This window comes from Bubalus bubalis, chromosome 2 (genome assembly GCF_019923935.1).
Source record: "Bubalus bubalis isolate 160015118507 breed Murrah chromosome 2, NDDB_SH_1, whole genome shotgun sequence".
NCBI classification, from domain to species: domain Eukaryota; kingdom Metazoa; phylum Chordata; class Mammalia; order Artiodactyla; family Bovidae; genus Bubalus; species Bubalus bubalis.
In genome coordinates this window covers 2756408-3198997 of record NC_059158.1, presented here as the reverse complement: position 1 = coordinate 3198997, position 442590 = coordinate 2756408, and the positions used below count along the sequence as shown (strand labels likewise).

Here is a 442590-nt window from a genome sequence, read left to right as displayed (position 1 = left end):
GCCCAGCTGGGCTCAGGGAGGTTCTGCGTGGGACAGCTTCAGCACAGCAGGCTCAGAACCCTACGAAGCTGCGGCCCCAGATGGCAGCCAGGGGCAGCCACAGGGAGGGAAAATCCTACCAAAAAGCACAGCTCCCGGGGGGCAAGCACCTGGTATCTCCTGGGGAAACCCAACCACAGGGAGCTCGGAACCAGGACTTGACACCAAGCCTCCGTATCCTTCCCGCGGTTGGGCCTCCCCTCGGTCCAGGCCGTGCTTTCCGACTGCAGCCACCTCTCTGCCAGCTGCGGCTGCCCATGGCGCACGCTGTTTTTCCTGTCACTTTACTGCAGGCATAGAATCATGTGAGCACAGTCTCAGCTTTGCCAACAGCAAAAAATCATTTTGAAGAAGGCATCCTTTCTAGATGAGCAAAATTATTCTTCCCTCCCCGGCATGAATAAACAGTCATTGCAGCTTTAGCAAACCTTGCCTCAAAAATAGGCATGGAAGAAAAAAAAAAGCAAGCAAACAATCCAATAAAGCTGTCGTGCTCTAAAATCCACATTCCCCTCCAAACGCCACGGTGTGAAAGCGCCGGGTCCCTTTAAGCACATCAGCAGGCGATACTAGGACATCTCTGCCTCTGAGACATTGAAACAAACCCGGATTCCTGGGCGGAACTGCAGGCCAGGCATGATTCCTCTATTGAGTTCCTCATGAAGCCTCCCCTGTGGCTGGCAACCTCCTACCGCTCAGGAGGCAGGCGCTGCTGATGAAACTTCAATGACCAGCGTGCGAACGTCCGAGGGCCCCATCAGCTCATCACGGCCCATGAGCCCACCGCTCACCCACCTCCCACTTCCAGTTACTCAGCATCCGTTAAGCGCCCAGGGTGAGCTAAGCTCTGAGCGGGATTTGGCCCGCCATGGGGCCCCTTGGGCACTCCACCCACCTGATGCCTTTCTCTCTGCTTGGGCAGACAGACCGGCAAAGCTCACTGAGAATCACCCTCTCTGGGCGCCCCCCTGTACAACACGTCCCAGTGCTGAGGACGCAGGGCCTCGAGCATCACACACAAGCAGGGACGAAGCGGGCGGCTGAGCGCTTCAGCCTGTTCAGAGCCATGTTCTGATCACACGGACAACTGGTTCGCCTTCACCCACGTGGAGCCGGGGACCACAGAGGAAGGATGAGGTGAGAGACACGGGGAGGCCCCCCTCTTTCCAGATGACGCCCTGCACTGCCTGCTCCAGACTTGGCTGCAGCCCACGCCACAGAGCCTGACTCCAGAAGGTCCCTGAGTGCACTTTCTTCGCCACCCGAAACCCCCAGGGTAGCATCTCCGGCCTTTAGACAGACAGTCCCTGACCTGGTCTTTATTTCATTCTGGCCGCTCAGTACTGCGCCATTACCTCTGCAAAGGGATAATGAATACAAATGACACCACGACCGCGGTGAAACAGGTACAAATAAAACATTCTAGGGACCGGGGGGAGAGAGAGCCCCTGGCAGAGGAACGAGTCTAAGCCCTGGGGGTGGCGGCCGGGGAGCTGACCCCGGGATGCTGGCTCTGTCCAGAGAAACCCACGATGGAGAACACAGCCCCACCGCCCGCCGCCGCAGAGGCAGCAGCCCCTGCGTTTACGAGCAACTTCCTGGGTGCCGAGCGCCGGACTCGTGCTTTTCCTTCTACAACAGTCCGCCAACCAAGGTAATAGTAATCCCGTTTTCCAGATGGTAAAAGTGAGGCTCAAGAAGGCTGAGAGTCTTGCCCCAGGCCACGCCATCCGCACGTGACAGTGGGAGACAGAGCTGGAACGGGCATCATGTTTGTTTAACTGAGCCCATCACTGAGACAGTCTGAGGATGCGGCATGTTCATCCCGTGTCCAGTGACCCCGGAAGCCCACTCTGCCAGGGCCGGAGTCCCCGGGGAGTGCTGTCTGCTGCTGAGTGCCGGCGCGGGAAGTGCCAAGAGTAGAGCAGGCGCTGTGTTCGGCTGAAGAGAGGGCAGTGGGGACCCAGACTTTCTTTTGACTGTCGAGGTCCCCACCCCACCCTGTCTGTGGCCTCTCATCTCTCCGGAAACAACAGCTCCCTCATTCTGTTTTAAAACTTTTTAAACATTATTTTAAAACCGCAGAAACATTCAGGAAAACAGTGGGCTCAGACTCTCCATCTTAATCCGCATGCAGCCCTGCGTCTGCCCCTCTCTGCCGCCCTTGCTCATTTGCGCCTACAGTCTTACGGGAATGACGGTTCGGCGTGTGCAACCTCAGCTTTCATTTAACATGACTGTCTGAATATCCTCCGTTTTGCTGCCGTCTTCACAGTGATCATCTAAGTGGTGGGCTCCACCCCTCAACGAGGCATCCCCAGCACGGGGCCTGCTGGCTTGGGTGGGGACGCCTGAAACTCCTTCCCCAAGTCCACGCGCACATACCCATTCTACACTTTGACTAAGGGGTTCCAGGGTGATTAACCCAAGTGGGGATTAAGAAAGATTTTAAAAAGAAACAAAAGCCGAGTTTCTATTTGTGTTTCAACTGCAGGGGAGGAGGAGGAGGAGGAGGAGGTGAGAACCTGGAACAGCAGCCACAGGGGGCGGAGGGGGTGGGGGCATGGGGGGGCAGACCCAGCCCTTGAGAGGCTGGGGGGCCTACCGCCCTGCTATGACAGTCACCTCACAGCTCAAACTCACCCCCCTTCCTTCTGATCAGTGTTCCTAAAATAATGACCACGACCGCGATGAACACAGGAGAACACGATTACGGTGCTTTTTCACATGCCAGGTACTGTTCCAAGAGCTTCACCCCCTCAACTCATCCCATCTTCACAAGTTGGTAGTAGTATTGTTCCTGTTTGACACATGCCGAATCTGAGGCCTGGAGACAGCCAGGATTGAACCCGGGCAGCAGGAGGAGAGACCCTGCCTGGAGCCAATAAGTGCTTCAAAACTCAGAACTTATTTTCTTCCCCAATCTCTTTTCTCATCTCTTGTCGATCATCAGGTTCAGTTCTGATCGTCAGCCTGGCACGTGCGGCCCCACACAGCCTCCTGCCAAGCTCTGTTCTCCCCATGCGTCCCCTTCAACCTGCCTGACTCCGGGTGTAGGGCCCCAGGGTCACTGTTCCCAGCCTCTGTCCCCCGGGTGCCGGCCTGGGATGCCCCCGCCCCTAGCTCCGGCTTTCACCTGCTTTTCTGTTCCAGGAGCTTCCTTCCCAGACACTCAGCTCCCCCAACCCCGGACTCTGAACATTTCAAGTCCATTGGAAACTTGTAAGACAAACAGAAAACCTCCCTGCCTTGGCCGTGGCCCACCCAGTAAGACAGGCCTCCCTTTAGTCACCTAGGCCCCACCTTGGCAGCGTCATGGAAACCACCCACAGAAGTCCCCTGGCATTCCTCCGTCTCATCCATTCCATACACAGCCCATCTCCCCGCCTGCCTCTTGCTCTCAAATCACCTCCACTCAGCGCCTGCTAAACTCCACCCTCTTGCCCTTCTACCAATGCTGCTGCAGGGGGAGCCTCCCGATGGGGCAAGGTGATGGTTACCCCATGAACTGCCATGCTGGGAGGTGGCTCCAGGGTGCTCCGGGTTGGAGGTGCTGGGGCCACCCTGGTCTCCGGTGGCTCTCAGCCCTGCACCAACCCCTTCCTTACAGGAGGGTCTTAGTTCTGCAAGCCGCCTGGTTGGGCAGATTCAAAGCTCCTATGGAAGAACTGAGGTCGTGCAGTAGCAGAAGACCCATGAAATTCAACAGGGCAGCCTGGCACGGTCTCCCGGGCCTCCCACCCCGCCCGCCTCTGCCGGCTCCCAGCTGCGCCGGGGCCTGGGCCCCTCACCACTGAGACCGCCTGCTGCTGCGGCTGCTGCTAAAATTTGTTTCAAGCCACATCTTGGCCCAAAGCCCGAAGCCTCTTTTCAGGAAGAAAGCACGCAGCTTCCCAATTTCATATATATGTGTGTGTGTATATATATATATATATATATATATATATATATATATATATATTTTTTTTTTTACTGCTTGTTCAAAGAACAATAAGATAAAAATATCACCTCAGGCAAAGAGAATTTAATTCAAACATTCTTAAGAATAGATTCAACAACCTTTTCCTCAAAAAACAAAACAAAAAAACAAACCTGCTTCATTCTTGGTTTCCCCCAGCTACATAAAGAACAAAAGGAAAGGAACGGGGAGAATTTACAGGAAAGAGAATTTTCGTGCGCCCTTTGCAGATGACCAGGAGCCTGGGAACCAGCACTTCCGCCGTTGTTCTATCCCACCTCCATAGCGAGTCTAAGAGAGGGATTCTGCCCTCGGCCCGTGTTGTGGATGAAGACCCCAACGAGGTCTGGAGGGTTGGCGGTGTGTGCCTGGCTGGCACAAAGCAAGGGGTGGAATCCAGGTGGCCTCAGCCCAGAACTCGCGCTCTTAGCCAGATGCTGTGTTCATTTCTGCACATCTGTCGTCAGAGCTCAAAGCGCTGTCTTTTGTTTGTTAAGAAAGGAAAGAGGTGTCCGACGTGTTTCTTCTCCACATTCATCTTTCTTTTATGTCAAACCCCGGGTGTACACACCCAGGTCAGCCGTGATCCATGGCTCCACGGATCCATGACACACTCTTATGAAGGGTCCACCCATGGCTGCCTGCTTTCTCTTACTTATCTGCCCTTAACCTGGGAAGATTAAGATACTTAATTAAGACCAAGATACCAATCCTTTGACCATCTGCTGTGAAGACCTGACTCATTGGAAAAGACACTGATGTTGGGAAAGATTGAAGGCAGGAGGAGAAGGGGATGACAGAGGATGAGATGGTTAGATGGCATCACCGATACGATGGACATGAGCTTGCGCAAGTTCTGGGAGTTGGTGATGAACAGGGAAGCCTGGCATGCTGCAGTCCATGGGGTCACAAAGAGTCGGATATGACTGAGCAAATGAACTTAACTGAACCGAACCTGGGAAATCCCATAGACAGAGGAGCCTGGCAGGTTACAGTCCATGGGGTGGCAAAGAGTCGGACGTGAGTGAGTGACTGAACCGCCACCATCACCAATGAGATAAGATCGTAAACACCCAGGACCCCACCACTCAAGGTCAGAGCCGGGACCCTGACGAGCACCCACGTCTCCAGGTGGACCCCCCCAAGCGGCCCTCCTGACCCCGTGCTGAGGTCTCTTGTCCCGCAGCTTCCTTTTCAGGCAGCCTTATCACAAACTGTAATACTGTTAGAAGCGATTTTTCCCTTTACAAATAGGATCACACTATGTGTAATCTGTGGGACTTTTTCCACTCACGTTCAGAGTTTTACAGCTAGGCTTAGCGTTAGGACTTCAAATCCAGCTGTACTCACCCATGGGTGAAGACCCAACCTCCTGGGGGCGGTAGGGGGCCATCACCTTGCCCGTGGGCTCCGAGTCCTCACTGACCCAAGGAGACAGTCCTACTCCTCACCTTGGTTTCTAAGCCCCAATCCGATGGGACACCTTGACTGTCTTCCTAACCACCCCCTCCCCAGATGAACTCCTATGCTCAGCACCTGGGTCCTCTGCCTCTTGAACATTCTGGCCTTGGAGGCTGAGCGGCCTGTCCCACTCTGCCTGCTGGAAGTTTCAGCCAAAAGTTACCTTCTCTGAGAAGCCTCTTGTAACCATCCGACCTAAACTAGCCCCTCTGTCACACGGCCCTGCTTTTTGCTGGTGACAGCGTGACCTGCATTTGGGGTTTATTATCTGTCTTCCTCCTCCACGAAAAAAAGGCCTTGCAGAGGTTGGCTGTGTATCTGGTGCAGACTCTGGGGGTCCCTGAGACTCTTTCAGGAGTTCATAAGGACAAAAATAAAAGCACTTTCACTATATAAGACTTTCCGTGTGCTTTATACCGTGTTGACATTTATTATTTATTTATTTTTGGCTGTGCTGGGTCTTCGTTGCTGTTCGGGCTACTCTCTAGTTCGGTGTACGAGGTTCTCAATTCGGGGGCTTCTCTTGTTGTGAAGCATGGGTCTATAGGGCACATGATAATCACGATGGTATGATCACTCACCTAGAGCCAGACATCCTGCAATGTGAAGTCAAGTGGGCCTTAGGAAGCATCACCATGAACAAAGCTAGTGGAGTTGATGGAATTCCAGTTGAGCTATTTCAAATCCTGAAAGATGATGCTGTGAAAGTGCTGCACTCAATATGCCAGCAAATCTGGAAAACTCAGCAGTGGCCACAGGACTGGAAAAGATCAGTTTTCATGCCAATCCCAAAGAAAGGCAATGCCAAAAAATGCTCAAACTACCACACGATTGCACTCATCTCACACACTAGTAAAGTAATGCTCAAAATTCTCCAAGCCAGGCTTCAGCAGTATGTGAACCGTGAACTTCCAGATGTTCAAGCTGGTTTTAGAAAAGGCAGAGGAACCAGACATCAAATCGCCAACATCCGCTGGATCATCAAAAAGCAAGAGTTTCAAAAAAAAAACATCTACTTCTGCTTTATTGACTATGCCAGAGCCTTTGACTGTGTGGATCACAATAAACTGTGGAAAATTCTGAAAGAGATGGGAATACCAGACCACCTGACCTGCCTCTTAAGAAACCTGTATGCAGGTCAGGAAGCAACGGTTAGAACTGGACATGGAACAACAGACCAGTTCCAAATAGGGAAAGGAGTACGTCAAGGCTGTATATTGCCACCCTGCTTATTTAACTTCTATGCAGAGTACATCATGAGAAACGCTGGGCTGGATGAAGCACAAACTGGAATCAAGGTTGCTGGGAGAAATATCAATAACCTCAGATATGCAGATGATACCACCCTTATTGCAGACAGCGAAGAACTAAAGAGCCTTTTGATGAAAGTGAAAGAGGAAAGTGAAAAAGTTGGCTTAAAGCTCAACATCCAGAAAACTAAGATCATGGCATCTGGTCCCATCACTTTATGGCAAATAAATAGGGAAACAGTGGGAATGGTGACAGACTTTATTTTTTTGGGCTCCAAAATCACTGCAGATGGTGATTGCAGCCATGAAATTAAAAGACACTTACTCCTTGGAAGAAAAACTAAGACCAACCTAGACAGCATATTAAAAAGCAGAGACATGACTTTGCTAACAAAGGTCCGTCTAATCAAGGCTATGGTTTTTTTTTCCAGTAGTCATGTATGGATGTGAGAGTTGGACTATAAAGAAAGCTGAGCACCAAAGAATTGATGCTTTTGAACTGTGGTGTTGGAGAAGACTCTTGAGAGTCCCTTGGACTGCAAGGAGATCCAACCAGTCCATTTTAAAGGAAATCAGTCCTGAATATTCACTGGGAGGACTGATGCTAAAGCTGAAACTACAATACTCTGGCCACCTGATGCGAAGAGCTGACTCATTTGAAAAGACCCTGATGCTGATAAAGATTGAGGGGAGGAAGAGAAGGGGACGACAGAGGATGAGATGGTTGGATGGCATCACCGACTCAATGGACGTGAGTTTGAGTAAACTCCGGGAGTTGGTGATGGACAGGGAGGCCTGGTGTGCTGCAGGCCATGGGGTCGCAGAGTCGGACACGACTGAGCGACGGAACTGAACTGAAATGAACTGATAGGGTACGTGAGCTCAGTAGTTGCGGCTCCTGGGCTCTAGAGCAAAGGTCAACTGCTGTGGTGCAAGGTCTTAATTGTGGCGTGGGGGATCCTCCCAGATCAGGGATCGAACCTGTGTCTCTTGCATCGGCAGATGGATTCTTTAGCTCTGGGCTACCAGGGAAGCCCGTGTACAGACATTTAAAACATCGGTGCAAAGGCACACGAGGAGAAGACTCCTTGTGCCTTAGCACAGATCCCAGGAGCGGCATCAACTATGCTGGTGTTCATGGAAGGTTTCACCATCTCACACTTGCAGGAAAAACCTCAATCTGGTTCCACTGAAGCTTCACCTTTACTGACTTTTTCCCCCCAGGGCACACCAGGCTTGTGTACTCTGTGCAACTGTTCAGGGACACGGAGCATTCCTGCTACATGCTGATGCACAAGGGTCGTCTCAAGGAAAAGCAGTTCTGTGACTGAGCTGCAGGCACTTTTCTTCCTGGAAAAGCAATTTCAGGTGAGAGAACTGCAGACAGATGATGGTGGGATTTTCTCAGAAAATGAACACAGCGAGCCTGCTGCTTCAAGAACTGACAGTGGTTTTGTTTTTTTTTTTTTTTTTTTTTTTTGCCAAAGATAAACTGCAAGCTTTCAACTGAAAATCTGAATTTTGGATAACTTATTTCTGCCAATGCCTCCCAACACTTAAGATGTTTCTGACGAGATTTGTGGTGATATTAGTGAATGTGATGTTTTTTGATCTTGGATAATGAAAGGTGTCAACTTGGAAGCAGCTGCATAACTCAGTGAACTGATATTTTCCAAGTGCCTCTCATAAGTGTCAAAAAAGCATGTGTGTGTGAAAGATCCATTAGACTGTGAGATGGACTGACGGGTTTTAACGTAACTAACAAAGAAGTTCATTGACAGGGTTTCAGATCCCTCCGTGCAGCTCACTTTTAAGGAACTACCATTGTTGACTTTTGGCATAATATCAAAGAAGACAATCCAAAGGAGATTAAAACACATCTCTCTTTTTCAATAGCGTATCTGTGGCAAAGTCGAATCCTCCATATACTTCAGCCAAAACAAGTGAGAGCACCAGACTGAACACAGAAGCTGATACAAGAAGCCAGCTCTCTCTACTAAGGCAGGGACACGAAAGAGATTTGAAAAAAGTGTAAACCGGGAACTCCCTGGAGGCCCAGTGATTAGGAATCGGAGCTCTCACTGCCGTGGGCCGAGGTTTGATCCCTGGTCAGGGAACTAAGATCCCGTAAGCCCCGTGGCTCAGCCAAAAAAACAAAAAAAGAAAATATGTAAACCACTGAGATTCCTTTCATTAAAATTTTCAGTTATTTTTCATACACATGTGTGATTTTTGTGAACATGTAATGGTTTCATGATTATGTCTAAATGAATTAAGACATAAATTTAAGCATGTCTTAATTACTTAAAATATAACATTTAAAATTTTAACCTGCATGTGTGCATGTACAACCTTGGCAAGACATTTAACTTCTTTGAACTTCAGTTTCCTTAAGTGTAAAATGGGGGCACTACAGGTTTATATGGATGACATGAGGGCCATGCATGTACAGCCCATGGTGCAGCGCAGGGACATATAAAACGCTCAAGAAACAGCGGACTTCCATTATTCTAAACTGCTGTTTGTTTTCCCTTCATATCAGCCCTTTCAGGAGCATCTATCTCTTCAGCATCTCCCTCAAAAACCACAGGGATAATGGACACTGAGTAGATGCTCCCAGAACCTTCCTGACTTTTCCAGATGCTTCCTCAGCTTTGTCCTTCTTACTCTGTCTGAGTATAGAAGAAGAGTGGAGAAGAGACTTGTATGATACTGTATGGTATCTCTTCTACTCCTCCTGCTAAGTCGCTTCAGTTGTGTCCGACTCTGTGCAACCCCATAGATGGCACTCCCCCGTCCCTGGGATTCTCCAGGCAAGAACACTGGAGTGTGTTGCCATTTCCTTCTCCAATGAGTGAAAGTGGAAAGTGAGAGTGAAGTCGCTCAGTTGTGTCCGACCCTTAGCGACCCCATGGACTGCAGCCTTCCAGGCTCCTCCGTCCATGGGATTTCCAGGCAAGAGTGCTGGAGCGGGGTGCTGTTGCCTTCTCCGATGGTATCTCTTACGTGCGATTTAAAAACAATACAAACGAATACACATGCAACACGTAACCAAACTCAGGTTCAGGGCCTCACTCGTGGCTTACTGATGAAGAACCTGCTGCCAAGGCAGGAGACGTGGGCTCGATCCTGGGTCAGGATGATCCCCTGGCGGAGGAAGTGGCAGCCCACTCCAGTATTCTTGCCTGGAGAATCCCATGGACAGAGGAGCCTGGCGGGCTACAGTCCATGGGGGTCGCAAAGAGTCGGACATGACTTAGCAACTGCACAGATATTGTCTGATTCTCCTGAATGAGCTTGTTGTTCCAAGGGTTCCATTCTCGGTGAGTGAAGGAGTCAGTTTTCTACTTGGCTTCAAGTTACAGATGAGGATTTAGGAAGAGCAGCTAGAGATGTAAGGAAACCAATTTTAGCTACATCAGTCAACTCCATGCTGGAAGGCCGACCCCCCACCCGATGGCCACAGACATGGGGACAGCAAAGGAGAGAGGCCCCCAGGTGAGCCTCCGACCCCTTTCTTGGGAGACACCTCTGGTGTTCAGCTGTGCCCAGCCCAGAGGCGGCTGCGTCCCTCTGCTCCTGTTAACTCTGGACTCTTCGCCAGCACGGCGTCTGCCCTGGATCCTGCTCCTACGGCCCCGCAAACCACCTCCTAAATCAGCAAAGGGCTCTGGCTCCTTTTCAGTCACAAAGAGCTCTGCATGAACTGAAATCAGTAAAGCTGCTATAAATATTTTATAAATGGCACTTTGGAAGCGCCGTTCAGACACACAAGCACACAATGGGATTTATACGCTCACATGTGCTCTCGGCACAGAACAGCAGCATTTTCTCCCATTGGATTTTGCTCCAAAACAGATTTAAAATTTTTGTTTGGTTGTACTGCTATGTATCAACTGCATGAGGCGATCAGCCAAGGAGAGACTGAAACATATGGACTCAACGGCAGGGCTTTGAAAGACACGGTAGAACAAGACAGAGGTGAGCTCTTACGCTCTCTTCTCTGGGGCTGCCACTCGGCTGGGCAGGAGCCGTGCCCAAACTCTGCACCCTGGGGGCACAGGGCCAAAGGGCTGCCCCGTCTCTGCAGTGCTGACACACTTTTAAACTCTGATCACCCCATCCACTGCAGGAAGGAGGACCTGGCATTGTGTTTCTCTATGTGTATATATATAATTTTATTTACTTATTTGATTTTTGGCTGTGCTGAGTTTTCGTTGCTGTGAGAACTTGTTTCTAGTAGCAGAGAGCGGGGACTACTCTCTAGCTGTGGGGCTCCTTTCTCATTGTGGTGTCTTCTCTTTCTGACCATTATGAGTTCTAGGCATGCGGGCTTCAGTAGTCGTGGCCCGTGGGCTCAGTACTTGCGGGTCCCTGGCTCTGGAGCACAGGCTCAGGAGTTGTTGTGTACAGGTTTAGTTGTTTTGAGGCATGTGGGATCTTCCTGGAGCAGGGATGGAACCCATGTCTCCTGTACTGGCAGGCGGACTCTTTACTACTGAGCCACCAAGGACGTCCCCTGGCATTGTGTTTTTAAAGCTCCACCAGGAGAGGTGACACAGACCTTCCCAGAGAGGCAGTGAGTGGAGGGCGAGAGGGCACCGGATTAGAGGAACAGGGTCCACATGAGGAAGGACCAAGGGTCCGGGGGACCCTGGAAGCAGCAGAGACCAGAAGCAGTGGAGGCCAGAAGCCTGTGCCTATGTAGCATCTTTTGGTGTAGAGGGAGCTCAGGGATGCAGGGTGGAATGAACATCCAAAGCGGAAACTTCTAGATCCCTGATGAAAGAGTATCATGCCCAGCTTTGCACAGTAGACAGCACTCAACACACACCATGGGTATCCCATTAAAGCACAAAACTCCTACTAATAAAAATCTCTTGCTGGAACACACCGAGCATTGCAATCAGCCTTGTATTCACTCCTGTTATCTTCAAGTTGACATCAAGTTAACTGCTCTCTGCTTTTCATTTATCTCACTTAATGACATTTCTGCCTCATTTCTACTGCTCTTTTAGGGACGGTGCCAGAGGAAAAGAGACACCAAAGTCCTGCCAGGACCAGACGTGTCGGGTCTTGATGTCAGTGCTTAAATAACTGTCTGTACAGGAAGAAGAGAGTTGTCGCCAAGGGGGAGGGGGTTGGGAAGGGAAGGATTGGGAGTTTGGGATGAGCAGATGCAAATTATTATATATATCCTGGATAAACAACAAGGCCCTACTGTAAAGCACAGGGAACTATAGTCAGTATCCTGGAATAAACTGTAGTGGAAAACAATATGAAAAGCAATGTATACATCTGTATAAAAGAATCACTATGCCGTACAGCAGAAATAAACACAACATTGTACATCAACCACACATCAATAAAATAATGTTTTTAAAAAATGCTGCAAATAACCCATCATTCTGGTTCCAAAAGTCTCGTGAGACGCCTCCGCTCTGCATCCCCCAGCAGACGCTGCTGTGTGTGCACGCAGTGTCTGGTTCCCGGAGCCCAGCTAGAGGTGCATGCAGCTCCAGGTCTACAGTCATGCTCCGTATTCACAGGAGGAGGTGACTGACACTAACCCTGGCTTCCCAGGTGGCGCTGGTGGTAAAGAATCTGCCTGCAGTGCAGGAGTCATGGGAGATATGGGTTCAGTCCCTGGGTCGGGAAGATCCCCTGGGAACCCCCTGTAGTATTCTTGCCTGGAGAATGCCAGGAACAGAGGAGCCTGGAGGGCTGCAGCCCATGGGGTCGCAGAGTCAGACACGACTGAGCACACAGCACACAGACTAACCCCGGGCCTTCCCAGAGCTGGGAATAGGCAGGCCTGAGCAGGTCACCCTGATGGACGAGAGGACCCCAGGCTCTGGTGACAGGTCCATCCCCCACGACACCCCTGAAGATGGCCACAGGCTGGCGGCCCACCTGTCTGCCTCAGCCACCAAGTCCCAGGGAGCCTCCTGGCTTTCGCTGCAGGCTTCACTGCAGGTTTCTCAGGCCCTGGATCTCATTTAATGTTCATGGAAAAAGAGCAATTGCCGCTTGCTGGGCCCATATACGTCCTGTTGAAAATGCACACCTTGCTCAAGCAGAAGCAGGAAGTAGTGTGTTCATCCTCTTCGGAAGCCATTTGAGAAGGAAAACACTCCACCCACAGGAGTGGGGACACCACCTATGGGAGTGAGGACTCCTCCCACGGGAGCAGGGATTCCGCCCACGGGAGCAGAGACCCCGCCCACAGGAAGAGTCTCCGCCCACAGAAGCAGAGTCTCCGCCCACAGTAATAGAGTCTCTGCTCACAGGAGCAAGTCCCCACCGGAGCGGGGACTTCACTCACAGGAGCAAGGTCTCTGCCCGGCCCCTGACAGAAGCGGGCGTCAGTGGACCCTGCAGGCGCCTGTGTCTCTGACATCTCACTCCTATGGGAAAGTTATCAGAGACGGGGAGGGTCTTTATTTGATAATACGTGTCCCCCACCGCAAGGGCAGTGAGCAGTGGGAATCTCGACAGCAGATTACCATGGCTACTGCAGCAAAAATTTTAAAAAGATCCCTCCCATTTAGTTAACTTTTGTAACTCCAAAAGTTAACTAAAAGAAATCAAGCACATTCTTTTCGTTATCTACTCTAGATCTGACATTCAGTAAAAAATAGAACAAAGAAGGAACCAGGGTAAAACAACCTTCTGTCTGGGGACATCAAGTTTGAAATTCCATTAGTCTGGGAAATACTGTATATGTACAGTTTAGTAAATGGGCGGATTTGTATCCCTGTGACTTGCAGTCATGGCATCTTCAAAAGAGAAATTCAGGCGTGGTGCCCTGCGCCCTCTCCAGTTGTCTACAGAGTCCTGGGGACTGCTGGGAATGGGTGAAACCTGCACTTTCTCAAAAGCACAGGGTGCATTGGCGCGTCAGAGTTCAGTCTGGCACAGTTGAGTAGAAACAGCCCTGGGAAGGTTTGGGGAGGCCCCAAAGGTGGCCGTGAAGGTTACCTGGGTTCCCGCACAGGTGCGGTTCTCAGATTCTGCCGCACGGCATGGATACTTGGGAGCTCTAAGAGTGTTGGTGCGAGACCTGCCTCCGCACCTGGAAACCTAGCAATTCTTTCAATCTCTCTGGGTAATTCAAATGTGCTACCGAGTGTGAGAAGCAGGGCCACAGTTAAGAGCTTTTCAAACTTCAACGTGCACACAAAGTTCCTAGGATTGTGTGAAGATGCAGATTCTGATTCAGTTGGTCTGGGGTCGGGCCTCAGAGCTGCATTTTAACAAGACCCAGGGATGCTGCCCCGGCTGGAGGACCGGTTTACATGGTGGAACAAGATCAGATCAGATCAGATCAGATCAGTCACTTAGTTGTGTCCAACTCTTTGCGACCCCATGAATCGCAGCACGCCAGGCTTCCCTGTCCATCACCAACTCCCGGAGTTCACTGAGATTCATGTCCATCGAGTCAGTGATGCCATCCAGCCATGTCATCCTCTGTCATCCCCTTCTCTTCCTCCCCAAATCCCTCCCAGCATCAGAGTCTTTTCCAATGAGTCAACTCTTCGCATGAAGTGGCCAAAGTACTGGAGGTTCAGCTTTAGCATCATTCCTTCCAAAGTAATCTCAGGGCTGATCTCCATCAGAATGAACTGGATCTCCTTGCAGTCCAAGGGACTCGCAAGAGTCTTCTCCAACACCACAGTTCAAAAGCATCAATTCTTTGGCGCTCAGCCTTCTTCACAGTCCAACTCTCACATCCATACATGACCACAGGAAAAACCACAGCCTTGACTAGCCGGACCTTTGTTGGCAAAGTAATGTCTCTGCTTTTGAATATGCTATCTAGATTGGTCATAACTTTCCTTCCAAGAAGTAAGCGTCTTTTAATTTCATAGCTGCAGTTACCATCTGTAGTGATTTTGGAGCCCAGAAAAATGAAGTCTGACACTGTTTCCACTGTTTCCCCATCTATTTCCCATGAAGTGGTGGGACCGGATGCCATGATCTTAGTTTTCTGAATGTTGAGCTTTAAGCCAACTTTTTCACTCTCCACTTTCACTTTCATCAAGAGGCTTTTGAGTTCCTCTTCACTTTCTGCCATAAGGGTGGTGTCATCTGCATATCTGAGGTTATTGATATTTCTCCCGGCAATCTTGATTCCAGCTTGTGTTTCTTCCAGTCCAGCGTTTCTCATGATGTACTCTGCATATAAGTTAAATAAACAGGGTGACAATATACAGCCTTGATGAACTCCTTTTCCTATTTGGAACCAGTCTGTTGTTCCATGTCCAGTTCTAACTGTTGCTTCCTGACCTGCATACAGATTTCTCAAGAGGCAGGTCAGGTGGTCTGGTATTCCCATCTCTTTCAGAATTTTCCATAGTTTATTGTGATCCACACAGTCAAAGGCTTTGGCATAGTCAGTAAAGCAGAAATAGATGTTTTTCTGGAACTCTCTTGCTTTTTCCATGATCCAGCAGATGTTGGCAATTTGATCTCTGGTTCCTCTGCCTTTCTAAAACCAGCTTGAACATCTGGAAGTTCACGGTTCACATACTGCTGAAGCCTGGCTAGGAGAATTTTGAGCATTACTTTACTAGCATGTGAGATGAGTGCAATTGTGCGGTAGTTTGAGCATTCTTTGGGATTGGCATGAAAACTGACCTTTTCCAGTCCTGTGGCCACTGCTGAATTTTCCAGATTTGCTGGCATATTGAGTGCAGCACTTTCACAGCATCATCTTCAGGATTTGAAACAGCTCAACTGGAATTCCATCACCTCCACTAGCTTTGTTTGTAGTGATGCTTTCTAAGGCCCACTTGACTTCCCATTCCAGGATGTCTGGCTCTAGGTCAGTGATCACACCATTGTGATTATCTGGGTCGTGAAGATCTTTTTTGTACACTTCTTCTGTGTATTCTTGCCATCTCTTCTTAATATCTTCTGCTTCTGTTAGGTCCCTACCATTTCTGTCCTTTATCGAGCTCATCTTTCCATGAAATGTTCCTTTAGTATCTCTGATTTTCTTGAAGAGATCCCTAGTCTTTCCCATTCTGTTGTTTTCCTCTATTCTTTGCATTGATCGCTGAAGAAGGCTTTCTTATCTCTTCTTGCTATTCTTTGGTACTCTGCATTCAGATGCTTATATCTTTCCTTTTCTCCTTTGCTTTTCGCTTCTCTTCTTTTCACAGCTATTTGTAAGGCCTCCCCAGACAGCCATTTTGCTTTTTTGCATTTCTTTTCTATAGGAATGGTCTTGATCCCTGTTTCCTGTACAATGTCATGAACCTCATACCATAGTTCATCAGGGACTCTATCTATCAGATCTAGGCCCTTAAATCTATTTCTCACTTCCACTGTATAATAATAAGGGATTTGATTTAGATCATACCTGAATGGCCTCGTGGTTTTCCCTACTTTCTTCAATTTCAGTCTGAATTTGGCAATAAGGAGTTCACGGTCTGAGCCACAGTCAGCTCCCAGTCTTGTTTTTGCTGACTGTATAGAGCTTCTCCATCTTTGGCTGCAAAAAATATAATCAATCTGATTTCAGTGTTGACCATCTGGTGATGTCCATGTGTAGAATCTTCTCTTGTGTTGTTGGAAGAGGGTGTTTGTTATGACCAGTGCATTTTCTTGGCAAAACTCTATTAGTCTTTGCCCTGCTTCATTCCGTATTCCAAGGCCAAATTTGCCTGTTACTCCAGGTGTTTCTTGACTTCCTACTTTTGCATTCCAGTCCCCTATAATGACAAGGACATCTTTTTTGGGTGTTAGTTCTAAAAGGTCTTGTAGGTCTTCATAGAACCGTTCAACTTCAGCTTCTTCAGCGTTACTGGTCGGGGCATAGACTTGGATTACTGTGATATTGAATGGTTTGCCTTGGAAACGAACAGAGATCATTCTGTCGTTTTTGAGATTGCATCCAAGTACTGCATTTCGGACTCTTTTGTTGACCATGATGGCCACTCCATTTCTTCTGAGGGATTCCTGCCCGCAGTAGTAGATATAATGGTCATCTGAGTTAAATTCACCCATTCCAGTCCATTTCAGTTCGATGATTCCTAGAATGTCGACATTCACTCTTGCCATCTCTTGTTTGACCACTTCCAATTTGCCTTGATTCATGGACCTGACATTCCAGGTTCCTATGCAATATTGCTCTTTACAGCATCGGACCTTGCTTCTGTCACCAGTCACATCCACAGCTGGGTGTTGTTTTTGCTTTGGCTCCATCCCTTCATTCTTTCTGGAGTTATTTCTCCACTCATCTCCAGTAGCATATTGGGCACCTACTGACCTGGGGAGTTTCTCTCTCAGTATCCTATCATTTTGCCTTTTCATACTGTTCCTGGGGTTCTCAAGGCAAGAATACTGAAGTGGTTTGCCATTCCCTTCTCCAGTGGACCACATTCTGTCAGATCTCTCCACCATGACCCGCCAGTCTTGGGTTGCCCCACAGGCATGGCTTAGTTTCATTGAGTTAGACAAGGCTGTGGTCCTAGTGTGATTAGACTGACTAGTTTTCTGTGAGTATGGTTTCAGTGTGTTTGCCCTCTGATGCCCTCTTGCAACACCTACCATCTTACTTGGGTTTCTCTTACCTTGGGCGTGGGGTATCTCTTCACGGCTGCTCCAGTAAAGCACAGCCATTGTTCCTTGCCTTGGACGAGGGGTATCTCCTCACCACCGCCCTTCCTGACCTTCAACGTGGGATAGCTCCTCTAGGCCCTCCTGCGCCCATGCAGCCACAGCTCCTTGGATGTGGGGTTGGTCCTCCCAAACAACGACTGTCTCTTGTTCTCTTGGCAGAACAAGAGACAGTCGGGAACCAGCACAAATTTCTGTGTGCGGGGGTGACATCATCAAAGCTGAGCTTTGTAAAGATGAACCAAACAGCCCTGGGCATAAGCAGACTGAAAGTGGCGGCAAGGAGTAGGGGATCAGTAAGGAAGCGGCTGAGAGGGGGTCAGACAAGTCAGAATGGATCCTCCAGACAAGTCACCCCCTGTCTTATTCATTACCGCCCCGCAGGGGCTGCTGTTCCAGGGTGCACTTGTAAAAAGCTCTACTAGGCACTCAAAGACCACGAAAATCGAGTCTACTTTACTATATTTAAAACAGATGGCCAACAAGGACCTACCGTATAGCACAGGGAACGCGGCTCAATAATCTATAATAACCTAAAGGGGAAAAGAATTTGAAAAAAGAATAGATGCTTGTACAGGTACTGAATTATCACTTTGCCGTACACCTGGAACTAACACAACATTGTAAACCTAACTATACACCAATATAAAATTAAAATTAAAAAAATCAATTGAATGCTATTAGTAATATCTCATACCTAGGAAAAAAAAAAAGCGTCTACTAAAGTGCGTGGTCCTTCCCCGAGGTCTGAGGAACTGAGACACAGCGTGGGGAGGAGTGCCAGAGTTCTGTAAGCAGACTGTGCTGTCCCGCGCCCACCCCTTCCCCACGCCCACCCCTTCCCCTCTCCTTCCAGGCACGTGGGGGCACTGCTGTGCCTCCCTCTTGCAGTGACCATGTGTCTGCAATGTGGACAGGCAGACAGGCAGATGGAGTGAGAAATGCACTCCTGGTAACTGGTGTTTTTCGCATTATCTGCCAGTGCAGACTTGACCTGGCTAATCTTGACTGATGAGGGGCTTCACAGGTGCTCAGTGGTAAAGAAGCCATCTGCCAGTGCAGGAGATGTACGAGGCTTGGGTTCAATCCTTGGGTTGGGAAGATTTCCTCCTGCCTGAGAAATCCCATGGACAGAGGAGCCTGGCAGGCTACAGTCCATAGGGCCGCAAAGAACATGACTGAGTGACTTAGCACACACGCAGTCTCGACTGATACACCGATCAATGGCCATCCTCCCCAGAGACCAGTCCCAGGAGGCTGGTAGAGGTGATTGGAGGCTCCCAGTGGCTGGTGAGCCCGCTGATGAGCTGCCCGAGTTCCAGTGAGGCTGGGAGTGTGGTCCTGGTGTGTTGCGTGACCCACAGGGCTTCGGAGGACGCTTCACAAGGCCCACGTCTCAGAAGGGGCTCCTCAGCCCTGCATGGTGGCGGGGCAGGCCCAGACACTGTTACTTGGTTTCCACCTCTGCTCTCTACTCCACCCAGACTCCTTCCAAGCCTCTTTACCACACCCAGAGTTTTAACTAAAGAGGGTGACACAAATCTATTGTTAAGAAGATTCAAATGATATCAGATGATTTTTTAATTAAAAAAATAAGTGTTGCTTTTAAGCTGAGACGTAGTTTGAGATTCTTCCCCGACCTCTCACTTCACACCCAGCCAAACAGAGTTCAGAGGCCGCCTATGTCACTCGGCCAAGCTTTGCCTGAAATTAGGTATTTGAAGGCTGCAAATGAACGTAAATCAGGTCCCGTGTGAACACAGTATGAAAATAATGGCCTGAAAGCACTTCAAAGGCCAATCATCAGCTTCCCGCATATCATGGTTTCAAAGGCCAATCATCAGCTTCCCGTGTATCTCATGGTTTCAAAGGCCAATCATCAACTTCCATGTATCTCATGGTTTCAAAGGCCAATCATCAACTTCTGTGTATCTCATGGTTTCAAAGGCCAATCATCAACTTCCATGTATCTCATGGTTTCAAAGGCCAATCATCAACTTCCGTGTATCTCATGGTTTCAAAGGCCAATCATCAGCTTCCCGTGTATCTCATGGTTTGTCTTTGTTTATTGAAAGTCAGACCGGCTTCTCAAGTGAATAATAAGCAGTGTCCTAGGAAAATACTCAGGAAGTAGAAAGAGTACCACATGGTACTCGATAAATATTTTTAAATTCAATTAATGAATAAACAAACCCAGACTTCTCATTTGCAGGACGGACTTCGATGTCTTTTCATCTCTACAGTTTTTGCAACGTTGCTTCAAGACTCCCTCTCGTGGGAAATGTGAACCTATCTTGGCTGGAAATTGGAATACTTTTCAAAGAACGCTTTTAGTTCTTCTCTCAGACAGACACGTTTTAACTTTCCACCCATCAGTCAGCTTCCTTCACCTCTCATGAAAGTTTCAAAAAAAAAAATCTCAAAATTCATTCTAATCAGTCCTCAGTCCAGCTTTTTGTTTAGATGTAATCTTGGAATTGTTCTCTGGGTCTAAGTGTATAGCCCAAGGGTTTCCTGATGGCTCAGCAGGTAAAGAATCTGTCTGCAATGCAGGACACACAGGCTCCATCCCTGAGCTGGGAAGAGCCCCTGAAGGAGGAAATGGCAACCCACCCTGGTGTTCTTGCCTGGAGAATCTCATGGACAGAGGAGCCTGGCAGGCTACAGTCCATGGGGTCAAAAAGAGTCAGACACGACTGAGCACTGCATGGTAACAGTAAAAAAGCCTGTGTGTGTGCATGCTAAGTCACTTTACTACTACTACTAAGTCATTTCAGTCGTGTCCGACTCTGTGCGACCCCAGAGACGGCAGCCCACCAGGCTCCCCTATCCCTGGGATTCTCCAGGCAAGAATACTGGAGTGGGTTGCCATTTCCTTCTCCAATGCATGAAAGTGAAAAGTGAAAGGAAGTCGCTCACTCGTGTCCAACTCTTAGCGACCCCATGGACTGCGGCCCACCAAGCTCCTGCGTCCATGGGATTTTCCAGGCAAGAGTGCTGGAGTGGGGTGCCAAAGTCACTTTAGTCATGTCCAACTCTTTGCAACCCCATGGACTGTGGCTCACCAGGCTCCTCTGTCCTTGGGATTCCCCAGGCAAGAATACTGGAGTCGGTTGCCATGCCCTCCTCCGGGAGATTCTTCCCTACCCAGGGATCGAACTCATGTCTCTTATTTCTCCTGCATGGCAGGCAGACTCTGTACAGCTGAGCCACCTGGGAAGCCCCAAAATAAAGCTAATGTGAGATTACATTTTTTTCTTTGAGCTAATTGGTATTTTCCAAATTTTGACAATAAATATGCCACTTTGGCTGACAGGAAAACATGGCATTGATGTACACAGAAGGCAGAGTCCCTTCCCTGTTCACCAGAAACTATCATCACATTGTTAATTGGCTATACAAAATAAAAAGTTCAAAAGAAAAAAATAAAAATAAATGCATGGCATTAGATGACAACTCAGAAAGTGTCTTTCCTCCCCAAATATTTTTTCCTATTTCTACTGGGCTGAAAAACTCATCTAGGCAGAGACTTATCCCCCAAGAGATTCTAGTCGGTTTTCCTAAAATTTTTATTACCTTCACTGTTTGTTAAGTCGTTGATACCTGTTCTCGATGGTGGGGTAAGTTCTGTCAACAGGGGCTGATCCATTTATATAGGCTGTTTCTGGCAAAGGGAGCCCTAATAAATGAATGTCTTCCACCCTGGGTTTTAAAATTACTGTTTTATTATAAAAATAATATACGCTCATAGTAAAAAAATTAAATTATACAGAAGGGGGTTATGAACTGAAGAACAGAAGATATCCCCAATTCCAGTGCCCTGCTGCAGAGATAACACTGGGTTGCAATTACCTTTGTATCTTTTTAGATGTTTTCTAGGCATAGAGAAGTCAATGAAAGTGAAAGTGTGAAAATGTTAGATGTTCAGTCATGTTCAACTCCTTGTGACCCCATGGACTGTAGCCCGCCAGGCTCCTCTGTCCATGGATTTCCCAGGCAAGGATACTGGAGCGGGTTGCCATTTCCCTCTCCAAGAGAAGTATATATGTCTATTAAAACAGAAAATGGGATAATCATCTACAGAATTATGCAAGACTTGGTTCTTTCAATATATCCTGGTCATCTTTTCTTATTGGTGGATGAAATGATGACTAGTTTCCTGTATAACTCATCAGTCGTCCATGGAAGAACAGTTTTTGAGGTTACATGAAACGGCAATAAACACACAGGCACACATCTTTGAATACCTATATTAAGATATTTATGGGACAGATAAAATCTGGATCAAAGGGAGTGTGTATTTTAAATTTTGATAGATATTGTGAAACTGCCTTCCAGAAGAACTGTACCGATTTGCATTTCCACAAATAACACAGATGAAAGTGCCTATCACCCCCTATACATTTGACAGCATCGACTATTATAAACTTTAAAATAATCTTTGCCAATTCAACAGATGACAAAGTGTAACTTGCAGATATTAATTTGTACCTCTCTAACCATGAGCGAGGCTGGAACGCTCGCCCTTGGAGCCATCAGCCGCCTTATAAAGACTTTGCAGAGCTGAGGCCACTGGCGAGGACTCTTTGGCCACACGGAGGGGATGTGTTCTCCTGCCCAAACCCCAGAGGTCCTGCTGGAGCCTCTGTCAGACCCCAGAGGTAAGATGCCTCACTCCACCCTCGGTGCCTTCTCCCCGGCTGTGCCCCGACGCTGCGGAACAGGAACATGGATGCGCAAACAAGGATGACACGGTCAGCAGAGAGGGGCAGGCCACTTTGTACACGGCTGTAGATAGCTAGACTAGCCGGAGATGCCCAGATGCTGATTCTAGGTTCACTGAAAAACGGGCTTTCTTGCAACGTGCTCAGGATAAACAACTCCCCAGAGCGCTACCGCCTGTCTGCAGGACCGATGCAAACAGACAAGCCACGTTGCGCAGGAATGTCCTGCTAACAGCCTCACCTCGCCCCGGAAGCAGCGGTTTCCCTTTCCTCCCAGCCTAAAAGCTGAACGACAGGGCCTTGTAAATCATCGGGCTGCTCAGAGATTAGTGGTGAAGGGGCAGACCTGGCAAGGGCTTTCCAAAAGGAAAATAAAATATTTACATCATCTCGCCAGTCACTCTTCAAATGCTGCATTTTTCTCTTTCATTGGTTTTTACCTGACAGCACTTGACCGTTGTCTCTGTGGCTGTGAAAACTTCAACCCATTTATCCTGAGAACACTGAAGATGAATGCAGACTGGACTGCTGTGTGGAAGACTAACAGGCTGTGTGTGAGTGTGTCCAAAGAGTGCAATAGTGACTGACCATTATCGTTACAATTTATTTTGCAAAACAGATGAAATACTAATTCTCTGATAGAGGGTTCAACATGGGGATGGGGCTCAGGAGACATAGTATTGATTAACCTGAGTTTATAAGGATCCTCCTTTCTGGTGGCAAAAGAGCGGGGACCATAGGATAAGGCATTGGAATGACCCGACACCTGGGATGGTCAGCAACTAGCTGAGGGGTCTGAGGACAGTATCATCAGCATGGTTTTGGAACAGCACGTTCTGAACACCTGGACCAGAACGCAAGGTAGGGATGCACAAAAGCCACGCACACACCTCACCCCACAGGTTCACCTGGCACAGATTCAGTATATTGGTACACACACATTTTCACGTCGGCATCTATTACAGTAAACTTGGGAGGAGGTATATTATAAACACAAGTTAGCATTCCTCTCCTAAGGTTGGTTAGCAGTAAATAGAGTCAACTTTCCAACTTTCAAGCATGACATTTTTGAAGCCTGTTAACTTCTGCAGGTAGGTTTTACCTCCCTCCCAGGTTTTCAAAAAACTTGCTTTCAAAGTGAATTCTGAACATGACTGCACGACGCCCAGCTCAGGGTGTGGTGGCAAGTGAGAACTTAGCTTCCATTTTTGATGGCTAGAAAAGGAAAGTGGCTAGTTGCTATTTTAAAAGCTGGAGTTGAGATCAGTTTTAAGTGGGATAAAAGGTTCATGGAAGCCAAGACAGTTCTCACTAGCAAGAGCGAACCTATCAGGCTTGTGCAGACGCGTCCTGAGGGTCCACTGTGGTCCAGGCACCTCCTTCGGCTGCCCCGGGCCCTCTCAAGTCTTCCCTGGCATCATTTCACCATTTTACATGTGAGGGAGCAGAAAGTGGCCTGACCATCTGCTGAGTGACACGGTGGAGGCTGGATTCTAAGGGTCTTCGATCTAACTGACATCCTTTCTGAATTACAGTCTCCATTCTTCTGGCTCTGTTCTGAAAGTTTTCTCACCTAAAACCCAGGAAAATACTGCCAAGGTAACTAGACTTGAATAGTAAGAGACCCGATGCAACACGAGCCTTTTCCGGGCAGCCTTTGGACGTGGCCTCACTCTGGTGCCGGGGCCCGCATCGAGGCCGGTCTGGGAGAGGATGCGGCCTCCTGCCAACAGTACAGCCCTGCAACCGGAGCCTCAGACACTCTCACATCAGTCCAAATTTAGAAGGAGCTCCCTGGTCCGGAGAGTCTAAACCTGGTCCTCAAACTTTGTTGATGTCGGTCAATTGCTAGGCTGAGTCTGACTCTTTGTGACCCCATGTCCTCAAACTAAGTTCTTCCTTTTCTCTGTGGGGCAGAGTCCACCGAGCTTCTGGAAATGTCTTTCCTTCCATGGTGCTCACAGATCAAGGTCAGCCACCCTGGGAGGAGAGCCTCCCCATCGCAACAGCGACTTGCAAGATGTGACCGTGAGGCCCGCAGACCCGCAGGGTTAAAGTCTGGTTGGCTGGTGGGGGGGTGGTCAGACAGGGTCCGATAGGACAGTGTGAAGCTGGCCACTGGCTCTGCAGCCCAGATGGGACCAGGGACGGAGGAGAGGGCAGGAAGCCAAGGTGGGGGCTGTCTCAGACCCCTCACCTGACTCCCAAGTAATGAATCTCTTATGCAAAAGCAATTATATCCAGGAGGAAACACATTCTCTCTCTGAACTGGCAGAAATGAAGCAACTATCGATTGGCTTTGTTCCTAAACGACAGGACCACATCTCCTGCGCCCTCAGCCTCCTTTGGGGGGTGGGTTCTGCCTCACTCCGCTGTGGCCCTGCCTCCACGTGGCTGGCTGCGGGCACACGCACGTCTTCTCAGGTCACAGACCTCCCTGAATCCCCCGGGTTCTGGGTGATGCATTCTGAGTTTCTCTACTTCGGGAAAAAAAATTATAAAAGGAGATTGATCTCCGGCTGCACTTAATCTTTTTCTAATTGCTGCAGGAAAGCACACACGAGTCCCCTCGCTGTCTGGAGGCCTGGTAGTCTGAAGGACTGGAAGCTGAATCGAGGACCAGGTGTCAAAGGAACCCTCTTCATAGAGTCTTTCCGCCAACCTAACAGACTCTCGCTGGTGAGATGGTATAGATTAGCACCCCCAATGTCCTTTCAAATCCATTCTACCTCTCCATTCCGTGTGTGTCTCCTTAGGTGATGAGTCCTGGGCCTGTTTAATATGGCCTTTGAGAGGGAGAAGGGACTTCCCTCATGGCTCAAATGGTAAAGAATCCACCTGCAATGCTGGAGTCCTGGGTTTGACCCCCTGGAGAAGGAAATGGCAACCCACTCCAGTATTCTTGCCTGGAGAATCCCATGGACGGAGGAGCCTGGTGGGCTACAGTCCATGGGGTCGCAAAGAGTCAGACGTCATTGTGTGACTGACACTTTCGCTTTTTGAGAGGAAGCGAGGACAGAAGCCTGCCGACCTGCAGAGGCCGGGAGGGGAGAGGCTGGTGTCCTGTGTTGGCGTCTCGTGTCCCTCAGTCCAGCTGAGTCTGGTGGAAGCGTCTCTGGAAACAAGGCTGGCATCGCTGCCGCTGGAGGGCGGTGGTGATGAAGACAAACCAGCCCCTGAGCTGGCAGGGATCCTTAGAGAACAAAATGCAAGCCTAACTTTCGGATCCTCAGGGGCTCAGGAGATCCACCTTGCTTTGCTCTCCGAGGGGACCCTGCACTGGTTCTGAGTGGCAGTGCCCAGCGAGGCTCCTGATGGGAGGACGGCAGGGTGGGCACGGGCCCAGAGGGCTATGGGCTGTGCGGGCTCCGCAGCAGAGCTGGCATCGGGGTGACTCTCTGACGTGTTCCCACACACGCTCGGGGCCACGACTCCAGATGGGAGAGCTGCCTACACGGGACGGCGGGTGGAGGGTGGCACCATTGCCTGTCTGCACTGAGCGGGAGCGGCTCACCACGCTCTAAAAGGCGGGCGGGGCAGAGCACAGGAGTCGGCCATCAGGGAGACGAAGCGTGTGCCCCGGATGGAACTGCTGCCTCTGAGCACCCGTGGGCTAGGCTCGGTTCTCCAGCTGCAGAGCAAGGCCTTAGCTGCCCCGAGGCATGCGGGATCTTCCTCTACCAGGGGCTGAACCCACACCACCTGCATTGGAAGGCGGATTCTGAAAGTTCCCTGGACGACCAGGGGAGTCCCCCTGGTGACAGATCTGAGGATGAATTCCACCACCCCTACCTTATATTTCTTTAGGAGTTCACATATTATATAACCACATTTAAAAGTGAATACATGGGCCCAGCCCAGCGTCTGGCATACAGTGAGAGCTCAGTAAACATTCACTGCAGAATTAAAGGACTTCCCAGGTGGCGCTGGTGGTAAAGAACCCAGCCTGCCAATGCAGGAGACATAAACAACTTGGGTTCGATCCCTGGGTCAGGAAGATCCCCTGGAGAAGGGCATGGCAACCCACTCCAGTACTCTTGCCTGGAGAATCCCATGGCTGGAGGAGCCTGGCGGGCCACAGTCCACAGAGTTGCAAAGAGCTGGACGCGGCTGAAGCAACTTAGCATGCACACACAGAGAATTAGGGGGGGAAAAAACCTATCATCTGCCACCAAATTAATCATTTTCACTTCTCCACGCTCCCTCTGTTCCCTTTCAATATGAGTAATATGTTTCTAACACTTGTAACCATAAATAGGCATTAATTTGGTTTATGCCTTTCGTAGCATGTTTTGATGTTGCAACCTAGTCTGTGGTGCCTAGTGACTGTGTAATATTCCATCAAGGTGTCTAGTCTTCTCTAAATCAAGGTAGGATTGGGCCTGTTCTTTGAGCAGAATCCAAACCTCGCCAAACACGGTGGTCTGTCAGCAAGCAGCCCGAGCTCTGACGATCATCTGGGTTGACTACAGCACCCTGTACTGTCCTTGGAAAACTCCAAATCATTTCACAAATTGTTTAGGAAAGGATGACTTCAACCACTGACCAGATGCAAGCAGCCTCAGGAAAAAACCACCAACGGAGGGGAGAGGTGGGGGAATCAGAGGAGGGGGCAAAGGGCAGCTGGCATCCACCCGGAAAGACGTTAATAAAGGCACCAGCCAGGGCCAGGGCCTGCTTTCTTTCTCTGATCTCTCGAGAAAACAGTCAGCAGTTCTTAGCAGACGGATGAGGCAGAGTCAGGGGCTAGGCACGCGCCGTGTGTCCTGGGATTTTCCCATCTCGCATTGGTTAAAATGCTTATCAGATGCCGCAACCAGAGTGCGGTTTTCTTCTTTTTCCTCTTTAGATAACTTTTCCTCCCCTGTATGCAAGGGAAACACCCACTCACTGAAAATAATCTGGGAAATGGGGGGAGATGTAGAGAAGAAAGTGAAAACCGCCTGCAGTCCTGAGAGCCCAGACGACACAGCCGCAGTGTTTCACCAACCGCTTCCATCCACACGACACTTAGATCACACCCCGCCACCCTCTACACCTACAGTTAGACAGTGAACCTCTGCATCCGTGTCGGTAACGATTCTTTAAGATGTTCTAAATATGTGCAGAATAGTTCATTGTTGGGATTAGAGACGCATGACTGGTTTGTCCCCTCGTGGGTAACAAGATGCTACCTCATTCAGGGTGCTCCTCAATTCTCTTAGAAGCGACAGTGCCCATGCCTTTGAGTGTTTCTCAGCTATATCCACCAGCACAGACCTGAAACCGCAGAACCACTGGGTCAGGGTGCGGACGCCTAAAGACTGAGCCACAAGGCAGAATGCACTCACTCCTGGAGCTCTACACATGCGCCCAGCCCTGCACCAGCCTCTTTACATCATTATTGTTTTCATTTATTTTAACTGTGGATGAAAAATGAAATCATTATTTTAAATTGCATTTCGTTGATTGCTGGAGAGGCTGAACTTTTAAATTTTGTTTTCGGGCTATAAGTTTAGATAAACTGCTTAGTGAACTGTTTTCTATTGAACTGTCCATTTTTCTATTGAAGCTAGAGATTTTTTTCACTGATTGCGCCACTATAATCTTACTTTGTGAAAGCTAAAAAACATTTACATACATTTAAAATGCAACTCTGCAAAAGAAAAAAAAAAAAGCTTGGAAACAAGATTAGACGGGAACGCAATAAAACACTCATCGTGTTAGGCATTAGGTGGAAGGAGCACTGGCTGAATTCTCTCAGCACCATGAAAAGAGGACAATAAGCCATGCTCCGGGGCGCTGTCTGCGGTGACGAAGGCGGTGGACAGGACAAGCGTGCGGGGACCGGAGCCCAGGTGTGGGGCAGCACAGGGCAGGGGGTCTCTTTATTCTGATTCACCACGATCCCCACTTCACACTCCCTGGTCCACCCCATCCCTGATACAGACACCCATGAGGCATCCTCCTCTATTTGACCTCGGGGAAAAAGAACACGGGCTGGGTGACTGCATGACTCCGGGTCACTGTTTTATTTATTTCATTGAATAAAATACAACATTGTGTTAATTTCTTCTGTACAGCAAAGCGATTCAGTTTACACACATACATATCCCTTTCCATCTGCTTCTCCTCTCCAGTTCATCACAGGACAGTGAACGTAGCTCCCTGTGCTGCACAGGAGGGCCTTGTTTATCCACCCCACGTGTAACAGTCTGCATCTGCTCAGCCTCAACCCCCACACAACCCTGCCTTTGGTAACCAGAAGTCTGTTCTCTCTCTGTGACCCTGTTTCTGTTCTGTAGATAAATTCATCTCTGTCTTATGTTAGATTCCACACATAAATGATCTCATGTTGTACTTGTCTTCCTCCATCTCACTTCCTTCGCTTGGTATGATCATCTCTAGGTCCAGCTGTATTGCTGCAAACAGTATTATCTCATTCTTTTTACGACTAATAGTCCATGTCTGTTTGTGCCGAATCCTCTTCATCCATTCATCTGCTGATGGACACTTACCTTGTTTCCATGTCTTGGTTGTTGTGGAGAGTGTTGTGGAGAGTGGTTGGAGTACACGTATGTTTTTGAATTACAGCAGTTTTGCCCGCATATACACACCCAGGAGTGGGACTGCTGGGATCATGTGGCAATTCTGTATTCCATTTTCTGGTAGTGGTTTAGTCGCTAAGTCCTGTCTGACTCTTTGCGAGCCCATGGACTGTATGTAGACCACCAGATTTTGCTATCCACGGGATTCTCCAGCCAAGAATACTGGAGTGGGTTGCCATTTCCTTCTCCAGGGGCTTTTCCTGACCCAGGGATCAAATGCGGGTCTCCTGCACTGCGGGTGGATTCTTTACCAGCTGAGCCATGAGTGAAGCCTCCATATCGCTCTTCGCAGTGGTCTGGACCTCTCTTGCCGTCAGGGCTGCAGTCCTGTTTTCCTGGTGAAGCGTCTCCTTGCCGGAAGGGCAGGGGGCTGCATCCAACTTTGCTATATCGACGCAACACCCAAGGATAGCCTGGGGCTCTGGCCACACGGCGGGTTTGCAGGCATCCCCGGGCCTCAGCAGCGAGCTGTGCTGTAACATGGCCACAGAGCGGAGCTTGCCAAAATCAGATTTCACTGTAGAGCAGAAAGAAACACGGGCTATCAACCTATACCTGGATCCAGCTGTTTCCACACTGGGTCAGCGGATTTAGCTTTATTTAGCTTTAGAGGCAGAACAACTCTTTATTCTGCAAAAACAGGTGGATGAATCCTTTACGATGAACAGTGAGGCCCTGAGGACAGGGATGCTGAAGAAGAGAAAGGGAGGCCAGCCACAAGGTGAAGTAAAGGATCCCCCAGGGCTCGGGCGAAGGAAGTGACTCGTGGGGGCTTCCTGGGGTGAGGCCCGAGAGGTGGGTGTTTGGGGAAGAGAGGCCCTGAGGGGGAGCCAGGACACGAGGCCAGGTTTACTCCAAGGAGACCGGAGCTTCCTAGCGTCACCCAGGAGACAAGACGGGGGCAGCCAGGGACTGACTCTGATGGGCACTCGCCCTGATAACCCGCCACGACCTCGGGGCCCAGGCTCAGCATTAGTCTCCTTTCCATTATATCCTTTCCATTACGTCCGACCTTTTGCACACGTGTTCACGCCATTGAGGGCGTCCTGGGGAACAGACAGGCACCAACACGGGGAAGTGACGGCCTGCAGCGTGGCGGGACGAGGAGCAGGGGTGACGGAGGGGGCCCAGGAACAACTGTTTGGGGCTGGAGGAGACGGCAGTAAGTCACGGCTCTGCCAACCCTGCATAGACCCTCAACGGGGAGGCCAGGAAAGCAGGGCTTACACTGTGCTTGGATATTTTTAAAAAAGGGGACAGAAGTCTCCTGACCCGAGGGCACATTTAGTTCCAATGACCTTTCTGAGGCCCAGGATCACTCATTTCGAGGTCCTAGGTTTAACATCTTGCAGGCACGGTCTCTCTAGATCAAGGGTGTCGTCCCTTGAAAAGTGCAGCCTGAAGGAGGGAGCAGGAGGTACAAGGCCCGCCGGTCACCTGTTTTCTGGCTTCAGTGGAAGGTCAGCGGCTGCTAGGCATCTCTTCACCAGCAGACGACCCCACGAGACGGTTTCCTGAGGACAGGCCTCTGGCAGGATGGCCTGGCGCCCAGTTCTCTCTTCCACCCCCAGAGCCGTGGGTGTTAGACGCTCCTCCAATCAGAAGGGCGCACTTCTGGGTTAAGGCGAGACTGCAGCCCAAGTCGCTGGGAGCAGACGCAGTGGACGAACGCTCGGGAGCACCCGGCATCATGCCGTCTGGCAGTTTTGGAGATGCCCTTGGGAGCTCCGTGCAAGGCGTGCAAGAGCAGGGCACTGGGACTGAAGATGGACCTTTCTCGACACCCGCTGTGTGGCTCCTGGACCCCAGCAAGCACACGCACCCCTGGCCCCCCACACCCCTGCTCATATCTTCTGTGTTTCTCAGGGATGTGGGGACAGACGTGGCTGAGGCTCCAGGGGCCCGAGATGGTGCAGATGGTGTCCAGGCGGTGCTTGGGTCACAAAGGGTGGCTGGGGCGACGTGACCCAGAGGACACCCACGTGGGGCTCAGGGTGCCGATTTCACCCTAAGCAAGGGTGCACGGCAGCTGCAACGGCGCACGAGCGCAACCGAGAGGAGCTACCCTGCGCCTGAGGTCAGGGGCGGCGCCGAGAGGAGCTACCCCGCATCAGAGGTAAGAAGCAGTGGCTGCGCTTTGCTGGAGCAGCCGTGAAGAGAGACCCCACGTCCAAGGTAAGTGAAACTCAAGTAAGCCGGTAGGCACTGAGAGACAGGATCAGAGGGCAGACAGACTGAAACGACAATCACAGACAACTAGCCAATCTGATCACATGGACCACAGCCTTGCCTAACTCAATGAAATTAAGCCATGCCGTATGGGGCCACCCAAGACAGATGGGTCATGGCGGAGAGGTCTGACAGAATGTAGCCCACTGGAGAAGGGAATGGCAAACCCCTTCAGTATGCTTGCCTTGAGAACCCCATGAACAGTATGAAAAGGCAAAAAGATAGGAAACTGAAAGATGAACTCCCCAGGTCGGTAGGTGCCCAATATCCTACTGGAGATCAGTGGAGAAATAACTCCAGAAAGAATGAAGGGATGGAGCCAAAGCAAAAACAACACCCAGCTGTGGATGTGACTAGTGACAGAAGCAAGGTCTGATGCTGTAAAGAGCCATATTGCATAGGAACCTGGAATGTCAGGTCCATGAATCAAGGCAAATTGGAAGTGGTCAAACAGGCGATGACAAGAGTGAACGTTGACATTCTAGGAATCAGCGAACCAAAATGGACTGGAATGGGTGAATTTAACTCAGATGACCATTATATCTACTACTGTGGGCAGGAATCCCTTAGAAGAAATGGAGTAGCCAACACAGTTAACAAAAGAGTCCGAAATGCAGTACTTGGATGCAATCTCAAAAATGACAGAATGATCTCTGTTCGTTTCCAAAGGAAACCATTCAATATCACAGTAATCCAAGTCTATTATGCCCCGACCAGTAACACTGAAGAAGCTGAACAGTTCTATGAAGACCTACAAGACCTTCTAGAACTAAGACCCAAAAAAGATGTCCTTTTCATTATAGGGGACTGGAATGCAAAAGTAGGAAGTCAAGAAACACCTGTAGTAACAGACAAATTTGGCCTTGGGGTACGGAATGAAGCAGGGCAAAGGCTAATAGAGTTTTGCCAAGAGAATGCACTGGTGATAGTAAACACCCTCTTCCAACAACACAAGAGAAGACTCTACACATGGACATCACCAGATGGTCAACACCGAAATCAGATTGATTATATTCTTTGCAGCCAAAGATGGAGAAGGTCTATACAGTCAGCAAAAACAAGACCAGGAGCTGACTGTGGCTCGGACCATGAACTCCTTATTGCCAAATTCAGACTGAAATTGAAGAAAGTAGAGAAAACCACCAGGCCATTTAGCTAAGTCACTTCAGTCGTGTCCGACTCTGCAACCCCGTAGACAGCAGCTCACCAGGCTCCCCCATCCCTGGGATTCTCCAGGCAAGAATACTGAAGTGGGTTGCCATTTCCTTCTCCAATGCATGAAAGTGAAAAGGGAAAGTGAAGTCGCTCGGTCATGTCCGACTCTTAGCGATCCCATGGACTGCAGCCTACCAGGCTCCTCTGTCCGTGGGATTTTCCAGGCAAGAGTACTGGAGTGGGGTGCCATCACCTTCTCCGAGGCCATTTAGGTATGACCTAAATCAAATCCCTTATGATTATACAGTGGAAGTGAGAAATAGATTTAAGGGACTAGATCTGATAGACAGAGTGCCTGATGAACTATGGATGGAGGTCTGTGATATTGTATAGGAGACAGGAATCAAGACCATCCCCAAGAAAAAGAAATGCAAAAAAGCAAAATGGCTGTCTGAGGAGGCTTTACAAATAGCTGTGAAAAGAAGAGAAGTGAAAAGCAAGGGAGAAAAGGAAAGATACACCCATTTAAATGAAGAGTTCCAAAGAATAGCAAGGAGAGATAAGAAAGCCTTCCTCAGCGATCAATGCAAAGAAATAGAGGAAAACAACAGAATGGGAAAGACTAGAGATCTCTTCAAGAATATTAGAGATACCAAGGGAACATTTCATGCAAAAATGGGCTCAATAAAGGACAGAAATGGTAGGGACCTAACAGAAGCAGAAGATATTAAGAAGAGATGGCAAGAATACACAGAAGAACTGTACAAAAAAGAGCTTCACAACCAAGATAATCACAATGGTGTGATCACTCACCTAGATAGAGCCAGACATCCTGGAATGGGAAGTCAAGTGGGCCTTAGAAAGCATCACTACAAACAAAGCTAGTGGAGGTGATGGAATTCCAGTTGAGCTATTCCAAATCCTGAAAGATGATGCTGTGAAAGTGCTGTACTCAATATGCCAGCAAATCTGGAAAACTCAGCAGTGGCCACAGGACTGGAAAAGGTCAGTTTTCATGCCAATCCCAAAGAATGCTCAAACTACCGCACAATTGCACTCATCTCACACGCTAGTAAAGTAATGCTCAAAATTCTCCTAGCCAGGCTTCAGCAATATGTGAACCGTGAACTTCCAGATGTTCAAGCTGGTTTTAGAAAAGGCAGAGGAACCAGAGCTCAAATTGCCAATATCTGCCAGATCATCGAAAAAGCAAAAGAGTTCCAGAAAAACATCTATTTCTGCTTTCTTGACTATGCCGAAGTCTTTGACTGTGTGGATCACCACAAACTGTGGAAAATTCTGAAAGAGATGGGAATACCAGATCACCTGACCTGCCTCTTGAGAAACCTGTATACAGGTCAGGAAGCAACAGTTAGAACTGGACATGGAACAACAGACTGGTTCCAAATAGGAAAAGGAGTACATCAAGGCTGTATATTGTCACCCTGCTTATTTAACTTATATGCAGAGTACATCATGAGAAACACTGGGCTGGAGGAAGCACAAGCTGGAATTCAGATTGCCAGGAGAAATATCAATAACCTCAGATATGCAGATGACACCACCCTTATGGCAGAAAGTGAAGAAGAACTAAAGAGCCTCTTGATGAAAGTGAAAGTGGAGAGTGAAAAAGTTGGCTTAAAGCTCAACATTCAGAAAACGAAGATCATGGCAGTCAGTGCCATCAATTCATGGCAAACAGATGGGGAAACAGTGGAAACAGTGTCAGACTTTATTTTGGGGGGCTCCAAAATCACTGCAGATGGTGACTGCAGCCATGAAATTAAAAGACGCTTACTCCTTGGAAGGAAAGTTATGACCAACTGAGACAGCATATTGAAAAGCAGAGACATTACTTTGCCAACAAAGGTCCGTCTAGTCAAGGCTGTGGTTTTTCCTGTGGTCATGTATGGATGTGAGAGTTGGACTGTGAAGAAGGCTGAGTACCAAAGAATTGATGCTTTTGAACTGTGGTGTTGGAGAAGACTCTTGAGAGTCCCTTGGACTGCAAGGAGATCCAACCAGTCCATCCTAAAGGAGATCAGTCCTGGGTGTTCATTGGAAGGACTGATGTTGAAGCTGAAACTCCAATACTTTGGCCACCTGATGCGAAGAGCTGATTCATTTGAAAAGACCCTGATGTTGGGAAAGATTGAGTGTAGGAGGAGAAGGGGACGACAGAGGATGAGATGGTTGGATGGCATCACTGACTCAGTGGACATGGGTTTGGGTGAACTCTGGGAGTTGGTGATGGACAGGGAGGCCTGGCATGCTGTGGTTCATGGGGTCGCAAAAGTCGGACATGACTGAGCGACCTGAACTGAACTGAACTGAAGGGAGTGCCGCTGAGGCTGAGGGCTGACCCTCAACGCCCTCTTACCAGCCTCCAGGTTCCCCATCCCTCCCCCTTCTCCTGAGTCTACAGAGGACCGTGACCTTCAGGAACAGAGGGAGACGCTCTTTAAAACAAGTGCCTCCACTGGTTCTATCAAAGAGGGTTTTTCTGCTCGAAAGTCATTTATCTGAAGAGTGATCTTGGGAAACTGGGTGGGGCTCGGTGAGGGGAGGGGATGTCGCAGGCTGGGAGGGACGCACGTCTAGAGAAGGTTTCTTTGAGAACAAGATTTTTGACACGGTATCTCCACGTTCATTCACCTCATCACCCCTCACGACCCTGCTCTGGTGGAGTCCCCATCTCCAGCTCTGCCCACGAGCTCGCCCTCTGCTGAGGCACGGCCCGACTCCCAGAACCTCGCTCACCTGCCTCTCAGTTGCCTCCCTGCACATCGCATCCACCTGCTTCTGCCATCTTCACCATTGTCATCTGAACCCAGACTCACGCGGCTGCCAGGCTTAGCTGCCTGTCTGACAGGTTCCTTCGCTCAGTCACTCCACACACATTTCCTGCACGCCTGCTCTGTGCCCGGAGTGACAAACAACCCTGCCCCCTGGGAACTGCACAATCAAGTGGGTAAAATAAGATGTGAAAACAACCATTTCAAACACGTGCAAGGCAAAACGAGAAACGCACACACACACTCTGTTACATGAGCACTTGGGTGAAGGGAAAAAGACTTGGCTTTGGCAAGAGTCCCCGGCGGGTCTCTGTCTGGGGTGGGCACCCACTCCCCACTGTCCTCCTCACTGAAGCCAGGTGCGTGTCCCAAAGAAGTGGGGCAAGGCCACTGCCAGCAGCAGAGACGCACCGGCACCTGTAGGACCTCCCCCGCCACGGGTGGGAGGAATTGGAGGCGGCTCCTGTGTCTTTGTGCAGCAGCTCTAGTGATGAGAAAGTGTTTGCAACAGAGCATCCTGATGGCCCCGCTGTCAGAGAAGCCTGGCCAACGGAATTTTACTACGACGATTCATCACCAAATTCTGAACAGACATTAAGGCGCACAGGGGCAATGTAGAGCAGGGCGGGGAGAAAGCTTGTTGAAAGGAGCTGGGAGGACAGGATGCAGGAAAGCTGAATACAGAGGTTGCTTTTTGATTCTCTTATGGACTAGTCCTTTCTAATGATGTTTGTTTGATTCTCAGCACTTATACCAAATCTGTATTTAAAAAAGAAAAGAAAAGCAGGACGTGTTGCTTGATAAAGGATTTGCTTTGACTCACTACATTGTGTCAAAGTTTTACTAAGATACTACATTTCTAATATTTTTAATTGAAAGAAAAGCAGTTTATGAAACCATGAACAATCTTAGATATGTGGCTACTCTAAATATACAAAACGCCTCTGAATTTGAGCTGGATTTTTAAAACACTCGTTTGGTCACTTTTACAGAAAAGCGGGGCAAAACAAACAGGTCTTTCTGACAGTGATAACCATCTCCCGGCTGTTCCAGGAAGGGCCATGCTCTGCGGTTTTCTCAAATGGAATTTTCTCTGTAGGTAAATATTGAGACAACATTTACGTTGGCTCAGATCTGTCTATATTGACTTCAGGAAGCAGCAAATATCACGGGACAACACAAGAGTGAGGGAGGGAACCCTGGAGTCGTGATCCCCAAGGCAAAAGGGGGCACACCAACACTTAAGATTGACTGTCAAGCCTTTCCCTTCCTAATATACAATACAAACACAGAAGCTTCCGGTTATTAAGTCTGGGAGCATTTACTACACGAGTAAACAGAATGAGACTTTCACAATCAAAAAATGGCTCCATACAAAAATTTTCAAACCACTTTGAACCTTTTCTATATAAAACACTATTTGCAATCATTTACTGTATGATTCGGAGAAGGCGATGGCACCCCACTCCAGTACTCTTGCCTGGAAAATCCCGTGGATGGAGGAGCCCAGTAGGCTGCAGTCCATGGGGTTGCTCAGAGTCGGACAGGACTGAGCTACTTCACTTCCACTTTTCACCTTCATGCATTGGAGAAGGAAATGGCAACCCACTCCAGTGTTCTTGCCTGGAGAATCCCAGGGACGGGGGAGCCTGGTGGGCTGCCGTCTATGGGGTCCCACAGAGTTGGTCACGACTGAAGCGACTTAGCAGCAGCAGCAGCAGCACTGTATGATTACAAAGCACGCAACTTACACTCTGACTCAGTGTGACATTATAAATGTCTTTGTGGCTACATGTTGCTCTCTGTGATACTTTTCTTAGGATGCTATTGAGAATTTAAGCAGGTCCCAAACTAGGGCACCAGAGGCATGTACAGTAAAACATGCTGTTAGCCTCATGATTTAAAAATGGAAGATTATATAAATGCATGCTTCAGAATAAGTTTCCAGTCTGATATGTATGCTGTTGTTTATATCTAACAAATGCAAAATCCAACTGAATGCCTAAAAGGGCCCAATATGAGAATGGAGGAGAGAAAAAGGAGTAAATAAAATAAATCATCAATAATAGAAATGACAGAGAGCCCCTGTTCATCTAATCCTCTGTTCAAGTGAGTAGCCTTGATAACCAAAGCTGACAGACATCTTTAAATATCATTACAGGAACTTCCCTGGTTGTCCAGTGGTTAAGAATCAGCTTTCCAATGCAGGGGATGTGGGTTTGATCCCTGGTTGGAAAACTAAGATCCCACCTGCCACCAGGCAGCAAAGCCTACAGGCCCACAGCAAAGAGCCAGAGAGGCCAAAATAAGGAAAGAATCTCCACCAGGAACTTTTTCTTGTATACCTAGAGGCAGTGGATTAAACGTTTTTTTGTAGCAAACTTGAGTCAGGCTGTTTTGACTGTTATTATTTGTCTATATGAGCCTAACCAAACTTATTAATAGTAGTTATCTTTAATTTGTACTTTAAATGCCTCCTTCATTCAATAAAGCAGTGAAATTTCCCTAAGGAGGAAGAAAAAGAATGATTTCACCATAGTTTCAATGTAGCATGTGCCACAGTTATGACCAAGATGTGGTTCAATATGGGCAAAAGGTGATTAAGAAGACATATTCTGTGACAGCGTAAAGGAAGTGAGAAATTTGCCTTTCTGCTTGGTATGTGAAACCAACAGAAGACACCACGAAAACAAGGTCCCTTCTGAGGGTGTTCATGAACTAGTCCATGTTACTTTATTTACCTGCACCTCTTCACTCTAATTTGTCGAAGGTGAGCTCTTCTTTCAAGGTTTTCTACGTTACTATTTCAAAATACAATAGGAGCAACTTGAAAACACAAATCCAAAACAAAGACGCATGGTATAATCACTGGGTAACGTTCCTCCTACACACGCTCTATGATGTATCCTCATTTAACATGTCTCTTTGGCACCATTTGGTGCCTGCGGAGTGTCAGCTGACATATTTTCTGACTAAACGGGTACTGAAGACAATACTACGCTGATACCAAAATACCTGCGTGCAACTGTGTATGGCTTTCCACCTAGCACGTTTGCAGTGAAAAGGAGTATACTTTCTCTGTCTCCTAAATTCTCTGTCACTCCTCCCCAGAGCCTCTTCCTTTTTTAAAAAATTTTATTTTAGGTGGCGCTGGGTCTTTGTCGCGGCAGAGCCTCTTCCTTTGAAGAGAGCGGGTGGATCGAGGACACGCAATAACTAAATCCTTGTGCAGACAGAGAGCAGGCACGCTGGTGCTACCTGCTACCTAGTACCCGTCATCCATTTGTCCATCCATCCATCCGTCCATCCCCTACCTACCTACCTATGTGTGTATATCCAGATGTGCTACACTTTTTATCGACTCAATGGGTCAATAAATATGCAAGTTTATTAAACAATGTCTTCATCAAATATTGATTGACCACCTACATTGTTAGAAAACACTGCTGTAGTTCCTCATAATAGCTGGAAATCTTAGGTAATAAGTACCACATATTAAAAGGAGTAAAAAGAGAGCGGGGCTTTGGCCCCAGCCCTGCCACCAGCTTCTTCTGGGGACTCTGGGCATTTCCCTTTGATGGCGTTGAGCTCAGCTTTTTCTTTTGAATAATGAAGAAACTGAAGCACATGCTCTCTTTTGAAGAATTCCTCGGAGTACAAAACGCCACAAATATGGAAGTATTTTATAATGTTGGAAACGGGAAACGTAACACTTCTCCCAGAAGAACTTAGGGATACTGATCTCATTTAAGTTAAAATCATTCCAATTTGAGAAAAACGTATGGATCGTGCCTTCTAACTCCCAGTCAGAATCTGAGCCTAGGTAGAGAGAAGTCAGGCATTCCCAGCGCTCCTGTGAAGAACACACGCTTGGGCGGCCCACACGCTCCCTAAGTGCTGCAGGCCACAAAGCGCACCTGTGAGGCCACTACTGCCCGCCTGCTCTGGCGCGGTGCCTGCAGGGGGAGCAGCGCCTCCCGGTGGCCAGTCCGCTGTCTCAGTGCGTTTCCATGCCCCCCAAGGGTCAACCATCAGCATCCTCCCAGGGCTCTGGAGGACAATGAGAACTAACATTTGGACAACGGTTGTTGTTGATCAGTCACTAAGTCGTGTCCGACTCTTTGTGATGGACTGCAGCACACCAGGCCTCCCTGTCCACCACAGCTCCCAGAGCTTGCTCAAACTCATGCCCATCGAGTCGGTGATGCCATCCAACCATCTCATCCTCTATCACCCCCTTCTTCTCCTGCCCTCAGTCTTTCCCACCATCAGTCTTCTATCAAGGGAACATTTCTGACCAGTAAGCTTTCCTCTTAATATTTCTATCAAACACAACCTTAATAGGAGGCTAACTTTATGAGAATACCCACAAATGGAGAAAATTTGGGCTGTTACCAGTATTAGGTTTAGATACAAAGAAAATACAATTATCAACACGGAACACTTTCTCTGTTTTGTGAATTTATGACATCTACTTTCCTATTTTTTTCTTTTCTTCTTTTTTTGGAAAAGGATGCACTGCCTGAAAATAGTTATCTTTAAACTGACCCAAAAAAGGACACATCTTCAGGATAAATGGCTTCTAATTCAGTGCTGGAATATAACACACAATAGGTCTTTGGCTGGACCACCCACTCTTGGAAAGTCTAACTTCAACATTTTGCTTAGTATTTGGTTGACTTAAAAAAAAAAAAAATCACAAGATTGATTCATATAAACGATTTTAAATGAAAATAAATACATAAGGGAAAAACAACGTTAAAGGCTACCACAATCCTATGATCCAGAGACAAGTAGAGTTAACATCTTGCAGTATATCCTTCTACTCTTCTGGAAGGTAGGTGTACATTATATATACGTATCTCCATCTATGCTCATAGACAAAATCCATCCCATGCTCCCACATATCCAGGTGTCCAAAGACCTCACGTTGGCACCCCTGCCTCTCTGCACACATCTGTCTACAAGGCACCCTCTTCTGGAAATCTCATCTCCCATAAATCTGAGTTTATTGGCAATAGGCATCGTCGGCGCTGGGGTGAAGCCCTTCTGCTTCCTGGAAAGCGCCCGAGCTCCTGATCTCTGCCCTCACTTCCCAAGAGCTGGCGCAGGTCCGGCTGACGGCAGTGCAGCTGGATTCTGCACGCATGCAGGAGTACAGGGTTCCTTCCTGCCCAAGCCCCACTTTGAGAATAAACCACAGCAACTGCACTCGGCTTCCCCAGACCCTCGCACCTTTCAGTGGTCTGGCCCACACCCATGCCCCCGGCAAGGCAGGAGGGATCCGTGTGGGGACCCACTCCTGATGGCAGAAGGGGGCAGGCGGGGGCTGCAGGCAGCACAAGCTCTCCTCAACAAACTCGCTGACCCCTCAGACACCTGCCCGCTGAGCACAGGGCATGGCTCTTGCTTCAAGGAAGCTGGCTGGGAACAGACACACATGGTTAGAACCCACGTGGGACGTGCAGGCTGCTGCCTTCATTGGCTCTGTCTCCCCAGGTTCCTCCAGGGAGTGGTGTGTGGGCTAGGTCGCTCAGTCGTGTCCAGCTCTTTGAGACCCTATGGACTGTAGCCCACCAGGCTCCTCTGTCCAGGTGATTCTCCAGGCAAGAATACTGAAGCGGGTTGCCATGCCCTTCTCCAGGGGATCTTCCCAGTCCAAGAATCGAACCTGCATCTTTTATGTCTCCTGCATTGGCAGGCGGATTCTTTACCACAAGTGCCACCTGGGAAGCTCTCTCTATGGTAGGGACCACATCTAGTCCATCTTTTGTCTCTCCTCAGTGGGACACTCGGTTTGGGGCTCATGAAAGGTGCTCATGGAACTCCAATACTTTGACCACCTGATGTGAAGAATGGACTCATTTGAAAAGACCCTGATGCTGGGAAACAGTGGAAACAGTGTCAGACTTTATTTTTTTGGGCTCCAAAATCACTGCAGATGGTGACTGCAGCCATGAAATTAAAAGACGCTTACTCCTTGGAAGAAACCTTATGACCAACCTAGATAGCATATTCAAAAGCAGAGACATGACTTTGCCAACAAACGTCCGGCTAGTCAAGGCTATGGTTTCTCCAGTGGTCAGGTATGGATGTGAGAGTTGGACTGTGAAGAAAGCTGAGCGCCGAAGAATTGATGCTTTTGAACTGTGGTGTTGGAGAAGACTCTTGAGAGTCCCTTGGACTGCAAGGAGATCCAACCAGTCCATTCTGAAGGAGATCACCCCTGGGATTTCTTTGGAAGGACTGATGCTAAAGCTGAAACTCCAGTACTTTGGCCACCTCATGCAAAGAGTTGACTCATTGGAAAAGACTGTGATGCTGGGAAGGATTGGGGGCAGGAGGAGAAGGGGAGGACAGAGGATGAGATGGCTGGATGGCATCACTGACTCGATGGATGTGAGTCTGAGTGAACTCTGGGAGTTGGTGATGGCAGGGAGGCCTGGCGTGCTGCAGTCCACGGGGTCGCAGAGTCGGACACGACTGAGCGAGTGAAGTGAACTGAAAGGTGCTGGGCGCTTGGCTGGTGGCCTGGCTTGATATCAGACTGCAGTGGTGGATGAAATACAAGTCCCGTACAGCTGTGTTCTCCACAGGTCTTCAGTTATGCTAATTACACACTTTTTCCTAACAAATAGTGAGGAATCCTGTGGGTGGGGCTTTTCAGGTGGCCTGGTGGTAAAGAATCCACCTTTCAATGCAGGAGACCTGGGTGTGATCCGTGGAGCGAGAAGATCCCCTGGAGAAGGAGATGGCAACCCACTCCAGTACTCTTGCCTGGGAAATCCCATGGGTAGAGAAGCCTGGTGGGCTGCAGTCCATGGGGTCGCAAAGAGTTGGACATGACTGAGAGACTTCACTTTCACTTTTCACTTTCATGCATTGGAGAAGGAAATGGCAACACACTCCAGTACTCTTGCCTGTAGAGAAGCCTGGTGGGCTACAGTCCATGGGGTCACAAAACAGACACAACTGGGCGACCAAAGAACAATTCTGTGGGTGACGGGAAGGTCCATCTCATCCCATTACTGTCACTATGCAAAAGGGTTTCTACTCCAAAGGCAAAATATGGCGTCGCCAAACTCCAGGGAAGAACAGAGAGGAACATGTTGTCCGTGGCAACCAGGCTTAGCCTCCATCATGAATCATTGTGGCCTCATTCTGACAGGTCCGGTTACAGCCTAGCCCCGATCACACCAAGCAGTGACTCAGCTACGAGGAGACTTCAGATGCTATTTTTAAGGGGGAGGGGGAGGCAGGAGACACAGAAAGGCTTCATGATGCCTTCCTGAATTTTAACAGCCTAAACTAAATCTCCACTTTGACACTTGGAATCATTAACCTGCCCCTGAAGTTATGTAACCTCTACAGTTTACTTTTATATCGCAGCTTGCTCATTCAATCCATAAATGACTGCCATGGTGAAAATCTGGTTGAAACGGAAAAAGGGAGTTTTCCGAAGAGTCGGGGCCTAAGGGAAGCAACTTGTGGTGCAGAGGATGGAGCGCTAGTTGGACAGTCAGACGCTTGGCCTCTGGAAGCTGAGTCCGGGGGTCTGAAGGGCTGTGCCCAGGGTGGGTGGTGGGGCAGCTGTGCCGGGGGTGGGGGGGTGGTGGTCCCAGGGTGAGCATCGGGGCATGGTGGGCATGTGTGCCCTGCTGACGTGCACCTGGATTTGGTAAAGAAAGCTGGCCCGACTTTGGGGATCCTGTGTCCAACCCCACGGACCTCAGTGCTGTGTGCTCACTCCCTCTCCAGGCCCCGCTCCCCATGTTGGCTTTGCTGCTCCGCAACCACCTTGTAGCCACCAGGACCCCTGCTATCAGCTGCTGTCAGCTCACCAACGCCTCCCTGACTTCTTCCAGCTGCGCCCGCCCCTTGAGCTGTTAGAATAGCGCACGTGTGTCCAGAGGAGACGCATGACATTTCTGTGAAAACGCAAGATGGTGCTCTCCTCATGGTCAGAATTTTGTCCCCTCGCCTGCCGGAGTCCCTGGTCACCTACAGCAGTTCTTAACTTTTGTTCTGGACACAGTTCGATGGTCCCCGAGGCCCCCGGCTGACCCTGGAGCAGTTTCTGCCGAGAGGATCCCTCGCTGTCTCTGGGGAGGAGCCGGCGGGCAGCGGGGGGACCTCTCCCGAGGTCAACTCCGCTCCAGACAGCGTTCACCCGGGGACCGTCCCGCAGTGGCCAAACGGACCTCTGAAGACCCATGTGCGGCTCTTTAAAGAACGCTCGTTTCCAGAGCAAACCCTCTCCCGGGCTGCGAGGCCGGAGAAGACACCACTCGGGGTGTGGAGAGGAAAGGACACGTGCAAGGAGGGCTAACCCCACTACCGGGACCGTCCGACGGCGACCCTGGAAGTGGCTTCTTCCTGCAGCTGCGGGGTTCTGGACCCAAACCAGCACAGAGGGCACCCGCGGCCGAGCGGACGTCCCCCTCTGGCCCCTGGCGAGCCCACTCTGGACCGTTCGCCCGCCCAGCGCCTGTGGCTCCGGGGCGGGCAGGGCGGGACTGTGCGGGCGGTGCTCCACCGGTCCCGGAAGCGCCTTCCCGGAAGCGCCTTCCCGGAAGCGCCTTCCCGGAAGCGCCTTCCCGGAAGCGCCTTCCCGGAAGCGCCTTCCCGGAAGCGCCTTCCCGGAAGCGCCTTCCCGGAAGCGCCTTCCCGGAGCCTCGACTGCCTTTCCGAGGAGCTCGTGGACGCGGACACTTCCTCCTCCTCCTCCTCCTCAGCTGCTGGCCGGCAGCGGGCCCCAAGCTAGTTAAAAGTAACCGTAATAGACATGAGGCAAACGAATTATATTTAACTCTCACCGCCACCTCAGGGATTGTCTCGAGACGGGAATAATTTTGGCTTCTGCTCCATAAGTCCCCAGCTGAGGCAGAAAGTAATTACCTCAGGATTCACCATGAGGCACTCACTGACATGAGGTATGTATTCCAGTGGGTGAACGTTCAGATTTCTTACACAGTCAGGCACGGAGAATACGGTCCTGGGTGGGCACAACAAGGCCAGGAAAAATAAAGATGTTCCAGGAACATACGAATCCAGTGACGTCACCTGACTTTGGGGCTTCGTGAAGAACTAGTAACAGTCATGGAGGGTCCTGGTGGAACTTCGCACTGTCAGGACAGGGCCTGCTGTGCAACGTAAATCCTGAACATCATATATCAGACAGTCGGCTTTCCCAGAGAAGAAGCTGCATGGCAACACTTGAAAAGTGTGCCTTAAAAAAATGTAATTGGGCTTTATTAAAAAGCAGAGACATCACTTTGTTGACAAAGGTCCGTATAATCAAAGTTATGGCTTTTCCAGTAGTCATGTTTGGATATGAGAGTTGTACCATAGGCTGAGCACTGAAGAATTGATGCTTTCTAACTGCGGTGCTGGAGAAGACTCTTGAGAGTCCCTTGGACTGCAAGGCGATCAAATCAGTCAATTCTAAAGGAAATTAACCCTGAATATTCATTGGAAGGGCTGATGCTGAAGCTCCAATATTTCTGCCACCTTATGTGAAGCGCTGACTCATTGGAAAAGACCCTGATGCTGAGAAAGATTGAAGGCAAGAGGAGAGGGGGTGGCAGAGGATGAGATGGTTAGATAGCATCACCAACTCAATGAACTTGAATTTAAGCAAACTCCACAAGAGCGTGAAGGACGGGGAAGCTGGGAGTGCTGTAGTCCATGGGGTTGCCAAGAGTCAGACACGACTTAGCAACTAAACACTGACAACAAACTGGGCTTCAGTGCTGGGCATGCTGATCAGAAACCAAGCTTATCCATCTATTAAAGCAGGTGCTTACTCACTCAGCAGCATTTGTGAGCAGACAGTGTGTGTTTCTGGAAGTAGCTACGAGTAATAACAACTTGTCCAAAACGCCGTTCCTCACAGGCACTCTGAAATTCTGCACTTCATTTATTCTGAATACTCTCCCCATGTGCAACATGCTCATTTGGCCACTCGTGTCCCGTGTGCTTATGATGCGTCAGCTGAGGGTCCAGCATGGCAGGGATGAAGAACCTACGACAGGGCCTCTGCGCTCCGGAAGTGGGTGAGGAGACACAGCCCTGATGACTTCCTGCGTGTCGTCTCTGCCCTGAAGAGCAAGGGGTGACCTTCCAGCACAACGGCAGCTGTTGGCCCTGGTCTACGTCCTTCGAGGGGAGACGCCTGAATGGGACCTGACGGGTGACTGCACCACCCACCGCTGCCGAACCCCACAGGCCCTTGGCACACACGTGCTCAGGGCATCACGTCCCGCAGGTGGGGGCCCGCATCCTCTGCACGTCACAGTTAACCTGGACACAGATCTATGCTGCTTCATGGTTTTACATCTCGCCTAGCTCCCCGGAGGATTTAGAGAGGCTTACGAAAGAAACTATACCATAAAATAATGCTGGAATATGAATAAAAATAAAGAATCCACGTGGGGGGTGGGATGCGACCAACACGTTCCTCAAGCCAGACTCACTTCTGCCCACTCCTTCCCCGCCTCCTTCACAGGAAACTCGCAGGCAGACAGGAGGGCGTGGGCTTGGGGTTGCTGGGTGCTCTGCCCAGCTGGGTGCCACCCTGGCGGCCCATCCTTTCCTGTGTGGACCAGGAGCCATGACAAGCAGGAGTGACCCACAAGGCAGGATTCGAGTTGCAGTTGAAATACCATGAGAGCCAGAACAACACAATCTGCTAGGCGCTCTGAGCTGACTACCATCCATCCATCCATCCATCCATCCTTCCGTTTACCCATCCGTCCATCCATCCATCCAAGATCACTCTCTTAGGAGGAAGAGAATTAACATTTGTTTTTTTTTCAGTGACTGTACTACGTACCTTATATTTATTATTAAAACACAGTTCTCCTGAAAACACTATGCAGTAAGTATCACCATCCCCATTTTTACAAGTACAAACACTGAGGCTCAGAGAAGTTATTAACTTGCTCAAAGTATACAGCAACTGAGAGGTAAAGCTAGAATTCCAACTTGGATTTGTCTTCAAAGCTGTAGATTTTTGCTTCAGCTATTGCTACATTAAAAAAAAAAAAAACCAGATTAAACATTTTGCCTGAATCAAGCAGCAAAAACCAACTAAAAAAGTCAACCATTCATTTAAATAAGCTTTAGCGATTCTTTTCCCACTGGTTTCTTTGATCATCGGGCTGAAATGCCTGATTGACCAGCTATTGCAACGTCATGGAGAATCCTAACAGTGTGCCGGGCGTCTCCCTAGCTTTCTCAAAGGTAGACCCAAGCTTGAATCTGTACAATATTATGGATTTTAGCAGCCACTGTCCAACAGTACAAGAGTGAAAATAAATATTTGCCTATGTGGCTGCATATACAATGCATATAAAACAGAAAATTACATTCATATATAAGTCATCAGCATTCATAAGTAAAATTCAACATAAGTGAAGCTGCTAATAAACTCCACCTCATTCGCTAGGGTGGGGAGGAGGCCAAATTTAAAAACCTCTCATCTTTTCAGGCTTACTGCTTATTCTGAGTGTAGAGACTTCTGAAAGAGTGGAGCTGAGCAGGAAGAATGATGGGCATTAAAGGCATGTTGCCATGAATGGTTGGTAAAGCGAATGTTGAGGGGGCTGTGAGAAAGCTTAGCACCCCCAGAAGCTTGCACAGCGCCAGTGTAATCGCCCACTGAGGTCAGACGTGCTTCTCTGGCTCTAAGCGTCGGTCACCAGCAGCCGAAGTATTTGAAGATGAGAAAGCATGAGCCTCCACCGACCCAGTCAAGTCCGGTTGCGGCCAGAAAGAAAGGTAGACCAGAAGGCCAGCATCTCCCCCTCTGCTTCCCCTTGGAGAGAGACAGTTCTACAGGCTCATTTGGTGCCGAGATTTTCCATCGATCTATGGGTTCAGCTGCTGGCTCCACAGTTGGTATTTGTAGTCTCCTTTTAAGGGGCTCTCTGTAAGGTCGAATGATACCTCTTTTTCTCTCCCCTGAATTTGGTCTTGTTGGACATGATCCTAATCACTTCTTAATAATTTTCTTAATATTTCTGATTAATAATTTTCTTTCCTGGTCTATATTTGTATCTCTAGTATCTAGCATTGCATACACCTGGTACATGGCAAATCTGAACTGCACACTAAACACTGATTAAAATTTCCCCTCTCTCTTTAGCTGGCAAGGGTACTGCAGAGCCTGGTACCATACAGGATAGAACTCCACACTGTTCTTGGGGGGCAGCCTGGTTGCTCTCCTGTGATGAAGGGTCTCACAAAGCACATCCAGACGCCGCCTCTACTAACTCAACACACATCCCTGCAGTGGCCACGCCCAGCGAGCGCTAGCTGAGCACACTGACGTGCCTTGCTCTGTATGACAAGCACAGATATCTGCAAGCCGTGTATCTCTGATAACGGGTCAATATCCAAAAAATACGAAGAAGTCACGCAATTCAATACCAAAAAACCCAAACAACCCAATTGAAAAGTGGGCAAAGAATTGGAATAGATGTTTCTCTAAAGAAGACATATGAAAAGTCAAGAGGCACATGAAAGACGCTCAACATGACTGGCCATTAGGTAAATGCGGATTAACATCACCATGAACTGTCACCTGCCACCTGCGAGAATGGCCATCATCAGAAAGGTGATGGAGGACAAGTGCTGGCCTGCGTGTGGAGAACAGGGGCCCTCAGGCACTGCGGATGGGAATATAAATCGGTATGGCCACTGTGGAGAACAGTATGGAGGACCCTCAAAAAAATTAAAATTAGAACTACCATATGATCCAGCAATTCCATTTCTGGGAATATATCCAAAGGCAATGACAACACTAACTCAAAAAGATATCTGCACCCCATGGCCACTGAAGTGTTATTTACAACAGGCAAGACATGGGGACAACCTAGATGTCCAGGATGGATGAATGGGTAAACAGGTAGTTGTCATATGTGTGTGTGTGTGTGTGTGTGTGTATAATGATACACTATGCTCTGTCAGTCATGTCTGACTCTGCAACCTCAGGGACTGTAGCCCACTAGACTCCACCATCCATGGAATTTTCCAGGCAAGAATACTGGACTGGGTTGCCATTTCCTATTCCAGGCAATCCTCCTGACCCAGGATTGAACCCATGTCTCCTGCATGGTGGCCGGATTTTTTAATACTGACCTACCTGGGAAGCCCATAATGATACGTTATTCAGCCATAAAAAAATGAGAAAATCCCACCATTTGCAACAACATGGATGAACTTTGGAGGCATTACATTAAGTGAAGTAAGTGACACAGTGAAAGACAAATGCTCTATGATCTAATTCACATATGGAATTAAAAACAACTCCCCCCACCCCAAACAAACAAACTCATGGAAAAAGATCAGAATTGCGGTTATTACAGGTGAGGGATGCGGGAGAGGGCATTGGAGGAAGGTGGTCAAAAGGAACAAACTTCCAGTTACAGGATACATAAGTACCTGGGATGTAATGGATAACGTGACTATAGCTAAGGAAATGGCAGCCCACTCCAGTGTCTCGCCTGGAGAATCCCAGGGACAGGGGAGCCTGGTGGGCTGCCGTCTATGGGGTCGCACAGAGTCGGACATGACTGAAGCGACTTAGCAGCAGCAGCAGCAGCATAGCTAACACGGCTTTATGATATATAAGAAAGTCGTCAAGAGATTAGATCCCAGGAGTTCTCATCACAAAAAGAACAGTTTCCCCCGTTTCTCCTTTATTTTCTTTTTATTGAATCCATACGAAGAGATGGATGTTAACTGAACCTACTGGTCATCATTTCACAGTAAGTGTAAATCAAACCCCATGCTTGTACCTCTGAAACTTGGACAGCAATGGATGATAATTATTAAAAAAAAAAAAAAAAAAAACAACAAAGAGCCACCAGTTTTCCCCCCAGTTATGTTGCTTTTCAGTAAGAACCACACATTCCACGTCAGCCAGGGAACGGCTGGGTCGTTTGTGAGGCACACCGTTGCCGTCACGGCACCGCACCCTGTGCTCACAGCGTGATCTGGGTGTCACAGGAAGCACCCAGTACTGAGAGCTCAGTTCAGCTCAGGGAGTCAGTAAACTCCAGAGCCTTTTCCAGGACAGCTCCCCAGGCCTTCTGTGGCGACGAACGCCCCCTCCTCCCACGGGCGCAGACATGCCTCTCCACTCTGGGCCTCTTCAGCGCCAACGCTGCCCCAGCCCCAGCCATCTCCTCTCCCAGTCCCCCTGACTGCCGCATCACCAGCTCCCTCCGCTGAGAAGAGTGGAACGCCACGGAAAGAAGGCGGAGGCCAAGACGTCACCTAGCGGTGGGTCTGCAACGAGCCTGTCATTTACACATTTGAGTTCTGCCGGGGTCTGTTTCGTGAAAGCATTAGACAGCCATCCGAGACATGTAAACCTCAAAGGAGATTGTTAAAAGGAAGAGACACAGTCTCCACCAGCTTTCCAAATGGCGAAATGCATTTCAGCCCCTTATGCTCCAGAAAGTGTGTGGAATGTACTTCTCTCTCTCCCAGGTCACTGAGATGCCTGCCCTGCGCTGTTTCCGGCTCAGACACCCTAATGCAAGGGGAAAATGGATACAATGGAAACGGAACTTGCAGTCTTATCATTGAGTAGATAGAAGCCACCTCATACATACATGCCCACTCCCCTGTATCTCCTTGACTTCCCTATCTCACATCTCTCAGGAATGTATGAGGACTAAGTCTCCAGGAAATCCTTTCTGCTTTGAAGACAAGCTGTGTTATGTCCTGTCCACCAAGTCTGCCCAGTCAGCGCCCTCTGGGCCTTCTCCTCACTGGGTCCCGGGGGCCTCACGCATCGTGGGGTGCCGCCAGCCCCCATCCCACCCCTAGAGAGGACTGAAGGGAACACCGCCCCGTATTTACCCACTACATCTCTCCCATCACCCTGTGATGGTGTTCAAGACGGGCTGCCAGTCAGCATCGTGGCCAGCGGAGCCTTGGGCAAGCGTCCGCAGGGCCACGGTCTCTGACCACCCGGAGCCTGCTTGTTTCTAGTGGGAAAGGATGACAAGAAATCCCGTCTTAACCAACAGTCAAGATGTCTTTGAAATGACGTGAGGAAAGCTGGAGACCAACGTGGCGTGGCGTTGGACCAGGTCCTGCCCTGCAGCTCTCGAGGAAGGATGTGTCCAGCCCCGTGGTTCACCCTCAGGCCACTTGCTCCATCACAAACAGCCCCCATCTCTGGAGGCTCTCTGAATGCAGCTGAAATCAACCTTTTATAACTCTCGCAACAGCCTCAGTCCTGTTTGTGAACAGGCATACACCCTTTTCATCATGAACCGTCTCTTTAAAACAACATAAAGAAAGCTAAAAGCCAGCAGCGTCATGTGTGGAAGGACGCAGGAAGCTGCAGGGGCACAGGCACAATCAAGCCGATACAGCAGCACCTCTGCGAGACCAGCTAAAGTGCCATGAGGACGAGACCCTGCCAGCCTCTTCCCTGTCCACTTGCCCTTGAACTACCAGGGGACAGACCGATAGGAATCTCCAGATCAGTTATAAAATTCAAGCGTGTATGCAGTAAGTGGCTGCTCGGAGGAAGGTCCCACATTAGTGCTAACGGTACAGACTGAGGTTCCCACCCTCGGCATCTCATATTCCAGTGAGAGAAGCAGATGCGTCTAGAACGGAACATAACACAACATCCATTTCAAAGAGCTCTCTGCTTGGACTCGTGGGTTACTTTGTGCTTTAGTGGCGCTAGTTGTAAAGAACCTGCCTGCCAGTGCAGGAGACGTAAGAGACGTGGGTTCGATCTCTGGGTTGGGAAGATGCCCCTGGAGAAGGAAATGGCAACCCCGCTCCAGTTCTTGCCTGGAAAATCCCATGGACTGAGGAGCCTGGTGGGCTGCAGTCTGTGGGGTCTCAAAGAGTCAGACACGACTGAAGTGACTCGGCACTTGTGCTTTTGAGATGGTGCTTTTTATGTCTTAATTATTCATTGAAAACAGAAGTGGAGGAAATGCAGGGAAGTCAGCTTTGGGATGTGGACAAACCAGGCGAGTCACTGGAGCGAGAGCCTGGAGGAACGTGCAGACTGGTGAAGGCACGAGTCCATGCCCCAGGCCTGGGGGTCAGCTCCGGGTGGGAGAGGAAGCCCTTGGATCCCTCAGCACAAGGCTGGCGGGCTCGAGGGCCAGGCCAGCACAGAGGACACCTTCTCAGCGGCACTGAATTGACGGATTGGCGGGGATTGGTCTACTGGGCTCCCAGCCACTCAGAGAGTCTTTGATTTCCAGCCCTTTCTCTCCTCTTGCTAAGCAGGAGAGTTCCTATTTGCAGCATAAAATTAGCATAGAGATGAAATCGTTTCAGGGGACACAGACTGAACTGACACAGGAGACATTACATTTTTCATTTCTCAAATGAAAAAGTTTTCCTTTTTCTTTAAAGCCCAAGACTGCCGCTTAATTTGTGTTCAGACGATGCTTACACTGCTGAGCGAGGCTGAAGGAGGTGGAGGAAGCCGGCAGCAGGGGTCTGCCCTGGGCCCCACAAGGCCCCGTCCGGGCGGCGAGGACGGTCCATGCTCCGCGCCTCCAGCAGACACGCCGGTGGCCTGAGGGTGAACCGCAGTGCTGGACGCATCTTTCCTCGAGAGCTGCAGGGCAGGACCTGGTCCAACGCCACGCCACGTCGGTCTCCGGCTTCCCTCACATCATTTCAAAGGCATCTTCACTGTTGGTTAAGACAGGATTTCGTGTCATCCTTTCCCACTCGAAAAAAAGATTCTGAGTAGCTAGGCTGGGATGGAAGCCAGCCCCGCCCCTTCTTCCATACCAGCTCTGGTCTTTTTTTAGGATTTCTCACATCCCTCCTCTCTGCTCTCCTAAGTGCTCGCATTCTCTCCATTTTTTCTTTCGTGGATTGCTTCTGATCTCATCGGAAAACATTCTCTGAGTCATTAACAATACAAGACGGTAAAGAAGGCTGTCCGCCGGCGGCCCCAAGGGCGATCCCTCTTCAGTGTCGGTGTCAAGGCCCTTCAATTAAGAGAGCAGACGGCGGCCCGGAATAATACCAGGTCCTGCAGCCAACGAGTCCATCCAAACAGACTTGGGAGGAATGTTTTCTTAAAAGTTCAATCATCTGATTCCTCTGTTGAAAAGGGCTGAAAAAGAATGCTTTTATCTGTACCAAGCTTAAAGAAGACACGCCCTTGTATTCAAGAGTCCCACCCTCCAGGGGAGAGGGGGTTGTTTTTTATTTTTGAAGTGAACCATTTTTTTTAATTGAATTTATTACAATATCACTTCTGCTTTATGTTTTTGGGTTTTGGGCCATGAGGCATGTGGGATCTTATCTCCCTGACCAGGAATCGAACCTGAGCCCTCTACATTGTGGGGGGTGAAGTCTTAACCACTGGGCCACCAGGGAAGTCCAAAGGGGGTTGTTTTCAATGCAAAGGGAGCAAGTATTGCTTATTACTAATATGGGAGAAGAGAAATCAGCATTCATACCATATACAATCTGACTACTGTGGATTAATATGTAGACATTGTGAAAAACTCTACAATCGCCTACTTTGTGAGGAGCGTGTGATGAGCACCGTGTGTCTGCTGAACAAACTGACAGTGGAGGCAGCAGACGGTCCCGGCCTTCTGAGTGCCCAGTGCCGGAGGGCACACCATCTAATCGCAGGTAGACTCTGCTAAGTGCTGACCCTGGGCCAGGCATTGTTCTAAGAGCTCTGTGTGAATGAATTCTTTTAATCCTTACAATAATCACATAAGATGGGTAGGATTAGGTCTGTTTTATAGAGAAGTAAACTGGGGTGCAGGGAAGTTCTAATCTGCCCAAGGTCACACGTGGCAGCAAAGGGCAGGTCCTCCTCATTCCAAGCCGGGCGGCCTGACCCGAGAATCTCCCTCTTGACCACAACACATGCCAATTATATGTCACTAGCTTCTCACAGAAGGACCTGAAAAATGACTAGTTGGCATTGCTTACTCAGGCGATTATAATTTTGATTAATAACTTGAAGGAGAATTGCGTCTCAACCACTGGACCACCGGGGAAGTCCCTGTCTTTTACACACTTGAATTAATCCAGAGATACTTCTCCCAGAGTTAGTTCAAATGGTAAATGCCATAAACGGGTGGGCGGACGCCAGGTCCCTTTCTGCTCCATCCTGAGGGAGCCCGGGAGGCTCCTTCTAGACACGAGAGGCCACGTGCAGCTGCGGGAGCTGGCGGTCTGGGCAAGAACCCCGAAACTGCCATCAGGTGAGCTTAACACACAGCACAGAGGCGCTATGGGGATGATTGTCATCTTTCATAAATTACATTCTGCTGTTCACAGGGAAGGCCCTGCAAAACTCAAGTAATAATATGCATAGAGAACAGCGGTAATAATAGTGTAAGCAACGCATCGTAAGGACGAGGACAGCACAGCACATGAAAAATACAAGCGGTAATAAAAGAGCCGACAGAGAGAGAAGAAGATTGGAAAAAAAAAGTCATGAATTTAAAAACCTGTGGAGGCCCAGAGTAACGCATAAGAAGTCAACAAAAATTACAGTGGCCTGGATTCATGGCAGAGATAAACCCACACAGGAAAATAGGAGCAAAGCAAACAAAAAACCACTTCTCCTTTCCTTTTTCTTTCAACGTAAAATATCTTTTCATGCAGTTGAACATACTAACACCTCAAGGGCTTGGCAGCGGGTTTCCCAGGGAAGGAAGCAGGCTGGGACGTGCCAGCACCGGGATCCCATGAAGGACCTGTGCCCAAGCCCAGCTCCCAGGTGCCCCCCCTTGCAGGACCACCTGTGCAGCTGCCCACTCCCACCTCCACGGTTTCAGGGCTCCCCTGTGTCCTCAGCCCACCCTGACCCGACCTCCCCATCACTCATCTCGGGAGGGTCCTCCCACCGGCGTCACAGAGCAGCTGCTCACTCATGTATACACACACACGCATGCGCACATACACATGCACACAGGTATGCATGCACACACAACGCACATGCATGCATGTGCACACAATGCATGCGTGTGCCCACACATGCATGCACGCACACACACGCACATGCATGCACACACACATGCACGTGCACACACATGCATGCACGCACAATCACATGCATGCGTGTGCACACATGCACGCACGCGTGCACACATGCGCGCACACGCATGCGCATGCACACGCGTGCACACACATGCACACACACATGCACATGCATGTGCACGCAGACACACACACACAAGTTGACACTCCAGTCCCCACGTCTGCTGTGAGACTTAGCCTTTTCCAGCTCCCTCAAGCCTGTGCAGCACGCTGACCTCAGCATCGCAGGTGAATTTCAAGGTCAGTCCGCCCAAACCTCAGCTTTGGCCAGTCCTGTCCTTTCACCCACACCGGCCAGCCCTGCACATCGTGGTACACAGGGTACCATCCCCCATAACCTCAGACTCAATCAAGGGACAGGTTCTGGAGATTTTGGTTCCTATTAATCTTGGGATGTCCACGTCCCTCATTCCCTCGGCCACAAGCTTGGTTCCCAGCTACGCAGCCACCTCCTCCCGCCCCGGGGTGCCTCCTGCTCCTGGCCTTGGGTCCCTCCTCCTCCTCCTGGCCCTGGGTCCCTCCTCCTCCTGGCCCTGGGTCCCTCCTCCTCCCAGTCCTCCCTCTGCAGGGCAGCCTGGGTACCTCCTTCTGAACACCATAACCAGTCTCCTAGCAGGTTTTGCTTACTTAATATGCTTTGGGCTTTCTCGGATGTGGCGAGGCCTGGCGCAGTCTGGGCTCCCTACCTCCCCAGCCTCGTTGCCACGTCCCCTCCAGTCCAGCCACACGGGCTCCCCGGGACCCCCGTGTCCCTGCCAGAGCTTCGCTGGTGCTGCCTCGCTGGTGCTCTGCACGGCCTCCTCCTCCTCCCGCCCCTCGACTCCAGTGCTCAGCTGTGCTTCAAGCACCATGTTGTAACACTTCTCCCAGCTGTCATGTCACATTCATACATGTGATTATTTGATTAAAGTCAGCTTCTCCAGCTGGTCTAGACCATAAGCTCTTGGAGCACATCAGCCAGGTCTGTCTGCTTCCTACGGTCTCTACAGCATGTGCGCACAGTAGGCATTCAGCTGAACCAGCAAACAAATGAACTAGAGGTGCAGAGGGCGACCGACCGAGCACATCCAGGGCTGGGCTGGGGAGGGCACGCTCTCTCTAGACGGGTCCTCTCGGTTCTGAACACAGGGCAGGTCCACCAGCCGGCCCTCCTCCAGAACCATTCATTCCAGACATGCCTCAACCGAGGAGGAAGAAAGGGTAGGAGGAGGCAGTAAGTCCGACAGGATTTCTAGCCGAGTGTAAGGTGTAACTGCCCCCGAGAGGGAACATTTGGAAGTTCGTTCCGTGAACTAGTGCACAGGGTGCCTGTGAACACCTTGGGAGGATTCGGCAGGACTGAAGTGCTGTCTTCGATGCACTGTGTCATTCTTAGTCACATCACAGGTCCTTAGACACATCTCTGTTCTCGGTTCTTCACATGCCTGTCTCCTTCAACTAGACGATAAATCACTTGAAGGCAAGGACCTGATTCTCTCCCTCGGGCACGTGGCACTGAAGAAAGGTTGGTGCCCAGCACAGCTCAGGCACCGGGAGTGTTCTTTGACGAATGACTCACAGAAGAAGAAATGATTGGATAAACGGAAAGACAGGCGTCAAGAACAAAGATGCCTACTTGACAACTGCATCGAGGGACTGAAACAGCATCTACTGGATAACTGCACGGCCCCGACCCGGGACACGTTAGCGGAGAGGATGCGGACAGCTCAGTTCTGTGGTTACCTGTTTACCTGACCGTCACCTCTCTAAGCTGTGCACTCCCCGAGGATGGCAGGGCTTTTAGCCTTCGTGCTGAGTGGACATGATTTTATCTGTCTTTGTGCTGAGTGGCTGTGAGTGATCACAACCCCTTTAATTTAGTTACTAAATGAATCCAAGTCCAATCCCAGCTCTTGGACTAACTATCAGAGTTGGAACTGGCTGGAAAAGCCTTGTCTTTAGGGCTCTAAGGCCTCAGGGGTGAAATGCTACAATACGATGACATGATCGCTCTACCTTGAGCACCTAATGAACCTGTTATCAACTGTCCGAACAAGTGGAGAAGGGCTGGGGACAGCCTGGGCCTAAGCAAGTGTACTGATCACAGTGAATCACAAGCTACTTTAGCAATATTGCCCACTGCTAATCCTAGCAGGCACTGCTCCCAAGGATCAGGGTAAAGGTAAAAGAACTGTAGCTTAATACGGGCAATCTGCATGGAAGTCTCCCAATATATTGCAAACTATTATCAGGAACAATTACAAAACAGGGGTGAGCATCAGAGCCAACTAACTTGGCAGTTCAGGGGGCAGTAATTCAAATAAAAAATAACCCCGATCTGAAGCTGGATGTGAACATATATAAAATATTGATATAATCAGCATCTCTGAGAAGGAGGAGTAAGCAATGTGACATGAATTTAAAATTATCTAATAACCCGGTTTTATCTTAGGGGAGGAAATGTTTGATTTTTCCCGAAATGCATCTCTTGAAAATTTGTGGCAGAAATTCCAGTCATGTATTTGGCTAACAATGTATCTATCTCAATCTGGAAAAACTGAGCTCTTTAATGCAAAATTCTCGGCAACTTCCCTCCAGTTTATACCATGTAAATGCCACCTTGGCTCTGACAACAAAGCCCGTACTAAGCACTTGTCAAGGAAGCAAGCGTGCAGTAGAGAAGCACTGAAGTGAAACGCAGTTAAGTGTCTCACCCCCTTCATGTCTCCACCTTTTATGCTTTTTTGGTTTTTAATTACTGGGGACAAAAATCTTTCAAAAATGCATTAATGCTTCCAGTCCCTGCAGAGTAAGAACTTAGCAACAGTGATAATCACCCCTGTTTGGGTGCATGTAAGTCGCTTCAGTCATGCCTGACTCTTTGCCACCCCATGGACTGTAGCCCGCCAGGCTCCTCTGTCCGTGGGATTCTCCAGGCAAGGATACTGGAGCAGGTTGCCATTTCCTTCTCCAGGGGATCTTCCCAACCCAGGGATGGAATGCGCGTCTCTTATGTCTCCTGCATCGGCAGGCGGGTTCTTTTCCACTGGCACCACTGGGGAAGCCCAAGCACCCGTGCTGACCGAGTGCTTATTTTGTGCCAGGCACCCTCCTAAGTGCTTCCGTGTGCTAATCTACATGATCGTCACAACAGCGCTGAGGCAGGCACTGCTGACGTTCATTCCTCATCTCTCGGGTACAGACACTGAGAGATGGGCACCATGGCTCATAAGTGGTGACACGCAGATCTGAACTCAGGCAGCCCGCCTCCAAACCCACCCTCTTAACCACAACTTGACACTAAGCCTGTTAAGCTACTGATCATAATGTAAACTTTTACTAAAGACCGACAGCTATACACAATTGTGAACATCAAACTTCGAAAATGGCCACGCTCACTTTCAGTATTCTCTGGTTTTAAAAAAAGCTTAATGCGGTTCAGGCTTCATGCAGCTGAAAGCATGTGAATCCTGACAAGGCACAAATACACCCAAGCTCCTCTGTAGCCAGAACCTCATTTCCAGGGGCCAAGGACTCCCAAACAGCACAACTCCAGGGCCAGCTCTACAGAAGCCACTTATCCAATCCTCATGGTGAAAAGCTCCGGGCCCCAGGGAGCTTCTGTCAGGAGGGCGGATATTTAAGGATTCCCACATCCAGTCTCCCGTGCCATTGCCTCTTCTGAGCTTGACTGGGAGACCCCATCAGTGCAGCCAAGGGGAAACAGCCTTTCACAGCCCCAGGCGACCCTGCACTCATGTGCGGCCGGGGGACCTAAGCTCTGGGCCCTCCTTTGGACAAAGGCTCTCATCTCAGAAGATGCAGGCATCAGTTCTTCAACCGATTCATCAATATGTATGCTTTGACATTAGGTTTCCCTGGTGGCTCAGCTGATAAAGAATCCACCTGCAATTCAGAAGACTCGGGTTTGATCCCTGGGTTGGGATCCCTTGGAGAATGACATGGCAACCCACTCTAGTATTCTTGGAGAATCCCATGGACAGAGGAGCCTGGCAGACTACAGTTCATGGGGTCGCAAAGACTTGGACACAACTGAAGCAACTGAGATGTACGTGAATATACACAGATGCATGCCTAGACTGACTGATTAGCCGGCCTTCCCTATCTCTGAAGCAAGCAGAGACAAAAATACAAGGCGTGTTCAATAAGCAGCATATGGCCTGCTTTATAAATATACACGTTTGGTCTCTCTCCTGCACACACACACAAACCCAAACTCTACCTCTCAGGGTGGGCGCCTCTTGCCCCAGGTTGAGGGGCCCCAAAAGAACCTGTTAGGACCTCTGGGGCCACCATCTCCTTACAGATTGGGGGAAGCTGGTCTGTTCCCACCAATCAGGAAGCACCCTGGATGCTAGATCCTCACATGCAGCGAGGTGCTTTTAACGCCCTTCCCACCAAGGCCGGAGGTTCCTCTAACCGTGCCAGCTACACCCTGGGTCTGGCCACCACTGCCTCAGTCCAGGTGCCCCACGAGGCCCAAAGGCATCAACAAGCACAGATCAGAAGCCTCTGTCCACAGCGTCCCCCATTGTCCTCTTCTTTGCTGGACGTCAGTGACAGACAACAAAAGGGCCGATGGGTAGCTGGATGACGCTGAGGAAGGCAGGCAGTCACCATGGCCATGCGGTGACCTTTGCACATGAGGGGAGCCTTGAAGGAGAAAGGAAAACTAACACAGACAGCATATTCAAAAGCAGAGACGTTACTCTGCCAACAAAGGTCCGTCTAGTCAAAGCTATGGTTTTTCCTGTGGTCATGTATGGATGTGAGAGTTGGACTGTGAAGAAGGCTGAGCGCCAAAGAATTGATGCTTTTGAACTGTGGTGTTAGAGAAGACTCTTGAGAGTCCCTTGGACTGCAAGGAGATCCAACCAGTCCATTCTGAAGGAGATCAGTCCTGGGTGTTCATTGGAAGGACTGATGCTGAAGGTGAAACTCCAATACTTTGGCTACGTCATGCAAAGAGCTGACTCATTGGAAAAGATTCTGATGCTGGGAGGTATTGGGGGCAAGAGGACAAGGGGACGACAGAGGATGAGATGGCTGGATGGCATCACTGACTCGGTGGATGTGAGTTTGAGTGAACTCTGGGAGTTGGTGATGGACAGGGAGGCCTGGCGTGCTGCGATTCATGGGGTCGCAAAGAGTCGGACACGACTGAGCGACTAAACTGAACCGAACTGAACACTTACTGAATTCCTAGGAAGAGGGAACTATTTTATAACAGTCTTGCAGATCTTCCTTTCTGAAATTTGGTTGTTATTTTTATCTGCATATATTTGAAGAGTCAAATATTTCTGCAGGCTTGTTGTGAAAGGCATCGGCCTCCAGCGCAGTCCTCTGGTGGGCTCCTGGAGTCTCCAGCTTGCGTGCTTGATCAGCTCCCAAATTTACATTTGCTGATGTGTCCCCCACCCCCGCCCCATTCACCTGGTCCTTGATTAATTTATGCCTCAAAAAAAAAAAAAAAAAAAAACAAACCCAAACTCTTTACTGTTACTGTCAGAACATCCTGAGAGGTAACCGAGGCTAATGCTTGTGTTCAATCTGCCACCTTTAATCAAAAGTCTATTAACTTTATTTTTTATGAAAGGTGACGGTGCATCAGGAGAGGGTGAGTCATGGGTGGAAGGTCATGGACCCAGGAAGAAAAGGATGAGAACCCAACATCAGGTCTGCCTGACCCTGAGGCCCCGGCCTCTGCAGGAGAGCTTGCCACACCCCCGAGGGGCACGGGGCCCCTGTGCTGGACTACCGTCCCCTGAAATTGGCAGCAGCATGCAAACCACCAGCGCGGGGAGATCCAGGTGGCTCTCCGTGTCTCCTGTCACCACTTCCCATTCCACGCCTGGTCCTGAAAGCCCCTCACTGTCGCCCCTGAATCCCACCCACAGACCAGGCTCTGCCCTCTGCCCTCAGTTTGCAGGGGCTGCTAACAGGGAAGGGAATGGTTTCAATGGTGGGGGCCGGGGGACTTGCCTAATAGTAAGGATGCTGACTGTATCCTCTTCCAGCGATCAAGGCTTCTGGGAATTCAAAAAAACGCCTTCTTAGGAAATGTCTGAGAAGGCATTTTTATTTTATTTTTTAACCAAACCAGAACGGCAGGAGAGGGACACTTTCGGGTCTCATCACTGACGGTCATCACTGATGGACCCCAGATCCCGTGTGATGACCTTGTTCTGCAGGCCGCAAGCAGGTCAGGCCCTTCTCTACAGCGAGTGGCTCGAGCACAGGCTCTAGAGTCACACAGCCTGGTGTTGAGTCTCAGCTCTTCGTGTGGACTTTGGGCAAGTTATGAAAGCTCTCCAGCCTGGCTTTCTCATCTATAACATGGTATTAGTAATAGTCATGCACACGCTTTATGGAGATGCTGTTGGTTTAAATGAGATAGTGTATGTTACACCTTAATTATAATATGCATACATATGCACAGTGAATACACACTACCTCATTTTTCTTTTTCCTGCTATTACCACGTTCAAGAAAAGTTTATGCACAAGAGAAAAATGTAACTACATATGACAACGGATATGAACTGGTTTTACTACGGTGATCATTCTGCAATATACACCAACATGGAATCACTGTCGGGTTACACCTGAGACTAACATAATGTTGTATGTCAATTATACCTCAATTAGAAAAAACCTTTATGCCACAAATTTACTGACGACTTATCAAAGCATCCGGAGAAGGCAATGGCCTTCTCAAAGCATTATCAAAGCATCAACTAGCATCAACAACTATGGCCTTATCAAAGCATCAACTACGTTTAGAGAGTAGAGCTACACTTAAAAAAAAAGGTATCTGGCCGCACCGGGTCTCAGTTGCAGCCCTTGGGCTCTTTAGTTGCAGCATGTGAGACTGAACCCGGGCCCTCTGCATCGGGAACATGGGGTCTTAGCCACTGGACAGACACGGAAGTCCTGAGGGGTGTGTGTTAGACTTTGCGGAGGATCCAAGAATGAGCAAAACTCAGCTCTATCTTTAAATGGTCTGAGGCCAGGTGTCAGGTGGGGTGAACGGCACAGGTATCCCTTACAGTGTTATCAGGAAGGGAGCCGGGGAGTCGGCAGGCACAGCTCAGGCCCCGCAGGGAGCCTCAGGTCCCCGGAGGCTGGCCTTCGTGTTCCTAGGCCATTTCCAACCACTCAAATCTCCCAAATGATGTGTCCCAGGGACAGAAACTTCAGTTATGTAAGAGCATGAGCTGATGCAAGCCACTTGAAGGATACCGGAGATAAATGATCTATTTATATTTTTATGCTGAAGGCATAAATAGAAAAAAAAAAAAAAAAAAACACAGCACCCAAAGAAACATTCCTTAAAATAGATGGAGAGAATGGTTGAGAGATGAATGCACAGAACAAACAGATGCTAACCACATACCTTTCCACATCAGCCAGAACCCCGCAGGACTGGTTAATTCAAGGCGCTTGCCGAGCACCGCCGCAACGGCAACAACTGGCTCTCTGACAAACCGGGACACGGTGCGCTCTGGCGGTTTTGTAAGACATTTTGTAATAAGACTGTCGAAACGAAATAATGAGGTGCTCCGAAATCCCAGCCCTGACTACAAACCCACAGACATCATGAATCTATAGCACGGTGTTATTTTATGCAGCACATATCCCCTCAGCAGGGATGGGCTGGTACCCGCTGAGTGCCAGGGGCCGTGTGGGCCCAGGGATGGGGCAGGGAAGGACCAAGATCTTATCCCCAAAGTAATACCTCAGTGTTAGTTTGGACACTAAACATGCTCATGAAGACGATTTCCATATAACAACCAAAACAGTGCCATAAAGAAAATTATTAAATGGTAGTGGACCTGAATGATATACCTCAAGTAGAGTCGGGTAAAGAAAGCCCCCAAATCTAACCTAAAAGGATTTGAATTCTTTGAGGGGCCGAGAGACAGAAAAAAGACAGACGGGGGTGGGATGGGGGGGAAGTCAAAGATTAAGAAAGAAATTATCAGAAGTAGGTGAGGGAGGTCTGGCCCTCATGAAGCAGGGACCCCTGTTGGCAACCCCAACCCCTGCTCCCGCACTGCAGCCTGTGGACGACCCCCTGCCTGGGAGGGAAGGTGGGGCCCTGACTCAGGAACCCTGCACCACCCCCCCGCCCCTGCCCCACCAAGAGGAGCCTCCCCAGACAGCTGTGATCTGAACCCAGGCTGTCTGGCTCCCCATTTCAAGCTCTTAACCATCAGCTCACGAGCTAACTGCAGGAGTGGCCAAAAGGTGGGGGCAGGGGGACCCCGGCGGTCTGTTTGGGTCACACGTGATGCGCGGGCACCATCCCTGGTGGTTCCGTGGAAGCTGGAGCGCACGCTTCTGTTCTCCCCACCACCTCCCCACCCGCTCCTCCCACGGGGAAATGTCAGACTTCATCCTGAACCCACTGCTGTTCTGCTGGACTCACGTGTCCTGCCTCAGGCACAGGGACCAGCTTCCTAACGTTCTGAACGACGGAGGCGTGATCTGGGTGAGTGGGACAGAACGGGACACGCTTCCCACGGTGATGCAGAAATCAGAGGTGATCGATCAAGTGCTACAAGGTCTAACCCTAGTCAGCACGCGTGCAGGCCAGGCTGGCGAACGGACGCACGCTCTGTCTTTCCTACCTGTGACAATTCCATTTTATTTTGAGGACTGTGTTAAATTTCAAATATTCCTTCTCATCTTCTTGGCTTACTTTGAACCAAGGCAGTCAACCAATACACTCTGATGACATGCTGGGTGCTGAACACTCTGCTAAGGGTACAAAGATTAACACTGTTAGTCGCTCGGCTGTGTTCGACTCTTTACGACCCCGTGGACTGTACCCCGCCAGGCTCCTCTGTCCAGGGGATTCTCCAGGCAAGAATACTGCAGTGGGTTTCCATTCCCTTCTCTCCAGGGGATCTTCCCAACCCAACCCACGGATCACACCCAGGACTCCTGCATTGCAGGCAGATTCTTTACTGTCTGAGCCGCCATGGGTGAAGAAGCCCTTGGTCCCAACCAGCAAGGAGGAAAGAAGAGGTGGGACTAGAGTCCTGCTTGGAATGGGATGAGGGTGAAGACCCTCCTGGGTAAAAGAGTAGCTGCCTGTACCCTTCCTACTATGGGTGAGGAACACAGCAAACCAAACCAAAGTACATCGGGGTCTATATCTTCACTGCATGGTACCTACCTATCAAATTTGCCAGCGCTGACCACAAGCAGAGGACACATGGAGGCTCCATTGCCTCTCCAGAGGCATCTCTGCTGAATGTGTTTACAGGGGGCTAGGAACACTGTACCGAGTTTAGTAAACAGATTTATAATCCAACCCCTCCCAGGTAAAGACTTCCTCTTTCCTAGAGCAGAGGCACCCTGGAAAGGCTGGACTGGACAGGGAGACAGAAGACCCCACCTCCACCTCAGAGCCAGGAAGCGGGTTCTCAGGGTTCGGGGACGTGTCCAGGGCCACACGGCTGTGATGGCTGTGGCCCTGCAGCCAGACGTGTCCGCCCCTAGCCTAAGTCTCCTCGCGACGCTGTGCCCCATTCGTAGGGCAGCAGGGAACACGTTCGGAGAAGGCAATGGCACCCCACTCCAGTGCTCTTGCCTGGACAGTCCCATGGATGGAGGAGCCTGGTGGGCTGCAGTCCATGGGGTCGCTAGGAGTCGGACACGACTGAGCGACTTCACTTTTACTTTTCACTTTCATGCACTGGTGAAGGAAATGGCAACCCACTCGAGTGTTCTTGCCTGGAGAATCTCAGGGACGGGGGAGCCTGGTGGCTGCCGTCTATGGGGTCGCACAGAGTCGGACACGACTGAAGTGACTTAGCATAGCATAGCATAGGGAACACATTCCGAGGACAGCGAGAGGCCGTGGACGTAAGCGTGACATTAAACGTCAGAATTAAGGGCATCAAGCAACTCCGAGAAAACCTTCCTGCTCTTACCCGTGTCTCCCCGCTGCTACTCTGCACGAGAACTCCCCCTCATATCAATCCACCAAACCACGAGGTTTTGGAACAGGTGGACCTGAGAATAGGACAGCCTCCTTGCAGCGACCTATTCCCGACCCTCCTTCAGCTGGTGCGTAAAAAACATGCGAAGACGCCTCACGCTTTTAATGAAGTGTGAAAAGATCAAAGGCCACAGGGCGCTAAAAATGAGAGCCCAGAAAAGGCTCTTTGTGGCACTGCGTGATTTGTTAACCCACAGCCAATGGTAACGTGTGAGGCCAGGCAGTTAGTTCCAATACTTCACACGTGCTGATTTTTTAAAGCATCAGATCAATTCTATGCAGCCCACTGTGCCAGACGCACATGTGCCGAGACAAAGGGCCGATCTGACAGGACCAAATCCCCCGGGGTCTCAGGGCCCCTCCGACTTGAAAGCCTCCACAGCCGCCAGCTTCCTTTCTGCTGCAGGTTCACACCCGTGGGGAGACGTCAGAGGATGGTGAAGCAGGAAAATGACCCCTGGCCCTGAACAAAAGGCACGTCTGCCATCCGGCTGGGACCCTGGTCCCCCGGGGATGGACTGGCAAAGCAGGCCGGAGTATGGGGGCCGTGTGGGGACCCTGGAGGAGCCTGGTCCGCCCTCCTCCTCCCCTGGGGCTTCCTAATGGCTTTACACACTCCTCCTCTGAGGCATTATTCAAATCAACCCCACAACTCAGGTTCCTTTGCTTGTGGCTCTAATTGAATAAATCTAACATATCAACAGACGCACTGGCCCAGAGCCTTGGCCAGATTCCCCCTTGGATGTAACAGCCCATTCTGGCTGTTTCATCTGAGCCTGCGAGCAGGGAGGGGCACCCCAGGCAGCCCCCCATCTACATATGTACAGTATGTATATACATATGTGTATAGAGGGCAGCCCCCATCTACATATGCAAGGTATGTATATATATGTGTGTAGAGGGCAGTGGTCTCCCACACTGCGGTCAGATGCTTTACCATCTGAGCCACCAGGGAAGCCTCTACATATGCATAGTTTGTATATGTATGTGGTACAGACGGCAGCCCCCGTCTACATATGTATAGTATGTATATATATGTGGTATAGAGGGCAGCCCCCGTCTAAGAAATAGAGGTAAACAACAGAATGGGAAAGACTAGAGATCTCTTCAAGAAAATTAGAGATACCAAGGGAACATTTTATGCAAAGAAGGGCTCAATAAAGGACAGAAATGGTATGGACCTAACAGAAGCAGAAGATATTAAGAAGAGGTGGCAGGAATACACAGAACTGTACAAAAAATATCTTCACGACCCAGATAATCACGATGGTGTGATCACTGACCTAGAGCCAGACATCCTGGAATGTGAAGTCAAGTGGGCCTTAGGAAGCATCACTACGAACAAAGCTAGTGGAGGTGATGGAATTCCAGGTGAGCTATTCCAAATCCTGAAAGATGATGCTGTGAAAGTGCTGCACTCAATATGCCAGCAAATCTGGAAAATTCAGCAGTGGCCACAGGACTGGAAAAGGTCAGTTTTCATGCCAATCCCAAAGAAAGGCAATGCCAAAGAATGCTCAAACTACCGCACAATTGCACTCATCTCACATGCTACTAAAGTAATGCTCAAAATTCTCCAAGCCAGGCTTCAGCAATACATGAACTGTGAACTTCCTGATATTCAAGCTGGTTTTAGAAAAGGCAGAGGAACCAGAGATCAAATTGCCAACATGTGCTGGATCATCAAAAAAGCAAGAGAGTTCCAGAAAAACATCTATTTCTGCTTTATTGACTATGCCAAAGCCTTTGACTGTGTGGATCACAATAAACTGTGGAAAATTCTGAAAGAGATGGGAATACCAGACCACCTGATCTGCCTCTTGAGAAATTTGTATGCAGGTCAGGAGGCAACAGTTAGAACTGGACATGGAACAACAGACTGGTTCCAAATAGGAAAAGGAGTACGTCAAGGCTGTATATTGTCATCCTGTTTATTTAACTTATATACAGAGTACATCATGAGAAACACTGGACTGGAAGAAACACAAGCTGGAATCAAGATTGCCGGGAGAAATATCATTAACCTCAGATATGCAGATGACACCACCCTTATGGCAGAAAGTGAAGAGGAACTAAAAAGCCTCTTGATGAAGGTGAAAGTGGAGAGTGAAAAGTTGGCTTAAAGCTCAACATGCAGAAAACGAAGATCATGGCATCCGGTCCCACCACTTCATGGGAAATAGATGGGGAAACAGTGGAAACAGTGTCAGACTTTATTTTTCTGGGCTCCAAAATCACTGCAGATGGTGACTGCAGCCATGAAATTAAAAGACGCTTACTCCTTGGAAGGAGAGTTATGACCAACCTAGATAGCATATTCAAAAGCAGAGAAATTACTTTGCCAACAAAGGTCCAGCTAGTCAAGGCTATGGTTTTTCCTGTGGTCATGTATGGATGTGAGAGTTGGACTGTGAAGAAGGCTGAGCACCGAAGAATTGATGCTTTTGAACTGTGGTGTTGGAGAAGACTCTTGAGAGTCCCTTGGACTTCAAGGAGATCCAACCAGTCCATTCTGAAGGAGATCAGCCCTGGGTGTTCTTTGGAAGGAATGATGCTAAAGCTGAAACTCCAGTACTTTGGCCACCTGATGCGAAGAGTTGACTCATTGGAAAAGACTCTGATGCTGGGAGGGATTGGGGGCAAGAGGAGAAGGGGACGACAGAGGATGAGATGGCTGGATGGCATCACTGACTCAATGGACATGAGTTTGAGTGAACTCTGGGAGTTTGTGATGGACAGGGAGGCCTGGCGTGCTGCGATTCATGGGGTTGCAAAGAGTCAGACACGACTGAGCGACTGAACTGATCTGATAGAGGGCAGCCCCCGTCTACATATGTATGGTATATATATATATATATATGTGTGTGTGTATAGACTGTAGCCCCCCGTCTACATATGTACAGGATGTGTATATATATAGATATACACGTGTGTATAGAGGGCAGCCCCTGTCTACACGTGCATAGTATGTATATACATGTGTGTATAGAGGGCAGCCCCCTGTCCTACAGCAGAGGCAGGATGACTGCCCTCCACTCTCTCAGTTAATATTTACTCATGGTTGTTAATATTTACTCATGGGTGAAAGGTCTTCAGGAGAATCTGAGAACTGAAGCGTCTTTGAAGGTGGGGAGGGTACCTTAGCCAAGTCGGTTTTTAATGCAAAGATGTTCAGAAAGGGGCTGTTCTGTGCCTAACATGCACTGCTTCAGAGTCCTAAGAGCTGAGTCAGCGGAGAGTCTGTTGAGTCTGTTTTCATTAAGATGACCTGAGTTTGCAGCTATTCCCATTGGTAAACATATTCAGGGAACCAGTCACTAAAATAAACCTGCCATTCATTTGAGCTTCTTTCAGTCCTTTTGCAGAGGGTAAAAATTTTTTAAACTGTATCATTACCTACTGGGAGTGGGAATGCAGGTCATCACGTGAGCAAGCCACTGACACTGGGTTTAAAACTGGAAGATCAGACGCTGGCACCTCCAAGCTCCTCTCTGGGGAGGGTGCCGCCTGGAGAGGGTGCTTTCAAGGGAATCACGTGGCTGAACAGCCAAGCTCACAGAGGCCACCCTGCTGACATCCTGCCAGCCATCTGAGAGCAGGGCTAAAGCGCACAGCTGGCCCCTCTCAGGGGAGGGAAGGGGCAGCCATGGGGGGCTCTCCTGTGGCACAGGGCCGAGGGCTCCGGTCTCGTCAGCCAACGGGACAGCCTTCTCTTCCCGGGCACTGCCCCACGGTCCGACTCTCGCCATAAAGAAGGCGTCTGCTTTTCCCTGTGCGTGTGTTTTTATTATACTTTCCTCACATATTCTTTTTTAAATTATTTTTTTATTTGAACCATTTTTTTTAAGTCTTTTACTGAATTTGTTACAATATTGCTTCTGTTCTATGGTTTTTTTGTTTTTTGGCCATGAGGCATGTGGGATCTTAGCTTCCCAACCAGGGCTCAAAACTGCACCCCCTGCACTGGAAGGGTGAAGTCTTGAACATCGGACCCCAGGGAAGCCCCTCGTCACACATCCTCGAGAGTCTAGGAACTCGTTCCCATCCACCAAGTGCTGGGGGTCACAGACCTCTTCTTGCCTGCACAGACCCTACGTAGTCCTCGCCGCCCCAGTGACCCCGCCACCCGCTGGCCCTCGCCACCTCTTGCTGTGCCTTCCTTTCACAGGCAGAATCATTCCCAGTCTTTGACTTCCCTTCCCGGGCCCCTGGGTCCCTTCTTGGACTAACGAAGCCCAGGTTCAACTACCGTGTGGGCTAGAGAGTCTGTACCTAGCAGTCTGTGCTGAAAACTGAGCCCTGACCACCAGGACACAGGGTGAGAAGAGGGTTTAGCAGCCCACACGCCTGTGTGCTGCCAGAACAAACGCTTTCACTGGAGCCAGCCGGTCGCCCTGCCTCAGTGGCCATTGTTACATCGTCAACGCTGCCCCAAAGAGTGGGCATGTGTTCATCAGCAAGGGGACGAGGGTGAACGGAGGTTGACATCCCTATCCGGGGCACGAGCTTATGAAACAGCCCTCAACCTGGGCATTTCAGCGCCTGGGTGAGATTTTCCCTTCTTACCTTCCTCTTCTGCCCCTCTGATCTCACATCTTGCTTCTAATCAGAGCTCAGAGGAAACACATGTAAGGTAATTACTCCTGAGCATGCTGTGGAAGCGCTCACTGATTAGAAATCATTTTCAGAGGGAACGCTGTAACACAAGAGTTTTGATCAAAGCTGGATTATTACTTCAGTTCTTTTTCTCACCCACGGACACTTGCTCCCCACTCCTGGAAGAAAATGTGTGTGTGCATGAAGGTAGATCATAAGGGAGCTGAGAGTTCTTCTTAGAGTGGAGCTATTTGTTTCGTTCATTAGTCTAAAATATTTCTCTAAAAAGCCACTCATCAAGCCTTTTCCCCGGAAGCCTATGCTCTGAGCTCGTAACGGCGTTGCCTTTAGTACCATCTCCCTGGGAGGAAGTCAAGCTCAGGTTGAGATGCTCTGCAGGGTGAGACCCAAGCAAGGTCAGAGTGAACGCGCCTGTCCAGGCTGCTGAGAGCGACTGTCGCGAGGATGCAGAGAGCCCTCTGAAGACGTGACTGGGCCGCGGGGGCTCGGGGTACCCAATGCGTTTACCCGCGGGCCCATCTTCCTGTGCTGGCCTCTTCAATGACGAGCACCTGCATGGTCCAGTGCCTTCAGGAACTGGCTTCTTTTAAGTTGTTCACAACTGTGCAAATTTACTCTCTTATCTTGCCCTGGAGAGCAGGCATCCAAGGTCGGTGACAGAAGCTGGAGGAAGATGCAAAGGAGGAAGTTCTATTTTTTTTCTTTTTTTTTGACATTTAAAAAAATCTTCTTCCGTTCTTCCTGAGGTGCTAGGTTAGATTCTACACGCAGGGGCAAAGGCAGGATATATTATAAATCAACTCTCAGTGACTGCTTTAGATGGGGAAGGAATGACTTCAGATATTCCAAAAGGCTTTTAAAGTGAAAATACTTTGTTCAGAGTAAGAGTTCTATCTTGGAGTAAACCATCCTTAGCCCTTATTCCAATTAATCAGAAAGCTTAAACAACGGACAAGTGATTTTTAAAAAAGTCATATGAGGGATTCATGTGATTCAGAAGCATATTATACATGGATCATCCTGGATCAATTATAGCTCAAGCTTTAGCCTATACTGTTCTTCATTTACAGTTTCCTATACAGGTGTCTAAAGTATGTATTTTATATTTATGTGTGTTATAATCTGGGCTTCCCTGGTGGCTCAGACGGTAAAGAATCTGGCTGCAATGCAAGAGACCCGGGTTCAATCCCTAGGTCAGGAAGATCCCCTGGAGGAGGGCATGGCAACCCATTCCAGTATTCTTGCCTGGAGAATCCCATGGATAGAGCCTGGCGGGCTACAGCCATGGGGTCGCAAACAGTCGGACATGACTGAATTGACTTAGCATGCACGCTTCATGGTGGGGAGGAGGAGAGACAGCCAACACCCATATTTGATTTGGTTTTTCTGCAAGATATGAAGCAATGCAAAAGCTGCTGTGTTTCCTTTAAGTCCTGCCATGACCACCCAACAGCTGTGTGACCTCAGGCCAGTGACTTAAACTCTCCAAGCCTGAACCCTCCCCCGGTACCAGCATATAAAACGGTAGCTCACACAGAATAGGTACTCAATAGCCCGTGTCTGCATGCGCGTGCGTGCGCACCCACCCACCCACACACACATACACTTCATCCTAATTAAATTGCCCACGTAGGATTATAAGAACACACTTGAAAGACACAGTCATGAAAAAGCTCAACGTTATCTTGGGGATATAACCTTTAAAAACTCAGTCCAAGAGTGAAGTGGATAGCAGTAAAATAGAGAAGGACTTAAAAAAAAAAAAAAAAGGATTATTCAGAAACCCACCAGATGATTTGAGAGTTGATTAGAGACAAGTTATCTGAGGAAAGTACGCGACCCTTGGGCAGTCTGCTCGGAACAAGGGGAAGAAACCAAGTGAGGCTTCAGAGAGCCCTGTTGCAGCCCGACGCCCGGCCTGCAGCAGCAGACAGCGGTGCAGGAGCCACCCAGGCAGTCACGGTGAGGGACAGGCTGGTCCTCAGAGACCCTGCCTGACAGTCGGTGAAATCCACAAGTCCACACCTCCTCATGGCCCTACCCCTCACAGGCACCGCTCTCACTCACCCATCTGCAAATAAAGAACCAGACGTCCAGTAAAGAAGAGAGGGAAGGTAGGTCTGATACCCAATTTACAACATAACGTGGCCTGTCCCAGGCACCCCAGAGCTTCCTACAGGCATGTGTGCAAATGGCTGGATGAACTCTGAGCCAGTTCACTCTACCTAAGCAAGAAGAACCAACCTACTTTGCATTCCTGAAAATCCCCAAAGATACTCCAAATACACCTGACGGGATTCCCAGGTGAGAACAAACCTTCAAGAGTGCTCTAAATGCAGAGTACAAGCATTGTAATATTTCATATGCAAATTCCAGTAATGACTGAGAACAACACAAGCGTGCGTGCAATAGGGTAACATACCCACGGCAGGACAGGAGACACAGAGACGGAGCGCCGGCCCCTGGGAACACGCCCACAGCCGCACGAGGCTGGAGGACATGTGTTAGAATTAAAAACGCAACCATTCTGCTTTCGTAAAAAAGAGCTGGATGTGCTTCTATGAACCTCCTTTCAATTTTAGACTTTTATGTCGCTGCTTTCAAGGTAGATTTATGACACCAGGTTTTTAGATGACAACCAGTGGCTTGTCCAGATGAGAGAGAAGGCAGGCGAGGATGCAGGTGAGAACAATGGTGCGCGCTCCCTAGAGAGATGTCGTGAGGAAGCGGGGTTTCATCCCGAGGTGCATGGCTCCGCAGGCAGCCTCACCACTGCACGTGCTGCCCAGGGAGGCCCCAGCGTGCCCAGTGCCCTCTGGCCCCTGCATGAGTCGCCTGTTCACGCCACAGGGAATTTTATAAATTGGTGTAACAATAGACGTCTAAAATAGACATCTAATAGTTGATGTGCTCTGGAGACTACTTTATCATGAAATAGATTTTAAAACACCAATAGAGGATGGCAGAATTGTGCCACCTCCTGAAAATGACCAGTCTCCCTTGTTTCATGAACACTGACAGCAACGATCTTCCAGCCACTGACTTCACCAGATCGGCTGCGTGCTGAATTCCAAATCAGAAAACAAAGCGTTGGAATGAAGACTCTACAGGATCCACTTCTGGCCTGAATCTCACCTGAGGAACACAGACGCTGGGCCTGCCCCAGAATGGAAATCTCATCACATACTGCCTTACAAACAGATGTGCTGGCTGCAAGGTCCGGCATTCCTTCCCATTTTCTCTATCAATAACGTCACACAGCCTATATCCTAGACAATTTATTGTGCTCAGAAAAAAAAGTATACTGCAACTTCTTCTTGCGGTGTTAAAAAAATTCCTTCTCAGATCTCAAAGCCCATCACACATTTTTTTCTTTCATGATATCCTCAACTTTCTTTCCTGGTCTTCCAATCCAAAACAATTAGACCTTATGAAAGCAACTTTGTCATTCATTTTCATCAAGCAACTTAGGTGTCTCTTATGAGCATGCGCCTAACTACACACGTAACACAACACACAAACCTTCCAGCGGGAAGCTCTGCCGTTCTTGGCATGTAGTCAGTGCTTACTTCCAGCTACAATGCGCTTCTCCCAGAAGGAAAGCCAGCACTAGGATTCCGCCACCACCACCAGCAGCAGTGAAAACTACACACGTACATGCCAGCTCCTGCAAAGGAACTTGTAAGGTAGGTTCTGACGTTAATTCTGTTTTAAAGACAAACTCAGAGAGAGAGGGCAACTTAAAGTCCCACTGGTGACAAAGCCAAAACCTGAACTCGGGGCAGCCGTGAGGGCCCACGTGCTGCTCCGTGAGGCCTGCCGGCCCCTGTGACACACGGTCCTCTCCTCCTGGGACACGTCAAGAAATGAGGCGGAATACGACACAACCACATCACGCGTCCGCTGCAGGAAGACCGAGCTCCAGGGACCATGAGCGGTCTCAGGAGGGCGACGACACCCGAGAGGGCCCTCCGCTCACATCCAGCGGGGGCTGTTGAAACCTGCTTCTCCACCAAACACTCCCGTGTGATATTTAACAGAAACGGGTGCCTTCTCTTTACTGGGGGACGGGTGGAAAGGCTGATTTTAAAAACATAATGCCAAGGCCCAACTGATAAACAAATCTAAAACTTTAAAACTATTAATACCACTTCTTTCAAACGTGAGCGCTCAAGTTTACTGATGATAAAGAAGCGAAACCTCCTTCTAACCACAATTATTAGCCGCTCAAGGCAGCGTATCAACCGATCATAATAGCTGTTTTTCACAGTTGCTTATGAGAGTGTAAGCACGACTGAATGTAATTTTAATTAAACAAATCTGCCATTATGAGTACAATAACTGCCTTGCCATTTTTGCATTATGGCATGAGCTAAAAGAAAAAAAAATCCCCCTTGTATTGCAATAAGCAGAAAACCTATTTAGTAAGTAAAAGTATTGTTAAAAATAGTGTAACAGTATGATTACAATATATCAATGTGTAAAGTGGGTCCTACATTACAGAGTCGGACTTTACCCTGCACCTGGTCCAGCCACTGGGCAAGCAGAGCGGCCTGCAGGGGGATGTCCAGGCAGGAAGGGGGGCTCCATGCTAGGAGTAGGGCATGAAGGATGCATTACCACCACCCCTGGGGGAACCCCACTGAAACCTCTAAGACATGTCTGTTTCCTGAGGAACACTTGCTCTGCTTCGAAGGTTGGAGGGACCTTGAATTTTGGTTTCCTACTATTAGGATTTTTCCATCTTGCATATCTGTATTGATCTCCTTTACTTAAACAAGGCCAAGAATAGCTTCTGTTCAGACTAGGCTTCTCGAGGGCTTGGTCTGTTTAATACTGCCTGCTATATTCCTGCGGCAGACATGAGATGACATGATTTGGGATTCATATTTAAATAGGTTTTCTTGCCGGAGGAATCGTGAAAGGGAGAGGTTCAATATATAGGTATCCATTGATTGAATCTAGGTCAAAAACAATCACATCCTAAATATAACCGAGTCTTCCCCGCTTTTCCTGCCATATGTCCCTCCCACTTCTGTCCTCCTGTCCACTCACCGTGGGATGGCTGTTTCGGGTTTGGGAGGTGAGTGGAGGTGTGCGGTTGACTGCTAGAACCCTATCCCCCAGGTGGACCCGCGGCCATCCGGAGGAGGCCACCCCCACAGGGGGCACGCAGACCCTGCTGCACAGACACACCCGGAAGGACATGAGACCCAACCTTCCGGTGCCATTTCAAGAAATGTTGATCAAAGTATCATTTAAATTCTAAATCCTGCTCATATGCTTAGGTCCTAGTTTTCAGGCCATCCCCTTTCCTGAGCTGAGTACACTAACTGCACCCCTTTAAATGAATCTGAGGAGGCTTGTGTTCGGAGGACCCCCTCGCGCCGGGGGGCGGGTTGCTAACTACCGCAGGTCCTCCAGTGGCTTCACTGGATCCTTAAAGCGATCCAAGCAGGGAAGGAAGACAAACACGGGGTAACGGGAAAGGGGAACTTCCGGCAGCACGGCTTCAGAGGGAACGGCCAGACGGCGCTAGGAAGGGCGGGCCGGGGGCGGAGCACAGCCCCCGGTTCTCTCTGTGGTCCGTCCCCCTCAGCCCCTGGTTCTCTGTGTAGTGCGTCCACCCTCAAGTGTGTCCATGACATCACGCATCCTCTCATCACGAACGCTTGTGGAATAAATGTAAGTGAAAGCACGGGGATGAAACGTGAAGAAACCAGATGATCTGCAAGGTTTTCTGAACCGCAGCCCCTCGGGAGACCCTGGCGCCGCCTCCCGGACTCCATGGTGGCGCCTCGCGGCGGCTCCTCCTGTGGTTCCGCCACCACTGCGCCGTCCCTCCGAACCCCGCCCTCCCTCTCCCACCCCCGAGGTCTTCCCTGGGGCTCTCGCCTCCTCCCCCTCTCCTGTTCTAGAACTTACTGGGGTGCTAGTCCCGCCCGAGTGTAGATGCTAAACCTGGCCTCGCTCTCCGGTCAGCTGAGCTGTGTGTGCCCCCTCAGCCCAAGAGGTGCAAACTAATCAACTCACCTCCTCCAAAGGCCGCTGCCTCCTCCCCTCCCTCTGGCCTGGTCGGCTTCGGTCCTCCGGGTCCCACGTGCCCAGGGACTGTGCTTCCTCCCCCACCCCCCTGCTCTCTCCCTGGAACGGGCTCACCTTCCCCATAGATTTGGACCCTGAATATCTCCCCCACCAGCCAGCTTCTTCCCACGAGGCTCTCGCCCCGCCCAGCGTCTCAGCAAGGACTTACCTCCTCTCAAACGCTTCTACTGGGTTGGCCAAAAAGTTCATTTGATTTTTCCCACAAGATGGTACAGGAACGCCCAAACGAACTTTCTGGCCAACCCAATACATCTTTTTCCTATGACCAACCTCACCCCTGGCCAGCACGGTCGCCACAGGCAAGATGGAAAATCCTTCATAAACTGCAAACGGGTGAACCAGCTCAGTGACTCCCCACGTGCTCGATGAGAAAGTCCACAACTTTATAAGGGAGTTCAGGGTCTTTGTGATGGGGCCCACCTCCAGCAGTCCCTCCCCCAGCCCCGTGCACCCTGCATGCTGGTCAGTCTGGACTCCTCTCCCACCTCTGTCTTTCAGTCTTTGGGCAAGCCACCCACTCTGCCCTGGCCCCGTCCATGTCTAAGTCCTGTTTGCCTTCAAGACTCTACTGAACCACGATCTGCAAAGTTGCTTGAGCATTTAAGGCAAAGGGAGATGCAGCCCATCTTTGAAACCACGGTGGTGCACCGCTCATCCAAGACGCTTGATGGCACGTGGACTGCAAACATCATCTGAACAGACCTGCTATCAGACGGTGAGCTGCTTGAGGACAGGCGCTCGTTTCTAAAAATGGCTCTGATATTTCTGGACCAGGAGACTTGCACACAGCGAGGTGGCTCCCCTGCGCTAAGTGTTCAGTGCAGGTTCCCTGGAATGAATACCTTGCACCTAGACAGCGTTCATTTTTAGCCACTCCAGCTCAGAGGAGAAGAACCACTTCAAACTTGCACTGAACAGAAACACCAAGTGCCCAAGGCGGCCGCAGCTCCTCTCCATGCCCCTTCACGTCCTCTGACCAGGAGGCTGCTGGCTTCAGCCTGCTTCCTCTGCCTTCTTGCCTGCTTCCAGGGCCCAAAGCTTCTGGGACTCATCTGGTCTCCAGTAATGGAAACACACGTCCAAGGACCTTACATGCCGGGAGTTACACTGGCTTGTGGGGTCTGAGGAAGGACCGGGGAAAGGTCGGTGCAGCCGGGGCCCTGCACACGGTGGACCAGGACCCGCCCCAAAGGCATCCGCCTTCCACCTCCCTTCTCGGCCGCTTCCTCCGCTGGCTCTCTGCCCTCTCTGCCCTCTCCACTGCAGGAAACATGGCCAGCGACGGTTCCTGGCAAGACCACGCACAGCCCAAGCTCTCTCTAGTTTTCCACCCAAACCAGATGGAGAAGAGGCCCATCGGCCCAGCCTTGTGAAGTGCTCCTCTCTGGACCAGTCGGCCGGGTCCAAGGGCAGAGTCCCACTGGACCACTGCGGCAGCTGCCCTGTCGAGACAGTGTGCGGGGACGCAGGGGCTTCCGCGAAGGGGGACCGGGGCTTCCGGGAAGGGGGTCGGGGCTTCCGGGAAAGCGAGGCCGGGGCTTCCGGGAAAGCGAGGCCGGGCTTCCGGGAAAGCAAGGCCGGGGCTTCCGGGAAAGGGAGGCCGGGGCCCGCTTCAACTGTCACCCTGGGCAGGATGGTGCAGGGCATCATGGTTTGGGAGCTCCAGTCTCAAGAGATGGGAAGTTTCTCCACCTTCCCTGGGCAGAGAGCTTTTCTCTTCACCTCATCTTCCTTCATAGACGTTCCTCGTTCCTCGCATTAAGGCAAACAGACATACACATGAACCCGTCCTAATCTGACTCCTTGAATTTCTCTCCTGCCTTGTGATCGCTCCTCTTCCAATCAGAAGAGGGGTTTCCTAGGTAACCGTGGATAATCTGCATACTTCTAACCCCCCCTCCCCGCCCCCCCCATCAGCTTCCTGATCCTGGGAGCTCAGAGTTTCAAAATATATTTTATACAGGATATGACCAACCTTCTTCACAAAACTCCCCCCACCCTCTTTCTTTCCTTCCCTTTCTCTATCTGAACATTTGGTCCAAACCACACTATTTTTAAACCAGTGGTTTACTCACATCCCAACTTATTGCGACCTAATTCTTGTTTCTATATAGCAATCCGCACCACACTTTTCTCTCCTGTAAGAAAAGAAACCATTGTTAACTGAGAGGTAAACGTCTGGTCATTTAAGCAGAAAATGTTACCAACTGGGTGCGTTTTGGGTCTACATGGAAAGAGGTGTCAGTTATATCCTGAAAAAAAATATAACATAGAGATTTTTTTTTTCTTTATGGTGAATCAATTTCATCAAAATTTCTTAATTGAGTACTTTGTTCTAAAGGCCAAAGAGAGTGGAAAGTTCAAGGCCTACTGCTTGGCGCTGATTTACAGAGCATGGGTGGGAAAATGTATAAACATACGGCGACGGAGCAGTTGCTGAAACAGAAGAATGTGCTAGAAACGCTGCTTCTACTATAACCATAGACTTTCAAAACTTGCACACTGGCTGCATTACCAGACAGATGATCCAGGAGAAATCACCATATTTAATGAACACTAGGATAAGAGAAGGACTTCCCTGGTGGCTCGATGGTAGAGAATCCGCCTGCAATGTGGGAGACCTGGGCTCGATCCCTGGGTTGGGAAGATCCCTTGGAGGAGGGCCTAGCAACCTACTCCAGGATTCATGCCTGGAGAATCCCATGGACGGAGGAGCCTGGTACAGTTCACGGGGTCACAGAGAGTCAGACATGACAGTGAATACGCATAGCACAAGGTAAGAGATGATTCCGGTAAACCTCTGTGCACACCTAGACCACAACTGTCATGTCCGGTATAGATACTTCACCTGCCTAACTTCCAAGGTTAGGGTCCTTCCTCATCTTACTATTGCCACTTCCTTTCGGGAGCAGTGAGGGCTAAGAACAGTGGCCACATCTCTCAAACACAGACTCCAAGCACTTCTGTGAAGTGTTCTTTCTCCTCTGAGAAATATTACACATGAGACATCCTATAAAACAGTTCTGGAAGATGACTGGCATTCTGTGGATTTTGTCCTCATCCCTGAATTGTGCACGCATGGAAAAGACGTCTGTGTAAACGAAACTTAGGACCGACCCGGAATCCCCAGCCCTTGTTTGCTGTGTAACCGGCAGGGAAAAGACCAGGCAGGGCCTGGGCGAGGCTCTGCACGGCCGGTGGGGAGACTGGGCTCAGACAGAGGTGGCAGCATGGCGACGCCCATGGGGCGGGCCAGCTGTGCGCAGGCGGGACACGCAGGGCCCCACGGGCTCCACAGCCGACGGTGTGCTGGCCGTGGGGCGGGCCAGCTGTGCGCAGGCGGGACACGCAGGGCCCCACGGGGCTCCACAGCCGACGGTGTGCTGGCCGGCGCCGCGGGACGCGATGGCAGCCATGCCACATTCAGTGGAGTGTGCTGGTTTGCACAAGACACCCTCTGGGGCTTCCAGAACACCCCGAGGGGGCTCTGCTGGAGACAGACGTGTGTGAGCAGGAGGGTGGAGACCCTGGGGACGGTGGGACGGAAGCCCCTTCGCTTGCATCCCCAGCGTCTGAGTCACAAGAGGCTCTGTGATGGGGACCCCTCACCTGCACCGCACTGCCCTGGGGAGTCCTTGTCTCCTTCACGGGACTCTCAGGACATTCTACCTTGCTCTCTCCTCACTAGACCCTGATCAAATTCTTTCGATGATAACACCCTCTCAGACTCCAAACTACACCTGAACAAATGATCACAGCGACGCTATGGACTACTAAAATGAAGCGAAACAGAGACAGAAACTCCCACAAAGACCGGCTGTTTCCACTGGGTTTTCTAACTCCCCCATTCCCCGTGTCCCCCTACACCTCGCATCTCAGATTCTGCCCCGCTCTGGACTCAGAACCAGACTCCACTTCTGAGAGGCGGACCCGCAGAAGCCCTGGGCCAATAGTGCTCAGCAGAACACGCAGACTGTCCTGCAAGGATTCTGCCCCAACATCCGGGGCTCCCACCCCAGGAGCGGCCTCCGTGCTCCCTCAGGCCAGCCTGAGCTGGGCTCCCCTCCACACTTGCCTGGATGGCTGTCCCAAAGCCCAGATCCTCTGTGACCGCTGGTCTGCCCTGCTGCACGCCTCCACCTGCTCCTGACTGCCAGGCCCGCTATCAACACCCCAAAGGCAGATGCCCAAATGGCGGGACCACTGGGCCCACCTGTGCCCATCACCGGTCCTTCCCCATGGAGGGGCCCTTCCTCCCGGGGGTGGCTGCCCCCTGCCTTTTTTGGTGCATCCTCTTGACTGCTGCTGGAGCCTCAGATTGACCAAGTTAAGGAAAACAAGTCGCCAGGAGACACTGGAGTCAGCTGCCTGGAACCGCCCCAGCCGGCAGGTCTCGGCCCAGCCCAGGGTGACATTGGAGCCCAGAGGCGCTGGGGGCACAAGAGGCTTGATGGTTTTTCAGGAGGCCAGCCAGGTGAGGCCCAGGTCTGCAGGGCATCTCTGCTGCTCAGAAATCTGAAGTTGACTCAAAAAGGTCTCACCAGTGTATCGCGGAGACTTCCTTACAAATACAGACCCATTCTTAGAGACTCAGTTCCCAACTCTGTAGTGAGGGTAAGGGCGTGGTGATGCTCTGTACAATTCTGAGGCAGCATTTGGATTCATGCGCCTCGTGGTCACCAGGACAACATCACCAACTCTGAGGACCGTGGCACACAGGCCGAGTCTCCATGGGGTGTGGAAAGTGAGGTGACAGACAAGGGGACTGGCGGTGGGGGGCGGGGGAGGGCCGACTCCCACCGCGGGCCCTGGGCATTCATCTGGGTGGCAGCCAGTGGAAAGAAGTGACCTTGTGAACTGAGATAACAACTTTAAAGACCCAGCGATGGAAAGCCTTTCTCGTAACTGTCCCCCATGACAGGGGAGAGGGGAGTTCTGCTCCTCATTCCACCCCTGCGAGCAAGACAGAGACCTCCTGTCCCCACACACACTGCCTGGGGAGCATGTCTTAACTGGCGTCCCTCTGATCGCTACTGTGGGGGTGAGACAAGGCACCACAAAGGGGTGTGAGGCACCCTTTCCTGCATCTTGGAAAGAGGGCGCTCAGTCCCCACGCTTACAAAAAGGCGCACAAGGTGCCAAGCACAGACACTGCTGGAGAACTCCCTGAAAAGTGCCAACGGCAAGTTCCGAAGGAGAGAGGGGCTTCCTGGTTAGTTTCCACAAGGGCGTGGGGTGGTGTGGCAGGCGGCTGGGGATGGGACGCCGCTGGCCCCGCCTCCCCGGCGTCCAGGAGGCACTCGGGTCCCTCCCTGCTCTGTGCACGTCTGCTCCTCTGGGGTCAGGTCAGCCTGCAGGGGACCCCCAAGAATCCTTCTGCAAACGGCGAGGTCCTGGGGGGCGCGTCGGAAGAGGGGGGTTCGGGGACTGAACTAACTGTGTTCTATAGTGTCTCCCGCTGGGGGCCAACGAGGTGCTCTCTGATGGCGACAGAACACACCCCTCCCTGGCTGCTTTAAAAAGAAGGCTTGGGGACGGAGGGGAGAGAAGGGATCGGGGAAAAGAAATACCAGGCTAAAAATAATTTTCTTTGAACTGTGTTCCAGGCTGTCTGAACCACAACAATAGACGTTCTTATACTCATGCCACCAGGCTTGCGATAAAAACGAGGGAAGGGCAAGTAGCCAGCGGAGTTCCAAGGCCGTCTCCTTGGCACTGCGTGCTATTTCAAGGGGACGCGTCTTCTGATGCGCTCTCCAAGATTAGCTGGAGCGGGCTTCTCACTGCCGGCCCATCTTTAAGTTCCGGTAACTGCGCTTACTCGGCTCCGTCTCTAGAAAGATGACCAGAGAGGTCAGCCCCCCTGCTGGCACTGTGCGCAGCATCACCTTGGCATACAGCCCGGAGACCAGCCTGTGGACAACGGAGCCCGGCCTGCCAGCATCCATGCCGCTGGACGGAGTATTTGTGTGTTTTTTTTCTTTGTGATAGAAAATTTACTCCTCAAGTTGCTAGAGGACGAGGCTCCATTTCAGAGCGACATGCTGTGTGAACTCGCATTGTTTTCTCTCTAGAATCGGCTTCACCATCTGGACCGACCGCCAAACCCAAGCGGACTAGCTCTACTGAGGTTGTCCTCTGTCTTAGGAAACAAGATGGGTTGACTGTGGAAGTTACTGGTTGATACTCGACCACCTAGCAATTATTTTAGAACGCGGCGGTTTTCAAAGCATGTCACACAGACGGACTAATCTTGTGTTTGCGGCAACCGCTGTAAGACGGTATCCGAGCTCTCAAGTGGGCAGAGGAGGAGCCTGCGGCCTGGCGGCCCAGGACCAGGGATTAGGGCGCAGAGAGGCGGGAATCAGGGCGCCCGAGTCCCAGCTCTTTCCGCCAGACCACACGGCCTCGGCTTCCAACGTCATAAACCACCTCCGGTCATGGAGTAAAAGCCCCTCGAGGGAGGGAGGGAGGGTGGATAGGCACCCACCAGCCATGAGGCCGTGAGCCTCCTCCCACCCCTGAGAACACTGAGAGCAGGCGGAGGGAGGCATGGGGCCCTGGGCCCCGCGGAGCCTGCGTCAGGGGGCCGGCAGGTGAAGACTAGGACACGACTGAGCCAGCGGCCAGGGGCAAGCTGGGAGTCCCGCAGGTGGAGGACCGGGAGGAGGACGGCAGCGTCCCCGTGCAGGTTCCGAAACCGTGCAGTGAGCCCCTCTGCTGAGGATGCTCTTGCTTGGAAGGGGGGGCCGGTCGGTTTAGGGCGGCCCCCTAACTAAACCAATGATAGGTTCTTGAACCAGCAGCGGCTGGTCCACAGCCTGCTCAGACCCCAGGAAGTGGCCTGGCGCGCAGGGCTCCACCCGGCATGTGGGGTGACGGTTCACTCACTGAGCCTGCCTCCCCCCAGAACTGGTGCTGGTATCAGAGAGAGGACAGGCTGGAAGAGCCTTGGGCTGAGGCGGCGGGGCGGAGAGCGACTGTGTGTTTAACTGTGGGAGGCGCTGAGATGCCGAGGGTCTCCGGCCTCAGACCTGCGTTGGTCTGAGTAGCCTTCAGCCCTGACTCAGGCGCACCCTAAATAGATCCGTTTGTCCTGAAGAGTCACCATGAGGGACTACTGTGTCCTGACGACAAAGCAGCCTAACAACCCAGAGGTGTTTTTACAGAAGCTGAAGGTCTCCACCAAAGGGTGCTGACTTGCATTAATTGGGACTGGGGGGCGTGTCACTCACAAGATGTCAAAGGGAGCCCCCCCAGCTCAGCCCTCAACCTCGTGCAAAGAGCGGGTTCCAAAAATCCAACACATTCAAATATGAGGGACAAGAAGCAATCACATGCACACCACTGATGCACCAACTAAAATACAGGGAAGGAAGAAAAAGGGAAATGGCAGAAAAACTTACTGACGGGAAGTCAGAGAAAAATGCTGCCATTGGGTCACATGAAATTTCTGGCCAAGTATTTTGCAGTGAATTTTAAAAATCAAATGAAGCAATTTATTTAAGAAGGAAAAATCACAAAGCAGAAATGACTCCGGGAAGAGACAGGAAGAAAACAGGGAGAACTGAAATATGAGCTTGAAGAACTTAGAAAAGGTGGGTGTGGGACAGAATACCTGAATGTGGGCAAGAAGAGGCCACAGAAGACGGCGGTGGGGGAGGTAACAGTGGGGGGAGCACCCAAGACCAAGTGGAGAGAGAAGTTTTTCAAACATCAGAGGGAAAAATAGCAGCCCGAGGCGTCGGACAAACGAGGGCTGGAGGGCATGTGTGGATCCCCAAGGGCAGGATCAGGAGAGAGCCTTGTTGATACAATTCAAGAAAACTTTCCTGAGACCCAGGAGGCAGCAACCTTGATTAGAGAGAGACAAGGGTTCACACAGTAGCAAGAGCAGGTTACAACCGAGAGGGATCCTGACACAGTTATTAAACTTTGAAGACAAAGAATTCTTTAGGAAGAAAAGAAAAAAAGATCAAGCCTGGCCTCAAATTTCTTTATATCAACTTCAACTTGAGAAGACAACTGAGCAACATTTACGAGACCCTGCTCGCCCCAAAAACGGGCGAGCCGAGGACCTGACATCCACCCAAGCTGCCACGTGAGTACCGACATAGATGGAGACACGGTGCTGAGCGTGCAAGCGCTCAGGGAACACCGCCTCCCGCAGTCCTTGAGCACACTTCCAGACGCACACGGAACTCCTAGGGCGCAATACGGGTCTTGGCGTGTGGTATGTGCTTAATAAACGTTCACTGAGAGACCAACAAAACAGCTTTCCCGACAAACTGCTTTCTCGGCTCCATTTCCTCAGTACCCAGAATGTGAGAGGGTAAGAAATCACTTCCCAAAACAACACCGGAAAACTCCAAGATCTTTAAAATCTTCTGTTTCATATCCTTTGTTTACTAAGGCAGGAAAGATGAAAACCGCATCTTGAAAGACTTTCAAAAAGTACTGATATAAAAGAGTTTTCTGATATGCTTAAGGTTCGCTATAAATTTAGATCACATTTGTCTCTTACATACTATGTTGCAGCAAAACTCTATTACATACTTGCACATGCTATTTGTCACACAGAACAAAGGGTAAGCCAGAGAGCGTTTTTTTTTTTTACTTACTTTGGATGTTCAAACTTGTCTATAAGATCAACTTTTTCCACCAGGTCTCCTCCAATTGTTCGGACTAAGTCATAGAAATCGTTCTCCGTGTAATTCTCGCGAGGTAGCCAGAAGGAGATGTCGTTGATCACAGCAGGGTATTTGCTGAGAGGCTAACGAAATGAGAGAAGAAAAGACAGACTGATTTGTTGGCTGGATGTCAATGTTTGAGTGTTTTCAAGGCAAGTTTCACTTGCGCTAGTTAGAAAATGCCGGCAAGACATTGCTTCAGCTCTCGAATGTTCAGGAACAAAACGAACTTAAAAGGTGAGTCAGTATCCAAAATTACAAATGCGCCTGTGAATATCCTTATCACATTCATGTATAACGTTACCATATATTATACTTATATAGCCATTCATGTTCAATTTAGTATAAAGCAATCTGAATACGTCATACTTCATTTTTTTTTCCATTTGAAAACTAGAGGAGAAAAGTTCACATCTAATTAACAAGCAATTCATTAACTTCCTGTGATACTTTCAGGAAGCCATTTTAATAGAGAAATAAGTAAGGGCCTGTCAGAATTGATATTTCAATTAGTAATGTCATTATTTGTTAGTATTTCTAATTATTAAGGGAATACTTCTAATTGTTAATTATGTAGGGAGTTATTTTTCAAATTATGCTTCTAAGGATGTGATAGACACAAATGTAGCCATTCCTCCATTTTATCCCCCTCTCTTCCGAGTTTATTAGGGGTCACTAACTAGTTCATAATATTGGATACAAATTTAAAATTAGGTATTTTTAGAAGTTATCACATTTGTTTACACAGCTTAAATACATACATCACAAATACATATCTATATATTACTCATATATATACACACATACGCATAGATAGTCGTGATGGAAGTCTGTTAAGGTACTTCCACAATAAAAAATGTCTCCTTAAATGCTTCATTATATACCTATGAAATCTATACAACTAAGGAAATATCTACTAAAGCTATAAATTTGTTAGAAGAACAAGTTTATACATCGATTTACACCAAGCCTGATATCACTATAAACCCACTGATGAATCACTGATTTGAAAAAGTATACAACTTTTTAAACAGAAAAACCTCTGAAGAATGTCAGAGGTTTGAAGTACTCAAACATAAATGATCTCAACTTGCAATATCAACAAAGCTGTCAAACAAAAGCATTGGTTCGGAACACACATTTCAAACCAACATAATAAAACTACCATCCAGGTGCTCCTGACAAAGTACCACTGCTCCTGAAAAACATCCTGTTTTTTTCAGAGCTGAGATGCTGTGATAAACGATCTGCAGGTTAAGATAACAATGCGAGATGAAGGGAGGTGGCTGGTTACACAGTGCTTTTCCTTTGAATGGTACCCTTCTGCCACTTCTAAGGAACATGGGGATTTAGGGGAATTAGTTAAGAGGCAGAGGTTGTCAGGAATAAGTGTGAAATCTCTTCCACGACAGACATGGGAGGAGGCACTGGCTTCAGGAGTCCAAGAACAACAGTCAGCGTGACAACAGCCAGAATGTAAGACACTACAAAATATAGGGTTTATATTACCGTAAATACAGGTGTTAAACCATGGAGGAAAACCCAGACCCTTGTATTGCAAACATAGTTCAAGCTAACAAGAGGTAGCAAGTTTAAAGCAGCGACGGCAGGTGCCTTGCGAGCTTGGCAAGTGTGGAACCCGAGGCTTTCACAGCTCCTGACGGCTGACCCTCTCTCTCGCCTCTCTTCCTGCAGGTTAATGAACATCTTTTCTTTTCTCTCCAGTGGAAGCGTGTGGGAGGCAGACTTCAGAACTGACCTGGCTGAGACACGCCCACGCAGACCATCTGGTGAGGCTGAGACCGCAGCGTCACGGTGTCTCCGCCCAGCTGTGCCCTTTAGCAATGATAACATGTCTGCCGTCGGGCAGAGCTGCTTCTGCACAGGGAATCGGTCTCTTCTTCCTGGCTGCATGGAGGCTTTCTTCTTGAGCTTGGAGGTTCTAATGAGGCTGGGCCTGCACTCGTCTTGGTTTATTCTGCTCAGGACTCAGCGTGCGCCTTCACCCAGATGCTTCATGTCTTCATCCATGTCGGTAAGTTCCAGCCACGACTCCTGTTTTTCTCTTCCAGAACCCCAGTGCTCCGCGTTGCACGGCTTCTCAATCTACCTTCCGTTTCTCTTACCTGACTGATTGCAGGTTTTTAATCTTTAGGTATTTGTGCTCTGTGCTGGGTGTAATTCTTTAGTCACAGCCTCTGAGTTACTCATTCTCCTTTCAACTGACTTCTGGTCTCATCTGTTTCTCTCTCTCTTTTTTTTAATCTCTATTTCAGTTAATTTATTATTCATTTCTAATATTTCTAATTTCTTTTCCCCATATGTATTTACACTTCATTTTTTGCCCTTTATTCAGAATTTCCTCTTCTTCGTCATGGTCTTGAAGAACTAAAAAGCCTCTTGATGAAAGTGAAAGAAGAGAGTGAAAAAGTTGGCTTAAAGCTCAACATGCAGAAAACGAAGATCATGGCATCTGGTCCCATCACTTCATGGGAAATAGATGGGAAAAGAGTGGAAACAGTGGCTGACTTTATTTTGGGGGGCTCCAAAATCACTGCAGATGGTGATTGCAGCCATGAAATTAAAAGACGCTTGCTCCTTGGAAGGAAAGCTATGACCAACCTAGACAGCATATTCAAAAGCAGAGACATTACTTTGTCAACAAAGGTCCATCTAGTCAAAGCTACGGTTTTTCCAGTAGTCATGTATGGATGTGAGAGTTGGACTATAAAGAAAGCTGAGCACCAAAGAATTGATGCTTTTGAACTGTGGTGTTGGAGAAGACTCTTGAGAGTCCCTTGGACTGCAAGGAGATAAAAGCAGTCCATCCTAAAGGAGATCAGTCCTGAGTGTTCATTGGAAGGACTGATGCTAAAGCTGAAACTCCAATATTTTGGCCACCTGATGCGAAGAGCTGAGTCATTTGAAAAGACTCTGATGCTGGGAGGGATTGCGGGCAGGAGGAGAAGGGGACGACAGAGGATGAGATGGTTGGATGGCATCACCGACTCAATGGACATGCGTTTGGGTGGACTCCAGGAGTTGGTGATGGACAGGGAGGCCTGGCGTGCTGCAATTCATGGGGTCGCAGAGTCGTACACAACTGCATGACTGAACTGAACTGATCTCTTTGAGGACCCTGGGCGTGGGGGAGGGACCCCGGGGGGCTGGCGCCTCCACCGTCTCTGGAGGAACAGCTGTGGAACCTCGAGGCGGCTTTGCTGAGCCTTGCAGCCGAGCGTCAGGCCTCGGTCTTGGCCCTGCTGGGTGTGTTCACGCGTCTGAGGAGACTGACCGCACAGTTTCCTCATGTGTCAGACGGAGATGGTGCCTACGTGAGCAAACTGCGGTGAAGACACCAAGTAACACTCGCAGGCGCAGCCTTCTTCGCTTTTTTGCGCAGCTCAGCAGGCGCACACCTGTGACAGCCGTCCAAGACCCCGCTGCTAAAGGGACTGGGGTAGGGGAGGCGGTGGTGGTTTAGTCGCTCAGTCGTGTCTGACTCCTGCGATCCCGTGGACTGTAGCCCATCAGGCTCCTCTGTGCATGGGATTCTCCAGGCAAGGATGCTGGAGTGGGTTGCCAGTAGGGGAGGGGCTTGTCTAAAGAGGGAGATTTTGGTTTAACGGGGCTCCCCAGCCCTAGCTGGCCCCTTGCTCCAGGCTCACCCCTGCCCATATGCAGAATATAAACGTCTCCACGTACCTGCTAAGGTGAAAACCTCACAGGCGTCCTTCCCATTACCCACGATGAAGCTGTAACTGTTCAGGAATGCTGTCTATGAAGGCCACCTCACCCGTCCACGGTAATGCAGCCTGGTGCAGCGTGTTTTACTCTAGGGATTGGTTTCTGCACCAACACCTCCCTCTCGACTGGACCGCCCACCTGTCTCCTGGTGTTTCTCAAGGAGGGCACAGGTTACCTTCCCCACAGGGAAGGTCTTCTGCTTTAGTCAGCGATTATTCCCTCAACCTCTGGCTTCTTCCCTTTAGGCAAAGCTAGTGTGATGTTTTTTTCCATTTAAAGATTATTGTGACGGTCGTTCTAACAGGGACGGGCCCGCTTCCCCGTCGGCTTGCCACAGTTCTGGAATCGCCGCAGTGACGTCCGCTCAGCTTCTAGCCACGGCCACGTGCGGGCAAAGTTCACCCTGTGTGGTTCGCCCGGGCTCGGCCTGTCCTCCGAGAACACAGCCCTGGCCCTCGGTCTTGATGGTGATCACGCTACCGATGTGCCGCCCGTGGGTGCCGTGCGCCGGGGAGGGTGCTGGTGCTTTCCTTGCTGACGGACGGTGCGCTCCCGTGGCGCGGCCACCTTTCCTGTTCCCATGGCGTCCACGGGGACACTGTGGCTGACAGACGTTAGCTGCTGTGCTCCAGGTCGACGAGCCAGTGAGCAGCAGGGCCAAGGTCAAATGCAAGGCCAGGCTGTGCTCTTAACCCCCATGCTTTAAGGCCTCCATTTAAAACAAGGGTTTCACAGGAAGCAGCTCAGCTCCTTAGTACTGTTTCCAGAAGCAGTCTGTTCAGCCCAATTAATAACTGTGTAAATAAGACCAAAGCTAACATGTATCCCTATGGTGCCCTCCATGACATTTCCTTTTCAAATGACTCATTTAGCTTTTCGATTCATTATCTCGACTTACAAGCACTTCCAGTCTGTTTACTGTCTATGCGCTTGTGATCTTATCTAAATGAACTTAAAAACCGGTCTTTCCTATAAAACAGTGTGCATCACCAATGACTTTCCCGTACATGCAAGTGACAGCCCTGACTACAATTCCATCTACTCAATTTATAATAAAAAACGGCTTCTTGAATTTGGCTGCCAGGTGTGGTGCTTGACAAGTTCAGGTTGTTCTCACTCAAGGCTCCATGCTGCCTTGATGTTTACAGATTTCGTCGCTTTGCTCCAACAGTTTGTTTTTGATTCTGACTTAATTTTGCCGAGCGCCGGGAGTGCACTATGCTGATCGGAGGCAGGCCCGGCTCCCACTCGGGAACTTTTGTTCTGTGACTTCCCCAAGAAGCCACGTGAGATCCACCGAGTTCTAAGCATGCTTCCAACCTTTAAGGAAGCCTCACATGTTTGTTCTTATCTTTTGACAGAATTTCAGTTAGATACGAAAATTCGCAGGAAACAAAAAATTTCCACAAGGAAATCACACGGAACAATGCAGCCCTTCTGGCAAATGTGGAGTGGATTAATTGAGCATGTTTCTAAACCATGGCCCCCACCTATCCACTGACATCCTTAAGAGCAGAAACAGGATCTGAGGTCTTTTTGAATCCTCTCTGATCTACTTTCTACTTTCAAGCTTAAGAATTCTTTATTTGGAACTTCCCTGGTGGTCCAGTGGTAAAGAATCCACCTGCCAATGCAGGGGACATGGGTTTGATCCCTGATCTGGGAAGATCCCACATGCCGTGGAGAACTAAGCTCATGTGCCACAGCTATGAAGCCCTCAGGCTCAGAGAAGCCCCTGCAGTGAGAAGCAACCAGAGAGCAGTGTCCACTCGCCACAGCGAGAGAAAGCCCTCACGCAGCAGCAAGACCCAGTGCGGTCAAAAGAAACAAACATATAAAAATCTAAAAAATACATTTATTTAAAACAAATCAAATGCCGCCAAGCATTAGAAACCAAGGATGGCTTCCGCCACTGCGGGTAGGCAGGAGGGAGCACAGCACTGCACGCGGCCCGTGTTCTCTGTGGGACAGAGGGGACCCGGGGCGAGGTGTCAGGGCCCTGCCTGAACACGGTGGTTCTTAGCTTACGAAACAAGGGGGCAAAGGAAGCCCCAGAAATCTCTGTTCAAGTGCAGTTTCGTCTGTGCTTCTGGTTAAAGCACTGTAGGGGGAGGGGCCTGCAGCCCAGACCACTCCCTCTGAGCATCGGGGGAGTGCTGACAGAGAAGACAAGTGCTGAAAATAAAAGGGCATCTTTCAGGGGAGATGGAACATTTCTCAAACTGACTGTGCAGCTGGTCACACATCTCCATGAATGTGCTAAAGCCCACCGAACTGCACAGGTTTAATGAGGAAATTGTATAGGATGCAGATTACATCTCCATAAAATTGCTGTGAAGACAGTAAAAATCATTATGAAGACAATAAATTTATTGCTATGAATAAATAGATGCATCAAGGGAAGGGTCTCTAGAACGGAAAACTTCTATCTCCCACTCAGTCTCTTTATTTCATCTTCAGAACTTGTCAAAGACATCATTTCTTACGTTCACTTTTTTTCCCTCTGGTTTTGGGGAGCAGGGGCTGCTCTGTCGTGACGTGTGGACTTCTCATTGCCGGGGCTTCTCGTTTTGTGGAGCACGGGCTTCACTGCTCTGAGCCACGTGGGATCTCTCCGGATCAGGGATTGAACCTGCGTCTCCTGCACTGACAGGTGGATTCTTGACCCCTGAGCCACCAGGGAAGACCGTAAACTCACTATTTTCAGGTTAAAAGACCGAGCCTTCCCAACGCCAGCACTACTTCTGAATTCTAGCTGGCCCTCTCAGAGAAGGTTTGCACGGTCATTTAAATCTTCCGTTAAATTTCTTGGCTTATCTTCACAGTCTTACATCATCACTGTGTTTTAAGTGAGGTCACATACAGTTTAACGATGACGACTGTTTCCAGGTAACCATGTTCACTGGGGGATGGGTATTTCCCTTCCTTACACCTGAGGTGAGTGAGTGGGGGCTACAGATTAAAAAAAGAAAAAGACATAATGGGAAAATAGGTGTGTTAACCCTCGCCCCACACTTAACCTGGAAGCAGCGTGAGCTCTAAGCACAGCCCGGCTGGCCTGCTCCCAGCGCCGGCTGCATCTCCCATCACCGCCCGTCCTGCAGGTCCCCGTTCTTACAGGGCTGGATGTGGGAGGGCCGGGAGCTGGGACTTGACCTGGCTCATGCAGAGCTGGCCTTTAGGCTACTCTCCACTGTTCAGAGGATAGTGGGCAAAACGGACACCAACGTCCACCACTTGAGATGTCTGACTCCCAGCGGCTGCTGCTGCTGCATCGCTTCAGTCGTGCCCGACTCTGTGCGACCCCATAGACGGCAGCCCACCAGGCTCCCCCGTCCCTGGGATTCTCCAGGCAAGAACACTGGAGCGGGTCTGGCTCCCAGCGGCTGCTGCTGCTAAGTCGCTTCAGTCGTGTCCGACTCTGTGTGACCCCATAGACGGCAGCCCACCAGGCTCCCCCATTCCTGGGATTCTCCAGGCAAGAACACTGGAGTGGGTCTGACTCCCAGCGGCTGGTCCAAGCCTGGAGAGAAGATCACACTTCAGGCCTTTTGCAGGGCAGACTCCCTTAGACCGGACCTCCTTCCGCCCCTCCTCTCCTGTCCTCTCCCCACACACGCACGTGTTGGTATTTCTGCCCGATCCCGTAAAGCCAAAGAACCAGCCCGGGGCAGACCCCCACCCTGTGTCTGTGAAACTTTTTCTCCATCGTATTTGACCATAGAAACGTCCAAGGGAGGTGCATTTGGGCAAAACCTCTGAAAACATTTACGGATTTGGTTTTTCCAGAAAACAACCTAATATTAACTCTTGGCAGAAACAGATATGGAACAAAAAGCTAACTGTGAGGACCTAAATTTTTCAGAGAAAACCTGGCAGCTGCTCTGGGCCGGTGGGGGGTGGGGGTGGGCTGGGGGGCTGGGAGAAGGGGATGGGATCGGGTGGGAAGACCCCAAGATACAAAAAAACTTGGGGGCTTCCTGGGGATCTATGGTGTTCTTATTCTTCCTACACAAACATTACTTTCCAAATATTAGATACAAAGAAAATGAAGGAAAAAATGGTCTCTATTTTTAGTCATTTACCCAGAGAAATTATGCTAAGAGGAAAACAAGGGCCACAGTTTGTGTGTCCGCATTTTAAAAGGAAATGGTTTCTTCTGTATTTAAAATAAAATTCCACCTGTTAATATTAGATTCTATTTCAGTAACAGAAACAATGAGTTCAACTTCTCCACATTAGGGAGAAATGTGAAGCGTTATTTTCTTCCGCAACAAATCCATGCGAGTCGAACACTGTTTACAGAGCAGTGCCCAGGGCAGGTGTGACGGAGGCCTGAGTTCCGGGTACGTGGATGGGCTGAATGTGGTCCTGATGGAGGCGCCCCGTGCCCTGTTTATAGCGCAGTGCCCAGGGCAGGTGTGACGGATGCCTGAGTTCCGGGTATGTGGACAGTGAATGCGGGTCCTGATGGCGGCGCCCCGTGCCCGACTCAGGTGCAAGCTGGCAGAAGGTGCACTGGGCTGGTGCCAGGGGAGAAGATGGCCAGTGTTGAGCAGCTGCCCTCTCTGGCTACTTGGGCACAGAGAGGAAACATACCGAGCTCAGTTAACAACGAATTTCCCTCCCGAAAAGTGAACAGAATACTCCATACACTGGATCGCCATGAAGGCAACTTTCGGGATTTCTTCCCTTCTCCCCACACCATCCTGTGCTCGTCACCACACAGGACACGAGGTTTTCCAGGCTCGCGCGCCCGTCCTCACCGTGGGGCCGGTTGTGCGGTATGGCCCGGTCAGTGTGGATGGGGCGCAGGTAACATGCAGTGAGGGATGGCAGAGGTGGGTGTGGGCACGGTGCCCACGGCTCCCCAGCCTCTAACCCACCCAGCAAGTCACACCTCGCTATGCTGGGCCCCCGAGCTGCTCCAGGCAGCCCGACTCCCACGTGAGCTGGGGCACCACCCGCCTCAGCCTCTGCAGACGCTGCTGTCCGATAGCAGGCACAGTCTCACCCCATCGATTTATTATGAAGACCAAATGGGATAATATATATTAAAAGTCCTTATAAACAACAGAACACTATAGAATGTAACATATGAGTAATTATCCTTTTCTTTTTGTTCTGTAAGTTTTAACAAAATTCATCAGACGAACAACCTGATGATGGTTACCACTGAGCCGAGTCCACCGCGCGCCAGGCACGGTCACCTCCTGCATCTTCACTCGAAGCCTAGGGGCCATCGCTCTGCTGGGACAGCCTGGCTCTGTCCCCGACTAGTTTTGGTATCTTGGGAGGGGGTTCCTTTAACTCCTGGTCCCCCATTTTCAAAAGCGATTCTTCCACCGACTGAGATAAAGTCTAGAGGGACGGTTCCTGCCTGCTTAGTGCTGGGGGCGAAGGAGCAAGGTGACGGGGGTGTTCAGTCAGCAGGCGCCCTGGGCAGGCGTCTCAGAGGCGGGCACGGGGCTGACTGCACGCTGGCCGCCTGCGTGTCCTGCACAGCTCTGGCGGAGGACGGCCCGGGCCGTGACCCTGTACTGGCGGGGCGCGTGCTCTGGCTCGGGGGTTCTCACTACGGGTGTCTGGGACTGGAGCCCCTCACCGACGGAATCTATGCCCCTGGGGGCACCGCCTCGCAAGAGTCTCCTCTCAGAACTCGTGGGGGCTCCACAGAGCATCAGTGAACCACACTCTAGTCTCAAGCACAAGGAACACGGGTCACGCACGTGTCACTCCACTGTGGCTCCTGCGTAGCTCGGCCACCTTCAAACACAGGGTGCTTCCAGAGACGGCGGTCATCTTAGCCGGGGAATAAGAGGCCCGTCAGCCCTTTGCCCCCCACCCTCTGCCCCCACCTCCAGAGCCAGAGGTCCACATGTATGTCAATGTGTTGCCTCACAGTTCACTTACAATCATGCCTCATTTAACAGAACATGTTAAAAACATACATTATATGTCACTTAACAACCTGACTTCCCTGGTGGCTGAGAGGTTAAAGCGTCTGCCTGCAATGCGGGAGACCCGGGTTCGATCCCTGGGACAGGAAGATCCCTGGGAGACGGAAATGGCAACCCACTCCAGTATTCTTGCCTGGAAAATCCCATGAATGGAGGAGCCTGGTGGGCTACAGTCCATGGGGTCGCAGAGTCGGACACGACTGAGTGACTTCATTTTCACTTTCACCAACCTGATGGGATAAAGACTATTGTTCCCCTTTAGAAATGAAAATCCTGAGGCTCGGAGACGTAAGGGATGAGCTCAAGGTCACAATAACCAAGACCTGTGTGTGGGCAGCCCACTGCTTTCAGAGCTCGTGAACTTGTGGTGGCAGGGAGGCAGGACCTCGTGGACGATACAGATCTCTCTTAAGGTTTCATGGAAATGTTTGTGGGCAGTGGGGGCCTGAAGGGGTTCCTCAGAGCCCAAGTCCTTACCAGCTTCAGATTCTACTCACTGCTTCATGCCTATCAGAAATAATGCCAAATTAATGTGATAAGAAACCAAGTTAATTTACTAAGAGAGCAGATCCTGAAAGTATTCATCACGAAGAAAAATATTTTTCTTTTTCTTTTTTGTATCTGTATGATAGACATTAACTAAACTTACTGTGGCAACCAGTTCACTACATATACATATATAAACAAGTCAAAGCATTATGCTGAACATCTTAAACCTATATTGTCGATTACATCTCAGTGAAACTGAAAAACAGCTTTATTCATTCCTGTAGGAAAAATACTGTGATCATAGCCATCGTGACCTATACACACAATGAATGGATGCCTATAACTTTAAGTCTCAAACAAAAATAAATAAATGAAAATCAAAGGGTTCCATGGTCCAGTAAGCTGGGGACACGCTAGCTTCAGGTTTCTTATAGTAAGACATCGCAGAAGCTTTAAAACACTAACAGGCTTCGTGACTCTCCTAGTGACTGAAGCCACGTCCCCGAGTTTAATTATCAAATCTTTTGCCAGAAACACACCATGGGTCAAGGTGATGCAGGAAGGACAGGTTCTGGAGCCACAGGAATGGAAACTGAAAGTTAAGGGTTGAACAGATTTTGTAAACCAAATAATGTGTGCGAACCTATACTATGGGAAAATATTTCATTTACAGAAATCTGCCGGGCTTATGGTCTCACCTTTTCCTCACTCATCTGAAATCTGCTCAACGAAAATATATCCTGTTCTTCTGCCTCTATTTACCTGCAATGCTATCAACCTCCACTCACAGCAGGAAGACAACCGAAACACTCCTACATGCAGGGGTATTCTGACACTTCCTGTTCTACACACTCCTCACCTTGACCTTTAGAGACAGAAACCACTGCATCCCCATTTTACAGAGGAAGAAAATGAAGACCGAGGGTCAGACGCACTGACAGATGTCAAAGAGCTACTACGCAGGTGCCAGAACACGAAGCCCCTCTTTCCCAGAAACACATCAAGTGCTGCCTGATGCTAAGGTCCTGATTGGACCCTAAGCGTGCCTGGTACAGTTTTTAACTTGAGTTTTTATAGTTCTTTGAAATGCACCCTGCTTTCTTATTTATCAGTCATTTGAAGGTTCGTCTTCTCGCTACGTCATACGGCTCCATGAGCTATATGTTTTGATTAACCCCATTCCTCAACCACAGTGGCTACAGTGAGGCTGAGTTGTCTTATGATTAAAAGGGCTTTATGAAATCAAGGAGCCAATCCTCAAAGGACCAACAGCCTTTAAAAAAAATAATAATACAGGTGATTTTCATTTTTATTCTACAAAAGAAGTATTTTCCCCACAAAAGAAATATTTTCCCCACAAAACTCTGCTTTCTTTTTTATACCTAGTTATCATTAAAGATCCTGAGGTACCGTGATTTGGAAGGAGAAAGAATATTGGAAGAGGGCTATTACAATAATAAAAAATAATGCATTTTTCTTTCTGCAGCTGCCTCTTGTCATTTAGTTTGCAGGTAACCTAATTCTTATTCTGATCAGAGGAGGAACGGAAGCCAGGTTTTTATTAACACCATCGATATCTACCCACATGCAGGCACGCACACAGTCTTCTGCTTCTAATTATGCACTCTACACAGGAGCCTCTCTGGCTGATCGCCACACGGATGATGAATAAAGTAGCTTTTGTTTCCAAAGATTTATTTCAAACACCTCTTCATTAAATGCTATTTGGAGGCAGATGCATATTTGTGGAAGGTTAAAGAAAAAACATGCTGACAAAATAGTCATCCAGGAAATGTGCCAAGGCAGACCCTTAGACAGCCTTGTTCCACAGGACACACACACACACACATGCACACACACACACACACATGCACACACACACACACATGCACACACACACACACATGCACACACACCAGGGAGGAAGAAGAAATTACAAAAAGGCCTTGCATATCTCTCTTAAAATATATGACATTCCTATGCAGGGAGTAATAAGCACTTGAAGGTGCAGCTGGAAAATGAATGGTGGCTTGTTTGTTTTGATGGTGGTGATGGGGGCGGGGCGGTGCCAGCTCTGCCAGTCTGGTGAAGCTGCTGTTTGTGCCTTACGGCTTGGCTGACTGGGCTCGGGACAGCAAAAGGAAGGGCCGGAGGAGAATGCTGACGTGAGGGGAAGCGGAGCCCCGTCCCTCCCCTGCTCATTGGGACCCTCATCTGCACACTCCGGGCAGGGGTTGGGGTGCGGCAAAGGGGCAGGGCCAAACCGGAGCTGCTCCAAAGCAGAGAGAGCAATGTCTCCTGGGAAAAGCCGTCTTCCTGCTTTTGAACTCCATCACAAATTGGATGAAAAATGATTTAACTGAGGCAGAAGCATTAATTTCCTCAAAAGCCCTCACATTTAGGGACACAAAAGAGAACCCATCCAACAGAGGTGCCCCAGTGGAAACAGCCGCCTGCTGTGGCGAAGGCCAGGACGGACTGCGGGGTCAGCTTGCGCCCTCCCTGGCAGCAGGGACCAAGCTTGCTCAGCCCGGCTCCGGAGCCAGTGGCCTGGGCCAGTTACGTGTCCTTTCTGGGCCTTGGTTTCTTCATCTGTAAAATGGGGTTAATTAGTAGTATCTGTGGAAGAGGTTTTCTGTAAAGTACTTAACAGGGCCTGGAAGCATGACAGAAGGCTCTGTTAAACAAACAGTCTACTTGTAAACACAGGAGACAGGGAGCTGGATTTTGTTACTGAACAATCTGATTTATTAATAATTTAACATGGCTTCCACATTTCGGAGGGAGAGTGTAAAGTTGTCATGCACATGAAATCCTTTGGAAGCAGAGCTGACTTCATGTTGTAAGTGGGGAAACTGAGGCACCTGGAGCATGGAGGCTCCTTCTGCAAAGCCCACCTCATGCTTCCCCCGCAGCAGCACCCACCATGGGCACTGGATAAATATTGTGGCCCAAATGGACTCTTGCGAGATCCGAGACGTCCCTGGGAACACAACATTGCTTATTCTGATTCCATTCCTTTTACAGATTTTAATTACTGAGAAAGAACAGTAATACATTTGGGATGCGGAACCATTTCATTTTCACAATGGCTCTTTTTCAAGCCTGGGCTTCCCGGATGATATAGTGGTAAAGAATCTGTCTGCCAATGCAGGAGATGTGGGTTCCATCCCTGGGTCGGGAAGATTCCCTGGAGAAGAAAATGGAAAACCACTCCATATTGTTGCCTGGAAAACCTTATGGACAGAGAAGGCTGGCAGGCTACAGTCCAAGAAGTTGCCAAGAGTCAGTCACGACTGAGCACTCACATGCAAACACTCCTTCAAGCCTGGGGATTTGGTACTAGGCACAGGGAACACTCCTTCATGGATGAGATGCATGTTTAGAGCATCCAGTCATGAACCCAGGAGGGCTGGAAAACCCTTGACTCTGTGGCACATCTAAAGCCTGGGAAGCCTTGCTGAGCCCACCTGTCATACGCCTCTCACGTCTTCACTGGTTACCCTGCCTTGAAAAAAAGAGAGCCTTCAAAAATGAACTAGCATGTTACATCATGGAACCTGTAAGGCTGGGTGTCCTGTGTCAACAATGACTTCAGGAACTTTGCCATTTCATGCCTCGCATTTTAGCACAAAGGACCATCCTATTTTGGTAAAAGATTGTCCAAAGAAATTTTCTTTAACTTTGGTAAAGGTCATACTTTTTCATGGATGGAGCCTGGGTAAAAGCTCGCCTCGTTGTGGAGGGCTTTACATCAGCCACACACACGAGCCAGGGACCATCTCTAGCAACGCCCTGCCACAGGCGGTCAGACCGAACGCAGGGAATGGCTATCACTGCCTTTTCTAACCACCTTCCCCAGCCAAAGCCACTTCATAAGCTTCAACCTGAGCGCCGGATAGCTTAGGACAAATGCCTAAATTCTCCATCTATAAAATGGGGATATTCTCAGTACTTCCTTTATGATGTTATCATAAACATTATAGAACATTAATAAAAAGTATTATTAAAAAATATTAAAAAGCAGAGACATCACTTTGCCAACAAAGGTCCATCTAGTCAAAGCTATGGTTTTTCCTAGAGTCATGTATGGATGTGAGAGTTGGACCATAAAGAAGGCTTAGCACAGAACTGCAAGGGAATGCTTTTGAACTGTGGTGTTGGAGAAGACTCTTGAGAGTCCCTCAGACTGCAAGGAGATCAAAGAAGTCCATCCTAAAGAAAATCCACCCTGAATATTCATTGGAAGGACTGATGCTGAAGCTGAAGCTCCAATACTCTGGCTACCTGATGTGAAATAATGACTCATTGGAAAAGACCCTGGTGCTGGGAAAGATCGAAGACAGGAGGAGAAAGGGGCGCCAGAGGATGAGGTGCTTGGATGGCATCACTGACTCAATGGACATGAGCTTGAGCAGACTCCAAGAGATAGTGAAGGACAGGGCAGCAGGGTCGCAGTCGGACATCACATATGGACTTAACAACAAGAGAGCGTTTATGACAAGGACTTGGCGTTGGCACTGTGTGCACTGGTGCTTCGTAAAGGGGGCTCGGCGTGTGCAGTGATGATGCTCACATCTGGTCCTGATGCCGACTCACAGGAGCACATCTGGATGGGAGCATCTTCCTGTGGTCCTGGTAACAAGTCTTGGGAAACCGGAGCCCAGCCCACGTGCACAGCACCACACCTAAGCCCACCCCCTCCTTCTCTCCCCCTCCTCCCATCGACTGCTGTTAATGGAGCCGGAGTTTTCACAGGGCAGCTGTCAGCGGGAGGAGGGTCCAGAGTGCAGAGCAACCAGGCCCAGCACCTCGCACATGGAGCTGGGAGCTGGACCGCCTGCAGGACGCCTGCACGGCACCCTGGGGACGCAGATCAACCACAGGCTGGGTCCTACTCCAGCGGCAACGCCAGCAGGAGAGACACATGACTATGTTATTTTTTCTTTTCTTTTTTTTTAATAAAAAGCAAAATATAGCCCGTAGAAAGACTTTCCACATTTCTACTCACTATGGTCTCCCCTCCCTTCTCCATTTTTGTTTTGTTGCATTTCCTGATTTAACTTCTTCTGTGTTCCTAGTCAAGAGAGCACGTGCAAGTTCAGGAAGCGTTTCTGGCCCCACGATCCCGAGGCAGGAGCCACCCCCGTGCTGGCCACGAACCAGATGCTCAGTAAATGGACGGCGAATGTGAACACCGCAGGTCCAGTCAGGACGATGGCCCCTCTTCCCTGTCTTTCTGAATGGAGCAGCACGTGAAGGCTGCAAACGCCTGTCCTTGCCTGGGTCCCAGCCACTCTGCCAAGTGGCTGCGATTCCAAGTACCCGACAATTTTATGCCCACAGAGGGATAACTCCCTGGAACCCCTGAGAACAAAACTTCCCCGACGGTTCTGTGTGTCCTGCATACTAATCAAAAGTGGGTTTTGGCAAGCTGTTCTCTGCTGTTTGCACATCTTGACAGATACTCCATATACCTATGAATCTTAACAGAAAGACACCAGCCACCAGCCCTCCATTTGGAAGCGAGAGGGCTGCCTGGACCCAAAGGGTGAGGTCCCCTTCCCGAGGACGGCTTCCTGAACCATCGCAGCCTGACTGATGGGCTCTAGAAGCACAGAGTCAACTTATACCCCGAGAGCCTGTCCAGCACCAGCCCTGTGCACACAGGGACTTCTCAGGCAAGGTCTCAGTCACTCCTGTCATGCAAGCCAGAGGGATATCATGCCCATTTCACAGATGAGGAAACTGAGGTTTAGAAAGAATAAGTATCTGACTGTAGCGCCACCTGGCGGACAATGCTGCTGGCCGTTCAGGTATCTGGGCTTTAGGCGGGCCAAGGCGGCGGCACAGGGCTACCCGGTGTCTGGCGGTGGCCTTCCTGGGGACTGGGCCAGTGTGGTGCAAACACCTGGAAGCCTCAGTTTCTTCAAATTAACTCTACCCTTTTTCACCTGTGGGTATTAAGGTACAATAAAAAAAAAAAAAGGCAGATGAAATCAAGGGCAGGAAAAAAAAAAAAGAACGCAAAAGAAAGATAGGGAAGCTAGGGTGAGGACTGGATCCTCAATGGGAAGGCACTATTTTTTTAAATGCTATTTTATTTAATAGATGTGGAGGTGTATTTGTGTCATCTGTGAGTGATCGTGTTGCCATGGTGATTACTTACATGTTTCCAGAAAAGAAATAACCATGGAGAAATCGATACTGCCCCAACAAGACACACAGTGCTGTTCACAGACAATCAGATCCTCCACACAGGACGGAGAGGATGTTCGAATGGGTAAAAGAAAAAAACACTGGCTTGGGGGAAAAACAACAACTTCCTTCTGCCAAACCCAGAGAGATGTGGCATTAAATCTGCATTGTTTTTCCTTTTTGTGGGCAGAGTCATTGGGCTAAAATGTAAGAGTTATCCAAAAAAAATTTTGGTACATTTAACTTGAAGTAGATAGAGGCTAGAAACACAGGACAGAACAGGATAGAACAGAGGTTCTATCCCTGGGTCGGGAAGACCCCAGAGAAGAGGAAACAGCAACCCACTTCGGTACTCTTGCCTGGAGAACTCCACGGATAGAGGAGCCTGGTGGGCTACAGTCTATGAGGTCACAAAAGAGCTGGACACGACTTAGTGATTAAATAACAACAAGTGAGTGACATCACTCAGTCGTGTCCGACTCTGCGACCCCATGGACTGTATGTAGCCTACCACGCTCCTCCGTCCAGGGGATTTTCCAGGCAAGAGTACTGGAGTGGGTTGCCATTTCCTTCTCCAGAGGACCTTCCCGACCCAGGGATTGAACCCGGGTCTTCCGCATTATAAGCAGACGCTTTACTGTCTGAGCCACCAGGGAAGTCCATTAAACAACAAACATGGTAAGAAAAGAAGGGTTTATATACAGCACTTAACATGCTTATTTGCTATTTAATCCACTCACAGTTACTGATACAATAGCTGGGACCTGCTGAACAATAAGGTATGTTAGGCACTGTGCTAAGGCCATGACAGGTATTTAAACTGATCAATATTCACGACAACACGGTCCCCTAATGCTGAGAAGACTCAGAGGTGGCAATGAGGAGTGGGGGACTCATGCTAGACAGCCTCAGCCTTTTCCAGGGATAAAACGGAACTATTTGTCAAAGGAGTGGTGGGGGGAGGCTGTGGGACAACCCAGGATCCCGAAGAGAGCCCACACGAGTGAGGAGGGCCACCCAGGCCTGATACTTACAGGCACGCTCAACATGGAACCGTGTTCTGTCAGCAAAGAGGCGAGTCTGGGGTTCATGCCGGATCAGGCCTGGCCATGCAGGGTGCAGAAATGAGAGGGTCGGGAACGGGGGTGATGGTGAGAATACAGGGGCATGCTGCTCTTCCCGGAGCAAGAAGGACCGGTGTGGGCGGGGACAGCAGGCTAGACCCGAGACGGTGGGGAAGTGGGAGCCCCTGGCTTGGAGCCCCCCGAGCCGGAGCCACCAGCCAGCCTCCCCGGAGCTTCCCGGTCATCGTCTGTGCTGTGACGGGCCGTGGTTCTCCACGCGCCTCATGACCCCTCCTTCTCTACAGGATAGGGCAATCTTTTCCATTAAATTATCTATTATTATTTAATAGGTAGGTAAGCCTATAGATTGTGATTCCTAGGTGGCTCAGTGGTAAAGAGCCTGCCTGCCAATGCAGGAGACATGGGTTTGATCCCTGGGTGGGGAAGATCCCCGGGAGGAGGAAATGGCAACCCACTCCAGTATTCTTGCCTGGAGAATCCCATGGACAGAGGAGCCTGTGGGCCACAGTCCCTGTGGTCACAAAGAGTAAGATATGACTGAGTGACCGAGCACACACAAGCATGTAAGTCATTTCTGAAATGCAGGTATCATGCCCATATGTCACGATCAAGGCATGAATGAAGTCAGACCAATAGGAAAATGGCCTGAGTCTCGATGGCTGCAGGCCCACCACGCAGGGGTCCACCCGTTCCTACGGCCCCTCCTCTGATCACAATCAACTAATTAGTCAAGAAATCACGTTCGAGGCTCCACCTCATTAGCTGGGTGCCCGAGTTCAATTTACACACTAATGGGTGTGTATAGATGCAGTGCGTGCACTCTCTGGCGTGGAGCTGGGCATGCACAGTGGCAGGGCCGCTGCGGATGCCCGGCCTGGTGCCAGGAGCCTGTCGGTCACCTTTCTCGCTCCCGTTCTAGATTATTAAATACTCAGGTGCTCTCTTCTGCAGTCTCGGTGAAGCTCCACACCCAGAGACATGGCTTTTTTCGAGGCTGAACCAACCGAGTAATGAGGTGTGTTTTTCCATTCTCTTTTTCTTTCAAAAGGTTAAATGGCACAGTGCAATTTTCTGTGAAGCGGGTGTGCAGCTAACAAGGTGATAATTGGAAAACTGGGTGAAAAGGAAAAATTCTATAAAATTATAAACCTGCAGTATCTGGGAAAGAGGGTAACTGAATTACCTCTGGAAGATGAAGAAGCTATGGTAATACAATGCTAAAGATGCAAACTGAAGTCCACAGGAGTGAAAAATGGAGACGCAGGGTCTGTTAACGTTCCACTGGGAGGCAGGGGGCACATCATAACATTCAGGATTGCTGAAGATTTAAACAGATGGTGCAAGCCAACCTTCAGGATCACCTCTCTTCTCATGTCCTCACACTTTCAACAAGATAAACACTTTAGGAAGATCTTACAAATATTCAAATGTGGATAGCATTTACTACAATATTTGAGTTTAATTTTTTTTTTCTCCCATTTTTCAGTCTTGGTCAGGGAAAAAAACACATTTTTTTCTCCTTAGGATACAGAAATGTTCCAGAAGAGATCTCCAAAACCTTCCAACAACTGTGATTTCCTGCCCCTTCCCCATTTTTGTAATGATGTAACATTAGCTTTCGGTGATGACCCACGTTTATATGAAACTGTTCTCAGGCCAGGTCCAAGAGCCTGAAGCATCTTCAGAGTGACGTCAGCAGTGCCCCAGCTGAGCAGACACTGAAGGAGGACGGCTGTCTGGCCCTGTGGGCCCTCTTCATCCCGCCTCCTTGTTAGTGTGGTCCTCTGGTCAGGAGGAAGCTTCAGATCAGATCAGTTACTCAGTCGTGTCCGACTCTTTTCGACCCCATGAATCGCAGCACACCAGGCCTCCCTGTCCATCACCAACTCCGAGAGTTCACTGAGACTCACGTCCATTGAGTCACTGATGCCATCCAGCCATCTCATCCTCTGTTGTCCCCTTCTCCTCTTGCCCTCAATCCCTCCCAGCATCAGAGTCTTTTCCAATGAGTCAACTCTTTGCATGAGGTGGCCAAAGGACTGGAGTTTCAGCTTTAGCATCATTCCTTCCAAAGAAATCCCAGGGCTGATCTCCTTCAGAATGGACTGGTTGGATCTCCTTGAAGTCCAAGGGGCTCTCAAGAGTCTTCTCCAACACCACAGTTCAAAAGCATCAATTCTTTGGTGCTCAGCCTTCTTCACAGTCCAACTCTCACATCCATACATGACCACAGGAAAAATCATAGCCTTGACTAGACGAACCTTTGTTGGCAAAGTAATGTCTCTGCTTTTGAATATGCTATCTAGGTTGGTCATAACTTTCCTTCCAAGGAGTAAGCGTCTTTTAATTTCATGGCTGCAGTCACCATCTGCAGTGATTTTGGAGCCCAGAAAAATAAAGTCTGACACTGTTTCCACTGTTTCCCCATCTATTTCCCATGAAGTGATGGGACCGGATGCCATGATCTTTGTTTTCTGAATGTTGAGCTTTAAGCCAACTTTTTCACTCTCCACTTTCACTTTCATCAAGAGTCTTATTCCCCCGCACCAGCGCTGGACTCCCTCACCAGCCACATTTGCTGGTAACGACATGCCCACCCCACCTCACCCTGCCCTGGACCATCCACCCTCTGAGAACTCAGCCCCGATTCACCCTCCCAAATAAACACCCGGCTCCCAACTTCTCCTCCTTCCTGCCTCAGCCTGAGCGGTCACCTGGATACAGCCATACCTGCTACAATCCCCAAGGACCTGTCTGTGCCAATTAAACAAAACAATGGTAAAGACGCCAACAAAAAAACAGAGCTTGAAAGGGGACATCAGTGAATCCTGAGTTCAAATGTTTCCACTCAGGTAAATTCTCCAGGTCTGGTTTTTTTCTCCTGTGTTCCATCCACTGAGCTCTAAAGGCCAGACACCTGGGGATCACTCTCTTTCTCCTGTATCTTTACCTAAAGTGTGTGAACACCCTGTGTGCCCAGGTCAGCAGGAGTCTGCTTGTATAGCTGGAAGGACAGTGAACAGAACCCCTCAACTCTCAAGGGGCGTGAATCTCAATTCAGATGACAAACCACACAGGCACCCCATGTGGTCACCCCAAGGCCCTTTAGTTCTGTCTCCTAAAACTTGTCGAGCCCAAACCTGACCTTCTAGTCTCTCCACTGCTGCCCCCTCCCACTTCCCCCCATTTCTTCCCCAGCCTGAGCGAGGGCTGGAGTGGACCCCTGGCCTCCTGGCTCCCACCCCTCCTTCAAGCTTCAGAACGGCGATCATGTAAAGTGGAAATACGATGATGATGGTTTATATACTGTTAGCTGCCTTCCAGAGAAAACAGCCTGCCCTCGTCCACACGCCCCTCGATCTCAGAGCGCCCCACACACACCGGACACAGGGGGCAGAGCCGCAGACGACAGCGGGGTCGTGCCTCCTGACTCCCCCCTGGTCAGAGGCTGGGCCCACCTTCCTCGGAGCCCCTCACTGTTCACGTGCCCCCAGCGCCCGCGCTGCCCTAGGACGGGGCCGACGCTGCAGCCCCGGCGTCAGGCACAGTGCCCAGCGCGGAGGCGCAGGGGCCTCTCAACGCGGCGCTGACAACGTCCTGTGCTGGGGAAATCCTGCCGTTTCCCGCGCTCCATCCGCGGTCTCAGCCCGCAGCAGGGAGACGCCGCCCACTGTGGCCGCGGGCAGCCCGCGAGGCGCCGCTTCCGCCTCGCTTCGCGGACGACCTACCTCGGATGAGAACCGCGTGTGAAAAGAGGGACACGCGGAGAGAAAACGTCACAAAGGAAGAGACCGCAGAGAGGCGGGGACAGCGAGGCGGAGGGCTGCGGACAGAGCAGAGAGGCGGAGGGAAGGGCCGACGCCAGCACGGCCGCTCAGAAGCCACGCGAGGCTCCACCACGGCCCCGGCCATGACAGGGCCGCCGAGTGCCCGGGGGACGGAGCGGGGCGGGCGCGGGGGGCGAACCGCCGCCCTCACACCTGAGGCAGGGGCAGCCGTGCTGACGGAGCGGGGCGGGAGCGGGGGGCAAAGCGCCGCCCCTCACACCTGAGGCAGGGGCAGCCATGCTGACGGAGCGGGGCAGACGCCAGGGGGCGAACCGCCGCCCCTCACACCTGAGGCAGGGGCAGCCATGCTGACGGAGCGGGGCAGACGCCAGGGGGCGAACCGCCGCCCCTCACACCTGAGGCAGGGGCAGCCGTGCTGACGGAGCGGGGCGGGAGCGGGGGGCAAAGCGCCGCCCTCACACCTGAGGCAGGGGCAGCCGTGCTGACGGAGCGGGGCGGGCGCGGGGGGCGAACCGCCGCCCTCACACCTGAGGCAGGGGCAGCCGTGCTGACGGAGTGGGGCAGACGCCAGGGGGCAAAGCGCCGCCCTCACACCTGAGGCAGGGGCAGCCATGCTGACGGAGCGGGGCGGGCGCGGGGGGCGAACCGCCGCCCTCACACCTGAGGCAGGGGCAGCCGTGCTGACGGAGCGGGGCGGGCGCGGGGGGCGAACCGCCGCCCTCACACCTGAGGCAGGGGCAGCCATGCTGACGGAGCGGGGTAGACGCCAGGGGGCGAACCGCCGCCCTCACACCTGAGGCAGGGGCAGCCATGCTGACGGAGCGGGGCGGGCGCGGGGGGCGAACCGCCGCCCTCACACCTGAGGCAGGGGCAGCCGTGCTGACGGAGCGGGGCAGACGCCAGGGGGCAAAGCGCCGCCCCTCACACAGGAGGCAGGGGCGGCCACTCGGGACGGTGTGGGGGAACCTGCCCCAGAGGCTCCGCCACCAAGAAGTCATTTCAAGAGGAAAGGGTCTGCATAGACAGGGGCTGGGTCCCCTTCCGCAAAGCCGCGCTACCATCTTCTCCTGGCTCCTCTGGATCTCAGAATCCAGACTCGGTGTCAGGGGATTTCAACCACCTGGCGGGACTTCTCTGAGGGACAAGGGCCCAGGAGCCGTCATAATCTCTTCCACAACAGACACTCCCCCCACCCCCACCCCCCGGGGCAAAATTAAGTCCAAACAAAGGCCAGGAGGAGCAGTGCTGTCGGAGGTGGGCGGAGGAGATACAGAAATCTAACCATCACAGTGATCTCTTCAAGAAAATTAGAGATACCAAGGCAACATTTCAAAATGTTGGGCTCGATGGGCTCAACAAATGTTGGGCAAAGATGGGCTCGATAAAGGACAGAAATGGTATGGACTTAACAGAAACAGAAGATATTAAGAACAAATGGCAAGAATACACAGAAGGACTGTACAAAAAAGATCTTCACGACCAAGATAATCACGATGGTGTGATCACTCACCTAGAGCCAGACATCCTGGAATGGGAAGTCAAGTGGGCTTTAGAAAGTATCACTATGAATAAAAGCTAGTGGAGGTGATGGAATTCCAGTGGAGCTATTTCAAATCGTGAAAGATGATACTGTGAAAGTGCTATACTCAATATGCCACCAAATTTGGAAAACTCAGCAGTGGCCACAGGACTGGAAAAGGTCAGTTTTCATTCCAATCCCAAAGAAGGGCAATGCCCAAGAATGCTCAAACTACCGCACAATTGCACTCATCTCACATGCTACTAAAGTAATGCTCAAAATTCTCCAAGCCAGGCTTCAGCAATATGTGAACTGTGAACTTCCTGATATTCAAGCTGGTTTTAGAAAAGGCAGAGGAGCCAGAGATCAAATTGCCAACATCTGCTGGATCATCAAAAAAGCAAGAGAGTTCCAGAAAAACATCTATTTCTGCTTTATTGACTATGCCAAAGCCTTTGACTGTGTGGATCACAATAAACTGTGGAAAATTCTGAAACAGATGGGAATACCAGACCACCTGACCTGCCTCTTGAGAAACCTATATGCAGGCCAGGAAGCATCAGTTAGAACTGGACATGGAACAACAGACTGGTTCCAAATGGGAAAAGGACTATGTCAAGGCTGTATATTGTCACCCTGCTTATTTAACTTCTATGCAGAGTACATCATGAGAAACGCTGGGCTGGAAAGAAGCACAAGCTGGAATCAAGATTGCCGGGAGAAATATCAATAATCTCAGATATGCAGATGACACCACCCTTATGGCAGAAAATGAAGAGGAACTAAAAAGCCTCTTGATGAAAGTAAAAGAGGAGAGTGAAAACATTGGCTTAAAGCTCAACATTTAGAAAATGAAGATCATGGCATCTGGTCCCATCACTTCATTGGGAAATAGATGGGGAAACAGTGGAAACAGTGTCGGACTTTATTTTTTTGGGCTCCAAAATCACTGCAGATGGTGACTGCAGCCATGAAATTAAAAGATGCTTACTCCTTGGAAGGAAAGTTATGACCAACCTAGATAGCATATTCAAAAGCAGAGACATTACTTTGCCAACAAATGTCCGTCTAGTCAAGGCCATGGTTTTTCCAGTGATCATGTATAGATGTGAGAGTTGGACTGTGAAGAAAGCTGAGCACTGAAGAATTGATGCTTTTGAACTGTGGTGTTGGAGAAGACTCTTGAGAGTCCCTTGGACTACAAGGAGATCCAACCAGTCCATTCTAAAGGAGATCAGCCCTGGGATTTCTTTGGAAGGACTGATGCTAAAGCTGAAACTCCAATACTTTGGCCGCCTCATGCGAAGAGTTGATTCATTGGAAAAGACTCTGATGCTGGGAAGGATTAGGGGCAGGAGGAGAAGGGGACGACAGAGGATGAGATGGCTGGATGGCATCGCTGACTCGATGGACGTGAGTTTGAGTTAACTCTGGGAGATGGTGATGGACAGGGAGGCCTGAAAGTGAAGTCGCTCAGTCATGTCCGGCTCTTTGCAACCCCCTGGACTGTAGCCTACCAGGCTCCTCTGTCCATTGGATTCTCCAGGCAAGAATACTGGAGTGGGTTGCCATTTCCTTCTCCAGGGGATCTTCCTGACCCAGGGATTGAACCCAGGTGTCCCGCACTGAAGGCAAACGCTTTAACCTCTGAGCTACCAGGGAAGTCAAGGACAGGGAGGCCTGGAGTGCTGTGATTCATGGGGTCGCAAGGAGTCTGACACGACTGAGCGACTGAACTGAACTGAACCATCAGTCACCCATAGCAGACTGTGGCCAGACCTCGAGAATGGCCAGCAGCACTTCCGTCACCAAGGCCAGGACTGAGTGACCAGCACCCCTTGGGAGACTGGCCCAAGGCAAAAGAAATGGTCAACAGGTATGTGGAAAGATGGTGAACATCACAGATCATTAAGGAAACGCATCAAAACACAATGAGATACAACTTCACGCTTACTGGGATGGCTACCGTATTAAAAATGACAGAAGATAATAATGTTTGGCAAACGAGGGAAATTGGAACTGCGCTCTGTTGGTGGCGGTGTAGCATGGTGCAGCCGTGGCGGGAGCAGTGTGACGGCTCATCAAAGACCTAAAAAGAGGATTACTCTGTGATCCAGCAATCCCACGTCTGGGGAAGAGTTCCCAAGAGAATTGAAAGTGGGGTCTTGAAGAGCTAACTATATCCCTATGTTTATAGTGGGATTGTTTCACAACAGTCAAAGGGTAGGGGGCAACTCAAGTGTCCAACCACAGATGAAGGACTAAGCAAAACACGTCACAAAAAGATGCACACAGATGAACTCCCTACAGTGATCAATTCAAAGAGAAAGGAAATGAAGTGGGTTCCAAGGCCTGTGAGGTAGGGGGTTGTTGTTTATTCGCTCAGTCGTGTCTGACTCTTTTGCGATCCCCTGGACTGCAGCCGGCCAGGCTCCTCTGTCCATGGGATTTTCCAGGCAAGAATACTGGAGTGGGTTGCCATTCCCTTCTCCAGGGGATCTTCCCAACCATGGGATTGAACCATGGGATCTCCTGCATTGGCAGGCAGGTTCTTTACCATCTGAGTCCCCAGGGAAGCCCTCAAAATATACTAAAGCGTTTGTAAATTTTAAGTCATTTATCATAAAAACTCTTAGCAAACTAGAAATAGAAGGAAATATCCCTAATTTGATTAAAAAAAAAAAAAGGCTTTACAAAAAAACCTACAGCAATCACTTTAAATAAATACTTATTCACAAACTTTCAAGATCAGACATTTAATTAGGCTTTAATTTTACATCATCACAGTTCATTTGGTTCAATCTCCCCAATTCAATCTACTCCAGTAAGAATCAAAGGATCATTCACGGCAAAGTGACTTTTTCAAAGTCAGTAGCTGATAAATTGCCTTTTCCACTTAGATCTGCAAACCCCTGCAATTCGTTTTTGAATAATTAGGAGTCTGGGGTCGAGTTTCATTTTTTTTCCCATATGGATTCTCAATTAACCGTGCTTGGTTTGCACAGACGTCGCCTCCTCCTGCGGGTTCTATAGTGCAGGCCATGTCAGGAGGCCAGAAATAATACAAAGCTGTGTTTCTGGGCTCCCGACTGCCTTTCACAGGCCTCTGTGTCTGCCTTGGCTTAGGTCCACACTCTTACAATTACTGTAAAAAAAACTTGACATCAGAGAAGCAAGTCCTTCAGCTTAGTTATTTGGCTGTTTTGGATTCTCTGCATTGCAATACACATTGTAGAATATGCTCATCAAATTCCTCATTAAATCTCCCTGAATTTCTACTTCTTTATTTAAATTTTCATTTTTAAATTTTCTATAGAAGAATAGCTGATTTACAATGTTGCATTAGTTCCAGGTGAATTTCTATTTTTTAGCTACTGTGGCTGTCCAGTGTCATTTTGAAGCAATCCTACAAACTGTTTATATATATATATATATATACACATGCAAACTGCAGTGATAACCTGAGGATGGCAAACATCAAACCAAAGGCAGAGGTCACCTCTGGGCAAGAAAGCAGGAAGAGGGGTCCATCAGGGAGGCATGGGTGTGTCAAATACATTTCGAATGCTTTTCTTCTTTACAAGGATCTGTGGTAAATCCCAGCATATTTGCTGGGTGGAGGGTACACAGTTCTATGTTATTAAAAAGTCAAATCAGAAAAATAAATGTTTGTATGTTTACAAGATTTCATAATTTTAAAAATGAATACAGATAAATATACCATAGCTACTTGGTCTTCATCCACTGATTAAACAGGAGTTCACACTCTGCCGAACGGACTCTACAAGGGTTATCTATTTATAATCCACTATCCTTGGTCATGAATTACAGACTCTGATTGTAATTTATAAATCTCACAGGGAGGCCCTTGAGAAAATAAATTCTTCCCTCAAATGGAAAGAAAACATTTGATTCATTACTCAGCCAAGTGATGGAAGGAATAATTAAGCTATCCATGATATAAATGAATGCTTACATTAACCATTCTTCATTTTCAAGATCACAAGATTATACATACAAAACGCCAACCGAAGTGCACAGTTGAAAAAAAAAGCTGTGTGATAATGGAATCACAAAGTAATTCTCATTTCTCAGTCTAAATACAGGCTGACTTTAAGTTACAGATGAACCCAAATGCTTCCCTCATCCTCTGAATAACAGAGTTATTCAGTTACTCGGTTCAGCTCACCACTAACTGAAACTGTGAGGAGTTTTGTTTCTCCTTTCATTCAGGACGAGGCAAATTAGACATACACAACAATACACTTACCTTTCATGACTAATAACTTAGCAAGGTAAATTACTTCGGTTTTATTCGCTCCCCAGAACAATTACTTCGGTTTTATTCGCTCCCCAGAACATTAATAAAAACCTTGAAATTTCCACCTGAACTGGCTCTGGTATTCCAATGATTGCTCCGAGAGGCTCATCCCAGGCTGAGCCCCTTGAGGTCGGCAGTCCAGCCTTTTCCCTTTGGCCACTGTAAGTTAACTCAGGTGCATGTGCCCAGGCGACCCGGATTTCTACACTGCCCAGGCGACCCGGATTTCTACACTGTTTCAAACAGACAAAATCACATCCCATAGCCACATCCTGTCCACACCTACCATGCCACTGACATGGGAGACATGGAAAACAGGCACAGCCAGGTCCAGACAACGGGAGCGTTATGGCTTCCCAGGTGGCTCAGATGGTAGAGAGTCTGACTGTGGTGCAGGAAACCCAGGTTCGATCCCTGGGTCAGGAAGATGCCCCAGAGAAGCAAATGGCAACCGAATCCAGTATTCTTGCCCTGGTGGGCTACAATCCATGCTTACGGTAAGACTGCAGCTGATGCTGCTACTAAGTCACTTCAGTCGTGTCAGACACTGTGCGACCCCATAGACGGCAGCCCACTAGGCTCCTCTGTCCCTGGGATTCTCCAGGCAAGAATACTGGAGTGGGTTGCCATTTCCTTCTCCAATGCATGAAAAGTGAAAAGTGAATGTGAAGTCGATCAGTCCTGGTAGGACTGGGCCCTCCTTAATTTGGATTCCCCAGTGGTTCGAGTGGTAAAGAATCTGCCTGCAATGCAAGAGATTCAAAAGATGCAAGTTTGGTCCCTGGGTCGGGAAGACAGCCCCTGGAGGAGGAAATGACAGCCCACTCCGGTATTCTTTCCTGGAAAATCCCAAGGACAGAGGAGCCTGGCGGGCTGCAGTCCATGTGGTCACAACAGTCGGACACAACTGAGCATGCACGCACCCGGTGGTGTCGACAAACAGGAAGCTGTTGGACATCTTCATTGGGTTAACGGCCAGAAAGTTGTAACAAGGATGTTGAACATGTGTGCATGTAAAGGTCACACAACGTAACTGTCCAATCTTTACCAGAAGATCTGAGGACCTCCCTCTTACTGTTTTAAAAGTGCATTAAATAAAGAAGAAATGTGTGGTGGCTGCCCTTTATTTTGCTTTCACAAAGATAAAAAGCAGTCATAAATCCACAAGCCTCTGACGACAGAGGCCCCGGGACAGACACAGGGTCACAATCCAACGGGACTCAACAGACCGAGGGTCCGTGAAACATCCTCACATCGCAAGGCGGGCAAAGCAAGGTGGAGGTGGAAACCAGGCAGGAAGGGCCAGGAGTCACGAGGGGACCGTGGCTGCCTCGCCCAGTGTCTGTGGAGGTCGGGACAGCAGGAGCACCAGTTAGCATGGACGAGATGCTCACTGCGATGAAGGCTTTACATAAATGCACCAGGACGGCTCCCATGGCAAACGGGTCCATCCTGCTCGCTGCATCTCTCCACGTCCAACCGTCAACAGTGACTACAGGGCACAAACAAATGGTCCTGTAGCTGGTCATCTCCCCCAGCGCCTGTGATTTTCTATGACTTTCTTCTAGGATAAACATCCTCCTTCCTGCAGAAGAAAAATATTTATGTGCTTTTTTTGGGGAGGCAAGATGGAAAAAAATGCACAGGGAAACAGTGGGAAGAAAAATGAGATCCACTAATTTCACCGCAACACAATGAAGCTGATGGGATTCTCGCAGCTGGATTTATCTGGGAAGAGAATGAGGAAACACCGCATAATCCTGCACTGAGTCTCTACCAGACAACATTTATGGTAATGACAGAGAAACCGGATCTAGGAACTATTCCAAGTCCCGGAGATTAGCAAGTAATCACAGGCTCAAGTCCTGATACAATTCTGGAGAGACGTGGAAGGATTCTGAGAATTAACTAGCAAAATAGGATTAAAAAGAGATGAAAATTTTGATCCCTGCCTACACTGGTCAGTATTAGCAAAACTCTCCATTCACCTGTGTGCAGCCCTTCGCTGCACTTCATATTATAATTTTGTTGTTTAGTAGCTCAGTCGTGTCCGATTCTTTTGCGACCCCATTGGACTGTAGCCCGCCGGTCTCCTCTGTCCATGGCATTTCCCAGGCAAGAATACTGGAGTGGGTTGCCATTTCCTTCTCCAGGGGATCTCCCCAACCCAGGGGTGGAACCGTGTCTTCTGCACTGCAGGTGGATTCTTTATCACTGAGACATGGGGGAAGCCATCTCTTGATAAATCTGTCTCCTTCTCTAGATTGAAAACAGCTTGAAGTCAGAAACTGTCCATTTCATCTCACTGACTCCAGAGCAGTGCTTCGTCTAGGAAACAAGATTTTACCAGTTCAATACTAGGAGCTCCCTGGAGTCGGCTTTAGTGAAAATCCTAGGTCTGTGACGTGCTAGCAGAGTTCTTGGGGCTGAGTTCCTTGTTGGTTCCAAGGCTCAAGTTTCACTGTCTATACAATGGGTTGATAGACTTCACCCTCAGCAGATCGTAAAGAATGAGAGCTATGATACAGGCTAACTATCTGGTCCCATGACTTGTACCCAGCACTCAACAAACGACAAGTGTTATAAGACACTAAATAAATTAATGCACAGACTACGGGGCACTGAACCATGACCGTGGGAAGACACAAAATAAGGGGAAACGGCTAACCTTGGCCGGAAGAAACTCGCAGTCCTCCCACAGCAGTGCTCGCAGCTGATGCCTGGTACCCCAGGGAGACCACCGACTGACTGATGGCTTCCCAGGAGTCTAACTACGACCAACCTCAGAGACGATGGGCAACAGGAGACCCACCTCTCACCATCACTGAATGGCTGGCATTGGCCAACGCTTTGTGCCTTCAGGCTCAGCCTCACCATCGTTTATAATCATGTTACATGTTCTTCCTCAGACAGGCCAATGTCAGTAAGTGACAAAGGATTCCCTATTTCCTTCATGTATAGACCCATGACCACTCCACACAAATGGTCAGAAACTGCTCACACTTTCATATTATCTATCTTTCTTACACCTAACAACAAAATCTCCTCTATTCTATCTGAAGCAAGCAATTTGCCATGATGGAAATGGAACAGATAAAGGTATATGCAGAACTTCCCTTGTGGTCCAGTGGCTAAGACTCTGCGCTCCCAAGCAAGGGGGGCCTGGGTTCAATCCCTGGTCAGGGAACAAGAGTCCACACACCACAGCTGAAGACCCCACGTGCCACAGCTAAGGCCCAGTGCAGCTAAACGAACAAACAAACAATGCTTTGTTTAAAAAAGGAAAAGTGTATGTGATGGGCTGAATAACGACCCCCAAAGATGTCTACTTCCTCATCCGAGGAACCCGTGGATCTGTTACCTGACACTCCAAGACTACTTCACGGATGTGGTGAAGAAAACATCTTAGTGCATGGAGATAAGCTTGTCGCAAGGGCCCTTGTGAGATGAGACAAATGCGTGGAGGGAAGGCAGAGCGGCCACATAGGGAAGGAAAAGGAGGGACGCGGTGCGATGCAGTCCGGGGTCAAGGATTGCGGTCCGCCCGGAAGCTGACCCAGGCAGGAGGAGGGAAGGGTCTCCCCTGGAGCCTCTGGGGGCCCCGCCCCGATGCCCCTGAGCCTGAGCCTGGCAGACTGAATTCCTGACCTCCGGGGCTGTAAAATAAGAGAGATGTATGGGTTGAACCTGCTAGCTTTGTGGTAATTTGTAACGTTAGCCATGGGAAACTGACACTATAGTCAATAGATACTAATTATAAGGGAGTCATTAGGAAGTAGCTCTCTGTGATCTATAATTCACAAAGCATTTTACAGAGATCTACTGTCTCAGCTATCAAATCCTAACTGCCCCACCCTCCTCCGCCAGAAATTAAGTTTCTTACACAAACTTAAGGAGACGCAAAATCCAGTTTGACTCCTGGTTATGACAAAGGGATCTGGCTTCACTGCCTTCGCTGCCTGCCCGGGGAGAGGGTAAGGCTTCCTGAGGATCAGATCAGTCGCTCAGTCGTGTCCGACTCTTTGCAACCCCATGAATCACAGCACGCCAGGCCTCCCTGTCCATCACCAACTCCCAGAGTTCACTGAGACTCATGTCCATCGAGTCAGCGATGCCATCCAGCCATCTCATCCTCTGTTGTCCCCTTCTCCTCCTGACCCCCAATCCCTCCCAGCATCAGAGTCTTTTCCAATGAATCAACTCTTCACATCAGGTGGCCAAAGTACTGGAGTTTCAGCTTTAGCATCATTCCTTCCAAAGAAATCCCAGGGCTGATCTCCTTCAGAATGCACTGGTTGGATCTCCTTGCAGTCCAAGGGACTCGCAAGAGTCTTCTCCAACACCACAGTTCAAAAGCATCAATTCTTCAGCGCTCAGCCTTCTTCACAGTCCAACTCTCACATCCATACATGACCACAGGAAAAACCATAGCCTTGATACGTGTTGCCAACATTTAAAAACTAAGACGAGTAAAGAAGCAGCAAAATGTGACCCATAACTAAGAAGAAAAGAAGACTTTAGAACAACAGAGAACTGAAAGCTCAGAAATAACAGACCAAGACTTAAAAATCACCATCATGAACAGGCTGAAGAATTTAAGGAAAACTGTACAAAATGGATGAAAAGATGGAGCATTTCATCAGTCATAAGGATGCAAGTAGAAACTGGAGAAATGATGAGTACAAAGTTGCAATGAAAACTCGCTGGAGGGACTTAGTGGTTACGTGGACACAATAGAGAAGACGAGGAAACCCAAAGATAAGACGAGAAAAACTACCCACGATAAAACACACAGTGGGGAAAAAAAGTCAATAATAAAAAGCACACCCTGGGCATCAGAGTTCTGTGGCACAAACCCAATGTGCTGATACACACATAGTCACAGTCTGAAAAGCATAGAAAGAAAGAATTGTTGGAAGAGATGTGAGGCTTTTCAAAAAGGGTTGAAAAGCACTAATTCAACACACTGAAGCCCCAAGCAAGATAACAGACAGAAAGTCACACACAGGTCAACCTGCCAAAAACCAAAGTGAAAAGATAGAGGCAACAAAATGACACATTTTAAAGAACTAAGAGGAAAAAATAAAGCATGCACAAATATTGGCAACCTGGACACCTATATCCATGGAAAATATTACTAATATAAAATAAAGATGAAACAAAGGCATTGCCAAACAAAAGCCGGGAAAATTCACGCTGCACTACGAGAAACGGTAAAGCAAGTCTTTCAGACCTACAGAAAATGGTGACTGAAAAAAGTCAGGAAGGGCAGTGAGGAATGGGCAGATATCAAGAAAAATACAGTTTTAAATTTCTTTGAAGGACAATGGCTATTTGAAGCAAATATAGCAATGTATTGTGGGATTATAATATACAGAGAAATAAAATATAACAGTAATAATACAAGAAAAAGAGTAAACAGAATCACAGTATTGTAACATTAACTGTTTCATGGAGTTGTAGTACTCTTTGGTTACTCATGGTAAAGTGTGATGAGTTAATTATGCATACTGTAATCTAGAATAACCACTTAAAAATAATATAAAATTGAGAAACTAAACAGCAATAGAGTAATAAAATATAATACAAACAACCCCCCGCACAAAACCTCAATTTCCAAATAAAGAAAAAGAACAGAAAAGAAAAATGGATAAGAATTAAAGATATAATAAAAATTAACCCCAAGAATATCCCATGTAATATATTGAGTGTAACAGAGTCAACACCCCAATTAAATATGGGTTTACAAAAGACCCAGCTGTTTACAAGAGACATGCTTTTAATATAAACACAGAAACTGAAAATAAAATGAAAAAAATGCACATTTCAAACACTAATCATAAGAAAGTCAATGTGTCTAGATTAGCATAAAAAAAAAACCCAAAAAACTGAACTGTGAAAGTATCATCAGAGATAAAGATGGATATTTCATGAAAAACAGACATTAATGAACCCCAAAGTTGGTTCCCTGCTTAGAGTAACAGGCTTGATAAATCTCCTTTTATCAGTATATAATTTTAGAAGGTCCATGGATCTCGTGTGTTTATGAATCTCTATTGAAAACACTTTCCAAAGTCGCATTACCTTTAAACTCACTGATCCTCTTTACCGCGCGTGACCCGTCACTTGTGCTCCCGGGACTCCCGCCGCACTCACCTGGAACGCCACCTTCTGGTTGATGTCCTGCGTGACCAGTCACTTGTGCTCACGGGACTCCTGCCGGCACTCACCTGGAACATCACCTTCTGGTTGATGTCCTGCACGCGGAACTGCTTCAGGAAGCGCTCATCCTCACTCCAGAAGAGGCGGATGTCGGGGATGTCGTAGAGGATCATGGCCAGCCGCTCCAGCCCCAGCCCGAAGGCCCAGCCGATCCGGTCCTGAGCTCCGGCTGCAGTGGGGAGAGGAGACCAGAAAGAGGTTTAAAGGGTATGAGGGGCCGCAGGTCCATCCCACTCCTGACACCCAGACAGGACCTCAGTGGGTGCCGACCAGAGGCAAGGTGCGTTTACACAGTAAATGTTTATCACGAGCTTATAAAAAATGTCTATCTGAAAATGAGTATGTACTATGATACCACTCTTCAATATAGGGACAAATAAGGGTTGTAATGTAAAAAAATAATAATAATAATAAAGTGTGATGTTCAAAGATTATAAGGTTAATAGTTTTAAAATATGTTTAAAACATGTTTCTGAACTGTCTTTGCAAATAAAAAATAATAAAGATAGGTGGAATATTAATGTTGCTCTGTGAGTTAGACTTTTTCCTTAATTATTAAATCCTTTATATCTTATTATAAAATTTTTAGATAAAACCATCTGAGCCCAGCACCCACAGCTGAAAGAGCAGTAGGTTTAGTGTATTTGAATCTATTTAACATGCAGCAGTTTTTAGTTCTTAGCTTTGCTTCTTTCATTCATTACCCTCACCAGCTTCCTTACCACTGAAACTTTCCTAGAGCAAGATAAAAACGACACGAAGCCCCCAACGGTAGGTAAGAAAAAGAAAAACAATCTCATTATTCAGACAGGCAAAGAATATGAAGATGTGCACAAAAAGGGAGAAAAAAAATGATTCTTAAGCAAATGAAAAGTTTACTTAAGAAAGACAAAAGTGCACCAGATTACCATTTTTTACTTATTCGACTGGCAAAAATAAAAACATCTCATCGCATACTTGACACCAAAGCCGAGGGAAACCACGACCTTTCGTACGCTGAGAGCAGGTGCACGTGTGGGCTTTTCACCCCCAGACCTAAGGAGCATCACCCTGTTGCCGTCCTCAGAGTCACAGACACACCACTCTGCCGCTTTGACTACCAGGCTGTTTCCCACGTACAGGAAGTTACGAATGTATAAGGCTGTTTACAAGAGCATTGTTTATAACAAGACAATAAACAACCCAAGTGTCCATGAATAGGAAGCGGGTTGAATAAACCCCACTATATCCATACAGTGGAATATTATGGATAGAAAAAAAAAAAAAGCAGTAGCCGTCTGTCCTTTTAGGGGAAGTAACTGGGCGAATGGAGAACAGACTTTTATACACCTTTTATCTAACGCGTGAGAAGAAACATTTCAGATAAAAATTCTCACAGCTGAATGAAATAATTTCTGTCTATTCTGGCGAGGTTATAAGAACAAAGGGCCTCCCAGGTGGAGCTAGTGGTAAAGAACCCACCTGTTAATGCAGGAGACCTCAGAGAGGCAGGTTCAATCCCTGGGTCGGGAAGATGCCCTGGAGGAGGCCACCGTAACCCACCCCAGGATTCTTGCCTGGAGGATCCCGTGGACAGAGGAACCTGGCGGGCTACAGTCCATGGGGTCGCCAAGAGTCAGACACGACTGAAGCGACTGAGCAGGCCCACATCATATTTGAAAGGTAACCAAGAGATGCATTTAGGAAGATCACAATATACAAAAACTCAGGGTGGGTGTGACACGGGGGCCTCCTGGCTGCCAGCGAGGACAGGCCTGAGAGGACCCCGGACACAGAGCAGCGAGGGGCCATCCCATCGGCACCTAAGACCACAGGACCTCGTACGTGGACGCTCAAGGACGAGGCCCTCAGGAGGAGCAGCCTCCAGCTTCCTCCACTGCCCACCACCTCTGACTCTCTACTCATTCTTACTGCAAAGCCTGCTCCTGACGGCCAATCACCAGGAAGGGCTGCAAGGAAGGACATCTATGGGCTGAGCTGCATCAAATTCTATTTTTGAAACACTTTGCTTTGGTCCCATTGAGCTCTGCCTGTTCTGAATTGCACCCCTGCAAAATGGCAACCCACTCCAGGATTCTTGCCTGGAGAATCCCATGGACAGAGGAGCCTGGCGGGCTGCAGTCCGTAGGGTCGCAAGAGTTGGACACAACTGAGCAACTAAACCACCACCACTGAGCTGTCTGGCCCATCACATTCGGGAGGTGCCAGGAGCTCCCTGTCGAGAGTGCTGGTCACTAGGTCACTGAGTCGTCCCGACGAGTCTTCATGAAATACACTGATCTCAGGTCTGAGAAAATGCGAACAGGAAAAGCTTCTTTTCTTCTCCCGAACAACTGGATCGTTTTCAGTGTGAGGGTATCTCGACTTTACATAACTGATGCTCACTCCTCGCTCCGCCCCGTGGAATCGCACGGCCATCCTTACCAGTCACCTCTGAGAATGGTGACGCGGCCCCATGCGTCTCTCGCTCCAGTTCCATTTTCTTATCCTTACATCGTCTTCGTCCTGATTATCTGAACTACTTATTCTATCCTCCTGCACATACTTTTACACGGCACCTCAATTCTTTATGGAAGACAGAGAGCCGTAACTAACCAGACACTCGGAGGCACCGTCATCTGGGCAGGTCTAATTCTCAGGCCTTTGGCACTCCTCGGCGGTAATCTGTTGCCGGGTGCTCCTGGGCTGACAGGGTTTTAAGGCAGCATTTTTTTTCTCCTTTTTTCCTACATTCCAGAACTGGAAGTTTCCAGTAAACGAAAATCTCTGGAGCAGAAAACTGACTGGAAAGAAGCACCCTCAGTTACATAGAACGTTCCAGATGGGAGGCAGTTAGGTCTCCTCCTCCTCCTCTTCCTGCTTTTGAACTTCCCATCTCCGGACTCCTATCTCATATGATTTCAGTTTTATACAGAAGCTGACCTTCTTAGAAGGATTTTCAGCAACGAATCCCCTTACTCTGCTCTGTTTTCTTCAGAGAACACCACCTTCTAAGACTCCACAACTTTTCACGTTTGTCGCGTTTACTGTTTACTGTCGGATTCTGTGGGCAGCGTCTGATCCGAGGGCTGGGGATGGGGGCTGGCTTCCATCACTGACACTCCTGGGGGGCTGGACCAGCTTCCCGCGCGCATACAAGGCTCACACGGAGAGGAAGGGAGTGAGCAACAGGAAGCCGGGGCTCAGAGCCTTTCCACTTTTTAACTTATTGACTTCATTTAAATGGGTCATGTTAATGGAAGAATTTCATACTTAAAAATGAAGTTTTTGATACAGGCAGTGACTTTAAATCCGTGAGAGAGGTTATCTATCACAGTATGAGGCGATATGCAAGATGCTATTTCTGAAAAGACACCTCAGAAAGAAGCGACTGGGACTCAAAAGAAGGAATAACAGGAAAACGGAATGCCCTGTCCCCTCCCCTTGCCTTCTTCACCGTCACTGGCCTCGTCCAGACAGGCCAGCGGCAGGCCTGGGCCGTGGCTTAGGGGACCCAGCATCTGAGCTGTTTCTGCACCAACCCCTCCTCCTCCCATCTCACTTTCTTCCCCAGTGACTGAACCCTGCACCCCACGTTTCCTGTCACAGGCTGCTCTGCTGCGAACTGTGTTAGTCGCTCCATCATGTCTGACTCTTTGTGATCCCATGGACTGCAGCCCGCCAGGCTCCTCTGTCCATGGGATTCTCCAGGCAGGAACACTGCAGTGGGTTGCCATGTCCTCCTCCAGGGAATCTCAGGGATTGAACCCAGGTCTCCTGCATTGCAGGCAGATTCTTTATCGTCTGAGCCACCTGGCAAAGCCCAGGGTCAAATTAAAACTTTTAACCATTACATACTGGAAAAATATTTTTATTATATTAAGTATTTCCCTGTCAATAGTGGCTGATTTCTAGGAATTCTTTGGCTCAATGAACTGACACTTTCCCAAAATAACTGTGACAAGAAACGCTGAAACAACCTAGCAATTAGTATTCATATTTTATAGAACTTTACCAGTTACAAAGTACTTCACCTCAATTATCTTGACTCTGATCCTCACAATGACCCTATAGGGGATGTCAGACTGGTATTCTTAGCTATGTTTAAAAAATAAACACCACTTTAGCAAGATCACAGACACTGGGACTCAAATCTATCTTTTATTTATTTTTTTTTACTTCAAGTATATATCCAATGAAACATTAACTTCAAGAGGCTCTGTTCAAAGTATTTCAAAACATAAGAGACTTCCGTTCCACTTATGCTTATGTTTGTGTGCTTTTTGCTTTGTAACTGCTAGTTTCCTGATGGACTTAGTCATTATTCCATGAAAGCTACTAAAATGATTTGCATAAGTAGTTGCTTACATATATTAGCAGGCTTTTCTGAAGGCTTTTTGTCACTCTGAGCGTGCCTTTCACAGTGGTCCTGACCAGTACACATGGGGCCTGCAGCGTGAGCTGACGGGGCTCGTGTGGAGTAGCTGCTGGGGACAAAAGGCCTCCACTGCCGTTGACCATTAGCTGTGAAGACAGCCACGCAGGGACAGAAGCCCGCAGCATCCCAGTGTGACACACGCGTCCACAGGCAGGCCTGGGAAGGCCAGGGCAGCTACATAAATTCTGATTTCTTTCCTCCTGTCACGGACTGAGTCCTTGATCCCCCGCGTTCCTGCTACAGTTCTTGAGCCGCTTCCACAGAGGCTTGTCACCGGATGATTGACTTTTCGAGCTGAGCCCAGAGGCTGCTCTCCCGCCTGAGAACTTTCTCTAGGTGTATCCAGCCTCGGCTCCGTGCGCCTCGGTCGACAAGTCCTTCACACGGTCCAGAGGCAGCCCTCTTTGAAGAGAACTTTACCACGGGCGGGAACAGACTGGGACTAGCCTCTACAGGCCACGAAAACCGTGTTCTTCGTACGGTCTGAGCTGGGCTGGATTCTAATCAGCATTGTAACGGAAGCTTTTTTTCTTGTTGTCGTCCTTTTTTTTTTTTATGGGTCATTTTTTAAGGAAGTTTTACTGGACTGCAGCTGCTCTGCAGTGCTGAGTGGTTCCTGCTGTGCAGCAAAGGGGGTCGGCGCATGTGCACACCCCTCTTGCTTTTGGACTTCCTTCCCATTTCAGTCACCACAGAGCGTGGAGTCGCGGGCCCTGAGCTGTGTGTACAGAGGGGCCCATTAGTTCTCATGAGCGATTTTTGGCACAAATGCTGAGCAGCAGCGCCTGAACCAATGCCCCAGGGCAGGGTTGTGTCCAGCCAGAACACTCCTCATAACGTCTCCAGTTTCCTTCAGGGACCTATGTCCTAAAAATCCACATCCTCCCCACAAGGGGGAAACACACGGCAGAAGAGACGTGAAACGGAGTTGAGTTGGCCAAGCTGACGGCAGTACAGGGTGGTCCAGAGCCTTTTGAAAATATCAAGGGAACAGCCTTGCCTTGCTTAGCATCTACAAAGAGTTAAAAACTAAAGAACAGCTCTAATACTTTGGCTACCTGATGTGAAGAGCCGACTCATTGGAAAAGACCCTGATGCTGGGAAAGACTGAGGGAGGGCAGGAAGAGAAGAGGGTGACAGAGGATGAGATGGTTGGATGGCATCACCGACTCAGCTGACGGGAGTTTGAGCAAACTCTGAGAGATGTCAGAGGACAGAGGAACTTGGCCCGCTGCAGTCCATGGGGACACAAAGAGCTGGACTCAACTTAGGGACTAAACAATAACAACAAAAATCTAAATACATTGGCGTGTAATCAACCGAGGACTCACATCCTACCTCCTATACCTCCCTTTGACTGGCCACCAAACTATAGCAGGTTTATCCTTTAACCCTTTCCCTCCCATTTCAATCTAAGGCCCTAGAACTCAGGAGAATCAAGGACTACTGTGCAGCGGCCTGCCAGCACAGGTTTTCAGTGAGCAAAAACGGGCCCCCTTAACAGTTCACTGGCTTTGCTCATCTTCCATTGTTGAGGCAGAAGTTGCTTTTCTTTGAGTGCTGTTATTCTGTTTTGAATTGCCTGAATTACACACAGAACTTCAGGTAACAATATAATTCCAAAATCTGTATGGGAGACTTTTTAAAAACCGAATCACATTTTACATGCACTAAGATGATCATCAATTACAATCACTTTCAACTAAATGGGGATTCTTCATACACCAAGTTTCAGAATGTGATTGACCCACATCCGTAACAGGTACTCAAGGAAGCCTGTCAAACTCCATGCAGAACGGTCAGTGCTGGGATACGCTTCCACCTGCTTCACAGATATTGTTAAGGTGCCTTATTAACAAGAGCCATCAAAACTGGGCCACAGGCAACAAGTCGCCGAGAACTGAGATGTCTTTCAGGAAGGAAGGAGCAGAAATGGGGACTGTAACCCCGGAAGCCCAAATGACGGGAGGGAGGCGCCTTGGGGACAGGCCTTGGACGGCGGGCCAGCGCCGGCCTGCCCACAGATCCCACGGGCCTTGTGGCTCTGACTCCACTGACCACGAGTCAGATGCACAGGGCAGCTCCAAGTGGCGAGAGTAACCCAGCCCAGGCCCGGCTGCCAGGGGGAAGCCCCGTGGGAGAGTGTTCTCTTCCTTCTGAGCGCGGCATGCGTGCTAAGTCCCATCAGTCGTGTCCGACCTGTGACCCAAGGGGCTGTAGCCTCCCCCTCCAGGCTCCTCTGTCCATGGGATTCTCCAGGCGGTAATACTGGAGGGGATTGCCATGCCCTTCTCCAGAGGATCTTCCCGACTCAGGGATCGAACCCACATCTCCCGCACTGCAGGCGGGTTCTTTATCGCTGAGCCACCCAGGAAGACCTTTAAACGTTCCATCCCCTTATTGAAACTCGTGGAGAATTAACTTCGATGCACTTATCTATTCCCTTCTGTTACAAAGCCAAGGAATAACCCTTCCTGCCTTCTAGTCTGAAAAACTGTACCTTTACCTCTGTTAGAAAGATGGTGTTACAAAATAAAAGTTAATAGTACTCTATTTCTTATCACATTGTTATAATTTTTTAACCATGAAAGGAACTTAATTTAGAGTAAGTAATGCCACTGTCACTTAAATATACAAATGATAAAAGAAACGTCAGCAGCTCTAATTCCATAATTCCCGAGTAATGACAATTAATGGAACCCTCTTTCCTGGTGGGAGTTGTTTTCGGCAGTAGATTGAGCCTTTTAAGATTTACTCTAATAACCAAATTGCATCTCTCTTCATCATTATCTGAAACATAATTAAAAGATGACATATAAAACAAACTAAAAATCCAACAGGATTCCACCCCCGGAGGAAAAGCTGAGAAGCACCTCTTTGCCTCCACTGAGACTGGTTGGGAACTCGAGTCCTTGACGTCAGCTGTGTCCTGCACCTGTCCACCCGTAGCATCCACCTCCCCTGTCAACACACGAGAGCTGGATGAGCTCATCACTGGCTGTGACTGGGTAGATACTAATTGTGTCGGAGAAGGCAATGGCACCCCACTCCAGTACACTTGCCTGGAAAATCCCATGGGCGGAGGAGCCCGGTAGGTTGCAGTCCATGGGGTCTCGAAGAGTCGGACACGACTGAGCGACTTCACTTTCACTTTCATGCATTGGAAAAGGAAATGGCAACCCACTCCAGTGTTCTTGCCTGGAGAATCCCAAGGACGGCGGAGCCTGGTGGGCTGCCGTCTATGGGGTCGCACTGAGTTGGACACGACTGAAGCGACTTAGCAGCAGCAGCATTAATTGGGTCGTTTCAGTGCTATGGATGCATTCTCTGATCTTTCCAAAAAGAGAACGAATCAATAGGAGTATCTTAGAAATATGCTATTTCCTTCCTTGGCTTGCTCCCACAGTCTACAGTTTATAGAGTGGCATGCCTGTGGTCTCCACGGCAGGAGACCATCTCCTTAGTGACCACCTACACCCAGAGAAGAGTCAGCCTTTAAGGCAGGCCCGAACACACAGTTCAGTTCCCTTCAGGACTGCTAGGCTGACGCGAAGCTGTTTCTTTTTTCTTTTTGGCCATGTAGCTAGCGGGATCTTACTCCTCTGAGGAAAAAAAGTCAGCATTTGGACACTGGCCACTCCCAGAAGCCACCACCGCCGCGCTCCAGCTCTCCGGTGACAGAGGCCCTCTCCCGGCCTCGCCTCGCCTCGCTTCCCCCCTCCCCGCCCAGCGCTCCCCTCCGCTGCCCCCGCTCCCACCCCTGCACCCCGTTCTGAGCCCAGGGAGGGAAGCAGCGTTGAGCTGGACAGAAGACTAAGCTGGACAGAAGACGGAAGCTGTGCCATCGGACCGGACCGCCCTTGAAAATGACCAGGAAGGCTGAGATCTGCTTGAAACCTCACCCTGAATGAGGAGGAAGATTAGACAGAACCTGCTGAAGGCAGTGGTGTGAAAAACAAAACTGGTTTAGGGTTTATTACACCTACTGAGTCCGGCCCATTGACTGCCATGTTATAAGTGGTTTACTTGTCCTTCCATCTTCCTCCCCTCAGGAAAATGGCCTCCTGTGGTTCTCTGCCTCCCAACCCCCAGACTTGCTCTTGCCTTCCCTGCCTCTAGGTAATGCAGATAGTCGAAATATTCAGATAGTTTATTCTGGACCCCAAAGAGAGTGGCGTATAATATTAAACCGAAGGAAAGAGACAGGGAATAGAACAAGGAAATAGGAGCACGGGAATTAAATGTGCCCACTGTCTCCCTTCTTCTTCCCAAGGGATCCGAGGCATTTTTAGCCATTTGGATACAAAATCTGAGAGATAAAAGCAGATGGAGGGGGAACTTAAACGGACATGGGAACAGAGCTGGATAAAAATAAGCTATCGGTTGGCAAAGCTAAAAACACAGTCCCACGGGTGTAAGCACATGGAAGTTCTGTGACATAATGTGTGAATCAGACCAAATCGGTCGTTGGAACGATGACACAGACTGTCCCTTTCATCAACAAACCGGCCGGTCACATCCAGGCCGGTGGGAAGGGTGTCCATGGGGGAAACGCTCTGTGGAAATCAAGCCCTGTGCCACCCTCTGCACCCTGGGCAGAGCCTGGGGGCCATGCGACCAAGCTCCGGCCCCTGGAACCGAAGTGGGCGGAAGCGAGACCCCCCACTCCTTGGAGACCCTCCAGCTCCCTCCTCCCCTGCTGCAGGGGATCTGGGGGCCACACATTCCAAATGGCATTGCTGTGGACAGAGGACTCCATCAGTGGATTAAACCACTAAGATTTCAGGAGGGCCTCTGTTAGCTCAGCACAGCCCCAGTCTATCCTGACAATTAATCAGCCCTGACTTTCTGATGTGAGAGGAATCTGGACTCACTGCAGAGCAATATAACCTCTGAGTGGCACCAAACTCTGGGGATCGATGCCACTTTTCCTTGTCCTACAAAAATAATTTTGCTAGCTCAGTATAAACACTTCAAATAAACTCTGGAGGAGATTTATAGAGAGCCCACTACTTATAAACTGTTACTAAGAAAACGGTGTTCCTTCACCGCAAGGGCTTCCCGGTGGCTCACTGGTAAAGAACCCGCCTGCCAATGCAGGAGACACAAGAGACACAGGTTTGTTCCCTGGGTTGGGAAGATTCCCCTGGAGAAGGGAATGGCACCCCACTCCAATATTTTTGCTGCAGAATCCCATGGACAAAAGGAGCCTGGTGGGCTACAGTCCATGGGGCTGCAGAGTCAGACACAACTGAGCAACGGAGCAAACTGTGTAACTGTTCAGTAAACAAGAAACTGCCAAAATGTAAGAAAAAAACAAAAAAAAAACCTTGAAAGTCTAAGGAACTTAGCACTAAAACAGGTGACCCAGGGAGGATGGAGAACCAGAGACCCTGGTCAGAAAACTAAGATCCCACATGCCAAAAAAAAAAAAAAAATTACAAAGGGAAAGAAAGGATTTCTAAGAACTCCTAAGAATATGTTTGCTTTTGTTGTTTTTAAAGCAAAGCCTTTAAGAACCCGAGCTTGCATCGGATGTGATTCTATCAGGAGAGAAGCAGGCGCGTGGCCATCACTCTTGCTGGTTAACAGCATCTGTCAAACGTAAGCCCACCCTGCCTCCCTTGGGGGCAGCGGCCAAATCCATCCCTCAGTGACCAATCAAAATCCAACAGGACAATCAAAATATTCTGGGTCACTAACATATGTATCCGTCGATATTTTCTCATTTTCAGTTTTAATACATTTGTCATGAATTTTTAATCAATAATTTACTTCCTTGGGGAGCTCTATTTCTTTGCAAACATCCTCTTCATGTTGTCTTTTCCCAGGAACTCCAGAGATAATTCAAAAAAGCATGGCTTCACCATTTCTCACTCGTCCAACTGGCAGACGCTGCGGCCCGACAATCAGAGCCGCGGACAAGAAGGCAGGCAGGCACAGGGTCACCCCTGCCGCTGGGCCGCCGGGCCTCTCTCTCGTCATTTCATGAGCTGGTGTTGTGAACAGAGAACCTACTGTATTATTCTCTGGGCTCTGTAGAATGCTTGAAAGTTTTCTTAATAATAATTTTCAAAATGTGCCCTTCAAGGACAGGGGCAGAACTGGTCACATCTGTCACCTGCTGCCAAATACAGAGCAGGAACTGTGTGACTTGGTCTAAAGGCAAGAGGCATGAGTACTGCTGTAATGGGACAGCTTTGAGCTGACGTGGCTGCCGAGCCGAGGCAAGCGTGACTCTCTGGACATGACGTGGCTGTCCCCAACAGGAGCCCGGGCCGAGGCAAGCGTGACTCTCTGGACATGACGTGGCTGTCCCCAACAGGAGCCCGGGCCGAGGCAAGCGTGACTCTCTGGACATGACGTGGCTGTCCCCAACAGGAGCCCGGGCCGAGGCAAGCGTGACTCTCTGGACATGACGTGGCTGTCCCCAACAGGAGCCCGAGCCGAGGCAAGCGTGACTCTCTGGACATGACGTGGCTGTCCCCAACAGGAGCCCGAGCCGAGGCAAGCGTGACTCTCTGGACATGGAGGGGGGCCCGCCACGGCTTGCCTTCAATGCCTGCATTCAGGCCTTACAAACCCCACCCAAGACCTTCTTACGGAAACCACCACCAGCAGCAGCACCGCGGCAGGCAGCTTCCCCTCTGAACTGACTTGAGGATCCTCAGACTCCGCTCACCCTGGGGGCAGCAGGTCACTGAGCACATCTCTGTCTTTGGTCAAGAGGAACTGTTGCCACCTCCTCCCAAAACTGCTAACAGCCGGGCGTCGTGGGGAACCGGCCAGGACTCTTTGGCAGGAAGACCCCAACAGTGGTCGCTCCAACAGGAAGCAAAACTGAATTTTAAGAAAGTCACCTGGGTGACGGTTACAGCGTCTGAGCTTGAATTCACTCTTCTGATCTCACTGGCTTATTCGAAGCAACACAGGAAAACTATGAACAGACAAATCATCCACTTTCTCAAAGGAGCTCAGGGTGCAGACCACACCAGATCCATCCAGCGAGACGTAACGGAATAAACCCCACGGTGGGGTCAACTAAATCTGAGAACATAAGGCGACCCCTATTCTATTTCGTTGTTTTTTAAAATGACATAGGGGACCGGGCTCAGAGAGTCATGTGGTCTTTGAGAGTACAGCAGAGAAAAAGGGAAACTTGGAATACACAGCAGCTCCCTTACTATATACCTCCTTCCTGGGCCTTGGGCACAGGACTGACGGAGAAATTTCCACGTCCAAGCTTCACCCAGCAAACAGTGTCCAAAACCACCACCCCTCTTGCCAACCAATCTACGTGTTGAAAGCTCTCCCTTCAAACTCTCCGAAGCCTGCTTCTAGCATATGTTGCCCCTTCCCTCTGGACAAGCTTCTGGAAAGGGCAGTTGACGTGCACGGAGTCCAGTCTTCAGCCCCCGTCAGCACCTCGGTACAATCAAGCTGAATGGCACTGCGGCCTCTACACTCCGTTCTATCAGGACTCACCTTCGCAAAAACCAACACCGACAGGAACCCTACCTGCCAAAGTCAAAGCTCCCTCCTGGAACCTAGTTCAGGCTGCTATAACAAAGTACCAGAGACCGGTGGTTACGAGACATTAAAAACTCCCTTCTCACGGCTCTGGAGGTGGGGCCGCCCAGGGCAAGGTCCCTGCCTGTCCAGGGGTCCCACTCTGGGGCATCCTTCAGCGCTCCGGGGGCCACAACTGCCTCCCATCCTCCCCAACCCCCAGTCCTCTGGGTAACTACACAGAATCCCACTGTTTTCTTGCCACCTGGGCACCCCCAAGCCTCTCTCTCCAGCCCCGACCTCTTGTCGGAGCTTCAGCTCTATCAACTCAAGCACCTGCCGATGTACCACGGCCAATCATGTCAACCTACACGCACTGTCCCCCTCCCCAGTGCAGATCCTGCTTCTCCAAACCGGAAGGCCTCAGCCTGTGATACAACCGTTCCACCGGTCACCCAAGACAGAGACCCGGCAGTCCCGCTCCGACTCCTCGTTCCGAACTCCAACTGCTGACCTCCGTTGTTACTGCCACTGCCCGCACACAGCCCCCCTCTGGCCCTCTGGGTACGGCAGTCCCAGCCACCTGGCGAGTAACCCAGCCTCCAGCTGAGAGCCGGCACAGCACCATCCACTCGTTGCTGTCTAGTTGCTCAGTCGTGTCCGACTCTCTGCGACCCCGTGGACTGCAGCCCCCCAGGCTCCTCTGTCCGTGGGATTCTCCAGGCAAGAACACTGGAGGGGGTGCCGTGCCCTCCTCCAGGGCATCTTCCCCACCCAGGGACTGAAGCCACATCTCTTGCACTGGCAAGTGGACTCTCTACCGCTGAGCCACTGAGAGGCCCCATCAACCACAAAGCCTTGGGCTGACTAACATGCACACAGCGACCGTGACTCTGCCATGGAAAGCTCTCCAGCCTAAACAGATAAAGGCTGAGCTGACGAGGGAGCAGCACCCAAGCCACCCCGCAGCACATCCCCCCCAACCGCCTCTGCCCACCGTCCATCAGCAACTCCGGCCACACCCTCCTTCACAGGCTCTGCCCCAGAACAGCCTCATTCAATAGAAACAGACCGCAGGCCATGCAGGGAGGTCTAAACGTTCCAGTGCCACACGGAAGAAAGGGGGAAAATCACAGGTGACACTAACTATATTAATATACTTAACCTAATGTGTCTAAAATACTCATTTCATCATGTAACCAACACTTTTTAAGTTAGAAGTCTATTTATTCTAGGTATTTGATAAGAAGAATTTAAGAGACAACAGAGTGAAATCTTTTAGACTCAGTTTTCAATATTGGTAATCCACTTTCTTGTGTGATTTTTTTTTTGCATTATTAGACATTTGGTTTTCAACTTTTTATTTTGTATTGGAATCCCCACTCCAGTACTCTTGCCTGGAAAATTCCATGGACGGAGGAGCCTGGTAGGCTGCAGTCCGTGGGGTCGCTAAGAGTCGGACACGACTGAGCGACTTCACTTTCACTTTTCACTTTCATGCATTGGAGAAGGAAATGGCAACCCACCAGTGTCCTTGCCTGGAGAATCCCAGGGACGGGGGAGCCTGGTGGGCTGCCGTCTCTGGGGTCGCACAGAGTCGGACACGACTGAAGCGACTCAGCAGCAGCAGCAGCAGCTGATTAACAATGCTCTGATACTTTCAGGTAGACAGTGAAGGGACCCAGCAACTCCGGCCACGTCTTCCTTCACAAGCTGTGCCCCAGAGCAGCCTCATTCAACAGAAACAGAACACAGGCCATGCAGGCGGTTTAAATTTCCTAGTGGCCACATTGAACACGGCAGGGCCGGGGGAGGTGGAATTCATTAATATGCTTAACCTACTATATCTAAAATATTCATCGCACCATGTAATTGATAATTTTTAAAGTATTCATGAGATAGGTTACATTCATTTTTGAATTAAGTATTTGAAACCCTGGTATATATTTCACACTTACAGGACTCTCCGTTTGAACTGCATTCCACATGCATGACAGCTACGCATGGCCAGGGCTGCTGCGCTGGACAGGGCAGCCCCAGTGCCAACGAGCGCTTGACGCTTTTCCCCACGTGCCATGCTCTTCCAAACTTACTGTGTTAATTTCCTGGGAATCAGCTCAGATGCCCCTGCCTACCCCCCGAGCTATGCCAAGCACAGAGTCACACTCCATTAACTGTTGGGCCAGCCACGGCCCCCCTTCCCAGAGCACACTGCACTCATCTGTGCACTCCTGTCTCCAACGCTAGAGTACTTGTTACCCCAGAACCAAAGCCTGCCAGGTCTACTCGTCTTCATACGCCAAGCACCCGGCAAAACGCTTATGCATAGCAGCAGGCAATCAAACCTTTGCTGAATTAAACTGATTCAGAGTAGTACATGAACCAATGAAATCAGAGTTGAACGTTTAAATTCTGGGTTCCTGAGTGAACGTTTTATATCCTTGGTTAACAAAAAAGAATGCAAAGACAGACTGCAAACATACTCCATCTACTTCAGTGCAGAACCTGGTTGTGAAAACATTTACCTGTGGTAGACCGTGAGTAGAATACAGACATTCAAAAATTGAAGTTATAAGGGATCGTGGCACGAGCTAATTATTTCAGGTGTAAAGAGAAAAGAGGTGAAATAATTTAAATGGCAAATACAAATGTACACACTAACAAAGGCAGAACCAGCACCATAACCTGGGTCCCTGCAGTTTTCTATCACACAGCTTGGCTTGTGTGGCTGTGTCAACAAGTCACGTTAATCAAATAAAATTTGTCATTAAAATTCATTTAAAAGTCGAGAAAGCCTGTACGATTGAGAATCTAGCTGTTTGTTATTACTGCCGTCAACTCCTCTCCAGGCAGCACGGCAGAGAACAGACCGCTCAGCAAACACTGCCCCTGGGCTCCTCCTGGTCCCGACACCGTCCCTCGGGGCCGAGGATGGGTTCTCGTCCACAAAGTGTGGGGGGGTGCACGTAGCTCAGGGCTGCGGCATCTAGGAGGCGGGGCGCCACCTCCAGGCTCCTCTCCCCGACCCTGCAGCCAGATGATGCAGATGGGGATGCCAGGTGGGGATGGCCTGGCACAGGCTGGGAGGGTCTGTGACGCTGAGCTACCAAACAGAAGAGTCAGCCCCCACGAGGGCAAGACACGAACTCTGGTGGTGCTGAATTACCCAGATTCTGAGTGTGTTTCTCAGTGGCAGCAGCTCCTGCTTAATTACCCTGAACAATATCCAACAGAAAACTAAATTACAGATCTAAGAGCCTGTACCTTGAAATTGAGTGCTTCGGCAAATGTAATTAACATTATTCTAAAATTACTGAAAGGGCTTCCCAGGCGGCGCTAGTGGTAAAGAACCCACCTGCCAAGGCAGGTAGCCGTAACACTCAGCTTTGATCCCTGGGTTGGGAAGATCCCCTAGAAGAGGGCATGGCAACCTACTCCAGTCTTCTCGCCTGGAGAGTCCCATGGACGGAGGAATCTGGTGGGCTACAGTTCTAAGGTTGCAAAGAGTCAGACACGGCTGAAGCGACATGGCATTGAGCACTAAATTACTAAACGCGAATCCACTTTAAAATATTCTCCGCTACTATTTTTATTTTACGATGACACAATAAACCTACCTTAAATGAAGACGTATCAGGTGTAAGATATGGTTAGAGACACACAATTGTCAACGTGGAAAACACAAAAACCCACTGCTGGACCAGGGTCTTAGAACCAATTACTGTATCCAAAATGGGCCATAAACATTCTCATGAAGCGGCTACATCGGCCAAGGTCACTCTCTGGGGCTAGGACTGGGGTGTTCTTTCCATACGGGCTATCAGTCCACAAGGAATTCATATCGGCAAAAGTGTCATGGAATGTCAAGAGGGGCTTGGGGGCAGAATTAACGAAGTAGAGTTTGAATCTCCTAACTGTACATAAAAGGATGTCAGTGCAAGACTGTATCAAAACATTTGGAAAGAGTTGAGAGAGTTGGCACCAAATTTCAGGGAAAATACTCTTCGCCATGCAGAGCTGCTCACAGCAATATGCAGTCATTTTGCAAACCGAACGCATGATTACCTTGTGTTTCAGCCAGAAGAGCTTCAGCCAATTGTAGGGTGAATACTCTGAATGTCTGAATTTTTATTCACACTGAAAAACTTTTAGACACTTAAAACAGATTTTCAGAGATGTTTAGACTTTTAAATGCCACCAGCCCTTTCTAAACAATGGCCTGAGCTAGGTAATCCCCAAATACAATTACAGAATAGGGGCTTCCCAGGTAGGTCAGTGGCAAAGAATCCACCTGCAATGCAGGAGACACGAGTTCAAGCAGTGGGTAGGGAAGATTCCCTGGAGAAGGAAACAGCAACCCACTCCAGTGTTCCTGCCTGGGAAATCCCATGGACAGAGGAGTCTGGTGGGGGTCCATGGGGGTCAGAAAAGAGCTGGACATGACTTAGCAACTAACAACAACAAAACATTACAGAATAACTATGCAAGGAATGCCGCACATCTCCGAGATGACCCAGATTGGTGTCTTTTTAATGTTCCTCTGAAGTACATTTCCTCCCATTAAAAATGTGTATTTGGTTGGAAAGAATTTCATTATAATTCACACAATTTGTTTTAACTAGATGGTTGGCAGATTACTTGTGCTTCATTTAAGAGTTTGGCTGAGTATTTGTGAATCTGTAACACACAGAATTTTCTAAAAATCAAAACATATCTGGGGCTTTCCTAGATTCACTTTACTCTTAGATTTTCCCCATCCTTGATTTTCACTACCTTTTTAAATTTTTTTTCCTATTTTGCTTTCCTATAAGCATCTTCCCATCTGTAACGTGGGAGATCAGAGATGATCGAATGAAGACAGAGAATTTTTTTTATCACATCTGACATATTGGTAGATCTTTACAAATCTAAAATACACCTCGCAGAATCATCTCTTCTTGACTCTCAGCGTCTGTAATGGTTCAGAAAGCCTTCCCCATCCTGGGGATTTGGAGGGACCTGACTGGGGGCCAAGTGACGACTCAGACAGCAAAGAGCCCCAAGGACTCAGTGTTCATTCAGTCTGGCCAAGAGCTGCTGAAACGGAGCTTCAGCTGAACCGCTTCCTAAACGGGAGTTACCGTGAGGATCGCCATCGTTCTCTTCACCCTGGCCAACCCACTGCCTCCCTAGACAGACGGAAGAGGCTCTCAGAAGAAAAGCTGGAGGCGTGACTTTCATTCTTCCCAGGGCTTGCAGAGAACCCTGAACAACAGAGGGGCAGCTTCAGGGGCTTGTGGAATGAAGCAAGAGGCCTCTTTCCATGCGTGCATGTTCATTCATCAAGGCGTCTTGCAGATGTTCATTCAGCAATTTTCAGATATGTCTACATGAACGATCCAGCCCTAAACTTTTCATAAGGGTATCTTATGAGACTTTCCCAAGTGCTTTGCCAGAATCCAAATATGCTTTATCTACGGCCTTTTTCGGCTTACCCACACAGTCATGTGGGACTTCCCTGGTGGCTCAGAGGATAAAGAATATGCCTGCCAATGCCAGAGACTTAGGTGTGATCCCTGGGTCAAGGAAGAGCCCCTAGAGAAGGGCTTGTCAACTCACTCCAGTATTCTTGCCTGGAGATTTCCATGGACAGAAGATCCTGGCGGGCTACCGTCCACGGGGTGGCAAAGAGTTGGACACGACTTAGGGACTAAACACCACCACAGTCAAGCAACCACAACAGGCCATGAGAATAGGGGGGTTAGTGCTCTGACTTTCCAGACTCAGAAACCCACCAAGCAGGAAAAGGGATTTCAAGCTGCTTACATAACCAGGAGGTCCACGGGTGACCTGGCTTCTCATCCGGCTGGACACAGGTCACAGGACTAATTAGAGGCAGAGCCAGGGCTAGAATTTACTTCTGCTCCTCCGACTCCCAGGCAATTCCAATTTCATTATGTACTGCTACCTTCAGGCACCTCAATCAATATCAGCTGAATTAAAGCAAAATGAAACGAGGAGGGCCTGTCTCCTCCCTGGGGTCGCTAATAGGTTATTCTGACTCTACCTCTCAAGACCTACACAGCTCGGGATCCTGGAGGAAACTCGAAGGGGCCTGCGGCCTTCCCCGAGGACAGAGTCATTGCTGTGTGCTTGCTTCATTTCACTGTGTCCTCTGCCAAGGAAGGGATTTGTCCAGCGATCACGTGCCCCTCCACTTATGCTACAAACACGATCTGGCGTTTCCTGGGTTACAGATGCTGTGCTGGGTGCTTGGGATTCGAATGTGCTGAAGACATCGACAGGTGCGGATAAAGGACGGTTTAGGTAGGAGGCCCAGTAAGTGTGCACAACCTTCACGTGTTCAGTCTTTTAATGTCAAAGCTGGAAGCGATGAGAGACGTGAGTCAAGGTTCAACGGCCTAGAGCGGCTCCACAAGATAAAGAGAAAAGCCCACTTGGGGCCACCTTCAGCTTTTCCTCCAAACACATCCAGAGATGCTACCTGGCCTGGGAAACGAGTCTCCTCTCTGTTTTTCTTCTCAGTTTTCTATGATTTGTAATTAAGTTTCTTGTCAGTTTGTGTATTTTATTCTACTTTGTAGATAGGGCGTTATTTCTTAATTGGAACTGTTCTTAGAGTTAGTTGGGAAAGTTGCCCGTTTGTGATTAATTAGCTTTTCGATTATTTTGTGTTTAAGAGCCTGGAGGCCTTTAGGCATATGCACCTGAAAATTAAAATTTATTATTGTTAACATAATGAAATCAAAATGATTTTATGTAATTTCATGATTTATATTTTGGAGGAAAGTTATTTAAATGTAATTTATAGGCCTTTCCCCCCAGCATACCTGCTTTCGCCCTCCTCATTTTCCTTGGCAAGAAAAATCCCAAGATTTCTTAAGTCTCTTCTCATGTAAAACGACCTACACCTCGGCTTTCACCGTCCTTTCTCGTTACTGGCTCCATCGCTCTACTTCTCTGATTCGCCGCTTCTGACCAGCAAGTGCGGCCACGTGGGGGGCGGGCGTGGGCAGGTAGACACTCTCACCGCCGTGCCTCTGGCCCCCCTCTCGCCCCGTGTGTAAGTGCAGCCGCGTGGGGTGGGCACGTGGGCACTGTCACCGCCGTGCCTCTGGCCCCCCTCTCGCCCCGAGTCAGTAAGTGCAGCCACGTGGGGGGGGCACGTGGGCACTGTCACCGCCGTGCCTCTGGCCCCCCTCTCGCCCCGAGTCAGTAACTGCAGCCACGTGGGGGGGGCACATGGACACTCCCACCGCCGTACCTCTCGCCCTGTGTCTCAGTCCCTCGGAGCCCGGGAGGCTGGGGGGACAGCCGTGTACCAAGGGCTCCTGCCTTCAGAGCCCCAGGGAGGAGGACAGGAAGCAGGGGATTCACCTGGGAGGCTGGCCCCTAACACACCAGAAGGAAGCCCGCCCAGAGGGAGGGCTCCTGGGCGCTGGCCCACCGTGATGAGGCACAGGCGGCTGCCCCTCTTCACCAGGATGCCATTCCATGGGTTCAGCTGCCCAGTGGGGACCCTCCTAGCATGGCCTCAGGAGCAGGGCTGGGAGCCCGCTCCCCTGTGAGGTCAGGCTCTGCCCCCCCAATCCACACGCCCGTCCACCTTGGATGAGTGCCCAGGTGGCCTCCCTGGCATGGGGGTCACCGAGCTGAGACAGGCTCAGACCCTGCGGTCCGGTGGCTCTAGTTCCTCCATCCTTTCCATGGAGGATGAGGCTTCGTGCCCACTGCTCCGGGGGCCAAGGAGAACCTCACCACAAGGGGGATAGCAGGCTGCCCAAGGCACAGGCAGGGCACAGAGAGGCAGAGCCAGCGAACCCAAGGGGGACGGACAGCCCTGGCCCACGGCTGCAAGACACACACAGACGGGCAGGCCGGTGTCAGGCCGGGACGGGGCAGTGACCCGGGGGACCTCCTCCCAGTGCCCACCTCCCAGAGCCTCCATCCCTGAAAACAGAGCGGGAAACTTTCACCCTTGAGATAACCTCAGAATCACTAAATTTTTCTTTTTTTTTAAAGGATGAAATGAGGCAAAATCTTTGTTTAAAAAGAAAAGAGAGAAAAACCACCTACCCCGCTGATCCCTGCCTCCCTCTTCCACCCCTGTAGGACCCCTGGGGTCCTGCTCCTCCCTGCCATCTTCCTGGCGACAGTCTCCAGCATCCCCGGCCCGCAGGCCTCACGAGACATAAAGCTAACGGTACTGTCAGCACCACCCAGCGGAGCTCCACGGGGCATTAGAAAACAAGACAGGATGGCAGCCTGCATTTTAAGTAACAGAGAAACAAACCAGAAGCCGTGTGTATATGTAAACACACAGGGATACGCATACGCTGGGTGCGGGTTACATACAGATGCAGTGTTGTGGATGCTATTCTTCCCACTAACCCGTTTTCCAAACCACGGTGCGCCACGGTGGGTATCCACGTAAAGCAGCCGCCCGCTTTTGCGGGAGGGTGGCCCTGCTGCCCTGCCCACCGTCCGTCTGTACCCCTGCCTCCAGCCCCGGCGCTGAGCTCGACTCACTACTCTCCCGACACCCCTTCCGTGTTCTTCAGCTCCTCCCCGGAAAGTCAGTCACCTGGGAGTTCCAAGGGCCCCTCGCCTTAGCCTTGAGAATCCACGTCCCTCGCGCCCGCCCCGTCCAGCCCGTCACCCATGTTCTGAGCTGCTCTGCTCCTCTGCCGTCTCCTGGGTCTGCCCTCCATGTCCAGAGACAACCCTCAGCATCTGACCTGCCTCCCCAGAGATCACTGAGAGCTGAGTGGGGCCACTGGACAACGCCCTGATTCAGAGTCAGCTCTGATTACAGTTTTCACCTCCCTTTAAAGCTATTATGATTATCTCTGAAAACCAGAACCAGCTCCCAGCTTCTACCTCAGCCTGCCAATTACTCATTCTTGTCTGGGAACTTTCAACGTCTAACCGCTTTTTTAAACATAAATGAAAGTACTAAAAATTAATAGCTGGAAGAAGAGATGAAAAGGAACATGCTTCAAACTCATTTTTAGCCATTACAAGTTAGAGGCAGCCCAAACGTTAGTCTTTGGGGGGAAAAAAGAGAAGAGCTTCTGTTTTTATGAATTGGTACAAGACACACAATGAGATGACACGTCAAACCCTAGATGGGCCCTGGACACAAAATCTGAGTCACGTGTCCAGTCTGTGGGTCGACGTTAGCTGGCAGGACCGCACTCAACAAGGGGAGAGCTGGTCGGGCTCGGCACGGGGAAATAACCGCTAAAGTGTTGGACGCCATCCATTTTTTGCTGCCAAATTCTGCAACCTGTCTTTGAAAGGCTGTGAGCACTGCATGCACAGAGAAGGTAGGTGGCAGAGAAGGGCTGGACAGGTCAGGTGTCTGTGAGAACCAGTTTGCACAAAGATCTGAAACCCCAACCAGCAGTGTGCATGCACCCGAACGTGCAAACCCGGAGGATAGTGGTCCCGGGCCGAAAATCAAAGCCGCTGACCGCAGACACACACTCAGGAGGGGGGCAGGCTTAGCCTTTCAGCCTCTCCGTGGAGAACTCGGTGGCCCCAAGCCGCATGCAGGGTTTACTGTCACGGGCAGACCTCCCTGCTAGCTTCTCATGCGCCGCCTTTCAGAGGTTCTCCACCTAGCTGCTTTCACACCTGCCTAAGTGATCAACCCCGGCCGCAGATGGCTGTTCTCACTGTCGCCGCGTCTGGGAGCGACATCTGCTCTGTCCCCCAGAGCAGACCCTTCCCAGGCCCGAAGCATCAGGAGCAACGTGACCGTGACCGACAAGCACGAAGCATCCCACCTGCCGTCTGTGCGTGCTGGTCTCCGGCCGACGGCCAGGGAAGCTTCAGGCAGGGGTGGGGGTGCTAGAGACCAGCCGGGGAAGCCGCTCACGGAGCCCGACAAGCGCACGGGGTGGAGGCTCAGCGCTGCAGGCAGCACACGCACGGCTGTGCCGGAGGCTGGCAGCCGGCAGTCGGCCCGCGTCTACCCAGCCCTGCCCCAGGCTCTCGCCCTCCAGCGACCATCCGATAGCTGGCGTGCACCCATCTCGAGCTGAGGTTCAGGCTTTGGTTCAGGCTCATGGCGGTGGGGGTGGGGGGGCTGGGGGTGGCGGAGGGGCTCTCATTCCAGCGGGCCTGTGTTTCCACCTGCAGAGAAATTTCCAGGAGGGCAATTCTTCCAACCCCCTCACTCTGCCTGTCACTGAGACCGTGGGGAAGGAGTAAGTTTCCGATAGGTCCTTATTCCTGGAGGAGGCAGACCTCAAATGCTGGAAATCTCCTTTTTCCTGTGCTTCCACTTCAGCCAGAGGGGAGAGGACACCTGTCATGCCGACTCTGAGGTGCCCTTTAGGAGGGCTGAGCCTGGTGAGGAGGGCTGAGCCTGGTGAGGAGGGCGGAGCAAGCGGCGATGGGCCCCTGGACGGAGAGGCGGTCTGGGAGAAATCAAGGGAAAGTTCTGCTCCCTCCATCTGCTCCGGGGTCTTATTCTCAACTTGCTTTAAGCTCAGGAGGGTAAGATATGGCTCTTCCGGGTGCAACTGAGAGCAATTAAACTTGAATTTACAAAGTAAAGGGTTGATTTATAATGAAACTGTTCGGGGGACTGGTGGAACCTGAGGGCAGCCTCAGGGAAACATCCCCGCAAGAGGTTAAATATGACCCTGCCTCGCCTTCAGCATCTGCTTCCTTCTTCCCATCTCTTCTGCCTGCTGACTCTCTAGTCTGAAGTAGGAGGCTCAGCCGTCCTCAGCTCCGCAGGTCCTCAGCGCACAGCCTCAGGCGCTGAGCAGGGTCTGGACCACTTGTTGTCTGAGACAGAGTCCTGGGCACACATCTGCATGGCCCAGCATGGCCGGGGCCTGCTGACAGCTATCTGGGATGGAGGGGCGCTCGCGGGGGATGGAGGTGCGTGTCCTCGGTGAAGTGAAGCAGGTGGGGCAGGGCTGGGCTCTGGGGACCATGCTGGAGACCCCGAGAGCAGCCCCCTAAGTTGCTGAGTAGAGGCTGCAGTCACTGGATAAGTTGCAGGCAGATTCGGAGCCCCCTGGGCACCAGCACAGGCCCACCCATCCCACCCTGGCTTATTTTAATGCAGCCATTAATGGTGGTGCTTTACTCACTGAGTCGTGTCCGACTCTGTGTGACCCCATGGACTGCAGTCCACCAGGCTCCTCTGTCCATGGGATTCTCCAGACAAGGACACTGGAGTGGGTTGTCATTTCCTCCTCCGGGGGATCTTCCGAACCCAGAGATCAAATCTGCATCTCCTGCATTGCAGGTGGATTCTTTCTGACTGAGCCACCAGGAAAGCCCTTCGCAACCAGTAATAATGACACTTTACTTTAAAAATGAGCAGCTGGAGACAATGTGACTTTGGAAGGCGCAGAGGCTGAAACCGGGACTGTCGAGCAAATGGACGCATGCTTGGGTCACTCATCGTGAACGGCTCTGCTAATAAAATGGGATTAAACAGCTGAAAATCAGGCAGGACTTGCTAATTAATAGGGACTGTCCTTCAGGAGACTATCTCCTTCAGCTTTCTCAGTCTAGAGATGAGGGACCCCTCCCTGAGTCTCTGAGGCTTAACCCGAGATTCATGATGTTTGTATCACACCCACATGTCGGCTGAGTCCCCAACCACCCCACGCCCTTTCTTCCATGATGGGGCCCAGTTTCCCTGGGTGAACTAACCCTGCATATACTCATCACTGGGACCCCTTACCCACCCAGTTCCTAAGAAAGTGCAAGGCAAGACCTATCCTCCCCATCTCAGGGGTTTTGTTAAAACATCACAGGGACAGAAAATGCTCCAGTTCAGGTCATTCCAGGGGCACCACCACGGAGAGCCCAGAGCCACCCTGCCTTCTGCCCCTTTTGAGGGCTCACTGGTTCTGCGAACAACTCAGTGTCCTTGTAATGCTTTCTCACCTCACCCGCCTTCCTACAGTAAAACTTAGGACCGCCAGAGTCGGGTCCTCGGGCTTACAGCCTGAGCAGCCTGACTCCTCGGCGCTGAGCCCAAGCCTGACTGACCCCGGAGTCTGCGCCTCTGACCGCACGGGCGGGTGTCTTCCCCGTCACCCGGGTGCCAGCAGGCCTGCTCCGGCCCCCTCTCCGGGAAGCCATCGGGAGGCCCGGCCCACTCTCAGCGGCGTGGCCGGCCTTGACGTCCCCTGGCTGGCCCGGGAGACAGCTTTCAGGGAGCCGCCTTCCTCCTCAAACCGTGTGTAGCCCGCATCCTGCTTCAGCAAGACCACAGGCCTCAAAGAGCCTGGTCGGAGAGAAGCAGGCTCTCGGTGGAGACTCTGCGGCCTCCACATCGGCCTCTTCGTCAAGACATGGAGAAAGTGCAGCTGCGGGGCGGCCAGCGTTTCTCACCCCACCACACACACCCTCCCCGGCCGGAGAAAGGGAAGGCTCCCGGCCGAGCGGCGGGAGGCACAGCTGAGCGGGACAGGACTGGCTCATGTTCCTGTCTGGTTTGTTAAAACGCCGTCCAGGGCAGACGTGCTGACGCGAAGAATCGTGTAAAAATTGTATCTGCATAAAATGACGTGTTTGCAGAGGACGCTGGCCCTGGCAGTGCGGCCTCACTTGGCGTCTTCGATGTCTGCCTCCGCCAGAGTCCCAGGTGCCCCATCACCACCCCTGCAGCGGGAAGACGGCAGGGAGCCGTCCGCGGGGAGAGCTGGGGACCAAGGCCGACAAGCAGGAGGTCCAGCCAGGGCGGCACCCAACGTTTCAGGAGGGAGTGACAACCTTCTGAGCCAGGCTTGGTCTTTCAAAGAGCAACGAATGACCCCATGGAGGACACGCTGGCACCCGGAAGTGGTACACGGCTTTGCTCCAGGTTTCTATTTCTGCATGCAGTGACGTCACCACGCCAAGAGACCCGGACAGGGAGCAAGGATCCCGAAGCCGGAAGTGCAGCGGCCGCTGGGAACTCCACGGGGAACTCAGGGCCTGTGGATTTCCTTAACGCACTGAACTAAAGAGCAGCGATCATCACTACCGACCCACGGACCTCCCTCATCTAGGGGATGAACAGGTGGAGCCCAGAGAGAGGAAACGCCTGCTCCAAGGTCACACCCAGTCACTGGCAGATGGGAGATTAGAAATCAACCTTCTAGGGCCTCCTTGGGGGTCCAGAGGTAAAGAATCCGCCTGCCAATGCAGGGGACACAGGTTTGATCCCTGATCCGGGATGATCCCACAGGCCACGGGGCAGCTGAGTCCGTATGCCACACTACTGAGCTGTGCTTCCCAACAAGAGAAGCCACTCCAACGAGAAGCCCACACGCCGCAACTAGAGAGAAGCCCACGAAGCAATGAAGACTCAGCACAGCCAGAAATAAATACATGAGTAAAACTACATATTAAAAAAAATCAACATTCTCATTCCACTCTTCCCCAAAAATCAACCTTCTCGCTCCATTCTTATCCACTCCTTCCTTTTCACTCACTGCCCTAATTCACGGGAGATGGAGGTGAAGAATCCCAGGTGCAGACTGCATCCCGGGGAGTAAGGACACGGCTACAGAAGCGCACAGCCGGGCTTGCTTCACCTCTTTCTGCTCCCAAGATGTGTGACTCTGAAAAAAGGTGTTTGCTCCAGCCTTTCAGGTCTCGCTCTGGCGAGAACCAGGTGGGAAATGAGCCACTGACAGGCTGGGTCAGCCGAGATGTGATGACCACATCCAAAACTGCAGCCTCCGGGCTCGTTCGTGTTGCTGGTTCTCCTGAGTTCATGGAGAGCCCCTCTGCTCAGCCCAGCCATCGTACCCTTGTCTTCACGCTGCGGTCCTGCACGAGAAGACTGGGACTCAACGTGCAAAGGGGCTGCCTGCTGGCAGTGTCAGAGGGCGCCAGCTCCGAGCAGGACGGCAGGGTTAGCAGCAGGCGAGACAAAGCAACGGCATTCTCGGGAGGAACTGCACACAAAAGCAATGCGTGGATCCCAGTCCTCATTCAACAATCACTCAGACGCCGTGGACTGAGTGGCTGGTGTGGGCGGGTCCCTCTGCTGCTGAGGACACAGAGGTGAACACGGTCCCCCCTGGATCCGTCTGAAATCTGGAGAAGACATGAAAAGGGTGAAGGTCCTCAGCCTGATGAGAAGTAACACCAGCCCTGTCAGGCTTCTTGCTGTCAAGAATCTAACTTGGCTAATCCAATTTGACCTTGGCATTCCTGTTCCCCTGTGGGTGCTCTTGAGCCAGGACTAAGAAATGAAATAGCCAAAGGCCTGGCGATGGAGAAGAAGAGGAGACAAAGGAAGAGCCTGAAAAGTCTCCCAAATAAACGTATCTTCCCAGACAATCTAGAACGATTTTATTATCAGAGGAGATTGCATTTCCAGTAGAGAACTCTGAAATATGAAAGAAATTAAACTATTTCTTATCCTCTAAGATGTGTCCCAGATTCCGTTCAGTGAAACAGCAGGTAACTTCAAATTGCCTAAGTCAACAAATAAAATTTAAGTCCTAAACACCCCCAGAGAGACCCCCCTCACCCCTTGGAGTCCCTGACACAGGCAGTCAAGGAGATGTGTTTGGAGGATTTTTATCCCTCTCAAAACTGGCTCCAGGGCTGTATAATCAGCTATAAGATCCCTGCGTTATAGCATCTGGGGAAAGGGGACTCGAAGTGTTTATTCCCAATGGCTGTTTCGTTGCTCAGCTGTGTCCAACTCTGCAACCCCATGGACTGTAGCCCGCCAGGCTCCACTGTCCATGGGATTCTCCAGGCAAGAACACTGGAGTGCCATTTCCCAGCTGGATTCCCAACCCAATATTGGGTTGCCATTTCCTTTTCCAGGGGATCTTCCCAACCTAGGGGCTGAACCTGCATCTCTTGCATCTCGTACACTGGCAGGCAGATTCTTTACCACTGAGCCACCCAAGTGGCCTCGTTTATTCACAATATAAAACACTTAATTGGCTTCAGACGCTCCAGCTCCTGTTACAAAGATTAATGAATGACTTATTTGGGATGGAGGAGAATAAATTAAGGAATCACAATTTTAAAGCAGATATTTTCTAAAATTCTACCTAAAATGAAACTAAGGGTGATAAACCCCCCACATTTATACGTCTCGATCAGAATGACGTTGAGGAAGACATTTTAAATACATTTAGGAAATGAAGGGACTTCCCTGTAGCTCAAACGGTAAACAACCTGCCTGCAATGCAGGAGACCAGGGTTCGATCTCTGGGTCAGGAAGATCCTCTGGAGAAGGGAATGGCAATCCACTCCAGTGTTCTTGCCTGGAGAATCCCATGGACAGAGAAGCCTGGTGGTCTACAGTTCGTGGGGTCGCAAAGAGTCGGACATGACCGAGCAACTAACACACACACACACACACAGGAAACAAAGAAGCTCATTCATTTTTGGTGTTGATGTCTTACTGATCATGGTAATAGTTATAATGGGCTTAAAACTGAGGGAGAGGAATAGAGTTTGGTGAAACACGTCAGCTTCTACTATTAAGAAAAGAGCACAATGTTCCTCTCACTCCTTTTTCTGACATTTAATCCAAGACAGTCAGTGAGTCCACATGCTGTCTAGCTTGTCCTTTGTCTCACATTAAGAATTTCATCCTCAACAGGCCTGGAAAAAAGATCCACCCTTGAGAGATGCTCGGGACCCAGAGAGACGGGATGGGGCCCAGTGCCTGCTCCACGCAAGCATCCTGACAGCCTGTTTCCACTGAATTCTGATCACACGGGGTTGGGTCTTACTTATCCCCTGATGGATTGAATTGTGCCCTCCCTCCATTCATATGGTGAGGTCCTGGCCGCAGAACCTCAGAGCGTTTGGAGGTGAGGTCTTCACAGAGGTTACGAGGTGAAATGAGATCCCTGAGGTGGACTCTGAGTCCACTGGTGTCCTGGTGAGATTAGGACACAGACACACACAGAGAAGACCCTGGGAGGGTCACAGGGAGGAGGTGGCACCTGCCAGCCAAGGAGAGAGGCCTCAGGAGAAAGCAGCCCTGTGACACCCTGACCTTGGACATCCAGCCTTCAGACTGTGAGGGACGACATTCCTGTGACCCTGTCTAGTCTGTGGGGCTCCGTTAGGGCAGCCGGAGTGGACTGATACAGCCCCATCTCCTGTGTGCTGTGCACAGGTGTCCAGCTTTTAGGTAGAACAGATTCACCAGCTTCCCAAAACTCTTCCTTGCTTTGCTGACAAAATATCCTGGAAGCTGAACATCTCATAAGGTCTGACTTTTAATGATCTCGGACTGACTCCCAGAACACCAACAGAGAAGTAAGTCGTCATCTAAAACCATTCAGGAGACAGCGACCCAGCTGAGTGCCCCGGCTTGCCACAGATCGGCCAGGAAGGCAGGCAGCACGCCTCAACACCGAGGGTCAGAGAGAAGGGGACACCCGCTCCGAGGTGGAGAGAAGAGACAGTCTGAGGGGGTGCGGCGAAGTCACTGCAGAGAGTCAGGAAAGGAATCAACTGGCAGAGGGGGAATTCTAGTGGAAAAGCAGGTCACAGTAATTTGAGGGGGAGGGAGCGTCCACTGACGATTTTAACAAAATGAGTTTTCTCCAACATGGAGACAGGAGTGGAAGGAACTCAACATTAAGCCAAAAGAGGGTTTGCCGACATTTGAAGAGAAAAGAAAAAAAAAAACCAAAACAACCTTTAATTCTTGCAGGAAAGACACTTGAGAGGTCTTGAGAGAAACACAGAAGTCTTCAGGCTAAGTGCTGTTGAGTCACTGAGTCCTGCCCGGCTCTTTGCGGCCACAAGGACTGTGGCCTGCCGGGCTCCTCTGTCCGTGCGATTCCTGGTAAACGCTACGGTGCTAAAGAAACAAAGGGCGTGCTGTGTAGGGAAGAGTAAGGATTCTGGTTGCCTCCCAGTAAGTCACAGGAGCCCCAGGAATAAACTCCCTCTTCACGGGAATTTTCACACGATTCCAGTTGTTATCTCATTAAACTAAAAAAATATTTACTTTCTCCTTTTCAGAATGTTTGAGCCAAATTTACTGCTCTATATTATCTACTTAAAAGTTGACAGGTGATCAAAAGGTGAAATTATTGATAAAGCATGAAAGTTAGAGGTCATCTCTTCCAACTGTTTATCTGAAAACCGCCTGGCAATTATTGAGACTTAAAAAAAAGCTACTAGAGGGTGACCGGCCGTGAGGCCTTTGTTTCATTTCTTCTGGGCACCCTGGCCCCTTCCCCTGTAGGTCTGTGTCCTGGGCTTTCACTACTGAATCAATTCTATGTCCAGCCCACTGCAATACACAGGCAGACCAAGTCCCTGACTTTAGGCCTTGCTGGTTAAAGTCAAAAGAGAACAAAACTTGAATGTTTACGACAACCTCATTCCTTCCTTCATCCATTCACTGCCCATCTACTGGGTGTCAACAACGTGCCAGGGACAGGTCTAGACACTGACGCTACGATGGTGAAAAGAAAGACACGTTCCTGGTCACGGCAGAGCTTAGAGCCTGACTGGTGTGCTGCACAGCCGTGCGAGGGTGTAAGGGAAAGGGACACCAAACTGAAGGGGTGATTCGCTGCTTAGAGAGGACCTCACCAGCTGCAGGAGCTTAACAAGATCGCCAGCCTCGTCCTGGAGAGCCTTCCAGCCCTGAACTCTGGGCAGCCAGTCAATTAGGGCTGACACGTGGGTTGTAATCTATTTACTGTTCCTGCTTCGAGCATGAGAATTTAAACAGCAAGCTCTCGCAGGTTCCAAACAGTTCTGTGTGGGTTTCTGCTCTGGATCACTTCGCCTGAGAAGACATTTCGTGTGGATCAAGCCAATCTCGAGGACATGAACTGCCACTTCCCTATTAGGGGTTTAATTGTGGATAAAACTTAACAGATGGTCTTCTGACCCAAATAAAAGAGCAGAGTTGGAACAGATAACTCAGAGGCTTAAGGGTTTATGTTCCATAAGGAGCCTTTGGCCTGAAGAGCAGGCTTCCATTTCTCTTCCCACCTCCAGTTCTTTCTTTGCACCTTTCGCCTTTCTATTAGACTAGACCCAAGAAGCGTCAGCAGAACAGAGGCTGTGTTCGCATTTCCAATGCACTTTTAATTATAGGAAACAGTTGGCAAGATATCAAAACCCCATGTACAATTTCTTCTGGTTCCACTGGGAGCACAAAGGTTTGCCGAGAGAGGAAAAACAGAGAAAATATAATAAAGTTAGAGAGTTATGACAATGCAGAAAAGGAAAGAAAAGATGAAACATGGGCAGAAAAGAGTGACAAATTTACATCTTTCAGCAGCCACCCTACCTCGGGTCAAAAGCTAGAAATGTGCGTTCTAATATACGGTGGCTACAATTTTCTGTGGGCTTAACCTGCAATCACATTTCTGACCTCCACAGAGTGCACAGTTGGAAAAAGACTTTATTATTTGAGAGGAAGAAAACGAGGTGATGAGGGGGGAGGGAAAGTGACAAAGTCCCCCTCTCCTCCAACCTCTGGCGCCCAGATGCATCACCTCCCACAGCTGGTCATTTTTGAAGGTGTGATCCCAAGGGAAGAACAGTCATTCCTTAAACAGACCAACGGGTTCGTTGGGTTACAAGGGTCAAATAGAAGGAAAAGATGAATCTGAACTACGAGCAGGCATGTAACAGAGCTATTTTCCATTGCTTTTCCCTCTCCTCATTTTCTTTGGACAGAAGACCATCAGGACACCTTGAAGACTTGAGTTCTAGAGGGTGGGGGCGGGGGAGACAAAGGACACAGAGCCTCTCTGTGAGACTGTGCCTGAAACTCTCCTCATCAGTCACGTGACAGTGGGCAGGCAACATGGCAAAGGAGATGCTGGGGAAGGAGGCTGGAAGAAGGCTGGCATGCAAAAGGGACAAGAGTGGGGGTGCCCGGAGTCTGAGGCTGGGCAGCGGGCAGAGAGGAGGAAGAGCAGGCGTGAGCTCAACCCTGGTTTGCCCATCCACAGGGGACACCCTCTCCAACCGGGGAAATGCGTCTCCACTTTGCTCCCAGTGCTAATGGGAAGATCGGGGCTGAGGACACGGGGACACAGCAGGGCTGTCAAAGTGGGGCTCCCTGAGACTCGAAGGAGGAGGCTCTGTAGATGGCTGCGGACCCCTGAGATCCCACTGACGGGGGTCAGAGGCTGACAGTGGACTTATTCCACAAAGACACACAACATGATGACACCCTTAAAGGACAGGACAGGACAGAAGCCAGGTCTGCTGTGTCCAGCGCAGTGGTCACCCTGCTTGGCAGATCACATAAGCAGAGGCTGCAGGGAGAGACAGCAAATGGGTTTAGAAACACAGAATTTACCAAGTGAGAACAAATTATTTTTTTACACTACATTAATTGGGGCTCCAGTTACGTAACAAAGGCATTGAAATAATCAATGTATTTTCATAATAATCAATGTAACATTTCATAATCACCGAAAAAGAAGAGGCAGCAAACGCGCTCCTGAAGTGAACATAAGCAACGTGGATCGGCGCTGAGATGACAAGTAATAAGATGCAAGAACAAGACCGGACAGTGTCTGACGCAGACCCGTCCCTCTACACTCTCCGCTTTTGGAGGCTGGAGGCAAGATTGAATGGTGCAAGGACCCTGAGCGTACCTCCTCCCACAGGCACACCCGAGTCACAACTCACAGCTGGATTCCCATCGACCAAAAGACTGGAAACTACAGAAGAAGACATGCTTCAGCCAAAGACATGACATCTGTCCAGCTTTGATTCCAGCAGCCGCGCCTGCTGCAGCAAGGACGGACGCGGGCACGCGGGTGCAGTCCTTTAGTTCTCTGTGTGCCCCTGCGTCTCGCACGCTCTGGGATGCCACTGCCCTATCCTGGCCCCTGGGAGCTCCTGCTGGCCATTCAGACTTCAGTCCCAGTGTTACCCTTCGGGAAGCCTTCCCTGGCAGCCCCAGGCAGGACTTGGCGTGTGCTCCCAGAAGCTGCCTCCGTGCTTTGTGCGAGCCTTTCCTGCTGATTCAAAGTCACCAATGTGGGCACCACCCTCCACCACGTCTGCCTCTTACCTGGGAGCTCCTGGATGACACGGTTTCTGGACTATTCACTTTCATACATGAGCTGGGCCCAGAACACAGGCTTGATAAATACCAGATGAAGAGCAGACAAACTCAAGTTCACAGGAAACATGCCAAGCGTCATGTGGCACTCACAGACCTAGTGCAATGCTTAACGTATAGCAGATTCTCAGTAAACATTTTCTGGTATCAAAGGTCCATCTACTCAAGGCTACGGTTTTTCCAGTAGTCATGTATGGATGTGAGAGTTGGACCACAAAGAAGGCTGAGCACCAAAGAATTGATGCTTTTGAACTGTGGTGCTGGAAAAGACTCTTGAGAGTCCCTTGGACTGTAAGGAGATCAAACCAGTCAGTCCTAAAGGAAATCAATCCAGAATATTCATTGGAAGGACTGATGCTAAAGCAGAAGCACCAATACTTTGGCCACCTGATTTGAAGAGTTGACACTGGAAAAGACCCTGATGCTGGGAAAGATTGAGGGCAGGAGGAGAAGGGGGCAGCAAAGGATGAGATGGTTGGATGGTATCATCAACTCACTGGACACAAGCTTTGGCAAGCTCCAGGAGATAGCAAAGGACAGGGAACCCAGCGTGCTGCAGTCCATGGGGTTGCAGAGAGTTGGACATGACTGAGTGACTGAAAACCAACAATGATTCCACTGCTGGTAGAATTAAAAATTTGTGTTTAACATAAAGCTGTGAGATGTTCATTTAAACAAGACTAGCAGTAAATAGCAATTTTGTAATAATGTTTGCAGAATCGATTTTACTTTTTTGGAGTCTAACTTTTAGGTCATCTCTTAATATAGGAAAGTCAGGATATATGCTATCATCTTATTAAATCTTAACAACAATCTCATGAGGTAGATATTATGAAAATTCTGCTAACCTGAGAATCGCTCTACTAGAATCCCTTACTATTTTTAGCCTGATTTTGAAGGGTTAAGAAGAATAATATTCATCTCCTGACATCTAGAAAGCACAAAAGCAGTGAGTGTTAGAGGGACAAGTCAGAAAGAAGATAAGATTATGATGGAAACAAAAATTAGGGATGATTATAAAATATGAATACAAACTTCCCTGGTGGCTCAGACGGTAAAGCATCTGCCTACAATGCAGGAGACCCAGGTTCAATCCCTGGGTCGGGAAGATCCCCTGGAGAAGGAAATGGCAACCTACTCCAGTATTCTTGCCTGGAGAATCCCATGGATAGAGGAGCCTGGTGGGCTGCAGTTCATGGGGTTGCAAAGAGTTGGACACGACTGAGCGACTTCACTTCACTATAAAATATGAATCAGGTAATTAAAATGATGAACATTGCACGTGTGTAGAAATGAAGCAGATGCTGGGAGAAAAAATTCTAAGGACAGAGAAGCAATCCTGCAACACGGAAGAAGCACACCTCTCAGGAACTGGCAAGAGAAAAGGAGAGTGATTAATGACATGGAAGATATCTGAGTGGTGGCTAGAGAATTAGCTTCAGTGGTGCCTGATTAACTCAAGGTCACTTCAGAAATAAAGACAGGGAGATTGAGAATTTAAGGCTAAGCACAGTCAAATACTGTTAAAAAAAAAAATTACAGCAATTCTGCTCAGCAACAAGGGCACAGGCCACAACCGGGAAGGACCCTCAGCTGCTGTGGAGACAGTGCAACAGATCTGCAGGGCAGAATGTGACTTGCAAGGAGGCAGGAGACCCCTATATTTAAATGCGCAAAAGCAGGAAGAGACACGTCACAAATGGCAATATTTTAAAAAACATGAATAATTTGACCTTAAAAAAAAAAAGAATGATGCCCAATATGACTAGTTGTCAGAGATGCAAATTAAAATCACAACGAGGCACCACAAGACACCTGCAAGAATCCCTAGTTAAAAAGGCTGACAATACCCCCAAGCCACTCAGTAGCAGCAGTCCGGTCAGCCTCAGGTGACCTCGGGGTGGCAGGCCGCTGGCCTGATGTGGGGCAGAAGGACCGGGGGCCTTGCTCCGGGTGTCGGGCTTGTGGCCAACAGGGTTGCTCGGGAGAAGACTGCTCACCTGCACTGCTGCCCCGCTGGCAGGGAGCAGCCCCCACGATGTTGGAACTGCGGCAGCCGGGGGCCCATCGCGGGGGTACGGGCTCTTCTGCCCTCAGTGCCACGCGCGGCAGCCTCCTAACCTGACTCGAGACCACTTCGGCCTCATGGACTGAAGCGCTCCTCCAGAGTCGACGCTGGGAAGCTCCAACCAAGACAGCAGCAACCTCAGCGCCTTGTGCACCCAGGTTCCTCCAGCAGAGGCCTCAGCTAAACAGAGAGAGCTGCCGACGGCGTGAGCACAGCCTTTCAAAGACACGATTTTGAAAGGGCCAAGGAACTCTTAACAAAGATGAGATACTTTTCAAATGTTGAAGAAAAGATTACGTTAAAGAAGATTCCCCTCTAATGGTTGCTAATTTCAAAGTTTTAAAAATAAAGTTCTTATCTATTAAAAAAAAAAAAACACGCTGACGATGTCAAATGCTGCTCAGGAGGTGGAGGTACTAGAACTCTCATTGCTGTGTAACAAACAATCTCAAAGCCCAAGGGCTTGAAACAACAAACATTAATCCTCTCACAGCTTCTGATGGCTCGGAGTCTAACAGCAGTTTTAAGTGAGCAGTTCTGACTCTGGGTCTCCCATGATGTGGTAATCAAGGTGTCTCCAAGGCTGCAGTCATCTGGAGGTATCACTGGGCCAGAATATGTGCTTTCAAGCGAACTCACAGAGCTGTCAACAGGACCTATAAGTTTCTAATTGGGGGTTGGCCAGAGGCCTCAGCTCCTCATCTCATGGGTGTCTGCAGAGGCCTGCCTGTAACCCTGGCTTCCAACCAATCAAGAAGCAAGTGTACTTCATAACCTAAGCTCAGAAGTAAGGTCCCTCATTTCTGCTGTGTTCCACACTCAAACCAACCCTGACACAACACGGGAGAAGACCACACATGGGCATGAACCCCAGAAGGCAGGGATTTCTGGGGGGTCACTGTACAGGCCAGCTATCACAGTCAGACATCCTCAATGGGAACACACACAGTACAATCACTTTGGGAAATAACACAGCAGCCTCTTGTAAAGTGAAACGTAAGTTACCAAGTGACCCTCCTCTCACTTCCAGTCCTGTCTATTCAAGAGAACCGTACACACACATCCACGCAAAGCTGTGTGTGGGTGTTCACAGCAGCATCACACGTGACAGACCCACACCGGATGCAGTCCAGATGCTCACAAGTTGGTGAACAGATGGACAAGCTGATAAACCCACTCTAGGGAACACTACTTGGCAATTATAAAGGATAGAAGATACTGAACTAATAAATGTTCAACATGGATGAACCTCAAACACTAAATGAGGAAAAGCAGACAAACACAAAAGTCTATGCGCTGTGAGTCCACTGACATGACATGAAAGTTTCTGCACTACATGAGCTCACTGACGTGACACGCTTGAAAAGGCAAAGCCGTCACGACAGTGACCGCATAGTGAAGTGACTGCTCAAGGCTGGAATGGAGACAACTGCAAGGGGCATAAGGAAGTCTTTCAACGGGGGAAGCTTTCTATGTTTTGCCTACCAAGGTTACAGGACTATATATACTTTTCAAAACTCACCAAACTACACACTTGAAATGGATGTTTCATTTTATGTAAAATAACACCTTAATAAAAAGTATTATCATATGTGCATGACAATATTATATGCTTCTCAACTCCCAAGAAAACAGAAGTCTATGAAAAGTACAAAGTTTCATAATCTATTTTTTCAGTCATATGTTCACTATACATAAAATGCAAAAGCCAGCGATGACTAATGAGAAAATCAAATTGAAAAGGGACTGGTGCCTCGCAGGCCTCTCTGGGGACCAAGGCAACCGAACATTTTGAGAAAAGACGATGAAGGCTGGAACCAGAAGTAACGGCAGCGAGGGACTTCCCTGGTGGTCCAGTGGATAAGACTCCATGCTCCCAATGCAAGGAGCTTGGGTTCGATCCCTGCTCAGCAAACAAGGTCCCATATGCCACATGGCACTGCCAAAAAAAAAAAAAAAATAGAAGTAATAACTGCCAAAGAGAGAAGGAAACGGACCAAGCTGTGTCACCTGGGCTGAAACCACCGGACCTGTCAACTGACTGCAGGTGAAGGACAATCAAAGGAAAGCTTCACATCTGACGACTGGAGGTCACAACACTGTGAAAGTGTCAGATGTCACCTGCCCAGCAAGGCATCGGCAGATTCTCCTGTTTTAAATGGAAACACTCGCCCCTCTAAATCAGAGCTTCCCACCCTTCTCTGCTTTGTTTCCATGACATCGTTTATGATCCTGTGACACTAGGTAATGTAATGCACTCCTTCACCTTGTTGACTGTCTAGCCCTACTGGACTGTAAGCTCCAGAAAGTAGCGTTCTGTCCTGTATTACTGACTACTGTATACCCAGTGTCTAGAGAAGTTCCTGTCACGCAGTAGGAGCTCAATAAATACTTACTGGATGAAATGGATAAAAGTAGTAAAAGAAATAAAATCAGGAAGATAAGCGGGCGTGTGTGTTTGAGGAGAGCGAGAGGAATGACGGTCTGGGTTTAGACACGCCGAGTCTGAGCTATTTCACAGCTGCAGAAGCGCTGGAGGCCACGGGGGTGCCCGTGCCGTTGGTTTTCCCAAAGGTGAGGGCTGAAGCTCTGCAGATCCACGAGCTCCCTGAGAGGCACCGCAGCCCCAAGTCCACAAGCAGGCTCTCATGCCCCGTGACACCCGCTGTCTTTCCACAGGGACCTGGGAACAGACAGGCGCACGCCTAGAGCATCTCCTTCACCGCTGGATCCACTGTGCCGCTCCGGCCCTCATCTCCCTGAGTGTGGGGACAACACACCCTTTACGACATGTGCAGTGATGACTGTGTGTGGCCGTCAGATGGCATCACGGAGTAACTGCACCCGCGGAATCAGCTGTAGGCGCAGAGGTCAGCGGAAACACTTAGGAGGTGCAATCGTAGACTGCAGCCCTCCTGACTCTTTGAGCCCTGACAGATGGGCTGGAAGAAGCCTGGGCGCCTGATATACACGGAACTTGGTTCTTCACGAGGAACTGAGTCACAGCCTGGTGGCAGACAACCTTGTGATTACGGCCACAAACCACCGCTGGGCTTTACCCGCAAAGCCTGAGCACTTCAGCCGCTGTTGTTTGGGGGAAGATGGCGTGGAGATGTGGGCAGGGTTCAGAAGAACCATTAAAGCAAAGGTCAGAGTCTAATATACAAGCTGAAGTTTGACTCCAGAGCTCGGGAAAAAACTTTCATCCCAGGACACCGCTGACCCTATTTCCCAATGGAAGGTTTGAAGAAATTAGCCTCAGGAGTGACAGACGCTGCCTCAAGGTGAGAATATCCTGCAGAGTGGACACGGCCTGAGGCCACGGGGGAGCCGGGGCATCCTTCCCTCGGTCACTACCTCCTGAGCCCACCACGTGCCTGGCAGACAGCATGTGTGCCCGGCAGACAGCACACGTGGCCTCCCAGGGCTCAACCCACAGGACTAAGCATCCCTGTGATGCTGGGATCTAAAAACCTCTGCCTGGTAATGACCTACGGGCTGGAACAGTCAAGTCAAACCACTCAGTGTGCAGAGGAGAGCTGAGACCCAGAGAGGTGCGCCAGGCGTGGGCACAGTCGGTGAGGGGAGCAGAGCAGAGGAGCACGTGGAGGGCAGGGGGAGGGGGGGTGCTCGCTGCCGGACCGCCTGGGCTGAACCCAGCTCCACACCCCCATGGACATGTGCAACCTGGGGCTGTCACCTTCTCCAGGGCGCCCCTTTGTCCTCGGGGAGGTGGGAACGGCAGCAGGAGTGCCCGACGGGTCGCTGCAAACACTAAAGGTCTGTAAACACGGTAAACACTAAGGGGCGTTTCTGCCCCGTACCGGCCCAGGTGCCGCACGCTCGGAATCCGTCAGCGGCGCCGGCCCAGGGTGCCGCGCTCGGAATCCGCGGTGCCGGCCCAGGGTGCGCGTGTTCGGACTCCGTCGGTGGCGCCGGCCCAGGGTGCCGCACGCTCGGAATCCGTCAGCCCTTCTAGAGCTGGTTGGTGCCGCTACTGCCCTGATTCAGTTTTATCCACCAGGTGTTAGGGATTGATCCTGATAAAGTCCATTCCAGGATTGAGAGACACTGAATTACTGTGTCTAACCCACTTCCTGAGCCTGTCAGTCTAGATTCCTCAGTTCCTGAAATTTCAGCTCCCTGCCTAGAGGCCAGTCACTAACTGCTCCAGCCCCCTGCACTGAGGCCCCGCCTTCTGGATTCCACCCATCAGCCATCAGCACTTCCTCACCCCATGTGCCCGGGGCAGAGACGCCACCTCTGGCCCCTGAGGCCAGGAAGGTCCCAGCAGGGCCCCTCTTGGTCTGCCCAGACATCTGCTTCCCTCGCAAAGGAATCGCCCGTGCGGTGGCCCAGCGGCCCAGACCCACACACAGGGCTGCACGTCCCAGAGGGAAATGGGACACCTTGATGTGCAAACTGAAAAACAAAAGACCAGAACATCTCCTCTGTCTAAGCTCTGTTGCTTCAGCCAAGCCCTTCCAGGTATGCACCTCACAGTAACGTCTCTGAATAACCACCAGCATCCCTGGACGTGAACGACCAGGGTCCAGCCACTCATGTCTACTGGCATGGGGCCCTCCTAGGATGCTACCAGTATGATGCGCGCGCGCACACTCACACACACACACACACACACCCAACGTGATCACTGATCATCTGGGATTACTAACAGTACTACCATTATCAGCTGATATCAGCAGGTAATGACCATGACCTCTGATCGGTGGGGACAGAGGCAGATCACAGCAGGAAAGGACTGGCTCTCGGTGGCACGTTCACACCGTCACGTGATGGATACGGGCTGACAGGTGCCCACGGGGAGGGGCCTGAGAGGCCTGCGACCCCCAGGCTAGCCTCCTGCCGTCACGCTGGGCTTGGGGCTCTGGATGAGAGAAGACTCCAGCCCTGAAGGAGCGCCGATCAACACGGTGTTGCTGAACTCCATAAGCCAAAGTAGAACAACGGCTGACGACATTCTGACTGTGGGGCACTGGCCCCTGGGAGCTAACCTGTATCTCCACCCATGGCTAAGCTCAACAAGTATTTAGCGTGGACTTTTCACAGTTACTACAGGAGAAGCACCAAGGGGAACAGAAGGTTAAGCTGAAGCCAAGTCAGAGGAATGAGAGACAGGAAATTCAGGGCCCAGAGACCTTCCCCTGCATTGGGCAACTATTACCCAAATGTAGGATCACACTTCACGAATGTCCCGTAAAAAGAATGATGACCCTTCTTCTAAATAAAACTTTTGAAGTGAAGCTTTTCCAGAGTGAATAATAACGCACCGTAGCTGAACTGTAGCATTTGCAGTGAGCTCGAGTGTGGCCAGGCCTGCAGCAGGAGTTCAGATTCACTGACTCTTCACCGCATCCTCGGGTGAGGCGAGCTCTTCTTTTCCCCATTCTACGGATGCGTGAACAGACGCTCGGAAAGATTCGACAACTCGTCCCAGGCCATCAGGCTAGTTAGCGGCAAAGTTGGGGGCTGACCAAACTCTAGAAGAGGGCTGCGCCCGGAGCTCCCCGTGCTCTGGGGAGACTCTGCCCTCCTGCCCAGTCCCGCTGCCACCAGACCTGACAGGGTGGTGACGGGACACCTGGCACATGGCTGACATTAGCGGGAACTGAACTTCCATTTTCATTAAAGTGTCCATGGCCCCGGGCAGCGAGCAGCTACCACCCGGACTGGACCGAGCAGGTCAGGAGCCGGGGTCATGACATTTGGCTGGGGTCTGCTTCTGCATAATCAAGAACTAAGGATGAGCTTTGTATTTTTTAAGGTTTTTTAGAAAAGAAGCAGCAGCAACAGAGACAGCATCTAGTGCACAAAACCCACAGTGCTGACGCCCGGCGCTTTCCAGGACGAGTCAGTGGTCCCTAGCCCCGAGCTGCCCTCTCGACCACAGTCACTGCCCCAGGAAAAGAGACTGCAAACCCGCCTCCCAGTTTAAATCTTAACAGTGTGAGGACGACATTAAAAACCATATCACATGAGCACTTTCCTATTTCCATTCTGGTGTGTAAGCGATCCGAGCCCGAGCAAAGGCAAAGATGCTGACCAAGATCTGAGAGCCTGATTAATTTCTGCACAGTCAGCCACCAAAATAATTTACAGACGGCCTCTGAATTCGTTATCTCGTGTTTTACTGAAAACAGGCTGCAGAGCGAGGAAGCCCACTTCATAGAGGAGAACAGGAGACCCATAACGGGACCCAGTGCTGCCTGGAAGGCGCAGGAGTTCCGAGTCTATGAGCCAAGACGCCGGGAGAAGCTGCAGAAGATGCCTCGGGAAGCGCACCCCTTTGTGCTGGGCCCGCGGCCTGCCCCCCGGTTCTCCCGGGGGCTGTGTTCAAGCCTCTAGTGTTTTGTATCCTTTCCTCATGCCCTGCGTGGAGCCACCTGATAAGGCAGCTGACAGCTTCATGTGGCGCCTTCAGTCTGAGCCAATCAGAACCGAGTGGCACTAAACCTAGTTCCTCGTTACGCTCAGGTGCAGCCTCAGCTCAAGGCCACGTGTGGCCAGCGGCCGCCATACCTGACAGGACGGAGGACATCCCCATTGCTGCTCAAAGTTCTGGTCGACGGTGCTGAGGTCTGAACCCTGCATTCACACAGCCCTGGCCAAGCGGATATGAGATGGGGGGACCGGGCTTCCTGCGACTCCTGACGGCTCCCACGGCCCAGGGCCACCACCCCAGGGACCACCCCAGCGGCCTCCAGCATTGACTCCCCCTTCACGGCCCCACACGCTGAACTCCCGACTCCTGACGGCTCGCACGGCCCAGGGCCACCACCCCAGGGACCACCCCAGCGGCCTCCAGCATTGACTCCCCCTTCACGGCCCCACACGCTGAACTCCCGACTCCTGACGGCTCGCACGGCCCAGGGCCACCACCCCAGGGACCACCCCAGCGGCTTCCCGCACTGACTCCTCCCTCACGGCACTGCACGCTCAACTCCCCGGGATCATTTCCTGAATGCTTCCCTACTCGGGTCCCCTTCGCTCATCTCACAACTGAGTCACTTACTCACGTGCCGGGAAGTTTTAATCTGCAACATATACCTCCAAACTAGCAGGCCTCTGTGTAGCTTTGCGTTCCTCAAGTTACTTCCTTTATCGCACCAACAGCCCAGCTCGGTTAAACCGTACTTCATCAACCCCGAGCCACCACCGAATGTAAGATCCTGCTGCAGGCTTTACTTACCATTAGGAAATGCTGCCACAATACTCGAGAGATGATACCAGTTGTAAGACAAATACTGACTTCAGAAATACAAAAACGTGGAGGAAAAAACCTTCTAGAATTTATAAAAATGTGGTATTTATCTCCCATCTGATTCCAAAAAAGATTTACGTTAACAGGCCTTTGAGACAGATAGGATTATTCACATTTACCAATTAAAGAAATGGAGGTTATCAATACCATTCCCCTGGATTCCATATGTATATGTTAATATATAACTATTTGTCTTTCTCTTTCTGACTTACTTTACCCTGTATAACAGGCTCTAGGTTCATCCACCTCACTAGAATTTACTCAAATTCATTCTTTTTAAGGCTGAGTAATATTCTGTTGTGGGGCTTCCCCAGTGACTGAGGGGAAAAGAATCTGCCTGCAGTGCAGAAGATGATCGAGACACAGGTTCGATCCCTGGGTTGGGAAGATCCCCTGGAGGAGTGCATGGCAACCCACTCCAGTGTTCTAGCCTGGAGAATCCCATGGACAGAGGAGCCTGGCAGGCTACAGTCTGTAGGGTGGCACAGAGTTGGACACGACTGAGCGTCTGAGCACAGCACCCACGGCACAGCATTCCGTTGCATGTCGACCACGTGTTCTTTATCGAGGAACGGAGATGCGAATGTAGAGAACGGGCTTGTGGACCCAGTGCGGGAGGGAGAGGGTGGGATGAACGGAGAGAGCAGTATTCACAGATATGCACCAGCGTGTGTAAAATGGACAGCTGGTGAGAAGCTGCGTGTAACACAGGGAACCCAGTCTGGCCCTGTGATGACCTGGAGGGGCAAGACGGGGTGGGGGGAGGGCCGGGAGGCTCGCCAGGGTGGGGATACATGTGTAATTGTGGCTGGTTTGCATTGTATGGCAGAAACCAACACAACATTATAAAAGTTAAAAAACAAAAAATAGGTAAAATTCGATTGTGACTGCACAACCCTAGGCATATGCTTCAGAGCTGTACACGTTACATGGTGAATTGCATGGAATGTGAATTACATCTCATTTAAAAAGAAAGAGAAATGGAGGCTCCTAAGGAAGACAGCCTGGGCTCCCTTGGCCCCCTCCCTCTCCACGTCCTGAGGCGCCCTCCTCCCTCTCGAGGCAGGACCTCCAATCCAGAACGCAGTGTGACCTCGTTCACACTGGGAGGGAAGTTGCAAGGACAGTCTTTGGGGAGCAGCCGTGAATTCCTGCCCTTCTCACACTCGGACCAGACCAGACGAGCGGGAGCCGGCCCTGAGGGTGGTCTCCAGGTGGGAAAACGCAGGAAGGCAAGGGCGACCGGGGAGCGAGTCTGGAAGCAGGGAGTGTTTTCAGAGAGCCCGCGGCGCCATGATGTGTACCAACACACGCTCAAATTCCCAGTGGAAGATGACCACGCACGCTGAAGCATCCAGTGAGAAAGGTAAGAGGAGGTCCTGGACAAGCCGCGCCCCACTACACAGCGGCAAGACTGGGGTTCTGAGAGACGGTGGGACCGGTGCCTGGAGACTGCATCACGGTTTTCATGTGGAATCTTAATTCCCCAACCAGGGATTGAACCTGCACCCTCTGCACTGGAAGACAGGGTCTCAGCCACGGGCCACCAGGGAGTCCAGCTTAGCCTTCTTTTTACTCTGGCTACTGACGACCAACGGTCAGAGCCCCCTTCCCGTCCTGAAGCTGGACAGTAAAGAGCTCAGGGGACTCAAGCAAGAGCAAGAAGGGAAAGAAACCCAGGTCGTAATACAGCTGCACCCTGCTTGCAACTGACAGCTTGCGGTGCCCCAGGCCTTTTATTCCCCCTCAGACAGCAGGCAGCCTTAAGACAGCAGGCAGCCTTAACGAGCCAATATAATAAAGAGGGGTGGAGGCTGGGCGCTTTGGGAAGCTGGCACTTCCCTCCCCCGCGACTGCCCCCTCCCCCGGCTTATTAGCACGGAGGCCTGGCACGGCCACCACGTCACCAGGTGGCACCCGGGCAACGCACGCAGGGCTCCCCCGGGCTCTGGAAGCAGGTGGTACCCGACCCAAACAGAGATGACAGGAGCATGCTGGTGCCAGAACGTTTTTCTTCCCGGGGCCAAGAGACAGGACTGAAAGGGAGTGTGAGACGTGCAGGGGGCCCGGCTGCCTCCTCCTGCTGCCAGGAAATGCCATGCCGCAGGCTACCTGCAGAGGAGAAGTTTTTAAGGAGTGCTTTCATTTTTAATTTTGCAAAACGGATTCTACCAACAGACTAGTTCAGGCGCACACACAGTGCTGTTTTCCGCTTTTCAATCCTCTACAGAGGCTGCTGGAGAAGGAAATGGCACCCCACTACAGTACTCTTGCCTGGAAAATCCCATGGACAGAGGAGCGTAGTAGGCTACAGTCCATGGGGTCGCAAAGAGTCGGATACGACTGAGCAACTTCACTTCACTTCACTTCATAGAGGCTGCAGAAGTCTACAGAACCATTAAAAAAAAAAATTCAAATTCACCATATAGTTAAACACTGTTTAAAGAATAAAGATTTCAATCAGTAAGACGATATTGATTTGGGAGCTTTGTTTTAGGTACAAGTGGCAGCAGAGACTGTAATTTCAGGATGGGCTGGGGTGGCAGAGAGCCAGGAAGGGCAAACCAAGGGCGGGGCTTTTTCTAGATTGTTAACAATCTCCGAAGATCTCTTCTGAAGTAGTGTCATTTCTTTGCGTCAAAGAGTTTATCTCAAAGTTCTGTATCTCACCTTGCGATGAAATATTTTTATTTAACGCATTCAAACGGACACACCACTTGGTAATCTCTGAGTTCTGGGGTATCTCAGGCAAGGGAGAGGATTCACTGTAATGACCCACACGACCTCTCAGAGCTAAGGCTTTTCTGGAACCCCACACGATGCTTCCATCACATCATCGACATTTTTCAACAGCTTTATCATTGTGGTAGTTGCTCAGTCATGATCCCGTAGACTGTACTCCACCGGGCTCCTCTGTCCATGGGACTCTCCAAGCAAGAATACGGGAGTGGGTAGCCATTCCCTTCTGCAGGGGACTTTCCTGACCCAGGGATCAAACGTGGGTCTCCCACAATTGCAGGCAGATTCTTTCAACATCTGAGCCACCAGGAAAGCCTCTTGTCATAAGTGAACTCACACTGAATTTGTGACAAATTACGTCTTCCATGTCTCCTCATGTTGGAGCTGTACAATTCTTTTTTTTTTGTAACCTATTTTAAAGGCTTTCTACTTATCTTTTCTATTTCTCACCCTGTTATTTTGGGTACATCTTTTTAGGCTATCAAGATTTTCTTGACTCAAGATCAAGTCACTAATCATATCAGCTGTTGCTCCCAGCCTTGTGTCAACTGCTGACTTGATAAACACATCTTCATCAAAGCGTGAGCAAAACAAGTCTGAAGGCAGAGCTTGGCCTGGCTCCACCACAGATATTCCTGCAGGTCCACAGTAAGCCGATAGTCCACACCTAGAAAGATCTATCCACATAAATATAAATCTAGGCGAAGCCCAACCCACTGCTCTCCATGGCACTCACAAGGGCCGCTGGGGACACTTTACCACATGCCTGGGACATCCACATACATAGTGTCCTTCATGGTCTCTGCCTGCTGTTAGACGGCTGTAGGCACTAAGGTCAGCGGTAGAGGGCAGAGTTTCCAGCCAAGTCCAGCAGCACCATGGCCTGGACAACCTGGTCCCAGCCATCGAGACATTCCCAACCCAAACAACAGTTAATAACCATACCCTCCTTTTCACCCAGAACCTCACCTTCTCTACATCAGGGGATGATAATCTGATGGTTTATATACCCTATTTTTGCATATTGGTGGATTAAAAACCTGAGGTTAAGTCAGGAGAAATAAAATAAATGCAAAATCTGAACTCAACTTTAAAAAAAAAAAAAACATGCCTCAAACAGTGAAAGCCTAAAATGTGAGCCCTTGGCAACGGCCCCTTCACCGCCGGCTTGAACTGCTGTCCCGGGAAGGGGCCCTGAGCTGGGTCTCGCGGGCCCGTCCCCAGATCCACCAGGAGACGCTTTGAGCCTGGCCCTGTCGTCTGCCTTCCAGGCCTTCCCGTGAACCGGGGGCGTGGCCTGGAGCCCCCGCTGGAGGCGGGGCTTCCTGCCACACGAGCCGTTTCTTGGCCTTTAGTCGCCCAGTCCCTCTTTTAGGGGTGGGTGTGGGGGCCTAGGCTGCTACAGACAAGAAAACTCAATACCGGGTGTGTGTACCGTGCATATGTCTGTGTGTGCGTGCGTGTGCCTCTTGCGCGTGCTTGCTCACTACAGTGAGGAGGGAGATTGGAGAGAACAGACACGGGTCCCTGGTCCTCCCAGCCATCCTTCCTGGCCCTGCTCCTCAGCAGCGGAGGCTGCCCTGGGACGGGTGCATCACGATGGCGAGCTGATGCCCACCTGCAGTTACCAGACCCAGGTGCCGCTGTGTGGTGTCGGCCTAACTGTTGTAAAGCTGTTAACCTTTAAAATTAAGTTGTAAGATAGTCAACGCTATGAGCTCAAACCAGAATGATGTTTTCTTTACTCTTCTGGAATTTTATATAAAGGACACCATCTGAACCGGGTCACTGCACAGGGCTTTGGCAGTTGCTTGGGCTGAGACTTATTATGCAGACACTTGGGCTGTAACAGCATTTGCTACAAGAGGCGATGACTTTTCTAGAGAGAATTGCAAAAGCAGAATGGAGGGAAGCACCTTCTCCTGAGTTACCAAGGGTCAGCGTGCACAGTCAGGCGAGGGGACAAAAGCAGGGAGCCCTGGCTGGGGTCCACGGCAGTGAGCCACTTAGGGTCAGGGCAGAGGGAGGGCAACTGCAGGCTGGGAAATAGGTCAACAGGACAAGAACAGCAGCCCGAATGATGAGAAAGAGGTGGTCCTGCAAAGCCCAAGGGGAAGAGTGTTGGAGGCAAGGAGAGCAACGTCAGGCTCCCCTAAGTGCACAACAGCCAAGACAGCGAAACAACCTAAATGCCCAGCGACAGAGGAAAGGGCAAAGAAGAGGTGGCGCGTAATCAGATGGGGTGCTGCTCAGCTGCTCAGCCGCAACAAAGAAGGAAATGCTGCCACTTGCAGCCACGTGGATGGACCTACAGATTCTCATACGAAGCAAAGTACGTCAGAAAGGGAACGACAAGCACCACATGATATCACTTTTGTGTAGAATCTAAAATATGAAACAAAGGAACCTATCTATGAAGCTGAAATAGAACAAGAAACATAGAGACCAGATTAGTGGTTGCCAAGGAGGAAGGGCTTAGAGGGCGGGATGAAGAGGGAGCTTGAGGTTAGCAGATAAAAGCTTTTACATTCAGAATGGGCAAACAACAAGGGCCTGCGTAGAGCACAGGGAACTATATTCAGTATCCTGTGATAAGCCATCATGGGAAAGAAAAACTTACAACAATGTATGTAGGCATATCTGAACAGTCGCTACACAGCAGGAGTTAACACAACACTAAATCACTATACTTTGGTTTAAAAAAATACTGATATATAAATATATAAAAGACAAAGGCCACCTGCTCAGAAGCCAGAGACCACCGTAACCACCGTGCAGGGAGGGGAGGAGAGAGCGGCCGAGGGAGTCAGAGCTGCGGGCACGGGCCAGAAGGACAGGGTCCCGGAGGCCCTGGAGAGAAGCTGCTCCTCGCCTGCAGCGCCACGAGAAGCTTGCAGAGTGTGGTCAGGAGAGAGAGCTGGTCTGAACACACATGCTTCGTGAACCGCCCTCTCATTCTCTTGTTGTGACTCAATTCACGGGCTCGAAGGTGAAGCACAAACTGCTTGGCTGAGCATCTAAGGTCCTTCCCCACTCAGCTCCAACAGCTGTCTCCACATCACACACGCAGATTGGATTCTGTCCTCCCGTTCTGCCTGGGCAGGACTACAAACACGCGTGCATACACCTAGACTGCGGTTCTCTTCAGGCCCACATATCCAACCCAACACCAAGACAAATGCCATGAAACGGTCCAATAACCGGGGAAAAGTCATTTTTCCACCTGCTAAGGATCACATCACTTCGCCCAGTTTTCCTCTGGAGGCACTTGTCAGCCTCTACCTTGCATATGGCATCTTGGAATGAGATTACAGAAACGAGATGGCAGCTCGAGTTACTAGAGTAAGTGCCAAACGAGATGGCAGTCACTCTGGTTTGGTAACGATGAGGAGTATTTCACGAATGAAGTGTTCTTGTACTTTTATATTAATTCCTGGCAGAACTGAAGGGCTATTAGGAGGCTGACAGGGAAGGATCCTAAGGTTCCCAAATGGTCCACAGTGAGACTGGGTTTCTTGGTTGATGCTGTAAAAAGTGGTGATGCCAGCGATCAGGGAAGCTGGCTTCCAAGGGCATCTAACAGAACGGCAGCTGTGCTGTGCCACCCACACAGTAGGAACTTTGCCGATGACCTTCTTGTACACGGCTGCCCACGCCACACAAAGACCCTTCATCTTTACAGGCCTGGGTAGATCAGGCTAAAAAATACAAGTAACGAAGATAATGAAATTCTCCAGGCAAGAATACTGGAGACGGTAGCCATTGCCTTCTCCAGGGGATCTGGAGGGACCAACCCAGGATTCGAATCCAGATCTCCTGCATTGCAGGCAGGTTCTTTACCATCTGAGCCACAGGGGAAGCCCTAAAATCTACGTTAGCCTGGAAATTAAAACTGAGCTGTGGGCGCAGTGGTTAAGAATCTGCCTGGCAATGCAAGGGACATGGGTTCAATCCCTGGTGCAGGAAGATCCCACATGCCTCGGAGCAAGTAAGCCTGCGCGCTACAACTACTGAGCCCTTGTACCCTAGAGCCCATGGTCTGCAACAAGAGAAGCCGCTGCAATGAGAAGCCTATGCCCCGCAACAGAAGTCCCCACTCACCGCAACTAGAGAAAGCCTGGACACAGCAACAAAAACCCACCATAGTCAAAAAATTAAAAAAAAAATCTTAAAAAAAAAAAAAAAAAAAAAAAACACTCAGAGTCTTCTGCAAACTTCACTTTGAACAAACAATGGACTGGAGAAGCCAAAGGAAGACTGAAAGAAGAAACAGCGTGTCTGCACGTGTAATCCCTGACTTCTGGAGCCTTAGGTGCCCTGACATGAACGAGGAGTGGGATAGTCTTAACTTACATGTATGTGCAACGGGCATGAGTTACAAAGCACGAGGCTCTGCTCCTGTTGGTTTGTGTCACCAGCCCCTTGGCATTGCTTAAATGCAAAGATTGCACTGCTTAAATGCAGAAATATGAGTCCCACCAAAAGTAACATCTAAAACGAAATATAAGAATAGTACACATTAGTTAAAGATAATCCCACATGTGAACGTATCTATGGGCTACAAGAATTACCCTTTGATGCTATGCATATATGTTGGCAGTATATGCAAATATTAACATTATTTTTTCTTGTGTAAAAAAACTGTCAAATCTGTATTTGTATTGGACAAATTTATATGTGCGCCTCTCATTTAACAAAAATGTGCGCCCGTGTGTGTGTGCTCTTATTTCTTCCACCCAAATAAACAAACAGATTGACATCACAAGCCTCCTTTTTTGCTGAGGCAGACTATCGAGCAAACAAATATTTATTCTGGGTTACTCAGCTGTGATACATAAGGGGATTCATGACATGCTATGTCTGGTGCCTGCTTAGCTTTTACGAGATAATTGCATCTCCGATCACCTAGGACATCGCCTTAAATGCAGAGACCTGATTTTAAAATATAAAAAACATGGAATGGGCAGAATTTAATCAGTCATGCCTCCATAAAATCACGGGGAGATATAAATAAATGGGCAATAGAAAGGTGCAATAAAGCAGGATTAATCAAACTGTGATTAATTCGGGATCAGATGACCCCGGTGCCAGCTGCGCCGGGCCCCTGTGTGGCCATTATCCCCTCCTGCTCCTTCTCCCAGCCCTCCCTCCTCCTTCCCCTCTGCTCTCACCCCGAGGGCACCCTCCTCCTCGGTGGATAAACCTGCGGGAGAGTTAATTGTCACATACACGGGTTTAATCACACTGCCCATCACATCTGGGGGCCCTGCCGGTAGCGATCCGTGACTAATTGTTGTGGTAATTTTTCAATCATTAACAGCAGCACATATGCTGCAGACAAATCCCAAGGTGCCTGCTAAACTCTGGTGACAAGCGGCTCGCGGGCTCCAGGAGGGCGGACACAAGTCCGGCCCCGCCCCCCAAGCCCCATCAGTCACGCACCGTCATTGTGCGCGCGGAGCCCCAGGATGCGCCCGGCTGCCAGGAGGCCCCAGGGGCCTGAGCGTGCCCATCTATTCTTTGAAAGAGGAAGAGGAAGACGGGGGTCGGGGGGAAGGAAATTAAAACTCCACGTGGGACAAGTGGCCTAGGGCCTATTCTAAATTCCGTTGTTTCTCATTCATTTCGGGCAGGCTCCAGCGAGTGGTCTTTCTTGGAGTTTCGGCAGCAGGAGCGGTCTCCATGGCAACTACGGTCTCACTGAGACTCACAGGGCAGCTTCCCGGGGCTCGATTCTCTGGTGCACGGGTGTCGGGCGGGTCCCGGGCATACTGGTGGGACCACCCTGCCCTGGGGGACGCTCCTGCTGTGAGCCAACACGATCACGCCCGAGTCTGAGCTGCCCACGCGGGTTCCGCGAATGCTGTTTAGTTTCATTTCCCCCTTTTCTAAGGCTCTTTGTTGGCTAAGAGCAAAGGGGCACTGGCATAACTATCTTAGAGAAAAAAAGACTCAACTTAAAATAGGTGGCAGAACAGAGCATTCTACTCAGTATTCGGTAATAACCTATGTGGGGAAACAATCTGAAAAGAATGAAAGAAATGGAAATATCTGAAAAAGATATATATAGCTATATCTCCATTCTGTGGACAGGGAGGCCTGGTGTGCTGCAGTCCATGGGGCTGCAAAGAGTCGGACACGACTGATTCTTTTTCAGATTCAGTTATAAGTGAATCACTTTTCTGTACACTTGAAACTTAGACAACGTTGTAAATCAACTATCCTCCAATATAAAATACAATTTAAATTAAACTTTAAATTCTAGAAACAGGCAGTACAGATGATGTCGTGGGTATCGATCTGCTGGAGGCATCCATCTCATATATCTTGCATGAAAAGAATAGTCAGGAGGAAATTAAATCTCCTGAGTTTTCCCTCTGGCTCTTCCTTGACGCAGGAACATTTGGGATATTAGCCAGAGTAGGGAAAAGCCAGAGAAGGATTCTTGGGCTGTGACTGAAATTCTGACTCTTCCTATGGAGTCTCAGGAAATTCCCTCTGTACCTCGTTTCCCCAAGATTCAAATAAGACCTACTTATCTTAACCACTTAGCAGTGGATCACTGCGCAAGGTCTCGGCGAGGCTTCATTAGTCTGCGCCACTCGTTTTTAGCTCCTCAGATGAGAGCTGTTTGTGCGGCTCTGCTGCAGGAAACGAGAGGCCGGGCGCCCTCTGCTGCTGCTTCTGGGTCGGCCTCTGGGTGTCTGCAACCCGCCGCCCGCCGGGCGCACCCACTGTTCCCAGGCATCCTTACACTGGCGAGGAAGGCATTTACTGGTAGGAGCAGGAAGGAAGGTGCAAGGGAGGAGGAAGAGAAAGCAGAGAGCAGGCTGACGGCTACCAGTGGAGCATCTCTCCCCAAGGCGGCTGCTCAGAGCAGGGTGAGCAAGGCCTGCGAGGGTCCAGAGCGCCCAGCTCTGCGTCAGCCACGCACACCAAGGAGGGAAACGGACCGCACCAAGGAGGGAAGCAGAGCAGAGCAACGGGATCGCACTGACCCATCTGTTTTCTAGAAAAGTCAGGGGGTCAGAGAACCTCGTTTTTTTTAGATTTTATTAACATTCACATTAGCTCCTGACTTGTTTCTGGGTTTAGTTTGAACAGCTTCCCTGGTGGCTCAGAGGTCAAGAATCTGCCTGCTAATGCAGGAGATGTGGGTTCAGTTCCTGGTCTGAGAAGATCCCCTGGAGAAGGAAATGGCAACCCACTCCAGTCTTCTTGCCTGGAAAATCCCATGGACAGAGGAGCCTGGTGGGCTACAGGCCATGGGGTCACAAAGAGTCGGACACAACTTAGCAACTAAACAACAAAAACCATCAGGAAGCTTAGAGTCTAATTTATAGCCTAATTTGCACGAGCTATAGGTTAATGCTCTCCTCCATTTCTTCATTTAGTTTGAACAAAGCCAGAACCACATGTCATGACACTCCATGAACAAATCCATTTTTGAGCCTAGATGCTCTTATTAACTCTCACCATGAACAAAAAGTTATACAGATGAAAAAGAAAACCATTTGACATGATTATTTTTCCGCCATTCTGTAAATAATGACCCTTTTAATAACATTTGAACACCTGCAAATACAAATTCAGTGAGGAGCTGACGTTGGACAGCAACTTTCTTTTAATAAAGAAATTCTGCTTCTTTATTAGAAATTATTCTTGAAAGATGCTGGTAATGACAGTAGTAATAACAATACACTAAATAAAAATATATTCAAGCCTAAAATGCACCGAACTCTTGCTCTGTCAGAAACAGTTTTAAGTGGTCCACCTGCGATATTCTTTCATCTTTGTAACTCTTCAAGGTCAGGACCAATATTACTGCCACTTCGGAGTTAGGGGCACAAGGCACAGAGGGAACAGGCAGCCCGTCATCGACACTGCCAGACAACGGACAAGGGGCGAGGCCGGAACTCAGGCCCAGGCCCCTGGGATCCCAAACCCGCCAGGCTCACCGTAACCACGTTGAAGAACACAGCAGAATCCAATTCCCAAGCTGTTTGGCTTCAATAAAAGCTGGCAGTTATGAAAGCTCTGTTCAGCTTCTGTATTTCCTCCTCCAAACCAGACCTTGTCTTGTTAGAAGCCAAAACCACGCATTTCTCCATCGCCTTAATTTTGTCACAGGACGTCATCAGTTTACCCTTGAACTGAGTCAGTGTCCCTGACGGAAGCCCACCGCGAGGACACCAGGGCCGGCGTTCAGAACCCGGCGGATGTGAGCAGCTGCGTGGCCGTGGGCCGCCAGCACCCGTCCTGACCCGCCGTGTGCGCAGAAGGGCTTCTCTGGGCCCTGAGCAGTGTCTAGGGAGAAGGGCAGGGAGGTGTCCAGGGGCAGGATCAGCCTCTCATCGCCCCTGAGCCTGTCCAGCGGATGGGGGGAGCACAGAGCAGAGGAGGCTGGGAGATGGGGAGCAGGGCTGCAGCCGGGCCAGGGGGGTGAGGACGGGGGTGCCCAGGGGGTGAGGACAGGGGGGCCCAGGGGGGTGAGGATGGGGGGCCCATGGCAGGTGAGGACGGGGGGCCCAGGGGGGTGAGGATGGGGGGCCCAGGGCTGGGGAGGATGGGGCAGCCCAGGGTGGGGGAGGATGGGGGGCCCAGGGGGGTGAGGATGGGGGGCCCAGGGGGTGAGGACGGGGGGCCCAGGGGGTGAGGACGGGGGCCCTGACTGCAGGGCTGCCACCCGGCACCCCCAGGAGCGGTCAGACTGCAGGCGGCAATGGCGGAGGACAGGTTCCACTAAGACATTGCATCAAGGGCTTATGTCAGCCTCCGGCCCCTTTCAGGGACCCAAATCCTATCGGACTCAAAGTGGCTGTGCTGTGTTCAGTCGTGTCCGAGTCTTTTCAACCCCATGGACTGCAGCCTGTCAGGCTCCTCTGTCCATGGGATTCTCCAGGCAAGAATACTGGAGTGGGTTGCCATTTCCTCCTCCAGAGGAATCTTCTCGACCCAGGGATCTAACTTGCATCTCTTGCGTCTCATGCATTGGCAGGCGGGTTCTTTAGCACTGCACCACTTGAGGAGAAGCCTCAGAATGACTGTTGCTGCTGCTGCTGCTAAGTCACTTCAGTCGTGTCCGACTCTGTATGACCCCATAGACGGCAGCCCATCAGGCTCCCCCGTCCCTGGGATTCTCCAGGCAACACTGGAGTGGGTTGCCATTTCCTTCTCCAATGCATGAAAGTGAAAAGTGAAAGTGAAGTCGCTCAGTCGTGTCCGACTCTTAGCGAGCGACCCCACGGATGGCAGCCCACCAGGCTCCTCCATCCATGGGATTTTCCAGGCAAGAGTACTGGAGTGGGGTGCCATTACCTTCTCCATCAGAATGACTAGACTTCAGCAAACTGAGATGGTCAGGAAGACGTATTTTTCACATTTTCCCTGTTACACTGGCTGGAGAGGGGGTTATGAGATACCACGATGAACGCACACCTACATCTGTGTCCACAGACACAAATTCCAGAGACAGAATCCCTGAACACACCCCCTGAGAGAGCCACAGCCTGCACACAGGGCCCCTATCCCCAGCCCTCCCCCCCGGGGCCCTTCCCCTCTTTTCTCACTGCTCTTCCTCAGTCCATCTGTCCAAGGCCAGGAACCCCCTGCAGCATCCCAGGCAGTCCACTCACACAACAGTGTGAATAATTCGCTAACTGTGTGGAAATGAAATGGTTTACAGATCACACAGGGAATCCGCGATAGGAAAAAGCTGAAAGATCAAACTCTAGTATTTATGATCGCGTGATTATGTTTTATGAGTGAAGTGGCCCCCCTTTGAAACTGATTTAAAGATTCCTGGTCAAACTGTATTTTAGAAAATGAGGACCCTTTCTGTAATGTTATAGATTACCTTAAATAGTTCTCTCTTGAGCTACGAAATGTTTGAGGAGACTATGAAAGGGAATTCAGTTATCATAAGATACAACCTTACTTTACCATCACACAAATTATCCTTTCATTATATGGCTAATTTTTTTTCCTGTTACCAGCCAGGGGAAAAAAAGAGCTAATTGGCATGCTCTGAAATACTGAGTTAAACTCCGTATTACAGATGTGCAGTGTCTCACAGTTTAAGATTTCTATTTTGCAATGCACTGCAGGATGAGAAATACCACTTAGAAAAGCATCAGCTTTGATGCTGCTGACCCGAGGGTTTCCATGACACTACAGCTCTTGAAGGAGTTTACCCTGATGTGTTTGACATTGCCCAGAAATCCTGGGTTGAGAATACCCCTGCCTCTCTGCCAAGAATGGATAAGATGCCCCTTCTGGTCCCTTCCAGCTCTGACGCTGGGTGACTGTAGGTTTTTACTGCTGGCCTCGCTCTCTCCGGTGGCTCAGACAGTAAAGAGGCTGCCGGCAATGCAGGAGACCCAGGTTCGATTCCTGGGGAGGGAAGATCCCCTGGAGAAGGAAATGGCAACCCACTCCAGTATTCTTGCCTGGGAAATCACGTGGACAGAGGAGCCTGGTGGGCTACAGTCCTTGGGGTCACAAAGAGTCAGACACAACTTAGTGTCTAAAGTAAAAGAAAGTGCAGTCGCTCAGTCGTGTCTGACTCTTTGTGATCCCATGGACTGTAGTCTACCAGATTTCTCTGTCCATGAGATTTTCCAGGCAAGAGTACTGGAGTGGGTTGCCATTTCCTTCTCCAGGGGATCTGCCTGACCCAGGGATCGAACCCAGATCTCCTGCATTGCAGACAGACGCTTTAACCTCTGAGCCACCAAAAAATATAGAGAGAAATAAGCAAAGACAGCTGCATAAAAAGCTGTGTGGGATAGAGAAGAGAATCCTAGTTTGCTACTGCACCAGTGGATGGCATTTAGCTTGTCATGATCTCCCAGTGCAGAGTGCTGACCTATCCCTGGCCACACTCCAACTACGGGGACCTTTGGGAGACTGGAAGAGCACCTGTTCCGATCATTGAAAAGTGAAAGTGTTAGTCGCTCAGGCTCCTCTGTCCATGGGATTCTCCAGGCAAAAATACCCATGCTCTCCTCCAGGGGATGTTCCTGACCCAGGGATCGAACCTGGGTTGACTGCACGGCAGGATGATTCTTCACCTTCTGAGCCACCAGCAGGGTGGGGCAGAGATGGCTAAATCCTCTTATTTCATATCATACAGTTAAAGGAGAGACTAACGTGGAAAGAAACCAGGAAGTAGTGACGTGGGTGTGTTACTTGGAGATGGAGCAGATGTCAGGAACCTGGCTGCCTCCAAGGGAGGAGGCGGGGGCGCAGTGCGAGGGGCAGAGGGTGGAGACGCTGGGGGTTTGTCCTCATCCTGGCTCAGCTATCTGACCCCTAAACTACACAGTGAATAACCTTTAACAAAAAGAAAAATCTTCAAAAGGAAGAAAAAGAAGCGGTCTGGACTCTCCCACCACTCCACGGCTGAGGCCCAGCGGGTACAGATGTACGTGACTCGTGCCCTGGGCCCTGGGGACAGACAGCAGCTCCGGGCCCACCAGCACGGGCGGCACTCACTGGGCGCTTCCCCCTCACTCTCAGGCCCAGAGAGCCACCGGGGTCACCGCAAACCAAAAGCACAAAAGAAAGACAAGTTCAAATAAAACTGTAGTTACAGCGATAGGAAAAGATCAGATACAAAAGCGACATTTCAGAACACCGGGGGGTCAAATTAAAAATCATAGATCGGTTTTTAGAGAGAAAGAATCTGAAATAAGTTGGAGGCAACCACTAGCAACTGTCTCTATCTAAAAACAGCTGTGAAAAGACCAACGTTCTGAGCTAAAGGTTAATTAGCTTTCCTAAATTCAAATTTGTTTCTGAAGTATCCAAGAGCCACGGTTTCCAAAAATACAGAGAACTGATGTCTTCTTCTTGGCAGCAGAGCAGGTCTGAGGAACGGCTCGGACGACGGCCTGCAGGGGAGGCACGCGTCCCCGCAGGCTGCTCTCGCGCCCGTCTGCAGCGGGGCTGTGCGCCTCCGCGAGTGGCCCAGCCTGCAGCAGTTTCACAAAGCAGCACGTCCAGCTCAACCGTTCCATTCAGTCAAATTAATACATTTGATCCTTTAATTTTTAATCTAATGCAGCTGAGGGGACAAAAGAATAAAAGCCACAACCAGCGCCTCTGTTAAAATTTATCTTCGGGGTAGAACTGTGCCATGTATACAGGCGTGGTGCTTCTCCCCACAACAGATACATTTGCGCTTGCCTGAGCGAAATTTCATTCTTCCCGCAATCAAACTGCTACCAGCATGCTTGCGAACACTATAAATCTGCCTGTGTTGATTCTTAAAATGAAAAATACCAAGGGAAATAAATAATCCTTTACTCCCTGCCCTTCTCAGGAATAAGAAACCACAAACACCCTGACTAGGCAGAAGACACGGTGAAAACGTGCACTGGAGCGGCTTCAGTGGACCCGGTGGGTCGCAGAGCTGTCCCAGGCTGACGGGCGTGAGCCCCACGTGGGAAAGAAGATCCCCGGGGTATGCTGCTGGTAACTCACAACTATTAGCAGTTATTTGGGAGAGGGGAGAAATTCAGATCGCATCCAGCTCTCTGCATTTGTGAGTTTCTGTGCATTTCAGACTATGGAGGGTGGTGGTCCAGCCACAGTCAGAAAGTGCTCCCTGCCCAGAGGGTAGGGCACCAGGGCCCCGGGCAGGAAGGCTAGCCACAGTCAGAGAGACAGTGCTCCCCACCCAGAGAGCGGGGCTCCAGGACCCCGGGCATCAGAGAGAGAGTGCTCCCTGCCCAGAGGGTAGGGCTCCAGGGCCCCGGGCATCAGAGAGAGAGTACTCCCTGCCCAGAGGGTAGGGCTCCAGGGCCCCGGGCAGGAAGGCTAGCCACAGTCAGAGAGACAATGCTCCCTGCCCAGAAAGCAGGGCTCCAGGGCCCCGGGCATCAGAGAGAGAGCGCTCCCTGCCCAGAGGGTAGGGCTCCAGGGCCCCGGGCAGGAAGGCCAGCTTTGTCCGCCTGGGCTCCCTGCCTCCCTGCACAGCCGCAGGTGTTGTACACACAGCAGGGCAAAGCCCTCTCCAGCTTGGGCAACCCTCACTCGCCATGCTCAGGAAGGAGAACACCCAGACAGGCCCAAGGAGCGGGAGGCTGAGTCGAGCCGAACCAGGGCCAACGGAAGGGCCCCAGGGGCCCGGGGCGTGGGGGCAGATGCACGAGCCGTGCCTGGAACTGAGCGGCCCTCACCGACGGCCATGGGCAGAGGACCCATGACAGCCACGCAGAGGCCACGGCAGAGGACCCGAGTCTCTCTCCATCGTGACTCGGGCGCTTCGCTGGCACCAGAGCAAGCGCCATCAGCATCGGGGAGCTTTTCAGCAGGTCGAGCTCAGTCTGCAGAGCAGATAAGCGCAAGAGGCTGGAAATGCTTGTATGTGGAGGAACAGGCCTGGAAGCCCTGAAAACCACCATGTTCTTCCACCACTCTCGGCAACACACCCCAATGTCCGGTCTTCGCTGAGACATCCACGCATAAGTTTTTTAAATTTTTCTTTGACTCTTTTTCCTTTCTTCTTATAGGAAGGAAAACCATAGGCTTATTTCCACCTCTCAAATCCAACTCTCCAAGAATTCAATTCTATTTATTTCAAGTCATTAAATTTTCATCACGTCCAGGAACCGGGTGCTTCAAGGGATTAAAAAATAAATAAATAAAACACACACAGGCCCTGCTGTCAAGGAGCTCAGATCTAGAAGGTTAAACACAAAAATCCTCACACGATACCAGAAGGTAAGCTCCGGGAAATACAGAAGGAGAACCAGTCACAGCGCACTCTGCAACCAGTCCTGTGGGTCGGGGATGTTCAGGGAGTCCGGTAAGCCGCAGAGGAGCCGCACACGGGGGCCAGCCCTGCTCTGGACGGTGTGGACAGCGCAGGCGGACGGGGGTCGGGGCAGGAGGAGGCGGCTCCGGGGCCCAAGCGTCAGAGGAGCCGGCAAGCCGACTGATGGTGCAGCCACGTCTGACGGGGAGACACCGGCCGGCAGAGGGGGACCCAGAGCTGTGAGCGGCCAGGGCAAGGGGGTTCGCACCTGCCCCCATGACCAAGGGCAGGGAGGGAAGGGCGAGGACAGTGGCTCGAGGCCCGGCTGGCAAAGCAGGTGCTCGCGGTCAGTAGGGCAGCGGGTGGGGGATCCCAGAGCACTTTTGTGCCATGACTGGAGCTTAAACCAGTGGCAGGAAGACTCAGGCCACGGCGAGGGATCCACTCAGCCTCCCCTCATCTCCCGTGCTGTGAGTCAGAACGCTGGCCAGGACATGGAGATGGACGGGGCAGGGAGCAGGACCAGGGCCACCCAGTCCAAGGCGCTGGCCCTCACTTCCGGCCGTGAGAGGTGGCCCCTCGGCCCAGGGGTGGGATGTCCACTGGTCATCGCAGGACAGGCCAGCTCTCCAGCCCTGCTGCCCGGGGGGCCCTCCCGTCGCACAGAGGAGCTGGAGTTGACTCCACCTTCAAATGCCCGGAACACGGGCTGTGGCGGGGCGGAGGGCTGGCTGGGCTGTGCTCTGCGGGGCCCCGAGGGCCTGGGAGAGTGGCTGGCACACAGTAGGGGCACAATAGACATTCATTCAATGAACAAAGCTGAGACTGCGAACAATCCCAAATGTCCTCTCAGACTCTTCCTCTGACAGATGAGGACACGGAGGGGCCCCAGGACCCCCGGGGCCAGGCAGCCCCTCCGTCAGCACTGAGACCACAACCACGCCCGGTCTCTGGACGCTGAGGGTGAAGGTCTCGACACTGTCTCACGAGTCACCCCCGGTTTTCCACTTTTTCAAAGCCTTATAATTGAGAGCAACAAGATTAGAAAGCAGCAGTTTACAGACCGAACCTCCGTGACACAGAACATTAAGGTAATAAACACCAGCAGGGAGCTGGGTGGGGAGACATTCTGACTTCAGGCCAATGAAAGGAGAGCAGCGTTCTGTGCTTCCACGGCTCTGCCGCCTAGAATTTCTGCAACTGCCTCCATCACTCTGCTTTGAAACAGCTCTGCAAACCACATCAGACGTTCCTCGACTACCACCCTCACCGCTGGGCCCTGCCTGCTGGCTCCCTGGAGACCAGCACGTACCCAAGCTTCAAAAAGCTTCCCTTGGCACCCAATGTGTATATGTTTTGAAAGGCAACAAATAGAGACTTGTGTCACCTTTGGAGTGGCTTTTTGGAATCTTCTGCAGAGATTTAAAATCAAAAAGCTGCCTGGGAACCATCTGCAGAGTAAGAAACAAATAACGAATAAGCAATAACCAAGAGAGTCTTCAGTCAAGACCAGAGAAGGGAACCTCTCGATGACACCACCACTCTAAAGTATCTGTGATCTGGCTCCACACCAGGCACTGCGAGAGGCTGGGGATGCTGGGCCGTGTCCTCACGGTGCCTAGTCTTCAGGAAGAGATGAGTCAGGGACACAATCACCATCGGTCCATTGCCATGGTGACACGGATGCTCCTGAGGACCAGTAAGTACACAGGTGCTTCAGGTATGTCCCATGGGGTCCCCTGCTAGGCCAGGCTGGTCCCAGCAGAAGGGCGGGCACGTGGAAGAACTGAGAGGCCGGGGAGGCAGGAACGCCAGGGGCCACGGGGACAGGCTTGGTGGGGGCAGAGGGGCGGCCGGGACCAGAGCCCAGCAGGACTTCACCCTCCAAGCATCGAAAATCCAAAGATTACGAAGAGATTATAATGACGAAGACCTGACTGTTAAAAGATCATCTCTCAAAAAACAAGTGTTTGTGCTTGCAGAACAGTACCAACCGCTTGACATAAAAGGATGTAAACTAGGACATGGGGACGGTCTGTGCAGCATTTAGGAGAGATGGCACGAGGGTTTCCAGGCGCCGGGGGAACGGAGGGTGTCCTTGGTAACCCCAAATGGCACCGACTGAGCTAACAGGCACACTCCTATGCCAGAAACAAACTGGGGAACATGATGTTTCCAGAGACTGCACTGAAAATCAAAAAGTGTTTAAAGAGCCAACTAATGACTCAATTCCCAATTTAGTGCACAAACTAAATAATAAAAACATCGAGGCTATCACAAGCTAATCACTCCTTCTTCCCAGACTCCCCGTGGGGCCCCCAGCCCACACCAGCCTCTCCGTCAGCTGAACTGACAGACAGCGTTGAAGGTCTCAGCCTATGGCCTGGAACACACTTTCCACGTATGTACACCTAGGCTGCCCACTGGGACTGTGAGCTCCTCAGGGAATTCCCACACACGTGTACCCCCCCCGGGGTACTGGGTGACATGCCCTGCACAGCGGGGGCTTGCCAGTGTGGACTTGTCAAGTCGCCAACTGGTAAAAGACAGAAAAGGGGATTTGGAAGTAATCTGTGGATTTGGGTTAGAGAGATCTTTCACAATTAACTTCATTATATGTTAAGCAGAGCAAATCGTATCACACCAGTAGGAAAAAAGACCAAAGGATTAAAAAAAAAACAAAAACATGAAATTCAACTGTGTTAAAGGCGTCACGCCTCACAGGTGTGGGGGTATTTTCTCACAGCTCTCTGTGCCCAGAATATTGTGCTTTCCCTTAAAAAAAGGGGGGGTGGGCCAGCTTTTGTCTTGCAGATATTATCCTATAGACTGTGTTAACTAACTGTGTTTCCCCACTAGGTAGCGAGAGCCAGATTTATGTCTCCTTACAGCAATGGAGACAAGCGTGTGTTTCCCAGACCCAGCCCTAGCCCAGCGGCCTCATTTTCCTGTTCTTGTTTTCTTTTGCCCTTTTCTCCCTCAGATTTTTAACCAGCTGACTCTCTTTCTATAAAAGTCACTATTATCTCACAGCCTTTGTAGAATTGTTATGAATAAATCTAAATAATCAAATAATTAGGCACAGGCTGCTTCAGCATCCCCCTATTTACTCTGCTGTAGAACCTTTGGTCATGGTTTCTCAAACCAAGGCAGCGGACCCTTAGATAAGGTGATTTTCAACCGAACCTACACAGAAGGGCCTCCCCACCCCCCAGAAGAGCAGCCGGGGGTGGCGTGATGCGGGACACATCTGGCGCCGGCCCTCCTCTGCTGCTTCCCCTGGCGCCTCCACTCTGCGTGACGCTGTCTCCTTCGTGCGTCTCGGGGCCGTCAGCTCTCCTTCCTCCAGCCACCAGAATCCATTTCCTCCCTGGATTTTTGCTGCCTTGGATGTAACTCATACTCTCACATTTCTCTCCGAGGCAACTGGAAGACACTCCCAGCCAACTCACTGCCTCCCATCCCTGCTCCATCCAATCCATCTTTCAGTCCAGACGTGGGGAATCTGCACCAAAATGCGTTCCTCCATCCACGCGTTCGATATCTACTGAAGTGTGTCACTCAGTCATGTCCGACTCTTTGTGACCCCCCTGGACTGTAGCCCTGCAGGCTCCCCTGTCCGTGGGATTCTCCAGGCAAGAACACTGGAGTGCGTTGCCATTTCCTCCTCCAGGGGATCTTCCAGACCCAGGGATCGAACCCAGGTTTTCAGCATTGCAGGTGGATTCTCTATCATCTGAGCCTCCACGGGAGCCCAAACGTCTACTGAGCACCTACTGAGGTGAGGCGTGTGTGAAGCAGGGCGACTGAGAGGTAAAGAAACAACAGCTCAGGAAGAGTCTGGAGGCACAGCGGGACCCAACCTCCGCCAGAGGCCACGCGAGCGCCAGGAGCCCTGGACAGAGTGTGCATGGCACCTCTGGCTCCCTGCAGGGGCATCTGCAGGGGAGAGCAGGGCGAGTGGGGGCCGGAGGGGCAGCCAAGGCCGGTCAGGAAGGACCTGAGGGGCCACCAAGTTCTCTGCGTGACCTGTTTGGGAATCCCCAGCGTCCCTGTCCACCCCATGGCCCTGTCTGCCCTCCCGATCATTCCGTTTCCAATCCTGCACCACCCCCTGTGCCTGCGCCTCAGGGACGCCGAGCACCTGGGCCCTCAACCTGAGCTGAACCGTCCTGGTTCCATCACAGACACCTGCGCCCGCTGAAAACCTGCAGAGCATCTGCTCAGCACCTGTGACACTGCAGCCGCCGACCAGGACGAACTCACCATGGCTCCCACCCTCCAGGAGGCCAGGGTCCCAGGGAGAAACCGGCAAACTGAGTAACTAGCACGCGGACTCCGAACAGACCCCAGATGCGGTGGATCCCACTGCGTTAATCATGATAGATCCCAGATGCAGTGGACTCCACTGCACTCATCATGGGCTGCGTGAGCCTCCGAACAGACCCCAGATACGGTGGACTCCACTACATTAATCATGATAGATCCCAGATACAGTGGACCCCACTGCATTAATCGTGGGCTGCATGAGCCTTCACTTGGCTTCTCTCAGTTCTAAGATCCCAGATGCAGTGGATCCCACTGCGTTAATCATGATAGATCCCAGATGCAGTGGATTCCACTGCATTAGTCATGGACCGCGTGAGCCTCCGAACAGATCCCAGATATAGTGGATTCCACTGTGTTAGTCATGGACCGCGTGAGCCTCCAAACAGATCCCAGATACGGTGGATTCCACTGCATTAGTCATGGACCGCGTGAGCCTCCGAACAGATCCCAGATACAGTGGATCCCACTGCGTTAACCATGGACCACGTGAGCCTCCAAACAGATCCCAGATACAGTGGGTTCCACTGCGTTAATCATGGGCCACGTGAGCCTTCACTGGGCTTCTCTCAATTCTAAGAACAATCGAGCAGGAATGCTAAGCTCACAGGAGCCTGATACCCTGCAGACAGATGTGGTCCAAACACAGGGTCAGGGCTGCAGGGTGACGAGGGCCCACTGGGCATTTCTCCACGGAATAGAAAAGAAAACGGGGAGCTCGAGGGCCCCAGTTCTCATGACAGTTCAAGAATCATCACACTGACTTCCTTGAGAATTAAATACGAGGCAGAGCGTGTGTCTCGGAGACGGGAATAATTGAATTTTCATGAAACGCAATGTAATGTTTGTTCATTCTATGTAAACACATACAGATTGCGAGTAAGGCTAGATTAATTCCTTCAAAGCACACCGGATTTCCACAAACATAATGAAGCTGCCTCTGGTAATAAAGCCTTAGAAGTCAACATCTGAAGACGTTTTCATTTATTTCACTATACCTGAAGTGGCAGGATAAACACGAGATGAAAATATAGGACTTTTATATGTAAATTAATCCAAAAGTAACTTTTCTAGGAAATAGACAAGAAGCTCAGAATGAAAGTAAACTCTGAATGCAGATCTAAGAACGGCAGTGACCCAGAAAGTTCTGACGGCACCTCCAATCACATCGAAAATACAACGTGACCGTCAGGGAGCAAAACTCGTCCCAAGGCCTTCCTGAAGGGGAGCTGAGGCGGACAAAGTGAGGGCAGTGTCTCGACCACCTTCAAGGAAAATCCCTGGGAGCTTTTCAGAAAAGCACAGAAACAGTGGAAGAGGCAGCCCAAGAAGACCCGTGGAGTGACTGTTTGAACAAGTCCACGTCTGCCCTGGAAACCACTGGACCACCAGGGGAGCCCCAGGTCCGCTTCTAGAGACGAATCCCACAGAGACTGGCGCACAGATCGTGACACGTCCACAGCGATTCACTGAGACACCGCTGTGGACGACAAGCTCAGAAACCACACAGTGCCTGTCAGCTTAGCACCAGTTACATACAGAATGGCTCACACACGTGATGGAGGCAGACTCTCCAACATAGAGACCTCCAGAAGCTTACTGACGTGGGGAAAAAAACAGATGTAAAAAAATACAGTCTAGCACGCCACCTTTATATTAAGAAGGAAAGAAAATGAACATACGTTTGCCTCTGCATTAAACACTGGAAGGACCTGGGAATCCCCTGCTGGTCCAGTGTGGAGACTCGGTGCTTCCACTGCCCTGGGCCTGGGTTCAATTACCGGTCAGGGAACTAAGATCCCACAAGTCTCAAGGTGTGGCCAAAAAAAACCAAAAAGAAACTAGAAGGATCCAAATAGAAAAAGAAAAAAAAAAAAGTGAAGTCAGCAGAAGGGAGAATACATGCAGACACAGGCACACACAGCAAGGAAGCGACCTAGAAATAAACTCACATCACAGATGGACGGTCGTCTCCTACTCATCTTCCCCTCGGCCCCCAAGGACGTCCCCTGGCCGTAGTGACCCCGGCCTGAAGCCCACCCTCCCTAACCTGTAAGCTAAGGCTATTGCCCCCGGGCCCTCTGGACCCACCACCCACAACTCCCCCACAGTCACACCGCAGGGCTGTCCTCAGAGATATCCCCGTTCAGAAGCCCTGTGACCTGCTGCCCTCTGCGAGAAGACCTGACACGTCTCTGTCCTGGCAGAGTCCTGGGCAGCCTTCAACATCAAGGTCAGACAGCAGCTCTGCGGGGTACAGGACCCCCGACAGCCCTGGCTGCCAACCCCCGACCCCGCCCTGATGACCCACCTGGTTCGGGGTCTGCTTGGGACTGGACCCCTCATTTGCCCACTGGCTCTTCGAAGCCTGGGGTGCTGTCTCATCCATCTGCACTTGCCAAGCCTCTAGCCTCCCAACTGATGCTCCCTGTGCCCTTTACTCAAAAAACTAGGGACGAATGCTTTGCCCTCCTGGGGAACAAGCGCCTTCACCTAACAAATTTTGCTTGTCTGAATAAGGTCCTCAAGGCGACAGCATTATTAGTCATGAATGGGTCCGGGCCCTCACGCAGACTTGCGTCTGCTTCTCTACCGCACCCCCCTCAAACCGCCTCATCACACGAGCCTGAGCCCTCCTGTGCGAGGGCAGGGGACTGGATGACACGGGTGGTCCCTAACCTTTCCAAGTCACGGAGGCCTGGGAGCATCTCGTGTCTTCCTCTGCACCCACCCCAGAAAGAAACCGCCCTTACACAAGCAGCTGCAGACACGGACGGGCAACTTCAGGAGACGCATGGAGTGAATGACGCCTGGAATCGTTTCCAACCTAACTACTCTCCAAAAGACAGAAGGCGTAAGGTTAGAGGAGAAAGGATCCAACACTTTTTGATCATTTACTGAACACCAGACACGCGGCTGGGGCTTCCGAGGTGGCTCAGTGGGTAAAGAATCTGCCTGCCAGTGCAAGAGACACAGGAGACACGGGTTCAATCCCTGAGTCAGGAAGAGCCCTTGGAGGAGGGAATGACTACCTACTCCAGCATTCTTGCCTGGAGAATCCCATGGACAGAGGAGCCTGGGGGACTATAGTCCATGGGTCACAAAGAGTTGGATGTGACCGAGCGACTGAGCCCAAGACACGGGGCTGAGCACGTTACACCCATGGGCTCATCTGTTCCGTCCCAGGTCAGTGAGGTGCATGCTGTTATTCTCATCTTCTAAATCAGGCACTGGGATTCAGGGGCGGTAACAGATGAACGGATTTGTCAGTGAAAGTTCCTCTTTCTGGTCTGAAGCTCCCGGTATTTTCTGCAGGGATGTGTACACCCTCCCCGTAGTGGTTGAGGGAAGAGTAGGCCACAGCCAGGAAGCCAGAAGGAGGGAGTCTTTCTGCCCCTCCCCCCGGGTCCTCCCCATGCCACTCTTCCAGCTCCACCAAGACAGGACGCAGGAGGGGCGTGCAACCAACGAGATGCTCCCGCGCCCAGGCCCCTCCACGGCTGGCACGGAAATCACCAGCCACGGCCAAGGAGGATGGGCCCTGATGGCACGAACCAGCGACAGGGCCACAGGCCTGGAGAAAGGACGAGCCCAAGGACCCCTTTGGGTCTGGCCTTGGAGGCACAGGTCTCTGTATCCCAGGACCCCGCAGACCCCTTCCTGCATGCAGTCATGCCACTCCTTGTCGGGAAGCAGACAGGCCTGGGCGCAGGGAGGACCCGGGAGGCCTGCCAAGGGGAGCCTGAGCCACCGTCCGGAGCCCCCAGCATGTGCGTGTCCTCTCGGCGGGAACCCAGGTTCCGTAGGGCTGGCGGCCCACAGCATCCAGAAGAGCTCTCTCTAAAACAGGAGTAAAAGGTCAGCTCTTTAACCTCCGAGGAGATCTGCCTCCTCTTCAAACCTCCAAGATGAAGGAAGGAGCTATGCTGGTTACTAAGGTAACTGAAGGTACCAAAGCGGGGCAGGCGGGGGCCAGAGTGGGCACTGGAACCCCCTGCGGTCCTGTGGAGGGCGCACGCTGGTGAGCACACCCATGTTCTGCGTGTCGACGAAGCCTGGGAAAGCTGCATGCAGGACCCGCTGCCCCCCACAGGATGCCCTCTCCACCACACCGAGGTCAGGCCCTGGGCTCACGGACCCGGAGGGGACCCTGGGGCCCCTCCCTCCCCCATGGCGCCGCCACACTCCGTCTAGACCATGCGCCCGGTCTCCTGCTGTTGAAGCTGCATTTCTCGGACTCAATCTCAACAGTGCTTCAATCTCAACCGAGTGCTCCCACCAAGGTGAGATGGAAGGTCCTTGTCTTGCCTCCATGCCCTTCCAGGGCAGACCCGGCCTCAACGTGGTGCCCGGCCCGGGCTCTCCCAGCGCTCCGCGCTGATCTGTATCAGAACCTGCAGTGTGGCCGCCCCCCTGTGCGTCCAGCCCAGGCCCGGCTCTTTCCCCGGAAGGATCCCCTCCTCACTGCGCCATCACGGAGCCTGCTCCCCTTCACAGCTCAGGGCCAGCGTCATGGCCCTGGGAAAGCCTTGCCTGTCTCTCGAGGAGCCTCCCCCTCCTCCGACTGTCCCCACAGCCCCAGGGACACAGCTCACGACCAGCCGTCCCCGACACCGGACTGGGGGCGGAAACCCCTCTGTGTCCACGGCCCCTCGCGTGGCGCCTGCCAGGCCGATACTTCACAAACATGTATTAAAGGAGCAGACGGAGAAGGGACAGGCTGATCTAATACCTGGAAGCATCCAATAATGGGTTTGAGAGCTTTCCCCTCCTAATGCCTTCAAAACCCACAAACCCTCCATTTCTAGGACTCTGTAGACAAATAGCTTAAAATACCAGACGGATGTGCTCAATTATGAACGCTGATACTGGCTGCTTCCCTTCACACTGAAGGCAGTGCTCAAGCTGAAACTGAGAGGACTATCCGACCGTGCTTTGTCATCGCTGCCCCAAACCACACCGCTGCAGGCCTCCCAGGTCACGGGCAGGCAGCAGCCGATGGACAAGCGTCGCTCCAGGCGTCCTGGGGACGCAGCCTACACAAGGGACCTTCTCCCGGCAGGACTCTGAGTCCCATAGGCCTGGGCTCTGCCCACTCGCCCAGCTCAGAGACACTGTCCACTAGACAGACACACGGCTTTCCCAACTCACTCTGTCCCACACCTCGCTGAGTATCAAGTCTTCTTTTTCCTGTGTTTTGTTGTTCAGTCGCTCAGTCGTGTCCAACTGTTTGCAAATCCATGGACTGTAGCAGGCCAGGCTCCTCCGTCTATGGAATTTCCCAGGTTAGAGGACTGGAGTGGGTTGCCATGTCCTTTTCCTCCTTTTTCCTATGAAACCCCTAATAAATATGAGCATTCTAAGTCATATGGTCTGAGAGATGCTACACTTGGCCAACTCCTGAATTACGTCCATTAAAAACACAATTTGAGAATCTGGCCTAAATTTTTGCCTAACAATGTCACTTCCTTTTATCCATGGGCATGACAATATGGCTGCTGCACGAAGACACTGCTTCCAGCCTAAAATGCAGAAACGAAGCTTAAGAAAATAACTTAGCAGATTGTGTTTATCCCCACGGTGCCATAAATAATTCCTAAACTTCCAAACTGCCTCTTTGCAGGGGAGAAAATACAACTGCGCCGTCGAGCAGCAGCACATCATGCCTGCCTGCAAAGCTGCAGTGACTCTAGGCAGCACACGGCTCATAAATAGTTTAAATAAAATTCAATTAGATGAGCAACCTTTTAAAAATTTTTTTGACAGTCTTAGAGAGTTTCTTTAAAGGGTCTGGGGAAGAGACCTGATTAACCAACCAGAGATACCAAAAGCCAGAGCTATGCAACTTTCAATCGGTGGCGTTTAGTCGCTAAGTCCTGTCTGACTCTGCGATCCCACGGGCTACAGTGCAGCAGGCTCCCCTGTCCTCCACTCTCTCCCGGAGTTTGCGCAAACTCATGCTCATTGAGTGGGTGATGCCATCTAACCATCTCATCCTCTGTCACCTCCTTCTCCTTTTGCCTTCAATCTTTCCCAGCATCAGGGTCTTTTCCAATGAGTCGGCTCTTGGCATCAGCTAGCCAAAATATTGAAGCTTCAAGTTCAGCATCAGTCCTTCCAGTGAATATTCAGTGTTGATTTCCTTTCAATTGGCTGGTTTGATCTCCTTGCTGTCCAAGGGACTCTCAACAGTCTTCTCCAGCACCACAGTTTGAAAGCATCAGTCCTTCGGTGCAGTTTTCCACGTGGTGTTTTCTTTTTTTTTTTTTTTAATTTTATTTTATTTTTAAACTTTACAATATTGTATTGGTTCTGCCATATATCGAAATGAATCCACCACAGGCATACATGTGTTCCCCATCCTGAACCCTCCTCCCTCCTCCCTCCCCATACCATCCCTCTGGGTCGTTCCAGTGCACCAGCCCCAAGCATCCAGCATCGTGCATCGAATCTGGACTGGTGGCTCATTTCATATATGATATTATACATATTTCAATGCCATTCTCCCAAATCTTCCCACCCTCTCCCTCTCCCACAGAGTCCAAAAGACTGTTCTATACATCAGTGTCTCTTTTGCTGTCTTGTATACAGGGTTATTGTTACCATCTTTCTAAATTCCATATATATGCATTAGTATACTGTATTGATGTTTTTCTTTCTGGCTTACTTCACTCTGTATAACAGACTCCAGTTTCATCCACCTCATTAGAACTGATTCAAATGTATTCTTTTTAATGGCTGAGTAATACTCCATCCACGTGGTGTTTTAAAACAAAACACATTGCCCTGTGGGTTGTATTAATACTACACACTCTGGCTTGTTTCAAGTTCAAAGTTATTAGTTAGTTGCACAGTCGTGTCTGACTTTGCAATCCCATCGACTGTAGCCTGCCCGGCTCCTCTGTCCATGAGATTCTCCAGGCAAGAGTACTAGAGTGGGGATCCTCCCTTCTCCAGGGGATCTTCCCATCCCAGGGATCAAATCTGGGTCTCCTGCATTCCAGGCAGATTCTTTACCAACTGAGCCACTAGGGAAACCAACTGGTTTGTTTAGGAGACCAAATAATGGGATCCAAGAGCTAAAAGGAAATCTGGAGGTTATATCATCTAAGACCCTTATTTTACAGATGAAGAAACTGAGACCCTCAGGACTGGCCCAAGATTTCCAGCACAGCACATGGCAGGGCCTCAAAATGGTTGAAAATAGAAAATTAAGTCCGCATTGATGGAGGTAGGACAACTGCTTTATATCTGCTAAATATCCAAGATCTTAGATGACGAAAATAAGACACAGGGCAGAGTCTCTGCTTTCCAGAAGTCTCCTATGGGCAGAAATGATGCCACAGATGGTATGTAGCATACACTACAGCTGCAAAAACATCACAAACATATATACAAACTACAGCTTGAATCAAGTTACCAAAATATTTGCTTTTGTTACAATAGCAGAAATATTGCAAGGGATGGCATGGATTCTAAGCAGGATCAGGAAGAACTGCAAAATATACAAGGAAACAAATCAAATTCTGTGCAAATGATATAACTGGAGTGCTCAAGCAAGCTCCAAGCTGTGTCTCCCAGTCAAACAAGGGCGTCCCAGAATCTGCCTTCCAAACGCCAGAACGGTCACAGAGGGTGGGACCAAGCCTGACAACATTAGGAGAGAGAAGGAAGCCGCTTGGATGTCATTCAGTATTCAGAAGCCCCACATGAAAACTATGAGTGATACAGCAATAATGTCAGAGGCTTAAACCAGTAGCATCAAGCGGGACGAGCAGAAGGGTTATCTTTACAGAACTTGTCAACTTACACCCACTCACATTCCCCGACGAAGCGACTTTTTGGGAGAAAGACGTTATAGAAAGAAACCTAAAGCAACTCAAGTAAAAACTACAGATATTCCATTTCTGAAAGAGCAACTTAAAGAAAGAAAGAAAAGCCACAACCTAGAGAATATAATTGTAATGTATAAAAGTGACAAATAATTAGCTTTCAAAATAAATGAATTCCTACCAATCAATTAAAAACGATGAAAAAAATGAGCCCCACTCAAAATGAGCAAAAGAAAAACTATATGTGTCAAATAAATATATTAAAATGTGATCAACCTCAATGGCAGTTGCATGTAAACAAGACCACAGTGAGAGACTGTTCTGGACTCACCAGACTGGCCAAATAAACTGAACTAAGCCGCATGCTAGAGAGGGTGTGGAGCAACAGGAGCTCCTGTGGAAACCGGCCCGGCTCCTCAGGAAGCAGCCTGGTGATGCCAGCAAAGCTGAGATGCTGAGGGCCCCCTGGTGGCTCAGCGGGAAAGAGAGGGCCTGCGATGTCGGGGCTGCAGGGAGACGCAGGTTCAACTCCTGGGCCCGGAAGGTCCCCTGGAGAAGGACACAGCAACCCACTCCAGGATTATTGTCTGGAGAAGCCCATGGACAGAGGAGCCTGGCGGCCTCAGTCCAGGGGGCTGCAGGGAGCAGGGCCCTGCTGAAGTGACTTGGAGCGCACGTGAACTGTGCAGAAGTGCTGACTCAGCAATTCCACAGCTAAAGAAAACATAACTCTAAGAAACTCTTAGTCCTATACATGCAAGAAATACAAAAGTGTGCACAAGTGGCATTTGAAACAACAAAAAAATCGCAAACAGTCAAATGTCCATTAAAGAACGGATGATAAACTATGGCACGTTCAGCCACTAGAATCTGAGCCATGAAAAATGAATGAACTGAAACTCCACAGAGGACCGCAGAGCGGAGCCTCACAGCACCACGTGGAGAGCTACAGTCCCCGTGAAGAACCGCAGGGAAGGACGGGTAGCACGAGTCCACTCGTTAAAGCACAAAAGCCAGGGAAAGTTCACTTGTTTACAAAATGCAGAGAAAAATCAAGGTAACAACACAAAATTCAGAACAGTGAATGCTCACGGGGCGGGGGAAGTGCTAACAGGGAGGGGACACATGGGGGCTTCAACCTGTATGGTGTCCCAACTCTTCAGCTGAGTGATGGACCCTGGACTGGCTGATACAGTAAAGAACTAGAAGACAGAGAGACAGAGACAACAGAGGGGCAGACAAAGTATCTGAATGAAGTCTTTCAGTAAAGGGTAACTTTAAGGAAAATATTATTTTTAATTAGGGAGACTTGAGCACGTCATGGCTAAGAGTAAAGAACGAAGAGAGGAAGAACAGAGTCGGACTCACACGTCCTGATTTCAAAAGTTACTACAAAGCTAAAGGGATCAAAACAGTGTGGACCTCGGACTTCCCCGGTGGTCTAGTGGCTGAGAATCCACCTGCCGATGCAGGAGACACGGGTTTGATCCCTGGTCCAGGAAGATCCCACGTGCTGCAGGGCAACTAAGTCCGTGAGCGACTCCTGAGCACGTGCTCTGCAGCCTCTGCTCGGCAGCAAGAGAAGCCTGCACGCGGTACCTAGAGAGTAGCCCTGCTCTCCAGCTAGAGAAAGCCTGCCCACAACAACAAAGACCCAGTACAGGCAAAAATAAATAAACAATAACAGTAAGGACATGAGGATGGGAACACAGGCCAACGGAACAGAGCTGACAGTCCAGAGATACACGCAAACGTCTATGGTCAGCTGACTCTAGACAGCGGGGCGGAGACCCCTCAGTGAGCGGTGCTGTACGTTAGACCCCCACTGGCCTACCCGATGGACACAGCTCCCTCCTCACACACCCCAGCACCCCCATGAACGGCACGTGAGTTCATGCTCTGATGACACAGTCTCAGCTTCCCGACCTCAGGCTGAGTTTCACCGGGAGAGGTCACCTCTCACCATTTTCCATGTCTTCCTGCTTGTCTGTTGCAGAGCCTCACGCAGACAAGGTGTCAATTACAGGAGTGGCACGTCTGCTCACGTCTGACACAGGGGTGCGCGGTCTTGGTCTGTGCCACCTGGGAGCTCACCAACTTAGATCTGTAACACTGCGTGATACAACCGTGTGCGGAGCTTAGAGACTGTCTACCAGAGACAGGGACAGACTGAAAACAGGGTCACACTTAGACAGAGAGAGAAGCATCAGGCGTGTCAACTGCGCATCCAGGCAAAGATCAAGGACATGACCCCTTGCGAGCAGGAAGCTTACTTATGCTGGGATGCTCCTGTCACACTGCAGAGCAGCCCAAAGTGACCGGAGGTTACCTTCTACCCTGCGTGTAACCAGGACGAGGGCTTGGCACCACCTTCCCCAGCTCTGCCCACGGCACCTCTGTTACAAACACGCCACGTGGCACTCTGACCATTTATGTCTGTGTCTGGCTGGGCTGCACTGTTTTCAACGGCCAGGAGAATGCTTTTTTGCTCTTCTACAGCCGTAGAAGAAATTCAAGAAATACCTGACAAACAAATGGACAAAAGAATGACTTTAAAACTAGAAAACGTTTATGTGCATATTTATAAGGTATTTTTCCCCAAAAGTCAAGTTTTAAATTTTAATGAAGAGGTAAAGAAAGTGGTTCCGTTTTTTTAAAAAAGTTACTTCCTGGGACGGAGCCTCTTCTCCTCCCTGGCCTGTGTACGGTCTTCTCAATCTCTCAATAAACAGTGAATTCCTCCCAGGCACGATGACAGCCACAGTCACCCAGTGATGTTTTCGTGCTCCCGATCCCTGTAGTACCTGGAAAGACGGCGGCCTGAGTCAGCCCACAGGGAGGTACGTGTGCAGTATCTGGACGCATGACTCACTGCTGTCTTCAAAGCATCTCCTCAAGGGAAAAACAACGAAGTCATCAGGACAGCAGTCGCTGCCCACATCACAATTACCAGATCTCAGCGATCGGAAAGCAACAGTGAAGGCGCCGTAACTTAAGGGAGAAGAAATAAAATTCTCTCAGCTATCCGGAAGAGCCTAATCTTACTCTGTGCGCAAACACACACATACGCCACAGTCAACTTAAATGTGTCATGAAGTGTTTTCACTGCCTGTTCAAATTAGCAGTCTAATCTATGCATTTAATTAAATGCACTTGGTCACAGAGATAACCCGCACGGGCGCAGGGCCCCTCTGCAAGGGTAATAAATAACCAGAGGACAAACAGAGCTTTGTTTGCTGTTGCTCTGGTTGGTGCCAGCTCTTCATTCTATGTTCAGCAGAATCATTTATTTGAAAGGACTTCTAGCCACTTCAAAATCATGTCATTTACTACTCAGGCAGCAGATATAGTAACTGACTATTGTCAGCAAGATCTGGGCAAGGGGTGCTGCCAGCCATTCGATGCTGATCACCTTTCGGAGGCTCCAGAAGAGGGAGAGTGACAGCATCCACCCCGAGCTTTGCTGGCAGGGTCACACGGAAGCAAGCCTCCAGGGCATCTCGGGAGCTACTGGCACCTGCTGGTGTCACTGCCCCCTCAACCTCCTTGGTCACCACGTATTTCAGCATTCAGCAGCACCTCAAGGAAAGCTATGGCCAACCGAGACAGCATATTAAAAAGCAGGGGCATCACTTTGTCAACAAAGGTCCATCTAGTCAAGGCTATGGTTTTTCCAGTAGTCACGTATGGATGTAAGAGTTGGACTATAAAGAAAGCTGAGCACTGAAGAATTGATGCTTTTGAACTGTGGTGTTGGAGAAGACTCTTGAGAGTCCCTTGGACTGCAAGGAGATCCAACCAGTCCATTCTAAAGGAAATCAACCCTGAATATTCATTGGAAGGACTGATGCTGAAGCTGAAGCTTCAATACTTGGGCCACCTGATGCGAAGAGCTGACTCATTGGAAAAGACCCTGATGCTGGGAAAGATTGAAGGCGGGAGAAGAAGGGGACGACAGAGGATGAGATAGTTGGATGGCATCACCGACTCAATGGACATGAGTTTGAGCAAGCTCCGGGAGATAATGGACAGGGAAGCCTGGCGTGCTGCAGTCCATGGGGTTGCAAAGAGTCAGACAAGGTTTAGTGACTGAAGAACAACTGTAAGAACCGTAAAGATGGAGCCTATAACGACTGATTTTAGCACTGGTTGGAGCTTCTATTTTTAAAAGCTGGGGGGGCAGGGGTGGGGTGGGAAATGCCAGAGAAAAGACAGCAAGAATGGCCAAGTGAGCGGAGGCAGTGTGACCAGAGCCCGCCAGCCCCGGGCCGCGTCGGAAGACAAAGCTGGCGGTACCTGCACGCGCCATCCGTGGCTAGTGACCGCCTGGCGCACAGTGTGAGGATTGCGTCTACAGACGCCGTCCGTGGCTAGTGACCGCCTGGCGCACAGTGTGAGGATTGCGTCTACAGACGTCAAAACACAAGCCCGTCGGACAGCACGGAGCAGAACTGTCATAATAACTTCAAGTTCAAGCAGAAAAGCCCACACAGAATTTCTTTTATACAAGCATCTCTTCTTCCTTCTCTTTCGTCTCTCTCTCTCGCAAGGTATTTAAATTTTATGTGTACATTTCCCAACGACCGAAAGCACCCCCACCACCCTGTGACTCTATCAGACACATTTGCATCTCAGGTGTCTTCTTTTATTTTTCTACTTTGCCATTTCCTCCAAGAATTACCTGATAGGGTAGTTCTAATTGTAGAACAGCAGTGTCATTAATGTACAATAACGACTTGGAAACCTGTTTCAGAGACGATATTCAGCCAATGACTGTGTGAATAAGCCTCATAAAAACCTATCAAGGATACTGGCAATGCTCAAGGAAGTGACAACTGATTCAGGAAGTGACAACCGATCCGTAACTAACCCTCCCTGCTTTGTGTTCTGAATGCTGGCCCCTGACACCAGGTGCCCCTGGGAGGAAGCCTAGGATCCAGGAAATCTTTTGTCTAAAAAACAAAGCAAAACAGACAATGGCACCTTTTTTTTTTTGAAGTTAGCTCCGACTCAAGAAGAGATCACAGCTCACAGATTTGCTCCCAGTGTTTTGTGCTTTCTATTAAGATGCGTATCTTTCCTTCTCGTGTTTCTTACTACTTTCAATCTTCTTTCTCCCTCTAAAGTTATTCACTCCATCTAGTATCATGGATACGAAGATCACAGAGGAAATCTAGTTCTGCCTGACCAGAAACTGTCTCTATGACATGCTGGACAGCCTCTGTTTAAACATTTCTAACTAACGGGGCTCTCTGTTAATAAGTGGCTCTTACCATTTGGGGAAAAAAAAAAAAACACCTGTTTAATAATATCAGACATGCACTTCTACTGGCTACGTGCTAGAGCCTGTGCTCATCTCGCCTCCACAAACCGTCAGAAGGAAACTTAGGAGGGAGGCATCTCTGTGCTCATTTTAACTGTGAAAACCGGAGACTGGCGGGGTTAGACAACGCGCTGAGGAAGACACAGCCTTGGCGGACAGCACTCCTGCGCTTCAGACACTCGGCCCCGCCTCCCACGTTCACTCACAGGCCCTCCTCGGCCACCTCTCTGCTCCCTCGTCTCCAGGAAAGACCTTCAACGTTGGAGAACCATCCAAGAAGGGTGTGGCCCAGAGCTGGGCTCTCCCGTGAGCTTTGCCTGGCCGAGTGGAGAGGAACCCCGCAGCTGGCTGGGTCTGATCCCAGGGCGGGCCCCACAGCCCAGGCCAGGCAGCGCCGACTCCCCGTCTCCTGTCTCCCTCCAGCCTCATTCTCTCACCCCTGGACCTTAACACAGGGTCCATCCTCAGCTCTGAGTCCCCAAGAGGGCCCGCTCCCCTCCGGTCTGCTGTGGCAGGAAGCCGGTGACCAGCCTGAGCCCGAGCCGCCTCACTCCCTGGCCACAGAGGGCATGTCCTTCTACGTGGGGAGGGGGCTTGGGGGGCGGTGGAGGCTGTCAGCATCAGCCCCCTTCCTCCTCCTCCTGCCCATGCAGGGACCCTCCTACCCTGGTGCCCAATCCTAGCCAACTTCCCTTGGAGGATTCCCAATGTGATAAAACATTTTTAAACTTAAATTCTGACAGTGACTTAAAAAAAACAATTCACAGCTCTGAAATTAAGTTTAGAAATAATTTTTTTTTGGTGGGGGGTGGTGGGGGCGGGGGTTGGACCTTGTGGCTTTGTAGGATCCTAGTTCCCTGACCTGAGGCTCTTGGCAGTGAGAGCAAGTCCTAACCATGGACCCCTGGAGGATTCCTAGAAATAATCATTTTCATGAAACAATGGTCCTACAGAGAAGAGCTAAAGAGTCCAGGGAGAATTTCATCAGAGCCCCCATTTTCCACTCCCCCCACATTGGGTGGTCCAGCCAACAGTGAGGGTCGAGGACAAACCAGCAAACAATATGGGCCTACGTGTCTTACACTGTGCTCTCAGCGCTTACAAAACACCTGCTGGACCGGGGGCACAGTTCCAAACGCAGCGGGAACCAAAAAAGGGACGACAGGCTGGCGTTGTTCCTAAATAGTCTGGAAGACAGACAGCTCTCGTGGGACATGCCTCAAAGGCTTGTGGGCGATCCCGAAGCAGCCGATCAACAAACATGACATCGTAAGCGCAAACCCACACCCGGTGCTGACAAGGAAGAGCTCCCAGAGCAGGAAGCCCCCGCAAAACCAGGCGAGAGAGACGGTGCTCTCCCAGGGGCAGCGCAATAAAGTCCGGACGGCGATGCAAGCACGGAGGCCGGGCGGCAAGCCCTGCAGGAGGGTGTAGATATGGACGCAGGCAGCACGCACGTGGGGCTCCCTGGGAAGAGGGCGTCTCAGGAGAGCTGTGCCCACACGCAGGGTCCTCCCGTACCTGAGTTTACCAGCTGCTGCTCCATCACCCCGCAGCCCAGAACCTCCAGCCATTCCCCGTGGAAGTTGATCTCCATCTCGAAGGAGGGATGAGTGAAAGGGAAGTAGCAGTCCACCCATCTGACGTCCAGTCCTGCAAAGACACGGGAGAAAAACAGACACGGAGAGTTACAGGCAGTCTTGCCTTTGCCGTGATCAAATCTGCTAATGGCAGATTGGCTGATGACACCAAAAGACTATTTTCTCAGTAAAATAAATAGCAAATAAATAAATTTGCAACACTTTAGGGGGAGGCAATAAATCTTAAAACTTGTGGAAAACTGAGCACATCTTATCCAATATGAGAAACGCTTTGTGTAGTTCCAGGACCCTCTGAAACTCAATCAATCACCCGTCAACCCTGTGGCCACCTGGCAGAGGAGAGAATTTAAGTCAAGGAAAGGGGGCTTCCCAGGTGGGCTAGCAGTAAAGAACTCGCCTGCCAATGCAGGAGACACAAGGCATGCATGAGATGCAAGTTTGATCCCTGGGTTGGGAAGATCCCCTGGAGGAGGAAATGGCAACCCGCTCCGGTATTCTGCCTAGAGAGTCCCATGGACAGAGGAGCCTGGCGGCCTACAGACCACAGGGTCGCAAACAGTCGGACACGACTGAAGCAACTTACCACGCACACACGGGAAAGCAGGTCTTTCTGCTAGCTTCTATAAAAGCAAACGACATCTAAATCAGACCCACAGCCCTCTAAGCTGCATCTGTACCACGTGTGGACAGGCCTTTTTTCACATTTCTCAATATTGCTCTGCTCTAATAGCTTTCTTAAAAAAAATTTTTTGAGTAAGTAATATATTCACAGGGTTCAAAATTGAAACACTGAAAAAAGAATACATTTTCCTGTATAAACAGGCCATGAGTGAAAAACATTCTAAGTTTGCGAGGTGACTGGAGTTAAGTAAACTTACCGTGGCAATCCTTTTGAATATATACCTATATCCAGTCATTCCATCCTATACTAACACAATGTTCTGTGTCAGTTACATCAATCAAATGGAAATAAAAATAAGGCATTGTTTACAAGCTGCACCGGCATACCGGTTCCTGGCTCCTCCGCCCCTTGAATCCCACTGGGTAAACTTTCAGGGTTTCCTTTTTATTAACAGACATGAGCAAACACACGCGTGCACCTCTCATTCCCCTCCTCTACACAGAAACACCACGTCATCCCACACCACGCCGCTCTCATGCAGTGCCACGGAGGCCCACCCCCCACCCTCCGTGTCTGGCCCCAGAGATGTGGGTGGGTCCCCCGTGCGCAGAGAGAGCGACCACAGACGCGCGACCAAATCCAGCTCCACCACCTCAAGCCGAGGGGCCTCAGGCACGTTCCTTCAGTTCTCCCTGCCTCGGTCTTGGTCAAAATAAGAACAACATTCATCTCGCAGTGCTTTGGTGACAATTTATTAAAAGTGTGTAAAAACTTAAACACTCAATGGGTGATTTTCGACAGGCATGCATTGCAAATCAGACCACGATCTAAACTCTCTCTTGGGTTTTCATAAAAATATGAAGAAAAAGAAACATTCCTAAAGCGCACGCTAAGGTCACTGACGTCCATCGTTTGTTTACTACAGCGCTGCTACACGAGATGGTTCACGGGCCTCCTTCAATCCAGCCTTTACGCTGAGGACAGGCGGCCGTGAACACAGCACGATCATCACCCCTGCTCCCGTCTCACAGATGCAGGACCGTGCCGGCTTACACCTTTCCTCGACATTTACAGTTAAAAAAACACCGAGATGCGATCTGCACCAGACAGCGGGCGGCACGGCCCTCCGCTGCCCTCCCCTGGGCAGACCATGGAGACGGACCCCGCTCGGCTTCCAGGCCAAGCACCACCAGCCAAGAGCGCACCGTCAGCCTCCTGCTCCCCACGCACCACGACAGGCATGATAGAACAGAGAAAACCGCTCAGGCCAGGCTGTGATCAAAGACGAGAGAAATACTTCCTCCGGCCAGACACAGGCTGGAAAAGCAAAGGGGCAGAGAGGGCAAAGCTCCGCGTTGCTGGGCTTGGGGTCCACAATCGGGAGAACCGCCAGGAGCTCGCCACCTGCAGGAACACGCGCTGCTGGCTTGGGATACGAGCAAGGCCAGAGGCCTGCGGTCAGGTGGTCAGGTGCTGGGACAGCAGAGGCTCCCTGCTGGCGAGGGAGGGGGACGGAGGCCGCCACCAGCACGCCTGGGGCTGCGGCTCTGAGGAGCTATAGGCCTGGAGAGAGCCGAGCCCCGGGTGCGAGACCTGCCGCGTCCCCATCAGGGCTGTGTGAGTGCACCCGACAGGCCCCCAGACCTCTCCTGGACTGAAGGTCTGGAGAGCTTGGGGCCCTGGGGCCAGCGTGCAGCCCCTGAGAACTGGGGAGCAGGGCAGTGAGGCGGAAGGGGGCGCCAGGCTGGGGCCCAAAGGCTGGGCCTTCAGGTTCCGGCCACAGCTAGCCTTTGGGTGCGGACAGCGCTGGGAAGGGCATGCCCACGGCGGGGAGTCACTGCTGCGGCTGCTCTGAGACAGACACGGCTCGCCCACAGCTAGGTCCCGGGGCAGGCGGCGGGGAGCGCGCCTCACGGACAACGCCGAGCCTGCTCCACTCCGAAACAGAGACGTGACTCGCCCCCAGCAACGCATCTAGCCAGCAGCAGAGGATCACAGGGGATCATCTTCTTCAGATGCACTCGTCTAAACTGTGCTGGGAGGCCCGTGCTTCCTACAGGGAAATGTCAGCCTTCAGCAGGGAGACGGGCTGGAAGCCCGGAAGGACAGAACGTGAGACCACAATGTGAGGAGTCCTCCACCCGACCTGAGCTGCTCTTAAAGAAACCATCTGCTACAGACGGCACAAGATGGAGGGAAACAATTTAGCAAAGTTTAAAAAATGTCAGGAATTCCATGAGCATAAAAGCTGTCTGCAGGTTATTTTCTCTCTTTCCAACTCTAAACGGATAACCTCTCTTATAACAGCCTTAGGATGCTGGTGCAATCGAAATGTTAGCAGAAAATAATCAACTGCTTTGGCGAGTGCGGGAAAAAAAACAACCCTGAAACTAAAGCAGCTGTAATAACAACAAATTGCCACAAGGAAATAGTGTGTTGTAATTTTTAATTTTGCTTTTCAAGAACAAAGGAATACAACATAATAATTTAAAACAGTAAAAAACTTGGACCATAAAAACAAATGAAAAAAAGAGTTGCTGAATAATTCTGAGGCCTGCCCAGGCAGTTCCTGTTCATTAGCTGATTAAAGAAGGACTGAATTTGAAGTTTCTAAGTGATCTTTGGTACCTGAATATGCTGTCATGGGCAGGACTTTATCCAGAGCAGCTACAGGGGAGTCAGAGCTACAAAGTCATGGGCAACACCCAGGAGGAGGCCCCATTTTTTTTTTTTAACATCATGGCTTTTGGAAACATCAGTGTCAGAAATAATATTGAAATGACGTCTTTCTCTCCTTTCAAAAGAGCTAACATCTAACACAGGTTCAGAAGTCAAAATTAGGGGACTCAAGTGAAAGTGTCAATCACTCAGTCGTGTCCGACTCTTTGCAACCCCGTGGACTGTAGCCCACCAGGCTGCTCTGTCCATGGGATTTCCCAAGCAAGAATACTGGAGGGGGTAGCTACTCCCTTCTCCAGGGGATCCTCCCAACTTGGACCTCCTGCATTGCAAGCATATTCTTGACCATCTGAGAGGCTCAAACCAGGCCTCAGGTTACTCCTGAGCCGTGTGGTTACTTGGTACTCCGTTGCTCCGAGTCCAGGTTCCCAAACCTTAAAACCGTAGATTAGTCACACCTACGTCACAGATGCAGGTCAGAACAAAGAAAGTCCTTGTGAGAGCTTAATGCAGCATCTGACACTGTTAACTACTATCTCTTCCTGTAATCATCACTACTACGGCTGTACTCTATTACTCTAAACCAGGGGCCCAACCTCCAGGTGAGGATCGGTACCTCCCGTCAGATGAGTGGCGGCACCAGATTAGAAATAAAGAGCACAACAGATGTGATGCGCTTGAATCATCCCCAAACCACCCCCCGCCCCTGCCCAGTCCGTGGAAAAACTGTCTTCCACAAAACGCGTCCCCAGTACCAAAAAGGCTGGGGACTGCAGCTCTAAAAGACGTTCAGGCGGCTTGTACCCAGACGGTTTACTGAGACGTTTCTCAGCAACTAGCACCCCTACCCCAAATAAAACAACTAAATGACCCCCTGAAACGCGTGAAGTCAGAGCGTGGCATCCCTTCAGCCAGGTCCCAGGGAGCTGCGAACACTCACCCCCTGAGCGCCGTGAGGGCACACAGCCCGCCCCCTGTAACACAGCCCCTCACCCTTCAAGTTCACAGCGTGAGCCTGGCGGGGGCACCTCCCCTCCCCCGAGAAGCATCTCAGCGGATGATACAAACGCCCCAACACCCCTTCAGCGATACCCCGCAAAGGTGCACCAGGCTGGGTGAGGCTGGGCAGATGAGGCGTGCGGGAGGATTTTTGGGGTGTTCAGCAACTGTGTGAATGGGGTTAAGGATGATCGCATGGCTGGAAGGAAAGAAAAAATAAAAGGCTGCCAAGGAAAGAAAAAATAAAAGGCTTTTTCACAGACCAACTTCAGTGCCAGGGACAAGAAGTACTCTCTGAGCAGGTGGATACTTTACTTTATTGCCACTCTACTATTCTGCTGACTCTGGTCTCAAAACAAAAAAGTAAGTGTGGAGATTTATGAAATAGTAACTCCGATCTGTACTGAAATCTAAAACCTAAAAGTCTAAGCCGGTAGCATTTTAAAAATAAAGCAAATGCTTGCCTGAAATAGAGATGCCACAACTTCATTGCTGTTTCAAAACTTGAGATTCTTAATTCTTGGCCATGGGCATAAGAGGTGTATGAGAAAACTCAAACACCGCGGGAATGGTTTTCTATAAGGAAAACAGATACCTGGACACTTTCACCTCAATGCTCAGTTTTGAAAGCTATTCACATATAAATGTAAAGAATAATGAGACAAAGAAAAGTTCAAGACTACGTTCAGAGGCATGCATGTCCTCAGGGCCCCTGGGAACATCTTTACAACATATACAAGGTCGAGCGGCATGCATGCCTGTTTAATTGCCTGCTGGAGCCCAGAACGAGTTTGAGGGCACCATCAATGCCAGCCTGAACTGCTGTGCTGTCGCCTGGCACAAGTTTACACCTCATCTTACCAGGCAGAACAAAGACAGCCAACGAAACTACTGTTCTTTGATTGTATGGCCCCATTAATTGCCTTCATTTTCCTGCCCTTCCTTATTCCTTTTTTTCATATTTACACATGCATTTAATATCTTCTTAAAGGGCCCTGTTCACATATGTTATCTCACTTTATTCTCAAGGGAAACAGTACTATTTATTATCTTAGTATTTAAAAATACTAAGACCTAAAGCACTAAATGACCAGTTCAAGATTTCAGAGCAAGTGGAGGAAAGAGAACTTAAATGTAATATCTCTGGTTCTATGCGGCCATCTCCAAGTGGCCATATTTTCCTTCTTTTCAATCCTTCACATGGTCCAGCTCCATGCTCTCTCTCAGTGACTAAGGCAGCTCAGACGTCCCCCACCGGGAGCTCTCCTGGCCGGATCCCGGAGGAGGCGCCCTTCCTACGCGCTCCCTTGACACTCGGGCCTCCCCAGGAGAGGACTTCACTCTCAGCTGCTCAAAGACTGGGACTGTGTCTCATGTACCCAGTAGTGGGACGCCCGCAGCATGGTGAAAATCCAGCCAAGTGAAACCCACCGGAGGGAGTTCAGAGGAGCTCAGGAGAGGCGGCTCCCCAGAGTTCAGCACAGACTCCAGGACAGTTCCTGGCTGGAGGACACCGGAGGTGAAATCACAGGTAAGTGAGAATTACCCAGGTGGAGGGGCCAGGAGAGTAAGCAAGGGGAGGGGGGCAAAAGGAATGAAAAATAATAAAGAAATAGGAGAAACACGAATGCTAGCTGTGAGAGAAAGGAAGCTATCCGCCAGTTCAGAACCACTCGGTTATCCGTGTAACTGCAAGGCAGCTTCTAAACCGCACAAGGGGTTTCCTTGATGGCTCAGCGGTCAAGAATCCGAATTCACCTGCCAAGTACAGGAGACATGGGTCCAATCCCTGGGTTGGATTGAGAAGATCCCCTGGAGAAGGAAATGGCAACCCACTCCAGTATTCTTGCCTGGAGAATTGCATGGACAGAGGAGCCTGGTGGGGGCCCATGGGGTCAGAAAAGAGTTAGACACAACTTAGCAACTAACAACAACAACAAATCTCACAAATGGGGGATCATGTGATGATAGAAATGCGTAGCAAGACATAAATCAGGAGGGCTTAAAATCAATTTTCTTCATAGGTTGACAACAGAAAAATTGAGATGATCCTGAATTTTTTTGTAAAGCAATTTGAGACAGGCTACTATCTCCCTAAAATGTTAGAACTGTTGCTCTTCAGTCGCTCAGCTGTGTCTGACTCTTTGCGACCCCACGCACTGCATGCAGCACACCAGGCCTCTCTGTCCTTCACCATCTCCCGGAGCTTGCTCAAACTCATGTCCATCGAGTCAGTGATGCCATCCAACCATCTCATGCTCTGTCCTCCCCTTCTCCTCCTGCCTTCAATCTTTCCCAGAATCAGGGTCTTTTCCAGTGAGTCAGTTCTTCGCATCAGGTGGCCAGAGTATTGGAGCTTCAGCTTCACATCAGTCCTTGCAATTCAGGGCTGATTTCCCTTAGGATGGACTGGTTGTATCTCCTTGTATTCAAGGAGATGTTAGAATTCCTTTACCATTGCTTGCCTTGAAAATGCCCTGAATAGCACAATCCATCTCCCTATATTATTCCAGTGTTCACTGGATTACATTACTGCTAAAAATATCACAATTCCTATCTTTTATCACGAAAGTAAAGAGAAGCTGGCTATAAAAAGATTTCTGCATCAGCAATCTCTATCTGAAACCTGCCTCACAATTACATTATACCATTTTAACACGAAATATTCCAAACAAAGAGACAGAAGGAGAAAACAGCAAACATCTACACACTCGCTATTCAGTTTTATCAAATCATCACATTTTGTCATATGTAACTGCATTTCTGTTTTATTTTAGTAGAACCCTATGAACATACTTGAAAGCCCGGTTTGGACCTTCTCTGTAGTACCGCTCTCTGCTCCTAGAAAAAGACAGTAGCATGAAACTGATGTACTTTTTAAAAAAAAGTATGTATACACACAATATATGGGGTTCCTAGTGGTTTCTTAACTAGAATATGAACAGTCAAGATATCTGAAGAAACCTCGCTTAATAAATCATAATCAGACTCTTTTTAACAGCATATTTGAGCTCCCACGTAAGTAGGGAAATCTAGAGGTAGGGAAAGTGAGGGGCACAGGAGGAGCAAGAGAGTGGCCAAGCTCCCAGGGGGACAGTGCTGCAGATGCCTGATAAGGCCCAGGCTGCGTGCTGTAGACCATGTTTATATCTATGTCGATACTCACAGCTGCTGGGTTTTCAGCTTTCTCACACATGAAGAGCGACTAAGGGCGGCTCAGGTAGCTTTCATGTGCTTCTCCTGATTACTAATGAGAGTGAGCATCTCTTCACACATTCAAGAGTCATTCTACTAATAACCACGTCACCTGTTGCCTTCATGATCACCAGTTTCTCTCACAGGTTGATTTTTCCTTGTTCATTTGGAAGACTTACTTATGTAACCGAATGTTTATTTGACAAATCACTCCTGTCCTATCAGAATAGCTAAACTTTCAGCGCCTGGCCACCTCGGAGCACAAGCAGTTTCCATGTGCTACTGGACAGCTTAGTGGCTTCTTAGAAAGTGAAAATTCACCTCAAATGATCCAACCATGGTACTCCTGGGCACTTAACAAAAAGAAATGAACGCATTAGTCCAGACAAAGATGTGTAGGTGAATATGCACAGATTCACCTGTAACAGCAAAAGACTAGAGACAAGCCAAATGTCTCTCAGTGGATGGACAGGTAACGCCAGGAACACTGGATCAATCTGCAAATAATCGCGCTACGTGAAGTGTGCCGGCAGGAGGGGCGGGAGAACACGCAGCACAGGCCTCACCCGTGTAAACCTAGAAACAAACTAACCACAGTGGCAAAACGCAGGTCACCGGCTGCCCGGGGTGAGGAGACACAGGACACGCGAGAAGGCGCGTCTACGAGGCACCAGAGGAGGCCTGGGGGACGGACCCACTGATCAGCTTGATGCCACAGTGGTCTCACGGGTGTGCATAAATGTCGAGACTCATAAAACTGTGTAAATGTGTTGTTTGTTGCATATAAACTTAGCCGATTATACACTCTAGATATATATATAGTTCACTTTTTGTCAATCACACTTCGATAAAGATCCTGTTCTTTTAAAAAGCTCACAAGAGTACGAGAATAAAAGACGACCCTAACCACGCAAGCCTCCTGTTTTCTAAACATTTTAAATGCAGATCCCAGGGGTCTCCCCGGTGCTCAGTGGTGACGAGTCGCCGGCCTCTGTAGGACACATGGGTTCGAGCCCTGATCTGGAAAGATGCCACCTGCCACGGGAGCAACGGAGCCCGTGAGCCCCAACTACCGAGCCCACGGGCTGCAGCCAACTACTGAGCCCTGAGCCCGAGAGCCTGCGCTGCACAGCCGGAGGGGTCACGGTGGCGAGAAGCCAGCTGCTGAGCCCTGAGCCCGAGAGCCTGCGCGCCACAGCTGGAGAGGTCACAGCGGCGAGAAGCCAGCCTGCACTGGCAGCAGAGGGGCCGCCGCTCGCCGCAACTAGAGAAGGCCCGGCAGCAACAAAGACCCGGCAGAGCCGACAGCAAACTAACGAATGAACAAAATCCTTAAAAAAATTAGGCCGTAATTAAGGAACAATCTCCCCTTTTCTTTACGTCTTTATACAAACAGACAAAAATATTATCTCAAGTAAATCAGACAGAGTTGGAGGGGAAACGGAAACGTTACAATTTCTCAGAGAAAGAGTGAAAGGCAAGTGATTAAAGTGAGAATCCACATCTTAAACACACTGTTCTCCCTCCAAGCAACTGTGGGCATTTCGCTGCTGACAGTGATGATCAGTACGTCCGTGAAAACCTTCCGCTGCGCTCGCTCACACAGCTGAGAATCCTGCCCCATCGATCAAGGCTGACCAATGATAATACATTAATATTCCGACATTAATCAGCCTGTTCACTTCCTCTCCATTGATGAGACTGATCTCAATTCATTACCATTCTTATCAAAAGCTGTAATCATTTTTCTTTCTCCAGCTAATTCCATTTTCATATCCTCCTGCTCCTCACATGGAATGAACCAGGAAATCCATAAGCTCTATCTCACTAAGGACTGAAACCATTAACTACAACTTAGACCAAAAACTCTAGACACAAGTAGGCTTAATGATTTCAGGAAGATGATAACTGTTGAATATTTAAGCCCCCAAAGACAAAGGCATTTAGTACCTACCGTCTCCAAAGATATGTGTCATAAGCCGGGTAAGTGTTTGCTTAAGGTCAAACTCGACGAGCTTCGTGGCCTCCAGTGTATGTGTCTCTTGTTTATGGGCAGAGCGGGAACTCTGTTCAAAAAGCTGCAGGTTTTCTCCATCTTTTATGCCAGCAAATAACTGTAAACCAAGAGGAATAATGCAAATAAATTAAAACAGTGTCTTCACCAGTCTATATCAAAAACCACAATGTGGAAATGAAACTCAGTAAGTCTTATTATCTTTATTTTTTTTTTTTATTAAAATCAACTTTATTTTTTTGGGCTCCAATATCACTGCAGATGGTGACTGCAGCCATGAAATTAAAGACGCTTACTCCTTGGAAGAAAAGTTATGACCAACCTAGATAGCATATTCAAAAGCAGAGACATTACTTTGCCAACAAAGGTCCGTCTAGTCAAGGCCATGGTTTTTCCAGTGATCATGTATGGATGTGAGAGTTGGACTGTGAAGAAGGCTGAGCGCCGAAGAATTGATGCTTTTGAACTGTGGTGTTGGAGAAGACTCTTGAGAGTCCCTTGGCTTGCAAGGAGATCCAACCAGTCCATTCTGAAGGAGATCAGCCCTGGGATTTCTTTGAAAGGAATGATGCTAAAGCTGAAACTCCAGTACTTTGGCCACCTCATGCGAAGAGTTGACTCATTGGAAAAGACTCTGATGCTGGGAGGGATTGGGGGCAGGAGGAGAAGGGGACGACAGAGGATGAGATGGCTGGATGGCATCACTGCCTCGATGGACGTTGAGTCTGAGTGAACTCCAGGAGTTGGTGATGGACAGGGAGGCCTGGCGTGCTGTGATTCATGGGGTCTCGAAGAGCTGGACACGACTGAGCAACTGAACTGAACTGAACCGAAGTCTTCTCATCCGTGAACATACTGAAATTGACATTCATTTGGTATCAGCGTTGAACAAGGGCCTGTGCCACATGTAATGGACAGTCTTTAGGAAATTAAAGACACCATTCTGATCGTGCTGATCACCTCTTTTCCTTTTGCACCAACTTATTCACATGCCATTTCCTTACAAGACACAGGACCCTCCGTGCCACTGGAAATACCAGCAAACTGGGTTTTCACCGTCCTTACAACGTGACCTGAGACCAGGTGAGAAAGGACAGTCTAGGCATGAAGTCCTGTGGAGCCTCTGAGGCCGGATGTGCCCTGCACTTGTTGCCCTGTGACCCCAAAGGCCAGGACAAGGCTGGAAACGCGTTTCTGCCATTTACTGTCCAATAAGCTACAACAAATTCAGGTTTCCCTGGTAGCTCAGCTGGTAAAGAATCCGCCTGCAATGTGGGAGACCTGGGTTCAATCCCTGCGTTGGGAAGATCCCCTGGAGAAGGGAATGGCTACCCACTCCAGTATTGTGGCCTGGAGAATTCCATGGACATGTATAGTCCATGGGGTCGCAAAGAGTCAGGACACGACTGAGAGACTTTCACTTTCAAACTCCAAAAAGTGATACAGGAGCTAAGTTTCAGGGCGTGGCTCAGAAAGTGGGGATGAAAAGAGACTTTATGATAATTAAATAAAATAATGCAGAAGCACGGAACCCCTGGCACATTGCAGTGACTAAACACACTGTCTTCACGGTCACCAGTCACTAATCACGGCTGTCACCGGTCTGAAGCTGCTTAGCCACCGTATAAAATGCTCCCATCTTCAACAACAAAGCAGGTCTTCGCCCGGGAGGGAGACGGACTCAAGAGAGAGGTGACCGAGCACAAGCTGAGGAGGGGAGAGAAGACAGGGACTAGCGAGGGGCCAGGAGACCGAAAACCAGCGCCAGATGGAGCGAGTGTCCTAATCCTAAGAGTGTCCTGGTGGATCTGATCAGAGACCACGGAAAAGAGATTCAAATGTGTGCTCAATTTGAAACCACGGTTTTCGAAAGGCATGGTTACAATGGCAGAGAAAGGGGCAAAAGAAAGTAAAAGATATTTTTTTGGCCATTAGGTAAGGAGGCATAAAAGAAACAAAGAGAAAGTCTAGGGCTTCACAAAATAAAACAAACCTAAAAAATTAGAGGCTTTATAAAACCATTCCCCACCTCCCTCTAAAACAAAAAAATTCCACTAAAGATTCTGCACTTTGCTACACTAACAGAAGAGGGCACCAGAGAGCTGAAAAACCTTCTGTAAAACCAAAAATCCACAAAAAGGAACAGAAATAATTCTAGAGAACTATAGAAAATAACCAAAAAAAAAAAAAAAATTACCACAAAAGAATTTTAAAAATTTAAAAACCATTCAAAACAGCTCAACCGATGACCCTCTTCCCCAATAAAAGAAATCCAAGAAGCAGAAGAAAAGTGTAAGATGATACTTGAAAATGAAATTAGATGTGCTCAAACAAGCATTTTGGGATATAAATAATTGCTTGATGTTTAGAACAAACATGAACAAAAAACAGAGAACTGTGAACTCAAGAGAGAAACAGAAGGAAAAGAAAATCATCTCAGAATTGAACTCTAAATTACAAGATACACAAGGAATGATTCAATGAAGACTTAGAGAGAAGACCTGAAGAAAAACAAGGAAATAACCAAGATGACAAAGAGACAAAGAAGAATCCGAGAGAAGGTAGTGGAAATGGAAGACAGGCAAAGAAGAAACAGCATTTATATAACTGGAGTCGGCAAAAGAGCAAACACAAGACCGTGGAGCAGGATAAATGTGAACCAGATGATGGTCCCTGAAGGACCAAATAGAAGACGCGTCCCAGCAGAAGCATGAGACCTCAACGATGAAAGAATCCTCAAGGTCTCCAGGCAAAGAGATCAAACGTCTTGGAAAGGCAAAGCCACCTGCCTCGCATCAGACTTCCAAAACAGCATACAAACGAGGAACAGTGAAGCCACATATTCAAACAACTCAATTTAAAAAAAAAAATACGTGGACCAAGAATTTCATATTCAGCAACGCTGGGCTTTCAGTACCAAATCCATAGTAAAAGCTTTAAACATACGAGAGCATAGGGAATTTCTTATTAATGAATTCTTTTTTCTATGTCACGACAAAATAGAAACAGTGTATCCCAAAAGAGGAAGAAGAGAGAGTGGCAGTGGAATAAACTCATTGGTTTAATGGCCGAAAACTCCATAGAAAAATGGGAGAAATACATGAACAGATAATTCACCAAAAAAAGAAAACGACCCTTAAACCTGTGAAGAGGTATTAGGACAGAGAAGTGCAAAGTAAAACAGCAATGCCACGTTGTTTTTCAGCCAATGCGTTGGCAGAGATTAAAAAGCAAGACAACATTCTTTTGGTGAGGCTTGGGAAAAGATGAACTCTCACACACTGCCGATGGAAGTGAAAACTGGGGGGACCATTCTGGAGGTAAATTTGGCAATATCCAACAAAACTGCATTTGCATTCATCTCCTGACCTCGTTCTTCTACTTCTGGCTATTTGCCCTGAATACATCTCCAGAATTAATACATACATAACGAGGTTTTCACTGTAGCATTATCTAAAATTACAAAGTACTGAAAACCAAAGAAATGTCCACACACAAAAAGAGAGAGAAAGGTTAAATAAAGTCTGGCTATCCAGACAGTACTCCAGTACTTTGGCCACCTGATGTGAAGAACTGACTCACTGGAAAAAGACCCTGATGCTGGGAAAGATTGAGGGCCAGGAGGAGAAGGGGACGACAGAGGATAAGATGGTTGGGCAGCATCACCTACTCAATGGACATGAGTTTGAGCAAGCTCTGGGAGTTCATGATGGACAGGGGAGCCTGGCGTGCTGCAGTCCATGGGGTCGCAAAGAGTCGGACATGACCGAGCAACTGAACTGACTGATCCATACTGTGGAGTACTTAAAAGACATAATATTAATTAAAATATGAAGACAATCACTCTGAAATGATATGTCGTCTATCATCAAATTCCACCCCTACTAGAACTACCAAGACCCACTATGTGGAAAAAGCAATCTTACTATGGTACTTTTCATGCAAGAAAGAAGAGAAAATAATACAATATACATGAATCTGAGAATTCCCTGGCAGTCCAGTTAGGACTCTGCACTTTCACTGCTGAGGGTCCGGGTTTGATCCCTGATTGGGGAACTAAGATCCCACAAGCCACTTGGTGTGGCCAAAGTATATTTAAATAAATATATTCTATACAAGTGAATATATTTAATATCTATATAATGAACCTGTTCATTCGCATAAAACAAAAATAAACAAACATCATTGGAATGATGAAATAGAAATGAGACTGACTCCCTGCTAGAAGGGAGAAGGCAATGGCACCCCACTCCAGTACTGTTGCCCAGAAAATCCCATGGATGGAGGAGCCTGGTGGGCTGCAGTCCATGGGGTCGCACAGAAGCGACTTAGCAGCAGCAGCCTACTAGAAAGAGGAATGGAACAGACTGCAGAATAAAAGGAACTGGGAAACAAGGCAGAGTGAAGAGGAGGTGGTGGGGAGGGGGCGGAGACAGGAGGGACCCTTTTTTAAGTAAGATTGTTTATACAGTTCTGACTTTTGGAATCACATTAATATTTTACTACTTTTTAAAAACTAATATCTACAGTGTCTGCACAAAGAAAATACTCATAACATACAATAAAGACTAAAGTTTGGAAAATTCTGAAAGAAGGAAAAGCAATAATTCATGATACCATCAGCATAATACAGCACAGGAGAAAAAAACAACAACAACAAACATGTAAACAAGTCAGCACTTTTACTTCTAGAGGAAAAGTAAACTGGAGCTGGAAGGGACATGAGAGAGCAGCCGAGCCAACCTCCAGTAAGGGAACGGACTCGGGAGAGGTGCAGACCCAGGGAAGCTGAGACACTTAGCCAAGCGATCACCACGCAGGGATGAAACCACTCACCTCACCCTTGATTCCAGGCAGCTTGAAGTGGCTGCCTTTCACTTAGCTTTCTGTTTGAGAGACATCCACTGGCAATAAAACTAAATTAGATTTCCATTAACTGCACACAATAGACTGTGCCATTTGTTTTTCCACTAGGATTTCTTCTATTTCTCTGACATTTTCTTAAGTGTCCTTTCAGAAGCCTCAGTGACCCAGAATACAAATTCCACCCCTACTAGAACTGCTTGCAGAAGCCAGGGCAGGTAGTTCACAAATGAGAAAAGAATAGGTGCCAGAAATTAATTCTAATCAGGCTTCAGAATAAAAATGGATTGCAAAAGCCAATTAAACTTGAAATTTAGAAAGCCAAAGGATTTTTGCAAAACGGCCCAGATTTTAAACATACATTTAAAACACAAATAAAAAGGCAAATGGTCAGAAGAATAGCATACATCTATGCAAAATCCGATGGGCAGCCAAGGGTAGATGGGGCTTGAATGACAGCGAAAGTCCAGGCAGTTATTTAGGGCTGCTCTGTGGTTCCCAAGGCAGCCATTTTTCTATTCAACCTTTTAAAATTATGCATTGATCACTGGTTTAATCCATACAGTCCACGTTACATATTAATGCAAACATCCCTCCGCCCCCGCCTGCCTCTCTGAATTCCTGGGCAGACACGAGGACCCTATAACTGACTTTGCTGCTGCAGCGGCGTGGACTGCTCTTGGCTAACAGTTATTGCTCGTTTACTAATTTGCTACCTTACTGCGGGCTTACCTTATTACTTGAGGGGTTCATTTAATTCTCACAATCCTGTTCCTTCCCCCATTTCTCATATAAGAAACTTGAGACTTTGAGAAGTTAACCAGCCATTGGTACACAGCAAGTGATGAAGCGTGAACTGAAACCAAACTCTGGCCCCTGATCCCACCTTCTGGGCTCCACTCTTATTCCCCTGACAGCATACACATGATCGTCAACTTGGCTTAGTGGTCAGAGGGCCTATGGTCAGACGGATGGGATGAAGGAGTGGACAGAAGGCTTGAGCAGAGAGGAGCAGTGGTGCCTGACACGGTGATGCGGCGGTGGGCACCTTCCATGAAACAGTTGACAGTTTATCCCAACTAAATCATTATTGTTGCACAAGGGCCAATCGATCCTTCAAAGAATGAAAATTAAAAGTCTGCTTTTTGAGTATCTTCCAGTGAGCACATGCTTCAGGGTGCTGGGTTATTTGAGGAGGCCGGCTCTGGAACCACGCGTGAGCTACAGCGATGCTGCCCCAGTAACAGGGAGGTGCTGGGTGGTGGAGGCCACGTGGAGGTCGAGGGCACCACCAGGCACAGGGAGGCTGGTGACCCTGTGACTCCTATCACAACACCAGTGCTTGACACGGGGTATCTCAGCCTGCCCTCCTCATCCAAGGAAGGGAGAGGAAGCAAAGGAAAAAGGGGGAGAAACGAGAAAAAGAAATGCTTGGAGAGCTTAGGCAAAGCAATAATCCTCACGCAGGCGGGAAAGAGGAAGAGACACTGCTCAAACCCAGAGGCGGTCAGGAGAAACCCTCCAGGAGGAAGAGACATGGGTTAGTCATGTTGCTCATCGTACGAAACTCTGAAGGATGATGACAGAGCATAGAATAACCAAAATAACACCCATGTGGCCGGGGGCTCTGAACACGCAAGGGCCCTCAAGGAAACCCAAGGAGGATGTGCTAGGCACGTGGGATGCCCAAGAGCACACGCTCACTGCATCTCAGCTTGACCATGGTGCCGAGGAAACCACCCCACCTCTCCTGCTGCGGTGCCTGAGCCCAGGACACAGGCTGGGGGCTGGCCCCGTGCCACAGAGAAGAATCGGGATCTTCGGGCCCACCTTCAATTAAAAACCAAGGAAACGAGATGCACGCCCTCTCCTGATGGCGGCAGGTGTCACTAATGCCCTGAAGTGACACGGTCCTCACCGCTCTCACCTGGAAACCGCCCCCCACCACCACGTCCCCGGGACCTTTGACCTCTGCCTGGCTCTCTCTGCTCAGTAAGCATGGTCCATTCTCTTTACAGAACGGCCCACAAAACCAACAAGATGCCCTCCATCCCCTCTCCTGCTGCGATCACCCTTCTCTTCGCAGTTAGACTGGCCACGCTTCCATGGTTCTCTTCACGGCTTCTTCTCCTTCCTCCCGGTCGTTAAGTATTTCTACTCCGCAGCCCTCTTTTCCAGCTTGTACCTGTCTTGCTCTGCAGACTCTGCCTGAGATGGGCGCAGCCAAGCCACCACCCATGATGGAGCCCCCGCACACAGACGCGCCTGCCCGCTGGACACATGCACCGGCAGAACCTCCGCGCAAACATGTCCCAAGTCCACTAGCTCTCCTGACCCCACCCCAAACGCCTCTCCTTCTGTGACCCCTGACTCTGGGAATGGTCCCAAGGCAGCAGCCCAGGCTTCCTTTTCAGCTGTTTTTCCTTTTCCTTCACTTCCCCGCATGCAGCCACCAAATCCAGTAAATCCCACATTGCCCCTGGAGTCTCCCCTTTCCGATCTGCTGTCCCCTGTTTTGGGGACTTTGACCCACCTTGGTTCTTAGATAATTATAAATAATCTAGTCTCCTCAAAACCAGTCTTGCCCTACCCTGCTCCATTTCCACCAGCTATTTGGCAGATTTTTCTAAACCAATGACATCCTTTTTTTTTTTTTTTTTTTTTTTGCATTGGCTGCTTCTTTTTTTAATTTATTTTCAATTGGAGGATAATTGCTTTACAATAAGGTGTTGCTTTCTGCCATACATCAACATGAAGCAGCCATAGGTATGCATATATCTCCTCCCTCTTGAGCCTCCCTCACACCTCCCAGCCCATCCCACCCCTCTAGGTTGTCACGGAGCACAGGCTGAGCTCCCTGCATCACACAGCACAGGCTCTCCCTCTAACACGTGGTGTGTATGTTCCCATGCTGCTCTCTCAATTCGTCCCGGACTCTCCTTCTCCCAGCATCCACGGGTCTGTTCTGTGTCTGCAGATGCCATCCCTCTTATGCTTAAAAACTAAAACTAAAGACTCCTCACTCTTTTTAAACTAATGCTCCAAAAGGCTACATGGAAGGCCCTCCACCAACAGCTCACAGCTCTCTGTCAATCTCCCTTCCCCACTGCTCCTCTGGGCCCGGGCCGCTCCAGGACTCATCACAGCCCGGGTCCTCCCGCCTTCCTGTCTACTGCTGATGCTCCCTGGAGCACTATGCCTGCCCCTCCTGGAGAGCTCCAAGCTCCTCTCTAAGATGCTACGTAAGCCTTCTCTGACTACTCCAGGGATACAGGTTTCCTTCTGTGCCATGGCCATGTCTCTCTCCTGGTGCTGACCTGAAGGTGTGGACCATCCAATTTACCTGCCTCTCTCACTAAGCTGTCCACGAAGGCCAGGATCTTACAACAATCCTGTTTAGGAGGGGCTTCGCATGACACCACCCTTATGGCAGAAAGTGAAGAGGAACTCAAAAGCCTCTTGATGAAAGTGAAAGTGGAGAGTGAAAAAGTTGGCTTAAAGCTCAACATTCAGAAAACGAAGATCATGGCATCCGGTCCCATCACTTCATGGGAAATAGATGGGGAAACAGTGGAAACAGTCTCAGACTTTATTTTTCTGCGCTCCAAAATCACTGCAGATGGTGACTGCAGCCATGAAATTAAAAGACGCTTACTCCTTGGAAGGAAAGTTAATGACCAACCTAGATAGCATATTCAAAAGCAGAGACATTACTTTGCCAACAAAGGTTCAGTCTAGTCAAGGCTATGGTTTTTCCTGTGGTCATGTATGGATGTGAGAGTTGGACTGTGAAGAAGGCTGAGCACCGAAGAATTGATGCTTTTGAACTGTGGTGTTGGAGAAGACTCTTGAGAGTCCCTTGGACTGTGAGGAGATCCAACAAGTCCATTCTGAAGGAGATCAGCCCTGGGATTTCTTTGGAAGGAATGATGCTAAAGCTGAAACTCCAGTCCTTTGGCCACCTCATGCGAAGAGTTGACTCATTGGAAAAGACTCTGATGATGGGAGGGATTGGGGGCAGGAGGAGAAGGGGACGACAGAGGATGAGATAGCTGGATGGCATCTCCGACTCGATGGATGTGAGTCTGAGTGAACTCCGGGAGTTGGTGATGGACAGGGAGGCCTGGCGTGCTGCGATTCATGGGGTTCGCAAAGAGTCGGACAAGACTGAGTGACTGATCTGATCTGATCTGATTGCATGGCATCTGATCTATGCCCAGTTTGCTCAACCCAAACCCGTCACAGACCAGACCAGCTCTGGGCCCCAGGCACAGGCCATTCACCTGGAGAGGGACAGATAAAGCTGGGATTCTGATGAATACAGTCTCCTCTACCTGGCAGCCCCACTGCTTATTAATTCTTGGCTCAGGGACGGAGGAATATGTAAGAATCACTTCTAAAAATAAGCACATTCACATATCTTGCCATAGGGACTCCCAAGCTTCCCTGTCCTCTGAATGCAGCAGGAAAAATTCAATTACACTATTCAAATCCAACTTAAGCATCTCAGCAAATATTAAGTATTCAAATCACTGTGGAGGGAGGATTGGGATGTCTTAGTGAGATGAACAGACAGACGTATTAAAGGGATAGCAGGCTCATCCAAGTGGATTTCGGCTGCTAATTTCCACAGTTTTTAATTTCTTCAAACAACTGGGCCCTGAGCGAGACCTTCATTATTTGGGAAATTCGTGAGTGAAAGGGCCCTGCCAAGCACAGCTCCGTCCTGGGGTTTCTGTGGGAAGTCCGTTCCTGCTCTAGCTAATTGATATTGAATCGGGTTTGTCACTCCCCCGATTTCTGGAGACACAGCACATGCCGATTAATCAAGGTGCGGGGCTGAGTGCAGGGGAGGGGACGCGGCGAGGCTGAGCCCCGCGGAGGGCACGCGGCACCTTCCCTAGCTGCCTGGTGCCCTCTCCCGGCCGCCAGGCTGGTGCTAGGGCGGTAAAGAGAACAGACGCGGAACCAAAACGTCTGCGGCGAACGAGGCTACAAAAACACCTTGGAGGTGGAGAAGCTACTTCCGCCAGGCAGCGGGACCCAGCACTGGCTGCCGGGCACCACGAGGTAGAGAAGCTAAAGCTCCAGGTGGCTTCCGCCCAAGCTTTCTTGGGAGCCCCCACCCTAGACCTCCACGGCAAACTCAGACAGGTCCACACTGGACGATGCGGTCTTTCCGAACCTCCCCTCACTCCAGCCTCCATGAGCGACGATTCAGGCTGAACCTATCCGAGAGGTGGTTCGGTTCCTGACGGACGCGTGTTCCCAGACGCCAGCATCAGGAAGAGCCTGGGGACGGCGCGGCGGTCACCTCCCTGGAGGCATGCCCCTGGCACGTGGGAGGCTGGCTCCGCAGAACCGTGGCGAGCGCCATCAGCGAGCGGCCCCGCCTCCTGGGGCTTCATCATCAAAGGACGGTGGACTCGGACACGTCTCGAGGAGGGCATCTGTCGGCGCTTTTCTCTCTCGGGCTCTCCTAAGGGCTCCAGTGGGAAAAGCGTGTGTGCGTGCTTGGTCATGTCCGACTCCCGGCGACCCAGTGGACTGTAGCCCACCAGGCTCCTCTGTCCGTGGGATTCTCCAGGCAAGAACGCTGGAGTAGGGTACCATTTCCTTAGGAAGACTTATGTACATTAATATTCTCCAAGCTCTGGGCTATACAGAGAACACATCAGGGACTTCGAAATGTCAAAGCAGGCAAGTTACCTACAAACTAAATGAGAACTTAGATGTCTGGATGCGTTGAGGCTAAACACAATGGTAACAGCAACAAAAAAACACCCCAACCCGGCATGAACCGGTTCTCATGACAACCATCATGCAACAGAGGAGAAAATGTCACCCATTGTGGGGCCCACGAAAATCATACTTGTCATTGTCTTCCCCGGCCACAGTGACAGATAATGCAGGGAAGGAGACTGCATTTTCCTCTTCAGGCGGCTAGACAGCTCGTTGGTGATGTCAGCGGCGGGTGAAACGCAACAGGACCAAGCAAGGCTCCGTCTAAATTCTACTGCCTCCCCTCGAGGAAGGTGACATAAGACATGACTAATGAGTCCACAGAAAAGACAGCAGTGGCTTAAAAAAAGAAAGTACATCAGACCTAAAAAGTAGGTCCCACGAGATTGCTGATTCATGCTGATGATACACAGGTAGACGAACGCTTAACCAGCATCACTGTTTAAGACAAACATGGCGGGGGGGCAGATACCTGCTGAGCACAGCAGACTCGGGCACCAGCCAGGCTCTCCAGCCACATTCAGGAGTGGTCTTGTGTCCACAAAGGACAATGAAGAAAGCTGAGGCTCAGAGTGGCCCAAGAGCTCGTCTCAGGCCACAGACAGTGAGATGCAGGGTCAGGACTGGACTCCCCCACACTGGTGTCATTTTCGGGAGACAGGCACTGCTCCCAGAAGCATTTCCCATGCCTGATGCTAAGACCCATAGATGGGCTCCAAGAGACACGACCCAAAAGCTCAGGTCCTCAACTCATCCCTGAAGGGGAGAAGTGCGTGGTTGCACACTTCCAACACTCTCGTGTATAAGCACACTTTCAGTATTTTCTAGTAATTGACTAAGTGTATGAGGAGTTTCGGAAATGTGGCATCCATAGGATACAGGTGAGGAGTTACCAGAACCTCCTGGAGGCGCTTGGCGTCCACTACAGGGTCAGGCTGACCAGGAGCGCGACGGTTCATCCTGTGTCCACTTATCTGGGCCACAGGGTCACCAGGCATTTGGTTAGACATTATTTCTGGGTGTTTCCATGAGCCTGTCTCTAGACAAGATTAACATCTGAATCAGCTGACGGAACACAGCAGACGGCCCTCCCTGTGTGAGTGGGCTTCATTCCGTCTGCTGAAGACCTGAATAGAATAAAGGCTAAGAAAGAATTCTTTCCTTCTGCCTGCCTGTCTCTGAGCTGGGACACTGGTCTCCTCCTGCCTTCAGACTTGGATTCAGACTGAAGCTCTCCCGTCGGTTCTCCTTGGTCTGGACTTATCTGCCTCCAAGAGCAAGTGAGCCACTTCCTTATAGTTAATCTCTTTGTATAAATCATCTCTCATCATCTCCCTCTCTCTACATACACACACACCCACACACACCCTATTGGTTCTGCTCCTCTGCAAAATCGTGATTTATGCAAATGGACAACACCCAAAAGCCCTGGAACACGTTTGAAAAGCTGAAATCACTGCAAGAAGGAAACCACCCCTACATCCTCAGTGGTGTTGTGGTTGGTTGTGGATTCTGAGTGCTGGTGGAACCTTTCAACAAAAAATCATTATTGGTTGTATTGTTATTTTATGGATGAATTTATTGCCGGTTATTTAATAAAGACTATAGCCTATATTCAGAGAAGGCAATGGCACCCCACTCCAGTACTCCTGCCTGGAAAATCCCATGGACGGAGGAGCCTGGTAGGCTGTGGTCCATGGGGTCGCACAGAGTCGGACACAACTGAGCGACTTCACTTTCACTTTTCACTTTCACGCATTGGAGAAGGAAATGGCAACCCAGTCCAGTGTTCTTGCCTGGAGAATCCCAGGGACGGGGGAGCCTGGTGGGCTGCTGTCTATGGGGTCGCACAGAGTCCGACACGACTGAAGCGACTTAGCATAGCCTATATTCACACATAATGGAATCAACATTAACAACTAGATGTTAAAATTATATTTAAGACACTGTAGTTCAAATAAGAATAATTTACACCACTATTGCCAAAACTGATGGATACATATCCTACACGGACGCGATGCCAAACCTCCAAAGTGAGACGTGATCACTACCACAGAGTTCTCTGCACTGAAAAGGTGAAAGAGTTGGGCCAACTCGAACGAGGAGTCTTTCACCTCGTCTAATGTTGGGGGCCAGCATGAGGCACTCCACCCGTGGCAAAGGTCATGAGGAAGGAGGCTCGACATACGCAAAGGTGGGATTGAGCCTCAGGAGTCCCCCTGGAAATTCTCGAGCATCTACCCCATAACCAGAGCCTGCCTACTTTACTACTTTGTGCTCTCACCTACACCTCTGACTTTACGGGGGGCTGTGCCCCACCACCTCTTTCGGAGAAGGAGTTAACTTAGAGCTCCAGTTAATAATAATTCCTGGGCGTGATAGGAGTGTTTCAACCTACAAACTCCTCTGAAGGTTCTCTAGCCTGCCTGACAGGCTTGTCTGGCCACATGTGATTGCTCACAGCCTCCCAACCGTGAGAGGCACTGGATGCTTTAAACCTTCTAAAAACAGGTTCCTTAGAAAAGTTAGAAAACCATTAGTATAAGTATAGTGGGCTGATTAGAAACTGTATTGGTGAAGGGTTTTTCATTTGTTGAGCCAATGTTTGCTGCTAAGTCTCCACATCTCCTGCCCTTACACACATTCATGAATATATAGAAGAAATAAGTATTAACCTTTGATATTAATCACGTTAGACCTTAGGCTAAGTAAATTCTTTCCTTAACTAAAACCCACTACACCCTCATCCTATAGGAATGTAACTTTATTTGGGTGGCGTCTGTTTTAAGAATAATCACCCCTGGAAAAATAAGTGTCCTGGTTGACTGACCGCTGTCACAAGGAGAGGGTCATAAATTGTCAGCAGGCCCCCTGGCCAGAAGATGATGTAACACCCCTAAGACCTCTGTATACATTTGTATGAAGCACCTGACTTTGATAAAAGTCAGGACTGCTGACCCCACGTGACTTTTGCATAACATCTCAGTGTATAAAAGTAGACCATGGAAAATAAAGAATTGGGATCAGTTCCTCGAAATACTGGTCTCCCCATGTTGCTCTCTCTCTCAAACTCTGGCTGAGTCTCCACCTGGAGTGTGGAACCCACCATGCTTACTAATTATGCCTGGGCTTCTAAGATCCGACTGGGGAGGCCTCAGTGTCTCCTCTCCTTCGGGAGAACGGAAGGACACCTGCGGCCTACGTAAGTGGTGCAAACTTCTTGTCTTGAAGTTTTATTGGTCTCCTGCGTAAACCAAGCTACTCAGCCTCTTTTCTGCACTGAATTTTCCTGCTGAGCTATCCTCATTCTATTACTCTTTACATCTCTAATTAATATCTAATTGAAGCTATTGTATCCTTATCCTCGCCGACGCCGTCCCCGCTTCGAATACCCTGGATCAGCCGGGGCTGGACCTTGGCAGTCTAAGAGTCCACGTCCTAAAAATACTAAGATCACCCTGGAGGTGGAAACCCAAATTCCCTCTGAAAATCCATCTCTCACTCAAGATCCTTTCATGAGAGCTGTCTGTTCCATGTTCCATGTGTCTGGTGTAACCCTTCCCTGTCTTAAGCCTGGGTCGTGAACCTTAACACATACAGCAAATGACTGAACCCCAGCATGTAATAGGCCTCCAGGAGTCACCTTTCCTCGGATGAGTGGTAAGACCTGCTTCCTACAAGATCCATACTCTCAGCTCTGTACCTGAGTCCAATCACCAGGGCCTCACCAGCTTTCTAAACACAGAACTACTTCCATTTTTTGGATCTGCAATGTTCCCTGCCTCACAACAGAGGCTCTCAGATTTGCACAGAAATTGTCCCTTTGCATCCCCCAAATACACTCATCCCACCCTCCAGTCCTAGGTGGCCTCTGACCCTTAACTGACTTCAACTCGATCCTCAAATCAACCTGACGGCTAACATCTGGTCATTCCCAAGATAGGAGCATTCTCCGCCCTCCTACGGCTAAGTTAACTCTAACTAGTCTGTCCATGAAATCCACCACCAAACACAATCCCAGCCCAGCAACATGGTCCAAGAGAAATATTACAGAAACAGCAGAAGTGGGAAGAGAGAATTATTACGAGACTAGAAAACAGGTTTTTTCTAACTTGCTACAGACTTAGGCTGGAAATTAGCAACATGGAGACTGAAATGGCTCCTTGGACACTGACTTCTAATTTCACCATCCAATCCAGGGGCCTACAATAGCCCTTAGACTATATACAAAGTATGTGTGTATTTGTGGAGGTTGTCCAAATCTCTCATCACAGTCTCAAATGGTAAAAGAAGGAGGTCAGAAACCCCTGCTCTGATGAAATGCTCTCAGTCAGATACAACATTGTACAAAGTTTCAATAAAGCTGAAAACCCTGAATATTCATTGGAAGGACGGATGCTGAAGCCAAAGCTCCAATATCTGGGCCACCTAATGAGAAGAGGATGAGATGGTTAGATAGCATCACTAACTCAATGGACACAAGTTGGAGCAAACTCCAGGTTACCGTGGAGGACAGGGGAGCCTGGCATGCTGCAGTTCATGGGGTCACAAAGAGTTGGACAGAGCTTAGCATCTGAACAACAACATGCTGAAAAAAAAATCAGTGTTTGGATGACATATCTAGTTGAATAAAGTCTATTTTATCTTCCAAACCCATTCATATGGACAAGTTTATGACTTCACTGAGACCTACTCCAGGCTGAGTCAAGAGGATGACACTAGAAAACAGATTCCAGGGCAGAGCCTCAGAGAGAGGATATTTAAAGTACCAAGGAAGAGGCATGGTGCTGGCTAAACGGCAGGTGTCACCCTTCACCTTTCCAAGGGCAGACTCGGGTGTCTGGCTGTCTGACGGGACCCGAGTGCCAGGGGCTGCTGGCCCCTCGGAGACCGGCAAAGAACCCCCCTCCTGTCCCCACCCCACCTGCACCCACCAAGCTGAGGACGTGAAATTCCACCACCAGCCACACAATAGCTCTCAGGAATGTGCAGCAGGCCAAGAAATGTGGTTTCTAGCGAGGTGTGAAGTCTACTGTGAAACAGCATAATATCACTGTGGAAATATTTCTGCTGCTTCCGCACAACACTTGAGCTGGTACAAAAAATACTGTTACTGTAATTATGCAGATTCAGTAAAACCAAGTAAGGTCCCTGCTGGTCTCCAACAGCAAGTGGGGAACAGACATGGCAATGACTGTCCTGAGACCCTGGAGGAATGAGACAGAAGACCTCACCCGATTCTCTCTGGATGCTGTTGGCGCAGGTGCACGAGCTTTGACCCTTCAAACCACCCTCCGTCCTTCATACACTCCGTGCTCTGAGGACCAGGAACTGGAGGACTTCTCCACTACTGAAACTATACCCAGAAATCCTGAGCTAGCGTCAAGGACAAATTGTTTTGCCTCCTTAAATGTGACTTTACCCAGCCACTCCTGCATTGGGTGAATAACAGCCTGCCTCCCTGAAGCCTTCTAGACACTCAGGAGAGGGAGCAAGCTGACTCTGCCAGTTACCAATCCACTGCCTCTCGACAAGCCAGTCCTTCATTGACTGCTCTGCGAAAACCAAGTTGGGCTCTTGAAACATTTGTCCTTCGTCAGCTGGCGCGGTGTTAAGCTCAGTAGAGGTCGCTGAGATGCTGCGAGGGGCTTCGTGCCGAAACCTCGGGCCTCGCTTGCCCTGCCGTGCGAGCAGCCCCGCCCCGCTGCCCTGGCCCCGGACTGTCCCCCCAGCACCCATCTCAGGCAGTGCCACAGCACAGGGCTTCCTGTAAGACCCCTTCCCTGAAACAGCTTCCCTGACACCCCAGAAAGCAGATACCCAGTCACTTCCAGAGTGTAGACATCCAGCAACTCCATCAGCATGAGACCACTACACCATCCTGGAAGCCATAGCTGGGACCAGGGCTGGGTGGTGGTCGGGGGTGGGGGTCTCCTTTGGGGGCTCAGCCCCAGGCTGGGGGTGGCCGCTGCTCCCGGGTCCATTACTTCCATGCTCTCCAGGGTTCTCATCTTACTTGCCAGCCCCTCACCACCCAGTTCCCTGTGTTACACTTCATAATTCCGTATGTTAAGTTTTCCGTGATCGAGTCACAGTCAGCCTCTGCCTTGCAGTCCAGCCCTGCCCTCCTCAGGAAGCCTGGGGCAGGAGTAACTTCTCTGGGAGTGAAAAGTGGACGGTGACCCACCAGGTTCTTGACGCTGTGCGCGGCCATCCTTGACACGGTGGACGTCTGGAGAACAAGGGAGGCAACTGACTGCCTCGTCCACTGACTGCTTCTCGGTGCAGGACCCTGGGCTAGAGACAGGACCAGGCACAAGGAAGAAAGAGAGACCTTCAAGGCATTGACTGGCCAGCTGGGGAAACCAGACATGCACCAACCCTCAACTCCGGGCAGTAAGTGCTGAGAGCTCCCGGAGGTCAAGAGCAGTAAGCCAGGGGTCAGCACTGGGACCTCAGGCTATCAGACCGTAGTTCCTACCTTGTCATGCATGTGTGCTAAGTCACTCTAGTCATGTCCGACTCTTTGCGACCCCATGGACTGTAGCCCACCAGGATCCTCTGTCCATGGGATTCTCCAGGCAAGAACACTGGAGTGGGTTGCCATGCCCTCCTCCAAGGGTCTTCCCAACTCAGGGATTGAACCTGGATCTTTATGTCTCCTGCACTGGCAGGCGGGCTCTTTGCCACTAACGTCACCTGGGAAGCAAGAACTAATCCTCTGACGGGCTCAGTGCCACAGAAAACAGAGACTGGGCTCACTTTAAATGGGTCTCCAAGGCCCAGTCCGTCCCCCAGAAACCAACTGTTACCGAGTTCAATGTGTGGTGGGTCCTGGCTGTGACCAGCTGCCTTCTGCTTCACTGTCAAGAGATACACCTAAGTAAATATTTGGGTAGAAAAAAAGACTTTTTAAAAAAGAAAAGCCATTTCAGCTTAAGTGTCTCTGACAGGGGGAGTCCTTCCTCGAAAAGATTTTCAAGAAGAGATTAGGGAAACATGGTGACTATAATCTATCAAGGCCAAATGAAAACTCCTTCAATAAAGCCCCGCCGCATGAGGCTATTAAGGAAACCCAATAACCACATGGTGGAGGATAAAACCCGTCATTCACTGAAAGGCAGCACAGTGATTCGGGGGAGAGCGCAAGAATAAAGAGGCTACCCTTGGCTCGCGGTGCGAGTGACGGCGGGGGGCCCGGCAAAGCCGCCCAGGAACAGTAGGGTTCTAATGAACCATCTGCAAGGTGGGAGAGAGCATCAAAGCGAGGAAAATGGAATTTTCTGACGATGAATGAGAGCGGTTTTCTAACAAGGGTGGACCACGATGGAGGCTAAATGAAGGATGTCCACTCCACCAGAATCAAGTCATTGCAGACAAGTGCGTGGCTACGGAGGGGCCCCAATCTGGCCTCCTACAGGGGAAATGGGGAGTCACAGGGGTTACTTTAAAAAGGGAGGTGGGGTCTTCCCTGGTGATCCAGTGGTTAAGACTCCTTGCCTCCACTGCAGGGGGCACAGGTTCAATCCCTGGTCAGGGAACTAAGATCCCACATGCCGCACGGCATGGCAAAAAAAAAAAGCTAAAATAAAAAGGGGGCTGGGATGGAATCTGAGCTTGACACAGAGGTCATAATGAAGTAGTATATAGCAATAACGGTGGTCAAAATTATATCAAAAGCTTACTTCTCTGTATATCTTCATTCATGTCTTCTATGAAAATATGCCCCTTTGTTTCTATGTGAATATTCATCAACTACATAATTATAAAATACTTACAACTTCTCTAGAACAACACCTTCAGTTATTAAGACTTAAAGTTTTGTATTCCATAGACCAGCAAAAACTTCAAAAAAGTCAAGGCACTAAGAAAAGGTTGGCAACAATTTATTTTGCCAAAACAGGTAAAATTTTTGAATACTATGACCATCACTTCATAAGAGAAAGAACACGTTGACACTCAGGAAAGTACAAGGATTTCACCGTAGGAAGGGCGAGGCCTTTAAAGTGGACAAACATGCGTCTGCAAGACCTGCTGCTTTGCTCTTAAGTTTAAATGTGCCTGCAAGATCGACAAAACTTGGTCATGAACCAGGACTGTTAATACACCCAGGTTTGAGAACTACGAGCCAAGAAAGCAAAGGCAAGAAAAATATACACATTCTGAAAATGAAAAGAAAGTAAGAGGAAGGGAGGGAGGGAGGGAGGAAGGGAGATAGGGAGACGGAAAGTAGCATTTAGAATTTCTTTGATAAGAATGAAGACAGAACTGGGCAGGAAGGAAGGCTCACATGAGCCATCCATGGCTGTCAGGAGTGTATGTAACAGGAAGACCCTGGATAACACCGACCCAGGGAAGTCCTCAAAGCGGGGCAGAGACCCGGAGGAAACCAAGCCTCTGCAGCCAAGAGGGCAGGGTAAACCCTGGAGCGTCTGCCCCCCGCCGCCCCCCACCCCAAGCACTCGCCAGCCCCCCGCACAGGGCGCTGCCTGAGAGACAGCACGGGCATTTCCAGAGACCAGCGGAGAGTGGAGCTTCCTTGAGCGCTGGTCCAGGCACGTTCCTCTGAATTAGTATATTTAAATCAGATTACAGAGATGCAGGGATCATATGGGCTCCCTCTGGTGGGTCTGGCAACTGCAGGGAATCTGCTATTTTTTACAAAAGAGACGTCTCAATTAAAGTTTTTTAAAAATTTGGTTTTGAAGCTATAGAACAGTGGCTCTCAAACTTGTTGATCTCACAGACCCTTCTGTGCGCTCCAGAAATTCGTGACATCTCGATGCATTTGCAAACAATGACGGCACCTGCCACCACCACTCACTTTGTCTACACCTCACGGGAAATCACTGTCTTGATTTGGGTGCTTATTCTTCCCATGTACTTTTTTCACACCTACCTATATAGTTATGGAACCAAAAAAAACTGTGTGATTGAGGTGTGCGTGTGTGGAGAGAGAGAGAAAGAGCTGAGAAGCAAGTGAAACACACACAGACAGACAGACAGACAGCCTGGACTAAGCACACACTGAGAGCACCGCTGGGCGTTGCTGGGCGTATTTTGTAAGAGCTATTAAAAAGATGTCCTAGCTTAGTATCACTCATAATTTATTTGTTACTCTCAATATTTTACTAAAACTCATCTAAGCTGACATAGGTACATCTAGCTTATTTATGTTACTTGCTATAAAGTACTCAATGTACAATTATAGTCCATTGTCCCTTTTTTTTAACACTTAAAAGAAAAATGCCAGATCATAGAGAACACTGCTGCTGCTGCTGCTAAGTCACTTCAGTCATGTCCAACTCTGTGCGACCCCATAGACAGCAGCCCACCAGGCTCTCCCATCCCTGGAATTCTCTAGGCAAGAACACTGGAGTGGGCTGCCATTTCCTTCTCCAATGCATGAAAGTGAAAAGTGAAAGTGAAGTCGCTCAGTCGTGTCCGACTCTGTGGGACCCCATGGACTGCAGCCCACCAGGTTCCTCCATCCATGGGATTTTCCAGGCAAGAGTACTGGAGTGGGGTGCCATCACCTTCTCTGCATAGAGAACACAATGAAAAAGAAAAAAAGAAAAACTACCAAATAACTCTACAAAGTGGTGGCAACTATATGCACTCCACACAGCAGGGCGTAAGATTCATGGTTCCTCTGTGCTTTGTCGCTAAGTCATGTCCGAGCCTGCCAGGCTCCTCTGTCCATGAGATTCTCTAGGTAAGAATGCTGGAGTGGGTTGCCATGCCCTCCTCCAGGGGATCTCCCTGACCCAGGGATCGAACCAGCATCTCCTGCAACTCCTGCATTGCAGGCAGATTCTTAAACGCTGAGCCGCTGGGGAAGCCCATAAACTAATACAATTATGTAAAGTTTAAAATAAAATAAAATTTAAAAAAAATTAAAAAAAAAAAGCATATGTCATTCTAAATAATAATAAGAGCATATGCCCTGTGCTCACCACTGACACCCATTTTCAGAAGAGAGAACAGTATTATACCAAAAACTTTGCAGCCCCTTGCTGATTACAATCCCCTGCCACTCCTTGTGCAAGTAACGACAAACCTGATGTTTAAATTATTTCTTTGCTTTCCAGAACTTTTCCACATGTGCACAAACCTCTAAATAATATATCAGGTTAGTTCTGCCCATGACTTAAGTGTTACACAAATGCAATCAGAATATCTAAGCTTTGATAGCTCTCTTTGCCTAATGCTACTTTCTATGTTCATTCATCTTGATGTATTTGGTTGTGACTTACTCATTCTCACAGACATACGGATGCCATACCAGATCCATAGTGCTATGAACATTCTTAACTACCTGCTGATGTAACCACTCATGATGCGTCTAAACTATAGGCTTGGGAGCTGGACTCCAGGCGCGGGTTTCAAACGCCCGCAGAGCCTTCTCACTGCCTCACATGCCAGCCAACTCTCGGTATTTCAGATTTCCCCCTGCCAGATTGTGTCACCCTGAGGCCTTTACATCTGATCAACACAAATCCTCTGTTACTTACATGTGGAGCAGATTCCCCACCCAGCCCACTGCTTGTCTTTTAACTTCCTTTAATAACTCTTTTATTAGATATAAGTTTTACCTTCAGAGTCAACTTAAAACATTGTTTCCATTAAGGATTCCTCTCTTTTAGGAATTCTCAGTTCAAGAGGCTGTACCCTACCCCCAGAGTCATATCAGTAATGTCTTGCGTCTTCCTCTTAAGTCTGGAAGACTTTCTATTCGCAATGGATTGTGAAGCAATTTAGAGTTGAATTCTGTGTGTGCTGAGAGGTAGAGACTGGGCGTTTTTTTCCTCTATGGGCAACTAAGAGCGACTCCTGTGGAATCCACCAGCTCCCCACTTATTTAAAGTCGGTTCCATTCTATAGTGAAAACAAATTCCCAAAGAGGAGGAGAGGTCTTTGAGAGTTCTCTAATTTGACCACACTTGTGCCAACACAAAACCACCCCAATGACCAGAGCGTGGTGAGCCTGGGTGCTTGGCAAGGCACAGCCCCTTACACTGGCGTGCTTGCGTTTCTCCTGGCTATTGGTAAACTTGCTCTTCCTACAAATAGGAAAAATGGTTCTTCAGCTTCTCCAAAATACACTTTTATTAGATTCACGATGAATTTATAGATCAATTTTGGGAGAGCTATCATCTTCATGAATCTACGAACATGGTGTATTGGCCCTCCATCTCTTCCTTTATGTCTTTCCATCACATCTGATAATGTTATCTACAAGTACCTTGAACATCTTCTGCAACAATGATATCCAGATGCTTCAAAGTTGCAGGTGATGTTATGATTGAAGTCTTTATTTCATTATATTTGCTAACTGGTTATAACCTATAGATAAGAAACAGATTCTTGTATGTATTGTCTTTGTACCCACAGCTTTGCTGGATGGTCTAATTAGTGCTAATAATGGATCTGGACATTCTAGTCAACTTCCTGGGTAGCCCGTCATGCCATTTACAAATAAAGCAGCTTTAGCTCATGTTTCCCAAAGCTTAGACTTGCTTTTCTCTTTCTGGTTTCCCGCGTAAGCTAGGACCTCCCACACGATGATGAACAGAGATTGCAACAGTGCCTCCTACACACTGATGGCAAATAACCCTGAACTGTTGCTAATTTGATAGAAGTGTTTCTAATGATTCACCACTAATTACGATGTATGCTGTGAGTGCTTGACAAATACCATTTATCATGTTACGGAAGTTCCCTTCTGTTCCTAGCTTGCTAAAAGTTTTTATCATAAGATATTAATGCCGTCAAATGCTTTTTTAACGTCCTAAAACATTAAATGCCATCAACTTGTTTCCCTACATCTATTAAGGTGGTCACATGCTTTTCCTTAATAATTATACCACGTTAACTCACACCAGTCAGGATGGTGTAATGCAGTGCACACACAGGGATCACATGGAAGGGCACAACATGCCAGTGAACTAAAGCTGCAAACATTTCATTTAATAATTTTTACCTGTTCATCAAAAATGAGAATAAACTATGTTCATAAAGATGAAACCTCTGATATTGTCTTTTATACCTAATTTGTATTAACAAGTCTAATATGAAATGACCTTGATATGTTCATCTTTTTCTATTTTTTGAGAAAGACTACAAGACTTCCCAATTTCATAAAACCTTACAATAAGATCACCTCTACCAGCTCTGTTTATAGTAATGCTTCCTAAGACCCACTTGACTTCACACTCCAGGATTTCTGGCCCTAGGTGAGTGACCACACCACTGTGATTATCCAGGTTATTACGAAATTTTTTTGTATGGTTCTTCTGTGTATTCTTACCACCTCTTCTTAATCTCTTCTGCTTCTGTGAGGTCCTTACTGTTTCTGTCCTTTATCATGGCCCATCCTTGCATGAAATGTTCCCTTGATATCTCCAATTTGCTTGAAGAGATCTCCAGTCTTTCCCATTTATTGTTTTCCTCTATTTTCTTGCATTGTTCACTTAAAAAGACCTGCTTATCTCTCCTTGTTATTCTCTGGAACTCTGCATTCAGGTGTATTTTTCCCTTTCTCCCTTGCCTTTTGCTTCTCTTCTTTCCTCAGCTATTTGTAAGGCCTCCTCAGACAACCATTTTGCTTTCATGTATTTTGTTTTCTTGAGGATGGTTTTGGTCACTGCCTCCTGTACAATGTTACGAACCTCCCTCCATAGTTCTTCAGGCACTCTGTCTACCAGAGCCAATCCCTTAAATCTATTTGTCACCTCCACTATATAAATCATAAGGGATTTGATTTAGGTCATACCTGAATGGCCTAGTGGTTTTTCCCTACTTTCTTCAATTTAAGCCTGAATTTTACAATAAGGAGCTCATGATCTGAGCCACAGTCAGCTCCAGGTCTTGTTTTTGATACTGGAGGTGATGGAATTCCCACTGAGCTATTCAAAATCCTGAAAGATGATGCTGTCAAAGTGCTGCACTCATTATGTCAGCAAATTTGAGAAACTCAGCAGTAGCCACAAAACTGGAAAAGATCAGTTTTCATTCCAATCCCAAAAAAGGGCAAGGCCAAAGAATGTTCAAACTACTGGACAATTGCACTTATTTTACCTGCTAGCAAGGTTATACTCAAATTTCTTCAAGCTAGGCTTCAGCAGTACATAAATTGAGAACTTCCAGATATACAAGCTGAGTTTAGAAAAGGCAGAAGAACTAGAGATCAAATGGTCAACATTCATTGGATCATAGAGAAAGCAAGGGAATTCCAGAAAACATCTACTTTTGCTTCATTGACTATGCTAAAGCCTTTAACTGTGTGTATAACAACAAATTGTGGATAACTCTTCAAGAGATGGGAATACCAGATCACCTTACCTGCCTCCTGAGAAACCCATATGTAGGTCAAGAAGCAACAGTTAGAACCAGACATGAAACAATGGACTGGTTCTAAATTGGGAAAGAAGTACGTCAAGCCTGTATACTGTCATCCTGCTTATTTAACTTACATGCAGAGTATATCGTGCAAAATGCCAGACTGGATGAAGCACAAGCCGGAATCAAGATTGCCAAGAGAAATATCAATGACCTCAGATATGAAGAGGATATCACTCTAAGGACAGACAGTGAAGAACTAAAGAGGCTCTTCATGAGGGTGAAAGAGGAGAGTGAAAAAGATGACTTAAAACTCAACATTCAAAAAACGAAGATCATGGCATCTGGTCTCATCATCTCATAGCAAAGAGATGGGGAAACAGTGACTAATTTTCTTTTCTTGGGCTCCAAAATTACTGTGGACGGTGACTGCAGTCATGAAATTAAAAGATGATTGCTACTTGGAAGAAAAGCTATGGCAAACCTAGACAGAATATTTAACAGTAGAGACATTACTTTGCTGACAAAGCTCCATCTAGTCAAAGCTATGGTTTTTCCAGTAGTCACGTACGGGTGTGAGAGTTGGACCACAAAAAAGGCTGAGCACCAAAGAACTGATGCTTTTGAACTATGGTGTTGGAGAAGACTCTTGAGAGACCTTGGACTGCAAGGAGATCAAATCAGTCCATCCTAAAGGAAACTGACTCTGAATATGCATTGGAAGGACTGATGTGAAGATGAAGTTCCAATATTTTGGGCACCTGATGTGAAGAGCCGACTCACTGGAAAAGACCCTGATGCTGGGAAAGATTGAAAGCAAAAAGAGAAGGAGGTGGCAGAGGATGAGATGGCTGGATAGCATCACTGACTCAATGGACATGAATCGGAGCAAAGTCCAGAAGGACAGGGGAACCTGGCAGGCTGTGTCCACGGGGTCACAAAGAGTTGAACACAACTTAACGGCTGAAAAACAACAACACAGTAAGATCATCTGAGAATGATAGAAGCAAGGCTATTAATTCCAGCTTTAACCTACTTCAGTTTTCTACTGAATATAATCTATGCTCATGCCCCAGAGTGTGATATTTCTGGCCTCCTGCTACTTTTTAATCTAAATTTCTAACTTTCCCATGAAACCAGGAACCTTCTCATGACTGTCTGATACCGTTTCTCTCTCTCTGACACCTTCTCACAGCTTGGATCCCAGTTCATGTTCAGAAAAAAAAGTTTTTTTGATTGACAGACTGACTGATCCCTGACTGATCCCTGAAGTGTTTTCCTTCAGTCTTTTTCTTTAAACTTTTACTAGGAAAATTTCAAACATATGCAAAAATTGAGAGGATAATGATTCATCATGTATCCAACAGTCACTTCAGTGACTTCAGTTACTGACAATTCATGATCCACCTTCTTACATTCATCCCCAAATGCCTGTCCCCCATTATTTTAACGAAAATCCATCCTTTGGTTCACAGTATTTCAATATGTATCTCTGAGAGAGAATGACTATATAAAAATATAATATCACTGTCAGACTCAAAAACTAAAAATAAAGAACTCCTGAAACTCAAATGTTCAGTTAGTGTTCAAGTTTCCAACAGTCTCACATCTTTTTTCTCTTGAAAGATGCTTTCCCTTGATAGGATCTGCAAGTGGTGATTGATTGAGATCTGTTTGTTTTTTTTTAACCTATAGGCACCAGCTATTGTTTTTTCCTTGCTTTTATTTGAAGAAAGGGAATCATTTATCCTGAAGGGCAGTGCTTCTCAAACTGCCTGTGGCAAAGACAGTTTTAGGTTTCTAATCGGTCTGGAACTGATATACAGGTGCTGTGCAAAACCACCCCGCAGACTGAACGCACAGAGCTCACCAAGAGCATCGAGGAAGGCCTGGCAGACTGTGTGCAGACCCATAGACATCCTCGGAAAACAGCCTTGAATACAACCGCCTCATCATTTCTCATCGCTCACTTTGATTCTTGTACTTTCTTCATTAGGCAGATCTCACCTTGAGTAGCATCGCTAGAGAATTTCCCCAGGCTGGATTTTGTTCATTGCATCCAAGGATGCAGTTTAAGGTGCTTCTCTGTCCTCTGTGTTTCTATAAATGTGACTGTTAGATCCAGCAAGTTGAGCTTATATAGGTCCAGGTTTTTTTGACAGGACTTCTTACAGGTGGCCTTGCATTCTCTCGATAGGAGACACATGTGTCTGGCTGCTCCTCCTCCTGTGATGTTAGTGGTCACGGTGGCCAGGGCTACCACCAGAATCATAGGGTGACTATCTTTGCCACACCTGAGCAGTCTGAAGTCAGTGTTTTCATTGCTAGTTAGTGATAAGTAACTTTTGATAACTCTAATATTTCTCTTTAACCCGTGAATCTATAGCTGTGAATTTTTAGATAGCTAGTGACAGGGAAAGCTTTATTATTCTTTTCTTATTGCTTTCCACATCAACTACATTGCAGCCAGGCCCAGTTCTAATAATGTTATTGGGTCTCTGACATTTATTTACAACTTCAACTGTCAACTAGTACATGGACAACTTATTTAGGTTTTCCCACGTGACTGTACACGTCTAACACTCGGGTATAGAATTTACGTGGCTGTGAGTGTCTGTCTGTGCAAACAAAAACACACATACATAGTTACAGAATGTTAAAAATAATCAAATCAAGCATGCTAATCGTATTTTTCAGATTTGTTCTATCTTTACTCATTTGTCTGCTAATTCATCAATCTTTGACTGAAGTCATTTAAAATCTACTATCATAATGAACATTTCAAACTTGGATTTCTTCAGTTTTGGTGTCTATATTACGGCTATGACGTCAGGCACATTAAAATTCCTAAGTCATACAAGCATCTCGGTCCATGTATTACCCCTTTATTCATAATTACCATTTTTCCACATACTCTATCCAGTGTTAGTAGTTGCGTTACCAGCTTTGTTGTCAAGTGTTTGCTCCATGTGCCTTTTTCTTGCCCTTTACTTTCAACCTCTGGTGACTCCGGTTCAGGATTCTCTGATTGAAAACTGTCCAAGCTGATGATGGATGTCTTTAAATCGGTACATTTAACACATTTAAATTTGTGAATACTGATACCTTTTCTGGGACACAAAAGGGTTTTATTCACAACTAATAGTTAAATAACATATACCCATTTCTATGCTTATTCTTACTTCCTTTACCCCACATCTGATGACTCACCTCTCTTCTTCCTGAAATACACCACGCAGTGAATAAAATAATGATTACCAAGATTATGAAATAACAGGAAAGCTTTAAAGAATGACCATACAGTTTTTTAAATTACGTATGTAGCATGATTACAACAATTGGGATTTAAAAAAAAACAAATCCTATTCAGAGAGTAATAAAGTGAAAGAAGGAAAAAAACTCTTTTTGATTGTTAAGGTTAGATCAGACTTGGTACCAGCTGAGGCCAGGAATCCACAAAACACAGTCCTCTCTCCGTGACACTGTGCCTGGAACTGAAGCCCTGGCTGGGCCGTAAGCAACTCCTCCATGAAAAGCGACAGGGCAGAACGGGTAATGCTCAGGTGATGCCACCAGCTGGCAGGGTGACCCTGGGCATCACTAAACCTGCTGGGGCTTCAGACTGCCCGTGGCTGCAGTGGAAGTAACCCACCTCACAGGGTTTTAGGACAAGGAGCAAATGAAACAAGGTGTGTGGAACTACCTTACTGTATTGATACATACGTGTATGTGTGTGCATGCAGTCTTTCTGACTACAAGGCAGAACACACAGTCACATCATCCGAAGACCAGCCATGCCCGCCTCCCACTAACCTGGCCTGGACCCCGCAGAAGTGTGAAACAAGAAGAGGTTAATTCCTTCTCCGCCCGTTTCCCACCTTCTCAGGGACCCTGGGTTCTTCCTCCATTAAAACACCAGCGTGCGTCTCACAGCCTCCACTGCCATTCCCATGGCTCGCAGGCTCACCAACCAGTGGGCACTGTCCTTTCTCATATTTGTAACGTGATAAACTGGGCTGAGCGCCTGCCGCTGCCGTGACCTGGACACCTGCTCCCTGACGTCACCCCTCTGCTGGCTCAGTAACTGCGGGTGACATTCCACCACTTGGTCATATTCCCCGGACTTTGACCTGTTTCCTAACAAATCTGCATCCTTATAACAGTTAACGTAGAAAATAGTCAGCTTTCCCAAATAGAAAAGTGCTCATCTCAGCAGTTCTGGGATCAAGCATAGGGGGACTTTTGTGCAAAGCTAATACCTATTTCTGAATTTTCACAGATTCCCAGGAAGAGTTGAGCATCCTGAGGCAGTGGTCTCCTACAACGTGACTCATTTAACACAACAAGCGATGATTACTTATCAGCCTAAAGAGCCGACACCGTTCCTGCTCACTCCAACAACCCAAGGAGCCGACACCGTTCCTGCTCACTCCAACAACCCAAGGAGCTGACACTGTTCCTGCTCACTCCAACAACCCACTGACCTGATGCTTGCAGGAGGGAGTTTTGTTGATAATTATTCCTTCTGTTTCAGTGAACACGTTTGTAAGAAGCACTAAGGGAGTAACGCAAGATATTTCCTGCACCTCATTAATTCCATTTGTTTCTTACATAAAAACAGAGATGTTTAAAAATACGTTAATGAAAGACAAGTGACATTGCACTCTTTTAGGAAACAGACTCAAGCTTTCAGGAATGTTTGCAAATTGCCAAAAAAAAAAAAAAGATTCGCACATGTTAGGATGTCAGCTACCAGATGCGAGGAGGTGGGTGCTTTTGAGAATGACCAGAATATCAGATTTCCCGATTAAAAAAGCTCTCTGAACCCAAACACAAACCTTGGGTATAGAACAGCAAAGCCCTCTCACAGAGAAAAACACGCACAGCAGCCACAAGTGTGCAGCAGGCGACGCAGAGGAAAGAGTTTGGGGGCAAGAAGGCACCTTACAGTCTCAGCCAGAGAGTGCCAGTGCCCCTGGGCTACCTAAGAAATCCACTGGTGTCAAACACCATGTACAGGTAACCTCTGCTCACTGGGAACTGGAGCAACCCAGCCACAATTCTCAGCCCTGCATCTCCAGCCCTCTGCAATGGAGGGTAAGTGTGAGCCACCGACTGCTCACTCATCAGGAGAAACAGAGGCAGGCATGTGGGGACCGGAAGGCAAAAGTCAGACAAGAGGCAGTGAAGGCCTGCCAGTTCCTGCGTTACTAACACAGCACGCCGGCCAGGATGTCCGGAGCCCCGCCTGCACCAAGCACACTGCCGAAGACGGATGCCGCACGGACGCCGAGGAAGCCCAGGGCCCTGCGCGGCTCGCTGGGACCGACCGGGGAAGCCCCGCGCAGCGGGGGCCGGCTCACCTGGTGGCGGGAGAAGAGGCGCACGGCCTCCAGCTGGTGGAACACGGGGTAGTGCTGCGCGTCGATCTGGTCGCGCCGGTACACGTCGCCCACCACCAGGAAGGCGTCCAGCCCCGCGCGCAGCAGGTCCCACTGGTGCGCCGACGTGTGCGCGCGCAGCATGTGCGTGGCGTTCAGGTAGTAGTTGTCGCCCTTCTTCCGGCTGGGGTGGTCGGCCGGGATGAGCAGGCTGTCGAAGTTCTGCCAAGTGGTGACCACCGGGGAGAGGTCGTCATACACGGAGAAGAGCGGGGTCCCCGCGCGGCCCGGGTACTGCGCGTAGAAGTGCTGCTTCACGCGCTCCTTGAGCAGCCAGAGCGGGTGCTGCGGCTGGTTGTGCAGGTTCCGGCCCACCTTGGACAGGACCTTGCGGGTCAGGTTGCTGTAGTCGTCCTGGGGGTAGGACTTGCCCAGCAGCTCCACCACGCTGCCTGGGGCTCCCCGGGCAGAGGGCCTCTGGCCCAAAGGCTGATGCTCGTGGCCCCGGCAGACTCCGCTGGCCTTCCGGGCCAGGTGGGCACGCGCCAGACCAACTCTCCTGAGAGCCCAGCAGACCATGGCAGCAGCTTCCTTCACGGGTTCTGGAAAGAGGACATACACACAGTAGAGTCACCTTTCATCGGGGAGAGTTGGTCTCCCACCAGCACCCCCCCCCACACACATCAAGAGAATCATGAACATCATGCTTGAATCCCCAATCTCCAGTTGTCCTTCCCTGGACACGCAAGACAATGAAATTGAAGAAAATGTCCTTTATTCATGTCATGTCATGTCCTGGATCCCTCACATGGAACAAACCTATGGATGTGACGACCTCCTTTTATTCTGAGTCCATTCGGGGTATCATTCCTGAAGGAAGCCCATGACTGCATCCAACGGGCCCTGAAGGATGGAGGGATGTTTGAACTGCCATCCCCCCCACTCCATCCTCATAATCACCAAGTTCTGCTCACTTCTGCCAAAAGGTGACTTCCAGAATAGTTCACTATATTGTAAGATGACATGAACAACACTTTTTTTTTTTTTGGCTGTTTCAAATAAAATACACCAATTTAGGTAATGGTTATTTTTATGTAATTTTTTTTAAAAAAACAGAAGTGAAAAGCTTAAGGAAATATTACACAGAGTGATAGACCACACCAGTGGACAGCTGGAACTATTTTTATAGATGCAAATCTCTTCTATCCTCACATCTGGTCATGTCACTCCCACTTAATACCATTGCAGGATCCCATCAATGACACATCTGTTTGGTAAAAGAGCAGGTTTCCACTGCACACCCACAGGAAGCCAGGAGCAGGGCGTCCTCACCCGGGGACAGACACAGAGCAGTCGGGACACAGAGAGTGGCCTGATCTTTTTCCTAATGCCCAGGATTTGACAAGAGGACCAGACTTCACAGCTGAAGTCACATGGCAGTCACCTCGCACAGGCTGTGCGCATCAAAAGTGAGGTGACAAAGAGCCAGTGCAGGGGACCACACCCAAGGTGCTGGGAGCAGCAAGACAACACCGGAGGCTTCTGGATGCCCTCGCTGGCCCACGAGCAGCTTTAAACGGACTCGGGGATCTCGGGCATGACAAGCTTTAGATGTCAAATCCCTACGGTGGTAAAAAACAATTGCCGTGAGCTTAAATCAGGCAAATCCATCTTCTAAAACTTGGCAGTTACCACTGAGTTACTATCAAGCCCACAGGTAGGTGGGTTATTTGACTTCTAGGCTCTACATACTACCAAGAAGGCACTTAATTTCATGATAATAATGCATTAGACGGGAACAACATTGCTCCAAGTGACCATCATACTACCAAGAAAGCACTTAATTTCATGATAATAACGCATTAGACGGGAACAACATTGCTCCAAGTGACCATCCAGAGCACCCCAGGGGTGCACCCTGGCATCACAGCCCACCTGGATGACGGAGCTGAGAACACCCAGCTCCGAATTAAACGCCTGTGCACTTGTGAGGTGGCTTATTAGACGCCTGGGCGTAGACCTGGTGTGTGAGACGGCCGTCACGTAAGAAGTTTTCATGGAACCCAGAAACTCTCTGGATTTGTTCATTTATGGCACTGTTTTGTCAGAGTTGTGGTGGAAAGTGTTTTTGGTTGAGCTTCAGCGGAAATCTGTCTTCCCCTCCGCAGTGCTCGGGCTTGTCACCGCCGCGGATATAAATTTTAAATATGCCCGAGCCGCCTTATGCATCTCAGCACTCAGTCACGCTGGTGGGTTGTCAGCGACCCGGCTCAGCGCCCTTGGGAGACACAAGAGAGCCTCTTCCCTCCAAAGGCGTGTGCTGGCTGCATGCTCAGGAGCCTTCTGGGGAAGGTGCTATCACTGCACACAGCCTTTGACTGCTTTTGGCCCTCAGGCTTCTCATAGAAAACAGTACCTATCTCCTAGGAAAAGATCTTGTTCATAATGTACTTAATTCATTGCCAGTATAAGACACAATATAAGTTAAATTAAAGGTTAAAAATGGCCCATTAAAGGTTAAAAAAAGAACCCAGACTGTTAAAAAAACAGTCACCCACTGAGACAGAGAACACAGGATGAATTCTGGATTTTGCCCAGATGACTTCACGCGTGTGTCTGCAGCTGGAGCGACCTGGGCGGGCTGAAGTTAAGTACGGGTAACAGAGCCATGTCATCAAATCCCACATTTGATGTGGGACCCCCAGCTTATCGACTGCGCTGCTGGGTCCGCTTCTGGCGGAAAAAGAGCCATGTGGCATAACCTCTCCTTTAGTGACATGAAACCCTTCCGTGTCTTGTCTCCAGGTTCACGGTCAAACCTCACTGTGGTCCAGAGTCAGTGACGGGCATTGCATGGTGTTGATTTACCAGCCTCGGTTCCAGCATTAGCTGCTGCAGAAAGAGTGGTTTCAAGGCTGAGCTCTTTCGGGTTTCAGAAACGGGAAGAATCTGTTCATTCTACTGTGTAATCAGTTTCATTTACTCTGTAGTGACTTCACACTCATTCCTTGGGGGACATCAAACTCCATGGTCACCAGGCTCCTTGACAGATGTCACAATGTTGAGTAGGCAAATGTCCAAAATACTGCTTTTCACAAGAAGCTGAAAAGTAAGGCCGTGAGCAACTTTTGGCAGGAAAGAGCTCTGAAGAGGGGACCCTGTTTGTCTTGTCACTAACCTGAAACCAGACACCCTCCTGTTCTATTCATCTCCAGCCCGAGCACACCTTTCAGATCTCCGGACCACACAACGCCTTGCCTAACCTGCTGGCAAGGCATTGTGTGGTCCAGAGAAATCCACCCTGAATATTCACTGGAAGGACTGATGCTGAAGCTGAAGCTCCAATACTTTGGCCACCTGATGCGAAGAACCTTTTGGTTCTTTCCATAGATCAGAGGAATAGAAATGAAGCCTAAGTCATTAACAGGTGACCAGACTGCTTCCCTAGCACCCCCTTCAGTAATCTCTTGAACAAATTATGAGAACAAGCTAACATCTAAAGAAAAAAATCACAAGAAGTCCACTAGCTGGCACACCAGCCTAACTGCTCCCCCATCTCAGTGATTAGCTATTATTTCTTCAGTTTTTCCCTTTAAAAACTCTCATGGCTGAGCAGAAAATTCACATATGGCTTTGGAGGGACCCAGCTACCTTTCTAGCCTCCCCTTGCCTTCCTTCTCAGGACAAATAACATGTTTTACTTTTTCAGGCACCTGTGTGTTAGGGAATGACCTTTCAGTACTTCTAGAAATAGCATTTTCTTTAATTTTGATATATTAATCAGATCAGATCAGATCAGTCACTTAGTCATGTCCGACTCTTTGTGACCCCATGAATAGCAGCATGCCAGGCCTCCCTGTCCATCACCAACTCCCGGAGTTCACTCAGACTCACGTCCATCGAGTCAGTAATGCCATCCAGCCATCTCATCCTCTGTCGTCCCCTTCTCCTCCTGCCCCCAATCCCTCCTAGCATCAGAGTCTTTTCCAATGAGTCAACTCTTCGCATGAGGTGGCCAAAGTACTGGAGTTTCAGCTTGACATATTAACAGGCTTATTGGAATTTTAATTACATGGCAAAACAGTAAATGGGTTCAATTAAAGTGTTTTCACCTCTCTTATCTCATAGGTGATGTTACTCAGAAGGGAACTGTAATAAAATAGTGTAGAGAAATAAAACACATCATGTTATGTTAGTATAATTGATGCTTTTGAACTGTGGTGCTGGAGAAGACTCAAGAGTCCCTTGGACTACAAGGAGATCAAACCAGTCAATCCTAAAGGAAATCAACCCTGAATATTTGCTGGAAGGACTAATGCTAAAGCTGAAGCTCCAATACTTTGGCTACCTGATGCAAATAACCAACTCATTGGAAAAGACCCTGATGCTGGGAAAGATTGAAGGCAGGAAAAGAAGGGGGTGACAGAGGATGAGATGGTTGGATGGCATCACCGACTCAATGGACATGAGTTTGAGCAAACTCCAGAAGATAATGAAGGGCAGGGAAGCCTGGCGGGCTACAGTCCATGGGGCTACAAAGAGTCGGACACGAGTGAGCGGCTGAACAACAACTACTCCAGTGTTAGTAGAAGCTAGTTCTGAATTCAGGAAAATCTGTATCAAGACATTTATACATTTTAGAGAAACAAACAAGATTGGGTTACAGAATGTTCATATGACCCAAACTGAAGGAGTTAAAGAAGCCAAGAACACAGCTGAAACTTTTCAAATAAAGCAAAGATCTTACCAAAGGTCACCAGGACGCAGGCAGAGTTCCGTCCCTGGGAGAGGAAGACCAGAAGGGAAAGGCCACGAGCAAATGAAGTCTGTCCCTGGGGACAAGGCCGCACGTTATCAGGAGAGCTCCACCCTGGAGAATAACGGGGGGCTATTTGGGGAGGGTTTTTATGCAACACACGAAGAATAAAATCACAGGGAGTCCAGCCTAGATGTGCAGAAAGACGAGAAGATACTGTTTGCACAGATTCTGGAACTCACTGGGCAGCCTCCTGCTGGCTTGGTTGAAGCCAACAGAAACAGAAAGAGTCGCACTTTTCATGCCAAATGAACCCACTGGAGGTAACTATTTGTGGACATGGACATGTCTCCCTCCAGCAAATAACCAGTATAGGGTCAGGTGGACACTGCGTTTGGATGTCACTCACTTGCAGTAACACGGATTGCCCCGGAGAACGTCTGAACACACAGTGGCACCAGGAGCACCCGGACTGCTTCCTTGAGCTCTTCCCGTCTGGACACGACTATTTTCCCCACATCTGGTGTGCCCAATTCCTAGACGTGGCCGTGGGCACTGGCTCAACAACCTTGCTTGCTTTTCTACTTCAGGCCCTTTAACACCAGACAGCATGAAGCATACAAACTCTCTCCTCTGAAGATGCACCATCTAGATGTGTTTTTCCGATGGATTCTGGAGCATGTAAGTGGCACAAGGGAGCCCCCAAGGCAGAAAGAGAAGGCTCCGGCACACAGGAGCGTCTGCAGCTCAGAAACACCAGCCACCCTTTACCATTCACAAATGCTCTTACCTCGCCAGAACAAATGAATGCAATCCTTACCTCAAATAACTATCTATCCACCACTGGTTTCAGCAACATGTTTAAGGTATGGCTTAAAGCCACCAGCAAGAAAGTGGCACTGGACTCTGCCACCTGGGGTGCCTGGCTTCTGCGGGCTGGCAGAGGCCCAGCTGCTCCATGAAGGAGTGCACACTTGTCAAGACAATTACGCAAGAGCTTGGCAGCTCGCTCGGAGGGCAGGCCCGAGGAGAGGCGGCGCCCGGGCACGCAGATCAGAGCCCCCCACACCCCCGACAGCATGGCCTTCGTATGTGATCGGCGCCTTGTGTGTAGATAACGTCTTTTATTAAAATTAAGTCTAAGGGGGGAGAAAAAAAGGAGCAACGAAGGCAATTCTAAACACAATGGTTATCTGAATACACAAGGCCACGTTCCCATTCAGAAGAGATGTCTTTTCATCACTGTAATTCAGTGGAGAAATGACTAGCAATACCATTCTTTGCTCATAAATGCCGTGTTTTGAAGAATGAGAGATTGGAAAGTGTTCTGCCATGCTGGAAACTTCTTAATTATTCAAGAATAGAGGAGTCCTCAAGAGAAAAGTATTTTGTGATGGACACAGACAAATGGAAAAACACAACTTTTTAAAGGTTTTTTTAAAACACACACACACACACACACACACATCACTGGACTCAGTTCCAAGAGAAATCAGTTTTGCTGTCACAAGTCAAAAGGTGAAAATCTGTAATTAAACGAATACATGAGGGAATGACTGCAGACAAAGGACCCTGCAAAATTAAAGCCTGGTTAATAAGTATCTAAAGATGTCACCATGTTTGGAATGGCAGTTGAACTCCCAACCACTCTTTCACAAATTTTCACTTGAGAAAAATATCAGTTAAAATTAAGTTCATATTACTAGTCCCCATTAGTATGAATGCTTTCTTAAGTATGCCAGGGGAAAAAAATTCTTCTCAATGCATATAAAAAATATATATGTAAAACACCATAAAACAAATATACCACATTCATCCTTAATGCTCTTCACAGTCTCATCAAAGTCAAATGAAACATCAAAACTGCTAGTTAATCTCAACTTAGGTCAATCAACTAGTCGTCATTTACTTTTGTCTTTAACGAAAGCTATTTACACTAGTTCCACATGGCACACATTTGGAGACTGACAGCATAATTCATTATCCACTAAATTCAGTGCTCAAATAAAATGTAATAACCCCACATGTACAGAACAGTCTCAAAATAAAAAAAAAAATACTTAGCTAATGAAAAAGACCAACGTGCTCACCCAGAAATAATTAGCAAGCTGAATGGCTATGGCAAGTAAAATTAAAACTTGTTTTAAATCAACTCACTAAACTGCATATTAAAAACTATTTTAGGTAATTAGAAATAATACTGTTACACAGAAGACATGGCCTCCAGGTTAAAAATCCTTCTCTCCTAAATATTCTAAATAAACTGATTTCATCTAAGATCCTCCAAATAAAGTCGCTGCATACAAAATCCTGGAGTCTTGGCTAGAGTGGAGGAAAGAGTCTTTGCCAGTTTGTATCTCCATAATTACTTTTTTTTGTCTGCTTCTGTATTTTTTTAATTTTATTTTTAATTGGAGGATAATTATGTTACAATCTTGTGTTGGTTTCTGCCATACATCAACATGAACCAGCCATAGGCATACGTATGTCCCCTCCCTCCTGAACCTGCCTCCCACCTCCCTCCCCAGCCTACCCCTCTAGGTTGTCACAGAGCACCAACCTAGGGTTCCCTGTGTCACACAGCAAATTCCCACTGCTGTCTACTTTACACATGGTAACGGTTATGTTTCAATGCTGCTGCTCTCTCAAATCATCCCACCTTCTCTCTCCCCACGCTGTATCTCCTTTTTTATATTTTCCTGAAGTACAGTTGATAGCTCCGCAATCATCAGGCCGACACTAACAGCCTGAAACACTTCTCGACCTACAGGTGGTGGCTTGGTGCCGCCCTTCTCTGCAGCCTTTGCTTTCTTCCTCTTTCTTGGCTCCTCCTGGCCACGCTAGGACAGACAGACACCGCTGGGCTGGCCCGCACGAGCCTCCTGACCAAAAGGAGCACCAGGTCAGGGCAGGCTGGCCGGTCCTGGTCCCAGGCTGCCCCTGACGTTCCCACTGCTCGTCCTCTCCTGATAAATGCCAGCCAACCTCACTTTTGCAACAGACACAGTCCCGGTAACTTCCTTTTGAGTTTTCTTTTCAAACCGAAACACAGCTTCCTGTTGACACGGTCCGTAACCCCAGAGATGCTCCACCTCTGTGACACCAGGTCTTATCCTTCATACTCTGCCCACACAGAAAGGACCCATCCCTTCTTTCTTCCTGAGAAGCCCACGAAACCCTCACTGCGCCCACCCATCAGGACGCTGGCCCATCTCTTGGATTTTAAGCTCCTGGAAGAACAGGATGATGTTTCTGTCCTTTAAAAAGAACCTCTTCCCAGGTCAAAGGAGTAACCCCCACTAGGAATACCCATGTTAGGCATTTCCAAATTGCTGTTTCACTGAGAAGAGACACCATCCGTTAACTCACAGTGATACCGCAACTGCTCCGTCCTCTCCCTACAGCAGACCTAATGAAAATAACCAAAGCACAGCACTGAGGTTTCTCAGCAAGTCATTCACAAGGACGGAAATCAAGCAGCACTCCTTAATTCTTATTTCAGAGAAGGTAGCCACACACCTGCTAGATCATGCCTGAACACCGCATCGAGATGGAGAGTGAAACTGAGGTCCACATATCAAGCTTCCGTCAGCCCTGAGCAGCCCCAACCAGTCCTGATCATCCTGAGCTTTCTGCTAAACCCCCTGGAAACATAGTTCTGCATTTTTCTGTAAGTTTTGTAAGTTTTAAGGATTAGCTAGTACATGAAAGCATTTAATTCAAATTGCAAGATACCTGAATCATGAAAACAATGAAAATAATACACAGTTAATTCCTGTTAGTCACAGCAGTTCTGATCTAGAACATCTCTGAGTGCACGGAATCAGTGGATGCTGAACCACTGCTCCTCAGGAAAACACAGGGCCAGTTTGTGTCCCTGAGGCCAATTTTCAGGACTGTGGCAGCTTATGTCTTAGCCACAGGCTGGTCGTCATGTAGCTGACTTCTTCCACCTGGTGGGGGTTTCAGTATCCAGAGGACAGCTCCCAGGATGTGGCTCAGGATGTTCCCTGTAGCCCAGGAGGAGGAACTCAAGCTCCTTGACCCTGCTCAGTGACTGAGCTACTATTATTTGGTCTCCTTTGACTGTTATCCTTTGCTTCTGCATTGTCTCACGTCTCTTATGGAACTTATTCTTTGTCCAGAGACAAACAGCAGGCTGAGGACCTGGGGGAAAAGGACCATAGGGTCCTGCTCTGTTTCACAATGATGCAAACAAACACACACACCAACGGAGAGACACCGCTAGGGTGGGGATGAGTTTAACGACATGAGCGCTGTGAGCCTGAGTGAGGACCAAAGCACCACTACCTCTTGGGAACGGCTCGGAAAAACACGCAGAGTGGTGCCTCCTGTGTCCGCCCAGAGAAGTAAACACCCTGAAAGGACACTGAAGACCAGCCGGGTGCACGTGCTCCCTCCCTGGACGAGAGGCCTGGGTCCAGCGGGGAGAGGCTCCCAGGGCATCCCGGGCCAGCGGGGGCAGGCCCAGCCTCGGAGCCACGGCTCACTCTTCCACGTGGCCACGCCCCGCCACAGCCCCAGCACCCTGGGGACTCTTTAATGAGATTTCCTGGTTGTTTTGGTGACAAGGTATTTGAAAAATAAGGTCAGTGCTTCACAGGACAACACGCTTCAGGAACAGAAGCGCGTTTTCTTCCCTGGCTGCCTGTGAAGGGTAATAGGCCTGTTTTCTGATTTTGACATTTATTTGAAATTCAGATTCTATTGTATAACCTAATACGAGCTGTGAAGATAATTAATATAAATGTGAAAATCTCAGGGCGAAGCAGGAGAAGGAACATTCTTAAAGTTCAAGCCGCTTTCCTGTGCTGCTTTAGGCATTTAATTGTCTGCCCGTCTCAAACACAAAATTCAAGCACAAAGCTGAATTCCTCCCCTCTCCACTTCCTGATCACCTGTTCTGAACACAGAACACATGGGCTCGTCTGCGCCAGTGTGTCTGAGGCGCTGTGGGCATGCTGCAACTGAAAGGAACCCCATGCTGACCTTGCAGTGGAGAGGTCAAGGTGCCCCCTTACTTAACAAATTACATTTATTTAATTTACGCCGTCCTGATGAACATACTCATGTAAATTAGCAGTTTTGCAGCCTCGGCAGTCCTGGGTCTTTCTTTGCTATTGTTCAGGTGCTAAGTCATGTCCGACTCTTTGCGACCCCATGGACTGCAGCATGCCAGGCCTCCCTGTCCATCACCAACTCCCGGAGCGTACTCAAACTCATGTCCATCGAGTCAGTGATGTCATCTAGCCATCTCATCCTCTGTCGCCCCCTTCTCCTCTTGCCCTCCATCTTTCCCAGCATCAGGGTCTTTTCTAATGAGTCAGCTCTTCACATCAGGTGGCCAAAGTATTGGAGTTTCAGCTTTAGCATCAGTCCTTCCCATGAGTATTCAGAGTTGACCTCCTTTAGGGTTGATTGGTTTGATCTCCTTGCAGTCCAAGGAACTCTCAAGGGTCTTCTCCAGCACAATTCTAAAGTATCAGTTCTTCAGCACTCAGCCTTCTTTACAGTCCAACTCTCACATCCATACGTGACTACTGGAAAAACCACAGCTTTTCTGCTATCTTTAAAATATCAAAATAGCAATTTGCCTTACAGATTTTCGACCTTTACAACAGATCAAAGAGAAAAAGGTCTAAAAGTTGCTCATTGTTTTACCACCACCTCTTGCAAAAGGTCTGGGGGAAGAACAGATGAATAATAGAATAATCACGGCATTATTACGACTAGTATTTCTTGAGCCACTGAGCACTTCACAGATATCCCCTCATCTAGTCATCAGCACAATTCAAGATTGATACTTTGTAGAAAAGGAAAACGAGGCTGTACAAACACATGGAAAACAGGGGTCCTGGTGAGAGCCAGAGCCCAGGTCGAACCCAGAGTCCACTGTTGTTCACATCAGGCGGCCAAAGTATTGGAGCTTCAGTGTCAGTCCTTCCAGTGAATATTCAGGGTTGGTTTCCTTTAGGATTGACTGGTTTGATCTCCTTGCTGTCCAAGGGACTCTCAAGAGTCTTGTCCAGCGCCACCGTTCGAGAGCATCAGTTCCTCGGCACTCAGCTTTCTTTATGGTTCAACTCTCCAACTTTAAAAATGATCCCTAGGACTGCCCTGGTCCAGTGGTTGAGACTCCAACCTTCTAATTCAAGGGGTGCGGGTTTGATCCTTGGTTGGGTAACTAAGACCCCACATGCCACACAGCATGACCAAGAAAATATAAAAATAAAATAAAGTACATTAAAAAGTAAATAAAAATAATCCCCATGTTCATTTCAAAAATTAAACAAGTGATAGAAGCCAGGAATTTTTTGAAAAATTAATAGGAAAATAATAATAATAAAAACTGGTGCAAGAACTGAAAGAGCAAATACATGCAGAGATATCTAAAAACTTTATATTTTCATTAATCAAGATAGAAATGGCTCATATAAGAAAGTGTTAAGAAACTAAGTATTTGGTAGAAAAATGATCTGATCTTCACTTCATCTGACATGCCAAAACAAGACAAGAGAAAGTTCTGTAATGTTTTGAAAGTATTTTTTTTAAGCAAATGGAAGAAATATGAGTAATTCTTCAACTGATCTGGGGTTAGGAATGACTGTTTAACAAGGAAATAAAAGAAACAAATGATACATATATTTGACCCACGAAAATGTAAGACTGTGTGTGTGTTTATTCACCAGTGTCCAACTCTTTGTGACCCCAGGGACTGCAGCCCGCCAGGCTCCTCTGTCCGTGGGATTTTTCAGGCAGGAATACAGAGGGGGTTGCCAGGTTGCCAAGTTCTCCGGGGGAACTTCCTGATCCGGGAATCAAGCCTGAGTGTCCTGTCTCCTGCACTGTAGGTGGATTCTTTACCCACTGAGCCATCTTTGGATATTTACAAGTATCAAAAAATTTGCAAGGTTAAAAAACAGTTGGGAAAGATTTCTGCAGGGAGTGACAGAGTCAGCCACTGTTTACTTGAGAGCTTTGAAATGCTGGCGGTCTTTTCGAGTCTGACACCACATAAATAGCTCTGCGCATCATTTTAAATACAGATCTGGGAAACACAAGCGTATATTTTATTTCAAAAACAAATCTGGGCTTTTGAAAACAGTTTATTTGCCCACAGATTTATGAGTTGCCATACATGTGAAGAAATATCTTTGGTTTTAGAAACACTTTGAAGACTCCCAGCTTCCAGTTACACAGGAATGAAATAAAGTCTCTCTGACTTTTAAAAACCATCAACTGCCAGATCTTTGTTCTTTCAGAGAAAAAGCCCGTCTTGTTTTATAACTCTAGAATGATATATAATATTTAGAACTAAGATATGTTTCCCTCCACAATGAGCTTTCTTACTAAGAACTACCTTATCTTTTAGGTTGTTTTAATCTCAAAGGAAATAGATCTGATAAATAATGTCAATTGAAAAAAATGCACAACCTGGGAGTTATGAGTTTTTATCTGGAGCAAAATGAGCCCAGGAGACAGCCTCTCATGATAGATCTGAGAAACTGCTCCAAAGAGGTGGGGGGAGGGCAGCCAGCATATATGTAATTCTGGTAAAGGCGGTACATACAATGAAACACGTATTTTTGCAGAACATTACTGCTAGTCACGGGCTTCCAGGGTGGCGCTAGTGGTAAAGAACCTGCCTGCCAATGCAGATGTAAGAAATGAAGGTTCAATCCCTGGGTTGGAAGATCCCCTGAAGGGGGCGCATAGCAATCCACTCCAGTATTCTTGCCTGGGAAATTCTATGGGCAGAGGAGCCTGGTGGGCTGCAGTCCACTGGGTTGCAAAGAGTCGGACACGACTGACATGACTTAGCGTGCACGCACACACTGCTAGTCATGAGGAACAGGTGTCTGCAGTCATGATTTTAGTGCTTTTCTAGATACAGAGTTGCAAGAACTGGGCTCATACAATCTTCTCCTGAAAATGTCTGACTATCTGAAGGCCTGTTCTTCCAGTTTTTCCTGGAGCAGAGTGCCTGGCTCCTGATCAGCACCCTGCACTTCCTGCAGGGGCTGGTGAAGGTCAGCAGCTATCGAGGCCAGCGACTGCATTCTTACAGAACTGCATGGTTAAGTGACAATTTTTAGTCGGCAATGAAAATAAAATGATATAGAGGAAAAGGGTGAAAGTGAATGGTTCGATTCCATCTATGCCTCTGTAATTTTCCTATGAAGTCTCACAGGAGCTCTGTACCGAAGCGCTAGGCCCACTGCTTCCTGAAGTCTGTGCTAGAAAGACACTCGGCCAGTGGGGGCAGCAACGCGGAGTTCAGCACCTCCCGAAAAACCACCTCTCCTGCCTCTCTCTTCTCTGCAAAAGGCAAAACACTTGCCCCAAGTATGAAAAGAATGGAGTTAAAGGCACAGGCGCCCTCTGCCGACTGCACTCCTGTAGGTAAAATCGCTGCCGCTGACTACTTGACGACGGCACTAAGTAAGAGTCCATGTTTGTTTATACACACGGGCGCTCCGTAGCTCAGTCCAGTCACACTCTTTCGGACTGTAGCCCACCAGGCTCCCCTGACCATGGGATTCTCCAGGCAAGAATACTGGAGTGGGTTGCCTTTTCCTACTCCAGGGGATCTTCCCCACCCAGGGGTCGAACCCGCAGCTCTTACGTCTCTTGCACTGGCAGGCTGGTTCTTTACCGCTGAGCCATTTGGGAAGCCCCTCTGTTTATATACCAGATGTTAAGGTTTTTTTTTTTAACGTTTTACTTTGTTATATATGTTTTCTTTGATGACTGACCACACAATTTCTCCATAAACTTAAATCTCTGATGGGAATAGTGAAAAACTAATTCATGACATCTCTACACACTGAATCACCTAATGTAACTGTATGTCGCCCAACAGCACTGCTGAAATATTATAGAAAAATGATTTATTCCTAATTTCTAATTGATCAGAAACATGTTATTCTTTCAGCTAAGAATATCTGTTCAGAAGAAGAAAGGTTTGAAATCCTTTCTATCTGAACGACATCTGTGCATTTAATTAAATCACTTATGGATTTTTTTTCAGAGAAGGCAATGGCACCCCAACTCCAGTACTCTTGCCTGGAAAATCCCACGGATGGAGGAGCCTGGAAGGCTGCAGTCCATGGGGTCGCTGAGGGTCGGGCATGACTGAGGGACTTCACTTTCACTTTTCACTGTCATGCATTGGAGAAGGAAATGGCAACCCACTCCAGTGTTCTTGCCTGGAGAATCCCAGGGATGGCGGAACCTGGTGGGCTGCTGTCTATGGGGTCGCACAGAGTTGGACACAACCAAAGCGACTTAGCAGCATGGATTTTTTTTAATATTGGTAAAAACACAAAATAACATCATTACCTAACTGCAGGACACAAAGATTAAAAACACATCTATTAATGGTCTTCTGAGCACAGCCCACCAAACCAGAAACCCGTAACACTCAGAAGAAACGTGGACCGTGCACACCCGTGGTCGCCCGTGGGTCACCGGGGTCTCTTCTCCGTGTCATCCCCACCTCCCCTTGGCAGGGTTTCCAGGAGAATACCTGTCCCTCTCCGGCCTTGGTCGTCACAGAGGGTCGGGTGGAGCAAAACTGAAACGGACAAGGAAGCTGCAAGTGTGCGAGTCACTGACCATCACCCAAGGTGCAGACGCAGAACTGGACGCAGGAATTCCTGACAAGCACAGCTGGTGGCCACTTGCGCCAGGGACCGGGGCTCTCACAGGTCAGAGGCCCCAGCAGACGGTCACGTGTGAGAAGCCAGATCCCACCCCAGCAGCTTCACGGAAAGCGTGAACCCGCGATGGACATCCTCAGATGGCAGTATCAGATCCTAACCTTAGAGTCAGAGAGCCTGCTCCTCAAAACCAGGCTTAGACACACCAGGAGCTCGATAGTGATGGCCAAGGCTCCACACCACAAGAGAGCACAGCTTATCTGTCAAGGCTGCGAAGTTTGACTCAATACTTGCTTCTGCCCTGAGGAGACACATACAGCTTTTAATTTTTTTCTCTGACATTAAGTGATTCACGATCACTTTATGTTAAAAAAAAAAAAAAAAAAAAAACATGAAAATGCAGACAAGAACAAAGAAAAACATTACTTCTTAACTTTATCTTTTAAACCAACGCACCAGAACTATAAACTATTTCACACTTCCGACCATCTCTTTGTGAGGACCCAGATACCCAGGTGAGGCTGACCTGGGGGACGGGACATCTGTTGTTCTTCGCCCCCAGGACTTCCTGGTGTAAAGTCCTGGCGTCCTCACCCAGCTCCACCGTCTCTGCCACAGCCCCCACTCAGCTTCATTTACACGCTGTTAGATCTGGAACTATGTTAAGCTCTTTACACACATTATCTCACCTACTGTTGTTAAGTCAACAGACTTGGGAATAAGTCTGAACTGTCAGACTTCTGACTTTTAAAAAATTAATCTGATATTTTTCATAGAAAAAATTATAATAATAACATTGAAATGTTATGAAAAGGTAAGCAGTGAAGAGTAAATTCCACTGCCTCCTCGACCTCCCTACAAGCAAGTTTCCACGCCGTAGAGCTGTATGCACCCACACACACACACACGCCCCCCTGCAGACTTCGGTTCAGTTCAGTCGCTCAGTCCTGTCCAACTCTTTGCGACCCCATGAATTACAGCACACCAGGCCTCCCTATCCATCACCAACTCCCAGAGTTTACCCAAACTCATGTCCATTGAGACGGTGATGCCATCCAGCCATCTCATTCTCTGTCGTCCGCTTCTCCTCTTGCCCTCAATCTTTCCCAGCATCAGGGTCTTTTCAACTGAGTCAGACTTGCTGCTGCTGCTGCTGCTGCTGCTAAGTCGCTTCAGTCGTGTCCAACTCTGTGCGACCCCATAGATGGCAGCCCACCAGGCTCCCCCGTCCCCGGGATTCTCCAGGCAAGAACACTGGAGTGGGTTGCCATTTCCTGCTCCAATGCATGAAAGTGAAAAGTGAAAGTGAAGTCGCTCAGTCGTGTCCGACTTGTAGCAACCCCATGGACTGCAGCCCACCAGGTTCCTCTGTCCATGGGATTTTCCAGGCAAAGGTACTGGAGTGGGGTGCCACTGCCTTCTCCGGAGTCAGACTTAACTTTACACAAATGTTAGCGTCTGTTCTGCACCTTATTCTTGTCAGTGAAGAATTCACAGGGAAGGTGCGTGTGGATCTATTCCATTCTTTTGCCCGGGGCAGTCTTTCGTCATACGAGTGTCCCACAATGTATTCAGCCATTTCCCTACTGAACATTGAACTTTTTCCAATATTTTGCTAAAATGAATAAATCTATAAAGAATGCCCTTGTACACATATGGTTGCATATACATAACAGCATTTTTAGGACAAACTCCTACAAGCTGGACTGCAAGGCCAAACGGTTTACGCGTCTTGAACAGAGAGGGCCGATCGGATCTCCCAGCGGGAGTGCCCTGGTTGGCAGCCCCACAAATGATGTGCAAGTGCCAGGCCTCCTGTGCCCCTTGTGATACAGTCCCTGACCAAACCCTATGCTGCCAGTGAGTTTACTAAAATGAAGTCACACTGAAATCATTTGTAAAGGGGTTTTTAACTCCCACTTTGTGTAAAATACTGTTGTTCAAATAGTCATCCCCAACATCAAAGACCTTAAATATATAAAGCTGGAGCACCTCGGTACTGAGTTACACAGAGAAACACGCTGACAAGGGAGCGCCTCACTGACGAGAGGACGGCCAGAGTCCTGCAGAGGTGCAGGAGGAGGGGCCAACGCAGAGAACGAGGGGCGTGTGTCCACGGAAGAGGCGAGACCCCGAGGGGATGGTCAGTGGTGGACGCCTTAAGTCTGGAGAGCCAGTGAGGACCAGGGAAGGCACAGCAGAGGGCGCACAGGCGGATGAGCGCGGGCCGAGCTCAAAGTCACACCAGACGTGTAGGTGCTGTGCTGCTGGTCTGGCAGTTCGCTGGGCACGGCTCAAAATACTAAGTGGCCAAGTCGGACAAGTGACCCCATGGGCTGTAGCCCACCAGGCTCCTCTGTCCGTAGGATTCTCCAGGCAGGACACAAGTGGGTTGCCATTCCCTTCTCCAGGGGATCTTCCCCACCCAGGGATCAAACTCAGGTCTCCCACATTGCAGGAGCATTTTTTTTTTTTCCATCTGAGCTACCAGGAAAGCCCCCATGTGAAGAAAAACAGTAGCCAAATAGCACAGCTTCAGAAGTGACAGCTGCCAAAGAGAATTTCTAAAAATCAATTATAACCAGAGACCAGCAATTGAGAAAGGCACGCTCCTCTGCTCTAGAGGATGAGATCCTTGGAAAAACGCTCAACCCCTAGGGAGGCCCGACTCCCCTCACACATTCTCTAGACTCACCCTAGGACCCTCATGAAACACCTACTTAACAAGACCGTGCTGCTCAAAGCAACTAGATCGAAAGCAACGCTACAGCTTCACCATGTCATGTTCTGTAACCTTCTGATAACTGCAGTTTCGTCTTCGCAAGACAGATACCAACGAAAATAAGAGCTTTGAAAGAAAAAGTCCTGGGTTCAAATTCTAAACCCATGTTAAGTAGCAAGTCATTTGATCTCTTTAAACCACAGTTTTGTCATCTGCAAAATGGTTATAAATACTAGGCAGACAACGTGGTATAACAGTATACAGACATACAACACACATATATGTAAACACGTGGAATCTAGGAGGGTGCCGGCACACAGTGTGTGAGCTCCACACACAAAGTGCTTTCTTCTCCTTTCCCGCCTATTTAAGTAAAATCAAAGTATATGGCATTGGGACTTCCTGGTTTTCCCACTGGTTCAGATTCTGAATTTCCACTACAGAGGGTGTGAGTTTGATCCCTGGTCGAGGAACTAAGATCCCACGTGCAGTGTGGTATAGCCTAAAAGAAAAAAATAAACAGCATCACTTAAATATTGGTTCTTCATAGGCTTAGTTTCCTTTCATTTCACTGACAGAATTCCATCGAAACAGCACAAAAAAAGTACTTGATGGAAGAAAATGCCTAGACAATTAAAAAAGTAGAATGGTACATTTTAGAAGTTACTGATACAAAAAAAAAGTGTTTTGGATTACATTTTAAAAATTGTATCAAAAACTCAATGTTAGTACAGCATTCTTCATTTGGTCTATAATCGTGACAGCCGACTCAACTCAGAATTAGTCGCTTTGCTGAATGAAAGCGAGTCTAGATCTGCTGTCATTGCTGAACCACTGTGGTCTTACTCCCTTGTAACGACTGGGAGCACCTTTCCCTGGGGGCACTGACCCCACCCCTGCCATTCACGCTAGGGGCTCAGGCACAACCTCAGGGGCAGGACTCGGATAAACAGTGTTGAAGTCACGTAATAGTGCCTTGTTTTCTTCACTTCCTCTCTGACCCTAAATCATCTTACAGCCAGTGGAACACAGGTTCATGCTCTTCAGGTACAAGGAGAGGAGGGTAATCTGGGAGAGCACGCGTTTAAATGAAGCCGTTGGGCTCATCTGAGGAGCTCAGCTACTTTCAGTCCATCATCATTATCAAAACCAGCAGGAAGCTGCTAGGGGAGCATCTTCCAAACCTCACATACATAAATCTGCAGGTCTTCTAACATTCCACACGTCCCAATTAGCCTTTCATGCTCTGCTCATTTCTACTTTATAACCGTAAACTTCTTCCTATTGATTCTCAGCACTTCATATATTGGCAGGAAACCTCTGCCAACCTAATATAAAGTCATGCATTTATGCAGAGCTTTCAATTAAGTCCTTCTAGAACCTCCTCGGCATCCTGATGAGGAACAGGCAGCACCCTCCTCAGGAGGGTCGGGGGGTGCGGAGTTTTCTGTGCGTTCCTGGTCTCCGTCCAGGGCTCACCGCACTGTGAGTGCCCAAGGTCCCTCGGTAACCTGAGCAAAGCAGCCCTGGGCTTGATTTCCAGCTCCCGAACTTCCCAAACCTTACCTGGAGGCTGACAAGTCATGCTACCTCTCAGGACTGTAATTTCTTCTCTGAAAAATGGGGGTGAGGAATACCCATTTCACAGTTTCTGTGAAAACTAGAAATAACGTAAGGTCACTGCAGAAGAGCTGGCACATAAGGACTGATGAAACTGCACGTGATTTTCACTGAACCACCCAGACATCCTGACATGAGTTACACAGGAACAGTGGACAACGGGTTCAGAGCAACGTCCCCTTTAAGACCGGGACTACTGGCTGGCCCAAAAGTTCATCCCGCTTTTTCCTTAAGATGTGAAACCCACAACATCTTACAGAAAAACTTGAACAAACTTTTTGGCCAACACAATATATAGCGGGGTAGTACCAGGCCCTGAGAAGCAGCCAGTGTTCTCTGAAATTGGCCTGGACCCCTATGGTATATGGACTTTCCAGGTGGTGCTAGTGGTAAAGAATTCGCCTGCCAATGTGGGGAGATGCAAGAGACGCGGCTTTGATCCCTGGGCCGGGAAGATTCCCTGAAGGAGGAAATGGCAACCCACTGCAGTATTCTTGCCTGGGAAATCCCATGGACAGAGGATCCTGGTGGGCTACAGTCCATGGGGTCGCAAAGAGTCAGACATGACTGAGCGCCTAAAGCACTAAGCACCTGTGACTGGCAAATCCTAAGGGGCAGAGCAGGTGCATGGTGGGCTGGGCGTGGGGAAGGCGGAGACATTTAAATGCTCCCAGAAGACGGGGAACACGGCTCTGGCTAACCTCTCATTCTGAGTATCTATGTACAAAGCACTTTAAAATGACAACTCAGCAGTCCAAAAAACACACTTTAAAAAAGGAGACATTAAAATGCAGACTGCCATGATTAATGCAACCAAACAATACAAGAGAAAAAATTAAATCTTTTATCCAAAGGCGACCTGAAAACTTCAGAGTGCCTAATAAATGATGGACCCCAAAATATTTGGCAATCTTTAATAAGATGATCAACCAACAGTACTGACCTAGTAATACTCACATTTGTACAGTCTTTTAGAAGTTACAAAGTACATATGTTCACATGCTCACATGTTCTAACTACTCAAATCTAATGATCCCGTCGGAGTTAATGAATGAAGATATCTCTGGGGAAGCCTGGAGGCATAATCCAAAGAGGTCTGTTAATGAACATGAAATTTCTTTGATGCCACATGTTTCTGATTTTCTTCTAATCCACAATATCCTTGTACTTGTTGTAATCAGACCTACATATGATAAAACCTCCATAAAAATCCCTAAGCAATGGGGTTCGGAGAGTGTTCCGGTGGCAAGCACACCAAGGTGCTAGGAGGGTGGAGGGGCCCCGCGCTCCCACCTGGCCCCCAAACCACACATCCTCCTAGGTAGCTGTTCCTGAATTATATCTTTCACCATAAACCCGTAAACCCCCAAGTAAAGCACTGTCTGCATTCTGTGAGCCAATCTAGCACATTGTTGAACCTGAGGACGGCATTGTTAAAACCAAAAATTTCCACCTGGGTGGCGAGAGGTATAGATGGAGACCCGGATGGTGAGTGACTAGCATCTGAAGGAGGTGGGGGAGTCCGGTGGGACTTAGCCCTTTACCTACAGGGTTTAAGCTAATGCTGGGTAGTCAGTACAGAATTTAATTATAGGACACCCAGCTGGTGTCTGGAAAATTTGAAAGGAAAAAAAAAATGCATTTGGTATCAAAAATGTTATGACCAAAAACAGCTCACAAGCACATCAATGATGGCAGGACAGCTGCTGCTGCTGCTGCTGCTGAGTCACTTCAGTCGTGTCCGACTCTGTGCGAGCCCACAGATGGCAGCCCACCAGGCTCGCCCGTCCCTGGGATTCTCCAGGCAAGAACACTGGAGTGGGGTGCCATTGCCTTCTCCTGGGCAGGACAGCAATTGCAGCCAATTAAGAGACACGGGCGAGCTCTTCCAGGTGGTCACAATTTTGAAGCATCAACGGTGGGAAAAACTGAACGAGGTGGAGAACGTGACTGATTTCGGAAATCAGTATCCTACAGAAACTTGCTGGCCGACCTCAGATTATCAAAGTTAACTTCTACCAGCCTGTTTGTGAGTTGGCTGGCCAGGATGGCCCCATGCAGATGTTCATGACTTACAGAAGGAAAAGAAAAAGTGTTCCTTTTGACAACACGTCAAGACCTCTGCTCTAGAGCCTGTGTTCGTTCTATCCAGGATAAACATCCTTTCAGTCACCAGCGCAGCAACTTGGGCTTCCCCTGGGGTAAGTGCAAGCCCTCCGTGCGGTGAGTCACATCTCGGGGGCACCGAGCCTGCGAAGCGCCCCACTGATGGTCACAAGAAATAATGGAGCTGCACTGAGCAATCGTGGATGACGATCACTGTCACATCGAGAAAGCACGCACATCTCCTGAGTCGTCACAATACACTGGCAAGCGGCCGACACTCACCAGGTGTGCCCGAGAATCACGTTCCTCCCCACCCCCCCCCGACGCCGAGCGCTGTCGTCTTGCCCGAGAATCACGTTCCTCCCCCCCACCCGACGCCGAGCGCTGTCGTCTCGCCTCTGCCAATCTGATGCTTAGAAATGCACGCTTTTATATTCATTTCACTGATTACTAGTGATGTTTATAACGGCTTCACATTTTTTAATTAAACTTCGGACTTCTTCCCTTGAACTTGAAATTCTTGACATTTTACTACCACAGTGATGACCGTGTTAAAGGAATTCATCCAATATGTATACTGCATATAATAGAAATATCTGGTCATCTGCCTTTCATCTTTCTCATAGTGTTTAGTAAGAAAAATATTGTGGATTATTTGGAATATTTTATCAAAAAGCATAAGTTGTGACAGGCACCTTTGTAAATAACTGGACATTTGTTCTTTTTACTTCTAACCTGAAAATGTGTGCAAAATAGTTCTACCTGACACGGCTCTTTTAAAATCTGTTATCTGAGCCGTAGGAAGGTAATGTGTCCCACGACAGACCACCAGAGATGCTTGTGGCCCCCGATCTTCAGCAACGAAGCGATCCTCGTGTTTGCAGGGTGGACACTGCTCAACTTGGCCCCTGCCCAGGAGCAGAAGAGCAGCTGGGCTCACACCAGTCCCCGCGAGTCCCCGCCCACTGCCGGACGGCAGACCTGTCAGGTGTACTCAGCATCAGGAAGCAAAATCAACAACGCATCACGCCAGCAACCCCCCAGCTTTGGTATAAAAGGCGGAAATAGGTTTGTTTTAGGGGCTCTGGCCCACAGTATGTCAGCAATTCCTCTCCCCTGGGACAGAGTGGAAAATTTAAAACACCCCCAGAGCTCCCAGCTTTCGGGTGGATGAGAGGTCCCAAGGACTTGATATGTTACTAATCTATGAAGCAGCCAAGCCACACAGAAACATTCTTTATTAACAAAACTAAAAATGAGTATCATGAGAGGTGGAAGCCATTTCTGATAAATGCGCCAGTTTCTCAGCTCTGCGCCCGTGAGCTGCAGCGAAGACAAGGACTCAGGTGTTTGAAGCGCTGCTGACGCGCCTTCCTACAGCAGGACGGCTCGTCTCTCAACAGGGCCGTCTAAGGAGGCAGGGAAGGAACAAGGGGACTCCTGATGTGTTCCAGGTGGAGAGCCTATCGATGCTCCTTCCACTGAGCCCGTAGCCTCAGCACACATCTTCCCAGCACTCCGGGACCGCCAGCCAAGCCCGGAAAGGCAGGGGAAGGCTGCATTCCAGCCTTCGCTTCATCCAAGTGTTAGGGCCAACAGCCACGTTTTCTCCAAAACTCTCTGTACACAATCAATTAGGCACCTATGATCTGGCTCCCGGAACGTGTGCTCTTCATACATTGGCAAATGGAAATTCATTTCACCAAAATTATACAAATGGCCTTTCACTAACATGTTCAAAAAACAAGAAACAGAAGAAGAACTGAGAAAGGGAAGAAAAGGTGGTGGAGAGGTGGGTGGTCCACCTTTGCAGGTAATAGCAGAGTAAAACCGTGACACACATTTTGAAGGAAAGCCATAGTCTCTTCTTCCTTGCAATTATCCCTGAAAAGAGTGGTGACTGACAGGTAAGGGAAGAGAAGGGTGGAATGGATTATAAATTAATTGGTAGAGAGACTAAATCCGAGGTAAGCGGCCTATCAGTTTCAAGCAGGTAACGTGTACGTGCGTTATCCTCGCTCTTTTCTGAGCAGAGTCTCGGCCCTCAAGAGCAGAAGCTGCTGTCACTGCAGACCCGGGGGCAGGTGGGGAAAGGCCTCGCTGAGGCCAGCTTCCCGCCAGCTCCTCCCTAAGGCTCAGCAGTGATGAGCCCATCACCAAACTGGTCATTCCGTACTATCCTCCCAGGGAGCCAGCAGAAAATCCTGGAAGGAATCCAGAGGAGAGCAGCTTTCCACCCTAAATATTCAAAACAGAGACTCACAGTAAAAAGTATATGACTTGTACGTGTAACTTGCTATATATAATCTGGAGCATAAGGGAAGCAGGAGGAAGTCTTTTGAGCATCTCTGAAATCAAAATGGAAAAGCAGCCCCATCTTTGTATGGCTAAACCCTGGTATCCCTCGTGGGCAGAGCAGGGCAATTCCAAGATGGTATGAAGATAGGCTGAGTGCAACACTGTCCTGTCCACCAGAATTATATCAGCTCCAGGGACCCAGTGGGGCTTTAAAATAATAGAACTTAAAAGGGAAAACACACACACACACACACACACACACACACACAAAACTTTCTTCAGAGGGATAATATTACAGATTGGAGGAAAAAGCTCCAGAATTTTCACATCTTATGATGTGAATTTCCTCTACTCTTCTAGATTCTTCTGGCTGGTCTAGAAATTAAATTGACATGAAACAGATTAATAGGGGGAAAAACAAAGAGAATCAAAAGTTTGACAGCATGGAACACGTGAGAGACCCAGGAAAACTGAGTAACTGAACCAAATGGCCAAAGCCCGCCCCTGAAATGCCACTTTGAGCTAAAGACAAAGGAGGATGTTAGGGGCAGTGGTTTAGGATGTCAAAGGAGAGAAAGGCAATGGACATGGAGCTAGAAAAGCAAGCGTTTGGTGAATCAGCATTTGCTGGGCCAGGCACAGACCAAGGGACAGAGTGGATTCTAATCTCAGGCATTTTCTGCACCAGCTGGATCCTGGAACCTATCTATTAACATCCAAGCGCCTTTCTTGAGTCCTACAGAACATCTGGAAAGCAGGGAGTTGGTGCATCTGAAACCTTCCCAGCTCGAGTGTACCTTCTGGGAGGCCCAGGGAGGCAGGTGGAGTGAGCCATCGGCCTCCGCTGCCCTCGAGCTTCCCCCAGCCACTCTGCCCTTCTGGTGGACACAGGGCTGCTTCCACCATGCGCAGGGCTCCGGGCTCTGGGCTCCAAGCCCTCCCGCCGGGTACCCTCTGCTCCGTCAGGGCAGGGGGCGCCGAGGGTCTCTGCCCCTCCTTCCCTGCCTTCCCCTCCACCCCCTGGCCCACTCAGTCCTCATCCTTCTCCGCCCCCCAACCTCCCCCCTCCCCAGGCTGGGTTCAGGGCTCAGCCTCTATACCTGTCCGCACCATACACTGATTAACAATAAAGAGACGCTTCTTTATGACTTGCTGGGTTCTGGGCACATAATAAATACGTGTGAATAACTCTCCAATCAGATACTGCCCCTGAAGGACAAGGGGCATACTCTATTCACCTTTCCAGCTCTCGCATCATTCAAGCACACGGTAGCTGCCCCACAAATATGGTTGTTTAACAAACACTTCTTACCCATATTTACACACCCAGATCCTAACATTCCATCAGGAGTCAAAATATCAACTACTTGGATAAATGAACTTGCACATGAATAGAGGACTGGCCCGGGGGAGGGGCTGGTCCAGTTTAAGGTGGGTTTGCAGCAGACAGCAGGTGTTCAGCCCGAAGGCCTCGCTCCCCGTCTGCGCTCCAGTTCGTGAGGAGGGCAGAGGAGCCACGGCCCTCCTGTTGGGCCTGGATCAGGCTCCTCCTGAAGCTGGGGCTCTAGCCCTTGTGTGCTCCGGGCCTGTAGGGCACAGCCCCTCGGGCTGGACAGGGCTCCGTCCAGGCTCAGCGATTCCAGCACTCTGGACAGCTCCATTTTCCTCCAGGTGTCGGGGGTGGAGTTTGGGATCAGGACCCTGTCCCGCGTGAGCAGAGGACTCGGGGGCCTGCAAACAAGCTGACTCCCAGGAGCTCTGAAGAGTGCTGCCCGCCGTGGCTGCTGGTCTCATCTCTCCCACGGCTATCCTGTCGAGAGACACGGTCTCCAACCAGAGGCCACAACCTGAGCCTGGGAGGCTGCAGAGCAAGTTCACAGGCCGGGGAAGGATGCAGCCGTGGGTGGGTGGGCTGAGGGCGGGGGCTTCCTGTGGACGATGCAGCCCTCCAGCGGGGCTGTCCTGTGGCCCAGGAGCCTAGGTGGTCATCACTTGGTCAGGCTCAGGCCATCAGTGAGTCTTGGGCCGTTCCCACACGCAGCCCGTGCGCAGCACTGATCCAGTCTGCCGGCCTTGGGGCTGGGGGGGGAGGTGTCTCCTCTGGCTTTTGTTTGTCTGAGAAAGTGTATGTCCCTTCACTTTTGAGGGGTAATTTCACTGGATTCTAAGTTGAAGAGATCCCGTGCACAGCGCTGACCCAGTCTGCCGGCCCTGTGGTTGGGGAGGGAGGTGTCTCCACGTAAGGTTCCAGTCCCTCCTCGGGGTCCCTCATGATTTCCCCTAACAAGCCTCTCACCTGGATCCAGGGTCTGGAAGTGATCAGGCAGGTTTCCACTCTCTATGAACACAAAGGAAAAAAAGTCGGATATTCCGCTCAATATCTGCTCATGCAGCCCTCTGAAACCCAGTTCTCTGACCAACTAGCTGTGGCCTTGGGCAAGTAACATAACCTCTGTGAGTATGTAAACAAGGGGAATCGCTAAGATCCTTTCCCATAATGTAAGTCTTGGGTCTCTGATCCGATTGGGAAAACAGTCATTGTCATCAGCGATTAGAAATACTGTAAAATCAACAGAGCATCACGAGGAAAACGGACAACGCGGTTGTGTGTGGCAGAACAGAGAACACAGCTGGAAGGAAAGAGGAACGAAGGCGCCCGGCCGGCCGCTGAGGGAGAACGCTGCTGAGGCCACAGTCAGCCGGCGTCGCTGCGAGGCCACAGTCGGCCCGCGCCGCTGCCGAGGCCGATGTCCAAGAGCAGGAGGCCCGGCTCGGGGCCCGAGGACGCCACCCCCTGGTGGCCGCACACCAGGCCTGCCCGGCTGACACCACCTGGCGGGATCTGCCCGGGCCTCCTCCTCAGCGGCCGTGGTCCAGCGGCAGGGCGAGCATCACCCCACGACCAGGAGGAGTGGCTCCCGGGTGCCAGTCACGTCAAACAGCTTCAGGATACTGGGGTGATTCAAGGCCTCAGGCCCTGGAGGCTGGAGAAGCTCTGTGGACCGTTCATTTAAAAGGAAAAAAATGAAGAGAAAAATTTTTAAGAAGAATAAGAAAAAAAATAGTAGAGGAGGAGAAAAACAACAAAAGCGCCGACTGTCACCCTGGCAAGCTTGGTTTCTCACTGGGACGACAGGACTGCGGCCACCCGAGCTCTTCAGTGTCTCCCTGTCAGTCTTTTTGGTCTCTTACTGTGTTGTTTCGGTGGTTTTAAAGTCTTGCTTACAGCGTTCAAACCTTCAAGAATCTACGCTTGTTTCTGGCGTGTCGCTTATGACCTGTTATTTGAACGTACTATTTACTCACAGGAAAACCACTCTCAGCACAGACCCAGCTTCAGAGAAGCAGCTGATCCGTCGAGCCCCTCGCCCTCGATGAACCTGGGAGCAGCATGTCTGACCTCTGACAATCTCTCTGGCTGCTTCCATGAGTGATCTTTTCTCTACAAATAATGTCTAAGAGCAGGTGTCAGCCAACAGACACACGGCTCCGCCAGTCAGGCGGGGAGGCCAGTGGAGCTCTGGAGAGCCCCCGGCACCACTTCCTGTGGGGAGGCCTCGCAGGACGACCGGCTGAGCCTCAGCAGCACACAGTGCCTCCTGTCTCCCGCGACTCGCTGCTGGCGCCACGTTGAGGCGGCAGGAGGAAAACGACCTCCTGTAAATGAAGCAGGCTCCTGTCTGGCCGTTTTTCATGGTCACCCACCTCTGAACATACATACACAACCAGCCCATCACGACAGTGTTGGGGATTCTGCTGCCCGCTGTTTCCCGATTCTCTGAAAACCAGTCTCCTCCTCAGAAATCAGGCAAACAAATTCACTTCAAAATAACAGTTCCATTTCAAAATCCATACTATTATGTTAACACCAACATACCGTGGTGCTTTGGGAAATGTGTTTTCTTGCTGCTTATGTCATTCTTCCCTTGAAAGACGGGGGAGAGGCATTCCTTCACTGCAAATTCTTCATGTGCAGGTCTATTTTTCAGATGTGGGTTCTCCTTTCCAGACTGTATTATGACCATTTCTCTTTGTTCCTTTTTCTTACTCAAGTGCATTTACCACTTCCCTCTATAATTTTGGCTTCAGAATTCATTTATTTACCTAGGTAAATCTATAGTGAATTTCATTACAGATAATTTATGACTTTAGAACCGTATTTATGGCCCCAGACCAAGACGTCACACACAGGGTTAGACTTCACAGGCAGCTCTGCAGGCTCTGCGTGCAAGGAAAGACACAGGACAGCTTTACACAAAAGGTACAGCAAAGGGCAAAGGTCAGGCGGCACCTAAGTAAAGGTGACAGCATCCAGCGCTCCGTGGCAGGGAGGGCTCCTAACGCTTAATAACACCGGCCCGAGACCCTCAATATTAGTTGATTAAATAACATCCAGGTGGGCTATTCCTTATCCCAAAAGATTATTCTTGAAATCCGAGCCATGTCAACTAACTTTAACCACTCTACTGGTTAAAGTCCTTCAGTTCAGTTCAGTTCAGTCACTCAGTCCTGTCCGACTCTTTGCGATCTCATGGACTGCAGCACGCCAAGCCTCCCTGGCCATCACCGACTCCCAGAGTCTACTCAAACTCACGTCCATTGAGTTGGTGATGCCATCCAACAATCTCATCCTCTGTCGTCCCCTTCTCCTCCTGTCTTCAGTCTTTCCCAGCATCAGGGTCTTATCCAATGAGCCAGCTCTTTGCATTAGGTGGCCAAAGTATTGGAGTTTCAGGTTCAACATCAGTCCTTCCAATGAACATTCAGGACTGATCTCCTTTAGGATGGACTGGTTGGATCTCCTTGCAGTCCAAGGGACTCTCAAGAGTCTTCTCCAACACCACAGTTCAAAAGCATCAATTCCTCGGCGCTCGGCTTTCTGTATAGTCCAACTCTCACATCCATACGTGACTACTGGAAAAACCATAGCCTTGACAAGACGGACCTTTGCTGGTGAAGTAATGTCTCTGCTTTTTAATATGCTGTCTAGGTTGTCCTTCAGTGGCTCCTTAATACCAAAAACATTCTGTGGATAAAATCCATATGCACGTATCATTATAAGGCTTGGAGGTGCCCAAGTTTTGCTACACTGAGATCTGGGAAGCCTGACAACTCCCAACGCCCAGCATACCCACACCCATGGAGTCACAAGCCCGGCGGTGACAGTCACTCTGCAGGCACCACCACCCTCCCAACACACACGCACACTCACGCTCCCCACCCCAACCCCAGAACCCTCAGATCAGGTTAGAGGCCATGCTTTCGAGCTGTCTGGCAGCCTGCACCTCCCCCATTACAACACAGGAGCCCCGGTGCTGGGTCTGCTCTTGGGCTTCAGTTCCCCCACTAAGCCCAAGGCCACGGGAGCAGGGCCAACAGGGACAGACTTCACTGCCCAACACTGGCCCGTGGCACTCACAGCAGTCGCAACACACTGGGCACCCGATTTCTCATTCAGGTCCAGGCCTGCTGTTGCTCAGCTGCTAAGTCACGTCCGACGCTGTGACCCCATGGACCGCAGCGTGCCGTTTCTTTGTTCTTCACTATCTCCTGGAGTTTGTTCAAACTCAAGTCCATCGCATCGGTGATGCCCTCCAACCACCTCATCCTCTGTCGTCCCCTTCTGCTCCTGCCCTCAGTCTTCAGCAGCATCAAGGTCTTTTCCAGTGAGTCTCTTTGCATCAGGTGGCCAAAGTATTGGAGCTTCAGCATCAGTCCTTCTGATGAATATACAGGGTTGATTTCCTTTAGGATGGACTGGTTTGATCTCCTTGCTGCAGTCCAGGCTGGACCCCTTTAAAACTGATAAATCAACCATCAATCAAGGGCACTGTGCTCTTGAAAATCTTGAGTGACAGCTCTTTAGGAAGTAACAGCCGAGAACAGGGGACAGGAAGAAGGAGCCCCTCACTTCTGACCCCATCCAGGGAATAACCCAGTTTTTCAAAACCCTCCTCAGTGAGCACATCCCCAGCGGCTGCAGGCGTGGGCCCAGTCTTTAAGCCCCGATTTCCCTTGGCTCTCCCTGTGGGGTCACTCTAATATTCTGCACCACTGCTAACGTCTTTTCTAAGCTGGCAGCATTGTCCTCAGACGTCAAACAGTTAAGTCCTCAGGTGATAAAGACATCTCCCGTCTGCTGCTTCCCAGGGCTGCTACGAAGTGTGAGGGAGAAGGCACCTGAAACGCACACAAACACTCCACAGAGAAAAGCTACGAGACTCACTACAGAGTAACAGTAAGCAAAGCCCAGAAGACACGCTTCTTGGCATTGTAAACTTTAACTTCTGGGCAGATGGATACCACGAGTGAAACTGCTGTGCTTTAATTCAAAAGGCACCTCTGGAAGGACGGCAGCATCGCTCATGATCTGAACCACTTCCAGAGGGTGGTCCCGAGTTGTCTGCTTGTGTCTAATTACCCACAGGCTTTAGACGCTGCACACGTGTAAGCGTTCACTGGCAGTCAAAGAGCTTTACACGCCTAAACTTGGTTTGTGGGTGAATATGTATGTATAATGCATAAAACCCAAAAACATTCACTAGAGCCAATAATGCAAAGTTATTTCTACTAACTTGCACCCCCAAACAAATCCACAGTGGGTAAATCGCAGGAAGCCACACTGAAGAGATCAGATCAACACGGATTAAAAATGCATCGCACTGACGGGAGCACGCAGTCTGCGGAGGGTGCTGGCCTCCTGTTCCTGCCAGCGGGACCCAAGCCCCGTGTCCCCATCACCAACAGACTCTAGGTTCTCACTCACCCTCCGCACCCATACTGAGAAAGAGGCTCACGGTCTTCTTCTTAGCTGGCTAAGCCACCACGGTCAAAAGCTGACAAAGTCTCAATCTTAAAGAGTTTCCCAAATCTAAAAAGGATGGCATAGAAATTAGTGGCTCTGAGTTTAACACAACAACCTACAAATAAAGAAAACTCTGTATAAACTATTTTTTCCCTTGGTAATGTTTATCAGGGTTGCATACATGTGCACATGTTTTAATACACAGAAGTTAAAAAGGAAAGAAAGCACTCTAGTCTCAAATACAGAAAACCCTGCTGTGTTAAAAACAGTAACGCTTGGGGTCAGCCAGCGCTATCTCACTGGGGGAGAAGCGCGAGCCTCTCTCTAGTCCCCACGTTAATAGAACAAGCATACATCTCAGTCTGGGCCAATCAATGAAAGATTGAATTTCTGTAAAGGAAATTATACAGTAACAAGGAAAAACATATGTGATACATAAAAGAAAAAGGTAAAACTTTCATAAACAGTCTAAAAAGAGCCACATACAAATTACACAGCAGAAAAGAATGAAAGGAAACTTTTTAATATTATGAGTGGTTGGCATTCAGATGGAAGGAACTTTGAATAAGTTTTCTCTCCTTTCAGTTTCTCCTTATTGTGGAAGTTTCAAGTTTCTATCATAGAAACAACTAATCCTGTTCAGACAGAGTAAAGAGGTGCTGACCTCCGCACGTCACAGCGAAACGCCCTGGGCAGGTCAGCCCCTCTCTCCTTTCTGCTCTGAGCTGAGTACCCAGGTCAGCAGCTCCGGCATGGAAGGGTGGTGCTGGTCTCCAGGGCTGTGGACACAAACCGCCCTGAGCGCAGGGCTGCGGCGGGTCTGCCCAGAGGACCCCGTGCTCTCCCGGGGAGGAAGGGGTGGACACACTGAGCCAGCGCCGCAGAGCTCGGCAGTCACACCCAGGGCACCAAGGTTATAGGAACTGAGGAGAAGCTCTCCTGAAATGTAAACACCCACCAATCCCAAACCCAAGTCCCAGGAGCAGGACCACTCTGAGCTCGCCAGCTAAATGTCGCCCCTTTCAGGGGGCCTGGGGCCGCCGCGGCCGAGCCCCTCGGCACGCCGCTCGAGCCCCCGGGCGGCCCCCACGGGGCTCCTGAGGGAGCCTGCGGCTGACGGCGCTCCTGCATTGTGTCCTCGCGTCTCATCTGACACCTAGGGGGCTTCCTCCCAGTAAAGCCTGAGCCTCAGCATGTCAGTGATGGGGACTGGGGGCTGGAGGGGGAGCAGAGCACCCTCCACAGGGCTTCTGCTCTCAGGCTCCAGGGTCACTGCTCCCTGACGACCTTCATTCTCTGCTCGGCGCATGTGGACCGTGATGAGACTTTTGCAAGGATCGCAGCTGTGGCAAATGTACATTAAAATCATGTACCGCAACTAACACAGACCAGTCTTCCCTTACAAAAGAAAAAAGAGCTCATATTCAAACTCAGAGACACCATGAAGCTCTAATTTGGTCCCAAACTGAGTTTTGATCCCGCGCCCTCTCTTGGCTCTCAGGACAAATCTCTCGGCCTGTACCGCTCTGGAGCCCAGTCTGACTGCTGTGTCAAGGTCACAAGCCTCACACACATATCTGCACAGCCACAAGGGAGGGGAAATGTGGGTCCACAGCAAAGAGCACCCCAAATACACATCAGGTGAAGGCATGGTGGGGGTGGACGTGGCAAAACAAGCTCCCCAAGTTCCCTGAGACAGCACAGTGAAGGGCGCTGCACTGGGAGCCGGGAGGCAGCTCGGAGCGCCCGGCTGCCGTCCACCCGGGACGCCCCTGGGCAGGACACATGGCCTTCCCGGCTCGGCGTCCCCACCCGTCCAATGAGGAGGCCCTGTCAGGTGCCCTGGAAGCGTGCACACACGCCTCTACGGTCTTTTCCAGCATTGCCTCTCCTAAATTTCTCAGCTCAAAATCAAGTTCCCATACCCTGGAGAGCACTCACTGCAGGCTCTACACCCCAGACCCACAGCCTGCCTGCCGGGCTTCAGAACCTCTCCTGGAACCATGCAGATGGAGTACTAACGTCCCTCACTCATCCGTTCACTCATTCATTCACCATTCAATCAGAAGGCACAAAACCATCGCCTGCACGCATAATACACAACCCTTCAGGGAAGTGACAGAAAGGCAACTTCAAAAGGTCCAGCCTCTAGTTAAAGGCACTAAATGCTTACGATCCAATGGGAAATATAAAGAATTGAAGAAAATTGCAATGACATAGACCTAGAACAAACTGCTAATGAATCACAGTACCTTTCCCACAAAGCCTAGACGGAACCCCAGATCCTCAGTTCAGCCCTCTACTGAAGCACCCTAAGACTGTTCGGCAGTGAACTCTGCAGCCAGGTCAGCTTTGCTCCTGAGCTTGTGCTCGGGTACTGCCAGGGCTCTCCCCTCCTGCTTCCCAAAGCTCCTCAAAGTCCACCTTTACCCCCAAACCGTCAGGCATTCCTGAAAAGCAGGGGGCCAATCAGAACCTCATCACAATGGCTAAATGCGCTTGCCAATTCACCTTTGCCAACTTTTTTAAAATTTCAAATTCCAGGGAAATAGAAAATGTATATATACTTGCTTAACTCCATGTCTGTGTGTGCACATATGCTAAGTTGCTTCAGTCTTGTACAACTCTTTGCAACCCCATAGACTGTAGCCCACCAGGCTCCTCTGTCCAAGGGATCCTCCAGGCGAGAATACTGGAGTGAGTTGCTGTGCCCTCCTCCAGGGGATCTTTCTGACCCAGGGATTGAACCTGAGTCTCCTGCGAATCCTGCATTGCAGGCAGATTCTTTACCGCTGAGCCACCGGGAAAGTCTAACTCCATGTCTACCACACTGTGTATTAAACTCTGAACTACAAAACTTATATGGGAACTGGATACCGAGCCTATTCCTACTAAGAACAATGCATAACAGCACTGAGGCTTAAATCAGTGCACATACAAACCAGAAGGATTTACACACACACACACAGAGCACATGCACACACGTGCACAAATGCACACACACGCATACCCACACCCCTCCTCTCCGGCCGTGAGAGGCTGCACACCTAATCCTGGCTGGCCATCTGGGACACAAACGACTCTGTGATGGCACTGTAAATTGGTTCCACTCCTCTGGAAAGCAATCTGGCAGCATGTTTTAGAAGCCATAAAACTGTTCTATTCTCTGACCTAATAATACCACTAGGGACTCGATCATAAGAAACTAATTGAAAATATGGAAATAGCTACGTGCACAAAGATGTGCCTTGTGGTGTTATTAACAGCCACAAGGAGTTGGGAGCAAGGTACTTGTCAACTACAGAGTCGAGGACTCAGTGGCACGGAATCACAACAGGGAAGTATGCGACCACTAAAAGGTGACGGCGAAGCCTGCAGAGCAGGGGGAGGAAAGGCAGCTGCGAAACCACAGGCAGAGCCGAGTAAAATCACGGGAGCAAGACCGATACTACTGCTTTAGGACAGCAAAGGGGGGTTTTCTCCTATTTCTTGCCTTTCCGTGATCTATGTCTGATGCTTCCGTCCTTCAAAGATAATCTTTCTAATAATGAACACAGGCCTTGACTGTTAGGACAAGGGAACAAGCCCACATCAGCGATCCTGGCTGCCCCCTTCCGCAGGGGGAGGGGAGGGGCGGGGCGCTCGGCGTCCCGGGGGCGGGGGCAGCCCAGGAGAGCCCCCCGCAGCCATCACGCACCTGTCAGCAACGAGGGAAATACAATCGGCGCCCATCTGCTAAGCCCAGTCAATCCCCTGCATTACGAGCACCACGAGGCCGAGGACTCCCCAGGCACGCCATGTGCACTGCCAGCCTAGTTATCTGTTCACCGGATTTATAGGGGGTCACACTGGGCTCTTCGATCATTTATTGAAAGGAAGCAAGCTCCAATTTTCACGTCTGGAGCAAAGAGGAATGACTGCGCCCAGAAATGCATCATCCTAACAGTGGGAGCGGGAGAGACCACCTGTCACCTCTGCTGAGGCAGAGAACGGGCACTGCGGTGCGGCCACACGGGCGCCTACGAAGCCCACCAGAGCCTACACCTTGGGGGAGAAAGCACCTGTCACTCTGCTAAGGCAGAGAACAGGCACCGCGGTGCGGCCACACGGGTGCCTACAAAGCCCACCAGAGCCTTCAGCTCGGGGGCGAAACTGCCCTCGGATGCAGTGACCCGGAGCCGGCAGAGAAATCTGGGCCAGCACATCCCTGCCCTTCCCCTGCATTCCCGAACTCCAGACTCCGCAGAGGGAGCGAGACGAGCGCCTACGGCCACTGGCTCCAAGTCAGGAACAGAGAGACGGCTTCCGTGAGGAGTGAACACCACCTTCCAACACAGAAGAGAGTCCCGCGGGTGAGAGGGAGCCCTGCTAACAAGGACGCCGGAGAAGATAGTTCTGTAGCTTTTGAGATGAGAAAAATCTTAATTAGAGCCCAAAGAATGAGGTGCTCAAGAGAAATGATAGCAACACCTCCACACCTGGGCTGCACCATTGGGAACCACCTGCGACGCTCTTTAAAAGCCCCCATGACCAGCGCGCACGCCGGGCCAGCGACTGGAGGAGAACTGCGGTGCAGGCCACGGCTGGGAGCCACCGGATTCGGGACGATTCTGCAGACACCGTCCAGAGCACAGTCGGCTTGAGTGTGACTGTGGGCCACTTCCACCACCTACGATGATGGACCAGCCACTCACCCCCGGCCTGGGAGGGGCTCGTGGCCACGCACACACAGCTCCCCCCTACACATGCACCATTCAAACGCAGCACAGGAGAGGTTACCCACCCAGAGGGCCTGCCTGGAAGAGAGGGGTGCAAAATCCCTCGGTCGGCGTTTGCAAGGGGCACCTCCCCGGCAGCACTGTCGGGGGCTGTGAGCCCAGGCCGCGTCAGGAGCTGGCCCTTGGCCCCCGCTGAGCCAGCATCCCCCAGGGAACGAGCTTGTTTCAGGACGCCACCAGGCCCCGCATGACTTAGTTTGTGAGGGACGATGCAGATGTTCTTAGCAAATCACACACAAGGATCAAAGAAACGGATACATTTCCAAGCTGCTGCTCCTGTACTGATAAAGATGGAAAATTCACTTTATCTGAGTTTTTTTTTTAAAGTCCTCACTGTTTACCACTGATCTGTTCCAAGTCCCCCTCCCCCCATTTAAATTCAACTTAGATAGTTTTATTTAGTTTTATTGGAAAGCAAACTTCTGGCAGGGGTAGGCAGAGCAGAGATATATACAAAACTTCGGCAGGATCAATTTGCATTTATTCAAAGCATTTACAGGCAAAATTTGACCCAAGAATTTAAATAAAATCAAACATACTGCATACATCCTGAAAGATAGTTTAAATAAGAGAACATTTTACAGCATAAATTTAGAAAGGCAGGGGAAAAAACATACAGAGATATTAAGTCCAAGATGTTTAACAACATGAGCTTTGACAGCAGATGGCCTGGGTTTGAACCCATGCACAGTGCCCTGAACCGCGTCTCAGGGCCTCTGCACCTCGTCTTGTGTTTGCGTCAGAGGTTCTAGAGGCAGACCATCAGACCATCAGGCTCAGATTCGGGTCTGCATGTGAGCGGTGTGAGCACACGTAACCTCCCCGAGCCCGGTCCCCCACCCCCGTGACCTGGAACAAGAAATGGACCTACCTCCGATCTGGAGAAACCAGAACCCTCGCGCACAGCGGATGGGAATGGCCAGCGGTGCAGCTGCTGTGGCAAACAGTCTGGTGGTCCCTAAAAATATCAAACACAGAATTACCACAGGGTCCAGCAATGCCACAACTGGGACATGCCCCAAAGAGCTGTGAGCAGACAGAGGGACAGATATTTGGACACCCGTGATCACAGCAGTATGTTCACAACAGCCAAAATGGGGCCTCGGCCCAAGTGCCCGTCAACACAGCCATGGACAGAATGCGGTGCACACCCCCGGTGAAGTATTACTCACCCTTAAAAAGGAAGGGGACTCTGACACGCTCTGACGTGGATGAACCTTGAAGATAACCATGCCAAGTGAAATAAGCCAGTTATGAAAAGACAAAACACTGCTTGACTTCATGTATATGAGTACGCACAGAAACAGAGAGAATGGTGGTTGCTAGGGGCTGCAGAGGAGGGTTGGGGAATTAGGAGTTCAGTGAGGACGGAGGTAAGAACTACACGTAATATGCCAGCAAATCTGGAAAACTCAGCAGTGGCACAGGACTGGAAAAGGTCACTCTTCGTTCCAATCCCAAAGAAAGGCAATGCCAAACACTGTTCAAACTACTGCACAATTATACTAATCTCACATGCTGGCAAAGTAATGCTCAAAATTCTTCAAGCAAGGCTTCAACAGTACGTGAACTGAGGACACCGAGATGCTCAAGCTGGATTTAGAAAAGGCAGAGGAACCAGAGATCAAATCACCAACATCTGTTGAATCATAGAAAAAGCAAGAGAATTCCAGAAAAACATCTATTTCTGCTGCACTGACTACGCTAAAACCTTTGGCTGTGTGGATCACAACAAACTGGAAAATTCTTAAAGGGATGAGAATACCAGACCACCTTACCTGCCTCCTGAGCAATCTGTATGCAGGTCAAGAAGCAACAGTTAGAACCAGATATGGAACAACGAACTGGTTCCAAATTGGAAAAGGAGTATGTCAAGGCTGTATACTCTCACCATTATTTAACTTATATGCAGAGTACATCATGAGAAATGCAGGGCTGGATGAAGCACAAGCTAGAATCAAGATTGCCAGGAGAAATATCAATAACCTCAGATATGCAGATGATACCACCCTTATGGCAGAAAGCGAAGAGGAACTAAAAAGCCTCTTGATGAAAGTGAAAGAGGACAGGGAAAAAGCTGGCTTAAAACTCAACATTCAAAAAACTAAGATCATAGCATCTGGTCACAGCACTTCATGGCAAATAGATGGGGAAACAAAGGAAACAGTGACAGACTATTTTCTTGGGCTCCAAAATCACTGCAGATGGTGATGCAGCCATGAAATTAAAAGACGCTTGCTCCTTGGAAGAAAAGTTATGACCAACCTAGACAGCATATTAAAAAGCAGAGACATTACTTTGCCAGCAAAGGTCTGTCTAGTCAAGGCTATGGTTTTTCCAGTTGTCATGTATGGATGCGAGAGTTGGACTATAAAGAAAACTGAGCACCAGAGAATTGATGCTTTTGAACTGTGGTATTGGAGAAGACTCTTGAGAGTCCCTTGGACTGCAAGGAGATCCAACCAGTCAATCGTAAAGGAAATCAGTCCTGAATATTCATTGGAAGGACTGATGCTGAAGCTAAAACTCCAATACTTTGGCCATCAGATGCGAAGAACTGACTCAATGAAGACCCTGATGCTGGGAAAGATTGAGGGCAGAAGGGGGTGACAGAGGATGAGATGGTTGGATGGCATCACCAACTCGATGGACATGAGTTTGAGCAAGCTTCGGAATTGGCGATGGACAGGGAAGCCTGGCATTCTGCAGCCCATGGGGTCGCAAAGAGTCAGACGTGACTGAGCAACTGAGCTGAACTGAACTGAGATTCAGTTTGGGGAAATGAAAAAGTTCTGAGTTGGATGGTGGTGAAGGTTTACCCAAAATGTGACTATACTTACTTAGTGCCACTGAATTGCACGTTTAAAAATGTTTAAGATGGTGATTTTTGTCTTATAAATTTTATCATAATTTAAAAAAGAAAATGACCAAGATCGGCTAGCCGCTAACTGACAGATCTGCCGTGAGGACTGGCCATCCATGAAGCGTTTAGAGCGTCGGGCACAGGGTGGTCCTCCATGAATACGAGCTGCTGCTGAGTCACTTCAGTCATGTCCAACTCCACAGACGGCAGCCCACCAGGCTCCTGTGTCCCTGGGATTCTCCAGGCAAGAACACTGGAGTGGGCTGCCGTTTCCTCCTCCAAATACGAGCTTCTCTCTTCCTTTCCTGTCTCTGGAGCACCCCCTTCAGGCCCCACTTCAGGTTCTGCAGAAACAGATGCTCAGTGACTAGACTCTGACTCCCCACCCCCAGAGCTTGTACACCTCGTGCGGTGGGGCAGCTCCAGCCCTGGGCCGCCTTCCAGGGCAGATGCTCTGGTACTGGGACAAACCCACTGCCATCAGATGAAGATGAAGAAACCACCTAATTTCTGCAGTCTTCACACATAAGAGCTGAGAGACCACATTAAAAAAAAAAAAAAATGATTTTGTCTATTTCCTAAATTGTTTGTGAATAATTTTGCCTCAAAAATAGGTTCACAGGCTAACGCTATCACACAGGTCTGATAGTGAAGAAGAGAAAAAAAGTTGCCCTGATATTCATAAAAATTCTTTCTCCTTTAATCATAATCAAGACTATTTTACTTTGCTTCGTCATTTAAAAGTCACTTCATTATGAAAACTTTCAAGCATATACAAAGGTAGAGACCTAACTGCTGCTGCTGCTAAGTCACTTCAGTCGTGTCCGACTCTGTGCGACCCCACAGATGGCAGCCCACCAGGCTCCCCTGTCCCTGGGATTCTCCAGGCAAGAACACTGGAGTGGGTTGCCATTTCCTTCTCCAATGCATGAGAGTGAAAAGTGAAAGTGAAAGTGAAGTCGTGTCCGACTCTTAGTGACCCCATGGACTGCAGCCTACCAGGCTCCTCCACCATGGCGGAGGAGCCTGGTAGGCTGCAGTCCATGAGGTCGCGAAGAGTCCTAACTAGCCCCTGTGTATCCCACTTCATAGCCAACTTTAACCTCTCTGACTACCCAAGACTCAACATGCTCCCCCAAAAGGCTGGAATAAGAACACCAGGATGGTTACATTGAAGCAATGTTCATTTCTAACAATGCTTATTATCATCATTACTACTTTACTCTTAGTTCTTTTTTGGTATCTTCTCACCTGCTTTCCTTCTTTTTCTTTGAAACTACAAATAATTGCAATACTTACCAGGCCAGGGTTATTGTGAGGATATAACCAACATGAAAGTGCAGAGCTCGGTGTGTGACATGTGAGACACTCCTGAGAAATTTTACTTCACACACACACACACACACACACACACACCCTCCCTCCTCTGCTCTCCATCTTCTCCTCCTTCTGACACACCAGTCCTGCTCCTCCTGCCCCTCTGCTAAGCCAGGGATCCCAAACACAAATGGCTGACCACAAATCCACTCACCTAGAAGACCCCAAATATAAAGACAAATCCAGAAAGTGGATAAACTGAGCTGACAAATGCATTTAACATTTAGGGTTGGGGCTCAGCGACAGGAACCTCTTGAGGTTCATTAGTGCTCAGACTCTCGGTCGCGTCCGACTCTTTGCAATCCCATGGCCTGTAGCCCTCCAGGCTCCTCTGTCCATGGGATTCCCCAGGCAAGAATACTGGGGTGGGTAGCCATTTCCCCCTCCAGGGGATCTTCAGGCTCAGGGATTGAACCCACATCTCTACGCCTCCTGCATTGGCGGGTGGGTTCCTTACCACTGCACCACCTGGGAAGCAGCAACATTTAGTGTACTAGCCACTAACGTAAAAACTAAAAACATGCCCAGTCGAGTGACTGTATGTTGTTTAACAGAAAAAGCAGGCTAAACACGACACTGCAAAACAGCACAAACAAGGATTCCCATGCAGGTCGTGTGCTTGTGTGTGCTTATATTTTAAACCCTTTTTTGATGATCCAAGAAGTTTTATATGCTGATGAGATTCATTCCTTGCAGTACTTTTCGCCAGTGGCAAACCTGCCACCTCTAATTTGTTTTAAAAGGAATTCCAATCACCCGATCAATCATTCTCTTGACCTTCGGCCTTCCGGTCGCCCCGCTGTGGTCCAAGCCGGCTCTACAACTTCACCTTCCAACAGTGCTGTGTCTTCAAGCTCCAAATAGCCCGGAACAGGAATATCATTTGCCCCAACCCTCCGGCAGAGGCAAAAGCAGCACCTGAAGCTTCTAAGTCGTCTTCTACCGAGATTCTTTCAGTTAAGAGTGAATGTCTAAGATAGTATTAAGTAATATCTTTTCCTCCACTGGGGTTTAAAGACTTATAAGTCATCCGAGTCTTTACACAGTGAAATCCGGTCTCTTCATTACAAAATTCAACAGCTCATTTTTGCTTTTAAATAACTTTTCTTTCTGCAGAGACATAGTGACCGAGTAATAATCCTTCCAGACGCCCCCTCCCCTCCGTGCACACTCTGAGCTGCACGGGCAGCCACCGTCTGGCTGTGAAGAGGTGTCCGCGTCTGCCCCCTGCCCTTCTTGTCCCCACCCTCCCGCCAGGCCACCAGGCTCCCTGGGTGGCATGCGGCAGGGGCACACCCGTGACGCAGCCGGGACCACCAGGGAAACATGAGGGGTGACTGCAAACAGATGCGGGCACGTCGAGTGGAGAAGCAGGCTTGGGGTGGGGTGAAGAATGCGATCATTTTAGACCCACTATTGCAGGAGCTGGCGGGACAAGCAGATGGACACGTTCAGTGATGTTCACCTCGGTGACTAAGCCACAAGGCGAAGGAGCAGGTCAAGGGAGGTGGCCCGGGACGGGGTGGGGGGGTGCGTGGAGAGCCCACCCGTGGAGGGAGGAGAGCTCAGCTCTGAGCATCGAAGCTAAGACAGGGGGGCAGCACTTCAAGGAGGCAACTGCAAACTGGTCGCGTGTGAAACACCACAGCTAAACTGCAGGGGCTAAATGAGGGGTCAGGTAACTTAATCACGACAAAGTTCTCCATCTTCCAGAAGCTGTTTCAGTGATGAATAAGATGCACTTAAAACGATATGCAAATACTATCCCAAATGAAGGGCACACAAACAGAAAGTGCTGAGCGAACAGGATACCGAGGCCACAGGGGGGCGGCAAGGGCTGCCGAGCACAGAATCAGGCTGGGAGGCCCAGCCCACTCGCTGACCCCCCACTCAGTGGAGAAGAGCCAAATGACCGGCCCCCAGATGCTCTGAAGGCACCTGCAGAAACACGACACTCCCTCTTCATGAAGACAAGCTCTTAAAATAGGAACAGGTAACGACTGCGTTAATAAGATCCCAATATATCCACCCAAACTCTGGGATCGTGATGTGAGAAACTCTGAAAGAAGGCCAGAAAGTCCAACTTCCGAATAGAGAAATGGCAATCAGAGAGTGACACAAAGTGCCCCGAAAGGAATCAGAAATACCTCTGAAAGTTATAGAAAGATGTGCAAACTCAAAGAAATGCAAATTAAAACGACAATTAGATTTTTGAAAATCTACAGACTGGGGAAGAGTGTGTTGATACCATATTACAAGGGTCTAAGAAACGGGCATTAACGGTAAAACATCTATAAAGGAAAGTCTGACAACATATTGACATTTAAAAGGCACATATTTAATTCAACAATTCCACCTGCAGTAAATTAAAGATTCACTTCTTGCACAGGCACAACACGATGCATGAACAAGCATAGTCACTAAACGATCTTGAGGGCACACGATGTGGGTTACAACCTGGGGACCTGAGACCACTCCCGATCTTCCCCCGCCCCTTCAGTCCGTCAGCAGGGACTCGGAACTGTCTCTACAGGGTCGCCGCCATCCAGCCTGCCTGTCCACCCTCACAAGCGACACAACCCTCAGCATCCTCCCAGGGCAACTGAACAGGCTTTAGAGCCTTCCGCTCGGAACAGTCGCCTCCTCTCATGCACCGTATGCGCTGTGCCCAGCTCTGGGCATTCCAGGCGGTGCTGGTGCTAAAGAACCCGCCTGCCAATGCTGGAGATGTGAGAAGTGGGTTCAGTCCCCGGGTCAGGAGATCCCCTGGAGAAGGAAATGGCAACCCACTCCAGTATTCTCGCTGGAGAACCCCATGGACAGAGGAGCCTGGTAGGTTATGGTCTGTAGAGTCACAGAGTCAGACCAAGCAACTAAAAAGTATCTGGTGAGGGACACGCTTCCCTTCAAATCCCCCAGATTCCTGGTGCTCACGAGAGGACTAAACGCCATCCTGATCCCGTCAATTCAGATGTGTCCAGTGGTCACAGTGATGTTATACTAAGGTGCGTTAGTCACTCGGTCCTGTCCAACTCTCTGTGGATCCCATGGACACAAAGGCTTCTCTGTCCATGGGATTCTCCAGGCCAGAACACTGGAGTGGGTTGTCATTCCCTCCTCCAGGGGATCTTTCTGAGCCAGGGATCGAACCCAGGTCTCCTGCATTGCAGGTAAATTCTTACTTAGCATTATATACTAAGGTGGGAGGTATTAAAAATACTAAGTGACTGTTTTTGGTTCTTTTTGCCTTTCTCAGTGGAGACTGGTAAAAAGTCTGGAATCCCAAGTACATAAAAACATATTCAAGAAGTCCATCTTACCATCTGTCACTAAAGAGTCATTCTCTAGAGTTATTGTTTTCTCAAATGAGCGAGATGATCTTTCTCGAGGTGAGCATGTTAAGGTTAGTGATGGCTGGGGGCAGGGACTAAAGCAGATAATTTCGGGTCCTTAATGAGAAGTGTCTGCCATTTCCCAAGGTAAGGCAATTATGCATTAGGTAGGCCAAGGTCATCTTAAACGAGGTGATTCCTGGAGACACGTAGATATTAGTATTACATACTGGTTTGGACAATAAGTTATGGAAAAGAATTTTAAAACTCATCAAGTTCATAGAAATAAAAGTAAAACAGTTGTTCCCAGGGGCCAAGGGGAGAGGAGAGGGGGCAGTCAGGGTTCAACAGGGTCTGGGAAGATGAAAAGCCCAGCAACAGGCTGGCAGTGACGGTGAAGACACTCACTCCACTGCTGCACACAGTAAAATGGCTAAGATGCTGACCTTTATTACGTCAACATATAAACACAACTTTTTAAAATCCACCGTGAAACACGACTTTTAAATATTTTATTTTTAGTAAGTACAAGATGCAACTACTAGTTCTTTTTATTTCTCATATCAAGACCTAAGACAATATAGACAAAGCATCAATATAGACAATACAGACAAAAGTGTAATATAGACAAATAAATCAATATAGACAAAGTGTAAATCTTATGGCTCTAATGCAGTAATTATTAAAGTTTATCTTGATAATTCTTTTTCTAACCCTACAGTCACTTGGAAAGTACTAACATATAAAATTTTAATCTCCTAATTTTCCTTCTTCTTTTTAATCCCACTCCTCACTTAAAAAGCTTTCGGCCTTCAAGGTCAGGTGCATGCCATGTAGTCAGAAAGCAATTCTTACGTAAGTAGCAGCTGACGGTGGTTAGCCGCAGAAGGCTGGAATGCAGAGAACTCAGCCCTTGTGCCTGAAGGATCCTCCCACAAACTAAAGCCCGGAAGGGCTCCGGACTATGGATAAAATGCAATTAAAATATTAAAAATTAAAAAAAATAAAGAAGGGGCGGAAAGTGCAACGACAGTCCTAAATCATGGAAGGCCACCGAGGACACAGATCTTCTTCTGCTTCTCAAGCAGACCATAAAACACGCCTGTCGTGCGCTGTGAAACGAGCTGCACTCACACTGCCAGGAGCAGGCCTTCTCAAAGGCTGTGAGATTACCTGTGCTCAACGGGTCTGTAGTCAGTGGTAATGTTTTTCAAGGTTAGAAGCCAATAAAATCACATCCTCTAGACTGTGGTGTCCAATATAGTAGCAGCTAATTTATATACAGCTACGTAAACACCAGGGCTTCCCCGGTGGCTCAGACAGTAAAGAATCCCCCTGCAATGCAGGAGACCTGGGTTCAATCCCTGGGTCGGGAAGATCGCCTGGAGAAGGAAATGGCAACCCCCTCCAGTATTCTCACCTGGGAAATCCCACGGACAGAGGAGGCTGGCGGGCTACAGTCCATGGGGTCACAAAGAGTCCGACACAACTTCGACTAACTAACACTTCCATGTAAAACTAAAGTTAAAAATTCAGCTCCTTAGTTGCAAGAGTCACATTTCCAGTGCTCAAGAGCCACATGGGAGTGGCGGCTGCCACAGTGGACGAGGCAGACAGAAACACTTCCATCTTCGCTGAACGTCTCCTGGACAAGAGCTGCGCTGCCACTAAGGGCCGTTTCCTGAAGCACCCACAGCAGCTTCCGTCCGCTCACCTTACACACGTGTGCTCAACTCCACCTATGCGACAGGCCCGGCGCCAGCTGTCCAGCACGGCAGTGAGTAAAACTAACAATTTAAGTAGGAGATAAAGAGAAACCCCAAGATACAAATGGAGACACTATTTTTAGTTATAGGTAAGCAGGCGGGGAGGGCTGGCTGAAGAAGTCACCTTTAAGCCAAGATCCCATGGATGGAGGAGCCTGGTAGGCTGCAGTCCATGGGGTCGCTAACAGTTGGACACGACTGAGCGACTTCACTTTCACTTTTCGCTTTCACACATTGGAGAAGGAAATGGCAACCCACTCCAGTGTTCTTGCCTGGAGAATCCCAGGGACGGGGGAGCCTGGTGGGCTGCCGTCTATGGGGTCGCACAGAGTTGGACACGACTGACGCAACTTAGCAGCAGCAGCAGCAGAAAGATAAGACATTTAAGAAAACAGTTTCCAAACAGAGGGGCTGAAGAACCCATGTGCTCAGCTGGGAGGGGGTCTGCACATTCCAGCAACTGATTTTCGTGCTTCTGCACCTGTCTCATCAGACCTGAGACACCAAGCAAAACCGTGAACTGACACCCAAATCTATTCCGGGGGGGCGGGGGGGGGAGTTAGACAGCAGTCCATATAGAATCCTCAGCCGTTCCTCGTCCTCTAAATCACCTGCCTTTCCGCCATTTCATTTCCGGAAGGACAGACTTCTGAGTGGGCAGAAGCAATGGACTTTGTTACTTCTTAGCAGGGAAGGGGCTAAGTGAGGCTCCTGAGCGACCCTGCGCCGTAACGGGCTGTGTCCACATGGGCACTGCAGACACCTCCATCTCAGGCTGAGCAGCTTCCACAGGCTCCCGCTGGGGGCCGACCGCTCACCCTGACCTCAAGCTGCAAGACCCAGCTGCCAGGATGAGCCTCACTGGGTGGGTGAGGGGTGACCTTTCCCAGGCGGCGGGCACCTCCGCCGGGTCACTGCCCCGCAGACAGCACACTGCTGGGGGGCTGCACACACCCTCCAGGCCTTTGAACATCTCTGCCCACAACTCAGTGGCCCGATCACACACTGCGTCATTCTCCCGGCTTCGCTTCCTTCTCTTCCTTCACAACCAAGCGGCCGTGCCTCTCACGGTCCCGGCATCGTCACAGGGGCTCCCAGGGCCTGCAGGACGCTCGCCCGGGGCCTCTACACAGAGCCCTCTGGGGCGCCCGCGGCATCTGGAGAGCAGCATCTGGCCTCCCCTGGTCCAGCCAGAGCCACCCACCAGGAAGCCCCTTCCCACCCCAGTCACACTGGGGACAGAAGAACAGAACCTCCACTGCTGGGATGAGCTGCAAGGCTGAGACTGGGGGGAAGGCTGCCTTCTCACACCAAAGTAAGTCAAATGTGGACATTATGCTTATCACGTCAGGCTTTGATTTTTCTGTCTTAATGAAAAAAAGGCCAATAACAGAACTAAGTAAACAGAAAACCCCAGTGAGGTTGGACGGTTACGGAGATAGCATTAAGGAAGGCAGTCTGTCCACACAGGCCCTAACACCCACCGGAAGGGACATTTCTACCCAAACATATGTCAGTAGTTAAAATTAGGTTTCTTTCAAAGTATGCCATTAACATTTTGGATAAAGCTTGGTAAAAAAAAAAAAAAAAACTTCATTTTCCTTTATTTTGCAGAAAGCATAAGCTTCTGGTGTTAGAATATTATGTGAATGCAACACAAAAAACGAAACAAACAAAAAACCTATGTGCCCGTCAGACCTGGTTCACTCTCAGCGACCACAACCCCTGCACACCGTTTCTCCAGAAAACCAGAACAGAGCGTCTCAGCTCAGACACCGCGGATCCAAGGGTTGATAAGCTACAAACAGTCACTGATTAGTTCTGGAGGCTGGAAGCCCAAGACCCGGGCTGCCCGCAGATTTGGAGCCAGGTAAGAGCACACTTCGGAGAAGGCAATGGCAAGCCACTCCAGTACTCTTGCCTAGAAAATCCCATGGACGGAGGAGCCTGGTGGGCTGCAGTCCATGGGGTTGCTACAAGTCGGACACGACTGAGCGACTTCACTTTCACTTTTCACTTTCATGCATTGGAGAAGGAAATGGCAACCCACTCCAGTGTTCTTGCCTGGAGAATCCCAGGGACGGGGGAGCCTGGTGGGCTGCCGTCTATGGGGTCGAACAGAGTCGGACACGACTGAAGCGACTTAGCAGCAGCAGCCAAGAGCACACTTCCTGGATCACAGACTGTGTCCTCACACAGCAGGCGGGGCCAGGGGGCTCCCTGTGGTCCCTATTATAAGGACACGCATCTCATCCTGGGGCTCTGCTCCCATGACCTAATCACCTCCCCAAGGCCCACCTCCTAACACAGCACATGGGGGTGAGGATCTCAACATATTATTGGAGCTGCAGGGCGATGGGGAATGGGTGGGGGACTACCGATGACAGGGATGGAACCGGATCGTTATACAGGGAGCTGCAGAAGTCCCAGTAGGGGATTATAGAGAGGGAAGCCAGGGGAACTTTGGGAGACCACTGTAAGCTAATGATAGGGCAAGAAAGCCTATCGTAACATCAAGAACAAAGCAGGCCTGCTTAACTAGAGCGTGACCTATGCCCCAGGTCATTAAGTGAAAGGAAAAATGTTACCACCCTTCTGCTGATTTGAATAAGTGCTATGACCTTCCTAGTATGACCTCATAGTCAGAGACGCTCCAGCCCTACGTGAAGGAGGAACTCAACACGTGGTCTTCCCTCCCCAACTGTCCTTGGATTATAAAAATGCAGCCCCCTCGCCCGGCCATTGCATCTCTCACGAGAAGCCTGTATTAATAAATCTACTGCTTGCCTGTCACTTCCCCCTCCCTGAATTCCTTTTGCGCTGAGACACAAAGAACCTGGGCGTCAGTAAGTCCAGACACCAGGTGAGTGATTACAATTAAAAGGCCGTGGGTTAGAGTCCCAGCGTGAGCTGCAGAGTTTCACAACCGTTCAGCTTATGGCACAAACTCAAGAGAAGACGTTCCTGGTCTTGGCACAGTCCCTAGAGGTAGGGAGGGTACAGCTCATCTCCCTTCTGCTTTGGACTGAAGAGAAGAGGTAAGCAGGGAAAGGTGATCAGGTCACAGATCACACACCCGGGTCAGAGTCTGGCTAACCTTTGACATTCCAGAGTTATGGTCATTACTGCACCCATTTAGGGATCTACTATCACAGTTGAAAATGGGTCAAAATTCAATGGCTGCTTACTTGAAGTTAACTACACATAAAGTCTAACTTTAGACAAAGTCTTCTTAAAGAGTTAGGCTTCTCGCACAAACAGAGCAAGATGTAACGTACCACACAAGTTACCTACTCTGCTCGGCTTCCTTATTCTGTGGGGCAATCCACAGTGGGCTGGGCACAAGGACAAGCCGTAAAGTGAGGGTGAAAGCTGATGATGTGATACTGGGATTTTATTGAAAAAAATTTAAATAATGCTACGCACGGGGAAAACACCAGTGCTCTTCCAAGTTATGAATAAATTACAAAATATAAAGATGTAATTTTTAAAAGTCCAAAAACATCGCTCAAATCTTAAACACATTCACTTCTAAACATGGGATTTCTGATAATCTGCCAGTACAAAAAAAAACAAATTTTAGCTTCGGTACTGCCAGCACCCTTTACATCCTGGACAAGTTATTTGGGAAATCATCTGACTTTAAGAACAAATGTTTAAAGTTGGTGGTCCTTAACTTCAGCAAGTTTCACTGCACCTTTCTTGCTTCTGATCCAATACCTTTCTGGCAAATTAAAAAAAAAAAAAGTATCGAAAAAGTACCTACAGCCACTCTCTTGGATTTTATTAGTCTTTTAAAGCAATGATAGTCAACATAATGGCAAATTATTTAAAATAAAATTATAAAAAAACTATTTTTTGTGAAACTGGTAAGTTCTCACTTCCCTCAGTTAACTCCTTGTACTAATAGGCAACTAGACTACCCAAACTAAACTTTATATATTTATTTGGAAAGTTTTCTTTGACTTTCCAAATATTTGGAAAGTTTTCTTTAACAACAGTTAAAGTCAGTCAGACATGTTAATTGTATATGGTAATGATTATGAGACAAATAACTGCATATTGTAATTATTCCAACTTCATTTTCTACATGAAAGCAAAATACATTAAGATAATGCAATCCGCACTATTTTTAAACAAGCCCAAATAACCTTCATGTTTTTTCTTCTAACTTTGATAGCTTTCTCTATCTGTACCTTGCACGAACATGTGGTTTTCCCAAGTGCCACGTTCCTAATTTATATCATCAGCACTCAACTGTGTTATCACAGTAAGGAAAAACAGCTGTGGATCTTCTACAATAATGTACGAGTCCCTAGCTCTGGATCTTCTTCTATAATAATGTACGAGTCCCTTGGTCTTGAATCATTTGAGTAATGCCAAAGTAGTTTGAGCAGGCTCTGGGAGTTGGTGATGAACAGGGAAGCTGGTGCGCTGCAGTCCACGGGGTCGCAAAGAGTCGGACACGACTCAGCAACTGAACCGAAAGGATACACTCAAAATATCAGAACTGCTTTCAATTAACCCAAAGCGAAGCATGCCCAATGACTGATCACCCTGCAGGAGTAACAGGAGTTTGGCTACTCTGTAAAAAGCTTTATTTTGAGACTCAGAGACTTATGAAGCGTAACAAAAATCAAATGGGAAGTATAAGAGGATTTTTAATAAAAGTGTTTTCTCTTCCGAGCCGTTTGAAAAATGCCATTATAACAGGTAGCGTAACAAATACACAAGTATATGTAGATATGCAAGAACCCTAGGTTATAAGTACCCTGAAGTGTCTGCCCTTAAAGTTTCTGAAAATAGGATAAACTTTGAAATTGACTCAGAGTGACTTCAAAATGAGATAAAGTAAACACAATCATAAACAGCGTGGTGGGAGAAAGAGATGTGAACGGAGACTTGTCTGTCTCGTGTAAGTTACCCTTCGCACCGTGTTGAAGGAGAGAACTCTGGCTGTCACCAACGTTGGCTACAGACCGAGATTCCAAAACCGAGACAAGGTTTGCAAACACTTTGAGTAGAACCAGCGGAGGCTTCCCCGCGCCGGGCTCTACGTTCCACGAACAGAGCAAACCGCATCCACCCGGATAATAAGGGGAATCAGGAAAGTTGGCGTCTTCAGAGAAAGCAGAGGACTTAGCTGGGAAGAGCTTCAGGAGGAGACTTGCTCCGCTTCTTGCCTGGGGGGCGGACACGGTCCCAACAGAGTCCTTAACCCCGCAAGCCCCCCGGCTCCAGCCCAGGCCGCCCGGTGCCACCTCTCCATCAGACCACTGAGGTCCGCGGGCGCACGCAAAGCTGACCGCCCGCCGCGCCCCGCGCGCACTCACCCGCCGCTCCTGGGAAACGCGGGACCGCCCGGGGTGGAGGGCTCGGGGCCTCGCGGGGCGCCTCAGCGCGGCGCTCACAGACGCCTGGGCGCCGCCATCTTGCCCAGGAAGCGGGCCTCGCGCCGGAAGCCCCCGGGCGGGCGCCCTCAGCGGAGCCGGAGCGCCGAGGAGCCCCGGGGTGTGGCCCCGCGGCCCCGCACGCCCGCGGCGGCCCGTCCCCGCGCGGCCGGGTCCCGCCCCCCGACCCCGACCCAGGCGCCGGGGAGTCGGCGCCCGCGCAGCGCGCACGGCGGCTCAGGCGGCGCCGAGGGCAGCCCGGGCGGAGGGGCGGGGATAGAGCGGGCGCTCGGTAACCTGGCGACGCGGAGCGCCTCGGCCTCCCCCGCCCGGCCGCCCGCTGACCCCCGCCTCCGCCTAAGGAAGAGCGGCCCGCTGCCCGCCGTGCGGCCTCGGCCTCTCGGCGTGCTCCAAGGGCGGCTGCCTCGCGGACCCCGGAGCGGCCGCCGGGAACGCCTCCCGCAGGCGCCGCCCCCTTAGCTGTCCGAAGCCCGCCTGCGCCGCGGGGCGCGGCCGGAGCCCCCTGGAGGAGAGACCCTTCATCCGGGGCGCGCGGCCGGAGCCCCCCTGAGGCGGAGACCCCTCGTCCGGGGCGCGCGGCCAGAGCCTCCCCTCAGCCGGGGCGCCCCTGAGCTCGAGCCCCGCTGAGGCGGGGTGTGGGCCGCGCCCTGCGCGCAGCCCCGCGCCCGCGTCCTGCCCGCGCTTCCCGCGGCGGCGGCGGCTGCGGTTTCGCGGGTCGAGTTTAAACTCGGGGCCTCGGCGGAGAGGACCCTCTGCGTGTTGCGCTGAAGATGGCGGCGTCCAGCCGCGCGCAGGTGCTGGACCTGTACCGCGCGATGCTGCGGGAGAGCAAGCGCTTCGGCGCCTACAACTACCGGTGAGCGGGGGGACGCCCTCGGGGGCGGGAAAGGCTCGTCCCTTTCCCCGGAGTCGGACCCTCTGCTCGGGCACCTCCGGTAGGGGCGCTCTCTGCTTCGAGGGCAGACGCCGAGGTGCAGGGGTTCCTGCCAGCTTGGGGCACCTGTGAGAACTCCTCGTGGTATCGCAAGCCTGGCCCGTAGAAGCGCCCCGCAGTAGCCACGGCCCACAACCGAGGGCCCTCTCTAGCCGCCGTTCCGTGCACCTCCGAGGTGTCTTCATTAGCCCCTTTGCTCGCCAGGGTGCGTTCTGCTGTTGTCCTCGGCCATGGGGCGGGGTTTGTGAGCAGGACACGCAGGTAACGGTAAACCGAGAAAGATGGGCCCGGCTTCCAGGAGCTGAAATGTTGACCCAGACGGGGATCCAGCTTTCATGACCTCAGCAGCAGGGGAAGGAGAGGCTAAGCTCTTCCATCCACATTGGAGCGCATAGCTTTTGCACGCCTGCCCCATTCTCATGTCTGCTCTTGAGTTCCTTTTTCTCTTTCGACGTCTTGTGTCTGCTTCAGAGCATCTGCTGTCCTTTTCTTCCTCTTATAACCTCTGACTCACCACGAATGTATGTACTTTATGGATTTTCTCTCTGCATCTTTGTGCATTTGGTATTTTCTACTAACTACCTGGTCCTCTGAGTTTCAGCCTTATTCCCAAAGCAAGAATTTGGTAGGACCTGCTCTTCTCTTTACACCTGGTCTCACCTTCCATGACTGAGCAGCCGGAAGACTGGGTTTCCTTGCAGCAGAATCTGGGATCCCTGGAGCAGGCCTGGTTGGGTAGCTGCCTCAGGCTGGGTGGATGAGCTGGCGGACGCTGAGGGGTAGACCCAGTGCAGCTTGTTTACCAGACAGACACTAAATCTCCCAAGCAGTGACTTCCTAATTTTTACACAGCTGTATAGAAAAGGTAGTCATCCTATACTTTTGAGAATGTCTAGGTCATACGAATGAGGTCACGTCCAACTGGTCAGCTAGTTAATTAAAAAAACAAAACGTTTCTGAGAGTGCATTGTTTCATTTAATGACTTTGGCTTTGGCAGCTAAGGTTCGTAAACAGTAGATATACTGTTAGAATTTTAAACAAAAAGTTAACCCATGCTTAGTACCAAGAACTTAACCAAGTCTGTTGAAGGAGCCAACAAAATATGCTTGTAAATAAGTTGAACCTTCTTCACCACAGTCAGGAAGAAGAATTTGTAATTTACTTAATAAACAAGAAATGCAGGAAATTCGCTCGGCGCTGTACTCTGTAGGCAGAAAGTGGAAATTACATGGTAACCGTACTTACAGAATATTGGTTCACATGATACTTGGAGTAATCCTTTTGAGCTAAACTTATATTATCCACATGTGAATACATTGTCCAGAGGAATCTGGTCATCAGTTTTCACTGTTGCCTGCAGTCGTGTACCTACACCCTGAGATTCCCACCATTATGCCCTAAGATAATAAATGGGTTGTAGAATATGTCCTTGTTTTGTATTGATCTTAAGGCTGTGTCTTGTGGATTGCAAGGATCACGCCTCCCCTGTACTTCTCTCTCTCTGGCATCCCTTTAATCACTTCTGTCTTGAGTTCCCCTGCTTGCTTTGAGCTTCAGCCAGTGTAACTGTGGGCAGGTTTTCCTTGTTCTCGTCACTCTGCGTTCCCCACAGGTCCACACACGTCCTATTGCTACTGTCTTTGACTTCAGGGCTTCCAGTCACTCCCCAGACTGCTTTTCCTGGTACCGCAGCCCCTGGGGATAGCAAGATGAGAGCATGGGGCTCAGCAAGGCACCTACCGTCAGCGGCTCTTTGACGGGTCTCAGTAGGACGCGGTGTAGAATCACTCTCACAAACTGGTGACGCCGTGGCAGCCCGCACGGGGTGATGACTCAAAGCGCTTCCCAGAAGACAGCTCAGGACCACAGGCACCAAGCAACCTGGTGCGCTCAGGTGACACCACCGAGCAGAATTCTGCTGGAGAGTTAAGTGAGCTGCTGGGGTCGAAAGGGCCACGCAAGGGCCGTGCTGAGGAACCGGGGCTTCATTCTCAGCTACCAGGCGGCCAGTAGAGAGCTTCACGCCAGAAAGTGTCCCGGCCAGACATGCTGTTTAGCTAGACCATGCTGGCGCCAGGGGAAGGATGACTGTGAGGGCTGGACCCAAGGACCCCAAAGGAGGGTTGGTTACAGCGGTGCTGAGGAGAGATCAGGGCCCTTCTGAGGGCCTGAGGAGCGGAAGATACAGGGAAAGATACACTTGATTAATAATTAGAAGGTAAAACTGTTAGACCTCGATGAGTGATTGGATTCAGGAATAAAGAAGAGAATCCAAGCAGAGTCTGAAATACCACCCAGGTTACTAAGTGAGGCACAGAGGGGTCAGTGTAAAAGCTGTACCATTAACTAATTTAAGAAATACAGAAATAGCTAGTCTTGTGGATGTGAAAGTTGCTCAGTCATGTCCAACTCTTTGCGACCCCATGGACTATACAGACCATGAAATTCTCCAGGCCAGAATACTAGAGTGGGTAGTCGTTCCCTTCTCCAGGGGATCTTCCTAACCCAGGGATTGAACCCAGGTCTGCCACATTGCAGACAGATTCTTTACCATCTGAGCCACCAGGGAAACCCAAGAATACTGGAGTGGGTAGCCTTTCCCTTCTCCAGCAGATCTTCCCCACCCAGGAGTTGAACCGGGGTCTCCTGCGTTGCAGGCAGATTCTTTACCAGCTGAGCTACCAGAGACTTTTGAGTTCGTTTTGAGGACTCGAGTAAATGTCACCTGGGGGGTCCCCAGCAGAGGCGGTTATTCTCCAGAGTCTAAAGCTCGGAGGAGCGGCCAGGCCTGGCGCTGCCATCACCACGTTTGCTGTGTGACGCTGGGCAAGTCACTGCACCTCTCTGCACTTCAGTTTCTTAATCTAGAAGGTGGAGGAATGACTTATCTGTGTCACAGGAGATGAGGTTTAAGTGAATGAATACTTATCAAGTGCTCAGAATTGTGCCTGGCGCAGAGTAGGCACCAAATAAGTCCAGTTATTTCTGATCATAGGTGGGATATTTGATATTTGGTAACATTTCCAGGTGGAGAAGGCAACGGCAACCCACTCCAGTACTCTGGCCTGGAAAATCCCATGGTTGAAGGAGCCTGGTAGGCTGCAGTCCATGGGGTCGCTAAGAGTCAGACATGATTGAGCGACTTCACTTTCACTTTTCACTTTCATGCATTGCAGAAGGAAATGGCAACCCACTCCAGTGTTCTTGCCTGGAGAATCCCAGGGATGGGGGAGCCTGGTGGGCTGCCGTCTGTGGGGTCGCACAGAGTCAGACACGACTGAAGCAACTTAGCAGCAGCAGCAACATTTCCAGGAAGCGTATTCAGAGCAGTGGTTCTCAGCCAGGGCCAGTTTTATTCAGCCATGTCTGGAGACATTTTTGGTTGTCACAACGTGGGCAGAAGGATGCCACTGGCCTCTAGTAGTTAGCCACCAGAGGTCCTGCCAAGCTCGGCACAGTGCCCCACAGAAAGAGTTCTGTGGCCCTGAATGTCAGTCGTACCAAGATTATGGAATCTTAGTTTATTGTGAGAAAATTAGTGGGCTTAGGATGTGGTTCCACAGAACATAAAAATTTGAGGTGTTGGCTCCCCTGCAAGGAGGCAGAGAAATCAGTCTAAGAACATGGTTCTCAACTTATTGGTCTCGGGAATCTTTTACATCCTTAAATGTTTCTGAGGGCCTTGAAAGCCTTGCTTATGTGGGGCATAGTTATCAACATTTATATTAGAAAGTAAAACAAACATTTTAAAGCATTTACTTTTGGGTACTGTTCATGGGGTTCCTGAGGCAAGAATACTGGAGTGGTTTGCCATTCCCTCTCTATTTCTAAGTAAACAGAAAAACCTCAGCGTGCTAAGTCACTTCAGTTGTGTCCTACTGTGTGACCCAGTGGACTGTGGCCCGCCAGGCTCCTCTGTCCATGGGATAATCCAGGCAATACTGGAGTGGGTTGCCATGCCCTCCTCTGGGGGATCTTCCCTACCCAGGTTTCGAACCCACGTCTCTTATGTCTCCTGCATCGGCAGGCGGGTTCTTTACCACTAGCGCCACCTGGGAAACCCCTTGCACGCTAACATAAATAACACCTTTATGAAGAATAGCTATTTTTCTCCCCCCACCAAAAAAAAAAAAAAACCAGCGGTGAGAGTTTTGCGGTGTGACCTGTTTTGCAGGGCTCTTGAGTGTTTGGCTGAGTGGAAGGCGCTCTAGTTTCCTCCTAGAGCCGCCGCTAGGTCACGCACAGCCTAGCGTGGGAAATTCCTCCGTCCACTTAACAGAGAGTCAGGCTGCAAAAGGCAAATGCCTGTTTGAAACGATAAAAATTCCTTTTCCTGATGGATCTCCTGAAAGATCTCCAAGGCCCCAGCAGTCCCTGGGCTGCTCTTGGATGGCCGCTGGAGTGTCTGAGAAGCGGGAAGCAGGCAGACAGCAGTGTCGCCGGAGTCAGGGACTGGGGGCAGCAGGCCACTTGCTGTAGCAAGGTCCAGTAGATGAAGAGAGAAGTGTCCCCAGCGTAGGGACCTCTGGGGACCTTTCCCAGAGCAGCATATGAAGCGGTTAGGACACAGCCCAGGGAGGGGCGCTGAGAAGTGAACCAGAAGGAAGTAAAACTTCACCATGAGTGTAGACCACCACCCCCTCCCCCAGGAAGCCTGGCTGACATATGCGAGTGTGGGAACTGCTAGAGAAAGGCCACACACAAGTGACAAACGCCAGCTCTGCCGGCGGACGTGGCGGCCTGGTCACGGAGGAGGAAGAACACTCCCTTTGCCATCAGAGAAGGAGTGGATTTCAGTTGGAATATAAGATGACGGGAAGTTGAGGCGATTGGTGCCGTGCGGCAGCCTGTTCCTGGATAACGGGGAAGGTGCTCAGGTGGTGTGTTCTCATTAATGACGTGCACCATGCTACTTGTCTCTGCCGTTTATCCCTTGAATCTAGAAATTCCATCTTAGCTCTGCACTCCTAGTGCTTAGCACAATACCTCCCTACCCAGTGCTTATAAATACTTGTTGAAAAGCAGGGGGGAATTGTATTCAGAGGTAATTTTCATCAGCCATTCAGCCCTACTGATTAAAAATGTATTGCTGTAAATGTGAGAGAAGGCAAGAGTAATGCTCAAATGCTTACCCAGCTGAGTGTCAGAACTCCTTACTTCTCACTAAGTGGTTGAGTCTCTATTATACTTGTTGCACGCTAAGTGTTGTGTTGGGAGCTGCAAATCAGAATGAGCCTTACATTAAGGGTAGAGTGGTGAGTGGTGTCAGAAGTGTGAGCCACCTTGAAAGCAGATCTCATCAGGAGTGCTTTTCCTGAGAAATCTGTATGCAAGTCAAGAAGCAACAGTTAGTACCGGACAGGGAACAGCCTGGTTCCAAATAGGAAAAGGAGTACGTCCAGGCTGTATATTGTCACTCTGCTTATTTAACTTCTATGCAGAGTCCATCATGAGAAATGCCAGGCTGGATGAAGCACAAGCTGGAATCAAGATTGTCAGGAGAAATATCAATAACCTCAGATATGCAGATGACACCACCCTTATGGCAGAAAGTAAAGAGGAACTAAAGAGCCTCTTGATAGTGAAAGAGGAGAGTGAAAAAGTTGGCTTAAAACAACATTCAGAAAACTAAGATCATGGCATCTGGTCCCATCACTTAATGGCAAATAGATGGGGAAACAATGGAAACAGTGACAGACTTTATTTTCTTGGGCTCCAAAATCACTGCAGATGGTGACTGCAGCCATGAAATTAAAAGACGCTTGCTCCTTGGAAGAAAAGTTATGACCAACCTAGACAGCATATTAAAAAGCAGAGACATTACTTTGCCAACAAAGGTCCATCTAGTCAAGGCTATGGTTTTTCCAGTGGTCATGTATGGATGTGAGAGTTGGAGTATAAAGAAAGCTGAGTGCTAAAGAATTGATGCTTTTGAACTGTGGTGTTGAAGAAGAGTCTTGAGAGTCCCTTGGACTGCAAGGAGATCCAACCAGTCCATCCTAAAGGAGATCAGTCCTGAATATTCATTGGAAGGACTGATGCTGAAGCTGAAGCTCCAGTACTTTGGCCACCAGATGCAAAGAACTGACTCATTGGAAAAGACCTTGTTGCTGGGAATGATTGAGGGCAGGAGGAGAGGGGGACGACAGAGGATGAGATGGCTGGATCACATCACTGACTCGATGGACATGAGTTTGAGTAAGCTCCTGGTGTTGATGGACAGGGAGGCCTGGCGTGCTGCAGTCCATGGGTCGCAGAGAGTCAGACGCGACTGGACTGAGCAGGAAATCTGCACAAGGTGCATAAGTCAGTTGGGTCGCCCTTCTCACACGGAAAAAGTTCAGAGCATGAGGCTGCTCAAGCTGGTTCAGCAGCTCCATGATGTCAAGGTATCTCGAGTCTCAGGTTTCCTCTCATGCTTATGCCTGATGGTTGCAAACAGCTCTTAAAGGTCCGAATCTATCCTTATTCAAGGCAAGACAGAGGAGCAGTGCCAGCAGGGCATGGATGGGCTTTCCCTTCCATGAGGAAAGGGTCAACTTTCCCGGAAGCTTTCCAGCAGACTTCTGGTTCGGTCTTATTGACCAGGACTCAGTTACATTCCCACACTAGCTGAGCAGGGGCTGGGGAACTAGGTTGCAGCTCATCTAGCCTCTGCAGCAGAAGGTGACAGAGAAAAGCACCGGAGTGACTGCTGGCTCGCCCGCGGCCAGCCTCTGCGTGGATGGGCGTGTGGATGGGAGCGGCTGGCTCTCCAGGTGTGCCAGCAAGGCGCAGGAGGCAACGTGCCCAGGGCACTGGGAGCCAGCCGCAGGTGGTGCTGGATGCCCCCGCCGGGGCTCCGTCCCAGATGGGCTCATGCTCAAGAGCTGAGAGAACTAGCTGGCGAGTAGTAGAAGGGGTCTGAGGGAAAGGAGATGCCTGGAAGGGTGGGCAGCGGGTGAGGTCGTGGCTGCTCAGCACAGAATGGGGACTGGGAAGTTCCAGGTCTCTGCTTTCCACAACTCCGCACTGTTCCGTTCCAACTCCCTACAACCTGGGTGTCCTCTGACGCGGCCTCCAGAAGTCTTAGAAACCTGAGCCCGCAGACGCTTATTTTCAGTTTCTTCGTACAACTGCAGCAGCTCAACAGGCTCTCTGGTTCCCTGAGAGCTAAATTACTAACTGGTGGTGCGTGCCACTCTGAGTTACTACTGCGCAACCGAGTGCAGCACTGTGGAAGTCTTTGCAGTCTGGTGAAGGGACTAGATAATGACCCCATTTAGGAGTCTGGTTTCTTTTTGAAGTGGGAGCTGAGCACCTGGAGCCGTGACCTTGTCGAGCAGTCAGGACCCCGGCAGAGGGTTCCGCTCCCGTGTTCTGCGTTCATTGTTGCTGCTTGTTTTTGCGCTGGCGGCCTCTTCTGCTGCATGTGTCCCTGATCACTGACTGATGAAGAAGGCTGGGGTGAACAGCACCAGGCCAGCGTGGGGTGTCAATCCAAGCACCTTTCCAAGCACCTTCTGCAATGGGCCAGCCAGGCTAGAAAACGCAGGGCCAAGTGTCCCTTCACCCCAGAACAGAGCGGGTACTCCCTGAGAACCCAGAGCATGGACATGACTGCCCCAGGGCCTGGGGGAGACGGAAGACCAACTCTGGGCGGCCCTGCTGTTACAGGATATTCTCATGATGGGCGTGTGATGGGGACACGGGGGGCAGCTCAGGAAACTCACAGAGGAAACGTGCAAGTTGAAGTATGCCCTGGCGCTGCGGATTTGTGGTATTAGAGCACCGCACATATCCTGTGCAGGCGACACCATGGACGTCGTTTCAGCCTCTCGGCCTGACTGCCAGTCCAGTTTTAACTGTATACGTCTCTTCTCCTTTAGAAACTTAAAACCCTTCAATATGTTCTTCATTTCAATAAGTGTAACTCCAGCCTCCCCACCAGGAAAATCTTTGTTCTGTCCTCAGACTTAAACATGCCTTTAACCAGGAGTTGCTGATACGTGAGAAAATCCAGCCTCTTGTTCTTTTTCACCTTTTATCCCTTAACTCAGTTTAGAGCCACACAGACCAGATGTCACTTGGGACGGCTCTCAGGCTGGGAAGCAGTGAAATGTAGTATTTTGCTTCCTGGCATTCTCAAGGACAAGATTATTAGGAGTTTCCCCCCCCGGTACAAAGTTTCCCCTCTTTTTAAGTCATGAAATGCCTGTTTATATTGTGAGGATTCAGAGATACGGTGGAACTCTGTTCTACTGTATAAGATTTTTGATATATAAAAAATAATCATATAAAAAATTAGTTTTGCCTACAATAAAATGTGGAACAAGCCATATGTCTCTATGAAAACAGCTTTAACTGTGTTTATTACAGGCTATGCAAGAACACAGAGAAGGTGGGGAGAAATACAAGAGAAAAAAGACAACTATTAAATTTTCTAATTTCTTCCCAAATTAAGCCTTCAACTGTGTTCTGAGTTAATACCAATGGGCCCTTTGATGGAACTGTCAGCTGACCTCTCCCTCCCACAGGCCCCATAGAACTCCGGCCAGTTTACTTATACCCAAGGAGAGCGATTTTGTGGACTTTTGAAAGATGGATTGTTCACTATCATTAATTACACTTGGAATCCTCCCTGTCCAATTCTTTTTCTCTTATGGCTAAGCTCTGCCACTTTAAGTGATGATGGCTTTGAAAAGTAAGAAAAAATTGTCTAGTTAACTTAGGGAAGAATACATTTAAGATATTCAGCAGCCTAAATTTGGAGGGAAGTGTTGAAAAGAATCATTAGATCAATGTCGTTGCTGATTTATAAGTTTCCAAGTTGTACTTCCTCTATTTATACTTAACCAAAGGGGCTTCCCTGGTGGCTCAGCTGGTAAAGAATCCACCTGCAATGAGGGAGACCTAGGTTAGATCCCTGGGTTGGGAAGATCCCCTCGGCGAGGTCATGGCAGTCCATTCCAGTATTCTTACCTACAGAATCCCCATGAACAGAGAAGCCTGGTGGGCTACAGTCCATGGTATCGCAAAGAGTTAGACATGACCAAGCAAATAAGCACAGTGGCCCCTAAAACCATTTTTAAAACTGTTAAGAATACATAAAATGTAGTAGCATGAAATAATTGTTATTATTTTAAAATAATAAAGGAGAGAATCAGGGCCAGGGGAAAATAAAGATAGAAAATATAACAAAGTGAGATGTAAAGCTAGACCACAAAATGCAATTATAAGTCAATCAGATCACTCGCTCAGTCATGTCCGACTCTCTGCGACCCCATGAATCGCAGCACACCAGGCCTCCCTGTCCATCACCAACTCCCGAAGTTCACTGAGACTCACGTCCATCGAGTCAGTTATGCCATTCAGCCATCTCATCCTCTGTCGTCCCCTTCTCCTCTTGCCCCCAATCCCGCCCAGCATCAGAGTCTTTTCCAGTGAGTCAACTCTTCGCATGAGGTGACCAAAGTACTGGAGTTTCAGCTTTAGCATCATTCCTTCCAAAGAAATCCCAGGGCTGATCTCCTTCAGAATGGACTGGTTGGATCTCCTTGCAGTCCAAGGGACTGTCAAGAGTCTTCTCCAACATCCCAGTTCAAAAGCATCAGTTCTTCGGCGCTCAGCCTTCTTCACAGTCCAACTCTCACATCCATACAAGACCACAGGAAAAACCATAGCCTTGACTAGACGGACCTTTGTTGGCAAAGTAACGTCTCTGCTTTTGAATATGCTATCTAGATTGGTCATAACTTTCCTTCCAAGAAGTAAGCGTCTTTTAATTTCATGGCTGCAATCACCATCTGCAGTGATTTTGGAGCCCAGGAAAATAAAGTCTGACACTGTTTCCACTGTTTCCCCATCTATTTCCCATGAAGTGATGGGAGCAGATGCCATGATCTTCGTTTTCTGAATGATCTTCGTTTTATAAGTCAATAGGACTTCCTTAAAGTCTCTTAAAATTAATGTTTTGCAGTAGGGTAATGTATTTTTTTTTTATGCAAATTGTACTTACAAGACATTCTGTTAGGAAATTGCTGTAATGGACATTATAGGAAATGGCGTTTTGCGGCCTCACATCAGTAGCTGTGTGTTCACTTACTGTGGATGCAAGATACTTCTTGTCCTAGTACTTTCGTGGCCCCCTTCCTGACTGCCTGAACCCCTCTTCATCAGCTGGCAGATGTTTGTATATGCCTTAGCGTTTATTTTCTCAGCTAACTGGTACCTAGCCAATTTAGAAAAATTCTAACCTTTAGAAACCAAATGAAGTGATAAACTTAGATAAATTGCATGAACCAACCTGTGAATCTCTAGATTCAGCAGGAGTCAGCTAAATTAATGAGTGTCCTCCTGGCTTTTGTCTGGGTTAATAATAGGAGTACCCTGAATAGGGTTCCTTCAGCTGATCTCTGCCACCCTTATTTTAAGAAGCAGATTTAAAATTGCTGAAGTTGAGACATAATAATATTATCACTGTGACATTTTAATTATCTGTTTGACTTCATAGCAACCGATTATTACAGTTCTATTTGAAAGGATAATTTTTTGTTGTTTTTAAACTCAGGGAGTTTGGAATTAAAAGCAAACAGCTCACGGAAATGATCTTTCCGGACAAATAAGGGATAAATGAAGGTCATGTGACTTGACGCTAGCGCGTCCCCCTTGCTTCTTTCCCAAATACGGTGACTCCTGAACTGATTTTGCTCTACGTGTTGTTTTCAGTGTCCTGAATGAGGGCCACGAGCAAGGTGGTGTTCATGTAGGAAGGCTCCCGGGCTGTGAATCAAGAAACCTTGGTCCAGGTTCGAGGTCAACTAGCTCCCAGCTCTGACCTTCAGTGCATTTGCTCCCTGGCACATCTTTTCAGAGGCACAGGCTGCAGAACCTTCTGGCTGAATGTTGGGCTCCAGAATCCCTTCTGCAGATAGATACAAGTTAACCAGTGACTACACGTGTGCGTGCTAAGTCGCTTCAGTCATGTCCGACTCTGTGCGACCCCAGGGACTGCAGCCCACCAGGCTCTTCTGTCCATGGGCCTCTCCAGACAAGAATACTGGAGTGGGTTGCCATGCCACTCCAGTATTACTGCTGCTGCTGCTGCTAAGTCTCTTCAGTCATGTCCGACTCTGTGCGACCCCATAGACGGCAGCCCACCAGGCTCCCCTGTCCCTGGGATTCTCCAGACAAGAACACTGGACCTGTTAAACTGGTAGACCAGCTGCCAAATCTTTTCAGTTCATAGTAGCTAGCAGTCATTTAATGAACTCAGTTAAACTGTTGAGCCGCACTCCGCACCAGGTGCTTCCTCACCATCCAGAGACCTCCATCACTGTAGCGTGTGGTCTCTGATGAGGTTGGCTTGAGTCTTCAGCAGACGTTGGCTGGGGACCCACCATGTGCCAGCCCCTGGGCTCCTGCGGAAGTGCAGAGACAAACAGCGTGAGCTTTTCCCAGGAGGGGCTTGTGGTTCAGTGCACAGAGTAATGCACTCACTGAAAGAAAAAGAAAGTGTAGTCGCTCAGTCGTGTCTGACTCTGTGTGACCCCGAGGACTGCAGCCCTCCAGGCTCCTCTGTCCATGGAATTCTCTCACTGAGGGTTCTGTGAAGACGCAGAGGCGGTGCCATGATAGTGAATGAACAGCGGGTTGTGGGGGCAGATAGGGGAGCAACACAGCCTGCCCCAGAAGGGCCAGAGGTTAGGAAAGGAACTGCGGCTGCCCTGGGCTGTCAGGGTTGTGCAGGGCTTCGGTGGAGGAGGGAGGCTGAAGCAGTGGGGATGGACCAGTGTAGCTGGTGCTGAGTGCGTGGAGCTACCAGCAGTGTGGAGTCCCCCCTGGGGGCGGTGGGAGCAGGGCAGGGGGAGGGACGCAGAGCCTCGGGGGCCCCGCCGAGATGCTGGATGCCATCCCCGGCAGTGGACAGCCACACAGGCGTCTGAACAGACCATAGACAACACCTTCCAGCTGGACCACCTGAAGCAGAAGGAGGCTAAAGACGCGGAGGCCAGTTGGAGGTGGGTTACGCGGTGAATGATGGTGAGGGCTGGCTGCAGCTGTGGTGAGAGCAGAGGAGGGGAGGATGGTCTTGAGATACACTGAGGATTAGCCAGACTCAGTGGCTGGTTGAACACGCTGGGTTAGAGAGAATGACGTGACCTTCGGTCAGGAGAATGTAAGTGGAAGAAGTTGTTGGAAATGCGACATCACATCTCAGGGACGGACGGGAGCGTCTTTGGTGCAGGGCCGTCGTCTCAGAAGCTCGTCTGCACGGTTCAGGCTCAGTTTTAAAGCATCTCTTTGGTCATAGGTGTTAATCTACGTTCATCTCACTTTTCTTCCAGTTATGTACCTTTACATACTAATGTTGCTAATGTGCCAGTTAATCAGTCCTTGGTGTTCAATTATTTGACTCTTTTTTCGAGTAATTATTTGTTTTCTTCACTACTTGGCTGTTATCCTCACTGGATGTCATTAATGTATCTATTAGCCTTATATTTATTCTTTTGTTTCTGGGGTAATTTTTTGAGTAGATTTAATATCCCCTCCATTTGGTCTTATTTATTCAAAGTTACTTATTGATCAATTCATTATAATGATAAATACTACTCTGTAGCACAGTTGTTCATTTAGTGCTCTCATGTATTTCTTTTTGTCTGCCCATGTTTTAAGGATAAATACGAATATTTTTCCCGTATAATTATCCCTCCCCTGCATCTAATCCCTAGAAGTGGTGATGTGTTGACCAAAAATCACTTACACGGATGCAAGCAGCTCTTAAAATCCTTTTTCCTCTTTATTAAGAAGCAAAATGCTAAATTAAATGAGAAAAGAGTTCCTTACAGCCAAACTGGAGCCAGAAAAAGCCACTGACCCTCTGTCCTGGTCTAACTGTGTCTCGTGCATTGATTCGACAAGTCTTCCTGGCGGCCCCACTGTCCTGTGCGTGAGTTCAGAGCTCTGTGTCCCTCCCTCCCAGACTGAGCAAGCTCGGCCTTCCGTACAGGTGGTCTCTAAGCTGGGGAGACACTGAAGTGGCGATCATGCTTTTAGCGGCAACTTGACGCTTTAGCACCAGACTTGAACGCCCAAAGGAAGGAAAGCCCCAGTGGGCATATAACTCAGTGAGAGCAGACCTGATCAGAGAGCCTCCTGGCAGGGGCGTCACGCAAGCGCTCTGCCCACGGCGGGCCCCAGAATTCTTCCAGTCAGCCAAGACCAGGCCCCCCATCTGGGGTCAGCATCTCAGAGCCAGAACTGCCCACAGTCCTGAGCAGTGAGGCTCAGACCACTTTAGGGAAGGAAGACCTTACTTCTTGTGCTCTGTCTGGAGCCTGCAAATTAAACTGTCAAAGACTAACAGGAGGGAACATGTACACATTTTATTTCATGTTAATATTTTTATATAACATGAAGGGTGCCTCATAGAAAAGTGACAACCCCAAAAAAGCACTTAGACTTAAGGTTTATATACCATTTTTACAAAGGGCCATAAGTTGTGGAACGGTGACGAGACAAAGGATTTGGGCACCGAAGGACAGGATGTTACTGGGAATTGGCTAGGAAATGCATCGGGGAAACTGACAGGAGACAAGGATTACTTGGGTGTGATTTGTGCAGACCCATCTCAGCCTCAGCTCCCCATGTCTGCTGATAAGAACGTTCTTTCCTTCCTGGTACCAGGAGGACACCTTTCTCATGGGAAGCTTATGCCCCGCTTCTGGCAGAAAGGACAGGACAGAGTGCTTTCCGCATCTATCATTTCTCCTTTGCCTTAAGCTCAAGATAACCCAGTGCCAGGGTGGTGTATCTGTGGGTGGAACGTCCTGCTCCCCATCATCACGACTTGACCTTGGACTTGGCTGTGGGGTCTGTATGGTCGGGACCTTCTGGAAGAAGGGGCGGGGAATGTACTGACAGTCTCCGCTGTAGCTGATGGAACTCGCGCCTCTGAGGTCGGCTGAGGCGCCTCGGAGGCTGCGCTGCTGGAGGGCTGGAGGAGGTACAAGCGCAGCAGGTGTCCTGGGTCCGTGAGCGGCTGTGAGGGGACGGTCTGTAAAGAGCCTGTGAGGAATGAGCAGGACTTGCCCATGGAAACTGTCAGCGCAGCATCCGGGACTCCTCTACCCCTGACGGGGCTGCCCGGCGAGAAGTTTCGTCTTGGTCAGCATTTCCCAAAATGTAACGGGTGTTAGTGGAGCAGGGAAACTCTGAAGGAGCCCAGGTGCCTCCCTCTGCTTCCTCGTCTCCAGGTCTCTTCTCTGCTTTAACGTGCAGACGCTCCGTGCGGCTTTCCCAGCCACGCAGTGCATGCCGGGAGGCGGACGTCCACGTGTCACATCCGATTCCCACTCACCCGAGGCTCTCGAAAGCACACAGGCAGTGGGAGGGCTCCCCAGATCTGCCGAGTCACCCTCTCTGCCTGCATTGTTGATCATACACGAGACCACCTTACCTCGGGAGGGCTCCCCAGATCTGCCGAGTCACCCTCTCTGCCTGCATTGTCGATCGTACACGAGACCACCTTACCTCGGGAGGGCTCCCCAGATCTGCTGAGTCACCCTCTCTGCCTGCATCGTCGATCATACACGAGACCACCTTTCTTCTAGGAAGCCTGCATTTTGCAGAAGAATGCAATGGGCAGAGCTTACCCGCTGTGCCTCTGTGTATCCACCATGGGCCCACTGACAATTCTTCCTTTAAGTTTTTTGGTAAATGCAGTTTTTCACACTTGTGTGGCTTTTGATGCAAAGTGGACATTTTGAATATTTCAGTAGGTAAAGAAGCTGGGAGTGAGTCTGCCCCACATTAAAATGACTGCTGCATACCCACTGAGAGTGCGCCCTTTGTTGATTCTGGACGGGGCTGTTGGATCGAGGAATTACAGACAGTGATGAGGCCCAAACCACCTGGCTCTGAGCACTTAAGTGTATTGAAAAGTTGGCCTTGGATTTAAGCCAAGTAGTAAAAGCTTCATGCACCTCACAATGAAAGCGTGTTGCAGATTTCTGTTCCTGAGGTTACTGCCGCTGAAATGTAAGTGGCAGGGAGTAAGCCCTTCTGACTTTACCAGTTAGACCCGGTGTCTGCACAGCTGTGGTCCACATCCAGAGAGCGGGGAGCTGGACCTTGGACCTACGCGGTTAGCAGAAGCTTGTCAGATGCTGAGGGAGATGCTCTCCGGCACTGCTGTGCACCTCTGTCGCTTCCGTGTCTTCTAACCAAGGATGCTCTTACGTGACTGAGGATCTGCTTACTTGGCCAGGAAGAGGCAGCACCTTTGAGAATGGCCCAGGAGCTCTAAGCAGTGACTGTGCCATGGTTGGTCACAGGGACAGCCTGTGGCCAGGATCCTTCAGCCACACCGTGGCCCAAAGGGAGAGGAGTGTGCCCACAGGTGAAGACTCGCAGGCCAGCTGGGGCAGCGTGAGGAGAGGGGTTTATGCTCATCATCAGGGCTGGGTTTCCAGCTGCACTTTGGGTCTGACCAGTTACGTATACAGGTACAGGCCAGGTGTCATTCCACTGTTACTCAGTCGGTATTAATAGTGAAATGAATAGTAATAACTTGTAAATGAGATGTTTGCTCAGTTTTCTTCAGTCTTCCAGTTTTGTAAATAAAATTAAATCTTAACGCAGAAATACCCAAACACCTACTAGATGATTCACAGAGACGTCATGGAAATAAATTACGTAATGCATGAAAATATTTTGACCTACTTGAAAGAAAGATACAATGGGAGGTCTCCGGCCATGCAAACAGATTCTTTACCATCTGAGCCACCAGGGAAGCCGATTACAGGTTATTTGTACTATAAACGACCGAGCCAGCAAACATCTCAAGGCAGAACAGCACTCAGGTCGGGATAACCATCCCCCTGTGACAATGCAGGGTCTTCCATGCCCACACGGCCAGTGACATCCCGGGAGGCACAGGGGTTAACTGCATCCTTAAATTCATAGAATGTTAGACCAGACAGAATGTTAGAGATGCGTCTCCTCTATGACAGCAAAATTAAAGCTCGCCGAAGGGTGAAAGTGCTTCTGGATTTTGTGAGTAAAGCCGGGGGGATGTGATTTTTGCACCTCTTTGCATAAACTTACATATGGAGGTCAGAGTCCTTCAATGCCTAGTGGGTAAAGTAAAGGTAGCTCATGGCCTCCCTGTGCTGGACTCACTTCTTATTCAGGGATGGAGGGAACCCAGGCCCAACTGGTCCCTCAAGGTGCTTTCAAACCCAGGATGCTCCTGGGATGCTCACCACGATATTGACCTTCCTTCCCAGCCAAGAATTCTGAGTCCCAAGACCGTCCATATTTACCTCCTGGTTTCTGGTTTTACAGATGATTACTATATCTCTGGAATATTTTTAGGTAGTTTTTATTTTTTCCTTCTGAATAACCCAGCCTGTATTCTGCTACTTCACACATCCTAGGAAGGGGGAGCAAGTACCACTCTGCACTTCTCTGCTCTGTAAATTATCCTTAATGATGTGTTGAGCACAAGCTCGGTGACTTATCTGTGTTCCCTGTCCACTTTTCTTCCTGGCTCACTTATCCTTGCTGGTGAGTAATGGCAGGAGGATAACATAAACAGAAGTCACTTTATTTGGCTTCATTTTAACACGCTGTTAGAATATTTTAATGACACTTGAGTTTAGACCACGAGGAATTGTTCTATTTCTGTTGTTTACTAGAGGAATTTCTATTGTTCATGCTTTATTTTCTCCCATAAAGTGGAAAATCCAGAAGTAATTGAACATTCTACCATAAATAGTTATTCTTCTTTAAATTTAAATCATTTAAAGGCCCTGTCTTACATTGGCACGGTTCACAGGATAATTTCAAAGTAAAGTTTCAAAAGTTGTATTCTGTAGTTTTCTAACTTTTAGCTCTTATTACACAGTGAAAGCTTGAGTTTGCCTTTTTGGTACAAGGTCAGGCTCATGGTAGATGAGGGCGTCATGGGGGAAGAAGGCAGAAAATCCCATCCCTGCCTGTGGCGCATTGATGTCATGGTGGTGCTTTTAAAGGAAGCGTGGCCAGTTCCATGAAGACATAGTTAGTGCTCGAGTGGGGCCTTGGTTACCTCCACAGGAGTGTTTGCAGGACTCCATGGATGAAGGACAGTTGATCCCTCGCCCCTCTTGGTCCAGGATCAGGTGAGACGGGCACTATGGGTCCGAGCTCTCCGAGTCCAGCTTGCAGGGCACCGCACTTCCTGCACGGCCGTGTCTAAACCCAGAAGCAGGGAGGTGCGCCTCTCTGCCATGGCGCCAGACAGCACTGTAGAGGCGGCCTTTACTCTGATAGATTGGTTTACGTTCTGAAAAATCTTGTTTGCAACAAAATGTCAGTGGCAATGAGGATAGATCCAAGGGGTAACTGGAAGTTTAATTTTGATGAATTGTCAGTTAAAGATCCTGAATGTTTTTAAGCATCAGAAAGCAAGCCTGGATAGAAATGCTCCTAAACTGTTCCTCGAGGGCCTGAGGGGACATCTGCTGCAGGACTAGGGTGCCTTTCTTTCCATTGTTCATTGAGGGCTTTTTGTTTGTTTTGTGTTTGTGTTTTTCTGGGTGCTTCTTGGCATGCCCCTGCGAGGCCTGTGGGATCTTAGTTCCCCTGTATTGAAAGCGTGGAGTCTTAACCACTGGACCACCAGGGAAGTTCCTTTTTTTTTTTTTTTAAGAGAATGTTACTTTAAAAAAAAATCTCCATAGAACTGTGCCTAAAATCGGAAGTTATGTAAAAATGGTTTTTAGGTCATAACATTTTGAGGACACTTTTTTTTTTGATGTACATAGTTTTCATATTTAATATTTAATGCTTATTATAAGCCATAAATTTACCGTAATTTCTTTGATTGTTTATTATTGGATATTTAGATCAGGGTTTGAATTCCACAAAGGGGACTAAGTAGGAGGTTGGCCGGAGTCCTCAGAACTGGGCTTTCAGAAGTCTGTGACCATGGGGGAAGGAATTCCCAGCACCGTCTCTTTTGTGCCCTAGGTCTTCCTCTCTCTCTGCCCTTCTGCCCACTCACCTGTAAGAACTGCAGCCGTGGGTTTACTAACACATCTCTGTCTTCCATAGCCACACCTGGGCACCTGAACTCAGCTGGAGAAAAGTCACCTGCTTTGGCAGACTGGCCCACTGCACTGGCTGCTGCCCAGCTCCACTGGCCTTCTCGTTGGACAGCGACTGCTGGAAGCCTGTCCCGGCTCTCCTTTTCTGAAATAATTGTTTTAAACCCCTCTGCTCAAGCTTCCAATCCTCCTCACTCTTTTTTTCCTTATAATTTTGCTTTCTGATGTATACTTCAGAAGTCATAACAGAAAAGAACAAACTCAATTGTCTTAGCTAATTTCACTGGGGTTTTTTTTTCACTTTTCATTGATTCGGCACATTTTAAAATAATTTGTCTCATTTTCCTATGGGATATTACTGCCTTTCTAAAATGTTAGGAAATATTTCTAATTTATTGAACTCTGCTTTTACTTTATTAATAATCAAGCTGGGTAAGCCATTAATTGTCATCTGAGTATGGCTTTGACTACATTCCAAAGATTCTGTGCATTGACTTTTTCATTATTTTAAAAATATTTTCTTACTATGTGGCAAATTTTGTTCCCTTCTCCCAGTTGTTACTCACAAGCGTGTTTCCGAAAATCCGGGATGTCTCTTCCTGCGAGTACTGCACCGTCATCACGGAGCACACGCCGACGCGTTCTTGCTGAAGTTACTGACGGCCTCCTAACTGCTCGCTCCAGTGGGCCTCTTCCCAGGCTTCGTCTTGTCTTTTCTAGGACGAGTGGTGTTCCTGTGTCCTCCCTGCTTATTAAACTGGGCCTCCTTGTCTCCGTCTTTCCTGCCTCGGCACCTTGCTTGTTTTTAAATATTGGCATTTCTCCCGGGCTGTGTCCCAGGCAGGCTGCTCTTCCGGTTCTGCAGCTGTCCCCAGAGCAGACTTAACTACCCTACCGTCTTGCCTCATTCTTCTTTGTCAAGGATTTTCAGGTTTATTACCAGCTTGGACCTTCTCATCGGAGATCCAAAACCACGTTTCTGGTAGCCTGCTGGACATAACTGCCTTGTTGTCCCTGCATTGCCTTTAAAAAAATCCTTGTAGAACCTTTTGTTGTTATCTGTTAATACTAAGCACTCCTGGCTATATGTGTTTGTCTAAGTATATTCCCTTCCCCAATCTCTTCTCTCACAGGTTGAACCTTCTCTGATTTTTCTTTATTATGGTAAATTACCAGCACTTTAAATTATTAATAAATAATAATTATTATAATAATTGAGAGAGCAGGGCTTCCCTGGTGGCTTAGTGATAAAGAATCCACTTGCCAACGCAGGAGACAAGGTTCCGTCCCTGATCCAGGAAGATCCCACGTGTCACAGGGCACCTAAGCCCATGCACCACAGCTGCTGAGCCTGCCCTAGAGCCTCCTTTCTGCGACAGAAGCCACTGCGGCGAGAGACCCACGCAGCGCAGCTCGGCAGTAGCCCTGCTTGCTGCAACCAGAGAACAGCTCACACAGGAACAAAAACCCAACACAGCCAAAAATAAATTTTTAAAAATTTTAAAAGTTTAGAAAGCATAAACTCCAGTCATCAGAAGTAATTTGAAACATGCTATCTTTTTGTATTTTTTTCTGTATTTAACGTAATTGAGATCATCCTGAATATAGACTTAATATCTTTCATTTCAGAAAACTTAACATCAAAGGGTAAAGTTAGATTCCATATTCAACAGCTTCCACCAAAATTAATTCCAAAAAGATCAAAGAGTTAAACATAAAAAGATGGACCAAAAAAGTTCTCAGGAATACATGGGTGCGTATTTGTTGCGATCTCACAGTAGAGAAGACTTGTACCTATGATGTATAATCAGAAGTCATAATATAAAAAGTGATACACTTGACGGAACGGAACACTTGTACACAACAAAGCACACAAACATAAAGTCAGATGGCAGTCCAGGGAGAACTTAAGACTCATCTGAAAGGGGTAGTTTCCTTAGCACCATCTTACAAATCAATCAGAAAGATCACTCAGTTAAGAAAAGGCAGAGAGCATTAACAGAGACACGAATGGCTTTAAGCTTGTGAAAAACTGGTCGGCAGTACTCATAACAAGCAACATGTAATGTAAAGGGAAATGAGAGGCCGTCTTTCACCCGTTAGGTCCGCAGGGGTCAGAGGGTTTGACCGCGCGCGTTGGCAGTGGTGCTGGAAACAAGCAGTGTACTTGTTGCTGGGGGAGCATGGGCTCGTCCCTCTGCAGAGAGAACTTGGGCGATATTTTGTTAAAACCACAGATGCACCTGTCCTTTCCTTACCACCTCCATGTCTGTGAGTTGACCACACACGCACGTGATGCTTCAGGAAACAAGGATGTTGGCTGTCACAGCAAGATGGGAAATGATCGAAGTGAGAGGCGCTCAGCCGTGTCCGACTCTGTGCCTCCGTGGACTATACAGGCCAGAGTACTTGAGCGGGTAGCCTTTCCCTCCTCCAGGGATCTTCCCAATCCAGGGATCGAACCCAAGTCTCCCGCATTGCAGGTGGATTCTTTACCAGCTGAGCCACCAGGGAAGTAAGGGGCCCACTAATGGTGGGTCTCTGTGCTGTGGGTCAGCTCGTTTGTACTGATAGGAAATGATGTATTGTGGTTCAGGAAGTAGAGGTACACAGTGTGTTTAGAGCTCCACTGTTGTGAAGAGGAACGTACATGTGGAGGGTGGACTGTGAACCCGGTGTCTTCCGGGGGCTTCACAGGAACCTGCATCTAACGAGCAGAGTGTCGGGGCCGGGAAGCTGAATACTCTCCTCACACCTTGCTAGGCCTTGGACTTTGGTACCTGTGACTTTAAGGGTTTGGAAACATCTCTTTTGGAGAAGGCAGTGGCAGCCCACTCCAGTGCTCTTGCCTGGAAAATCCCATGGACGGAGGAGCCTGGTGGGCTGCAGTCCATGGAGTCGCAAAGAGTTGGACACGACTGAGCGACTTCACTTTCACTTTTCACTTTCATGCATTGGAGGAGGAAATGGCAACCCACTCCAGTGTTCTTGCCTGGAGAATCCCAGGGACGGGGGAGCCTGGTGGGCTGCCGTCTATGGGGTGGCACAGAGTCGGACACGACTGAAGCGACTTAGCAGCAGCAGTAGTAGCAAGCATCTCTTTTAAAAGCTTCATGATGTCATAATTTATGTAGCCACTTTGTTGTTGAACATTTATGGTTGTTTCTATTTTTAATGTTTATAAACAGTTCTGTAGTGAATATCTTTCTATATACAGCTTTGTTATTTCTACAGGCTGTTTCTACAGGATCACTAAGAGTAGAATTAGTGGATAAAGGATTATGAACGTTATTATAGATTATGATGCCCTTTTCCCCACAGGACGTGTAGTTCATATCCCACCATCAAGCTGTACATGCCCTTTAAAAAAAAAAATCTGCTAATTTGATGGACAGGAGATTCTGCCCTGTTTAAATGTACGCTTCTTTGATTATAGCTGAGGCTGAGGATCCATATATTTATCTCATGCTTCTCAGTTTAGTCACTCTAGGCTCCCTTGTGAATTATTGGTGCATACCTCTCACTCATTGACTGCAGTCCTTCTCTCCTATTTGATTTACATGTGCTCAGGATGTTAATCTTTTGTCTTATTTGTTACTAACTTGGTTACGTCTTTAAGGACATGGAAGAGTTAGCCAAGAAATCAGGCTGAGAAGGACACTCCCCCTGTGGAGAAAGAGCAGGCCGGCCGTCAGGAAACTCCGGGTCTTCCCTTGTAGCGGGAGTCGGTGGCTCCTCCTGGACATGGTGCTTGGCCGGGTGGGATTGAGGAACAGGGGTGCCCGGTCCTCACTAATGCATTTGACCCTTATGGTAACAATAAACCAGCAGGGGAAGCATGTCATGGGTTTACTTGCAGCTTCCCCCCAAGACTGAGAGCCTTTGGTCTCCAGGGTGGCTTTTCTGACGGTAACTTTACCTCCTCACTCCATATCCTCCTCACTGGTCAGTGTCCTCCTCCTTAAATAATGAAGCTGTTGTTCCACTTACGCTTACTGCTTATGTCAGTAGCTCTTTCCTTCATAATGCCCTCAGCCACTCTTCCTAAGGCTTGCTTGGCAGCTGAACTATTTGTAGCAAGACTTGAAGTACCGTCAGGAGACGAGATGATCTTTCTGCTCTTTGTGAGGCCAGTCAGTTTTTGTGCTTTTAAATGCCTTGGCGAATGGATAGCAACTTGGCTTATAGCAGGTACAGTTGAAAATCACAGATTCTGTTCAGCTGTTTCCAGAACCTAGTTCTACCACTTACTGGGCATTTGATCTTGGCCATTTTTATTATTATTACCTCTGAGTTGTAGTTTGTTCGTATTAAATCGGATAATGTGTATCCCATTCTGAGCACAGTCTCCTGTGCCTGGTTCCCGGGCCACACATCCTAGATTCGTAGATGTTATTTCTTGTCCCTTTGGACCCTCAGTACAGTTCGGCAAATGACTGGAAAACAGCTGTTTTCTTTGCAGATTTCTGAAAATAAAAATCTGAGGTTGTACTTACCTATGTTGCATTCATTATTACCAGCTTAGCGTTCTTTTTTTATCCTTTCTGGAAGTATTTTTCCTCTGACCTTGGAGTTCAGGGTTTTATAAGTAAATATCTTGGCATAGTTGTCTGGTTATTAAACCTCCATGAACCCTCTTACTTCATTGTTCTCACTTCTGAGACGCTTTCTTCCATTCCAACTTAAACTGCCTGCTCAGCCCGTTTGTCCACGCTCTCGCCATGGACGCTCAGGCCTCTTGGTGCCATCTCCACTCTCAGCTGTGGCAGGGTCCCAGTGTGGACCACGCGTGTCGCGGTCCACAGGAGGAGGCAACAGCCTGAGGGTGGGGCAAGGCTGGAGAGCTGACCCTGGGGCGGCGACCGCACCCGTCGCCATCTCGGTGCCCCTGTGCCCGCTCGTACAGCGCCCAGCCGCACCGCAGTCCTCGCTTGTCTCTGCACGTTGAGGGCCAGTCGTCTGTGTCAATGGAGGGAAGCCGGACGCCAACAGCTCTGAGGAGCCCATAACGTGAGGAGCGTTTTCTGGAGTTCCGTGTGACTTGTCCAGAGTCAATTCACCTCCCTAAATCTGCTTGCTCAATCATCCCAGCATAGGAATGGATGGGCCTGTGCCCAGAGCAGCGAGCAAAGGTGATTCTCCCCAGGGGCCCAGCAGACAGCTGATTCCTAGGGAAACTCTTGTGAATTCATTTAAAAGCATTGTTTCAGACACACTGACAGATTTTCCTCTTTTTCCCTGAATTCATTTAGAACTTACGCCATCCGGAGGATAAGAGACGCCTTCAGAGAAAACAAGAATGTGAAGGATCCCGTAGAAATTCAAGCCCTAGTGAATAAAGCCAAAAGAGACCTGGGCATAATCCGTCGGCAGGTAAGATGGCCAAGAGCCTTGAGCTTTCACATGTCTCCCGTGATTGGATGTCACAGCTTTGGTGTTTGTGAGTCACACCCGGGATCACGAGACTCTCTTCCTCTTGCTCATGTGGACAGAGACGAGCTGTCCTGTCACTGAATCAAGGGGTGTGCGAAGGAAGTGCCAGCTCTCCGAATTCCCAGAGCACACGGCCTCTGGGGAAGCTGGGTTCCCACACTTTACTAAACAATGGTGCTTTAAGTATGGGAGAATTTTTTAAAATTTCATCTCTTTGTTAGATGCATTACACATTGAAACCCGGACGTATGTCAAAGAGTATAAATATATTCTACTTTTCCTAGTGTTTTAAGATCATAACTCAGGACCATGCTGCCTTTTTCCTGAGGACAGCATTATTGCGATGAAGCTGAGTTTTGTTGCCACGTGGCAGCATGTCTGCAGGTGTGAAACATAGCTGCGGGCGCCGACCCCCAAGGACCAGGCGAGGGTTTTGTTTCCTCTTGCAGGAGAGCTGGCGGTCGCCTTGGCCTCTCACTCTGCTCTTCCTTGCGAGGTGGACGGGGCCACAGCCTGGCCTCCGGGTGCGGTGACGTGTCCTTGTCTCTGCAGAATCGATCAGAGCGCCAGAGGCGGAGCGGCCTGCTGTTCGCTGGTTTTCCCACCCTCTGAAAAGCCTTCCTTTCCGCTGTTTTTCTCTAATTCAGCACGAGTTCCACCGTAAGGTCCGTTTCTGCTTCCGTTTGCTTTCCGCTCTTCCTCGCAGTGAGTTTGTTTAACTGTGGAAGGACACCCTTACATTTTCCTGAGACCCGTGAGTGTGTTAGAAGGGGCTCCTTTCTCATCATCAGGAAATCCCACCCTGGCTGACGTTATGTCGTATCATGACTTGTGACATGTGTATCAGGATATATATTTACATCTCTGACTCTTCTTCATGCTTGACTCTACACCATTCATAAAGCAAACAGTATTAAGGGCTGGTGTTCATCTTATGTCAAAGTTAATAGTCTCGTTATGTTGCCTGCATCATAGAACAATCCCTTCTATAATAACCTTTCTTTCAGATTCTGATAGCTCTCTTTGAGTTCTGCAGTAATCTAGGAGTAGAATAACTCGGCCATTTTAAAGAAATGATCTTTGACTATAAAGGCATGAAGAGATAATAGGATCGTCAGAAAAAGAAGCTGGTCTGCAGATTTCCAAGGATGCAGATAGTGGCAGAGAAGTGAGTTGCCCTTTTGAAAACTCTAGGATGGCCTTCCCGAGGCATCAGTGGGGGAGTTTTATGGGATCCTTTAGCACCAGAACTTGGAAAAACAAGCAGCCTGCATCCTTATTTTGCAGAAATTCAGGAAGGTGCAGTTTTTGGCGTTTTCCCACACAGAGGTTGGCAAGCGCCTCCAAAACAGACTGGTTTTCTCTTTTACTGTAAAGTTGCTCAGAGTAGGAACTGCTGAGAAAAGGGGCCTGTACATAATCTTGCCACCATTTCTTCTGTTATATAATTGTCTGTGTCACTTCTCAGTTTGAAATGCTTTATTTAAAAAAAAATGGATAGACTGGCTCTCACCAGACATGCCCAGTGAATCCGCACAAACCAGTTTCAAACCCTAGGGCCGCGGGCTGGGCGGTCCCCAGGACAGCTGCCAGGGGCGCCGTTCTTAATGCGGGGCGGGCAGGGGGCGTGCAGCCGCTTCCGGGCACAGGGCTTCTGTGTTAACCTGCAGAGCAGCAGGGGCCTCCCTGTCGCATCAAGACTGTGCCGAGTCCCAGCGTCACGCTGACCGGAGTTACCTTACGAGCTGCCAGCGTCTCCCTGAGCCGCCTGGCGCTGAGCCGGCCAGGCTGGCCTTGGCCTTGAGGCCGTCGAGAAAGTGGCATCTGTGTATCTCCACCCGGCCCACCTCCCTCCCTTCCCCAGGCGCTCTGTTCTCCACAGGCCCTCCACAGGCCCTCCACAGGCCGCCGGGTGAGCCTCTGAAAGGGAAGTCAGAGCAGGTGACACGCCTACCCGAAACCCTCCAGGGGTCGTCTGCCCCACCCGCAGCATCCGGGTGACGCCCTTGCTGCCCCTGCCGCCACCCCCTCCCCCAGCCTGACCCTCTTGGAGCCCCGGTCCCCCTCGCGTGGAGCGGGCTCCCCAGGCCTTCCCGGAGCTTCACTCCAGTGGCTTGAGTCACAGGGAGTCAGTCAGTCGGTGATACCAGGCGACGCCCTCAGGCAGCCACGGTGCTCAGTCAGGAGGGCCAGCCCAGCTCCTCGCTGTTTGGGGACTGAATGAATCCACAACGTTTGTCGCCTGAGGCCGTGGCCCTCAGTCCAGGGCGTGTGCCACCAGAAGCGTGCTATCACCCTGGCTGCCCCAAACCCGCGTGGGCCGTCAGATGGTCCGTGGGAGAAGGGAGGGGACCCGGTGACCTGAGGCATCCCCCCCAGAGCCGCAGCGACCCCCCCGTCACGTGCGCCTCCACGGGGCGCTCCACTAGGACGGAGACCGGCCACCAGGCGCGCACCTCGGTGGGGCGGCTCTCAGACCGGGATGGCCTCCCGACGCGGCCCGCCTCCTGCCCCCGTCCTCGCAGAGGGTCTCAGCTCTGACGCTGATGACACCCCTGTCACACGGTGAGATTCTACAGTTTTGACAGAAGTCTCCGAGGAAAGATTTCTTGTCTAGGCACAGAGAATCCGAGGTGCGAGAAGGCGGGATGCCCTGTCTCGGGGCGCCTGGCCAGACACGCACTCAGGCCTCCGTTCCTGAGGGCAGACTCAGAAGGTCCAGGACGTGAGCTCCTGCTTCAGGAGGAATGGAAGGATCTAGATACTTTCAAGTCCTCTCCCAGTGTTGTTCCCCAGACATTTAAGGACCGTGTCGTCCTAGCCCATCCTGCCCTCAGAGGTCATCTTTCCTTCGTGTGCCGAGATGTTTAGTCTTCACGTGGCCACCCCAGGGATTCCAGCAGCATCAGCAGCTCACACCAGCCTTCCCCACGGCCCCTAGGGGTGACTCTCTTTCCCCACGGCCCCTACAGGTGACTCTCCTTCCCCACAGCTCCTGGGGTGACTCTCCTTCCCCACAGCCCCTAGGCGTGACTCTTACCACAGAAGGCACGTGCAGGGCAGAGTTCCTCTGCACAAGCAGCTCAGGCTCCTTTGCCTCACTGTCCGTAACTGTGGCCCACGGACTGGAAGCCGGCCGGCCGCCGCTTATTCTTTGTTGTGGACACGCTGTTGTGGACCACCTCTCCCCCTAACCCCAGGCCTCTCTCTCTCCACCACCTATCCCCTAACCCCAGGCCCCTCTCTATCCACCACCTCTCCCCTAACCCCAGGCCCCTCTCTCTCTCCAGCTGCCTGTGTCCTCTCACATCCTGTACAGCACAGACATTTGCCCACTTTTCTATAAACTCTGTTTCCAGATAAAATGGTTTCATAAATACAGCTTAAGCCTGGCAGCTTGTGTGAGTTCTTCCTCTGCTGAAAGCAGGTCCCGGACTAGCCCCTGCTAAACCTGGCTTCCCTGTCCGCTTCTCAGGTGAGGTCAGAAAAGCGGGAGAGGCCCTTCGCGTGGGTGCCCGCGGCGCCAGGATGGTGCGCGGAAGCCAGCCGAGTGAGGGGCCCGGGCACGCGGCTCTCACCGTCTGGGCCGTGGAGAAGTCACGGGGACGTTCTGCCCGAGACGTCAGCAGAGATCTGGGTGGTTCACGCCAGACAGAGAAGCAAGAGTGTCAACCAGACTCTGCTTTCATCTTTGTTCTTTTCTCCGTTTTGCTGTTCTGTTTATTCCTTCTGATCCCTCTGTGTAAGTCGTTCATTAGACTGTCATCACCCCCAAGTTAGAGCTCCGTGCTCTAAGGATTGTAAGCCCCTAGGCTATGCTGCACCCTTAGGACTGTAAGCAGCAGTAACCAGCCTTCTTTTGTAAGGCTGTTTGCTGTACTCCGTAGCCTGCAGGGAGGGTGGTGCCCAGACTGGGTAGCTCACAGAGATTGTGAGAAATCACAGAGAAAGCATTTCCCCAGCTTTCTGAAGCAGAGTTGTGTCCCTGGCCTGATAGCCCTCGCCTGTGGGAGAAGCGGCAGCAGGAGCCCCACCCACAGCGCTGGCTGAGCAGGCCCCATGCCCGAGTTCCTGTACTCGGCCGCGATTTCCTTGAGTGTGAGAGTCACAATTATGGCTTCAGGAGAATCCAGCTGAATCTTCAGTGTGTATCACCTTTTTGTTCAAACATGGTGAAAACTAAAATGTCTGTGCCAAGGTTGGGGGTGCGTTCAGCTGTGTGCTGCTCTCAGCGTTCACCAGCGTGTGCCCTGGGACAGCGCCCCTTCGGCTCTGCCGGGCTCCGAGCCGAGCGGGCTGACAGGTTCCCAGCCCCTCACTCGTGCGTGTAGGCTGGCGATTGAGCACTGGACTTCCAAAGGATGTTTGCTTACTGAGCCAGTAATGCGGTATTCATGTGTCCAGCTCAGCAGGGTTTGTGTAACTTAAGTATTGAGATGAGGACATATATTGTTAATATATTGTTCTCAAGAGGAGAAGAGGACGACAGAGGATGAGATGGCTGGATGGCATCACTGACTCGATGGACATGAGTCTGAGTGAACTCCGGGAGTTGGTGATGGACAGGGAGGCCTGGCGTGCTGCAGTTCATGGGGTCACAAAGAGTCGGACACGACTGAGCGACTGATCTCTGATCTGATTGTTAACTGTAAGCTGTAGTTACAACCTGAGAAGGTCGGCTGGATATCCTGTCTTCTAATTCTGGAAAACAAGACGTTGGAGTTATACCATTATTGTCAGCAGCTGTTTAGTGATGACAAGATTCCATACCACGTTAGCTGTTCATGTTCTTTAAGGAAGCAATTCAGATAGTGGCTGTGTCAGACCCAGAACTGTGGACCTGCTGCCGTGCGCGATTCAGGGCGGACGCTCTGCACAGCCACTGAAGATACCGGGAAGGGGGTTGATGACATGGGTGGCAGCCTGCTTGCTAACCGGAATGTCATCCTGCAGACGGCCTGAGAAGGCGGGCGTTTTGCCCACAGGTCTTGTGGGAAGGGCAGTACTGCGCGTTTCCTGTCCTCTGGCTCACTCTTAGCTGAAGCACTGTTCTGGTAGTCTCAGACCAATCTCTAAAGTTTATTTGGCAATCGTTTTGATGGAGGAGAGGGAAGTCATCTGTAGATGCTGCTACTGCTGCTGCTAAGTCGCTTCAGTCGTGTACGACTCTGTTGGACCCCATAGACGGAAGCCCACCAGGCTCCGCCATCCCTGGGACTCTCCAGGCAAGAACACTGGAGTGGGTTGCCATTTCCTTCTCCAATGCATAAAAGTGAAAAGTGAAAGTGGAGTCATTTGGTCCTGTCCGACTCTTAGTGACCCCATGGACTGCAGCCCACCAGGCTCCTCCGCCCATGGGATTTTCCAGGCAGGAGTACTAGAGTGGGGTGCCTGCCTTCTCCGATCTGTAGATGAGGGGCATTTAAAATACACAGAAAGAGTTACACATCATTCACAGTATCCAAGAGGTAGAAGCGACCCAAATTCCCACTGACGGATGGATAAACAACAAAATGTAGTGTTTACGTGCAGGGGAATATTATTCAGTCTTAAAAAGAAGGAGACTAACACAGGCTACAACGTGTATGGACCTACAAGCCTGCGCTCAGAGCGCTAAGCCAGACACAGAAGGACCGGCACTGCCTGATTCCCCTCGTGTGAGAGTCCTCACGGGGCCAGGCGCAGAGATGGGGAGGAAGGTGGTGGCGGCAGCCAGGGGCTGGGGCATGGAAAGGGGAGTTAGTGTTTAAATGGGTGTAGTCTCAGGTTTTCAGGGTAAAAAAGTTCTAGAGATGTGTTTTACAACAATGTGAATGTGCTTAACACTATTGAATTACTAATATACACTTAAAATTAGTCAAGATAGTAAATTCTTAATTTTTTTCACAATAAAAAATTCTCTCTTCTCCTAATTTTATAACCAATTTTATAACCATCAATTTTTCTTAATTGAGAAAAATAAAAGGAAGTGTTTCAGACACTGACTGATATTTGAGGGTCCTTTGGAGCTTGAACTTCAAGCCTTCAGTCTCTTGTCTATAAAATCAAAGGATCATACTGTAGCTCCAAGGCTCCTTCCAGTTCTGAAATGCCGTGGTTCAACATTTCACATCAGTGTCTGTCCCCTTCTTGAGTATTTGCGGAAGCTATGGATACATTTCAGGGTAAATTACTGTCTGTCCAGCTTTCCTTGACCATTTTTCACCAGGATCTTAACTCTCCAGAGTTTAGGTTCCAGGTGAGCAAAGTTGAAAGCCAGCCATATATTTGTGCCATCATAAATTCCAAAAACTTCTCCTGGTCTGAACTTTCCGCTACAGAGAAAGTTTAAAAAAAAAAAAAAGGATTGTTTAATTAGCGCTGCTTGTGCCTCTGCTGCTAAGCTTCCTTTCCGGTAAAGACACGTCACTGGTACTGAGCATATTTTTGAGGAGAACGTTTTCCTTCAATGAAGATGGCAGCAGCAAGTGAAGAGCAGTAAGGCTATCACCCACAGGCTGGAGAAGGATGGGAGCACTCCCCCAGGAGCATCAGGCCGATGCTGCTTTCTGTTTGATTGACCCCTCCCTGCTCCCTGCCAGCGTCTCCGGGACTTTGATCCCTCTCTGCCAGACAAATCACACACACACTGTACTTTAGCTATTCCAGGCCCCCGTTTCCTTCCCTGTTTATCAAGCGCCCATTCTGTGCCATATAATTATGAATTGATTTTGTAAGTTTTTAGAGGCAGAGTTGGGATGGAATTAAGAGGTCCGTCAGAGCCTCACAGAAGCTCTTGCTGACTTTGACGCTTCTGGAGGGAAGCCAGGCCTCTCCATTCCAGATACAATCTGTTCACTCGTTTCACAGAACGGAACATGGAGTTGAGAGGCGTAGCCCAGGGGTACTTTACCCTGTGCTTCTGTAGATAAACTAAGATTAGATCAAAAGCTCAATCTACATATTAAAAAAAAAATAACAATGAAGCAGTCAGAGGCAACGGAGATTTATATACTCTGTCTTGGACTTGAATAAAGTCCTCCGGAAGTCTACATAAACTTATAAACAATGACCAGAATTGCCCCCTAAGTGGACCCTGTGTCTTTGGAAAGGTGAAATGTTTCTATAGGGATAAAAGGTTCCCCAGCGTTCTGAGAAGGTTTCAGAAAGCAGAGCAGTGAGAGGCTTGTTTATTTTATAGTTTTTTCAGCCTGTTCAGTATATAGTTCCTCTGCAGCTTAAAAGGAGAAGGCAATGGCAACCCCTTCCAGTACTCTTGCCTGGAAAATCCCATGGACAGAGGAGTCTGGCAGGCTGCATTCAGTGGGGTCACTGGGAGTTGGACACAACTTAGTGACTTAACTTTTTTTCACTTTCATGCATTGGAGAAGGAAATGGCAACCCACTCCAGTGTTCTTGCCTGGAGAATCCCAGGGACGGGGGAGCCTGGTGGGCTGCCATCTGTGGGGTTGGACATGACTGGGGTGACTTAGCAGCAGCAGCTTAAAAAAAAAAAAAGACTTCTTCATGCAAGAATTTAAACCAGTGTTCTCTCGGCTTTTTCTAGAAATGCCTCAAGTCTGGGGCCATCGTGTTTCCCCACAGTTGCCATTCTTCTAGAACAAATGCCTCTCAGTTGGAAATCACTCATAACTCGCTTCCCTCCTCCAGGGTTGACACGCACTGAACAAGACTCCACGTGCTTTAAGAGGAAGCCTGTCTCACCCCTGACTTTTTTACGTACAGTAATGGCTTTTCTGCACCCATGCATGTGTGAACGCACAAGAGCTCACACAGCAGTGCTGTTTGGAGAAAACTGTGGCATGAGTTTCCCTTGGGAATTTTTATCTTGGTGTCTGTCCTTCTCCCGTTTAGCCGATGAGTCTAGCCGATGAGTCTCCTAGTCTAGTCGGCCAGACCTGCTCACTCTTGAATTCCACGAGAAGCTGTTTCGTTGTGAAGCGCCTTAAGTGGAAGCAGATACTAACAGCTCTGGAGCAGAAAGAACACTGACCTCACAGGCAGGAGGTGGACGGGCTCATCTCCGCTCTGACCGTAACTGACTGTGGGACCTGGGCGGGCGGAGAGGGCTGCCTTGGGTCCTGCGTCTGTGGGGGGTTGGCTTTATCGGTGAAGGTGGCGGTGGTGGGTGCTCGTCACCAGTGTGGGTTCGTCACGCCTCCCTGGACACCGATGGACACCGTGTCTCACCCGAGCGCTTAGAATGCCCACCAGCAGCCTTGTGAGGTATCCCGTGTTCGATGCGGAAGTTCAGACGGGGTGTGTGTGGATAGCTCTCCCGGGGACACAGAGTTAGGAGGAGGACAGCCCATGGCTGTTGGGCAGTTCTCAGAAGAGGGGTCACGCGGGCTGGCCTTATCTCCTCCAAAGGTGAACGAAGGCCGGAGGTGGGAGGAGGCGGCCAGGTGTGCGTTCCTCCTCCATTGGCTCTCAGCACTCTCCCTGGAAGGCAGCAGTTCCACTGTAGGCTCATGAACAGCTTATCCCTCAGCCTGGTCTCCTTGCTCACTTCTCAGAAAACTCTCGCCTGTCCGCCTTCAAAGGGAAAGAGCAGCACGGAGCCCCCGTCGGGCAGGGTCGAGGTCGGCCGCCTTGTGTGAGAGCCCCTGCTCTCGGGTCTGGGCCCGCAGCCCCATTGGGCTTCCCGAGCGGTTGCCCTGCCGACCTCCTGCGGAGCCCGCGTGTCGCCTTCCTCCCCACCGTCCTTGCCGCCATCATCGTCCATCCGCCCTGTGCTCGCACCAAGGCTCCCCACAAGCCCACAGGGCACGGTGCCCCTCGCCGAGCAGGGGACAGGGGGGCCGCGCATGTCACTCTGTGTTTCTGTCCCATGTTCTCCGGGCAGCGGCGAGCTGACGACCCAATGACCTGGCCCAGCGCGAGTGTGAGAAGCGGGCCTCGTTTCTCAGCGCTGGGTATCTGCCTTTGGTGGGTTTTACCTGCGTGTATGTGAAGGGCGGTTTCACTGATGATCACACACAGTCACGTGTCTGTTTCTTCACTCAGAGACATAACTAGGAGTCGCAGGGAAGAGGAGAGGCTTCGAGCAAGATGTACCTAAATTCAAATCCTGACCCTCATCAACCCGTTCTCTCCTCGGTCAGGGTATTTAATCACTCTTAAGACTTGATCGTCACTCAGAGTGTCTTCTGAAGCCCAGGGAACACCATTCGTGAGTGAAGGCTAGTCTTGTCCCTGCTGCGTATGTGAAATGCCAGAACCAAGGGATATGTCACAAATGCTCTCTCATCCCCAAACCTTGTAATTAAGGCTGTCATTTCATAGATTGGTCAGTTATAAATAATTGAAAGGCTCTAAAAAGTCTCTGAAATGGGGCCTGATAATAATCTTAGCTTTATTCAATAATGCTGATGTGCAGTTTAAATTAGTCTTTTACATAGATTCTTCTTCTTCAAGCATGTCCTCTTCATAGAGCCTAGCAAGTGCTTCTCTTTTCCTCGCCCCCCATCTCGCCTCCTTAATGTTGTAAAAACCACCAGCCCGAAGTCACATAGAATCCCCTTCACTTCACTTCAGTCACTCAGTCGTGTCCGACTCTTTGCGACCCCATGGACTGCAGCATGCCAGGCCTCCCTGTCCATCACCAATTCCCAAAGTTTATTCCAACTCATATCCATCGAGTCAGTGATGCCATCCAACCATCTCATCCTCTTTCGTCCCCTTCTCCTCCCACCTTCAGCCTTTCCCAGCATCAGGGTCTTTTCCAATGAGTCAGCTCTTCACATCAGGTGGCCAAACTATTGGAGTTTCAGCTTCAACATCAGTCCTTCCAATGAATATTCAGGACTGATTTCCTTTAGGATAGACTGGTTGGATCTCCTTGCAGTCCAAGGGACTCTAAAGAGTCTTCTCCAACACCACAGTTCAAAAGCATCAATTCTTCAGTGCTCAGCTTTCTTTATAGTCCAACTCTCACATCCATACATGACCACTGGAAAAACCATAGCTTTGACTAGACGGACCTTTGCTGGCAAAGTAATGTCTCTGCTTTTTAATATGCTGTCTAGGTTGGTCACGGAGAAGGCAATGGCACCCCACTCCAGTACTCTTGCCTGGAAAATCCCATGGACAGAGGAGCCTGGTAGGCTGCAGTCCATGGGGTCACGAAGAGTCGGACACAACTGAGTGACTTCACTTTCACTTTTCACCTTCATGCGTTGGAGAAGGCAATGGCAACCCACTCCAGTGTTCTTGCCTGGAGAATCCCAGGGACGGCGGAGCCTGGTGGGCTGCTGTCTATGGGGTCGCACAGAGTTGGACACGACTGAAGCGACTTAGCAACAGCAGCAGGTTGGTCATAACAAAGGAGCAAGCATCTTTTAATTTCATGGCTGCAGTGAATTGGCTTTTAATTTCACCATCTGCCGTAATTTTGGAGCCCAAGAAAATAAAGTCTGTCACTGTTTCCACTGTTTCCCCATGTATTTGCCATGAAGTGATGGGACCAGATGCCATGATCTTAGTTTTCTGAACGTTGAGTTTTAAGCCAACTTTTTCACTCTCCTCTTTCACTTTCGTCCAGAGGCTCTATAGTTCTTCTTTGCTTTCTGCCATAAGAGTGGTGTCATCTGCATGTCTGAGGTTATTGATATTTCTCCCAGCAATCTTGATTCCAGCTTGTGCTTCATCCAGCCCAGTGTTTCTTATGATGTACTCTGCATATAAGTTAAAGAAGCAGGGTGACAATATACAGCCTTGACGTACTCCCTTCCCAATTTGGAACCAGTCTATTATTCCATGTCCTGTTCTAACTGTTGCTTCTTGACCTGCATACAGATTTCTCAAGAGGTAGGTCAGATGGTCTGGTATTTCCATCTCTTTCAGAATTTTCCAGAGTTTGTTGTGATCCACACAAAGGCTTTGGCATAGTCAATAAAGCAGAAGTAGATGTTTTTCTGGAACTCTCTTGCTTTTTCGATAATCCAACAGATGTTGGCAGTTTGATCACTGGTTCCTCTGCCTTTTCTAAAACCAGCTCGAACATCTGGAAGTTCACTGTTCACGTACTATTGAAGCCTGGCTTGGAGAATTTTGAACATTATTTTACTAGCATGTGAGATGAGTGCAATTGTGTGGTAGTTTGAGCATTCTTTGGCATTGCCTTTCTAGTCTGTCAAAACCTGAGGCAGCATCACCAGCAAGTTCACGAGCCAGTGGGCTTCATCTGGAAAAGGTGAGGAGTTGGGTGCCTTGCTTTCCAAGACCCTGACAGCACAGGAGTTCCTTCTATGACTCTGCTCTCTGTAACACACCTTGTTGAGGTTGGAGTGGAGCTTCCTTCATGGTGTTAACCTGCACTCACTCAGCCGAGCGTGTCCCAGGGTCTCCTGCACATACATGGATGTGCCCTCAGAGCTCAGTGCACACCCGTCACTGCGCGCAGGCCAGCCTGCTCCTGACCCTGCCCACTGCAGATGGCCGTCGAGGCCAGCTTCCTCCGCGGGCGTGCAGGGGTACAAGGCCCCCCTCCATGCCTGATGTTCTCTGATTCTGAAAGTAATTGATGGTGATAGTTAGATCCCGGAAGCATACCTGTGAATGCTGGATTTTGACCAAGGTGAGGTTTGCCACTGACCCTCTGCATTTACTGAACTGACTTGAAACAGCTTGGCTGCCAGGTGTCACAGGCAGCCTGTCGCGTTGACGTGGGCCGTGGCTCACGGCCTGAGTTATGTAACGGTGGTTCCCACTGTCGGCTGCGACCTCGGGGCCAAGTCCAGAAAAGCCCTTGGCTACACTTCACAGAAGCTTTTAACACCAAGTGATGGCAGGGACGTGGCGGGGATCACGGCGGCTTTTGGGGACCCGTGAGCTGTGACAGAAGCCACCCTTCACACAGATGACAGACCGCGGATACCTCGTCACCAGGGAGACATCCTTTACCGGACCGGACAGGCCTCCCCGGAGGAGTGGGGTGAGGAGGGGAGACTGGAAGAGAGCACAGATCCTGTCTCTGGCTCTGATCCCGATGTGTCTCAGCCAAGCAGGCTCAGCACGCGCATTTTCAGTGACTCTCAGCTGTTGTGTGAAGTTTGCAGCTGTCCCTGTAGCCGCCGTGTTTTTCTTGCCATGATCTTATAGCGGTTAGTACTCTGCATTGTGTGTGGCTGTCCCTGCTTTTCTTAATAATTAAGTGCTTTTCTTACTGAAAACATGTTTTAAAGGGAGCACATGTTTCCCTCTCGGCCAGCGACCGTGCTTGTTCTCTGCTGGCCAGTTTAGAGAGCCGTTAGGCAGCAACGTGGCCGCTGGCAGGGGTCCTGCTCGCTGATGGCCGGCCGCCCCTCTGTTGATGGACTGCTCTATCAGATAGGCGGAAGCGACCCCCTCTGCCGGGACAAGAAGATCCAGCAAGAGCCAGAGCAGTGGCACAGGCCCCACCCGTGGGAGGCGCTGCAGTGCCGGCGTCCCAGGGGCGCATCCCGGTTTGGTTTCAGATCCTGGCCGTGCAGGGTGCACGCCTTCTCTGCATGCGCGCCCAAGCCTTCATTCGTGCACACGGCCTCAGTGTCGTGCCAGTCAGACCCTCCCGAGTGCGTCTCAGTTGACGTGGCCTCGCGTCCAGTATGGAAGGCCCTCTGTTTCCTGGCCGCCCGCCTTCCCCGGTCCTCCGGGGCTTCGAGGTGTGTTGACGGGCGCTGTTCTAACTGCCTGTGTCAGAGCTCTTCGGGAGCCTCATCAGTCTGTGCGTCTCTAATTGACATCAATAATGCGTTTGCATCTGTCAATACTCCCTAATCACCGGGTTATAAACAGTGGAGCTTCTGTGATAAGTCATTCCCACAGCTATCTTCAGACATTAGGGCTTAAGGCTCCTGTCAATATTTTGATGTGCTATACATTGTTTCTATGAGGACATTCTTCTCTTACGAGAAGGGCAGCTGTGCAGCAGGAGACAGAACTGAGTCAGTGTCGCCGCGTGAAACCCAGCTGCAGAGGCGGAGCATCCAGCGGAAACACAGGACGGCTGGCCGTCCAGCGCGGTGCACTGCGGTCAAGCTGCCTGGAGTCACCGTGCCCGTGATGCTGTGAGTCCCTGAGGGCGACGTGCGTGCCAGGGCCCTGCCCGAGGAAGGGAGTTGGACCAAACAGTGGCGGATGTTCCAGGAAGGAGGACGTGTTATCATCAGCTCGATTTTCCGAAGAGGAAGCTTGCTCGAGTCAAGTGGTGACTGCGAGGCTGGGTCTCACCCCCAGAGCTGGTGGCGTCCATGGCTGGACTCTTGGCCTTTTAGGGACCAGCTCGACCAAACCCAAAGAGGGAGACCCAGTGTCAGAGCACCGACTCCACGGTGTCTGTTACGCAGCCAGAGGCTCCAGGATGTCTGGCTTGGGAAAAGATGCGTGTGGAAGTCTGTCCCCTGTCACCTGCGGGAGGGTTAGCCCTGGGATCTGTGCATCAAGCAGCGAGGCCAGTCCTCTGACCTGGCGGGAGGCACCGCTGTGACCCGCAGCCACGTCGTCCCCAGCAAGTCCCGGGTCAGCCACCAGCCGCTGCCCCTGGGCAGGTCACTAGGCTGCCATTTGTGCCCGTGTCCTCAGTCACAACGGAAGTGACGGCCATACCTGCTTAGTAAGGCTGTTGAGGGTTCATTGAGTTAAGCGGAACAGTGCTTCCGGTGGTCCTGGGCTTGTGGGGTGTGTATTAGAGGGTTTGCTGTTGTTTCAGTGTGAAGCCAAACTAGGTGTGCAGAAGAGGGCTCTGAAAACCAGTCAATCTCTGTCCGTTATTCCTGAGCTCTTTATGTGCTAGACACTCTTCCAGACAGTAGGATACAGCAGTAAATGATAATAAATGAGACAGGTCCTGTCCCTGCCCCTTCCCCCGTGAAGCTCACATTCCGTGTTAGAAAGAAAGGAAGTTACCGTGTGAATCAGTGAAACACCCGTTCAGCACATGAACAAGCCATGTTGAGAGGTGAGCCCCCAGCCCTTCCCTTGAGACCACTGAAGACATCCCGGCTGAGGCCAGCTGAGGTCCTTGTGAGGAGAGGCTCCTCCTGGGGGCTTTCGTGGTGTTCCTAACATCCCTCTGCAAAAGAAGGTTAATTTAACATGCCTCATATGGCAGCACAGGAGCACGTGTCGGTAATTTAAAAACAAAGATACATTAAGGCTACATGCATGAACTTTTTTTGCTAGTGACATTAACAACTTAAAAAGCTTAAGGTCTCCCACCAGAAGCTGTACCCAAACACCCGAGGCCCTTACATCTGAAGGCCAGGCCTCGCCCCTGGGCCTTGCTCCCCACCCCTGGAGCTGTCCCTCCCACGTCACGGCCCCTGACCCGTCCTGTTCAGGTAGAAGTGATGCCCTTTAGATGTCGTTCATTTGAAGGCCTTGGGAAGCGAACTCCTGTTCACTCAGCAAAGGAAACAGACCGTGTCTGAGAGGTGGACATTATCACTCATGGCTGTGAAGTTAGGCTTCCATGAGCTCTGCGTTTTGACTGAAGTGACTTCTTGGTTTATTAGTGTTGGGGCGGGAATCAGCACTTTTCTATATGTTAAAATCCTCGCTCTAATCTCATAACACCCGTGGTACTTGCTGACAGCATGGATGACGTTTGCAGATGTAACTTTGAAGAGGTTCACTGTGCACCTTCTAAGTGTGCGCTCCACTCAGCTGCCAGGGTAGGCGCCTAAGACAGCTCACGGGCTGACGTTAAAACTCGTCCCTCAGGCTTGTTTTTTCTGAATGAAAAGTAGCGTATCAGTCTTCTCTGGATGGTTTTCTCCTTTAAAAAATTATTTTACTGGAACTTGAACAGCTTATGTAAAAGAATGAATATTTTGCCTTTCACTTAATTTCACCAACGTTGACATTAGGTTGCAGACGTAACCCTATCTCTGTAGATGTCAGCGGTGTCTTCTTAGGACAAGGACATGTGTCTGCCCTCTCAGGGTACTGTTTTCACACCTCAGATCTGAGCATCAGTGAGTGCTGGCTGACTCACAGTCCGTTTTCACACCTCCAGCCGCCCCACCTTTATAACTGCCTCGAGCCAGAACCCATTCAGGCCTCAAGAGGTGCATTCACGGAAGAGGTGTAGGCACGTCTCAAGTCTCCTTTGATGAGGAAGAGACCCTCTGCCTTTTTTCCATGATATTGGCATATTTAGTCTAGACTATTGCCTGTCTGAATCTGTTGGTGTGTCTCTGTTATTACACTTGGAACAAACCCTTCGGCAGGAACCCTGAGTGGGTGATAAGGCTTCTCCCTTTCCAGCCGTCAGTAGCCCACAATGCTGCTGGAACTGTTATTGGTTTGTGCTCAGTTTGATCCTTTGTTAAAGTGGAGGCGAGATATTTCCATGACAAACATCCCATTTCTCTTCGTGATTAATAAATCAACGGTTCCCCATCAGCCTTTGACCCAGTGATTTCCAGACCCATTAACGCGCCTTGCCTGAATCAGTTACTACCTCGTGGTTGCAAGATGGTGACTTGTCTAATTCTCTTATAACCTCCTTGGCTTCTCCGTATCACTTGGGGCCCTTTTTAATGGCCGTAAGCCTCAATTACAGTCAGGTATGTTTCTTAGTCATCTGTCTTGATTCTCCCAGTTTAGCAAACACATGATCTTAGCCCAGGACTCAGAGGGCTCCCTCCTGACCCACTCTGGGGGTTTATCTTGGAGTCAGGTTCCGCCCCGGGTGTCACATGGCTCCACCGTTTCTCCCGGAGGCCTGGAGATCAGCCTGACGTCAGAAGGCCGGGCTTCCGTGAACTGCCCGTTGGCAGCTGTTCAACCTGCCTGGAACTCGGACGTGAACGAAGTGGAGACATGGGCTCGCCTTTATAGCTCCCTGGGGATCACAGCCGCACACGGGGCTTCCGGCCTCTTCACCTGAGGTCTGGCCAGCATCTCACGTGACTCGGGTCTCTTTTGCCTCATGATTTCTTTTTATCACTCCCAGTATTTTATGTTAGAGCTTACCATGATGTGTTAATCTCCCAAATGTTGACAATTATTCGGTTTGCTTTTTCTCCCTCTCCTGTTAGAGACATTGTGGCTGTAAAAACCTTCACGTACATTCCTGGCTGTTTTCTTAAGACAAACTTCTAAAATGAAGATTATCGGGTCAAAGTTTGCCTGTGTTTTAGGGTAAAAGCATAATGCCTTATATCTGGTATCACCCCCAGGAATGTGCCTGCCTCGAGCAGACAGAGGTCTCCGGGCTTCGGTGGGCCGTGGGCCGGGGCTCAGAAGCTTCAGTCCGCTCAGCCGAAGCCTGGCGCTTCTGCCCGACGCCTCCTCACCCAGCTCTCTGAGGCCCCTCTGTCCCCTTCAGTCTGCGGTTTCAGGCGCGGCTTTAATCCGGATGAGCACCTGTGAGACGACGAGGGGTTTTTCCATTATTTGTCGATCACAATGTGTGTGATCTCAGCGTGGAGGTCCATTTTTCAGGGGCAGGGTATGTGATCTCAGCGTGGAGGTCCATTTTTCAGGGGCAGGGTGGGGTGTCTCACGTTCATAACCGGTTCCTGCAGCTCTTCTGCCGCCTCAGCACACGGGGAGCCCTCCACCCAGTCGGTCGTTCACGCGTTTGTACTCCCGGAAGCGGAACAGGAGCGACCGGAGGGTGACGGCGGTTCTAGAACTGCACTGGGGGTTTGAATTTTCCCTTCTCAGAGGTACATCGGTCCAGCTGTTGTGATGTAACGTATCTGTAGTTAGGCCTGTGACTGATCAAGCCGCAGCTCTGAGCCGGCTCCTCCACGTGGGCCTGGAGGTCAGCGTGACACGGGGCCCTGGACGCTGCTCTTGGGACTCCAGCCCAGGAACATCCTCGGGCAGGGACGGCAGCCCAGATGATTTTTTTTTTTAAATCTTTCTTTCAGCTGGGATAGAACATGTTTGCCAGTAAATTCTTTTATTGAGGAAAAGATGGGGTTTTTGAGGTCAGTGAAGCCCATAGCTGCCCTTCTGCCCTGCCGCTGAGGCAGCAGCTGACGCCGTCTGCTCCATTCGTTCCAAGTGCACACTGGCAGGCGGCTGAGACCTGGCATGGAGGTTTGTGGTTTTTTTTTTTTTTAAACTGAATTGTGTCCCAGGAAAGAGTCTGACCCAAAATGCTTCCAAAGGTGTCAGAGGAAGGGGACTAACTTCAAAATGATGTTTTCTGGCCTCTGATGTTCTCAGTCACGTGAGAAGCAGTCAGGTTGTCATGCTGTGTGCACATGCACATGGGTGCTTATGTGTGTGTATTCTGCTGGGAGGGGGGTAATTTTAAAAACTTCTGCTTCATAAACCACACTAAAGACTTTGACTGTGTAGGTCACAGCAATCTGTGGGAAATTCTTCAAGAGATAGGAGTCCCAGACCACCTCACCTCTCTCCTAGAAACCTGTATGCGAGTCAAGAAGCAACAGTTAGAACCAGTCGTGGAACAATGGACTGGTTTAAAATTGGGGAAGGAGTACAACAAGGCTGTATGTTGTCAGCCTGCTTATTTAACTTATATACAGGGGCTTTCCAGGCGGCCCAGTGGTAAAGACTCTTTGTGCCAGTGCAGGAGACACAGGTTTGCTCCCTGGGTTGGAAAGATCCCTGGAGAAGGAAATGGCAACCCACTCCAGTATTCTTGCCTGGGAAATCCCATAGACAGAGGAGCCTGGCAGGCTACAGTCCATGGGGTCACAAAAGACTTGGACACAACTTGGTAACTAAACAAGAACAACAAACAGGACATCCTGCAAAATGCTGAGCTGAATGAATCACAAGCTGGAATCAAGATTGCCGGGAGAAATATCAGCAACTTCAGATATGCAGATGATAGGATTCTGATTGCAGAAAACAAAGAGGAACTGAAAAGCCTCTTGATGAAGGTGAAAGAGGAAAATTAAAAGGCTGGCTTGAAACTTAGCGTTAAAAAAATGAGATCATGCTATCCTTGGCATCCTGCCCCTTTACTTCATGGCAAACAGAAGGGGGAAAAGTGGAGATTGTGACAGATTTTATTTTGCTGGGCTCCAAAATCACTTCAGTCAGTGACTGTAGCCATGAAATTAAGAGACACTTGCTCCTTGGAAGAAAAGCTATGACAAACGTAGGTGGCGTATTAAAAAGCAGAGACATCACTTGGCTGACAAAGTATAGTCAAAGCTGTTTTTTCCAGTAGTCGTGTACGGATGTGAGGGTTGGACCATTAAGAAGGCTGAGCACCAAAGAATTGATGTTTTCAAATTGTGGTGCTGGAAAAGATTCTTAACAGTCCCTTGGACTGCAAGGAGATCAAACCAGTCAATCCTAAAGAAAATCAACCCTGAGTATTCATTGGAAGGACTGATGCTGAAACTGAAACTCCAGTACTAGGCCAGCTGATGCAAAGAGCTGACTCATTGGAAAAGACCCTGATGCTGGGAAGGATTGGGGGCAGGAGGAGAACGGGGCGACAGGGTGAGATGGTTGGATGGCCTCACCAACTCAGTGGACGAGAGTGTGAGCAAACTCTGGGAAATAGTGGAGGACAGAGGAGCCTGGTATGTTGCAGGCAGTGGGGTTGCAAAGAGTCAGACACGACTTAGGGACTGAATGACAACTTTAATTAAATAGCATTCAGTTAAATTTAAGTGTCAGAGACTGTCCGAACCTTCACATTCAGCTGATCATTGCTCCTTAAGATAGTTCAGAACAGGGGCATCGCTACTACAGATACCAAATGAATTTTCTTCTAAATGGACTTTTCCTAGTGTTACATTGCACTAAAGTTCATCTATATATAAGGAAAGCGTTTAACGTCAAGGCTATTGAAAAGTGTTGAGGATTTGTAGTTTGAGCCAAACTGTTTAAAAAAAAAAAAAACTCAAGGAAATCAATTATTTTGCATCAACTCAGGAATTTATTGCAACTCCAACATACTTATTCCATGTGCTTAGCATAATGCTTCATAATTCCAAGATAAACTCAGAACTGATTCTAGAAAACCCTATGAAAAAATTAAAGCGAGGAAGAGTGGGCTCCCTCTGTGTGGAATCTGAGGCAGATTACCGTGCAGGGGCCTGGACTCAGGTCTGGTTCTGCCGTAACTCTCTGAGGACCTCAGGCAGAGGACGTCAACTCTTTGCCTCTGTCTAGTCAGCAGTGATGTCAGTATCAGTCTGCTCTTCTAGCCCAGGAAAAACATTCTTCGGGTCAGAGCAGCTTCTGTTGTGTAAAGAGTTATTGAACACAGTAGCACCCTAATGAAAATGCCTCAGTCTGGGGACAACAGTGATTAGATTCATAGATTAGATGAAGCACATATTGGTTTCTTAGGTGATTTAGCCACTTCTGTGCGGTTTTTTTTTCTTCTGCTTTTTGAGCTCTCTGTGCTGTCACCACTAACCGTCGTAGAAAAATTTAATATCTTTTTAAGAAATGTGATCATCAACAGAACTGAGTTACAAGCAGCACTTTGGTTGGCTCTGTCCAAGGTACCATCAGAGCACAATGCCAGGAACTTCACAGTTGACATAAATTCACGTAAAAATTTAGGGGCTCATTGATCCTCCCATGCTTGTGATCGAGAAGGAAAGACTGTTCAAGTCAGAGATCTGCTATCAAATTCTAGGTTGTGATCTTACGCTTGCTACTTAATTTCTCTGAGACTCAGTAAAAAGAAGGCTGTTGAGATGGGGATAGGATAATAATGTTTTATAGTCTAGAAGTCCAGAGTCAAGTGATAATTACATGTAACAGGACACTGGAAGACTGTAACGTGGAAGAGTTCTAATACTGATAATAAATCACATTTTTTTTTTTTTTTTCTGAGCACTTACTTTGTATCAGGCTCTGTGCTATAAATGATTTACCTGCACCCTTTCGGTTAGCCTTCGAGCCAATACTTCGAGATGAGGAAACTGCCTTTTAGGGCAGTTCATTAGCATACCCACTGTGGCCCTACCCTCCTAAGTCAGAGAGGCAGACAGAGAACCTGGCTTTAAAGCACAGTAGATAGGATTTTCGTGACCATGTGTTAAAAAAAAGGGGAACAAGAAGCATCTTGTGACTTAATGGCTAGATAACTTGGAGGGAGTTTTGGTTTTGTTTTCTTTTTTGAAATTTATATTACTTTTCTTTTTTCAAAAATATTGATTGATTTGTGTGTTGGACTGTGCCGTGTCTTAGTTGCAATGTGTGAGATCTAGTTCTCTGGCCAGGGGTTGAACCCAGTCCCCCTGCATTGGGAACGCAGAGTCTTAGCCCCTGGACCACCAGGGAAGCCCCCTACTTATCATTGTTTCAATCAAAGTGATGCATTTTCCAGATTAGACACGTATAGGCAGAAAGAAAGTTGCTCTCCTCATCCTGCTTTCCTGGCTCTAACTCTGACTTTGCACATATGATTCCATTGCCGCCTTCCAGAATTCCCTGTGCGTTCGAGGTGGTGTGTCATGGGTGTGTGCATTCTTTTTAACTACTGATGCTGTGCCACGGTATGACCATGTTGTCATTTTTCTGGCCCCTTACTGCTTAAATGACATTGGTCTCAGCTTTTTGCCATTATGAGCAGGGCCAGAGTAGACATCCTAGCACCTACGTCTTTATGCAGGACAAAGTCTGAGGGAGCGAGCCTTGAAAACGTAGACCCCCATCCGCCCGCTGCCCAGCAGCTCACCGTTCCAGAAGCCTGTCCTCACCCTCACCCTTCAGCCCTGAGAACATCAGGTGTTTTCATCTTTATCAGTCCAGTTTGTGAAAGACAGTATCTCTTTAGTTATGGGTCAAGTGAAGGATAAGTTCTCTTGTACTTTCTTCTGGCACTTCTATAGATGGCTTTTTTATTTTTAACTTTTGACGTACTGAGAATTTATCTTGGCCTAAGAATGGACTTTTTCCAAAATGATAACCCCTTATCCCAGTACTGTTTATTGAAGAAGTAGACACTTCTGTCTTCGTGGAACCTGTCAGGCGAGAAGATCCTCCAAGCCTCCCTTTACCTGGTGAAGAAGCAGTTACGGCTCTGCCTTGGCTCAGGCCTCCTGTGCTCCCCGGGAGCCTGCTGCCTCAGGCCTCGCCGTGTGAGACAGTCCATCCTGCCGCCTCCAGAACACCCTGGATGCCCTGCCTCCTCTCGCAGCTCCAGCCTGGACCCCAGCTGTCTGGAGCAGCTCCTCCAGAGGCCCGGGCTCCTCACTGCCGGAGCCCCCGTCCGCCCACCATCATCCAAGCGCCTCAGTGCGTCTGACCCTGTGACCGTGTTCAAGGGCACTCCTCCTCTGAGCCCCTGCCCCTCCTCCTTGCTGCAGCCCTGCTCTTCCCTGGGATCACCGCCGCCCCTGACCCCTGACCCCTGAGGACGACTCCCAGCTGTGTCTTCAGCGATCACACCCTCCTGCGCACACACAGTGCAGTGAGGGCCCTGCTGTGAGCCCTGAGCCGCTGCTCTCCAGCCCGGGGCCTTGGGCGCTGCTGCTCGTCTCCCAGCCTCCTCGTGGTCTGCCTCTCCTGCTGGCCTTGGGTTTCCACGGTGGAGACTGGATACAGCATATTTTATATTAGACTAGAGTTTGCCTTACCGAGGGCTCTCTCTGTGTCGAGTGTTAGACTGAGGACTTCACATGGCTCGTCTCTGACAAAGGAGTTATGTGTTTGGATTCACTTTTTATTTCAACCCAGAGCAGTCTGAGCCAAAACCCACCCCTTCCCAGTATCTGTCAGTATGTCTCCAGAACTCTCTAAAAGGAGGCTGTGTCCTCAGGAAATCCTCTTTGAGGCCATTCTCCCTGCCAGGCCCCTTGCCTTCCACCACGCCAGCTATCCGGCTCAGTCAGCCCCCTCATGCCAGATCCTCCCGGGCCCTAGGAACTCAAGGTGATCAGATAGACTCTGCCCCCAGCAGCTGGTGGGGGGACTGTTGTAATGAGGGGCACAGGGCAGGAGGCGGGTGCAGGGGACAGCACTCCCTGAAGCGCCAGCCAAGGAGCACATGGGCACTGCCGGCTGAGGGCAGGGGTCAGAGACGAGCCAGGGGCTCCCAGGAGCTTGCATCCCACACGTGGGCTTTGTCCTGAGGGCGGGCCCTGAGGCCCAGCTGAGCTGGGACAGGACTGTGGCTGTTCGCTGGCACCCGGGCAGCTCCCTGCCACCCTCTGGAAGCACCTGGGAGCAGAAGCTGTCTCTTTACCACGAGAATGTGAGTGCCTGGTCCACAGCGCACGCCCAGCAGGGCTGGTGGGCAAACGAGTGTGTATTAATAGAGTGCAGGGGATGTGATCCAAGGGTCTCCTTTTCCTTAAAAAAAAAAAGCATGAACTCAAGAACTAATTATACCTTGTTTATTTTCTCTACAGAATCAGACCCATTTTCCAAACACCAGATGGCTTAAATTAATTGTTAAAATAGTAATAAGGTTGATCCTTATAAAATATAAGCAAGTCCTTTTTGTTTTGGCAGGATTTTTACAGCAGCTCCACAGAGTAAAATCAAGCCTTAATAGAAGCAGGAACACCAGATTGTCTAATACCTGTTGGCTTCTAAGAGGGAAAAATAAAAGTAAAGCTTTTTATCCTTTCAAGAAAAAAAGGAAAGAGGAGAGACTATCCAGTTATAACTTTGACCCCTTAATGGCAAAAAGCCACTCACATCCTGCTTTAGTCTTTGAAATTTGCTTATTTTAATACACTGCCCTACAGTGTGGACATTTAAGAGCATATATGCAAGGATTTCCCTGATAGTCCAGTGGTTCAGACGTCTCACTCCCCACACAGGGGCACAGGTTCGATCCCTGGTCAGCGGGGCTAAGATCCCACATGCCATGCAGCCAAATAAATAAAGTACTTGAATTAAAAACAAAAAAAGGCTACACACGAAAAAGCGTTTGTCTTCAATGCAAGCCAGTCTGAGGACAAAACAAAAATGGATGTGATTACCCTCTTAGTCCCTTCTGTAAACACTTCTGATACTTAAGTATAAATAAGACTTTTGGTTATTATTCTTAATAACTCAAGCAGAGCTTTAAACAAGATCCAGGCTTTCTTAGTCACCAGATTTGTTTTCCTGCCTCCTGTTTATTTCTCCTCTCACAGTCCGAAGATGAGAAATGACCGCTTCTAACCACACACTTGATTTAGCAGCTCTGAAGAGGGAGAAGGGGGGTGGGGGAGGGAACGTGAGCTCTGGCACGCAGCTCAGGACAGAAGACTCTACGGGCCGAGCAGGGTCACTGCAGCACCCAGGATCTCTCAGCGGCATCATAGTGGTACACGTTGAGCCCTTATTTTCTTTTTTCTTTTGGCTGCGCCAAGCAGCATGTGGGATCTTAGTTCCCCAACCAAGAATTGAACCTGCGCCCCTTAAACTGGAAGCATAGAGACTTAACCACTGGACCATAGAAAGCTTTTCTTTACTATATAATAGTTCCAAATATAGTAATAATAACTAATACTAATAATCGCTACCTTTCGTTCTGCTTCTTACAAACTTGTGTAGCCTGTTTTCACTAAGACTGAACAGGAGCAGTGCATGCCAGCCACAGCTGAGCATCAAGGCCCCAGCCCCGGGGCAGTGAGGGTGCTGTCTGGGTGGGACGCACGGGGAGCCCTCTTCGTGCATCCCAGGGAATGGGGGCCTACAGAGCAGCATGTTGGATGCTCTCTCGGCTGTAGCCATTAGCCCTTAGGCCCTGGATTTCCAGCTAGAGGCGCGGTTCGCGGACGCCTTCCTGAGTCGGTACACGTGTAGACCGAGGAAGGGAGGGAGGAGAAGCCTTCAGTACTGAACTAACACGTGTCCCAGGCACTCGCCCTTCAGGTTGAAGATTTACACTTTCATTATAGTTTCTACAACTGTGCATGGCAATACTAGATTTTAAAAATAAAACATAACATGCAGACTAAATCTTCCTACAATAAAAATCTCTATAACATAGAATATTCCCCACTGTCGGGTTACAGCCTCCTTGAAAACTGATGAATTTTAACTAAAGAATACAGATCGTCCATTGATGGGGGGCAAAGGGCGATCTGACTGGTAATTTGAGGGGTTTCTCAGCCACAGTGGTTACTGTGCTTTGTGCACGATCAAAAGAACCTAAGCCGAGATTCCTCAGTGGGCTCACATCCCTAGAACATGTGCTCAGGCTGCAGCTCTGAGCAAGACGTCCTGGACACACCTGGGCTCCAGCCACCATTCCGACAAAAGAGACGTGCGCGGCACGCCCGTGAGGGAGGGAGCCTTGAATACCCAGGGCTTCCGACCACGGACAGGTGTGTATTCCCAGTTTAGTCGTCACTGCATTAATCTTACACATCGAGTAACTGAAACTTGAAAATGGGTTTTTGCTAAACATTTGCACATTGATTAAAAGCTAAATTATATTTCCTTAACCAAATTAAAACCCACTTTTCAATTTCATATAGGGGCTTCTCTTAAATTCTTCAAACACCTTAAAAAGTAGCAACAACACAGAAAATAGTCCTTACAGAACCAGTTACTAAACCCGTTATAAAATATCAACAGGTTTGGTTTAACTAAAATCTTCACTGTTTGTACACAACATCCTAGAGTTTCCGAATGTGACATTAATACCTTGCTCAGTTTTAACAATAAAAAGAATACCCTGATGCCCTTTCGCGGTACTGGTCACCAATCCGAGCTGCCTTGTGGTGGGTAAAAGTTTACTTGTTGCTTCAGTGCGAGTGTGTGTGTGAGTGTGTGTGTGTCTGTTGCTTTGCTCACTAGGAATGCTATTAGCAACAGGGAACCAAGAGGACTCACGTGAAGCAAGAATTGTCCTCTGGGAGATGCCGGCCAGCTTGGTATTGTCTAGGTTCATCCAGCAAACAGGTGAAAACGCAGTCCTAGAGCTCCAAGGCCTCTTGGAGCAGGAGGCCTGAGATTGGAAGGCGTATGATAAGAGGTGAAACGCTGAGACTGGGCCGTGTTGCCCTGGGAGCAGGCAGAGCCTGAGGGAAAGTGTGCCCATGTCCCGCACTCAGAGCAGCAAGAGGCCTCCGGGAGGAGGCAGCAGGAGGCCACTGGGCATAGCAAGAGCTGCTTTGCAGGAGGGGATGGAATGGGCAGGGCTGGCGAGGGCCAGAGGCAGAGGCACCGAGTTGCAGAGAAGAAGGTGGGCGGTGAGGGCAGAAGGGGCCAGGGAGCAGGAACCGGGTCCCTCCGGGGTTTCTGTGAGGGTGCAAGGGTCTTACTATGTTTGCTGACGAGGAGGAGGGGGCCAGTGCTGGAGGAGGCGCCTCCTGCACACGGAGGAGGAGGGGCTGGGTGGGGCCGGATCCTGGAGCAGCCGGGGGAGCCTGCTTTCCTGAAGGAGCCTCCCATGCTGCTGGAGGAGCGGGAGGCTAGGGTAGACCGAGAGACGGGCAGGACAGTTCCGATGCAGAGAAGAAGCTGAGGCTCGTGTTTTCTTTTTCCTACTTTGTCATTCATCTTCAAAAAGAAAAGCATAATTATGTGGGCAATACCAAAGAATGTTCAAACTACTGCACAGTTGCACTCATCTCACACACTAGCAAAGAAATGCTCAAAATTCTTCAAGCCAGGCTTCAGCAGCACGTGAACCAAGAACTTCCACATGTTCAAGCGGCATTTAGAAAAGGCGGAGGAACCAGAGATCAAATTGCCAACATCAATTGGATCATTGAAAAAGCTAGAGAATTTCAGAAAGACATCTATTTCTGTTTCATTGACTACACTGAAGCCTTTGATTGCGTGGAGCACAATAAACTGTGGAAAATTCTTAGAGAGATGGGAATACCAGACTACCTTACCCGTCTCCTGAGAAACCTGTATTCAGGTCAAGAAGCAACAGTTAGAACTAGACATGGAACAGTGGATTGGTTCAACATTGGGGAAGGAGTATGTCAAGGTCACTTTGCTTATTTAATTTATATGCACAGGTGCCTCAGACAGTAAAGAATCCTCCTGCAATGTGGGAGATCTGGGTTCGACCCCTGGGTTGGGAAGATACCCTGGAGGAGGGCATGGCAGCCCACTCCAGTATTCTTGTCTGGAGAATCCCCGTGAACGGAGGAGCCTGGCAAGCTACAGTCCATGGGGTCGCGAAGAGTCGGACACAACTGAGCGACTAAGCACAGCACAGCAGCAGAGCACATCATGCAAAATGCCGGGCTGGATGAAGCACACAAGCTGGAATCAAGATTGTGGGGAGAAATATCAATAACCTCAGATATGCAGGTGACACCACCTTTATGACAGAAAGCAAAGAGGAACTAAAGGGCCTCTTGATGAAGGTGAAAGAGGACAGTGAAAAAGCTGGTTTAAAACTCAGCGTTCAGAAAACTAAGATCATGGCATCCAGTCCTGTCACTTCATGGCAAATAGATGGGGAAACAATGGAAACAGTGACTTTATTTTCTTGGGCTCCAAAATCACTGCAGATGGTGACTGCAGCCATGAAATTAAAAGACACTTGCTCCTTGGATGAAAAGCAATGACAAATCTAGACAGTGTATTAAAAAGCAGAGACATTACTTTGCCGCCCGCAAAGGCCCGTGTAATGAAAGCTGTGGTTTTCCAGCAGTTGCGTATGGGTGTGAGAGCTGGGCGGTAAGAAGGGCTGAGCGCCCAAGGGCTAATGCCTTCAGACTGTGGGGCTGCAGAGGCTTTCGAGAGTCCCTTAGACAGCAAGAAGATCAAACCAGTTAATCCTAAAGGAAATCAACCCTGAATATTCATTGGAAGGACTGATGCTGAAGGTAAAGCTCCAACTGGCCACCTGATAACGAAGAGCCGACTCATTGGAAAAGACCCTGATGCTGGGAGGAACTGGGGGCAGGAGGAGAAGGGGACGACAGAGGATGAGATGGCTGGATGGCATCACTGACTCGATGGACGTGAGTCTGAGTGAACTCCGGGAGGTGGTGATGGTCAGGGAGGCCTGGCGTGCTGCCATTCATGGGGTCACAGAGAGTTGGACACGAATGAGCGACTGAACTGAACTGATGAGAAAAGTTGGGCAGGCTCTGTTACCATAGACTGAGAGAATATGAGGGGGTGCGTTGAAAATAGGTACGAGGAGAGGTGCAGAGATGACAAGTTTAACATCGAATAGCACATTCAGGATCACAAAGGGAAGAGGCTGGTGCCGTCTTCCCCAGGCTGGGCTCGGCAAGAAGGCAGTGTGGACGGCAGGTGAAGCGGGGGTACCCACACTGACATCACCACGGTGACTGGTCACCAGGCTCCGTCTGGGCGGGGCAGCCCTGAGGTGGGAGCACAGCTGGGCTGTGGGAACGGAAGGGGCCGATCAGCGGGAGGCTGCACTGAAGATGGAGGGCGAGCTCGGGCTGACGGTGGAGAAAAGCAGGATGGAGCTGCATCCGGCCTGGGGCCTGGAGCTGGCGGTGAGGTCGAGGGCAGAGGACGTTAGGGAGACGGGTTAGCGTGGGGTGTGTGTGAGCCAGGGTGATAGCATGGGCCCCGCCAGGCCTGCAGATGCCCGCAGCGGGGCAAGGGCACAGGAACACCACGCGGGCCCCCCGGACAGCAGCAGAGGGCAGTCAGGACGCAGGTGCAGCTCTGGGAGAAAGTCGGGACTGTCCCCCTGTACTCCTGCCCTGCAGTACGTGGTGCCACTGGAAAGTGGGGTGAGCAGGCCCCGTAAACCTCACAATGCAGAGCTTATGGGGCCCTGGGCCCACAGGCCCTTAGAGCCATGAGTAGCTGTCTGCTGGGAGACCCTGGCCTTCTCAGCCTAACCCAGTAAGCAGCTGTGCTTACGTAGCTGAATTGCCATTTGTGGCTTTGTGTTGAGACTTAGCTCATGTGTTTCTACCTAAGAACCTGTGCTGTGAGGCTGGAAGTAAAGAAAACTGATGAGCCTGAGTGGCTGGCATGATAAGACTTCATCTGGCATCGTCACATGTCCTGTGATTAAGCGCCGTAAGAAATTACCTGTCAGCAGAGCCGTAGCCGGCAGCGTGCCGCAAGTACAATGCAGCATGGTGTTATAAAATTCACCTTGCACGGCTGTTTTTCCAAAAATTTAAATCTAGAAATGCCTTACAATCCAGCAATTCCACTTCTGGTTCTGTGCCCAGAAAACTTGCGAGCAGAGACTGGAAGAGCTGTTCATGCCCATGTTCATAGCGCCATCCTTCGCAGTAGCCGAAAGGTGGAAAGTTTAAATGATAAATTTTAGATATAACCACAATTTTATAAAAGTAGAATAAATTCTTCTAAATAAATGGTATAAATGGTAGATTTTACATATGTTCTATCATAATAAAGGAAAAACCAACGTAGACCCTGACTTTGAGTTACCAAGGGCTTTTCACTCCTTTTTATTTTCAATTAAGCATTTAATTCTCGGTGAGAAAAAAAGCCAAGAAGAGGGAGATTTGTGTATCATTTTTAAATCACGAGTGTATAACCATGGACACATGCGTGTTTGTGTCCACAGATGCAAATACATGCTTTATTCTGCTTCCGCACAGCATGTGTGCATGCGTGCATGCTAAGTCGCTTCAGTCGTGTCCGACTCTGTGCAGCTCCATGGACAGCAGCCCACCAGGCTCCTCTGTCCACAGGATTCGCTAGGCAAGAATACTGGAGTGGGTTGCCATTTCCCTCTCTAGCAGCATGTGTGAGCTGCCAGTAACTGACTCCCTTAAGGAAAAGGAATTCTGTTTTAACCCTTTGCAGCAGGGAGGTACAACCAAAGGAAGCTTTTTCAGCTCCACCCATTTTATTCATTTCTTCTCTTCTCTGAGTCAAAAAAGGTAACTGTGCAGAAAGCCTCTTAAAGCCAGGATGCCATATAAGTGCACAGCTGGCAGGCCACGGGCGCTAGGCCTCTGGTGCCTTCCACCCAGAACAGGGTTAGGCCTGACGCCCCTGGACAGGCCCGGCAGGGCCAAGGGCAGAGGCAGCGACCTCACCCTTTCTTCTGCTGGGAAAACACTCTGAAAAGGAAACCTCCACTTCAGCCATTACTTTTCAATCACACTGGTGATCCCCCCCACAGTCCCTGGGCAAAGTATCACCCGGCCGCACCCTCAGAGCTGGCCATGCCTGCTGTCGGAAGCTCTGCCTTTTGAGAAAGTTCCACGGAGGAATCCTGAAGGGTGAAGAACCACGTGTGGATCTCTCCATCCAAGCATTGCTCTGAAATCCCTCCGGGCCTGCTCGCTCCACGAGGCTTCCTTCTGCAGAACTGCCTTCGGTTCCAGTTTCTAGGGCTCCTGAGAAGACTGAGTTGTGTCTCAGCTTCTTTCTTCATCCTTGACTCTGATTCACTTAACTGTCTCCAAAAGGTAAATCTACCCTCAGAGGATGGCTCTCTGCCGACAAAGACGATACGCAGAAGACCCCTGAGCTAACATTCAGTAAACACTGAGCGCCTGCTCTTGCCAAGTGTCCTGCTGGATGCCCAGGACAGGCGATGAGACGCTTCCCATCCCTGCTGTCAAGCTGCTGACCATCTTAGCGGAAGACAGACGCTCTCACAGATGATTAACTATGCAGTGAACGGCGGTGGCTGGTGTGGTCGAGCAGGGGCCCAGGAGAGGAGTGGCTCTCAGAAGGGTTTTGAACAGAGACCTCGTCCCAGAATGCATTATCCTCTCCCCGAATGACAGTCCTAAGGAAGATGTGAGAACACTCCATTTCCTGACAATCATTTACCATCTCTTTACAAATGCATCTGACCTACATTCGTGCTCAGTCGTGTCTGGCACTTTGCAACCAGCCTCCTCTGTCCATGGGATTCTCCAGTCAAGAATACTGGAGTGGGTTGCCATTTCCTCCTCCAGGGGATCTTCCCAGCCCAGGGATGGAACCCACATCTCCTGCATTGCAGGTGGATTCTTCACCACCGAGCCACCTGGGAAGCCCCCTGGGATATTTGCAATAATAGGGACCAGATAACTGCTCTCGTGTGATGACCTGGCCTTGAGCCCCACAGACTGATCAAAGAAGATGCATTACAGCATCTTAGAGCTCTAGCTGGATTTTATATTTTTGTTGGTCATTTAAATAACTGGGTGCCATAAGGATGTGTTTGACAGCTGTGGCTAAAATGACGGAAATAAAATATTCCTTGAGTCAGAACAGTAGGGCAGAAACAGCGTGCTAAACTTAACAAGCGTCCTTCACTTGGATGGTAACTGTGTTGGCACCAGAGAGCCCCTGAGCTGTTCTCGTAAAGAGGCGGTTGGGGGACTTCCCTGGTGGTCCAGTGGTTAAGGCTCCAGGCTCCGAATGCAGGGGCACGGGTTTGATCCCTGTTTGGGGATCTCACGTGCCACACAGACCATTGATACTTAAAAGGAATCATCTAGGAAGACGGAACAGGGATTTTGTGGTCAGGTGATTTAGTTCCAAGCAAGGACCTGTTTTACTAGGAAAACTCTCTCATCTCCTTAAGAATACATCAGCAATGCCATTTAAGGAAAGCCATAAGAAGGTGTATTAACTAGCAGAGAAATATGAAGTTGAAAAATTTGTAAACTTCTCTGAAAATGCTACTGAAATTGGCATTTCCGTAGCGGCCACACCTGTCAAGCACACAAAGGCGTGGAGATCTCGGTAGTCCTCCTCTAGTTATTGAATTAACACTTTTCCATGTTTCTCCTTCGTGTTGCCATTCTCGTTTTGCACACATTTTTGGCATTTACACAGTAGGGGATATTTAAGATATTTTACAGTAACCCTAAACAAAATGAGTGCTGCTGCGCTATGTCATCTGCAGCACTAAAAAAGCATGTGCTCATGTACAGCCCTCTTGGATGTGACTGTGTGAAGGGCAGCTGGGGAAATACACAGGAGGTTCCAGGCATCACTCCTCTGCCCCCGTACCTATGCAGACCAAGTCATTCTCCCACCCTCAGGAATCTGATCCTTATTCAGACCAGGCCTTTGAGCCACTGCGAGATAGGTAGTCAGCTGACGTCATCCTTGTTTTCAGCGTGAAGATGGAAACCACGTTTTCAGGAGAAAATCTGTCAGGTCATAACATAAGCGAACTTCCTCTGTGCTTCGTCCCTCAGGCACAGAACAGCCAGGATTGGTTTCTAAACCGCACTGCTTAGAGTGAAGGCGGAACACCACCTGGTTAAGCTCCTTCCCATTGGTTCCTGGGAAGAGAGGAACACAGAGCAGACTGTTGAGTGTTCAATTTAAAATCTGGGGTGCAGTTCAGAACCCACCAGAGGCTCGCTGACAGGCAGGCCTGCAGCACAAAAGAAGTCGTGGCAGAGATTTCCTGAGTGGTCCCCCGGCCCGGTTCCCAAGATCTGTGGCCGTCACCAGAAGTTACCTGTGGAAAACAGCCACCATTCTGACGGTATTCACAGCTCCTGTGACTCGGAAATTCTGATAGTGTGCAGTGCAAATGATGTGTCTGCCGCATGACGCCAGCCCCAGCGGGAAAGGTTAAGCAGCTGGGGATGGCGCAGGTGACTGGTCGTGGGCTCACCTGGAGGCTTCTTCCCGGCCGGGAGCAGCCATGCCCTTAAACAGAACAGCTCCTTGTGGGTTCCCCACGAGGCCGGGCACCCTGGCTCCACTTCTTCCCCCGTGCTCAGAGCCGCAGAGAACAGGACACAGCGTCCTGGCCTCTGAGGACTTTGCCTCGCAAGTCCCCAGCCCCCATTGGACACAAGTTCAGATTCAAGGGAGAGGGACACGCCCCGCCCCCAGTTCTCAGTGGCAGGAGTGTCACAGAATCAGTGGCCTTGTTTTAAAACAACCGCAGGCCTATGACTCACAGACAGCCCTTTGTCCTGGAGTCCTCAGAAGAATTGTGTTCTAATTGTAGTCTGACTCTCCCCTCGGCGCCAGCTCTTGACCGAGAGCCTGGAGCTCCACCTGCACCTCGAGGGCTCAGGCAGAGACGAGAAGGCCAAGTTGGTGAAACATTCAGGCGCCAGGCTCCTCGGCTGGCTGGGGAGCTGGTACATTTTGAGGGACAGCTGTTAGTTCCAGCTGAAGGTGCCATGAAGTCTGCATTTTCGGATCCTCCCATTTGAATGGGAAATGGCGTTTTTCATGTTGACTCACCCTGTTTTAAACACCTGCTCTGGGCTGGCCAAACCCTTTGGCAGCATCTGATTTTGACCTGTGGATCCTCCAGGGTTCCAGGTTGTGCTCTTGTCTGCACTGGCTGTGAACCCCTCAAAGGCCAGAGCCCGCGGTACAAGGCGGTACCCAAGGTCGCCCATCACACCACACACACACGTCACACTGGGTTCCGTAGCGCCCCTCCTTCAGATACTGCGACCTTGACGCAGTGGTTGCAGAGCCTCTGGCTGAGAGTGTGGGTCCTTCTCAGTGAACAGAAGGCCGCCTTCCTCCGCCTCGGCCAGCGGTGCGTGGCCGCACCCAGGGCAAGAGCTCAGTGTGCGATGCTCGTGACCCCAGTCGGCGAGGAGCACACCGGGCTGGGTAAAACTGAAGGGGGAGGGTTGGCTTGTGTTTCATATCCTCAGCTCTTCTCAATATTTGTTAGAATTTAAACTTGTCCCAAGCATGTCTGTTTGAAATAGGGGCAGGAGAAATACATGTATGTTTATGTATATAGTTCAGGTTAGTATTTGGGACCTTATAATGACTAATTATCACTGTAATGACAAATTTTAAAGTGTAGGAAAAGAGACCAGGAAAAGGGTTCAGGCTCTCAGGCTGAAGGTCTGTCTCTCTCCTGCCGCCCTTGAAGCAGTATCATTGGCTGAGTTTCTAGCTGACCCGCTCGCCCGAGAAGCGGTGGCCTGGGGCCCTGGCCACACGGTGTGAAGCACAGACCACCTTCATTCCCGTGGTTGTGACTCGGGTTTGTGGTAGCCGTCCTGTGCAGGCCAAGCCTCTCGGGTTCTTTCAGTTATCCCCTCTGGGGGAGCCAGGCACAGGAGAGACGGATATCCGCCCCCTGTTAGTGACAGTAATTGATTTTGAAGGGGATGCTGCCCTTAGTGCCTTGGCCGGGGCCCTGGAGTGGGTGAGACTGGTTGTTGTCTCTTGATGGTGGTAAAATTTTAATGGTTGATTTCAATATGCTGTAGAGCTTTCCTTCTTCCCCGTAAAGATGGTGAGGTCTAAACACAGGCAGCTGCTTGTGGGAGACTCTATTTCTCCTTTGGCCTCCCTTTTACAAAAGAGAGAGAGAGAAGCATAGAAATCAGAGCGACTCTCCTCTGGAAAACCTTGTGTCTGACAGTAGAGCTCTGGAGAGGCAGGGCGTCGGGCATCCTGGGTCCCAGTTCTCCCCTTACAGACCCCGGCGGTGGTCATGCGGCCTCCTCTTCAGACCCCCTCGCGCCCCCGCCTTGGCTCAGGTCCTTCCATCTGTAGTTTCTGTATCGGTTGACTGGCCTCCTTACCTCAGGGAACCCGGGCCTGCCGGGATCTGCCCACCACCCCTGGGACAGCTTCCTGCTAAAAGCAGCTCTGGAAGCAGACTGTTGGGTTTTGAGAGCTAGTTCCTTGCTTTACGATCTGCCTCTTCACCAGATGGATTTCTCTTTGGCATATGTACTTAAATGTGAGCCCTGCACTCAGAAAAACTGACCATGGAAGGTGACTAGCCCACAGTAAGCACTCAGTAAAAAGTAAATTTATAAATTAAAAAAGCTTAAAATAGCCATGGGTTTTCCAGTAGTCATGTACAGATGTGAGAGTTGGACCACAAAGAAGGCTGAGTGCCAAAGAATTGATGCTTTCAAATCAAGGTGCTGGACAAGGCTCTTGAGAGTCCCTTGGACTGCAAGGAGATCCAACAAGTCCATCCTAAAGGAAATCAACCCTGAATATTCATTGGCAGGACTGATGCTGAAGCTCCAATACTTTGACCACCTAATGTGAAGAGCCAGCTCCCTGGAAAAGACCCTGATGCTGAGAAAGATTAAAGGGAGGAGGAGAAAGGGGACAACAGAGGATGAGATGGTTGGATAGCATCACCGACTCTATGGACATGAGTTTGAGTGAACTCCGGGAGATGGTGAAGGACAAGCAAGCCTGGCGTGCTGCACTCCATGGGGTCACAAAGAATTGGACATGACTTAGCAACTAAACAACAACAAAATATGATATATAATTGAAGGAAAGGGTTATAGTTACTAAGATCACTTGTAACTCTCAAGTCCAGCGTCCATGATGCAGCTGGCTGTTCGTGTTCTATGACTGATTCAGACCTGTGGTGCCTCAGCCCTCCCTGTCTGCTTACCCAGTGGTGCTGCCGCAGAGGTGGGAACCCTGGGCCGGCTCGGGGCCATCTCAGAGGCCCTTGCAGAAGGTTCCATCTCTCTGAGCAATGCCTAGGAGAGCGTAGCTCCACGAAGAGCATGTGGCAGTGTTGGTACTTCTAACCGCTGTGCCATATTAAAAAAACATGTAGCGGCACAAATCACCAGGAATCTCATTACGTCTCTGGCAAATGCATATTGAGAGAAAGGACAGATGGTTGAAAACAGCCATAAAACGTTCCATTACATGTCTGTGCACACCATTAGGCAGTAGTTAGAGGTGTTATTAATGGGTCAGACTCACTTGGGGAGTCATGTGTCTGTAATGCACATTAAAACAATGATGCTTCTGGTGTTTTTAATGTAATCAGGTCCAAAGACAAACATGTCTTCCCGTGTAATTAGAAACCAGATTTATGGACAGTGGAGGAGCTGCTGTGTGGGCGGCTCCAGTCACCTGGGAGGGGAGCGCGTGATCTAACACCGAGGAGGGCGGGTAACGGGGCTGCAGCCCGGGAGCTCACAGCAGCAGCGCACGCTGCGTCAGCCATAGGTTCCGGGGAGACGGGGAAGAGGGCCAAGTCTTATTTCTGAAGACCCTCAAAAGCCCATTAAAAAAAAAATCAGTAACTAACCAATTTGTGAACTATGAATAAGTAATTTGAGCCTTGCGGCCGGCCTCAGCGTGTCCTTGAGAATTAACACAGACGTCAGCATTTGGACTTTGTGAGCACGAGAGTGATTGTGGTGTGTACTCCTTGTCTGAGTGACGATCTCAGCGTATCTGTGAGACGACGGGGAGCCTTTTAGGCCAGGTGCAGCCCTGCGGTGTGGTCCCCACCCTGCAGAGCGGGACGAGCAGCCCTGCGGGTCCAAATGTCAGCATCCCGGGGTGATCAGTGCTTGGGGAGCGAGGCTTCCTTAGGGCACCCCACACTGAGCAACAGGAGGGGGCCATGGAATGGATCCTGCCTCAGAGCAAAGGACTAGAGGGTAGGCAGGGCTGGGATCCCTGCTCTGGGGGTCCGGGCCTCCTCTGGCTCCCCGTGTCTGCCCGTGCCCTCCCTTGGCACTTCCTTTCTCTGTGCGCTCTGAACTTGCTGCCCTTCAGACCGCTCCTGCCCGCAGGGCCAGCCCGAGCGTCAGCCTGCTTTCCCAGAACGTGGGGGCGCCTGGAGGTGTAGCACGTTTTCACCTGTCACCTTTTCCACCTGCGGCCAACCTGTGGCTTCCAGGTGGGCCTGCACTCACACAGTCGATGGGTCGCCAGAGCCCCTCGGGGAGTGGGCAGGTGCAACTTTCCTGTAGTATGAGACCTGGAGCTGCTGGTGCTGGTGGAGGTCCTGGCTGGGGAGTCCTCACAGAACATCTGAGGGCTCCGTCCCAGGGGCGTGGTGCTTTGTGTGTCCTGGACTCGAGGCTGATCACGTCTCAGTAAGTTTCCCCCCATGGTCCCGTAAGGAAAGGACCTCTCCTCTCTGGTGACACAGCAGAGTAAGGGTGGGATCATAAATGAAGAATGAGAGTGGGATCCACTGGACTCACAAGCAACTGTGAACATTTACTCATTTGAGACAACTTTAATTACTCATGCAAATATATGTGAGATTGAATCCAGAAGTCAAATATATTCAGTTATCAAAAACAAACAAAAGAATACCCCAACAAAGACAAGCCCAGGACCAGATGGCTTCTCTGGTGAATTTTACCCTGCCCTTTAAAAGAAAGGTATTAAAAGAAGAATTAATGCCAATCCTTCTCAAACTCTTCCCAAAATTTGAAGAAGACAGACACTCCCAAGTTCATTTTACAAGACCAATGTTACTCTGATACCAAAGCCAGATGAAGATATTGGTTCATCAGACAAATATCCATGGTGAACGTGAATGTGAAAATTCTCGTTAAAATGCTAGCAAACCAAATTCAGCAGCACATTAAAAGGATCATTCACCGTGATCAAGTGGAATCTTTTTCAAGGATGCAAGGATGGTTCACCATATGCAAGCCAATCAGTGTGATACCTCACATTACTATTAACAGAAAGAAAAAAAATCATGTCAAGAAACAGAAAAAGCATTTAACAAAACTCAGCATCTGTTGTTGATAAAAGTTGAACAGATTAGGCATAGAAATAACATACTTCAGCATGATAAGACACGTGATAAGCCCGCTGTGAACACCACACTCAGTGGAGAAGGTTTGAAATCTTTTCCTTTAAGATCAGGAGCAAGTGAAGGGTGCCCACTCGCACCGTTCTTTTCAACCCAGCAGTAGAAACCCCCACCAGTACAATCACAACAACACTTTGCCCCTAAACTTCTCAGCACGTCTCCTAAGAACACCTGGGCTTCCCAGGTGGCTCAGATGGTAAAGAATCTGCCTGCAGCGCCGGAGACTGGGGTTGGATCCCTGGGTCTGGAAGGTCTCCTGGAGAAGGGAATGGCAACCCACTCCAGTATGCTTGCCTGGAAAATCCCATGGACGGAGGAGCCTGGTAGGCTACAGCCCATGGGGTAGCAAAGAGTCAGACACGACTGAGCAACTTCACTTTCTTAAGAACGTGCACGTTCTCCACCGTAGGCACAGTGCCAGCGTCACACCTGAGACAGTTATCAACGCGGCGACGGTACCCGCTGGTGTGACACGCAGCCCAGCACCACGCTGCGCCAACCCCTCCCTCCCCTCCCGTTCAGCACCCAGAGCGCCCTCTGCCCCTCCCCAGCTTCCTGCGGTCTTCATGAGGCCGAGCCAACCGTCTTGGACGGTGTCCTGAGCTCTTCACCCTCCTGCTGAGGTCCAGGGAAGCATGTCCGTCAGGAAGGCTGTGTGCTGGCTGCCCGCCTGCCCGCCTGTGGGGCGGGGCCCACACCGCGTGCTTGTCCCGCTCTCAGGGTCGCTGAGGCTCGTCATCTGAGACCCTTCTTCCTGTGGTGAGGCCCAGGAGGTGGCTTCCGGTCTTCCAGCCCCTTTGGATCCTGAGGACCCTGCCTGAGGTCGCCTGCATCAGCGGTTGCACAGGCGCTCTCTGGATGACCTGGCCCTCCCTCTCCTCCCCTCGCTTTCTGAGCATCACCGCAGACTCTGATTCTTTTGCACTCACGGCACCGTGGCGTGACTACCGCGTCCTGGGCGCTCACAGGGCCCCACCCCTGTCGGCGGGAGCCCTCTCTGGCCAGGCGCTCCCCCCAGTGATGGGTGCCTGCTGCTCTCTGGGCATGGCCTTGCTCTCGGACATGGGAACACGGCACAGTTATTAACACCTGTTATTTTTTATCCATGGCTCTGTCTTATCAGGAGGGCCAGCTATTTCTGAAAAGCAAACAAAAACTATATGTTCCATTCATAGCTAAAAATAAAAAATGCAGTGCATTTCTCCAGCAATGGATGTCTGGATCAAAGCCCAGCAACTAATAACCCAAATAAACAGGCCCTTCCTCTCGGGGAAGAGTAGGCCATTAAGAAACCTCTGACTCAGCATTGCTAGCATGTGACAAGCATCTTCCAGGACAGCAGAGAAAGGCGGGTGAGGTGTGCGCATAACTCGGGATACAGGACGCTCACCAACGATGCTCTGGTAAGATCCACTTCGTGCCCAGCGCCGTGCAGGTGGATATCAGAGGACAGGAGACCCGATGGAAAGGAGAGTCAAGCCAGCACCGGGCAGTGGCCTTCTAGTGTGAGAGGAATAAACGGAGGAGGGGAGCGCAGGGTGAGGCGAGCCTCGCACCGACAGCTGTGTGTGTGTGTGTCTGTGTGTGTGTGTGTTGCTGCAGGCCTGGCGCAGACCCTCCTAACACAGCGATCTGGTTGTCTCAGGGTGGGGGGTGCAGAGGGACAAGTGAGGAGGAAATTCAAGAAGCTCTGAAGGTCAGACCAGCACTTGCGTCACCCGCGCCTCAGTCTGGTCGGGTTGATGAGCCAGCGTGCATCCTGATGGGCCATTTCTGGGGAAAGAGAAGTTTTTCTCTCCCTTCCTCGGTCTGTCCTATAACCTGGAACACAGCGGGCAAGCAAGAGAGCCCACTTGCTCCACCAGCCCGGGTCAGCAGAGGTGAGAGAACCCCTTGGAGGGAAATGAGGAGCAGCTGTGCGATTGTTCTGAAACTGAACAGGGTTCAGCTTGAAAACTGACCCAGAAAACCACCACACGGCTTTTGAAACAACCATTTCCTGCCTCAGTGCCACACGGTTGAGTCACAAGACGATTCCCCTGGGTAACTTCCATGCTTTTTAGTGAAGCCTTTAAGCATTTAATATGGTTTGAGAAGTTTTTCCACAGACAGCTTTCAGCACCATCACAAACCGCTGTGCAGTGATGGGGTTGTGTTGTTTTCTTTTAAAATCCTTGTTTATTTGTTTGTTTAGTATGTTAGCAAAGCTGAACAAAATATTCTTTAGGTTGCTCTTTCATAGCACTTGATATTACAGCCTATGAGAATTTGTTTTCTTCCATGATATAAAGATTGCTGTTATTTTTATTGAAACTTGAATTATAATTTTATTATCATTTCATAATTAAAAAAAAAAACTTGAATTTGTCCATCTAGCCTTTCAGCTCACTGCCTTTGTTAACAATTTCAGCCTTTTCCATAATTCTCAGTTGCATTTTAAATTTTCATTTAGTGGGTTATAGAAATGTGAGCCTCAATCACAGTAGCATATTTAATAGCATATTTTCTGGGTATAATAGATAAAAAGGAACCAAGCTAGCACTTGTTGCCAGTTTTGGGGAGATTTTGTTACGTCATACCTAAAAATGAATGTCCCGGGACTCAGTCCTTGGATCCACCGGTTAGTATTGACACTAAAGGAAAACAAATTAGGGCAGCCGGACGTTAGCACAGCTGATCTGCATCATGACAGCTAAGGGCTCCTCGCCGGTGCTGTTCACTCTTGGTGACGTGACCTCGTCTCTTCATAAAATAAACATGGACGTACGCTTGTGGTCTAGCAGAGCTCGTGACGAATCACTGGAGTGGTCGTGTGAACGGGAAGTGGTGGTGCCTCATTCTTTTTATTTCTCCATTTTTACATCCAAAATAAAGGGAAAGAAAGTGCTTCTGACTGGATGCTTATGGAGTTCGGCATGATTAAATGCCCAGGGAGTTCCCTGGTGGCCTAGCGGTTAGGATTCCAGGCTTTCGGTGACGTGGCCTGGGTTCAGTAAAGATTCACGACACAGCCAAAAAAAAAAAGAAGAAAGATAAAAATGCCCCCAAAGTACTGCATTTAGACTGATTTCCACATCTGAAAGCTTCTGTGGAGCAACCACTGTAGGACGCCTGGAACTACCAGTGCTGTGGGTCAGCTGAGCCTCAGCGTCAAGAATAAAGAACTCCCTCTAGATTGTTCATGCAAATGCTCTGGGAGTGGGAGGGGGAAATATTCAAAAGGAGATAATTTTTGTTGAAACACGTGTGTGTATGTAGACAGTGCCATATCATGGGAGTACAGCTCGGTGTATTTTTGTCCGCTGTGTATGCCTTCTCAGCTGTGTCCAATTCTGTGTGACCCCGTGGACTGTAGCCCGCCAGGCTCCTCTGTCCATGGGATTCTCCAGGCAGGAACACTGGAATGGGTTGCCACGCCCTCCTCCAGGGGATCTTCCCGACCCAGGGATCAAATCCACGTCTCTTGCGTCTCCTGCATTGGCAGGCAGACTCTTTTACCACTGCACCACCTGGGAAGACCCAGGTTTATCTACGGAAGATGTCTTAACTCAGAGCCCAGGTCAATAAAAGGAATCTTAGCAGAGGCCCTTCGTGCCCCTGCCGTCACCCTTCCCCACCAGGATCACCTGTACCCCGCCTCGTCACGTGGAGTGGCTTTCCTGCTTCTTCACCTTCCGTAATGGACTCCAGCTAGTCTTGCCAGCATTGCTTGAGATCTGTTCATACTGTTGCATTCCGGTGTGCATGGCTCCTCCTCCAGGCTTTTTTTTTTTTTAATCACTTGTGAAGGCACCACAAAATGTGTCTCATTTCTACTGCTGGTGGGCATGTGGGCCATTTCCAGGGCTGTTTTGAGACGCTTGTCTGTAGGCGCATGGCAGTGCAGGGGTGGAGCTGCCAGCTGGCTGGTGTGAGTGTGTGCAGCTGTAGAAGGTGCTGCCAGCACCCACAGCGATGCACCAGACTGCGTCCGTCCCTCAGCAATGCACATTCCACTGGTGTTTCTCTACAGTACTTGGTGTTTTTGTGTGTGTGTTTTTTTTTTTTTTTTTTTTTTCATTTTAACCATTCTAGTGGCTATGGAAACTTTCATTTTAATTTCTCTACTGACTCGTGAAGGTGAGGACCTTTATGTGTATTGGTCCATGAGGGACATTTCATGTTTACAGATGGAATACCCAATGGTATAAAGCTGTTGGTGTTCTTCAAATTCATATATAGAAGTGATACATTCCCAATCATATTACTAGCAGTATTTTTTTTTTTTTGTAGAAACTGAGATAGTCATTTAAAAATTCACATGGAAATCCAAAGGACCAGAGAAAGCTAATGCATACATAAAGAAAAAGAATGGGGATATTTCCACTACCCACGTAAAACCTCTTCTGAAGCTCTGTTAGTTGAGGTAGTTTGGCACTGGTACACGGCTAGGCTAACTGATCAGTGGAGCAGAGTCTAGGAGGAGACCCACCAACAGACAGCCACCAGACTTTGAGCAGAGATGTGTAGCTGCAGAGCGCTGGCCTTTTTGGTCAACAGTGTCCAGTCTGTGCATAGCTGTTTGGAGGGTCGAGTGTCTTGACCTCTTCCCCATTCATGCATAAAAGTGGATTGTAGATATAAGTGGGAAAGGAAAAAACAAGTTTTAGAGCCATTAAAGAACAAGATTCAACTGAGTAAATTTTGGAGATCGTACTTCCTTTTTTGAACAACTCCTGAATCAGGCAGCATTCCGTGTAGACGAGAGGAGGAGCTCTGAGGAGCTGCGCAGAATGAGGGGCTGGCCCAGGCCAGGCTGGGGCCTAGGAGCAGAAATGTGGTCACAGGGTCCCTCTCCTTAGGGGCCACGGGCTTGCCCATGAGCTAATGACTGCTGATCAGGTGATTCCTGATGGGCTGGTTCAAGATTCCATTTCTGGGAGAGGCAAAAACTGTGATTAAGTCTCAGTTTGGTGACCTGTGGCTTGGTACAGTCAACTCCATATGGGGTCTGTCATCTTGTTTTCAACAGAGGAAAACAAAACATCTGCATTCCTTCGAAACAGGCAAAGATTTCTTAAACAGGACACAAAAAATGTGAGCCGTTAAAGAAAAGGAAAAAAAAAGACATTGGGCTGTACTAAAATCGTGGCATCAAGAGCAACAACAAGAGAATAAAAGAGCAGAATGGGAAAAGGGTCTGAAAAGAGAATACCTAAAGGACTGGAACCAGCTTTTAAAAATGGGTGCAAAATGTGAACATTCACTTCACAAAAGGTGGGGTCCAGGGGCAGGCTGATGTGGAGGGGTCCCCCTTTTGGGAGGGGGTTCTCTGTACTTTCAATAGGAGTGTGTATGCCACTCACATTCAGACACCTCTTCAGTACCGACAGCCCGAGGCGGTTCACCTATGGAGCCCAGTGCCGGGTGTGGTTACGGCAGCCCACGGTGCCCTCTGACCATTACTGTTTTGGGCGCATGGTGTTTGATGCCACGGGCATGGAAGCAGGCAGGATTAAAGGATGCAACAGCAGGAGACTCCAGATGGCTTCACGCTTACTTATAACCCTGAAGAGAAATTATCTTTTCCATTAGCATGAAATGTGAGCAAACAGATGCCCCCTGCCGCCTGCTCCCCAGCTCTAACTCACCCTGCTGCGCACGCACGCGCACACACACGCACGTGCGCACACCAGGCTCACTGCTGCCGGTCACTCGCATCATCTTTAGGGAAACAACGGAAGGACACATCAGTGCAGGATAGATGGAGTGAGGAGGCGTGCCGTGTGCTCTGCTTGGAAATGTTTGAAGTTACGATTTAACGGTTGTTTTTTTAGGTAAACGCAGTAGGGTGCGACCTTGACACAGGACTTCTGCTCTAATTCACACTGCCGAGGTAGAATCTATGGACTCGTGACCCCTGGGTTCCGTGCAGCCTGGCCCCCAGGAGGCCCAGGACCCCGCTGGGTACGCTGACATGCTGCCCAGCCCGGGGTCCCTGCGGCCCTGAGTCCGGGCACACTTAGCCTGAAGCTTCTGGACTCTGTTTGGGCTTGACCGGGGAGGAGTGGGGGGGGGCCCTTGTTCTTCCAGCAGCTCCTCTCCAGGGGGATGTGGCCCAGAGAATGACGGGTGCTCGCAGACTTCCTGTCCAGCAGGATTCTCTCCCTTCCTAAGGGCTGGCCCGGCAGAGAGGCTCCGGGCCAAGACGTCTCCTGAGTCCGCGCATCCCTCTGTCCTCTGTCCTGCCCGTCCCCGTCACACAGATGCAGTCGTGACCGTCACCCGGGCGGGTCAGCGCCGGGACAGCACCCAGCCCGTCAGCGTCTCCCTGTGAGACAGCGCTGGTGCTGGCTGTGCTGACGTCTCAACTCCACCGTGGACACCACCCTCGAATGGGGGCATCGCCTGGACTTGCACATAATTCATGCAGCTTTTGTAACTGCTCCTCTCAGTTATTGATATCTTATTTGCTTTCCTCTTCAGTAACCAAAACTAATTGATGTGCTGGACTCTAATATTTTATATTACATGGCTTTAACTGATTTCAAAAGTTATTCCAAATGCTGACCATAAGGCTATTTTTATACTTATCTACTAAGCTGTTTGAAAGTGAAAGTCTTCAGGGTCGTGTGCGACTCTGTGCAGTTCAACCCCACGGACTGTGGCCCGCCAGGCTCCTCTGTCGATGGGGATTCTCCAGGGGGTCTTCCTGACCCAGGGATCAAACTGGAGTCTCCTGCATTGCAGGAGGATTCTTTACTGTCTGAGCCACCAGGGAAGCCTAGATGGTTCAGTGGGTAAAGAATCCGCCTGCAGTGCAGGAAACACAGGAGACGTGGGTTCAGCTCCTGAGTCGGAAAGACCGCCTGGAGAAGGAAATGGCAACCCACTCCAGGATTCTTACCTGGAGAATCCCCATGGACAGAGGAGCCTGGTGGGGCCACAGACCACAGGGTCACATGAGTCGGACACAACCGGAGGGACTGAGCACAGTAAGCTATTGAAGGTTGTTAGTGCTGGGGGAGGAGAGTCAGACACTCCTGAGCTCACACACACACACACAAATACACACATGTGCATACATGTGTACGTACAGATGGATAGATGGATAAACAGATACAAAGTAAAAGCTTTGGGGGAGTAGGGACTGCTTTTCCTTCCTTCTCTGAGTCTTGCCCAGGAATAAATGGAGTGGGGCACGCTCTGTGTTACTGATGACTTGGGATTCAGGGCAGCTCCCCTCTTCAGGGACCCGCACCCCTTTCCACCAGGAGCCATGGCAACGGCGGGGCCCCCAGTCCGGCCCCTCTCACCAGCGGCTTTGCTTATGAGCCTGATTTAAATCCAGCCGTGACCCTACTCTGCTCAGGCACCGTTAAGCTGGAGAGAGGCCTTCAGTTTTAAATAAGAACAAACAAAACCTTGTCTCCTGAAGAAAAGTGGGAACAGCCTCCTGTGGCATTTCTTTAAATGGATTAATATGTTGATCTTGGGGCAAACAGGAGCTATCCCTCATGGTTTCATGATTAAGCCAGGTGAAATGAAAAGCAAATCTCACTGCTAAACACCGCCTCTGGGAATTTAGCTGTGTTATTTCTATTTTACAGTAACCTGCAGGATTTCTTCTTTTTAGTTAAAGCAGACTCTTGTAAATATAAAATCTCAATATTCTTAAAAAAAACCTGTAGACACCATTTACTTGCTTCCTGTTTGCAGAGCTCCCACCAAGAACACTTAATAATGTTAACTGGCTGTGAGTGTCTAATCGTGTGAGAAATTGTTGCTGTGTCTGTACTTTCGCGAGTGAAGGAAGCGGCAGCCTGAGCCTGGTAATAAAGCACCGATTATCAGAGCTCTGCGTCTTAGTCCTCAGCAGATACCTGAGTCCTTGTTCCCTTAAATGTTTGTTTTTAAAGGGAAATTATCAGTCATAAAAGGGTAACTTTTGCCATATTAGTTTATTCTTGAAGATTCATGGGAAGATGCTTTTCCATATTGCAGGCTTTCATTCAATATCTATTTATAAGTGAGGGAATATCCATATGATTTTAAGAGCATGCGAGAATGCTTTCTCTGTTTTGTAAAGGTTGGAAACCTCTGAACCTACAACTCTGTGCTGTTTATCTGAGTATAAGCGGAGAGCTCTAGAAGGTGGACTGGGCATTACTTTACTGTTACTCATCAGGCGGAATTCAAAATGCAGGAAAGGTGCTTTTTTTTCTTTCTCTGGAAAAGGTGGAATCAGGCTGGGCGGGAGGCGCTGGCTGTAACACCTCCGTGGTGCGCCCGGTGGCAGGAGGCCCCTGCCGCTGAGCTGGCTGTGTGGGGACGCACAGGCACCCCCGGCAGGCCTGAGTGCTCTTCCCAAGGGGCCCGAGATGTCTCCCTGCGTGGAGCCCTTCCTGTCTGCAGGAAACAGATGGGACGAGGTGCCGTGGCGTGGAGTGGACGGGGGCGGTGGGGGTTTATTCTGAGGACACCCGGGGAGACGACACCTCTGGGCCACGAGCGCCCACCGGTCCCCTTCGTACCTCCTCGCTGCCCGCCGTGTGTTCTTTCTGCTGCCCCGAGGCTCACTGGAGTCCCTATTCAAACAGTCGCTCGGATCTCTTCCATTCGGACGTCCCGTCCTTACGGGCAGAGTCCCTGCCCCTTGCCCCACAGAGGCCTGGGGTTCCGGCCGCTCCCCAGGTGCCCCACTGCTCCAGGGCCTCGCCAGCCTCGGCAGAGATGGGGTTGGGGCCTCATCCTGAGAGGACAGCCTTCCCCTTCAGAGCTAGTGGCCGCGCACCTGGTATCTTGGACCCGAGAAGGGTTATTCGTTGTCTGCCTTCACCTCCTGTTTTGGCAGACACTGCCCAAGACAGATGATAGTGCTACAGAGCTCAGTGTTGAGTGACCGAGGTTGTAACCCGCACGGTCACCTGCAGAGAGCATCTGACCTGCCTAGCCTGCCTCCAGAGACCTCTGAGACCTTGCCCTCGGCCCCGTCCTCTGAGCCACGGAGCCCACTGGGGCTTGTTCCTCAGGGGGCGTGTGATGGGCCTGGAGCGCAGCCAGCCTGAGGGCCGCACCAGATCCAGGACCCCTGCTCACTGCTCTCCAGCCTTCTAAGTGCCCCCCCCCCCACGCAAACCTAGACGGCATATTAAAAACCAGTGACATCACTTCGCCAACAAGGTCCATATAGTCCAAGCTGTGGTTTTTCCAGTAGACCTGTATGGATATGAGAATTGAACTATAAAGAAGGCTGAGCGCCAAAAATTAATGCTTTCGAATCGTAGTGCGGGAGAAGACTCTTGAGAGTCCCTCGGACAGCAAGGAGATCAAACCAGTCGATCTTAAAGGAAGGCAACCCTGAATATTCATTGGAAGGACTGATGCTGAAGCTCCAATACTTTGGCCACCTGATGCGAAGAGCCAACTTACTGGAAAAGACCCTGATGCTGGGAAAGATTGAGGGCAGAAGGAGAAGTGGGCAACAGAGAATGAGATGGTTAGATGGCATCATCAACTCAATGGACATGAGTTTGAGCAAACTCCAGGAGACAGTGAAGGATAGGGAAGCCTTGCTTGCTGCAGTCCACAGGGTTGCAAAGAGTCGAAGACACAGCTGCGCGACTGAACAAGGCAGGCACTACCATTATAACCTGGGAGTGGCTGGGGGAGGCTTACTCACCATTCACTACTGAGAAACAGCCCTAACACTGAACAGCAGGTAATGGCAGAGCCAGAATTAGAATCCCCATTTCCTGGAAGGTTGTAAGACATCCTGGTGTAAGATCACTAAGTGACAGATGTGTGCGTGGCTTCCCCCCGCCCCAAACACAGACACACCTGTGTAGACTCAGCTGTTGAAAAATGACAGAATTTATCAGCATCGATCATTTGTTCTGTGTGTGTGTGTTCCTGGTAGCTGAGAAATTAAAAGCCTCGTGAAGACAGAGTCCGAAAACCTGTCGTGTGTTTCTCCAGTGTTATCAGCAATCGGTCTAGCGGCAGGCAGTGCAGGGTCCTCTGATTCTGATGGGAAAAAGCTTTCTGGATCCCTCTTGTTCCTTCCAGCCATCCTCTGAGAGTGACATTGTAAACATTCCCGGCCCTGGGGTGACGGGACCTGCACTGTGAAGCCCCTCGCCGGACACTCGGTATGCAGTTCGGGTTGTTACTGCAGTTGTGAATCAGATTTTTCAGCCTGTAGAGTGAGGTGCTGGAGTTGTTCTCTGATGTTTCCTGTACGTGCCACATGGTCTCAGGTCCTCCACTCAACTCTCTCTAAGCCACCCCCTTTGTAACCTCCCTTCCCATCCCAGCCAGGGCTCTGGGACTAGGGAGGCAGGTGTCAGAATGTATTAAAATCCTCCCTTATCTACCCGCCGTCTGCAGGCGTTGTATGACATCTAACTCCGTTCAATTGCACTTCTGTGTTAACCTAATAGGCTAATGTTTTATGAACTTGTGAGATTGAACATGTGGAGTGTGATCAGGATTTCTGATACTTGATGGGGGTGTGGACATTCAGCAGAAGCCACTGAAGACTTTCAGACGGACAGTGATTCAAATTAGTGGCTCAAAGACTTAGACTATCTCATTTACAGGATTTTTTTCCACTGATTATTCTATGACTTAGGCAAAAATTCAGCACACCATTTATGATCACATTTATCAGGTAATCTTCTATGTAGAATTTAAGGAAGAGCCAGTGATTTAGAATCAGAGTGTTTCCTGTGATCGTATAGAGGGTGTTTTCAGGCTTAATTGCTGCAGTTAAGTGTTTTCATCTGGGATATTCTACTTCTGAGGAGCAAGCTCTCTGTTATCTCTTTTGGAGTTATCAGGGTTTTTCTTTTGTGTCTTTTTGTATGTCTTTTTAACCAAAGAAGATACAGTGGGATGTGCTTTTTTTATATAATAGATTAGAAGGAGGAAGGTTATTAAAAACCAGCTCCACTCCCTCATTTAGTCCGGCACGCCTGGCGCTGCGGTGCTTACTACAGGTGCGTCGTCGGATTACGAGTTGTTCATTTCCTGTGGGTGGTTCCCCGAGCAGCGTCGGTCATTTCCGGTGGGTGCTTCCCCGAGCAGCGTCGGTCATTTCCGGTGGGTGCTTCCCCGAGCAGCGTCGGTCATTTCCGGTGGACGGTTCCCCGAGCAGCGTCGGTCATTTCCGGTGGATGCTTCCCCGAGCAGCGTCGGTCATTTCCGGTGGATGCTTCCCCGAGCAGCGTCGGTCATTTCCGGTGGATGCTTCCCCGAGCAGCGTCGGTCATTTCCGGTGGATGCTTCCCCGAGCAGCATCAGTTACTTGGGTGGTGGACGTCCTCCTAATAAGTACTTCTGGCGTCTCCTGCCTTCCAGCGATGTCGTTAGGGGAGCGCGGTGGTTGGAGGAGCTCAGAGCTCAGTGTGTAGGTCTGTTGACTTGCATGTTGACCGCAGGCAAGTCACTCGCTTTCTCTGGCTTTTGGCGGCCTCGTCTATAAAGTGAGGTTGAGTTCGTGACTTATTTCTAAAGTCCACTTATTCTCATATCCAGTGATTTGCATTGGCAAGAGTATTAAAGTCATACGGTCATGTACTCAGTCAGCTTGTGTGCGTCATCCTCTGTGTGCAGGGCTGGTCTAGCCGCCACGGGGACCCCAGCCACGTGTCACCCAAAGGCCTGCCCTCCTGCAGCAGCCCCCCATCCAGGGGGCGGAAATACCGCACAGGTAATTCTCAGAGGAAGTGAAGGTGAACGCAGAATTAAGGACAAGGGAAGATAAACTTGTATTTAGTTAGTCTCTGGGTGTGCTCTAGGGACTCATCCTGTGAGGTCAGCATTCGTGTCCCATTTTATAAATAAGGGCTCAGAGGTTGTGCACCTGGAGTACCAAGCCAGGATTTAGAAACAACTTTTTGTGATTTCAAAGCCCATGCTTTTCCAACGTCCGTTGATGTCACTCACAGCTTGGGAGTCACCCACAGCTGGGAGCCTCCTCCGGAGGTGCTGGCGTGTCCACACACACGGTGGGACAGACAGCTGTGGCCCAGGCCTGGCTCTCAGTGCCCAGCCTGTCCTGCCCGCAAGAAGGGCGAGCGGCTGAAAGTCAGCAAGGGCTCGGGGAGGCTTCTGTGCATGAAGGCTGGCCGGCTTGCTCACAGGTATCCTAGAGTTATTGACATGCTTTTAAGTGATGGGTGTTTTACTTGTAGGAAATCATTTACAGGAACGACCAACTTAGTACCGTGATGAGCGCATAAGATGACCTATCCTTGAAATGGCTCATATGCCGCGCATGTGTGTGTGTGTGTGTGTGTGTATGTTTGCACACATGCAGACATTTGCATTGCACATATATGATTTATCAGGTTTTTATATTTACAAATGTTTGTGTTTAATTTTAGGGGAACATTGACTCCAAATTTGCACTCATCTCGTAGTCTCACTCTTCCAGGCATAGCTTAGGGGACAGGAGGGAGCTTATTTGAGCTCTGACCGCTCACCAGTTGTATTCTGAGATCCAGGAAGCCCTCTGATGCCCTGATCTCCACAGCAGTGGAAGCCTTCGGGGCTGTATTTTTTCCCATGAGACATAATAAGATTTTTAGACTGCTTTTCCCCACCCTCAGCGCACCTGCTGATCCCTGGGATAACCAGTACCCAAAGAGATCAGGTGAATCTGGCAGCTGAGGTGGGCCTTGCAGTTTCTGGTTCTCTCCTCCCTGCCCCGACGAAGGACACTTGGAGAATGTCCAGAAAAGCAGGAAGCACCCAGCGATGGTTTGAGCTGCGGCTCTGAAACCCAGCATCGAAGAGAGCTGCTGTGACTGGCTATGTGACCTCACTCAAGCATGCTGTCCCTCCCTCACCTCCATCTCCGTGTCTGTGGTAATGAACCCCACACCACCCCTGGTGGCTGCATCCCCAGGACCTGGGAGAACTGATGAGCTGGGCGGTCAGCTGCTCCTTGTCCGAGTCTGGGACTGCAGGTCCTCTCATAGGAAAGCTTGTGGTTAAGTGTGTCTATATGAGTGTGGTTTCTTTCAGGTCCTCACTTTATTATCCTTGCTTAATACATGCCCATAATATTGCTTCATATCAGCACATTAGTACCTCTTTCTCTGATATTGTGCATATTAGTGAAGTTTCACTGAGTTGTTACGAAGCACTGAGGACTGTACATCTAACAGAAAGCTAAACTGGCAAACCACTACTCACCCAGCGGTTTATCTGGGGCAGGAAGATACCCTGGAGAAGGAAATGGCAGCCCACTTCCTGACGGTGGGGAAAAATTCCATGGACAGAGGAGCCTGGAAGGCTGCAGACCATAGGGGTCACAATAATATCCGCACACAACTTAGCAACTGAACAAATCGCTTATCTGAAATATTGTGTCATCCTGCCACCCTTAAAAGTGTAACAGTTAATACAAAGTTTCAAGTTTAAAGCACAGTTTTGTTGTACCAAATAAGCATCATGTCAAAAAAATGAAATTTTGTTAAAGGATCTATTCTAGATGATTTAAAAATTAAACTCAAGCTCCAGGAAAAAAAAATCCAAAACTCATATTTTAAAGTTGGAAATACAATATAAATGAGGTGATCTTTACACTTACAGATTTAATTAGCATTTATTACATATCTTCCATATAAATGGAAAATGATTTTAAGTAGGAGGCTGTCATTTTCAATCATTATTGTTGGGAGAGTTGATTTCTTGTTTGCTGTAACGAGTGTGTGTGTGTACACACACATGTGTGCACACGAGTTCATGTGTATCTGTCTCCTCACTGGGTCGAGTTTCTTGTTTTCCTCAATCGTTTGGTCGCGTCCGACTGCGTGTGACCTCATGGACTGGAGCCCACCAGGCTCCTCTGTCCATGGGATTCTTCAGGCAAGAATACTGGAGTGGGTAGCCATGCCCTCCTCCAGGGGATCTTCCCAACCCAGGGATGGAACCCATGTCTCCTGCGTTGCAGGCAGATTCCTTACCACTGGGCCACGAGGAAAGCCCCTGTCAGCGATGTGACACTTTCTCTTTCCATAACCAATTAGTCTTCTGTTCTTTCAGCCCAAGGAGTTGTGTACCTGCGTCCAGGACCCTGCGTTTATCTCGTGTTCCAGGTGCTACCTATCGGTCATGCTAAGCGATCACTTACTCCTCCTTGCCGTTTTTACCAGCTCTGCGGCCTCAGATAATCACGGCATCTCACAGCTCTGCTTTTTCCTCACGGGTGAATGAGGGTGGCGGTGCCTGTCTCAGGAGAGGACCTGAGCTGTAAGAAAACACACAGGCCTGGTCTTGGTTCCCAGCAAGGTCGAGTCCCCGCAGGGATGGGCTTGAGAAGGGCCCTCAGCATTCCGCGCGGTCGCGCTCCTCCTCGGACGCTGGTCACAGACGGCAGGGCCCTCGGGCTGGCAGCAGACGGGTGACCGCCCTCCCCCGGCGCGAGCCCCGCGCCTTCGGCAGGAGGCAGGCGTGGGCAGCGGGTGGCGAGCCCCGCGTGCGCGCAGGCGCACAGAGAACGTGCGCCGTCACGTGACTGCCGCACACTGGGCTGTCTCCCGTGACGGCCGACGCGGTTGTGTGCGAGCGTTGACCGGGTCGGAGGCGTGGTGCACACGGGAGCTCCTTCGAGGGCTGGGGGTGGTGACGACAGGAATGGGAGGAGCCGGTAAAGCCAGCGGGCATTTAAGGAGCCAGCACGCGGCTCTGGGGGCCCAGGAGGGACTTGGCAGCCTCGGTGACGAAGCCCTGGACGCGGCCGCGCGCCGGTCTGGTGCAGACAGACTGCGCGCCTCTCGACGGCTGATGCTGTTTCCCACCAGCATGCACCAAGAGGGGTGAGGCGAGGAGTGTTCGTGCGTTTCTCCTCCTTGGCAGCCACCTCGCCTGGGCCCCCACCCCCGGTGGCGAGGGTCTTACCACTCTCCTGAGACTGTTCCTCGGGGGGCAGGAGAGCCCGGCTGTGGCAGAGGAGCCCTGCCCGAGCCCTCGCTGTCAGAGCGCAGAGCCCAGGACAGACTGCCCACGGGTCTGGGCAAGCGCATGCTGGCCGCGGGAGGCTGAGCTCCCCTCCTAATCTCTACAAGCTTCCTTTTCCTCTCCTGGAACATGAGAATCATCTTGTCTCCACTTATTAGAGTGGATGTCCTTTCCTCTTCAAATAGAGACAAAGGCGGGTGAGGGGTGCAGCTTGAGGCTGGGCCGGAAGGGCCTGCCTCACAGGGCAGCTGCCATGCTGGGCTGGCGACCACCACTGCCCAGGACAGCCCCGCCTGGTGCTCGACCTGGCAGGTGGCACTGCCCGCCGGGGCCGGCCCGCCGCCCACCTCGCAAGGGCCACTTCCGCCTCTGGGCCTCCCCGCCAGGCTGCTCATGCCTGGGCTGGGGCAGGGGGTCTCTGGGAAGGACAGGGGGGAAATCTGATTCCCTGTGTGAGAATTTCTTCCTTCTTATAAACCTGACACATTCCTTACACACAAGCTGCTCTGCCCTCCTTGCCTGAGCCGGGCCAAGGCCACCCTCTCCTCCCCACTCATCGGTTCATGCGGCTGAGTGGGCAGCAAGGGATGGGGGAGGCGGGAGACCCAGTGGAGGGCAGGGGGCCCCCAGCACACACATGGTCAGCCACTCCGGTGAGGCTGTCACACCAGACCTCCCCGCGCCGCCCCCCCCCCCCCCCCCCAAGCTTTTCTTCTTGTGGGACTGGAATGGTTCTTCTGGAGAAAGCAATCTGCTGTCAGAGGCTTGGGAATTAGGATTCAGAAGCTTGGAATTGGAGCTCAGCTGCCGGTGGAAAATACGCTGTGAATGTTTTATTCAGCAATGCATATATAAGGTTGAGCAGAATGCAAACACATAAATCACTTAAACAATAGCCGTTTTCAGAAGGCTGCCCGAGCACTCGCGAAGTCCTCTGTTGCCATCTGCTGCTGAAGCGTGGTATTACACTGCCGGATCTCACTGCTCCTGGGCCTCCGCATTCACACCCTCGGGCACGGGGTTTTCCTGGGGTGACACGTGTTTGAGGGTTGCAGGAGGGACTGCAGCCCCTTTAGAACTCTGTGGGGACAGAGCAGAGACGACAGAGCCAGTGTCTTCGCTTGGCTTTTCACCGGGCCGACGCCTCGGTGCTCAGTCGTCCCTGGAAGCACAGGGTCCTGTGACCGCAGCGGTCTGTCTCACTGCCCATCACGGTCACCAGCATATTACCGCCAAGAAGCAGGAAGGGTCAGTGTCTCAGCAGTGACACCCGCCCGCAAGTCAGCACAGACTCCCGTGATCCCGGGTGGACGCCCCTCGGCCCGCAGGAGTCGCTTCCTCCCCTGTGTAAGTCAGAGGTGAAGGTTACTGGGTCAGTGTTGGACCGCAGTCCAAGATGGCCCCTGTGTCCTGAGTGACGTGCAGCAGCCAGCACCACGCAGGCGATCTGCAGCACGGCCCTGGGGTCCCGGAGCGCTTGACTGTCTCAGGCGCCGCCTCAGCCTCCCCGCGGGCCTTCTGGACCTGCAGGGGCACTGGTGAGGTCTCCCCTGCCCTGAGACAGTACACGGGGCGTCTCATCTCCTCGAAGCCTCCCAGAGTGCTGGATGGAGACCCTGCCCTGAGACAGTACACGGGGCGTCTCAGCTCCTCGAAGTCTCACGGAGCGCTGGATGGCGAAGACCGCTGGGGCAGCCGCGCGGTGATTTGGCCTGGAGCAGGGATACAGCAGCCACTGGGCTGCTGGACCGCGGGCTGCACGGCCGTGAGGCAGGCAGGCACAGGGCCTCGACCGCGTTCTCTTTCCAGGCTGAGTCGCTGAGGCGTCCCTGGCTCTTGACGTCAGGCGTGACTATGAGCCCCGAAAGATGCTGTGGGTTAACATTATCTCTTTGAAGAACGGTGAGGTCATGGAGGGAAAGCCATGTTTCACTTGGGCAGGGAAAATCTACAAAGCAGGCAGGGTTTCCCTTTAACCGTTAACCTGCGAAAGGGAGAGTGGAGCGTTGGGTGGAACAGACGTGAGACTGGTCCTTTTAATAGAAAATGTGGAGCCGCGTGGGCACTGGGTCGCAGCCCCCCATTCCCCATCTCTCCCTTTCCTGCAAAGGGCCTGGGCCCTGGACAGTCTTGTTTTCAATCCCACAAATGTGAAAAATGGTCAGTTACTTTATATAAAGTATAGATTTTTCAGATATGAAACCTTTAGATGCAAAAACTGGGAAGTTTGAAATAAAACTCTGGTAAGATACACATTACAAAGCTTACCATCTAAACTGTTTTCAAGTACACAGTGTTAGATTTTTAACAGGCTCTTATTGACTGAATAGGAGAAGGCAGTGGCACCCCACTCCAGTACTCTTGCCTGGAAAGTCCCATGGATGGAGGAGCCTGGTGGGCTGCCGTCCATGGGGTCGCACAGAGTTGGCCACGACTGAAGCGACTTAGCAGCAGCAGCATTGACTGAATAAGAACCTAAGTAGCAAGGAAGCACCAGGCCTTACGTGCCCACAGGTACAAAGCCAGTTGACACACCAGGGGCTGTTCCGGAGCCAAGTCCACGGTCCGAGAAGGGCCTTGGCCACCCGCTCGGAATATCCAAACAGCCTGGAGCCTTGCTGCCCTGAGATGCTGAGCTCATGAAACTGCAGGCAGGTGTCCTGCGAGACTAAAGCTTGTGTGGTTTGGACGTACATGTCATGTGCTTATAAATTCCCCTCCCCCCACAAATTTTTAAAATTTTGTCAAATTTTAAACTTTATTTTAAAAAAAATGTGTAATATTAAGCACCATTATATCAAAAGTATGAAAAAACCAGTAAAGAGGTACGATTTTAAAATCAACATTCACTTTTACGTAACCGCCAGCCCCCAGCACTGGCTGTGGTTTCTGTAAATACAGCGTGACCTGTGCTGTGAATTGAACTTGGTTTCTGTAGCCTTACTTGGAAGTGTCTTGTTGATCGAAGCTGTAGCCGTGATGCAGTAACCCTGTTTATAGAGTCGTGCTGACGGGGTGGGTTGAACTTTGCTTCTCCCCGGACCTCGGGCTGGGGCCAGGAGCCCAGATGAGTCAGCTGTCAGCTCGGCAGCTGCACGTTGAGAGCAGCCTCCCCCCGGCTCCCGCCACCCCGGGCCCCTGTCCTCTCAGCCTGCAGTAGCAGAGACGTTCACTCCTGTTGCCCAGGATGTTAACAAGGCGGGAGGTCCAGTGCGGGGTATTACGTGCCCACTGGAAGTGCCTGGAGCTTAGTAGGCGTTTGGTGAACATTAATACTACTCTTCTTTGGGGATTAAATTCTCAGGCTTTATCTCTGGCAACCACGGAATTTGAAAAAGTTAAGATGGATGGAAGTTAAGATGGATGGTGGCAATGGCTACACAAAAGTGTGAACGTATTTAATGCCGCAGAACTGTACATTTAAAAATGGCTCAAGTGGCGTATTTATTTTGTGCATATTTTACCACCGTAAAAAAAAGAAAGTATTGGGTTTGTTTCAAATTCTAGAGCCGGGAAGCTTTTTTGAATGGAGTCAGCAGGAAAACTTAAAAGAAAGTCCCTGTCTTTGAAGGAGACATGACTCGTGGCATCGCGAGTGGACCCCGCCTGGGGAGGTGATTCCGGTGCCTGGAAAGCACACGCGGCTGACAGGCACGCAGCTCACAGTCCCGGGAGGCAGTTAGCTCGGAGAGGGCAGTGAGGAGCAGAGAGGACCCTTGAACAGACAGACATCTGCTTCCATCTGCAGCCAGTGTTAGTTTGCGATGGCCGTGATTTTTTTGTTTCTTGTTTCCCTTCTGGCCTTATTACGGTTTGATATGCAAATAAAAGTTGTGTATATTTACGTGTGTGGCATGGTGTTTTCACACCCACACACGCCGACATGACTGTCACAGCCAGCCTGGCTAAAATCCAACCGCAAACAGTCCCCTTTGTGTGTGGTGAGAACACCACGATTTGCTCTTAGCAGATTGCAAGTGTGCAGAACATCCTTATGAACTGGAGTCGCCATTAGATGGCCACCCTTAGGTCTCCACACCGGTCTAATCTTATCAGTCAGAGTTTGTACCTTTTGATCAGTATCTGTGTCCCCTCCCCCATCTGGTAAACACCATTCACCCTAGTACTCTCTGAGTTTGGCTTTTTTTCTTTTTATCTCCACATACACACGAGATCGTGCAATATTGTCTTTTGTGCCTGTCCCAGCCCAGTGTCCTACGGGTCCATGCACGTTTTCACAGATGGAGGGATTTTTCTCCTTTTTATGGGTGAGTAATACTGCTTTGTGCGTGCATGCGCATATACACAGCATTCTCTTTTGTCCATTCGTCTTTCAACAGACACTGGTTGCTTCCGTCTCCTGGCTGTCAGAAGCAACGCTGACTGTGGGCGTGCAGAGATCTCTTCACGGGACTGGTTCCATTCCCCTTGGGTATAAACCCAGAAACGGGGATGCTGGATCAGACAGCAGTTCTGTTTCTGATGGTTTTGGAACCTCCATTCTGATTTTCACGAGTATAAACCTGTACCAGCTTATTATTCACTTTGTTTTATTTGAAAATATGAACAAAGACAACAGTAGAGAGAACAGTATAATGAGCTCCGAGTACCCATCGCCCTTCTCCCGCCTCTTGTAATTACATCTTCATGGCCAACGGCATTCTAATGCATATGCCCACCTATGTTATTTGAGAAAATGTATGTTTTATGTGAAACTATTTTAGTACATGCTTGGAAATATAGATTATTTTGTGAAACATAACTACAATACCATTATTATAATGAACATACTAACAGTAATTTTTAATATCATCAAGTATGTGTGTTCAGTTGCTCAGTCATGTCCAACTCTGTGACCCCATGGACTGTAGCCCACCAGGCTCCTCCGTCCATGGGATTTTCCAGGCAAGAGTACTGCAGTGTGTTACCATTTCTTTCTGTATCAAATATACAGTGTTTAAATTTCCAGATTATCTCACGAATATAATTTTCTTAACTTTGTATGTTTGACTTAGGATCCAAATAAGGTTTTAGATGATGTCTCTTACCTGTGGGTTCACCCATATCCTCCTCCGCACGCTCTTGTTTTTCCTTGTCATTTGCTGAAGAAGTTCTCATGTCTTGAGTTTTGCTGGTTGCCTCTTTATTTTGTCATTTATCGTATATAAAAGTTGATAGTTGGATCTTAACCAGCCGGGTACTTACACTTAGCTAGATGCTAGACTCACCTGGGAAATTTAAAAGAAACTCTGGCATGTGCAGAGATAGTCGGGCAGTTTTTAGGTGAAGTTAGACAAAAAGTCACCTCATCCCCCAGCACTTCCACTCCAGAAGAACTGAAGCAGTTATTTGAACAGAAGCTTGTGCAACAATGTCCACAGCAACACTGTTCACAACAGCCAGAGGTGCAGACAGCCCAAGTAGCCTTCACCTGAAGCAAAGGGCTGGACACACGAGTACGTGTGCATGCAGCAGAAATCAGCCTTGAGATCTGCAAGTTCCTGATCACACCTTGAGAACATCACGCCAGTGAAAGAAGCGGGCCCAAAGCCACACGCTGTACGGTTCCGTCTCTAGGAAATAATTCAAGATGAGGAGACCCGGAGAGACACGAGTAAATCCATGGTGCTGGGGGTGGGGTGGGGGCTGACTGTTGGGGGTGCGAGGTTTCCTTTGATGGGGGGGTGACCAGGCCCCGGGCTTGACGGCGCCATTGCTGGGTACAGCACGTGACTGTCAGCGGTGGGCTCTCTCCACCTGCCTCAGCTCTGCAGCCTGGCCTGAGGGGCCGAGGGTGCTTCTGTTTGAATCACGTGGGGCTTCTGCTTAAAATACTAATTACAAGGGACAGAAGTACTTTCAGAGGATTTGTGCTGGAGTACAAAGATGATGGAGTTTGGTCTTCCCAGATCCCCTCTCCTCACCTTTCCAGGCCAGGAGCTGTCTGTTTCCTCCCTCCATTCCCTGACCCTTGAGAGGCTTGCTTAGCTCTGATAAAGTAGCGAGGTGTTGTTACGGATATATATGTATTTGGAAAGGCCATAGGTTTGGAGTCAGAAGACCTGGCTGGGTTGGACTATGTCAGCTCCATAATTCGTGTACCAGTTGTGAAAGTGTAGGCAGGTCACTGAATTCTTCTGATTCCTTTTATTCCTCCAGAAGATGTATGTATCATGTAGTGATAGGATATTTGTAAAAATTAAGGGAGAAACTAAAAAGACATTTTTAATGAAATTAAAAGGATGGTTTATCCTTGGAAGGAAAGCTATGAAAACCCTTGACAGCATATTAAAAAGCAGAGACGTCACGTTGCCAACAAGGGTCCATCTAGCCAAAGCTATGGTTCTTCCAGTAGTCATGTATGGATGTGAGAGTTGGACCATAAAGAAGGCTGAGCGCTGAAGAATTGATGCTTTTGAACTGGTGCTGGAGAAGACTGTAGAGAGTCCCTAGGACTGCAAGAAGATCCAGCCAGTCCATCCTAAAGGAGATCAGTCCTGAATATTAATTGGAAGGACTGATGCTGAAGCTCCGATACTTTGACTACCTGATGCAAAGAGCTGACTCATTGGAAAACACCCTGATGCTGGGAAAGATTGAAGGCGGGAGGAGAAGGGGACGACAGAGGATGAGATGGTTGGATGGCATCACCGACTGAATGGACATGAGTTTGAACAAACTCCAGGAGATAGTGAAGGACAGGGAGGCCTGGCGTGTTGCAATCCATGGGATCGCAAAGAGTCGGACACGACTTAATGACTGAACGATAACAACAAAAGGGAGAAGCTAAGCAGTTAGGCCACTCAGCCTGGTACCTGCCCAGAAAATGTGACTTTCCTCATGATGGATTGCTCAGCAGGTGAAGCGGGGGGCGGGGGTCACAGAGGAGGGTCGGGGTGAGATGCAGAAACGCCCCTGTGCTCACCCTGGGGGTGTCCTGAAAGCCACAGTCATGGAAACCTTGGGGTGAAACCAGGTCAGAATCCCCCACTTGCTGGTCAGTCCTGGCCTGCCCCCTGAGGGCCCAGGGCTGTGCGAAGAAGCAGCTCTGAGTTCGGGGCAGAGTTGTGAAGCCAGGACGTGTGATGGTTGCCTCTCAATTATGATTGTATTGTGCTTTTTCTTTTCCACCCAAATTGTATGCTCCAGGTCATTAACTATTCTTCTACAATGTCATTTTTAATGACTGCACATTGAGGATACGCTTTAAGAGAAAGTGAAGGGCAACTCTCTGGCAACTAAATCAAAAGTCTAATCAAGAGTAAATTAACCTGAGAAATGGAAGACTTTTTAAGATTTTCTTTGGCCAGGTCCTTGAATGTCTGGCTCTGTTTTGTTTTGGAGGAGTGATATCAGAATCTCCCACTGTAACCTTGCTTTTATCCATCTCTCCTTTGGTTTCTGATAGTCTCCGCTTTATGTGCTCAGCCGTGGTCTTCCTCCGATGCCGCAGGTCTACGCCTGCTACAGCTTTTTCGTAAATGTTGCTCATTATTCAATCTAGTGTTTTAGACTCAACTTTACCTGGTCTAAGGTTAATGTAAACTGGTATTCCCCCCGACCCCCCTCACCCTGAGTGTGCCTCGTGTATCTTAATTCATCCCTCGATTTTCAGTCTTTATCAGATACTTTTGCTTTTGGAGTCTTGTTATCTGCCCCTGTGGTCCTGTTTCATACAGGGGCTGATATGGCTGACTTTGTTCCTGTCATCTCATCCTGTTATTTATCACGATTTGTTTTCTCTTCTTCACCTCTCGATCTTTGTTGGTCTGGGAACTCTGTTCTGCTCTTCTGTATCTTTGGTGACTGTCTCCTGTAGGTGAATGCGGAAACTTAGATGTGTACGCTTTTCACTGTTATTTGACAAAGGATGTTTGGTTTCCCATCAAGACATCCCATCTCCCTGTGTGTTCAGTCACTCAGTCATGTCTGATTGTGCATGACATTGTGCAATCCCGTGGACTGTAGCCCGCCAGGCTCCTCTGTCCATGGGATTTCCTAGGCAAGAATACTGGAGTGGGTTGCTATTTTCTGCTCCAGGGGATCTTCCCGACCCACAGAGCGACCCCGTCCCCGCGCATGCGCACATTTCACAAGTACATTACGTGCGTGTTTCCCCCTGAGTCTAAGCGCTCCGACCACACTGCCTGTCATTGGCTGCTCCCAGCAGCGTTGTTACAGGCAGACGTTCAGGTCAGGTTCCTTCTCTCTGGCTCCTAGGTTCCCTTCAGTTCAGTTCATTTCAGACTCTCAGTCGTATCCGACTGTTTGCAACCCCATGGACTGCAGCACACCAGGCCACCCTGTCCATCACCAACTTCCAGAGTTTACTCAAACTCAACGTCCATGGAGTCGGTGATGCCATCCAACCATCTCATCCTCTGTCGTCCCCTTCTCCTCCTGTCTTCAATCTTTCCCAGCATCAGGGTCTTTTCCAGTGAATCAGTTCTTCACATCAGGTGGCCAAAGTGTTGGAATTTCAGCTTCAGCATCAGTCCTTCCAATGAATATTCAGGACTGATCTCCTTTAGGATGGACTGGTTGGATCTCCTTGCAGTCCAAGGGACTCTCAAGAGTCTTCTCCAGCCCCACAGTTCAAAAGCAGCAACTCTTCAGCGCTCAGGTTTGTTTGTAGTCCAACTCTCGCATCCATACGTGCCCACTGGATTGACTCCTTATGTGTGTTGTTATTTTCTGTTGTCTCTCTGGTGTTCGGGTCTGGTCGTCAGCCTGCCCTGCATGGCTGCAGTTCCGGACGTGACAGAGGGACAGGGTCCCCCCCAGGGACAGGCAGCAGCAGTGCCAGCGGCTGCCGTCCTCCGGTGCAGGCTGCGCTGGGCGATCTGGCCCGGGCACCGCGTCCCCCGCCGCTGCAGCCGTCCTGCTCTGGGGCAAGCGCAGGCTGGCCCCGGGGAGGACAGCCCGTGTCCCGGCCCTGCTTAGCGCCAGCAGGCATCTGCAGCTTGTGGCCCAGCAGCCTGGTGCTCTCCACGGTGGCGTAGGCACAGGTAGGGCTTCCTGATGCCAGCACCCCCAAACAGCAGGGTGTTCGGGGAGCAGGTGTGTCACTCACCAGGGCAGCACCCCCATCACAGGGGGTTCAGAGGTCTGTGCCTTCAATCAGGTGGTCTCTCGGTGTCCACTGCCATGTTCTTTCAGCCTGGCTTCAGGGTGGGGAAGAGAGAAGGGAGCCCCGTTACTCAGCTGTGCCAGGGTACATCCACCCCAGGGTTTTTCCGGAGGCTCCCAGCCCTGGGAAGTTGCGGCTGTGGCTGACGGCCGGTCCCCACATCCCTGCGTCTCGCACAGCAGTGCTGGCAGGGCGGGCGCTGAGGGGCGCAGGCCGCTGCTGAAAAGAAGGACAGAGGGATGTGTGTGTCCTGACCCAGGGGTGCCGAGTATGAGAGGCGGGCTGTAGGGATGTGGGCGTGCTCGTTCCTCCTCCTTCTGTGTCTGCTGTTGCCACCATTTCTCACGTGAAACAAGGTGGGCACCTGCCCCGGGCATGGCATCCACTCAGGAGCTGCTGGGTGTGGGGGTTGGAGAGACTGTCCCGGGGGCAGTGCCCGGGGTGGGGGGTGGAGAGGGTGGGTGCTCATCCTTTTCTCTGGGGGCACCTGCTCACTCCTGCCTTCTCAGCACCTGGCCGATCACGCCCACACTGGGCCGGCCAGCCAGGAGGTGGGCACCCTCACAGCCCAAGCCTTCCGCCTTGCCGGGCGCCTCTGGGTTGTGCTCTGGACACCCGGTGCCGTGCCCCCAACTCTGGACCCGCTGTGTTCGTCGCTCTGGACGTTGTGAGTCTCCTGGTGCGGCCGTCTCAGGTGTCACCGCCCTGCACCCCAAACCCACGGTCGGACTCACAACCACGCGGAGCAGTGCGTGACCGCGCCCCATGTGGCCCTTGTCCAGTGAGGCGCAGAGCAGCACCCTGCAGAGCACGGCCCGGCGGCAGGCCTCCAGAAGCCAGCCTTCGCCTACCTCAGTACTTGTCTTTTTATCTGACGTTTTCACGTTTGTCTAAAGCAGCTCTTTAATTTGAATCAGTTCACACTGACCCTGGAAAAGGGGTCCTGTAGGGATGGCAGAGCACAGAGCGGCCTGACTGTCCGAGAACACGTGTGGACAGCGTTCCCCAGGCTGGGGGTAAAGGTGCAGGCCAGAACCCGCTGGCCCCAGCACCGGCCCTGGGACTTCAGCCACAGGTCACCTCACCTCGTGGCCGATTCTTGCGCTGCCTGGGCCTGGCCTGGCCTGGGGCCTGCGTGCCCTGGTGGCCTGGGGCCCGCGTGCAGGCCCGAGGGGCAGCAGCGTGACCGCTCACAGGCTTCTCTCTGGCGGTTTGCCCGGCTCCTGAAGTCACCACCCTGGGGAGGGGCCAGCTCTCGCGCTGACGTGATCCTGGGTTCTGCCCACTCCCAAGAAAGCTTGGTGAAGCCCCTCCAGCAACACTTCCAGCAGCCGCGGGTGCCGACCTGCCCCCCGGTGGCCTTCGCCTCGCAGAGCTTCCCCACCCACACCGGGGACTTGGGGCCGCTGGCCGGCAGACGGTCGGCCTCCAGTGTCCCCCCGGGGCCAGCTCTGCGCCCATCCACGGGGCCGAAGGACAGGGAGTGCAGTGGGCACCAGCCAGCAGGTCTCCTGCTTCACCCCAGCAGCGTTCCTCAAGTCTGAACTCTCTGGAGCGCCCCCTGGTTCCTGGCTCTGCCCTCTTCTCTGGAGCCCTTCATGGTGCTGAGCGGGACCAGGTTGCCTCACACGGCTGCATTTCTTGCGACAGCACCTAGCCCCGTAGATGCTGGCTCTGAGAAACAAGAACCACGTGAACTGTCTGACGGGGCCTCTGTTAGGAGGGCCAGGCTGGGCACGAGGGCAGTGGGCACACACACTGTCCACCGTGGGCCAGCTGGAAAGACGCGTTGGTTCTGCCAAACCATCAGGCCGTCCAGAGGGTCAGTTGTCAAACAAATGCTCACTTTTAGAAAGTAGTTTTGCAAGATCCATCAAGAGCCATAAAAATATTCATACCTATTTACCCAATAACCCCATTTTTAGAAACCTTTTATAAACAAAATCAGAGATACTATAAAAGATTTATACATGAGAATGGTAACCCCAAGACTGAGCAAAAACTCCACAAACATTCATCATATGAGAATGATTAAATAAATTATGCCTCTTCACAATGCAGCTTTGTCCATTATTAAAAATATCCTTTTAAAGACTGTTTCATGACATAAGGATATAAAGTTAAGTTTTAAAAAGTTATGATTCTAAATTTAAATATTCTGCTTCAATATATGTGCATACATTTTAAATGTATAAGTGAATAAAAAGACTAGACAAAAAAATGCTAAAATATTAATAGCCACACACTCTAAAACAGGTATTGCGGGACAAAAGGAGATCTGTCTAAGTCTCCGTGTGGCTTTGTTCAAACTTCAGAAACTTTCCGACTGTCCGTTAATGCCACGTCCCCAGGTGATAGTAACATTGCCTCCACTTCTCCTGGGCGCACCTTCTTCTTTGCAGTGACCTTTTTTTATCAGTCATCATATAGTCTACAATTAAAATTCACAATATGCATTCATATCAGTTAGGATTTGGTTTACTTGTGTATAACAAAAAACCCAAATAACACATTTAAAAATACAGAGATTTATTTTCTCTCACGTAAAAGTTGGCAGTAAGCTAGTTAAGGTGGCTGGTGGCTCCACAGTCATCAAAACCCCAGGCGTCTGCTTCCTGCCTCTCATCTTCAGTGTGATGAGCCAAACCTACCTCCTAGTGCTAGAATGGCTGCAGGTGCTCCAGCCATCAGGTTATAGTTACCTCCCTCCTTGTCTGTCTCCCCTCCCAGACTCTGAGCTTCCTGAGAGCAGGATCAGTCTCAGTCTCCCCTGAGCACAGTCCTGGTACAGGAGGTGCCCGCCACTCATCTGTGTCTTGTCTGGGACTGGGCTGCCCTTCACACCTCCTCTAGGGCTCCTGGGGGCTTTCCCTCAACAAATGCCCCTAAATCATCTCTGCGGCTAAGCCCTCTGATCTCCGCTTACTTCTCTTGTCCTCTTGTGAGTGGTCATAGGACTGGGGGCTCCAGGGCCACAGCATGCCTGGGTCACCTGCCCTGCCTTTGAGGGGCTCCCCGGGAGACCTGGATGGACACATGCCCTCGACGGTGGCCCAGGTGGGCTGCCAGGTGGGGGCAGCAGGCTTCCCAGCATCCCTCTGTTTGCTGCCGGCTGGGGGAACATTAGGAGGCAGAGCCGGCCCCTCGGGAGGTGGCAGGAAGCCCGTTACCTGCCCACACCGCAGCACACATGTGACTGTCCCGGGGCGCTCACACCCTGTAGGTACCAACGGTGCTGTGGGTCCAAAGCAGAGGACTGTTAAGATCTGCTGGGAGCCGCCAGGGCTCTCTTACAGACGAGGATGCTGAGACCAGAGGACAGGCTTACAGTGAGACAGGTGCGTGAAGAGCCAGGCTTTGCCCGGTGTGGACGAGGCTCACTCACGCTTTATGGTAAAACTCCATCCTGACGGAAGAACCGGTCCTAAGGGCCGGAAATCCTGTGGGTGCGGAGTCACCGTGCATGAGGCGGCCTGGGTCTCACCAGCTCAGGATAGCCTGCCTCTGGGGCCGTTCCAGGGGCGAGAAGGTGTGAATGGGAACTTCGCACTGTCCCCAAGGCGGGGGAACTGGTTGGTGGGGGGGTGGGTACGGTGCCAGGACACAGCCAAAGCAAAGCCGTGACTGCACTCTGCCTGCAGCACGGTCTCCAGAACAATGCGTGTCTGCACCGACACACTGGAGACGCTCTTTCTGAGTTTTCACAGCTAACGGAGCCCGAGTTCCTGATCTTTGTGTTCTCTTTGCCTCCAGGTCCACATTGGCCAAATGTATTCAACCGACAAGCTTGTCATTGAGAATCAAGAGAAGCCCCGGGCCTAGGAGCCGAGACCAGCGTCCAGCAGCAACAGGACCACCGGCAGCACCGTCCCGCTTGCCATGGGGCCCCCAGCAGGCCTCGAGGGGCCTCCGCACCAGCTTTAAATAGCCTCACTCTGCCTGCCCTCCAGGGACGGAGGAACTGAGCGACGTGTCCCCTCTTCTGCAGCCTTAGTCACAGAGGTCGGCTGGCGCTGGCTGTCCTCTGTTCAAGCGTCAGGATGAAGAGCTGGAGTGCCGCGAGGGAAGGCCGTGTACAGTGGTCTCGTCCACCCCACCCCACCCTGTGGCTCCGCAGCACCTGTATAGAGCATTTCCAGCCGTGTTTCTCGGTCCTTGACAATAAATGGAAGCATCTCCCTGGCCTTCTCTGCCAGACACACGTGTCTTCATGACTAACGTGCTTTTGGGTCCTGCTGGTGCTGGGCCTGCAGAGGGCGGTGGGGAGCCTAGCAGGGAGGGTCCATCCCTGAGCCGAGTGTCCCCTCTGCAAAGGCAAGTCCACACACTGGAAGAGATCCAGGGACGGAGGGGAGCAGGGTGCATCCTACCACTGAGACCCAGGCCCAGTGTGACCACAGAGGTTCCCTGTGTGTGGCTGCTCACGTGGGGACGGTCCTACAACCCGATGCCCAGGGTGGTCTCAAGATGACTGACGTCAGCCCCACCCCAACGTGTTTTTAATCAGAATCTTCAGTCTGACACACCCCAGGGGACTCCAGTGTACGCTGAAACATGCGTCCCAAAGCTCACTCGCTGAGACACAGTCACCTGGAGAGAGGGGAGTTTTTAAAAAGAAATTTCTTAGCACTTCATATTCTGACTTGATAAGTGACAGAAGAGGTATAGTTATTTATTTGTTGTGTTGTTCAGTCGCTAAGTCGTGTCCATTTCTTTGCAACCCCATGGACTGCAGCATGCCAGGCTCCCTGTCCATTTCCAACTCCTGTAGTTTACCCAAACTCATGTCCATTGAGTCAATGATGCCATCCAACCATCTCATCCTTTGTCATCCCCTTCTCCTCCTGCCTTCAGTCTTTCCAGCATCAGGGTCTGTTCCAGTGAGTCAGTTCTTCACATCAGGTGGCCAAAGTATTGGAGTTTCAGCTTCAGCATCAGTGCTTCCAGTGAATATTCAGGGTTGATTTCGTTTAGGACTGAGTGGTTTGATCTCCCTGCTGTTCAAAGAACTCTCAAGAGTCTTCTCCAACACCACAGTTCAAAAGCATCAATTCTTTAGCACTCAGCCTTCTATATTGTCCAGCTCTCACATCCATACATGATTACTGGAAAAACCATAGCTTTGACTGAACTGACCTTTGTCAGCAAAGTAATGTCTCTGCTTTTTAATATGCTGTCTAGGTTGGTCATAGCTTTTCTTCCAAGGAGCAAGCGTCTTTTATTTCATGGCTGCAGTCACCATCTGCATCATTTTGGAGCCCAAGAAAATAGTCTGTCACTGTTTCCCCATCTATTTGCCATGAAGTGATGGAACCTGATGCCATGATCTTAGTTTTTTGGATGTTGAGTTTTAAGCCACCTTTTCCCTCTCCTCTCTCACTTTCATCAAGAGGCTCTTTAGTTCCTCTTCACTTTCTGCCATAAGGGTGGTATCATCTGCATATCTGAGGTTATTGATATTTCTCCTGGCAATCTTGATTCCAGCTTGTGCTTCATCCAGCCTGGCATTTCTCATGATGGACTCTGCATAGAAGTTAAATAAGCAGGGTGACAGTATACAGCCTTGACGTACTCCTTCCTGATTTGGAACCAGTCTGTTGTTCCATGTCCAGTTCTAACTGTTGCTTCTTGACCTGCATATGTTCTCAGGAGACAGGTGAGGTGGTCTGGTATGCCCATCTCTATAAGAATTTTCCAGTTTGTTGTGATCCTCACAGTCAAAGGCTTTAGTGTAGTCAATGAAGCAGAAGTAGATGGCTTTTTGGAATTCCCTTGCATTTTCTATAATCCAGCAGATGTTGGCAATTTGATCTCTGGTTCCTCTGCCTTTTCTAAGTCAGAGGAACCATAGTTCAAATCACCAACAATAATTTATAATTTTTAAATTTCTCCTGGTCTTTTTAATGTTTAGCCAGTTCAGGAAACTCTGCTCTTTGAGTATGTTACAGGTAGAAACAATATTTGTGTGCATTTATCCTTGAAAACACATCAGTTCAAAACAGGAAAAGAAGGAATTACTAACCTACTTCTGGGGAAGTTTATTTGGACACCAGTTTTTTTGTTGCTTATCGCCTCCCTCCATCTACAGTACTAAGTGATTTTATTACTCGTGTGTTTGGGTTCACAACAGGCTCGTGTAAATAGCCACAGGTCCTAACGTGGTGACTGTCGCCGGCGTGCCGCTGCGCCACTCCCCGCGTCACTTTACTTTTCACGGGCACGGGAGTCCCGCCCTGGTGAGGACGGCGTCTGCCCGCCTCGTCTGTGGATGGGAGATGGTGGTGTGACGCTGCATTCAAATGGTCCCAGCTTGGTTCGTGACGTCTGGCCCTGACCGACTGTTCCAGGACGCTCTGGCCCGCGCGTGCCCGTGAGACCCGTCCCTGCTCAGCCCCAAGTCTGTTCCCCCTGTAAACCCAGATCTTTGCATGTCTTAGGGCCACGGTGTGAGAGCACCACTCAGCAGATGGTGACGTGGTGGGAGGCAAACCTCCCCACCGCCCCAGCTGGCTGTCCGGGGGCAGCATCTCAGCCTGGGTGTGTGGCTCTGGGGCCCATTCCCCTCTGCCCAGGCAGGGGTGTGGTCGCTCAGAAACAACTGCGTGGGACCAGGGTGCCGCCAACAGATGTCAGCTCTGATGTCACTCCATGAAGGAAGCCTCCAGAGCCTCGCACCGCCCTTCCCCTCCCGCTGAATTCACTTAGCAACTGAAATAAGAAGATCCTATTTGTTCTCAGAGGTGAGGTGAGCCCTGTCCACAGAGACTCTGCCACCAAGCGAGTCCCCTCCGTCTCCCTCCACCCATGGCCTCATCTGAGTGAACTAGCGTGCCCCCCACCCTCGGAGGGGACGACAAGCACGCACTCCCCACACCAGGGAGCAGGTTCCCTGGGCTGCACTGGGAGGGCGTCTCCTGGACTCCCCCAGCCATGGACACAATGCGCCTTGATGGACACGGTCAGAACCCAGATGATCCAGACTCGACTGAAGACAACCGTAGGGACCACGTTTTAACCGTCGCCTGGTAAACTGCAGTAGCCTCGCGACAGTGGCCTCTGTGAGACGCAAAAGCCACGAGAAGCAGCACATGGGTCGTGGGCAGGGACACAGCCGAGGAGGTCAGCAGACGAAGGGGGGTCCCTCACTGGTGCTCGGTCCTAGGAACCAAGGGAGCAGCCCACGAGGACGTGCGCTCCGCAGATCCCAGAGGTGCGTCTCTTTGTTACAGACGATCTGGAGCAAACTCAACCTTGGTAAAGAAAGCCGGCTTTTTCTCTGACCGTTTGCCCTGAGTCTGTGGGCAGGGCTCACCTCACCTCTGAGAACAGAGGATCTTCCCTTCTCAGTCTGTCTGCAGCCCTTGGTCCTGCAGGGAAACTTTCATGAAAATGACTTCTCCTGTCGAGATCCACATGGGGCGTAAGACAGATACTTTTGCTCAGGAGATGCTCAAAGGAAAAGCTTTAAGTCCAAAGACCCTCAGAGCAGAGCCCTCCGAGATGAGTCTGGGAGGACCGCCGCCGCTAACACCTACAGCAGACAAAGCTGGTGCCTGTTGCCTTGACGTTAGACGACACCAGCGGAGCTGGAACCGCGGTGCTCGCTGACCCAGCGCCCTGCGCCCACCCGAGGGCCGTGTCAGGCACCGACGTGCGGGCCGCCCCTCCCCAAGGAGCTGGGCTTCCGGGGGTCACGGCTCAGCAGGAAAACGGCTTCCTACAAACGACCCGAATCCTTTTCCTTCTAAGTGATGAGCTTTCCTAGGAAGTTAGAAACCTTTTCCTCTCAGCCAGAAAGTTACAGGGAGCCCCTCATAAATGTCAAGTTAAACATTGTGAAAATATTTCAGTAGAACTTCCCTTCGGTTACTGAGTGAATTCAGGTGACTACATCTGTCTTGAACACAGAGACAGTTTAATAACAACATAACTGGTTCTAAGTTTTTAAAGCAGTCATTTTTTTTTTTTTGCATTTAAAATATTTATTGAAGTAACGTGGACTTAAAATGTTGTGTTGGTTTCAAGTGTACAGCATAGTGACTCTTCTTTTTTTAGATTTGTACAGGGTCTTAGAAAAATGAATTTGTTATTCCATGGAAGGAGTACTTTCCATTTAGGTGCACCTCTTGCCTGGAAAATCCCATGGAGGGAGGAGCCTGGTGGGCTGCAGTCCATGGGGTCGCTAGAGTCGGACACGAATGAGCAACTTCACTTTCACTTTTCACTTTCATGCATTGGAGAAGGAAATGGCAACCCACTCCAGTGTTCTTGCCTGGAAATCCCAGGGACGGGGGAGCCTGGTGGGCTGCCGTCTATGGGGTCGCAGAGTCGGACACGACTGAAGTGACTTAGCAGCATGTGATTATGAAGCACATTAGGATACATGATCGAGGACTCCAATATTAATGCTAAGAGTCTCATCTTCCACTCACACTTCAACCATGGAGCATATTTAGGATTATTAACTTGCCAGATTTTAGCATGTATTTTTATTTCTAAAAACACAGCCTTTCACTCCCTCGTGGGACTCTACAAACAGAAACTTGTTCAGAGAGGAAAAACGATGTATCAATAACCCAGACTGCAAAAATAAATAAAACATTTCTTAAAAAAAAAAAAAAATTGGAAGACAGGAATATGGTGTGGTGGGAGGAATGCAAATGGTGTGGAAAAAAATCCAGCCACTGAGGCGGAGAGCTAAAGACTTGGGTCTAATTTCACGTTCAGCTCATGAACGTCACCTTCATGTTCCAGGGTCCCAGGGCTGCTGCTGCTAAGTCGCTTCAGTCGTGTCCCACTTTGTGCAACCCCAGAGACAACAGCCCACCAGGCTCCCCCGTCCCTGGGATTCTCCAGGCAAGAACACTGGAGTGGGTTGCCATTTCCTTCTCCCAGGGCTGACCAGACCCCTAATGACCTTTCCAGCTCTAAAAGCCTGCAATTCCGGTTAAATCAAAAGGAAAGAAACCATCCTGCAGACCATCTGAATGCTAGTCTCGTTTTCGTTTTTCCTTTGGCCATACCTTGTGGCTTGCGGTGTCTTAGTTCCCCAGCCAGGGTTGAACCCTCACCCTGACAGTGAGAACACCAAGTCCCAACCACTGGACCACCAGGAGTTCCCTGAATGCTAGTTTTTGGCACAATCAGCAAGAAATCTTCAGCATCCATCCCCAGCTTCGTGTGGAACTTCGGTGCTGTTTGGGGCCAGCCAGAGCACTCAGCCCAGCCCGTGACCCACAGGAATATGGATTTGGGATGGACTGGGCAGTGAAGCCAGCTGGGCTCCTGCAGAGGCAACAGAGAACCAACTCATGGGGGAGGCCCGTGGCCCCTCGGGTTCCTCCCCAGCCAGCAGTTCAGAGACTGAGTCAACAAGTGTGTTTCCGGCTTCTTCTAAACTGAGCACTTTTTCTCCCTGGCTTCTGCTGCTTTTGTGATTTCTCAAGGAGAATTTGAACCCAGTTGAGAAATAAAAGGGACATCTGCTTCTTGCTCACCAGCAGTAACTGTCCCCTCACACGTCTTCGCAGCAGGTTCAAAAGGAAGTTCTGAATGTACTCGGCAGAGCGCTCAGTTTGGGGTTGAGGCGCGCAGAGGCTGACACAAGCCAGGGGTCCCCACCCCCGAGAGTCTGGCTTCATGGCTGGGGAGCCCCACTAAACACCTGGAGAACAACCAGAAAACCAGCCAGCACTGGCCTGGGTTCGCAAGGAAGAGAGCAGGCTGGGCAGAGGGAGCTCGCAGAGATCCTGGGGCTGGAGTAGCCTAGGGGTGTGAAGACTCGGGTCAGGAGGTGGAGGGCATATCGGAAGGCAGGCACCCCGTGAGAGGGAGCGGAGATGGTGCAGGAAGTCCTGGCTCTTCAGCAGCTTCCTGGGCTTCGCAAGGGGCTCAGTAGCAAAGAACCCACCTGCCAATGCAGGAGACAGACCCAGGTTCGATGCCTGGGTCAGGAAGATTCCCCTGGAGCAGGAAATGACAACTCGCTCCAGTGTTGTTACCTGGAGAATCCCATGGACAGAGGAGCCTGGGGGCTATAATCCAAGGGGTCACAAAGAGTCAGACACGACTTACTGGCGGTCCAGTGGTCAAGACTCCACGCTTCCACTGCAGGGGGCGTGGGGTCAATCCCTGGTCGGAGAACTAAGATCCCACATGCAGAGTGGCCAAAAATTTTTTTAAAAATTGTGTGTGCTTGGCGCGCCACAGAGAGCCTCCCTTCAAGCTCACAACCATGTAGTCAGGCAAGAATCCTGCCCCTGCTTGGCAGATGTGAAAACTCACACTCTCTAGGGAAGGGACATGTTTGAAAGCGCAGGGACAGCGAGGCTGAGCCGTGTCCACGGCCGGCCAGGCTCACCTGGAGCGGGTGCATCGCTCCCACGTGAGGCCACCTACAGGCAGCCAGCGCGCTTCTCTGCTAGCACCGCGCCTGGCAACGCTTCACATGCTGCTCAGGAGCAGGTTTTCTTTCTTTAAAAAAAAAGTTTAGCGTTGGTATTAACTTTTTATCTGAAATGGTTTGAAACTCACAAGTATTTGCAGAAAAGCAGAGAATTCCCGGGTTCACGTCTCATAACTTAGCCCAGCGATAGTATCTCCTGTAACCTTGGCCCACTGGCAGAACCGGGAAAGCGATGCTCGGACGCGGGGTCTCAGCCTCGCGCTAAGGTCTCGGGGCCGCCGCGCTGGGGGCCTGCGTGTGTATTGCAGGATGTCCACAGCATCCACGGCCTCGACCCACTCAGTCCAGAGCCCCCCTCCGCAGTGGTGAGCCCCGAAAACGTTCCCAGACTCAGTGACCGCTTTCAAGGTCCAAAATCACTTCACATTCTTTATTCAAATTAGGACTTTGGGTTCAGCACTTTTTTTCAAGTGTAGCACATACAGAAATATCACCATAGCAGCAGAGAAGCTCACAGAAAACTTCCTCCAAATTCCTTAGAACTGAAAAGACATTTTCAAACCACAAAGATATAATCATCCTTTTAAAAATCGAGGAGAAACACAGGGGCTGGGTTCGGACTACAGTAGTTCTGAGTTTAAACAGTATCAGAATCACGCTCACAGAAACCTGTTACTCAAGCCAGACTTTCCACCAGGCACATTTCTCAGGCAAATGTCAAAATGAAGGTTAATGAGGTTACTTTCTCTCACATTATTAGCAGGGACTGTTGCAGAATTCCTCACAAGCACATTAAAGTATCCTGTCTGGGAGGCTGGGCGACAAGGACCACTCGGGCCCCCATAGCTCCAGCTTGGGAGGGCAGGCTCTGTGTGCCCCCCACACACACAGCCCCGGCCGTCTTGGACCCTGAGACATGCCCCAACTCCTCTGTGAGTCAGAGCTGTCCGGAGCAGCCTCCCTTGAGAGCTCAGGGCTTCCAGATACCCCGGGGTGAGCTGTGTTGCATTTTCAGACCCTGAAGGAATGATGTGGGTAGTTGCTGACATCGCAGTGGCCACAGATTCAACCACACCGGGCTGAAGTCAGACCATCGCTCACACAAGGGAGCCCCTATGCTGAAGCAGGGTCCCGCTACCGGACCGTCCCCAGCCTCCGCGGTCACGTACAGGTAACGGGTCACAGGTGTCTGTCCTACACAGAATGGCGCCGATGGCTTTAGAAACCCTTGGCTTAACAGACTCATCCCTGGGGTCTCCTGAGCCGCCTGCACGCTGTCGGGTCAAGGCCCCAGAGCCCTGCCCTGGTCTTCACAGCAGCCTGCAGCCCACCGTGCCCAGGCCAGGATCTCGGGGCAGGGAGGCCCCGCCACCTGCGGGCCCAGGCCCCACGTGGCACGTCCTCTCCCCGGCACCGGCTCCTGGCTCCGGGTTGGCGGGTCATGCAGGGCCGGGCAGCCCCCAGCCTCGGAACCGAAGACCTCGCAGGCCATTCTGAAAGTGTTTCCCCGGCCAGAAAAATTAGTCTTTCAGGGCAGTCACATCAGTACAGAAATTCCATTTTTTTGTTGTTGTTAATCTTTTAAGATATTTATTTATGGATTTGGCCACGTCTTAGCTGAGAGATTCAGGGTCTTTACTTGTGGCACGTGAGCTCTAGTTCCCTGGCCAGGGATCGAACCCCAGCCCCTGCATTAGGAGCACAGGGTCTGAGTACCTGGACCACCAGGGACGTCCCCAGAAAGTCATTAAAAATGACACACAAAAAAAACAGCAAAGCCTCAAATGCCATTAACAGAAGCACCTCTGGTTCAGACGCTCTGGGATGGGAAAATAAGCAAGGGAATCCCAGATCTAAATGTGGGCTGGTTTTGTTTTTTCCAGAAGAACATATTCTCCTCAACTAGGCTGAAAAGGACATACAAAATGGAATTCTCTAAGCCATTTAAAGTGGTTCTGAATGTAAATGCACATTTCTTTTTATGTAATGTAAAAATCAGACAAAACCTAACTTCCTACAAGAGATATCACCTGTTTCTCCCAGTTCGGTTATGAAAAATGCCGATTCAGCTGCATCCTAACAACCTCCTGATGTCAGGAGTTCTTCTCCCAGAGCCGTCCCTGGAGGCGCTGTACCCACAAACACCGTAGAGCCCTGCCCTTTAAGGACCATGAATTTCCCACCACCGTGAACTTCTCACATGCTCAGGTGGGTGTTTTCTCAACAGAACACGTGTAGCTGTTTCTAGAAAGGCCTTCTGCAGGACTGTGCAGGAATTCTTCAACCTGGAGGTTAAATGTTTCAAGCTCAGTTTACTCCATTCAGAGTTTCAGACCGAGTTTCCCATTTCTGGACACATTGGGAGGCTGCTGGTTCTCCTTCAGCAATGACCTGAGTTAACAAGTTTCAGAGAACCTGAGCAGTGCCAGCAATACCAATGGGAGGGGTAATTACACAAGTCTGATTTCTCCAAAATGTCTGGAAGTGTCTCTACAGCATCTTTGCTTTCCCAGAGATGTTTGTGTGTCTAAAGATTTCCGGGTTGAAATGGCTCTGAACTCCTGACGTCGTAACTTCCGCTCTTCTATTAGATTCACCAGGTACGTCTCACTGTCACACCTTAACAGCGAGTCCTTGATCTTTGCCATCTCCCCGCAGCCCAAAGGTGACTCATTTCTGTCTTTACCAAAAATGTGTCTGTTCACAGAGGGTGAAGCCAAAGAACTAACTCTACAGGATGCAAATACTACATCAAAAAGATTCAAAGGGCTTTCAGTCCTAGTGAGCCTAAAGTTAGAGTGTTTACCTGTCCAGCCACCAGCCTGGGAGGCTGAAAGGACCACCCAGGGCTGCGTCCTGACAGCCCGCTGATCAGCAGAAGGGAGCCTGGAAGAGGACGTGGAGACACAGCAGGTCACCTGGTGGAGCGTGTCCATCCATCACCAGTCCCGAGGAGAAGCAGGGTTGGCCTCTGCCTAAGGGGCTTCAGGCACCGGCCCGCTTACTGATAGTAAGGCCAGGATGGCCCTGCAGGAGGAGAGGAGGGTCACTGGGCTGGGCCCAGTTTCCGCTCAGCCCCTTGCCTCTGTGACTGCGCAAAGCACACCCCCCATGCTGGCAGACCGTCCAGGCCTGGCATCGTGGGGGCTGGCCGGGCAAAGCTGGACTGCAAACAGCCCACTGTTTGTCAGGGCTGCCTGCTAGGCTACAGCACGCACGGTGCCCCTTTTAACCTACAAACCTGTCCCATGATGTGAGCCAGAAATGCACCCCAGTACCGTGACGTCACACAGGAGCAGAACTCCCATTTCTTCCCGAAGGCTGTTCCTTGAGCTCCTGACAAAGTACACACGACATAGGTCACAATACCCTACGTGGCTCCAAGCCACACGCTCCTAAGAAACAAGCAGCTGAGTGAGGGAATGAGAAATCCGAGCAGACTAAAACACGTAAACACCTCTGTGCCAGAGAGCATAAACATGGGAAACTCATAAAATGATTCGCCAGGAGTCCAAAACAGACCTCCAGAAATTAAACGAGCAGCGGGCTCTGCGTGGCTCAAACCCACAGCATCGCCCAGGAAGCCCTCCCCCTGGTCAGGGCAGGAGGGGTGCGGCAGGCGGGGGCGTGGCCAGGTGGGAAATCACAGCACACCCGTAGGGAGACGGTCCCCCAGGCCCTGCAGCCGGACTCTGGATGACCACTGCCACCGCCCCTGCTGCAGGACGGCTCCCGAGCCGTGGTCCTGGCACCCGCACAGAGCTGCCCGGTGTCTCCAGAGCTCGGCCAGCTTCCAGGTCCAGCGGCCACACCCGCTGGGCCACTTTATCATTATAAAGTATTTTCTTATAAGCACATGTGAATTAGGTCATCCACATGACCATTTTTTAAAGTCCGCTTTACTCCAACTGTAACTTGTAATTCATTAACTTCTGATGGCTTTCCACTCATAAATCAGTATTTAAACTTTTTCCATGATCAGTTTACCTTTGGCAAACACTGCCAGAGTCAAAAAGGATATTTTACAAACCAGAGTTCAAACTAAATATTTCTATAGCTTGAGACATCCCATTTTGAGGCATGAAAATATCTGGCAGTTTTTTGTGGCTTGACGTTAATTCCGAGGGGTGCCATAGGTCATGGAGAAGGCAATGGCACCCCACTCCAGTACTCTTGCCTGGAAAATCCCATGGACGGAGGAGCCTGGGAGGCTGCAGTCCATGGGGTCGCTAAGAGTCCTACACGACTGAGCGACTTCACTTTCACTTTTCACTTTCATGCATTGGAGAGGGAAATGGCAACCCACTCCAGTGTTCTTGCCTGGAGAATCCCAGGGACGGGGGAGCCTGGTGGGCTGCCATCTATGGGGTCGCACAGAGTCGGACACGACTGAAGCAACTTAGCAGCAGCAGCAGCATAGGTCAGCTGTCTTGACTTTCTATTATTTCTTTTTTTCTTCTTCTTTTTTTCCCCTGCGGCAGAGGGGATCTTAGTTCCTCAGCCAGGGATCAAACCCTCATTCCCTGCATTCTTAACCACTGGGCCACCAGGGAGGGAAGTCCCTCTGCTATTTCTTAGAAGAAGCAGATGGAGTCCCCTCCCCAGTATAGGAATAATTGTACTTATTCCTATAAGTGTACTAAGATACTTATTTGGTGTCTTAGTGTTTATTGTAATCAACCAAGATTACCAAGAGTAAGGCAACCAGTTTTACCTTTACCCAAAGGAGGTTAATGTCAAGTGACAAATTTTTACTAAAAGTTTAAGTGCTTTGTTAAGTATAACTCTCAACATACAGTTAAAAAAAAAAATACTACTTCTCTAGAGCAGGGGTTGGCAGACTTTCTCTAACGGGCCAGACAGTAAATATTTTAGAATTTGCCATAAGGTCTCTGTTGCATCTACTCAGCTCTGCACTTGTAGCAGGAAGATGATTGTGGATAACATATACATGAATGTGCATGGCTGTGTTCCTACAAACCTGTACTGACAGGCACGGAAATTTGAATTCTGTACACTTCTTATGTGTCACAAAAATAGTATTCTTTTGAATTCTTCCAACTATTTAAAAATGTAAAAGACATTCTTAGCTCTCAGGACCTACAAGAACAGCCTTCAGGCTGCATTTGGCCCATGGGCTGTAGGTTGCCTACCCTGCTTCTTAGAAAGCAGCAGTGAAACCACCGGTCCCTGAAGATTAGCATTGCAAACGGAGCTGACTATACCAGCCATGTGCCCGAACACGTGAAAACCAAAGACAGATTACCAAGGGATGACGGAGATTTGAAGAAGTCGAATCCTCAGGAGGCTCACTGGCTCTGGTCGTGCATGGCCACCTTATCCTGGCATCCACGGCCATCAGCAGTGAATGAAGACCACCAACCAGACTGGTGCCCATAGCTGTAGCCTGTGCCCAGTGGGTTCAGAGCAGGATCTTCTTGGTGGGCAGGCTTCATCCTTCAAGTCACCACTCCCCACTGTGGCTCCAGGAGGCACAGAAAGCTCTTTCCTTCCCTCTTCTCCCGCCGGGGAGTCCAGCCACTGAGAGGCCAGCTTCTCTGACTGCTGATGGCCCAGAAGTCCAGCAGCGACCGTGTGCTTTGCCTGCACAAAGGAGCTGGAGGCCGGGACCGGCTCTGGCGGCTCACAGCCAAGGCCTGACGAGCACGCTGGCATTTCAACTCACCAAGCATCTTCTTCTGCCCGGGGAAAGAACGACTTATACGAAACATTTTTAAGAACACTCTAGCCCACTATGGATGCAGCAGCATCCGCTGAAGATGGCCCAACTGCCAAGGCCTCCCAAACTGCCGAGAGCTGAAATATCAAGTAGCAAACATGCTGCTGCTGCTGCTGCTAAGTCACTTCCGTCGTGTCCGACTCTGTGCGACCCCATAGACGGCAGCCCACCAGGCTCCCCCGTCCCTGGGATTCTCCAGGCAAGAGCACTGGAGTGGGTTGCCATTTCCTTCTCCAATGCATGAAAGTGGAAAGTGAAAGTGAAGTCGCTCAGTCGTGTAGGACTCTTAGCGACCCCATGGACTGCAGCCTCCCAGGCTCCTCCGTCCATGGGATTTTCCAGGCAAGAGTACTGGAGTGGGGTGGCCTTAAATTTTCAAAAGGATATCTGTATGCAAGCGCAAACACTTCCCAGATCCCAATTAAGAGAAAAGGCAGCGACTACGGGAAGGCTCCCGCGGACCCACTATCCATGCCAGCCCTCTGTGCGATGCTTCCACCTCTCCCTGAGAGCTGAGGGGGCGTCCACAGTTAAAAAGAAATCCCAAAGGTTTGCAGCCTCGTTCAAGAGTCTTTTATTCGTGGAGAAAGTCACTGCTCGGAATCTTGAGGACTTCTTCCCATTCGATGCGGGGCGAGAATTCCAAAGGCCAAAGCGGCTGGGAAGGCAGGGCGCTTGGCTCGGGCTCCGTGCTTGCTGGCAGGATCTGTCTGGGTGCCAAGGAGCTTGCACTGAGGGCCTCCCTCTCCCCGGGGGCACGATGCCCGACTGCCTGGGCGCCGCACGCCATCAGCGCAGCCCCGCGGGCTCAGAGTGCGTCGGGCGGGCGCCCCGAGCGCAGCGTGTAGTTAGCCCCCGCGTTGTTGTCCCAGTACTCGCCCTGGGCGCAGCGGTAGCAGATGGCGAAGTGGACGGCGAGGCCCGGAGCGTCCGCGTCCTCCCCCTCCTTGGGCAGCAGGCCCGGGGGCAGGGACAGCGCGAAGTGGAAGCGCTCGGCGTCGAGCTCCCCCTCGGCGTCCCCTGGCTCCCCCGACGGCGCGTCCGGCGGCAGAGGCTTCCCCGGCTCGGGCCGCAGCTCGGCCGGCACGTCCAGGAAGGAGCGCCACTCGGTGAAGGTGTAGCGCACGGCCACGGTGCGCGGCCCGGGGCAGCCCAGCACCCGGCCCGAGCCGGTCACCTCCGCGCCGCCGGGCGCCGCGCACTGCACGCGCTCCAGGCACACGCGCTGTCTCCGCAGGAGCGCGGCCGCGGCGCTCGGCCCGGGCAGTTCGAAAAGGGGCTGCAGCCCGGGCGGCGGCGGCGCGCGGTGGGGCGCGGCCACCACCGCGGCCAGCAGGCTGGGGAGCCCCTCCAGGTCCTCGGCGCGCGCCGGGAAGCTGCGCAGACGGGAGAGCACGGCGGGCGGCACCTGCGGCTCCTCGGCCTCGCTGAAGTGCTTCACGCGGGCCAGGCTCAGCCCCAGCGCGTCTGCGAACTGAACCCGCTTCTTGCACTTGGCGCAGCAGTCGCCCGGACCGAGCGGCGCGTCCTCGGCCGCCTCGCCGCCCTCCGGCCCCGGGGCAGGCGGCTGACGCTGCCGCAGGACCTGGGCCGCCTGCAAGATCGTGTCGGCGGGCAGCAAGAAGGAGCGCGCGCGGCGGCGGCTCTCCAGCTGCGCCTCCTGCTCCCGCGGGGTGGTCTGCTCCTGCGAGGACCCACGCTCGGCGTCGGGTCTCGGGGCCGCCGCCACGCAGCCGCCCTCCATGAGGGGCGCTCCCGCGGCGGGCTGCTCCCCGGCTGCCCAGGGCTCTTCCGAGGGCGCCGGTCCCGACGCCTCCGCGCTTAGCAGCACCCCTCGAGGCTCCATGACGCCCTGGCCCGGGACTTGTCCTCAGGACACTTGACGCCTGGGGAGGTGCAGAGAGAGCGCAGCGCCCGCCTCGGTCCGAGAGGAAAAGGCAGGTCCAGTTGGGAGGCTCGGGGGTTTGGCCGCGGGGCGCGGAGCGGGGTGGGAGGAGGGCGCGGGCCGGGCGCGGCCGCAGGGACTGGAGCCGGCCCGCGGAGAGGGCGCGCCCGAGGGGCGCGGAATCCGGGCGGGCTGGGTCCCCGGCTCACCCAGTCCTGCCCCCCGAGCCCCGAAGTTAGCGCGCGCTCAGCTCGGTCGTCCTTCTCACCGCGAGGTCGGCCCAGCGGGTCCGGACGGGTCCGCCCTCCCGAGGGTCGCGGCGCGGTCTCCCGCGCGTTGTCGCAGCGGCCGAGAAGGCGCAAAACTCGCCGGCGGGGCAGCTGGGCGGCGGCGGGCCTCGCGAATCGGCTTCTCCTTTCTCCCCAAGTTTCAGGCGCTCAGAAGCGGGCCCGGCCCGGCGCGATCGCCCCACGGGCGCCTGTGGACCCGGACCAGGTCCGGGCCGGAGGCTGCGCGGGGCCGGGGACCAGGCGGGGGCCGCTTCCGAGCGCCTCCGGAGGCCATTCGCGCGGGGCCCGGGCGCACGTCCCGCCCCGCCCCTCTCCCCGCCCGCCGCGCTCGGCCGGAGCAGGGGGACCTGGGTCACTGCCCGGCCTCCTGGAGCGGGGCCCACCGCGCGTCCCGGCCTTCCCAGGGATGCGAACCGAGGCGGGGAGGGGTGCTGGGGGTGCTGCCCAAAGCGTCTTCTGGTTGGTTTCGCTTTGTTTCCTTTTTAAGGCGAACTTTGGCTGCCTGTAGGTCGGAGTTTCCCAAGCGTCGGCTCTCGTCAGTCACCTGGCCGGGGTGTGCGAGCTCAGGACTGGGCCCACCCTAGGGTTCCAGTCTGTAGGCCCGGGGTGGGGCCGCAAAGTATTTCTCTCAGGAACATGCATGAGCTCCTTCGTGGCCTCCCACGCTGGCGTGGAACGCCTTGATTGCCTGTCAACCTGGGGACTTACAAGAGGCCCCAGACATACCTGGCGTGTCTATCTATTGAAACAAAGACAAGATTTGGGGAAGATCATTGTTTTTACATTTACCCAAACGCTGACATAGGGCTTCCCTCATGGCTCAGTTGGTAAATCATCTGCCTGCAATCCAGGAGACGAGTTTGAATTCTGGGTCAGGAAGGTTCCCTGGAGAAGGAAATGGCAACCCACTCCAATATTCTTGCCTGGAGAATCCCATGGACAGAGGAAGGAGCCTGGCGGGCCACAGTCCACGGATCGCGAGAGTTGGACACGACTTAGCGACTAAACCACCACCACCACCACTTAACGCTGACATGCTAGGGAGTGAAATACAAAATCTTCCAACTATCTTAAAGATCAGATACAACTTCTCAGAGACTTTGAGGCTGTGGAGACCCTCCTGGGCTTCTGCTTCATCAGCCCTTCCCCGCCACCCCCCCACCACCACCACCGCCTTCCACCCCCACCAGCACCCCACCCCTCCTCCAGGGCGGCAGGAGGAAGGCAGAACTTAAGGAGGCCTGGCTGTCAGGGCCTGTGGGCTGGTCCAGCTGTCCTGTCCCACTCTTTGGTGGGAAAGTGGGGTACTCTGGTATATGGGAGGAGGTCGGGGTTAACCAGAAAGTCAGGGAAGTAGATATAGAAGAAGGCGGCTCCGACCCCATTAGGGAGGCCAGGAGCCTTGGTGAGGGAGGGGAGTGGGGTTAACAGGAGGGCCGCTGGGAGGAACGTTTCAGCCACGTCGAGGGGTGGGGGGCGCCTGCGAGAGTGGCCGCAGGCGGGGTCCCCTTCCAGGATCCTTAAGGCAGCCTCTGACTACCGTAGCGGCCTGGGCCTGGGTGCCCAACACCGGGCCCCTGTGTTCCTGTCTCAGCCCTCCACACGGCCCCTTCTAGGGGAGGCCGACCCCTCTCTCCTCCAGAACAGCGCCTGTCTCGTCCAGGAGGAGCCCCCTCCCTGCCCAGACGGGCTCCGGAATGAGCGATGTAGGATGTGAGGTGGGCATCTGAGAGGCAGCAGCCAAGGGAAGTGTCCTTTCTCCCTAGAGGAGACGGACGCTGAGGTCACAGCCGCCTTGCCACGGTCGCAGTGGGGCAGTTTCTGCACGTGGGAAACGCAGGGCCCTGTAGGCCATCGTGTGCTCCAGCTGCTAAGGGGATGTTTCCAGAGAAGGCTGCTGGCATTCTAAGCAGGACAGTTCTTTGTTGTGACCATCTGCTGCAAACTAAGGGCTTTCATTCCAGGAGGCCCACCCTCCAAATGTTGTTAGCAGCCACAGCAATCGTGCCCCAGTTTGCAGACACCCCAGCTGCGGGTGGTGTGACCCCACTGTCACTGAGAACCAAGAGCTCATGGACCACCTCCCACATGGAGTGAAATGCCACCTTCTGGTTCAGTTAGCGTGATGGAGCTTTCTGCCTCTTGTAGACCAGTGTCCTAAGAGGAAGGCATTTTTATTCATTTGTTTAGCTGCACCGGGTCTCCGTGTGGGATCTTGCGTTGTGGCATGTGTTAGACCAGGGGGTCTAACCTGGGCCCCCTGCATTGGGAGTTCACTTCTGCAAACCCTCAGCATCATTGCCTGCTTCCCCGGGATGGCCTCTTACCAAGTCCTGCCCTGGCTCGTTCTGACTTGTTTCCAAGTTTTATCTCCAGTTAGCACATCTCTGCTTGCAGAGCAGGGACTGTGTCTAACTGGTCTTTCTTACTTTCCCAGGATGTAGAATTGGAGGCGTGGTCTGAACTAAAGACCCGGGAGACAGGATAGCCGAGTTTAAACTTCAGTACCGCCTTTTCTGCAGGTTCTGTGACCTCTCTGAGCTGTGGTCTCACCTGTAAAGTGTACCATGTACACACCCACTTGAAGAAGCAAAGCCTGAGACATGCTCTGCAAAAAGCCCACGGCCTCGGTGCACAATGACTGTTTTCTGTTATTACCTGCCAGCACAGCGTGTTCATCCATTAATTCACTGTATGTTTATTGCATGCCTGCTCCATGCCAGACACTCCTAGGTACTGGGAACACAGCACTCAACAAAATGTGAGTCTCTGCCTCCTGGGAGCTCACATTCTAGCATCAGGATGGGAGAGAAACAACACACACATGAATAAAGTATGCAGCATCCCTGTAATGATGCCTGTGGGAAATATGGGCTTCCCTGGTGGCTCAGTGGCAAAGAATCTACTTGTCAGTTCAGGAGATGCAAGTTCAATCCCTGGGCCAGGAAGATCCCCTGGAGAAGGAAATGGCAACCCACTTCCATATTCTTGCCTGGGAAATCCCATGGACAGAGGAGCCTGGTGGGCTACAGCCCACGGGGTCACAAAGAGTTGGGACACGACTGAGTGACTAAACAATAGGAAATACAAAGCCCTGCAGAGAGCAGAGACTCCTTAGGCGAGTTGACTGAGTCTAGTTCTCTCCCCTACCCTCCCATCCCCCACTTTCTCTTAGTCCCAACATCCCGTTTCCAATGAGATTGTATAATGTGGGGCCCAAACTCTGAAGACAGGCAGTGTAGACGTCATGCACCGGCCCAGGGTGCAGGCCTGGAAAGGGCAGCTGCACGGGAGAACGGAGCCCACACGACATCCCGCCCGTGACCTGGGGAGATACCGCGGGTGGTTTGAGGTGCGTCTTCCTCCCAGGAGCAGGCTTGTACTGCCAAGTTTGCATTCCTCGGGGATCAATGCTCGCTGCCCTGTGAGGTCAGGACAGTCTACAGCGGACCGGGCCGTGTAGGGTGAGGGGCTGGGAGGCGCGAGCTGGCCCGAGTTTCTGACCCTGGGCGCCGGCCTCCAGCCGTGTGGCCTGGCCTCGTGTTTCTGCTGCAGAAGCTGTTTACCTCTCCTCCGCTCCCTCCGGACTCTGACATCCCAGAGTCCGGCGTGGATCTCCCTCGCGTGTGGGCCAAGAGACAGCAGCACCACAGGGCAAATGCCTGCTTGTCAACAGGCCCGGGGTTGGCCAAAGGCCCGGGGTTGACCAAAGGCCCGGGGTTGGGAGGTAGGCGCCCACGCCTAGAGCAAAGCGGAAGATGGGGACGTGGGGTCTTTTTCAAAGGGAAGAATGAGGGTTAGAGCGTCTGCTTACACTGTGATCTATGTAGGCTTCTCCTGAGATGTTAAATGTGCGAAAGCCAATTTGTTCCTGCAACATTCCCATAGCCAAGCATGAACATATTAGTTCATACAAATTTTAAACCTTCATATTAGACTGTGTTGCCATTTCCTTCTCCAGGGGATCTTCCCGACCCAGGGATCGAACCCGGGTCTCCTGCACTGCAGGCAGATTCTTTACCAACTGAGCTACAAGGGAAGCCCTCCCCTCTTGTCGGGTCCTACTTCCGTCATGGGCTATTGTTACTTTCCCAGTGAAAAACAGTTAATGGAAAGTCAAGGAAAACAAGGTGGGAGCAGGAATTTTTACCTTGAATAAACCTAAAAGAAATTAAAGTAGAAAAAAAGGAAAACAGCAGACATTGAAGCAATTTGATATACTCAAATAGTGCGGAGACACGGAACTGTAAAACTAAGTGTAACACATCAAACAAGAGTAATAACAGGACTTCCCTGGTGGCTTCCCTGGTGGCTCAGGCAGTAAAGAACCCGCCTGCTGATGGAAGAGACACGGGTTTGATCCCTGGCCTGGGAAGATCCCACGTGCCGCAGAGCAACTTAGCCCGTGTGCCCCAACTACTGAGCCTGTGCTCTGGAGCCCGGAGCCACAACTACTGAGCCCCCAGCCCTAGAGCCTGTGCTCCGCAGCACGAGAAGCCATGGAAATGAGAAGCCTGCACACCGCAACTAGAGAGTAACCCCCACCGGCCACACCTAGAAAAAGCCCCTGCAGCATAGAAGCACTGATGCTTTTGAACTGTGGTGTTGGAAATCAGTCCTGAATATTCACTGGAAGGACTGATGCTGAAGCTGAAACTCCAATACTTTGGCCATCTTATGAGAAGAGCCAACTCATTGGAAAAGACCCTGATGCTGGGAGGGATTGGGGGTAGGAGGAGAAGGGGACAACAGAATATGAGATGGTTGGATGGCATCACCGACTCAATGGACATGGGTTTAGGTGGACTCTGGGAGTTGGTGATGGACAGGGAGGCCTGGCGTGCTGCAGTCCATGGGGTCGCAAAGAGTCGGACATGACTGAATGACTGAATGACTGAACTGAGCATAGAAGACCCAGCACAGCCAATAAATAATTGAAAAAAAAAAAAAAAGAATGATAACAGTAACGGACTGAGACAGAGGAAGAGGTAACAGCTGGAGGCAGACAGCTCAGGGTCCCCAGTGGAGGCCACAGCTTGGACCCGAGGTGCCCATGAATCCCCCGCCAGGGATGCCTAGAAGCTGAGCTACTCAGAGCCCCGGCAAGGCCCAGAAACAGAAAAAGGTGAGACCAGAGGGAGTCCAGGCTGGGGGCAGGACCTTGTCCAGGCCAGCTCTCCCTGGCCCCGGGGCTGGGCTGGGGGAACAGGGCTGAGTGTAGGGTGTGAACTAAAGGCGGGGTCCTTAGACTGCGTCCCCACAGAGGGTTGTGAGCTGTGGGTCTGGGCAGAGAGCTGGCAGCATCCAAGACCACTCGTGCAGGACCTGTTTCCAGTGCTGACCCCGCAGGGCCAAGAGAAGTGTGGCTCCAGGCTTCTCCCTGGACTCCAGCCTCCTCCGCTCTGCAGGCAGAGAGCCCGGTCAGACTCTTCAGGGGCATGAACTCCGAGGCAGACCTGGACCTTAGAAAACTGGAACCACAATAGAGGAGTCATGGAGCTTCCCTGGTGGCCCAGTGGCTAAGACTCCACACTCCAGGGCAGGGATCCCAAGCTTGACTCCGGGTCAGGGAACTAGATCCCTCGTGCCGCAGCTAAGACCCTGTGCAGCCAAATAAATAAATAACTATTTTTTGAAAAGGAGTCATAACTGCATTGGAGCCTAATGTAGGGGAGCAAGTCCCCGAAACCTCTGAATGGAGACAAGGAGGGCATCAGGCAGCACCCCTGGGTCTCCCGCACCAACCTCTTTGGTGCCAAGGTTGGGACAGAGGGCAAATGGGGAGGTGCAGGGAGGCTGGGGAGGCTGGAGCTGCCCCTTTGGGTTAAAGCACATGCCAGGCTCTCAGTTACCGCGGGCTGGACAGCAGGGTCACTGAGCGTTCGGCTCCTGGGATGTTATGTCAAAACTATCTTCAGAGTAAAATTAAGATATCACTTGCCTTTTCCACTTTGCAGACATCTGCACTGCACAGAAGCAGTGGTGAGTAAAACTGTGCCCACGTCATTTAAGAATATCCTGGATAAACCATTAAAAATTATACTATTAAGTCTCAACACTGAGTCCCTGACCTTAATATCCTATGTGACAAAATAGGCCACACGCAAAAAGCCCTTCTACTCCTGACATGCGATGACTGCTCTGGGGAAGGGCACCCAGGAGATTATTGTGAGCTGAGCCAGAAGCTTTTTTTTTTTTTTTCATGAAACATCATTTCTACTTAAAGGAATGATGAATAAACCATGGACATTCACATTGGGGTGTGGAATAGACATTTTCTTTAAAATTACTGAAGCAAATCTCTGACTTCAAGGGAAGCAACTGGAAGAATGCGTTGCCAATCCTGAAATCTGAACTTTGAAGGAAAAATGGTAATTTGAAATGCCTGCATCTACCGTGGGACCGACAGCTTCCCAGCACTGACAGGCTTCTCTGATGGGACTTTTGGTAGCAGGTGGTGACAGGTCGCCAGGTTTGGGAGATCTGCATTTCTCAGTAAATCCTGAATTTTCCAAACAGCCCATGTATGATGTCACATGTGGGGACCACTGTGTATCAAACGGACGAACAATAGCGCAGGGAACTGCATTCAACAGAAATAATCTGTAACGGAAAAGAGTCTGAAACAGAACGGATAGATCTGAGGCATTTTGCTGTGCATCTGAAACTAACGCAGCACTGTAAATCAGCTGTCCTTCAATTTAAAAACGGTTTAAAGAAATCTTTTAAATTATCCCCGTAGGGCATCTCTGTGCTGGAAGTCAACCAGAGGGGAAAACTTAAGGTCTACTCAGGCCTCTTCTGAGCCTGCACCCTTGCCAAGGTATGTGCTGTGACTTTCTGATTGTTTTGTATATATGGTTTCTTTTGAATGTTTTGATCCTTTAATGTCTGACTCCCAAAAGGGGAAAAAGAAAAACTTAAAGGAGGGAAAAAAACAGAATCTAAAAATAAGCACCAGTTCTTTTTCGTAAGATTTTTTAAAAATGTATTTGGCTGCACTGGGTCATGGCTGCTACACTCAAGATCTCCCATCTTCACTGGGGCGGCTGGGATCTTCAGTAGCAGCAGACAGACTCTTTAGTTGTTAATCTTTGGTTATAGTTGTTCAGTCGCCAAGTCTTGTCTGACTCTTCGAGACCCCGTGGACTGCAACACACCAGGCTTCCCTGTCTTTCACCATCTCCGGAGTTTGCCCAAGTTCGTGTCCATCGAGCTGGTGATGCCATCCAACCACCTCATCCTCTGTCGCTCTCTTCTTCTCCTGCCTTCACTCTTTCCCAGTATCAGGGTGTTTTCCAACAAGTCAGCTATCGCATCAGGTGGCCAAAGTATAACCTAGTTCCCTACCAGGGATCAAACCCTGGCTCCCTGCATTGAGTCTTAGCCACTGGACCACCAAGGAAGTCCCAGGCACCAGCTCTTTAAATTTTCTGGAAGTTGTTTCTGCTGGAAGAGGCAGGGTATGTAACAAGGATGGTGAAGGTGGCAAAAATGCTGCCCATCTCTGGGTCTGCGGGCTTCCCTTATGGCTCAGCTGGTAAAGAATCCGCCTGTAATGCGGAAGACCTGGGTTCAATCCCTGGGTTGGGAAGATGCCCTGGAAAAGGGAAAGGCTACCCACTCCCATATTCTGGCCTGCAGAATTCCATGGACTGTATGGTCCATGGGGTCGCAGAGTCAGACATGACTGACTGAGTTTTGCTTTCGCTTGCTCTGGGTCTGCTGATCAGAGCACAGAGCCCTGTTCATGGAGGGCGGGGTCCTTCTTGCCTCCCCTGGCCCCTGGCTCCTGCACGCTGCCTGTGGCCAGTTCTCCGAGCCTGCCTGCCCGGGGGCGGTGCTGGGGGCAAGTGCTGGGGCGGTAGGGAACGCTGCTGTGATAGGAGCTGAAATCGACCAAACTTGACAGGCATGAGAAATGGTCAGAAAGTGTGGTTTTCAGCCACCAGTTTCTTCCTTTATAATTTTATTACTTTGTTGTTGTTGCTTAAAAATATTGTATTGAGACAGCAATGGTTTACAACATTTTGAAAGTGAAAGGCACTCAGTCGTGTCCAACTCTTTGAGACCCCATGGACTATACAGTCCATGGAATTCTCCAGGCCAGAATACTGGAGTGGGTTGCCTCTCCCTTCTCCAGGGGATCTTCCCAACACAGGGATCAAACCCAGGTCTCCGGCATTACAGGCAGATCCTTTATCAGCTGAACTACCAGGGAAGCCCAAGAATACTGGATATCTTATACATGTACAAATTTTTTTCTTTAAAAAAATGATGGTAAAAGAAGACTTCATGAGTGAACTTGCCATCTTAACCTCTTTAAAGCCTGCAGTTCAGTGGCGTCAAGAACACCCACAGCGTTGAGCACCGTCACCAGGTGGACTCCCTCCATCTTCCCAAACTGAGACTCTTCATTCATGAAACAGTGGCTCCTCCTTCCGTCCACTCCCCAGCCCCTGACAACAACCATTCTACTTCCGGCGTCCATGAATCTGATGAATCTAGGTGCTTCATATAAGTGGAATCATGCTATGACGGGCTTATCTCACTCAGCGTAACACCTTCAACGTTCATCCACGCTGTAGCCCATGTCAGAAGGTCCTTCCTTTTAAAGGCCGCATAATAGTCCAACGTGTGTTTGTTTATCTGCGTGTCCTCTGATGGACACCAGAGGTAGGTAGACAACCGGTTCCTTGAGCCGAGGTTAGACCTCACCGCTGAAATTGTTGGGGGATGACGTTGCTGAAGCAGAGCAGTGCACGCCTGCGTCAGAGCCCCCGAGTGCCACCGGGGCCTCCACTCTGCAGTCTGTGATACAGGCTGTGGGGGATGAGGGCCGAGAGAGATGAAGAAATACAGCTTCTCACAGATGTCTTCCTGGGTTTTAAGAAAAAAAAAATTCCTCTTTAAATTTTCCTCCTAGTTTGGACTGCTTTCAATCCTACTTTTACGGTGCTGTTGTTCAGTCTCCCAGTCGTGTCTGACTCTGCAACCCCATGGACTGCAGCATGCTCGGCTTCCCTGGCCTTCAGTATCTCCCAGAGTTTGCTCAAACTCATGTCCATTAAGTCAGTGATGCCATCCAACCATCTCATCTTCTGTCGCCTCCTTCTCCTCCTGCCCTCAATCTTTCCCAGCATCAGGGTCTTTTCAAATGAGTCAGCTCTTCGCATCAGGTGGCCAAAGTATTGGAGTTTCAGCTTCAACATCAGTCCTTCCAATGAATATTCAGGACTGATTTCCTTTAGGATGGACTGGTTGGATCTCCTTGCAGTCCAAGGGACTCTCAAGAGTCTTCTCCAACACCACAGCTCAAAAGCATCAATTCTTCGGCGCTCAGCTTTCTTCTTAGTCCAACTCTCACATCCATACATGACCACTGGAAAAACCATAGCCTTGACTAGCCGGACCTTTGTCGGCAAAATGACGTCTCTGCTTGTTAATATTCTGTCTAGATTTGTTGTAGCTTTTTTTCTGAGGAGTAAGCGTCTTTTTACTTTTGTGGCTGCAGTCACTGTCCGCATTGATTTTGGAGCCCAAGAAAATAAAATCTGTCAGTTTCCGCTTTTTCTCCCTCTCTTGCCACGAGGCGATGGGGCCGGATGCCAGGATCTTAGTTTCCTGGACGTTGAGTTTTAAGCACTTTCATGTTAGCCTCTTACTTCTTGGAAGGTGACGCCATGCCAGGCCACCTGGGGACCCCGTGTTTATAAGGACTACATTGAATTGAGGTATGTGTTTTCATAAACTCTATCCAGTGACAAACTGGCTGCTATCCAGTTTTTATAGAAAAGCAGACAAAGCATCCCTGGCTTTCATGTTGTGGGAGGCGAGAAGGCTGGCAATGGAATGCTCAGATTTCCTCTCCTTCCTGACCTCCTGTCCGATGTCAGGCTCCACGGAAAGTGGGCTCTGTTTTCTGAGCAAACATCTACATGATGCCAAACAAACTGGATGGAAAGCCAACAGCTAGCAGACAGCGGTTTGGTCTCTGGATGGCAGAAGGACCAGCGGGGGTAGCGTGGCTCAGTTCTCTGCTTTATCCTACAGACTTAAGATTTAACTGTCCAAAGACCGTTTCAGGATTAAGAAGGGGAACTAGGGCTCTCAGCCAGAGGGATCTGGGCTTCTCTGTTTTGGAAAGCAGCAACGTCACGCCCAGTGTCACTTACTTCTGGCAGGTGGGTGGACCGATGGATAACTTTGGGACAGGGGGCCTCATGCCCGAGGCAGCGCAAAGGGAAAGAAGAGCGGGCTGCCGAGGAAACAGTGCGGCTCCCCCACACCCACACCCCGCGCTAGTCCAAAATCACAGTCTTAGCAGCCTGCTACTTTTTATTTTTAACTCTGAGGGCATGGATTAGAGCCTTCAGTTCTGTCCCCAGAGGTTCCTGTCTGAGCCCGGACTCAGCAGAGACAGACAGGCTCCCTCCCGGCGGGAACACAGCTCCTTAATTGGCTTGAAAAGTGGCAGCTGGATCCCGCAGCACTGCTGGTCCCAGGCTGGGTCGGCAGAGCCCCTCTGGGCGCTCTCTCTCGCGGGTCCCCTGTCTGTTCCTTCTCCATCGACTTCATTCCTGGGACCCTCCCCCAGCTTCCCTGAGAGCCTGGTCACGTGGCCGCTGCGTGCTGACAGCCTGGGGGCGGCACTTCCTGCCCGCGCCTGCGGGCAAGTCCTCGGGGAGAGAGTCCCCTCTGGTCCCTCTGCCCCCCGGGGCCCCGACGGGCAGCCCCCCGTCTGTTACCACCTCAGACGCAACGCTTGCGCCAGACTGTCTCTAGAGCGTTTATCCATCTGTCTTTTAACTGCTCCCTCTCCTGCCTCTCGGGGCTTCCCGTGGGCTTCCTGGGTGGCTCAGTTGGTAAAGAATCTGCCTGCAATGCTGGAGACTTGGGTTTGATTCCTGGGTTGGGAAGATCCCCTGGAGACGCAAATGGCAACCCATGGACAGAGGAGCCTGGAGGGCCACAGTCCATGGGGTCGCAAGAGTCAGACACGACTTAGCACTATCTTTCTTTCTTTCTCCAGCCTCAGAGTTCCTTGCTGGGCTAACTGCCCAGCCTGGCCCCAGGCATCTGTCCTGGGAGACTGGGGTGCACTGGGCCCCCGCATGGGTGGGAGCAGCTTCCTGGCTCCCGCTGGGAACAGCGAGGGCTTGGGTTGCCTTAGCCTCAGTTTCCCCTTCTGCCCATGAAAAGGGTTGGATTCAATCAATTTGTCCTCAAATTCTAGTTTTCTTTCAATGGTTTTATTCAAACTGGTTGACAAAAAATGTAGTCATAACCCGAAAGGAGAGTTAGTTGGTGGGACTGTTCAGGACTCCAAGCCCAGGAGAGGGCATCTCAGTATCTCTGAGAAAACTGCTCCAAGGAGGTGGGAAGGAGACTCAGGTGATATACAAGTTTGCAACAAAGGGAGCAGGCAGTCTGAACATCAATGATCAGGTATCAAATTAAGGAATTTAGTGTCCTGTGTATGGGATGATGCAAGCCTCCGGGCTCACGGAACCTCATGCACCTCAGCTACTGGGGCCAAATCCTGCTTCCCGTCCACCTTAGGGACGGGCAGATGTGGCCGCCGGCTCCTTCATGCTCCTCAGCAATCTCCTGACGGTGGGGGTGGGGTGGGGGCGGCAGCACCACTGGATCGCAGTTTGGGGGCCCTCGTTCACACTTGGAGGCCAGAAATCCCCGACATTTCTTGCGGCATTTCTTGTTGATTGATATGGCAGGAGATCCTTTCGTTTCACAAAATAAAAATGTTGCAGGAAGGGGGACCCCTTCCAGGGCCCGAAACTGGGCTCTTGTCTAATACTCAGAAATGAATTGTCCGAGGAGACACATGTGCTGACAAAGCAAGAGATTTTATTGGAAAGGGCGCCCGGGCAGAGAGCAGGAGGGGAAGGGAACCCAGAAGAACAGCTCTGCCACGTGGCTCGCAATCTTGGGTTTTATGGTGATAGGATTAGTTTCCGGGTTGTCTTTAGCCAATCATTCTGACTCAGAGTTCTTACTGGTGGTGCGCGCCTTGTTCAGCCAAATGGATGCCAGAGAGAAGGATTCTGGGAGGTGGTCGGACACGTGGTGTCTCCTTTTGACCTTTCCCAAACTCTTCCGGTTGGTGGAGGCTTATTAGTTCTGTGTTCCTTACCAGGACCTCCTGTCGTAAAACAACTCATGCAAATGGTTACTATGGGGCCTGGCCAGGGTGGGTGGTTTCAATCAGTGTGCTTCCCCTAAGAAAAACACACCCTACGAGCCTTGTCCACTCAGCTCCATGCCCTGCATGCCCAGCAGACCCTGCTCCCAGGGGATCACGGAATGGGACTCTCCCCGAGACCCCTTTCAGCTCATAGCAGGCTGGGCTCCTGTGGCTGGAGCTTTCAGGCAGGACCCCAGAGGAGGCGGCGGCCTGGCGGCTTCTGTCTGAGCTCCGGAGCAGAGGCTCGGGACAGGAAAGAAGCACCAATGGCAACTGCACATGCTGAGGGCCTGGAGCCTCAATTTGCCTAAGATCGTGTTGGGGAAACAACTCCAGGGGTGTTTGCAACCACCCAGGCCCACCCTGAGCTGTGAGGTTGGAGTGATAGGCCCCATTGAGGTTTTTGCTGTCTTTTTTTTCCCCCAATGCGGCAAAAAGTGATAGGTTTTAAATACAGGCTCAGCATGATCTGAATTACACACTTGAAAGATGTACATTTTTGAAAGACTCTAGGACTTCCCTAGTGGTCCAGGGGCTAAGACTCATCACTCCCAATTCCAGGGCCTGGGTTCAACCCCTGGTTGGGGAAGTAAATCCCACATACCTTGCAGCATGGCCCAAAATTTTTTTTTTTAGTAAATTAAAAGACTCTAGTGTTAGGTTGAAGAGTAGATTGGGAGGATAAAGCCTAATGGAGGAAAAACTGCAAATGTATGACCTTAATCACTAGTCTTACTGAGAGATGACAGGACACCCAAGAGAAGGGAACCTGTGTCCACACAGAACCCGGCACAGGAATGTCCAAGCAGCACCACCGTTCATAGTAGCCCCGCGGCGGAAGCAACCCTGATGGCCACCAGCTGACCCGTGAATAAACACAATATATGGGTTATCCACCAACCGAAACCTCAGTTAAACAGTCGGGCGACCAGCAGGGGGAGCTCTCACCCCTGCAAGGCCAGGCGGACACGTGGACAGTCTGGTGAGGACCAGCCAATGAGAAGCTGGGGCTCTGTGTACTAAGCCCACCCACCTTCCTCTTCCCTCTACAAAAACTGCTTTCCCTGCCCGCCGGGGCTTGTGCATGGCCACCAGGCTTGAAACCCGCAACCGCAATTTTCTCCTGATGTTGAGTAGACTCATCTTCGCTGGGAAATACCTGGCAGTCTTTCCACTTTTGGTCAACCTTTGGGTGGCCCGTCTGGGGTCCAGAGAAGACCCCCCTGGCCGCTGAGCAGATAGGTGCAGTTCCCATCCTGAGCTCATCGTCACTCACTGCTTTTCTTGAGGACCCTGGATTTTGAAGGTGTGTCTTTCTCCTGAGCCCCATCTCCTTCGAGTTTTAAAGCTCTCCAGGTTTTAGTTAGGACGTTTGCTAAAGCTTTATCCTTTCTGGTCAAGATCTTGTTCTGTGTGCAAGGACTCATTTCGCACTTCGGTCTGATTTGAGATCAAACCCATCCAGCTGGCACTGCTTGCCTTCCGACCATGACTTTGGAACACGCCTTCACCCTGGCTCCTCTGGGACCAGACTGCCCCCTTAGAACTCCTAGTCTTAGGCCTGTGGGCTGTTTGAGCTGTTGAGCCTGTTTGAAAATGACTCTCAGGAGTTCCCTGGTGGTCTAATGGTTAGGATTCAGCGCTTTCTCTTCAAAGAGCCCAAGTTCAACCCCTCACTGGGGGACTGAGATCCTGCAAGTCAAGCGGCAAAAAAAAAATAAAATTAGTCACTTACCCCTCTCTTCCAAACGAACCAAAAATCGCCTCTGAGGAACTGGATCCTCGTTATCTGAATATTTTGAGGGTGCCCCTCCCTCCTGTTTTGCTGTTGTTGTTGTTCAGTCAATAAGTTGTGTCCGACTCTTTGCAACCCCATGGACTCTGTCCCACCAGGCTCCCCTGTCCATCACTACCTCCCGGAGTTTGCCCAAGTTCACGTCCATTGAGTTGATGATGCTATCCAACCGTCTCATCCTTTGCCGCCCTCTTTTCCTTTTGCCCTCAATCTTACCTAGCATCAGGGCTTTGCCAGTGAGTTGGCTGGAGGAGAGAATGGCAAACCACTCCAGTATTCTTGCCACGAGAACCCTTTGAACAGTATAAAAAGGCAAAAAGATATGACACCGAAAGATAAGCACCCCCAGGTTGGAAGGTGTCCAATAGGCTACTTGGGAAGAAAGGAGGCCACTTACCAATAGTGCCCTTCTACTAACAGCCTCCTAATGCCTGTCTGATATTATGTCTTAAACCATTGTCCTTCTTCATACACGTTTCTAACTAAATGGACTCACCTGACCAGAAGCAATTGAGGACAGCAGGAGCAGGGACCCAGCCCCTGGCAGCCCGGTGCCATCTCCATGGTGGCCCCAGACCTGGGGGCCTACCCCAGGCCAAACTTATTTTCTTAAAACTCAATTGGACAACGATTCCTCTAAAATTTCCAGAACTGAATGGAACACCTATTTCTATTGGTATTTTGAGGCTTCCAAATGTTGTCAGGAGCCTAAAACTGCCCCTCTGCAAAATGAGATGTTAAGATTCACTGAGGCAAACAGACAATAAGATAAAGCGGCTCCTGACGCCTAAGGCTCTTCCTGGCTTGTTTGTCTCAGCTCGGCCCCCAGCACCGTCCTCCTCCTCTCTGTCCCTGCCCCCAGCCCTCCTCTATACCCTCACACTCATTCTCTTGTCCAGCTTCCCTTTTTCTCTGAAATTCTGCCCATTCCCTTTTCCTCTAAACTGGTCCTTTTAAACTTAAGCTTCTGAAGACCCAGAAGCTAACACCGTTTTTATGCTCCATGGACTTAAAGCTCAGCTGTGAGCCACAGCCAAAGACCTTCCTAAAGTAACCAAAGACCGCGCTCACACATCTGCTGAGGAATCTCGTACAGTCATGCAAACCTATCCACCTGATCTCTCAGGCTTATGTCAGCTAGTTCACATGCTTGTCAGTGAAGCCAGGCTCCACATTCAGTCTGCCACGAACTGGCAAGATCCTGAAGGGTCTCTAGGATTACAACTGGGAGACTTGACCATTAACTTACATGATCGGACTTGGTCAATCACTCAGTGACGTCATCAGGCCATTCCTAGGACTTTCCCAAAGCCTGCTTTTGTTGTTTGTTTGTTGAATACTTTTCGATCTAGCTCGCTGCACCAGATCCAGGTCGCAGCACACGGGACCTTTGACCGTCACTGCAGCATGAGGGTTCTTTAGTCGCAGCCTGCAAACTCTTATCTGTGGCCTATGAGACCTAGTTCCCTGACCAGGGATTGAACCCAGGTCCCCTGCATTGGGAGTGTGGAGTCTTAGCCACCAGACCACCAGGGAAGTCCCTAGCAAGTACCTTTTTGCTTCTACTTGGGAAGAAAAACAACTCACCTGGACAGTAATGCCACAGGATTTACTGTTTTCCCGTTTCTGGCAAATCCTAGAGGCTGACCTGTTCAGTACCAGGTTCCCCAGCGGTTCTGCTGTGTTGCAGTATGCGGGTGAAGTTGCCTCTCTGCTCTCCTTCTCAAACCTCCATACAGGAAGACTGCCTCCAGTCGCTAGGACTTTTAGCCTTAAAGGGACATAACGTCCGAGAAAAATTGCAGTTTGCCCAAAACCAGATTCCATGTTTAGGGCATCTGATATCAGAACCAGAGCCCCACCAAGGTTCAGATAGACTTCATAATGTCCCAGGTTTTCCCAAACCCAAAACTCAGCACCAACTGTCAGGTTTTTCTCGAGCTAGCTGGTTATTGCTATAACTGGATTCCAAATTTCTGTTTTGGCCAAACAAGAATAGCAAGAACAGATAAGAAAGCCTTCCTCAGCGAGCAATGCAAAGAAAGAGAGGAAAACAACAGAATGGGAAAGACTAGAGATCTCTTCAAGAAAATTAGAGATACCAAGGGAACATTTCATGCAAAGATGGGCTCGACAAAGGACAGAAATGGTATGGACCTAACAGAAGCAGAAGATATTAAGAAGAGGTGGCAAGAATACACAGAAGAACTGTACAAAAAAGATCTTCACGACCCAGGTAATCACGATGGTGTGATCACTGACCTAGAGCCAGACACCTTGGAATGTGAAGTCAAGTGGGTCTTAGAAAGCATCACTACGAACAAAGCTAGTGGAGGTGATGGAATTCCAGTGGAGCTATTTCAAATCCTGAAAGATGCTGCTGTGAAAGTGCTGCACTCAATATGCCAGCAAATTTGGAAAACTCAGCAGTGGCCACAGGACTGGAAAAGGTCAGTTTTCATTTCAATCCCAAAGAAAGGCAATGCCAAAGAATGCTCAAACTACCGCACAATTGCACTCATCTCACACGCTAGTAATGTTCAAAATTCTCCAAGCCAGGCTTCAGCAATATGTGAACCATGAACTTCCTGATGTTCAACCTGGTTTTAGAAAAGGCAGAGGAACCAGAGACCAAATTGCCAACATCCTCTGGATCATGGAAAAAGCAAGAGAGTTCCAGAAAAACATCTATTTCTGCCTTATTGAGCATGCCAAAGCCTTTGACTGTGTGGATCACAATAAACTGTGGAAAATTCTGAAAGAGATGGGATACCAGACCACCTGACCTGCCTCTTGAGAAATTTGTATGCAGGTCAAGAAGCAACAGTTAGAACTAGACATGGAATAACAGACTGGTTCCAAATAGGAAAAGGAGTACGTCAAGGCTGTATATTGTCACCCTGCTTATTTAACTTATATGCAGAGTACATCATGAGAAATGCTGGGCTGGAAGAAGCACAAGCTGGAATCAAGATTGCCGGGAGAAATAACCTTAGATATGCAGATGACACCACCCTTATGGCAGTAAGTGAAGAGGAACTAAAGAGCCTCTTGATGAAAGTGAAAGAGGAGAGTGAAAAAATTGGCTTAAAACTCAACATTCAGAAAACGAAGATCATGGCATCTGGTCCCATCACTTCATGGGAAACAGTGGAAAGTGTCAGACTTTATTTTGGGGGGCTCCAAAATCACTGCAGATGGTGACTGCAGCCATGAAATTAAAAGACGCTTACTCCTTGGAAGAAAAGTTATGACCTGCCTAGACAGCATATTGAAAAGCAGAGACATTACTTTGCCAACAAAGGTTTGTCTAGTCAAGGCTATGGTTTTTCCAGTGGTCATGTATGGATGTGAGAGTTGGACTGTGAAGAAAGCTGAGCCCCAAAGAACTGATGCTTTTGAACTGTGGTGTTGGAGAAGACTCTTGAGAGTCCCTTGGACTGCAAGGAGATCCAACCAGTCCATTCTGAAGGAGATCAGCCCTGGGATTTCTTTGGAAGGAATGATGCTAAAGCTGAAACTGCAGTCCTTTGGCCACCTCATGCGAAGAGTTGACTCACTGGAAAAGACTCCGATGCTGGGAGGGATTGGGGGCAGGAGGAGAAGGGGACAACAGAGGATGAGATGGCTGGATGGCATCACTGACTCGATGGATGTGAGTCTGAGTGAACTCCAGGAGTTGGTGATGGACAGGGAGTCCTGGCGTGCTGCAGTTCATATGGTCGAAAAGAGTCGGACACAACTGATCGACTGGACTGAACTGAACTGTATGTTTTACTAAAGAATAACAACCCAGGCCAATTGTATGGGACGAATAGGACTACATAGACTTTAAGACCCTAAAGGAGAGTTTGCTGAACCCACCTGCCCTTGGGCATTCCAGTTATCTGATTCCCGGTTTCCTTTTTGTACAGGAAAAGGAAGAGAATGCCCTTGAGGTGTTACCCCAAAACCGAAAGACTACCACTGACCCGCAGGGCATCATAGCTAGCAGCTTCTGCTTGGCACAGGGGGCACCTTCTGTTGCCTGAGGGGTGTTCCCGCCACTGCCCTCTGGTTCTGGAGCTTTTGAAGGAGCAGAATTGGTGACAGGTTGGTGTTGGGGCTTGAGACGGAGCAGTCCGGTCCTTGGACCCAGAAGTGTCGCCTGGGTGGACAGCAGCAGCCTGGAGCGACGCAGGTCCAGACGGGGAGACACAGCTCAGGAGTCACGGGCAGGGAGGTCACACGTGTGCCAGGAGGGCCCAGGTGTGCTGCCTCGCGTGGGGCTTCCGCAGCGGGCGGGCCTGTGGGCAGAAGCAGCAGTCGTCCTGAGGCCGACCACTTGGCTGCTGTCACAGAGATGGCCCGGGCTGCCGTCCGATTGGGCACCATCCTGCTTCTCCACTCTGATGCCGTCTCCTCTAGCAGCTGCCCCTCAACCACTCTTCCCCACCCCTCACATCCCAGACAGGGCCCTGTGCTCACGTGTTGCTGCGCTCACGTGTTCCTGTGCTCACCTGTGCCTGTGGTCACCTATATCTGTGTTCACCTGTGCCTGTGCTCACCTGTGCCTGTGCTCACGTGTGCCTGTGCCCACGTGTTCCTGTGCTCACGTGTGCCTGTGCCCACGTGTGCCTGTGCTCACCTGTGCCTGTGCTCACGTGTTCCTGTGCTCACCTGTGCCTGTGCTCACGTGTTCCTGTGCTCACCTGTGCCTGTGCTCACGTGTTCCTGTGCTCACCTGTGCCTGTGTTCACCTGTATCTGTGCTCACCTGTGCCTGTGCTCACGTGTTCCTGTGCTCACCTGTGCCTGTGCTCACGTGTTCCTGTGCTCACCTGTGCCTGTGCTCACCTGTGCCTGTGCTCACGTGTTCCTGTGCTCACCTGTGCCTGTGCTCACGTGTTCCTGTGCTCACCTGTGCCTGTGCTCACGTGTGCCTGTGCTCACCTGTGCCTGTGTTCACCTGTATCTGTGCTCACCTGTGCCTGTGCTCACGTGTTCCTGTGCTCACCTGTACCTGTGCTCACGTGTTCCTGTGCTCACCTGTGCCTGTGCTCACCTGTGCCTGTGCTCACGTGTTCCTGTGCTCACCTGTGCCTGTGCTCACCTGTGCCTGTGTTCACCTGTGCCTGTGCTCACCTGTGCCTGTGTTCACGTGTGCCTGTGCTCACCTGTGCCTGTGCTCATGTGTGCCTGTGCTCACCTGTGCCTGTGGTCACCTGTTCCTGTGCTCACCTGTCCCTGTGCTCACCTGTGCCTGTGGTCACCTGTTCCTGTGCCCACGTGTGCCTGTGCTCACCTGTGCCTGTGCTCATGTGTGCCTGTGCTCACCTGCGCCTGTGCTCACCTGTGCCTGTGCCCACCTGTGCCTGTGGTCACCTGTTCCTGTGCCCACGTGTGCCTGTGCTCACCTGTGCCTGTGCTCATGTGTGCCTGTGCTCACGTGTTCCTGTGCTCACCTGTATCTGAGCTCACATGTGCTCACCTGTACCTGTGCTCACCTGTGCCTGTGCTCACGTGTTCCTGTGCTCACCTGTACCTGTGCTCACCTGTGCCTGTGCTCACCTGTACCTGTGCTCACGTGTTCCTGTGCTCACCTGTGCCTGTGCTCACGTGTTCCTGTGCTCACCTGTATCTGTGCTCACGTGTGCCTGTGCTCACGTGTTCCTGTGCTCACCTGTGCCTGTGTTCACCTGTACCTGTGCTCACCTGTTCCTGTGCTCACCTATATCTGTGCTCACCTATGCCTGTGCTCACCTGTGCCTGTGCTCCCGTGTTCCTGTGCTCACCTGTATCTGTGCTCACCTGTACCTGTGCTCACTGTGCCTGTGCTCACCTGTACCTGTGCTCACCTGTTCCTGTGCTCACCTATATCTGTACTCATCTGTGCCTGTGCTCACTTGTATCTGTGCTCACGTGTTCCTGTGCTCACGTGTTCCTGTGCTCACCTATATCTGTGCTCACCTATGCCTGTGCTCACCTGTATCTGTGCTCACGTGTGCCTGTGCTCATCTGTGCCTGTGCTCACCTGTGCCTGTGTTCACATGTATCTGTGCTCACCTGTACCTGTGCTCTACTTGATTCTGATGGTGAGTGGTTTCCAGCCTCTGTGCCCCACTGGGACAGGGGTTCTCTCTTTTCTCTAAACATCGTATTCATAGCCAGGCTCCGCGTACACGGCAGGCAGACAGATGGGTGGTTACTGAACTGGAGGAAAACTTTAGAGCTGGTCCACCCTCTTCACTATCTGAATCATCTTCCCCACCCCTGATCACAGGGTTTAAGCCCCAGTGACCAAAACCCCAGGTGCCATTCTGGGTCTGGACCTACAGTGAGACACACCCAGGGAAAAGCGCACAGGAGTGAATTTCACTGGCCTGGTTCCCAGTCTTGATTCTGCCCTGAGTTCACGGTTTCTTTCTTTTAAAAAAAAAATCCAGCTTCAACTTCCTGAACGATTTCATTTTTTACTATTTTTTAAAAATAATAACCCATGTTCTAGAAGGTATGTTCACTTTCTGGCCCCCAGGTGGCGCTAGTGGTAAAGAATCTGCTTGCCGTGAAGGAGACACGGGAGATGTGGGTTCAGTCCCTGGGTCGGGAAGATCCCCTGGAAAAGGGCATGGCAACCCCCTCCAGTATTCTTGCCTGGAGAATCCCAAGGACAGAGGAGCCTGGCGGGCTACAGTCCACGGGGTCGCAAAGAGTCGGACATGACTGAGCCACTGAGTGAGCACTTAGTCTTACTTGGGCTTCCCAGGTGGCTCAGTGGTGAAGAATCCACCTGCCAGTGCTGGAGACGTAGGTCTGATCCCTGGGTCAGGAAGATCCCCGGAAGAGGAAATGGCAACCCACTTCAGTATTCTTGCCTGGAGAATCCCAGACAGGAACCTGGCGGGCTACACTCCAGGAGGTTGCAGAGTCAAACAGGACTGAGCACACGCACACACACCAGTCTTGCCTAAAGAGCCCACACTTCCGTGAGCCTCCTCACAGGAGCCCCGCAGGAGAGAGGAAAAACTCTCCTGCTTTCCACAGGAGAAGGAAGAAGTAGCCTTTGGAAATATGCCCAGAGAGTTCTGTGCTTCACAAAAGCCCTGCCTCAAGGAAACTTCCACTGGAGCCTCGCCTCCCTGGGAATAAGCAGAGCCTCACAGTCCCAAAAGGCGATGGCACCCCACTCCAGTACTCTTGCCTTGAAAATCCCATGGACGGAGGAGCCTGGTGGGCTGCAGTCCATGGGGTCGCTGAGGGCTGGACACAACTGAGCAACTTCACTTTCACTTTTCACTTTCATGCATTGGAGAAGGAAATGGCAACCCACTCCAGTGTTCTTGCCTGGAGAATCCCAGGGATGGGGGAGCCTGGTGGGCTGCCATCTATGGGGTCGCACAGAGTCGGACACGACTGAAGCGACTTAGCAGCAGCAGCAGCACAGTCCTGAGGGAGGGGAAGTACCCCCTGCAGCCCCTCCTAGCCCTCCGGTCTCACCTGAGTTGGGACGGGGGTGGGTGGAGCAGCTCACAGACCCACAGCCCCGCTGAAAGGCCTAACAGACGCTCCACCACATCGAAGGGCGCCACGTCAAGCACAGACGACAGTGGGAAGAACTGAGAGCCTCATAAGAGAAAAACTAGGTGAACCCAGAGAGGAAGAGGGACGGGAAACAAGGACACAGAGGGAATTTCAGCCTCCCACACCTCCTGCTACAGCAGAGAGCAAACACAGCTTAACTTCCAGCCATACAAACAAGCCTCACACTGAAAGCATATTTACTTATACCCAGGACATAGTATCCCATCTTTCAACAAAAAGTAACAAAGTGTTCTACAAAGGGAAAAAACACAGCTTGAAAAGACAAGAGCAAGCTCAGAACCAGACTCAGATATGGTGGAAACTGCAGCATGATTGGCTCAGGAATTAAAATAACTATGATTAACATGCTAAGGGCCCTAATGGAGAAAGTGGATGACCTGAGAGAACTTGCTCAGTCGTGTCCGACTCTTTGCGACCCCATGGACTGTAGTCCACAGAATTCTCCAGGCCAGAATACTGGAGTGGGTAGCCAGCTGTTCCCTTCTCCAGGGGATCTTCCCAACCCAGGGATCGAACCCAGGTCTACCGCATTGCAGGCTAATTCTTTACCAGCTGAGCCACAAGGGAAGCCCAAGAGTACTGGGGTGGGTAGCCTATCCCTTCTCCAGTGGATCTTCCTGACCCAGGAATGGAACCGGGGTCTCCTGCATTGCAGGCAGATTCTTTACTGTCTGAGCTATCAGGGAAGCCCCCTCGTGAGAACAGGTGGGTAATATAAGCAGAGATGGAAACTAAAGAAGAATCAAAAGGAATGCCTGAAGTCAAAACTAATGTAACTGTGAGACAACGGCAAAAGGTGTAACATGCAAAGAACAGCACAACCAGAGGGAAAGAGAAAGGAGCAGAAGAAATATTTGAATAATGGCTGAGAATTTTCCCCAATTAATGATAAACACCAAACCACAGATCTATGAAGCTCAGAGAGCGCTATGCAGGCAAATACCAAAAAAAACCAAACAAACAAACAAAAAAAACCCTACACTAAGACATGTTATATCTTAACTGCAGAAAAATCAAGGACAAAGAAACGCTTGAAGAAAGCAGAAGAAACAAACACCTTACCCCTACAGGGACAGGGATAAAATTTCACCTGATGTCTCACAAATCATGCAAGCAAAACTGAAAAATCCCTTCAACTTAGAATCCAGTGAAATTACCCCTCAAAAGTGAAGGGACATACACTTTCTCAGACAAACAAAAGCCAGAGGAGACACCCCCCAGCCACAAGGGCCGGCAGACTGGATCAGTGCTGCGCACGGGCTGCGTGTGGGAACGGCCCAGGACTCACTGATGGCCCGAGCCTGACCAAGTGATGACCACCTAGGCTCCTGGGCCACAGGACAGCCCCGCTGGAGGGCTGCATCGTCCACGGGAAGCCCCCGCCCTCAGCCCACCCACCCACGGCTGCATCCTTCCCCGGCCCGTGAGCTTGTGCCCTAAACCTCGGCTCTGCAGCCTCCCAGGCTCAGGCTGTGGCCTGTGGCTGGAGACCGTGTCTCTCGACAGGTCAGCCGTGGGGGGATGAGACCGGCAGCCACGGCGGGCAGCACTCTTCAGAGCTCCTGGGAGTCAGCTTGTTTGCAGGCCCCCGAGTCCTCTGCTCACGCGGGACAGGGTCCTGATCCCAAACTCCACCCCCGACACCTGGAGGAAAATGGAGCTGTCCAGAGTGCTGGAATCGCTGAGCCTGGACGGAGCCCTGTCCAGCCCGAGGGGCTGTGCCCTACAGGCCCGGAGCACACAGGGCTAGAGCCCCAGCTTCAGGAGGAGCCTGATCCAGGCCCAACAGGAGGGCCGTGGCTCCTCTGCCCTCCTCACGAACTGGAGCGCAGACGGGGAGCGAGGCCTTCGGGCTGAACACCTGCTGTCTGCTGCAAACCCAAGTTAAACTGGCACTAGCACCACTTGGGAAGCCCAGACTCGCACATACTTATCTTCTAAATTGGGCTTTCCAGGTGGCTTAGTGGTAAAGAATCCACCTACAATTCAAGAGATGTGGGTTCGATCCCTGGGTCAGGAAGATCCCCCGGAGAAAGCAATGGCCACTCCAGTATTCTTGACTGGGAAATCCCACAGACAGAGGAGCCTGGCAGGCTACAGTCCATGGGGTCGCAAAAGAGTTGGACACGACTGAGTACTCACGCATCCATGCATCTTCTAAATTATTTAACTTCTATTCTTCCAAATCTTATAGTAAAATTGATGCTCCAGAACGTTGTACCACAAATATTCTATTGTTTTGCATTCTCTCTGCATAGAATTGGGCTGTGCAGATTCCAGTTTGAGAAGTGTGTAGTAGTATAGTACTTGGAGTTGGTCAGAAGATTAGATGGAAAAACGAATTATCACTGTAACTTTAAATAGCAACAAATTATTAAAAGCGGTTCCAAAAGGCTATTTTTCTTTCTTTCTTTCTTTTTTTTTTTTGGTTGCGCCGGCTTCTGGGATCTTCATTGCCCCAACCAGGGATTGAACCCTGGCTCCAGCACTGAATACTAACCCCTGGATGGCTAGAGAATTCCCCAAAAGGGTATTTTTAAAAGAATCTTAAAAGTGGTTCTGAAGGAGTCTTAAGGAGTCCTATTGAAGGTATTAGACACAAACCTCCTTGACAGTTTGGGAAGGGGAAACCTGGGGCCCAGAGGAGGGAGTCTGGCCAGAGAATTCATTCCGGACAGTGCACCTTTCCTGTATCCGTCAGAGAGCTTCGGCTGAGGTTCCGGAGGCCTAGCCCCGCCCCCAGAGCTAGCCCCGCCCCTATCCGGGCAGCCTCCGCACGTGCGCCCTGCCGGCACCGCGCACGTCCGCGGGGCGAGGAAGGGGCGGGGCGAGCCGAGCCTGGAGGGTCTGCGCGGGGAGAGCATGGCCACGCTGCGCCGGCTGCGAGAGGTGCCCCGGCACCTGCTGGTCTGCGAGAAGTCCAACTTCGGCCATGACAAGTCGCGCCACCGGCATCTCGTGGAGACGCACTATTACAATTACAGGGTGAGTCCTGGCCCTGGGTCCGCGAATCGCGCACCCTCCCTCCCGCGAGCGCGGGAGGCTCGGGGAGAACCGGGCTCTGCTCCGGGAGCCAGTCCTCGTCGCGCGGAGGGGCGGGGCCCTCGCTCGGCATGCTGGGAGCTGTAGTCTCTCCGTGGTTCCAGGCTCGTGTGTTAGCTCGCTTCAGGACCACAGGTCCCAGGGTGCACCGGTGCGGGGCGGTGCTCCTCCGTCGAGGGCGGGGCAGGGTTCGCGGGGCCTCTAGTCTCTTACTGTGGCCTGGCCCCGCCCCAGGCGTGCTGCGCCCCAGGGGCGGGGCCGGGAGGCGGGGGCGGGGCCGGGAGGCGGGGGCGGGGCGGCCTCCCTCCTTCCCCAGCCGCTGGCTTCTTGCGCCCGCGCGCCTCTCCGGAGCGGCGAGCCCAGTCACGTCCGGGAGCTGCTTGCTCCTCTAAACGGCTTACGGGGTCTAGTTTGATCCCTGAAAAGCTTTTTCTTCTGCCCGCTGCTCTCCGCCTTGTCCATCCAGGGCGCCAGGGAGGCATTTGGGCAGCTTTTGGCAGAAATTCGCCTCGGCGGCCTTGCCCGCAGCGATGTTTGCTGGTGTTCTCTGGAAGTGTCGCCCGCCCCGGGGCCCTTTTCGCGGCTGAGGCGTCAGTGGGGTTAGTGACTGGACCTGCTGAGAGGAGGAGACACCCCCTGACTCCCGGGCAGTGTCTGCTGGGAAGGCTTCACCGACCCGTGCAAGTGGGGAGGGCTCCAGACTACACCTTGAAATGGAAGCGCGTGAAGCCTCACACTTTTAAGATGATCAGCCTAATCCCAACTCAGGCCTCACTGGCCAGTGTCTCAGACACAAGTGGCGACCCCGGTTAGTGTCCCCGCTGTGGGAGAGTGGCCTTTTTCAAGGTGTGGAGCAGCCGGGCACCGCTGGAAACCTGTTGGGTGGAACGTCTCTGCTCTGGATGGATAGCTGTTCACAGACAGCCGTCTGGGAGGTGCACCGTGTCCTCCCCAGGCCACGTGCAGAGCTTTTCTGTCGAGGCAGTGGCAACACCCAGCTGACTTCTGCTTCCATGCAGCCTCTTACTAACCAGTGTCCCTAAATTCCTTACGCCCTAAGGGACAGTTCCTCTGATTCCAGCCTGGTACCAGGATACACAGATTTGGGGATATTCACTTGTACTTATTGAGTCCCTAAGTCATGTCTGACTTTTTGTGGCCCCACAGACTGCAACCCGCCAGGCTCCTCTGTCCATGGGATTTCCCTGGCAAGAATACTGGAGTGGGTTGCCATTTCCTTTCCCGGGGGATCTTCCTGACCCAAGGATCAAACCCACGTCTCTTGCATTGGCAGGCAGATTCTTTACCGCTCTATTTCCCTAAAAATTAATTAATGTAGTGAGAGGAACAGGACATCAAATATATTGCTTATTTTCAAAAGATAAAACGCAAGCAAGAGTTTCCCATTAAAATTATTTTTTCATTCAATTTTCCTATACTGTGCACTTGAATTCAGAAATGGAAAACTTGAATTGTTAGATTTCTCATTTCCTGAGATTAGTAAATTAATTTCAGAGTTTTGTTGAAAGTTGTGGAGGAATGGTTAGTAGCCTTAATTATGTTGTATCATCACTAAATCCTGGGTGTTGATCTTCGTGAAAATAAAACTTGTTTAAACCTATAATGGAGTATAATCTGCAAAAAGACTGAATCACACGCTATACACATGAAACTAGTATAATACTGTAAGTCAACCATGCTTCTATTGTTAATAAAAAAAAGTAAGTTTTTTATATTGTATATTCCAATAGGTTTCGTTTCTGATTCCTGAATGTGGGATACTATCAAAAGAACTGAAAGATCTGGTCATGGGATTTGGACCCTATTACTTTGTGAAGGGTTTACCTCTTTCTGAGTTAATCACACACGAATTCATCAATACTTTTGTCAAGAAAGGTAAGAAAAACCACGCAGTGTCTGTGAACATGCTGGGATGCGGAAGGCAGGGAGGCCACATTGCAATTCCAGGGCTCCTGCCGTGTTCGAATCAGACTGATGGAGCTCATCTGCGAGGTCAGGCGTGTGCGGCCCGCCCTCCGCCCCTCAGTAGCTCAGCCTGCTCTGTGCATCCTCAGGTTTGGTTTCTGGTTCCGCGGGTCTGCACGCGTCCCGTGGGGGTGTTGTCACACAAGGCTCGTGGAGAGGAAGAGCTTTCAGGCCTTGTGCTCAGATGCGCTGCCGTCGGGCGTGGCTGCAAGGACCGCTGTGCTCCGTGCAGTGCCCGCAACAGCCGTCTCAGCATGTTGGTCTCCTGATGCAGCCACACTGCCGTCTACACGGCCAGGTGCTGACAGGGGCCCAGCCTATTCCGCTTGGACCCTGCGGCCCTCAGTCCCATCTGTGTCTGCTGGGTTGACTGGCTTGTTCCAGTTACTTCCCGGGAGCCACTCCAGCGTCTTTAAGGATCCGCCCTCACTGCAGGCATCACTGCACAGGAGCCACTGGCCTCTTGTCGTCAGTCTCGCCGACCTGATTCCTTTCGTTGGTTTTGAAACTGGATGCTGAGGAATTCCCCGGCGGTCCGGTGGTGAGGACTCCAGGCTTTCACTGCCCAGGGCCTGGGTTCAATCCTTGGTCAGGGAACTAGGATGACACAAAATGCATGGTGCAGCCAAAAAAAAATAAAGTCTGATGCTCTAATTGCTAACGATGTGGGCCCGGGCACGGCAGGCACTTTACCTGGGTGACTCGACGTCACCCAGCAACGATACTGTGAGATGGACTGCAGCCCCCGTTTTACAGGTGAGGAAATCGAGGCTCAGGGAGCCCGAGTGGCTCTGTTGACGTCACACAAGCTCTTGGCAGGTTTGAGTCCCACCCGAAACTCGGCCTGGCTGGCGTGTGCGCCGCCTGCTCTTGCACTCTGGGCCTCTCGGCAGCGTCCGCACAGCTGCACGCGTGTGCTGTGCCGTGGCAGCCGGCTGGCACAGACCGGCCCTGGTGGGGATGTGAACAAACTGGGCCTGGCCTCGTGTGTCCTCCACCTTCACTTTGGCCAGTTTAGGGTTATTGAGTGAGCGGGACCCGTAACCTGGAAGATTGGTTATCATATTAAACTAATCCACTAACGTTTTGCAGATTTTTTTTCTTAATTTCTCCTCTGGGCTGTCTTTCAGGTTCGTGCTATGCACTGACATACAACACAAATATTGATGAGGATAATACTGTTGCCCTGCTGCCAAATGGTAAGCACACTCAGTTTTCCTTCATTCAAGGAAATGCATACTGTAAAAAAGAAAAAGTCAAAATCGTACAGGTATGAGTAAAGTGACGGTCCACCCCTTCATCCAGCTCCCCTCAAACTCATTCCATTCTTAGCAGGCACTCTTACTACCAGGTCAGTATTTATTTTTCTAGACACATTCTGTGAATTTAAAATCACACATACAGGTTGTTCCTTTTCTTTAAAAAAACATGTATTATATCACACTCTGTTGTTTCTCAATTATCTTTTTTTCCCCAAGGTCTGTCTCCTAGACATCTTTCCATATCAGTGCATACAGTTTTAATTTACTATTTTTAATGTCTTGAAAATATCCCAAAGAGGTGTACCATAATTTGTTTATTCTTTCTTTAATAAAAAGATTAATTTCTAGTTTCACTATAATAAAGAATGTCTTTGTACATGTAATTATAAATAATACTCTTGTTTATAAGTAATATATATATGGATAAATAATATACTTGTATTATAAAAAGATCTTTATGTGCACTGGTATTTAACTGCTCAATTTGCCTTGCTTTCTCTTAGAGAACATGTTATATTTTTATTTTATTTTTTAACACCAAAAACATGAGAACACATTATATGTTTAATGTCTCTTTATGGGAATTATTATTTGATTTATAGGGAAATTAATTTTATCCCTGGATAAAGACACTTATGAAGAAACTGGACTTCAGGGCCGTCCATCTCAGTATTCTGGCAGGAAAACCATGAGATTCAGTAAGTTTGGTGCTCTCTCCATCAATTTCTAACAAAAGGTAGTGGTCTTCTGTAGCAGTTCGAATTTACATGTTTGAACTGCTTCTCTTCTCTTTGTGTAGAAGCAGTGTGGCTTAGTCTCGTCTTTAAAATTCCTCATCAGAGAGGATGAGATCCTCCTGTGCAGCATGGTGACTTTAGCAACTGCATCTCATAAAGGTCGTAGACGTGGACCTGGTCTGTTAGAAACCTATGTTTCAGGTCACAGGTTCAAAGTAATGAACCCAACTTGTTCTTCGTTTTTTAAATTTTGCATTTAAATGTGGTTGATTTGCGGGAGAAGGCACTGGCACCCCACTCCAGTACTCTTGCCTGGAAAATCCCATGGACGGAGGAGCCTGGTAGGCTACAGTCCATGGGGTCACTAGGAGTCGGACACGACTGAGCAATTTCACTTTGACTTTTCACTTTCATGCATTGGAGGAGGAAATGGCAACCCACTCCAGTGTTCTTGCCTGGAGAATCCCAGGGACGGGGGAGCCTGGTGGGCTGCCGTCTATGGGGTCGCACAGAGTCGGACACGACTGAAGCGGCTTAGCAGCAGCAGCAGCAGTTATTAGCTCAGTTCCTGAAATGCCCATCACAAGCAGAGTTTTGATTTGGTAAACCAAAGGGAGGGCAAGGAGGGCAAAGTGACTCTTTTCATCCATGAATTTTCCAAAACTCCTGATGTTTTTAATCCAGCATGTATTGCACAGTGCAGGCTGAGTGTGTATGCATGAACTATTTATTCCTCTCCATTTTTTAAAGTTGTTTCCATTGATCTGATGGATTTATCCTCTAACCTGGACTCCAAGAAGTATAAAAGAGTGTCTTGGGCCTTCAAAGAAAAGAAGCCGTTGAAGTTTGATTTTCTTTTGGCATGGCATCAAACAGGTATGAAAAATAAATTGTGTGATAACGATACAGTGGTGGTGAAATCTAGTTGTTAGCTGCAGGGGCACAGTGAGGATGGCGTGGTGATTCAGCCTACTGGTCAGGGATGCTGCGTACCTACATGGATATGGGTGTCCGCCTCTTCCTTGCCACCCACAGACCATAGCCCGCCAGGCTCCTCTTTCCATAGGATTCTCCAGGCCAGAATACTGGAGTGGGTAGCCATTCCCTTCTCCAGGGGATCTTCCTGACCCAGGGATTGAACCTAAGCCTCCCTCCCTAAAGATTCTTTACTGTCTAAGCCAGCAGGGAAACCCTTACATTACTTAAGTTTACCAAAAAAGTGAAAGTAGTGCTCAGCATGTGTCTCACAGCGAACTTCCGTGGAGGTGGTGGGCACCCCGGGAGGGAGAGCGCACCCCCAGGCTCCCTCCCCCAGAACCGCACTCAGCGTCTTATCCTCATGCCATCAGAGCTTTGACCTGGGTCTGTAAGCATCTGTGCTTTATCTTGATGTATTTCACGCATCTGTTAGCAAGCTGTGTCTTAAGGTGATTGCCTCTTCGCTTTGTGCCATTTGGAACTAACGGAAGGTTTGGCAGGGACGCTCTGCTTTGGGACAGCAGGGAGCCTGTAAGGTTTGTTCAGGAACCCGTGTGGTCCCTCTGGCATCCGCATAGTTCAGGATCGTCCAGCCGGCTGCCTCGTCTCCCTGGGTTACGTGTCCTTCCAGAGCTCTTGAGGATGGTCTCATAGCAGCTGACCTTTCCCGTTTCTCTCCTTCCTCCCTCCAGCTCAGCTCCAGCAGCCTTGGCCAGAATGTTTTAAAGTAACAATTCTAGTGATGTATACAAACTTCTTCTTTGACATTGCAGGGTCATAATCAGGCATGTTGTTAAATGTCAGATTAAATTTGTTGTAACTTCTACTTGATTGGAACAATACATTGTTCACCATACATTCTGATCTGTTTACAACCACCTCACTCTTTGGCGAAGTGTTATCTTTGGCCCAACCCAAGATTATAAGGAATCAAAGCATCATAGTTACCGTGGTGTGGTTCTCTCACTTGGAGAAGAGGAAAGCCCTGGGTCCGTTTTGGAAGTAGGCCCCTCTGTCTGCTCTTCCTGGGAAGGTCGTGGTCCTTGGGTCCGGCAGGGTTGCCAGCGTGAACCCTGGGTCTGCATTACCTCAGTGCAGCTTCTGTGTGTGTGGTGTGGCCCCAGGGCCAAGAGGCCGGCATCTCAGTGGCCTGGAGTCTATGGAAGGCCTCCTGTGTGTTGGGTTCTGGAGAGCTCTGTGTTCTAAGACTCCTAGGTATTTTAGGGGCTTGTTGAGACCTGTGAAAGGTCTGAGGCTTTTGCCCTACTTGCAAGCTATGAAGTTAGCCTGCGCCGTCTCTTGGGCACTGGCGGGAGACACGAGATGCCCAGGGTCAGAAGCAGAGGACCGAATTACTCCCAGCAGTCGCAGCGGCCAGAGCATCAGCGTTTGCACCAGCTCACCAGGTCCCGGTTCCTACAGGGGGCCGCTCAGGCCAGTGACTGGTGCAAGCAGGGGGCAGCTGTTCAGAAGGGCAGCCTGGAGCCTCAGGAGTGCAGACCTTTTATCCTGGGCAGTGAGCCTGCTGATCTCTGCCCTGGAGGGAGAGAAGTGGGAGGGAGGTACTCTTTGTAATATGCTGGACTGTTCGCAAGCCTGCCCCATGCTCCAGGGCATCACTGTTTCCGTCTTCCAAGGCAACCGGAAAATGCTTCAGGACCCCCTGGGTCTTACTGGGTATCGAAGGCAAGCTGGACTGAGGTTCTGCCACTCGGCTCCTCTTCTGTCTTCTGTTTCCAGAGTGTGCAAGATACGCTCCTTTCTGTGTGTGTGTAGAGTTCACGAATTTTGAAGCATAAGCAAAGCTTTGGGTTTTACTTACTAGCTCAAAAGTTGCTTAGTGGAGCAGATGATGAGAGCAGTGTGGGTTGAATCTGAAAGCATTCGGATTTTCCAGGAAGACAAATGTTGACATAACTTTGGCTCTAGGAGCTGGAAGCAACTTAAACGGTTTTACTTTGAGTAAAGCTTTGTACAGCGCCCCCTGGTCTCACCTCACCCTCCCAGCTTCCCGAAACCCTCAGGCGGGAACGGGGTGGGCTCAGGGACTCGCTGAGCGTGTTCACACTCTTCAAGCGGCCTTATTTGGTGTGTCTGAAGGTGCAGAAGGATCCATGATGATGTCATACTTTTCCGGTTACGGAATTCAGGAGCATCAGCCAAAAATAGCACTGAGCACGACGCCGGACCTGCGGTGCCCCGTGCTGCGGAGCGGCCTGCTCGGGGGCGAGCCGGAGGCGGCCTGCAGCGCCCACGAGCTCTTCGACTGGCTGGGCGCCGTCTTCAGTCACGCAGACCTGTGCGTACGAGGGGGCTCCCAGGTCCCGGCGGTCTGGGGCTGGCTTCTCATTTCTAACAGGTTTAGTACTCTGAAAGTGATGGAGTGATGGATATAAAGGCGTCTTCTTTCTTTTTTCTTGCAGAAATAACGAGCCTTATAATTTCGTATCGACCTACTGCTGTCCACAGCCGAGCGCGGTGGTGGCCCAGGCATCCCTGTGCTCTGTCACTGGTTTCCTCCTCCCGGAGCGGATATGTGTCCTGTTGGAGCAGCTGTGGTGAGAACGCTCGTTCTGTCCTGGCGTCTGCACCTCCGTGATGTTCTGGGGGCGGCGCTCGTGATGCAGGTCCCACAGTCCTCCTGCACACGTGTCCTTTTCCCCTCTTGCTTGGGTTCCCGTGCAGTAACGTCATCACCTTGTGTGATGTAATTAGTTATCCCTGGTGATGTTGCTGCACCCTTGTCCTTTCGGAAGGAGAAGAGCTGAACTGTGCTTCTTGAGAACAGACTGCTTGCTCTTCTTGACCCGCCTCGCCCAGACAGTTTCAGCGCAGTCAGTTACAGGATCACGTAAGAAAACAGCGGAGCTCCACGGATCACATGCTGGTCTGTTTTACATGTTGGAGTTCTGCAAAATGCTTCACGTTTTGAAATGGGTGGGAAAAGGAGCTGACCACATCTGAATCCACATCACGTCTAAGAGCCAGCCTAGCCCTAACATCCGTGAGTCCCTGGACGCCAGTGACACGCCCCGGGCTGCGTGGTGTAAAGCAGCACAGAGTTTCCATTCCGGGAGGCGTCACGTAAACGGCGTCAGGCCACCCCAGTCCCTACTGAGAAGACTCTAGAGTGAGCCTGGTACCTTCGAAGTCATCACTTGGAAAATGTCAAAGATGTAGCTGTTGAGGCTTTTCCTTTTTAAATCCAGCATCCCTTTTTCATGTTTTTGCTTTGTGCTTTGATTTTTCTCAGTTAAGGTTGAAGTTTCAAAAATTTTAAAAGAGAAACCCGATGTTCTGCAGTGTCTCAGTCCACAGAACCCCCGAAAGCAGGACTCTTAAAGAGGGGAAAGGGTTCTTAACAGAGTTTGTGGAGACGTTTTTGTGTTCTTTGAATCATATATGTTCTCCCACAGTAAAGGTAGGAGCCGCTAGAGTTTGTCCTATGCGCTGCATAGTGATGAACCTTTACTGAATTCACAGCATAGCACCAGGTGAATTTCTGTCTTCTGATTTTTATGAATAAAAGCTTAGGTGGAAGCTTCATAGGAGCATCTGAAATGCCATTGATCCTGAATAAGTAAAAATGAAGATAAATGTGACCATCCCTAAGTCTCCCTGTTTGTTAAGAAGTGTCTGTCTTTTTCAGTCGCTACTTTGATGAACCAAAGTTGGCCCCGTGGGTGACGCTGTCCGTTCAAGGCTTTGCAGACAGCCCTGTTTCCTGGAGAGAAAGTGAACACGGTTTTCAGAAAGGAGGAGAACACTTATACAACTTCGTGATCTTTAATAATCGGGACTACTGGCTTCAGATGGCCGTGGGGGCAAACGACGACTGTCCCCCGTAACAAGTGCAGCATTTACAACCACGCTTGTCGATGTTTGTCATCGTTCGTGGTGGCGTGAGGACTGTTCGCTCAGCCTTGGATGAGGTTTCTCAGGTCAGCGCCTGCCAGCATCTGCTCTGGACTTGGGCCCCTCCTCTGTGCACGGCCGGGCCTACTGTCCAGCGGAACCTCGCAGCTGGTGTCTCCTCGTCCATGTGAGCCCAGGGGGTGGGCGACTGCCTGGTGCCTTGGGCCAGGATGGCCAGGGACCCGGGGTTCTGGGACCGTTGGGTAAGATGTGCGCTGTGACTAGCTGTCTCACATAATAATAACAGACAGTCCTTACATCATACTCAGCAGAGCCAGTTCCTGCATTGAGTGCTGTTCATGTGTTACTTCGCCTGAGTCTCACATCAGTCCTTTGAGGGAGCATAAGCTGCTGAAGTCACCCTGCTTGTGGGTTCAGGACTGGGCCTCAGGCCAGCTGGTTCCTGCTTCTGGGTGAGGAGGGATGTTTAGATGCTGTACATGGTTAAAGAGCGAGTTGCAGTAACTTACAAGGGAAGAGAATCTGGAAAAGAACATATATATAATACATATTTATGAGGAAAGTGAAAGTGTTAGTTGCTCAGTCGTGTCCGAATCTGTGCGACCCCATGGACTGTAGCCCACCAGTCTCCTCTGTCCATGGAATTCTCCAGGCCAGAGTACTGGAGTGGGTAGCCGTTTCCTTCTCCAGGGGATCTTCCCAACCCAGGGATTGAACCCAGGTCTTCCTCATTGCAGGCAGATTCTTTACCCTCTGAGCCTATGTGTGTGTGTATATGTAAAACTGAATCCCTGTGCTTTATACCTGAAACGAAAGTGACATCATAACTGAACTACAGTTTTTGTTTAAAAATGGGATTTCTCTGGCAGTCCAAATGATTAGGATGCTGCGCTTCCAATGCAGGGTGTGCAGGTTTGATCCCTGATCTGTGAACTCAGGTCTCACGTGCCACACGGAGCAGCCAAAAAACTTAAAAAAAGAAAGGAAGAAGTTGAAAGAACTTTCTTCCCCAGCAATACCTGTCAAGAGCCGTTTTTAAAAATGTATCCATGAACTGCAAAATAATTAAGAATTTTCAAAAGCTAAGCAATTTGGCCACATGAAATTAAATTAGAAATCAATAAAGAAAGATCCTTCAATATCCCCAAATATTTGTCAGTGAAATAACTCACAAGTCAAAGAACAAATCTAAAGAGAAATTAGAATGTAATTTGAAATGATTTTTAAAAAAAACTAGAATTTGTGGGTTCTTGCTAAAGCAGTAGTTAGAGGGTAACTTGTAGCTTTAAATGTCTGTATTAGAAAGAAAAAGAGGTTTTCTATCAGTGACGTCAGTTCCCACTTTAAGAAGCAGTGAAACGAGTAAGTCCTACGTAAGCAGAAGAAAAGGAATAATAGAGGTCAAACTGGCAACCGGTGAAGTGAAAGAAAGATTAATCCAAAAGCTTGTTCTCTGGGAAAATCAGTAGAATTGATAAACCTCCAGCCAGATCAGTGAGGGGAAAAGACCAGGTGCCAATGTGAGGAGTGGGAAGGGCAGCATCACTGAAGACCCCATGGACAATTAATAGGGAGTGTTTGGAGCACCTTTGAATGAATTTAAGAACATAGGTGAAACTGATCAATTCCTTGAAGGACATAAATTACCAGAGCTCCCCAAGAAGAAATAGGTAAAACCTTTCTAAAACCCCTGTGACTTCAGTGGTGAGTTTTAGCAAACGTTTGAAGAAATAATACCATTTCTACACAAATTCCACCACTCATTCTATGGGGTCAGCGTTACCCTGGTTTAAAACTTAACCTAGGTATCCTGGCCTGACAAAAAGCTACCGAACAAATATTCTTTATGAACATAGGTGCAAAAACTTGAAGCAAAAGTTTAGTGAATTAAAACCTATGATATGACTAAAAAAATGTAATATGTCGTGGTCATAGGGTTTATCCCAGGAATGCAGGGTTCATTAAAGATTCACATAATTGTTGCAATCAATCAGTACTAGAAAGGTATTTGACAAAATCCACTGTTGCAAAGAGTTGGACAGGACTGAGTGACTAACACTTTTCACTTTGACTCACACTATCTACTTCTGGTAAAAAATCCTGCAAACTAGGAATAAAGGGACTTTTCCCAATCTGATTAAAAGGCACCTGAAGAAACCCTACAGCTCACATCCAACTTAATTGTGAAGGAATGAATTCTTTCCCCCAGTATCAGGGAGAAATCGGGGATGTCTCTGTTAATCATTGTATTGGAGTTTCTAGACTGCAACCAGACAAGAAACAGAATTAAGAACATCCAAATGGGAAAGAAAAAAATAAAATTGTTTTCTTTTTCACAGATGACATTATCATCTATGTAGAAAATTCAATGAAATTTATAAGGTATTAGAATTAATAAGGGAGTGTATCAAGGCTGCAGGATGTAAAGTAATAAGCAAAAATCAATTATATTTCTATATGTTAGCAACGAACAGTTAGAAAGTGAAATGAAAAACGTTTACAATAGCATAAAAAAATAAGGTAGTTGGAATAAGGGACAAAAATGTGAAAGACCAGTTGTTGCGACCTCATGGACGGTAGCCCACCAGGCTCCTCTGTCCACGGAATTCCCCAGGCAAGAATACTGGAGTGGGTTGCCATTTCCGTCTCCAGGGGATCTTCCCCACCCAGGGATTGAGCCCGTGTCTCCTTCGCTAGCAGGCAGATTCTTCACCTCTGAGTCACCAGGGAAGCCTTAGACATAGAACTATTAAAGACCTAAGTAAACAGTGCTGTATTATACCTTATTCATGGTAAGAAGACTCAGTATTGTTAAGCTGTCATTCCAAAATACAGATTCACCATAGATTCAGCACAACCCCAGCAGGCTACTCTGTATGTAAATGGACAAGCTGATTCTAAAATTTTTGTAGAATTGCAAAGGACCTAGAGTAGCCTCCAGGGCTGTTTTAGAACTTGACCATCCAGCACCCCAAAGCCTCTAGCTGCCCCAGTCTTCTTCCTTCAACGTGAACTTCACCACCAGTCCAAGCAGGAAGTCAGGAGGTGGTGTTTTTCAGTGAGTCCCATTGTGATCTATAGGGATGCCTGCTGTCAGAAAGGAAGTGTTGTAATAAGGAACTTAATTTAGGAGGTGCTAGTTGTTGGGGGCTTCCCAGATGGTGCCAACGTAGGAGACTCAGGAGATCCCTTGGAGTTGGAAATGGCAACCCACTCCAATTTCTTGCCTGGGAAATCCTATGGACAGAGGAGCCACATGGACTGTGGTCCATGGGGTCACAAAGAGTCAGACATGACTGAGCACACACACGTGTAGTTAACACTGGAAATAAGATTTATTGCTGTTAATTCTTTGGAATAATCTGTGGTTGACTAGGTTTTCCAAACTGTATCTGCTGGTTAATACCCTTTTCAACCATTTTCCATGTAAAGTTAAATATTTGGTATAAAAGGGATTTTAAAAGGCTTGACTGGAGGAATTTATGTCAGTAGGAAAACAGACTTATAGATCTTTAAGAAACAAATGTCAGGAGGTTTCTGGAAAGAAAGAAACAAGCAAATTACCAATCAGTCTTCTTAAGTTTGAAGCGTGGGCGTCGGTAATACGGCAACCAGCCAAAAAAGCCAAGCTATAGAGGTCCCTATCTGAGCTAAGATTGTGCTCAAATTCTTTCAGTGTAATTTACCAGGACTTGGGGATCAGAAAGACCCCTGCAAGCGTATTCTTGAGAATCCAGATGAGAGGGAAAAGGTTTCTTTGGGTGCTAAGTTACTGCTATCTGGATCTTCATAAATCAAACTAAATTATTTAGCAGGAAGCCGAGAGTGACCCACCCATTTCTGCAGAAGTGACCAGAGATCAGAGATGTTTATTTTCATCTCTTATAATTGAAGAAATGTTTGTCTTGTTTTTCTGTTGCCCGAGGTTGAAGTTTCTTCCCTCCTGTTGTGTTGCCTGTAAACCCATGAGTCATTTTTACCACCAAACTCCTGGATTCTCCAGAGACGATCGGAAGGATATATATATATATGTGTAAAATATGTGAATACATAGTCATGTATAATGTTTATTATATAATACAAATATTTGTCTATTATATATCATGAATATAATACATAATAAACAATATATAATTATAATAAACAGTATATAATAATTATATAACAGGGGTCGCAAAGAGTCGGACATGACTTCAGTTCAGTTCAGTCACTCAGTTGTGTCTGACTCTGTGACCCCATGAACTGCAGCAGGCCAGGCCTCCCTGTCCATCACCAATGCCCAGAGTTTACTCAAACTCATGTCCATTGAGTCAGTGATGCCATCCAACCATCTCATTCTCTGTCATCCCCTTCTCCTCCGGCCTTCAGTCATTCCCAGCATCAGGGTCTTTACCAATGAGTCGGTTCTTCGCATCAGGTGGCCAAAGTATTGGAGTTTCAGCTTCAACACCAGTCCTTCCAATGAATATTCAGGACTGATTTCCTTTAGGAGGGACTGGTTGGATCTCCTTAGGGACTAAGTAAAAACAGTACCATAAGTGTGTGTGTGTGTGTGTGTGTGTGTATCCTTTTGTCTCTTTGGAGAATCCAGGAAGTGTGGTGGTGAAAATGACTCGTGGGTTTAGAGACAACACACCAGGAGAAAAAAACTCCAACCTTGGGCAGTAGAAAAACAAGACAAACATTTCTTCAATTAGATGAAAACAAATATCTCTGATCTCTGGTCATTTCTTCAGAAATGGGTGGGTCTCTCTTGGCTTCCTGCTAAATGGTTTGATTTATGAAGAGTATTTTGAATTGTGGTGCTAGAGAAGACTCTTGAGGGTCCCTTAGACTGCAAGGAGATCAGTCCTGAATATTCATTGGAAGGACTGATGTTGAAGCTGGAACTTCAATACTTTGGCCACCTGATGTGAAAAGCCAACTCATTGTAAAAGACCCTGATGCTGGGAAAGATTGCAGGCAGGAGGAGAAGGGGACAACAGAGGATGAGATGGTTGGACGGCATCATTGACTCAATGGGCAGGAGGAGTTGGAGCAAATTCTGGGAGATAGTGAAAGACAGGGAAGCCTGGTGTGTTGCAGTCCACGGGGTCTCAAAGTGTCGAACGTAACTTAGACTGAACAACTACATGAAGAATATTATTAATACAGATCTTCTTTGACTTATGATGGAGTTACATCCTGATAAGCCCATTATAATGTGAAATTAAGTTGAAAATGCATTTACTATACCTCACCCACCAAACACACATCACAGCTTACCCTAGCTTACCTTAAACATGCTCAGGACGCTTAACTAGCCCAGTCAGGCAGAATTACCTACCACAAAGCCTGTTTTATAGTGGTGCTGTGACCGCGTATCATTCATCACGTGCTGTGCTGAAAGTGGGAAGCACAGGGGCTGGGAGGAGCGCCGCTGTGTCGGAGGTTCACCGTCGCGGTGGCGGGGCTGGCTGGGATCCGCCCGGCGTCACGAGAGACGCCCTTGCTGCGAGCACACTGCTCACCTGGAAAAAGATCGAAACTCAAAGTGTGGTTTCTGCTGAGCATGTTTCACCTTCGCACCATCGTATGGTTGGAGAATCCTAAGTTGAGACCTCGGCGGGACCACCCGCTTTCCCGTGATGAATTGGTTACTGCAGTTAGGGGTCTGAGAAGTCCTGCAGCTTCTGCATCTGCAGGCTGTAGACCCAGGAGAACAGGTGCGGTCCTTCCACGTCCGAAGACCCGGGGACCAGGGGAGGGCAGAGACCCACACCCCGGCTCAGCACTCGGAGTGCTAACCGCTCCTTGCTTGGCTTTTTTGTGCTATTCGGGCCTTCAGGGATGGGATAAGGCCCACACACCTTTAAGCCTCCCTAGTGGCTCAGTGGTAAAGAATCTGCCTGCCAATCAATGCAGGAGATGTAGGTTCCATCCCTGGGTTGGGAAGATTCCCCTGGAGGAGGAAACGGCAACCCACTCCTGTATTCTTGCCTGGGAAATCCCGTGGACGGGAGCCTGTCAGTCTGTAGGATCACAAAAGAGTCGGACACAACTTAGCAACTAAACAATGCCCGCACTGAGAAGGTTAATCTGCTTTACTGAGTCTGCTGATCCAAACGCTAAGCTCACCTAGGAACCCCTTCCCAGACACCCCCAGAGACGACATTTAGCCAAATACCTTCATACCCCATGATCCAGTCTGGTTGGTGCATAAATCGACTCTCACACTCGTATGGTTACTGTGGCCTGTTGTAATACTTTTGGAGCACCTGGCTTGCACTCAGTGGTTACTGGTGCTGCTTAGGAAGATCAAATCTGACTCTGTTGGCTCTGTTCCTTTAGCCCTTGTGTTTTGTTTTTGCTACAAGTTAATCACCAAAGGGATGATGCCCATAAGCTTAAATTATACATAATGGCCCATCTCTGGGAACCCTGCCTCCCAGGTAATGAGTGTTCAGTTAAATACCTTTGTTTAGCCCCCAGGAAACATCCTAACCAGGCCCACCTGTGGGTGGGAGGAGGGGCTTAACCATCCCTTCCGGGGGCCATCGGGAAACAGGAAGTGGGACTGATGGAAAACAGGACATGCTCGACTTTGCTCCCACCCACAGAAGCCCGACTCTAACAGGCAAGGTGGTTCTTTGGGGCATGAGTCCGTCCTCTCGGCCTTCTGGCTTTCCAAATAAACTTGTCCTCCCTTGCCCCACCACCTGTTCTCTGGCTTTACCAGCCTGTGGTGTGGTGAGCAGTAGGAGCTTGGACTCAGCAACCCTGGAGGCTGTGAGAACAGAAGAAATCGATGACTTGGCTTCTCCTTTTGAGGAAAAGACACTTAAGGAAGATGATTGTCCCTGCCTCGACCAGCTCTCGGCTCAAGCTGACCCAGTAAGTGCGTGCTATGGCCTAATGGGAGGGTGTCTCTGGTCAGCCGGGGCCTTCTCCAGGGCGGAAGCCTGCAGATGCTTTGCTGGGCCTGCTCTCCTGCCCCTCACCCACGGGGCGCCCCGACCAGCATGTGAAGCCGCTGCCCAGCAGGACAGCAGCTGTCTTTGGAAAGAGCTTGATAGGAGCTGGTTTCCTCCCGGAATGAACACTCTTCTCTGGAGAAAGCACTGCTTTATAGAAACAACAGTTGCCTTAAACAGGCCCATGCCCCATTTGCAGAGCAGCAGCTGCAGTGGAGTGGCTCGTCTTAGTTTAGGACGGGAGGACTCACAGGGAGAGGGGGTAGGACTGAATTCTTTCTCTTTTTATCCCCCTTAGGGGTGTGAGCGGGAGGAGCTGCTGAAATCCTTGCCCAGCACCTGAGCACCGTCAGCAGGAAGGCCTCGGCGAGCAGGTAAGATGGAGAGAAATCTGGGCTCTGGGAATCGCGGTTATCGCTCCGTGAGCTCCTTCATGGAGAAGGCAATGGCACCCCACTCCAGTACTCTTGCCTGGAAAATCCCATGGATGGAGGAGCTCCTTCCAAGGAGCCAACAGGCAGGAAAGAGCATGTTCCTGGAGATTTCCTTCGTTTCTTTCAACTAATGATGTAAGTGGAGCCCGTTGCTTTTCCTGGTGAAGCACTCACAGCTGGGTCTCATTTCAGGTAACAGTTGGCGCCTCCGGGCCCCTATCCTGTAAATCTTACTGAGTCGCTTGGTTTTTAGGCCAAACTGCCTGACAGTCTTCAGGCAAGGGACCCAGACAAGGTTGGGAGGCTTGAGAAGAATGTAGGGCAGGCTCTTAGTTCACAAGCGGCCAGAGTTTGTCATGTTTTGTTCTTTGGGGTTTTTTTTAGCCTCTAACAAGGTTCGATCTTTGTTCCTGAGGCTAAGTTGTGGGCAGGTGAAGGCTCCAAGCTCCCCAGACTTGTCTCTCTGTCTCAGTTAGTCAGCTTTGCCCCTGTTTCATTTCGAATCCACTCCGAAGTTCTCAGAGTAAAAGTACCAGCCAGTATATTTGATTTCCTAGTAAGAGCTGACATTCACCATGCACTGTGTTCAGGCAGGCTGAGCGTTCTGTACACGTTCCATCCCCAGATGCTCGCTAAAGACTTTTAAAAAATTGAAGTCTAGTTGATTTTCAATGTGGTGTTAGTTTCAGGTGTACAGCAAAGTGATTCCGTTATTTATACACACAAACACACACACATATATACACATATACTTTTTTTCCCAGATTCTTTTCCCTTGTAGGTTACCATAAAAGATTGAATATAGTTCCCTGTGCTATACAGTAGATCTTTGTTAGTTATCGTATATATAATAGTGTGTGTATGTTAATCCCAAACTCCTAATTCATTCCCCCCAAGAAAACCTTTACCCTTTAGTAACCATGAGTTTGTTTTCTGTGTCTGGCCCACTAAAGACTCTTAAAGCAAGTGTTACTCACATTTTGCATGGAAGGCTAGAGAAATTAAGTAATCTTCCTGAGGCCAGTAGCTAAGTAAGCCATGAAATCAAAATTGCAAGTTATATTTGATTGTGTAGCTGGAGGTTTTAAACAAATTCCCTTATTCACGTTTGAGATTGGGAGAACAAAAAGGAACCGTCTCAGTCATCCACTGCAAGGTCGCAAATCACCCCCAAAGCCTGCAGGAGGCCTTCTGTGCCCTGATGGCGAGGGGGGTGGAAGCTCCAGCATGGTCACTCCCACGGCTGGCCGTCAGCACAGGTCACTGGCTTGGCGGTCAGCTGGACACCTCACCTCAGTCCTGTCCTACATGGACCGCTCGTGTGACTGCTTGGCTTCCTCGGAGCATGGCAACTGACCTTTAAAAAGGAACATTCCAAGAAGACGTTACTCCTTGGCCTTTTGGCTAAGATCAAGTGTAATGTGGGGGCTTCCCGGCTGGCTCGGTGGTGAAGAATCTGCCCGGCACTACACGAGATGTGGGTTCGATCTTTGGTTCGAGAAGATCCCCTGGGGTGGGAAATGGCAACCTCCTCCAGTATTCTTGCCTGAAAAATTCCATGGACAGAGGATGCTGGTGGGCTACAGTCCAGGGGGTTGCAAAGAATCGGACACGACTGCGTGAAAACGCCCACACACATTCTCTCGTCTCCCCAGGACGACGAGCCCCACTGTGACGGCGCTTATGAAACCTGCACTTTTCATATAGCTGCTGACCGCCCAATGGCCAAAGCTGGTCTCGTGCCCAAGCCCTGCGTCAATGCGGGACACTCTACCAGGGCGTGGATCTTGGCAGCTGGGGTTCACTGGGGTGGGGATGGGGGTCACCAGTAACAGATGGACTATAGGCACAGTGGGATACAATCTTTTTCTTTTTTTTTTTTTGCCTGAAGAACATCCTTATTTTCCTTCCAGGCTAATAGCAAAGCTCACCAGTTAGCATGACATGTTGTGTTTACAGCCCTTTGCATGTAAGTGCTGAAATTTTGAATAATGATGTTCAGGCTGTCAAAACGGTCAGTGACTGGTCTCTTCGTTTATTAGTTTAACATTCCCTGCTTTCAAGGTGCTGTCGTCTAGTGAGAGCTTATTAACACACGTAAACCTTAGTGACAGGTGGTGTTGTCTCTGCAGGTGAGGAGGCGCCGTCACCTGGCCGAGCTCACGCTCCTGCAGATCTGCCTTTGAGCCTCTGCTGGGCCCCGAAGTTGCGTTCCTTCCACCCCTCGAACACCCCCTCCTCCGGTGCCGAACACACACGGGGGGCTGAGGAAGCAACAGCAGAGGACACAGCCAAGAGTAAAGACCTTTTAAAAGTGACTTGCAGTTAAGTTGAAGCGGGAGCTCCTGGCAGCAAAATCCTGTAGGCTTTGGCTGATTTTTTGCTGATGTGTTATGCTAGTGGGTCTGGTCTTACCCTTCCGCATTTCGAATAGTATTTTTAGAAACCACCTGTCAAAGTAGTCAAGGTCAATGGTAAGGAAGTCAGTGTTGGGGCAGAGGTCACTGGAAGGAGTCGGTTATTAAGGGCTGAGTGATGTCTCCCCACATTCACAAGCTCAAGTCCTAATATGTCACCTCCACCACCGCCACCACCCCGCCGCTCAGGAGGTGAATATATTTGGGGATCAGGTCTTTAAAGAGGTGATTAAAATCAAAGGACATCTTATGGGTAATGGGTTCTTGTTAAAAAGCGACATTAGGGCTGAGGACGCAGGCGGAAGCGTGTCCGCAAGGCCAGGCCAGAGGCCTCGGGATAAACTGCCCGAGCCATCTGGATCGCAGCCTTCCAGCCCCAGCATGGACCCGAGTGGAGCGCAGGACGAGCTGGCCCCTCACAAGCGCGCTTTCAGAACTGGAGGGGACCCGCCCCCTTCTTCTTTAAGGCCTTTCAGAGCAGCTACCCCTCTGCCTCCAGCACTCTGGGGACAGGAAAAAAATGCATATGTAAAGGAGCCTGAATTAAAAAAAAAAAAAAAGCAACAACGCATGGGACCCACCAGAGAGGGAAGACATCCATTTAAATTCTTGATTTGCATCTGGAGTCTGCTCCATCGCAGACCCGGCGCTCACAGCAGTCTGCTGGCCCGTCTGAGACAAAACGAGGGAGAGGAAGCCTGGCTCCCTGGAGCCAAGAGCAGCCGTCCTCCCAGGACGACACGGTTCGCGGAGTTCGGCTGGAAGCAGACCTGCTCAGCCCTGCCGGAACTGTTAGGGGCCTGCGCTCCGTGGGTCAGAGCAAGCAGGGCCAGAGGCAGAGGGGCCAGGTTGGGGGCGCCAGGAGAGCCGGGGTCCCGCTTGGGCTTCCCCGTCGCCTTCTCAGCCTCCCTTTGGATCCTTGAGCCGCAGATCTTCGACTTTTCCTGCCCAAACCCAAGCCCACCGGCAGAGAACCTGCAGTTTGCAGAGCCACTCCGCTTTGCAAGTGCTGTTTCGTTCCTAGTTTTCTGGAATTCCAGCGACATCAGCAGGAGGCCTGTGCCTTTCATCTTCAGACCCGAGGGCCCTCAGACCTTTGAGGTGAGGATGTGGGGGAGCCAGGCAGCGCCTCAAAGTGCAGCCTCCCTGACGCTCAGCTGCCTTCCAGGGACCAAGATATACCATCTGAGAAAAAGCAAAGCAGGAGACATGCAAATGATGCCACTAACCTCCTCCCTGCTTCCAGCCCTGGCACACCACAGGTGCCCAGTAGATGGCAACTGAACTGAGTTTGCGTTGAAAATAACCGCTTCACCAACTGCAGGCTCCTCAACCCTCCCGAGCGCTTCGGGAAAGCCAGGTTATCTCACTGCCTAGACGCAGCTCCCCTGAGTCCCTGCTCATTTTAAAAAACATTTTGCTAATGCAGAGTGCTAGAGATATTTTGTCCCCAGGATTCAAATATGCATGTCAAGGAGGAAAATGAACTCTATAAAAGTCTTTTTAAAATATCTGTTTGCGTCATAAAATACACAGGGCTTCCCTGGTAGCTCAGACAGTAAAGAATCTGCCTGCAATGAGGGAGACCCAGATTTGATCCCTGGGATGGGAAGATCCCCTGGAGAAGGAAAAGGCTACCCACTCCAGTATTCTTGCCTGGAGAATCCCACGGACAGAGGAGCCTGGCGGGCTACAGTCCGTGGGGTCACAAAGAGTTGGACATAACTGAGCGACTAACACTTTCACTTTTCAAAATACACAGAACTGAAAACTTTCCATCTTAGCCATTCCCACGTGCCCAGGCCAGTGGCCTGAGGCACATTCTCACCGTTGTGCACACGTCGCCACCAGCTGCCTCCAGGTAACTGTCTCCTCTCCCCTGACCTGTGCTCCATGCTGTCTCACTGCGCTAGGCGCACCCACAAGCTCACAGCTCTGCAGTCTCCCTGAGTCTTAGATGGTGTGTCTACCTGCTGAGTGGACATCTGCTGGATTGTTCCAAGGCATCTCAGACCCCTCCTGTCCCCAGGTGCCCTCTCCCACCACCCCTGGTTCCTCCCAAGCCCACTGCTCTCTTCTGCAAACCAGAAGCCTGGCAGCTGTCAGACTCCTCTCTCCTTCAACCCCAGCCCAACACCGAGTCCTGTTGACTTCGCATCAAAGGTATTTTGAAAAAATCCCATCAGCATTTCCCTGTCCCAGGGTGAAACACCAGCTCCTTGGTTTGGTACCAGAGCCCTCCAGGACCCCTCCCAGGTCCCTTCTCCTCTGCTCCGCACTCCTCCTGGGCCCCTAGGAGCTGCCCGATCTCACCCACTGTCTCACAGTCTGGGACTGTCTTGGCTGTCTCAGCTGTCTCGACCGCTCTTTGCTTTTCTGCTGTACCCTCTCAAGCTCTTCCTCTAAGATCTCCTGTGGGAAGGGGTCCCTGAATTCCCATGCTGGTCTTGGTGCCTCCATCACATTCTAGGTGCTCTGGTCATGATGAGAACCACTATCTAGTCGTCATGGTTACAGTCATGCTGCAAAGTCCTGTGCTGAGCAGCTCCTGTGTGCCGGGCACCTGGCTGGCTGATGGGTCTCCCTTCATCCATGCAGTCCTGTGAGGAGCGTGCTCTCTTCCCCCTCTGAGTTCACAGATGACAAAATGTGGGCCACCTTGTCATCTGTTGCTGTATTGGAAAGCTGCTCAGAGAGGAGATTTTTCAAACTATTATTATTTTTCACGTTTGTTTACTTGGCTGGCCCGGGTCTTGGTTGCGGCACACTGGATCTTCGTCGCATCAGGCGGGATCTTTAGTTGCAGTGCTTCAACTCTGGTTCCAGCACACAGGCCTAGCTGCTCCAAGGCATGCGGAATCTTAGTTCCCTGACCAGGGATCGAACCCCCTTCCCTGCATTGCAAGGTGCATTCATAACCACTGGATCACCAGGGAAGCCCCAAGAGAAATTTTCTAAATTCTCATCACAAGAAAAAAAGAAGATTGTACCTGCGGTGATGGATGGTAACAACGTGATCGTTCACTGTATCAGATCGTTGCGTGTGTACCCTAAGGGTATACGATGTTATATCTCTGTCATATCTCAACAAAACTGGGGGAAGAAAGAAATGTTTATTGGTCTTTTCCTTTTGGGTTATTCTTTTTTGTGTTCTGCTGAAGAAATCCTTACCTGTCTGTCCTGATAAGTTTTAAAAATTTGTATGTGCCCAGAGGACACCACCCTTATGGCAGAAAGTGAAGAAGAACTAAAGAGCCTCTTGATGAAAGTGAAAGAAGAGAGTGAAAAAGCTGGCTTAAAACTCAACATTCAGGAAACTAAGATCATGGCATCTGGTCCCATCACTTCATGGCAATTACATGGGGAAACAATGGAAACAGTGAGAGACTTTACTGCAGCCATGAAATTAAAAGACGCTTGCTGCTTGGAAGAAAAGCTATGACTAACCTAGATAGCACATTAAAAAGCAGAGACATTACTTTGCCAACAAAGGTCCATCTATTAAAGCTATGGTTTTTCCAGTAGTCATGTATGGATGTGAGAGTTGGACTATAAAGAAAGCTGAGTGCCGAAGAATTGATGCTTTTGAACTGTGGTGATGGAGAAGACTCTTGAGAGTCCCTTGGACTGCAAGGAGATCCAACCAGTCCATCCTAAAGGAGATCAGTCCTGAATATTCATTGGAAGGACTGATGGTGAAGCTGAAACTCCAATACTTTGGCCACCTGATGCAAAGGGCTGACTCACTTAAAAAGACCCTGATGCTGGGAAAGATTGAGGGCGGGAGGAGAAGGGCATGACAGAGGATGTGATGGTTGGAAGGCATCACCAATGGACATGAGTTTGAGTAAACTCTCGGAGTTGGTGATGGACAGGGAAGCCTGACGGGCTGCAATCCATGGGGTTGAAAGTGTCAGATATGACTGAGCAACTGAACTAAGCCCCACTTTTTCGATGCTTATTTTTGTCAGAAATGAACTAGGTCTTTCACAGGTGTTATTGTCTATTTTGTGGGCAGACATTATCTTTATCATCATTTGTCCAAAGCAGGACATGGAGCAAATGCTGGACATTGTCCGTGCCTGCATGACTTCCAGACAGCCTTCCTGCACTGGAGAGGTCTGGCCGTGGGGGGCCAGGTGGGCATGCACACTAGCCCTGTCTGCATCCCACAGGTGGGGGGCTCCCGTGGAGAAGAGGTGATGTCCTGGGGGCAGAGCCACATCAAACACACTGTTCTGTAAGCAGATGAGGATCCAGCGGAGTCTGTTTACATAGACCGGGGGCTCCAGGGCTGCGTGGATAGGAAAGGAGGGAAACCCCGGGAGATGAGTTAAATCCATGCCACCTGCCAGGGCTAATCAAGGTCTCTGCAAGGCTTTCACGCATCCACGCGGCGCGTAGCCTCAACAAGCTGTTGCCCTGAGGTGTTTTCCAGGGTCTTGGAGTCACCTGTGTGTCGTTGGAGCTGAGCTGGTTGAGACTGGAAGGGACCACCAGGCCTCACCTGGGCCTGTGGGAGCGCCCGCTCTCCACCCTTCTGAGCCTTAGCTGCGCCTGCGCAGAGATGGGTTCGCACCTTTTCCGATCACCTTTCCCTTCACTCCATGAGCCTTGACCAACCCTCTCCTTGATTCTTCATCCCAGGAACACTCCAGCCCCTCGCCTCCCGGGAGGCAGGCTTGAGGTGGGTTTTGCCTCTCTGCTCCGCTGCTTCCTGAATAAACCCTCTCTCTGCTGCAGACCTTGATGTGTCAGGGTGCTGGGCGGTGGGCAAAAACGAACCTGGCAGGAGGAGGAAAAACCCTGCAAGTGCAGCAGAGAGCCCAAGGAGGGGGTTCCAGGAGGCAAGGGAGGAGGGGGGCGTGCTGTGGAGCAGGTGAGTGAGGCAAGCGGGAGAAGGTTCCGGGGCCAAGCAGCCGGGGGTCCAGAGTCCCCCAGAGCTGGCCGGGAAAGGAGGTGAGGGTCGCTGCCAACCAGGCAGAGGCTGGTCGGACTGTCCTGCAGTCCGCACTGGGGTGAGGGTGAGACTCTGAGGAGGTGGCCCCAGACAGCCTTTCCCCTGCCTTTCCTCCGTTTCTCCGGCTCTCTGGGAATTATGAATGTTAAACGCACTATGAAAGGCCCAGCCTCCGGAAAGAAAGAACGCAAGAAAGAACGCGTTTGCCTGCTGGGCCCAGAGCTGGTAGGATGAGTACTTGCAAATCAGCTGACCTGTGACAAAAAGCCAGTCTGTGGGCGCCTGGGGAGAGGCGGGGCGGGGCGGGGCGCCGGGGGCGGTTACGAAGGCTCAGGGGAGCTCGCGGCGATGGGGACGTTTGCCCTTGACTATGCCGGTGCTGTGCCCCTGTACACGTGTCAGGACAGAGCAAGTCCTACGCTTGTAACGTGGAGCTGATTGTGTGACAATCGCCCCTTGAAGCTGTGAAACCTCCGAGCACGCGGCGCGTATGCATGTGGTTTGCGTGAAGTGGTTCAGGTCACACTGTGATCCCTTGGGTGCAGGCTTCTCTCTGCAAACTGGTCACGTCCAAGAGCCATGGTTCTTGGAAGTGTCCTGGGCTTCAGTGTGGCGGCTGACCCACCGCCGTGTCGGGATTCCCGGGAGGGGCCTGCTGCGTGTCCGGGAACGAAAGGCGCAGTCCACGTCTGCCTCTTCCCGACTGCCACACACGCGGTCGCTGGAGCCGGCCACTTGGTCTCTACCGTCTGCAGGGCCCATGACCACATCCCTGTCCTCCTCACAGGCCCTGGGGTGGTCTTCCTGCCTCCTCCCCCAGAAAACTGGGGGTTGAGAGGTGTGGGCTGAATGTGAAAACCCTACGGGAACAAAGCATGCCGGAGTCCCGCGCAGCTGAGGGCTGCTGCCGCGACAGCCGCACCCTGTGTGGGCAGGAACCGCGGGCGCGGCCCCTCCCCTGCGGCCCCTCCCCAGACTGCGTCTGTCTGATAGCGTCTCCCTCCCGGAGGCTGTAAGGCTCCAAAGTACTAAAGCTTTCTAGAGGCAAAGAAATCAGAGGTAACCGTCACAACTCCCAGAATGCTACTAACAGACCTTTGCAGCAAAGCGTAAACCCAGCTGATTTTCTTCATTTTACCCAGACCACGCAGGTCTCAGAAGCGGTGTGGGTCTAGCAGAGGTGTTTTAGGGGGTCACTGATGAGCGACCTGCTGCAGGAGAGGGTTCACATTCCCTCCAGGAGCCCTGAGGTGGCCTGGTCTATTTAAGCTGTTCTCTCAACCTTGCTGTTGATTAACACAGGGGTCCCCCACCTCTGGGGTCCAGCGCCTGATGATCTGAGGTGAAGCTGATGCGATAATAATAAAGTCCACAGTACATGTAACGCACTTGAATCATTCCGAAACCATCCTCCCGGTCCATGGGAAGATCGTCTTCCGGTGCCTGGTGCCATGAGGCAGCCCGCTTGGGTCTTTGGCAAAGGATCAGACTGGCAGGCAGCTCCCCGCGCCAGGACCAAATCCTCTCAGCGCAACCCTCAACTGTCTGAGCAGCTGCTCCAGAGCAAGAGGAAGGGGAGTGCTGAGGCCCCAAGGAAGATGCTAGAAGGGACCCCACCCAACCCCCAGACACCCAGTGGTGCAGCCCAGGGCACCCAGGGCCTGAGATGGGAACTGTCTGCTTCAGGTGGAAATCTGAAATGCAGTACAGCACTCGCTTCGGCGGCTCATATACTAAAACTAAACTGCAGTACGTGAGTGGCTTCCGCCTTAACATGAAAGGGTCCAGCCCAGCAAACCCGAGGCTGCGCTGAGGAAGGTCGCACCGGAGCCCTGAGTGGGATCAAGGCTGGTACTCACGTCTCGGAGGTCATCGGTTTCTAACTTTTATTTGTTTGAGCCGGGTCCTAGCTGTGGCAGGCAGGATCTTCTACTTCCACTGTGACATGTAGGATCTAGTTCTCTGACCGGGGATCGAACCTGGGCCCTCTGCGTTGGGGAACGTGGATCTTAGCCACTGGACCACCAGAAAAGTCCTGGGGCATCGGTCTCTGAATACTCAGGCTGGGCCCCTTTGGCAACCTGGCTGATGCTTCTTGACGTGGGGACAAAAGGAGCATTCTACCAACCCGTGTGTTTTATAAAAAGTTACATAAACATTCTCGTAAAGTTAAAACCACTTACGCCAGTGTTGAGATCCTCGTACCTACTAGAAATAGTGTTAGCCAAACCAAAACTACCAAATACAAAACTGTATTTTGTGGGCATCTGTAACTCTCCCTCACCACCCACCTCTTGCTGGTTCCTGATTTAGATAAAGGGAGTCAGGAGGAATGGTACGTATTCCAGACGCGTTTGACTCCTAAATTTAAGGTCATGAGTAGCAAGAGTTTATATAACAAAAGATCTAAACATTGACTTCACTGACTCCAGCACGACAGTTGAAGTGTGGAGAGCAAGGGTACCCATGATGGCGCACGTTGCAAGTACACAAACGCTTCCAAAAGCCCAGAGGCGATCAGTGTCACACTCGCATCTGCTTCCAGATAAAATCAAGTTAGTTCTCAGCTGCTCGTTTGCGGAGGATGTGAAAATCCAGGTGCTCCTTGCTCCTTCCCTTCTCTGGTTACATGCACCTGGACCCTGGGGTCTGCAGGGCTCTGGGGACAATGAGGGGCAGGTCCCTGATCCTGGGTGTGATTTGTTGTTGTTCAGTCACGAAGTTGTGTCCGACTCTTTGCGACCCCAAGGACTGCAGCACACCAGGCTTCCCTGTCTTGCAGTATCTCCCAGAGTTTGCTCAGATTTATGTCCATTGAGTCGGTGATGCCATGTCATCCTCTGTCGTCACCGTCTCCTCCTGCCCTCAATCTTTCCCAGCATCAGGGTCTTTTCCAATGAGTTGACTCTTTGCATCAGGTATTGGAGCTTCAAAGTATTGGAAGTATTAGTCCTTCCAATTCAGGGTCCAGGGGTTCAGGGTTGATCTCCTTTAGTATTGACAGGTTTGATCTTCTTGCAGTCCAAGGGACTCTCAAGAGTCTTCTCCAGCACCACAATTCAAAAGCATCAATTCTTCAGCACTCAGCCTTCTTAATGGTCCAACTCTCACATCTGCATGTGACTACTGGAAAAACTATAGCTTTGACTACATGGACAGAGTGATGTCTCTGTGTTTTAATACACTGTCTAGGTTTGTCATAGCTTTTCTTCCAAGAAGCAAGTGTCTTTTAATTTCATGGTGGCAGTCACTATCTGCAGTGATTTTGGAGCCCAAGAAAGTAAAATCTGTCAGTTTCCACTTTTCCCCCATCTATTTACCATGAAGTAATGGGACCAGATGCCCTGGTCTTAGTTTTCTGAATGTTGAGTTTTAAGCCAGCCTTTTCACTCTCCTCTTTCACCTCATCAAGAGGCTCTTCAGTTCCTCTTCACTTTCTACCATCACGGTGTGGTTTGGTTGCTGTCAAACACCCGTTCCAACACTTATAAGGAGGTGACCTTGGAGAAAACATGTAACCTCTCTAAGTCTGTTTTCTTACCTGAAAAATTGAGTTTTCCCAACATTATGAGTTGCCCTGCAGTCCATTGTGTAGGTATAAAACCATCTATGTACCCAGTCCCTTCATAAGATGATGCTTAAATGCAGAGAATAAACAGAACGTTAACATGAAAGCTTCGGCTGAGAGCCCACGTTGTTGTCTGTCATCTGTCGTCTGTATGTGTAGGGGTAGATCTGTCAAGGACCAGAGTGAGCTGTGAGGCTGATCTTCTGGGGGGTTTATCAACCACCAAAGTGTATGATCTCATAGTTGCCAGGACACACGTCAGTCCTGCTGATCTGGGTCCTCTGGCCAGGGGTCTCTCACCGGCTTGGTCTCCTCACCACTCAGCTGGGGAGGGGGTTCATCCAAGCTGGCTCCCGGGGGCTCTGCTCACCTGTGGGCCTCGGGTCCTCGCTGGCTGTGGTGGAAACGACCCCCATTCCTTGGCTGGTGGGCTTCAGGGCCCCAGAGCTTCAGAGGCAGGAAGAGCAGGTGTCTCACAGTCTGATCTCAGAAATGACAATCTGTCACTTCTGCCATTTTCTGTTTGTTTAAAAAGTTGCTGGTTGGGTCCCCATGAGAGGGGAGGGGATTACTGGAGAGTGCAAGGTAGGGTCCTTGGGAGGAAAGTTCAGTTCAGTTCAGTCCCTCAGTCATGTCCGACTCTTTGCGACCCCATGAACCGCAGCACACCAGACCTCCCTGTCCATCACCAACTCTCAGAGTCCACCCAAACCCATGTCCATTGAGTCAGTGATGCCATCCAGCCATCTCATCCTCTGTCGTCCCCTTCTCTTCCCGCCCTCAATCTTTCCCAGCATCAGGGTTTAGGAGTTTCTACACTCACACTTGGAAACTGGTAAAAATAAAACACAAAACCAGTTAACATGACTGAATATCCCACTTCCACTGATGACCCAAGAAGGTCAGAGTCTATCAACTGCAGACTTGGGCCAAAATCCCCCGTAATGGAGTTGCACTTGTCTCCTTTCTGTAGTGGCCACACCAATTTTTCCTTTATATACTGAGGATAGGTAAGGCAGTACACACATTTGGAACCTTCATCTTTTAGTAAAACTCTAAGTCTACTGAGTCTAGAGGCAACTAGACTTCATTATGAAGAAACACTTTTTCTAACGTGCTTTTTATTTTAACAAATAGTTTGATGTTCATTCAGCTACCAGTTTTGCTTTTTGTCTTGTATTTTGGGGGAGGGGGTGCAGTTAGTATTTACACAGGACACATTTTCTACCTCGCTACTGCCGACTTTGCAGTTTTAGATCTTATTTGTAAAGAGCGTGAACAGACATCTAGACTTCTTCACACAGCCCTTTCGTCTACCTTCACATAATACATTCATTACTACCTTGAAATAAAAGCCACATCAAGTATGTTTATTACTGCCATTTTCATTCCTTCCTTTGGATCAATTAAACATCTTATCACTTTTCCCTATTTTGAAGATATGTACATTTAAAAAAAATGGGGAGATAATCCAAATACCATAAATTAAAGCATTTTAAAGCATAATATTCAGTGGTTTTTAGTATATTCAACAAGGTTGTGCAAAAGTCACTAATTTTGGAACATTGTCATTTCCCCCAAATAAAACCATATACTTGCTAGCATTGCTCCTCTCTGCCCCACCCCACCCACCCCAGTCCCTGGCAACTGCTAGTCTCCTTTATGTCTCTATGGCCTTGTCTATCCTGGCCTCGCATCTGAATGGAGTCATACTAACATGTGGCCTTCTGTGCCTGCTGCTTCCACTAGGCGTAATGTTTTGGCGGCTAATGTATCAGTCCTCCCTTCCTTTTATTCCCAAATAACATCCCAGGACTTGGATACACCGTGCTTTGTGTATCCACTCATCTGCTGATGGACATACGAGTTGTTTCTACGATTTTTGACCACCACGAACAGCAACGTGAATGTTTGTGCACAAACACGTGAGTGCTTGTTTTCCGTTCTCCCGGGTATGTAATTAGGGATGGGATCGCGGAATCATGCAGTGGCTCTGTGTTTAACATTTTGTGAAACTGCTGGGCTGTTTCCCACAGTGGGTGCACCAGCTTATATCCCTACTAGCAATATAGGTTCCCAGTTTTTCTACATTTTCATCAACGTTTGTTATCTTCCATTTTTTCCCCTTATAGCCATTCTAGTGTTGTGAAGTGTGTGTCATTGTGGATTTGATTGCACTTCCCTAACAATGAATGGGGGCTTTCCTGGTGGCTCAGTGGTAAAGGATCCGCCTGTCAGTGCAGGAGATACAGGTTCAGTTTCTGGGTTGGGAAGATCCCCTTGGAGGAGGAAATGGCAACCCACTCCAGCGTTCTTGACTGGGAAACCCCACAGACAGAGGAGCTGTGGGCCTACAGTCCCTGGAGTCGCAAAGGAGACACGGCTTAGCGACTGAACAACAGTGATGAATGGCCTATTGAGGATCTTCTCATGCACTTACTGACCGTCTGTATATTGTGGGAGAATGTCTGTTCAGATCCTTTGTCTGTTTTTAAATGACATTGTCTTTTTGCTGTTGAATTGTAAGCGTTTTTTATATATTCTGGGACTAGACCCTCATCACATATATATATTGTGAACGCTTTCTGCATTCTGCAAGCTGTCGTTCCCTCTTCCTTGGTCGTGTTCTTTACAACACCAGGCTTACGCTTTCGTATGAAGCCCAATCTGCGTTTCCTTTGCTTGTGCTTTTAGTGTCGTATCTTACAAAATCACCGCCTCGTTCGGGATCGTGAGTTATGTCTCCTCTGAAAGTTTTATATTTGTGGGGCTTCAGTCTAGTTCTTTTCTTTTGATCCATGTTGGGTTTTGTTTTTGGTGAGTCCAACTTGATGCCTTTGCATGCAATACCCAGTTGTCCCAGAATCATTTGGTAAAAAGCCTTCTTTCCCCATTGAATGATCTTGGCGTCCTTGTTGACAATCAATGGATTATAGATGTAGGTCTATTTCTGTATTCTCTGTTTGGTTCCATTGATCCATATGTCTTTATGCCAGTATGACACAACCATTTTCTCTTTACACTTGGAAAATGGTTTAATGATGTTTTACAACAGAAATGAGCTGTACACTTGCAGTAAGTTTGATATATATAAAAATTTACAGCAGACAAATGCATAGACACACAGTCTACCGTCCTGACTCACTATCACTGGCGCAGCCTCTCCCGCGCATACAGCCCGCTGCAGGCAGCCCCGGGAGCGGGATCCGAGAGCCTCGTCTTGATCGCAGTAGCCCTGCAGTAAGCTTTGAAACTGCAAAGTGTGAGCCTTCCAACTTTGTCTCCACTTTCAAGATTGAACTGCCTAACTTGGATCCGCTGCATTTTCATATCAATTTTAGGACTGGCTTATCTATTTCCACAAAAAAAAAAAAAAAAAAAAAAAAAAGCAGTTGGAATTTTGAAAGGGATTTCATTGAATTTGTAGATGAATTTAGTTTTGCCAGTTTAACAATATGAGGTCTTCCACTCCCTATGAATGTCTTTTAATTTATTTAGGTGCCTTTAATTTCTTACAGCAGTGTTCTGTTTCCAGTGCACACGTCTTGCAGTTCTTTGGCTAATTTATTCCTAGTAATTTTATTCTTTTTGATTCTATTATAAATGGAATTGCTTTCTTAATCTCATCTTCAGACTGTTTATTGCTAATGTATAGAAATGCAAGTGATTTTTGTGTCTTCATTTTGTATCTTGCAACCTTCTCTACTCTCTTGGCAACTTTCAAACATACGACACTGTATTAACTGTATTTGCCCTGCTGTACACCTCATTCCCATGACATACTCATTCTGTAACTGGAAGCTTATACTTCTCGACCCCCTTTCATCCGTTTCGACCACTCCTCCCAGCCCCCCACCTTCTGGAAACCACCGGTCTGTGTCCATGAGCTTCGTGGCTTTCTTTTGAATCTCACGTGCTAGGGAGACCACAGGGCGTTTGTCCTTCTCCAACATAGCGCAGTGCCCTTGGGGTTTATCCATGTTGTCACAAGTGGCGAGATTTCATTATTTTTTTCTAGCTGAGTAATACTTTATTTTTCCTTATGTTTAATTGTCCTGGTTAGAACTTTTAATACAATGTTGAATGGATGTGGTAAGAACAAGCATCTTTCTCTTGTCCCTAATTTCAGGGTGAAAGCTTTCACACTGCTCAGTCTGATGTCAGCTGTGGGGTTTCCAGAGATGACCTTCATCAAGCTGAAGGAACCCCTTCTATCCCATCTGTTGGGTGTTTCCGTTACAATGGCTGTTAGGTTTTTCAAGTGCGGTGTCTCCATCTGAGATGCTCACAGGCTTCTATCCTTATTTTACCAATATTGTGTGTTACATTGTATTATACACAGTGTAATATTGCATAGTACGTTCACTGTTTTGGTTAGCAAAGCCATCTAGGAACTAACTTTGAACTAACCTTGCATTCATAGCATAAATCCCACTTGGTCATGGTGTAAAATTTTTATATGGTGCCAGATTATTTTGTAGAGAATTTTTATGCTTATATTAATAAGGAATATTGATCTATAGTTTCCTTTTGCTGTGGTATCTGTGTGTTTTTGGTATTAGGGAAATACAGACCACACAGAATGTTAGAAAGCACTCCATCTATTTCTATGAAGGCACTGATTTGATAGAATTTCATGAGTGAAGCCAGGGGCCCTGGACGTTTCTTTGTGAGATTTTCGATTACTGACTCGCTCGCTCTCTATGGGTGTGCTCAGCATGTCTATTTCTTGAGTCGTTTCACTGGTTTCTTTCCCGGAATTAGCTCATCTCATGTTTCTTATCTAATTCGTTGACATACAGTTGCTCACAGGACCCCCTCACAGCTCTTTTTATTTCTGTAGGTCTGGTCGTGCTGTCTCCAGTCTCACTCCTAATATTAGTAATTGAGCGTTCTTTTTCCTTAATCAGTCTAATTTTTTCAAAAAACTAACATTCGGTTTCCTTGATTTTTCTCTGCGGTTTTAATATTCTCCATTTGACTTATTTTTGGTCTCATCTTTATTTCCTTCCTTCTGCTTGCTTTGGGCTTAGTTCGCATTTCTTTTTTCCTGTTTCTTAAGGTGGGATGTTATTTCTTAAGGTGGGATGTTATTTCTTAAGGTGGATGTTATTGGCTTGTCTATTTACTTTTCCACTTTTTAACACAGGTGTTTAGTTATTATATAGTTTTCATTTTTATTTATCTCTAAACATTTTCTACTTTCTCTTGTAAAAGTTTTTTCTTTGTGTAGGAATTTGATCTTTAATGTCCATGCATTTTTCTAAATTTGTTATTGATATCGAATTTCATTCCATTGTGGTTGAAAAATACAGTTTGTATGACTTCAGTTCTTCTAAGTTCAGTTTTAGAATACAACATAAAATTTAGGAAAATAGGAATGTTAAAACTTGTTAGACCTTAACCTCTGTTTAGTAGAGGCACTTATTAAATAAAAAATCCGTCACCCAAGGACACAAACATGGCTCTAAGACCATAAAGTCAACTTTTTTTTTTTAAGATTGATTTACTGTTTGGCTGTGGTAGATCTTTGCACGTGGACTTTCTCCAGCTGCAGCGAGCGAGGGCTGTTCCTCACCATGGCCCGATGGCCTCTCACTGCGGTGGCTTCTCTTGTGGAGCGCAGGCTCTAGGGCCCGGGCTTCAGCAGCTGCAGCGCGTGGCCTCCGGAGCACAGGCTCAGTAGTTG

General features: G+C 49.9%; 5 protein-coding genes, 2 long non-coding RNA genes and 1 other non-coding gene across 21 annotated transcripts; 5 read left to right on the top strand and 3 right to left on the bottom strand.

Annotated features, from left to right (window-relative positions):
* Positions 1–51579: 51579 nt before the first annotated feature.
* On the bottom strand, positions 51580–282411 carry FARS2 (phenylalanyl-tRNA synthetase 2, mitochondrial). Its single transcript, XM_045162344.1, has 9 exons — positions 281859–282411; positions 268059–268145; positions 257901–257942; positions 232402–233021; positions 203033–203192; positions 193504–193635; positions 116665–116825; positions 83259–83410; positions 51580–51949 (listed from the first exon to the last, which is right to left on the bottom strand). Exons 4-9 carry the CDS (start codon positions 232996–232998, stop codon positions 51814–51816), a joined length of 1338 nt encoding a protein of 445 aa, XP_045018279.1. The 5' UTR covers positions 232999–233021; positions 257901–257942; positions 268059–268145; positions 281859–282411; the 3' UTR covers positions 51580–51813.
* TRNAC-ACA lies at positions 149687–149758 on the top strand. Its single transcript has one exon. It is a non-coding gene; the product is annotated as a tRNA-Cys (tRNA).
* LYRM4 (LYR motif containing 4) lies at positions 282302–370987 on the top strand. 12 transcript variants are annotated; one of them, XM_044926699.2, is made up of 4 exons: positions 282348–282792; positions 306195–306315; positions 361865–361926; positions 370542–370987. In XM_044926699.2, the coding sequence occupies exons 1-4, from the start codon at positions 282707–282709 to the stop codon at positions 370714–370716; spliced, it is 444 nt and encodes a 147-aa protein (XP_044782634.1). In that variant the 5' UTR covers positions 282348–282706; the 3' UTR covers positions 370717–370987. The 12 variants fall into 12 exon arrangements, with proteins under 12 accessions (XP_044782635.1, XP_044782638.1, XP_044782642.1 ...); XM_025265326.3 differs by having other exon boundaries at positions 361832–361926; XM_044926700.2 differs by lacking the exons at positions 361865–361926; positions 370542–370987 and adding an exon at positions 322040–322423 and having other exon boundaries at positions 282302–282792.
* LOC123328766 lies at positions 354136–356008 on the top strand. The gene is made up of 2 exons (XR_006543774.1): positions 354136–354401; positions 355303–356008. It is a non-coding gene; the product is annotated as an uncharacterized LOC123328766 (long non-coding RNA).
* Positions 370988–383205: 12218 nt separating the features above from the next.
* On the bottom strand, positions 383206–384825 carry PPP1R3G (protein phosphatase 1 regulatory subunit 3G). Its single transcript, XM_025265229.3, has one exon. It carries the CDS (start codon positions 384777–384779, stop codon positions 383742–383744), a length of 1038 nt encoding a protein of 345 aa, XP_025121014.3. The 5' UTR covers positions 384780–384825; the 3' UTR covers positions 383206–383741.
* Positions 384826–409333: 24508 nt separating this feature from the next.
* Positions 409334–418872, top strand: RPP40 (ribonuclease P/MRP subunit p40). 3 transcript variants are annotated; one of them, XM_006073155.4, is made up of 8 exons: positions 409339–409673; positions 411482–411626; positions 412847–412915; positions 413581–413676; positions 414466–414591; positions 416794–416992; positions 417117–417251; positions 418343–418872. In XM_006073155.4, the coding sequence occupies exons 1-8, from the start codon at positions 409551–409553 to the stop codon at positions 418539–418541; spliced, it is 1092 nt and encodes a 363-aa protein (XP_006073217.2). In that variant the 5' UTR covers positions 409339–409550; the 3' UTR covers positions 418542–418872. The 3 variants fall into 3 exon arrangements, with proteins under 3 accessions (XP_044782614.1, XP_006073217.2, XP_006073218.2); XM_006073156.4 differs by lacking the exon at positions 409339–409673 and adding an exon at positions 410060–410538; XM_044926679.2 differs by lacking the exon at positions 414466–414591 and having other exon boundaries at positions 409334–409673.
* An 81-nt stretch (positions 418873–418953) lies between these two features.
* On the bottom strand, positions 418954–425003 carry LOC123328738. The gene is made up of 3 exons (XR_006543769.2): positions 424736–425003; positions 423896–424079; positions 418954–419091 (listed from the first exon to the last, which is right to left on the bottom strand). It is a non-coding gene; the product is annotated as an uncharacterized LOC123328738 (long non-coding RNA).
* A 37-nt stretch (positions 425004–425040) lies between these two features.
* Positions 425041–429884, top strand: LOC112579157. The gene is made up of 3 exons (XM_045162343.1): positions 425041–425442; positions 425821–425896; positions 428089–429884. The coding sequence occupies exon 3, from the start codon at positions 428623–428625 to the stop codon at positions 429655–429657; it is 1035 nt and encodes a 344-aa protein (XP_045018278.1). The 5' UTR covers positions 425041–425442; positions 425821–425896; positions 428089–428622; the 3' UTR covers positions 429658–429884.
* The last annotated feature ends 12706 nt before the right edge of the window (positions 429885–442590 follow it).

What these genes read in the sequence shown, in the direction of transcription:
- FARS2 (XM_045162344.1), bottom strand. Translation starts at nt 232,998, where the DNA reads ATGGTCTGCTGGGCTCTCAGGAGAGTTGGTCTGGCGCGTGCCCACCTG. An exon ending in GACACATATCTTTGGAGACG is followed by an intron (nt 193,636 to 203,032) that starts GTAGGTACTAAA and finishes GTGTCTTTGCAG; the next exon opens with GACTGGACGTCAGATGGGTG. An exon ending in GACAAGTTTGAACATCCAAA is followed by an intron (nt 51,950 to 83,258) that starts GTAAGTAAAAAA and finishes ATTCTTTTTCAG; the next exon opens with CCCTTTTCAACAGAGGAATC.
- LYRM4 (XM_025265326.3), top strand. Translation starts at nt 282,707, where the DNA reads ATGGCGGCGTCCAGCCGCGCGCAGGTGCTGGACCTGTACCGCGCGATG. An exon ending in TGGGCATAATCCGTCGGCAG is followed by an intron (nt 306,316 to 361,831) that starts GTAAGATGGCCA and finishes CATACACACGAG; the next exon opens with ATCGTGCAATATTGTCTTTT. An exon ending in GATTTTTCTCCTTTTTATGG is followed by an intron (nt 361,927 to 370,541) that starts GTGAGTAATACT and finishes CTTTGCCTCCAG; the next exon opens with GTCCACATTGGCCAAATGTA.
- PPP1R3G (XM_025265229.3), bottom strand. Translation starts at nt 384,779, where the DNA reads ATGGAGCCTCGAGGGGTGCTGCTAAGCGCGGAGGCGTCGGGACCGGCG.
- RPP40 (XM_006073155.4), top strand. Translation starts at nt 409,551, where the DNA reads ATGGCCACGCTGCGCCGGCTGCGAGAGGTGCCCCGGCACCTGCTGGTC. An exon ending in TTTGGCATGGCATCAAACAG is followed by an intron (nt 414,592 to 416,793) that starts GTATGAAAAATA and finishes GTGTGTCTGAAG; the next exon opens with GTGCAGAAGGATCCATGATG. An exon ending in GTCCTGTTGGAGCAGCTGTG is followed by an intron (nt 417,252 to 418,342) that starts GTGAGAACGCTC and finishes TGTCTTTTTCAG; the next exon opens with TCGCTACTTTGATGAACCAA.
- LOC112579157 (XM_045162343.1), top strand. Translation starts at nt 428,623, where the DNA reads ATGGGTAATGGGTTCTTGTTAAAAAGCGACATTAGGGCTGAGGACGCA.